Below are 571,710 nucleotides of genomic sequence, written 5' to 3' on the forward strand. Positions count from 1 at the left end.
ATATCATTCAGCGGTTGTTCTTTGTAACTGTGTATCATATTTGTTTTAGCTCATTATTTATGTTTAATTCGTTTTATAGCTGACTCTATCGTATGCATAGTGATCACTGTTTAATGCATACATTGAGCTATACTATGATTTTGCGTCATTTAGACTCTTCAAACAGTTGTGTCAAATCGCATTCATACCAAATCTCTATATTTAACAAATCAGTATGTTTTAATGAACACATTTCTTATTAAACAAACCAACTGATGCATTTATTTTGTTTATGCATTTGTTGATTAAATGTTTTTCTTTAAAGAACTGTTGACATCGTTCCTCTGTCGTGTTCTCTTTCAAAAGTCAGAAGAGTCATCATGAAACCATTATCATTTCTTTACGATATTTTCTTAACATATGATATGGATTACAATGTATTTATTTTAATTGCATAGCTTGCATTGCAAAAAAGAAAACAACAGCAGAAATTGATCTTGTTCTGGTTAATTATTTGCCTGTTAATAAGTTATTCATAGAGATTTACCGACACTTTGAATATAATACATACTTTTTAGTATATTTGTTTTATCAATTACCTTCAGGAAGTCGTTATTGGTCTCAATATCAAAGACTGTAAATTTGAGAACCATTCTGGAGTTACCTTCTACAGCAAGAGTCCAATTTTGTGCATCGTAGTTAGGATAATTTCTTGGGTAATTTGTCGACGTTATGGTTTTCATAAAAAGTACTGAAAACAAATATATTTTCTTTTAAATAAGACAAAATCATAAGACAGATTATTTTGGTAAACACATATGGTCACCTAATCATCTTATGCAATGAAGAAGCTTTAGTGTGTGAAATCATCTTATCCAACTTTCAACACTGAAAAGGATGTCAATTCCTTCTTAGGTGCCAAATATAGTAATCACGTTTAACAGGTCAAGTTGATATTATGTATTTCGACAAAAGGGCAACCAATCGTTTTTCAAACACCTGTACATGTCAACTTCAATAAAAAGGCTAATTCTGTTCTTTTTTTTAAATCCAGTTAAGAACATTCATACCGCTATTTTTTTATTTTTTTAATACATTGTATTACACAATTAATGTAAGTTACAAGGGATACAAGGAATGTTATTTGAAAATGGCCTTATGATAATTTTCGAAGGCACCTGAAATTTACATTTTTGTAAAGAAAGTAAACAAATTTATGGACAACGAAACGTCATTTGGAAATATTTCTGACATCCCTCAAGTAATAAGCAGCAACATAGTCATTAATTCGGTACTGAAATGATTTAAAACAAGCCTTTCTAGGATACAAATGTATCTGTTTATAAATTTTGATACTATAGATAAACGTAGGTTTGAACTATCTCAAGCAAAGTTGATTTCAGATGGATTTGGTTATTTTTTGGTCGTTTTGATCATACACATCTTGAATTTTCCGGTTCCCATACATCTTTGGCTCTCAATTCAGGTAATGTGCCTTGGGTGCATTATTTAAAAACTTGTTATTTTCATAGTTTTTAAAAGGGAACTATGAGGGGTATTATATGATGTTAACATTTTTTTAAGGTTTGTTTGCTTTTCCTTTTCCAAATTGTTTTGAGATCTATTGGTTGGTTTGCATTTTAACACTTAGTGTTATTAAAACTTTTGGTTACAAATCGTCTCGCCATGTTCTGATAGTTTTTTTTTAGATTGATCTGCCAGTACAACTAGAGTATGTGTATGACATGATATATCTAAACCTGCACATTTACTATGTGTCTCCATTTTCATGCACACAGGAGGTACATTTTTTACAGTTTGCTCAGAGTCTAACTATTAATGAACTTCTAAAAATAAAATCTCAAACAAAAAACTCCGAGGAGCATTCACAAAGAAAAGTCCGTAATCAAATGACAAAAGCTCATACAAATCATATGAACGGATAACAACTGGAAATTCCTGACTTAATACAGGCATTTTCTAATGTAGAAAAAGGTGGATTAAAACTGGTTTTATAGCTATCTTAACCTCTCACAGTCACATAGAATTTGTGTTCTTTTAATAAGACCTTTGCCGTTTGTATTAGGTCTTGACTTTGAATTTGTTTGGCTTAGACCATCCCCGCATTTACTTTTGGAATTTTCATCTGGGTGAGTATAATTGGTGCCGTTTATGCTTTGGTACAGTAAATGTAGTCATTCAGCATAAAGAAAAGGAATGTTGAGTATATCTCAATCTACAACCATTAAAAGACATAATTATGTCAAATCAATTTGTCAGGCTCGAAGTTTCTTTAATCTTAAAACTAGTTAATATTTTAAACAGAACTTATGAAAATACTCAATTCTAATTTTGAAGGAAATATGTACATAAAACAATAAAAAAAGGAACCTACATTGATAAAAATAATTCCAGATTGTATAAAAGACATCCAGAAACGACGTCAAATATGCATTTAAATAATAAATTATGTTATTTACTCACATTCACCAACTGTAGATATACACAATGGTTTATTTCGTCTAGAAACAATACATTTATTGTTTTGAGAGCAAGGATTCGGCCGGTACGCAGCTGCATTTATCTGAAATAGATAGTGACAAATAAATTTGTTTGTTTTCTTGTCCTCATATCGATCAATTACTTTATCGCTATATAATTAACTTGCATTTTAAGTGCATCTATATTGCATTCAATGAAAGTTAGTATCAATTGCTCCTTGTTTCAAATTGCAAAGACTCTTAAGAAAATATTTAAATTTACAACAAAAGGAAAGTTTGCTTTTTTTCCTGTGCTATTCCTTCTATTCCATCTTTAGTGTTTTGATATGCCTATGCCTATAGGTGTCATACCACCAATTGAAAGTCCCTATCTGTTCAACCAAAGTTTGCAATTTTCACAGCTTTCTAAATATTTTACCTTAAGTTTAACTTCATAGAAACTAGGTATATCCTGAATTGTACAGGTGTCACCTTTCTGCATGCTAATTTTCAACATACATTCAAAATCATATAAGAAAGAAGAGAGCTCCCGAAAGGAGGTACCACTAAAAATAACCACTGGTTTTCTGGGAAGTTTAAATTAGTATACCATGGAACGCATTAATCCTCAATTTTAAATACAAACTCCTAGACAGGTAAAATTTGGCTCAAAATGGTCTTAATATATTTCTCTTTCAACAAAAGTTTCATTTCTGCAAACTTGTTGGTTAGTTAAGGTGAACAATGACATCAAATGCACTATTTTTTGTCCGAGTAGGCCTACTTTCACGTTAACGTTTCACGTTTCTACGTTCTAAATTTGAGGGAGTAATTGGTGGTATGACACCTATAGTGACAGTTCGGATTTGATGAGCGTAATCTACTTATGAATGTTTTACTGGTTATTTTTCAAGTAAGGTATTTCTTTACCACACATTAATTAAAATCCTTAATAAATTCGCCCAGAGATACAAAGATTAGCTTCATGAAAATAGTTTTTATTGAAACAATGTTGTCTCAAAACGATTGTATGTTTCAACATATTTCTCATTTTGACTCTATGAGTAAGGATAAGTACAGGGGAAAATGTTAAATGTTTGTCTTGATTTTAGAACAAAACTACCGTATGATCAGATACTGTACTGCACCTGTATTCCTTTCATTAATAATAAGGGTCTGTGGTTTTATCCGGGCATTCCGGCTTCCTCCACCAATAAAAAATAGTCGCAATGAAATAGCCTAAATGCGGTGATTAAAAGTAGCGTTAAAACATCAAAATTCAAATCAAAATCAAATCCTTTCATTAAATATTTTTAGTACCTGTGTTCAGAAATAAAACATACTAAAATAATACATTTTCTCAAAAGATTTAATAAAACTATAATTGATTCTGTTACCTACCGGTGGCAAATCAGCAAACAAGGATCCATTTTTTCAGATATCTTGTCTGTTGTCTGGTGTATTCGTAGTAACTCACAAGTCAGATGTTGACGATCATAATTCACACCATTGCACCCGTACAAACTTTTACACTTATTAGTACACATCGTTGGTCCAATGTGATTTATTAAGCTCATTACTTCTGGTTTCATGTATTTGTTTCCTTCAAGTTTTCCTATAGTCAGACTGCTACAACCGAGCACTGTAAAAATTTGAATGAAGACAATTCAACATTTTTTTAGTAGGACCTACACGAACATTTTTTACTGACAGTTTTTCTTGATTTATCTGCCAAGTGCATAGCATACTTTATATAAAAATTGAAATAATAAAATCAAAGACACACTTAATATCATAAGATGAGCTAATTAATATTTCATATCCATCGGTTCGAAATAAACATACACGTAAAAGACCTTTGGAACAAAACCCTAATTAATTCATCTCTGTAAGATGACAAGGAAGCAGATGTATTAGAATAATTATACTTACGACATTCGCTATACATGCTGCAATACAAGACATTGGACACTGTACTTGTTTCCGATCATGATATTTACATAAGAAGATACAAAAAGCGATATTTGCAACCTTTTAAAAGCTAAATTTATCTTTATATGATCCAAAAACATTCTGATACCCATCATTTTTTCTGGGACTCATTTATTGCATGCAAACCGATATCATTGAATTGATTTGCATATTGACGTCATATTTTTATTTTATACGATACGATTTAATGATTGCAAATACATGTTTGAAAACAAAAATGACATGAAATATATTAATGAGGGCCTGCTATTTGCATGTTCTTTTTCTTTCAACATTCATATAAATTAGTCAAACAAAGATATTATGGCCGGTCAACTACTGCTCAATAGTAATTTTTCTAACTTACCTTATCTAAAATACTTGAAAATTGTGTATCATTGCTTCTTTAAAATTTCTTATTCATACATGTAACATTTTGAATATTGAAATGAGGAACTCAGATCACTTGCCATCTCTTGTAGTTTGAAAAACACAAACCACGCGTTTTTGGGAGATACATTTTATTCATATATTTAATGTTTTGTTTACCGACTGGTTCCTGCATATGATCTTTATGTTTCATCTTGTAGATTTATAGCATGGGAAGTTACCAGGATAAATAAACATGAATATCAGCTAAATTGAACTCTGAGTAAAACCCATAAATTAAGGGAGGGAAAGTACAGAACTGTTTTATAAATCGTTACTCCCAATGTTGAAAATATACTGCACAACTCTGTATGTTGACCCTTTTGAAAGTGGCTTCATAGTAACAGTGGCACAAATTTAGATGGAAAAGGAATGTTAATGTGAATTGTATTATGTATTCAAGGAAGTTCAACTTGGAATTCTTGTTGAACTATCATTTTATATCTAGAAATTAATGGTATAACTAAAGAGGTAATTACAGATTCCCGATTATGAAATTTACATTTCTTTGTAGCAACATTTCCAAATGCTTGCATATCTTGTTATATTTCAGTGTTAGTGTTTTCTATATGGCTTATGTTGAAACCAATTTTTTAACCCGATTGTGAAGTTGTCAAAGTCAACCGTCGACAGCCTTACGCATAACATACTGTATTTAGTGTTGTTATATTCCCATTTATCATATTCTTAAATTCATAGATACGTTGTAATTTAAAAATAGATAACTTTGTATAATGAATTTATTGTTCCAGTTAAGGTTATCATCTACAGTGATTATCATTATTATGTTGAACAAAACTAAAACAGTTAACGGTTTTCCTTGCAAAAGGAAGTGGTATATTGATGAACGATGTTTTAATATCTAGTTTCAAGATAAAACAGCAACAAAGCTTAATGAAACATGTTTTTGAAACTGGATATCATTTTGTTAATTAGATATAAATTTGAATGTTATCATGGTTATTCAATGAATTGTCAAAAATTTTGGCTGATTTAAGAAGACACTACAGCTATTTCCCAGGCAATTAGATATGCTCTTATAATATGTATTAATGATGGGTATGCGTATGCGTTAAAGTTTCAGACGCAAATCTTAAGTAAATATCAGAACGGGCTCAGATAAACATGTTATGAACAGGAACCTAACTTTTTACATGTTGTATAAGACTACACAGTGCGTCTTCTTATATATAATACTTTATTCCAAAAGCAAAACAGCTTTTAGGATACATACACATAGTTTTACATGCACCAGTTTATAAATTTTTAAGAGATATCATATATATATATATAATATAGAGGTGTACATGAAAGAAAGTATAAAACATAATACAAAATACAAAATACGAGCGGAAAATGATATAATACTTAAAATAAGGTGAGAAAAATATACTATATAATGCAATTAAATTCTCAGTTTTCTGCAGATTTTAAAAATTTACCTGAGTTTTTCAATTCTTTAATATTTCTGACAGATAATAATTTGAAAAGTTCGTATGCAGAAGGATTTCTGCAATTATACTCTTTTATACAGTTTTCTCGAATTTGACTCTATATTTTACATTCAAGTATTCATCTTCAATAGAGCTTGTATTACAATTTGTACATAGTCTATCATTTTTATCAACATAATAAAATCTGTCTGTTTCTATGCCTAATATATGAGCTGATATACGATATTTACCAATGTATGGTTTGTATATATAATTTACAAGTCTATCAAAATAAAATTGCAATGCGTGTGTACTAAACAAGATGTATGTATTTTTTTTTTTTTTTTTTTTTTTTTTTTTTTTAATTTTAAACATATTTTATTAATAATCACCTGTTACGTCAACCCTAAGTTGCCCAGGGAAGCAACTAAGGGGCCCCCGATTTTTACAGGCTCATTTGTCGGGGGAAAACAAATGAGAAAAAAAAACCTCCCATTTTAAATAATTATGCAACATCTATTTTTGTACACAATAATGAAATGTACATGCAATATAATCTATGATCTATATATATATACATCATACTAAATATAATCATATAAACATGTATGTATTTATACATTGACATTTTCTTTAATTCTCAAAAAAACACAGTAACTTCACTATTGAAAGCTCCAAACATTATTACTTTTTAAAGAGGCACGAAAGATACCAGAGACACAGTCAAACTCATCAATCGAAAATAAACAAACAACGCCATGGCTAAATGAAAAGGACAAAAAGACAAACAATAGAACACATGACACGACATAGAAAACTAAAGAATAAACAACACGAACCTCACCAAAAACTAGGGGTGATCTCAGGTGCTCCGGAAGGGTAAGCAGATCCTGCTACACATATGATATGAAAATATCTTTACAAACTACACTTTGGTTTAACCCAACATAAGTATATCCATATCTAAACAAAATATCCCTAATTTTACAACACTAGTTTTGTGTATCTTTCTTTTTAATACAACGTCTTATGACATAATGGCTCAAAAGTTACGAGAACATTATCCGGAGACCACAAAAGCTGAAGAAGTCCGACTTTTACAGTCTTACAAAATGAAATAGCACATGTAAACTTTTGAAACCATAAATTGAATGTAGCTATTAAAAAAGGCAATGATCAATCTCGCATCTAAGTCCATTGTCAAAAAATTGCAATAATAAATTTCCAGATTCATTCTGAATTTCTAGTATTCAAACGCCTTACCCGTATTATTGATTTGGTACAAATTTGGTTTAATATCTTTTCTAAATGATGAAAAGCATCAACGAAGCCAGCAATATGACAGTTGTTTTCTATTTGATAGGTGTGTTTGATATTTTATATTGCAATTAGATATGTGACTCCCCGATTTGAATTTTCTGCGATTGCGGTTTTTCAATTGTTTTACTTTTTTTCGAAAAGAAAGGTGTTGATAAAAGTAAAATGTACAGGAAAGTGTATAGCACATATAATATCGAACAACACAGCATGGACAAAATAGCCATTTGGTTCGTATATATCACATTAAAAGTGTATATGTGACGTAACTTGAATTTACAAAATTGCTTTTCTGGAATGATTTCAAACTTAATCATATGAAGGACAGGAATGTAAAAATACGTAGCAAAGTTAGAATCTATATGATATAAAAACAATAGCCATTTTTTCAAGGCCTATAGGTGCTGGTACCCCATTTTTTTAATAATTTGTTAATGCATGTATGGAGACGGAAATATGACATTTGTTATCCATTCGTTTGAAGTGTTCGAGCTTTTGAATGTGCAATTTGATTAGGAAAAAGTAAAATCATAAAAATACTGAACTCCGAGGAAAATTCAAAACGGAAAGTCCCTAATCAAATGGCAAAATCAAATGATAAAACGCATCAAACGAAGGGACAACAACTGTCATATTCCTGACTTGGTACAGGCATTTTCAAATATAGAAAATGGTGGATTTAACCTTGTTTTATAGCGCTAAACCTCTCACTTGTATGACTGTCGCATCAAATTCTATCATATTTACAACGATGTGTGAATAGACATAAAAGGTAAAAGAAGTCAAAATAGGAGTACTTTTCTTTTTGGATTTTCCCTGGAGTTTAGTATTTTTGTAGTTTTACTTTTTATTAACTTGGAATTTAAAATAAAATATTTTAAATTATATCAGTTCCGAAGTATTAACTGACAATACCATCGTCGACTTACGTTCTCCCATTAAAAGAATCGAAGCAAGTTTAGTACATGAAAATTACCTTTTACAAATGTAACACGTTCGAAAAGTTTCTCTGAAATTACGTTCATTTGGGAATGCTTATACGTTAACAATTTCACAAATGTGACCTACCAAAGTAGACTTTTTACCGGATTTGTAATAACATAAGCAACACGACGGATTCCGGATGTGGAGCAAGATCTGCCTACCCAGCCGGAGCACCTGAGATCACCACCAGTTTTTGGTGGGGTTCGTGTTGCTTAGTCTTTAGTGTTCTATCTTGTGTCTTCTGTACTATTATTTGTCTGTTTGTCTTGTTATTTTTAGCCATGGCGTTGTCATTTTATTTTCAATCTATGAGTTTGACTGTCCCTCTGGTATCTTTTGTCGCTTTTTTACAGAAAAGGATGTAAAATGACGCAGAAATTATATATTCAGAAAGGGATTCACGAGAAGAACAAACTCATATAAGGTCAATTTTTCACAATGAGTTGTTTTCTTAAAGGTCTATTAAAACGGCGGATAAAAATGTGATATAGCACCGTATTTTTAAAATATCCTAAAACCTATGTATTTTATAACTATTTCGGAACGAATTTCATAATTTTTTCAAAAGTGTATATTTATTATCAATATTTTCAAAATATATCTTCAAATACATAAGATGTATGCTAACAATTATAGGAAGTAATTGCAATAAAAACTACTAGTATGTTGTTATTGTAAAAACGACAACATTATATCTATGAAATGCCACAATAATTAAATGATCGAGAAACAGAATATAATGCGCTGACGATTTTGATACATATATGGTGAGAAATTAATAATAAAACAATTGTATCCTTTGTATTAGTTCAATACGGGATGTATAGACCCAAAGAAGTATATCGATCTTTCAATTTGTTCTCTTACAAAGGCTTTGATTGTCTATTACAGACGTGTACTTATGAGAGAGAACAGTGTTTGTCCTGTTTAACAGTGTTTTGTTTACAAATAGAAAATTACTTGTATTGCATATTTTGGGAATTGCAGCTAATTACAAGCTAAAAAATTATTATATTTAGATATTTTCCATTTTCTAAGTAACATTCAGATGTTTAAATGACATATGTAAAAATACTGCAGATGCTTTTCATTTTACTGTCAGATGTCTAAGCACTGTAGTTGTATGCTCATCTATGGAATGTTGAAATAGATCTAAAGAAACCATAAGCGCATAACTGATCAGCAAATCACAATGTACAAATCAGTCTAGATTATCAAATTTTACGATCGAATTCTTACACCAGTTACTCCCCCTTACCTACAAATTTTGCCATTTTTCATCTATTGTTTTTGTTTTATTCAAATTGTTTTAATCCAGTTTAATTGGGTGTTTTCATTCTTCTGTAAAATAGATTCACAAATAAGAATTCAACTATTTAAAAATAAATTTTCGTTTAGTTTTTTGATGACCTGAATGGCAAAACACATCCGTTTTCTTTACGTTTATCATAAAACAGATAAAATGTAAAAAATGCTGGGTCAGAATTTTACAGGTAGAAAAATGAAATATATACATTTATATAACTTGTTTCAAGTGAAATTGACACCAAGTCATCCATTGTATACTTCATACTTCCTATCATCTCTTGTTCAGATTGTAAACTTGATGAAGTCGTTTATTTCAGACAAGTGAATACTTTGCTCAATATTTGCTGCAAGTATGTAATATTTCAGTTGTTTCATGTACATAATTTTACTAACCAAGAAAAGTAGCTGAATATGGAGACACAAAATATAAAACTTTACATATTGGATTTTCATAATTTGAGAAACTATCATATTATTTTGCTATCGACATTTTAATTTTTAGTAAGATTTATATATATATGTCTGGTTTCTATTTGTCCATACACTCTTTTTTTTTTTTTTAAACATTTCGTCGATCGATATTCGGGATTTGAACATCGGTACAATACTTTCACCCTAATTAGTACTATTTGTATTTTCGTGATTCAACTGTTTTCATTTATTTTAATTTCAGCGACAAGAAGATAAGTGTATATTCTCTTGTCTTATATAAAGTTAGCATACTATTATGTCTATATGTAAATGTGGAGAATTCATTGGACTTATACACAAGTCATGCAGACGTTGTGGGAGGAAAAGTATAATATACAATGAAAAAGGTAATAAGCATTTTTTTTTTTATCAAAAGTCAGATTTCACTCATATTACACCATATACAATCGTAAACAAGAGGGACCGATTTTCATTCTGTCTTGTTATGGTCAATTCTTTCAAATTAAGCAAGAGTAAATTGATAATCAATTCTGAAATTAAGTATCGCTTACATACATATTTGTCATTTTAGATTTTAGGAAATCAATGTTAATGTATTTATGAACGAACACATTCCATGATATATGACAGGGAAGATTATGTTTTGTTCTTGAGATTCTGTTTGTTTCAATGTTTCTTTTATCAGCATGTATCAGAACTGTAAAAGACATAATTATATACAATCTAAGTGTAATCTTTCTTACTTTTAATATTATTATTTGGCTGCTTAGAAACAAACACATATTCGTCACAACATTTATTCAGCGAATGGACTTGGAAATATAAAAACAACTGTAATACGAAGGGATTTCTTTATATCGGATGTTTGCATTTGCGAAGTGATGTCTGTACCATGGCTCCATACGTAACCTGTTGTGTCTAATTCTTTTCTCCATGCATTTTTGACAATATGATGGAATTTTGTGCAACTGGCATTCGAGTGAGACGTTTATCTGGCTATAAAACATTTTTGACCAATCAACGTCTACGGTAGTAAATGCCTGCACCAGGTCAGGAGTATGACAGTTGTTATCAATTCGTTTGATATGTTTAAGCTTTTAATTTTGGAATTTGAATATTGACCTTCCGTTTAAATTTTTCCTCGGAGTAAAGTAGTTTGTTTTTATACTTTCTATAAATCAATTGAAAAACAAACTTGTGATCAAAAGATTTAAGCAGCTGTTTGATTTTTATAATTAAAAAGATGTTGCTTTTTATACTTTGTTTTATGATACACTTTATTTTAATCTCAAATAATGATTGTTAAATGAAATTGTTTTTTTTTTCTACAATGTAAATACATTAACTCACATTTTAATAAAGTTTTTGTTGTTTTCTATTTGTAAAAAGTTCTGAAATTAGTTTCTGTTCAAAATCGGATAACATGTGTTCAAAACAATAATAAGAAACATTCTATGATTAAACAAGAAGTTTTCCTTTTTGACTTAAAATTGTAACCGCTTTATAATATACGAAAGATTTTAACTGATATTGAAACTGATACATTTATGTATTAGAAGTGGTCATCATATTACATTTATTATGGAGTTTAATAACAACCAAATGTAGTTACGACATAAACAAACAGAGCGTATCAGATTTAAATAACAAATATGTACGTCCAAACTAATAATAAAGTTGGCAAATGTTCATCTTCAACACAAGTAGTGGATTATGTTGATTCAACTTTTTTTCAAGAATACGAGTTTATGGATAAAAACTGTTATGGCTTATATCACAGTATACATTTCAGTACCAATACCAATGAAAAACGAGATGATTTCATTTTTCATTTTATAAATAACGACCTTAGCTGCTGCAATATAACAACTTCTCTTGTACTATTATTAGAAAAGTTTCTCACCTTATTATGTATTCAATAGGTGGTAGCTGTTGTTCATACCTTATAAAATATAACCAGTGTATGAGCACAAAGTTGGTGCATCCGGAGTATGTCAAAGAACGTCTCGTACGTTTACCAAAAATAAATCATCGTAAGATACAAAAACGCTGAGGATAAATTTTTCGATCAACTTTTCAAATAATACACGATGGTCTTGAGTATGGAGTACTGACGGTGTTCTCATCTTAATTACATTTAACAGTGTTCCTTTACTTTGCTTTTTATATACCTTTAACCTTTAGTGTTCACTCAATTTTGTAACTGTTTTGGCCAAGATAGCTTGTTTCAAAAGGTTCGTCATAAAACAAATCTCCGTCGAAGGAACACTATAACAAATGCCCTATTGCACCATCACATCTAGCAAAATTAACCTAAAAAATCTGATTTCAGTTGATTAGATACGACACAAAACGGTTTTAAATGAAACTAAAGTAATAGTTTTATTTTGATATAAGGGTCAAGACAATGTCCACTACCACTGGCTCCTGCGACCAATCAATCAAAGGAATATCATAAATTTGGTATGTATAGTTTTATTAAATATCTGCCTACCTTTTTTGTAATATTTTAGTTTGATTTCGAGTGGTAACACTATATACCAATAGGCAAACAAAAGGCAGAAAACAGAAATAAAATTAATTTTCCATCTGCTATTAAACTTTACAAAACAATTAATATACAAGTAAATGAATTTCGTTCATTTGCCCAAAACGTTTGAATACAATTTAAATGTCACAGTCCTAAAAAAAGATATGCGGGAAATCAGTGACATCACAAATAATTATACTATTTGCAAACTAAAATTCAAAGACGTAACCAGTGGATCAATATTCCAGACTCTTTTTTTAATTCATAGTAATTTATCATAACTAATAATTTAAAAGCTCAAGCGTCCAATTATATGGTTTTAGTACTGTTTGATATTAGCTTGAATATTAGATCGATACATTGTATATCAATCGATTTATAAACAGTTTTTTTCGTACAAAAACGGGCAATCTTAATATGGGATGTTTTCATTTGAAAAATCATTTTGGTGCAATTGCTCAATACGCTACATATAAATATTTAAGAAAAACTTATTATGATAACAAGAGTTAAAAAAATGTTTGCTTTTTCTAAATAAAAAGATGTTGTTTTTGTACTTTGTTTCGTGATATATTTCATTTCTAAGTTATTGAACATGTTGTTGTTATTTTCAACTAAAGAGGTATCTAGCCAACGCACTGTGCTCTTTGTTGAAATTTTTAAAGGATTATGTCAAAGAACGTCTGTACGTTTTTCAAAAAATTCATCGTAAGATACCAAAGTGTTGTGGATAAATCTTCTGTTTCAACTTGAAACCACTGTCCCAGGTTAGGGGAGGGTTGGGACCCGCTAACATGTTCAACCCCGCCACATTATTTATGTATGTGCCTGTGCCGAGTCAGGAGCCTGTAATTCAGTGGTTGTCGTTGGTTTAAGTTTTACATGTTTGTTTTTCGTTCAGTTTTTCATATAAATAAGGCCGTTAGTTTTCTTGTTTGAATTGTCTCTTGTGGACAATTGTCTCATTGGCAATCATATCACATCTTTTTTTTTAAACAAGAAACAATGGTCTTGAAGTATGGATGCAAAGTACTGACGGTGTTTTCCCATCTGAATTACCTTTAAAAGTGTTCCTTTTATTTCCTTTTAATATATCTTTAACCTTTAGTGTTTATTCCCAAATTCCCCAATGCAACCTCACATCTTACAAGATTGGCCTCAAAACCTGATTTCAGTTGATTAGAATCGTTTTAGATACGAAACGGTTTTAAATGAAACTAAAGTAATACTTTTATCATGATTTAAGGGTCAAGACAACGTCCACCACCACCGGCTCCTGAGACCAACCCATCAAAGGGTGACCATAAATTTGGTATGTATCGTTTTTTTTTTTAATAATATAGTTGGATTTCAAATGATATATTTCGTTCATTTGCCCAAAAAATTTGATTACAATCTAAATGCCACAGTCTACCAAAATTATTTCGAAATCAGTGACATCAAAAATAATTATACTATTTGCAAACTAAAATTCAAAGACGTAACCTGTGGATCAATATTCCAGACTCTTTTTAATTCATAGTAATTTATCATAACTAATCATTCAACAGCTCAGGCGTCCAACACTATGGTTTAGGTACCGTTTGATACTACCGTGAATATTAGAGCGATACATTGTATATCAATCGATTTGTGAACAGTTTTTTTCGTACAAAAACGGGCAATCAAAATATCGGATGTTTTCATTTGAAAAATCATTTTTGCGCAATTGCTTCATACGTTACATGCAAATATTTCAGAAAAACTTATTATGATAACAAGAGTTAAAAAAATGTTTCATTTTTCTAGATAAAAAGTTGGTGTTTTTGTACTTTGTTTTGTGATATATTTCATTTCTATCTCAAATAATGATTGATGAAATTGTTTTTTCTCAGATTAAGGATAAATTAACCTACTGTAACATTTCACTAAGGTTATCTCAAGGTATAAAATGATTAATTGAATAAAAATCTGTCGTTTGATTGTCAGATGATTTTTAAGTTATTGAACATGTTGTTTTTATTTTCAACTAAAGAGATATCTAGCCAACGCACTGTGCTTTTATTGAAATTTTCAAAGGATTATGTCAAAGAACGTCTCGTACGTTTTCCAAAAAGTTCATCGTAAGATACCAAAGTGTTGTGGATAAATTTCCGTTTCAACTTTATACCACTGTCCCAGTTTGGGAGGAGGTTTGGGATCCCGCTAACATGTTTAACCCCGCTACATTATGTATGTATGTGTCTGTGCCAAGTCAGGAGCCTGTAATTCAGTGGTTGTCGTTGGTTTAAGTTTTACATAATTTTTTTTCGTTCGGTTTTTCATATGAATAAGGCCATTAGTTTTCTCGTTTGAATTGTTTTACATTGCCATATTGGGGCGTTTTATGGCTGACTATGCAGTATGGGCTTTACTCATTGTTGAAGGCCGTACGGTGACCTATAATTGTTAATGTCTGTGTCATTTTGGTCTTTTGTGGACAGTTGTCTCATTGGCAATCATACCACATCTTCTTTTTTATATTTACTTATTGTCGAAGGCTGTGGATTGACCTATAGTTGTTAGTGACTGTTTCATTTTGGTCTCTTGTGGACAGTTGTCTCATTGGCAATCATATCACATCTTCTTTTTATGAATAAGACACAATGGTCTTGAACTATGGATGCAAAGTACTGACGGTGTTTTCCCATCTGACTTACGTTTAAAAGTGTTCCTTTTATTTCCTTTTAATATATCTTTAACCTTTAGTGTTTATTCCATTGTTTAACTGTTTTGGCCAAGATACCTTGTCTCAAAAGATTCTTCATAAATAATTCCCCATCGAATGAACATAGTAACGTATGCCTTAATGCACCCTCACATCTTACAAGATTGGCCTCAAAACCTGATTTCAGTTGATTAGAATCGTTTTCGGTACGAAACGGTTTAGAATGAAACTAAAGTAATAGTTTTATCATGATTTAAGGGTCAAGACAACGTCCACCACCACCGGCTCCTGAGACCAACCCATCAAAGGATGACCATAAATTTGGTATGTATAGTTTTATTGAATAGCTGCCTACCTTTCTTTAATAATATATATGGATTTCGAATGATATATTTCGTTCATTTGCCCAAAACTTTGATTGCAATCTTAATGTCACAGTCTACCAAAATTATTTCGAAATCAGTGACTTCACAAATAATTATACTATTTGCAAACTAAAATTCAAAGACGTAACCAGTGGATCAATATTCCAGATTCTTTTTAATTCATAGTAATTTATCATAACTAATAATTCAAAAGCTCAGGCATCCAATAATATGATTTTTGTACCGTTTGATGCCAGCTTGAATATTAGAGCAATACATTGTATATCAATCGATTTATAAACAGTTTTTTTTTGTACAAAAACGGGCAATCTTAATATGGAATGTTTTCATTTGAAAAATCATTTTGGTGCAATTGCTCCATACGTTACATCTAACTATTTAAGAAAAACTTATTATGATAACAAAAGTGAAAAAGATGTTTTTGTACTTTGTTTCGTGATATACTTCATTTCTAAGTTATTGAACATTTTGTTTTTATTTTCAACTAAAGAGGTATCTAGCCAACGCACTGTGCTCTTTGTTGAAATTTTTAAAGGAGTATGTCAAAGAACGTCTCGTACGTTTTTAAAAATACATCGTAAGATACCAAAGTGTTGTGGATAAATTTTCTGTTTCAACTTTAAACCACTGTCCCAGGTTAGGGAAGGGTTGGAATCCCGCTAACATGTTTAACCCCGTCACATTATTTATGTGTGTGCCTTTGCCAATTCAGGAGCCTGTAATTCAGTGGTTGTCGTTGGTTTAAGTTTTACATCTTTGTTTTTCATTCAGTTTTTCATATAAATAAGGCCGTTAGTTTTCTCGTTTGAATTATTTTACATTGTCATATTGGAGCCTTTTGTAGCTGACTATGCAGTATGTGCTTTACTTATTGTCGAAGGCTGTGCAGTGACCTATAGTTTTAAGTGTCTGTGTCATTGTTTTTCTCTTGTGGACAGTTTTCTCATTAGCAATCATATCACATCTTTTTTTTTAAAATAAGAAACAATGGTCTTAAAGTATGGATGCAAAGTACTGACGGTGTTTTCATATCTGAATTACCTTTAAAAGTGTTCCTTTTATTTCCATTTAATATATCTTTAACCTTTAGTGTTTATTCCCTAATGCCCAATGCAACCTCACATCTTACAAGATTGTCCTCATAACCTGATTTCGGTTGATTAGAATCGTTTTCGATACGAAACGGTTTTAAGTGAAACTAAAGTAATACTTTTGCCATGATTTAAGGGTCAAGTCAACGTCGACCACCACCGGCTCCTGAGACCAACCCATCAAAGGATGACCTTGAATTTGGTATGTATTGTTTTTTTTTTGTTTTTTTTTTTTATAATATAGTTGGATTTCGAATGATATATTTCGTTCATTTGCCGAAAAAATTTGATTGCAATCTAAATGTCACAGTCTACCAAAATTTTTTCTCAGATTTAGGATAAATTAACCTATATTTCAATAACGTTTGTTGTTATCTTAAGGTATAAAAAGATTAATTGAATAAAAATCTGTCGTTTGATTGTCAGATGTTTTTTAAGTTATTGAACATGTTGTTTTTATTTTCAACTAAAGAGAGATCTAGCCAACGCACTGTGCTCTTTATTGAAATTTTTAAAGGATTATGTCAAAGAACACCTCGTACATTTTCCAAAAAGTTCATCGTAAGATACCAAAGTGTTGTGGATAAATTTCCGTTTCAACTTTATACCACTGTCCCAGGTTGGGAGGAGGGTTGGGATCCAGCTAACATGTTTAACCCCGCGACATTATTGTGTATGTGCCTGTGCTAAGTCAGGAGACTGTAGTTCAGTGGTTGTCGTTGGTTTAAGTTTTACATATTTTTTTTTCGTTCAGTTTTTCATATGAATAAGGCCGTTAGTTTCCTCGTTTGAATTTTTTCACATTGTCATATTGGGGCCTTTTATGGCTGACTATGCGGTATGGGCTTTACTTATTGTCGAAGGCTGTGCGATGTCCTATAGTTGTTAGTGTCTGTGTCATTTTGGTCTCTTGTGGACAGTTGTCTCATTGGCAATCATATCACATCTTCTTTTATATAAATAAGACCCTATGGTCTAGAAGTATGGATGCAAAGTACTGACGATATTTTCCCATCTGAATTACGTTTAAAAGTGTTCCTTTTATTTCCTTTTAATATATCTTTAACCTTTAGTGTTTATTCCATTTTTGAACTGTTTTGGCCAAGATACCTTGTCTCATTAGATTCGTCATAAATAATTCTCCGTCGAATAAACACTGTAACGGATGCCCTAATGCACCCTCACATCTTACAAGATTGGCCTCAAAACCTGATTTCGGTTGATTAGAATCGTTTTCGGTAAGAAACTGTTTTAAATGAAACTAAAGTAATAGTTTATCATGATTTAAGGGTCAGAACAACGTCCACCACCACCGGCCCCTGAGACCAACCCATCGAAGGATGACCATAAATTTGGTATGTATAGTTTTATTGAATAGCTGCCTACCTTTCTTTATTAATATATATGGATTTCGAATGATACATTTCGTTCATTTGCCCAAACAATTTGATTACAATCTAAATGCAACAGTCTATAAAAATTATTTCGAAATCAGTGACATCAAAAATAATTATACTATTTGCAAACTAGAATTCAAAGACGTAACCAGTGGATCAATATTCCAGACTCTTTTTTTAATTCATAGTAATTTATCATAACTAACAATTCAACAGCTCAGGCGTCCAACAATATGGTTTTGGTACCGTTTGATACTATCTTGAATATTAGATCGATAAATTGTATGTCAATCGATTTGTGAACAGTTTGTTTCGTACAAAAACAGGCGATCTTAAATTTGAAAATCGTTTTAGTGCAATTCCTCCATACGTTGCATGTTAATATTTAGAAAAACTTATTATGATTACAAGAGTAAAAAAGATGTTTGATTTTTCTAGATAAAAATATGTAGTTTTTGTACTTTGTTTTGTGGTATATTTCTTTCTATCTCAAATGATAATTGATGAATTTTTTTTTCTCAGATTTAGGACAAATTAACCTACATTTAAATAAAGTTTGTTGTTATCTCAAGGTAAAAATTGATTAATTAAAGAAAAATCTGTCGTTTGATTGTCAGATGAGTTTTAAATTATTGAACATGTTGTTTTCATTTTCATTTAAAAAGAGATCTAGCCAACGCACTGTGCTCTTTATTGAAATTTTTAAAGGATGATGTCAAAGAACATCTCGTACGTTTTCCAAAAAGTTTCAAAGTGTTGTGGATAAATTTATACCACTGTCTCTGGTTAAGGGAGGGTTGGGATCCCGCTAACATGTTTAACCCCGCCACATTATTTATGTATGTGCCTGTCCAAAGTCAGGAGCCTGTAATTCAGTGGTTTCCTTTGGTTTAAGTTTTACATATTAGTTTTTCGTTTATTTTTTCATATAGATAAGGCCGTTAGTTTTGTCGTTTGAATTATTTTACATTGTCATATCGGGGCCTTTAATAGCTGATTATGCGGTATGGGCTTTACGTATTGTCGAAGGCTGTGTGGTGACCTATAGTTGTTAGCGTCTGTGTCATTTTGGTCTCTTGTGGACAGTTGTCTCATTGGCAATCATACCACATCTCCTTTTTATAATAGTTATCAAAGGTACCAGGATTATAATTTTGTACGGCAGACGCGCGTTTCGTCTACATAAGGCTCATCAGTGACGCTCATATCCAAATATTTATAAAGCCAAACAAGTACAAAGTTGAAGAGCATTGAGGATCCATAATTCAAAAAAGTGGTGCCAAATACGGCTAAGGTAATCTATGCCCGGGAAAAGAAAATCCTTAGTTTTTCGTAAAATTCAAAGTTTGGTAAACAGGAAATTTATAAAAATGACCACATTATTGATATTTATGTCAACACCGAAATGTTGACTACTGGGCTGGTGATACCCTCGGGGACGAAATGTCCACCAGCAGAGGCATCAACCCAGTGGTGTAAATAGTTATCAAAGGTACCAGGATTATAATTTTGTACGCCAGACGCGCGTTTCGTCTACATAAGACTCATCAGTGACGCTCATATCCAAATATTTATAAAGCCAAACAAGTACAAAGTTGAAGAGCATGGAGGATCCAAAATTCCAAAAAGTGGTGCCAAATACGGCTAAGGTAATTTATGCTTGGGATAAGAAAATCCTTAGTTTTTCGTAAAATTCAAAGTTTTGTAAACAGGAAATTTATAAAAATGACCACATTATTGATATTCATGTCAACACCGAAATGTTGACTACTGGGCTGGTGATACCCTCAGGGACGAAACGTCCACCAGCAGTGGCATCGACCCAGTGGTGTAAATAGTTATCAAAGGTACCAGGATTATAATTGTGTACGCCAGACGCGCGTTTCGTCTACATAAGACTCATCAGTGACGCTCATATCCAGATATTTATAAAGCCAAACAAGTACAAAGTTGAAGAGCATTGAGGATCCAAAATTCCAAAAAAGTGGTGCTAAATACGGCTAAGGTAATCTATGCCTGGGATAAGAAAATCCTTAGTTTTTCGTAAAATTCAAAGTTTTGTAAACAGGAAATTTATAAAAATGACCACATTATTGATTTTCATGTCAACACCGAAATGTTGACTACTGGGCTGGTGATACCCTCGGGGACGAAACGTCCACCAGCAGTGGCAATAAGACACAATGGTTTTGAAGTATGGATGCAAATTACTGACGTTGTTTTCCCATCTGACTTACGTTTAAAAGTGTTCCTTTTATTTCCTTTTAATATATCTTTAACCTTTAGTGTTTATTCCATTTTTGAACTGTTTTGGCCAAGATATCTGGTTTCAATAGATTCGTCATAAATAATTCTCCGTCGAATAAACACTGTAACGCATGCCCTAATGCACCCTCACATCCTACAAGATTAGCCTCAAAACCTGATTTCGGTTGAATAGAATCGTTTTCGATACGAAACGGTTTGACTTGAAACTATAGTAATAGTTTTATTATGATTTTAGTGTCAAAACAACGTCCATCCCCACCGGCTCCTGACACCAACCGATCAAAGGATGACCATAAATTTGGTATGTATAGTTTGATTGAATATCCATGATATCTGCCTACCTTTTTTTAATAATATAGTAAGATGATGTATTTCGTTTATTTGCTCCATCATTTGATTGCAATCTAAATGCCACAGTTTACCAAAATTATTTCGAAATCAGTGACATCACAAATAATTATACTATTTGCAAACTAAAATTCAAAGACGTAACCAGTGGATCAATATTCCAGACTCATTTTAATTCATAGTAATTTTTCATATCATTTAACAGCTCAGGCGTCCAACAATATGGTTTAGGTACCGTTTGATACTACCTTGAATATTAGATCGATGCATTGTATATCAGTCGATTTCTGAAGTTTTTTTTTTTCGTACAAAAACGGGCAATCTTAATATCGGATGTTTTCATTTGAAAAATCATTTTTGCGCAATTGCTCCATACGTTACATAGAAATATTTAAGAAAAACTTATTATGATAACAAGAGTGAAATTATGTTTGATTTTTCTAGATAAAAAGATGTTGTTTTTGTACTTTGTTTTGTGATATATTTCATTTCTATCTCAAATAATGATTGATGAAATTGTTTTTTCTCAGATTTAGAATAAATTAGGTTTGTTGTTATGTCAAGGTATCAAATGATTAATTGAATAAAAATCTGTCGCTTGGTTGTCAGATGAGTTTTAAGTTACTGAACATGTTGTTTTTATTTTCAACTGAAAGATATCTAGCCAATGCACTTTGCTCTTTATTGAAATTTTTTGACATTTTTTATTTGTAAAGTGACACTGAAAGCCCATGTTCATATCTTTTTTATGGATGGGATGTACAAGTACCAACCCACGTCAACTTTGTGTTTTTGTCGAATGTATTTCTATTTGTAACTATCTGATGGGTTAAGGGGTCTGATTTGATTAATTGCATTCGTGTAGGGTTATTTTCATCATGTTCATTTTATTAACGCTTTTGTTTATCGGTTGATATTTTCGTTATATGATTGAATATACATGTTATATTCAATTAATAAGTTAATTGTCATAATTTTGGTAGATGAATTGTTCAAATTTGAACGTTGTGTGTTTAATGCATATTAGAGTTTTCTCAACATCTTACGAACGGACGAAACTCTACGAACGTATCGTTAAGGAGCAGTAATTTTGTTATATTAAAATCTATGATAAATGTCTACCGATATTGCAGTTTGTTAAAAGACAACAGTTAACAATTGCCTAGTTCTTTTGCAACCTTGCATTTTATTTTTGTGGTTAAACATCGGTGTTCCAAATTATTTTCTGTTGTTGAATGTTACGTATTCTGACGTTGAGTTTTGTTTGTTTACATGTCGAATATATGCGTAAGATTTATCTCCCTTTTGAAGTTAAAAACCATCGACGCGTCTGATTTGCATTTCATTCGATTAATTGTTGGATGTTTAACGTACTGTTGCAAGTATTCCATGCTTTTCACGACGAGATTTTCGTTTGTAAAAGGATTGAAAAGGGATTGAGATGACACACGTTTAGTATTTTTCATTTATTATATCCCATAGGAGGATGCAAGGGGGACTTGGGGACCCCCCCCCCTTTCGTGGGAAAAAAATTTGATCATTTAGAGAAACACTGAAGCATGACTGGAGGTGCCCCCAAACCCAAAGCCAAGTCAGCGGACTCCAACTTCTGAAAAGTTCTTGATCCGCCACTTATCCACACATCATCTTAAATATGGAACGAATAAAAGAGGGTGAGTTTCGGTAAATTCTGTCTCCTAGCACCAAGCAGGAACGTCACAATGTGCGATACATTATTTTTTTAATAAATAACAGAAATATAAACCCATCAATCGTAAAGATATAGAGTATTGTGTATTCTTGTTAAAAGTAATAGTGCTACAGCACCAACAAAACTGAAAGTTACACAGTATTTAAAAGGTGCATTTTCTTTGAATTCTTTTCCCAAATTAAAAATTTAAAACATATATAAGTATATAGATTGACATGAAAATCTTGTGATTGTTATATATGTGTAAATGTTGGCCTGGGTTGTCGTCCATTAAAAAAAATAAAAACCAAAGAAAACATTTACAGCATTCCATGAAAACTCCTCAGAATAATATTAATAATTATATGTATTTATACTAACATAAACTGCCATAAAAACAAAACAAACCAAAAAAAAAACCAACCTAATTATATAACAGAACATTTTTTTAAAGTGTTAAACTGTTTTTTTAGTGTTTTTTTTTCAAATATTGATTTTAATGTTTCCCTTTGGTTATCTTCTTAACTTTATCAGTTTCTCTGGAATATAAATCAGTTATAATAATGTAAGGTCAAGAAGTGATAATTTGGATTTTAGCGTTCTGACAACGAAGTTATCCGAGGATGTTTAAAAAAAATAAAACTGTTCATTCCAGGATTAACTTGCCTCATGTTTGCGAAAGACCTTCTTCCATTGATCTAATCATTGATAAGATTCAGAAAGGTTCCTATAGCATTTTCCATTCCAAAGTTCTATATTTATCCTTTTACATATATACAAAACATTCAAAATGATGTTGTCATGTTTATCAAAATCTTTTGTACGATTGCTGACCTGGATCTAAATATTTTATATGCTTTGCCAAAATTTATTGATCAATTAGATTTTCATCTGTATTGATTGAACCTTACATTGTATATAATATATTATATATATCAAGTCAATATAATATGTCTACGACTCAAAATGGTCTTACAAATTCCAAAATGTATATATTTTATCTGTAAAAGAAATTTAAAAAAGGAAGAAGATCACAGCCGATAGTCTAAAATTATTGAATTAATGAATGCTCCCTTTTTTCTCGTTACGGCAAGTTACGTCAAGTTAGGTCAATTTTCGTTCGTTCGTAAGATGTTGAGAAACCTCTAGTAGCACATTTGTACTATAATCTTGTACAGATGAAAATCGCAGCTTTTATATATAAAAAAAGGAAAAACGAAATAAAATCATCGGCAAACTATTAGGTGCTATTGTGAGTTGTTTGTGTGAAAAACAATTGTCTCCTGAAAGAGGCAGATGTTGGTGTTTTTTTTTTATACTTTGTAATATATTCGATAATCTATGTTAACGTTTTATGTATAACGAACGAACACAGTATTAAGATCAATCTACCATTAATAATAAAAATCGGTCTTGAAAAATCGTTTTTTATGATTTTAGGTTCAAGACCACTTCCACCGACACCGAAATCTGAGACCAACGAATCAAATGATGCCCATAGATATGGTATGAATAAATATATGAAAAAAATTGCCTTCAAATTTTGCAAATTTACACCACTGGGTCGATGCCATTGACGGTGCACGTTTCGGTCCCGACGGTATTACAAACCCAGCAGTCATCACTTCGGTGTTGACATAATTATCAATTATATGGTCTTTTTCATAAATTCAGTTTACCACACTTTGAATTTTTCGAAAAACTATGGATTTTCGGATTCAAGAAGTAGATTACCTTAGCTTTATTTGACACAACTTTTTGGAATTTTGGGTCCTCAATGCTCTTCAACTACTTGTTTGGCTTTATAACAATTTTAGTTTGTTTTTTGTCCATAGATTTACGAGTTTTGAACAGCGGTATACTACTGTTGCCTTTATTTATCTGAGCGTAACTGATGAGTCTCATGTAGACTAAACGCCCGTCTGGCGTATAAAATTATAATACTGGTACCTTTGATAACTATTTACACCACTTGATCGATGCCACTGCTGCTTTCGTATGCATTTTTATCAAACTCCATGTGGGGTTAGGGTACAACCCTAATCCTAACCCCACATCAAGTTTGATAAAAATGCATATGCTGCTGTTTTATGGTTAAACTTACCCATTTAAGTATAAAAAAAAATGTCAACTTATTTGTTAGATTTGAAAGTTTCATATAACTTTTAGTTCAAAATTGACATTCATAATGTTTCAGGTTAAACGATACATTCCAATTTATGAAAAGATAAACCGAAAGTTTTTATTAAAGTATATGTCAATGAAGTACAGAATTGAAATCACTATTCTTGTATTTCTTATTTTTTTTTTTTTTTTTTTTTTTGGGGGGGGGGGGGGTAAATAACCATGTTATATAAATGGGTTTTTAAAACTTAAAATGAAATTCGAATCATCTAAACATTTAAAAACGACATAAATTTGATATTTGCGTCAGGTATGTTAATCCTCAGTCAATCGTGAAATTCACTTGTTAGCTTGTAACTTTATATGTATGACAATCAATGTATATAGTATAAAATGAAAAAGCTTAATTTCTTTTTAAGATGACAGAGAAATGTAAACATTGTTCGCAACGTGACGTTTTACATTTACAAAAGTAAATAAGGAAAAGAAAATAAGAACAACATCAACATACTTATTTTAAAAGGGTTACACAGTTATCTATATAACTAAATCTCTCCTGAGGCCCTTATCACAGAAAAGCATGACATAAACTGCAAAAATATACATGGCACAGTATATTAGTCACGTATGATGTTCAATATAGTAAGCTATATAATTAATCTTCCCTGAGGCCTTCATCACAGGAAAGCATAGAAAAACAAAAATGCCAAAATGTACATAGCATAGTATAAAAGTCAAGTATGATGATAATGTTCAATAAAACTTGATAGAAAAATGTTATGACAAAATTACAACGTGATGAAATTATCAGCAATAAATATTTTTTCGACAATGGCAGTCAGCAAGATTTGACGAAGATCTGTTTTAACCTGCTAGACAAATGCGTTTTGCTCAAATATACTTTTTCACTTGCTTGTTCTTTTGGAAAATGTTGCATATGTAAATATATGCATCCTTAATATATATATGTGCAATTCTATACCGTTTTTTGTTTTTCATTGCGTGCTTGAAGTCGTAAGTTTTAATAAATAAACTGAGTATATGTTTCCCTTTTTCTTAAAACTATTTGTCTTTTTGTGCTAATGAATTCCTATGATAATCTTCTGTGCGTACACTCGGTTTCGTGGTTAACATGTATCAAGAAAAAACACGAAAATTGGTATCCCACGAATAAAATTGACATAATAATATTGTACATGTGTAGCAAGAGCAATTCTGCTTGAGTTTTAGAATGAGTACCACAAATAATACTAGTTCATTAACTGATTGTCGATGGATGCCAAATATAATAACGCTACAATAATCAAAACATAATGAAAGGGAACCACTTTACACAAAATGTATATATTATTTTTCAATTAAGACTAATCATTGTATCTATCTTATCATCAACTGGTGTCTAGTGAAATTATGTTACTGTGAAATTTACACTTCAATTAAATGAAAATGTGTTTAGTCATTTTGAATGTGTGTTGTGAACTACACCTTTCTTTTTTTTTTATCTTTTTTGTGAACTACATCTAATGGGAGATATTGCCGACATTGATTTGCACATTAGGTTGCTAAATACTATATATTTAAATATTAAAGGTTTCTCAATGTTGGTAATTATTTTTTTTTTTTAACTTTCAAAAAAAGATTTTAAAAATCCGTATATTAATTATATGTCTTTTTGAATGAATTGTAAATACTAAAATCTAATCAATATAGATTATTTGTAATGATTAAACATAGAATGAAATAATTATTTACAAATATAAAATCTGGTAATAAAATGGGAAGATAACAACACATTTAAGTTAAATTGAACTTATATTAAGTTAAATATAAATGTGAACCGTGTGGATCTGATCATTTCCAACTATTTCAGAAGTAAAAAGACAAAATACAAAATTATTTTCATGAAATTCCGTTGATTCATTGTCAAATCATGAAACAGATAGTCGTTTACTGGGAATGGGTTAAGCTAGAGAATTGATAAGAAGTAGTGGATACGAAAACGATGATCAACTCGCTACTAAAGTCGCTCGTTGATTATCGTTTACGAATCCACTACTTCTAATCAATTCTCTACTACTTTCAAATCTTGATTAATAAGCCGAATTTGAACGTTTAGTGTATATTATGTTTTTTAAAGTAGAGGCGAAACACTTGATATTAATTCATCTGTTGCAATACGGATTTGCATCAGTTGATAATATTTAACTTTCATTGTCTAATTGTTTAACTCTTGAAAGGAGATTTTAAATAGTGAATATCGTTATATGATGATTTGGTTGATTTTTTATATCGGTCAACAATTTACTAGTATAATAAACATTGTACTTTTCAAGAATATTATACGGTTATAAGGTACAGCATTGAGTTTCACTATAATTTTATGTTTCTTACAAATCTTTATAAAGTTTTTTTTTTCCTTTTAACATGTCACTTCATTTCTAGAATAAGTTACCGATAAATAAAATTTTTGAAATAATTTTTTTTTACCTTGTGTATAATAAAAAGTTCTATGTTCATATTTGTCTGTTACCTTATGCGATATTATTTTGGTATTTTGATACTCTTGATAATTTTGAAAACAGATTTACCTCTATTATAATAAAATTGATTTAATCAACACACATGAAGTAATGTCCTTTTTAATTCCTTCAAAACGACACAAATTAGAGACAAGTCTTGTTTAACGTTCATTGTTTATATTTGTATAAATGTGTCTTAAGGTGGTAGGCCTTGGTAACACAAAACAAATCCTCTCGTTTAATATTTCTTATATTAACATCATTGAAAAGGTAGGGGTCGGTGCATCACCTGTTAAAGTCTTTACGAAATTCACCGTTTCATTTTATGTTTATGCGTTATTGAATATGACCAGTTTTGGGGTACCCTAATAAACGGTTGATAACACCAGTTGGTAAAAAGTATTGTGAATTTTGTACATGTTGTCATTAGAAATACCCCTGATTGTCAAAATGAATAGAGGAAACATATTTTACTAAATCTGAAACATAATGGTAATACAAATAGCCTGAATGTTAGAACAAAGCGGTTTTTAATTATTGATACGTCGAAAAGTCTTACCAGCTCAGATACCATTTTTTTTTCAAACTTAGCCAGAACAAAATTTTGTCGTTTAATTCCTTCCAAAAGTTGTTTAAACATTTATTGATTATTAATATTGAAAATCACAAACTTTTATCGAATTTGACCGTTTGGAATTTTCAAAAGCTTTAAACAAGTTGGTTAACAAGGCACACGAAAAAGGTCGAAATTTCGGGATACAATCCATTCCCCCCCCTCCTTCTACAGACTTTCCTTGCATTATGTCTATGTGTAATAATCAAAAAGTGTACTGTCCCAATAATAATTGTAATAAATTTTATAAAGACAAACAGTAATATTTAGTATGGGACTAGTACCTTTGGAACGAATTGACATAATTTTATAACTATATATTAGTTTTTCTCCCCAGACTTCAAAATGCCCCTGTCATCAATAGTAGACGCTATCAGAATTCATTGATTTAACAGCCTGTCATTATCTAAGTACTATCTTTGTGTTAATGTAGATAATCTATTAGCATAATCGTGTACTAGGATTGATGTTCAGGTCATACCTTCTAGAATAGTGCCTTTTGTATTTGAAAAAAAAACACCAGTAAGTACATACTCTTTATCAGTGACTAAACGCTAAAACCATATTACTTAATTATTTCATCCATGTGTTCAAATCGAATTTCCCAAAACTTCCAAGGTTTTTTTTTCTAAATGATGCCACAAGACACTATAGTAAGTATAGTTGCTCCAGAACTCCTCAGAGTCAGTTTATTTGTGTTTTATATTAAGCATTTCGTGTATGAATGGTAATTTTTACCTTTTCATCCATGTCATTAAAAAAAAGGTTCTTGCTTGGTGGTGTCAAACATGAACAGTTTACTGGATCTGTTTGCATCATTCTCAAAGCCAAATGTAAACAACGTGAATGCTGATCACTGTTTTATTTACTGCTAAGTTAAAACGCACTAAGGACTTATAATGCATGTGTAAGAGTTGTCTCCCATATACTAGGTCTTCCCCCTTAAATCATGCAAGATTAATCTTTTAAGCTTATAATACTTGGTCCTACATATTACATTTTAGATTTAAGGGATAATCCTCCTAAACCTGTTGTAAACATTCAGGATAGCCAATCAAAAGAAGAGTATGCTGATGATAAATCTGGTAAGTAAGTAAATGTGACATATTCTTGCGTAGTTTTACTGAAAGATACAACACTATCATCTGATTAACAGAACAAAAATGATTTCCTCTTGTATGATATTTTATTCTACATTAAATGAGTTTGTTGCTGTAATTCAGTTATTTGTGCCATAATTGCATCGCATGTGGGTTGACCTTTTAGGGACCGTGCAATATTTATCAGGAAGGTGGGACCGGTACAAGTTCTAGTTATAAACAAAAAAGTAAATGTTCTATACTGATTTAGGCTGTAAAAAATCAATGTCCTATGAATTGAATGCAGTAAAAAGTATGTGTCCTATTGCACTATAAAAGAGGGTTGAAAGATACCAAAGGGACAGTCAAACTCATAAATCTAAAACTAACTCACAACGCCATGGCTAAAAATGAAAAAAGACAAACAAACAACAACACACATGACACAACATAGAAAACTAAAGAATAAACCCCACGAACCCAACCAAAAAACTAGGGATGATCTCAGGTGCTCCGGAAGGGTAAGCAGATCCTGCTCCACATGTGCCACCCGTCGTGTGGCTTATGTGATAACAAATCCGGTAAATAGTCTAATTCGGTAGGTTACATTCATGAACGGGAAGGAGATTGTGGTTACGACGTAAGGAACATATCCGATATCATTTGTGAAACGGTTATTCCATAACGGTCAACCAACTCTAGATGGCGTCCGTAAAATTTACGAAGGGATGATTTCAACTTCACCATTTGGAACTCTTGGATTAATAGCTTCCTTATGAGCAGCAAACCTATATCAAGAAAATCATGATAGGAAATGCAAGCACGGGGATATCGTATCAATTGGGAGATGTATACCCCGTATGCAGGTGCTGCTGGAATGTTGCTACTTAGAAATGGAAAGTTCACATGCTTGATTTCTTGGTTGACAACATATTTGTTACGTTTGGGGGACATGTTTTTCAACAGACTGTCGGCATTCCAATGGGAACAAACTGTGCCCTCTACTTGCCGACTTGTTTCTTTATTATTATGAGGCTAACTTCATGCAGGAACTTCTTAAGAAGAAAGATAAGAAGTTAGCAATATCCTTTAACTCTACTTTCCGCTATATAGATGATGTTCTTTCACCACATAATTCAAAATTTGGTGACTTTGTGGCACTCATCTATCCCATCGAGCTAGAGATGCAGTTAAGTCGGCCTCATATCTTGACTTATATCTAGAAATTGACAATGAGGGTCGGTTGAAAACAAAACTTAACGACAAAAGAAATGATTTCAGCTTTCCAATTTTCAGAGAATTTTTTGTTTGAATCAGAGTGATCCTTTACAAAGTAGGATTTATCCCTCCCTAAGAAAGATACTTGTATCTACGTTGGCCATTCTTTTAAATGAAACAAAGCAAAACCAACTCCTTCAATTTGTCTCTTAGTTTGGAATGTGGAATACTAGTGTAAAGAGTAGAAAAGTCAAATGTTTTAATACTGTTACAAGATGAAAGAGAGTTATATTGTATGTACTCTAAAAGATCTTTGGAATTTTTAAGTATCCACAAACTGCTCAGAGACCGAAAAAGACCATATTTTGACTGTTCGAGCATAATCTCAACAGCACGCTTTGGTCTCATCTCTTTTTCATATATTAAAGTCTGATTGAGGACTTGATTATCTTGGTATAATCTGAACATGGTTTCAACAAATTTGTAGCTTGGTTTATTTCTGTCTATTTTAAGGATTTAAAAGATCAGAAGGTAGAATTATCAGTTCGGACAAATTTCAGATAGTCAATTTTAAAAATCCCTATTAATTTTCAAATCAACATGGATTTTTATATTACTCTATCGAAATACCAATTGAATGTTCACCCTATAGAATACCAGGTTGTTTGGTGGTTTAGTGTATTGCTGTAAAATTTATAGATTTTATTAAAAAGCATAGAAAAACTAAAATTTCCAGTTACGGTTAAATTCAGATAGTCATCTTCAAATTTTTTTGTTCCTTTCTTTTTTCAAATCAACTTGGATTTGTATATAACTCTACAGCTATTTCATGTATATATTGATCTTACAGAAGAACAGATGGTTTGGTAGTTCGGTGTTTTGCTGTCAAATAAATGGATATGATTAATAGGTTTAAAAAATGATAAAATTTTCAGTATAGGTTAAATTCAGAAAATCACCTTTAAAATATTTTATAACTTATTCAAATCAACTTGGATTTTCATATAACTCTACATGTATCTCATTTATATATTGATATTGCAGAATACCAGGTTGTTTCGTAGTTTGCTGTCATTTTTATATATTAAAATATAAGGTAAAAAAGCAAACATTTTCAGTTTAGGCCAAATTCAGATAGTCACCTTTAAAATTTTGTATAACCGTTTGATATCAACTTATTTTTTCATATAACTCTACAGCCATCTCATTTATATATTGAGTTAACAGAATGCCATGTTGTATAGTAGTTTGGTATACATGTTTTGTTGTCAAATCTATGAATTTAATTTATAGGTAAAAAAGCTAAAGATTTTCCGTTTAGGTTAAATGCAGATAGTCATCTTTAAAGATTGGTATAACGTTTTCAAATCAACTTGGATTTTCATTCAAACTCTACAGCTATCTAAATTTTATATTGATCTTACAGAATACCGGAATGGTAGTTTGGTTTATTTATGGCAAACTCTATGATTTAATAAGAAGGTAAAAAAAATCTGCATCAAAATCAAAGACATGTCTGCGCTTGCTTTAAAAAAGCTCATAATTTCTTTCTTGAAAAGTAGAATAGATAAAGTGTCATATAAATATGCTCTGTTATTTAGACAATAACTGGTAATTCAGCATATGATAAAAATTGTATACAAATTGGATATTTAGTTAATAATATTTTGTATTGTTAACAACAGTTTGAATAATAGCATATGTGTGAATGAATATATATGTAAGTTTGTATGCATGTATGTAGGAATGCAAGTTACGTATGCATGTAAGTGAAGTATAACATTAATTTGGAAAGAAAAGGCGGGGAAAAAATGTACAAAATAAATAATGATTAGACAATGTTCAACATGAATCCTATCATAGTATCTGTACAACAAAGCTTTTGTACATTTTCATATGTTTAATGATGTTTTTCTCTTTGTATTGGAAACTATAAGAACATATTATATATAGGAATAATACGTATAATTGTAATGTTTACATTATAAAGGTCACGCACAAGTCACAGACTGGTCAAAGGTAATAAAATTGGGGTAAAATTTGTAAATAAAAATTCATGGCAAACGTTTGTAAGAAACAAACAAAAAACATATGTTACTTACCATTCTTTAGTATTAACAAACACTTCCAAAGAATTGAATAAATTCAATGGTATGAATTAACAAAAATTACAGTAATCACGCTGTATGTCATTCATTTTCGACCGAGGAGCAATGGACATCGTCGCTATAATCCACCTGATATGCATAATGTTCTATAGATGGCTTTGCCGAACATATCAATTACCCTCTTGGAATGCGTCCCATTCGCTCTAAACTGTACTCACTTCCGCTTTCCAGACTGAACTCTCTATTGAAAGCGTGTGAAGAATGCCACACTACGGATAGTCGATCTACGAAGTATAAAATAGTTGCCATGTTGAAGGATATTGCTAACCATAGATTATTCAGACCTGTTTTCAAATATTCGAAAGTAGTGATGCTATAAATATAAGTAATATTACCATAAAAGTGTAAAAAGCAACTTTCCATCTTACTTTAAGGATCACTCTTCTCCTATAGTATCGTATTCCTACACCAACCCTGCTGCATCTAAAATTTTCAATCACAAAAAGTGTTGCAGAATCTAAATATTGATGACCTCAAAGGTCAACCACCTGATTGTGCCTGTTCATATTCCCATTTTGTGTAGAATTCTGCTGGCCATGTAATTTCTTAGACCTAAACATAGCTAATAACTACAAGTTGAGACAACTTTTGTCCAAGGGTCCTAAATACAGAGAGCAACAGCCAATCAATTGGAAGCAGAACTTTAAACTACTAATGGATTTTGTTGAGGGTTATGCAAAAAACTGGGCAAAAAGAGAAAAGGTTGAGGTTAACACTCTTTCAGAGTGAGTAAAATCAGATAGAGTAAGTAAGCTTAAAGGGTCAATGAGCATCAAAGCTCCTTCCATCTTTAAAGACCCTCAGGTCATAGAAGAGTTAGCTTGCCTCCATGACAAATATGTTGTCGTTCCAGCTGACAAAGCCTCAAACAATATTGTTTTTATTTGCAAGAAACACAACATTGAATGCCTGATTAAGGAACTCGGAATAAATAACACACATGGAAATCATACATATAAACTAAGTACGCTTACGAAGCAGGAAATCCTGGAAAACCGCAAATCGGGTCTAATTTCTTTTGGTGTTAATCCAAAGGATTAAGACCAGGATTTTCCATCCTTATATTGGATTCCTAAGCTTCACAAGAATCCTTATAAGGAAAGGTATATTGCAGGTTCACTAAACCCCTTTCTAAAGTTCTTACTACCATACTAACTGCAGTCAAAGAAAGACTTCAGAAATATTCCGAAACGGCATATTCAAGAGGTGGTGTTAATCATATGTGGATACTGAAAAGAGTTATTGGTGAATTTACAATCTCAGTCATTGTGCCAACATTAAAACCTTTGATTTTTCAACTCTTTATACCACTATTCCACATACTAAACTTAAAGCTCGACTGAAAGAACTCGTCAGCTTATGTTTCCTTAACAAAAAGGGCACTAGACGTTTTAAATATCTAGTTTTAGGCAGAAATTCAGCTTACTTTGTGAAAAACCATACAGAGTCAAGGAAAAAATACACCGAAGAGGATATCACTGCCATGATTGACTTTTTAATTGACAACCTACTTGTTGAATTTGGAGTTTTGGTCTTCCAACAGACTATTGGAATGTGAAATCCCAATTGGTATAAATTGCGCTCCTCAACTTGCAGATTTGTTTTTATATTGCTATGAAACAGATCTGATCAAAGGGCTTGTACAGAAATGAGAAAAGAAATTAGCCCAGTCTTTTAATTTCACCTTTCGGTATATTGAAAATGTACTGTCTCTTAATAATGATAGATTCAGTGATCACTTACATTTAATATATCCAAGTGAACTTGAAATTAAAAATACTACCGACACAGATAAATCTGCTTTATATTTAGATCTTTTTCTCGAAATTACTACTGATGGTAGGTTGAATACCAAAATTCGTGACAAACGTGATGATATTAATTTTCCTAGAGTCAACTTTCAATTTCTGTGTAGCAACATCCCAGCGGCACCAGCATGTGGAGTATATGTGTCTCAATTGATATTTTACTCTAGAGCTAGCTCAAAGTACATTGATTTTGTAAAACGAAGATTACTACTTTCTCAAAAGTTGCTAAGACAGGGCTATGAATCAATCAAATCATGGTCATCACTCGCGAAATTTTACGGTGGCCATCATGAGCTGATTGGCCATTATGACAAAAGTGTGTCAGAAGTCATATCTGATATTCTATCTCAGTCATAATAACCTTCCATCCTTGCCAAACTGAACAAAGAAATAACACGACGGGTGCCGTATACGGTGCAGGAAATGCTTTCCTTTCCGAAGCATTTGATTTCACTCCCGGTTTTTAGTGGAGTTTGTGTTGTTTCTTATTTATTATCCATATTACTGTTGATGTAAATGTCCCTTGGTTGTTGTAGTCTTTGTTTACTCCTTGGTTTTGATTGTTATTGCCTTCCACATGTTTTACAATTTTATTAAAAGAATCGATAACGGATATTTCTCTGTAAATTTCTCTGTAACATCTTTAAATACTTCGATGAGATTTTACATGATGTTATGTTTATTTATGAGGTAATTATAGAAAAAAAATGTATAAAATAAGATAAGTTTTTCTGTATATTCTTCCTGGATATTCAGTAATAATTGTATGTAACACGGATACTTGATGGAAGGCTGTACATTAAGTAATTTGTTAAAACAGCAAAGAGTGCAATAAAGAATTTATGAATGTTAACAAAAAAAATAAAAACAATAGTTTGAATAAAACTGCATGTGCTTTGGTCACAAAGGGGGAAAGTGATTACCCTATGCCTAAAGTGGCTAACAAATGATTTTTTTCCTACTATGGTTTGCACCGGTTCCACCTGCCTGATAAATATTACTCGGTTTCTTATTTGAACTGTATAGCCTTTTAAACTCTATTTTTCCTAAATAAGTTCAAATATGTCACTCAAAAAAACTAATGAAAACTTATTCATTTCCTTAATTTGTCTTTGGTTTGATTTGAGCTCATAATTTAGTTTTACTCTACACATTTTATTGTTTTAATGACTCAAATTTATTTTCACAAATTTAGATATTAAGGAGGTTGGCTTCTCAGTTTCAAAATAACAAGATTTTCTTACGACTAGTATGTATTGGTAGGGAATTAATAAAGGAACAAAAAAGGTAAAACAAATATATATGTCAATGTGCTTGCTATCGAGATATTAGCCCTTGACCTTTAGGTGGGAAAAGGTTCTCTCTTGACTTTTCATAGCTTTGTCATTGACACGTTTTAGTTCTCTAAAACTAATAAAAAAATAACAAAGATTTTATTAGACTTTACAGATGGCTTATAATTATACAAGTAAAAGATATATAAAATGAAAAATGGGGGTCAATGGGTAAAAATTATTTAAACATTCAAATGGATAAAACCAGAGGATTCCGAAAAATCTGACAAAAATCACAAACAATGACAGGCGATAATCCTTAATATTAATGTCAGTATTTTATTCAAAAATCGAAAAATAAAGAAAACCTTCAAGTTCCAAATTTGCAGTTGTTTTAATAATAAAGGATATTTTTGTGTGATGACTACAAAATATAATTGGCACTTTTTTTTCAGATGGCCTTGTTGGAAGAAAAAGTCAAATGGTCGATGCAGGTAATTAAGAAGACAAATTGATATAACTATGATACACTCTTGAATCCAATAGCTCCGCAATTCAGTTTTGTTACTTTCACGAAGAAACACGTTTGTATAACACTTTTCAACAAAGACTATTGTGTTGCCCTTTATATTCTATTTTTTTTTATAGTTTTTTTGATACGTGTATATACAGGTCGAAATAACCGTGACACTTTAGGGATAAAACTATGAGAGCATCAACATTTCCAAATAAATATTTTGTCTTTAAATGGTCATTATATAAAAGTTTGTGCAACATGTATATTGGTTATGTTCTCACCTTAACACAAGTTACACGGATAAGAGTAATTTCCTTATACATTCTTTTTTTTGTATACATTCAGTAGCTTATATCTTGATAGGTAAGTTCTTTGCTTATCTCTTAATTTTAATGTTCTTCAAAGAAGGTTATTTATGTCTCTCTTTTTTTCTTCTTTTTTTTCGTAATAAGTCCTGGAAGTCTGAGGCTCTGAACCATAATTCAAAATTAAACATCACCATAAAAACATATATATAAAGGCAACAGTATAATTCCGCTGTTTGTAGTTTATAAATCGATAGAGAAAGAAACATATTCGGGTTACGAACTAAAACCGAGGGAAACGCATCAAATATAAAAGAACTACGACACAACAACATAATTAAAATGTAACACACACAGAAATGAACTATAATATAACAATGGCCATTTTCCTGACTTGGTGCAGGTCATTTTAAGAAAAATATAGTGGGTTGAACCTGGTTTTGTGGCATGCAAAACTTTTCGCTTTAATGACAATGTTGATTATAACATCAAAATGACAACACTACACGACAAGACTACAACACAAAAACAATTTGAGAAAATATAGGACAGAGAAACAAGCGAATAACAGCCGACAAAAGGTACCAGATTAAACAATTTAATACGCTAGACGTGCGTTACATCCACACAAAGCTTACCAGTCAAGCTCAGATGGAAAAAGTTTGAAAGCTAAAACAAGAACAACGTTGAATAGTAATTGAGGACCAAACATTTCCAAAACAGTTGTGACCAATAGGACCAGGGTAATCCACCTTGAACAAGAACATCCTTATTATTTAGAATAATTCATACTTTTGAACACAGGAAATTTTATAAAATGACTATGTAATAGATATAAATGATTAAACTGAAGTGGTGACTAGCTTCAGAATTAGAACGGATACATTACAAAAATACACAGCCGTGTTAGCCAAGCCAGTGCAATGCCCAAGAGACGTCACATTTGAATATTAAAACGAGTTCCAAAATTAAGAAAGAATTTGGATGGAATTCAAGACTAGATTTGTATGACTTATCTAACATTTATTAATAGCAGTAAAAATTACAATACTAATTAATATCAAATTGTAGAAGTGATAAGCTAATTAATTGTATTATTTAGCTATGTCGGTGTTCTTCTGAATCAAACTGTAAACCAAATATATCGTATAAACTTCATCGATCCAAACTAAGATCTAATAAATGATCTGGATGATTAATATCAATACCATAACACACGAATATAACAGAAAAAAATAAGATCTACAACTACAAACGTTAAGACATTTGACAAAATCCAATGACAATAACAAATAAAACATCAAAACTAAACATATAAAATGAATTCGGTAGATTTTTTTTTAAATTCATAATGTCAAAACATCTGGCCTTATCATACCTACTCTATTATTTTTACAGCTCCATAATCAAGCATACGATATCCGACAATTCTTTATATCCAAATGCATGACTGTATGCGTTTTGGATATAAAAAAATCGTTCCATATCTTAACAAAGTCTTCGGTCCTACTTGCAATTAAATTATCTTGAAAGAGAGATATGACAATGTAGATCCATAACTCGTCTACGTGCAAATGTATGTCGTGTCAGGATGTCTTAGTTATTTATTGAATATTATGTTGTTACAATACTTCTTGGCATGAAAACTAAAAAAAATCGTAGTCTTTTGTTGTTCGATAAAAATAACGTCATAATTAAGATACCAAATAGCTTGACAGAATAAGTAATGTATCTGAGATGATATTGCTATGTGGTTGCCTCATATTCGAACGTATTCAATTGATCAGTTTAACTTTAAATATTAATTTATTTTAATCTAGATTGTTTATTTAATGATATAATGTTGCCTTTTTTGTTTTTTTACGAAACGCTAAACACAGGGTAGAAGAAAAGATCAACTGGAAAGAAATTCACATTTGTGCCAATATAAGTAAATTTTCATGTAAGATATTGACCTTGAACAAAAAGATATGTCCAAGACGTTGCCTTCATTTAATAAATCCTGGGGTTTTTTTCTTACGTGATTTATCTATCAGAAATGTACCAAATTCTATATGACGTTATTTGATAATTAAACAATAGAAAGTGTTAATACTGTTTTTACTAAAGTGTCTAATTCAGCAAAACATGTATGTTATATAGGAAGGTCACACCAATTTGATTAATAGTTCTTTGGATTTGCCCGCTCCTGTTTTGGACAAATCTACTTTCAATAAATAAGATAATTACCGCTGCTGCAAATTTTTGGCCCGAATGCCGCTCCAAAATTAGTGTATCCTTGACATTTTTTTTCTCTCGTAGAAGTTTTTCTTTCCATATATTGCCTCTATCAATTCAAACGCACGTGTGATCAATTGATTTGTTAATAAAAGGTCAAAAATCGGGATGCCAACATTAATGTGTGTCAGATCATTGCATAGGATAAGTAGTTTATAACGCAGATTATTCGAAATGAATTTCGTTTTACCTATGAAGACCTGTTCTAGAAGACAAAATATAAAATCTTTTATTAGACGACCACGATCACAACAGTATTCATTTGAACCATTGTCATTCCTGATCATTGTTTCAACAGACATAGTCAGTCTTGTCCGATATTAATCTGATATACACCGGCTGTTTAGACTGACAAGATATGTTGTCCGATAGTCCCAGCTTGTCTGTCAAAACAGCCTTTAGACATCAGAGTAATCTCGTACTACAACAGACGTAGATTGAGCTATCTGTATTAAATTCACATGATTTGAAATAAATGACATATAAATCTTATTTTGATGAAACCCTATATCCCCTTGTTAGTCTGTTGACATGCACTCAGAGCTATTTTGTAATGGACAATTTAAGAGTTCCAATATTCAAGATCAAAGTGGTGGTGGCCTGCAAATAAAAATAAGGCATGCATCATTGGTGCAACCACTTCCAGTTTCAGATGTACATGTATTTCAGGTACAGGTGCAAAAGAAAAATGTATTTTGCCAAATCATAATATTGCATGTGAATGTGGTTTAATGACTTAATGTATTTTTAGGTAATGTTTCATTTCACTGAGATCTACATGCATAGCAATATAACTATTTTATTCAAGATGTTGTTGAAATATTCACATCTCCCATTATGTTGATCCTATTATGGATAAATAAATAGTTCCAACTAGATGCCAACCAGCCAACGAACAATCACCACCATATACGAAAACAACTGTTTCAAAGATATTTAATATTGTTCAACACGTTCAGGTATTTCACATCCAATTTTTTATGGTAATATTCTTTATAAAGCACAAAGGTGTCAGTATTCACCTCAGAAACTTACTAAACCTTTAAATAGACTTATTAAGAAGGGATATAATTACGATACTGTTGTCAAGTCATTAAAGATTGCATATTTTGGCGTTAATATTGAGTCACTGATAAGGTCTTTGCATCGGAACTAAACACATTTATTCTAAAAACAGTTGTTGGCATGACACGGGTTATGTTCTTCTCATATATGTTATGATGGTATGATACTAAACCCCTAACGGGAAGGATTGTGCCTGATGTTCATATGATGAAATCATAATCTTTCAGTCAGTTTAGTTGAAGTCTGGAGCTGGCATGTCAGTTAACTGCTAGTAGTCTGTTGTTATTTATGTATTATTGTCATTTTGTTTATTTTCTTTGGTTACATCTTCTGACATCAGACTCGGATTTCTCTTGAACTGAATTTTAATGTGCGTATTGTTATGCGTTTACTTTACTACATTGGTTAGAGGTATAGGGGGAGGGTTGAGATCTCACAAACATGTTTAACCCCGCCGCATTTTTGCGCCTGTCCCAAGTCAGGAGCCTCTGGCCTTTGTTAGTCTTGTATTATTTTAATTTTAGTTTCTTGTGTACAATTTGGAAATTAGTATGGCGTTCATTATCACTGGACTAGTATATATTTGTTTAGGGGACAGCTGAAGGACGCCTCCGGGTGCGGGAATTTCTCGCTACATTGAAGACCTGTTGGTGACCCTCTGCTGTTGTTTTTTATTTGGGCAGGTTGTTGTCTCTTTGACACATTCCCCATTTCCATTCTCAATTTTATTCAAGGGCATTTTTTTAATATATACATATATCTTAATTAATTTTTTTCCATACAATATATTTACCTATCATGATTCCTCTTGATAAACTTTATCCGCTTTGTCTTCTTAATACAATGTATATACACATGTGTTAATTCAAATAAACATTCATGCAGTTGAAGCTTATTTGACCAAAATAGTGAAAACTTTACCCAACCAAAGCGAACCAGAAAGTTGGGTATGGTATAGACTGTACTACGGGCACAAATACATCAAATTATATGCATTAGAGCATGTTTCTCCTCCTTTTTCTTTGAAATTACAAATTGTTTTACATGTACATAAATTTTGAAATTGCCCAATTTAAAAAGAAAATGATACCGCTCGCTCAACTTGAACAGCATCCTTCTCAACAAAACCCATTTTCTAAATTCAAAAGAATTTCGCTCGCTCGCCCCATATTTTTTGGAGCTTTTGCCCAAAGAACTATAAATCAAATTGGTGTGGCCTAAGGCAAGGTGATTCAAGAAAAAAGTATGCTGCTTAGAAAATACACAATACAATAGAGAGAGACACAAATACATTTTAAAGTATCTTTTCAGGTTATATTACCCCTATGCATATGGATAGTGACGAAGGAGATGAGATTAAAATAAACAAAGGTAATGTATAAATTGATATTTTTAAACCGATAGGTTTACTTTAAGTATTCAGATTTAAAACCATCATGAATTTACCATATTAGTCTTTGTATAATTTGCACTTTCAATAAAATTTTGCAGAATTCATCTTTTATCTTTCAAATAAAAAATCCGTATCAGGTAAAATAAATGGTATTGGTTATTTTTAAAAATACAGTTATGTAAACCTATGGGAAGTTTGAACTCATTTGATATTTTCTGTGGTCAAGTGAGGCTGTTAAAATACAGGTGTCCCTAATTATGCGACCTTGCCTACTTAGGTATTTATATATGGGGAAATGATTGAATAAACATATTTGTTATCGTTACAAAAAAAGAAAGAAATACATCACTGGTGTTTTCCTGTAAAGTACTATAGACAAAATGTCACCTGTCATTGCATTTAAGAACATAACCCTCACTAGAAGTTCATCCCATATTTTCCTGTGAGCGAGCTTAAGTATTCTCTACAACTATCAAATTGAAAGGAATATTATTTCGACCCTTCCTTCGTATGCAACTGGATGTGACGCATTCCAATTTTGGGGTGGTTTCGCCTTATAAATGTTGGTGGTTTGTCCAGTTACACCAAAATTGATCTGTTATTCAATGCCACAGGAATATGCAATATTTTCCAAATACATAAAAAAGTTATGTCACAAAAATAGTGAACTCCGAGCAACATTCGAAACGGAAAGTCCCGAATCAAATGGCAAAATCAAGAGACCAAACACATCAAACGAATGGATAACAATTACTAATATCAAATTTCTGACTTGGTACAGGTATTTTCTTATGTAGAAAATGGTGAATTGAACCTAGTTTCATAGCTTGCAAAACCTTTCCATTCTATGAAAGTCGCATCAAATTACATAAGCCTTTATGTCTCGTAATGTGTGGTAGTCGTGAAAGGTTTCTCCGTGCTTTCAGTGTATGATCATTTATAAAATAGGAGTTAACATTAAACTCATCAATAGAAAATAACGGACAACGTCATATAAGTTACGATGTTTTTTATGTGGGATTTGAATCTTCTTAAATGTTTGCAATAGCATTCTCCATTTTTATGCCAGTTTAGGTACAACATCTTTCGCATCATTGTAAATATCACGGAATTTGATGAGACTGTCAACAAAGTGAGAGGTTTAGCGCTATAAAACCAGGTTTAATCCACCATTTTCTACATTTGAAAATGCCTCTACCAAGTCAGAAATATGACAGTTCTTATCCATTCGTTTTTTATGTGTTTTGTCATTTGATTTCGCCATGTGATTATTGACTTTCCGATAGGATTTTCCTCAGAGTTCAGTATTTTTGTGATTTTTCTTTTTATAAGCACGTCAACCACTTATTTCTAGCATTTATCACTTTCTATACTTTTTTTGACTTTCAACTTTTTATATAGGGATGGTGCGGTCTATTTTTACCTTAGATCATACTTTTGAAAAAAATAAACTTTCAAAAAAAAAGTTTAATATTTACACTTATATTTAGGAACTATTTTGCTTCAAACTTGTACTTTTTTCCAAATTGTTCTGTTTAACCTGTTTTTATTTGATGATGTTACATCTGAATATAGGCAATAGTAGAATTCAAGTGAATTAAGAAATAAAATGTTGCATGTTCTAATAATGTAATCGATCTATAATGCTCATGTATACAAGTGACACGTCACAAAGTCTTGACGTTACAATATAAGACCTAAGTGACGTTCCCGCGTTGTGTTCGCGCCGTATTTACAACATTCTAGGGGCCGCAAAAAGTTAAAATTCTATATACAATACAATCTCAAATGTGAATAAGAAATTTCAAATTAAAAATATTTACTCTTGAAATTTAAAGTCTCTATAGTATAGAAAATATTTACTGTCTCTGTATAGTGGTTTAAAATTTGACGCTTTAATACTTTTAATTACGATTCACAGTTCATATAAAAAGGGGTAGTTAACAGTTCTGATTCGTTCTTTATCATCTCGATTTGATGGTAGATTCATCCTCACCAATTTTAAATCTTGCGTGAAGTCTTGGACGGTCGATTGTCTTGTACGGTACTTTGTTCACATGCATCTTTTTTTTCTAACTCGGTGGTGTATTGTTTTGTTTTTCTGTTACATTTTTCGTTATGATTTTTTCCAACGAATCTTTTATGCTCTTTGTAATTTATTGTGTTATCATAAGCTTTCATGATACTTGTTTCCTTGAATGGACCGGATAGAAGGTAGCCTAGATTCCATTTAACAGCAGTAGGTCCATCTCCGCGGATGATTTTGTCTCCAACAAACTGCCAATAGTAATCTGCTCCTATCAAAACGTCAATTTCGAATATACTTTCGTCTGTGATCGGATGGGCCATATTTAATCCTTGTAAATAAATGTACTTGTTTTCAGTCAAGTCTAATTTGCGGATATGATTTTTGAACGGAACGGCTATTTTCGGTACGATAAGTACATCTATTTGTATTTTCTGTTTCGTCTCTGTCTCGACCAGTAATGTACCTTTACCTAGGTGTTGTATAGTATTGCCAGTGTCTCCGAAGCATGATAGTTGTATAGTTTCTGTGTTGTCAACTTTCAATTTTAGTTTCATAGCAAGATCTTCTGTTATGAACGAACGTTGCGCACCTTCATCAAAAAGTATACTTGCGTCAATACTAATACGATCGGACCAAACGGGTGCAACTGCTGTTATTAATAATATGGTAGAATGTACCTTATGCGATGTGTGAAGAACTTTTATGTCGTCTTCTGTTTTTCTCTCTTTATCATTCACAATGTTAACATTTAAGGATTGTGATGATTTAGTAGTACGCTCGTGTTCATGCTCGTCGTTTTCGATACGATTTGCGATTGTATTCATGCAATTTCCACTTTGGACATAATTACTTCTGTTACCAACCATTGATTCATAGCATATGCTCGTATGATGTTTTCTCTTGCAATAACGGCATACATGTCTAGAGTTACATTCATTGACTCGGTGCGTACCGAGACAATAAAAACACAGATTGCTGCGTTTTACGATTTCCATTCGTTCGTTTGTGTCTGTAATCCGTGTACAGTTCACCGGTGCGTGAATTTCTTGACAGTAGATACATGGTTTCGCGGTTAGAACACGTTGGGTACTGTTTACATACTCGACTCTTTTTGGCGTATATGATTCTTTTCCGTAAGATTCATTTGTTTCTACGAGAAACGTACATGTAGGCGTGGTGGAATAGCTTTGTCGGATACCGTAATCCTGACCTGCTTCGATAATATTTATCTCATTCTGAATAGATTTGCGTAAATCGGATAAAATCCATGAGTTTGATCCATGATCTCTCGCTCTATGTTGCCTTACTTTTCCGGGAAGTTTGCTCAAAATTATTGGGACTAGTAATGTGCCGTAAGTTTCTTGCGATTGTTCTTACGCTTCCAATCCGCATACGGATGCCTCTATGCGATCATAAAATACGTGTAAACTGGCTAAATTATTATTTCCAGGTGTGATTTCTAGCAATGCTTTCATGTGTGCTTGTATAACTTTATTCGATTGTCCGTATCTTTCTTTTAATACGTTTATTGCCTCCTTATAATTAGCGTTTGTCAATGCGAACCCATCAATTGTATGTGAAGCTTCACCTCCAAGTTGTGATTTTGAATAGTTGAATTTCTGAATATCTGGTATATTCGGGTTCATATGTACTGCTGAATCGAAAGAATCCCAGAAAGATTGCCATTCAATAATATTTCCACTGAAATTGGACAAAGTTAATTTCGGAAGGTGGTGTGTTTGATTGCTAAACGTTGACGGTGATGGTGCGATAAAACTCTGTTGCTGATTTTCAATACATGAAGTTGGAATAAAAGGTGGTGCTTCATAATTTAATGTTTGATATGATGAAGTAGACTGCTGATTTTTATGATTAATCGAATTGTCTAAACTCTGTATGAATATACGCAAGTGTTTAAGTTTAGTTTCTAAATCTAAAGTATACTCATTTGTGTTGAGAATTTCTTCTTCAATATCCTCTGCATCGATTGCACTTATTATTTGTTGATTTAAATCTACCAAAAGTTTCTTCTTTTGTTCCATACTTTCGAATGTTGCTAGAAGATCTACCCTGGCTAACTCCGCTTCGTTTTTCAAATCGTCGATTTTCCTCAAATGTCTTGTAACTACACTTCAGTTCGCTTTTCTTATCGTTTTCAGCTTATTGAAATCCATTGGGCATGGCACCAAAATGTCGGGAATACGTGAATTAAGAAATAAAACGTTGCATGTTCTAATAATGTAATCGATCTATAATGCCCATGTATACAAGTGACACGTCACAAAGTCTTGACGTTACAATATAAGACCTAAGAGACGTTCCCGCGTTGTGTTCGCGCCGTATTTATAACAGGAAATGCATGAACCAATTGAACTACACTAAAATGCAACAAAGCAAACATACAGAGCAACGAACTTTTTGATAACAACTACCATATTCCTGATTTCGTACAAGACATTTTAAGAACAGATGTTTGGCTTAACCATTAGACTTAAAGTTATGTTTTTGTTCAATGTTCAAAGCTTCATGGTGACTTTGAGATGAAGAAAGTTAACAAAAGCGATATTTCTTTTATTTTTGTGTCTTCTTGCTGTGCATGTACTGATTTTCTATCATGGATAAATATCCCATAGTCTTTGATAAAATGAAATCTCCAATATCATAAATATTTGAAAAATGTTTGATTTTCTAACAATAGATTTGAGAATGGAAATAGGGAATGTGTCAAAGAGACAACAACCCGACCATAGAAAAGACAAAAGCAGAAGGTAACCAATAGGTCTTCAATGCAGCGAGAAATTCCCGCACCCGGAGGCTTCCTTTAGCTGGACCATGAACAAATATATATACTAGTTCAGTGATAATGAAAGCCATACTAAAATCCAAATTATACGCAAGAAACTTAAATTGAAAATAATACAAGACGAACAAAGGCCAGAGGCTCCTTACTTGGCACAGGCGCAACAATACGGCTGACAGAAACCTGTTTATGAGATTTCAACCCTCCCCTATACATCTAGCCAATGTAGAAATGTAAACGCATAACAATACGCACATTAAAATTCAATTCAAGAGAAGTCCGAGTCTGATGTCAGAAGATGTAACTAAAGAAAATACACCAAATTACGATAATACACATAACAACAGACAACTAGTAGTTAACTGACATGCCAGCTCTAGACTTCAATTAAACTGATTGAAAGATTATGTCTTCAGCTTTATTTAAAGTAAGTTCAACAGGATAATATTTTTTAAAACACATACTGAATTCGTCATTATTGAAAGCCAGTATATCATAATAATATCTAAAAATATTATTATTTGTTTGTATCAGATGTTGTTTCGATGGAGCTTTGCTGATTTTTTGTCATAGATTGTAACTCGTGGCAATAAAAAACAGGTCCGCAATAAGTGGTGCACAGTTAGTCCCCATTGGAATTCCGATAACCTGGCGATAAACGGAATCTCCAAAGCGAATAAAAATGTTATCTGGTAAAATTACAAGGCCAGATATAGTATCAAAGCATGTCCAAATGACAGTTCTTTTGTTTATTGCTTCCAAAAAATGACCTAAAAGAGTTTCAACATATATATTCACATTCTGACTTTTTAAATGCCCATTAAATAAGGTGTGTGTTTTTTTCTTGATGAAAAATGTAATGGCAATGCGGTATATAGGGTAGAAAAATCAAAACTTTGAACAGATTCAATTACCAATATAAGCATTCAATTTATCAAGGACTTCCAACAAGTTTTTGACACTACAAAAGTAATTAATTCCACTATTTTCAAAAGCCTTATTTGAACAATTTATTATAAGTAGTGGAACAATGGTTTGAATTAACTGGATTGTTTAACTCACATTGCTTAATTGAGTCTTATGTAGTTTTAGTCAAAAACATCATGTACATACAAGAAAACATTTGGTACAGAAAAATGTTATTCCTCAAATATCAACAAGGATAGTCTTTATATAAAAATAAGGATGTGTGGTAGATAAATAAAGGCAAAAGCAGTATACCGCTGTTCAAAATTCACAAATCGATAGAGAAAAAAACAAATCCGGGTAACAAACTAAAACTGAGGGAAACGTATCAAATATAAAAGAACTAGGACACAACAGAGACACAACACCACCGAAATGTAACACACAGAGAAACGAACTATAATGTAACAATGGCCATTCTCCTGACTTGGTACAGGGCATTTTATGAAACAATGTTAGGTTGAACCTGGCTTTGTGGCATGCCATACCTCCCGCTTTAATGTCAGTGTTAATTATAACATTAAAATTACAACACTACACGACAGAGTTACAATAAATAAACAGATTAATGAGAGAAAATATAGTACAGAGGAACAAACGAAAAATAGCCATCGAAAGGTAACAGGTTAAAAAATAGTTTTATACACCAGACTGCCAATGAGACAGCTTTTCACCAACGTCCAAATGAAGTGGGTGTATGTTGTATGCAATAAAAGGCAGCTGATGAAAAAAACTAAGCTTCGCAGAGTAGACATCAAACGTCCCGATATGAAAAATATCTAGGTTTGAATCATTTTTTGGAAATTAACATTTCGGAAATGCAAGTTGTTGATATTAGTAATAATCAAAGCATGAAAAGCTTTTCTTTATGATATTTAGGTGCTGCAAATGAAATAATTTTAGACATTTTGTCAAACGCATGGCAAGTGTACATAGTTTACAAAATTCCGACAGCAGACAGCCGGGAGTGACAGTTTGAAAACTGTCTGAAACAGATATTCTTTTCTCAATATTGTGAGATCTGCATATTTTCAGTAGCATTCGTTTGTCTTCCTTCGATATGATTTTAGTTCAGGTATTTTTAAATCAACCAACATGACTTTACCGGAATTACAATGTTTGCTCTCATGTCAATTACACCATACGGAGCATATCTAACAGGAAATGAAATGGTAGGTCATGGTATATCAAACCACATAATATGACAATTTCTAATAACTATTTATTTTTACTTTATCAGGAAACAGATCCGAAAGTGAACATGATCAAGAACCTGTTTATGACGAAGTAGGAAAAGGTGCGAAGTGTTCATTATCTTTCTACAGTAACATAAGAAACAACTTAGCAGCGTCGTTGAAACATAAAAAAAAATCCTAATATTTTACCGAATATTTCCATTGATATTTGATTTGATTTTGGAGTTTAGTCATACCTGAAAAAACTTATTTCTAACGGGATGGCACATCCCATTTCTTTTTTACAGAAATACTGTTTACCGTGTCTGGGAATTTTGAAACGATCCTGGCAAACTTATCGATCCTTTAAATAAACTAATGCTAAGAGTTTACTAATTCAGCACTGTAATTATAATATAAAATGTTGTTTTTATTGGTTATCAGAAAATTAAAAGGTAACTTAATAATATTGTTTAATGCATATACACATTCAATCTGTTGATACCTGTATGTTGGCATTGTATATGGTCATGGTTTCAATTGAGTGTTTATGACGTGTTTACACCAAATCCTTTGGATGTTGGATCTGCACTGATTGATAATTTAGTCTTAGATAAATTATTTTTATTAGTTGTTATTGGATTTGAACTAGCTGTTAGTTACTGGAAGTACTCTCAGATCAGTACTTGATGTCTGTTTGTTGTTACTCGGTCAGGTCCACTCTGTGGTTTTGTAAGATGTAATTCTATGTATATCCAACTTATGGGTTTCAACTGATTTTTATAGTGTGTTATGATGCTGTACTCTTATTCCATTATCCTTGGTTTGGGTAGGGTTGAGATCCCGATAACATGCTAAACTCCGCCACACAATGTATGTATGTGCCTGTCCCCTGTGTGGAACCTGTAATTTGTTAGTTGTCGTTTGTTGATGTGTTACATATTTTTATTCGGTCATTTGTTGTACATAAATTAGTCAATTAGTTTTTTCGTTTGAATTGTTTAAGAGTATATGTTTGTTTGGTTTTTTTTTTAATAAATCCTCAAAAGAAATAAGAAATGCCATAACTATAGTTTGAGAATATTTGATGTTTTCTTTGTTGTAGATACCTATACTACAATGTCAGCTGGAAACAGTGGCATAATCCCCGAGACAAGTCACGAGCTTAAGCTTCCAACAATAAGGCTAAATGGACCACTACAATCTCCTGAGTCCCTGATATCTCAACTGGATGATAGTAATTTATTTCATATTAAACAACCTTACAAGTCAGGAATATTATTAGTTGTCTTGGTGTAATCAGGAGTGTACAGAATTTTACACTGTTGTTGAAAATTCATACACTCTGAGGCGCAAAACCATTTTTTTTTTCTTATGAACAACTCCCATTTGGCAATCCTCGGTAGAATACACTACTCTCCTTAGAATCGGCAGAGTTGAGACAAATGGAACAAATACTTAAATCATTTTGAACCGGAAAACTGGAATGAGAAATTGAAAAATGCTAATGAAGATTTTTCCTAGTAACAATTTTACAGCAAAGATGATGCTGCATACTGTAAAAATTGGAAGGGGGGAATTCAGAAAAAAAATAGAATTTTCGTGAATCATTTTTTTTTTCAAATCTTTATCCTCAAATTTATTAAGTGCAGATTTTATTTTTATGAAGACATATATCTACGAGGGCAGTAGATCTTCAATTCGTTCTTTTCTGTTTGTTGAGACAACTACACATCATATCGGTTCAACAAAATCTAAAAATATGTTTTGATCAATTTATAGTTACAGTCTGTCAAATTTAAAGATCTGAGCAGTGACTGCAAAAGTGTTTGCAAATGCTTTATGCAGCTGCTCGTATTTTCCGGAAGCAGAAAGGTAAAGTTGTAATCTAATTAGATGAATATCCATTATCTAAAGACATTTCTCTGGATCATTTAATTGAAATTATGCCACCTGTTTAAAAACATTTCTTTATAGTCTTTTCGATGATGGCGCATACGCGGCAGTTAATGAAGAGTACGATATATGACAAAGTTCTTAGATGTATGGCTTTAGCATAGTATCTTTTAATAGACATTTTATAATCCTTTTCATTTAGGTTGATCATTACAAATGCACCGTATATATGGACACAGTGACACCTTTGACAACTATTTACAAGTTTGGCTGACATGAATTGTCATTGATATGGTTATATTTCTAAATTTACTGTTTACAAAATTTTAGAATTTTTTGAATTACTAAGGCTTTTCTCACCTTAGCTGTATTTGGCAAAACTTTTATGAATTTTGGTTCTCAATGCTCTTCAACTTCGAACTTTATTTGGCCGTTTTAACTTTTTTCGATTCGAGCGTCACTGATGAGTCTTTTGTAGACGAAACGCGCGTCTGGCGTATATACTAAATTTAGTCCCTGTATCTATGATGAGTTTATTTGAGACATTCCTCATGTTCATTCCCAATTTTAAAATCAATCTGTAGTAGATATTGTGTCCGCTTTGAGCTGTGCTGATATATGCCCATGCCAAGGAAGTTGTCTTTGTATGAATATGTTGACCGATAAGAATGATGAGATAACAAGTTGAAATGAAGCTACATGTATGATATTCCGATATCGAAATATTTCGACACCTAAATGGTCCGAAATTCCATTGGTCCAACGTTTCGATCATTTAATTATACGATAACAGAATATTAACATAAGAAATAAAAGGTTCAATATAAGTTTAATAGGATAACCTAGTCCTTCGTTTGAAGATGTGAAACAAGTTATTAAAAAGTAAGTATATTAGTGCCAAAGTAACCGAACATCATCAACAGCGTAGTTAAAAGTGCAAAGTACTTTGTCAGGTCTAGTTAGTTTGATTTATTAGATATCTCAAGATACACGGCGGCTGACCAAAGTAAAATCAAACACAGTTTGACGTACAATGAGTGGTCATATTTTCCTTGTGATGCTTTATATCAAAATTGTCTATTTGTTGATTGTCGTTTGTTTATGTAATGTATAAGTGTTTCTCGTTTCTAATTCTTTGTTTATAGATTAGGTCGTTGGTTTTCCCGTTTGAATGGTTTTACACGTTTAGTAATTTTGGGACCCTTTATAGCTTGTTGTTCGGTGGGAGCCAAGGCTCCGTGTTGAAAGCCGTACATTGACCTATAATGGTTTACTTTTATAAATTATGTTTTGGATGGAGAGTTGTCTCATTGGCGCTCATACCACATCTTTCTATATATATATACTAGTAGCATTTTACTCATTTTAGAAATGCTACTTAGTAGTTAGTACTCTCATCATCATATCTGATTTAGTGATATAAATAGAATTGTGGTATGATCCAGACTCAACATATTGCACTACAATAATAATAAAAAATCTGCCATATGGTTGTCTGATCTTGACGCGATTGAGAGGATTTCAAACTTACAGGACACCTTACATTTTTTCCATTTTAATGTGCAGTTCATCGTTGGACTTTTCTATGAAATCAGAAATACGTCAAATGTTTTATTTTCCCCTTGAATCAAATATTTTGTTTCGGATAATTTATATCGAATTTGCAGATATTTGTTGGTAAATTGTGGATAAGATTTAAATAATGAGAGAGCGACTACAGATACATATGTGTGACTTAATGGTTGTTTTTCAAAGACTCAGAGAAAAACGTTACCGTTAAAATCGACCAAAATTAATTTATATGTGATAGAAATATATTTTCCTAATTTTGACGACCAAGATATTTAGAATGTACACATTCTTAGCTTTCCAATGATATATAATTGAGCCGTATGTTAAGTAGGTGCATTGAAAATGTAAATGTGGCTCTCATATCACTCGCCTATTTGGGGTATAATGCTACAGATTAAAACTTAGATTTTTTTGTTGCAATTACTTCTAGATTAGGATCACATTTAAGCTAGATTGCCTGGGACCCAATAACAAATGTAGATCTTGCCTAGACACACATCTTCTCCATTACATTTTATTAGCCATCTCTAGCGGTTATTGAGTAAATGCGATAACAAACTAAGACCAACATCTAGGTCAGGCCCTTAACCTTTGACTTTAGGTCAATGTTCATGGTCACATGAATTGATGATCATTGCTGAAGATCCTAGGTGGCTATAACTTATGATTTCTGAGTTTAAGTTGCCAACCAACATTGGTTAAGTTTCAAAGGGGCATACCCTACCAACAAGTCATTGAATAGTAATAGCTAATTTTGTCATTTCATAAACCTAAAACAGGGGTTATGCTTTTTACAGAAAGGTCAAATCTCTTCCGTCAAATTGTAATAAAGTTGCGCATTAGTGACACAAACATTTTCCTTTATTCAACACTTCTGTAAGTATTAAGATTGCCTAGATTGTTCCATAACAAAGGTCTAGGTCAAAGGTCAAGGTCAACATACCAATTTGAACTTGAGGAATTTTTCACATGAATTGATGATGATTGGTGAAAATCCTAGGTGTCTACGACTTACGGTTTCTGAGTTCTGGTACCAAGGAGTCGTTGAATTTTTCTGATACAAATGTATCGAAGAGCCAGAGTCTGGTCCTGTACAAATTTAACCCTTCGGTTTTTTGTACCAACAATCGTCAAAATAGATAACTTTTGTTGCATTAATTTACTTAAAACCTATTTTATTTAAAAACATTATGTACATAAAATATACATATTAATACAGAAAGACACTGATATTAAGGGATTCGGAAACAAGGTTTCCCTCTCCTTCTCGCTTACATGAATTCCATTCTTACCATTTTGGAATACTTACTTATTTGTTTGATTGTTTAAAATTTTTTCCAGAATATACATGAAATATCTGCTACTAGACAGTTTGAAATAAACAAAAAGCTTCATTTAGTGATTACTTAAGTCTTAAGCATATGTAAATAGTATGATTCTCTGAATAGTGTGTACTTGGTACTTTGAAGAGAAATATTATCTCATTAAATCTTAAATTTAGTTTAACTAATTAATTAATTACATTTAAATCTATGTTTAGGCTTCAAAAACGAAATACGAATAGTTTTGATTGGTAAGACAGGAGCGGGAAAGAGTACAACCGGTAATATACTGCTTGGTAAGAAAGAATTTTCTGCAGTTACGAGTCCCGTTTCTGTAACAAAAGAGTGCTGCCGTGCAGAATCAGATATTCATTCGAAAAAACTTGTGGTAGTCGATACTCCAGGTCTGTTTGACACAGAATTGTCGCCTAAAGAAATACAAAAAGAAATTATACGATGCATTAGGTTGTCTGTTCCTGGGCCTCACATTTTCCTTATTTTACTGCAAGTTGGAAGATTAACAACGGAAGAAATTGCAGCACTTGATCAACTTTTTGACATATTTGGAAAGAACATGAGCCGTTTTTGTATGATAGTATTTACCAGGATAGAAGATTTGGAAAGAGAAGGTAGTACGATCGACCAATTCATAATAGACGGGGGACCACTACTCTCCGGATATATTAAAAAATGTAGTGGTAGATATTTTGCTCTGAAGAATCCAGACTCTAATGAAGAACAATTTCAAGTATCTGCAACCTTTATGGGGAAAATTAACGAAGTTATTTCGAAAAACAAGAATGAATGCTTCACAAACTTGTTGTACAGAGATGCAAACGAAAGTCTTCACATGTCGATTAAGAAGGTCATTAATGATCAAAATGCTAGCAATAGGGACAAGATCTTTCAAATAAATACTGATTACGATCCAAAAATAAAAGAACTTAGAAGTCAAAACAAGCATTTAGATGATGAACTGGACCATATTAAAGATAGAAAGAGACAATTGAACAGTGAACGGGAAGCACTTCAGAAAGTTGGTGGTGAACAAAGGATAAATAACGAAAAGTTTAGCAAACTTGAACTAGAAAATAATGAATGCTATATGCGCATGTCAAAACTACAAAGAAAAAAGGAAGAGTCTGAAAATCAGTATGAAGAAATAAAAACTAAAAAGGAACAGTTATTGGCAAAGAGGGCAGAAGACTTCAAAAAAGAGCTTGAAGCAGCGGCAGCAATGGCTATTCTTGAACAGACACAACTAATGGAACCTCATTTTATAAACATATTGAAAAAACGGCAGGAAATTCAAGAGCTCAAAACCTGGTTTGAAAGTGGTGCGCATTTATCTGATGGGCAAATGAGAAAATCTTTCACAGATAAAGAAAGGATACTCCGCAAACAGAAAGAGCGAATGGAAAAACAGCTAGAAAAGAAAGATAAACATCTCAAACAACTGATGCGTAATTCAATGAAGCTAGAAGACGAGTTTAAACGTACCAAAATTAAACTATGCGTTGTTATGTAAACCATGTGATTGCATATAACCCTCAGACATAAATGATACGTACAATATTTGTTGTTTTGAGTTGTAAATAGAAACATTAAGATTATAATTCTAAGTATATCATAATAAATGGTATTTAATTCACAAAAAGAGTGAAGTTTATCCTTGATGAATATATACAAAAAATAATGACACACGTGATGCTTTGTTAACCTCCAATATCCAAGCAGCAACTTTCTTCTGTCAGATCGTATGCCGATTACATTGTTCACTTGATACGGTATGCTTGTCATTGTTTATGTTATGTAAACTTCTTTACAATAAATGAACCCTGACACTAAAATAGAGTAACCAGAGATGTTGAACAATAATGGAAAGTAACGAGCACAAATTGGTTGACGGATGCGATCTGACTGTGTCTGAAATTAACAGAAACATGATTAGAGAGTCATCATTGTTTAGAAACAATTCGTCTGATCAGTACATTAGGGAAGGAATTTCTTATCTAAATTTACTCATCATAGATGATGTTAACGACGGATGAAAATGCATAGCACTATCACCACACCAGGGTTTTCTTCTATAAATTTATTCAGTATTGTGAGAACAAATTGTGTGCGCAAAAAACAATTCCAGTATTTGCATTTGTTTATTCTTTGTAAGATAGTCGTGCTCGTAGATGTGTTAACTGTGCTTCTTCGTTTCACTCCGCTATAGCTGGATTTTTCATTTCTTTTATGTTTTGCCTGAAATTTCATGCTTACACTTTTTACTTGACGGATTTATGAAAATGCATCATCGGTAAACGACTATTTTATAATTGGCTATCGTAACTGAAGAATACAAGAAATGATGGTGTTCATTTGTTCCCATTAACAATTAAAATCGTGATACATGCTGTTTTTTTAAATTAAGAATTGCAATTATTATCATTTCATTTTAGCGTGATATGCGTGCAAAGAATTTACTCTACAATTCAAAAAAACGATACGATATTGTCAAGCAGTCTGTTTCCGAAACATCCAAACGTGTTATCCATTGTTCATTATCAATCATAAATGAAAAGAGAGAGAATAATGTCATGTACTTATTGCGTTTGACACAAACCTCATGAAGTAATACAGATTAATTTCGGCACGTTTGAATTATCTTTCCGTAACCACAATATACTTAGACTTAAATTATATTAACAATCTGAAACACATTGCACACAATTAGTGAACATTCAAGACTTGAAACAGTTATATGTTTGCCATTTACCTTTACATTTAGTTGCTGTTGGGTCATCATTTTAGTCATATTACCCATTTTTATACAAATGAAGATATTTTAATGCTATTTAACTTACTATACCCTAGGGTGATGAAAGGAAAACAAATACCGTATAGTCGGCTATAATTGGTTCATGCACTCCTGACTCAAAAGGTGCAAAACGGTTCCCACGAAAAAAACTAAACGCATTTTGCCTGAAAGTATAAGGATGTCAATTCAAGTTGGTTCAATATTCGACGTTCAACATTCAACATGTTCAGCATTCAAACTTTTTTTCAATGAAAAAGAATTGGAGTTTGAATGGTTAAAACGCGTTTTGTTAAAAAAAATGTTTAACAAAAATAAAAGTTAGAATGTTGAATGTTAAGATATCTGAAAAATATCACAGACAATGTCAAGAAATGTATATCAGTTTGTGATGAAACATGATTTCACTTTGAAAAACTATCCTGCAAAGGTCAAAATAGAATATCTTTTCAAGGGACACTTTTATACAGAAGTGGACAATATCTTATAATAAAATTCTGTCCTGGACAAAATTGCACAGGTCATATCTGTGAACTTTTATCATTTTCATGTGGAACACTGTTAAGTCCTACATAAGTAGATTAAGGTTCATTTGGCAACAAACATGCACAACTCATGTATAAGCGAACACATGCTTGACGTTATTAAGGAATTGAAATATTTGCATTTTTATTGGAGGAGATAGGCATAATCAATATACAAACGTACATGTAACCAAGAGTTTCTTGACCGAAATGTGTTCTTCATAACTGAAAATGAAAAAACATGGGACCAGAACAGAGTGAAGAGGCTCTCATTTTGAATTGTGGGAAAATATTCGGAAATCTTAATTCTATAATTCTCTTGAAGTCACTCAAGTTGTCAATCATAAATCTAGATACTTTCCAAGTCAGTTCTCTTCAAGTTGCGCTAGACCGGAAGTGATAATAGCTGATGGATGTCGTCATTGATAATGCCACTTCAAGACACAATGCGAGGACGTCATTTATCAAACGAGCCAATACAATGTACCCGTGAGAACGAAAAATCAACTGGTTCAAAACATTGAAAAAAAAAGTTTCGACCATATTTACCATACGGAAGATATATATATAAGGTTGCCTTGAAGAAAACAAAAATACTTAATTTCTATTAACACAATTTCAAATAAGTTCTTATGGCAACTCAGATTCAAAATACAGTTCATATTGTATGACAAATTATTACATTAACTCATTATTGATACCAAGCTTGAAAGTGTGCATGACAGGTCTACAAAATATTCATCAGTTAAGATCAAATCAACAAAGTTGTCAAAGCCAAATAAAATATATAATGTATATGCATTAACAATTTAACCCTCAAATATATATTTACTACGATTAAAAATTGTCAATGAAACAAAAAAGAAGGATTCTTATAAGGTTTATATTGAACACAGACTTTGTTATTTAATTCAAGTGATTAATCTTAATGTTGTAATGTCTGTTATTGAACACACATTCGAATGCATTAATTTCAATACGCATATAAGAAGACCCTATATCAATACTGAACGAATAACAATAAGACGAAGAACAACGATCAAGAGTTGTTGACGTATTTCCTAAACTATGTTAAAAATTAATCTAGAGTTGTCTCTCTTTGTCTGTTGTTAATTGTAATTCACAAATACCAAAATATAAAATACTACAGACTTTCTGTATATTATATTCACTTGTGTAGAGGTTCCATCCTCTGTATTTCATTTACAATTTATACAAAAACAATCCTTTAAATTAAACATACATTTTATTACACCAACTTGTATTTACATTTTCATGACTAGAATATACATTTTTACTTTGTGGCATTACTTTGGCTACAGAGTATTCTATAATATTTTGTTGAGGCGCCAGGGTGACTACCGATTACCTATACACAATGGCTATCAGCTGACCTATGTGGACATAGTGTCATAAAACTCCTAGTGTAAAACACGGTTACACCACCACCTACCATGGGGAGTGACCGGGAAAACACTCGTATTAACAATGCTCCAGTTTTTAGTGCCCTACCTGTTGGCAGGTGTAGGCCTCCCCTCTATAAGATGAGGTGGAGGAGGTCCCAGAGTCAACTCAAACTCTTAATCTCTTTATTATACGTGCTTTACCATAATTTTTGTTCGTATTCCTTGTTTAAATAGATATACTTATCTATGCAAATTTGGTTACGTCAGACGTGCGTTTGTTCTGCACTCGGTAGTGACGCTTGAATATAAGATGGTTGAAAAGGGGCAAAATAAAACAAAACAAAGCATAAACGTATTCAACATAATCAACTACGGACAAATTTTCTAGTAAGTTTTAATTCTAATATTTCCATTTCACGATATGAAATATAACGTACATACATGTTTTCGCAAATTGGTATCCAAAGAAAAGAATTCCGCCGCATTTCTTCAACAAAAACCTTACTCTGGTGTTGACTTTGTTTGCACGCAAAACAACATACACATCATGGAGGTTGGGCAAATTCAGAGGTATAGTAAGGTCACTGAAGAACACGAAGACCGGTCATAGAGTCTTTTAGTTTGTTTCCTTATTTTAATCCACTACCGCACATAATTTAAGATTTGACAAGTAGGATAGTCGTTTTCTATCATATTGTTTTAGCAACACAACGAGTGCCACATGTGGATCAGGATATGTTTCCCCTTCCGGAGCACCTGAAATCTACCCTAGTTTTTCGTGGGGTCCGTGTGGTTTTCGTTCCCCTATTTGTTGACATTTTCTTCACGCATCATTGTCAATATATTGGAAATTGATGTGACTGTCGTACAAGTGAGAGGTTTACCGCTAGAACACCAGGTTCAATCCCTCATTTTATACATTGGAAAATGCCTTTACCAAGTCATAAATATGACAGTTGTTGTTCATTCGTTTGATGTGTTTTATCATTTGATTAGGGACGTTCTGTTTGAATTTTCCTCGGAGTTCAGTATTTTTGTGTTTTTTTTTCAAATTAGCACCATTTAAAAGAAGCATCACAAATAACATGTTCGCACAAAATACCCTTTCTCATTAATAAATTGAATTAAAATATTTCTTATAATATGGAAGAAGTCAACATTTGTGTTATAGTTTCAATCCAAATAACTGCATTTCTTACAGTTGTTGTTTTTTTAAAAGGTTCTTGCTAATCGGCAGAGAACAAAGGCAATGCTAAAAGTCAAAAGATAAAAATAATAGAAAAAGTATGTCTGATTAAACTTTTTACTTAAACAGAAAAACTAATTATTTATTAAATACAAAGGCAACACTTTTCAATGAACACTTGATCTTTCAAAAGGAGATAAATTACGATTTCACATGTACTGTGGATTCATTTTTGTTTTTGTGAGTATCAATTTTCGTGGTTTGAGGAAAACTTACATATTCGTGGATATTCAATTTCGTAGCTTTGACACAGTCTACACTCATTCCTTTAGAAAATATGTAATTCGTTGAACATTTGAATTCGTGGTTCTCTTGAACCCACGATATCCGCGAAAATTGGTATCCAACGAATATTAATGAATACACAGTGTGTGTCACAATGTTATCTCTAAAATAAAAAGGAGAATTTCAACAGTAATATTTTTTCCCACATATCTAAATAAGGTGATAGATGTGAATCATGCTGTCGTATATACATGATATACATTAATAGAGAAACCGGAAGAAGTAATCGAACTGTCACTCGTGAAAGTGATGTTGAAACCATTTGCCTCAGACCATATATCATCTTGATTTAAGGATCCCGTCAAACTGTATAACTGTATTCCATCAAGCCTATCATAAATCTAAAACAAATTAAACAAAAACGAATGTTTCTTTTTACTCTTAATTTGAGGCAGCAATTAGTGGTTAACACATACACATTGTCAGTGCCTGCTAGTAATTGAGTTGTTACTAATAATAAAAAAAAATAGGCTGTTGGTTTGATTATCTAAATCGATTCACGTTTTGTCATGTAAGGACCTTTTATACATGACTGTACGGTATGCATTTTTATCACTGAAGCATTTGGTTTGTTGGAGATAGTTTTCAAATCTCCATATTTTGTTTTTGCTTTCCTTGAAAACGTAATGTTTGATATCATTTATGTTATAAAACACATATTTTCAACGTAAAAGGACAACTATTGTTTTGGGCTGGTTTTTTTTTTTTTTTTTTTTTTTTGGATGATCATTTGTTTTTGTTCTATTTTGTTTATTCTTCTATAACATTTGAATAACAATATTGTTCACATGAGTGTTGTTTAGTCAGATGAGGGAAGACACCATTATAATACCTTTTCATTTGTCTGGACAAAACATCATTATATGTGTTACATTGTAGTCTGTATTGAGTACGAGAAAAACAACCTATTTACGTCCTTTGTTTTGTTTTTTCTTTGTATCGTTTGCTTGTTGATAATGTATGCAAATAATAGAGGTGTATTTACAATTTGAATACGTTACGTGATTTACAGTATATTTTTCTGATTACCTTTAGGTTGTCGGCACCTGCCTCCATATTAAATGCTTTAAATTTGAGAATCAGTCTGGCGTTATAGTCAACAGCAAGACTCCAACTTTGCATCTCGTTGTTAGGGTATGCTGCTGGGTAATTTGTTGACATTATGGTTTTAACGAAAACTATTGTAGATATATAAAACGATATAATGTAAGAAATTGACCATGTAAATTAAAATCAAAATTGTAAGAAAGATCATTCTGGAGAAAATGAAGAAATATGGTAACCTTATTATCATATGCAATAAAAAGTAAAATAATAAACATACCTAACTCTGAGAAACTATTTAAACGAAATTCCATAGTCAAATGGCAAAATTAAAGTTCAAAACACATCAATACCTTGAATAACAACTGTCATGTTCCTGAAATGGTACATACAATTTCTTATTTAGAAAATGGTGGATGAATCCTGGCGTTGTAGCTAGCTAAACTTCCCACTTGTATGACAGTGCATCGGATTGCATTACTTTATATTCAAATATGCGAACAAAACAAACAGACTAATGGGCTAAAATGTCAAAAAAGGGGTACAGCAGTCAACATTGTGATATTATTAAGGTTTACTTAACAATTTGTGACTTGGATGGAGAGTTGTTTCATTGGTACTTGCCTCATCTTAATATGCCAACATTGAAAAAAGCCATATAAGAACACAAATAGATAAAACGGATCACAAGAATACATGTAAATCGAATGACAAAAAGGTACGATAGAACAACAACAAAATGATGGTATATATAAGTACCGAGCCACGTCAAATTGATATTTCTAACATGGTAAAAGTATAAATTCACAAAGACAAATTATTTAACACTATAACACGTAATTAAAACGATAATAAACGTCATTGGACTTTCTAGTTTGTTTTAGTACGATAGAACAACAACAAAATGACGGGATATATAAGTACCGTGCCACGTCAAATTGATATTTTTAAAATGGTAAAAGTATAAATTTGCAAAGACAAAAAATATAACACTATAACACGTAATTAAGACGATGCTAAACGTCATTGGACTCTGTTTTAGATGTTTTGAGTTCAGTATTTTTGTGATTTTACTTTTTACCTAGAATCTTTACTTCAAAACCATCGTTTATTCTGAAGTTGATAAAGAATATTCATCCAAAAGGTCTTGGCATTTTCGTTGAACTGTTGTAATAAAAATGACGTGGCACTCTTTGACATAACTCAAGTTCAAATTAAGGGTCTCTGTTTTTATCATGCGTAATGAATATATACGTTGTTACATCAAGTTTGAATAAAAAAAATTAAAAAGTGTACTCCTCTCTCTAAAATTGATTAAAACTTTGTTATTTATGTGTGATTAGAATATTGATCGCATTTTGTAAGACCATATTTATATTCCTATACCGAATACATTCCTGTACTATTTGCAATTCAAATTAAACTTTCAGCCTTAAAATCGATTTTACAAAACGTGTCTGTTGAATGTTGTTTTTTTTTAATGACGCTTCTTTCCATCTAACAATGGCATGTGCATCATTACCAATAACTACTGTATTAACTAATATTGATCATTTGTTCTCTCACATACATGGCCAGAAAAATTAACAGTTATCAAAGTGCAAACTCACATTAAAAAGAAATCATTTAAAATTGTTTTATTGTTGCTACAACTATTGAATTCACCAAGGCAGCTTTTGTTGTCATATATTGATGATGATTGTACTTGTTCTCATTTGATCCCGTAAACAGCAGACTCTACTACATGCATGTAACGAGCTTTTATCTAGCAAATGTGTCTTTCAACATAATTAAAAGAGATGTTAGTAAACCTCAATTAAAAACTAAAAATAGACATATGTCAACAATGCCAACTTCCTCTGATCTTTGAATTAGTGAAAATTTGGTATAGATTAAAACAGAAATCTGTTGTCATACTATTTTCCTGTGAATCTGCAAGAAATGTGTATAAAAATAACAAATTAAATTAAACAAAAATGACAAAAATAAATCAATGTTTTGTAAAAGAAGAAAAAGAGAAGGAAAAAAGAAACGACTTTCTTGACTAAGCATATACTAATTATTACTCACATTCACCCACTTTAGTTACTTGTATACAAAAGGCTTTATTTTGTCTGGAAACAATACATTTATTGTTTTGAGAGCAAGGATTATGCCAGCATGCAGTCGCATTTATCTGAAATATATAGTAAAAACTTTTGTCATTTACACATCGATCCATTAACCAGTCTTATAAATATAAGCCATGAAATTTATAGGTCTTTTTACTGTCGTGGAATAACCTTTCGCTTTTTTTCTGATTTAATGGTCTTTCCACATTACACGGTAAGATCAATTGCATTTGTTCCGCCCATTTTTATTTTTTTTTTACTTTGCTGTTTGGTTGCTTCGCAAAATGTCGCTTAGGTATTTAGTACATGATATTAAACAGTTATACGCTTTTAAAACTGACACCTCTTAACCAAATAATGTTTCCATGTTAGAGTTATCTCCCTGGACACTGTGTTTTAGTAATTTTAATACTTCACAAACGTAGAGGAAAATTAAACTTTATTTTTCCAAATTGCTCGTTATATCCTCAGGATGTTTTGTTTAATATTGGCCATAGCGGTAAAGAGATTCCTTTCGATAGTCATTTTCCCTTTTGTGTTTGATATAAATGAAATGTATTTGTAACTGGCAAACCATAATGGAGAAGGACCTAGTGTCTTTAAATTTCTCTATAACAATGAAAATGAGGTTAAGGTGAAAGATAAAGGTTAGCTTCATATTTTCGATTTCTGAAAAAATGACCAAATTCTAAAATGTTTTATGTCAAAATATATCCTTCTAGATGGAATTAAGTAAAATCACAAAATACTGAACTTCAAGGAAAATCCATTCCTAATCAAATTGCAACCCTTCAAGTGTTCTCTGAACACTATTTTTTTAACTATTATTTTGTTCTGCCGTCTGACATGGTTTTTTTTCACAATATATTGAAATGATATTTAGCCAATGATGGTATGCAGTGATGGAAATTTCCCCATTCACCCTGTGTAACCAAACACATATCTTAATAGGGCCTATCGTTCCAATTTTCTTGTTATAATTATTTCTCTGAAACCGTAAATGATATCAAAAAATTGTTTTCATCAAATTGGTTTTGTTTCTACTCCTAAGAATGTTTTGGTTTAATTTAACTGATCCAATGACAGCTTATCTTACACGACGGGTGCAACATGTGGAGAAGGATCTGCTTTCCCTTCCGGAGCACCTGATATCACCCCTAGTTTTTAGTTGGGTTCGCGTTGCTTATTCTTTAGTTTTCTATCTTGTGTCATGTGTACTATTGTTTGTCTGTTTGTCTTTTTCATTTTTAGCCATGGCATTGTAAGTTTATTTTCGATTTATAAGTTTGACTGTCTCTCTGGTGTCTTTCGTCATTCTTTCATTGGAGTTATTTCATTTTAAAAAAAAATAACATAAGGGATATGTTGAAAAAAATCATATACCATTAGGCATAGAGGTCTTAAATTGTATGTAATGAAGTCCCTGGTCCATTTGGAAATTTAGGCCAATGTCAAAGACCAAAGTCATAATCTTAATTTTGGACATTGCCTTTTTATCTTTATTCCAAAGAAACCGTACCAGTTAGGCGTACAATGCGTTTGACAGATAATTGTTTACGACATGGCGCAATTTCAACCCATTTAAGTGGACATTTTTCGGTCACCCTCTACAGAGTTTTTTTCCTTATCTATTTGAAATCAGTATTACAATGTACTCCCCAATCAAAAAGATAAATGACTTGTATCTTTCGATTTGAGTTCAAGGTACATGTAGAAGATCACTTTAATGGTATAGATATTAAACCCTTTTAAAAGTTCAAACTGGTTTATCATAAAACCATTAGGACTTTTGCACTTTGTTAGTAGACATTTGACTTTTTGAAAGGTTAACCGGAGCTAGTCTATCTCATGTTAATTCAGTGAAAAATACCTTGAAATCTTATTTAACTATCATTTTGAAAAATATTAACATGTTCTGTAGTGACATCTTCAATTGTTCGAACAACTGGCTTTTAATCAAAGGAGTAGGTTCAGTAAGACCCCTTTTTGGCCCCAAAATTAAGCAGTTTTGCAAAATTGTGAAAATGTAATCTTTTAGCTATTTTTTGGGAAGTAGAATGCTTCTGCTACATAAATATGTGCTGTTTTTGACAATACAATGCACATATATCGTGTACTAGCATCATTAAGTCATGCTAAATTACTGAAATCTTCACAATTATAGCATTTTAGTTAAATTTTAGACGTTTTCCGTCTTAAATGAAAGTGGCCGCATTCGTGTTCATTCATAATATTGAAATGTAAGTTGTATTTGATGATAATACATAACATATATAAAGGTTGAGGATGAACACGGATGCGTCCACTTTCATTTTTGACGAAAACCATCTGAAAAGTGACATTTTTTGGCATATTTGAAAGATTTTTCATATTTAAGCTTCAATCGGAGCGTTTTTAATGACTGAATCAGTTAAAATCATTAACAGAAACTAATCGAATCAATTGAAATAGACACTTAAGTGTTTAAATAGTGTCCTAAATATCTCGTTAGATGAAACTGAAATTTGGGGCCAAAATCGGCCCTTACCGGACCTACTCCTTTTAAGCATTTTAGTACTTTAAGGAGGTTCTCTACACTGTTTCAAAATAGCAAGCTTTTTTTTTAAGACTTTTAGAAATTGACAGTTTATTAAAAAAAAAGGAACAAAAAAGCATAACAAAACAAAAGGGTATAGCATGTATATGGGTACATAGACGTATATCGGCTTTAGAGATATAAGACATTAAAAGATAAATATGTTTTTACCTTCAAGGAAACGCTCAAAATCAAATAATAGAAAATCCAGAAATTATAAGAATTAGAATAATTGAAGAGCTATAATACCAAAAAAGCTACTTAAAATTAGCAAAATCCATCTCAGTTAAATTTAGCCTGAGGCAGTTGAACCTTACTGTCTTTTGCGTGTAAAATCTACAAACGGACAATTTTAGAAAGGATTGTAATAAATAATTGTCAGTACCAAAGTGAAAATGTTACAAAATATTTGATTTAGACTCCATATTTATTTAACATAGGCACATAAATAAATCATAAAACATCGTATGGATTTTCGAGTATTTACAAATAATAATTTTGAAAGTATAGGTAACAACTTTTAAAAAGATTACTTCTCTTCATTTTTTAATTATTAAAACCATTGTGTCCTTTGTTTCTATCATATATTGCTTATGGACATTTTGGCATAAATTGTTGAAATGTAAAATTTTCAAAATCGGTCGCAATTACAGTGTATCCTCTCATCTTATTTCGTCTATAAAATACCATGTACTGCCGATCTAAACTGGATAAATTGGTATATGTGATGACTTGTAAGCTCATGCACATAGCCTTTTCAAAAGTAGTCTTGCGCGAAAAGGCAGATAACTTTTAGAATTTCATAGTTTCGGAGACAATGAATTTCCGGAATTCCATGCTTTGTGATCACTTTTATTTCTTTGGCCATCGACGAAGTACCTTCAGTCTTTGACAATAAGTATTATCAATGTATAATCGTGGTATCAACATATGTTAGCAATGTTAGAACACCGGAATTAATTGTTATTTTGACAAGGAAAATTATCACTTCGACTGGAAAATGATTTTTGACACTTTCACTTATCGGCATCTCCGGGCGGCAAAACATATAAAATTCCTGATGAGTTTTACTACGGCATTAAGATTTTCATTTATTCCTCCATTTTACCGTTTTTTAATTAAATTTTCGTTTTTGATTATCAACAAAAACTTGAGTTGTTCGTAGTATGTAGTTTGATAAAAATAGAGTGTTTGTTTCTGGTACAGGTTAACAGTTGATTATTAAATATAAAGTTGTTTTAACTAAGAAAAAAAATTGCTTCCGTGTGGTCTTTTTTTTTTAAATTAGTATTTTTTATGTTTCTTTATTCATCAATTTAAACGGTGCTTATTCAGTACATATTTGTTAAACTGAATATATATTGCTATTTTGAATTCCTTTGTAAAAGATATTTATATAAATTCTAAAGTTTTGTATTTACTTCGTTGCCAATAATTTACTGTGGATTCATTTATTTTCGTGGGTAGCAGTTTTCGTGGGATGCAGAAAACTTGTCTTTTCGTGGGTATCTGCAAATAACAAGACGATATACAAAATTTGTCATTCGTTGAACATTTAAATTTGTGGTTAACCTGTAATCACGAAAACCATGAAAATTGGTATCCGACGAATAATAAGGAATCTACAGTATAACCTTCTTTAAGAGACTTATACATTACATATATAAGAAGGTGTGGTATGAGTTTCAATATCGACTGTGCGAGTGCCATCTGAGTTACAATTTATAAAAGTAAACCATTATAGGTCAAAGTACGGTCTTCTACATGAAGCCTTGGCTTACACTGAACCGCAAGCTATAAAGGCCCTAAAAATGACAAGGGTAAAACCATTTAAACGGGAAGACAAACAGTTTACCCTATAAAAAAAAAAGAGAAACACTTATGAACCACATCAACAGACGCCAATTATTGGATATCATATTCTTGACGTAGAACAGGTGCAAACGTATGCAGCGTGTTTAAACGTTTAAATGGTTACAAACCTTCACCCTATTCTGGAACATTAGAGTAACATTACAACATAGAACGACACACAATAAAATGTCAATTGATATGGCTGAACTCAATTAAAAGTCATAATAACACTAGTTAACATACACTGAATGAATAAATTAGATCCTATGATATATACCTGGGTATGAATTGTTATATTGAATTGTCTGAGGACTGAAGTTCAATACAACCAAGTAAAACTGTTGATTCCCAGAATCTCCATATGAGGTTAGTGCATCTGTAACATGCCTTCTTAAAACCGTAAGTATTGGAGTGATGGAATGGTTCCATCGTCTCCGTATGAATCATATCACAAACTAGAACAAGATGTGGTCCGCATGCAGAATTGCTCCTACTACATACATGACCCCGCCTCATTTTCTTTTATTGCTATCAGTGAGGGGGCGGACAGGGGGCATTGGTTCCCAGTTCCCTAACCCAAACTCCTACTTAACTCCGTATTATGTTCCTCTTCATTCCTTTGTTTTCATCGAGCATGAATTATCTCTGTTTAAACAACCCTTTCATCACGGTTAACACCACCCTGACTCCATATTCCATCCACCCAATTTCTAATTCCATCTCATTTCAGAGTTCCCATAATTTTGTCTACCCACTTTATCAGTGTAGCAATGACTTGCAGCCATTAACAACCTATTATTTGACCACAAAGTATTTTATGCTACCATTGGATGATTTGTTTTCTATATGCAAAGATGTCGAGTCTGGACTTAGGCCTTTTTTAACACATCTCGTGTTTAATTTTGATGTGTATTTTTAATCTTTGAATAACATAAAATAACATAAAATAATTATTACTTCAACTGTTTATATGGACTTAACTCACACAAGAACTATACAAAATATCCCGTCACAAATTGTTGTCAAGATAATAGAAATGGACTCTTTCATGAAATATTCATGCAATAAATTCATAGTTACTTTTAAAAATTCCTTTAGTATAAATTAAAACGAATCAGACTTACATACACTCTATTGAATTTTGTATTATATTGTCCTTAATAATCTATAATGAATCGTCTTTAAACAAAACAAAATATCCACAGTTTTGGATGAAGGGCTTTTTGAAAGTTTAATTTGCGGTCGGGTAGGCAAAATAATTTTTTTGAAGATGTTTTAAAAAAAATAGACTCTTTCAATCCTTTATAGCTTGATGTTCGGCTTGATCCAAGACTCCGTGTTGCAGATCGTACTTTGACCTATAATGGTTTACTTTTACAAATTGTGTTTTGGATGAACGATATAGACATAATATCAACAAAATTAAGACAACAAACTGACAATAGTTAAATTGATTATATTGATATAAGAGTGACAGTGGTATTCACAGTGTAGCATCTAACAACTATGTTGCAATTTTATTAAACGTGTGAACTTATCAGACAGTCTACAATTACATTAAAGGTACAATTGTGGTAGTTTAAGTATTTTCCGAAACACGTTTAAGTAGTCATTCTTCACCAAAACATCAACGTGCAATCCGAAAAAAAAAATTATTTACACTTATCTTGTTTACTGATAAAAGTTATATCATTGATGGTAACGAATCACATTTTTATAAAACCGTTTAAAAATTTATTATTTATTTTCATATTACATTTGACTGGCGTATAATCCCTCTGATCAAGGAATGTTATGTTTAATATTTTGAATAAATTCATATCATTGTAAAGTCATGTTCGTGTCTAAAACGTTTGTAATCTTTAGCATATTATTTTTATTTTTATCCTATTAGTGAAGATAAAATATCTGCACGAATTTTCCTTTGAATTTGTATTTCACCTGCAACTTAAAATTATAAATACTAAAATTATTAATTTTCTAGAAACAACTACAGTTAATAATGTTGCCTACCGGTTGCAAAGACGGCAGCCCAACAAACATGGAACCAGCTTTTTCAGATATGTCGTCTGTTGTCGGGTCAATTCGCAATAACTCACAAGTCAGGTGATGACGATCATAATTCATACCATTACACCCGTACAAACTTTTACACTTATTGGTACACATCGTTGGTCCAATGTTACCAAGCACGCTTATAACTTCTGAGTTCATGTATTTGTTTCCGTCAAATTGTCCTATAACCACACTGCTACAAACAAGCACTGTGAAAATTCGAATGTAGACTCTACTAGTCAACAATTCTTGAATCGGACATCCGATCATACTTTTTACTGACATTTTCCTAGATTTATTATACCAACTGCTTATCATACTTTATATACTAATTGAAATAATAAAAGCATGTGCAAACTTAGTACTCTAGTATCATTAGATGAGCTCATTAATGTTTCATACGCATCGATTCGATTAATGCAATATTAGATAAACATACACGCAAAGCACCTATGCAAAAACAAAAATAACTAGATCATCTCAGAAAGATGAAAAGGAAGCAAATTAATTGGCATTATGATTTTGACATTGACTATATCTCCTGGCATACATGACATTGGACACTGTATTTGTTTCCGATCATGATATTTCCGTAAGGAGAAATGCAAAGCATTATTTGCAACCTTTAAAAGCTATATTTATCGTTATATGATCCAAAAGAAACATTCTGATACCCAAATGTTTCCGAGATTCATTTTATTTCACTGCATGCAAACCAATATCGTTTAATTGATTAACATTATTGACGTCATTTTATTTCATACGATACGATTTAATGATTGCAAATACCCATGATTAAGTCCAGTTTGAAAAAAAAAGTAACATCCCATCTATTAACGAAAGTCTTCTTTTTTATGATCTTTTAACTGTCCTACGGAGCTCCAGCGCTTGACTTTACATCTCCAGCGCTAGACTTTACATCTCTAGCGCTAAACTTTACATCTCCAGCGCTAGACTTTACACATCTTCAGCGCGAGATTTTAAGAGACACTTTATAATCTGTGTGAGACCAACAGGGCTCCGTACTGTCCTGTAAAATAGTTATAGTAAAATAGTTATAGTATTTAGAATTGATGAACAGAAGTTAACTTACTTCCCTTGTTCCAAATACTTTAAAATATTTAGATTGTATTGAAAATAAAACGATGTTAAAATTGAAACTGAAAATAAATTCAATAATGTCTTTAACAACTTTGATCAAAGAAAAGAACAATGAAGATAAAGTAATTGCTGAAACAAGTTTTCTATCTGATATAAAAAAAAATGCAAATATGTAGTCAATAAAATCACAATCCTCATAAAACCTTTTGTTAAACGAACCACTCTGATCAAGTACACTTGTCTCACAAATGTAAGTTCCAAAACACATTTGGAAAAAAAATGAAAAGTTAGAATGGCATGCAATACATACTAGTATTCTTCATTAGATTTCTTTTACAAAGTTTAGTTGAGCAACCCTTCGTGCTTTTTATGTTTTGTTTTTAGCATACACTCGATTTTTATTATTTTCTGTTCTAGTCTTTGATCACTGACCAGTTGCCCTTTATAACCAGAAATACAAAATTTGAAAAGCAAACGGACCAGAATATATCCGAAAATTATTCAAAATAATCCACTGAAATACGCCAATTAAAATAGTAGGACAGTATAACATTTTAGCAAATTTCGATCCAATTGTTGTAAACGGCCAGCAGTTAGCATACAAGCTATAAAAAGAGAAACACTGGATAGAATAATGTCACGCAATTTACCTATATATCTCAATGATATACTGTTACTCCAATTTTCGTTATAGGTGATGTATTTTCATAGAATAATTCAAAGTAATGAGACTTGTATCTTTCGGCCATCGGGGTGATCTTTCACTGACACACCGCGTCCTTGTGGGATAACTATTAAAGAATTGAAATATTACGCACGTGCATTTTCACATTATATGGACTTCATTGAATGGAATGAGTCGTGTTCCTAATATAAATAATATTCAATCAGGGTTATAAGGATGAACGATTGGTTAACAGTCAACGTTCAAATGACAGGAATGATATTATGTTTTTATAACGGAATCATTTTATGTCGCTTCGCTTGGTACAATAATAATAATCAAATAAACGTCACTAAATATTCTGTAAGGATAACATGGTGGTCATTCACTTTTACATTACTTTGTGCTCACAATTGATAAGACATATTTTAAACAGATTTGTTCTCAAAACAAAAGTAGAGGGACCGATTACTCCACGGTCTTTAACAGGGAATTCTGTGAAGTGTGGTATAGATATACACTTTATCGCTAATCCCGGCTGACCCGGCCGCTTGAACTTTTGACGTCAACAACAATCACTTTTCCATTGTGGCGTCAGATATTTTGTTTTATGACGTCAAATTTTAAGGAAAACTGTGTGATATCCAGTAATGGCGGACAATTAGCGATAAGGTGGATTGTTTCCATTTTTGAAAAAGCGTGACAGTGTATAATTAGACACTATATCACAATCTGAAAGTTTTTCTGAATCCTAAATTGTATGGATAACGTATTTTTATTAGAATTTTCTGTGAAGAAAATTGTTATTCCTAGACTTGAAAGGGGTATAGTAGCTTTTAAGACGTAGCTCTAGTGATCTCTCGTATGTTTTGGTGACAAGAGGCAGTACTGGACTAAATAGGTACATGTCTGCAACTTATGACATCATTGATTTTGTCCTCTCACTGATCGAATGCGGGACAGTAGCAATACGACAGATAAAGGGGTAAATTACCTTTTTTCAGTTAAAATCTTCAAAATTGAAGTCAAATGATTTTTCTATATTAAATATACAAATAAAACAACCATGAATTACCAAGACTTATTTCGTATGTGCCTGTCCCAAGTAAGAAGCCTTTAAATTCATTATTTATCTTTTGTTAATATCGTAAATGTTTTTGTTATAAATTAGGCCGTTAGTTTTCCTCAATTGATTTCTTTCACATTTTGCATTGCTGGGCATTTTATAGCCAACTTTCCGGTATTGATATTTTCTCATTGTTGAAGGGCTGTGCTGTTGTATATCATTTCTATCGCCCACTTCATTTGAATTCTAATGAGTGTCTGTCTCATTGGCAATTTTTCCACATCTCCATATTGTTAACAATGACTGAATCAAATATCATAATAGTAAGCAATAATAGGTCACCGTACGACATTCAAAGATAAATGTTTCCCATACCGTATAGTTAACATCAATAAAAAAACTCTGACGTAAAACAAAGGGTTACACATTTCAAACGAGAAAACCAACGACTTGATCTATGTTAAAAAAAAATAGACGCAAATAACTTGTGATTCCCCTTAAGTTGAAATAATCACAAACTAAAACATTGATGACGCCATCTACAGCACTAGCACATATACAACTAGTTTAATGTCGGTTAAGGAATCTGTTTGATTTTTTGAACTGTTTATCATTATATTTTATAAGATCATTTGAAAAACAAACAGAAAAAAATATTTATGTCAACAGCACTTGCATTTTTACTATATGACATTGTTGTTTCCTATGGAGATTCCGTATATCGTCAAGGTATCGGAATTCACTTACAGTTGGAAAGCAAGTCCTTGGAAACGTCCATTGTCGTCAAGCTCTATCAGCAACAATCGCAAGGGGAATGAATTAGGTAGCGTTACAGTCGTCCGTAACGTCAAAACGTACGACAAATCAATCGGTGAGAAGATTGACGGTCAAAGTATTTTTTTCAACTTGTCATGCTTTTATCATAATTGAATTTTAAAATATGTAGTTTTTTTTTACCAATATAGTTTCAATACTACATACAAACATTATTAAAAATAGAGTGTTATTGCTATTTCTTTCTCCTTTTTGTTCAAACAAAATCCGCCATCTTTTTTATTCGCCAAAAACATGGATTTTCCATAACTTGAGGTTTGCGTATCCAAATACGGAAAACAACGGTAATAATCTTAAATGAACGGGTAACCTATTTCAAATTTCTATACTATTTTGAAGCCATCATTTTTTACTGTTATACATCAATTTTAGTGACCACCAGTCATGCCAATGTGTATCTGGTTTCAGCTGCGTTTCTACTTCAAATAGTAAAGTAAAACTTCTTTTCATTGTACCTGTTTCCAAAGTGCTCTTAAATACTGATTTTATTATAAAAATGAATGAAATTGTGATTAAATATTGTTGTTTTTCACAATTCCATACGGTATCTCCTTTTAGAAGTAATTTAAAACCCTTTTGGATCCCCTACAGAAATTGACGGTGACATTTTTCTACAAAACGTCATATAACGCTATAAACAAAATATATGTCAGGGTCATGTGCATATTATTGGAAAAGTGCAACACAAACAAAGTTATTCTTTATTGCGTTTGAAACTATAACTACGTCTTAGAAAAATTATTTTATACTGGAAATCCATACGACAAATTAATGATAGCCTATGGCAGGTATGGATGGACAAAAGCACAGAAAAAGCAACGGAAAATACATTGCAAAGAAAAATCCTGGAGGAAAAAGCATATGAGTTAAGGAAATGAAAATCAGTTAATTATATAAATTTATATTTTTATAAGTTAAAAACCTTTCTTATTTAATTATTTCTTTACTAAGTCATTTTGTAAGCAGCTACATTAACAAGATCAAAATCTAGCTTAGTTATCAAGTCAAACAAGAAGTAAATTCATAGAGATGTGTTCTAACAATTTTGAATTTATTCAAATGGCTAATTCTTGACTAATTCATCATCAAAGAACATTATTACATTAAGTAAAATGCACAAGATTTGTACCGGACATATATATAATATAGTTAATTGCTATTAATTAGTATTGCAATGTGCATTGTGTTTAAATGTAATATCAGTATTTAGTTCTATTATGATCTTAAATCAATCCTATTTCTATCTTATTTTTTAGATATAATTTTTCAAATATGACGCCATTTTTGTGCTGTTTCAGAAATTCAAATATCTGCGTGACGTAATATTATGCCTTTTCAGCACTTCGTTTGTGACGTCATTGTTATGACTTTTTGCGTTCAGGCCTGGACTGAGTCGGATGTGTCTATTTTCTGGGTCTTCAATGTTTTATGTATTCGGGTTTTGTTTTCTGTAATTAGTTCAGACGTCAGTTTTATCATGTAAATCTTTTATATTCGTTTGATTAAATTTACTGTTTGCAATAGCATAAATTGTTCTATATAATAAGGATGTTCTCACCACAAGCGGAAAACCCAAGCCGTATTTGGCATAACCTTTTTCAACTTTTGATCCTCAGAGCTGTACAACTTTGTACCCCCTTTTTTTTTTTTTGACTTTCGAACTTTTATATCTGGACGTCACTGGTAATTCTTGTGTGGACGAGGCGCGTTTTTGACGTATTGAATTTTAAACCTGATATTTTTTGTTATCTATTATTCATGTGTTTCTTTGCCTAATAAGTTCTCCTATTTATTTGTATTGTTGTGCTGTATTACTATGTTATCATTTTAATGTTATATTTAACAATGCCATCAAAGTGCGAGGTTTGGCATGCCACAAAACCAGGTTCAACCCACCATTTTTTTTTTAAATGTCCTGTATCAAGTCAGTAAAATAGCCATTGTTATATCATAGTTCGTTTCTGTGTGTGTAACATTTTTACGTTGTGTTTCCGTTGTGTCGTTTGTTTTCTCCTATATTTGAGTGTGAAGTCACTGTACTATAAGACGTGTCACGGTACTTTTCTATCCCAAATTCATGTATTTGGTTTTGATGTTATATTGGTTATTCTCATCGGATTTTGTCTAATGCTTAGTCCGTTGCTGTGTGTGTTACATTTTAATGTTGTGTCGTTGTTCTTCTCTAATATTTAATGCGTTTCCCGGAGTTTTAGTTTGTTACCCCGATTTTGTTTTTTGTCCATAGATTTAAGAGTTTTGAACAGCGGTATACTACTGTTGCCTTTATTTGTCCCAAAAACTTTTATTTCATTTCTGAAACTGACATCCAATTATTCAGGTAAAATATACAATACTTTGTTTATAGATATGTAAAGCAGCTGTTCAAAGCCCCATTTTTCTCTCAAAAAGTTTACTTTCAACATAAATAAAATACACTTAGAAATTCGACAAGTGCTACTAGCTGTGCTAGCTTTCCTAATAACTGAATTTTATTATAATAATAATGATTTTAAAATTCAAAATTATGTCACTTTCAATTAAAGTATTATTTCTGATAGAAATTTCTGTCAAAATCTTTGGTAAACTTATCGTTTTTCTGTTATATATGATATTTTCTATGCCTTACTTTAACTAAGAAACAAAGACTTGAGTTAAATGCTTATTTACTTTGAAGAAACTTATTGTCTGACTCTTGGTCCCACTGTAGAATATAAAATATTTATGATCAGTATTATGTATTACTTTCATTTTTAGACAGATTAATGAAATTGTATAAAAGATGTTTTATTGCACTAAACATTATTAGAAGTGTTTTAAAAGAAATTCTACAAGGAGTGATCCAATATATAAATCTTTATAAAAATTGCAAAGTAAATGTCATTAGCCGAAGCTAATTTGAAGCAAAAAAAGGTAAAAAAAAATTATAAATATGTTTAAATTTCTCAATTTTTACTAATATTTTGTCTTTTGATTTTTACATTTAATTCTTTTCTGAAAAGCAGGGGAGTATTTCTTCTTAATATTATAATAACAATGTTGTAAAACGAATTTCATTTATTTTCCCACGTTTTTTTTTTTTTTTTTTTTTTTTTGTAAAATAAACTCCTTTTTATTCATTTTGCTTGGTTTTTATTTTTGACTTGTAATAACAATGGGAGGTAAATTCTTGCAAAAATCGGCAAAAAAACACCGCTTCGTCTCAAACATAACTTGATGTTTGCGTATCCAGAATTCAATTGGCTAGATATTCATATCGAGTGTTTGTCTTAATGAGATGCTTTATTAAATTTAAATTCAGCCCATCCTTTTTAGTTTCCTCGAAAATATTTAGATTTTTCCATCAGGAGACTTGACAATTTTCAAACAAACTTCAAGTTTGAAGATAGAATAAAGAATGAAGGATTTGTATTTGATGCGTGAGTTTTCACGAGTTGAAACTATGAATATTCAAAATTATTTGGAGCAATAAGTTTTTATTACGACAGTGGTATTTAGTGAGTAAAAATGAGGTTTGTCTCATCCGTAGTTTTACTGAATTTTCAAGGTCACGTGACCCTTTTGTTGCTGATAAACTTGGGGTCAAACCGTGACCTGCTTTCCAACTGCTTAGGGACTCACTATGCACAACTTATTTGGGACCCTTGTATTTATTGTTACGAGTTACAATTTGTATGTTAATTCAGAAAAGACCAATCAATAAAATATCTGATATAAAAAATAAACAACAATCATACTTCATTTTTTTTTCTTTTATTGTTGCTCCATTACTGTAATAGTATCAAGTTCGGTCTTTGATTTACATTTTACATAAAAAAAATCAACTTCCGATTTGAATTTCAACCTTGTATAATAGATATAGGCAATAAAAAAAACAAAAATGAAAATACATATTTTCCTGGACTTATTGTACCATCAAGTGATGTCAATCCCGTCAAACGTGTAGGAAGAAAAGATCGAAAAACGCAGCTTCGGTCATTAAGAAAAGCATTATGAAAATATATAATGCTAAGAAGAGCAAATACCCCCTTGTAAGCATGATCTAATTGTTTAACTCCACCAAATGTTATTTGTATCCATCTGGTCCTCAGAAAGTGTATTGTAATCAAGTATCATATGTAGCTACTACTTGTATGTATAATTTTTGTACATATGTACTGCAACTGTCCAATTTGCAGTCAAATTACATTGTCCGTATAATTATTTCTGTACTGTTTGACCGTATATAAATCTCAGGCTACTCTGACTTCCCGAAAATCGACTTTCTTCCCTCATTTTATATGTTTTATACAAAGACCACAATTGGTACTTTGTATCCAGTGTAAATACAAAGGGAGACAATTTAATTTGTGTTGACTTTTTTACGCTCCATGTTATGCATTTCAAGGTAAAAAAAATAATTGTTTTTTTAATAATTGATATAAAAATATTACATATTTTATAAATAACGAGGTTCAATCTATGTTCAACCCTACCGAGTTGTTGCCAATAGTTATCAAAGGTACAAGGATTATAATTGAATACGTCAGACGCGCGTTTGGTCTTTTCAAGACTCATCAGTGTCGCTCAGATGAAAAGAGTTATAAAGCCAAACAAGTAAAAAGTTGAAGAGCATTGAGGACCCAAAAAATAAAAGAAGTTTTGACAAATACGGCTTAGGTAATGTTTTCCTGGGATAAGAAAGTCCTTAGTTTTTTGAAAAATTCAAATTAATGTGACTGGAAATTTATAAATGACCATATATTTGATATTCATGTCAACATCGAAGTGCTGACTACTAGCCTGGTGATACCCTCGGGGACGAAACGTCCACCAGCAGTGGTTTCGACCCAGTGGTTAAAAAAATTGAAGAGCATTGAGGACCCTAAGTTCAAAAAAGGTGTGCCACATACGGCTACGATAATCTTTTCCTGGGATAATCTATTTACAAATCGTTAAAAACGAACTACATGTGCTTGTTTAGATTGACATCAACAACATTACGACGTCATTATACGAAATCGTAAATGCCTCATTTGAGCCCTTTTTGTCAGTCGCAGTTTATGTTAATGGCTCGTTGACAATGCTTTTCGTTGAGTTTTATTTGTGACGTCATTAAAAGTACAGGTTCGCGGAAAATTTACGTCATTGGAAACGTATATTAAGAAGGTCATATTTCTTTCCTTTAAGAATAGAATTGGTTTATTTTACGAAATGGTATTCCCCATCTGCCATGGTATTTGCTAGCAAAAAAAAGTAAAATAAGATAAAAAGTCCTTAAGTCAAATGAAATACAATAACTATCTTGATCACGAATATCTATTATGCGTTTGTTGTTATTTTTACACAACTTTTGTCAAATAAGTATTCCGTTAGCAGAAGGTTGTGACAAAATCAGTTACGATAATCATAGCTATATATATAGACTTATCTTATCTCCTATACATTTAAAGGAATATTATTGGTAAAAAGCGTCCGCGTTGAGACCGTGAGATCATATTAGGCTAGTATGGAGGCGGGGCTAATTTCATACACGGTTAGAAGTGATGTTACGTCCCTTTATATTCCATATTATGTGTAAGAAGGGAGGCGGGGCTTATTTCATACACGGTTGGTAGTGGTGTTACGTCCCTTTATATTCCATATTATGTAAGAAGGGAGGCGGGGCTTATTTTATACACGGTTAGTAGTGGGGTTACGTCCATTTATAAAAACAAAACAGTACTGAGAAAACATCTTTTTAAATGGTTCCAACAGACGAAGAAATTGATGGAAATAAATTCATAAAACACATATGGAATTTACTGACCCCATACCGTATTAGGTCACTAGCACACTATGTAACTAATAATATCTTATACAGTTACGAAAATCTTTCAAGTTTTTGTTCACAAGTTACGACTATCTTCCTATGGAGTTACGATGATCTTCCGTAAATTTTCAATGGCTATTATTTCGGTAACAAGGTCATATATGATATTAAGAACACACACATACAACAATATCGTAAGTAATTCGATCTTTAAAACAACGCGTGATCATTGGGGAATTACAAAAAGACGATTATACCTGTTCTGAGCTCCGCCATGTTGTCATCAACTTAACTGCAATAACGATGATCAGTTTAACACAAGTGATACAAGTATGGTTTGTTTATTTAAAGTGATTGTAATATTGAATATCTAAAAATAGAAAATATAACATAGAAGTCATAAGATGAAATTTAGATAACGACGTCCTGTCAAATAACCAAACTATTTCAATCTCATCAATTTACAGGTAATTAGAAACCCAGAAAAAAAAACATAAGTTGTATGGAATTGTGGGAAATTTTATGCAACTGTCGTAAACTTTATGTTTAATCCTGACTTCTTCAACGTACCTTCTACAAAAATGAACACTTAGTTTTGTTTAATCAATAATTTATCAGAAAGCCAACGTAACATAAAATGTGTACATACTCTGAGAACAAAAGGAGACAGAACGATATAACAAATGTTCGTATCCAACAGTTTTCATACAGAAGACATGTTTATAAAGTTATCCTATATCATGTATATGGACTGTTATGTTCACGCGTTTGAAATTATTTAAATAAGATGTAATTCTTGCTGAAAACTGAGCATCTTAACCTCCTATAACTGTTAGTCTTAATGCACACCGACACTGATATGCAAATTTGCACTACTGTCAAAAAGAGGACACAAATTATTCCCAATTTACTCAAGGATCTTTCCAGCCAGTATGTATTATATTCCAACGTATTGCATTTGTAGCAATAAAAACTGCATTTGTGCTAATACTATCTATTTCGTTCTCGCCAATTCACAAGCGCAATTAAACAGAATCCGAATAATATAAAAGTTGTATGGAATTTTTTAGTTTTTTAAACCAGGTTAATACTTTCTACTTCAACGCACCTGCTAAACGAATGGACATTAGGTTTTGTTTAATCAATCTTTATCGGAAACAAAACGTTACTTGTATACATTTTACAGCTGTACAAACTCTGAGAACAAAACGAGTGAATTAACAAAATTTCGTACCCAACAATTTTCAAATACAAGACATTTTCTAAGTGTTTTTCATGCGTTCTAAACTATTGAAATAAGATATAACTCATGCTGAAAACCGAATGCTGATTATCTGAACCTCTTATTGGATACCGACATTAAAATGTGATCATGCAATACAGTCAAAAAGAACACATACACGAAACAATCCCGCATAAGTCCCCTGACACTCCAGGATTTTCCCAGCCATTATGTAAGTTTTTCTGATGTAAATTTTACATCGACGTCCTTAAAATAACGTTAGTAGGACCATTACTATAGAATAAAATGCAATCAATGTTGCTGAAATTCCTTGGAAATATTTTTACATATGGACACTGACTGACAGTTACGATTTAAGACTTATGCCCGAATCCTACATTAGCCTGACCTAAATACATATTATTTAGGCGCAAATATCTGTGTTTTTTTTTTTTTTTTTCAGATGTTTAACCTTCACGAACAGGCTGTATAATGTATAATCTAGAAAACAGAATCAAAGTTAAAAATGTGTAAAATTTAGATCCTTATTTCTTTGAGGCTTCTGTAACAATATCTAAATTAAAAAAAAAAATCAAAATGATCATTTAAACAAAAAACCCGGATGTTCAATATCATAACGGATATTGAATAAGAAATGTGCGCACTCAGAAGATTCTTAGTTTTTTATATGGACTGTTGTTTTCCTTTCCTTATCTTTATTTTGCAATTTTGTTGTACGTTCTCTCATTCGTCTTGTATTTTTCATCTGCACATTCTTTTTTGTATCTTTTCGATTTTTTATAGAAAGCGTAAACGGTATGTCTCAGCTTGAGGATTAACAAGTACTCTTTTTAAGCATTTTACATTAGAGTGCAGCTTCTTTAATGGAATTGAACTGTATTATCATAGATTTAAAAGTCATAAGAATATTGAATTTTAAATAAATAAAGGCAACAGTAGTATACCGCTGTTCAAAACTCATAAATCTATGGACAAAAAACAAAATCGGGGTAACAAACTAAAACTGAGGGAAACGCATTAAATATTAGAGGGGAACAACGACACAACATTAAAATGTAACACACACAGCAACGGACTAAGTATTAGACAAAATCCGATGAGAATAACCAATATAACATCAAAATCAAATACATGAATTTGGGTTAGGAAAGTACCGTGACACGTCTTATAGTACACTCTACTTGGGGTAGATTTAGAGAGTATGGGAATAGATATAGAGAGTGTGTGGTCATTGATAATTATGGTAGGTGAAAGTATGTAATGTAAGGTGATAGGTGTTTATAATGTGGTCATAAACATAAAGACTGTGGGGTAGATATCGAGAGTATAGGGATAAAAACAGAGAGTGTGTGGTGATTGATATATAAAGTGAGGTGATTAATAAAAAAAGTAAGGTGACAAGTGTTTATTATGCGGAGATATACATAAAGACTTTTGGGGTAGATATAGAGAGTATGGGGATAGACATAGAGAGTGTGGTGATTAATATAGAGAATGTGGTGAGTGACATAGAGAATGTGGTGATAGACACAGAGATTATGGGGATAATTTTAGAGAGTGTGGTGATTGATATAAGTAGTAAGGTGATATGGGTATATTGTGTGGAAATATACATTGAGAATTTTGGGGTAGATATAGAGAGTATTGGGATAGATATAGAGAATGTGGTGATTAATATTTAATAGGAGAAAACAAACGACACAACGGAAACACAACGTAAAAATGTTAGACACACAGAAACGAACTATGATATAACAATGGCCATTTTCCTGACTTGCTACACGACATTTTTGAAGAAAAAAATGGTGGGTTGAACCTGGTTTTGTGGCATGCCAAACCTCGCACTTTGATGGCAAATAAAAACGGTCTTTAAACAGCGAATAGGTAAATTTTGATATTTAAAGTGGATATTGTTGTCCGAATCAATCCAAGCGGCCATATTTGTTAATGGACCAGCAAACATGTGTTAGGCTAATGTGATTTTTTTTCACTAGATATTCTTCTTTAAATGTACATAATGTCTATTATAAACATTATAATAAATTGTCAATACATTGTAATACTTCATACCGAAACCATATATTACACAGATAAAACACAAATACCGATACTGAATTGAATGTATATAGGATTATTTCATCAAAAATAAGTTAACAATCCCAAAGTCGACCAACAAACGAATAGAAAATAACTGTTATGGCTGAAATGTAAATGGTCGTATTTATTCCTGACTACTTTAAGACTCATGACGCATGCAAGACGATTTTGTTTGTTTATCAGTCATTCAACAGATGGAAGAAGACGTAATTGTTTATTAGTAACAACTCTAATATCAAGGGGAAAAATACGGAGATAGAAAAAGAAATGTTCATGCTGATCAGTGTTTTTATACAATATTTTCTATGTTATTGTATCTGTATTTTTATAATATTCATAGCGTAATAACAAAAGTCACCCTTAGAACGAAATGGTACTTTTTTTCTAAATATTTCACCTTCGACTGCTGCTTATTTATCTTAATGTAATTGTATGATAAAATATCTAGAAATAGAAATGTAACATAGCGATCATAATATAAAATATAGATAGCAATTTTTTTTTTTTTTTAAACACAAAGGAGCGACTGTGTTAATTTTGATATCGAAAGGGGCAATTATTGATGGATGCAATTCAAACGTCCATTTTGTTCAAACACTAAAAAAGTTGATTCTAGCTAGGGTAAGATTGTGTTTTTTATTAAATATTCTTCTCAAAGTCGACATTATTTATAATGTAATGAACTTCACATGTTTCAATATATAATATTACATCATACAGAAATATAACTTGAAAAAAAGTAAAACCAAAATACGAAAAGCCAATTGAAAGTGAAATGAATGGAAAGTCTGTAACTACTGACAAAATCAAATGTTAGACTTTTTTAACAAACGGAAGGAATGATTAACAACTGTTATATTTGTAAAATAATCAGAAATGCATTGAAGATATGATTGATAATTTACAGTAAATATGAACCGAAATTCAAGAAACAATGAACACGACGGCGATCAAAATGTACATGGATTGAGAACAATAACATACTGGGAAACATACGGCGTCAATAGTTTTTCTTACCCTGGATGCCGCAAATAGACACCATTAGTATACCAATCTGAAGAGGGAGGGATCATTATATCAAATGACGTTTTCGGGTTGACAATCCGACAGTTTGAAGAAATGTATAAAGATTGTTCAGACAGAAGGAAAGCACAAAAACAATTTATAAATAACCTTAGATATCCTGACAAAATATCAGACGAATATATAGAATGATTACAAGATAGGACATATTGCACTTAAGTTTATTACTTCGTTATATCTGTAACCATAATACTATTAGACAATTGTTGTTTACAATAATTTGACCAAGCTTATGTAATACGAATAGAGAAAAAGTATTGAACAAAAAAAATTACTAGTAGTTCGCAATTGATAACCATCAACTAGTAACAAGCGAGGACTATTAATATATAAATCACAAACAACAAAAGCAACAAAAAGACAAACAAGCTCGAATGTCATCGCACAGGGCATGTTCACTTAAGAACAGGAACCCCTACGGAAACTAGTGGAATATAGAGGTTTGTGCCCTACTGTATCCTGTAATGCTCTAGTATTTCACTATCATTGTTGTATTGTATTGTGCAAATGCACATTGCTTTTATAGTTGTGTTTCAGTTAATAAGAAAATATGTGTAGATCCGCAATCTTTTTTTATATTTGGATCTATAATGTGTTTGCTAAAGTCAAACTTGGACTTTGCATACATAGCAACACTTCAAACGTGGCTTTGCTTCTTTGTTTGTGTGCCCCACTATCATGCATGGAACTAGTATGCCATGTCCTTTCCTTTCTTCTTTTTATGCTTAATATTACAAATCCAGTGTTTTTATTTCTTTATTCTTTGTAAGATAGTCGTGATCATAGTATACTGCGAGTCCTGGATTTACACCGATAAAGCTTGGTATTTTTCGAGCGTCACAAGTCAGTCCGTTGTAGATAAATTACTTGTCTAGCTAACAAAGTAAAAGCCTTTTTACGATTATTTTTCTAGTTGAGCATGCTTTAAACTTGTTTTTCTAGTTGAGCATGCTTTGGACTTTATTCTGGACGGATTTAAAAAAAATGAAACATCGGTAAACGACTGTCTAATTGAGAATAAAAAAAATGCGCGATTGTGAAATTATGATTTTCATTTGTTCCCGTTAACAAATCATCTTCCTTCTTCTCAAAAGATAGTCAAACCTTTAAAGAGACTTATTCAGAAGTTATATACACGGTGTATATTCATAACGCTGCCTTTCCGATAGAATCGTCGTTTCTGCTTCCTTTCCGATGCGTTAACGCTTCCTTTCGGAGTTCCGATGACGACACCGCACAGGAGCACGAGCTAAACATGAATAATGCAGCGGTCAAGAGGTAAGTTAAATAAAAATGTGCAGCTCACGGAACATTTGAATGCGTTGTCTTAATTTATACCAAGTTGATTTCATTAAAAACATAACATAAATCAGTTTAAACAGTTCCACAATCTCAGCGTCGTTGACGATTACAGATAAAACATACATTTATTTCCTCAGAAATTATTTTAAAAAGCATGACGCATATTGATTCGCAAACTTTTCATTATATTCTAACTTATCAAATGATTTTACCTTGTGCCGCTAACCTGAAGCATCCGTATAACTCCTTATAAAAAAATCCAGGAAACACTTCCTTTCCGAATAACCACTCCCAGCGTCAAGTTTGGAAACGCTTACTTTCGGAGTCTAAGGAAACAATTTTTCAGATTCACGTTTAAGTAATGCTATTTTTAAATAAAATGTAGCCGTACGTGCAGCCTAGGAAGTAAGCACGACTTAAAGCTATTGCTTTAACGATATAAAAAGTATAAGATATTGACTTTATGACAATGAGACAACATTTCATTAATATGGAACATGATAAAATGTCACCGTGAATGACCATATTTTCTGTCAAGGGTGCATCTTCCATATCCTCTTTTATACATAAGCAAAATTGTAAGGCAGAACTTTGTATTTGGGCATTATTTAAAGAACAACAAGCAGATTCTTAATGAAATGCATGATATATACTGGTAATTTCAGAAAAATCAATTTTAAAAGAAAAAAGAGAGAACTCTGGCTTCATGCACCGAAGGTAGCTAAGATAAATTTAATATTCGAAAAAAAAACAGACAACACCAGACACACAAGACAGCTTACGTCTGAAATTGTCAAAGCTCCTATTAAACGCATTATTTACAAAAGCACTATTTCAAATCCGTATTTAAAACTTAAATTGAGAATCATCCGAATACATGAAGAGAGAAAGAAGTAGGAGAGCAAAGTAATCTTGTTTTTTGTATTTTATATGAATTACCATAGATTTAATACTAGTACACGAAATTTCGGTCAGCTTAGAGGCAAGTTGAATTTCTAAAACGTGTTTAAGAATAGTGTAACTTTATATTTTAAGTTCCCTACCAACGAAGGTTTGCATTCTGTCCTTCCGTCTGTCTGTCAGTTCGTCTGTGAAATAAGTTTTCCGTACATTTTAATCAAGTTTGAAGATATTGGTTTGATATTCAGTATAGTATTACCATGACAAGTGACAGATCAAGTTCTAATGTTGTTCCGGTCTGAATACTTTTTGGCCCTTACACTTAGGAAATCATATGTTATCGGTTTTTTGCATTTTTCCTGACATGCTCAAAGGTAGTGACTTCATATTTGCCATATAGTTTAACCATGAAAAGTTATAGGTCAAGTTTGAATTTCGTTTTTGTCTGATAATTTTTGCAGAGTTAAGGTTCTTGGACTTAGAAAATTCTCTCAAATAGGGTTGAGATCTATAATAAAATGTTTCGCCCCACCGCATTTTTCCGCTTGTCCTAAGTCAGGAGCCTTTAGTCTTGTATGATTTTTAATATTAGTTTTTTTGTGTATAATTTGGAGTTTAGTATGTCGTCCATTATTACTGAACTATTATACTATACAAATATAGCCTTTGTATGAGGTCAATACAAGGATATATTGACCTGAAAGAAGTATATTGACTGAGGACGAAGTCCGAGGTCGATATACTTCTTTGGGTCGATATATCCTGTATTGACCTCATTCAAAGACTGTATTTGTTATTTTATTAATTTCTGACCATATGTGTATCAAAATCGTCATTTAGGTTTGTTGGAATTTTATAGATATTACATTGTCTCCTTGACAATAACAACATATTAGTTGTTATTTCATTTACTTTTTTTTTTTTTGACATCTTATGTATTTGAAGATTTTTTTCGTCAAATAATCGATCACAGATATCATGTGTTTCAAAAGGTTAAACAATATCCTGAAATTCATTACATGACGTCACAAAGTATACAGGTTTTTAGATATTCTAAAAATAACCGTGCAATATGCTTTTTGCAGGTCAATATGCTTTTTGCTATCAGCCGTTTTATCTCTACCTTCGAAAATATAGTTTAACATGTGACAATCTCTAAAAGAATCAAATTTGTTAAAATATACGAATTAATAATATATGTATATATTTGTTTACGGGCCAGCTGAAGAACGCCTCCGGGAGCGGGAGTTTCTCGCTGAATTGAAGACCTATTGGGGACCTTCTGCTGTTGTCTGTTCTATGTCGGGTTAGTGTGTCTTTGACACATTCCCCATTTCCAATTCTCAATTTTGTGCTTGGTAACTTTTATATTGATTTTATATTTGGATTAATTTTTTTTAAGGGTTTGACCTCTGTGGTCGTATTCAGCATAGTCTGACCGTTGGTATAATGTTTTTTTAATTTATCTGAAAGGATGCGTTTCCTAGTAACTTTTATCTCAAAGGAAGCGTTTCCAAACTCTGAAAGGAAGAGTTTTGGTCGATGTTAACAAAAAAAAACATTTTTTGCATGAAGGAAATCGTTAGAAATCTTATAATATATACAAAATGAAATCTCCAAACTTATATTATAATCTTATTAATTGTATATTGTGTTAAACGGTCAAATGTTCTTGTATTCGTTACTTTTATTTTTGATAAACTTTTTTTTACTCGTCGACGCTGTTGTAGTGTAAACCCGTATGCTTTCTGTAATCGATTGTAGACATTAGAAAATCTTATTTTGGGTTCTTGTTTATGTACTTTGTTCCGTCACCTATCAATTCTTTCAAGATTATTAGTATTTCACTGATAAATTGGCATAAAAAGACACCTACCATTCAATGTTGTAATCTTTTTCTGTGTACTGTATCGGAAAGGACGCGTTTTCTGACTCAGAAAGGAAGCAAAAACGCCGATTCTATCGGAAAGGAAGCGTTATGTATATACACCGTGTATATAGTCATGATACTGTTGTCAGTTCATTAAAGCAGCATATTTTGAATTTTCTATCGATTCCCTCATAGGAAACCCGTCGTTGGCATCATACGGGGTATGTTCTGATCATAAATGTTATGATGGTCTGATACTTATTTACTTACGGGAGGGATTGTGCCTTATTCTCATATGATAAGGGCATAATCATTCGAATAGTTTTATTCAGAATAAGAGCTTGCATGTCAATAACTTATAATCGTCATTGATGTACAACTGCCATTTTACTTAGTTTCTACTGTTAGACATCGGACTCGTACAGCTTTTGAGCTGAGTTTTGATGTGTGGATATGAGTGACATACTTATATCGGAATGTTTACATCTCATAAAAGATCTACATGACACGTGTTAATGGGAAAATGGTAACATACTGTAAGTTCAAAAAACCTTTGAGCCTACGTTTGATCTTAAATAACAGTTTCAGTACCTTCTTGTTATCAAAAGAATGCATTTGTATTACAAAAATCCGTACTACAGTTTTTACTAGTACGTCATCAGTAACGACAAAAAATACAATGTACCCGTGGGAACGAAAAAATCAACTAATTGAAAATATCAAAGAAATGATTCGACAATATTTACCATAAAGAAAGAATTAATTAATTAGACAATATATGTATAGTGTCTTGGAATATGAAATTTATTTGTATGAGGCTTAGAAAGGAAGGAAATGCGAGGTTCTACCGAGCATTTCCCCTGTTTCGTGCCGAATACAAATAAATTTCATATTTCAAGACACTATACGTATATTGTTTTTATACTGAAATCGATAAAAAATTTAAAAAAAAAAATTAAAAAAATATATGTAACAAACATTGTTAAAAAAAAGTGTTTGGAATTTCCCTCTTGGGGTACCATTTTGGGGTATTTCCCTATGAGCGTAGTCCAGGCGGTAAAACATTGACATTCTAAGGAATTAGAAGGGTAAATGAACTTAATTAATAACATTTAATAAACATGGTATATAAATTACCAATTTGAAGACATAACAAGTTTAAATTCATAAAAGTTTTATCTTTGTTACTACACGTTGTCATGGTTGTGACGTGACGTTGTTGATGAAATACAGTAGTTCCGGTAAGTAGGCGGGGCTTATAGGTTAGTTGAGGTCATTGACGTATAAAGCTAACGTTTATACGTATAGCTTTATCTGTATAGTAAAATAGCTGATTGCATTATAATCTGTAACATATATATTCAAAGAATCAAAAACAACGTTGCTATAAATATAAGGTTGCCTTGAAGAAAACAAATATACTCAGCAATGTTAAGGATGTTTTCTTTTGCCTTATGTTTCAAAGATGATCGGATATAACCTATTTATTAACATATGCAGAAGTTCATTGGCTAGTGTACTTATTGTAGGTTTGTTAATTGGAGTCCGTTGAACATTCATATTGCTTTATTACAACACTATTTATAAAAAAAATTAACATATTATTTAACTGAATGTTTCTCTAATAATTACAGCTGGACATTCTTTACGAAATAATCATACTTATGTATTTTTATGTCACTGTGTTCACTGTTCATACTTATTTTCTTAAAGGTTGTAGAGCAGTCTATATATATATATCAATCTGTTTCATTTATATAAGCTAATTATATTTGGTTTGCACTATGTACAAAATTTTGCCAGTTATCAGATTTAACATCCGATTATTATTTGAATTTTAAATTTCAAATACAAAATTTTCCAATTAAGAACACGAGTTTCAAAAGTAAAAAAATAATTATCTGTTGATGCTATCCTCAAGTGACTTTTAGTTTATGTACATTTTTCAATTGAATTTATTGAACTTTACAATTAAATTTTTAATATAAATTCTGTAAATCATTTAGATTGTTTTACTACGTATGTGATGCTTCAAACAGAAAGGATCGAAGACAAATGTCAATGGACTGTACGTTTTTCCTTTGTCTTTCTAAAATTTCTATGAATTGTGGAGTCTTCATTCGTTTCTTCGTAGTGCTGTTATGCAGCACTTGTACGATGGGGGGAATTGAAACAAACGTAACAACGAAACCAGAAGTAATGAGCGTGATAAGTCATATTGGACCAACGATGTGTACCAATAAGTGTAAAGGTTTGTACGGGTGTAATGGTGTGAATTATGATCGTCAACACCTGACTTGTGAATTATTACGAATTAACTCGAAAACAGACGAAATATCTGACAAAAATGGAACCACAATTGCTGCTTTGTCTTCATTGCAACCGGTAGGTAACAGAATAAAATGCAGACTTATTCTATTAAAATTGTGTTTATTCCTACTACACTGTTAAATATGAACAAAAGTTGTCAAGTAAATATAGAATTTAGAGAACCACATTTCAAGTACTTCATTTACCAATACACACAAGATAATGTCCTTATTTTCTCTAATGTTACTGAGGTAAGTTTTTCATTGACCCTTTGATATTTCACATTTTGATCATATTAATTTGTTAAAAGAATTAAAATACAATGATAAACACTAAACTTGTATATTCTTTTAACTTGAATTACTATAACAAATTGAAGCATGGTGCAATTCATGCTGAATTAAAAGAGAGAAAAAGTGAAATCACAAAAATAGCTAAAACCGTGGACAATTAAAAACGTAAAATCCCTTATCAAGTTAATTGCAAAAACAAAAGCTCAAACACATCAAACGAATGGGTACCAACGGTTATTTTACTGGCTTGGTACAGGCATTTCTTTATATTCAAAATGGTAGATAAGACTTGGCTCTATAGCTATCTAAACCTATCACTTGTTTTTTAAAATGTTAACTTCAAACACATAGTATTTTCAATATCATTGACACAGTCATGTCATATTGTACATTTACAGGATTTTACTTGTAATTAATTGATGTATAAAAAGGATTAATTATAATTTCACACTTTCAGATCAATGATCCATGTTGGCCGAATCCTTGCTCTAAAGACAAAAAGTGTATTGTTTCCATTCAAAACAAAGCATTTTGTATAACAACAACTGGTGAGTTGTAAACATAATTTCTATGCATATTCAAAATCAAACAAATATTAAGTGATTATAATTCCTTCATGTGTTGTTTTTTTTTTAATTTTTTGCCTATTTTTTATTTTACATTCTATCGAAATATTGCATCCACCAGTAGTCAGCACTTCAGGGTTGACATGAATCTTAATTATGTGGTCATTTTATAAATTTCAAGTTACAAAACTTTGTTTTTTTTCAAAATACTATGGATTTTTTTATCCCAGGCATAGATTATCTTAGCCGTATTTGGAATTTTGGTACTCATTGCTCTTTAACTTTGTACTTGTTATGCTTAATTACTATTTTTATCTGAGCGTCACTGATGAGTCTTATTTAGACGAAACTGGCGTCTGACGTATTAAATTATAATCCTGGTAACTTTGATAACTATATACCGAGAAAACTCAGTGTAAATATAAGATCTGTTAAAATATGTGCTATTAACTTTTCTTGGCTAGACTGAATGTGAATGATAAAATACTGAGACACATATCTTTTGTTTAAAACCTTTTATTACCCTATAGATGTAATTTGCTTTTTCGTGTTGCGTGCTTTCTTGTCTGAAAGATAATATACCAAATGAAGGCAACCGTAGTATACCGCTGTTTGAAATTCATAAATCGATTAAGAAAAAAAAACTGAGGGAAACACATCAAATTGTGTGTGATTGTATTTTTTTTTTTTACAATACAATAATATAAAAATGTAGTGGGATTGTATCATCGCAATATAACAGTAACAAGATCGAGTGTGATTGTATATTTACAAAACATTAATAGAGAAATGTAGTGTGAGATTCAATGGATTGTGTAATCACAATAATTAATATGTAGTGTGATTGTCAACGATTCAACAACTTTGCTAAGAGTGAAAAGAAGGATAAGTTTAAAGATATCTACATGTCAAAGTACACTGTTGATCAACGAACACAATCTCTACCACCATTATTGTATATGTAAACAAAACGGATTCATGTGTTTCCTGCTGAGTGAGAGGTTAAGCTAGCTATAAAACCAGATTCAATATACCCTTTTCTACATAAGAAATGCCTGTACCAAGTCAGGAATATGACATTTGTTCTCCATTCATTTCAGTCAGGATTATGACAGTTGTTGTCCATTCGTTTGATGAGTGTTATCATCTGATTTTGCCATTTGATAACGGACTTTCCATTTTGAATTTTCTTTGGAGTTCAGTATTTTTGTTAATTTACTTTTTTCATTTGTTTGAGCTTTTGATTCGGTCTTTGGTTAATGACTTTCCGTTTTTAATTTTCCTTTGATCTCGGAATTTTTGTTATTTTACTTTACACTTCTTTCAACAATCTCTTCTTTTATAATTATTTTGTCCCTCAAAGCTAACCGGATATTCCTCCTGGAAATAGGTGTCGGTTATCATACCGAATGAAAAATCCATAATGCCTTAATTGTATTCACAGTTATAAAAATTAACGGTACCAATTTTCTTGCACCAGATGCGCATTTCGACAATACATGTCTCGTCAGTGATGCTCGTGGCCAAAATATTTGAAATCCAAAGCTTATATAAAAGATGAAGAGCTATAATCCAAAAGTATAGCCAAATCTGGAAAGGAATCAGAGCTTTGCATGAGGGAGATACATTCCTTAATTTATAATAATTTCTATCATTTTGTAACTGCAAATTTCAATAACACAATAAATCCGTATTTTCATGCCAGTACCGAAGTACTGGCTACTGGGCTGGTGATACCCTCGGGGACTAATAGTCCACCAGCAGAGGCATCGACCTAGTGGTAGTAATAAAATTAACTAAAGAAGTTATACTAAACATCTGTTTTTTCAGAAATTTTCATGGAAACTATAACTTCAACAAATTACCCTGCAGAATATCCAGACAACGATTTTAAAAATTGGACTTTCACTGTTGAATTAAACTTCCAACTGGTTCTGAAATTTACAGCATTTGATCTTGAGAAAAATTACGATTTTCTTAAGGTAATATGAAATAATAAATACTATAAATAACTTAAGGAATAAATCAATCTTAATTGTATCATGATATATGATAAAATTGAGAATTGAAATGGGGAATGTGTCAAAGAGACGATAACCCAGCCGTAGAGCAGACAACAGCCGAATTATATGAGCATGTTTCGTGGCTTTAAACTCATTTACAAACGACTGTCTTAAGGTTTGATATAGACGAGAAACATTGTTTTTATAGTAAAAGACCCATGCTAATATGATTATCGCTTGTTTCATAGGTAACGCCAATAACAAACGATTATGTCTTCACACTTCTCCTTCTACAAAACTGAAATTTTATCACAAAAAAATCGAAAAACAATACACACATTAAATAATCACAGCACAGCAATTTCGCAAGCCGGTGTTTTAGTAACTAAATCGATCTTGAATAGTTTGTATTTTGCTTCTAAGCTATTAGAAATACTTTCTATTTATACACTTTTAGATTTATGACAAACAAAGTGGAACAGAGCTGTACAGTTTGACTGGAGACTATATTCCAGATGATATTTGGTCAAGAGACAGTGCTTTCTTCTTCAGCTTCACGACTGATTATTCAATTAATTGCACTGGTTTCTCAATTGATGTATATAAAACCACGTGATCAACAATTAACACCGGCTAATAATCAAATGTGTGCAATAACACTGTTCAAACCTTCCCTGTAATGTAGTTCAAGGTGGTTGTGTTGTTGCAATTTTAGTTTTTAATGGTTATTTTATTGGACTGTTTTTTGGGAGGTTTTTTGGGGGGAGGATTTTTTTTTTTTTCTTTTTGTTTGGGTCTTTTTTAATATTTGTTTCGATTACATTGCTTAATTCTAGTTGATCATGCATTGTATGTCTAATTAATGTTTCGATTAAATTGCTTAATCCTAATTCTAATTGTTGTCAGATTTCTTTTTAGTTAGTCGCAGGGATGAAAACTATTCTCGCTAATGCGGCTTACATTGATCAAATATTCGTATTGTTTAATATTTTTTAGTATGTTTTCTTGAAAAAAACAAATCCATTAAAATAACTTTCTGTTCGCAGGATTTCTTTTGAACTACCAATGACAAATGATATTAGCCTGTGATAATTCTGGTGAAAACGAATCGTGTTACTGTATTTATCTAAGAAACACTCGAACCCAAAATATATGAAAGCCGTGCAAGTGCAACTGTATACATATCTATAAACGGTCAGAGGTTTATATATCAAATAGGCCTAAAAAGAATGATGGAGTTATTTTGTGTTTTTTTTTTTTTTTATTTTTTTTTTTGTTTTGTGTATTTGATTAACAAACATCGAACAAAAAAGTCATAGCTTAAAAAATCATACCATAGAAAAAAAGAAGATGTGGTTTTAGTGCCAATGCTTATTTTACCTTTTTTTAAACAAGAAAAGAGAAACACTTATAAACCACATAACCAAACGACAACTACTGAATAATAGGTTTCTGACTTAGGACAGTTGCTTATATATGCAGCAGATTAAAACGTTTTTACAGGCGCCAACCTTCACTTTAACATGAAACCGTAGTGTAACATTTCAACATAGAGACACTTAAAAATAGCAATTATTATAATAATAGCTCAACACAATCACAAGAACATATTAACAAAAGTACAAATAAATGTTGATCTATCACACAATAAACTGACAACGCCTAAGCCTGAAAAAAACACCACCAGACACTCAAAAGTACATACAACACAACAGAGAAAACTAAAGTCTGAACAACTGTAACTATAAGTCATCTTAGAAAAGTAGCTTCAAATGTAACTCTTTGAAATACCATTTTAGATGTTAATTGGGTTTTTTTTTAATTGGAAACGCTTGCTGTTAAAAACTGGAAGTCCATTTATGTCGTTTGTTTAAACAATTTACACCAACAAAAGAGAAAAAAATGAAAACATGTCTTAAATGAATAACCAAATAACTTTTTAACATAAACATGTTTTTGATTTTGAATTAATTAATAATAATTGAAGGATTTGGTATGATTGCAAATTACATAATTTTACACCAGAGACAAATAACAGAGATCCTAACAGTAATAGTTCACAGTATGGCATTCAACAATAAACAAAAGCAATACGACATAGTAAGTTAGTTAAGCGGAGCACGATCTGCGTACCCATCCAGAGAACATGAGAACACCCCTAGTTTTTGGTAGGGTTCGTGATATGCCCTGTGTCTTGTTAGTGAAGTTTCATGCAACACTCATAAAGTTTTTGAGATACGGCGGGACATGTGAAAACCCCTTTTACAAAAAAATCAATAACTCTAAAATAAAATTTTAAATCATCACCAAAAATTATACAGATCTTACGATTAGTATAACTAAGAAATGGGTAAAGTGTATAGTAATACTAGTCATTAATGGTTTCTGAAATACGGTGCTGCATGTGAACCAGCAACACACCCCTTTTTTACCAAAAAACTCAATAACTCTAAAATAAAATTTTGAATCATAACCAAAAAGTATACAGATCTTAAGATTAATATTACTAAATTGGGTTACCTTTTAAGCAATACTCATAAATCATTTTTGAGATACGGCGCGACATGTGGACCCCCCCCCCCCTTCTTTTACAAAAAAACTCAATAACTCTAAATTTATATTATGAATCATCACCAAAAAGTTAACAAATCTATAGATTAATATAACTAAGAAATGTGTAAAGTTTAAAAGGGGCATTAGCTACGAGATATATAAAAAATCTAAAGATTGATTTTTTTCTGTTCAATCAATAATGAAAGTGAAATAGTGAAATAACAATTCGCTTTTTGCAGTTAAAAGTTTCAATTTTGTCCAATTACGCTAAGAAACATTGATAACTAGTTATTCACTTGCAAGTGAATGAGTGGACCTCTTTAAGTCCGTATTCATGTGAACTTCAATTTAACCCCTGGCCAGAGATTGACAACGCATGTATTGTACGTGTACTGGTTATTTAACGAAAAAAAATGTCAACAATGAAAGTGAAACTACGGTAAATCATTTGATTACTAATTTGATGCACATAAAATCATTCTTATACGGTTAAAAACAATGAGAAAAATCTATTTTTAATCTATAAAATCAAATCAAACAGACCTATAAAAATCCAATTGCACGTGTTGGTTAAATCTATTCATATCTTTATTTATGTTTATATCGCTTATATGGTCATCTGAGGTCAAATCGGTAGTTAATTAGATGGCGTCTGTACTAAAATACACACGAAACGAACCTATATATTATCTACCCCATGCTCTGTAAACTGTTTGTTTTAGACTTTTGATAATTTGGATAAATGTTTGACATTGTTATAAATCAAATATGAGAATTTGAGTCAAATCGGTGACCATGAATTTGACAGCTAGTGCCCCTTTAAGCAATAATCATAACGTCGCTGGGCTTCTAAAATGTCGTATATGACTTTTTTTGCTAAAAATACTTTATGACACCAATGGTCTGGGCGGAAGGAAATCTTTGGTATTACAAAATAGCATACAGTTAGACCAATCAAAATGTGTGAAATACGACATATTACAAACTTGCCAATGTCAGTTCTTTGTAAAGTTTGCTTCCAAAATGTTGTATGGAAACTTGAAAATCGTTGTAAAATGGCTTTGGGAAAAAAATAATTGTACATTTCTTTATTTCTGTGAAAATAATTAGTTCTTGGATAATCCAGAAATGTCAAAGATTTTAATTCACTGCTATTTACAAAAATGTTGAAGTTCACATACGACATTTTGGAAGCATGCATTTTGCCAAAATTTTCAAAGCCTGTTTGTGAGATATTTTTTCTTGAAAAATTTGTTATTTACAACATTTTAGAAGCCCAGCTACGACAAAACGTTTTTGAGATACGGCGGGACATATAAAAAAAATAACACACCCCTGTTTCAACTATAAAGTCCTGCAACTGTTATTTTCACCAAAAAGTATACAGATCGTTTAACCATTATAAGAAACAACTATGTTAAGTTTCATAAAAATTTAGATAAATGCTTCACAAGTTACGGTGCGACATGTGGACTCCGCACTTACAGACGGACAAACGGACGGACGCCGGATATTTGTATACCATAATACGTCCCGTCAAAATTTTACATATACCATTATTTGGTCTATTATCGAGAGTTTTCTGATTGGCAATTATACCACATCTTCCTATTTTTAAATTTAGTTAGAATGATAGAAATAATTACTTGACATTTCAATTAAGACCAAGTTTTATTTCGTTCATAAAATTAAATATTGTATGAACCAAAATAAACCTTTCTATGTTTTTCCTTATCAGATATTATTTTGGAATTAAACAAAATATTACCTAATTCCCGACAGTGCATTTGTAAATTTTGTTTCGTTGATGTCACTGAACATTCGTTTGATGTACATTTGACATGGAAAACAATCAACTAATTAGTTTTAAAATATGTGTACTTTTATATCACCGGTATTCATAATATAAAAAATGTAAAAGTAATTTTTGATATTTTATTAAAAACTGAGTCGTTGGAAAATCTACTGTCTTCACTATCAGTGGCGGATCCAGAAATTTTCATAAGTGGGGGCCCATTGACTGACCTAAGAGGGGGCCCGCTCCAGTCACGCTTCAGTGATTCCCTATATAAGCAACCAATTTTTTTTCCCAAAAAGGGGGGGGCCCGGGCCCCCTCCCCCCCCTAAATCCGCCTCTGACTATAAAGAGAAGGTAAATTTTGATTTGTAAAGTTTGAACTATAAAACATGGTTCATGCAAAAGTTCTGGTTTGGATATGTTCCCTGACTTTGAAAAAAGTGAAATAAACCAATCGACCGATACGAAAATAAATAACTATCAAAAGAGTTTTATTTTCCAAAGGTTTTAAATTTTGGCACTTGTCGTAATGAACTTTCCGGTTAATCTTTGTTGTAAGCACATTATATACGTTGCTTAAATACTACGGTTGTCAGGGATGTACATACTGAGCGGGTAATTACAACAACGAGAGACAAACAGACAGAAAGAGATTCATTTTGACCCATCGAAACTTTTATGTATCCGTTTTCAGACCTTCGCATTAATGTTTGACTAAAACTTGCATATATTTCAAAAAAGTTATTTACTTTGAATGTGGTAATAAAATTTCCACAATGCAAAGTTTTTGATATCCGCAAATTGCAACTGTATTCATAAATTGGAATACAATCGTGCTTGAAAAAGCCTAAAATTCTGTTAATACAAAGTTCGTATACACTTTTAGCAATAAAGAGAAATCCATGGACTACAATTTTATACAAGGATGTGAACAATTTTAAATTCATGTTCACTTTTCAAAACCTTAATTGCTTCAATCATATGTTTATCTGGAATCTAAAATTAACGAATCACAATCTGTTAAATCTATATCCGTTATTATTTCAATACTTGCAATATAAGTTGTTACGATAATGAAACTTAGATAAGAGAAACAAATTATTATACACTGTATTAGACTTTATTAGTCACGTAGTCACTTCTGTGATCTCATCCTGTGAGACAAATTAAACTGCAACCCTGTGTGTTGGTGTAAATAAACCAATAACAGTGGAAAGGTACAATGTATGACAAATTAACAAGTTAAATTTATAATTGTAAGTTGGAATTCAGTTAACCAAATGAATGTTTTAATAAAATATGCAACACAATTGAAAGAATTTAGGAAAAAGATCCGTTTACAGTACATTTTTTTATCCTATTACTGTAACAATAACTTTTAGTTTTAGATTTTACTTTCGATTGTTCACAGTTCTTCATACATATTTATATTAAAGTAAAAGGTTAATGTCAAATGACATGTATGATAGCAAGTAATGTAAATCAAAATAGTTATGTAATCTATGTCTTTCTCGTTTTTTCTAGCTTTTCTATGTTGTATTAATAAGTTTTTTTCAAGAAGCTTCAGATGTTTTTATGAGTAAATTATACAGATTTAAAGTTGAACTAAATATAAGAGACTTATGTTCCGTAGAAAATTGTTGTAACTGATTTATAGTATGCAATTAATATGATGAATCCAGAGAAAATGTCGATATCCATGTCTGCTGCTTTGTCCTCTTTCACACTCGGTCATGGTGTTTTTTTTTCGAGCCATTATTTAAATCTTCTCCGAGTATTTTGCTCCCTTTTATATCACAAAGAGGAAGGAAAAATTTTGCAAAGCTTATAATAAGATATGCGTTTTGCTTTAAGATAAAAGGTGATACCAAATAATCCCCAAAAAAGACAACAAATCTTAAATTGGGTAGTTAGTTTTTATGGAAACTCATATAGACTGCTGATAATTTGTATCAATATCGGTTGTGCTGCAACTGTATTAGTTGTACAAAAAAGTCTGCGAAACTTGCTAAAATATATTTTTCAGTGGCGCTTACTCTTAAATGTTTTGGTTTGGCTTTTCTTAAAACTGTATAGTACATAAACTCTGCCTGCAAATAATATAAACCGAGTTGCAGTATTAACACTCATACCACATCTTCTAATTTATATCATTGATATTCTAACTGTAGATATATATCAAATATTTTAGTTAACAATGCATTACAATATTTTTATTGTCAATCAAGGACGCCCTAAGAGAGCAGTATAATTACAAACAATTTATTGCAACGATTATTATTAATTCTAAATGATATATAATGACAAAATATGGAATAGAGAAAATAAACACAACAGAAAAATTAAAACCCCAGATATTTATATATATTAAACATATAAAAATATTATTCAACTGTTAATGATGACTGTTGTTGGTGACCTTCTACTCTTGTCTGTTCTTCTTCTTGTAAATGTCCCACTTCTGCCGTGGCAGCATTATTTGTGCTCTTTCTGTCCACACCAAGTATATATTTACATTTTTTTACATTCAATTTTTCAAGTATAAAACCATTTCATTTTATAAAAAGAAGATGAATCCTTGAGTCTCGAGGGACTGTCAGCACCCCATATTTTTGATCCATACAGTAAAATTGGCTGAATTGTGTGGTCAAATATATGAATGAATGTTGAAATTTTTGGAAGTGAGTCATTAAATGATTTTCTTAGTTTAAAAACGGCATCTAACCCCTTTTTGTAAAGATCAGATTTTGCCCGTGTAAATGCACCAGATGCTGAAAATACAACTCCCAATTATCTATAATGTTTATTTTCTAAAGTGATATTATTGATTGTAAATTTTGAACTCAAAAAGCGACCAGACGTATTAAATATCACACAATTAGTTTTATCATAGTTTCAGGTTCCACCACAAGCCATAAGATGACAGCCTATTAAGAGATGTCTGCAGTCCCTTTTCACTTGAAGATAACAAAACAATATCATCAGCATATACCAAACAACTCAACCATCAAGCTCTTATTTCTTATTTCAGCAACAGATAGTTTGTAGATAAATCAAGGATAATTCGAAAAACAGATTCCGTAAGAAACATGAACGAAAGTTTGGTCTAATTGGCCCAGTACGTAGTTTTAGATGAGAAGATTTTAAAAATTTTACAACGAACAACTGATGGTAATAATTTGTCTACATTTATATATGAACATATTCATATAAGGCTTTCCTCATTGTTGAAGACCGTACGTTGACCTATAGTTGATAATTTCTGTGTCATTTGGTTAATCATGCAACATCTTCTTTGTGTAGAGTATCTTTGTAGCAATTTTTGCATATCGATAATCTCCGTATGGGCATCAGACATTTAGTTTTGCAATGGTTGAGACGTTTTATCAGCAATTTATTCATGTTCCAGTCAATTATACCAATAAATAGATAATATAAAAAAAAAAGATGTGGTATGATTGCCAATGAGACAACTGTTCACGAGAGACCAAAATGACACAGACATCAACAACTATAGGTCACCGTACGGCCTTCAACAATGAGCAAAGCCCATACCGCATAGTCAGCTATAAAATGGCCCGATAAGACAATGTAAAACAATTCAAACGAGAAAACTAACGGCCTTATTTATATAAAAAAAAATGAAAGAAAAACAAATATGTAACTCATTTAATGGTAATTATCTAACAGTAAACAAAATGTCAAAACCTGTCTAGAACGTTACTTTGCTTATCTCTTAAAAAAACGTTTACACTCCATGATGACGATGTAAACAATACAGCTGCCAACAACGGCTATAAACACTATTATAAATATTACAAGTCCAACGATTCCAAGAGTCTGGTCTTTTTCTTGTCCCTGAAAACCTAAACATATATTTGGCTGATTATGGTATTGTACAATGTGTTAGGAATTGTTTATGACGTAATACTACCAACATACAGATTATGTGTTTATGTTTGGTTTAAAATTATCTGACACCACGGTTCTGGTTATCATAACGTCATCCAGTGAAATATTGATCTTTGTAACGTGTAGTAATTTCGTTTAAATCGTCGGGCCACATATCTTTTGAACAGAACTTTTAAAGGGTTGTCAGATACTAAAAGCCACGCATGAAAATAATATATGAGCCAGTCCATGTGAAAAGGTACAAAAAGTCCTTTTAATAAACTTTACAGGACACGTTATCAAAGTTTGTTATAGTACGATTTTATCCGAAAAAAATTACATTAATGTAAACATTCATTAGATTGTCAATTATATCCCGAATTTATCAATTAAAACAGAAAAAGACGTAGAAATATCTGGGTTTTTGGTATTTGAGCAAGTGTAAAATCATTTGTTCTCCGGACCAATGTTATACCGACCAGAAACTTTAGAATTTACGACACTGCAGAGACAAAAGTCAATAATTTCCGTCAGTTCTACAGGTTTAAAGAAAGTAAGACAACATTAAAACATGAGGGAAATTACAAAAACTATGACATCTTGTGTTTTAGAAATTGAAATTTAAGTTAAGTTAAGTCATTTAATATTATATAAATCAACCTTAGTTACACGGAATTCGAACCGATGCCTGGTTTGATTGCATTGATATCCGCATCGTAAGCGAGCGCCTTATCCCCACTGCTACCGGGGTTAATATTATCAATTGGCAAATCAAACCATTTAAACTGTACTTTGGAAATGATTGAAATATATGAAATAATTCATTAAAAATCATGATAAAACTAAAGGGGGGTCTCAACACTTGCAGGTGCATGTAGTTCACAGCTTAATGATATGAGGAAAAGTAAATGTGTTTTATAAATCACAAGTCAACTACCAATTATTATGGAAACCTTTTAGAATTTCGTAAATTTTTCGTTTTTGTACCTTTTCGCATGGACTGGCTTATATAAAAGTTAATCATACTTAGCATTAAACACCTACATGTATATACGTTATGATACATTAATTGCCAGCGCAATATTTCCCCACGAACACATACTTAAGGTGCAACGCTATCGTTGAGAATATTGAGGATAAAACATGAAGGGCGCATGTATTTGTAATATATCACTAAACATGATATAAAAACAAAATTATTCCTGTGCATATGGTTTAACGTACTATTGACTTATCAATTATCAACTTTTGTTTACAAAAACAAAATTATTCCTGCATTAAAGGTTGTTGAAATCAACAAAGAGATACACCTTACTATGAAAGGTTTTCTTCATAAATATTCTGAAATGCTTAGACTATGGCGTGGACTGACATCAACCCTAGATACTATAAATCAAACGTGACGTTGTAACTCCCGCAGTTTTTTTTCAAAATCCTCCGATTCCGTAGTTGCTGTTACAAATTCGGCGGATTATAATGACGCTTGCGGTAAAATAGTTTGATCAAGGTCCAATAGTTGGAAATAATTGACTGGTCAAATAATCCAACGCTTGCAATTGAAAAAAAAATCAAAATATTGTGTACTTTTATATAGAGTATGATAATTGAGTTATGTTAGTGATCAATATTGGAAATCACTGAAAATGTGATTTTGCATACGGTTTGACGTACTATCAACTTTTGTTTACATTTTTTTCGGCTTTATGCTATTCATTGTTTCTTACCTTCCGTTTGTTTTAATGTGGTATGCAGACAATCCGCATATGATGGTTTCAGGGTGTTGACTATTCTTCTTGTTCCCATTTTACACGTGACTTTGAGTGTTTTCGGACACTTTGATTTGATGGCTGCTACTGGAAGATATATTCTGTTAGCTTGAATTTGGGATTCAGATGTTGATTTAAGTTGTTTCGAATAATCTCTTTGCTGAAAAAGTTAAGATGCTGTATAACATGTATTAGTTGATTACAAATATCTATTCGGTTTATGTGTTATGAATGTCTCCGACGTATCTGGTTATATAATTTTCAAAAAAGGAATGACAAAAATCTTGCACGTGAATTAAAGATGTCATAGAAATTTTTTTTTAAAAATAGAAATAACATGGGTTTTTTCTGAATTCAATTCATAGATGTTGGTTCATAGATACATGTAAGTTGAACAACAGAACCAAACATCAAAATGTATAATAGTGAATAAACAATAAAACAGTAAAACAGTAAAACATCCATTTAGTCGTCTTCGGTTGTAGAATCGTGTGCTTTCTCATTAATATTATATGTGGGTGTCTTTTGTGATTTGTTCACTGGAGAATTTGCTATGGATCGTTGATAGGGAATCTTCCAGGGTTTCTGTTTTAATTTTATTCACGTTGAGCCTTTTGTTCTTTTAATCATACCCAAACCTTTTTTTCGTAAATTAATGCAGTTTTGGGGGCTTTTATCTTAAAACAGCAGAACACTATAGGTAAAGAAATTTAATTAATTTAGCAATTTTGATAAGAAACGTCATTTAGTACTAACATTTTTTGAATTATATAAACATATCTCTGTTGTTCTATTTAATAATTACTCAAAGTTTTACGTTAATGGATAATATTTACTTGTTTGTTTTATGTAGATATAATATGTTCTTTTCCACAAAGTTTAGTTCTAAAAAGGTGGGTGACCTACATGTATGATTACTTTCATATCAATGAAAATATCGCATTATATAATCAAACTTCAAAGTATCAAAATTGAATACAATTGCCATGTTTTATCTAAATCCTTCTCAACGAAGTAATTCAAAAAAGATCTCGTTATCAAAAAAACCTTATAAAGGCATTACCTTTTTTTTGACATGAAATATATGTAAAACAATACAAATAAATCAAAACATGAAATCGTTACCCCATAAATCACTGAACACTCAGAAATCTTTGTATAATTTCTTAAAGTGATCGAAAATAGATCTTCGTCATTGCTGACAAACTGGTGAATATTGACATTGTCAGTATCTAGAAAAGAAAAAAAGCTTTCGATTATCTATAAACATGATAAATAATAAACACATATTGAAAACTAAATTGATTTACTAGATTTTGTGCTACTGTCCCTGTCATTTACTTTTTATTTGGCTTTGTTCTTTAAAATTAATACACTATTGTTATGCGTTTACTTTTCTACATTGGCTAGAGGTATAGGGGGAGGGTTGAGATCTCACAAACATGTTTAACCCCGCCGCATTTTTGCGCCTGTCCCAAGTCAGGAGCCTCTGGCCTTTGTTAGTCTTGTATTATTTTAATTTTAGTTTCTTGTGTACAATTTGGAAATTAGTATGGCGTTCATTATCACTGAACTAGTATATATTTGTTTAGGGGCCAGCTGAAGGACGCCTCCAGGTGCGGGAATTTTTCGCTACATTGAAGACCCGTTGGTGACCTTCTGCTGTTGTTTTTTCTATGGTCGGGTTGTTGTCTTTTTGGCACATTCCCCATTTCCATTCTCAATTTTATCCTTGATAATTTTATAAAGAATCGAACTGACCCCTATAAAAAGAATTTTATCGTTTAATTTTTGTTATATAATGACGCTTTAAAAAAAAGGGGGGCGGATAGTTTTATATTACTGTTGCTGTTGTTTGGTAATTGTGTACTGTTTAAAAATTTAAAGTAAACAGTACAAGAATCAAAAGTTAAAACAAAATGAGTTATGTTTTTCACTATGAATGTGTTCTGAATTTTGTCAACTTACACTCATATGATTCAATAGTCATGTTCAGTACATGCGGATATCTTGTGTTCCCATGGCCACACTCGTACTGGACGTTGACTCCCTCGTTATCATAAACAGAATTGGTTAATATATACATGCGCTGAAATGCATGCTGCTTTCCTAATTGGTTTATATCGTTTACAGGTTCACCGTCTAAAACATTAATGTTAATGTTACCATATTGTTTTGATTGAATGTTACCATTCCTCCCGGTGGCAGACATTGAACAAGTCAAATCAAAACTTTTACCGAAAATTTTGGGATTTGATTTAAGACTCCATGATGGAAAACCTGAAATAATACAAAACTATTTAAAATATTGAAAATGTCAAATTAATTTTTATAATACTAGTAGCTTACTAATGACTGATAGGTTAACGAACATTTATTCGTCGATATTTTGCAAAAATATATCAATGCCATAAAAAGTGCGATATCTTTAAACAAAATGCAACGGAATCAATCGGCAAACCTCGACATAGTTGGATTAAATAATATGTCGAAAGTATCGAATGAAAACGAAATTAAAAGTTGCAAAGAACAACACAGACAACATATTAACTACACTATACTGGCGTTTTAGTTCTTTCATTAAACATTGTACTTAGTATACATGTTAATTATGTCTTTCCACTTTTCCGTGGAAAGACCTATTGGTTTTCTTCTGATTATTATTATTATTATTATTATTATTATTATTATTATTATTATTTTTTTTTTTTTTTTTTTTCTTCCGCCAACTTTTTTTTCCTTCGCAGTTTTTCTGTTTCGCAAGATGTCGCTTAGACATATGGTATATGATATCGAACAGTTATTATGCTTTTGAAACTGACACCGCACATTTTTGTGATCCTCTACCTCCATCACAATCCGGAACTTCAGGTCCCATCATTTGTGATCCTAGTATTTGCCTTCCGTTTGGATCAACACACCAACAGGTTTTATACCTCCTTCCTTCACACTGTCGTGTTTTATATTCCCCAGCTGTGGTACATTCGGGAATATGAGAAGAGAAATCTATCGATGATAACCGTAACTGTTGACATGCTGTCTTATTCTTCGCTGTTGAATCTTTTGTTGTGTTAGGATCGACTGCAAAAGATTTAATTTTGTTTATTTACCAAACATAGTAGAGTATCAGTGTTATTTGAAATTATCCTTTTTGTATTAAAAATCTATCAAAACTTCACAAAGCAATGCCTTATAAAATATTTACTTGCGATCGACCTGCTGATTAAAAAAAATAGATGGGGTAGGTACAATGAATGTGTTCGAATATTTTAAATTTACAAAACCAGAAAACTGTGCCCAAGTAGTTTTACCCGCAGGTTATCCACAATTTCCAATCTTTAGCTATGTTTAGATAGGAATGAGAATTTATGATATGTTGGAAGGCAGAAACATGACTGTTTTCTGGAGGCCTAATCTATCAACAGATGTTTTAATTGCAAAAACATTATAATTTTAAATGGAATATTGTCTCGTATAAAAAAAAGCAAGTTTTTGGAAAAAAATTTCTACCTCCAAAAATCATATGCTCTTCATATTCGTACTTTATTTGGCCTTTTTAACTTTTTTCGGATTCGAGCGTCACCGATGAGTCTTTTGTAGACGAAACGCGCGTCTGGCGTATATACTAAATTTAGTCCTGGTATCTATGATGAGTTTATTTATAGCTAGAACATTTTGTTTGTAAATTAGATTTCGTCATATTTCATGATTATCAAATGAACCCTTCATAATACCATCTTCTCTGTTATTTATATTACAATTTGTCTTCATATAGTAGGTACAGATACTGAATATTATCAGAAAAACAAATAATTCTGCATCCATTACATTTCACTCGTTTTGGGAAGGTGAAATAACTGATATTAAAAACAGAAAAAGAAGGGGATAAAATACGGATTTATCAAAGTCTTAAACTATGCAAAATATAGATTAGAACTGATTTCCAATTTTGTACATTAATTGACAATATTGTGATGAAAAATCGTTTTCTAAATAAATAAATAATTTTGTAGTCGTAAGCTTTCTTTGAAATTAAATTCCACCATGGGTTATTTCGGATGGTGTGATAGAATAGGGAATGGTTATGGTGTAATGTGTATGGTGCATGTTGCAAAGGTGTATAGTGTATGGTGTATGGTGTAATGATATATGGTGTTAGGGGAAAGATTACACCATCCAAGGACTGTACACTAAAAAGACAAAGAAATAATTAAAGAAATGAATAAATCAAGTAAATAACTGGTAAAGGTCTTAAAATCGCACATTTTAAAAACATCTTATAACTAGCTATTATTATTTAAAAGGACTATTATCCAGTTATTGATCGAATAAAAAAATATAATTTAACAATATTTAAAGAGCTAAAACATCAAGTTCAAGTTTGACAAGATCCAAGATTGTCAACAGCTGAATCTTGATAAATTTTCGTTTACACATGATCTTATTTACTACTTCGTTGACAATCTAATGAGTATACTAATTTAAGCTATGTCAAAACTAATTTAGGTACCAATTGTATGCAAAATGTTGGCACAGATGGAATAAAATATTACACATCAAGTTTTTTAAAAACATAACGTATAATAGTTAAAACATATTGTTTAAGTGTTTTTAATTTTTTTCGTTTTACGTGTAATAATTTGGATTCTTTATTCATTCCTGATATATTTTGTTTTCACATAATGCAAACATTATGTATTGTCGTTCTTCTATCAAAGAAATAATTATCCATATATGAAATATATCCGTATTATAATGTCTTATTATCATAAATATAATAAAATACACTTTTAGGTACAATTAAATCCAGAACATGAAATCATTGAAAGAAATACTATTTTAAATATAATTCACATCCAATTTTTCAATTTCTTTTAAAAAAATCACAAAAATACTGAACTCAGAGAACATTTCAAAACGGAAATCCCTAATAAATGGCAAAATCAAAAGGTAAAACACATCAAATGAATGGACAACGGCTGTCATATTCCAAACTTGGTACAGGCTTTTTCATAAATAGAAAATGATATATTGACCCTGGTTTTATAGCACTAAACTTCTCACTTGTATGACAGTCGCATCAATTCAATTATATTGACAACGATGCATAAACAAAACAGACGCATTTTTTTAAATGTTTCAAATAGGGTTGATAACGTTTTGGTCATTCATTCTTTTTTCTGGTTTCAAGGAGTTACACTTATGTTTCCTGAATTTTCTTTTTTGATATGAAAAGGAAGGTGTGGTTTGATAGCCAATGAGACAACTCTCCACAAAAGACCTAGTAACACAGACATAAACAACTATAAGACACCGTACAGCCTTTACAATGAGAAAAGCCCAAACCGCATAGTCAGCTACAAAAGGCCCCGAAATTACGAAAACCAAACGAGGTTATACTTACAGACAAAAACGTCTTCTTCCTGTAAATATTTTCTTGCACTCATTCTTGATGCATATATACAGGAATACCAAACATTAAGATCATTTATAGTCAGATTCTGAATAACTAAGGTAAATCCATCCTTCGACACCTTTCCACCATACTTGTGAGAAAGATAGCCTGATTTGATATCAATCAGAAGTTTGTCATGTTTCGATGTCCACTTATACCATCCAGAATTTTCTGGGCAGCAATTTGGAACATTGCAAAATAACGTCACATTTTGTCCATAATCTGTTACTTTTCCAACAATTCTCCAATCCCGAATACCTAAAACATAGTAACATATAATAATTTCCTCTTTGAATTAAAGGTTCAAAAGATTGCGTTCCAATGTATCAAACTATAAACAACTGTCATACAAGTGAGATGTTGAGATAGCTATAAAACCAGGTTTAACAAAGCAAATGTCAAAAAAATAACTTTTCTAGGTCAGAAATATCACAGTTGTTTTCCACTTATTTCGTTGGTTGGTAACGTTTAATTTTGTTAGTTTTTATGGACTGTTTCTCTTTGAATTTACTTTGAAGTTCAGTATTTTTGTTAAACGATTTTATTGATATAAACAATAACTAGCCTCGAACTAATAATAGGAGAATACAGTTTTCCTCTATTCATTGTAAATAATTATCAGTGTTTGATAGGTTATCCAACAAAAATAACTCAAAAACAATATCTTCAAAAGACATATCTTACATTCAAAAGTAGCATTCAATTCATACATCAAGTTCAGTTAATAATTTGCTACTAGTATCTTAGGAATAGGCCTGATCACATAAAAACTTAATGTTCATCAATGAACCAATAAAATGAGTTAAATAAAGTTGACATATTGCTGATTATATCTTCGGAACAGACCAACTCATAACTATTCCTGACCACGAAGCTTAACGTTGAAAACTTATTCATGAAATGGGATCAATAAGGTGAATCTTACAAAAACGGTAATGCACATCTTACTATCATTCCTACACAAAAAAAAATGATATATTGCTCATATCTGAGAAATAGATTTTATCAGGGAAAACAAATGTTGTTCAATGACCCATTAAATAAATTCGAGGTCAAGTGAACTATGTCTGACTAACATTGCATTAAGTATGATGGTAATGCTACTTGTAATACCAGAGACAATCATATGATACAAAACCATATACATTTCCATATAAAAGCTGAAAAATGAAACTGAAATGAAGGGTAATGTAAGTATGTCTATATGGAAACTTTAGAACCTAGACAATGTACTTTGAACTATAGTGGTTTGTCTTTTACCAATTGTGACTTGGATTGAGAGTTGTCTCATTGCACTCATACCACATCTTCTTATAGGTATTGTGTTTACAGGATATGAAGTCTCCCTATCTTTCACCTTTAAACATTTAACCTTAACCTACAAACAAAAAAACAGGTCAAAGAAGCAACAGAACATAGAACAAATATCTTTGACTAAGCGATATATTTTTGTTGTTTTGACAAAATATTGATATGCAACATTGAACATAATATCAACTCTAACAACTGACCATGTACACAAATATATCACTTTGGTTAGCTACTGACCAACGAGGAACACATAATAATATACAGGAAGACTGGTATACGCACTGCTTATATCATCAAAAACCTTTTGAACATCAAAACACACTGTCAGATAGATTGACATACATACCATAGAGAGGGAACCAAAACCCGTTAAGACAAAACTTAGAAAAAATTGATTATTTTCAGGGGCGTATCTAGGTATTAAGTCAACTGTAGGCACCAATTGGCAGGGGTCTGGGGCCCCCAGCAGGTCCAGGGCAGAGCCCTGGTAGGGGTTCAGGGGGGCGAACGGAAAACGGATTTTAGCGTTTCAGCTGCAAAATTTCATGTACAAAAATATCATATTTACTAGTTGTTAATCATGATGATTATAATATACATGATAAAAAAAGTTTGAAGAATTATGAATTATGTACCATAACATCAGACTGGTGAATTAAATAACGCAGTACAATTGGAAATAATAAAAAAAAATATTTACAATATGCATTGCCCAGCGTAGATCAGCGTATGGACTATCCCTTTAATTAAGCAGTACACCCTGTATGGTATTATCATATCTAATTCCGTTCTGATTGATAATATTATATACGTTAACTTGATTAATAGTACATATTGACGATCCTTCATTAAAAAAAATAGGCACGTTAACACTGATATTACTATATATAATAAAAGTATCCTTTTAGGTAGACATCAACCATCAATCTTTTAAATCTTAAACCTTCACCCTAGCCACACAAACACAAACACACATAATAAAATTCAAGAAATTCGTATTTCTTTATAAATCAAATCAAATATGTGTATTTCCTAATCAAAGGGCCCTTATAGGCATACCAATTACATACAAATAAATCATAATAGACAAAACATAAATACATGTTTAGAAACAATATGAAATTAAACATTATAGTATGATTCATATAAAAACAAAAAACAAACCTGTCTTAATTTTAATTTTTACTTGACAGTATTATTTCTCACTTCTAAGTTTAAAGTTAAATACTCTACTGTAAAATCCATACCTGCTTAGGAATTCGAATAATTGTAGCCATTACACACAGATCTGAGAGTACTCAAAATTACTGGAAGCCAGTTGATTGATTGATTTTTTTACATCCAGTGTCAAATATCTATGCAAGTTCAGGACAAATAAAAAACAAATTTACAATAAATACAACTTGGAGCTAGAACCTGAAATAGGTGTCGTCAAGGACGAAGGTCTGGAAATAAAAAAATGTCATGCATTGGATTGAGGGATTATTGGATAGGAGCAGAAATTTCGCCTTACAGTAGCCAACTACGATCTCCTCAAAGAGTTGCATTCTCTCTACAACTAAGCATCGGTTTTAATGTCCTCATTCTTACCAGACGTGATTGCGTATTTATAAATCCAGCACACCCAAACGGACGACCAACATTGGCAAGTCGGTTGAAGACATAGTGGAAAGTTAGTTGAAAACAAACAACAACTAATTAAAAACCTCATGTGTCTAAGTTGAGGATTCATTCAAGTTTTTGTTGATAGAAGTGAAATGATCTGAACCAAAGTTCTAGTTTATAGTTTCTATACAAGGTAAAATCGTAAAAACGTTCTATCCAATATTCCATTCACTAAGGACGAGAGACTAGCGTACACATGACATTCGATAATTAAAGAGTTTTGACAACTTCACTGGCCTTCATCTACAGATAACGTTGTTTATTATTTATTTTAATAAAAAAAATATTTGTGAAACAATTATGTGAAGGCACGTGCCTAAAGTGCCTAACGGTAGCTACACCCCTGATTTTAGAGGAAATATTGTTTCTCTATTAGTAAATTTATTTTAAAACTTGCTTTGAAACTTTGTTAACCTTTTTTCATAACATACAGTAATTATATAATTACCTTGTATTATAAGACAGTTGAATAGAACCAGTATCGGTATCAAATACTGCATATCTAGCAAATAACTGAAAAATGAATTATAAACTATCAATAAAGAATAAGAATCATTTATGCCGCAGTCTATGAATACAACATTTCCGGAATATTCATCATGCTCCTAACACTTCTTCACTTCAACACTTTTATAATTGCCAGATATATCAAATTATGAATATAAAATATATATCTGTTTTGCAATGTTTCCTTACTTTAAATGGTACTGTCAAGTCTCTTGAATTTCTCTAATATAAGTTTTAAGAACATATCATTATCTAGATTTGGTATTATGTATACAAAAATGTATATACGAATTAATATTCATAGACTATTTAACTTACACCAAAGTTGAAATTCCCTTAAATATCACTGACCTAACACGGGTACGATAGATCCAGTGTGTGTAATTTTTTTCTACTCGGATCAAGTGTAGTGTATTAAATGTATTTGACTTAACGCGGTTACATTCTGAATTGTACACATGCCATGTATACTGAAATTGTTATCATATATTTCATCACGTTGTGTTTATAATAAATTGGCAAACCATGCAAAAACAATTCGATCCATTTAAAGTATACTTAAATCTAACCGATGACCTTTAATAATACAAGGTTTGACAAACAAGCAAAGTTAAATCGCAATTTTAATAATACCTTTGAATTCAGATTTAATATCTAACTATATTTATATATATGCTTAAGAGTGAGGTTATATAAAAACAATAAACAACTAAATAAATTTAAATTAGTTGAAAATTCATAAATATCTATTTGTGTACATCTTATTTTGTTTTCTTGAAAACAGCAGTTCGATAGGACATCGTATATACAATGGTAATTAGATTCTACAGTCAGTAACCATCAGTATGGGGGGAAATGTGTGTTTGAGTGATGACAAATACATTTTATTTATTGCATTGCTTTTTATTTAGATGTATAATGGTCTACATTTTAAAATATCTGATTTATAATTATAGTTAAATATAGTTACATATGACATTCGAGTTGTTATTTATGATATATAAGATGGTTAAGGGAAAACGGTACTATTACATTTTGCCAGCATTAGGTTTGCCTTTTGTGTACCAAAGCCAGTTGAAGGAAGTCAAATCAGTAGCGCTGTGATTGGATGTAAGGGTACAATAGATTTTTTTTATTTAACTATGAATAACTGCAGTGTGTATATTTACAATATAAATTTTGAAACCTATTGAAATATTTTCTAAAGAATTATTCGAAAAGACTTCCAAAGGTTGATAAATTTGGTGCAAAATGACGGTGGGCATGAATAACATAAACAAGATCCGTCGGAAGTTGGTCATGATACTATTTGGCTTCAATTTTGAAAACAGAATAATGAAGTACTAACACACATATAACTGTTTTATTCAGGTTTTTATCATAAAAAGTGGTAAATTCATAAAATGTTAATATTGTTGCCTATGGCAGAATCAATAGTACCGTTTTCCCTTAACTTGTAGTCATATTTGTTAGGGATAGTTAATATAGCTGTGTACAAAACGCGGTCATTAATATAAATGCCACAGAGAGTTGTGCTGTTAAATAACGTTGACCATGACTGCGTCTTAGTCGTAGAGTATAGTTTAAAATATTCAACATATCATCAGCTTCAATTCTCTTAGGTCAAGTTGACTTTAGGTGGATTTGGCTATTTTCTAAGGTTCTTAGGGTTATATAGCACTTCAGCTATTTGGTCTCATATATCCTTTCCTTTTAAATATTTGGCTCGTTTCTTCTAAATATATATCAAGAATGTCCGTGCGTGCGCATAGACTTACAATGATTAAAGCCGTACCTTGGCCTATAATGGTTTACTTTTATAAATTGTTACTTGGATGGAGAGCTGTCTTATTGGCCCTCATACCACATCTTCTTATATCTATTTACAAACAAAGGGCACATATGTATACAGCTGTTCAATAGTTCAACGTTATACTTGATTGGCTTACTAACATTTCTGATCTGAGTGCAATTGGTGAGACTTATGTAGAAACGCGCATCTCGCTTCCTTAATTATAAGCCTGATACATTTGATAACTATTTAAGGGCTAGCCAAACCTCCTGTTTGTATGGCAGTGTGAAAACATTTCGCAAAAAGACAACAATATGTGATACAAATACAGCACGATAGACTCATCAATATATAAACCGCAGAATGACAACAAACAAATAACGACAGCACAGAACATCACTAACAATGACGTATGCTTGTAACGAATATATTATCTTGAAACTCATAGAACTGTTTTTACAATACTAGTCCAACAATTATCATTATGACGGTATTGAAAACTAAGGCTTGTGAATTCAAATGTATGATGACGGAACGCTGATCATTGTAAATGATTGTCATCGTGCTCAAATTGTTTCGATGTCTGGAATTCCAAAAGCGGTATTTTACATTTTGTTTCATTATACGTCAGGTATCATTTTCTATATGAAATAAGTACACAATATATTCACTATTTTTCAAATTCCAAGTGTTGAAATATTGGACTGGTCAACAATTGGATCTCGATGAAACTATTTGACTGCAAACGTCATTATTTTTCGCAGAATTTCAAATGCAGCTACGGGATTGGAGGATTTTGAAAATACCGCGGTAGTAACGACGTCGCGTTTTTCCTATTGTATTTAGGGTTGTCATCAGTGCAGGATGTATCCTTAACATTTGTTAATATTTATGATGTTAACGATAAACAGTATGGCTGGGTTTCTGCTTTTTATATTACGATAGTTGATTTATCCTAGCCATTTATTGTCTGTTGTCTTTTTTGATATAACAAAACACTTACTGACTGGGATATTCGTGGAATGGAAAGTTCATTCCGTGCATACCCAGTCAATGAGAATTCAATGTTTTGTCAAAAGAACATTTGCATACCTACGAAAACATGTTAAACCCCACCACCTATCCCCATGCATGGTTCAGCCTGTTCCAAATCAGAAGCCTATGGCCTTTGTTAGTTTTGCAGTTTTACTATACAAGTATAATTTTTTTTAATGTCTCTTGGTGTGGAATTTTCTCGCTGTGTTGAATTTTTGCTCATTGGTAGGGTTGTTGTTCTCTTTTACACATTCCCTATTAAAATACTCAATTTTACTATAAAATGAGACCAGAAATTTAAATAGTTTGGTGATTTTCTTTTTATACCCAGGCTGCAGGCTGCGATTTTGACGCTATACAATTATGCTTGAGGAATTTAGGATATAAACACTTATCGTATGTCTTGCTAACTTCTATATTTCTTCACTGGGAATCGAAACTCCTCCTTGACATCTGTTACGTAAGACTGATTTCAACAGCTCGACGAAACCTCTTCGCCTGGTTTTTATTAAGCTGTCTATTTCATTTCGGTTCTAATCCTTGTTATCTCTCTTTGTTGTCCCTGGGTTTTTTTATTTTTGGTTTTTTTAAAGTGTACGTTTATGTGCTTTTTTTGTTACAATAAAAGCGGATTGAACAGTTTATTTTTTCTATTACTATATGCTATATGACGTATTTAAAAAGAAATGATAATATTTAATTTGTCCATTATTGTTTTATAAATACTTATATGATTTTATCTGTTTAATATATACTACGTGTCTTTGCAAATGTTTATTTGTAAATTCCTATGCAAGTAAATCATGTTGTGCCTAGACTTTATTTCTTGCTAGAAATTTCGGTAGCATACGTTATATTTTCTTTAAAAAAAAAGTCTCATTTGTAAGGTTACATATAATATTCAAATGCAACATAATTTAATGACAGACATGTTAGTTGTGTTATTTTTGTATTGTTTTAACAAATTGATCGTGTACTCTGATTTATTTATGCACGTTGAACATTATCACATGGTTATATAAACTCACGTTCAATACCTGCTAAATAAACGAAGGTATCTATTTTTTAAAAGTCAACGACACAATTGTTTAGCTTAGAGAGTCACAATGGATAATCAATTTCCAATTGTATCACTACAATACTTAATCTTGTTTTTTTTTTTAAATGTAATTATTCTACTTCATATTCTTAATATGGGAAACGGTGTTTTAATTATATCTTGTTGAAAAAATGACATAGAGCGGAAAGTTCTTTTTATATATATATATATACAAAAACAAAAAACAAAAATACCGGATTCAAAAACGGAAGATCCCTAATTAAATGCCAAAACAAATCAAATTAATGAATAATAACTGCCATATTCATCTGTAAAACGCAAATTAATTTCTTTTCTGAACTCATTATAATGTTATACTTAGATTTTGTCGATAAGAATTAAGTGTAAAGTCTTTGGATTATATTTATCCTATTTACACTTGTCTTGTTTGTGATAAACAGAGGAAAAAATTGTCGATTATATCTTTGTATAAGCGTCGAACCTACTCAAACACAGCATCAGTTTTCTCAGAAAAAAAATTCCCGAAAACTATTTTCGTATTTATGTTTTTTTCGATTCTATACAGTAAGGTGCGAGTTGGTGACGTATACGTAGGTAGGGTAAGAGTTCGATATTCTTAAATCCATGATTTTCGACATAAGAAAATGTCTGTACCAAGTCAGGATTATGACAGTTGTTTTCGATTCATTTGATGTGTTTCAGCTTTCGATTTTGACATTTGATTATGGACTTTTCGTTATGAATTTTCTCGGAGTTCGGTGTTTTTCGTTATTTTATTTTTATGATAATAATAATATATCTTTGTACATATGAGACTTTTCAAATACTTTTCATGAATGAAATAATGACGGAAATTCGAATACTCTTTCCAAACGTGTGCAACAGTGTACAACATTTAAAAAAACAATTGCGTTCTTCTCGTCTACAAATGTTTACTTATAAGTTTAAGAAAGTAAACAAGTGTATCACTAATACACTCGGGCACACATTGTGTAACAACATCAACATAATAAAGTATACATTATATGTTATTCAGGTCTCAGACAGGGTATATACTGTGACATTCCCGGCTTAGAGTTTATATCCCCTGAGCAGAAGGCGAAGGGGATATAAGCCCTAAGCCGGGAATGTCACAGTATATACCCTTTCTGACACCTGAATTACACATATATTACGGATTACCCCTGACTTAATGTTATTTTCCAGTGCAGGTATTCGTTGACAACACATATATATTGAAAAACCCAACCTGATATGTTCGGCATACGTGAAGGATTTTCTAATTTGCTGTGAACATAATTTTATCGTGTATGTAATAATTTATAATAACACTTTTAACATTAAATTTAAGTATTAAAAGTGTAAAATGCGTGATTTTGTATCAAAAATGTATTATTGACTGAAGCACGTCATTATTTTCCCTCTGTGAGCCTCTGACAGTCTGATAGCTTTTGACTACGTCACATAGTAACCGGTGTTATGATGACGTTTTTGAGGTTCCAATTGGGGATAAAAACGTCGTATATACCCCGGCAGTTTCCTGAATATATACTGACATCTCTGTGTTGTTATCCAATCACAAACCTCGACACATTTGTAATCCGTAATATAATAATAAGTTGGTGTATATAAATGACAAAAAAAGAAAGTAAACTTGTAAGTTGCAAAACATCAATTACCGGTACTTTAGCCCAGTGTCGTTACAATAAGTAAATAACATACCTATCTATATGTATACAAGTCTAAATTGAAAACATATTTCTCAAATTTACAGATCTAACTTGTTTGTGCTTTTATTTATACTAAGTATAAGTAATATATCTATGTGAAAAATGTAAAAAAAATCAATGGGTTCTTTTCCTTTGTACTTTACTTGGTTAAAAGCAACTGAACTAATCTGCTAATGACTTCCTTAAAATCCCAAGATTCGTCTTGCAGAAAACAGAAGTACTTCTCTGCTTCCCCTTGGAAGGAGGCATCGTCGATTAAATCATATATTTCTTCCTTGGAAGGCAGGAAACACGAAAGAGGAGGAGTTTCATAGCTAATGATGATTTGTGGTCTTTTAGGATCGATCTTTCGTTGGCCTGGTGTACTTTCGAATGGATTAAAATATATCTCTTCATCAAGATGTCTATAGCAGAACCTCACCTTGTCTATAATGCTAATCTTCTTATAATTTTCAGCATTTGGTCCAAATCGTTTTGCATTCATTTGAAAGTGAATTTCGCTCAACTCACGAAAAGTTGATGCTTCATATTCTGTGTCCTGGTATATCCATTTATCATTATTTCTGATGTCCCTGGTGACAGTGACATCTTTTGGAATCAAAAGTTTCAAAGAAGATGAATACTTTAATTTGTTTTCTAGATATTTCGTTTTCAATGAGACGTATTCAACAAAGTTACGCATGACTTGGTCATAACAATGTTTTAGTATAACAAAGATTTCTATTACGCGTGTGCTGAACTGACTGTCCGACCAACTGGAATCATCTGGATAAAAATGTATCATATAAAAAAGGATATTTTTTAGTGTGTAAGAGCCAACTATCGATTCTTTGCACCGTCTACAATGTTCGCGAACTTCCATTGTCGGTAGAAATGTCTTTACAATGAGTTTTGCTACAGTGTAAACCCTTTGTCTGCTTTCTTTCTTCAAAAGAGCTTTCTCGAGATGAGCTTTGCTTGGGCGAAATGCATGGTTTTCATATCTGAAAATTGCATAGATAACTCCCTTGTCGTTAGCCAATTTGTCTATATAGTATTGTTTTATATTCAGGTTATCTGCGTATGGGGAGAGTGTGGCTTTTTCAAAAGGAATCAAAATGGTAACATCGATATCAACTTCAAAGCCGTCTGCGCTACGAATTAAATGAAAGGTCACAGCAGTTTTTCTAGTAAAGAAGTTGCAACCCGTCAGCATTATCTTCCAATCCTCATTCAAATTTTCAACCAAAGATGCAAGTAGTAAATCGTGTATTCCTAATCTAATATCATCTGTAAATGCATCTGGGTAACCAAAATTGAAATCTATGGCATATTCACGGATATGCTTATTTTCATCCATGCGATATGGATTAAATATATCTATCTCTGCTAGTTGTGGTAAAATTATAACAAAATCGAATTCATCTGGTCTGCCAACTTTAGTTTTTTCTCCCATACTACCAGCAAGATGTAGTTCGCTGTTTTGAAAAACAGAATACGTATCTTGTAATAACTTTACTGTGTCTCGGAAGAGTGATTGAATATACATTCTCACATCTGCATGGGTCTCTTTTCTATCATGTTCTTTTAACTGCAATTTTGTCAAAAACGAGGTTCTGTTGCTACCATGTGATTGCAGCATCCGTCCTGATTGTGTTTCCAAGTGGGAAATAAGTCCGTTGATATCTTCCTCATCGCAATCGCTACTTATCTCTTCAACTCTTAATTCGTGATCTCTAGGTACGATTTGATATGGCCATTTAAGTAAATTACCATATTTAGCGGAAAAACGTAAATCCATTATTGCTAAAATATAAACAATTATCTTTATAGTCATTATAGGTATAATCAAGCCAAAGATAAATTAATTTCAATTAAAGAACATTTCAAATAAAATAATGCAAACACCATACAACATGGGAAAAACTCAGTAAATGATCAGATCTGATAAACCAGGTTAAAACTGTTATGATATATTACCAGAATTACAGCACAAAACCATTAAACCATTAAACGGCATCAAAAATGAAAGTAAATTAAAAAGTAAATAGCACCAAGTTGACTTGACACTTGCGCTCCATAAGTGTCTTGTATGTGGTTATTGTGTCCAGTTGTTTAACCCCTGTTACACTTCCCTTTATTTCATGTACAATAGGGAATATTGTTAACCTATTGAAAAAATGCATATGAAAAACGCACAGACGTAAATGTTGATAATAAAGACTAATAATGGATACAAATGATAACTAGAATCAAGACCTGTCATTCGCCTTTCCTGAAAAAAAACCGTTGTCTTGCGTATGACAAAAGGAAACAAAATGCAGGTAATCTTTTCTTAACGTTTTGTGATGTATAAAATTTAACAAATGACGATTTTAAGCAGTGCATATATGAAGGTGTCTCGATTCCAGTTCAATGTGAAAATCATTGCATAAAGTTTAAAAAAAAACATATTACGTTTTAAGTTCCTCATCAAAATAATTTCACTTTAAAATCGATCTTTTAAATTTTCTTCTTGATCTTTGTGACACGTCCACCCTCTGTCCTACATAATCAGATAGATGTGAGAGGCAGTTACTATATCTTATTTTACAACTTACCATTAGAAGAAGACATATCTTCTCCGTCTATATGAAAAATGGACGATTACCTCGTCACAGGTATTTCCATTTTAGACTTGAAGTTGATTTGTGAAACTTACAATGTATGAATAAGATCGTTATATTTTAAATTACTACCAGTTCCCTTTAACAATATGAAATGAGTAAGTAAAACCTTTCACAAGAAACCAATTATCAATTGAAATTACCCATTACACTATTACACGAATGATTATATAGGTTATTTATAAGTGTGTAAATGTTGCTTTTCAATTTGCATGTGTACTGTTTAACTAGTTTTGTATAAAACATAATCTTATTTTTTTTAAATAAAATGTGTGATTTGAACCGTCTAGGTCGCTGAATGAATACACATTAATTAGCCAAATATTTAGTACTTTGTTTAATTTGCATGGCGGTCATAATATTTTTTTTCTAAATAGGATCAAATATGTTTTAAACATCTTTATAGGGTCAATTTAAAATAAACCACTGTTGAAAGTTGTATTAGCATTTCAACGGTTAATTTCCATGGAGATTCAGCAGTTTTACACATTTATAATGGTTCATTTACATATATGAAAAAATGATACAAATAAAAAATTGTGTTTATGTTAGTTTAAAGGGGGTCTAATTACGATTTGTCAAGGATATTTGGTATGTATGGAATTTGATGCGACTGTCATACAAGTGAGAGGTTTAGCTAGCTCAAAAGCCAGGTTTAATTCACCATTTTCTACATCAAAAATGTATGTACCAAGTCAGGAATATGACAGTTGTTATCCATTCGTTTGATGTGTTTGAGCTTTTGATTTTGCCATTTGATTAGGGACTTTCTTTTTAAATCGGAATCCAGTATTTTTTTTTTTAATTTTACTTTTTGCCATATCTTTTTTGAAATTATTTTGTTACTTTTATGTTGTTTCTTCTAAAGCTATCTTCTAGACTTGAACAGTTAAACAATTGTCGCAATGTTCATATATTGAATAAAATAGAGAACCGAAACGTGGAATTTTTCAAAGATTCAACAAGCCGACAAATGAGGAGAAAACATCCTAGAGCCACCAATGGGTCTTCTACATAGCGAGAAAATCCCCCAACCGGAGGTGGTCTTCGGCAGTTAAATAAAATCGTATACTAGTTCAACGAAAATAGAAGTCACACTTAACTTCGAAAAATAAGTTTAACAAACATGCAAGACTACGAAAGGCTAGAAGTTCCCCACTTGGGACAGGCGCAAACATCCGGTGAGTTTAAACATGTTTTATGAGATATCTAGCCTCTTTCTTTACTTTTCCGTATTAGACCTTTTCAACATCTCTCGACACCGACTTATGACACCTACAGTTTACAGGTAAAATGGATGGGTCGTCTCAAAGACAAAAACCATCATGATTATCATTACGAAGCACACTGGATTGGCGGTTATATACTGTTTTGACTATATAGCTTAAGAATATATATAAAGCAAATAAATAGATAAATATATTTATTCCGCAATTGGGTGTACTACTATACAGATACAGCCCTACAGATATCGCTATGCTGTATCTGTATACCATACAGATATGGCTTAAAAGCTCCGCCCACTGCCGGACTGAGTATTGTATGAACCTGCGTGACCTCAGAATGTGTATTGCAGTCGCATTCCAATGACGTTGCAATTGCGAATTAACGATTACTTTTATACGTTCTGTTTGTTTTCAAACATTTCTTTAGAGCAATAAGAATCACACCAATTTTCTGATAACATACACACATGAACAGCAGTCTTTTTCTACAATGACAACTATCGATTTCAAAACTTGAATGTGTATGATTGTGTAACAAAAACAACCATGTCAATTTCAGCATGCATGTTTAGTGAATGTCGAGTCTGAAGCGTAGGACAACTCGTACACTCCTGTTTCAAATTGGACAATGTTTGGTTATTGGTTTTTACTGTTGAAATTAGTTGGTATGTTAAAATAGATAATTATTCACCTTCAGCGATGTATTTATTGTTGACCATTCGAGATTCCTTTTTTGCGAACCCGTCTTCAGCTGAATGTGTGATTACTGTGTCGTATTACTATACGGGCCTCAAGTGATTTCAAATTGAATATAAGTGCAAAACATGTGTTTTTTGTGTCTTTCAAAACACAAATAATATACAGAATTAATTGCAGGATAAAGACAATAACTGTTTGGTGTCTTTAAATATCTGCTGTATTTGTACTCGGCTCGAAACAGGTGTAATAGCTCTCTAAAGGCTCAGATACACCTTGTTTCCTAGCCTCGTACAAATACAGCTGATATTTAAAGACACTAAACAGTTATTGTCTATGTCTCTGTCATATAATATTCTAATTTCGTATGTATTTGAACGACATTTCATGTTGAATTGATTAAAAAATACTGCAATCATTCTGCATCCTAACCCACTTTCTCTTTAATGTTATGATTATGTGAGTCTTTCACCAAATATTTGCCGCATGCAAATAATGAGTAATTTGTTGGTGTAAAAGCTTTGATGAAATTTTTCAAAATTAAGGGAAAATGATAACTGGACTGTCCGTCCGTATCACACTTGTGAACACGACCAACTTGGTGTTTTTACACCGATCTTCACCTTAGTTGATGTACATATTCAATTTCTGGAGGGATAATCACATATTGATTTTTAAGGTCAAAGGAAAATATCACATCGTTTTTTGGGTTTTTTTTTTATCAACGACGGACTTCTCCGCTGCAAGATATCTTGTTAATATAATTGACCTCTCGTTTCAATGTTACAACATTTAAGCAGTGATTGGTGAATACATATTTAAGTGGAACACCAAATTGGTGAATTAAAAGATACAAAGTACTGAGTACATTATGGAGGCACCAAGGCCAAAACTAGCAGACATTGTGGAAACACGTGCCGCCCTTGTCAACATCATAATTAATCATTGTTTAATCAAATATCAACTAAAATAAAACATATTTTTTATTTTTCGTTTTTTTTTCCAAATTCCACCAGGACAACTAGAAGCTTAACGTCTAAAAAGATGAAATGTGACTTAAAGTCAATCATTTTCTTTATAATAAATTGAAAAATCCATGTTATTTGGACTCTGTAGGAAAGTTGTACTATTGTCAATGAAAGCAATAAAACCAATAATGATCTAAAAAAACTGTTTTTGAGACGATCCTGCACATTTCACCTGTCGTAGGCGTTCTCAACTGTAGGTGCCGACAGTTGTTGAAAAGGTCTATTAGAACAAATATATCTAAATTACTTGCTAAATCAGGATTCTATAAATTATTATAATTTGCTCAAACAAAATGAAATTGTCCGTTTAAAAATCCAAATTTTCAAATGCACAGAAAATCTGGCGGTTAATTTGACTGTTTAATGAATTTATTTTATCACAATAATTGATATTACAAGTACTTAGGTGAAAAAAACAATTTCGAGAAAACGACAGATAAAAGCCTATCTTACTTAAACATGGGAAAATAGGTATTAAGGTGTATATCAAATATATATCCAACTCAATAATATACTAAAAACTGACAACGGAAATTAGTCAAATCAATCTATATCGCCACGATTGATGATCAATTATAAAACATTTATTTGAGAAAACGACAAGCCCTTGGTTAAAATAACCGAATGAGAACGATGCAACAAACTTCGTAACAAAACACTGCAAATTTATATTAAGGTGTCTTATGGACCAATAGTTAAATACGCAAAAACAATTTACAACCTTCATCCTTGTACTGAGATATCTACTTATTAGTGGTTAATAATTCCAGAACTATATAAAACAAAATCAAACATCAGGTTACAAACACCATATTCACAGAATATCAGAAATATTATTAGGATTAAGCAGCGTCACCAGGAAAAAGAGCGAAAACAAAAATAAAAAAATAAAATAAGGCAGAGAAACACATACCAACTTTAACTATTTTTGAATGCAGGTATAGTTATAACGATTTATTGATTTCTCAACAATGGTTTAAAGTTTCTAACAAACAAAACAATGTTTTGAACGCTATTAAATCCTTAACATCACATATGATTTGTGAATGCTATAAACATGATTTATTGATGAACAATACGTTATCTTGTATCCAAATTTTGAAATCAGAGTGAATAAAGATAATACTTGAGTCTGGAAGTTACATTTCTTAACCAAAAGTAGCCAATAATCTCCCCTTTTACAGGCACAAGTATGTAACAACAAATATTTGTAGAATCCGTTTGAGACTGGACGTAACATTATCTTTACTGGAAGTTGGATATTATATCCCTCATTTCAAGAAAATGCATATAAGAAACTAAATATTTATCGCATCATTTGGACGAAACTTATTATTGGACACCAAAAGTAACTTTGAGTTGTTAACCGAAAGTTCTAGCCTTTCTTGGTCTTGCATGATTGTTAATCTAGGCTCCTTATCAGTTACTTATTGGAATGATCTTTTAGTGTTCTCTAATAAATTAGTTGTGATAGTTGAGATGTAATTTACTTAAAATCTAGTCAATCCAAGTTTTTTTATGTTTAAAGTTTGATTATTGTTTTATTATGATACATGATATGTCTCAGGGTTTTTAAAAAAAACTAAATGTTGCTTTAAACTGAACAGTGGATGTTCAGGATTAAGAGGGGGCTGTGTAACGATTTTCATTTATTTCAATGCAGTGTTTTAGAAAACAAATTTTCAAACTTTTTATAATTTGAAACTATTACGGAACGGTTATGGAAATTTTTCATGCATCGAGCGAGTAGTTCCAACATCTTGAGTTTGGAGAGCAATTGCCGAAATTGACAAACATGAAACGGGAAGGTTGGCTACCTATTAAACCATTGCTATCTCTCTTTACATATGTAGCAGAGCTCAGAAAGGGTGACAAAAAAAATAAAATCCAATGCTGTATTCTTTAAATAAAGGCAACAGTAGTATACCGCTAAAAAAGTTGGGGTAACAAACTAAAACTGAGAGAAACGCATAACATATAAGAGGAGAACAACGACACAACACAAAAATGTAACACAAACAGAAACGGACTAAGCATTAGACAAAATCCGATTAGAATAACAAATATAACATCAAAACCAAATACACGAATTTGGGATAGAAAAGTACCGTGACACGTTTTTAAGCCATTGTAACTCTACTTTTAACGAGACTCTTTCAAGTTTGAAGATTTACTTATATGATATTGAAATAACGTAAAAAGTACGTGCAAGCTTTTCTAGTGAAACCTACCCACTCCTAACCCCGTAAGATTTACCATAATCAGGAACGTTGGGACCTGAACTGTTGAATATGACTTCTGCTGAGAAGTACGGTTTGTAACAATCAAAATGTAGTTACCCTTTAAGTTCCTGAAAGTTTTCTTCAAATATAAGTTCAAACGATCAGATTTTAAAATACATACAAGAATAACATTGTCGTTTCTCGAAACACAACTGTTTGAATAGCTTTCATGTTTTGATAGGAAAGTAGATTGATAAAGAGGTATTGGTTGTATCAATCTATCGAGTATATTTAATGCCTCTACCATTCAAAACTTTATACCTTCCTATTTAATAACACAGAACCTACTATCATTTCGTATACATACAACAACAAAAAACCAACAGTTTTTTACAATTCTTAATTATACGTCAGTAACATCGGAAGTCAGTGTGGAAAATTATAGTTCTCTCACTTGACACTGTAAATCATCTAATTGAAAAAATAATCCCAATGGCCATTTTATTACAACCGTCAAGGCTGAAAGGTTAAAACCTTTTTGAAAATAAGACAAAAATATCAGCTTCAATCTAAAAAAAAATTGAAAACAGAGTCGTCAGATCACAAGAGACGTTCTTTCATCGTTTTGTAATAATAAGTGTGAACGGGAAAATTTGATAAAAAAAATATCTCATAATTCTTACTTTAATAAATGTATGAATGGAGGGGATATTCGAATATCACTTTTTGCAAATAATTTATAAATGGATAAAAGAGTACACAATACTTCTATATCTAAAATAAGAAACAAACTTAGTATTCGCACAGAGGTTTGTGATTGTATCGGCTGAAACACCACCCAACACTGTCGTGGTGGTATGCTTTAAATACTACACGGACGTTGTAAAGTATGAAATTTTAAATTCTTCTACATTCAAGTCCGTGCGCTTCACAGAAGGTTATATATCATAGCCACAGCAAAAGCTTAAAAAAGACGTATTCTGAAAATTTGATGGTCCTTACTATGTATTAGTTGTATAAACTATCCTAAAAAAAACACTAACATATTATATCATTTGGCCCTCTTGCAAGTGTTCTACAATTTATCTTTCAGAGATGACTACTGTCTAGAAACTTATCATAAAATTTTGAAATGAAACATTTGAAAATAGTGGAATTAACCATTTTCAGAGTGTATAACATTCTTTCGGTACATGTCGTGCCTTGAATGGTCCGTTTGATTCGGTTGACAGTTTTTACTTTTAAACTTTTTCCATTCTACTTACCTTACCATGCAAACGTTTTCCTATTCACTTAAATGGTCGTTTGGTAAATATGAATAGACATAAGAAGATGTGATATGAGTGCCAATGAGACAAGTCTCAATCCAAGTCTAATAAAGTTCGGTCTGCATATATATTTGCTGCCGCGCATTTAAAGCCTTTTGTTTTAAAGCGAAAGTAAATATGCTAAATACATTAACTGGAGGTGTAATGAGATAATTGAAACTGTTAATTTTCTCTTTGATAGTATGGATAATAAGGCCAAAAGTAGTTTAACGCGAAAGACATCAGTTCTAATGTACTGTAACAAAAACAAACACCAATACCAATATACATAGATGAATGTACGTCTCGACAATTAATATAAAGAAAGCATATACAGTTGTTTATCGACAGGCAGTATGTATACTTGTGGTACCATTTGCGCTCTTTTGATAGCAGACTTGTTTTATACTGTTATGAATCACAGTGTATGGCCAAACTCAAAAAAGACCCGTTCCCATTGTATTTAATTGATAAATGCAACAGCACTGATCGTTATCTTGTGATATTTTTTCGTTAATCAAGATTTCTTAAATATACTGCTGACATTTGCCCAGATGAAAGTACTTTCAATAAACCAAAAATAAACCGAAGTAATTGTCCTTTCCTAGATTAAGGTATTTCAGTCTTACATGGAAAACTTTAAACATAAATGTATTACAAAAGGGGACGATTTTTCGTTCCCTAATGTTAATTTTCCATTTTTGGAAGGCGATATTCTTTTGACACAATTTCAAGGAAATTATATAAACTAATAGTAAATAATTAAATTAAAAATTTCGTTACCACAATTAACTTAAGATCTTTCTTTTATTTTACAAAAGAAAGAGAAAAAGATTTGGCTTGACTATTATAATGTACATGATGAAAACATATTTCAACGGGATAGCACATTCCAATTTCAACAGATATGTTGTTTACCGAGCCCGATAATTTACAAACGATCCGGTTAATTTTATCGATCCTTTAAATTAGCATATTCTGAAAGGTTACAAATTCAACACTATATAATAAGATCTTTAAATGTAGTTTCTATTATTCTATTTTTATTATTATTGATATTGCTTTCAGTAAATTAAAATCAAACTAAATATCATTTTTTTATAAACATGCACATCCAACCTGTTAGAGGAAGCTTGGTGCGCATTTTAACTAGTTAACCCCTGCCGCAAGGTTTACGTCACGAGTCCATAATTAAGTGGTTGTATCTTGTTGGTGTATACCATATTTGTTTTTCTTTTTCTTTTTTAAACATAACCCAGACCATTAGTTTTCTCGTTTGAATTATTTTATTTGTCATTTCGGAGCCATCTATGGCTAAATATTATATATTGGTTGTACTCATATTTGAAGACCGTACATTGACCTATAGTTGTTAATATCTGTTTCATTTGGTTTGTTGGGAAGAGTTGTCCCGTTGGCAATCATACCACATCTTCTTTTTTTATATTATTTGTTAGTTTACTAAGTCGAGCCGCGATTTAGTGATTGAAGGCAAGAGTTCGATGTGTTACTGTATAACATACAGTGTAACATATTTGTTGATGATTAACACTTAAAAAATTGTTTGATAAACAATGACAAAAAATTCAATTACTCTTCAAGTAATCTGATCATTTTATCAACATTTCAGAAAAAGGTTTCTCCTCTATTTTTTTCTTCTCAAACAAATATTTGTATAACTATAGAATTAAACAACACTCTTTGTTCTCGCATAAAAGCAACTGAACTAATCTGGTAATGACTTCCTTAAAATCCCAAGATTCGTCTTGCAGAAAACAAAAGTACTTATCCACTTCTTCTCGGAAGAAAGCATCGCCGATTATATCATATAATTCTTCCTTGGATGGCAAGAAACACGAAAGTGGAGGAGTTGCAAAGTTATGGATAATTTGTGGTCTTTTGGGGTCGATCTTTCGTTTGCCTGGTGTACTTTTAAATGGATCGAAATCTATTTCTCCTTCATGATGATCATAGTAAAACCTCACTTTGTGTTTTATGCCTGTTCTCGTGTAAATATCCTCGTTTGGTCCAAATCGTTTTGCTTTCATTTGGAAGTGTATTTCGCTCAACTCACGAAATGTTGACCCCTCATGTTCTTTGTCAATCTTTATCCATTTATCACCAAGTCTGATATCCTTAGTGACTGTGACATCTTTTGGAATCAAAAGTTTTAAAGAAGGTGAATACCTAAATTTGTTTTCTAGATGTGTCATTTTCATTGAGACGTATTCAACAAAGTTACACATGGTTTGACCATAACAATGTTTTAGTATAACGAAGACTTCTATCACGCGTGTGCAGAAATGGTTGTCTGACCAACACCAATCATTTGGATATGCATGTATCATATACAAAAGTATATTTTTTAATGTGTGCGAGCCCACAATCGATTCCTTGCATCGTCTACAATGTTCCCGGAACTCCATTGTCGGTAAAAAGGATTTTACAATGAGTTTTGCTACAGTGTATACCCTTTGTCTGCTTTCTTTTCTCAAAAGAGCTTTCTCAAGATGAGCCTTGCTCGGTCGAAATTCATGGTTTTCATATCTGAAAATTGCACAGATAACTCCATTGTTGTAAGCCAACTTATCTATATAGTATTGTTTTATATTCAAGTCATCTGCGTGTAAGGAGAGTATTGCCTTTTCAAAAGGAATCAAAATAGTAACATCGATATCTACTTCAAAGCCGTCTGCGTTACGAACCAAATGGAAGGTTACAGCAGTTTTTCTGGTAAAGCAATTGCAACCTGTTAGCATTATCTTCCAACCATCATTCAAATTTTCAACTAAAGATGCAAGTAGTAAATCGTGTATTCCTAATCTAATATCATCTGTAAATGCGTCCGGGTAACCGAAATTGAAATCTTTGGCATACTCACGGATATACTTATTTTTATTCATTCGGTATGGATAAAATATGTCTATCTCTGATAGTTGTGGTAAAATGATAACGAAATCGAATTCATCTGGTCTGCAAATTTTGGTTTGTTCTCCTATACTATCAGCTAGATGCACTTCGCTCTTTCGGAAAACAGAATACGTTTCTTGTAGTAATTTTACAGTGTTGTCGAAAAGTGATTGTATATAAACTCTTACATCTTTATGTTTACGTTTTCTATCATTTTCTTTCATTAGCAATTTTGTTAAAAACGAGGACCTATTGTTACCATGTGTTTGCATCCTCTGTCCTGTTTTTGTTTCTAAGTGGGAAATAAGTTGGTAGATACCTTCTTCATCCGAGTCACTGCTCACGCTTTCAATAGAGTTTATGCTTTCAAAACTAAGTGCGTGGCCTCCCAATATGATTTGGTATGGCCATTTTTGTAAATTGCCGTGTGAAGCTGGAATTAAAATAATTTTGTTTGTAGTTATGGTATGTATAATCAAACTATTGTTAATGAAATGAATAATGTGAGACTACTTCACAGAAGGTAATGCTAGCAATACATGGCGAAGCGTAGCATGATACTGGGGAAAAGTTATTCAGGAAAAGACAAAGAATGGTCAGTTCTGTTGAACAATGTTATTTTTTTTATTACAAATTACAAAACGTTACAACATACAACACCAAAAAAGAATCAAAATGAATGTTAGTAAACAAGAAATAGCATCAACCTGACTAAACTCAAGCACTCCTTAAGTGAAATAGTATAAGGTATATTGACACCCAAGATCGTATCAAGTTGTTTAAGATTTTCACTTTCTTTTAGGTACAACAGGGAATATTGTTATCCTTAATATTAGGCAGATATCAAATAATATTAGGAACATGAATTTGGTTAATCTAATGGGTTTTTTATAGCTCGATTTGTATCTTTCTTCATTAGGCGTGGCAGAGGGCAATAGTTTCCATGAACATCCATTCAGAAAGTGTTTCATTATTCCGAAAGAGACAGACATAATTGTGTTTGACATTTATTTCCATCTATGAGCCAAGATCCTGCCCTCTCTATTGTGACCCGGTGTGTGTTGGAACGACACACGAATCGACGTTAATAATAGAGATGAATTCTGATAGTCCTGAATAGAATGTTAAATACGCGTTAGCCATTACCGTAGCTGCAATTGAAATTACACATTCTAATATAACTTTCTTCTTTCGCTTTGTAAATATCACTGTGATAAAATTATCGATATATCTATACTTATTGGATGAATTTCAAGTTCATAAACCAAAGACCTCAAATCAAAAGACCATAGTTCTTAATTATATTTGGTTAATGAGTTATATCACCATACGTGTATTTTAAAATACAAGAGGGGAGAAAACTCCATTTTACGTTTAACGTACCCTTGCAATCAAAATTTACGTGTTACGACATGTCGCAACTAACAATTTAGTAAAAATAATTTGTTGATATCTTATACGGTTCTTGTGAACAAGTGAAAATAAGCCAAATTCAAAAATTAGAATATGACTTTGACCTTTGACCTTGACCTAATTTATTTTTTTTAGACCAAGGACCTCAAATCAAAAGATCCTAGGTCTCTTTCACTTATGGTTTACAAGATAGAAATGCATATCACTTACATCAAATGCATAAGGGGAAATAACTCTCATATGGAGCGTTCATATTGCTTTGGTAAAAATAGGACAAATCATGCGAAGGATATAACGAGCAATTTTATAAAATAAATTTGTCGTAAACTTTTACGGTTGCGAAGGAGTCGTGGACACAAGCATAGTGTTTAGGGTGATAACTCCTACAAAGAAAAGTATTCGGTTAAGCAGCTTTAATTTCAAAAGCGCATAAACTGTTCGATATCATATACCAAATATCTGAGCGACATATTGCGAAACAAATATTTATCGCAGGAACAAAATGAGGCGTAAGAAAAAAAAATAATCCGAAGAAGAAAAACAATAGGTCTTTCCTATGGTGGAAAGACCTAAAAAGACTACAGAACTTTTTACCTTATTCGGATACATAACAAAAAGAATTATTGCACAGATGCTAGGCGAACTCTACAAAATCAAAATGAAATAAAATACCAAGAAAGTTCAATAATGCTTTTATCGCATTTCAATCCTTTCAAAACATGACTTCGTACAAATGAAAACGCTAAAGCTGAAGGATTTTCCGTTACGTGAACCATCGAAATTGGTATTAAATTCCATTCAAATGCATTTGTGAGGTAGGTATTGTTTTGTGTTCTATTCTGTTTCATTATGTTATTCGCATATTTACTGATTTCAGCAAGTCAACATGGTGGCTCCTTAGTTACGAAATGTCAACTTTGGATTTGACGATTTGAAACGTTTGAAAATTTAAAGAATTAAAGGCAATTTTTCTAGCTGATATTTACGAAATAATTGATGCAGCCTAGAGATTTATTAGAATGTTGTACCTTTAACTAGCAGGAAGTAAACATGAACAGCTCCACATACGGGGCATACCCACTATCGCCTCAGTTTTTAATTACCATATCTGTCCTTTTATTAGAATCGAAATAATTCGTGGAAGTCATATATTTGTTGGAAATTGACACACGACCTAGGCCATGTGTAAATTTACAATAAATATATGGCTTCCATAAATTATTTTTTAAATAAAAAGGCGCTGGAGGTCAAATACGTTCATCGAGGGTGTATGGTTGCAAACTATGGGCCGGTCAAATAGTTCAATCCTGGCTATTTACAAAATTTTGAAAATATAACATACTTATTTTTTTAGTATTATTATTGTATTATTTTAAAACTTACCATCGGAGACGGACATATCTTCCCCGACTATTTAAACAAAATAGACGGTCACAGGAATTTACACATGAAATTTCTTTGTCACGGCATAACGTATAGATAAGGTCGTTAATTTTTAAAACTACTAGTTCCCTTTAGAAATAAGACATCATTTATTAGAACCTTTCAAATGAAAGCAATTATCACTTTCAATAACCAAACACACTGTAACACGAAAGGCTAATATATATATATATATATATTTCTTAGTGAAACCTTTTCTTTATATTTTTCATGACTGGTTATTTTGCCACTATTTTGTAATCAGCTTTATCGTCTAAATATTGCTGATCAGAACACAAAAAAAGGTGATTTTACTTATTTAGTCGCTTGAATGAATTTCTGATGGCATTTTGTGCATTGAACTGGCCAAATATTCATAACTTTAATTTGCATGGTGGTCATACTATTTTTTTCTAAAGAGGATCAAACATGCCTGTTAATGTAATACCCTCAATCCTAGTATAGTTAATGATGAGTTTATTGTCAAGTAACCGCGTTAAACATTGCCATCTTGGTTTGAATAAAGACAAACCTTAATGGTTAGTCAATGATATTTTGTATGAAAATGTATAATTATTTGCATGCACATCCACGGTATAGTCTATTGACCTTGACACTTTTGCTAGATATACGTTGGTGATTAGGTCAATTTTAAATGAACCACTGCTGATAGTTGTATTAGCAAGTTAGTGTAAGGGGGACTAATTACGATTTGTCAAGGATATTTGGTATGCATTGCCAAATGTTCTTTCTGATGAAATTATTTTTATACTTGTATGTTGTTTCTTCTTAAGCTACCTACTAGATTTCAACAGGTATAACCATTATTGTCTAAATTATGCTCTGCACATTTAGTGGTGGTTAATCAACCGTATGTTCATATATTGAATAAAATTGAAAATAGAAACAAAGAATGTGTCAAAGATACAAGCCGAGAAATAAGGAGAAAACAGGCCAAGGCCACCAATATGTCTTCAACACAGCCATAAATGTTACACCCGAAGGGAGATTTCAGCTGACACCTAAAAAGAAATGTATACTCGTTCAGCGAAAATGGACGTCATACCGAACTTCGAAACATTAAAATGAACACAATTAAAAAAATATATATACAAGACTAACAAAAGCCAAAGGTTCCTGACTATGGACAGGCGCAAAAATGCGGAGAGGTTAAACATGTTTTGTGATATACCAAACCTCCTTTCATGTCTCGAGCTAATAACAGTAACACTCAGTTTAAAAGAATTATGAGTTCGATCTCAGAATAAGTAATAGAAGGACCTAATCGAAATGACAATGATTAATATGAACTAGCAAATGACTACTAGCTGTTACTGACATGCCAGCTCCAGACCTACCTTCCGGAGCACCTGAGATCACCCCTAGTTTGAACGCTCAGTAACACACAGTTAAGAAGAATCATCAGTTCGATCTCAGAAAAGTAACAGAAGGACCTACTAGCTGTTACTGACATAGAAGCTCAAGACATAAAATTAACTGGTTGAAAGATTGGAGCATCAGTATTTTAATTGCAACATATGCATTATATTGTAAAAATGTTATGCAGATATTACATATCTCTGTGCCAGTGGTTCATGTATACTTCTGCGTATTTGAACAATCTATCTCAATTACTTGCTAAGTCATGGTTCCATAGATTAAATACAATTTGTTCATAAAGAGCTTTTTTAGATTTTAAATTTGAATTTGAACCTTATTCAAGCCAATTTGAAATTGATATATAACTATGGTAAAATGTCACAGACTTTCTAAATAGTACACTAGTCTTGTAAGGATAAAAAAAAGTACGTATTTAAATTTTTAATGTTAAAATGAAAAGATCATCATAAAGTTGCATAGGCGGAAAAACAAAGAGAAGCATAATTCATATTAATTCCCAGATGTACCTCTGAAAATTGTGATTTTAAATTTTAAAATATTAAAATCCTATCTAAAATAGTTTTTACTAAAGGTAAATTTTTCAAGTAACCCATTTAAACATACGAAAACTATAACATCTAATTCTTTATTTAAATGTAAATAGTATAGATTTTATATAAAATATTTATGTGTTGATATGATCTTAATTATAGTTTTTCACGTTGTCATAATCCACACCACAGCTTTTGATTTTGCCATTTGATGAGGAACTTTCCGTTACGAATTTTATTCGCAGTTCAGTATTTTTTGTGATTTACTTTCTATGGCTCAGCGAGTTTTTTAATCTTACTTACATATGCAACATGATATGTACTATATGTGTAGCAGTATCTTCTTACACTTCCAGAACACCTGAAATCACCTCTATGATTATCTTTGGTTCATGTTGCTCAGTTTTTACTTTTTGTTGTTGTTATGTGTTGTGTACTACTGGTTGGCTGTCGGTCCAATTTAGTCTTTTGTCATGGCATAATCAGTATTATTTCGACTTATTTGTACATATATATATTCACTCGGTATCTTTCGCCCCTTTTTTATAAAATCATATTACAATGTATGAAGAACAGTATATACTTTAACTTAATCTGATTAAGACACTTTAATTGCAGTATCTACAAAAATAGATTGTCATTTGTGGGCGGCTTAAATTAGGCAGGTTTACGCAATGTAAATCTTGACATCATTAGGTTTCAAAAATATTTTAATAAAAAATTTAGAAAACAGGTGAGATAATATAAATGTACCACTAAAACTTAACCTACAAGGTATAAACCCATGAGTAGATAAATTATCAAAAACTATCGTTTCGTATTAAATTTTGTATTTGTGATTTGTATGTGGCCTTTTCATAATCTCAATTGCGATATCAGTTCATTTTTAACTTCATGAGTTTGAATGTCTAAATTGGTATCTTTCGCCACTCGTATACTGCCGTAACGATGCCATTCTTAACTAAACTGGCCAAAATGTACTATATATCTAGATATAAAAAAATGTGGTATGAGTGCCAATGAGACAACTTTCCATCGAAGTCATAATTGTTAAAAGTAAACTATTATAGGTCAAAGAACGGTCTTCAACACGGACCCTTAGCTCAAACTGAACAAATAGCTATAAAAGGCTATAACATTACTAGTGTTAAACCATTCAAACGGGGGAAAACAAAACTAGTCTAAACTATATGAAAATGAGAAATAAAGGCAACAGTAGTATACCGCTGTTCAACACTCGTAAATCGATGTAAAAAACAAATTCGGGGTGACAAACTAAAACTGAGGGAAACGCATGAAAAATAAGAGGAGAACGACGACACAACATTAAAATGTAACACAAACAGAAACGGACTACGTATTCGACAAAATCCGATGAGAATAACAAATATAACATCAAAACCAAATACATGAATTTGGAATAGAAACGAGAAACACTTATGAACCACATCAACAAACGAAAACCACTGAACATCATGTTCCTGGCCTGGGACAAGTGCAAACAAATGGAGCGGGTTCACTTCTCCTAATGATCATTTTTACATAATCAGAGGGTTAAACAGTGGCTTATTCACATATATGCGAAGAGTTGGCATAATTACGTATTTATTTAACGGGAATGTTTAAATTTGATAAACATAACAATTGTCAAATAGATTAAATATTTTAATAAGCAGAGTGCTCAAATTAATGCCAGTTTTGTACCCAAAAAAATATCCTCGTAAGCATTGTATATATAATTTATTCAAGTGAATAAAAAGTAAAGATTACATATTTCTTCAAATTATCCATTCTTTTTAGGCCTCTTTTTTTAAACAAAATTAATGGCCAATTGAGAATCAACAATGTCACGCACATGTACATGATTTAATCCTTTGTAGTATAAAATGTAACGTTTTTGGTTTCATATGAAAAATTCCAAACAAAGATACCTTTTTAACACTGGACTAGTAATTTAAATAATAGAGATCATATTCGTATTATATCGGAGGACAAAATAATTTAAGTCGAAAATGGAACTACCAATGACAAAGTAAACGTCCATTGTTTTTCTGATTATAAAGGAAGACATGTCGTCTTCAAATGGTAAGTCATAATATATAAAATCAAATAACTTCCTCTCACAAAAGTTATGAGAATGTAGGACAGTCTTTGAGCATGAATTTGTTAAATTTTCTATTGTTAAGGTGATTTCAAACACTTCAATTTGGGTTGTTTAATTTTTCATAAATTTTTGACAAAATATTGTTTTTCACCTTTTGTCAAAAATATGAAAATTTCTATAACAATAAACCGCACATCTAACGGAAAAAAATTATTGGATATGTAGCAGTTTGACAAACAGTAATTATGATCATTGCGAAATTGATCTCTCCTTACCAGTAAAACGTGATATGAATGTTCAGTGGATTTTTACATAGTTATCTCCCTGTAGCGTTATGTACCACCTTAAATGATTTTAAAGTGAAATTCTTTTGATGAAAATATTTAAATCATGCACGCAAAAGGAGAGATCGGTCTATATTTAACTTGACTAGTATGTATAAATTTTCATAACTTTCAGTCGATATTTACGTTCAAAAAAATGGTTTTGATATTTAAATCAAGAACATTTCAAATATGCACAGTGTGAAAATCGTATTTTGGTCAATTTTGAAAGTCACAAAATTATCATAAATTTACCCCTTTTTTAACCGTAGTGTGTTACGTTTCATTTTTAAAAAGATAACGTTTGATTTGCAGTACATTATTTCAAGTCTGACAAAAATTTTACTTTTAGTGGACAATACTTCTTTAAAAACCGAATTATCTCAGTAAAAGATGGAATGATTGTATGATAATTAGATGTAGACCAATGTTTTACATGTATACGTTAACAATATCCCCGTTGGCAATGAAATAACCTGCTTTAAAACACAAAACGGAAGTTAAAGATTGCTTCGCTAACGGAGTGCTTGGGTCAAGTGATGTTAGTTCAACTACATGTCTTCTCATATACATATTGACAGTGTACTAGTTTTGTTATTGTAGTAATATATTATTATTATTATTGCAATAATAATAAAATGCGGTATAACAGAGTTGACCATTATTCTTATTTTCCATAAGGTATTGTATAATACAGTTAATATCTACATTGCCAGGCTTTGTTGCATTTTGATATTAAAATATTTATTCAAAATAATTAAAATAATAGATAGAATCAAACGTTTTATTAGACATGTTACGAAAAGGTATATTCTCGACGCTGATGTTGACAAATTAGACTTTAAATTTTGGTACGGTGTCAAAACATTGATTATAAATTTTGATAGGGAAAATTTAAATCCTGTGCGTCATGGTAAATTCTAATCACATTAATCTAGAACATCATAATGTAACATCCTTTATGACAATTGCTTTTGTGATATCATTGCTGGTTATCATAAGAGATGACAGGTGTACATGTGCAGGAGTTGGTGAACTCTACGGTCGGGTTGATTTTTTTGTCTCGGGTGTCTCCATAAGCTTGAAATGACTCTGGAAGTTTTTAAGCGCTTTATAGCGTGTTCGACATATACCCGACACTCTGATATACGCAGATTCATTTTTTTTTCACATTTTCTTCTTTCTACTCGTGGTCAGGCTCTTAGTTGATGGCGTCTGTAGGGGATAACCATTTACGAAGAACAAATATATGTATTGTCATCTTGCCTTTTTTTTGGTGAAGTTGCTCATTCAGCCTTTTTAAAACTCAAAACTCCTGACCTGCCTTTTTCAAATCTAATCCTAGCCCCTCTCCCCCTCCCCCCCCCCCTAAAAAAGGAAAACTGGTACCTCCGAAGCGTAGTAATAGGTAGGTACACATCAAACAGATTTAATATAAAACGCCATACATATTTTTTAGAGAACCTCCTTGCATTGCTATCTAAAATAGAGGAAAGACCCATCGGTCATCGGTGTTAATTTTCCTATCGTAATTTTGTAATGAAACGGTTGGCGAATTTTCACAAAACGTTTCAGGAATTTATAAAATACAAAAAAATGTGCATAAAGTGGTGTTAAGGTGTAAATGCAAAGTCATTATGCAATGCGTTTGAAACGCTGCAGGGATGTTCAACCGGTGAGTAGTGAGTCATATATTACCCAAACCTCTTATCGTTCTGAACATGCATGAAATATTTGCCACTGGATGAAATGCAATCAACAATCAATCAATCACAAACCCCTTATAAAGAAAATACAAATTGAACTGAAACTGTTTCAATTAAGAAAAAGTTTGAAGGAAATAAAGGAAGAAAATACATGTCTTCGAAGCTATATGACCAGGAGTAAATTTTCTAAAACTATAATGCAACATGTTTTAAGTTGAAATTGTATAAAAATCCTGTTTAAGCTGTTTTAAAACAGACCCCGTTAGATAAAAATTAAGGTGGCAAACAACTGGATCAAAGCACATTAAAATCCTTTGTTTGCTTTGTTTTGCTATTTAAAAATCACCGTTACATATATATTCACGAGTAGGTACAAAAAAATTATAATACTTAAGATTATTTCAAAGACCTATTAAGGACTTGCCGCAGAATTCACGCACGTATGTACCCCGTGTCTTTGTTGACCTGCACATCTCCAGAATTTACATGAGCATCCCCCATATTTTGACATGAGAGCTTCTTAAAAATATTTTGGAATTTATTAATATCTATTTCTTATATTTCTTATGGTACAAGTTTTATTGAATATACGTTCCATACGGAAATAAATAAATTTAGTGTTTTTACTGTCTTCTGATTGGTTAAAATTATTAGTTTTATTTTCAATGTTATCAATTTTGATGGCGACACGCCCACTCTGACGTTGTGTATTCATACGCCAACATGTGTGTACGTTGTTATTGTTACTAGTAATTTAAATAATATAAAAAGTTCTTTGAGCCTTATTTTTGATAGAAATTTATTTATAATGAATGGCAATAATTTATTTTGATTTTATTGAACCATAAAACTAATTTTTGACTCTTCACATTTTACATAATCCGCTTCGCGGATTATTCAATGTGAAGAGTCAAAAATTAGTTTTATGGTTCAATAAATTCAAAATAGATAATAGCCATTCATTAATTGTCCCCAAAAGAATCAATGCAGTTTTTAAATAATATTCAATGTATACACAGGTAATCTCTTTTGTGTTTTGACACATTTCCTATATTTAAAGTGTAATAGGTCAACCTCAGCGTCATAAATATACCTTTTCGTAACATGTCTATTACATTGACAGTGTTTGATTGTACATACAATGAATTCAATCAAACTTACATTTATTTTAGATATAATGGATTCACGCTTTTCCACAACAAATGGTAATTTACTCAAATGGCCATATGAAAGCACACCGGGAGATCACAACCATAGTGTTAACAGCATAACTAATAGTAGTTTGGCTGCAAAACATCTGCCATTTATTCCATATCAACCAACATATTTTCCATTTGGAGACACAATCAGGAAAGATGTTACAAACACATGGTAGACATCGGTCCTCTTTTTTGACAAAACTGTATTCAAAAGAAATTGCTAGAAAAGGGAAGCATGGAGATGTTAAAATCTATATACCAACACTTTTCGACAACACTGTAAAAACACTAAAGGAAATATATTCAGTGTTTCGAACCAGTGAACTTCATCTAGCTGGTAGTATGGGCGAACAAACCAAAATTGGAAGACCAGATGAATTTGATTTTGTTATTATTCTGCCACAATTATCAGAGATAGATATATTTTGGCCAGACCGAATGAGGAAAAATACGTATATCCGTGAACTTGTCAAAGACTTTAGTTGTGGATACCCGGACGCATTTAGTAATGATATCAGATTCGGAATACACGAATTACTACTAGCATCGTTGGTAGAAAATTTGAACGATTGTTGGAAAATAGTGCTCACGGGTTGCAATTTCTTTACTAGAAAAACTGCCGTAACCTTCCATTTGGTTCGTAGCTCAGACAGTTTCGAAGTTCATATCGTTTCTACCATTTTTATACCCCCGCTTTAAAAAAGGGGGGTATACTCTGTCCGTCCGTCCGTCCGTCAGTCCGTCCGTCAGTCAGTCCGTCCCATGAAACTTTCGTCACATTTTTCTCAGGAACTACACATCCACCCTATCTGTAATTTGGTATCAACATTTATATATGTCAGCCATACCGTGTGATGCGTTTTCAGATTCATCACTTGACAACTTCCTGTTTACCGAACACTTGTATGATTTTACACATGATAGCCAAGTTGAAAATTTTCGTCACATTTTTCTCAGGAACTACAATACAAGGATTTCTGAAATTTGGTTTCAGGGTTTATCAAAGTCAGCTATACCGTGTGATGCGTTTTCAGATTGATCACTTGACAACTTCCTATTTACCGAACACTTGTATGATTTTACACATGATAGCCAAGTTGAAAATTTTCGTCACATTTTTCTCAGGAACTACACATCCACCCTTTCTGTAATTTGGTATCAACAATTATATATGTCAGCCATACCGTGTGATGCGTTTTCAGATTCATCACTTAACAACTTCCTGTTTACCGAACACTTGTATGATTTTACACATGATAGCCAAGTTGAACATTTTCCTCACATTTTTCTCAGGAACTACAATACAAGGATTTCTGAAATTTGGTTTCAGGATTTATATAAGTCAGCTATACCGTGTGATGCGTTTTCAGATTCATCACTCGACAACTTCCTGTTTACCGAACACTTGCATATTTTTACACTATTAATATTATCCACTTGCGGCGGGGGTACCATCAGTGAGCAGTAGCTCGCAGTTTCACTTGTGATTCCTTTTCAAAAGGCCACACTCCTCCCGCACATAGATTTCTTAAACATTAAACAATACTATATAGATAGGTTGGCTAACGACAAGGGAATTCTCTATGCTATTTTCATATATGAAAACCATGCATTTCGACCAAGCAAAGCTCATCTTGAAAAAGACCTTTTGAAAACAGAGAGCAGACAAAGATTTTACACTGTAGCAAAACTCATAGTTAAAACATTTTTACCGACGTTGGAGGTTCGCGAACATTGTAAACGATGCAAATAATCAAAAGTTGGCTCATATACACTAAAAATATCCTTTTTTATATGATAAACTTTTATTCAGATGATTCATATAAGTCGGGACAGTCAGTTTAGCACACGCGTAGTAGAACTCTTTGTTATACTTAAACATTGCTATGATCAAATCGGTTATAACTTTGTCGAATACGTCTTGATGAAAAGTAAGCATCTAGAAAACAAATTAAAGTATTCACCATCATTAAAGCTTTTAATTCCAAAAGAAACCGTAGCCACAAGCGATATCAGACATTGCGGTGAATGGATAAATCAGGAAAAGAATATAAGAGGTCAACTGATTTGAGCAAAATACACTTCCAAATGAATGCCAAACGATTTGGGTCAAATGCAGAGTTATACACAATGACTGGTATAAAAGACAAAGTGAAGTTTTACTATGGACATCTTGATAGAGAGATCGATTTTAATCCATTCGAAAGTACACCAGGCAAACGGAAGCCCAATTCAAAAGAATCAAAATGTGTCTATAAAGAGGCAGTTCCTCTTACGTGTTTTCTTCCCTCCACAAAAGAGTTATTTGATATTATTGACGATGTTTCCTTCAAAAGAGAGGTAGAAACGTACTTTTGTTTCCTGCAAAAAGAGACTTGGGGATTTTAAGGAAGTGATTACCAAACTAGTTCAATTACTTTTAACAAAGTAAAGCACCAAGAAGAAAAAGAACGTTTTACATAACATACAATTGTAAAGTTAAAAATATTCAAAGGACATTAAGGACAAAAACACATTTTCGGAAGAGTTTTAGAAATAAATATCATATTTATGGAAAACATTTAAATTATCTGTTATTGTACATTTTTCTTTTTGCTGTGTTTTAGGTGTAGATGTTAGATTTGCTTTTTGTGTGTGATTCAAAACCATTCAGCACTATCAACTATAACTTGGTGGTCAAGGAGGAAGTCAGACTGTCCAAAGAGAATCGATGACCTTCGGCAGGGCAACTGACAAACACACCTGCCACACACGGTGATTGAAATCAAATTTGGTATATTTTTAAAAGTTGGCGTTTTTTTAATCGTTTTGTGCACATTGAGCACAAGTCCCGGGCTTATATATCAAAATATTTTAATATTTTTTCTAAGTTAATCAAAAAAGAGGCAAGATCATATACAAAATACTAATTTTCAATTTGAAGGAGTAATTATTTGAATTTAATTGAAGTCAGAAATTTATTTCACAGTTTGCTAAATTAGGTAGATGTGTGGTAATGACCTATGTTATAAATATACTAAATCCTCCTGACACTCAGAACCCCTGAAATAAAATAGTCAGTTACTTAAATTTGCAGTAAAATCTTCAATTAATTAGAACACACAAATTAGAAGAAGGGATCTACAAAATAAATTGTATTGCAAAATTCACTCTACACCGAAGCTATATATTTGGAATCCAACGCTTTGTTTCAAAACTCAGGATAAAGTTCTGTACGCTGGAATCAAAACTTAGTAAACATGCCAAAGGAATGACAAAGTCGAAGTGCATTCAGGCCATAAAATTTCCTTTGACAGATTGTTGGTTGTTTAACGTCCAGTGACAAATATTCCATGCAGGTTCAAGAGGCGAACAAATAAACAAGAAAAACTATTGGAAGGTCTTGTAATAGAGACCATCCGGGATGAATAGCAGGGAAATTTTGACTGCAAACTGAAAAGGGACAAATACTTTTCTGTAATATGCCACCATCACATCCCTACAGGAGTTGTTGCAGGGGTTCACAAAGTGTCGAGAGCGTGGTCCTACTTTTACATTCTGATCGGGCGTGGCTGTGTACTTGCACATTCCCTTTTCCTGACTTTATCTTTTTAAAAATGATAACTATACGTACTATTTTTAATTTCTATTATATATTTCTTTCATTTCAAATTATTTTGAATCTAAATGAAAAGCTTTAACGCGTATATCTTTACAAATATAACTTTATATGGTAACATATGTTTTATAAAAGAAATAATACATATCTAATTTCACTAACACGCATCCCACGTATACAAATGATAACAAAAATATATTCAGTCTTGGAAACCAATTTTTTTAGTCAACATGACAATGTTATTTGGTCTGTGCGTTATCAGTCTAGCGGCAACCATGTTATGTTATCAAGAGGAAAACATAAGAGGTAATGTCGTCTTTATTATTTATAATTTGGTTTAGATTTGTTTTTTGTAATACCATTAAAGAATTTTAAATAACAAAAAATAACAAACTCAAAGAAAGTTTAAAAAGGGTGAAGTCCATAAAACTGTCAAAATCAAACATTGTATTTATATAATAGTTCTTGAAAAACTGGTCATTATCGTGATATATGGACTGCCCACAAGACAGTGGTATTGACTAAGATAGTGATAATGACTGAGCCGAAGGCGAGGTCATTATCGCTGTCGCAGTCAATACCACTGTCCTACGGGCAGTCATTGTATCACGATAATGACCAGTTTTTCAAGAACTATTATGTTTATTTCATTGAGAAACTATGTTTTGGAAAATTCTCATAAATTCAAAATGCCTAAAGCAAACTCGAGTAGTTGTACGATTTCTATGACAAAGAGTGAAGACCAGTCGTAGTAATACTGCCATTCATTTTAGTGCAATTTTTCAGTTTATATACTTAATCAAGTTCTCTTTAATTTTATAATAAACAAAAACATATGATAAACAATTCAACAACTTAAATATAATATTACAAATAGGAACATGTTTTATAAAAGGTACATCTCTCTAAACAGAGAAACCGCGCCCCACCGGTCATTAACAGAGAAACCACGCCCCAACGGTCATTATCAGACGGAAACCACGCCCAAACGGTCATTATCAGACGGAAACCACGCCCCACCGGTCATTATCATGAAAAAGTTTGTTGACGACCGGTTTTCTGGGCCGTTTTGTTCTGTTAATGACCGATGGAATTTCTTACTGAAGAATAATGAATGTCATGTGACCCCTTTTTATCCAATAAGAGAATCTTATTCTCAACCGATATGAAATAATATGTTATCAAACTGACAGAATGACAATTAAGTATCACATTCTTGACTGGCTAGGCATAAAAAATAATTATTGAATTAGGATGTAAATTGATAGTTATCAAAGGTACCAGGATTATAATTTAGTACGCCAGACGCGCGTTTCGTCTTCATCAGACTCATCAGTGACGCTCATACCAAAATATCTATAAAGCCAAACAAGAACAAAGTTGAAGAGCAATAAGGATCCAAAATTCCCAAAAGTGATGCCAAATACGGCTAAGGTAATCTATGGCTGGGATAAGAAAATCCTTAGTTTTTCGTAAAATTTAAAGTTTTGTAAACAGGAAATTTATAAAAATTGCCACATTATTGATATTCATGTCAACACCGAAATGTTGACTACTGGGCTGGTGATACCCTCGGGGACGAAACATCCACCAGCAGTGGCATCGACCCAGGGGTGTAAATAGTTATCAAAGGTACCAGGATTATAATTTCGTACGCCAGACGCGCGTTTCGTCTACATCAGACACATCATGGGGTAATACCATCAGCTGAAAAAATAGATTTGTCCCTATTAGCATGCTTTAAATTATGTATTATGTGTAAATACCTTGTGAACTAATTATAAAAAGAAACAGGTAAATTATAATGAGGGAAAAGTAAAATAACACATCAAGGAAGCTTCAAAACCTAAAATCATTTATCAAATGACAAATTGCATGTCAAAAGCTCAAACACATTAAATGAAATGAAAGCAACTGTCATATTCCTGACTTGGCAAGGAATTTCCTTATGTAGAAACTAGTGGATCAAACAATATGTCTGAAAACAGACAATAACAATCAAATACAATAATTAACAGGGAGGCAAACAACAAAAGATAAAACCAAACCCTTTCACAGAGACTAAAGACGGGAACTTCAACATCCGTAATTTGGAATTCCTATAAGACCTATAAGGGTAATCTATCGTGTACGTTTACTTGAATCAGTCGTGTTACTAATAGCAAGTAAACATTGGTGTTAGGTCGCTTTCGATGAAGTCACAATCGAAGAAAATGTAATAGTGATTCTGTCAATTGGAACATGTTCGCGGTCATCTATTAAGCAAATACAAGTATTAAATTAACATCAATCAAATCATGATTGCGTACGTTAAATGGTCGAAGAGATGATTTTAAATAACCACGTGAAACACTTTGTTTAGTAGATTCACGTTTAGCAACAACTTTCCTTCAACAAAATCCAGACAAAAAAAAGAAATATGACCTATCATGGGAGATATACTTGATATGTGCAGGCATATTTGATTAAACAATATTTCAATGGCCTGACCAATTCAAAACGTTCAATGTCAAGATGAAAATATTCAATAATTGTTACATGTTATGTAATGATATTGTTTGTTTCACTACATCACATGTTAGAAAATTCCACCCTGAACACAAAATCTAAAGAACTCTCCTTGATAACTCACATTGAAAGATAAAAGCAATGTGATTTTTGTATTGGTTGAGAATGTTATCAAGAAAAAATGATAGCACAAAGTGAACATTTACCCACTGATAGATCTATTGAATGTCTCAAGTAGTGAACCCGATAAAATGGCTAAAAATGTTTTACATCGTTTAGAGTTCCATTTTTAAGATAAGTATATTTGATGGCATTTCAAATCAATTTTGAATTTCATTTACTAAGACATGTAAAACACTATTTCGAGAAGTCTCTGACAGTATCATTAACGCAGTTACAAATGCCTTATTTATGACATATTCGTTGATGACTTAAGAAATTAGTTTTAAAAAAATACGATGCCAACTACTTCAATCAAACGGAATTTCTTAATTTGCTACAATTGTGAACCTCAAATTGTTGCCGTTGGTTGATCTCTTGTGGCGACAAACAGTTTATGTTTATATACGGATAATTTTTGGCAGAAAATTTATATTCTATAATGATATTCACGAATTAAAGAAGAAAATATAACAACGTTTGTAAACTACTTGTGAACAAATGATATATATTAAAAAAGAAACGAAAAACAAGCATTAAATAAAAGGCAAAACAAACATAAACTACATTTCCTTGTTCCACTGAGAAATCCATTTGAAATTAACCGATGAAAATAAAACTCTTTATGATCGAAAGTGAAAATGACTAAGCTCATAAGTTTGGATTGTTTATCGTAGACGCAATGTAACTTAACCAGCATATGGGATAACCATTTCCCAACTCATTTGGTATTCAGGAGCTTGCAGCTGCTACTCAGACCGTTAAAACGTCACCAGTGTCTGAGCAGAAAGTTAATAAACTAGGGGTGTGTCACAATAGGACATCTCGTCGTTTTTCTGAAAAGTTCAACGGAAGATACCAAGAAGTGGTTGATACATATTTCATATAAGCTTCACAAATAATACAATGGTCTTGAAAGTTAGATTCTATGTATTGACATTGTTTATCACCTTTATAACTTCTAAGTAATCTCTTATTTGTCTCTCTAAATTATTACAGTTTAGTCTATTTTAGTGATGATCATTTTCTAACATGATAATACAAATATGTTATGTGTATAACATGTTGTTATTAAAGATCCAAAATTTCTACCTGGCCATGGTATTTTGAACACCTAAAAATACACCTAAAATTCATAAATGTCAGCTCCTCTACATATAATAGTACTTTAATCAGTAGTGATGTATTTGAAAAAGCTGGAAAAGATGTTTAAAATTTTTACTTAGCCTGAGTGTAGACCCAAACGTTATGCACCTCCAGTAAAAATTAATCAAGATTTATGGAAACTTTTGCTTAGCTAACTTATTGAATTTTGACCCCTTGACAATGGTTAATTAAACCCTTTAACCTATATACAATGAAACTTCAAAAATAAAATTATTTGAAACTAATTTTCATAGTTTTAATACTCTTATTAATATATGGTACATCTGCAACATATTGGAAACGATGTCTGTTGGTTATTTTTATTATCCATCTTAATTTGACCCCTGTCCCTTCTTTTACCATGTCAAACTTACCTCCCTTTATATACCAGGATTTCAAATAATCAAAGTATTCAAGCTACAGGGTCTAGTTATAATGCTTTAAAAGATTTTAAATAAAATTTTGTCGGTAAATACTTTAGGAGATATTTGTTTAACCTATCATGGAAAATTGACCTCCCTCTTTTGTATGTCTGATTTTCAATCTACAATAAATTTGAAATAGCGTACAATGTTCTAATAATTATCTAGAATGAAAACATTTGATTCGACTGGTGAACCTGGGGTAAATTATCTTTGGGGTTCAAAATACCAAATGAAACCGGGAACAGTACTTGTACTTTGACAATAGATTCTTAAAATTTGTGTATATAAAGGCAATGAAAGTGTACCGTTGTTCAATAGTCGTAATTCGAGTAAGCATATACCCATCCGGGTAACAAACTAAAACTGAGGGAAACAAATCAACTATGAGAGGAAAAGAGAAACACTTAACTGCAACAAAAGCAAACGCCAACATACATAGACACGGATTGTACATAACAACTGTCATATTTCTTACTTGGTACATAGACATTTTAACAGAAATTGGTGGGTGATACGTATGATTTATTTCAAAGATACAGCCGGTTTATCATTTTCGTTTAGGAAGGCTTGATGTCTTACCTTTAAAACGGACAGCCAATATAGAATATAACAATTGTGTCAGATTTCAGTGTGTCTATGTTGTTTCCTTCCTTTTATATTCACAATGCTGCTACGATGTAATAACCGCTTACTATGTATTATATTTACTATTTTCACTAGTTAGCTGATTTTCAATGAGGGTGAAATAATGTGTATATGCTTCTTCCAATTTAAGGATTACGAGAGAAAGAGATTTCAAACAACGACGGAAAAACAGATGAACTAATGCGCATTTTGGAAGGTATTCTTTTTTTCATAATTCAATCCAATCATCGTAGGAGTATTAATCATGAGTTTTATTTCGTCTTGACGTATGATTTGAAATTTTATTTAAAAGAATCCGTGTAACAGTATATTCACATAAAATGATACAGGCGTTCTATAATTATAACATATCTATAGTATCCTAAGGCCTTACTATTCATTATAATGTTTACAATCAATGTTCCGAACTCAAAATGAAACATGTTATCATTGTATAAAAAGTAAAATCACAAAATATACTGAACTCCGAGGAAAATTCAATCGGAAAGCCAATAATGACATGGCAAAATCAAATGACAAAATAAAGTAGAGTTAATATTGCTCTTAATGTCTTGTTTGTATATTCATTCAGAGTCTTTTTGTATTTTTTGATAACCAAAACAATATTCCTCTGAGACAAAATTACGGAAATAACCAGCTTTGTGTTTGAACTCGTTTTAGGTGCATGCATGAAAAACTCGGCAGAAAGCTTGAAAGATATGATGAAAGAAACCCAAGCTATTATTAACAGTAAGTAAAGCATTACGACTATGGTTTTGACTTCAGCGATAAAACAAGGTAATATACGCTAAAGATATTTGGCGTTTTCTTTCTTGAGATAAAACAGCATTTACATATGTCCACAACCGACACTCAGAAAAACATCATCCATTAGCTAATACACAATTCATTAAATCCATCATAGATGTATATACTCACATAGATAAAGTTCAACACTGACATGAAAGGTTATATATATGTGCATTGCAATTGCTTTCACACTTATCTGATTATGACATGAACCAGTTGGTCATCAAATGCCAATTGAAACTCTAGACAATAGAAGACTGACAATTAAAGGCTACATAGCAGTCAAACGTGCTAAAAAACAGAAAGAAACAAAATCAAAATATATATGTTATACTGACTTTGTTATGAAAAAATGTTTTTACATACTAAACAATATTACAAATTATTCGCAAAATAAGAAATAAAAAAAATGAGGATATATATATTTTTTAACATGTTTAACCAGGACTAACGATTTCATCAAATTTGCATTCTTACATTTCATATCTTTAACTACAATTGAACTTTATTTTTACAATGTAGCCTAACTATTATTCACAAGTTTATTGAATAGAAATAATATTATGATTTTGCTCTAAAATACATCTTATTAATTAAAAACATATAAAAAATCATTTTTAAAGACAATTTAACTTTTAAAAATGTAGAAAAACTGATTCAATATAGAGAAAAGACTGTACTCTTTTATGAAGTTACCCCAAATATCGACGCTGTTCGACACCTTAATGATGCATATTAAAGACAAGTAAGAGTATTTCAAAGTTCAACAACGTGCTTTTCATATTTTCAGAAAAATAAAATATAGAGATACAACTCTTAAAAACATTTTTGAATTTAGTTAAATATTTACCATGTAAAACGCGAATCACAAAAATCTGTTCAATATTAATTGACTGGAAAAAAACTATAAGATACTTTTTTTAGATATCGGTATTTATAAAGAAGTGGTGAAAAAGAAGAGACAACTAAGAGAAGAAATCAAGTGGGTTGTTGAAGGTATGAATACTTACTTAAAAGTATAATCAATGTACATACTGATTGTTTTTTTGTAAATTCACTGATTGCAAAAGTATGAATTATTCTAAATATTAAGGATTTTCTTATCCCAGGTATAGATTACCTTAGCCATATTTGGCACAACTTTTTGAAATTTTGGGGTCATTAATGCTGTTAAACTTTATACTTGTTTTGCTTTCTTATTATTTTGATCTAAAGGTCACTGATGAGTCTTGTGTAGATGAGACTTCTGGCGTGTTCAATTATAAGCCTGGTATCTTTGACTATTAGGATGTCAAAATTTATCATTGTGTATTTATTTCTTATTGGTGTATTTCACCGTCCTGAATGTTCTTGCATTTATTTGTACTGTAGTCCTGTCATGCAATGTTGTTCTTTTAGTGTTATATTGCTATACTTTATAGTTTCTTCCTGAGTGTGCTATATTGTCGTGTGGTTCTTTTTTGTATTTTGTTTTTGTTGCACTTAAGGTGGTACCCAACACTTTAGCTAAAATTAATTTGGGTCGTTTAATTTTCTTAAAATTTTGACAAAGTATTTACTTTGACCCTTTTACAAAAATATAAAAATTTCAAAAAATTTGAACCAACCGTTTTATCAGAAACATTACACTGGTTATATAGCAGTTTGACAAACACTTATTTTGATCATTGAGAAGCTTAATATTCCCTTAACAACACAACGTAATTAAAACGTTTACAGAGTTATCTCTCTGTAGTGTTAGGTACAACCTTAAGGGTTTCTGTTGTTTCTTTGTTTTCCTTATAGTTAATATGTTTCCCTCGGTTTTAGTTTGTAAGCCGGATTTTTTTTTCTCAATCTATTTATGACTTTCGAACAGCGGTATACTACTGTTTCCTTTATTTCAAACAAAAGTCTGTCTCAGCATAAATTCTTTTAATAGTATTCCTGAATAAAAACGAAAAAAAAAAATAAAATCACAAAATTCCAGAATACCGAAAAATCAGAACGAATAGTCCACAATCATGTTAATCAGATGGAAATATCAAAAGCCGAAACACATCAAACGAATTGATATTCACCGTCATATATATTCCCGACTTTGTACAGTTATTTTCTTATGGATTAAATAAAATTGAGAATGGAAATGGGGAATGTGTCAAAGAGACAACAACCCGACCAAATAAAAAACAAAAAACAACAGCAGAGGGTCACCAACAGGTCTTCAATGTAGCGAGAAATTCCCGCACCCGGAGGCGTCCTTCAGCTGGCCCCTAAACAAATATATACTAGTCCAGTGATAATGAACGCCATACTAATTTCCAAATTGTACACAAGAAACTAAAATTAAAATAATACAAGACTAACAAAGGCCAGAGGCTCCTGACTTGGGACAGGCGCAAAAATGCGGCGGGGTTAAACATGTTTGTGAGATCTCAACCCTCCCCCTATACCTCTAACCAATGTAGTAAAGTAAACGCATAACAATACGCACATTAAAATTCAGTTCAAGAGAAATCCGAGTCTGATGTCAGAAGATGTAACCAAAGAAAATAAACAAAATGACAATAATACATAAATAACTACAGACTACTAGCAGTTAACTGACATGCCAGCTCCAGACTTCAATTAAACTGACTGAAAGATTATGATTTCATCATATGAACATCAGGCACAATCCTTCCCGTTAGGGGTTTAGTATCATACCATCATAACATATATGAGAAGAACATAACCCGTGTCATGCCAACAACTGTTTTTAGAATAAATGTGTTTAGTTCCGATGCAAAGACCTTATCAGTGACTCAATATTAACGCCAAAATATGCAATCTTTAATGACTTGACAACAGTATCGTAATTATATCCCTTCTTAATAAGTCTATTCAAAGGTTTTGTAAGTTTCTGAGGTGAATACTGACACCTTTGTGCTTTATAAAGAATATTACCATAAAAAATTGGATGTGAAATACCTGAACGTATTAGAAGTCTGCATGTTGAGCTATATTTAAACCCTGGTTTTATAGCTAGCTAAACTTCTGACTTGTATGACACTCACATCAAATTCCATTATATTGACAGAGATATTAAGGAACAAGCAATAGAACCAAAATGAAGAAAGCAATTGATTAAAACCACATTAAATACCGTATTACTGAAAAAAAGTCCAATGTACCTAGCCTGTTGATTTCAAGCTCTAAATATTATTAAGTTCGTTATCAGTGATCATAATTTTGTCTTTCAGAATCCAAAGGCCAACTTGACGTTTTGAAAATAGCAAAGCTTTTGAAGAGAGACGTAGGAAGTAAGTTCGAATGGTATTTTTAGTCAGCTTACACTTTTTATCTAGAAAAATCACAAATATGTCTAATTTGACTATTTAGACGTTGCTATATAGAATCAAAAGAAACAACGCATAAAACAGTATCATGTTTACAACATCAATTTAAGTACTTTGAGCATTTTTGTAAACTTCAAAATATTCAATAACATTTTCAATACATGTCAGTGAGAGGAATGTTTGTTCATAAATGAAATAAGGAACCGTGATGTCATTTTTCGTTCTGTCAAAAACAACAGTTATTTTCTTTATTTCTTTCTACAAAACTTATAACTGTATATATTTTGTGTTGTGGATCATTTGGAGATAAGTAAACACATCCCTCAGAAGATAAGTTTAGTTGATTCACATGGACATTTTCATCTGATTCCATAGTAACAGATCAAACGTTTTCGCTTTAGGAACTTGTGAGTCTAAAAGAGTTATGGACTGTAGTGGTTTTAAAGGGAGTCGTAAAGGAAGTGGAGTTTACTCTATATATCCACAAAAATCTAAGTCCGACAAAATCAAAGTCTACTGTGATATGAAAACCGACGGAGGAGGATGGACAGTAGGTTTATTATCGATGTATCCTTTGAATGTTAATCGATTCGATATAATAAAGTGTCTTTACTTCTTTCCTCCTTTCATCAACAGTATTACAGTTCATAAATTATGCAATTCTCTGGAAAGTAATTTTACATTTTCCATCGGCAAAATTAATATGAGCAGTGTGTTTTTCCTGTTTTAATACAATTCATTTTAAGCTATCTATTCTTCAAACATACCCAATAAAGGAATTATTCAACCTCACGTATCGTTTGGATGAAAATGGGTATATAAAAGTGAAAAGATACCAAAAAGGCCATTCAAAAATTACTCCTCTACAAAAAGGGTTCGTTGCAAAAGAAAATATTGTGTAACATTGTTTTCGATAATACAATAAACAAGGAACGCAGACGAGATTATGGCATTGAAACCATTTGTTTTATTGCTAGATTGAAAACAATCAATATAGTTTTTTGTTGTTGACTGTACTTTGATTGCGTCATATCCAGGTTTTCTTTCATGGCTAGCACAAAGGATTAAGTTCTTAAAAAAAACAAGTATATTCTCCTCACGGCTTTTGTTCCTATTGAGGTGCTGATTACGTAGCCTCGTCAGTTGTGGCCAATGTCATAAATTATACTAATCACTTTAGGACTTCACTTCAATTTGTTCAAACTTGCTTTTGATATGAAAAAAAAACATAATTTCTGTTTTATATTTCATAATTTTTCATAGGTTATTCAGAGAAGAATTGATGGAAGTACTGACTTTGAAAAGCATTGGAAAGATTTTGAAGATGGCTTTGGTGATGTTAGTAAGGAGTTTTGGCTGGGTAAATATTTTTCACATTGCAAATATGTATGTCCTTCACTTGGAGAGAATCAATAGTTTGGATATAAATTACTACTTCTTATATCCTTTTTTATTCAAAACAGAATCAAACTTTTTGTTTGTCACTGTAGGTGAGAAGACTTATGCTTCTTTTTATGTATACGGTTACAATTATGTCCTAACTAGGATTATATCAATGAAATAAACGTCATGACATAATGATAATGGTATCATATCATATACAGATATTAATTTCTTACTGAATGTGTTGCCCTGTCGATATAAATCAATATATAATAAGTTATTATTACTTTTCGGAGGCTAATACGGAAAAAGTCGTTGGGCCATTGGCCCATGGTTTACTTCCGGTTTCAATATAGTACAAATGTTGTTGTTTTTTTGCCTAACGATACGTATCGTTAGGCAAAAAAAAAAACATTTGTACCATATTAAATTAAAAAAAAAAAAATGCTTAAATGATGTTCAGTGTCTGGAATGCACAGGATAAAATCTTTAGAGCATAAATTTATGAGTATTTTAAAAATGAAAAAAATAACTGAATATTTTGAAAAAAAAAAGTGGGAAGAAAAATAGAAATCACCATTACTTAAAATACCAACAGCAACAATATTCAAAAGCTCTATACAGAAAAGGAAAAACAAGAGAACATGAGCCCAACTGGAACAGAGTCGAACTCCATTTTGAAAACAGAGTTATTGCAGACTTTGTTTTAATCTATTATAACCAAAATACAACCAAAACAGATAGAATGTCGAATGGTTTTGTTGACATAATTGTATAGTGAAACATTTTTTCAAAATAACGTTTCAGGCAATAAGTATCTGAATTACATAACCATGAAGGGCACGTATGAACTGAGAATAGATTTGGTAGATACAAATAACAAGAAGACGTTTGCAGTTTACAGCAAATTTTCTGTTGGGGATGCAAAAACAAAATATAGAATAAGTGTTGGTGGTTACCATGGAACCGCAGGTACAGTAGCTTTCAAATATTTGGTTCGTAAAAAACTTTCAGTTAATGTGATTAATAGTTAATTTTACTTATCGGTACACTTATTTTCTACAGAAATGCTGACATATACTTGGAAAGAGGATGGTTTGAAAATGTAGTCTCTTTTGTCCCCTTGAATTCAAGTACTGATAAATGACCTGATGAAAAAGTCGGGGATTTGTCCAATGTATTAAAATTAAAACGAAATAAATAAACTGTCAGTTTCAATACGACCATTTTGATTTAATAATAATTAATAATAATTAATATTTTTATAATTTGCGTTCACCTTTTTATCTTTGTTCATGATGTTGGTGCTTTATGACTGTGTGACCAGGCATAACATACGTTTGATCAGACTCCTCTTCACATTTGCAATTGAATATTCTTCTAGATTTCCATTTCTAGAATGAAAAAAAAAAATATTTCCATTTAACAAGAATTTTACAATCTGATTGGTTAAATACCTGGATATAAATGACATCCCATCATTGTTCACCAGGGCATAAAAAATCCCAAAATGTCCGAAAAATATTTCCAATCATTCCCTTAATAATAGTTTTTTTTCAAATTTTCTACATTTAAAAAAAAATTAATAGATAATATTTGACAATACAAAGCAAAGTTGATGGTGTAAAAAAAGGCCATATACGTCGTTAGCTAGACTTGTGTATAGCTTCTGTGTCTTGGACCCTAACAACAAATATCAAATCAATAAAATTGAGGTGGTCCAACAAAGAGCTGTCCGCTATACATGTAATAGATCTCTGACTCAAAATTAATATGCTCAAACCCCTAGGCTACAGTAGCATACATTACAATTAAGAAAATACAAACAAGACTAGTGGTTTTCTAGGAGATTATACACCCACATCTACCCTTCAGATCATCTCATTCAATCAGACAGCAGAACAAGTTAGCATAACAACCACTGTAAACAAATTCAAACAAATAAAGGTTCTAACAAATTCTTATTTTATCCGCACAAAATAGTGCAATGGAACTTCATGATGATTTTCGCTTGTCATGTTTTGGAATTTTTGTCAGATTTTCGAAATCTTCTGGTTTTGTCCTCTTGATGAATGCCTTCACATGTTTTGCCCATTAATCCTATTGTTCTTTTTATAAATCTTTTGCATGTATAATTAATTATAAGCAATTTGTAAGCAATTTGTAAAAAATCTTATTTATGTTTTAATAGCTTTTGAGACCTTTAACCTGTCAATGATAAAGCTATGAAAAATCAAGTGAGAACATTTTCCCGCCAAAATGTCAATGGCTAATATCTCGAAAAGAAGCACATTGACCCCTATATTGTTTTGCCATATACGTCGTTAGTTAGACTTGTGTATAGCTTCTGTGTCTTGGACCCTAACAACAAATATAAAATCAATAAAATTGAGGTTATCCAACAAAGAGCTGCCCGCTATACATGTAATAGATATCACAATACCAGCTCTGTCTCAAAATTAATATGCTCAAACCCCTAGGCTACAGTAGCATACATTACAATTAAGAAAATACAAAAAAGACTAGTGGTTTTCTAGGAGATTATACACCCACATCTACCCTTCAGATCATCTCATTTAATCAGACAAACAAGTTAGCATAACCACTGTAAACAAATTAATTAAATCACTGTTATATAATTTTTTTTCTGATCACCAATACGTAACATAACATTTGTTTTAAATTTTAAGAAAAGCCACGCATGCAACGGCACGTAATAGGTGCGACTGAGTGCGAAAATACAAAGATAGATAGAATAAAAAAGTAATCAAACGCTATATAAGAAATGTATGCAGTTAGGTCTGTACGGAAGTTTACACTGGTGTTAAAAATGTATACGACCCTCAGCTGCGTATATGAAACATTAAGTATATATTTTCTGTAAATATAATACACATTTATCCACTTTAATAACTCTGTACGTACGTCTCAGTCCAACATGTCTGAGCTCATATAAAGATTATTTTACATCCCTTACTGAATTAAGTCTGTATCGGTTCGAATTCACTAACATGAAAATATCTGAATGCATATGAAGGATAAAATTTACGTGTACATAAATACATCATTATCAAACTCGTTTAATTCATTTTGTGCTTTGGAAAGTACTTTTTTTTAACGAACACGCACTGACATATTTCATTTCAAATCATAGGATTTTTTTTCAATCGATAAAACAAGGACAGACTAACAAAAACACGGACTATTATCGAAAATTCACAGACTTGGAAAAATGAATTAATCTCCAACACGTAAAAAGAAAATTTTTTGTAAAGTATCTGAAAACATAGATAAGTTAATGCAACAGCAATAATATTATGAAAATCTAGAATAGAACTAATGCTTTTTTCCAATTTCAGGCGACTATCTGGGAGCAAATAACGGCATGAAATTCAGTACAAAGGATCAAGATAATGATACGTGGAGTTCAAACTGTGCTGCAAATTTTGGAGCATGGTGGTACTATAAGTGTGGTTATTCAGAATTGAATGCCAATATGAAAAAACAAAAGCTGAGATGGTATAAGCATACGTATAACCAGTCTAGAATGATGATTAGAAAGGTCCAATAGATTAGCTATACAAATAAAATATTGAAGTAGAATGTTTGGTTGCTTTTATCATAACCATTTAAAAGACTTAAAAGATAATGTCATAAAATACATGATTGCATTATTTTGTCCGTCACTTTCATGCACTTTTCTTTCTATCTTAAATCGTGATTGCATTATATCCTTTGAACGGACAGATTTTGTAATATATGCAAGTCAACGTAACAAAACAAGCATATGTTCAATATTTTGATTCCTAGTTTATGTTTCGCTTGATAGCTAACTTAAGAATATAAGAAGCTTTTCAACTGATTAAACCATAACGGGCATGTGTATGACTACCAAAATAGCAACCGTTACCCAACATAGAAATCTTGAAAAAAATTACGGTTGCATCAAACCATAGCTACACATTTACAAAAACACATTCAAACTCATAAATCGGCAATAAACTAACTCGTGATGGCGTCCATAAAATTTACAAAAGGATGATTTCAACTTCAACATTTGGAACTCGTAGTTTAATAGCTTCCTTGTTAGCAGCAACCCTCTATCAAGGAAACCATGATAGGAAATACAAGCCCAGGAATATCGTATCATTTTTTAGATAAACACTCCGTATGCAGGCGTTGCAATAATGTTGCTACATAGAAATGGAAAGTTTACATTTGGGGAGCTGAAATTATCTCTCTTTTTTAATGTTTTGTTTTCAAACTACCCTTATTTTAGTGTTATACTTAACATTGCCATAACATCGGAAGGTTTGGCTAGCCACAAAACCAAGTTCAACCCACCATTTTTTCCTTAAAATGTCTTGTACGAAGCCAGGCAAATGGCCATTGTTATATTATAGTTCGTTACTGTGTGTGTTGGTTGCATTTTAGTGTTGTGTTCTGTTGTGTCGGTGTTTTCTCTTATATTTGATGTGTTTCTCTCAGTTTTAGTTTATAACCTCGATTTGGTTTTTTTCTCAATCGATTTAATGAATTTCGAACAGCGGTTTACTACTTTTGCCTTTATTTATACTGAAAGTAAATCTGTATTCAAATCAAAGTGAGGAGAACGACCTTTACGACCTAACCCCTGCAATCCGCTATTGTGCCCTAAAGTAGTATGCTTTATAAATTCTGACGTTAGCATTCCTCACAAGATGAATATTTTTAGAATGAAAGACACAGTTCATCTAGTCAGGAATATGACAGTTTTTGGGCATTCATTTGAAGTGCGAAAGATTTTGAATTTTCCTTGCAGTTCAGTACATCTGTTATTTTACTTTATTTATATCACCCAATAACATGCACGAGTAGAACGTTATTATACTAATAAAAATAAACGAGAAGAAATTAAGAAAAAACTTAACACACAAAATACTACAGTGGCTGAATTTTCGAAATTAAATAAGGAGTTAATAAATCGTTGTACGAACGCTGTTAATATACAATATTTTTCAAAACTTGTACCAGTAGCAGATTCATCCCACACGACCAAGACGACGAGACAAGAATGGAGACACATGAAAGATAAATATATATTGGAAGAGGGAAAGGCCCGAGACCTACCACCCACTCATCCATGGTTGAAATAACCAAACACGAAACACTGGTCGGGACCCCTGCGAATTGCAAACCCAAAGTTAAAGGATAGCTATTGTCAACCGGAGTACTCGAGCGGAACAGTTTTCACCGCAGTTAAAGTGACATATCTTTGGAAAACTTTTCTTTTGATTGTAAAAATAGAAATAAAATTCGTAAACAGTGAATCGGATTGTTTAGCTTTTGAACATAAAAGTGTATTTGTTTTTAATTAGATCACTTCAAATGAAATAAATTGTCAAATTGTTTTCGATTTAAAATTTAAAAATAAAAATAAAAATAAGTACAGCTACATGTACCACAAGATCTAATATGTGGTGCGATTTATATTTCAGCTGCCCCAGTCACACTAGACTACGATAGCACCACGCTCACTGCGATCTAAAATAAACTCAGATCGTGGTGAGGTATGAGCGGCATGAATATCTAGATTTTCGATGTTTCACGACGCTACTTCGTCCTCGTCACGCTTCTACAACGATCTCGTAACGATAATACCACGTTCTCACGACGCTTGTTCTCCGACCTCACTACGATTATCATCATCTTATTGCGCTCATCATGTTCTCACTAAGACCATACCACGATGTATTCGATTGCAACACAATCTTATCACGCTTCTTCTGTGATTATAGCACAGTCTTACCACGATCATTATACGATCTTACCACGTTACATATATATACGACATTGTCAGTTCAGCAAAATAAAGATAACTCTTCACCAAATATTATCATTTTACTTAATCCTAGAAATATTGCACATATTGGATTTGATCACACTAACTCCTTCGATCTATAATAGAAAATTAAATGTAACAGACTAAGACACTCGTCTGATGATTGTGTTTAAGTCATTGTCCGTTTGTTGGTGATATATCATCATGATACTGTTCTTTTGTTTTTATATGAATCATATCATAATGTTTAATTTCATATTGTTTCTAAACATGTATTTATATTTTGTCTTTTAAGATTTATTTGTTTGTAATTGATATGCCTATAAGGGCCCTTTGATTAGGAAATAAACATATTTGATCACTTGATTTGATTTGATTTGTGATCCAAATGAGTATATCTTTAACAATGACTAAATAGGAAAGAGGAATTTGTGTCGAACAAAATGTGTGTACTAGCATCAGGAAGAACCTAAATGTAAATTTGTATTCCAAATTCATTGAAAAAAGCAAACTGCCATATGTTTCAACTACCGGAATCATATGCTGCATGTGTGGATCATATCTATAAAAATTCACGTTCTGACTTGAAAATATAGATCATCGAAACCTGCGCGCAATGTTCCGTAGATTCCACAGTTGTTAAATCTTAATTTTACAAAAGTCTCGATTTTCGACCAACTTTTTTTCAACTGGCAAAACTTTGAAAAAAATCGGCATAAATCGTTTCGTTTCAATTGTTTGCACATATACAAGCATAAATCTAAAATACTTTTTATCTTGACTAACTGGATGAACATCCATGTCGGATTTGCTCTAAATGTTTTAGTTTTAGAGATAACAGCAAAAACTACATTTGTAGATCTTATACTTGTTGAACATTTTTGCCATTTACAGTTTATCTCTTTTTATTATGCATACGAATAAGAATAAAAGTTATTTTGTCTTTTTTTAATTGTACTTTTTAAAACAATAAAATCGGCAAAGGGTCCGCAAATAGGTTCCAATACATGTAGATTTACGTGGGAAGTATATTTTAACAGCCATTATCATGTATATCTCTGAGTCTGCGCTAAGTATATTTTATCGAGAATTTTATTACAGTGTTGTTTACAAAGCTAAAGAAACACGTCTTATTAGAATTAAGAAATAATTTATGGAAGCCACAGATTGTTGGAAATTTACACATGGCCTGGGCCGTGATATTCGAATCTTATCCTGAGCGTTAGCGAGGGATAAAATTAACGAATATCACGGCCCAGGTCATGTGTAAATTTCCAACAATCTATGGCTTCCATGAATTATTTCGATTCTAATAGGACAAATACGGTCATTAAAAAACTGAAGCGAGTGTGGGTATGCTGCGTGTGTGGCTGTTCTTTTTTACTCTCTGTAAGATAAAGCTCAAATATTTTTATAAATATGTAGCTTGCGTATATTATTTCGTGAATAACTGCAATATCATACGAATTCCGATGGTTTACGTAACAGAAAACTTTTAACTTGTTTTATATTTTTACATCACTGGGTCGATACCTCTGCTGGTGGACTATCAGTCCCCGAGGGTATCATCAGCTCAGTAGTCAGTGCTTCGGTACTGACATGATTAAACAAACTTTACTAAAATTGTCCGTTTTTAAATTTTTAAATTATTATGAAACTAAGGTTTCAACTCCCTCAGGCAAAGTTGGCTTTAGATGAATTTGGCTATTTATTTTAGGTATTTTTAACATATAGCTCTTCAACGATTTTCGGTACTTATACATCTTCGGATTTCAAATGTTTGGCTTTGAGCGTTCCTGATGAAGGTAAATCCAGAAAAGCGCTTCGGACGCAATAAATTATTAAACGTGTTGTTTTATATTTTTACATCACTGGGTCGATACCTCTGCTGGTGGACTATCAGTCCCCGAGGGTATCATCAGCTCAGTAGTCAGTGCTTCGGTACTGACATGATTAAACAAACTTTACTAAAATTGTCCGTTTTTAAATTTTTAAATTATTATGAAACTAAGGTTTCAACTCCCTCAGGCAAAGTTGGCTTTAGATGAATTTGGCTATTTATTTTAGGTATTTTTAACATATAGCTCTTCAACGATTTTCGGTACTTATACATCTTCGGATTTCAAATGTTTGGCTTTGAGCGTTCCTGATGAAGGTAAATCCAGAAAAGCGCTTCGGACGCAATAAATTATTAAACGTGTTGTTTTATATTTTTACATCACTGGGTCGATACCTCTGCTGGTGGACTATCAGTCCCCGAGGGTATCATCAGCTCAGTAGTCAGTGCTTCGGTACTGACATGATTAAACAAACTTTACTAAAATTGTCCGTTTTTAAATTTTTAAATTATTATGAAACTAAGGTTTCAACTCCCTCAGGCAAAGTTGGCTTTAGATGAATTTGGCTATTTATTTTAGGTATTTTTAACATATAGCTCTTCAACGATTTTCGGTACTTATACATCTTCGGATTTCAAATGTTTGGCTTTGAGCGTTCCTGATGAAGGTAAATCCAGAAAAGCGCTTCGGACGCAATAAATTATTAAACGTGTTGTTTTATATTTTTACATCACTGGGTCGATACCTCTGCTGGTGGACTATCAGTCCCCGAGGGTATCATCAGCTCAGTAGTCAGTGCTTCGGTACTGACATGATTAAACAAACTTTACTAAAATTGTCCGTTTTTAAATTTTTAAATTATTATGAAACTAAGGTTTCAACTCCCTCAGGCAAAGTTGGCTTTAGATGAATTTGGCTATTTATTTTAGGTATTTTTAACATATAGCTCTTCAACGATTTTCGGTACTTATACATCTTCGGATTTCAAATGTTTGGCTTTGAGCGTTCCTGATGAAGGTAAATCCAGAAAAGCGCTTCGGACGCAATAAATTATTAAACGTGTTGTTTTATATTTTAACTTTAGCGGTTTCATTTGTATGACGTCATGTTTTGAAATGACTTAAATGCGCCAAAAAGATTAATAGACTTTCGCGGAATTTTATTTTATTTTTATTTTGTTAATTTTTCCGAGCTCTTGTGCATTACTTCTTTTTACTATGCATACGAATAAGAATAAAAGTTATTTTGTCTTTTTATAATTGCACTTTTTAAAACAATAAAATCGGCAAAGGGTGTGGTCTGCAAATAGGTTCCAATGCATGTAGATTTAAGTGGGAAGTATATTGTAATAGCCATTATTATACATATATCGCTCAGTCTGCGCTAAGTATATTTTATCTAGAATTTTATCACAGTGTTGTTTACAAAGCTAACGAAGCACGTCATATTAGAATCAAGACTACAAAATTTCCTTAAAATTACCAATTTAGAGGCAGCAAAACGGATATGTTGACCTCATTAAAAAATTTCATAAATGGTGCAAAATGACGGTGGGCATCGATAACATAAACAAGCTCCGTTGAAATTGGTCATGATACTATTTGGCTTCGATCAATTTATAAAGTAGAATAACAAACTACTAACACCACCAAACTGTTTTATCCAGGTTTTTGTTATAAAAAGTGGTAAATTTAGAAAATGTTAGTATTGTCGCCTATGGCAGAATAAATAGTACCGTTTTCCCTGTAAAATTTTCCTGTAAAACTTATCAAAAATACCTCAGCTGCCTTTAACAAAAATCTTCAATCTTAAATAGATCGTAACTACTCAATATAGGAAAAGTATACGTATGGATACTGGATTTTCCAGTTGCATTCTCATACCACCAAAAAATGTGATAATATAACTGGTACCAATTTGTCTGCACCAGATGCGCATTTCGACAATCAATGTCTCTTTGAACAGCAATGCTCGAAGCCATAATATTTGAAAATCCAATGCTTATTAATAGGATATAAGTGCACCTCTTTTCGAGTGTGACTTGACAATTGGAAAACAGGATAAATGCCAGATGCGTGTTGTCGAATTAAACAGTTGGAAACCCAAATCAAAACAGATGTTGAAAAGTAATGATCGAGTATCAAGAAGTTCAAAAAGTTGTTTCAAATTTAAACGCTACAGAAGTTGTTGGTCATTTCTGAACTTTGTTTAAATATAACTATAAATAACACTTTGTAAATTTCGTGCTTCTAAAGAGCTTTTCATGAACGCTCAAATCTAGTTTTACACACAAGTACAAATGTATTTTTAAGTTTATATCAAATAAGGAAAATTATTCTATTTTAACAGTCATGTCCTTTAGTTTCTCTTTCAGTTGTCTTTCTTCATATATATCTATAGAAGACGATGGTAAAGATGCATTCCATCTGCAATATCCACCCCCCCCCCCCCCACCCCCCAAAATTTTCATGTTTTGAAATGACTTAAATGCGCCAAAAAGATTAATAGACAATTTTATTTTATTTTTATTTTGTTAATTTCTCCGAGCTCTTGTGCATTACTTCTTTTTACTATGCATACGAATAAGAATAAAAGTTATTTTGTCTTTTTATAATTGCACTTTTTAAAACAATAAAATCGGCAAAGGGTCCGCAAATAGCGCTAAGTATATTTTATCTAGAATTTTATCACAGGGTTGTTTACAAAGCTAACGAAGCACGTCATATTAGAATCAAGACTACAAAATTTCCTTAAAATTACCAATTTAGAGGGAGCAACCCAAAAACGGATATATGTTGACCTCATTAAAAAATTTCATAAATGGTGCAAAATGACGGTGGGCATCGATAACATAAACAAGCTCCGTTGGAAATTGGTCATGATACTATTTGGCTTCAATTTATAAAGTAGAATAACAAACTACTAACACCACCAAACTGTTTTATCCAGGTTTTTGTTATAAAAAGTGGTAAATTTAGAAAATGTTAGTATTGTCGCCTATGGCAGAATAAATAGTACCGTTTTCCCTGTAAAATTTTCCTGTAAAACTTATCAAAAATACCTCAGCTGCCTTTAACAAAAATCTTCAATCTTAAATAGATCGTAACTACTCAATATAGGAAAAGTATACGTATGGATACTGGATTTTCCAGTTGCATTCTCATACCACCAAAAAATGTGATAACATAACTGGTACCAATTTGTCTGCACCAGATGCGCATTTCGACAATCAATGTCTCTTTGAACAGCGATGCTCGAAGCCATAATATTTGAAAATCCAATGCTTATTAATAGGATATAAGTGCACCTCCTTTCGAGTGTGACTTGACAATTGGAAAACAGGATAAATGCCAGATGCGTTTTGTCGAATTAAACAGTTGGAAACCCAAATCAAAACAGATGTTGAAAAGTAATGAGTATCAAGAAGTTAAAAAAAGTTGTTTCAAATTTAAACGCTACAGAAATTGTTGGTAATTTCTGAACTTTGTTTAAATATAACTGTAAATAACACTTTATAAATTTCGTGCTTCTAAAGAGCTTTTCATGAACGCTCAAATCTAGTTTTATACACAAGTACAAATGTATTTTATAAGTTCAAATAAGGAGCTGGATAACGCAACCCAATATTTTACCAGTCATGTCCTTTAGTTTCTCTTTCAGTTGTCTTTCTTCATATATATCTATAGATGACGATGGTAAAGATGCATTCCATCTGCAATATCCCCCCCCCCCCCCCATTTCCATTTCTTTAATGTTTTCAATTGCAAAGGCAGTATATAAAGTTATGACCTGATATATATATGCTGAATATATGAAATGTTTTAAATTTTTCATGCAAAACATGGAAATTGTGATTCAAAATCGAAAAGCAGTTTTCTTTCGTCAATCCAAATCGCTGAGTTAACATTTCACAAAAATAGGGAAGCACTTTTCTTTTATCGTACGAAGGGTTAACGAACGCACGGGAGAATTATAGTATACCATAATCCGTTCAGTTTTGACCTGCGTATAAAAAACCTGGATTCCCGACAGCGATACTGGATAATTGAATGGTATTTAATTTTAAATTCGTGCTCGAAACTTTTTTACTCCAAATCATGCGGTCATACAACTTTAAAGTATAGATCGTCCTCAACCTTCATGACCTTGTTGAGTTTACCTAAAAAAATTGAGAAATCACAAGCACCTGTCTAAAATCGCGTTGGTTCAAGAAAGAAAATGTCGGCTGCTGGACACAGAACTAGAATAACAGGAGATAAATTTTAGGAGGCGTCAAGCACCTCGTCCGCATTTTTTTGCAGTCACCTTAATTCTAGTCTCACACTCAACCAAATAGATAGAAAAAAAACCCATTTATTCACACCACTTCAGTGGCGGATTGCGAAATTTTGATAAACAAGAATATGTCCATTGTACACGGATGCCCAAGTCGCACTATCATTTTCTATGTTCAGTGGACCGTGAAATTGGGTTCAAAACTCTAATTTGGCATTAAAATTAGAAAGGTCATATCATAGGGAACATTTGTACTACGTTTCAAGATAATTGGGACTTCAACTTCAACTACTTTGACCAAAAACTTTAATCAAAAACTTCAATCAAGAACTTAATTTAACCTGAAGCGGGACAGGCAGACTGACGAACGCACGCACGAACAGACGCACAGACCAAACAACAAATGAATAGGATATGAAAAGGGGAACACTGACTGCATAAGACGCAGCACTCATTGGGTTATGTTTTTGTCTAAAATTGAAGTGGCGACACTTGTGTTCAGTCTTAATTTTTACTGAAAAATATGTTGTGTGTCATGATAATAACTAACATATATAAAAGAGGGACGAAATATACCAAATGGACGGTCAAACTCATAAATCTAAAACAAACTGAAAGCGCATGGCTAAATATGAAAAAGACAAACAAACAACAGCACATATGACACAACATAGAAAACTAAAGAATAAACAAACATAAATGTGAGAGTGAACACGAAGTGCGGCCAATTCAAGGCGATATACCATTTATACAAAAACCATCTGATTTTTCATATTCAAGCCTGAGTCGACCAAAGGTAAAATAAATGCTATTTGAAAAATCAAATATATATATATAAATAGGTTGAGCTTGAGCTCCAGACCCCTTTACATGTTTTGAAAAAGTCCCCCAATTCATTGCAGCTTTTGAGACGGACACCGGAAGTTGGTGTGATTCATGACGAAATACCCGGATGTAAGAACATGCAAAATGGCGAAAGAAGTGAATGTTAAGTGGTTAGGAAGGAAATAATTAGTTCTAAACATGTGTTTCTTATCAACCACATCTTATTTTACGGGTTAATTATCTGATATATATAATTAAGTGTTGATCCGGATATAATGAGTACCGATAAAGTGCGTGTAGCGGTTAGAGTGCGACCCTTTAATCGCAGAGGTAGGTTATTGTAAACAAACTAGACACACGATGTGTATTCTATTTACAAAGAGGTATATTCTTCTCATTATGGGTTGTCACTGCAAATTGATTGGTGCACATATATGTACAGTTGATATACTATAGAAAAATAAGCTTAAATGGCTAAAACACTCGTTTAAATACGAGATGTAGCTAGGTGACCACGTTTTTCGGCAATACACATCACCAAATACACCTTCCCAGACTTGATTGACATTTGACACAGGCACTGGTCAATGTTACAACTTATTATGTTTAATATCCTGTCATGCACTTAAAGTGTAGGAAAGAATATATACCTGTATATAAATATAAAACAGTTAATAAATTAATTATTAAATAAAACATTGTTTGTGAAATTGTTATTATTTGGGGGAGGGGTCAGAAACATGTATCATTGCAATAGGTACTACATTTTATTTGAAGATATTTAAAGAGATAATAATGTAACTTTAATAAAACTTTTTTTTAAGTTGGTTATTAAATTGTGAGCAAAAGCACAAATCCATTCTCAATTAATTTATTTAAATTTAACATTAATTTGATATTATAATCAATGATAATATTTTAGTAGATTTTTGAATATAATTAAAGAAATTCATGTTTTATTGCTTAAGCAGATTAAGTCAATATTATTAGATTCAAAGTGTATCTAAACACCATTACATATTTATTTATCAAAAATGATTTAAATTATATTTTAAACTTTTTACTTGGGCCACAACCTATTTTAACCTTGTGAGAAAAAAAACATGTTATTTTCCAAAATGTGAAAAAAAACACCCTGTATCTTCATCTTTTGACCTTAATAAAAAAAACTATGTTGCAAATCAGTTTTAATCCAATTACCATGATTACAAATATATGATACTTTATACATGTATTGGCAATAACTCTTAAATACAGATAAAACATGATGTAGATTGTAAGTTATTTACATGTACCCATTAATTAACACTTTCAAGTGAATTAATCATGTTAATACATTTGTATATCATGTATATTGTAATTAATTCTGCTGATAAGATTATCTTAGGAACAACAAATGTCAACACTGTGTAATGCATATTTACTCATAAAAAAAAAGTTCATAGGAAACAGTTCATAGACAACTTCCTGTTGGATTAAGGTTTTAAGGAAAGAATGAAGTGCCCTTCTTAATTTTGTTAACGAAACACTTAACATGCTTAACATGTTAAATATAATAAAGTTCTATACATGTATGAGGGTTCCATATATTTATAAAAATCAAACAATTGCTGTTTCTCAAGCTTGCCACCAAATTCTTTCTTGCTTTTAACTGCTACCAGTCAGGATAGTCTTCATGATATATTTTTGATTAAGAAGTCTGAAAATCAGTCTTTTCAAAACTTTTTTAAAATTCATATATGGACCATAATTTGGTATTCGGCCTTTGGTTTCTTTTTGTATCCTTTTTTATAAGTTCTAAAATTTTAACTTTTATTTTGTGGGTTGTGTTGGTGTTAGAATAGTATGAATGGAACAATTGAGTTTTTCGAGAAAAAATTAATACATTTTGATTCACCGTTTACGTGACAGGAAACCAAACAGGAAACCAATCTTTATTTTCTTTATTTTGCACAATATAATTCAAAAGGCATAAATAAACACCATTACTAGTGTTACTTGCTTCATGTTAATATTTAAAATCTATTTTCAATGTTATATTAAAGTTTTTTTTAAACGTGACAGGAAACCATAAGAAACCGAAAGCATTTTTTTAGTTTTATTTTATTGCAAAATCTGCTTAAAATAATCTGAACAGTATACTTTTTCTTAAAATCCATCTTAAATGTAACAGTATTATAAAACTCCTAAATATGTGCTTGTTTTGAAAACAATTAGTACAATTTATTCAGAATTTTCCATATTTTCTTCATTGATACAGGATACCATAATCGTTGTATCTTGATGTTTTGGCCAAAAAAATATATTTATATTTGGTTTTGAAATTCCAGTTATATAAAATTTATTCCAAATCATTGGCAATGTAAAATTCTTTAAATCCAGTAAAGAAAAAAACTTTTAACTTGGAATTAAAATCTTTAAAATAGGCACCATGTGATATTTGTGACCTGTACACCATCTACATGGTTTCCACATTTTAACCTACTTTAGTGGGCTAAAATCAATAAAGTACTTCCTTTCAAGTCATGCCTGGTAAAAGTTTACTTTTCCTTTGACAAGTTTATTGCGTTTCTGAAAAGTGTTTGCAGAACATGAATAATAATTAAAAATTGTGACAAAGTTACCAACGTTGTACATTCCTAGTGTAACGGTATATTAACATGCATTTTTCATTTAATTATCTTTATTCACCTAAAATATCCAGTAATATTTACTGCTGAAGCAAAATCAATCCAACGAACATCGGCACCATGATAAGAGACGTAATTTCGATTGAATTTTCCAAGGACCCTTTACATCGTTATTGGGAAACGTAGTGTGTTTAAACGTCGGTCAAATTTGAAATCGATTTTGTCAAGTCATTGGGCATTTATTTTCACACAAGATCGTATGTAACATTATGCACATAGGAATAATAATAGACCCCCGGTGCAATCTCTTTGAAAATTGTATTTTCCTTTTTTAAACAAGTCGAAACAAGTCTACAGATTATGTGTGCTAACATCCCGTTGGAAACAAAAACAATGTTTAGAACTAGTATATCGTATGTCTGGCTGTAAGGGCGTGATCACATGTTAGTCACATGTTTCACGTATGACCGGAAATGATTAGAACTTAAGGACAAAAACAATTTTAATAAATAACTGGACTTCTGTTTCGTGTGAAATGTAACGCATAACGATAACGTCATTTTCTTACTTAATTATTACGAAGATCAAAACAAGAATGTAAATCATCTGTGATTTACCTGTTTGAACATCTCGCGAGAGTTCATATTTGCATATTGTTTTTAAGAATTCTATTACAACAAAGCAGATTACATCATCTAAAATTTCCGTTACGAAGTCGGACACAAAAATCACGCCACTGTTCTTACATCTGCTACATAAATACTTATTGTTCTCGGCATTTTTTTCTCACTATTCTTATTGGTCGATGTTCTTTGTTATTTGAAAGCAAAAGTTACGAATTTGCCGGTGACGATTATCTATAAATCAGTCAGCGTTATGCTCTTCGGAAGCAAAAAGTAACGCGAGAAACGACACAAAAATACGGTTGTAGAATCTTTGAAATTCGTATATTTCAATTTTTTTTCTAGGGAAGAGTAGCATACACTTGTATGTTAATAAAAATAAGGGCATCTTTAGATGTAGTTACAACTTTTCTTACAGTAATTCAAATTTTATCACTATAGTTATAGGAAACGGAGCCCAGTAGCAAATTATGGTCCATATATGGGTGATAGCCTCTTCTTAAGAACATTTTATTGACCTGGGATGTTGGATTAGTTGTAAATGTTGAAGACTTCTTAAAGGGAAATTCCGCGATTTTTTACTTATCATCTAATTATGTTCATCTTAACATAAAAAACACATTTGCAAAGTTTTAAATTTATATTCCTTCTAATAACGGAGAAAATCAAGTATTTGTAACTTTTTTGGTTGAATTCTCGAGTGGGTCGTGACGTATTAGCCCGATTTATTGAATTCTGGGAAAAAATAAAATCTGTTTAACTCTTATAGCTTATCGACAATATACGCAATTAAAAGCGCACAGCTGACGAATGGTCGAAGTTATAAACCACAATATAAGAATGAACGAAAGTGAATATGCATATATATATACCGTTTTGTATTGATTGAATTAAACTCCTATAAAATTATCTCTAGTAAATGTTTTTGAATAAATTTAATTAATTATTGTTGAGATTTTTTTCATAAAATATTTATTGAACATTTTTACTGATATTGAACTGAAAATATTTCAGTTCTATTTACCGTTATTGTTTTGATAATCATTTCAATGCAACTAATGTGTGAGCAGAGTGTGTATATTATTTTGTAAAGGTCACTGTATATTTCTCGGCTTGAGGTCAATTCGTTTACCTTGTAGCTATTTAGCCGCAGGTGTGAGTTCAAGCGTACACAGGTATAAATGTTGTTATTTGGAAAGGATAAATAGAAAGGATTAGAGTATATGCTGTCATGATGTTAATACACTAAGATTAAATACACGATGAGAATAAAGATACAATAATTAAATTGTGTAAATTAATTGAAAATAAAATTCAGATTCGTAATTCCGAAAGTGTATAAAAATAAAAGGAAACAATTTTTGATTACTTTCTTAGCGGCAATTGGCGTAAAGATTCAAATATGAAGCAAAAAATAGTAGTTTTAATCTTTAATAAAAACTAAATGCAATATTACCCAATTTGATATACCATTGTACATCTGTTTGATATCATTGACTTTACCGGAATTTCTTAACTTGTATTCAAATCTGGCTGTGTTTAAATGCTAATAAAACTATTGCAATTTTAAAGTTTTTAATTGACAAAAAAATACAACATACAACATGCATAATTTTTTTTTAGTTTCTTTTTAACATTTTATTCTTACATAATTAAATTCATTTGACAATCATTTACACGAACTTTTTGTGAAAAGAATACTAATTATCTAAGCTAAGGCATTATATCTTTTGAGGATTTTTGAGGATTTTTTTTAAAATTCTATGATAATAGTTGTGCAATGTTGAACATGATAGCCGTCATTAATCCAAATAAGTAATACAGTAGTTGTAATAAAAGTTATACTTTAGTCATGCATTACAGATATTGACGAATTTATAATAGTTCGTTCATACATCGTTGTTCATGAAACAATCATTATTAGTATACATGTAAGTTTCCTGACGTATAAGAGCCATTGAGGATGAGCTCCAGAGAAATCAGACTAGTTGCGTTTCGTTCGTTTGTTTGTTGGGAAAGGAGAGGAAATGCAACCGCTTGTACAGATAAACGACAGAATTACCATACAAGCATTTATAATCAACACAATCAGAAAGAGTTCCCATCGTTAGACGGGGAATATGAAGGCTTCCAAGAATGAACAAGTGACATGTCTAACTCTGAACAGTTAGAGAACAGACTATCGACATCGAACGCTTGTTCTTGATATTTGAAACTGTATGCATATATATACGTATACGTTTATGATATAGTGATGAGTTCTGACAAAAACTAAATTCCTTCATGGTTATATCTTGCCATACGTTTATATTGGTTTGTAAGGTGATTACTCAAAATCGTTATTTGAAAATCCTGTTTGTGAGATGTAGATTCATTTCAATACAGAAATTTCGTCTATATATTTCACAAGTGTATAACACGGAGAAGCTCTGAAGGTTCATTACTCCCATTTTGTTTGGGTGTGAACCATCGATGTTTACAGCAATATCAAGGAATAAGGTGATGATGGTAGAAAGAACTATGGGCGTCATGTGGTAAATATTACATGCATATCGGACAATGAGTTGTCAATCTGTATGAAAAGTTTTCCAATACAACCATATTATTGAGAAGGAATGTTTACATGCTATACTCTCGTACTAGTATTACAGGGTTCTTGTGGCGTTCACCTTAGACACACATCGTTTTAACGATGTTTAAAAAAAGACAGAACCAATTTAATGTCATATTTCCCTATTTTTTAAATATAACTAAAATTCTTTTATCTGACAAGAATATCCCTATTTAGCGAACAAGTAATTTATTCTTTTTTCGGTTATTGAATACCAAGAAAGAAAATAAATCCCGAAATTAATTTGAAACTTTGATACTCAAAAGTTTCCCAGCAAAATATTCACATCCCCTGGGGATAATTAGTGTTCGTCCAGTGGCATATATAACAATTGTGATGACGAATTCCTTCCTTTGTTTGAGAACAATCTTATTGAAATATAAATCTGTGATTTTCCTAGGTCCACAGCTTCAATGAACCAAAGCAAAAGTTATACATCGACCTGTATTTAAATCAAATTGGTTCTCTTCTTCTTTTGGTATACAACTGTAGTCTATCGACATTCGATGATTACATACTGTTGGCATACGTTGGCTAGTCTATTTACAACACTTTTACCCCTATTTATTCAAAATATATGTTTTTTTCTTATGTTCAATGTATACACGTATATATTTTAAATTGCGCTATAGTTCCGTAACTTTATATCCAGTCGTATAAACGAATCGTCGGCAAGTGCGTACATTTTTTTAAATCAATATTTCTGGTCTGTTCCAATCTGTCCTTCACTATTGACAATGACTATATATTACATTTTCCCAAATTCACCCTTGGAAAAAATATTTAAATAGATTTTAATTTCATCAAATCTTATTTTTTGGGTATTATTTATATATTATGAATTATATTCTTTACACCAGAACTGTTATTTATAAACAAGCGTATGAGTTTAGTAATGACAAGTAAGACAGAGTTGTATATTATACATCTGATAGTTCAAAATGGAAAGTTATAAGTTATAAGTTATCAGCCGTGTACACTGATCAATACCTGCAGAAGTGAAACGATGCATGAACTTGCAAGCCCGACAGGAAATCGCTTGAATACCTGGACGTGTCACCTCACACCCCTCACAATACCTTTGGAAGTAATACCTTTAGCCATGCTTGTGATCAGATAAGGGAAGATCAAAATATATTTGAAAAAAGTTTATTACTTTAAAGAATTATGAACAAATTAGATTTTCGAAAACAATTTTCACGGAACACTTATTTATGATTTCAACTTTGACTTTTCACCTAATTCCAATATCAACAGTTTAAAAACAACAGACCATGGTAATTTAAAAAAAGTAAGAATATTTTCCGTATCAAGTTAGTTAGTCGTATTAAACAAGCGTACGATTGACAAGATATCGACACGCAATTACGACTACATCGGTTACTGTAGTTTTGTTTCTTTGTGGTTTATAGACATATCGTTTTTATTCATCGGGAAAGAAGACAAGATGGCGGATCTCGGAGAATTGATACTCTAAATTTAAAATCGATGGTGATCGCTTATCTAGCGGAATAAAACTTTAATATCTATGAATTTGAACATTTTTATACAGAATGAACATAATATCAATTTTTGATTTTTTTGCGAAGTTTCCCTTTAAGCTTGTATTCAAGATGAACTTACAACTTGGAATTTACAATTTTATTTTCAAAATTATATTTCTTAATTGTAATATGGATATATTTTACATGTTAAAGTACATGTATAATGTACAAAATGTATGATACTTCTTCTGGAATTAATTTCCACAAACTCTTGAAGGTTGTACATGTATGTGTGTGAAAGGCTATCAAGTTGAATTTATCTATAGATATGTAGGATGGACAATCTGGTTTCTAATTTTGAGGCTGTTATTTGAATTTGAATATTTTTTTCCATGAATTTGAAGCATGGAGAATGCTTCACAATATTGAGAAATTGTTTTTTTACAAATATTTTTACACTAGATACACAACATGAACATGTACATTGTATATGTTCATGTACATGTTATATGTTCATGTATATGTTGTAAGCAATCAAATTATGTGTCAATATTACTCAATGTTGAAAGTGGAAATGAAAGTCGTCATGCTATCTTCGTTTTAATAACAGAGATATGTCAGGGGTTTCTCGAAGACATGTCCATGAGTCCTGAATGCTTGAAAATCTGTACTCGTTCTGTCAACTCATCACCTCCAAAACTGGAGAGTTCAAAGATGTGTAAATGTTGTCAAGGTACATGTACAAAAAATGTAGCCTCTATATTTTGATTTAACTGTTTACAATGTAAGTCTCAAAAACTTAACTTAATGTAAACTTGATTTGATTTACTTGTACTCTACTTTAGGATAGAGATTTAAAAAATAAATTATGTAGCAATAACATTTGACTAAAAATGACAATTCCATTGACTTTCCTGCAAGAAACCTTACTGAGAACATTGCATTTACATGTATTGTACTGTACATGTACATTACTGTACATGTACAATGTACATGTATATAATTCTTATATCATTTGCATATCTATAAATACTTAAATTGGATTGGTCAATTAGAATATTTATCTTGGTTTACACTTCGATAAACCATGTTTCCGAAACTACTTTCGTAATCTATTCATGCGCGATACACATTCTTGCTAGGATACTGGGATTTTCAGCAAATTGAGATTATAAAACAATTACATAGCAGTTGTTTCTATTCTAATACATATATATATATAAAAAAAAGAAAGAAAATAACTGCCCTAAAGCTTCGAAAATGTATAAAAATAAAATTTTAATAAAATTCCGCGAAATTTCATGAAGGATTTGGCGAATTTACGTCATGGCAAAACACGACGTCACACGAATGAAAGTTTTCAAGGGAAAGATTATTTCGTAACGTGTACGCTTCAAATTCGAATAATATCTAATTAAAATGAAGTTTTTGAGGTAGGTGCTATTTCATTTGAGTTTCTGTTGCATTTATCGGACATTTATGGTTTTTAGAAAGTCAAGATGGCGGCGTACTCCTTAGTTACGACATGCCATTGTGCTTTTGATGGTAAATATAGTAGCCGTCAACCAAATAATGTAAATTAAAAATGGCGTATGTTTGGCTGAAGAATTATAAGGATTAAACACATTTTTTCTAGAGGTTATTGATGTGTAAACCGGGTCTCTTACTCACAAACTTTACATAAAAGTCCTCCTTCGGACTTTTATTCAGTTTGTGAGTAAATCGCCCCGGTTTACACATCAATAACCTCTAGAAAAAATGTGTTTAATCCTATAGTAAAACTGAATTAAAATATGTATATATGTAAATGTTTACCAGTCAGGATGCATTTGTTTGGCTAAAAAATATCTTTCTCGTCTTCCCTTCTACTCTTATTTGTCATGCCTACTAGTACTCTTAACACATTTAATGAAGCACTTATACAGACAAGAACATTCCCTTATACATAGATATAGGAAGATGTGGTGTATGTAATAAATTCCATGTAAATTATTAAAACAAAACATTTTACCTACATATGTACCAGTGGTTCTTTTCATATAAACCATTTGGAAGTCATGAACATTTCAGTTTAACTAGATGTTTGTATCTATTTTACATTGTAAATACCAGTAGAGAAGGTTCCCATTATGCATATTGACTATGTATGTTGCTGCATTATTCGATATTGAGCTGCCATGACACTTGATTGAGCTTATTCTGATCCTCATGCAGCATGACATGACGTGTCTATTTGACGTGTCTCTGGAGAATTTTGATTAATGATACATGTTGCAGTTGTACGTTTGAAAGTGTTAAAGATGGAAGAAATCAATAGTTAAGGCTGTACTGTTTTAATGTAGCTCGACACACATGCTTTGTACAGGCTTAAAGAGATCATGTGAAATGTTTATTTATACATGTATGTAACATACATTTGTTGTACATGTACATGTTTCAGCTGCAGATCCAGCCATTTTGAAAAGGGGGTTTCCAACCCAGGATAAAAGGGGGTGTTCCAACTATATGTCCCAGGCCCATTCAAATGCATATATTGTCCATAAAAAAGGCGGTGTTCTGTAATGGAAAGAAAAATAACTACATTTTTATACGACCGCAAATTTTGAAAAAATTTTCGTCGTATATTGCTATCACGTCGGCGTCGTCGTCGTCGTCGTCGTCCGGCGTCCGAATACTTTTAGTTTTCGCACTCTAACTTTAGTAAAAGTGAATGGAAATCTATGAAATTTTAACACAAGGTTTATGACCACAAAAGGAAGGTTGGTATTGATTTTGGGAGTTTTGGTCCCAACATTTTAGGAATTAGGGGCCAAAAAGGGCCCAAATAAGCATTTTCTTGGTTTTCGCACTATAACTTTAGTTTAAGTTAATAGAAATCTATGAAATTTTGACACAAGGTTTATGACCACAAAAGAACGGTTGGGATTGATTTTGGGAGTTTTGGTCTCAACAGTTTAGGAATTAGGGGCCAAAAAGGGGCCCAAATAAGCATTATTCTTGGTTTTCGCACAATAACATTAGTTTAAGTAAATAGAAATCAATGAAATTTAAACACAATGTTAATGACTACAAAAGGAAGGTTGGTATTGATTTTGGGAGTTTAGGTCCCAACAGTTTAGGAATTAGGGGCCAAAAAGGGACCCAAATAAGCATTTTTCTTGGTTTTCGCACCATAACGTTAGTATAAGTAAATAGAAATCTATGAAATTTAAACACAAGGTTTATGACCATAAAAGAAAGGTTGGGTTTGATTTTGGGAGTTTTGGTCCCAACATAATAAGGGGCCCAAAGGGTCCAAAATTAAACTTTTGTTTGATTTCATCAAAATTGAATAATTGGGGTTCTTTGATATGCTGAATCTAACTGTCATGACTGTGTATGTAGATTCTTAACTTTTGGTCCCGTTTTCAAATTGGTCTACATTAAGGTCCAAAGGGTCCAAAATTAAACTTAGTTTGATTTTGACAAAAAATGAATCAGTTAGGTTCTTTGATATGCTGAATCTAAAAATGTACTTAGATTCTTGATTATTGGCCCAGTTTTCAAGTTGGTCCAAATCGGGGTCCAAAATTAAACTTTGTTTGATTTCATCAAAAATTGAATAAATGGGGTTCTTTGATATACCAAATCTAACTGTGTATGTAGATTCTTCATTTTTGGTCCTGTTTTCAAATTGGTTTACACTAAAGTCCAAAGGGTCCAAATTAAACTTAGTCTGATTTTAACAAAAATTGAAATCTTGAAGTTCTTTGATATGCTGAATCCAAAAATGTACTTAGATTTTTTATTATGGGCCCAGTTTTCAAGTTGGTCCAAATCAGGATCTAAAATTATTATATTAAGTATTGTGCAATAGCAAGTCTTTTCAATTGCACAGTATTGCGCAATGGCAAGAAATATCTAATTGCACAATATTGTGAAATATCAATTTTTTTTTTAATTAGAGTTATCTTTCTTTGTCCATAATAGTAAGCAAGAAATATCTAATTGCAAAATATTGTGCAATAGCAAGATTTTTTTTTAATTGGAGTTATCTTTCTTTGTCCAGAATCAACTTAAATCTTTGTTATATACAATATACAATGTATATTCACTTTTTACTACCAACTGATAAATTAAAATAATCTTTACCATTCAGTGATAACAAGCAGTTTTTTTACATCTTAATATTTTATGATGTATTTAAATGAGTAGTTATTGTTGCAAACTCCATTAGAAATTTTAATTGAGATTAGTTTTGGAATAAGGGAAAGGGGGATGTGATTAAAAAAATTGGGTTCAATTTTTCTCATTTGAAATTTCATAAATAAAAAAGAAAATTTCTTCAAACATTTTTTTGAGAGGATTAATATTCAACAGCATAGTGAATTGCTCTAAGAGAAACAAAAATTTTAAGTTCATTAGAACACATTCATTCTGTGTCAGAAACCTATGCTGTGTCAACTATTTAATCACAATCCAAATTTAGAGCTGAATCCAACTTGAATGTTGTGTCCATACTTGCCCTAACCGTTCAGGGTTCAACCTCTGCGGTCGTATAAAGCTACGCCCTGCGGAGCATCTGGTTATAGATTATTCTCTTAAAAGAAATGTTGATAGACAAAGAAATAAACACAAATGATGGTCATCTATTTCATATTTTATTCATCCCTATACATGTACATAATGAATATCTAGAGTGAACAATCTTAGTACCGTTGTACTTACTGTCTCTGACTAACAGCTGATTTTGGATCAATGACTTCCTTTCATATATCATGTATATGCATTTCTCATGTCTTTTAAACTTCACCTTTTCCCCAATAGACACTCAATTTCAACAAGAGACATGATTTTTGGAAATCAGTCTTTCTCTATTTTGTCATTCATTAAAATGTTCCTACATGTAATTCAGTGTTTATTCAACTTATGCCACAGAGATGAGTAAAAAAATGGTTAATGTGCTGTAAAAATCACTAAAATGTTGGATACATTACAAATATATGTAAGAAATAAATCTCATATTAGTAACATGTCTAAAATAAAAATCTTAATGTCCATGTACATCACAGTAACATGGATCACAAGACTTCTGAAAAGAAACTTCATGTAGATTTCATACTATGCAAATGGTACACAGAGATGTTTTGACAGTAAAAAAACAGATTGAGACAATAGATAATAATGACTTTCTTTATTTTGGTTTGAAAGAAGGTTATTGACATTGGTAGACAGATGATTTTATATTCCCAAAAGTTTCTGTGATTAGAATTTCTAAATGCTATTATACCAGATATCTATACTGTCTGGAAAAAAAACTGTTGAGGAAAATAATCAGTTTTTATTGGATGAAGTGCATATAACATGTATAAAACTTCTTAAACCAAAGAGGGGTCTCAGTAGCTAAGTGGTCAAAATAGTCCAACTGCTTTATCATGCAAGGGCAGACCCAGCCATTTTAAAAAGTGGGGGTTCCTAACCCAGGATAAAGGATAAATGCATTGATCATCCCCCAAAAAGGGGGTCCAACCCCCAGAACCCCTCCCCCTGGATCTGCTACTGTCACTAGCCAGTTATCATGGTTATATACACCATGTACACTGAGGTTGTGAGTTTGAGTCCAGCACATAGCAGGTGAGCTTGCAGATCAACGAAATTAAAATCTGTTCTCAATTTTAAGTAAAAGCACATTGTACATTTGAGTTTTAAAATGCTCAAATATTGACAGACTTTTAGATTGTTCTTGTGATGTACATTGTACAATGTAAATTATTCAATCCTAAAATGCCTGACAAGTTCAAATACGTAATATGTTTTTTTACATGACCTGAGTATTCCTTTCACAAATGTTCAAAAAGCATTCTGGTAAACCTGGATAATTTGTTTCCAGAAATAGCTTCACATCCATAACACCATATAAGATCTTCATTTTAGATAGCATCACAGTCAAGCAATATATATATATTAGCATTGCCATCACATTACCATGATGCTAAATAGACCCTAGGGAGAACACTGCATGTATATATTATCGTGTTAAACTTTCTCAATTCTGCTTCTTTCTGAGATCTACAAAACAAAGTGTCAGATTTTACAAATACATTTTTGCCTAGAAGTTACGTAGATATTGATCAGATAGTTAATGTTTTTGTTAAAAAAGATTAGAAAAGATAATAATTCATGGCCATCATGGTATTGTCTCAGTATGCATTCATTGATTATATTATGATACAAAGGTTGATCAACAAGTTCGTATCAATTCACATTTTTAAAAAGTACAAGAAAACTGAAGAGCCAGTATTGTTAACATCAGGGCGACTTGTTATCGCTTTTGAGGGTCTGGCAAAGCTAAGTGATCGCCCAAGTCGCCTGGTAGGGTGAGCCCTGATTCTTAGGAAAAATTGAATTTTAAAAAAAGTAGTTGGTCACAGGTATTATAAAAATCTTATTTACTGGTTACATTTGCAAGCTTAAGTCCTAAAATCAGTCCAGAAAGAAATTTGATTAATATGGTTTATGAGCTTACTTTTTTATAAAAAGAAATTTACTATCTGAATCACATTTTTACTGAACATGCGGAAGTTGGGCTATCTCTACTATTTGGAGTCTTTTGGATCTGAAAATTCTTCACAAGGCAACAAAATTCTACTAAAATTTTTGTAAACTTGAGCTTTTGGGCTTGTGGATTGAAAAGATTATCATGAAGACTGAACATGTTTTATGTGAGGGAGTGTGAATTTTTGTAACAATATTTCACAGTCCTTCACAAAATGTATTATGTAGGTTTATGTGAATGTCATATCAGGTAAATGTCCTATGTTTATTAATTAGATTGAAAGGTGGATATCTAAAAGTTCAGGTGTAGGAAATCTCATTAGAAATGATTTGAAATGTCATATTAATATACAATCATTGAACATGTTGAAGACCTATTGGTGACCTTCTGCTGTAGTCTGTTCTATGGTCGGGTTGTTGTCTCTTTGACACATTCCCAATTTGCATTCTCAATTTTATTATTGCTATTTTGTGCATTCTTTGATCTTTTTTTGTGATAATTTTTGGGGAAAGACGGCTTCAAGCCGTCAATTCCCTAATGGGGTTGGCCAGAGTATCATTCCCTCACGTCAATCATTTTGTTTTGATAGTTTGGAAACCCCCTCAAAATGTCATACTTAAATTGATGACAAGGAGAACAGATTGACTTAAAATACATTTTTTACACATTTCCCTTCTGTTTCTCATGAAATTATCGTATATTGAGCTTTCCCTTACACTATATACGTTTCTTTTACAGTCCGGAAAAATCAGTATTACGAAATATTCTAAATATATCTAACCTAGTGACGTCATTGTTGGAATGCCACACTACACAGGGATATCCTTTATTCTTTTGTAAAAATCATTCACAATACTTGTATACTAATTTAAAATCCGTATTTGTTAAATATAAACCTAATGATGTTTGCTGTAGTGTAGATGATTCACACACCAACATGAAATGCTTGAATCTGAGGCTATAATCAGATAATATGTAGGTCAACTTTCGCGGTAAACAATATCAATGGGGATACATGAGATTGGGGAGAGAAACGGCAGTTTTCATTGTTTCTGTAAAGTTCTGTTTTTAGAATCTTCCTCCAATTCAGGAGCACCTCAATTGATAAGTAATTTTACATTAAAATCAAAGTAAATGTTTCTGAACATTTAAAATGTGACATTTAGTATATGATAAGAAGTCTTCAATATAAAAAAAAATGTGTACCAACATAATTATTGAAATGGTTAAAAAAAAATTAAAGAAAAGAAAAATGTTGCTTTTTGTAGTTTATACCTATTGAGATTGGGGAGAGCAACTGCAGTTTTCATTCTTTCTGTAAAGTTATGTTTTTAGAATCTTTCTCCAATTAAGGAGCACCTCGATTGATGAGTAATTACCCACTAAAATGAAAGTTAATGTATATGAACACTAAAAATGTATATATGATAAGTAGTCATCAATTAAAAAAACAACATAATTATTGTAGTGGTCATTTTTTTTTCTCATTTTTTTTTTAAATATTGCTTTTTGTAGTTTAAAGCTATTTATTCATGAATTTTACAGATATATAAAAATGTGGGATCTGGAAACAAACTTCACACAGCTTTTATATCAATCATATTTGATTTTATAAGTACATGTATCCCTGTGATGAGAGTTGTAACTGGGAACTTTATCAATGGAAAATTAAAACTCAATAGCGGATTTTTCAGTCCTCACTTTCTTGAGAATATTGTCACAAAAAATTGAGAATAGTCTTAGCCTGCCGTTCAGTTGTACATAATTAAAATTTTAAAATATAATGTAGCAGTTGTTAAATTCAATTGAATTTTAGATAATTAACTCCCAACTTAAATCAAATGTTTTGATTTAGAAGGTGCAGATCTCATTGGTCCAAATTGTCTCTATGATGAATTCTTGACTAAGGAAATGAAATAACAATAAACAACAATTAGTTTCATTATTGTCAGCCTTTCTATATGATCTAGCTGTTCTTTTGCTCATTCTTTGTATGTAGACTATCAAAAGATACCCCCCTAAAAATTGGAACAATGGCTGTCTTTTCCCTTCAGAGCTCTTCAGCTCTTTGATTCATATCATGCTATTGCTTGAGATGGAAAATTATCGCTAGAATCTAAGGAGGCACCTGGCGTTGCTTATGAAATTGACAACGTCGTCATAGGTAAAATAGCGATAAACAGATTATCATTGGTCATCTCAACTCGATTGCTTTTCTTGCTTTCGCCGTACCGTTTCAATCAAAATACAACTTACAAGTTTAAAAAACCTAATTCATGTTCAGTGTGGTGGTGTGGCGATAATGGAGAGCATGAGGTTTCATCCCCATGCAATTCCTAGAAAAAATAAACACTAAATCCTGGATGTTTTAAAAATAAAGAATTCTTTCCCAGATCATTTGTCATGAATTAATACCTTTTTATGCCCCAGCTCCTTAACTGTCAGTGTCTATCTATCTTTCTATCGTAACCCTTACAGCTGTCTTTCTATCCTTCCTTCCTTCCATCTTTTGGTCTGTCCAATAAGTATTTCACACATATAATCAAATTTAAGCTGCAGGGACACTTGTGTCTGGCTCAGACACATTCTCCTTTCATTGGAGTTAAAGATATTGTACTACAAGGGTTATTCACCAATATGACCAATATACATTCTAAAAGCTTTTGATATCTTGAAAATTGTTTGAACATGTTTGTCTCTGATGACATCACTAATTTGAAGCATTATTTGCGCCGACTGCAATATGATTCCATATTGCACATTTATTTGGTTAAGTTCAGTATCAACTATATTGGTACTGTACAATAAAAGCCATTTCAATGCTAAAAGTAGAATATATCAGTAACTTGAATATGAATATGATACAAGTCATTTCAATGATGAGAGTAATATACAAACATGTATTATATCAGAAACATGATTAAAAATATGATCTATTAATGCAGTTGTACATCCTATCAATAAAGTTCATTTATAGAACATTTTTAATCTACTTGTTATATCATGTTATAATGGTATTGAGATGCGAAATATGGATTTATTGTCGAGAGATTTTACATTACATGACATTAAGATAATTTGGTTGAATGGTCAGATATGGCATGTGAGTTTTTTTGGAGAACAAAATTTATCAGGCCTCTCGGTGGAATATATATATTTATTCCATTTTTGGTGAATTGAAATGTTCGTCAGATTGTTTTGGTACAATCACGCATACTAAACATTTGATTGATTGGGTTCTCTGACTTGAACTGTTTCTATGTCATTCGTCTGTGTAGTATCTTGATGGACATCGTGTCTCTGTATCGGTGTGAGTCTTCTGATGGTTTTGTATGACCATTGGTCATTGATTGTATGGAATCACTTCTTTGTATCAATTTGTTGTGACTACTTGCAAATTGAATTGGAGCCTTTCGATAGTTTTGTATGACCATCGATTGTATAGATATCATTAACAACTGGCATCTCGCTTTAAAAGGGAAATATAGCATTATGATTGCTTTGGTTTTAAGTTTGTAAATGCATGCCTCTTAAGTAAATAGATCAATACTAGTTACATATAAAATATATTAGTGTTAGAATTCAGAAGTGACACTCATTTAATGAATTGTAAGTCTATATATATTTGCACTTTTGTATTTATAAAAAAAGATGTTGTATGATTGCCAATGAGACAACCCTTCACAAGAGACCAAATAACACAGAAACAAACAGTTTATAATAGGCTACCTCAGTTGTTTTTCATTCAGAAAATATGTGATTGTGTTCTAAATAAGGTTTTATCTTCCAAGGTCATTGTGCACAACTTTGTTTACAGTGTGTATGATGTATGTAACCTTGAATATGGGAGATAACCAAATGGTAAAGTCTGTAAAAAGGAAATAACGAAAATACCAAGTTTTACTCAGAAAGTCCCTCATCAAATGGCAAAATTAAAAGCTCTTACACATTAAATGAATGTTCAACAACTGACATATTGTTGACTTTGTACAGGCATTTCCTGTCATTTAAATTATTAATAAAGTGGTTTTACTTTAATATGCCTGTTACATACATGTATGTGCAATGCTTTTAGTTTGCAGCCTGACGTAAGAGATTAATGGATATATATATAGCTCTCATTTACATTTGTTCCATGACTCCAAAGCCAGTATATAGCAACTAATTATGGATGTCTAAAAATTAGATTTCAAGGTTTTTTCTATTGTTTATATAAGACAGATAAATAGGAAACAATTTTCTTCAAAATTAATGAAGTCCAAAAAAATCTGGTCCTTAAATTTTCAGAATTATAGGGAAATTTTTTTCTCTAGGTGACCAACATTTTTGATCTTATACACAGCATTGCATTGTAACAATCTTAAACAATCTTCATTGACAGTTTTTATCTATTTTAAGGAAGTAAATGATCATATGAATATTGACCTTACTTAACCTTTAAAGTCCATTCACCTGTCTATGTTAATTAAGATACTGGTTTAGAATAGTTAAAACAAGAACATAAAGTTAGAAGTTTTAGCTAATGGTCATGATGGTAATTTGTCCTAAAGTTTGTTTGAGTTGATGTATAAATCTTTAAAAAAAAAATATTGAAATCAAATTTCATATTTGAAGTATCATATTATGAAAAAAATGTATGTCCAGCCTCCGAAGGGGGACATTTTGATTTCTGGTCTGTTCATTTACTTTGTATGTCTGGGATTAAAAAAAAAATTTACCATGAATATACTGGTAAATTATTATTTTTTGACACTGTGACCATTGCTTAACTGTCAATTTTGGTGTGAACTTTTAAAATTATACCCCAAATTATGGTTTTAGCCTCAATTCAACTGATCACAGAAAAAGGAATTAAGAAAATTAGTATTAAATCAGCAAATTCTCAAGTCGAATATTTAGGTCAAGGTAGTTTGCAATGAAGTTTTGGTCACATCAACTTAAAACTTAATGATGTGAACACTTTAAATTATTTGTCAAAGAACAGATGAAAATCAACATAATACCAAATCAGATAATGATATATCAGTTTCAGTCAGTTAACAATGGACCAGTATTATAGCTTATTTAATGTAACAATTAACAGGAAAACAGTATTGTGTATTCCTTCATTGGCTACTATGCTTACATTTTTATGCCCCACCTACGATAGTAGAGGAGCATTATGTTTTCTGGTCTGTGCGTCCTTCCGTCCGTCCGTTCGTCCCACTTCAGGTTAAAGTTTTTGGTCAAGGTAGTTTTTGATGAAGCTGAAGTCCAATCAACTTGAAACTTAGTACACATGTTCCCTTTTGGTTGATCTTTTTACTTTTAAGACCAAATTAGATTTTTTACCCAATTTCACGGTCCATTGAACATGGAAAATGATGATGCGAGTGGGGCATCCGTGTACTTTGGACACATTCTTGTTTTTCACCTAAGGTTACAATGCTTACATTTTTTCTGAATTTGCTGCTTTTAACAATAATAACCAGGACCATTATCCTGTTGGACAACATTTTGCCTTTAATAATCAAAATATGTGTTCTTTCTATGTGACGTCATCAGGCATGGCCGCTTTTTTTTTTCGTGATGCCACATTAGGAAATTCAGAGAAAAACAAGAAAATTTGAAGCCTGGAATTGAATTTTTATCAATAATGAACTCAGAGATCAAACAAACCACACGTTGATTAAATAAAAATAATCAACGGGTCAGGAAAAGGATAAATCATGTACAAATTAGAGAAACATGCATTACAGATCTAGATAGAAGGATGATTTTAAATTCCTATAAACACACATAAAAGAATAGGAAAAAAAAGTTTAGAAATCTTATACATATATAGTATTGATAATTTAGAAGTACTAATTTAAAATGATGAAGATGAAAGAAATTTTGATCATTGAGTGGATATAAATCAGGATACTGGGAAATAAGATTTTGATATCTTCTGAAATAATTCCGTACTTCAAAGAAAGACTAATTTACGAAGATTCTTGCTAATTGTATTAAAATTGTGCTACGATGAGATCTGGTTGTTGTCTTAAAGGGAATTATGTTTACTGCTACAGAGATCAAAGATTGAAATAGTTTGCTTCAGGCTCCAGAACCTTTAGTACTTGCAGAGACATGTACAATGAATTTTTGTATACACTGACTCTTTTTTTGTTTACGGAGATCAAAGATTGAAATATTAAGCTGCAGGCTCTATAAACTTGAGTACTTAAAGCGACACAAATATATACTTTTTCTCTGTTTTAAAGTATGATGCAAATGATTTCGCAGTCATTGATATTTTATGTTATACCCATTTTCAAATGTGTTATGATGCTGCATTATTTGGAAATCAAATATTTAAAAAGATTTTAACTTAGCGATTATTAGAATTTTAGCAGTTTCTGGATTGAACAATTTAATTAGTTATACATATATTTGTTTTACAAAGGCTCAAATTATATTGATTTTAGGAGAAAGTATATAATAAATACAGTGATAACTCTTTGTATTAAGATACATATTTCACAGGATAGAAGACCTTGATGGCTCCCTGTGTGATAGTATATCAAGCTTATGTCTATTGTCCTCATGTTCACGGTTCAATGACCTCTTGTAAGGTGAAAGGTGAACAAAATAAAAGAAAGGAAATGTGGTAAGATTGCCAATGAGGTGGATGTAAAGGCATGTCAGCTTTCAACAATGAGAAAAATCCATATCTAATGTCTTTAAAAATGCCTAGACAATAAAAAAAGAAAATCAAGGAAACTAATAACGCCTGATTTATAACAAAACTATTTACAAAAAGCAAATTTGACAAACATGAACCATTGACAATGACAGAACTACAGACTCCTAACTAGAGGCAGTCATTACAAATTGTGACTTGGATAGAGAGTTGTCTCATTGGCACTCATACCACATCTTCTTATATTATCTACATAAAGAATGCGGAAAGTCAAACTTTGTTTGTGAGCCCTCAACCCTCACCTACTCTGGAAGGGTGGTGTAACAGCACTACATGAGAACAAACTGCCAAATTCAGAAGCAAAAGATCTGTAATTGGCTCAAAAACAACTAACATAAAACAATAGGAACAAAAACCTATGGTAAGTCATTGATCTAACAGATTTTTTTAAAATAAAGAATTCATAATCAGTAAAAAAGGTTGGACAATTCAACACATGCATTCTTGTTTATTGTTTGTTATTTCAAAATAATGTTTTTATTATTGTGTTTTCTCCTATTTTACAGAGATACAACTGTCTACAAAATGTGTAATAGATATGGAACCAACACAGACTGTTCTCTACAGGTAAGATTATATCAAACCATGGCAATCTGTAGGTTGACTTTATAAATACAGCTGTTTCTCAAAACGCCTCTTTTGGGGAGATCTTGAATATTCATAGAAAATTAATTTTGTTTACATACTGGTTCCCAGTTATGCTCTCTGTGTTCCATCTCACAGAGAAATATTACTTGGGAATGTTACCAGTAAATTTATATGTGCATATTGTTTACATTGAAATCTGTGGTAACCTTTTATTTGAGGTAGGGGAAGTTAAGAAAATTAATGTAAGTTTAAACTCTTGAGAAGTTCTGGGCATATAAACGTTGAAAATATGCCACACAGCCCTATATTTTGAACTTTGAAAAAAATTGTGGTGCATATGAACTTTCAATTCTAGGATAAATTTTTTTTGAAAACTTCATAGTAAAAGTGGTACAGTTTTAGCCGTAAAAGGAGTTCCTATGGGAAATTGCATTGTCAATATTTACAGAATTGCAACCTGTAGTCATGGTTGTTGCATCAATCCCAAACTTAGACAGTTACATCCTACACCAGTGAAAATGTTGTATTATAAAGTTGTTGCTCAGAAAATGTGTTTTTTTTTAAAACAAATGTACTGGGAATCATTATACCATTTTTTGTGGATTTCCTAGTGAAAGGAAAACAACAAATAAAAGATGGTTATAAAATCCCCAAAAGGAAATATCCAAGAAGATTTCCTCCTGTCTTAAACCTTGAAAATTTGTATCCATGAAATGATGAAAATAAATGCCACCACAACATTCTTTAAATTTATGTTAAAGCAATATCTCTCTCCCCCTTCCCCACCCATCTGCATTCTGTAGACCATATATATAAATTTGACCTTTCATCCATGTTGAGTAGCTATTAGGGGATATTAAGTTTCTGTACTTTTGATAATGGTGGGCGACTGTATCATTAGTAATTGATCTAAATTTTTTTATTTGTCTTTATAGACACAATGTTATGAGCTCATTTGTGAATTGAAACTTTGATCATCTTGACAATAATTCTGTAACAGCATGAGAATTGTTTGTAGTACAGATACACCTAATTCTAATAGGCACATGTAAGATCTCTTTTGTCTATTTCTAAGATTTATAATATTGAAATAATTCTTTTTATGGAAGTAGTTAGTGATATTGAACAGAGAAGCACGTTGATGGTTTATCAAATTTTTCAAGCATAAATGATTTTAAATGAAAACTAGTAAAATTTTGTAGCATAAATAGGAAAATGGGATGGTTAGATTTTAATGACATTTTATTTCATGCTTTTGTATAGGTTGGGTCATTTAAGTTTTCATCAGAGTGAAATAATTTAACAAACTGATTTTTTTATCAAATTTTGTATAATGTTTATCATGTATATATGTTTCCCATTTAAAAAAAAATATTTTAACTTTGAGGTAAGAGATCATTAAAATAGGTCACTGTAATCTATTTATTATATTTGACTGACTTAAGCATCATTTACAGAAAGGAATTAACACAAATGATTTCAAACAACTTTTCTGAAAGTTTGATTTAATTATATAACATTGTATAATGCTCTAAATCTTCAACTTGCTATTTGATTTGGCTTGTAAATGTTTAGAATCTAGCATTGATGAGTCTTATGTAGACAAAACATGCTTCTGATGTTCCAACCGATAAGCTTGGTATCTTCCACAAGTTTGACAGCTTATTTCTGTAGATATGAGATCAAATACAAATGTACAATATGCAGTGATTTCAGTCTTTCGTTTATGTTTGAGAGGAGCACTACGGTGACCTATTGTTGTTAATGTTTGTGTCATTTTGGTCTTTTGTGGATAGTTGTCTCATTGGCAATAATACCACATCTTCTTTTTTATATACACATGTTTTATTAAATGAATGAAGACAATTATGATCCATTGAAGTATAGGGTGTATAATAGAATGTTTGTCTTTTGTTTCTGCAAATCTACTAAGCTTCATGACGGCCATTGCTAAAAATAGAAAAGATGGGTACAATGCATTTATTGTATTAATATCTTAAAATTCTTACTGGATAAGCAAATCTGACAGAAACAATAAAGCTCAGCTGTATAGATTTTTCTCTTTTCTATTATCAGATTATCAAATGCCATATTAACACGATCTTGCAAAGGATATCATAGTAGTTATAAACTAATGTGTTAAATGTGGTCAATCTATTTTAAATGTGCAAACTTTTCTGTAAGTTGACTACAACATGTATTATGCAGAAGGCATTACATCAGAGCCTGCTTTAATGACAAAAAACATAACATTTAACAAGATATCGCATCAACAGTAGTTATAAACTAATGTTTTAAATCTCACCAATCTATTTTCAATGTGCAAACCAAGTGAAAATAATTAAGGGAATGAGGTTCAACTAACCAGTTTGAAATGTGTCCGTCAGTTAACTACATGTATTATGCATACTTAAACATTACATCAGAGCCTGCTTTAACGAGTCATTGAAATACAGAAATCGTTCAACAAGACTTAAAATTGCATCAGATATTCTCTCCTCAATTAATGAGTTTAGAAAGACAAAACAGATATTCTCCTCAATTAATGAGTTTAGAAAGACAAAACAGATTATAAAGCATAGAAGACCTAACTTTATTGAATTTTAACCAAATTACATCATCCTGGTTACTTTGTCAATAGATTGTCAATGTCGATATCGATTCAGATCAAAACACAAAATAATGAACTGTTCAATGGTATTTCTGGAATTCTTGTTTCGGTTCTGATTATTTTAGATTAACATGCAGCTTAACACTGTGTTGAACTTTCCTGAAAAGACATGAAATGTTAGATAGTGAATTGATTATCTTAAGTACTAGTACATGTAGCTGGAACTTTCAGCAACTACTGTCTAAAATAATGTTGAATGATATTTCTGGAATGGTCGTTTCGGTTCTGATTAGATTAACATGCTGCAGCCTTATACACTTTGTTGAACTTTCTGTGAAAAGACTTGAAATGTTTAGGTAGTGAATGGTTTATATAAAATACAATTAAGAACATGTAGTTGAAGTGGAACATTTTCCCACTTTCACACAAGAAACATGGAATCAAACTTGCATCATTATAAGATGCACTGATTTGTGTTTCAAATTCACCACCAAGTGTGATTTACTGACAGTAACCTCCATTATACATATGGGTTTTGCTCATTGTTGAAGGCTGTATCACGACCTATATTGGTTAACATTCTATGTCATTTGGTCTCTAGTGGTGATTTGTGTTATTTGCAATCTGTCCTATAACCAAGGTTAACCAAATATGTATATGGTCAAGCATGGCCACATTTCACAGGGACATACCCCATCTTTTTATTTTCATATGCTCTCCATTGCCATACAAGCCTATAATTCAGGGATGGGGTCGATTACTTTAGAATGTAATCGATTAAATTACAAATACTTTGCCAATAAAATGTAATCGATTACATTACAATTACACCCTATTTCATAAGTAATCGATTACATTGGATTACTTTTCTTGAAAGTAATCATGATTACTTTAGATTACTTATGATTACATTGTAGATTGCAATATCAAAGTCTTTTTTATAACTTTTTATACAACCGCAAAAATTTTAATTTTTCTTCGTATATTGCTATCACTTTGGCGTCGTCGTCGTCTTGCGTCGTCGTCGTCCGAATACTTTTAGTTTTCGCACTCTAACTTTAGTAAAAGTGAATAGAAATCTATGAAATTTTAACACAAGGTTTATGACCACAAAAGGAAGGTTGGGATTGATTTTGGGAGTTTTGGTCCCAACATTTTAGGAATTAGGGGCCAAAAAGGGCCCAAATAAGCATTTTCTTGGTTTTCGCACTGTAACTTTAGTTTAAGTAAATTGAAATCTATGAAATTTTGACACAAGGTTTATGACCACAAAATAAAGGGTGGGATTGATTTTGGGAGTTTTGGTTTCAACAGTTTAGGAGTTAGGGGCCAAAAAAGGGCCCAAATAAGCATTATTCTTGGTTTTCGTACAATAACTTTAGTATAAGTAAATAGAAATCAATGAAATTTAAACACAAGGTTTATGAACACAAAAGGAAGGTTAGGATTGATTTTGGGAGTTTTGGTCCCAACAGTTTAGGAATTAGGGGCCAAAAAGGGGCCCAAATAAGCATTATTCTTGGTTTTCGCACCATAACTTTAGTATAAGTAAATAGAAATCTATGAAATTTAAACACAAGGTTTATGACCATAAAAGGAAGGTTGGGTTTGATTTTGGGAGGTTTGGTCCCAACAGTTTAGGAATAAGGGGCCCAAAGGGTCCAAAATTGAACTTTGTTTGATTTCATCAAAAATTGAATAATTAGGGTTTTGATATGCCGAATCTAACTGTGTATGTAGATTCTTAATTTTTGGTCCCGTTTTCAAATTGGTCTACATTAAGGTCCAAAGGGTCCAAAATTAAGCTTAGTTTGATTTTAACAAAAATTGAATCCTTGGGGTTCATTGATATGCTGAATCTAAAAATGTACTTAGATTTTTGATTATTGGCCCAGTTTTCAAGTTGGTCCAAATCGGGGTCCAAAATTAAACTTTGTTTGATTTCATCAAAAATTGAATAATTGGGGTTCTTTGATATGCCAAATCTAACTGTGTATGTAGATTCTTAATTTTTGGTCCCGTTTTCAAATTGGTCTACATTAAAGTCCAAAGGGTCCAAAATTAAACTAAGTTTGATTTTAACAAAAATTGAATTCTTGGGCTTTTTTGATATGCTGAATTTAAACATATACTTAGATTTTTGATTATGGGCCCAGTTTTCAAGTTGGTTCAAATCAGGATCCAAAATTATTATATTAAGTATTCAGCAATAGCAAGAAATCTTCAATTGCACAGTATTGCACAATAGCAAGAAATATCTAATTGCACAATATTGTGCAATAGCAAGAAATTTTCAATTGGACTTATCTTTCTTTGTCCAGAATAGTAGTTGAATCAACTTAAATCATTGTTTTATACAATATACAATGTATATTCACTTTTACTACCAACTGATAAATTAAAACAATCTTTACCATTCAGTGATAACAAGCACTTTATTTTACATTTTAATATTTTATAATGTATTTAAATGAGTAGTTATTGAACATTGCAAACTCCATTAGGAATTTGAATTGAGATCAGTTTTGGAAAAAGGGAAAGGGGGATGTGAAAAAAAAATGGGGGGGGGGGGGGTTAAATTTTTCTCATTTCAGATTTCATAAATAAAAAGAAAATTTCTTCAAACATTTTTTTGAGAGGATTAATATTCAACAGCATAGTGAATTGCTCAAAGGCAAAAAAAATATTTTAAGTTCATTAGACCACATTCATTCTGTGTCAGAAACCTATGCTGTGTCAACTATTTAATCACAATCCAAATTTAGAGCTGAATCCAGCTTAAATGTTGTGTCCATACTTGCCCCAACTGTTCAGGGTTCAACCTCTGCGGTCGTATATAGCTGCGCCCTGCGGAGCATCTGGTTATCCTCACAAAAAGATAATCTTGGTGATCTTTTTAAAAGCCTTAATTTATTTATCTTATTTAAAAGAATTTATAGACAAGTACAGTGTAAAATGTGTAACTTCATTAAATCTTCATTTTTTTTACTGCTGCTGCATGGGTACTTCCTAATTTAATGTATGTAGTAGCTTGTAACTTCACTTCATTGTCCAAAAAGACAAACATTGAAGGATGAAATACATAGAACAGTTCATAATAATTCCCCGTGGAATGCTTCTGCTCCATTACTAGTACATCTTGCAGTAGATAGAGTTTCCGCCCAGACAGATGGTAGGAGCAAAGCAAAACATAATCAGCAAAAGCTTATATTTTCTTCTCTTTTGGCATATCTTATATTGAATATTCAGCAAAGCAATACGTTTTCTTCTCTCTCTGTACATGGACTGTCTACTGCATTTCAAGTCATTCCTCTCCAGATGCTCATCTTCGTGGTGAAATATCTCCGATCATATGATACTTTTTAAGCCAAAAATAAGAACAACTATTAATCATTAATATATTTATGATTGATATGTGTACAGGTAAATTGGCGCAAATGAGTTCCGATTATTGGCGCAAATGATACATTTTGAAAATAAAATTTGGCGCAAATGATACCCCTGAAAAACAGTAATTGGCGCAAAAGGACTGCTGCCATTGTCCTTATTTGTTTGAAAAGTTTTAATACTTGATCTAATTAATAATTAATAGAATTATTGTCAGGTGAAAATATAAAGCAGCTTTGTAACTTAGGAAAGTATATACATTTCTCTTTAAATTAAGAAACAGTTTATTGTAATAAAAGATATTTTGTATTAATGATACTTCTGAGGTCACCTATTGTTTACTATGCATATTGTTTGATATATTATGCCATATGTATACACTGTACATGTACTTGTTTATACTGATGAGCTGTAAGGCTCAAAGTAAATAAAGAATAAAAATTAGAATGCACATATTATACACAAACTTATAGACCAAAATTTATTCAATTTATAAATAAATGAAATCTGGTTTTAACTTTCATTTTGAATTAAGTGGGCTCATATATTTATGTCAACCATCAAGGTCAAATTGAAACTAAATGTTTTCTGCATTTGAATTTCAATTTATTTATGTTAAAATATTTGGTAAACTTATATGAAATTTCAGACGTTTTCAATCAAGGAAAAAAATGCTTTCAAGGCATATTCTTGTTTCATAATAAACTGTTAACAAAATAAAACACTCAGTTATACAAATTTGTTATGTAGTCATGGTAGATGATACAATTCATCACATTAAACAAGGTCCCATCATTGTGAATACTAGTTTCATGATTTTTCATTCAAGCTTTACATTTTCTTATTTTCATCTTGTCTATCAAAAACTATTTTCATATATATATATATATATATATATATAAATTTGTAATCAGCAAGTAATCATATAATTGTAATCTTAAAGTAATCTAAAAGTAATCATGATTACACCTGTTTTTGGCAATGTAATCGATTACATTAGGATTACTTGTAATCAGAAATGGCATGATTACTGATTACATATGATTACAGTGCAAAATGTAATTGATTACAGCTGATTACGATTACTGATTATGATTACCCCATGCCTGGGCCCTATATATGGACACTTAAATTTCAATGCTGTTTATCTTTATTGTTGAAACCCACATGAATTACAATCGCACCAATAATACTAAAACCAGGTAACGATAAATAATCATTTGCAAATGGATGAAATACTCTCTGTTTATTTATAGTCTCCGTCGCTTCAGGATTTCTCATCTCAATTTAGGATCTAGAATTTTTTTACCTACAAGTGTAAATTGTTTAAATGATTTTAAACTTTCTAATATCATCTTGACTTTTGCGTCAGACTCCCACATTATATTTAAAAACCATTAAAATGATATAACATTAAATGTTGGTAAAGCCTGACTTCTTTCTGTATTAAATAATGGTCATTACATATAATCTAAAGTCTAGCCTGGTATAATCCATTTAATCCTTTAATCACCGCAGTCTGGATAATCCTTCTTCAGTGTCTTTGGCTGTTCAAATTGAAAAAAAAAGATCACATTATACATGTTATAAGTTGATTAATATTTCCATCTCTATCCTTTATTCCACAAATGATATTTTTGGTAAAATGACAGAGACCAATACTAAGACCTTGAATTTGATAATGAAAGCAGGGCTCACACTACTTCAGAATTATAGGGAGAAGTGACTTCTCTTTTTGAAACTGATAGGGAGAAGTGGTGAGATTTGAAAGAGAAGTGCTCATTCGCGCGGTGCGATACAATGTTTGGATTTTACAATAGTATAAAGGGCCATATGTAAATAATGTTCTTTTTATACTGTTCAATTCATATCTGAGTAAAAAAATTACAATTAAAGTAACATTTGAAATTAAAAGTTGTTTAAGCTTGTGAGAAACTACCAACTAAATATCTAGCACTAAAAAATTAAAAAATATTTAAAAAAATGTAAAGAAATTATAAAATATCAATTACAATTTAATTAAAAATTATCTTGTGTATGACATTCAGTGTTTCTCATAAAAAATATAAAAGTTATTAAGCTGGGCCATAATATATTGATATTAGTATAATAGTCTCAGAGTTAAGCAACTTTAATCAATAGTTTGAAACAATCCATAAAAAATATATGGAATTATATACACCAATCAATTAGATGTAACCAAAAGTCTCTTAATGCGTGTGGAATGCGTAATTTTTCCCTTTGGGATCAATATTCTTCTGTCAGCTGTTCCATCCGTGCGTCCGTAGTAATTATTGTAAAAGTACGGATTTTGGTCATAGCTGGTCCGGTTCAACTCCGGAGCTTATAAATCGGTCAATGGCGGACGAATGCAAGAAAATTTACAAAAATAAACGATGTTTGACAAGTTATTTGGAAAGGAATATGACGTTTTTAATGCAATAAATGGATTAAAATTTACTGGAAGCAACTTTTATCACGTTTAAATGAAGTAACAAACTTATTTTGCCGCCGAAATTGAGGTTGATGTACGTTTTCGAGTAACAAGCACCGGTACTTGCGGAAATGCACGAAGTGATAAAAAGTTGTATTTTTATCAAATAACCTGCTACACACTGCGAAGACAATGCTTCAACCTCTTTTCAAAAGATAATGAATCGTTTATGTCTGAATTTCTTTAATTATCAATAAAAATTTGATGTTTCATCAACTTGGTAAAAATTGAAAATGTCCGATGACGGAAGCGACTGAAAGCGACTGTCGTCAAGAACAGGGCGACTTGTTTTCGCTTTTGGGGGTCGGGGAAAGCGAAGTGACGGTCGGGAAGGCGACTTCTTCGCCCAAGTCGCCTGGTAGCGTGAGCCCTGATGAAAGAGTGTTTTAAATATGTTGTTCAGATGCTCATTATGATTAACCATGATAAAGACATCAGCTGATCAGCAGTGACATCTGTGTATATAGGTTTTGAAGATTTTGTCCTTCATGTACTTATTTGCTTTTCAAACTTCTTGTATTTTAGCTACAGAAGTTTATCTCTGAAATATCTAGAGACAGGTGCCTGTCCCTTATGTGTGATATATCTTTTCAGTATCTATTGTAACCCAGAACTATGTGTAAAATAGCTATATGTTATTTTGACATGTTTATGAGGTCAAATTGACTATAATAGTGACCACTCTGTACTAAAGTAACTAGACTTAAGCATGTTAAGTGTCCACTATTATACCTAACTGTTCACTTTCAATTGAATTAACATGATTTTTTTGTCGAGCCTGCAACTTTTGTTGCAGAAAGCTCGACATAGGGATAGTGATCCGGCTTCTTAAAAGCTTTATATTTTAGAAGGTGGAAGACCTGGTTGCTTCATACTTTGTATATAGATGCCTCATGTTACGAAATTTCTGTCAGTCACATGTCCAATGTCCTTGACCTCATTTTCATGGTTCAGTGACCACTTGAAAAAAAAATTCAATTTTTTTGTAATGTTGAATTCTCTCTTATTATAAGTAATAGGATAACTATATTTGATATGTGCGTACCTTGCAAGGTCCTCATGTCTGTCAGACAGTTTTCACTTGACCTCAACCTCATTTCATGGATCAGTGAACAAGGTTAAGTTTTGGTGGTCAAGTCCATATCTCAGATACTATAAGCAATAGGGCTAGTATATTCGGTGTATGGAAGGACTGTAAGGTGTACATGTCCAACTGGCATGTGTCATCTGACCTTGACCTCATTTTCATGGTTCAGTGGTTATAGTTAAATTTTTGTGTTTTGGTCTGTTTTTCTCATACTATATGCAATAGGTCTACTATATTTGTTGTATGGAATGATAATGTAAGGTGTACATGTCTAGCGGGCAGATGTCATGTGACCTTGACCTCATTTTCATGGTTCAGTGGTCAAAGTTAAGTTTTTGAGTTTTGGTCTTTTTATCTTATACTATATGCCATAGGTCAACTATTTTTGGTGTATGGAAATATTTTATGATCTTAATGTCAGTCGCGCAGGTTTTATTTGACCGTGACCTCATTTTCACGGTTCATTGCACAGAGTTAAGTTTTTGTGTTTTGGTCTATTTTTCTTAAACTATAAGTAATAGGTCAACTATATATGTTGTATAGAAGCATTGTTAGCTGTACATGTCTGCCTGGCATGGTTCATCTGACCTTAACCTCATTTTCAAGGTTCATTGGTCTTTGTTTAGTTATCTTGGTTAATGTTGAGTTTATGTGACAGTTGTTATAAAGCTTAGAAGGCGAGACATTTCAGTGTGTGCACTCTTGTTTCTACATTCATGCAATAAAAGGGAAATATGTCCTATATATATTAAAAAGATTTGGTATGAATTTTCAGAAAACTTTCAGCTCCCTATAGCTAAGTATAAGCCACATTAACAATTTTTATCTTGTTTCTTCTATTTAAAAAAAAAAATCTTGTTTGCACTGTAATCAGGTGTATGTTTAATTGACTTTTATTGTAAATGTTTAGGAATTCTAAAATGTAATTGCTCCAAAAAGCATGTTTGAAAGATTTAAACTTAAAATTAATTCTTGAATTGAAGGACTACAAAAACCCATAATGCTCACTACATTGAAATGCTGAAAGAAAAAAATGAGACAAACTTGATAAAGCTGGATTATTTGAGAACATGCATGTTCGTATTGATCTCTGCTGTTATATACAATAAATCATGATTTATGAGAATTCTTTGCGATTAAAAGCATGTTTTGTTGTGTGTGATATTGAAATTGTTAACATGAAAGTAATGTAATTTACTTTGAAAATTCTCAGAAATGTCAATACGAATGATTAAGTTCTTAATTAAAGCTCTTTATAAGGTTCAAACTTTTTTTTGCCCATTTCCCTCGGAAGGAAACACTTTCTAGCATAACACAGACATCAGTTAAAACACTGCACCGATTATTTTCACTTGGACGATGCATCTGATGGAGTAAATTTTCTTGCCTAATTACACCTTAAATGAGGTGAAAGTTTGGTTTTATAAATCACTGCCTTTTTAAGGCTCGTCAAATAGCATAAACCTATACCTAACCATTAGCAATTTATCATAGAACTTTTAACATTTTTGTAACATGAAGAAAATAGGTAGTTGCCATTTTGAGATAAATCAACTTTTTTCAAATCCATATTAACGTCAGTAAAATTGGTTGATTCTACACATTTCTGACAAAACTAAGATTATTTATCAGTTTTCTGCAGAAAAAAACGGTTTTATGTCTAAAACAATCAGACATCTTTGATAGATAGAAGTGTGCAGAAGAATCGTTATCGCCAATTGCGTAGACCAAACATAATTAACTATTAATGTTAGACGATGGCGTTTTTGCTATTGAGTCTACAGATACTGTAAGTAACATTGTGAGAACTTGGTCGTTGTCAGTTGACATTATAAATACAAACTTTAAGAAAACAACTCGCCCATTGACATTATAGATACAATCCTCAAGAAAAATAAATCTTCCATTGATATTATAAATTCAACAAACTCCACAGAAATATATATTACACTGAACCCATACAAACAAGAAGGACCTATCATTTAGCATGATAATAATGATAATTACAACTTGTCCTATACAAAAAAATATATGTCTTTACCACACTATATACCTACACATTATATAATTCATGGGTCCTCAATGGGCCAGTGGTCTTTAGCACACTATATACCTACACATTATATAATTCATGGGTCCTCATTGGGCCAGTGGTCTTTACCACACTATACCTACACATTATATAATTCATGGGTCCTCAATGGGCCAGTGGTCTTTAGCACACTATATACCTACACATTATATAATTCATGGGATCCTCATTAGGCGAGTGGTCTTTACCACACTATATACCTACACATTATATAATTCATGGGTCCTCATTGGGCGAGTGGTCTTTAGCACACTATACCTACACATTATATAATTCATGGGTCCTCATTGGGCGAGTGGTCTTTAGCACACTATATACCTACACATTATATAATTCATGGGTCCTCATTGAGCGAGTGGTCTTTACCACACTATACCTACACATTATATAATTCATGGGTCCTCATTGGGCTAGTGGTCTTTAGCACACTATACCTACACATTATATAATTCATGGGTCCTCATTGGCCGAGTGGTCTTTAGCACACTATATACCTACACATTATACAATTCATGGGTCCTCATTGGGCGAGTGGTCTTTACCACACTATACCTACACATTATATAATTCATGGGTCCTCATTGGGCTAGTGGTCTTTAGCTCACTATACCTACACATTATATAATTCATGGGTCCTCATTGGGCGAGTCGTCTTTACCACACTATATACCTACACATTATATAATTCATGGGTCCTCATTGGGCTTGTGGTCTTTAGCTCACTATACCTACACATTATATAATTCATGGGTCCTCATTGGGCGAGTGGTCTTTACCACACTATATACCTACACATTATATAATTCATGGGTCCTCATTGGGCCAGTGGTCTTTACCACACTATACCTACACATTATATAATTCATGGGTCCTCATTGAGCGAGTGGTCTTTACCACACTATACCTACACATTATATAATTCATGGGTCCTCATTGGGCTAGTGGTCTTTAGCACACTATACCTACACATTATATAATTCATGGGTCCTCATTGGGCGAGTGGTCTTTACCACACTATATACCTACACATTATATAATTCATGGGTCCTCATTGGGCGAGTGGTCTTTACCACACTATACCTACACATTATATAATTCATGGGTCCTCAATGGGCGAGTGGTCTTTACCACACTATACCTACACATTATATAATTCATGGGTCCTCATTGGGCTAGTGGTCTTTAGTAGGTATACACATTATATAATTCATGGGTCCTCATTGGGCGAGTGGTCTTTACCACACTATATACCTACACATTATATAATTCATGGGATCCTCATTAGGCGAGTGGTCTTTACCACACTATATACCTACACATTATATAATTCATGGGTCCTCATTGGGTGAGTGGTCTTTCGCGCACTATGCCTACACATTATATAATTCATGGGTCATCGGGCCAGTGGTCTTTAGCACACTATACCTACACATTTTATAATTCATGGGTCCTCATTGGGCGAGTGGTCTTTACCACACTATATACCTACACATTATATAATTCATGGGATCCTCATTAGGCGAGTGGTCTTTACCACACTATATACCTACACATTATATAATTCATGGGTCCTCATTGGGCGAGTGGTCTTTACCACACTATACCTACACATTATATAATTCATGGGTCCTCATTGGGCTAGTGGTCTTAAGCTCACTATACCTACACATTATATAATTCATGGGTCCTCATTGGGCGAGTGGTCTTTACCACACTATATACCTACACATTATATAATTCATGGGTCCTCATTGGGCCAGTGGTCTTTACCACACTATACCTACACATTATATAATTCATGGGTCCTCATTGAGCGAGTGGTCTTTACCACACTATACCTACACATTATATAATTCATGGGTCCTCATTGGGCTAGTGGTCTTTACCACACTATACCTACACATTATATAATTCATGGGTCCTGATTGGGCGAGTGGTCTTTACCACACTATACCTACACATTATATAATTCATGGGTCCTCATTGGGCTAGTGGTCTTTAGCACACTATACCTACACATTATATAATTCATGGGTCCTCATTGGGCGAGTGGTCTTTACCACACTATATACCTACACATTATATAATTCATGGGATCCTCATTAGGCGAGTGGTCTTTACCACACTATATACCTACACATTATATAATTCATGGGTCCTCATTGGGTGAGTGGTCTTTCGCGCACTATGCCTACACATTATATAATTCATGGGTCATCGGGCCAGTGGTCTTTAGCACACTATACCTACACATACAATTCATGGGTCCTGATTGGGCGAGTGGTCTTTATCACACTTTACCTACACATTATACAATTCATGGGTCCTCATTGGGCGAGTGGTCTTTAACACACTATATACCTACATATTATATAATTCATGGGTCCTCATTGGGCGAGTGGTCTTTTGCACACTATATACCTACATATTATACAATTCATGGGTCCTCATTGGGCGAGTGGTCTTTACCACACTATATACCTACACATTATATAATTCATGGGTCCTCATTGGGCGAGTGGTCTTTAGCACACTATATACCTACATATTATACAATTCATGGGTCCTCATTGGGCGAGTGGTCTTTAGCAGTCAAACTTACTTAATCAATTGTCATTTAAACACTCAGGTTGTGAGTTCCAATCCTGCACTGTCTGGTGAACTCACTGCAATTTTTATTGACTAAGATTGTCTGTTTTCTAGCAGAAGGTTGAAATTATTCTCTCCAGACAGTCCGGCCTCCGCCATCAATAAAAACTGACTGAAATAGTGCTGAAGGTAGCATTAAACACTAATATTTAGCCAATCAAATAATTTGACACTGTTAGCTCAACACAATATCACAACCAGTTTCAGTTGACATTATAACCATTACAAAGTCAGTGTAAAAATAACACTGTGTTCTCTTCAGAAGGCCTTAGGAAGGGATTTTACTAGCTTGCTCACTAAAGTAACACCTCTTATTGTTTAACCAATGTTTTGATGGATTGATGGGTGCTTGTTTAATGAACAGTTGAAAATATTTAATTCATATTCAAAATGCAACTTACAAATTATTGTACTTTTTTCATGGAGAAGGGAACTGGTTAAGTCACAGTTAGTATTCCAAGCCTGATAAAGATAGTAAACGTTTAATAATTGTTTTCAATTTGAGATGTTGCTCAAGTGTATATATAAGTTCTTGATATTATTAAGTAAAGAAATTGATCAAGTCTTTTAATTTCAGTCTATATAAGTAGATGGTATAATTGGTAAGCAATTTATGATACAGTCAGATTTCTACTTCATCAAAATTATCTCCCTTTATGACAAATTGATTTTTTTTTTCAATCTAAAAATGGCAGCCATTGTAAAGGTGATGCCCTTAATCATCATGGTCATGAAAGTTCTTGATAACACTTAATGTTATTCACATTGCAGCAATATGATTGATACTTGGAAGTTGTATATGGAAAGATGCAAATTGATGCTTTTAGCAGATCAGTCTCTATTCTATCATGCCTAGCTATGAGGGGATGTTTTTTAAACAGAATTTATTAATGTAACTAAGATCATGAAGATCCTAAAAGTGTTTTAAGTCATTGAGTTTCTGCTTGATATTTGTCGCAATGGTAATCATACCATATCTAAAATTGAGAATGGAAATGGGGAATGTGTCAAAGAGACATACCCGACCTGCAAAGAGCAGACAACGCCACATTTTTTATTTTACATATCAATGAATATGTAAAGATGGCAAAGATCAGTGTATTTTTTCACCTTCTGTAATGGAGAGTTCTGTTTCTATTGTTTAATTTGAACTGAATAACCACCTGAGTTTGGAGATGTTGGAGATGATCCAGTTTAATACTAACAATATTAATATAAAGTACATAGACCTTCCACTGAACTTTGTTATGAAAGCCAATGATAAATTATGACCAAAAAGAAATTAATTTTCACGATTATTGTGGCAAAGATGTTTAGCCTGATGGATCAATTAACTATTTGGAGATAATTGACTGTAATAAATGTTTATTATGTCTCACTGTTGACATTAATTTACACCTTATTTTTCTATCAAGAATCCCCACCAATTTATTGTATCATGATAGTTTTCCTAAGGGAGCATGAACTTCTGATTGCCGACATAGGAGGTGTAGTTTCCAGGAATCTTTGAATAAGCATAATCTGGTCAGAAGTGGTTGTATGTGATATATATACTCTGGTGGTCTTTAGAACTTGACATATTGTATCAGTCTCCATTAAATGAACTTTAGCAGCAACAGAGGAGTTTCAACAGCCTGTAACCAAATATTCTACAGACCTGTAAATTATTCAAGCCCTGGTTGGTGGGCCTGACACTAAGGGATACAAAGACGATTGTATATTGCCCTTTAGATGTCTTTTTAGTTATTATGTTGCTGGTTGTTTTTTTGATGATTTCTTTGAACTCCATTAACAGTCATTTGGAAAGCTCAATGTTACATAAAATACCAGTCCACAGAGTCTTATCAAAGATGTTTTTTGGGCCAAGCACCTATGACTAGCTATTTAAGGAATGACTGTAATATTTTTTCTGTCTATGAAGAAATAACATAAAAAATTTGGTGCACACTGAATAACGTGCGTAGCAGGTTATTTAACAGTGTGCACCACATTTTTTATGTTATTTCGAAAAGACAGAAAAAATATTACAGTCATTTCTTATAATTTAATTCTAAATTCCATTTTAAACCGTAGAAAACCATGAAAAAACGTTGATTACGTCACGGTCACATGACTAAATTATGTCTATGGGCTCATAACAAAATAGCGTCAGCCAATCAGAAGACGCGTTACATCCAAAATTAAATTATTGTCTGATGTTTGGAACTGTAACTGTATAGTATAATGGAAATGTTGTCAGAAATGACATCATTCCCACATCTTATTATTGATTTGTTTCTATTTACACTGTAAATAAAGCCTGTTAAAGTTATTGTACAAAATACTCAATCTTAGTAATGGAAAGATTGAATTAAAGTCTGTTAAATATTCACAATATTTCATTGTGGGAAATGATAGATAATTTAATTTCAGTCATTTGGAACCAATTCAATAAATCTCTGCAATGGAAGTCAGATTACGTAATGTACAAATCTTGTTGGTGATTGCATTGCATTTCCTTTTCTTTAATAAATTTAGGTCAATGCTCTCTGTTTTCTTCAGGAAAGTGTTATTCAAATTGTCCTGCTTTTCTTTAGTTTAAACATATTTAATTATAGTGGATTGGGAAACAAGTTTTGCAACTTATATTAATCCCTTTCCACTTTGCGGGTGCGAGTGCTGCTTTGTAGTGGCATTAGCCTGCTCTTTTTGAAATCTACAAGGGTGTCTTTAACATGCAAGAGATATGGCTCTCTCTTAACACGGGTCAGCCATTTATCGCCCCCTTCCGACGGACTATCATCTGCTTTTCTTGGTGAAGGTTATATAATATTTGAGTAATTGATATAAAAATAATCAGTTCAAGACAATTTTATAAAAGATAAGTTGAATCATCTGTGACCATCCCAAACATGTGAACTTGATCATTAATCATACTATAAAGGTGCACTTGATAATTCAGCCCATTAAGGTGCTTATTGATATATTTCTGTAACTTGTTTATATCGGTGGTTTCCCATAAATGATACTAACATTCCTTGACATAAAAACACTGTCCTACATCAGCCCTGAGGCATGTTAAGAATTCATTGCCCAGTGTAAGAGCTCTTAACTTTCCATATGAATTTTCATAGGAAATAAAGTGTTTTTATCATTTATTGGTTGAGTTTGGTGTTTTGTGTTCAGATCTAAAAGCAACTAAAAATAATAGCAGTGGTCTCGTTAGCCCAAAATAGAAGGGTGCCGCGCCCTGGGTGCCCTAAGCCGCGCCCTGTGTGCCCTCAGCCGCGCCCTTCTGCCCTGACGCCGTTTTCTGAAAAACCCTTGTGCCGTTTTGGTAAAATTGCCTTTTGTTTCATCGATTTCTTAACAGAAGTGAAATTACATATATAACACCTGGTAATTGCCCCCAGGTAACGACAGTGGCGTAGCCAGGGTTGAAATGATGTGGATGCCTTTTTTTTAGACTATTTTATGCAGTAAATTATATTTATTTTTTCAGACATTGTTCCTGTAAGCACATGTACTCCCCTAGAATCCGACACTGGTTAGACTTTTGTTTAATTTCAAAATACCCACCAATTCATATAATCATATTTCAAACAAAATTTTAATGTTTTCACGAAATTCTCGAAATTGAATGTAATTCATAATTTATTTATTTGATGTAAAAGTTTCCCACCAATCTTATATTTGACATCTCATAAACGGCCCCATCACAGCGGCACTTCTGTATAAAGGAACTGAAGTGATCCCCTTTCCTAGCATTTCTCAAAAAACGGCCCCATCACAGCAGCACTTCGGAATACAGGAACTGAAGTGATTCCATCAACGCGTCGCAGGGGACATCATCGAAATTCCTGGTGTCCGTCCATCCGGTTATGTTTGCACTCTCATGTGTACAATTCTTGCCAGATTTTTATATCATCAGCAATGACAATTTCGAAAATAAGTCCTAAGCTTTGACCTTTTTTAATATAAATTATAACGGAAATCCCATTGCATTTTCTCTGAAGCTTTTATTTCTCCATTAAAAATAAAAGGAAAAGGAAAAACATTATTTTTTATTAGTTATTGCCCTTGTTCCTTGGTTACATAAAATATGTGCAATACAGGGGACATAGGAACTTTGTTCTTTTATTGAAAATAAAATTAATATGTGGACCTAGATAGAATCTGGAATTTGCTGATAAGCCTAGGAATGATCACACTCTTTTATAGATTAGGTTTTTTTCACGTCGTCTTTCATGTCACAGGAAACGATATCAGGATATGGTGGTTTAATTGTCAGTTATGTTGTTTGTCAGTTGTAGAAGCCATCGCTCCGCTAGGCTCAATTTCAGATGAAACATGTCCGAGGATCTGTGCATCGTCCTCTATACTTGCCGTAGCCGACGACGTAATCTTTTTACGAAAAAAAAATCGAGAACACTTTTCTGCGATTTATCCATCTTGTTTTATTACATGAACTAAATTATCCTTGATAAAGACCACGCATACTTCATCGGAAATAATTGGATGTTATCCTCACATCCTAACCCTTGTTACATACGGATACCACCGAGTTTAACTGCTGCGAACATATCTTTATTTATAAATTTTTTCCTGTCAAAATGATGTGGATGCTTGAGCATCTGAGCATACATGCAAGCTACGCCACTGAACGAGGTTAATCATGTCATTACAATCAATTATTGTGGATAAGACTTCAAAGGTGTTAATTACTAGGTAATTTAATTAAGACAATGTAACTTTTTGTCATAAATATAGTCACAATGGAAGAGTGAATGAATGAAGACTTTCATGAATTTAGAATTGAATTGAAGTTATCAACTTTTGCCGTCACAGAAACATCGTCCATCTCAACTTGTGAGCGACAAGCAGACGTAAACATGTTGGAAATTAATTTTGGAGTTACTTCCCCTGAAAAAGCTTATGACAAAATTGTGCTCCTGAAATATTATCTAGCACTAAAAATAGGAAAAAATAACCAATTGAATACAAAATTATATAAGAATGTTACCTTAAGGATACTAACTGTCTTTGAACATACAAAAAAAATATATTGCAATTTATTTTTGATAATCATACTTTTGGCAATCCATGTTTTATACATTCTCAAGTAAGAAATATGTATATATAATTAATTGCTTGAATGGTGTCAAGCTATCAACTTACAAAAATGGAAGTGTGTAGTTAAACTCTCATCACAAATCAACATGATGAAGCTACACTAAATCATATATTTCTAAACACAAACAATAAAAAAGTTTTGAGGGCCGAGCTCTAGATGAAAATTTTGAAATACAACTACTCTGTCATGTACATGTATGGTAAACTATGAGATGTTTAGTTTATGTTCATTTTTTTGGAAGGAGAGGGGGTGGGGGAGAATAGTAAGTTTATTTTGCCTCTTTTGGTTAATAGTATGAATGTGTATTGCCATGTTTTATGAACATGTAGTATGAATGACTTTTCTTATGCAAATTTTATAGAATAAATAATCATAACAACAACTTATGCATCTTTATTGACAATATATACAGTAAAAAAATATGTGAACTCGTGATACACGCAGGGACGTAGACAAAAGAAATGAGCAGTGCCTTCTCCTATCATAAAAAAGTGCCCTGCCCTTCACTGGCACCCTGCCCCTTTTGAATTCTAGCTAGAGCACTGAATAGATTACAGATCTTTTTTGGTTGATGCATTATGTTTTGTTACTTAAGGTAATTACTGTCAAATTAGGACTTTTAAGTAACCTATTTATTGCATGAATCACTTGGGGTTAGTTTTGTATTTGAATTTAGGTTTAAATGAATAATAAAAAATAATAGCAATTGGATGAGATGTTGTACATGACAGCTCCATTTCTTTACTAAGTTTTGAGATTTTGTGAGCTTTTTTAATCTTGAAATATGTCACCTAGATCTAACAAATTATGTACCGACATATATGGTTGTATTCAGGTGTCCTAAAGAAAATTAAGTCAGCCTTGTTCATTCCAAAATTACATGCAATGATGATAAATTGATCTAACTTTTTCCTCTCAAACTTCACAATAAATTTCATCAGGTTGTTACTAGACGAAAAACAAACTGCAAAACCGCTTAAAATTCTATACCTTCTCAGAAAATCACTGACGAAATCAATAACACAAGTACAAAATGCCTTAATTGGTAATTATTTGACGAACATACCAAAAACCTAATGGACTTATGATTTAATAAAGTTTCAAAGGTTGTAGCTCCATGTTATAAAAGCTTTTTATGAGATCTAATTTGTTTGAACTCGAGAGAAACCTTTTTAAACATGGTCTGGCTGTGTACTAGTATTCATTAGCTGTTGTTGTTTACTATAAACATCCATTTATCTTCGCATTTTTACACTGGAACTTGGTATTGTGACCAATGTAAATTAGGCTTCCCACTATTAACATGCTTAGTCAGTTGGCCTCAATGTTGTTTTTTCTTAAATCGACTTACTTAGATAAACCAGCCATACAATAGACCACTTTATTAACGAAGTTTATTAACATGTCCATCAAGCTTCAAACAAACAGGGAATAAATACTTGAATATAACTAAACAGTGAATTAGCTGATTAGGCAAAATGAAAGAAACTTATGATTTCCGCTTACTCTACTAACTGTTATTTAACCCCATAATTAAGATTGTTTTATATGGAAATGGTTAAAATGAAAATTCTGGAACTTAATAAAACAAGTCTTTATTTGATATCATTCTGCATTTTTTTGTGCACTTTACTTAATATACAGAATGAGAACATTGCCTTGATTTTCATCAACCTCTAGAATATAATTGAAAGGCAGACTCACCCAGAATAAAACCTGATATTTAAAATTCAGACTTCAATCTGATTCTTGAAATTCATACCGCAATCTGACTATTGAAATTCAGACTTCAATCTGACTTGAAATTCAGACTTCAATCTGATTCTTGAAATTCAGACTTCAATCTGATTCTTGAAATTCAGACTTCAATCTGACTATTGAAATTCAGACTTCAATCTAATTCTTGAAATTCAGACTTTAATCTGATTATTGCATGAAATTCAGACTTCAATCTAATTGTTGAAATTCAGACCTTAACCTGATTATTGAAATTCAGACCACAATTTGACGATTGAAATTCAGACCTTAACCTGACTATTGAAATTCAAACCACAATCTGACTTTTGAAATTCAGAGCTCAACCTGACTATTGAATTCAGACCACAATCTGACTATTAAAATTTAGACCTCAACCTAACTTGGAATTCAGACTTTAATCTGGTTCTTTAAATTCATCATTAAAGACTTCAATCTCCTTTTTGAAATTCAGACTACAATCTGTTTCTTTAAATTCAGACTTAAATCTGCTTTTTGAAATTCAGACTTCAGTCTGACCACTGGTATTGAATTTCAGACTTGAATCTGGTTCTTGAAGTTCAGTTAAATTTCATTACTTAGTATATATTTGCACAATTACAATATTCTCTTCATGCTGTTGAATAAAATCTTGGAAAAAATCATCTGACCTTTTTCATGTTCGACCAAACATTGTAACAGATTAAAATCTAGTATAGATTTTTGTAAGATACATATTTTTTACAGGATTATATCTTCTTATTTTATTAAGCCTACTTAAAGATAATTCTAATGAAAAAATAGTATAATGTATATATTTCATTTCCAGACTACAAAAATAACGATGTATCGATAACCTTTGTAAAAAATGATAAAAGTAAGCCTTTTGTAGTTTGATGGCTCAATCAATGTGAAATGAGATTGGCTTTTATTCAAATTTGGGATCAAGCACCATTTTCAACTGACAATATAAATCTTCTCAAAAATTATTCATAAGATCTCTCGTTATTTTCTTAGCTTACCTATAAATCAATGAACTTAATTAAACGCTTCAGTGATGGAAAAGACAAAGTGCAGACGTCAAGCACAAAGAGAAAGGCAAAGAGTTTCATTACTAACATTTTAAAATCAAACTCAATTAATGATATTGCTTTAAAAAAAGTCCTGAGTAAATGAACAGTAAATCTGGATCCTAAGATTTGGAAATATAATAGATTGATGTCTAGACTTTTTTAGCCATATTGTCTGAGTTGACAACACATAGTATCTTTTCCCTCTTTTCACAAACAAAACATATAGACATGTTAAACTGACCATCTTGTCAACTGACAGACAATATAGGCCAAAACATATAGACATGTTAAACTGACCATCTTGTCAACTGACAGACAATATAGGCCAAAAGAAAAAAAAGACGAAAAGACAAAATACAGTTAACAAGATGTTTATATTAATGAAAACTAAATTAACCCAAAAGTTTGAGCAGGCCTTATGTACTCTGGAAGGTCAAACAGTTTCTCAGCTTCACTTCTGACACAAGGCCGCTTGCAGTCATAAATATTTCTAGCATAATTCTTGTACTCAGACTCAGGAATTAACCAATTAAAATCCTGGATTTTGTGTTTGAGCACAAACTTTGTACTCTGATCTGAGTAATAACAGAGTTAAGTTTTATGATGGAGGGCCATTAGCTGTGTGTTCTCTAATGTTCAAATACATCAATTAGTCATTTCAGGTGATAATTCATCATAGTTAAGTAAATAGATATATAGGTTTATTTTTCCAAGGTCCATAATAACATGTATCACTAAAAAGATAAATAAAATAAATAATCAATTAAAATAACAGATATCTTAACAATCTAACACCTGATGAAACAGCACAAGACAAACCTGTATTGATCTACAACTTTCAATTTTCTACATAAAATAAGAGATGCCAGTTTAAGTAGATATTGAAAAGATATATTCTACATAATAAACTTTTGGATTGAATTCTATATGTCACTGAATAAATGATTACATAATAATATTTCTGTTTGTTAAACCAGTGAAGCATAAACTTGAGCAAAGGGAATTTTACTATACATAGTATTTTGTCATTAAAAATTAAAGAAACTCTGAACATTTTGTTTTGATTTATAGGTTTGATATGAGATACATTAAAATCATAAAGGTGTTTGATATGAGAAATATTGAAATTGTTGTGTGGGTTTTTAAATGTCATGTAATGGGTCGACTAGCTTGTTTTGAGTGCAAGATCAATATTATTGGAAGAGACATTATTTATAGTTTTGGTTTTGAGAGTTTACATGTACTAAGGCAAACCTGCAACCATTGATGAGGGATGATATTTTAGTTTCTGTCTCTTCAAATTGTATAAAATTGAGAATGGAATGCTACAAAGAGACAACAACCCAACCAAACAGTAGAAAACAGCCCAATGCCACCAATGGGTCTTCAACACAGTGAGAAATTCTGCACCTGGAGATGGGATTCAGCTGGACCCTAAACACAAATGTGTACAATGTACTAGCTCAGTGAAAATCGATATCACACTAAATAAACTCAACAACAAAAAGATGAAGTAAAATAAAAATACTGTATATCTTTATTTTAAGACCAGGTTTGGATTCTATACTATTTTGTTTAGTGAATTGCTTCACACCTGTCATAAGATCATGATGTTTTAAACCAGGATTTATAGCTAGCTAAACCTCTGACTTGTAAATGACAATTGAGATGTTTTAAACCAGGATTTATAGCTAGCTAAACCTCTGACTTGTAAATGACAATTGAGATGTTTTAAACCAGGATTTATAGCTTGTTAAACCTCTGACTTGTAAATGACAATTGAGATGTTTTAAACCAGGATTTATAGCTAGTTAAACCTCTGACTTGTAAATGACAATTGAGATGTTTTAAACCAGGATTTATAGCTAGCTAAACCTCTGACTTGTAAATGACAATTGAGATGTTTTAAACCAGGATTTATAGCTAGCTAAACCTCTGACTTGTAAATGACAATTGAGATGTTTTAAACCAGGATTTATAGCTAGCTAAACCTCTGACTTGTAAATGACAATTGAGATGTTTTAAACCAGGATTTATAGCTAGTTAAACCTCTGACTTATAAATGACAATTGAGATGTTTTAAACCAGGATTTATAGCTAGCTAAACCTCTGACTTGTAAATGACAATTGAGATGTTTTAAACCAGGATTTATAGCTAGTTAAACCTCTGACTTGTAAATGACAATTGAGATGTTTTAAACCAGGATTTATAGCTAGTTAAACCTCTGACTTATAAATGACAATTGAGATGTTTTAAACCAGGATTTATAGCTAGTTAAACCTCTGACTTGTAAATGACAATTGAGATGTTTTAAACCAGGATTTATAGCTAGTTAAACCTCTGACTTGTAAATGACAATTGAATTGTTTATAGAATGTTACGGTTTGGTACATAACAGGATAAATACTTACCCAATACTTACCTATTGCTACAAATATATACTGTACACAAATATTCCACAGGTAATTTCAATGCTTCGTTCAAGATTGAAATGGTAACAGCAAAGATATAACTGCCTTATTCAAAGTGATAGACTGTAAACAGAACAACTGAAAATAACCCTTAATATGGTAGTATGAATATGACTCATATCAAGAGTTAAAACCCATCTAATTTACTTTCACTAATAAACAAAACCTTTTTCGTATGCTCTTGTGAATATTTGCACTTTTAGTACACTTGTAACTACTAACAAACTGCCGATCAGCGTGCAGTTTAAGAAGTTTCAATGGTTCATTTGTATTCAGGAAGAAGGAAAAACGTTAAAGTCATGAATATTTGATATGGTTTGTATAATATAATACACATCCAATATACATATGATTTCTGGTTTGTCTGTCTCATGGGGCTTCCAAACTTCTACAATAGAATTGCATATTGGTTGGTTGTTCATTATGTTCATAAGGCATCAGTGTTATAGGTAATTTGTACAGTTGTATAATAGATTGGTTTGTCTTACATGTAGGTCAGAAAAAGGGGTAATAAGTGGAAATATACAATATATGTACTTATTTTGAGCTTTTGAAAAAAAAGACAATATGATTGGAAAATTGATATACAGTATTTCCTGTCTACTGTCTACTAATCAATTAGCACTTTCACATTAAAACAAATGATAACATGGTATTTATAAGCATTAAACATTGCAAAATAATATTGTTCAAAGCACAATATACATGATATAATTGTTGATGCCATTTCCCATAAATAAACCCATTTATATAAGAATTCTTATAACACAAGTTTAAATTTAACCAAAAATGTTACAATGAGTTCTTTCTTACATCAAGACATGTTTATTCTCTGCACAGTATGCTGGTCTTAAAATTAATAATCTATGTATCTCTTCTGTAAATAAGTTCATTATTACAATAAAAGAGAGTCTGTTTTCTAATCTTATAAGGCTGATCTATTGAGTTTGAAACATTCTTAATCTTTTAATGGACTCTCAGACATGATCTCTATGTCAAATATTAACAGGGCCTTAATAGCAGTATGGTCTAATTAGTTACTTGACTGTAATCACTATTCAGTCAACACTGAGGTTGTGAGTTTGAACCCTGCCTCCAATATTAATTGACTAGGATTGTTAGTTTTCCTAAGGTTGGTTGTTTTCTCCAGGCACGCCAGTTTCCTTCACCAATGAAAACAGGCTACAAAACGGTAACAACTCGGCTAATCCAACGGACTTTGACTGGAACAACGGCAGAAACCAAGTGTCATTGTGGGAAGGTTTGCAAGAACTTAAAAGGTTTGAAGATACACCAGGCAAGAACTAAGTGTGGATCTGGGAAGCAGCAAAGGGAACGCACAGTTAACACTGATGAGACGACGGAGGACCACAGCCAGGAAGCACACCACAGTGCTGAGGACCTCTTACCTAATGAAGCTACTCAGATCAACATTGAGGAGGAGCAAGGGAATCAAAACCAGCAGAGAACATCGACACCTTCAGCAGACAGCAGGAAAGAAAAGATACAATGGCCACCAACAGATGATAGGAGATGGGAGATCTTTGATGAAGACCTAGACAAGATCTTGGATAACACACTTACTGGAGACGTACAAAGAAAGATATCAGCATTGTCAACTATTGTATATGCAGTAGGACAAGATAGATTTGGAGTTAGTAACACCAAAACCAGAGAAGGCACTCAGGGTAACATGAAACATAACAGACGTCAACAAGAAATACAAACACTCAGAACCGAAATAAATGATGTCACAAAACAGTATAGAAAAGCAAATGAGGAGGAAAAAGAAGGATTGAATGAGTTAAGATCAATACTTAGGGAAAGAAGAAACAATCTACAAAGAGCAGAAAGAATCAGAAAAGCAAGGAGAGAAAGAGGGAAGAAGAGAGCAATGTTTGTTGCCAACCCCTACAAGTTTACTAAAGCAACACTGGACGGAACAAAGGCGGGTTCAGTAAAAAGCACGAAAGAGGAAGTGGAAAAACATCTATCCGATACACACAGCGATGAAAGGCAGTGGGAACATCTAGGTAACTGCGATAGGATAGAAAATGTACCAGAACCAGAAATACCAATGAACACTAAGGAACCATCATGGAAAGAAGTGTCAGATGTAGTGAAGAAAGCCAGGTCTGCATCATCACCAGGACCAAATGGCATCCCGTACAAGGTATATAAGAATTGCCCAAAAATTTTGAAACACCTGTGGAGGCTACTGAAAATAGTTTGGAGGAAAGGGAAGATACCATCATGTTGGCAGAAAGCAGAGGGGTGTTTTATTCCAAAAGAAGAAAAATCGGAGGACATCACACAATTTCGGACAATTTCCCTCCTAAATGTAGAAGGAAAGATCTTCTTCTCTATTATGGCTAGAAGGATGACATCATATATGACAGATAACAACTATGTAGACACTTCAGTACAGAAGGGCGGAATACCAGGATTCTCAGGATGTATTGAACATACAAGCATCATTTCACAACTTATTCAAGAGGCCAAAGTGAACAAGAAAGATCTTACAGTAGTATGGCTAGATTTGGCCAATGCCTATGGTACTGTTCCTCACATGCTGATACAACAATCACTAGATCACTACCATATTCCCGACCACTTTAAGAAAGTGATAAGAAGTTATCTCAGTGGGATTGAGCTGCGATTTACAACAAGCACATTTACAACAACATGGCAGAAACTACAAAAAGGAATAGTTACTGGATGTACCATCTCAGTTATCTTGTTTGTCATGGGAATGAATATGATTATTAAATCTGGAGAAAGAGAAACTAGAGGCCCGAAAACATCTACTGACATCAGGCAACCACCAAATAGAGGGTTCATGGACGATTTAACCATCACTACAGATACCCATGTCCAGGCTAGATGGGTATTAAAGGCCTTGGAAGAGACAGTAACATGGGCAAGGATGTCTTTCAAGCCAAAGAAGTCTAGAGCTCTAATTATAAGGAAAGGGAAGAGAACACACCAAGTCGAACTGAAGGTGCAAGGAGAAGTCATTCCATCAATAATAGACAATCCCATCAAGTGCTTAGGAAAATGGTATGATGACTCTCTAAGTGACAAAAACAATATCAAGAGAATTGAACAACAGGTTTCAGAGGGAATGAGGAACATCGACAAGACAGGTCTACCAGGGAAATTAAAGGCATGGATATACCAACATGGACTCCTGCCAAGGATATCATGGCCACTTATGCTGTATGAGATAACATTGACAACAGTTGAGAAGCTTGAAAGAACCATCAACAGACATCTTAGGAAATGGTTAGGTGTCCCTCCAAGTTTTACAACTGTAGGACTGTATAGCAGGACCGCAAAGTTGCAGCTACCATTTACATCTCTAGTGGAAGAATTCAAAGTTAGCAAAAGTCGCCTTGTGATGACACTGAAAGAATCTAGAGATGATAAAGTAAGAACAGCAGGTGTCCAAGTAAGAACAGGACGAAAATGGTCAGCATCAAAAGCAGTTTCAGAGGCAGAAAGTAGATTGAGGCATAAAGATATTGTTGGAACAGTGGCAGTAGGACGACAGGGCCTTGGTACATCGAAAAGTTGCTACTGGAAGAACGCTAACACCCAAGAAAGACGAAGTCTTGTCCAAAGAGAGATAAAATCTAGAGAAGAAGAAAACAGACAAGCAAAGACAGTAGAATTAGGGAGCCAAGGTGCTTGGTCGAGATGGGATTTGGAACAACGATCCCTTACATGGTCAGATATATGGCGATATCCGCAATACCAACTGCAGTTCCTTCTGAGATCAGTGTATGATGTGTTACCAACACCTTCAAATCTGCACAGGTGGAAACTTTCAGAAACACCAGACTGTCCCTTGTGCGGAAACAGAGGAACTCTACAACATGTTCTTTCAGGGTGCAATATCGCTCTTACACAGGGGAGATATACATGGCGACACAACCAAGTACTCCGGGAACTTGCTGAAGTGATAGAGAAACAGAGGAAAGATGCAAAACACAGTAGAGACAAACCTATCAAGATCCAGTTTGTGAAGGAGGGTGAAGTAGGCCAGAAAAGTAAAAAGAACATATCAGGAATGCTTAACCAGGCGAAGGATTGGCAATTAGAAGTTGATCTAGGAAAGAAGATGCAATTTCCTGATATTGTACCAACTAACCTAAGACCAGACATGGTACTTTGGTCTACAAGCAGTAAAAAGGTAGCAATCATAGAGTTGACAGTTCCCTGGGAGGAGAGATGTGGCGAAGCAAATGAAAGAAAGAGGGCAAAATATGATGGACTGTTGGCAGAGTGCAGAGATAGAGGATGGCAGACATGGAACTTTCCTGTTGAGGTTGGCTGCAGAGGATTCCCTGCACAGTCAGTGTGGAGAATGTTTTCTGCAGTTGGAGTGACTGGCCAGAATAGAAGAGCAGCAATCAAGAAACTGGGCCAAGCAGCAGAGAAAGCATCTTGCTGGATATGGATGAAGAGAGATAGTAGTAGCTGGAAACCCACCACCAATGCGCAGTGATTGATCACCACTGTGGACCCCCCATCCTGAGAGTGTACCGAGCTAGGGGTCGAAACACATGATGACGGATGGCCTCGGCTGAGGACATTGGCGGTGTTTGCAGTAATTCCACCAGTACTGTATGTAAGTAACAACAAAATAGCCTAAAAGCAGTGCTTAAAAGTGGCATTAAGTACATGACACTACCAAATCAAATATTAAAAGTTGTAAAAACTTCATCGAAGTGTTACAATCGGACTGATTAATGGTCCAGGTTGTCTTGTACCCCAGTGAAAAGTACATTCACTCAGTGATTGAAGTCAAAAATGTTGTTGCTCTCGGCCTCCTAAATTTTTTTTTGAGAATTGTTTTGAAAACAAAAGAGGTCAAATTAATAAAAAAAAAACTTGATGTTTAAAATAATTATATTAAAAGCTCCTGTAACCATTGAACATTTTCTGTGGCAATATTATTCATCAGTAACCTAAATATTCAGCAATGATTTGATGTTTATCTTAAGAAGCATGATTTAGGTAAGTCCGATAAGAATGAAATATTAATCCCAAGATCATAATAAATGGGATAGACCTGATAGGTGATGGTTATTTATATCATGTTCTTTAAAGCAGGAAGTTTATAAATAAAAATGGATTCATTAATTGATGATTTTATAATCAATACCACTTTCAATACGGGTGTCACATGTGGAGCAGGATCTGCTTACCCTTTTGGAGCACCTGATTTCACCTCTAGTTTTTGGTGGGGTTCGTGTTGCTTATTCTTTAGTTTTCTATGTTGTGTCATGTGTACTATTGTTTGTCTGTTTGTCTTTTTCATTTTTATTCATGACGTTGTCAGAGTTTATTTTCGATTTATGAGTTTGACTGTCCCTCTTGTACCTTTAGACCTTCTTTCAACACTATTTTCTTTTTGGTGGCAGTTAGTTGTTATTGGTGGAGGGTCTGCGGATCTGAAGCCTGAGAACCGGGAGAGAATCGCTGATTTTGGGCAGAAACCATATAAGAACCTTAGTAACCCCCTAACACAGTTGTCTGAATTAAGTTTCTAAGGATCACGTTCAGTTGTTGTATTTCTCAGAGGCTTGTACATTAATCAAGGACATTGGCTTCCCTTGGAACACAAACACTAACAATACAATTTACACAGAGCACTTTTTCCAATGTTTGTCATCAGAATGGAGTATTGGTATTCAGTCAGATTTAGTCAACTTCCCAGACATCCCTTGTGGCTTGTCTTTCATGTATTTAGATGATACCAATCCATTTATTGTCTGGTTCTGTCATGGAAATCAAAATCAGTAGAGAAAATCACTTATAGACATTTACTGGTGACCTGTTCCAAAAATGATTTATTTGACACCAGTAAATCCTGATATATTGTTGAATGGGGTTTTGGAAAAAGAAGTTAATTTGTCCAGTGATACTTATGGTATATATTTGCAAGTATATATATATATATATATATAAGTCTGAAACTAGCCAGATTGAATGGTATCAAGATCAGTTCTTAATTTCTATACTGGTTCTTTTCGGTAATTCAGACTGGTACCTATATTAAATATTATCTGTTCTGTAAAATGGGAGAACAACCAAATATTTTCAAGGCCAAAAAAGTGTAAATACTTGTTCCATCTTCCTGTCAGAAGAGAATGGGGGTATATAAAATTATTCTATTTTTTAAAATATTCAAACTATTTTATATCTAGATGTTATGGCAAATATTAGTAGTCACAGGCCTTGAAAATTTTACCAAAGACTTCAGGATTTAAACTCTGCAGCTTAACCAAAAGTATCCCTAAAATGTTTTACTGTATATTATGTCATGAAAATCGAGGGTTACGTAGGAAGGCAGGAAACAGAACTATATTTGTTTGGCCTTATGTTTATTACTTTAATTGATCCAATATTAGATATAAGCATGCATAGTGTTTGCTATTATATATATCAGAACTCTGTTTCAACTTTGACATTTAGAAAATATGTCTGTAATTCTATAGATCAAAGAAAATGTTTGGTTTGTAGTGAAATGATGTTAAAACAGATTTTGTAATCTGTCCAAAAAATCATAGAAGAAATAGAAAGACTGATAACCTTGAGTGACCTTGAATGTTACCAGAAACCATATATTGACTGGTTCCTGTTTTAGATCATTAGGAGCCAGTTTGTAGATTACCTTTTTGTTATTTATAACCTTTATGTTGTTTTCTTTTGTTCCGTTGTTTTACAATTTGCCTTTTGCCATAATTGTAAGTTGTAACGAATAGTTTTGAAGTGTCGACACTTGAAGCCATTAGGAACAAGGATTGATATTGTATTCTTAGATTACGGAAAAAATTGACTTTTTACCTGGAAGGTGGAGTTTCTTCAGATGATGTTTACCTTTGTAATTGCTTTCATGAATAACTACCTGCATGGATAGAAGTCGTAAAAATTCCAGACATTTTATGAAATCTGCAGGATCAATAAAACTTGTTAATGTCACCAAACTTCCTTTGTTTTAGGTTTTAATGAGTCTACTCAATTCTGACGAGGACAGTATTTTATTGAAACATTAATGCATTTACTGGATTTCGCAAATCTTTATAGGCACAGTATTTTGAATAATTTCAAACATGAACATAATAGTCATATCCTCAGCCAGAGAGGTTTAGGAGGTTTGGACGAACCTCTCGCTGAAAACTAAAAATACAATCAAAGTTGCTATTCAGATTAAAGTTTGATTATGAAAGTCATTGTTATATGACTCCAAATAATTGTACCCAAAGACTTGGGCCTAATACAGGTTTACTTTTTAATTGTAATGGTGGTCACTTTGTTAACTTGTCTATATTCTATTTATATGGGGAAATAGATGAAAGTTTGTATTACTGCATAGTTCCGTAACTCTTTCTCCCGAGACCCGTCATGAAATCATTCTTGTTGGGACTTCCTGCTTCATGCACGTGCCCGACATCAGACCCAGCTGGGCTGGTTGTCCCTAGACACTAGAGTTTGTGTGTTTCTATTGGTGTTTTTCGGATGTCTACACAAACTTTCAACAGCTCGCTGCTCCACCTTTTCCGTAAATTCCTTTTTTTCAGTGACGCCAATTTTCAATTTAATACTCCAAATCGAGATTTCTCCCCCACTTCGAAATTTTGACCCTTCAAATTTAGCAGGTTTTCAACGTCAAGACTATTGTTGACGTCACAATGTAAGTTTCCTGTAGTTTTTGGCAGATTTTGAAACCTAAAATAAAAAATGAAATAACGAAAATATGAAAACACCAGCCTGCATGTTATATGATATTTTCGCCATGCTCTGGATCCCTATTGCTTATATTTAAACGAAGTAAGTGTTATTATTTCACATTTAAAATTGTACAAATATTGATATATCCGAACTGGAATACCCCTGTCAGTGTGCAGTTTGAACCATGGTTAGAACCATGGTTAACCATGGTCAACCATGGTTGTATGACCATGGTTGACCATGGTTTGACAAAATTGTTAATTGGCCGACCATGGTTAACCATGGTTTTAATGACCATGGTTGACCATTGTTAGAACCATGGTCAACCATGGTAGGAACCATGGTCAACCGTGGTTCGAACCATGGTCAACTGTGGTCCCAACCATGGTCAACCGTGGTTCCAACCATGGTCAACCATGGTTATTAATGAGTCAACCATGGTCAACCATCTCCATTAAACCATGGTTGGCCATTTTACATTCTTGTCAAATCAATCTTCAATTATCTTGAAACAGTTAGTCTACTTGTTATGGAGCCTGTATACTTCTCTTCCTTTTTGTGTCAGGACTACCAACAAATGCTAAATTGCATGAAACTCTTTAAAGCTACCCTTGCAGAAATGTTCATCCATAAAATGAAAAGCAGTTTCCACCTGCAAGAACATAAAATTTTCCACAAAGAATCAATTCTTCTTGATAATTTGTATACAATAACAGATTTTAAGGAGCAAAAATGTTTTATCTTCTTTTGCAAATTTTCAATAATAAAAACACCCAACAAAAAAAACATTATGAACATGTTTTTGTTTAAACAAATAATTGTAACCCCCCCTTTTTTTTTGGTTTACCTTTCAAACAAAAGAATGATTGTGTAAATTATTTTACCATTGACAAAATTTTCATATTGTACAGTTTTATCAGTTACACCTGGAATTAAAAACAATTAAATATAAAATTTATGTTGATATGGATAACTGACACTGACAAAAAATTTAAAGACCCATTTCAGGTGGCATGTGTTCAATTAATGAAAGCCAAATCAAATACTGTAACAATTTTTACATCTTTTAAACAAAATATCAAACAGATTTCCTGTGAATGTACTTATCTGATAACAAATCTTCTTTACGTGACAACACTGGACATCAAATCCTTCACTTGATTTTTAAAGCGCGAAATAACTTTACTGAGATCACGTGACGTTTGTTCCAAGTCATTTAAATGTTTCGCACTGAGTGAATCATTGTTAACGGTTGGTGATAATAATTGATCATGACGTCGCATGTGTTTCCGGTTGGGAAATAAACATAAACAATAAAGACTAAAGATATCACTCTGAAATGTTTTCAAGTTCTTAAAATATGCCGTATAATGATAAAGAAAGGCAGATTTATGAACTTGGAGAGAAAGTCAGAAATTACGTCTTTGGAAGAAAGAAATACATCGTTAAATGACAGCGTACAACTGTTAAAAAACAAGGAATACTGATCGAAAGTAAGTTCCAACTTCCAGTTTGTAAAAGTTTGTAAGTCCCAAATTTGACCCGACTGTAACTAGCATTCTCTGCCACTATAGCTTTACTGCTCAGTTTATGTGTGTTTTAAAATGTATAGAGAATATATTGTTATTGAAATAATCATGAAAGGTCACAATTTACCTCTTGGGAAGAAAGAAATTAAAAATTGTCAATAACATTGTACCACTGAAAAAACGAGCACGATTTTTTAAGATTGAAAGTCTCAAAGTAATTTACAATTTGTTATAAATTCCCATGGGTATAATCCAGATCAATATTTATTCACCATGGTCCAGGTTGTCAAGTTGACCATGGTCAGGTGCAAGACCATGGTTGTCAAATTGACCATGGTTGATTAGACCATGGTCAACCATGGTCAGATGTTTACCATGGTCACAAACGTGGAAAACCATGGTTAACCATGGTTAAATAGAGCATGGTCAACCATGGTCAGATGTTGACCATGGTCACAATCATGGTTAACCATGGTTAACCATGGTTTTCAGCACAGTCAACCATGGTTTGACCATGGTTATCAATGGTTAGCGATGGTAACCATGGTCAACCATGGTTGCATTTTGACAGGGGTATAGTTACGGATGACAAATATGCAAAAAGAATATTCCTGAAATGCTATATTTACGCAGACTTCAGCTTGTCCATGAACTTTAGGGACAACCCTCGTACAATTAGGATTTGAAATGAGCAGACACTCATATCGTTTAATTTTAAATATGGAACTTAACAATGACAAGTAGACTCTGTCACCACCATATATTTTATTATTCTTGTATGTAACTTGTATTCAACCATAATGTATGTCTTTAAAAATAAACATCTTGTTTATATTTACGTAGTTTTACGTAGTTTGTCCAATATCCCAGAACTCCAACCAGGGTAGTCAATGGGTAAAAATGAAGCCAGTGGAAACTCCACTCCCGTACATAATAACACGTCATCAAAAAGGGTGTTAAAAAAATAGTCTTTATCAGCGCCATTTACTTATGTGCCTGTCTATGATTTACTTCACTGATATTTTAAAGAGTTTTTTTACGTAAAAAGATTCAGTTTGCTTAAGCAGATCAACTCTATCAATTGAATTTATTTTAAATTTTCTCCAGACTTGAGAATCATTAAAACTAGACACGGTGTTAGTCTCTAACTCCTTTATAGAGAAGAAAAACATAAGTTGACCTTCAGATGTGGAAATGGTTTCTATGTTGTTGGTTTACTGTCTAATTAGCTTACATCTCAAATTTTATATTCATGTATAGATTCAGACTACATTTTAAAATTATGTAATGTTCCAATGCATTGGAACTTAGGACACTTTGCATTTTTGGGGAAGACGGCTTCAAGCCGTCAATCCCCTATGGGGTTGACCATAGTGACATTCCCTCACATCATTCATTTTGTTTTTATAGTGTGGAAAACCCCCCAACAAATCTTACTAAGATTGAAGAGAAGGAGACCCAGAAATGAATAGTTTGACTTTAAACACTTATTTACACATTTCCCTTCTGTTTCTCACGAAATTATCGTATCTTGAGCTCTCCTTTACACTGTTTATGTTTCTTTTACAATCCAGAAAAATCAGTATGACGAGATATTCTAAATATATCCAACCTACATTGTATTTTATAGTGACGTCATTCTTGGAATGCCACACAGCGCAGAAGCAGGGATATCTTTCACTGGTTATTTAAATCATTCTCAGAGATCGTGCACTAATTACACATTGGTATCTGTTAAATTTAAACATAATAAGGTTTGCTGTAGATGATTCAAACATCAACATGCAATACTTTAATTTGTAGGTGAATAACTTTCAAAGTAAACAAATTTGTAGGTGAACAACTTTCAAAGTAAACAAAGATCGTGGGGATACATGAGATAAGGGAGAGAAATGATTTTATTCATTTTTTTCTGTAAAAATTCTGTTTTGAGAATCTTCCTCCAATTCAGGAGCACCTCAATTGTTGAGTAATTATCCACTAAAATAAAAGTTAATGTATCTAAACACTTAAAATGTGACATTTCATTGGATTAGTAGTCTTCCATTAAAACTAAATTTTTGTGTACCAACATGATCATTGTAATGGTAAAAAAAACCCAAAATGTTGCATTTTGTAGTTTAAACCTATTTATTCATGAAATTTACAAATATTTCAAATTTAGGATTTGGAAACAAGCTTCACACAGTTTACATCAATCATATTGTTTCTTATTAGTACCTGTTTCCCTGTGATGAGAGTTGTAACTGGGAACTTTATCAATGGAAAGTTAAAACTGAATAGATTTTTCAGTCCAAACTTTCTTAAGAAAAAACTTTAAAATCTAAGAGTACTGTCACAAAAAATGGAAAATGGCCCTAGCCTGCAGTTCAGTGGTACACAATTAAGATTTCAAAAAATATTGTAGTTGTTGTGAAATGACAGAATTCAGTTGAAATTTAGATAATTAAATATCAACTTTAATCATATGTTTAGATTTAGAAGATGCAGATCTCTTCCATTGGTCCAAATTGAATCCTAAACTAAGGAAACGAAATTACATTAAACAACAATTGATTTCAATATCGTCAACCTTTCTACATGTTCTAGTACTTGTTTTTTTCATTCTTTATATGAAGACTATCAAAAGATACCCCCCTTCCATAGGCGGATCCGGGGGGGGGGGGGCCCTGGGGGGCCCAGGCCCCCCCCTTTCGTGGAAAAAATTTGGTTGATTATATAGGGAATCACTGAAGCATGACTCGAGCCCCCCCCCTTATGATAAGTTCTGGATCCGCCACTGCCTTCCAAAAAAAATAATTAAATAGAAACAAGGGCCGTCTTTCCCCTCAGAGCTATTCAGCTCTTTGATTTCCTCTTTTATTGGGAGGAGAACTAAATGTTGACCTTCAGATGTGGAAATGGTTATTATGTTGTTGGTATAACTGCTTTATTTATATTTCAAATTTTATATTCTCATACAGAATCAGATTACATTTTAAAACTATATGATGTTCCAAAACATTGGAACTTAGGACACTTTGCACGTTTCTCCTCTTTTATTGGGAAGAGAACTAAATGTAAGTGACTTCCAGATGTGGAAATGGTTATTTATTATGGTGTTCCTATACTGCTTTATTTATATTTCAAATCTTATGATTACATTTTAAAATTATATGATGTTCCAATCCAAAATGTCTGTTGCACATACATTTCTGTGAGAGTTGATAGAAAGTTCAATCTTATTACTTTGTCATGGTTGTCACGGAAATCTCCTGTTGGGTAAATACAATAGAACAATTGAATTTTCTTGTATTACAATGTTAGTTCTGTTACAGTTTTAAATTGATGCAATTGAATGTGACATTGTTTGCTGAGTCGAACAGAAAAACAGACATTTAAGGCTTCATGGCGTGTTTATTATATAGACATTGTTTTTTTTATAATTGTAGATGTATTTAGTATAGAGGTCTGTCTAGAATAAAATATTTTCGTGATTTTTTGCTATTACTTACAAAATTGGCTAAAATCTTATTTGGACGAGACTCAAATGCATTGTGAATTAGATAGATAAATATTGAAGTCAAAGGGGTAATCATTAATGGTAGAATCTTTTTTATTAATGATTCAAGGATACATTGTTCATGCATTTTCTGGTGACCTTGGACTGTTTTCTTGGTTTTTTGGTCAGGTTATTATCTTTGACTTATATCCTGTTTTCATTCCCAATTTTATTGTGAAATTGCTGGTTGTATTTGTCTGAAATCATTGGTGGGAAATCCTATCATATGGTATATAAAAACTTTATCAGGCTAACCAGAGTTTAAAAGCATACAGAATTGAAGTAAAACATTTATTTTTTTTCTTATTCCTCTTCAGGAACCAAACTTGGCAGGACTTAAGTATGTTCACCAGTCAAAGGTTCGCCATGTTGGTAGTTCAACTCTCATTTGATTGAGGTTTTATAAGATAGATGGTGGTATTCTGATTAATAAATTGTTTTAAAAAATGGTCTCCATCCACAAGGTGAAATGTTTTAAAATAATAGAAACTTTTGGGAATTGATCAAATTGAACCATTTTAAACTATAAATGTCAGAAGTTATCTTCTCTTTAGCAATTAAGGGATTTAATTTCCAGGTGAACAATTAAGACTTTTTGGTACCTTTAGTTCTCCTGAAGCTTTAGAATTACACCAGACTGTATCATCTTCTGGGAGTTAAATCAGAAATCATACAAGTAAAGAATAGACTAACACAAGCACCTGCTAAGCTGAGTTGTGATGGTTATTGACTTAATAGTACAAGGCAATTTAATTAAGTGTTGAAAAATGTATAAGCTGTAATTATAATAATGACTGCTTTTGTTTCCCCATTCACATGGATATTGAATATGCTCTTTGGAGAAAAATAAAAAATGAGGTAATATTTCAAATAAAACAATTTCTGCATAATGAAAGTGGTGATACTGCTCCCCATGGACGAGACCAAGATAAATTGTTATTAGAATTAATGATAGAATATTAGTTGTAAAGACAAATTATTATATCCATAACTCCATAACCAAAAACTGATGTGATTAAATGGCAAATTGTCTAATGACCCTTCCACTGACCATTGGTGTTATTTATGAAGAATGATTCGGTGCGTTAGTCGTATTGAAGATGCGAAGTAGCCGACTCTTAAGAAGGGAAGTTATAGCGAGCAATCTATTGTCTGAGGCAGTAAAATCAATATTTAATAAACTGATAATGTGAAAAGTGTAATTATTTAGTGTCCTCGTTTGATGGAGGGAAACATGATAAATCATTCCTGACTACCAAGATAAGGGTGTCTCAAGAGAGGTACCGAATGATCTGATTTATGGTGAACAATTCTGTGACCCTAGATGGAATCTACTTAGGCTGTAAAAAAGAGAATGATACAAAAAAAAAAATAAGTAAATTGGAAATGTTGATGTTTACTATATTGAGTGTTCTTGTAAATAAAATTCAAATATATCAGAAGTTTTGAAAATGGTAAAAAAAATCTTTTTATTAACAATGTTAACACGTAAATGAGAATTGCTTTAATTTAAGGAACATTTTGTCCAAATTTACATAACACTCAAGCATTATACTATCAGGAACAATTTGGTTAAACATGTTAAATGGAATCACCTAGCACACTTAAAGCACTGCACTAACTTTCCGAAACTTTTAAATTGTAATCAGTAATTTGTGGGGAATGGGTTACGAAGCCATGTTCTCTATTATTTGATCATTTGTGTGAGACAAACTTTGTAATGTGCTTTCTTAAACTATATGGATTCACCATTTTACTTTGCAGACTTTTAAATGAATTTTATTTTTTATGTAACTTAAAAATTGTGTCCTTATCTTATTCCAGGCAATGTATCTTTAATATATTGCTGTAAAATTTAGCAAACCCTGATGAAATTTGGATTATTAAATGGGATATTATTAAAGTTTTATTCATTAAATTCATCAGAAAGATTACAGAAATTAAATGCGTTATTGTAATTGTCCTGTTTTAGCAACACTGCAATGAAAGAGAAGCTGCAGGCAAAGTTTTGTTTCTACCAGTAAATGTAAATGGACTTTTAACGGCTGTTTTAGGATAAAATCATTTTATATTACATTTAATTACCAATTATCTATACAATTTGGTGGATAATAGCATGTAAATGAACTAAGAAAAACAAAAAATTATGTCATTTTTTTGTATAACAGCCAGTGTAATCAGTATTTTATTTGAACAGAAGCAATGCAGTCTGGGTAATCTTGTCATGTGACATTTTGTTATGTCATGTAGCTTTCTTATCTTCTTTGAGAAGATTTATAATGGCAGTAGACTGGATAATTCAGTCATCAATTATGATTTCAATCAGTAGACGTATGGTACCTGCAGTATTGCTAGATATTTCAACTCACATTCTTTTGAATTAATAAAAGATAGAATTGATGGCATTTTAAATTACGTAATTTTCTGATCTCGTTAGATATTACTTAAATTGATCGAAATTTTAATCTTTTGATATAGTAAAGCATTGAAGCAGAGTGACGCAACAAAGGTCCCTGAGGAAATGCATTAGATTGACCTTGTTAATGCTGTCTCATGATCGAAGGAAGGCAGTTTTTGCCAATTAATTAAATATATGATTATTCTGATCATAAATTCTTTAGTCGAGGAAAACTCTGTTGAACAATGGTGCATTAGGATTAGGAAATTCAGTTATTAACAGGTTGCAATTTTGTAAATATAGAAAATGCAATTTCTCATGGAATCTTCTTTAATATGGCTGAAACTGTGACTCTTTTACTGTTAAGTTTTGTAAAAAAAAATTGTCCTGGAATGAATGCTTTACATGCACTCAATTTTAAATCTGACTGTGACCTCATTTTCAAGGTTCATTATTCAGCATTGAATAATTGTGGTTCTGTTTGTTTTTCAGATATTATTTTTAAACTATACATTTGTATACATTTATACCTGGTCAACGCTATGTTACAATCACATTTCTAAGGAAACTTAAATTACAGAGGCAGAATTAAGGATTGTAAGGTCAGACTTGCCAAATATCCTCATTTTGACTACCGAATGTATCATACCCATTTTCATGCTCAACCTGAATCCTAATATTTGAATCTGAAAACAAGACAAAGTCGTGAAGTTAATGGTTATACCAACGGTTCCATTTTAATCATAAAAAACCTTTCCTACATTGTTTAATTAACATCTAACTACAATTGAAATTGAGAAAAGGAATGGGGAATGTGTCAAAGTGACAACAACCCGACCATAGAGCAGACAACATCCAAAGACAATTGTATTCTGTCTGAACATTATATTTTGACCAGTTACCTAATACATTTCAAACTATTGTCCAGCTTTTTCATTAGACTTCTGTGACCGTTGCGTAATACATTTCAAACTATTGTCCAGCTTTTTCTTTAAACTTCTGTGACTGTCGCGTGTCTATTCGTTATACATTTGCATCATTATAAAAAACATAGAATGGCTGTATCCTGTTTCTTCATTTGCGCCAGCCTTCAGAGACAAATTAATTGCTGGTAGAAAATTGACATTATTTTCTATCAATGTTTTGATCTGTCTGACAAGCGACGGGATTAAACACTGTCAATAATCATTACAATTGTGGCTACCGATTCTCATTTAGATATTATGTTTGTAAATGTTTATCTTAGGTATTAGTCAAGGATTCTACCATGCTGATTAAAAGTTAGAGAAAAGCTATTCTGTACTAAATGACTTCACAGAGTCAGTCAGATAAAAAATATATTTATTGGATTGGTTTAAAGGAATCAAAGGTTTAATTTAACCAAGGATCAGGCTTCTACGTATGTACATGATTGTAAAGTCATCAGTCAATAGACATAAATACAAAAAGGATGTAAACTGTATAGCCCATGAGGATTTATATAAAAATAAGAAGATGTGGTATAACTGTTATTAATGAGAAACCACTATACATGAGACCAAAGGACATCGAAATTATTAACTAACTATCACTGTAAGGCTTTCAACAATGAGCAAACCCATACCTCCTATAAATTGCCTTGAATTGACAAATGTAAAACAATTCAAATGAAAAAACTAACTGTCTGAATTTATGAAAAAAAACCAATGAAAGAAAAACGAAGTATAGAAATAAAGTATACAATGACTATAAAGTTTATGTTTTCTAATTTCAGCCCCCATGATGGTGGTGGGGACAGAGCAGGAGGGGGAAGGAAAGCTCCAAAGGTAAGTCTGGAGAACAGGTAAAAGTACATTTTGACAGAATTTTCGGAAAGTGGTGGTCCAAAGAATTTTACCACCAAAATTATAGTGACAATAGTGAGGACCAACACCAACAGGAAAACAAATAGTTCCAGAACTCTGTTTTGAGTATACCTTATTAAAGTTATTTCCAGAACTCTGTTTTGAGTATACCTTATTAAAGTTATTTCCAGAACTCTGTTTTGAGTATACCTTATTAAAGTTATTTCCAGAACTCTGTTTTGAGTATACCTTATTAAAGTTATTTCCAGAACTCTGTTTGAGTATACCTTATTAAAGTTATTTCCAGAACTCTGTTTGAGTATACCTTATTAAAGTTATTTCCAGAACTCTGAGTATACCTTATTAAAGTTATTTCCAGAACTCTGTTTGAGTATACCTTATTAAAGTTATTTCCAGAACTCTGTTTTGAGTATACCTTATTAAAGTTATTTCCAGAACTCTGTTTGAGTATACCTTATTAAAGTTATTTCCAGAACTCTGTTTTGAGTATACCTTATTAAAGTTATTTCCAGAACTCTGTTTGAGTATACCTTATTAAAGTTATTTCCAGAACTCTGTTTGAGTATACCTTATTAAAGTTATTTCCAGAACTCTGTTTTGAGTATACCTTATTAAAGTTATTTCCAGAACTCTGTTTTGAGTATACCTTATTAAAGTTATTTCCAGAACTCTGTTTGAGTATACCTTATTAAAGTTATTTCCAGAACTCTGTTTTGAGTATACCTTATTAAAGTTATTTCCAGAACTCTGTTTTGAGTATACCTTATTAAAGTTATTTCCAGAACTCTGTTTTGAGTATACCTTATTAAAGTTATTTCCAGAACTCTGTTTGAGTATACCTTATTAAAGTTATTTCCAGAACTCTGTTTGAGTATACCTTATTAAAGTTATTTCCAGAACTCTGTTTTGAGTATACCTTATTAAAGTTATTTCCAGAACTCTGTTTTGAGTATACCTTATTAAAGTTATTTCCAGAACTCTGTTTGAGTATACCTTATTAAAGTTATTTCCAGAACTCTGTTTGAGTATACCTTATTAAAGTTATTTCCAGAACTCTGTTTTGAGTATACCTTATTAAAGTTATTTCCAGAACTCTGTTTTGAGTATACCTTATTAAAGTTATTTCCAGAACTCTGTTTTGAGTATACCTTATTAAAGTTATTTCCAGAACTCTGTTTGAGTATACCTTATTAAAGTTATTTCCAGAACTCTGTTTTGAGTATACCTTATTAAAGTTATTTCCAGAACTCTGTTTTGAGTATACCTTATTAAAGTTATTTCCAGAACTCTGTTTTGAGTAGACCTTATTAAAGTAATTCTGAAACGTTTGTCATACCTCATTACCTTGATTTGTTGTAGCTTTATGAGTGAATGTGGACTTCAGATTTTAAATGATTTTAGTAGTAACTTATGAGTAAGAACGGGCGGTATGATTGTCAATGAGGCAACTGCATGACTCCACCAGAGACCAAATGAGTAGAATTTTACGCTGAATATGATTTTAATAGATTTTGCTGTATACATATAAAAGTACCTGTAGTCATGTGAACTGAAAATTCTTGAACAATGCCAAACATAATCAGTTATGAGGCTCTGAATGGGGTTTTACATAATAAAGAATGTTGGGCAAAAACTACAAAAATAAAGAACTAATGGAGTGCTGAAATAAATGTATACTCCAAAAAGATTAAGGGTAAAAATAAATAAAGAATTGAGAAAATCAGTCTAAAAATTTAAAGAATAATGATACATACATGTACATGAAGGACACCGATATAGACCCTCAATTATGTAAAGAATAATGATATATACATGTACATGAAGGACACCGATATAGACCCTCAATTATGTAAAGAATAATGATATATACATGTACATGCAGGACACCGATATAGACCCTCAATTATGTAAAGAATAATGATATAAACATGTACATGCAGGACACCGATATAAGACCCTCAACTATGTTATGCTGGTATTAATACATTTTGTAAATGTAATTTTGTCCAAAATCAGCAGACATCAGTGGGTTTAATGTGTCAGTCGAGAACAAAATTAAGGAGAAATTTGAACACATTCGGGAAAGGTTATACCAGCATAAAACTTCTCACTTTCTGGGATCGAGGAATATTAAAGTGCATAGAGTTAGATACTGTCAAATTAAATCCGATAGAATGTCACAATCAAATTTCTAAGGAAACTTAAATTACAGAGGCAGAATTAAATGATTTTATTGCACTTTGTGGAGCAACAGAGAGAGAAAAAAAACATATTACGTAACTCTCAGAACAGTGCGCCATCGTCCTTGTTTGAGAATATTGATTTTCATTGTCGAAGGCTTAAAGTAAGGATGTTGCAATATAAAAACAAAAATGTTATCGCTAACACAATGTGTAAAGTTATTTAATTAAACAATTGGCGTTTTAATTAAAGAATTTGAAATAAGATGTCATTGTTTAGATATAATATAGTACACATGATAATTTTATTTACTGCCATAGCATAAAAAAATATGAAGATGTGGTATGATTGCCAATCAGACAACTGTCCACCACAGACCCAAAATGAAGAAGAATTGTTTTCTTTAGGAAATATGGGAGCATCAAATACAGGAAGTCGTTGGTTGATCTCCAGAATTTTCCATTCAAAGACCTCAGAATTGATATTTACTGTGGGTTGGTTATTGATGATGATATGACATTCACATTTATATAAAAGTCAGGAGATATGAAAGAATTGCCAATGAGACAACTATCCACTGAATTCAAAATGACAATAATGTAAACATTTTAGCATCTTCCTACATACATGTTCTTCAAACAATGAGGAACACTCATATGTAAGCTTTATTAGGCCCAAAAGATTACAGAATGTCAAACAATAGAAATCAAATAGCCTGATTTACACATAATGTCAGAATAAACATTTTCAGACAATAAAAGTAGACAAATCCCACTGGATTACAGGATCCTCACTTTTTACAGACACATAGGTGATGCATTATCTTAAATTTGTATGTTTTGTTTGGTGTGGGACATTAAACATTTATCAATCAATCAATCAAATATCAATGTTATTCTGTTTTATTGTAGACTTTTGCATTTGATCACTGTTTCTGGTCTATTGATGAAAGCAATCCAAAATTTGCAGGTAAGTTCACTGTGTGGTACCTCAAGCTGGTTACAGATACAAAACTTGGAAAAAGCTGAAGGATTGATGTCTGTACCTAGCCTTTAGAATATAGGTTTGAAGAGTTGTTAAAATGATAAGTAGTTTCTAAAGTAAGGAACCAGTAAGTGTCTTCCATTTCCAAATACTTATACTTTGAAACAGAGGTTTCCATCCAGTTAGAAATTGAAACGGGCTATTGGCAGATTTATTGCTACTATAAGCCTCTATTTTGTTCAAAAATTAAAAAAAAAAAAAAGTATGAAAAAAAAGAGAGAAGGAGAAAGATAGACAATATCTTTAACCTTTCAACCCTTCTTTCTAAAAAAAAAGTAACAACAAAAACAAACTAAATTAAACTAAAAGCAACAAAAAGAATATAACACAATAAACCTTTAAGTTAATAACTAAAAAGAAGTGAAGTAACACATTTTCTTGAACTCTGAAATGGGAAGTAATTGGCACCTGTCAAAACTGATAAATAAACAATTTTGTACATGAATGTCAAAGTCTTATTTGGTAATTAAAATACCAGAAATATTGAAAGAATTTATATGTAGTGTGACTTTGACAAACTCAAACATGTCTTAGTATAAAAATATGGACCAAAGACATAAACCACATCAATATTAGAAATTTAAGTTCACTGTACAGCCTTTAAATTCATCAATAAAATTCTGATAGCAAACACATGAATCTAGAGTTAAGTATGAAATTATAAAGTTCTAATTTGGGTGACAATTAAGAAATGGCACATTATAGACTTCTTTGCTTCCAAAATATTTTTCAGAGATAAAATTAAGTATCAGACTTGTCTAATTGTTCACTAAACATCTGTTTGTCTGTCTTCTAAAAATTGCATACAATTCCACAGCTGACTTAAGCATTTTACCAATGCTGATAAACAATAATTGTGGAATTTTAATGCAAGGTAAAAATTATTGTAAACATTGGAGAAGATACAAAATATAAATTGATCAGATGATAACACATGGCTGAAGTGCAGATTTTAAGATTTTATCATTTACTTAAGGTAAACAAGAAAAATATAATCCTGTCTTCTTAATACAATTGAAAATTAAGGAATATATATCTCCCTCATACAATTTTCTTTGAAATGGAATCAGGAGTCGGTTTTAAAAAAAAACTTACGATTAAGATTGATTGTTAAAGTCATAAACAATTCAGTACACTTTTAAGTTGTAAGTTTTTTTGTGAAACTGACTCCGGATTCCTTGTTTGGCTGTGGATATATTTTTTGTCTATTTTGGTTTTATCAGCTGTTTTGTATTTGAAAGAGTTTTGGAATTGCAAATATTTAGGCCTCAAACATCACTGAAATGACCTTTGTTGTCGAAATGTGCATCTATTTCTTTAGAGGAAATGAACATTTTCTCAAATCCAGTACTATATCAAGCATATTTCCATCTGATACAGAATCCATTTTTGGCAGTATGAACATTTGTGCTGTTTTTGAGATAAGGAGATGATAACAAATAACAATAATGGAACAAAGCAGGCTGGGTTAGTAGGGCTGCTTTTATGGTAATTCAAGTAACCTTTTATTCACCTTCTTTTAGAGCTATCAGCTCTTTGATTAAGATAAGGAGATGATGATAAATGAGTTCACTATTCAACAGAGACTACAATGATGTTAGCAAGTATAGGTCATCTTTACTCCATCAACAATGGTCAAAACTTATACCATATATTGTCTTGACATAGGACAAAATATACAACAATTCCAATAAGAAAACCTACTTATTGATTCTTATGTAAAAATACTTATAACAACACTGCCTCAACAGTTTCATATTAAGCAAACCACTTCCAATAATGTTTATTTTTTCTTGACTTAATTGCTATTTACTCTTCAGATAATTGTCAATAGATTAATTGTGATGTAAAATCTTTATAGATTGACCTCCAAAACCTACAGTTCAAGATTCAGCAAAAAAAAAAAAACACATTTTATTGTCAACATACTGTCTTCTTCAATATGGGCTTCATATGTAATCTAATTATAAGTCACGTTTCTACAGTTCTTTTGACAATGGTGGCCTAAAATTTACACGACTAATTATAGCAAGCAATTCAATTTAATAAACTCCAAATTGATGCCTAGAAAGTCAGTGTTATTGACATGAAGAAAAGCTGCCGTCTAATATTAGCTCACCTTATCATTTTACTAGGCAATCATCAAGAAAGCTACATTGTGGATTTTCTTAATTGATTTTTTTCTATGGAAAATATGAATTTACTACTATTTCAATATTTTATATAATGTTTTAACTCTCAAGTGGTATTGATTGAATTATGCCTTAATGTTTTTTTCTTTTTAATTCAATTGTAAGATGCTTACGACTCCCATTTTAAATCATGTTGTTGATATTTATAAAAGCTCCCATATTATATCTTGTTGATATTTATAAAAAAAACTCCCATACTAAATCTTGTTGGTATTGTGGTAAATTATAGATTTTACTGGCATCCTTTTAGTAGAAGCTTTCAATTGATGAATCACTTTATTCTAAGGTTATTTTCTTAATTAAAAGATATGTAAATTTTTGTTTTTATAGATTTCAGTTTTTATATAGGATCAATGGCATCTTGTTCAACAAATATAAACGAAGTCTGTAATTCTACTTTAAAAGTTAAAAAATGTTTAGCCGTAAAGTGTTCTTTCATTCTTCAAATGGAATTATGAGTGTATGCCCCATTTGCTGATTGAAAACACAAAAACACCTATTTTCATTTAGCCCTAGATCTTCCCCTGTTGGACATGATGTTTTTTTGATAGTTTAAAAATTCTTCTCGACCTATACTTCATGTAACCTGCATTAGGTGGCACCACAATATCATCATAAGCAACTCACCTTTCGAAAACAAGTGTGCAAACAAATCTGTGTAAAGGACACTTGTCACATGGCTCCATATTAGGTATTGACAATATTATTACTTTCACAACTTCTATGAAAAATTTATATAAGGATTTATTTATTAATATAAAAAAGAATATGTTGTATGATTACCAATTACACAATTCTCCACAAGAGACCAAATGACAGAAGAAATTAACAGCTTAGTTATAATAGGCCACCATATGGCCTTCAACAATGAGCAAAACCCATACCACATAGTCAGCTCTAAAAGGTCCCAAATTCACAAATGTAAAATAATTCAAATGAAAAAACTTACGGCCTTATTAATAAACAAAACTATAACCTTATTAATAAACAAAAATATGAATGAAAAAAAATATAATACATCAACTAAGGACAACCACTAAACTACAGGCTCCTGACTAGGGACAGGCTCATTAGTGGCAGATCTAGGGGTAGGGTTCTGGGGATTGGAACCCCCCTTTTGTTTGATGATTTATGCATTTGAATGGGGACATATGGTTGGACCCCCCCTTTTTATTGAAAATGGCTTGATCCACCACTGATAAAACATACAGAATGTGTGAATTTATGAACTCCATCTGTATAGACAAAATCATTTTATAAATCAGGAAATTTGCAGAGAATCATCACTATAACAACACACTCTTTAGAAAAAATGTTCTGCAAACTTTATCAGAAATACTGACAGAGCTCGAAAAGTATTATGTCCCCTTATTTGAAATATTTTCAAAAATATGCACAAATATTAAATTGAATTATTTCCCCTTACTTTTTACAATTTACTTTTTCTGTAATTGTATAAAGAAATAATTGAAATATGTAATTTTTTTTTAAAATAACTGTACAGTTGTCAAGACACAACTCTCACAAATAAATACAAGTGAAAAAGATATTGGTTAGAATTATTAATTGTAAACCATATAAAAGTTAAAAACCATATAATGTTATCAAGAAAAATAGCGAATATAATAAATTTTTGTTGCTCACACTATACTGTCGAGAAATTCAGACAAATTAAGACAAATTTCAGAATAAAAATAAATTTTAACTCCACCTAAGTGTGGATAACACATATATACCAAATCTTGTGTAGATTATTAGTCTGAAACATCAAATGTGTGCCATTCTAAAAAGACAGTCACTACTTAAAGCTTGAAAATATCGGTGAGGTTAATAATAGAAGTTTAGGTTAATGACACAATTTTCTCAATTCCCAAATGCAAACTACTATTTTAGGTAAAGCTCACAAAATAAAAAAAATATTTCACCAGGACAAAGAAGATATTTACTATAACAGAAATAGGTTTACCATCTCCTGAGAACTGGATATTGGTTAATGCTATTAACTTGAGTTATTTGAATAATTTAATAATAAACAAGTCCTTCTTTAATTGAGAATGTAATATGCTCATGTCCATCATGTCTGTCAAATAATTCTGTCAACATCAGGGGACTTAACTCTGTATGTTTATTTAATTTGCTGAAAGATGCAATAGTAATCTTCAGAATATAATGGTATTAACAAATAATTGATATTTGGCAAATCTAAAACCAGACACATTTTTGCAATATCAAGGCATGAAAAAATAATTTTCCTTGCTGATAAATATTCTGATGAGAAAAAAAAATCGGCAGATAGAGTACAGACTATAATTTCAATATAATTTATCAAGAACTAATGAATTGTGGATAATGGGTTTTACAAAATGATTAGATATAATATCTCTGACAATAATTGATATTGTTATTGATGTTTGACAAGTTTTATTACCAATATATTTTGATTGAAGCTTTTACATTACATTGTCCCATTAATGTATATTATATAAAACAGTGGAATCGAACTGACCTTTCATGGAAACTACACCATAATACCCATTCAGTTTTGATAAAAAGACAGATTTTGTATGTAACAGTGAAACAGAAACCCATCAACAAGAAAAAACACAATAGTAAGAGGTCATGAAAATGATATTATTTCTAGCATTAATGACAATTGTGGTCAGAAGTTCAGTGTGTTCTATCAGTTCCAGTGTTCATAGTTAAAGCATATGATTGAAATATGACGATTCATTTTTCATAAGATAAAGAATCTGTATTTATTCAGTGTAATGACATGTCTTACAAAATTGACCGTCAAAATACATCTATTATCCTTATGTGTGTGAGGTCCATCCTTTGTTGTTTGTGTGTCTGTATTTTCTTGGATGTATCAAATTTCATATACCCAGGAAGGTAGAAAATTGAAGATAACCATCTTAAATGATCTAATAACTCTTGAAACCATAGGAAATCATGCATGCCTAGAATGTGAGGGATTATGGGTTTGAGACTTGGCTCGGTCAAACCACTGACCAGAAAATTAGTATCTGCTGCTTTCCTCGTAAGCACACCGCTTTTAGGAGTAAGACTAAATACCCTGCTGATCAGAATAATGTGCCTGGGATTCAGGTGACATGTTTTTCTGCAGACTGTTACCTGGAGAACTATCCTGTTAAATGTGGTGCATGTCACTCTAGATCTATCTAGGGTTAATATCTCATCAATTTGCTACTGGATGATAAAAAGCTATTCAACATCATGTTTCTAGGAATAACAACATCACATTCATAACACAATTAATAAGAAAATAATTTCAGATAGCATCACATTGAACAATAATGAAGCAATATACCATCACATTACCATGATGCAAAGAAACCCCTGGGGAAAACACGACTTTTTATTATCAATCCTACACGACTTGTTTCTATACAATTTCTATCATGCGATGTGTGCCCTTTACAGACTTAGAGAAAACAAAAACTTTGTATGGAGAATTAATGTGTCTATGTTTTGTAACTTTATCTAGAATAAAAGGTTATTGTAAGTTTATAGACAAACTTTCTGATTAATAAGACAATCTTTGAAATATAAAACCAAATAAAAGTTATGTACATATATAAAAACAATCAGATCTTGTTCATATTGATGTTTATAGATATCTTTGTATTATGAACTAAACTGAGAATAAAAAATACTCATCAAATATATCAGGTTTATAATTTTGTATGACAGATGTTGTTTCATCTAAAAATTAAAAAAGTTAAAAGGCCAAATCAAGTATGAAGTTGAAGATGTTTGAGTATCTAAATTTCTAAAAGATTTTGCCAAAGACAGTTAAGGTCATCTATTCCTACAAAAGAGTTTTAAAAGATATTATTCATCCTTGGACAGGCTTTCAAATGGAGATAAGTCCTCGGTCCTCAATGTGGGTCTCATTGGGGTCTAAGCGTGACTGTCAATTTTTTGTAAGCGTGACACGTGAAAGTCAAATTATTGTGTCGTGAAAATGGGAAATGAGGTCTAGCGGGACCCGGGAAATGACAAAAAAATGAGAATTGCTTACGTCCATAGTGTAAGCGGGAAACTGGAATCTGACAAAACAGTAAGCGGGATCCGGGATCGGAACCCCCCAATGAGACCTCCCTCAATTGATAATACATTATGGGGGTTAAAATTAGAAATCAATCATTGCTGCCATAAACAGAACCTTCCAAAACACCCATTATTAAGTTTCATAATTGGCAACTCCAACAGAAAATGTAAATTTTGATAACTGTATCATTCATATTATATTTGTACAATGTAATTGCAAAGTCAGTTAGAATTTCAAGCGATTGAGGTTTTTTATTTTGGAATTCATACACAGTTTTTTCTGCCTTTGTTACGGTTCTTTCTAGGCACTCTGACATGATATATCCAAGAGTATAATAACATAGCAGAAAAATGAAAGAAAATCAGCATATTTGATTTTTTATGAATTTCTATTTTTTTTTTTTTTTCAGGACAAGACCATGTATTTAATGCCCTTGGAAAAGATGTGTTGGAAAGAGCATTTGAAGGCTACAATGCTTGTATATTTGCCTATGGTCAGACAGGTAAAGATTGTGTTATTATAGGAAAGTTGAAGAGGATAACCCTATAACATACATAAAAAATACAAATTAGCTATAAAATACTGTGGATTCATTTATTTTCATTGGTACCAATTTTCGTGGTTTGAAGAAAAAAAAGTGTTTTCGTGGATACTTAAATTTGTGGCTTTGCATAAATTTCATTGAAAGTCAATTGGGAAAACATTTCATTTAAATTCAAGGTTTGTATTTACCCACGAAATCCACGGAAAATTGGTATTGAAGGACTTCTCTTGAACTGAATTTTAATGTGCGTATTGTTATGCGTTTACTTTTCTGCATTGGCTAGAGGTATAGGGGGAGGATTGAGATCTCATAAACATGTTTAACCCTGCCGCATTTTTGCGCCTGTCCCAAGTCAGGAGCCTCTGGCCTTTGTTAGTCTTGTATTATTTTAACTTTTAGTTTCTTGTGTACAATTTGGAGTTTAGTATGGCGTTCATTATCACTGAACTAGTATATATTTGTTTTGGGGCCAGCTGAAGGATGCCTCCGGATGCGGGAATTTCTTGTTGCATTGAAGACCTATTGGTGGCCTTCGGCTGTTGTCTGCTCTATGGTCGGGTTGTTGTCTCTTTGGCACATTCCCCATTTCCATTCTCAATTTTAAGGAATTGTAATGAATCCACAGTACTAGTTGACACTTTCTTCATAAAAGCAAAAACAAAATTCTGTTTCTAGTTTTCTGTTTCCAAGGATAATTATGTCTACAAATATTGCAAGCTTGCATTTAATTAGATTGAAATTGAATTGTTCAGAACTAAGATTTAAATTGAATTTCTGAAAAGAGTTGTAAATAAAATAATTGAGTTAGTAAAAGGAAGTTATATTGTGAATAGGATTATTGCAGTTTTAGTTTTGCTTTTTCTATGATGCAAGTTGTTCGAGGAATGTAAATTCATCAAATAAATATTCAAGACGATGTTAGATGCATAAATATGAAAAAGTAGACAAAACTTTATATATAAAGATTATTATAAGTTTAGAATGTTCTGGATAGTACATAGATAGGTAGAATAACTATAAAATAAGAAGATCTGGTATAATTGCCAAATAGACAACTCTCGAACACAGACCAAGGGACATAGAAGTTAACAACTATAATTGGTCACCACATAGCCTTTAATAATGAGCAAAACCCATACTGCAAAGACTTTGCACCACATAGCTTTTAGTAATGAGCAAAACCCATACAGCAAAGACTTTACACCACATAGCTTTTAGTAATGAGCAAAACCCATACTGCAAAGACTTTACACCACATAGCTTTTAGTAATGAGCAAAACCCATACTGCAAAGACTTTGCACCACATAGCTTTTAGTAATGAGCAAAACCCATACTGGAAAGACTTTACACCACATAGCTTTTAGTAATGAGCAAAACCCATACTGCAAAGACTTTGCACCACATAGCTTTTAATAATGAGCAAAACCCATACTGCAAAGACTTTACACGACATAGCTTTTAATAATGAGCAAAACCCATACTGCAAAGACTTTGCACCACATAGCTTTTAGTAATGAGCAAAACCCATACTGGAAAGACTTTACACCACATAGCTTTTAGTAATGAGCAAAACCCATACTGCAAAGACTTTGCACCACATAGCTTTTAGTAATGAGCAAAACCCATACTGGAAAGACTTTACACCACATAGCTTTTAGTAATGAGCAAAACCCATACTGCAAAGACTTTACACGACATAGCTTTTAATAATGAGCAAAACCCATACTGCAAAGACTTTGCAATGCCATGTTTTCTATTTTAGGTTCATGGAAATCCTAAACTATGATGGGCACATTCAAAGATACTGGGCATGGTATCATTCCACCACTTTGTAACACCATGTTTTCTATTTTTAGGTTCAGGGAAATCCTAAACTATGATGGGCACATTCCAGGATACTGGGCATGGTATCATTCCACCACTTTGTAATGCCATGTTTTCTCTTTTTAGGTTCAGGGAAATCCTACACTATGATGGGCACATTCCAGGATACTGGGCATGGTATCATTCCACGACTTTGTAATGCCATGTTTTCTAAGATTGACAGTCACTGTGATGATGAGAGTTTAGCCGTCAAGGTCGAAGTGTCATATATGGAAATCTATAACGAGAAAGTTCATGACCTGTTAGATCCAAAAGGGTAGGTTTTATAGTAGGTCTGCGGGATAGGAACAATGTTGATCATGTTACTTTGTAGTGATTTCCTATGATAAATATATTGTTTCTTGAAAGTTTTAATTTCTTGAAAGTAATCTTAGTTAAAATAATGAATCTAAAGTACTCATTCCTTTGCATAGGTTTGGTAAGGCCCACCCACCTAGGGCATTATGTTATTTGGTCTGTGGTCTGTGAAGCTGTTTGTTGGTTCGTTGTTAGTCAATCTGTCCTGCTACAGGTTTAAGTTTTTGGTCAAGGTGGTTTTTGATTAATTTTGAAATCCAATCATTATGAAACTTAGTACACATGTTCACTATGCTATGTTCTTCTAATTTTAATTCCAAATAAGAAATATGACCCCAATTTCATGGTCCACTGAACATACAAAATGATAGTGTGAGTGGGGAATCCTTATACTCAAGACATATGCTTGTTTGATTTTATTGTAAAACAGTCTCAAGTTACAAATTAAAAAAATTATAATGCAATTATTTTTTCCACTAGTACAAAATTTACCATTAATGAATATCAGTTCTTCCATGTATCTCCCTATAACTACTTGGACCATGTAGGAGTAAGGCAAGTCCAAATATATTGATGAATCAAATATTGAAAAAAAGAAAGAACATGTTTTATTTGCCCAGACTGTCTAATATCAAACAAGATTAATTCCATGTCAGCTTTATTTGACAATTTAATTTCCATGTTTCTAGATTTTGTTTAGACTTCAGAGAGTTGAACCTTTGCTAAATGAAAGTTTAGTTACAATTAGATGGCCAGTAATTAATCAAGCGTCAGTAGAATTTTTTTTATTTCGGCGTTTTCATCCAATATTGACTTTAAAACACAAGAAGTCAGATGAATTGAAAATGTGTCTATATGTTTAATTAGTTAATCCATCAAATGGTTTAATTATTACTTCTTAAGGTTGAAGCAAAGGTCAATTTTAAAACACATATAAAGGGAAATAACTCTATTTGGATTGTTGAAAAAAGAAATGAGTTAATTGATAACAGTCTTTAATTTCATATTGTTATGCAAAAGATATAATTGAGGGCTCAAAGCAAATAGTTTTTTGGACATGATACTTTTAAAAAGCATATGTTATCCTTGTATAGTTACAGCAAAATGCCTTGAGTGTGTAGGTAACTAATTCATTTGCTAGCTAAACCCTGAAGTCATTATTAAGTTAAGTATACTATCCCCCCGTAAATAGTAGACTAGTGGACAGATAACAAATCTGTCTGTAGGACTAGACTACTCATAATGAAGTTTGGTATACCTAACCTAATAATGATTTCAGGTTCAGCGAAAACAAACAAGCTAACCAAAGCTATTACCTTTACCTACACACTCAAGGCATTTTACTGTAAAGATATATATATATATATATATATATATATATATATATATAAAATGACTGAATAAATAGTCAACGATCAATCTTACAGGGCGATGGATCATGTAATATGATTCTGTACACTACAAAATATAATATATAACAAGTCAAAAAGGGTACAACATCACCATTAAATAACTATAAAATATACAAATATTAGATATTTCGGATAACAGATATCCTTCTTCGGTAATTGCACAATGACAAATGAATCATGTCAATTCAAATTGAGACTCTATCAAAATCTTGATTTATACAATTTAAGCGAACGCTGGAACAATTTTAAAATTTCCAAACACACCACAAAGACTACAGAAATATGCCAAAAATAAAAATAGTTATTTACGATGTGAAATGGCACAACTCTAGATTTCCAAAGGTTGTGACAGTTGAGATGTTATAACTGCATTGAGGGCAGTCCTCAAACAAAAAAATCAAAAATGTCCTAACCGATCCAGGATGGAATAAATTAGACAACGGTAGGGCAATTACAACAGAAACTACATATTTAAGCCTCCCAAACGAATAGCAGTCTAATAATGATTGAAAAAATAAGTATTGTATAATGAGGTAAAATAATTGAACATGGCAACGTACTTATACATCATCCCGAATCAATGAAAACCTGTAATTTAAACTGTTATTTTAAAAATAATTTCGAACTGTAAAGCCAGTACTAAATCCGGCGTTGTTTGAAACAGGTAGTCACAGGAAAATGAGGGACTCGTTCTATGTTTTTTCATTTATACCCTCTGGGGAGACTGTCCGTAACTTTCTTATCCAAAATCTTTCCCGAGCGACTCTGTCGACCTTCGACCAACCCTCGTTGTGGTCTATGATCGTGATGGTAAGGTTTTTGAGATCAGCTTGTGTGTGTCCAGGTGATCTCAAATGACGACTTACGGGTAGGTCGGGCTTGCAAGTGTAGTCACTTCGATGACCATTCATGCGTTTGTTAAATGGCTGCTCTGTCTCGCCAACATACTGCATGCCACATCGACATTGAAGGAGGTATACAACATTCTGGGTTTTGCAAGTTACATTGCAATATATAGTGTACACAGACCCAGTCGAGTGGCAAGTGAATGTTTGAGTATTCAGTATTTGTTGACAAGTCAGGCAACGTCTGTTACCACATGACTTGCACCATCCTGCAATTGAACAGCTTTTATTTGAGGAGACGTCAGCTCTAACAAATAAGTCTTTCAGACTTGCTGGTCTCCGAAAAGCTAAGACAGGAGGATTGGGAAATATATATATATATATATATATATATATATATATATATATATATATATATACAGGCTTTTGTCTATGTACACACAGAGTTAACTATTATGTATTGTCTTAATGAATTAACATATTACTGGACATCCCAGCCATTCCCCTGAAATTTTGAATTCAGAAGAAGAAATATTTTGTGCAATAAAGGAAAAGAAGTTGCTGTATGTTGACAAATGTCACAAATTCTCAGGTTAAATGTCAAAGATTCAAGGTTTTTACATTATTTGGTAATTATTTTTTAGAAGTAAGCAGAATTTAAAAGTACGGGAACACAATATATTGGGACCATATGTAGATGGCTTGTCACAGCTAGCTGTAGCATCTTTTGAAGTAAGTCCAGTGTTTCAGGATATATAGATACAAGAAAATGTGGTATGAGTACAAGTGAGACAACTCTCCATCAAAGTCACAATTTTTAAAAGTAAATCATAAAAGGTCAAAGTACGGTCTTCAGCACAGAGCCTTGGCTCACACTTAACAACAAACTATAAAGGGCTCCAAATATGACTAGTGTAAAACCATTCAAACGGGAAAACTAATGGTCTAATCTATATAAAAAACAGAATGAGAAACACTTATGAACCACATCAATAAACCAGAACTACTGAATATCAGATTCCTGACTTAGGACAGGTGGAAACAAATGCATCAGATTTAAACATTTAATTAGGTACCAACCTTCGACCTTATCTGAAACAATAGTGTAACATCACAACATATGACAAGAAAAGAGTTATAGAATAAAAAATTTAAGAATTAGAATATAGATAAAATCATTTAACAAGTAACCAAACAATATATTAATTCACGAATGTCCACATCATACATGACATACATAAAATTTATAAGCATGATACCATAAGGTATATTAGAAAAGGGGTTACAGGTCTGCTATATAAGCAAATGATAAAATCTCATAGATTTATCTTGTTTCAATGGTAACCAAACTGGTAGATCAGACTCGTTAACCTTAGTAGGAAAACCCTAAACAAATGAACCTTGTCCACCAGGTTGGAGGTGGAGCTAGGGGGTAATCTCCCCTACTGGTGAAACAGTCCACTTTGCATGTTTTGTCAGAATTTTTCCAGTAACTTAGGAACAGTTGTGACTGTACAGGGCAGATATGAAAATTATTCCTCCTTATTTTGATATACATAATACAATTTAGATGCAATATTATGACCTCAACTGTATATTTTAAAGAATTTTAGCTTTTGGCATAACACATGGAGAATTAAAAGGTTGCACAAACTTTATGTAGTCTAAGCATATGATTATTTTGTACAGGATATTGATAACCTTATGAGTGAAGGGAACAAATCCAGAACCGTCGCTGCCACCAACATGAACAATGAAAGTAGTCGGTCGCATGCTGTCTTCAACATCATACTAACACAGACATTAACAGATATCTCGTCAGGGGTGAGTTAAGATTGCAGTGCAATTGGTATCATGTTAGTCACAGTCAGAAAGCTAAAGATTGCAATTTGCAAATACAGCTGTTTCTCAAACCACACATCTTTTTGGGAGATATAAAACATTCATAGATAAATTGTTGTGTTGATATACTGGTTCCAAGAGAAGATCAATATGTTTCATCTCATAGAGGTATAATTTGGGAATGTTACTAGTATAAAAACATATGTTTACGGTACAAATTGACTTCTGAAGAGGGCCTAAAGTGGTGGTAGGGGTAATACAGAATTTTAGTATGAGTCTAAACTTTAAAACGAATTTGGGACATTTAAATTTTGAAAAGTGCCTCATAGACCTTTGTTTTCACCTTTGAATAAAATAGTATTGCATATCAACTTCCCATTCTAGGGTATAATATTTTATGAATCTTCATAGTAAAAGTGGCACAGTTTAAGCCACAAAGGGAGTGTCTGTGGGAATTGTATTTACAGAAATGCAACCTTAAAAGAAATTCTTTAAGTAAAAAAAGGTGTCACTGATACATAACAAAATTTATGATGTTACATTATTTTCCTTTACACAGTTTATCTTGAGTTATCTCCCATTGTAAGGCAAAACTTTATATGCTCAAGGTAATTGACATATTTCCATAATTGTAAAATCTAGTTTTATCCATTATAGAATATCAATGTCCCATATGACCACAGATTACCATAATTCTATTTTTTTATCATTTGATTGTTTGCCAAATTTTATTTACCATGAGCAATAGGACAGATACCACTCCTGAGACAGGAATTGCACACAACAGAACATGGGATTTGTGTTTGTCAGTAACTTGTGTTTGTAAGTGGACTGTTGTTTGTCTTGAAGCCATGACTTCTGTTTTATAAAACTAATAGGTTTTTATTTTCTCTTAGTTTATTCTCCCCCCCCCCCCCCCATTTTTAAACAATACATCATGAATATATGTTACTTTATTTATAACAATACATAAACAAACATTCAATGTGGTATATATACATTTTAAATTATATCAATTAAATTTAAAACTTCATTGTATGACTACCCGTATAATTAACAACATGTAGGTATAAAATACAATGTAGATATACAACACCATGATAAGACAAAAGATTTTATTCCACTGCATTTTGATTTTGATAGCGAAATCAACATTTGATTGGTTGAAACTTTCACATGTGACGTGGAACAAAACTTCATATTCACCTGTGAGTACCATATTCCCCTCTGAAATGTCGGGACTAAATTGTGTGATGTTATGCGAGGTTTATGTACATAATGTCTTGAACTTCTTATTTTCTAAATACCCTTAGCAAATATCATTTTCGTGTTAAAATTTATTTCAGATGTTAAAACAAAAAGAGTAATTGAATAATTAATGTTTATCCGTACTGTTTATCAATATGTATGTCGTGTTTAGTAATAAAAACAAGCGGGTAAAAAAATGCCGGTATGAAAAGTAATATTTGAAGTTAAAATAGTATATGAAGCTTAGGCATTGGAATAAAACATTAATTTCCCTTGGCCTAGGGAGATTTGAGCACACTCAAAAAATCAAACCTCGGGCAAAGCACTCGTGAAATATGAATATTCTTGGGTGAACAAATCTTCATATCTCTCCCAGGCACGGGAAATAAATGTATAATATTCACTGCACAGTTAAGCCAATTTATGGAAGTTTTGATTTAAGTTTTTTTTTGTGAATCTACAATAAAAATGAGATATCTATATAATAAAAAAAAATCTGTTAATATCTGATATAAAGTCATATCTCTCTGAGTTGTGGATTCTTTAGATATCAATTCTCATTTAAATGTTAGGGATTGGAAAACCATGAATTTAAATACTTCAAGAAATATAAGTTACTTTGATAGGAGGAGCAATTGCCGAAATGTCGAAATGCAATTTTTCTCCCACCACAAAGATTAACATATCCACAGTACCTAGCTTTGACAATTATTTCTAAATTTATTTTTGTTTGATTTAATATCAGTAATTTATAAAAGTTTTACACCAACATATCAGACCATGGGGAGTCTTCAAATTGATAAAAAAATATATAATAGATTGATTATCATAGTTCAATGGCATAAAATCCCAATGAAAACATATGGGGATAACATTAAAAATAACATGATAATATTATAATATATCAGTATACAGAATAAAAACATTAACAAAAAACATGCTAGTTAAATTTAATTGTTAGAACCTTTTGCCGTTCATTCATTTGAACATTAATATTGTTATGTAAATAAAATCTCCTTAATGTTTTAAATTCATTTTCAAAACAATATCTACTATTTCACATAAGTCAAAAATGAGTTTAATAACTATTCAAACATCTTAAAGCATAATTCTCAATCTTATCAATGTTTTATTTGCTATTTAGTACTAATTGATAAGACATCAGATAGATTTCTACGTCAGTTTCATATCTATAGGGAGATTAAGCCTGTCTTTTGAAAGAAAACTTTGACCATTTAATGTTGATTTTAAATAGCGTAGCCGACAATCATTTATAAAATATTTGTCAGACTTTAAAAAGTTTTAATTGTAAAATAAATACTTATTTTGAATTTTTGTAATTTATCAGCTATGAGCTTTCCAGTTTGTAGTTAATATACGTTTGAAAATCAAACGTTTAGCAGCAATTTAAAATTATTTTTTTGCAATATTCTTACATTTTTACTGATTATGTCAGTATTTTATTTGAAGACCCAAGTTTCTGCATTGTGTTGTCTGCTTTTTAATTTGTTGAAAAATATTTAAAAATTCAAGAACACCCTCTTTATATCTTGTGCAAATTAGATTTGTAATAAATATTTAAAAAAAAACAACATAAATTATAGCAGCATTGTGTTTGAATAAAAATTGATTTGTAATATTTTGATTATTTTTATTACTTCTTCACCTCTTTGTTCCCAAACTTAAATATGCTTGCTATAAAAAAAGTTTTACATACATGAAAGAACATGTGTTCATAAGAGACCATGCTCGACTCACAATATTTTCCTGTGTTCCTTGAACTATGCTATTAAGTCTAATCCCAAATTGATAAGTATACATCATGACAAACATCTGACTATTATTTTAAAATTGATGTGATAACAATTAGGTGGTAAACTGCCTTAACCAAATGTTTTTACCTGGGAATGTATTAATTTAACAAGATTACATTTCCATGCTTTCCCAACCATAAAATCTGGTTAAAGACTTTAATTTGTCACAAAATGAATTTTTGTATTGTTTCAAATTGATGGGACCACCTCAACTAGATGGTAATCTACAATAATAAAAAAATTAACCTTATTCAGTTTTAAAAATGAATGGAGAGACGTAACAGTATATAGGACATATACATAGCTCATAAAACATAATACCCTATTGCTACAGTGGATTCATTATTATTCATTGGATACCAATTTTCATGAGGTGAACCACAAATTCAATTAATCAAGGAATTACAACTTTTCTATAGCCTTTGTCTGCAGAGATTGCTAAAACTATGAAATAAAATTTTCACGAAAATGCAATTTTTTCAGAAAATGATACATGTACCCAAGAAAAAAATGACTCCACAGTATCATAGATGGGGTACATGAAAATGTAATTTTACACAAAATTTATGCACTATGGCCACCAGAGTCATGATAATATTTAAACACCGGTTTAGACGGGCCTAATATATCCTTGTCATAGTGGTACTCTTTATAGTATTGCCACATCCGACGGTGGAATTTGAGTAAGGATCGTTCATCATCATTCCTCAATCTTTTACGCAAAATAATCCCAAAAACTATCAGACCAGCTACCAGTAAAACTAAAATGATTGGTAAACCAATCTTCAAAAAGTTAGAATCGGACTTGTCATGTTTTAAATTTTCAGAAAAAGTTGAGTTGTTAGTTGTTGTCTTTTGGTTTGTTGTCTGTTTTGGAGTTGATTGGAGGTAAGATGGTTTTGTTTTGAGATTAGAGGACTTTACTGGAGATGTTGTTGAAGTTTGAAATTTGATAGTAGTTTTGAATAGTATATTTTCAGTTTTATTGTGTAGGTTTGTAGTGGTACTTCTTTGATTTGATGTTGGCACAGTAGTACTCTGTTGTTTAGAGCTTGGAACAATTGTGCTTTGTTGTTTGAAGGTTGGAACACTTGTACTTTGTTGTTTAGAGGTTGGAACAGTTGTACTCTGTTGTTTAGAAGTTGGCGCAGTTGAACTTTGTTGTTTAGAAGTTGGCGGAGTTGTACTTTGTTGTTTAGAGGTTGGAACAGTTGTACTTTGTTGTTTAGAGGTTAGAACAGTTGTAATTTGTTGTTTAGAGGTTGGAACAGTTGTAATCTGTTGTTTAGAAGTTGGAACAGTTTTACTTTGTTGTTTAGAGGTTGGCACAGTTGTACTCTGTTGTTTAGAAGTTGGAACAGTTGTACTCTGTTGTTTAGAAGTTGGTGCAGTTGTACTTTGTTGTTTAGAAGTTGGAACAGTTGTACTCTGTTGTTTATAGGTTAGAACAGTTGTTCTTTGTTGTTTAGAGGTAGGTACAGTTGTATTTTGCTGTTTAGGGGTTATAACAGTTGTACTTTGTTGTTTTGAGGTTAGAACAGTTGCACTTTGTTGTTTAGAGGTTGGAACCGTTGTACTTCGTTGTTTAATGGTTGGCACAGATGTATTTTGTTGTTTAGGGGTTGGAACAGTTGTACTCTGTTGTTTTGAGGTTAGAACAGTTGCACTTTGTTGTTTAGAGGTTGGAACCGTTGTACTTCGTTGTTTAATGGTTGGCACAGATGTATTTTGTTGTTTAGGGGTTGGAACAGTTGTACTCTGTTGTTTTGAAGATTGCAAAGTTGTATTCTGTTGTTTAGAGGTTAGAACAGTTGTACTTTGTTGTTTAGAGGTTGGAACATTTGTTTTTTGGTGTTTATGGTTTGGTACAATTGAACTTTGTTGTTGAGAGGTTTGAACAGTTGTAGTTTGTTGTCTCAAAGTTGTAACAGTTGTACTTTGTTGTTTTGAGGTTGGAACAGATGTACGATGTTGTTGAGACATTATAAGAGTTGTATTTTGATATTTAGATGTTGACACAGTTGTTCTTTGTTGTATAGAGGTTGGAACAGTTGAACTGTGTTGTTTAGAGTGTGAAATACTTGTATTTGGTTGTTTAGGGGTTGGCATAGTTGTACTTTGTTGTGTAGAGGTTGGCACAGTTGTACTTTGTTGTGTAGAGATTGGCACAGTTGTACTGTGTTGTGTAGAGGTTGGCACAGTTGTACTTTGTTGTGTAGAGGTTGGCACAGTTGTACTTTGTTGATTTATAGTTGGAACAGTTTTACTTTGCTGATTTAATGTTGGAAAAGTTGCAGTTTGTTGATTTGTTGTAGAAACATTTGTACTCTGATGATTTGTAGTTGGCACAATTGTAGTTGAAACAGTGACATTGTGTTGTTTTGTAATAGGAATAGTTGAACTGTTATGGTTTGAAGTTGGCATGATTGTTGTTTGTTTAGTTGGCAAAATTACAGTTTGTTTAGTCGTAGTTGGAACAGTGACATTGTGTTGTTTTGTAGTGGGAACAGTCATACTCTGTTGGTTAGTTGGCACAATTGTAGATTGTTTAGTCATAGTTGGGACAGTGGCATTGAGCTGCTTTGTAGTGGAAACAGTCATACTCTGTTGGTTTGTAGTTGGCACAGTTGTAGATTGTTTAGTCTTAGTTGGAACAGTGGTATTGAGCTGTTTTGTAGTGGGAACAGTCATACTCTGTTGGTTTGTAGTTGGCACAATTGTAGATTGTTTAGTCTTAGTTGGAACAGTGGCATTGTGTTGTTTTGTAGTGGGAACAGTCATACTCTGTTGGTTTGTAGTTGGCACAATTGTAGATTGTTTAGTCTTAGTTGGAACAGTGGCATTGTGTTGTTTTGTAGTGGGAACAGTCATACTCTGTTGGTTTGTAGATGGTACAATTGCAGCTTGATTAGTCGTAGTTGAAACAGTGGCATTGTGTTGTTTTGTAGTAAGAACAGTTGAACTCTGTTGGTTTGTAGTTGGTACAATTGCAGCTTGTTTAGTCAAAGTTGGAACAGTAGCTTTGTGTTGTCTTGTAGTAAAAACATTAGTACGCTGTAGAACAATTGTGCTCTGTTGGTTTGTAGTTGGCACAATTGCAGTTTGTTTAGTTGTTATTGAAACAGTAGCATTGTGTTGTTTTGTAGTTGGAACATGTGTACTATGTTGGTTTATGATTGAAATAATTGTACTTTGCTGATTAAACGTTGGAACAGTAGTACCTTGATTATTTGTGGTTAGAACAGTTGTATTTTGTTTAACTGATGAAAGTTTATGTGTACTTTCTTGTTTTATGGTTGAAACTGTTGTCCTTTGTTGGTGGACTAATTTTGTACTAGCTCTGCTATGTTGATTTGAAGTTGAAACAACACTTTGTTGATTACTGAATGGATTTGTTGTGCTTTTTTTGCTTGTGATTTCAGCAGGAGTATTGTATTGGTTTGTTTTTAGAACAATTGTGGTTTTTTGATTGCTGATGAGAATAGTTGTACCTTCTTCTGATGATGTGGTTACATGTTTGGTTGTTGGTGAAGGTGTTGTGTTTCTTTGGTTATTTGTCAGTAATCCTGTTTGTCTGGTTACATGGCTGGTTGTTGGTGAATATGATGATTTGTCTTCTTGGGTACTTGTCAGTGAAACTGTATATCTGTTTCCTATGTTGTTTGTTGAAAACAATAGTGATGTGCTTTCTGTGGTGGTGGTTGGTAAATTATTTGATGTGCTTTCTGTGGTGGTTGTTGGTAAATTATTTGATGTGCTTTCTGTGGTGGTTGTTGGTAAATTATTTGATGTGCTTTCTGTGGTGGTTGTTGGTAAATTATTTGATGTGCTTTCTGTGGTGGTTGTTGGTAAATTATTTGATGTGTTTGTTTGATTGGTTGCTGTGTTCACTTGGTTTTTAGTTGGTGAAAATGTTGATGTGTTTACTTGGTTTTTAGTTGGTGAAAATGTTGTTATGTTCACTTGGTTTGTACCTGGTGAAAGTGTTGATAAGTTTACTTGATTTGAAGCTGGTGAAAGTGTTGATGTGTTTACTTGGTTTGTTGCTGTTGTAGGTGTTGATGTGTTTACTTGGTTTGTAGTTGGTAAAATTATTGATATGTTTTCTTGGTTTGTAGTTGGTGAATATGTTGATGTGTTAACTTGGTCTGTAGTTGGTGAAATTGTTGATGTGTTTACTTGGTTTCTAGTTGTTGAAGGTTTTAATTCGTTTACTTGGTTTGATGTTGGTGAAAGAGTTGATGTGATTACTTGATTCGTATCTTGTGAAAATGTTGATGTGCTAACTTGATTTGTAGCTGGTGAAAGTTTTGCTGTGTTTACTTGGTTTGTAGCTGGTGAAAGTTTTGATGGGGTAACTTGATTCGTATCTTGTGAAAATGTCGATGTGCTAACTTGATTTGTAGTTGGTGAAAGTGTAGATGACTTTACTTGGTTTGTAGTTGGTAAAAACACTGATGAGTTTACTATGTTTATAGCTGGTGAAGATGTAGATATGTTCACTTGGTTTGAAGCTTGTAAAAGTGTTGATGTCTTTCCTTGGTTTTCTGTTGTAAAAAGTGGTGTGTTTACTTGGATGGTTGTTGGAGAAAGTATTGGTGAGCTTTTAGTGGTGATTATTAGTGAATGTGTTGATGTTTTTTCTTTGTTAGTAGGCAATAAGAATGTTGTGTTTACCTGGTTGGTTGTAGGAGAAATTATTGATGAGATTTTAGTGGTTAATGTTTGTGAATATGTTGATGTGTTGACTTGGTTGGTTGTTGACGAAGGTGTATACTTGTTAACATACAGTGCTGTTGACAAAGATGTTGATGTGTTCCCATGAATGTTAGTTGTTGAAGATGTTGGTCTGTTAGTTTGGTTGTTTGTTGGGGAAGGTTTTGTGTGTACTTGTTTCACACTGCTTGGTTGAGGTGTTTTCTGTTGATGGCTTGTTTGAGAAGGTGTTGTTTGTCCTTGTAAACTACTGTTTGGTTGAGATGGCAAAGTGTTTTGGTTGTTTGTTGGGGAAGGTGTTGTTTGGCCTTGTGTAATACTGTTAGTTCGAGGTGTTGTATTTTGTTTAGGGTTTGTTTGAGAAGGTGTTGTTTGGTATTGTAGACTACTGTTAATTTGAGGTGTTGTTATAGTATTTTGCATGTCTGTTGTAGAAGGTGTTGTTTGTCCTTGTGGACTACTGCTTTGTTGGGAGTTTGTTATATTTTGATTATTGTTTGTTAGAGAAGGTGTTATTTGTCTTTGTGAGCTACTGCTTTGTTGTGAGTTTGATGACGTTTGTTGAATGTTTGATAAAGAAGAAGTGGTTTGACCTTGTGGAATACTGTTAGTTTGAGGTGTTGTTTTGGTATTTTGAGTGTCAGTTAGAGAAGGTGTTGTTTGTCCCAGTGTACTTGTATTATGTTGAGTATTTGTTTGAGAGAGTGTTGTTTGTACTTGTGGACTACTCTTAGCTTCAGGTGTTGTTTTAGTATTTTGAGTGTCAGTTGTAGAATATGTTGTTTGTCCTTGTTGACCACTACTTGATTGAGATGTTGTAGAACTTTGTTGAGTGTCTGTTGGAGAAGGTGTTGTTTGTCCATTTGGACTACTGTAAGTTTGTGGTGTTGTAGAATTTTGTTGAGTGTCTGTTTGAGAAGGTGTTGTTTGTCCATTTATACTACTGTAAGTTTGTGGTGTTGTAGAATTTTGTTGAGTGTCTGTTGGAGAAGTTGTTGTTTGTCCTTGTGGATTACTGTTAGTTTTAGGTGATGTTATATTGTGTTGAGTGACTGTTGGAGAAAGTGTTGTGTGTCCTTGTGGAGGACTGCTTTGTTGAAATGTTGTTGTATTGTGTTGAGTGTTTGTTGGAGAAAGTGTTGTTTGTCTTTGTGGAGGACTGCTTTGTTGAAATGTTGTTATATTTTGTTGAGTGTTTGTTGGAGAAGGTGTTGTTTGTCCATTTGGACTACTGTTAGTTTGAGGTGTTGTTATATTTTGTTGAGTGTCTGTTGGAGAAGGTGTTGTTTGTCCTTGTGGACTACTGTTAGTTTGAGGTGTTGTTATATTTTGTTGAGTGTCTGTTGGATAAGGTGTTGTGTGTCCTTGTGAACTACTGTTAGTTTGAGATGTTGTAGTATTGTGGTGAGTGTCTGTTGGAGAAGGTGTTGTTTGTCCATTTGGACTACTGTAAGTTTGTGGTGTTTTAGAACTTTGTTGAGTGTCTGTTGGAGAAGGTGTTGTTTGTCCATGTGGAATACTGTTAGTTTGAGGTGTTGTAGAATTGTCTTTAGTGTCTGTTGGAGAAGGCGTTGTTGTATATTGGTGAGTGTTTGTTACAGAAGGTGTTGTTTGTCCTTGTGGACTACTGTTAGTTTGAGGTGTTGTTGTATTTTGTTGAGTGTTTGTTGAAGAAGGTGTGGTTTGTCTTTGTGGACTATTGCTTGGTTGAGAAGTTGTTGTAGTATTTTGAGTGTGGGTTGGATAAGAGGGTGCTGTTGTATTTTGTTGAGTATTTGTTAGAGAAGGTGTTGTTTGTCCTTGTGGACTACTGTTAGTTTGAAGTGTTGTTGTATTTTGTTGAGTGTCTGTAGGAGAAGGTGTTGTTTGTCCTTGTGAACTACTGCTAGTTTGAGGTGTTGTTTTATTGTGTTGAGTGTCTGTTGGAGAAGGTGTTGTTTGTCCATTTGGACTACTGTAAGTTTGAGGTGTTGTTGTATTTTGTTGAGTGTCTGTTGGAGAAGGTGTTGTTGTATTTTGTTGAGTGTGTGTTAGAGAAGGTGTTGTTTGTCCTTGTGGATTACTGTTAGTTTGAGGTGTTGCAGTATTGTGGTGAATGTCTGTTGGAGAAGGTGTTGTTTGTCCATGTGAACTACTGTAATTTTGTGGTGTTGTTGTATTTTGTTGAGTGTCTGTTGGAGGAGGTGTTGTTGTATTTTGTTGAGTGTTTGTTAGAGAAGGTGTTGTTTGTCCTTGTGAACTACTGTTAGTTTGAGGTGCTGTACTATTGTGTTGAGTGTCTGTTGGAGAAGGTGTTGTTTGTCCATGTGGACTACTGTAATTTTGTGGTTGTGTTGTATTTTGTTGAGTGTCTGTTGGAGAAGGTGTTGTTGTATTTTGTTGAGTGTTTGTTAGAGAAGGTGTTGTTTGTCCATGTGAACTACTGTTAGTTTGAGGTGCTGTACTATTGTGTTGAGTGTCTGTTGGAGAAGGTGTTGTTTGTCCATTTGGACTACTGTAAGTTTGTTGTGTTTTAGAACTGTGTTGAGTGTCTGTGGGAGAAGGTGTTGTTTGTCCTGGTGGATTACTGTTAGTTTGAGGTGTTGTAGTATTGTGGTGAATGTTTGTTGGAGAAGGTGTTGTTTGTCCATGTGAACTACTGTAATTTTGTGGTGTTGTTGTATTTTGTTGAGTGTCTGTTGGAGAAGATGTTGTTGTATTTTGTTGAGTGTTTGTTAGAGAAGGTGTTGTTTGTCTTTGTGAACTACTGTTAGTTTGAGGTGCTGTACTATTGTGTTGAGTGTCTGTTGGAGAAGGTGTTGTTTGTCCATGTGAACTACTGTAATTTTGTGGTGTTGTTGTATTTTGTTGAGTGTCTGTTGGAGAAGGTGTTGTTGTATTTTGTTGAGTGTTTGTTAGAGAAGGTGTTGTTTGTCCATGTGAACTACTGTTAGTTTGAGGTGCTGTACTATTGTGTTGAGTGTCTGTTGGAGAAGGTGTTGTTTGTCCAATTGGACTACTGTGAGTTTGTGGTGTTTTAGAACTTTGTTCAGTGTCTGTTGGAGAAGGTGTTGTTTGTCCATTTGGACTACTGTTAGTTTGAGGTGTTGTTGTATTTTGTTGAGTAGTGTCTGTTGGAGAAGGTGTTGTTTGTCCTTGTGGACTACCGCTTGTTTGAGTTGTTGTTGTATTGTGTTGAGTGTCTGTTGGAGGAGGTGTTGTTTGTCCTTGTGGACTACTGTTAATTTGAGGTGTTGTTGTATTTTGTTGAGTGTCTGTTTGAGAAGGTGTTGTTTGACCTTGTGGACTACTGTTAGTTTGAAGTGTTGTTGTATTTTGTTGAGTGTCTGTTGGAGAAGGTGTTGTTTGTCTTTGTTGACTACTGTTAGTTTTAGGTGTTGTGGTATTTTGTTGAGTGTCTGTTGGAGAAGGTGTTGTTTGTACTTGTTGACTACTGTTAGTTTGAGGTGTTGTTGTATTTTGTTGAGTGTCTGTTGGAGAAGGTGTTGTTTGTCCTTGTGGACTACTGTTAGTTTGAGGTGTTGTTGTATTTTGTTGAGATTCTGTTGGAGAAGGTGTTGTTTGTACTTGTGTACTACTGAGAGTTTGAGGTGTTGTGTTAGTATTCTGATTTTCTGTTTGTGAAGGGGTTGTTTGTTCTTGTGGACTACTGATTCGTTTGGATGTCTGAGTATGTTGATTGTCTGTTGAAAAAGGAGTAAGATTTGTGCTAGTTGAAGTAGAGAATTCTGTAGTAATCTCCTCAGTTGTAGTTAAACATGAGGCATAGTTCTGATTGTAATAGTCCACAATATTAATTCTACTTAATTCTATTGGTTGAGAACATTTTGGGATATTTTTCCAAGACTTTTGATAGAGAAACTTGCCTAACCAGATAAGATCACAGTCACAAACAAATAGATTACTGCTGAGAAAAACCTGGGGTGTTATAACAGAATTAAGATATGTTACCATGGTTTCTGGTAAAGTGGTCAGCTTGTTTTGTCTCATATTCAAATACTTAATCTTACAGTTATAAGTAGCATCATTTTCCACCATATTCATGCTGTTTGAAGCTAGATTTAACAGTTTCAACTCAATGTTTGATAAACTATTCTTCAGTAACATTCGAATGTTGTTCCTTTGTAATAAAACTTCAGTGTTTCTTCCAGATATTTGTTTTAGCATTTCAGTTGGGATCTTTGTTAATTGGTTAGTTGACAAATCCAATGTAGTTATTCCTGCTTGTACAAAAGCATTATTAGAAATGATTGAAATAGTGTTATGTGAAAGTTGAAGAATTCTGAGATTTGACAGTCTGTTGAATAGTCCAGATGGAATATTTCTGATTCTGTTGTAGGAAAGGTTGATATTGGTCACTTTTGGCAAACTCTGAAATGTGTCTCCATCCACATAACTTATTTTATTCCTTGATAAGTCTAGAACTTGTAGATTAATTAATCCTTCAAAATTATTGTCTGTTAGTGTTTGAATAAGATTATTTGCCAGATAAAGCTTTTTAAGGAAACCCAGATTTTCAAAGACATTGTCAGTTGTTAAGTTGATATTATTTTTCTCTAAATTTAGAATTTCTAGTGCAACAGGTCCCTTGAAGTTAGATTTCATAATTGAGTAAATTTCATTGTTTGAAAAGTCCATAATCTTTAAATCGGTACAGTTCAGTAAAAATGCACCCCAAAGTTCCTTTAAGTGGTAGTTAGTTATCTCAATAGATTCCAACTCACTAATTCCAAGGAATAGAAAATCTTTGACAATTCCATTAGGAAGAGAGCCATTCTGAAAGACCAAATGTTGGACCGTTTTAGGAATCAGTTGAAACGCTCGGCTATCACTACATGTCACATCAGTCACATCTCCTAATCCATCCACGATACAATGGACACAAGACTGAGGACATGTTTGACCTAGTGCTCCTTGAAAAACACATACAGTTATAACCAATAGGCTCCAAAATGAATGATTTTTGTTCTCCATTCTGAGTTCTTTCTATTTGTTTTTCCCCAATATAGAATAGTTTACCTATGTTATGTTTGTATAACCAATATTCATAATTCTTCCTTTTATCCACAGTATTTTGATTTTGAGGTAAAAGACTATAGTACAGTAACAGTGTTTTGAACATATGCACAGATTCTCAATGTTTCCATGCAAAATAAATTGTCCAGGTTTGCACAGTACAAACTTGATGTGATGCACTACAGAACAGTCACATTTTGAATTGGTTTGATATTTCACAGTGTGAACTTATTTGTCTGAACCATCTCCAATTTCTTATGTTTATAACAGGGTGAACTTACTTGTCTGAACAAACTTTAGTTTCTCCTGTTTTTAACAGTGTAATCTAACTGGCCTAAATATTTTGAACTTACTTGTTTAAACAACCTCCAGTTTCTTTAGTTCATTACAGTGTGAAAATAGATGGACAAAAATATCAAACTCCAAAGGAAATTAAAAAAAACTTATAACAATTTTGAAAGTGTGATTTAAAAAAAATATCTGAAGAAATAACCATAGATAAATGGATGCATTTGATGCTTCATCCCAAATATAACAGAGTAATTACTATATATTAAGGAACAACTGCAGTTTTGTTATCAGCTTTATCATTAAAATATTCTTTTTTTAAGCTCATAACTCAAAATGAATCATTGCTCAAGTCAGCTAAAATTTCTCACAGGACTAGTGATACTTTGATTGCATCATTTGGTTTTTGTCTCCTTTGGCATAGCTCTTTTTAGTCATATTCCCAATGCTAAACACATACTGTTAACTTCAACATTAGAAATCCAGGTTTTACTGTATAAAAAACAGACAAGACTCTTGTCAAAATAAGGAGTCTTATATTTGATAGAAAGAAAAATGGTCATTCAAATTATCAATAAGTTTATTTACTGGTAAAGACTTCTTTATTCTTCGACCTGCGTCAACTGATAGACTTGTAAGTAAGTGAAGATAAGGTCAAAGGTTGACAAATTGTCTGATTCTTGTCAAATATTAGTTTGAATAATTTGTGTAGATATGAACCTATATGAATGGATTATTGACAATTAATCATCTGCATGGTTTGAAGGGGTAATCATTTATTTGTTGTTTATCATTTATTATTGATTGTGATTTGAAATTGTAAACTTATATACATGTTCTGATGTTCTAATGTATCGTCCAGGTTGATCTTTTGGTTTTACTCTATTAGGTCAAACTCTTAATGGATTAAAAAACAGAAACAGTTCTTTTCATTGCTGTACCATAATTATACTAATGAAGTTTAATTTTCTAGTTTGCAGTGTTTTACATTTGTAATTTTGAAGCCTTTAATAGATTACTATGTGATATTGGCTATAGTTGTTTATTTCTGTGTCATTTGGTCTCTTGTGAAGAGTTGTCTCATTGGCAATCATACCACATCTTCTTTTTTATATGTAAATTCAGTATTTAACTTACAATACAATTTTAGGATGTATTTGGCACAAAATCTTGAGTTCTCTTATCTTCTTCTTTAATATACTTATTTAACAGTTTTATCCCACCCCCAACAGAAAACAATTTTAGTTTAAAAACCCATATATATATATATATATATATATATATATATATATATATATATATATATATATATATATATATATATATATATATATATATATATATATATATATATATAAAGACTCTGTTCACACCAGCATTGTTTTAATTGATCCAAAAAAAGTCGGTTTATGTTCACAATATGTTTACTTCTAATGACGTTCTTATCTGAACCCTGCGTTCACACGAGAATTAAGAATACAATTGATATTACTTAATTACCCATGAAATAGTAAACAATACTGTATAAATAGGAATATTTAATCAAATTAATGTGCTGATACATACGCAGTACAAAAATAAAGTTATAATGTTTTACTTGAATTAGAAGTTCAAATATACCACTGTTCATAAAGTTTTCGTTAAGTTTTTAGCATTTTTATGTTGGTCATTTATTTTGTAATGAATTGCACGTGTAATTTTGCCGCCATTCATGTGCACAAATTATTTTCGTTTCTTTGTGTTAAATTCACATTTAACATTAGATCGGTTCATCTTAGATTGATTCAAACTGAATTATAAATTATATCTCTCTTGGTAGATCTTCAAGATCGATTCTATGTGTTCACATTGGGCTTAAATCGATCTTGGATGTACTGATCTAGATAAATTGGATCTAATTGTCCAAGTGTGAATGGGGTCATATACCCTGGAAATAAAAGCAGCTATCACAATATTTAAAAAGTAAGACAATTTTAAACCATAAAATCCCTACAACATTGAAAATTTTAAATATAAAAAAGTATTTAAAATTGAGAAAGGAAATGGGGAATATGCCAAAGAGACAACAACCTGACCATAGAAAAAAACAACAGCAAAGGTCACCAACAGGTCTTCAATGTAGCGAGAAATTCCCGCACCCAGAGGCGTCCTTCAGCTGGCCCCTAAACAAATATATGCTAGTTCAGTGATAATGAACGCCATACTAATTTCCAAATTGTACACAAGAAACTAAAATTAAAAATAATACAAGACTAACAAAGGCCAGAGGCTCCTGACTTGGGACAGGCGCAAAAATGTTTAAATGTTTGAATGTTTTTCCGGACAATTATTCACTATATTGTAATGTGTTCTCTGTCAGATTGATTTCACGTCTAACATGTGTTTTCAACAAGGTTTAACTTACTCCCAAAGTTAACATTTGTTTGTAAACCATCATCTGTTGTTAGTGTAATTGCCACATTGTTTTTATTGTGCTGGTTGTTATTGGTTACAGTCAGATTATTAGAGTCAGCCATCTTGTTCCTGGGAGGAATGTGATTTATGCCGGGTTCTATATCTATATGTGTTGATAAAGAATCACTTTTGGTCTCTTTCCTTTTAGGTTTTATATATTTGCCACACACTTTTTTAGCTGGTGTAATTTCATTCTGTATTTGTGTCTGAAATTCGTTTATCTTGCTTGAATCCATGTTTGAACATTCCTCAAGTGTTAGGACATCTAAAACTGTTTCTTCACTTTTCTTTTTGGAGTTATTTCCCTTTTGGACTTTTTTAGAATTACTATTTTGGTTGACCACATTTTTGGTGCTATTTTTATTTCTTTCACTGAGAGAATTGGCAAGCTTACCAAAAATGCTAGATTTTGAATGTTTTCCACTCTTGCCCTTGCTTTTGTTGGAAGATTTATTATTCTTTGAATCATAACTTCCATTGTCTATCGTATTTTCAACATAAATTTCAATTTGTTCACCGAGTGAACTTTCAGAGTTTAATCTTCCCCTATGTTTATGCTCATCACTAACAGATAAATCGTCTTTATTTTTAGGCTGACCCAAATTTGTACCTTCCTCCATGAGCAACACATCTTTTGTCTCAGACTGAGAGTTTCTCCGTGACAACGGCTGAAGCTGTTGAATCAGAAGTCGAATACTCTCTTTTTCGAAATCTTTCGAAATTTGTGACGCTGACTTAACTTTGATCCTTTTAACTTGTTTAACATCTAAGTTCTCCTCTCTTCTTGGTCTTGAAATGAATTTACAAATGAGGTAAAAGATTATATTAAGTCCTGTTAAAGTCATTAGAACGGAAAAGATTACTGTTGCCATGACGACATCAGACGAGGATGCTTTCATATACTTTAACTTGTCACTTTCAGACATTGTGTTATCTGTTGAATTTAAATCGTTACTTTTGGTAAATTCCAGTTAAAAATCACAAACACAACCATTAGACTTAGGTCCTAGATGTACGTATTTATGGATTAAGATAGAGATCGAGTTGTGCACATTATTTCAAGTTGACTGCATAGATTTTCACCTTATTTTAAAAAAAATCCAAATGTATAATTTTGCTGCAATGTCAGGGTATATTGATTGCACCCTTTAGATAAAAAGATCATCCAGCACAATATTTGATGTTTTCTAATTGATTTTCACTTTATTTTTTTTGAATATTTCGAGAAGTGTTAATATGCTACCATGCGGTCAGAGTATATCAAAGGCACCCTTTAGATTAAAAGATCATCCAGCACAATATTTTTACTGTACTAATAGATTTTTACATAATTTTGAATATATCCGAACAGATAATTATACAACAATGTCATGGAGAGTTATTGAACACATCCCTCACATTAAAATGTCATCATGAACTACATAGATGATATAGTTCTGTGATTTTGCATTGATTTAATTTCTCTATAATATAGGAGATCGGATATGTATTTAATTAAACCTTACACAACCCTAAACTTTAATAATTGTATTGCTAAGCTTGGCTTAATTAATAGACAACGCTTGCATGGATTCAAAGAATGCTATCGATTTTTATTGGTTTAAAAAATTGTTAAATGCACCGCTGACAAATTAAGTTAAAATTTTGCAATTATCTCTCGTTAGTTTTGGGTAACAATGCATGGTACGATCAGACTTAGAGATTAAAATTATCACAACATTGGAATTGTGAAGTGTTCAGTAAACTATAAGAATAAACCAAAATTCAATTTCTATGATAGCGACAGTAATTGTCTTGGCTGTATGTGATAGCGTTGTTTGAATGTCAGATTTCTATTATCGTTAATGCAGGCACTTACAAAATTATTTGCCATGCTTCTCCACCATTTTGAGGGGCCTGATGGGTTATTTTCATTCTTCGTGTTCGGCGCATTTTCGCTATAGTGATCCACTTTTCTACTACTTTTTTTTTTATTTTTTATTTTATCCGCGATCATGGAAATCTATTTTCTGTGAATCGTGATTGACAAAAAAATCAACTTGTGAATTGTGATGAGACCCCCCCAACACACACACACACCCCATCAGGCCCCTCCATTTCCATTTCTGCTCGATAAGTTTGATTAATCTATCGTGATCTTCAAACATGTCAATCAAGTCTGTTTAAACACTTTTACGTAATTTTGCATTTTTGTTCTAAACATAGATATGATGTTTATTCATCTAAAACTTATAAAACAATCATTAGACTCAGATCATTGTGGTGTCTAAATATTATCTTTTATCTCCCATATCCTCTTTGTAGAAATGTTTTATATTTATTTTAGTTCATTTTGGTTCTTTAGAATGGATTTTCTCTTCAGTTCATTTGTTATTGAGAGTTTAATGTTGTAAAATTGAGACCAAAGAAGATCTATCATTTGTATAACATAGATGGATCATACATTAAAAAATTAGGATTTTACACAATGTTATGTCTATTTATATATATGTGTGTGTGTATAAAGGCAATAGCATTTTCCAATCTCTTGGTGGATTTGAATGCCTTATAACCAGGGTATGACTCAATAGATTATTTCTCGAATTATGTCTTTCATGAGAAAAGATCGTCAATTAAGCACTCTTAAAGGCACACCTGTATCCCTGCACCTATTATAGTTTCAAGCATCTTCCCTATCGTCATTCTGTAGGGTAGTCTAGAAATAACTTTTGTTCTGTACAGTAATTCTGCAGGGTAGTCTAGAAATAACTTTTGTTCTGTACAGTAATTCTGCAGGGTAGTCTAGAAATAACTTTTGTTCTGTACAGTAATTCTGCAGGGTAGTCTAGAAATAACTTTTGTTCTGTACAGTAATTCTGCAGGGTAGTCTAGAAATAACTTTTGTTCTGTACAGTAATTCTGCAGGGTAGTCTAGAAATAACTTTTGTTCTGTACAGTAATTCTGCAGGGTAGTCTAGAAATAACTTTTGTTCTGTACAGTAATTCTGCAGGGTAGTCTAGAAATAACTTTTGTTCTGTACAGTAATTCTGTAGGGTAGTCTAGAAATAACTTTTGTTCTGTACAGTAATTCTGCAGGGTAGTCTAGAAATAACTTTTGTTCTGTACAGTAATTCTGCAGGGTAGTCTAGAAATAACTTTTGTTCTGTACAGTAATTCTGCAGGGTAGTTTAGAAATAAGTTTTCTTCTGTACGCATCAAACATTGTCAACCCTTCGCTGAACATGTGTTGGAAGTGATGTCTACATTTTGATCACATGTTGATTGGAGTCACATGACTGATATGAACTAACTAATTTATTGTTTCTGAGAACTGGGGTACAGATATTCACTGGTGAACTTGATAGATGTGGTGCTGCTGATCTTCCTGGGCCACCTGCGTACCTCCTTTCCCTCCCCTGTTTTTGTTCAGATTGATGTCACAGCCTCAGATTTTTAGTTGTATGTGTATGGTGTTAAAAAATCATTGAGAGTTGTCACATTGGCAATCATACCACATCATCTTATGTCGGTAGAAGACCTCCCGTAATATTTCTTAGAAGAATCAATCTACATTCAGTCATCTATATAATTAACACAGCATGAGTTAATTACACATGTCAAGAGATGAAAGGATCAATTGACTAATTTGAAAGCAAAAAAGTTTGTCAACTTTTTTTTTTTATAAAATCCATGTTACATGTATTTGTTAGTGTTACTATATAAAGGTTGACAAATGAGATATGCAATTTCCTTAGTGATTCTTGATCATTCATCATTCTTCTTGTCATGTGTCTGGTTCCAGTTCTTATTAGTGTTTGAGTGCATTTGTTTTAGTGGTCAGGCTTATTTTATCAAGTTTCCTTTCTTTCTTGTTTTGAAATGACTTGATGCCTTTTTTGGTGTGTCATTAGGTAGCTGTCTCAGTGACATATATTTTGTCCTGAACATGCATGACATTTTTCCCTCTGAATGTTAAACAACCAACAATCAATCATTCATATGTACCTTACATAACTTAAAATGTTTCATATTTGCTGCATTCTCTAATATAGATGGATTATTGACCGTGTGAAAGTTACTGTACTTGGACTTAAAGTCTGCTGTATTGATTTAAGAAAGAACACACAAGTTAAAATGCACTTGTTCAAATCAAAACCAAGACCTAGTTCAAACACTAAACATAAAAAAAAATGTGCTACTATGCGATATGGGCTTTGCTCATTGTTGAAGTCAGTACAGTTTAAGCAATATTTTATTCAAGTCCGTACAGTGACCTATAGTTGATAATTTCTGTGTTATTTTGGGCTCTTGTTGAGAGTTGTGTCATTGGCAATCATACCGCATCTTCTTTTTTATAGTCCATATCAGAACCAAGACCTAGTTTTAACACTAAACATAAAAAAAAGGTGCCAGTCCTGAATCAAAACCAAGACCTAGTTTAAACACTAAACATAAGGAAAAAAACTGCCTCGATCACTAAACATAAATAAATGTGCCAGTCCAGATTCAGAACCAAGACCTAGTTTAATCACTAAACATAAAAAAATAGGCCAGTGTCGAGTAAGAAACAAAACTAGTATAACTGGTATACATGTTTTAAAAGTGGCAGAGAACACCTAAAGGACAACCAACAATCAGAAGTTGAAGAAGGCACAGTCTCATGGCAAAAATAGAAGATGATCTAAAGAAAAGTAATTGTACATAGAAAACTGAAGACTTATTTAATGTGCCTTAGTAGCCCAAGTCAGTAACCTTTTCAATCAAGATAGATATTCTCTCATAGTAAATTTGTACTTGATGACACAACTTTGTCACTATGTTAAATGTACTCTTTTTAGACTTGTGGGGACGTAGTGCCTGATCTATGCTGTAGATTATTCTTCAATGTTGGAGACTGAAGGTTTATTTTGTTATGTCGTTGGGTTACTGTCTCATTCACATTAACTTCACGTCTGACTTAAGGTTGGGATATAGTAAAACTACAGTAACTGAATCACTTAAATTTAAAAACAGTTTATTATAAAATTTTAATAGATTTCATTGACTTAGTGAACTTTTACATTTGGAGACGTCCACTGGGCTTGGTAGAGCAACTTCAAAGTTCAACCTGTTCTTAAATTAAGAACAGTTGATCATTCAATTTTAATAGATTTCATTGACTTGGTGTACAATGACATTAGGAGACGTCCATCCGCTGGCTGACTTTAACGGTTGTAATTCATGATAAGTTTTGTCACTCAAGTTGTAATCTCTGTTGTACGTTTTCCTTCGAGCTCCTCGCTCCTTTTCGAAATCGTCACATTTACCAAAGTCATGTGTAACCATTGTCTCCGTCACAGATTTAATATCGCTGTCATCAAGTATTTTCTTTAACTTCTTTTCATTCAGATGTTTACGAATTCTCCAAACAACACAGAAAACTGGGGCCACTAGAATTGCCATGGTGACAATAATAACAATCATTACTCCAAAGGCTGTTGTTGACGGAGGTTCTTTTTTTATGACCTTTTCGATGACTTTCTCTTTATACGTGTTATTACCCACAGTTCCCTGTTCTTCGGGAACCCAGATCATTCTAGCAGCTACAGGTGGCTTTTTACCGAGACTTATGGGTTCGTCATGTAATAGTTGAGTCCATGTTGTAGTGGGTACCCTTGGTAGGGGTACTTTTACAACCTGCTGAGTTGTACTGCTATACGACATTTCTGAACTTTTTGGAGTTGCTACGGTTGCAGAAGTTGTTGTTGGTGTTGCTATGGTTGTGATAGATGCCAGCTTTTCAATTATCCGTTGTGTTCCTTGAACAGGCTTTGAAGTTGTTTCAATCTTTGCTTCCAATACTGGAGCCCTAGGAGTTATTGGTTCCCATGGAGGTGCAGGAATATTTTGAGCCTTTGGAGCCACTGGTCCCCAGGGACGTCCAGTGTTACTTGAAATATCTGGTACCCTTAGTTGTTGTCCATTATTCTCTAGGTTTTGTGATTGTGTCTGGGTACCAATAGATGGTGCCTTAGTACTTGGCTTATCAGCTATTGGTAAATTATCCCATATTGATCGATGTTGTTCATTGATGCCATTTGTTGACTTTCCAGTCAGAACTGTACTTCGAGTTTTGGGTAAACCTGCCTTTTTTGCTGACAAATCAAAACCTCTCAGTTTCCTTTGATGTTCAAGCTCTTTAGGTGATGAAGTTTTTTCATTTTCATTATGGACGCTGTCATATATTTCCCTTAGGATCATTCTAAATAAAGGTCCTTCAATCTCATATCCTCCACTTTCTTCACGCTCAATTTTCCCAAAAGGAGTCTCAATTTCATCTCCACCTCCTAATAGAAAACTGTCAACTATATCACTTATCATGGCTGGAGAAAGTTCAGATGCAGCAATCTCTTTTTGATTGGACGGATCTAGCCACACCTCCCTACCAGTAATTGGTGGAACTCTTGTTTTATTATGCCAAACTCCTCTTCCAGTAATGGAAGGTTGTATTGTTCTTCTGTCATGTGTACCTCTTAATTGTTCTTGACTGGCTGGAATCTCGGGAGAAACATGCAGCAGTCTTGGGTCAGTAGCTCCTGCACTAAAGGTTATCTCCCCTTTATCACCTGCTAGTTTACTTATGTTGTGGACAAGTGTTGCTTCTACTAATGCTTGTTCAGTTGGGTAAATTTGACCTTGACGAGTTTTATACCTGTTCCCACCCTCTCTAACAGGACTCCATGGCAATGCACCATTCTGTCTCATTCTTTCTCGAACAATTTGTCGTAGCTTTGTTTGATCTATGGGACCATTTCTTGAGGTCGATCTGGATATTGGGGAGTTTCTCAAAGCACTGTTTTCATTCTCCCTTTCTGTTTCTTGTTCCCGTTCTCTTTCATGTTCGACCTGGTTATTACCAGTCCATTTGGTTTGTTGTGATATTTCAATTGATTGGGTTTGTTGTGATTGCTTGATTGGTTGGGTTGGATCAGATGACTTAAACTTGCTTAAATCTAGTTGGCTGATGATATTATGTGTGTTAGATTGAGTTTCACTATTTGGTCTACTGGGAATTCTTTCTTTCTGAATACCTTTCCCTTCATTCTCTTCAAATTCAGATCTAGAAGGACTTCGCCAATTATTCGGGTATCTTTGATTTATCTGATTTTCATTGTTGGTTGAATAAATGTTTCTTTTGTCTTCACCTTGTCCCATTTGTTGACCTCTTTGCTGATTTAAAAATCTTTGATAATCTTCCATGTCTTGTTGTTGTCTTGGATTATATTGAGTGTTTCCGTATTGATACTGAGACATTTGTGGCAAGTGTTTTGACTCTGTGGGTTGATATCTATTTTGCTGATTAGCCCCGTCTTGTATTTCAGACATTTGTGGTAGTTGCCTTGGATCCCATGCAGCTGATGCCACTTTAGAATTAGATTGACTTTGTGTACTATCTTTTGGTACATTTTGTTGATAATAATTTTGACCATTCTGTTGCATATTATAATTCATATTGTTTTGATGATGTTCATTGTTTGTATCTTTGTAAGTTTGTTGTACATTGTGATTATTTGGTCTTTGTTGATATTTTATCTGTTGGGTCTGTTGTTGACCAAGGTCATTTGATCTATATCTTTGATGTATATCTTCCCCATAGTTATAAGTTGGAGGTAAATGTTTGACATTCCAAACTGCTGAAGGATCTTCTGTAGGCGAAACAGGACGAGGCGGCAGAGTTGTGGCAACAGTTACTCTGTTTTCTCTGCCTCTTTTTCGATACCATCTGTTTCTTAAATTTCCAGTTTCCACATGGGTTGTTTTTGTTTGAGCTCCATGTACAGAATGAAGATACGGATGAGGTTGAACATTTTGATTAACATTAGGTAAAGGCTTTTCAGTTGTTAATCCTATTAAATCTTTCTTTTGCTCGTTTGTCATGTGATTTGTGATGAGTTTGTTTGAAATGTCACCAAAACTTGAAGGTCGTAATGGCATTATTTTGTCTTTCTTCACAGAATTTTCTTTAAAGTTGCTACGTAATGGACCATTTCTTTGTTGATAAGGTCCTCTGTTTGGACCCCTGAAGTTATCTGTCGAGTTTGGGTTTGTCCATATTCGGACACTGCCTGGTCCGCCTGTATCTTTCCTTTGCAGTGGTCCATTGTATTGTGAACCTTGCATCCCATTGGGATTTGTCATTGGCGCTCTCATTTGCCCTGTCATACCAGGATGACCTGCCATTTGCTGTGCAAGTCCTGGATTAGCTGCCATCATATGTTTCATTGCTCGTTGTTTTTGTTGCATTTCCCAAAGGTCATCCAAACCATCAGGAAGGTCAGGATCCATCATTGGCATTCCCATGGGATTTCCCCCTGGAATCATCCCCATCATTCTTGAATCCATTGGATTTCCTCCTGGATTCATCCCAGGACCCATTCCCATTCCACCATTATTTAAATGAGTAGGAAGCATCTGTTGCTGGGAAAACTGGTTCCTTGTTGAAGGATAGTAGTGCTGGGACCTACTAGCTGGTCCTCCATGTTGTTGCTGTTGACTAGGGTTCCTTCCAGACTGGTCCACGTATTGATTTAGTGTTGGAGCCATGCCAGGTTGACTTTGACGGCTCCAGGTACCAGTGTTTGGATCAATTTGTTGCTGCTGTCTTCCATTGTTCTGGTTCCCATTTAGTGGTTGACCTTGCTGAGAATTCCATTTATTTGGCTGATTATTATTTTGGACTTGTCTGCCTCCTTGCTGACCTGGTTGACCATTCTGAGAATTCCATGCTCCCCTGCCTTGGTACATCTTCATCGGAGCATTCTTTTGTGTATTGGGTTGGTGTGCCTCTGATAAGTAGACATCTGTGTAGTTTGTACGCGTACCTGGAACATCAAAAGAAAACAAGATTGTTATCATACTTAAAATAAAACTTAAGTGTCTAATAACTTCTATCAAATTAAAATATATTCCTTTATGTAACCTTTCATTTTGTTATGTAATAGTCATGACATTCTGCTGAAAACACGATCAAAAGTTGTTGAAACATTTTATTTCTATGCACTTAAGATAACAAATGGTTTTGATTGTGGGGTTTATGTTGCAAAGTCTTTAGTTTTCTATCTTGTGTATTGTAGACAGTTGTTTGTCTTTTTGTCTTTTTATATTTTTGCCTTTTTGCCAATATAGTGTTGAATCAACAATTTTACATTAATCTTTTTCTAAATTTGAATTATAAACAAAAGTGAATAGGAATTGTGATAAATTTAAAAGATGTCAGATTTTAAGATTATGAATTTGTCTTTTCTAATCTTATATAAGTATAAACTGTGGACTACTAAGTAAATTTTCAATCAGAAAAGAGAAATTTGTTTTATGAGTTACAGATGTAGGTTTCATTGCTCATTTCAAGATATAAAATTGTTCTTTAAAAAATTTCAGTATTGGTGACCAGAAAAATTTGAAAAAATGAAAATAATATTGCTAGCAGGTTTTGCCCTTGCAATCACAAAATTTAAAGTCAAAATAAATTTGCTGTATGTATGGTGACTTTATTTAAATTTGTGTTAAAAGCAAGCGAAAACATAGTAGGATTCAATTAACCAGAAAATAATGCTGTAATATTAACGTATGTGAAATTAAACAACTGATGTCCCAGCAAAAATAAGTCAAGATTTAAGAGATACAGAAAAACAATGTCAACACATTTTGTAAAGGAAAAAGAAAAATAGAATAACTCTCTCTGTAAGAAAAAAAATATTTGACTTACTTTGTGGAAGATGTGTATCATTTCTTCTTTGCATGTTGTTATTAGTCCACTGGATATTGGGAGGATTTCTGCCATCACTATTTCTTGGGAATTCATAATTTTGGTATCGTCTATTATAAGCACTGGAATTTGTATCTTGTCCATTCACATTAAATGTCAAAATAGTAAATATCACAAAACTTAGAAAGCAAATCATCTTCCTTTTCAGAAATATAAGTTCATTTAAAATTCATTCAACTGTCATTGAAGCACATGTTATTTAGTTTCTGTCTCTCATACATTTGTCCTTCTAAACTTAATAAAAGACATTATAGTAATGAAAGAAAAAACTATTTGAACAATAATTGATGATCATGTGCTAATGTTCTGCATAATTACAGATTTGGACAAGCAACATGTTATTTTCTATTGTTACCTGGTGTTCAGGTGTATATGTAATGTTTTAAAGTGATATATTGTGAACTTTGATGTTCATCATCATAAATTAACTTATTGACATGAGATGTTAGTTTTATGGCTTTTTTTGAGAATTAAGAGTTATTAATTATTTTAATTGTTTGTTACCTGTATAGGTAGATATTTTACAGGAAAATAAGAAATATTATGATATAAGACTTTTTGAATAAGATAAAAAGGGAAATATTATAACATTTGTAAAAATGAATAAAATAAATGTTTATTGCAAAAGGAAAAATAATGTTTAAAAAATTAATACACATGTATAGAAATTATATGAAAAAATATGGAAATAAGACATTATTTGAAATAAAAAAGGAAATTAAATATAATAAAACTATCGGAAAAAAATGAAAATTTAAACCATTTATATTTTTATTCCAAATATTGTGTCTATTCAAATCTTCAACTTCATACTTTATTTGGCTGTCTGAACTTTTTTCTTTTTTGGATTTGAGTGTCACTGCATGAGTCTTTTGTAGACGAAACATGTGTCTGACATAAATACAAAATGACCCCAATGAGACCCACTCTCTATTTTGTAAAGCCCTCCTATATCCACCTAAAAGTAAAATCTGAATAATAAACTAAAATTGACACAATTCACATCTTTCTCGTATTTAGAAAAAAATAGGTACAGTTCTCTAATAGTGGCCCCACCATAAACTACTATATATGTTTGTGTTTTTGTAAATTTTTATGTGACAAGGAAAATAAAAATCACAAACATTTTTTGTACTTTTTGTAATAAAAACAAATAATTCTATTGTTACAAAATTAATTTGACAGGTTTCATAGTTTAACCACATAGTCATAATTATTTGATTATTTATAAAAACAAAGGAATAATTTATAATGTTATAAAATCTGCATTTTATGGCAAAAACTACAGTTTTTGTATTGTACAAGATACCTGTCATAAATCTATTATTTAAGAAACATGGGTAAATACAGGACATTTTATTTAGAAAAATATTCATAATGAAGAAAATAAAAAAAAGAATTTAAAAAACTGTTATGATCTTGGAAGACATTGATTCTTATGGTTTTATTTATTGTCTTTTGATGTTTTTGAAAACAATTTTTAAATTTTGACTTTTTCAGTCGTTTTTGTCTTATTGTTTTTGTTCCAACCCCTCTAGAGTCCTCATCTTTAGAGTGGTCTAGGTAGTCAAACTACTGTTTCATTAGCCTGTCAACACTTTGTTCAAAACCTGCACATGGCTGGTGATCCGATTCCTTAATTAATTGATTATGATTGTCAGTTTTCCTGACAAAGGTCGGTGGTTTTTTGTGGACACTGCAGATTCCTCCATTATTAAAAACTGACCCCACAAATTAGCACAATATAGTGCTTAAAATGGCATTAAACAAGATCGAACAATCAAACCCTTAACCTGACCCCTCAAACTAACCCTGGATGTTGAACTATTAAATATCATTCTGTTATTCTTTTATAAAAAAAATTGTAGCAATATGTACCAGAAAATGCAGAGAATATGTTTACTACATTAAAGCATAATTTTAATTAGTTTATGTTTTATTTTCAGGTTAGTGGGGAGAAAGCCAGCAAGATTAGTTTGGTAGATTTAGCTGGTAGTGAACGTGCTCAGAAAACTGGTGCTGTGGGGGACCGTCTCAAAGAGGGAAGCAACATTAACAAGTAAATATCTATAATTAAAAACTTATCAATAAGTGAAGAATGACATTCATTAAGTGTAAAACCAGACAAATCATGTTGTGTGCCATAAACATAAAAAAAGTAGATGTGGTAAGATTGCCAATGAGACAACTCTTCACAAGAGACCAAATGACACAGAAACAGTAAAAGAAATAGAACATTCATTTAATAGAACATCTCTCTCACATGCAAGCACAACATGAGGACACATTCTACGGCATCCACACAGCACGAGTAACAAACCTTTCATTAAATATATGACAGAAGATGTGACAAGATTGCCAATGAGGCAACTCTCCACAAGAGACCAAAGGACACAGAAACAGTAAAAAATAGAATTCACTGATACAATGGAATATGTAGACAACTCTCTCAAAAGCATTTTTGTCAAGCCTGCAACTTTTGTTGCAGAAAGCTCGACATAGTGATAGTGATCCGGCTGCAGCTACGGCGGCGGCGTTAGCTATCTTCTTAAAAAAGCTTTATATTTTAGAAGGTGGATGACCTTGATGCTTCATATTTTGTATATAGATGCCTCATGTTACGAAGTTTCCATCAGTCACATGTCCAATGTCCTTGACCTCATTTCCATGGTTCAGTGACCACTTGATAGAAAGTTCAGATTTTCTGTAATGTTGAATTCTTTCTTATTATAAGTAATAGGACAATTATATTTGGTATGTGCGTACCTTGCAAGGTCATGTCCATCAGACAGTTTTCACTTGACCTCAACCTCATTTCATGGATCAGTGAACAAGGTTAAGTTTTGGTGGTCAAGTCCATATCTCAGAAACTGTAAGCAATAGGGCTAGTATATTCGGTGTATGTCAGGACTGTAAGGTGTACATGTCCGACTGGCAGGTGTCATCTGACCCTGACCTTGACCTCATTTTTATGGTTCAGTGGTCAAAGTTAAGTTTTTGAGTTTTGGTCTTTTTATCTAATACTATATGCCATAGGTCAACTATATTTGGTGTATGGAAATATTTTATGATCTATATGTCAGTGGCACAGGTTTTATTTGAGAGTGACTTCATTTTCACGGTTCATTGTACAGTGTTAAGTTTTTTTGTTTTGGTCTATTTTTCTTAAACTATAAGTAACAGGTCAACTATATTTGTTGTATGGAAGCATTGTTAGCTGTACATGTCTGCCTGGTATGGTTCATCTGACTTTGACATTTTTTCAGGGTTCATTGGTCTTTGTTTAGTTATCTTGGTTAATGTTAAGTTTATGTGACAGTTGTAATAAAGCTTTATACTTAGGACTACGTATCAACATAATATCAATGATTAGTAAAGAAGGCAAGACATTTCAGCATGTGCAGTCTTGTATTACATAAGTCTACATTGTTTATAAAGTATTTATACATTTAAAATTGGAAAAAGCTGGATTTCTTTGGCATGAAAAGTAAAACTTGCTAGAAGCTAATTTTCAATTGTAATTAGCTAATACTATATTTTTTATAGCATATGAAAATAGGATGTCACTTGTCTGGCCTGAAATGAGGAAGTAAAATATCACCTATATTGTATAAGAATGTTGTATTTTGTAGATCTTTAACAACTCTAGGACTAGTAATATCAGCTCTAGCTGACCAGTCAGCAGGGAAGAAGAAAGATAAGTTTGTACCATACAGAGATTCTGTTCTAACATGGCTTCTCAAAGTAAGTTATACAACCATCTTTTGTCAGCATCTTTTCATTAAATCATAAAAAATGTGAAACAGTTGAGATTAATAGGCCTTTAAGATGGACTGACCAAAAACCTATAGTAATCATGTTGTGTATGTTCATCTGTCCATTCTTGATTTCTGCTGTTTATCTGTCAAACCCTCTTGTAGTTTGATCATAAAACTTTATCGAATAATTTGCTCCTACTAGAAGGTGTGTTGTTAATAAAAAAATGACTATTTACACATGCAAGGAAAAAAAACTTTATTTAAGGTATAGGTTAAGCAGATAAACAAATAAACAACTCCAATTTAGCTTCTGCAGTATAGTTATCAAGTCATTAAAATCTGACACAAAATGACCCAACATTAAATAAGAAAAAACACAAAAAAATAGCAAAACATTGTAAGTGACGAAAGGTATGATGATGCACCTTATCTTAATTTTATAACCAAAAAAAAACCAACAAAATTATAGTCTGTCAGAGATACTAATTAATTTCAAAAGTTACCTCATGTAAAAATTGTAATTTCAAAAATCAAGGTCTATGTGAAGAAAATGATGACTAGTGCTGGAAATTCAATAGTAGAGGTGCACCACTCTTACATAGCCTGTGGTGAAACCTGATATTCAACATCTAATGTATTGATAATATGTATGCTTGTTACAAGACTATTTTACCCTATTTAAAGGGAGATAACTTTGATTTGTAAAATAAAACTTTGTTTTTCAGGATAATTTAGGTGGTAACAGTAAGACTGTGATGGTAGCAACACTAAGTCCTTCTGCTGATAATTACGAGGAAACTTTATCTACACTTCGTTACGCTGACAGAGCCAAACGAATCGTAAATCATGCTGTAATCAATGAAGATCCAAACGCTAAAATTATACACGATTTGAGATCAGAACTAGAAAATCTGAAATGTCAATTAAATGAGGCACAGGTTTGTATAACTTATTAGCAATTGTCTTTGGGCGAGAGCTGTCTATATTAAAGCTGTTTGATTGCTATAAAACACAAGTTCTAAACATTGGTCCTTAATTAATTCAAGAGTTTAGTGAAGACATTACGAGTTTACTCAGATTGTGAACTTTCAGTTTAGAGGTTTAATTTCTGTCCTATAAATGTAAAGAGGAAAAAATAAATCAAACAATAAAATTAACTGGATAAAAACGTTTGATGGGTGATCTAATGAGTGAAATTATATCAACTTTGACACACTCCAAAACCTGTGATTAGTATAGATGGTACTCTCATTTGACTGGGAATTACACATCTTATTGTTTTACAAACCTTTGACAATGTTTATAAATTTTTTTTGCATAATAGATATAAGAAGATGTGGTATGAGTGTCAATGAGACAACTCTCCACATCCAAGTCACAGTTTGTACAAGTAAACCTTTATAGATCAAAAGAGGTCTTCAACACAGAGCCTTGGCTCACACTAAACTGCAAGATATAAGGGGCACCAAAATAACTATTGTAAAACAATAAGTCAACATTTCTTTACAAATATATTTTATATTACAGAGTATGAAAGCACCTAACTTAAAAGAAAGGCTGGAAGAATCAGAAAAGATCATGAAAGAAATGACCAAAACGTGGGAAGAAAAATTAAAAGAAACAGAAAAAATACACAAGGTTAGTTGCTCAAAATAGTTATTGTGATATTTTGTTATAACTTGTATGACTTCTTGAAATGAAAAGCCCTATACTGAAAAATATAATATGCAGGATTTTGTTTTGGATTTCATTGGCTATCATTGTGAGTCCAAATTTTCAATCTACTCCCCATTCGAAGTTATCATGGAGCACAATAAGTATAGCAGTACCTATTAGTAAGTTAGTAAGTTTATCTGTTGCCATGGTAAGAGATCATGTGATATCATCATCAAAAATGTTAATGTCACTAAATCATGAAACAGTCGTCAGTGACATATTTCTATAACACAAGTAAATGTAAAAAAAATGATCAGATTATTTGAAATTAAATTCAGATGTATGTATTCTCTCAGGTTTGACAGAGACATGAACAAAATTGATCTATTTTGGGCGGTAAGAGGGAAAGTATGATTTCAGTTACAGCTTTTTTCTGGTCATTTGAACTATTATAAAGAAATATATGCAATGCTTGTTTCTTTCTCGACACTTCCTTGGTACCTCAAACATGTTGCTGAATCATCGTCTTCTATGGATGAGAAAAATCAAATGCTTGACACTTTTAAAGTTCTTATACCTTAATTGCCAGATATGAAGCCTTGGCTACTTTCATTTTACAAAATTCAGTTGCTTTCTAGATATTTCACAAGTTTGCAAGCCACAAATGCACCAGTGGAGCCTTGGCTTGGACTTTACAAAAATGTGAACCCTTGGATTTCTTCTATTGTGTATACTACGAAACAAGGACTTTGAGAGCACTATTAAAAATATCAAATGGCATTGTCATTTACTGTACAGTACCTATGTTGAAAATAGGAGTGAAAAAATGGCATACCTGCCGACTGTCACTATTTGCGGGGGATTTCCCCCATGGAGGCTCTAAAATTAAATTTTTATGCCCCACCTACGATAGTAGAGGGGCATTATGTTTTCTGGTCTGTGGGTCCGTTCGTCCGTCCGTCTGTCTCGCTTCAGGTTAAAGTTTTTGGTCAAGGTAGTTTTTGATGAAGTTGAAGTCCAATCAACTTGAAACTTAGTATACATGTGTCCTATGATATGATCTTTCTAATTTTAATGCCAAATTAGAGTTTTTACCCCAATTTTACGGTTCACTGAACATAGAAAATGATAGTGCAAATTTCAGGTTAAAGTATTTGGTCAAGGTAGTTTTTGATAAAGTAGAAGTCCAATCAACTTAAAACTTAGTATACATGTTCCCTTTGATAAGATCATTCTAATTTTAATGCCAAATTAGAGAATTGATTCACAGTCCACTAAACATAGAAAATGATAGTGCGAGTGGGGCATCCGTGTACTGTGGACACTTTCTTGTTTAAGGAGCAATTATGTCCAAAATTTTTACAAAACAATTAATTTTACAATGAATTGAGGCCTATAAAAGTATGAAGAAGCCAAAAAACAACATTACACTGTATTTGAAGGCCCCTTGAAGTTTTTTCTAGGCGTATGGCAGCCATCTTGCACGCAAAACCCCCATGGGCATTTTGAAAACTTGGCAGGTATGAAATGGCTGAATTCCTACTTTAATTTATTGCATGGCAATGTAACTGGTCATGCATGGCAAAGTTACTCAAGTTCATGGGTAATGTGAATTGTTGTTAATTTAAAAATTTGTGGACTGTTAGACTTAAACTTATGTTAAAGAACCAAAATCCTCCACAATACTTATAGAAATTTTATGATTTATTGTAATTATACCCCTGTTCAAAAAAAACTATAAATAATGTTGTATCCCTGCCTGTTTGTGCAAATGTCTGTCTGTACCATGAAATTTCTGTCACATTTTTTGCACTAAATTTTTTGTGACTTCATGTTTATTGGCCTTTTAGAACTTGCTATATATTTTTTTCCTGTAGTCTTTAATGAAGATGCTGTATATTTTTTTACTCAGGAGAGACATGATGCTTTAGAACAGATGGGTGTATCGGTAGAGAAATCTGGTATCAAGGTAGAAACTGGAAAATATTTCCTGGTCAATCTGAATGCTGACCCCTCGCTGAACGAATTACTGGTGTACTATCTTAAGGTAAGCAGTATTTCTGGTCAATCTGGATGCTGACCCCTCGCTCAATGAATTACTGGTGTACTATCTTAAGGTAAGCAATAATGTTGTCAGACTAGAAAACACAATGTGTCATCCCTGGACCAACCAAATATTTGTTGTAAATGCTTAACTTTGTAGGAGCATAATTTTGGTTTGAAAAATTTGTGATATTCCAGAAGCACAGATGCAGACATGGGGAGCAAACTATTACTGATACAATAGATCTATTTTTAAAGGCAGTGCTTTAAGGCCTGACTTTCAAGTCATGAGGTTCATCTTTCCTTACGCAAATCTTTGCTGGGGGTCATTTTGCAAGAAATAGATCCAGAAATGTTTAAATTTCTCCTCTACTTTTTGTGGCATGAAATGGTTTTTGTTCCCTTCATTTACATTGGGAAATAAAGAAACGATCAGTGTGTATTGTTCGTTTTAAAAATCTGTTTATTAATGTGTCTTTTGCATTATAAGCAGTCAATCTGATTACAAACTATCATTATTTGAATTCCGTGTGGAAAGAGGTCCGTTCAATTTCGTGTACTATTTGCGATCTAAAGATATTTTGATATCATTTCACTCGTTAATATAACATGATATTACAATTAAAAGTCGACTGACCGTGAATTATGTTGCATAATATACAATTTAAAGTATTTTTGTACGTGAAGCAGTATGACGTTATAGTTATTTCGGTCTCAGTTATGTAAAGTATGAAATTATCGTTCCTGAATAGGGTTCCACTAATTAAAGACAAGAAGCGTCAAAAAGTGATAAGAAGCGACAATAAAATTAATATAGCGATAAGAAGCGACAATACAATTAGTTTAGTGAGAAGAAGCGTCAAGAAGACTATATAGCGACTATACTTAAATAAAAAAATGTCATTGAAACAACTTATTCCCAATAGATATTAAAAAAAAAAAAAAACATGCATTATTTTTTATTATAGGGGCGGTTATAAAACATTTTTTTATATTACTGTACATTGATAAATAAAAATATGTTTTTATTACAAAGAAAGGGATTGTCTAGTTTTTATTAGATATAAAAAAAAATATGTTTTATGCACACGCGTAAAATTGGCCATCAAAACAAAAAATTTCCAATTTCTTTTTAAAGAATATATTGAATCAAAACCATGTAATATCATTTCCTTTCTAACAGTGAAATTCTTCTTTTTCATAGGTACATATTTGATAGGTGTAGCGTCACCCTATCACATCAAATGAGAATAGCCTCGTGAGAGAATTACGATTCGCTTGTCCCTTGTTAGAACCTTCTTGTCGCTGTTTGTCTCTAAAATTTTTATTGTCTCTTATTAGTGAGACAGTCAGTTCCGTCCTTAACTTCCGTTTTTGCACTGCAAAACAACCACACAATTAACGATGCCTAGTCCTTGTTGGTGTTTACCTGCGTGTCATTTAAGAGGAGGACATGCATTTCTAAATGACTTAATAAGAAGGAAAAGTTGGATCAACGCCATGGCTCAAACGTAGATTGTCACGTGCGATGCAATCGTAGAGCCCATACCAATCAGCTGTTGTTTGCAAGGCACATTTTACTGAAAACGACTACGTTCAGGAAACTATTCATGGTAAAACTTTATTTTCTTTAAGAAATATATACTGTTATTTATATAATCGCCATGCAAGTAAACCAAAGTATGTTTGTAACCGCAATTATCGTTTTAGAATAAAAAGGGGGGGGGGGGGGGGGGGTGAATTCAAGACGTCATAATTTTTGGGATTACGATTCAATATCATCTGTTTGACATTTTTTGGTTAATACTACAATTGTATGGGTTTTCTACAAGAGATATATATTATACTGATAATTATTTTAGCAGTAATTTTGTTAATTTAGGTAGTAATGACAAGAATTCATGAGCTATGCCTCGGGCTTTCTTGAAAAATGACAATGTAAACCAGAGGCGGATTTAGGGGGGGGCCCAGGGGGCCCGGGCCCCCCCCTTTTTGGGAAAAAATTTGGTTGCTCATATAGGGAATCACTGAAGCGTGACTGGAGCGGGCCCCCTCTTAGGTCAGTCAGTGGGCCCCCACTTATGAAAATTTCTGGATCCGCCACTGTAAACAGGAACAAAACATTGACATGAATGATGCTCTCCACCTATGTTATAGTTATTTAGGTATGTGTGTTGCACACGTCTTTCACAAGTTTCAAAAAAGCTAATGTTTTAAAACTTTTTTCAGGGCACAAACCCACTTTAAAGAGACTTGTCTACTGCCATTCCCATCCTATTTTCTTGCACCATTTGTAAGCAAGAGACTGAATGGTTTGCAAAATTAAAAATCAGGACGGTGTCCCGTTAAACCAAAAGAACTAAACTGGATGAATATTGTAGGAGAAATCTAGAGGAAAGTTTTAATTTGTGAAATTGGGTTTCCTGAACAGACATTCATCCTGCAGGAAAAATTTATAACTGTCCACCACTAACTGACGAGCTAATGTTGAGCTTCACAGATGGAATTACTCAAACACCATCAATGCCTATGTTTTCAGCACAGATTTCACAAATCATGACACAGCTGTGCATTTTTTATACCTGTTAAGAGTCGAAAACTAAATTTTATTTTTATATAAATAAACATATATTGTGTCATTTTAGAACTTGTATTTTGCCAAAGGATGCATGAATGAAAGTAGTGAAATTCATTTTGCTTTGATATATGGATTTGAATTACACTTGTTCATGTTATTGTAATGCATATAAAAATAAGGAGATGTGGCACAATGTAAATATATGATATATATTCTGTGAGTTTATCAAACTAAAGGGAATAAGAAATGGGTATAAGCAATAACAGGTACTACTGTACAATCTCCAACAATGAGAAAAACTCATACTGTAAAGAGAATTTCATATTTACAAGTTAGTTTTGTTTTTGCATTGAATAATTTTCTTCTATTGTCTTAAAAGCAAATATGGGAAGTGGTTAAAATGCTAATGAGACAGCTATTATGGCCACCAGATGTCATTGTTACCTTGATTAAAAACTCCTTTTTAGCTCAGCTGACCTGACTCGTCACTTGGTTTCATTGTCCATAAACTTTTACAAAAAATCTTCTTTGAAACTACTGTGCCAAATTTAACCAAACTTAGCCAAAATCATCATTGCGGTATCTAATTTAAAAAATGTGTGGTTTGACCCGGTCAACCAACCGAGATGGCCACCATGACTAAAAATAGAACATACGGGTAAAATGTAGATTTTGGCTTATAACTCTGAAACCAAAGCATTCAGTGCAAATCTGACAAAGGGTGAAATTGTCTCTTCAGTGAAGATCTATCTGCCCAGGAATTTTCAGACAAATCTGACAACCCATTGATGGATTGCTGCCCCCGAATTAGTAATTTGAAGGAAATTTTGCACAGTTTGGTTATTATCTTAAATATTATTATAGATAGAGATAAACTGTAAACAGCAATAATGTTCTGCAAAGTAAGATCTATAAATACATTGTAAGTGAACATGACCAAAATTGTAAGTTGACCCCTTAAAGAGTTATTGCCCTTTATAGTAAATTTTTAACAATTTTCATAAATTTTTGTATCTTTTGTTAATTTTTAAAAAATGTTTTCAATTGTAAATACTGGGCCATGTTTATTATAGATAGAGATAATTGTAGCACCAAAAATGTTCAGTAAAGAAAGATCTACATACACATTCCCATCACCAAAAACACAATTTTGTCATTTTATATGTGTCCATTGTTTAATATGCACATAGACCGTCCAAGGTGAGTGACACAGGCTCTTGAGAGTCTATAGGTCATTAATACCTGTAGATTACTTTATCATGTTTATACTGAAAAATAATTTTGCTTGGAGGGAGAAGTTAAAAAAAGTTCTGTCTTCAAAAGAGTTGATATGTTACTATGTACATTTATTATTATGTTACTTGATGTTCTAGCAATGCACACAGTACGGAGACTAGTCAATCTTTGTGAATTATTTTTCATAGGATAGGAGTAATTGAATATGTGTATATAATCAATAATTAAAAATAGTTTTGATTTACATAAAAAAAAGAAAAGTTCTTATGTCTTAAAAATGCATTTCATGGCGAGGTACAAAAAATATACTGTAAACAGTAGACTATAGATATAGGTGAACTAGGTACAAGAGAACTCTAAATCTTAAACACTACAAACCACCTCTGTTCTATGGAAGATAATGATATGACTGGACTAGAAATACACACAACCTGTAATTAACTGCCTTTACAGCGCTTTCGCGCTTTGATTACAAATACAATATATTTAAAATCTTTTTGGAAAGTTTGCTATAGCTTGCTATTGCTACTTTCCATAGCCATCGGCCTCAAACTTATGGTGACAGATTATCGCCATTTATTCTGATCCGAGATAATTTAGTACTAGTACTAGTGTTTGAATTCTGATTCTTGGAAGGTTCTTTTAAAATTTTGAGTAACTTCTCATTCGTGACAGCTTTAATAAAAAAGAATTGAATGTTCACCGACGATTCAGATGAATTTAACTTCATTTTGAAAATGAGTATCTCAAACACTACATCGCGGATCTGCCATACGCTGAAGAGAAAATCACAAGAAATCTACGCCAGATTGCGTCAGTTTCATTCATGAAAATTTCATGAATGAACATTTTCCGCTCTACTTTTACCTGTTTACTATGTAGGTACGTAAACGTGGTAAAAGCCCGAGAGTATCGAAAAAATCGGGAATGAGGTGCAAGCCGTCGGATAATTGACAAGTGATAATGGTTTGTTATAACAAAACACAGGTGATAGAATATAAAATACTCGATAATTATATGTCTAATGTCTAATGTCTCAGTAATGGACGAGTACAGGTAAATACGGTACCGGCTTTCATAAAAAAGAATAATTTTAAAATGCATTGTTTTTGTCTAAACATCGATCGAAATGTTTTGATGCCAAAAATCATTTGAAAACTTTTAATTCCGTTATTTAAATACATTCCAATGTGGATATAAGGGCCTTCACTCGTTCAGCATGCTCAATTGGATCAAACTGACAGCAGAAAAACATTGACCCAACGTCAATTCTTCTTCAGTCTTCTTCCAATAATTTACATCATACCACCTCTGGTGTATTATCGCAAATTAGTATAATATAGCATCCATATTAAAAGCAACCAGCCTACGGTCAGCATCTACTTCTTGAATAACATAGCTCAGGGTATGAAGACAAGTGCTGTAGAAATGATTAAGGTTCATGAAATTATGATGATATGTACCCTTTGGCTTAAATGGCTGCATTTCACCTCAAAATTTATAGATTACAGACAAACATGTGCATAGCATGCCCTATTTAAATAGAAATTCAATTGCTTTGTCATACAAACATAGAGGCAATGATTACCATAATATATCAAACAAATGGCTTACAACAAAACATTTATGAATCTAGCGTATATAAACCTTTTATTCATGTGGTCATACTGCTGTCATTATGCTCCCACCGTATTGAGTTTTATCCTTGTTCTTCTGTAAGTATGTACATTCTTCCCTTACTTATAAGTACCTCCGTATATATCCCAAAAATCGTTTCTATTCTCTTACTTTAGTTTGCCTGAACCAAATTGTATGAAACTGATACGCAATGCTTATAACCACAATTCACAAGTCAAGTTTGAATTTTTGTTGCGTAACTTGTACCATTCTAGCATTTAATGCTACTTTACAAAAAGAAAAGTTGCTGGAAATTTAAGTTTCTGTTCTCTAAGTATAGTTTGTCTTAACCAAATGTTATGAAACTTATACACAATTCTCATTACCACAAACACTGATCAAGTTTGAATTTGTGGATTTATTTTTACTGCTCTAGGGTTGTGCTTTGTTACAAATGAAACCAGATGCTCTGCAGGGCACAGCTTTATACGACCGCAGAAGTCGAACCCTGAACAGTTGGGACAAGTATGGACACAACATTCAAGCTTGATACAGCTCTGAATTTGGATTGCGATCAAATTGTTGACATAACATATTGGTTTCTGACACAAAACAAATGTCAAGATCTTACAATTCTATTGCACGATACTGTACAATTAGAATGAATACACAATGTTTATTAACCCATAATTCAGATCAAGTAAAAATTTTGGTAGTGTCACATTTACAGTTCACGAGTTTATAACGTTAATGCTAGCGAGGGCATCATTTGAGTCCCATGGACATGTTCCCTATTTTTGATAAAAGCCTTTAATATAAATTCACTTTCTTTACATGCAGTTGTATTGATTTAAGTTACTGTAACTGTCTTATTTATAAGTAAGGATGCAGTATTTTTTGCAAAGAACCAATGCTATCCAAAAGAGTTCAAGGAATGAAAATGTATTAATAACTATAGGCCACAATGAAGGTCGTCAATAATGAGAAATGTTTGTACCATATACATGTAGAAAGCTTTAACAGGCCCCGACAGAAACATGTGGAACAATTTAAACAAACAAAAAACTTACGTGTTAACTTAATTTACTTAAAACAAATATGAAGGCCCTTGAAGTTGACATGGCATGTGTACTTAAAGAAATTAACAGAGCTTTCTGCATGTATATTTCATTATTTGAGATCTACAGTCATGACAGTTTAAGGTTGCAATCATGAGAAAAATATCAAAACTTTTTATGATAAACATAAAAAAGTGATTTTTTATGATTACTGAGGAGACAATGGTTTAGTTTAAAACATCAAAGCTGTGATGAAATATATATTTAAAATAATACACGTCTATAACCTTTTTGGAATAATACACAGCTAAAGTTGCAAACTTTCCAGAGGTGCTATCCAGCACTTTGATTAAAATTTATTTGTGAAAACCATAAATTGTTTTTGCTTGAAATGATAAACCAGAACACTTATATTATCTAGAGGTTTTAGTTTAAATATATATTTACAAATATAAATATATCAAACTTCTTAAACCCCTTCTCTCCTTCTCTCAATCATCCTTAATGTTTATCCTATGAATTTACCACCTTCTTTCTATCAAACACTCATGCCATTAGGAGTACTATTTGCTATGTGTGATGCATTAGTTTTACACAGAATACTGACACTTTAAATGTTTCTTCCTTTTCATACTGTGATGCACAATATAAACATTGGTTATTCCATAATTGTGTAAAGTGCATTTTCTGAGTTTTCCCATGTGGGAAAAAGTGGGTGGAAAAAAGATAAATAAAGAGAAAGCATTGATTTACAAATTTGAAATGGGAGGCTGATTTATCCTACAAAAGTTAATAACTGATATATAAGAATACATTAAAACTACTTTGGTTGTCGAACTTCCAGAAATGTACTGCATCACAAGAGGTGACAACTAAAATAATGCAGATTATCTCCCCTCATTTGAAGATGATTATCTCCCCTTTGACTGTTAAGAAATATTGAACTAGTGATAAATTATATCCCAGGAGAATAAAATCTAATATAGTATATGAATTATGTCACAAAATAAGCGTGATTATGATGAAATACAGTAATTTCTTATAAATATTTATGGAATCCTGTAGTGAAAAGATTTTTTATTTACAATCAAATTATATTTGGTTGGTGATAAAATAAATTGTGCAACTTTGTCATCGAAGATCAGTTTTCTACGAAAAAATCAATACACAATATATTTTAAATCATAGTTTTTTTTTAATTTCAATTTTTATTTTGGATAAAATGTTTTCAGGTTTACTTGAATGAATAAATAAAATATATATTTTTTGTAAGAAAGTGCAGTTTTGATGTAAAAGCCCATTCATTTTCTGTCACACTTTAAAAGTTGAATTGGGAATTCTGAATTATGATAATTTTAAATAAATTCAAAAATTACTTATGTCAGTCATATTTTTATTGGTTTAAGATTTTAATATGCTAATATTAAACATAAACATTTGGGGTAAATTTTAGGCAATCTAAAACAAACTGATATTAGAAAAAAATTATTTCAATCTAGAACAGTAAAAGATTTTAATTTTATGATAGAAGCAGCATTACAAAAATATTCATTTGTCTGCAATTTTGATCTTTGCATTGGATACTGAATGAAATGTATTAATTATGCTGTATATTTAAAAAAAAAAAAAAAAATTATCAGAATGTGTTCTTTTCTTCTTCTTACAGATCAATATACAAGATTTCCTTACACATTTGTTGCATATTCAACATACTGTCATCGAACTTATTTAGAATTTTAACTTTTTTTTACATTTGAATATCTTTTAATCTTGTATAATAATTGATTATTGATTTAAATTCTGATGGAAAAAAAGAAGGAATAAGCAAATTTTATGTGTCGGATAGGTGATGAAAACCAAGACATCCTATTAGTCTCTTCATGTCCATTTTTATAATTATTTGATGACCATCTATGTGTTGGAAACATTTTTATTGATTAGCAAATAAATTTGTCTGTGGTCTGTATCAATAAAGTTTTTATATAGAAGAGATAGGATTCAATACTTTATACAGAGTAAAAGGGGGGGGGGGATCAAGGGGAATATGAAAACCACTTTAAAGAGTAGGTCACAATGACCTATATTTAAGACTTCATTTATTCCAGCATCTTAAATAATTGAAATAAGGTTTAGTCTTTAACGTCTTGTAAACTAATTGACAGCATTTCAGCAAACTTGTGCTGATTCTTCTCTGCGACATGCAGTTGTGTGTGTTTTAGGGGACTGAGTTTATAATATCTAAATTTGGAATTTGCCATTTTGTTTTGTAGTATAAGTAGATTGTAGGCAACACAAACTGTTCCTTGAAAAGTTGATTTGCTTTTCTTGTAATGCAGATATTATGCAAAGTTTGAGAACCTCTGTTTGTTTGTCATAAAATTGATATAATTTGTTGAAATTGAATGTGTATTACATATGATTGCAAGAAATTAATTTTTAGAATAAATGGATAGAAGTCTAGATTCTCCATACAAATCGAATATGAGTCTTAATAAAAGTTAGGAAAGCTGTAATTTGTAAACTTTATGCAAATATTCGAACTAAAATCTAATTCATATTCTTTTCCCAACTATAGTTTTAAGCACATCAAGGGTGTTCTTACATTTCTCCACTCAATACTGTTTAATATTTAGACTTTAATTGTTAAAATTTGATAAATTAGAGTTGAATTTTGACCAAAAAGAAATTAGATCAAACATGTACTGATCTTTTTTAAAAAGAAACTCATCCATTAAGGGAAAGTATACATAGACTAAGAATAAGAAAAGTTGTATTGGTTTTCTAATGATAAATGATAGTTTGACCCGTTAGTGTTAGATATTATTTGATTTTTGACGAACATTAATCATAATTGTGTCTGATCTCTAGCTGGGAGGTGTTACTTGGTACATCAAAACAACACATTTATGTGATTTTCTCCATTCAGTTTACAAGGTCCTAAAGGGAATTTTTAATGCTTGTAATTTTTCATGAAAAATTGTTGGTGGTTTAAGGGTTAATTTTCTGCATCTTATTGAATTTTTCATTAGAAAGATTTTATATGATATTTTTTAAATACATAAATTTCAAGGGAAAATTTCATAGGAAATAATAAAGTTAAAATTCTGCATTTTATTGCAAACAACAGTAGACAATTTTGCTCACATTTCTTCACATTTAATGCACAGTTTTCAGATAAAGCTTAAAAATGAAATTAGTAAGTGTATACATTTTTCACATGGAAATACACGTTTGACAGGATTTTTAAAAATTTTTGTCGAGCCTGCAACTTTTGTTGCAGAAAGCTCGACATAGGGATAGTGATCCAGCAGCAGCGGTGTTAGCTAATTTCTTAAAAGATTTATATTTTAGAAGGTGGAAGACCTGGATGCTTCATACTTTGTATATAGATGCCTCATGTTACGAACTTTCTTTCAGTCACATGTCCAATGTCCTTGACCTCATTTTCATGGTTCAGTGGTTAAAGTTAAGTTTTTGTGTTTTGGTCTGTTTTTCTTATACTATATGCAATTGGTCTACTATATTTGGTGTATGGAATGATTGTAAGGTGTACATGTCTAGCTGACAGTTGTCATCTGACCTTGACCTTATTTCATGGTTCAGTGGTCAAAGTTAAGTTTTTGAGTTTCTGTCTATTTTTCTAATATTATATGCAATAGGTCAACTATATTTAGTGTATGGAAACATTTTATGATCTATATGTCAGTTGCACAGGTTTTATTTGACCTTGACCTCATTTTCACAGTTCATTGTTAAGCATTTGTGTTTTGATCTGTTTTTCTTAATTTATAAGCAATAGGTCAACTATATTTGTTGTATGGAAGAATTGTTGTCTGTACGTGTCTGCGTGACATGGTTCATCTGACCTTGACCTCATTTTCATGGTTCACTGATCAATGTTAAGTTTTCTTGGTTAATGTTGAGTTTATGTGAGCGTTGTAATAAAGCTTTATATTTCAACATAATATCAATATCAATGATTAGTAAAGAAGGATGTTTGCACTCTTGTTTTCATGGAAATTGAAAAAAGAAAACTCACATAAGATAAAACTGACATAGATAATTATATTTGAATTTCATGATATTTCAATGTTAAATATCAATGAGAGTAAATAACTTTTTGCAAATACATGTAACATAATTAAATTCAGTTATTACTATAGCACATGTATTAGAGCCCTTTGTAATCCTATTTAATCCTGTTCTTTAAATGCTGGGATTTTGTGCCTACAATATTTTACCAACTTTTATAATAAACAACTAGCTCCTATTTTAAAGACCAACCCACCAGTTAAGAAGCTTCAAAGCCAACCATATTAAAAATTTGTTTGAAAATGATGACTTCTAATTATTCTGATATACTTCTTGGCATACTCAACACATAGAAAACTTACTAAATATTTGAAGAATTGGTCAATGAAAGACAAATGAAAAAGAATGATGATTCACTGGTTAATAGATAAACAATATAATGATCAAAATTATCAGTAATTACTACAGGGATCTTTTTCATTAGCTATATACTATAGGGTTATTGCATGAATATTGGGAAATATTGTCCCAAGTAGAATTTTATATTGCACGAGCTTGCAAGTGCAATATATGTTCTTCGAGGGACAATATTCATGCAATAACCCTTTTATTGTATAGTAATATAAGATTTGAAAGTAAAAATTGGTTTATACTAAAATTTTGTTGTTGATGACGTAATAAATTTTGATGATTTATTGCACCAGTGCAATATTACCATTTATTGCATTGACCGAATTTAACCCAACAGGATTGCTGAAAAAAAGACATACAAAAAAAAATCAATTTAATTTATTGAAAGTAAATAAACAACTCTTGTTTTGTTGACATTGTGATATTAAAGACATGATTTGAATAAAAAGCGTTATAATTCTGTGATTGGTAAACAAAGATCCCCCTCAACACTTAATGTTGCTATTTTGTAGAAAATGACATCTTTATAGAAATCCAATTTACACAGTTTTTCTGATCGCTCCACGGCCACAAGTTATATAGTATTGATTGACAGCTAACAAATTTGTCTCTTAATTGACGTGAAAGGATAAAGAAAGTTCAATTGCTTTCAGCAACAAGCAGCTATGATATATTTTCTGTGAGTTACCAAATCTATAAAGTGAAAGTAACTGAGAGATTTCATAAAAAAAGTTAGCAAGAACATTGCCAAAATGTAAAAGAATAATAAAAAGAAAGGTGCCTATTTATGTTCTTTGCATATTTTGGGATACTATTTTTTACTCCCACCTTGTTAAGTTTATAATTTCAAATATGCTTTAAAGAAGTTTTTCAGAGAGCAAAGGGTGGTCTAAGTAGTTATAACTGTAACCACTAGCCAGTCAACACTGAGTTGTGAGTTTTGAACTCTGCTGGTGTGGGTGCACCCAACTCCAATCTTAATTAACTAGGATCGTGTTTTCCTATCGAAGGTCTGTGGTTTCTCCAGGCACTACGGCTTCCTCCAAGAAAAGCTGGCCGCCATGAAGTAGCCTAAATGTGGTGCTTGAATTAGTGTAGCTAAATGTCAATTTAATTGATTGATTGATGTTTTTTTAAGATCTAGCAGCAAATATTTCAGGCATAATTGAAACAAAAGTTTTGTTTGATAATCTTAAAATATTTAGATACTCTTGACTTCAACCTTATTGAAATGGATATCAGTTAATTTTCTGTTCATCTGTACACAAGCCAATCTGTTTTAGTGAATGGTTTTCCGATATTTCCCCCAGTCATTCTCTTACAATGACTTGCCAATTAAAATGGCATGATTTATTCTATAATCAAAAATAAATGTCATTTTGTTTTATAAGATTGACATTTTCTCAGCAGTTATGAGAGTAGAAGAATGAGAAATAGACGTGATAAAAATCTTGCAAATAATTTTTGTTTGCTTTCTAATAAAAAAGAGAATCATGTCCAATTTATTCTTGGAAATTTATCACTTTCCCTAATCAAACTTAATTCCCTAAAGAATAGGACAGAGTCACAAGTATTCTTATATGCGCTGTAGTGACAAATAAGAAACAAAGCTCCCCTGTGACATTGATGAATTGATATTGTTGAAATAGGATTAGTAAGAAAAAGTCTTACAAGTTAGCAAAATTTGTTTGAAAGAAAAAACAGTATATTTTATAAGGATGAGATTTTATTTTCTAAAAATTTCCGAGTTCAAGTGAACATAAAAAAATTGACCTATTTATGCACTTGATTGTTTCAGAACCTTTTTAAGCCCCAGCTGTTAGGTGAAGTGTTACCCTTGTCCGTCCATACGCCCCAAAGTGGGTTTCGACATCTCTAACTTTAGTTTGCCTCATCCTAATGTCATGAAACTTAGACACAATGTTTATTACCTTTAAGTTAAAGCTCGAATTTTGGTAGCATTGCTTTTACAGTTCATTAGTTATGTCCCTTTACAAGATTATATGGAATTACTGGCGGGGGCATCATCTATGTCCAATGGGTACATTCCTCATTTATTTAATTTATTTTGCTTTGTGGACCTTTTGTGGTATGACTGAGTGGACTTATATTAAACTGGCAGACTTTGATAAGTGCATCTAAATTTTACCACAAATTTTTATTTTACCTAAGAATCTATCCATTCCATTGTCCTCTATCCAAACTAATTTTGCTAAGTCCTTCAAAGAACAAATTTTTATAGCACTTAACATTCAACATGGACTTGCATCAAACCATTTACTAACTGTAACAATTGCTAGAAATGATTCTGAACCAAAATCTTGAACTTATTCAATTGGGAACTTACTGTGTGATAACAGTTCAAACATAAATCTACTTTAATTGAAGTTAAAAGACAATGTTTTGTATTCATGAATATTTCTCTTCAATTTCCTTATTGCTTTAGAGTCGAATGCATATATCTAAATCATGTTTTGGGAACAATTCAAAATATCAATTTACACTATTTTACTGTGCATACGATGCAGTTTACGCAATGTTAACCAATAAATTAAGTAAGTTACATATTAGTTTCACCTAGATTTTGTTATATAATCTTATTTCCTAAGAAAATACTTGCAAAGTGAAATTAAATCAAAGTTTTACTCTCTCATTCAGATAGAAACATGATATTTGCAAAGCAGTTACCAGCTCGTAATTGAATTTGAATTGAATTCTTTAATGAAAAAATAAATTGAGATATGTTCCTGCTATAAAAACACCATGTAAGAATACAGAAAATAAAATTACCATTTTAAGGAGTGTAGATTGCTAAGTATAATGGGACAAACATTGATTTTGTGGATATCTGATTATATCATTTGAAAGTTTTTGTCTATTTAAATCAATACATTTAATTCTTGAAAAATCATGCCTTATATTTTTAAGAATGAAAGATTTTGTTAAAAAAAAAAGAAATATTTGTTTTGCCTATCTAAATCATTACATTAAGTCGTTACATAAGACAAAATAAGAAAATTTCCTGACAGTTGAAATGGAAGAAGGTTTTGTTAGGATTAAAAGAAACATTTCATTACTAGTGTTTTCCTGAGATATAAAACTCTGCTGTCTGATATTTTAAAAGAGTACAAGTATACATGAAGAATAAAAGAAAGATTTCAGTCCTGAAGGGTTACTGAGAAGACACACAGTTAAACAGTCATAGATTAGTAAAGAAGATTTCAGTATACTGTGTTACTAAGGAGACATTTTATAGACTTCACTGTCTGATATTTTGTATGAGATTCAGGACATCACTACAGTATTATTGAAATATATATCCCTTTCTACAGAAGAATTCCATTAAGAATGTATTTTATGAGAAATTTTAGAACGAAACATTACTTTGGCATCTAACTTTTAAGTATTAGAAATCTCCGAGGAACTGTTTGCCTTTCTTTATTCCATTGTTAACCCATGTTTTAAAATTGAATTTTTTTCAATGAACCATTTTCAAAGTTTTTATTCAACTTAAAAAATAATTCATGGGGGCTTGAATATATCGTGATTTTACCACGGGTTGGCCCTTTATGACAAATATTTTACCCTGAGCGATAGCGAGGGGTAAAATATCGGCATTAAAAGGGACAACCTGTGGTAAAATCTAGATATATTCAAGCCCCCATGAATTATTTCGATTCAATATAGGACAAATACGGCAATACTGTTGGATGGAAGCGCTCTAGGTGGAGGCAAATATTTGCCGTTCCCATAAATAAACGCACTATTGAATTGGAGTGAAAAAACAGAATAAACTAAATTAGTTACATTGCTTAAACTATTTACAACAACATATTTGGATAGTTTTGAATGAATTTAAATGTTAATTGACTTATACGTCTTAAATGTATATCAACAGATGGCTTATCAGTATAACACATTTTAGCATCGTTGGTTTACGTTTCCTTGTTGTGATGATTTTCGGTTTCACAAGCTTGTATTTTCCTGTAAAATGCTTACATTCTGACGGCAACGTTCTATGGCTTCGGGTAACTCATTCACAAAATAGCATTTGACGAGGAAGTACGATCGGAATAGCCCAAACAATATATTCATATTTTACCACAGGTGTGTACTCAAAGAGTTTGAAGGACATCATGTTAGAATATATGATATTCATTCAAATGAACTACAAATGATAATCTTTTTAATTTTATTGTTAGAAATTTCCATATTCTTCAGCTTGTAGAGTACGATCTCAAAATGTTATTTCAATTTGTAACAAAATAGAATGTCTCAGATAAATATTTTTCAGTCTTTTTGATGCTTATTGCTTTTCTAATAAACTAAATTTTCTGTAGGCTATAAAATCAAAATGAACTTTTCTGGAGTAAAAATGAGGAAATGAGAGTTTAGTTACTCAGTGTAGAAGTTAATTATCATCCATATTAAAAGTTGAAATTTACAATTATTGGACTCCCTGTAATTCATTATCTAAAAATTTACAAGGACTTATAAGCCTAAGATTCATTAACTTCAGTGATTGAAAGAAAAGATGAAAGTTCAACAAAAACTTTTCTTCTAAGACTTGATAAAGATATTGTCAGAATGTTTTTGACAGTCTCATCACCGATATTGTATTGATGAACATAGTTTTATCCAGCTGGGATACCACATTTGGGTATTTTTAAATGTTTTTTAACAGTACCACAAACTAAAATATTGCATGATCAGCATATGTATTCAAAAGAACAAAGCTTGTGAGACAACTATCCACCAAAATAAAAAGAACAAATGATTGTTAGTGAGACAAACTGTTCACAAAAAAAAACCAAGTACACATGTAAATGCTGTAGTATTCTACCTAAGATTAAAAGAACAATTCAAATAAGAACTATCTGCAAAAAAATGGAAGGAATAATAGCAAGGAAACACTATCCACAAAAAAATCAAAATGTATCTATTTTCATATCAATATGCCTATCTTTGCTCACCAACCAGGAAGGCCTTCAACAAAAGACAAAGTTCCAAACTGTAAGATAAGCCTTAAAAAAAACCTGGAAAACAAAATTTCAAAAACATGAATTGAAAACCTGACTTTCTCTCTGTGAAGATAACCCAATCAATCAGTCATCTTATTTTGACACAGTGAAATCTTCATGTGTAATAACGTAATTAAATTCATTCAGGCTGTTATAATGTTTATTAGTATTTGACAAAATGTTATGACAAAAATTGGACACAAGTTCAAACTTTAATTCATATTGATGGATGCTTGAGGGGGCTGTGTATCGATTTTAGAATCCTGAGAAATAATTAAACGACATTATTTTCTATTACTTTTTTAATGGTGAATAATAGAGGGAAAAACCTGCACGGACGTTTTTGACGTGAATTCTTAAATTGTAGATCCTGAATAACGATAATTGACAACAAAATTGGTGGTTGAATCCTGTTCTTGTCTTAACGGTGTCTTAAGTATAATTAAGAGAGAAAAATGTGGAGAAGTATTTAGGATTCTGTAGATGAGATTTGATTTTAAAGGGTTTCTATTGTCAGAATTGGCTTGTTGAACTTTAGTTGACCTTAACAGTATTGTTCGTAAAAAAAGGATTTTTTTTTTTAAAGAAGAATGAAAAAAACAACTGATAAAGACAAGACATTTGTTTCTAACATTTTTAAATGCAGTGTGAAATTTGCATTCCTTGATAACATTGTTTTTTTGGGGAGGGGGAGGGGGCATTATAATCTTCAATTTCAAAAAAAAAAAAAATAGTCTGCATAGGACTAGTTTTCATTTTTTGAAAAAGATGAAAATTTGGAGGGCTTTTAGTTTATCTGCAACATCAGTAAGAATAGCCTGCAATTAGCAATAGTCAATACATAAATACTAAGACATTAATAAAATAAAATTCACACTGAAATCCTGCTCTTTGTTAGAGATTTCCACTTGCTGTCAAAATAATAGAGAAGTTAAAGAATAGCCATTGGTTTTTTTTTCAGATTTGTAGCATTATGTTAAGTGCTTTTTTGTTTTGGTCTGCTAAATATATAAAAACAAAGTGTTCAGAAACTAATTTAAATAATAGAAAGACAGTGTCAGCATGAAGATGGAGATGTCTTGTTCTTGTAAAAAGGTATTAAACTTCATAGGTTTACTTTACAACTCTTGGTTTAGATGTACCATGCAAACTTAGTGTTTAAGGTTGTTAATGAATTTTCACAGTCACATTCTATTTAAAAGGCTTCTTATGAACTGAGCTTTACTGTGTGTTTGTTCTATAATAGGTAGCTATAAAGGTATAGGAGGGTTGAAATCTCCCTAAACACATTCAACCCTGAGGCAACATTGTTACTCTCCTAATTCAGGAATGTCTAAATATGCCTTGTAAGTCTTGTGGATTTTCAAAATTTTTAAACACATGTTCAGAGTTTAGTGTGGTGTCCATTTTACTGGACTAGTATACATAATTGTTAAGCGGCCAGCCGAAGCCCACTACTGGGTGCTGGATATTCTTGCTGTGTTAAAGACCCATTGATGATCAAATTGGGCTGATTTCTTCTCATGGTTTGCCATTGGTTATCAAATCACAATTTGAAGCTCTAACAATTTCTGAATTAACAGTAAATATGACAATATTTGCATGGTAAAATTAGACTGAGTGTAAGACATTTGTATTGATTAAAGAATCTGTAAAGTTAATGAAATGACTTCTAAAGATTTCATAGAAGTAAATCATTCTGCCTTTACTGACTGAGAAATGGTAGTCTCGCTCTTTTTCCGTCTGGATTTGTTACAAAACTACTCAGGCGTTGTTGACAGGTTCTACTATTGCTGTCTTCCAATTTCTCGTCACAAATTGACATAACATATAATCAACACGTAGAAAATAGAATAACGCTGAAATGTGCCTCGTTTGTTAATTCTATGTAGACTTTTATCTTTGATCCTTTTAAATGTATAATAATGATTGGAAAATATGTTGTTTTGGGCAACTTTGTTATTTTCAAAATCCTGACTTTAAGGTTTGAGATGGGGATTATTTATTTGAAATACATTTGCATATCTTGTGACATTGATCATATTTTTGCCTGCTTTTAATCTCCTTTGATTTTAGCTACAACGCAAATGCAAAATATAAGATATTAAAACAAAAAATTGAGTACTGACGATAACAAAATTTGGCAGAGTCCCTGTTCTTATAGGTTTGCAAAATACTTGCATAATATGAAACATTTGACTTATATTATTATGTCAGAACAGCACATTAGTTTTATAATCATAAGATCCAATATACGACTTCTAACAGTAAATCCCTGATGTTAATATCTACAGATCATAAATGTAACTATTACATGAGAAATCGTTGGTTACTTATCCTGTATGTTGGATTGCTTCGGACATAGAAGTGTCCATTTATTGATTCTGGTGTAATTAATGTTGTATTCAATCATCAGTCCTAATCCGACACGAACAAAAAACAGCTAATAAAGTGACAATATGATTGGTCAACTTCCAATCAGAAAGGTTTGTCCTCACAATTTATTCGTTAATAAAAGTTCGGTGTTAATGAGAAAAGTTAACCTTGTATATTCTCCTTAACAAATCTCCCGATCATTTTATGTAATGGAATTGTATTCTCCGAAGATTTCAACGAGGAAAAAAAAGAAGGAAGAGCAGATGTGTCTTATATTTTTTTTTTTATTGGATAAAGATTTTTTGTACGATTGTTTCAGTAACTGAAGCACAATTATTTAGTAGACTATGTTATGATATAAGAAATGTAGTCTTTTTATTAACAGACTTAATTTAGTTAACAAACAAGTAAAAAACAATAGTTTAGCTTACTGTTAACTATTGAGACAGTTAGATAATTAAAGTTACCAGTTACCAATTGAAAATTTATTTCATACAGTGAATTAAGTTGTATACCTAATAACAATGTTGCAAACGGATATCAAAATTGTCATTGTCAATACAAGAAAGTTAGTGTAAAAGTAAACAATCCTAATAATGAAAGTGAGAAAATTTTTCGTGGGAAAGAATTGGATTTTTTTTACCAACTAAAAATTATCAGCTATTGACAGAGGCATTTTTAACAGCAGTTTATGTTTGCTAAACGGCAGTGAAAAAAAATCGTTAGTATTTAATTTCTGAATTAGAAAGCTAAGAGTTTTTTTTTGTGTTTAAACAAATTATGGGAATTCAATAAACGTATTTTGTACAGGAATAACCATCATATATTTAATCTGTTTGAAACGTTTAAATTAATTTACGATTGTTTATTGGAAATAAATCTTTTGGCTAACAATACATTTGACACAGATAATTCTGGGAAATTTAATTGGTATTGGACAAGTTTAGTAGTTGCTGAGAGTGACCAGTAAAGAATTAGTCCTGACGATTGATGAATGGTTTAATAAAGACCTAGGTTTAATCTGCAAGGCACATCAGAAAATTGCTTTGAAATCCTCAAAGAAGTACGTGGCAATTTGAGCGTATTTACTGCCTTGAAATCCTCAAAGGTTTTTGGAGTATATTTACAATTTTCCCAGGGATGGTCAACAGGAGTTTGATTTGATTAATTATGATTATTTGTAAGTGACAGTTTTCTTCATTTGGATGTACCATGATGTGGACAACTGAAGACTACGATACTTTTGAGCCGAGCAGTAAAAAATTTAAACAGGTGAACTTTAATTTTTAAGCAATTTTGATAAAACATGAAAAAAAAAACAGGGAAAAAATCATTAAAATTATTTTTTGTGGTTCATATGATTGAGGAAAAAATAGCTATAAAAGATAAGATGAATTGAGGTAACAAGAGGGGAAAAGATGAGATAAATTGAGGTAACAAGAGGGAAAAAGATAAGATAAATTGAGGTAACAAGAGGGGAAAAGCAGCAGAATCAAATATTAAATGGAAAGGGTTATACTTTAATTAATTTTTAATACAACTGATGTATGAATTGAAAGAAATATATTTTTTATAATGTTTGTTAGCATTGAAAGTTCATACTAAACTAATTCCCTGTCTTCAAATCTTAAGAATTGAAACTTTATTTAAAAAATCAGAATGTTTTGATGCATTTCAGTTTAAAAATAGTTCATTGGTAAACATGAAATCAGTTCAGAGATCTTTGATCTGATCAAATGATTGGTCAGAGGTCAGGTTAGAGTTCAGATAGATCTAATTTGTTAATTGACACCTTAACTAGATTAACTATTGTTCTGTTCATATCCCGAACAAACAGTTAAACTTGTTCATAGTATGATCTGATCATTCACAGAGATACAACTAGACATCATGTTTACAATGGTAAGATTTTAAACAAGGAGAAATTTATTGTCATCTGGAGAGATATATTCAAATGCACTCAAAAATGTGAAGAAATTTTACGCATGGTGCAAATTTGTTTGTTAACATTGGTCATTACTGCTACTTCTGTAAACACCCAGACCTAAACTACTTTTTGCCAAGTATTTCTCAATTCTGTATATGATTTGATGCTGGTTTTTGTTTTCCCAATATCTTCTGAGAACTGAAGCTATTTGTTCCAAGTATTTCTCAATTCTGAGTGTGACTTGATGCTTATTTATTTGTTAGTATTGGTCTTTATCGATACTTCAGTGAACACAGAGACCTGAAGTTTATTTTATGCCAAGTATTTCCAAGTCTACAGAGAGGAATAATAACAGACATGATGTGTGAGTTATGTCCAGATTATAAGTCTCTTGGTCAAGATAACAATCTCATTCATAAATGATAACTTATAATGTCTGTTGTACTTATGGTCGGCCATATTAAAAACAGATGTGCTTGTGATTACTGTTACTCTTGTTGTCCATTTTGATGATATAGTATGTCTCACATGAAATCTAAACAAGATACAAAGAGATCTTATAGGACTAATGTCTTTATTATTAGATAAAAATTTGGTTGAGATATCCAAAGATGTTTTGAATTGATGAGTATTTTCTTAATGTAGACAACCATGGACATTCAACCACCAATATTTCTATTTTACCCTTAGACCACCATGTAATTTATTCCTAAATTCAACATGATTAAGGTGAGAAGCATCAAATATTATATTTGCAGTCTCCTGTTTTAGTCATATTGGTCCCAATCATCTTTCACACTACCAATATAGTAAAGAACAAAACTAACACAGTGATATATGATTGTTGGGAGGACATATTAAATAGACTTGTAGAAAAGTCTTCAAGGAAATGAACAACAATCTAAGAACAAAACAGACTTGATTGATATTTATGTAATTTCTTAGTTACTACATACATCACTACAATCAATCCATCGAGGAAGTCAGTAACCAAAATGTAAATGAAAATGTCCCATTTCAATTACCCTCTTATCCAGTAAGCATACAGCTCAGTGAGTTACCAACATGATTACTTATAAGATGCACTGTACGTTTTCCTCACAACAAATTGACATTGATTCATACAAACTTGATGGATTTGGGTGTTTGTTTGATCTCCCTGACCTTAAACTTGTTTCTGTTTTCGTTGTATCGGCTTTGTTGAGTAATAGCTTTTAGACATTACAAAGACATAATTGGTTATTACAGATAATTTCATAATGATGTAGATTGGATAAGACTTGAATGTCTCCTAATGAAAGTATTGTATACAATGTTGATGAAAAGACATTATGACAGAACTTTTATAGAAACTTTTACAGACACATTCCTAGCTTTATAATATATTCTTTTATGGTCAATATAAAAAGAAGATGTGGTATGATTGCCAATGAGACAACTCTTTGTCATAGATCTAATGATGCAGACGTTAACAGCTATAGGTTATTGTGCAAAATAATGAACAAAACAAACATGACACAGAAAACATACAGATAAAAAAAGCCCAGAATTACAGTGGCAGATCCAGAACTTTTCCTGAGGGGGGCCTGCTGACTGACCTAGGGGGGAGGGGGGGCGGCCCGTTCCAGTCATGCTTCAGCGATTCCCTATATAATCAACCAAATTTTTCCAACCAAAGGGGCCCCCCCTTGATCCGCCTATGAATTAACAATTTAAGGTGGTACCTAACACCTTAACTAAAATTAATTTGCCACGTTTAATTTTCTTAAAATTTTGACAAAGTATTTACTCTGACCCTTTGACAAAAATATAAAAATTTCTAAAAATTTGAACCAAGTGTTTAATCAGAAAAATTACACTGGTGATATAGCAGTTTGACACACACAAAATATTTTGATCATTGAGAAGCTTAATATTCCTGTAAGACCACAGTGTCATTAAAACGTTCTGCTGATTTTACAGAGTTATCTCCCTGTAGTGTTATGTACCACCTTAACCTGTATAAACCTATCTTACTTTGGTAAAGAATGAAGAAAAGAATGTCTATGTCACTCAGAGATACACTGCAACCTGGCATACTATGTCACTCAGAGACACACTGCAACCTGGCATACTATGTCACTCAGAGACACACTGCAACCTGGCATACTATGTCACTCAGAGACACACTGCAACCTGGCATACTATGTCACTCAGAGACACACTGCAACCTGGCATACTATGTCACTCAGAGACACACTGCAACCTGGCATACTATGTCACTCAGAGACACACTGCAATCTGGCATATAGACATATTTTTGTTTTCAAGTAGAGTAAAATCTTTCTAAACTAATCACCTTCAAAATAACAATGAATATTAGGTAACCTATGAATGCACATCAATGATAAAGCACCCCAACAAATAAAATAGCCAGAAACCGTCTATCATATGATGAGTGGTAAGTTGTTAGTCTGGCAGCAATCCAACAACACAAACCAAATGACTTCTACAGGTGGTTAAAGGTGTCTACAGGTCAACAGGTCAACATGTCTACAGGTTAACATAAGGACATCTATAAGGTCAACATATAGTTAGTTGTCAACAAGTAGTGTCCATCCCATATGTCCATGTTGATGCTGTGGTCTTCAATTCATCCAATCATCTTCCAGTATTTCCTGCTAACTGGATTCTAAAATGACATAAACTATAGTTTTAAAAGTGTAAACAAATAAAACATAATAGAGCAGTATAATAATCAATCTAATGTTGTAAGGAGTATTTAATTTTCATGTTTGACTGTTTATTTAAGATGCAGAATTCATTTTCAATTTCATAAGTAAATATTGATTTGTGCAATATATTTTGTAATGTTTATGGATATTAGGCTATAGTTTTGTGGGATAATTATTTATTGAATAATTTGTAATGAATATTTATTTACCCTGTGTGAAAATGAAATTAATGAAACTGGATGTTTTTTTTAAGTGTACTTGAAATGCAGATGCTGACAAAGCTTTAATAATGAGGATTTAGTTTTTATAAATTCTGTTTTAAAATGATGAACAACTTCAAAATTTTGTAAATTTGTCCTTAACTTTCTTCAGTTGTCTCTTAAATTGAGGGGAGTGAACTTGTAGAATTGTTAAAAAAGAAGTTAAATATAACACGGGAGATAACTGTGTTATGTCTATTTAGGAAAGTGAGAAAAGATAATTGACCATTATAATCATGGAAAATAATGTTTTTAAATCTGAACTGGGTTAAGTATATAGATCAAGAGATGCAGGATATATATTGTATAGGTAAATTCTATTTATACAAAATGTAATAGGTGACTTTTAAATGAAGCTGAATTACATACAAAGGTCAATAGTCAAAATTAAAATAAGCATAAAAAAGTTATGAATTGAAAAATTTCCCTCAATATTAAACTTTGACTTACATGATATATATGAAGGTTAAAATTTATTTTATGAAATTCATGGAAGCATCTTTCAACTGTATCTGCGAATGTGTTCAAAATTTAGCTTTAATAAATTTACAGTTAACGGAATATCATGCAGTTACATCAAAATTGAGAAGAAATGTGTAAAAAAACTAGATATTTATTGACAAGGACAGGTTATATAAGTATATGTTGGTCAATTGTCACCTGGTGTCAAAACCATAAATAAGTTATATGACACTGTGTAATGTGAGACATAGTGTATCAAAACACACCTCATTAGATGTAAAGTATGTCTATGTATAAACCTCAGAGATGTAAACTATGTAAGTTTAATAAATAGTTAACATACTTCATAAGGACAAGTGAAAGGATTATTTATACCTAGGAGAAAAATATACTGTTTTGTTTACTGTTTATTTAATCAAGACACTTTTACTACAGTTTGGATATAGCATAAATATTTTATATTTGAAAATTATTAGAATACAAAATATGAGAGTGGATGGGACTTTAAAAAATATACCTAGAAGAAAATTATAGTATTTTCTTTACTGTTACGTGTACTTTAGTGAGGATACAGTTTGAATATAGAAAATTTGTTATATATGTGAAAAGTTTTAGAATATAAATGGATTGGCCTTAAAAAATACACCAGCTAGGAGAAAAAAATATAGTATTATCAAAACATTTTGGCTGCAGTTTGGATATTTCAGGTTTATTTTGTATGTGAAACTTTTAAGTATGATAATAATGCAAGTTGAGGGTGAATATTAAATACCTAATCAGGAGAAGAAATTTATAATAGAAATGTAATATCTTCAATGTTAGTGACCTTCGGGACACTTCGTTGACTGCAGTTTGAATACAGCAGATGTATTTTATATGTGAAAATTATAAAAATATGAAGTATGCAAGTTGATGCATTTAATGATACCATGAAAGCATATGCTATGGACATTATTATATCATGTTTTTGTTCTGTGTTAATCATATTAATTCAGTGTATTCAGTTTAATGAAGGGATATTGAAATTTTAACTTGTAAGTTGTTTGCACTGGTTAATAATTCATTTAGCTTAATTAGGAATAGGTCTGAAATAATGTCTCTTTTGATTTAATACCTGAGAATTATACATGTTTTGTATCTCTAAGCCTAGAAATTTGTATTGAAGTATTTATTATAAAGGAGTGAAGGTTGTAAATAGTTGAAGGCAGTGGTCATCTGTGGTGTGGCAAGTATTTATAGCCAGATTTGTTGTTTTATATGTAAACAATATTCTATAACATAATGATATGATCAATGGAATACTTACCTTTAAGTAAGAATAGGGGCTATCATATAACTAGGATTGAGATATTCTTCTAAGGGGTGAATTCACTTGATATTTTAATTGATTTGATTTATAAGTTTTAAAAGTATGAAATATATAGGTGAGATTTTTTTTTTGGACCACTATTTTTACTTGAAGACATGATCAAACTTTTGGTTTGTTTTGTGTTGGGTTTGAGGGGGTTTTTTTTGGAAAAGGTGGGGGGGAGTGATTTTTATATGGGACCAATAATTTTTGTCAACACTTAACAATAAACTATATTTTTTCATTAACATTGAAGGATCAAGATTTTACTTATTTTTAATAGAATTATTATTATCTTCATCATGTTCATCTTGAAACACTGATAAAATTTTCTAGCTTATTAATTTAACTATATGATAAAAAATTGCTAAATGGATAGCTACTTAAGGAAAATTTATTTAAATTTCTTCAGATTTCTAATATTGTGTTTCTTGCATGTTTATAGCGTAATACATTTATTGAATTATAAAAGTTTTCAATTTGGAAGAAGAAATCAAATGCATTGGTATAGAAATGATTTACCAACAATAGATATTTGCATCAAGTTGTAATATAGATTTCTTATTGAAATATTTATACATTAACAGGGTAGTTTAAGGACAAAGTATTGTGAACTTTCATTATATGATTTAAAAGGTCACATCGTTCTGAATCAAGCCTCAGATTTAGATTAATTTCATGACATACATTGTAGTAACATGGACAAATATGTCAGTTGCAAATATGTTGTGATTTCTGTAAATCTTTAAGTAATTGTACATAAAAAGGATAAAAGGATTCACAAAAGATATTAGACAACTACAGACTTCATCAACTATTTAACAAACAGCAGTCTGCTAATATTGAAAAGAAGAAAAGGTTAAATTTTTATCTATAATTAAAGATTAGGAAAGAAGATGGCAATGTAGGCTGGCTGACAAGCTTCCAAGAAAAACACCTTGTAAGAAAAAATATATACCTGCTTTAAATGTAGTATTGGTTTTGCTCATTGTTGAAGGACGTAAGGTGACCTACATATGTTAACCTGTATGGCATTTGATGTCTCATGGAGAGTTATGTCTCATTGGCATTTATACCACATCTACTTATGTTTATGCTGATTTATCCATAACTTTACTATTTTATTCTTGTTTCAGGATCACACCTTGGTTGGCAGAGTCGATGCTCCAAAACAACAGGATATACAACTCAGTGGTCTGGGTATTATGCCTGAACATTGTATGGTTGATGTAGAAAACAATGATGTTTATGTCTCACCACTAGAGGGCGCTAGGTAAGTCACATGACAATAGCGATCTGGGTATTATGCCTGAACATTGTATGGTGGATGTCGAAAACAATGATGTGTATGTCTCACCACTAGAGGGGGCTAGGTAAGTCACATGACAGTAGCGATCTGGGTATTATGCCTGCACATTGTATGGTAGATGTAGAAAACAATGATGTGTATGTTTCACCACTAGAGGCCGCTAGGTTAGTCACATGACAGTAGTAATTTAAGAATTTATGTCTGAAGCTTTGGAACTCCAAAGTAATCAGGCCTTCCTCCTGATAGATCTCTACCATTCGTGAGGGCCTAAAATATTTTATACAATGATTCACAAATGACATGTTCCTCTAGCTGGTACTCGGTCATGATAGAGCAACTAAAAGAAGAAAAATCAAGATTACTTGTGTTGAAATATTTAGAAGTTTTTCAACTGTTTTAGGTTTTTTAAAATATAACAAATCAACAGAAAGCAGTAATTTTCCGCCATATTGTACTGATTGTGAGCTTGATTTTACTATTCTTAGTTGCTCTTAGTACCAGAATGTCATATTACACAGAGCTGACAAACTGATGAAACACTATACTGTGGATTCATTTATTTTCGTGGGTATCAATTTTCGTGGATTGATGAAAACATGCATATTCATGGATATTTGATTTCGTGGTTTTGCCAATCTTTGTATCAAAGCCTATTGAAAATATGTTATACGTTGAATATTTGAATTCGTAGTTAACCTGTACCCACAAAACCCACATAAATTAGTATCCAACGAATAATAATGAATCCACAGTATACTACAGAGGGAAAAGTTGGTCAAAATGAAAAGAATTCTGTTATTTCAGACAAATGGTGATGATGTAATTTTGCCGCAGTATTTACTACCTAACATATTAGACTATAAACATCAAACTAATATTGTATTTACATGTCAAAATTATACACAAAAGGACAAAAAAAAATATAAATCTTATCACAGTTGCATAATTTCTTTCCAACAGTGCACTTTTAACTTCTTTGTTTATATGTTTTAACTACAAAAGCAGTCTTTTTTAATTAGAATTATATAATACAGATGTACGTGTCTTTTCGTCTAATAACTAATTGATAATTAAAATATATGTGTCTTTTCGTCTAACAACTAATTGATAATTAAAATATATGTGTCTTTTAATGACCAGACAGAAAGCTCTTTGCTGGTGATTGCATAATAGCTAAATTTTAATTTGATTTAAGAAATAAGTTAGTATTTCTTTGTACAGTATATGTAACGATAACTTTGTATGTTTTAGAACGTGTGTTAATGGATCACTGATCGGTGAGAAGACTAGAGTCAGACATGGAGACAGGATTTTATGGGGGATCAATCATTTTTTCCGAATAAATTGTCCAAAATTAAACAGTAAGTTATTATTTTACTATCAATATTGTTGTGTAATGATAAAGCAGGCCCTAGTGGATTATGCTTGTATGTCCTTCCTGGCTTAAATCTTAACGGCAAGACTTAAAGCTGTAGTTTCATTTAGAGTTCTTCAAATGTCTAGTGATTTCGCGTATTTCATATAAAAATAGGTATTTTGAATAAAGTAAAGATCTTAAACTACAAAGTGTAGTTTAGTTTGATCATAACAGACTACAAAGGATGGGGTACAAAATTTATTTCATTTGAATAAGATTTGACCAAAATGTAACCTATTTTAACTTATGGTGTAATTTTTTTTAATGGAAAATGGCTAAATATGGTTGATCATTGGATTGCAGTTATTTAAGGAATGACTGTAATATTTTTTCTGTCTATGAAGAAATAACATAAAAAATTTGGTGCACACTGAATAACGCGCATAGCGGGTTATTTAACAGTGTGCACCACATTTTTTATGTTATTTCGAATAGACAGAAAAAATATTACAGTCATTTCTTATAATTTTATTCTAAATTCCATTTTAAACCGTAGAAAACCATGAAAAAACGTTGATGACGTCACGGTCACATGACTAAATTATGTCTATGGGCTGATAACAAAATAACGTCAGCCAATCAGAAGACGCGTTACATCCAAAATTAAATTATAAATTTATGCATGAAGTTATTAATTTTGATATTTTCTGTCCATTCGGATGACTTACAAACGATTACACAACAATTCTATTTGTGTTACACTGAGGATATGACACATCACCTGCCACACGGACACACGGGACTCCACCTTAATTTCTTTTTATCGAAATATTTAACAACTGCTGAGGAAATGTTAAAACTTAGTTATGTACATTTAATTCTTGACAAAAAATGTTTAAAACTTAACAGATGCTAGTATCCTTTTTATTATGGCTCTGCTTACACATTGCCTGTAAAAATTAGCTTGCAACAGTAAAATCAATGATTGACATTGGAAAGTGTTTTTAAAAAAAAATACTAACTAGTATTCTACAGGAATAGAATTTGATAATCTAAAGATTAGATATCGTCTGTTGGACTCCGTCAGGAAACTTGTTATTAATGTTTGTGTTTAATGGTATTGTCCCTAATTCGCATGAAATATTTGCCACTGGATATTAAGCAGCAGATAATCGATAAATCATTCAGTTAGATTATCAACAAGGTCAAGGTCATGTTATCGGATTGCTGCGATAAAAAGTTGGCAATGTCATGACAAAAAAAATTGTCTCTTGAGTATTAAAATTTAAATATTTCGTTCTAAAAAATTAGGGACATTATGTAGGCTGCTTTTTAGACTGCTTGTAAAGAAATTATTCATAGATGTAGCCTTAAAAAAATCCCTAGACAATAAAAAAAACTGATAAGAAGTAGACAGCTTAGTATATTAACACTGACTCCATCACATCACAATAGAACTATTGTAAGTGGATTTTTCTCACCGTTTCTTGGTCAGATTGATAAAAACTCTTTTAAGAAACACTTGAATATAAAATATACTACTGGCATATGTGAATTTTTTATCCAAATAGTAATTTATTGTACAGGAAATTTAATTACTGTATATACATGACATAAATACATTTAGGACTGATAACATAGGAGGAAGTATTGTTACAAATATAAACTGCATTATGGGAAATGTCTTACTTATTATCTGATTTATAATGGATTGAATTTCAAAATTTGTCATGGACATAATTCTCTGACTTTCATGACTTGTAAAAACAGAATAACAGGATCTGTTGGGTAAACATAAGGGAAACGGCATTACAATTTTATGAATGAGATATGCTATTAAAATCCTAAATCCTCCAAATAAATTTGGTTTTATTTTAGACTTAACAAGACAATCACTGATGAGAACTCCTTTGGCTCCCATGACCAAAAGACCAATTTTGCATTTGGCATCAGTTGATATCTGTTATCTGTTTATTTTATAAAAATCTTCTCCTCTATAACTACTTGACTGTAACCAAACTTGACCACAAGTATCCTTGGGTATCTAGCTTAAAAAATGTATCCAGCAATGACCAGACTTGTAACCTCTAAACCAACATTGGATAATCAGTAAATGTGTATATATATTTATGAACTAGTGAAAATTTCTTATACATATCTCAATAAGAACAAAAATCCCCTGATTCCAGCCTGCAAAATTTTGTTTAGTTAGATGATCCCATGTTTTCATGATTTACAAATTTTTGTTTGCCTTTAAACAAATTTTTATTTGTATATTGGTATGATGTTGGCGTCGTCGTCTGCGTCGTCGTCGTCTGCGTCGTCGTCGTCCGAATACTTTTAGTTTTCGCACTCTAACTTTAGTAAAAGTGAATAGAAATCTATGAAATTTTAACACAATGTTTATGACCACAAAATTAAGCTTGGGATTGATTTTGGGAGTTTTGGTCCCAATATTTTAGGAATTAAGGGCCAAAAAGGGCCCAAATAAGCATTTTCTTGGTTTTCGCACTATAACTTTAGTTTAAATAAATAGAAATCTATGAAATTTTGACACAAGGTTTATGACCACAAAAGGAAGGTTGGGATTGATTTTGGGATGTTTGGTTCCAACAGTTTAGGAATTAGGGGCCAAAAAAGGGCCCAAATAAGCATTAATCTTGGTTTTCGCACAATAACTTTAGTATAAGTAAATAGAAATCAATGAAATGTAAACACAAGGTTTATGACCACAAAAGGAAGTTTTGGATTGATTTTGGGAGTTGAGGTCACAACAGTTTAGGAATTAGGGGCCAAAAAGGGGCCCAAATAAGCATTATTCTTGGTTTTCGCACCATAACTTTAGTATAAGTAAATAGAAATCTATGAAATTTAAACACAAGGTTTATGACCATAAAAGGAAGGTTGGGTTTGATTTTGGGAGTTTTGGTCCCAACAGTTTAGGAATAAGGGGCCCAAAGGGTCCAAAATTGAACTTTGTTTGATTCCATCAAAAATTGAATAATTGGGGTTCTTTGATATGCCAAATCTAACTGTGTATGTAGATTCTTAATTTTTGGTCCCGTTTTCAAATTGGTCTACATTAAAGTCCAAAGGGTCCAAAATTAAACTAAGTTTGATTTTAGCAAAAATTGAATTCTTGGGCTTTTTTGATATGCTGAATCTAAACATGTACTTAGATATTTGATTATGGACCCAGTTTTCAAGTTGGTTCAAATCAGGATCCAAAATTATTATATTAAGTATTGTGCAATAGCAAGAAATTTTCAATTGCACAGTATTCAGCAAAAGCAAGAAATCTTCAATTGCACAGTATTGTGCAATAGCAAGAAATTTTCAATTGCACAGTATTGCGCAATAGCAAGAAATCTTCAATTGCACAGTATTGTGCAATAGCAAATATTTTCAATTGCACAGTATTGCGCAATAGCAAGAAATATCTAATTGGGGGGGGGGGGGGTAAATTTTTCTCATTTCAGATTTCATAAATAAAAAGAAAATTTCTTCAAACATTTTTTTGAGAGGATTAATATTCAACAGCATAGTGAATTGCTCAAAGGCAAAAAAAAAATTTTTAAGTTCATTAGACCACATTCATTCTGTGTCAGAAACCTATGCTGTGTCAACTATTTAATTTTAAATTTAAATAAGTTTGAAGAAGAAAGCTTTAATTGATTTGTAAAATCTTGACATTTGTTTTGTGTAAAAAACCCATATAATGTCAAAAATTTTATCACAATCCAAATTCAGAGCTGTATCATGCTTGAATGTTTTTCCATACTTGCCCCAACTGTTCAGGGTTCGACCTCTGCGGTCGTATAAAGCTGCGCCCTGCAGAGCACCTGGTTGTAAAAGTAATTACGTTTAGATTATTTGTTCTCCTCCAATGATAGTATACATGGCAAAATATGGAAAACATGCATTTAATCTGCTCAAATATGTAGCTATTGATGTTTAATACTTACAACGATATGTTTTATCTATCCCATATAAATAATAATTGATACATGTATATACATTCTGATGCTTGTTATCTAAACCATGAATAATTGATCAGTAATTAATTATAACAGGTCCACAGAGTGCAACTGAACCAGAACAACAGATAGATTACAGTTTTGCTCAACAAGAATTAATGGATAAACAGTTTAGTAATGATCCTATTCAAGAGGCTATAGAAGGCATTGTAAAACAACACCAAGAGGACAAAGAAGGTAAGAAGAATATTGTTTTTTTTTTTGTTTTTTTTTTTTTTTTAGAGGGGGGGGAAGGGTGAAACTGGTTCTTATAGATAGGTCAGTAATGATCCACATAATACAAGGGGAAATACAGGGCATTGTTAAAGACCATCAGGAACACAAAGAAGGTAGGAACATTGTTTGGGGGAGTGTGTAAAAGAGAAGAGCAATGTTTGGGAATTGTTGGTAAAGATCAGATGATTTTATAATCAGCACCACTTGAACTTGTTAAATAAAAAAAGCTTCAGGCTTTGGGGAGAAATATACAAACTTTTTGAAATGGTAGACTAATATTTGCTGATTCTTTAGAGACTTCAAATAAAAGAATAAAGGTTATAATATGTAATATAAAAAAGAAGATGTGGTATGATTGCCAATGAGACAACTATCCACAAAAGACCAAAATGACACAGACATTAACAACTATAGGTCACCGTACCGCCTTCAACAATGAGCAAAGCCCATACTGCATAGTCAGCTATAAAAGGCCCCGATAAGACAATGTAAAACAATTCAAACGAGAAAACTAATGGTCTTATTTATGTAAAAAAAAAAAAAAAAAAAAAAAAAAAAAAATCTGCAGGAAACATGTTTCTAGTTCCATACTCTTTGTCATGATTATTTGTGTCCTTGAAACCCTGCTGACAAACATTCCTGAACATATTTACCTTTCTGTTGTATAAATATCTGACATGACCTTGGTTTATGACACAAACCTATATATGTGGTTATCATAGTTGTAGGTTTTGAATATAATTCAATCCATTTTATTGTAACAGAGAATTACAAACTTTTGATATGATATCTGTGTGGCTCCTTGTCATTGCATAATGTAATAAGATAGAAGATGGGGTATGATTGCCAATAAGACAGAAACATGTATTTTTATGCCCCACCTACGATAGTAGAGGGGCATTATGTTTTCTGGTCTGTGCGTCCGTTCGTCCGTTCGTTCGTCCGTCTGTCCCGCTTCAGGTTAAAGTTTTTGGTCAAGGTAGTTTTTGATGAAGTTGAAGTCCAATCAACTTGAAACTTAGTACACATGTTCCTTATGATATGATCTTTCTAATTTAAATGCCAAATTAGAGTTTTGACCCCAATTTTACGGTTCACTGATAGAAAATGATAGTGCAAATTTCAGGTTAAAGTTTTTGGCTTCAGGTTAAAGTTTTTGGCTTCAGGTTAAAGTTTTTGGTCAAGGTAGTTTTTGATGAAGTTGAAGTCCAATCAACTTGAAACTTAGTATACATGTGCCCTATGATATGATCTTTCTAATTTAAATGCCAAATTAGAGTTTTGACCCCAATTTTACGGTTCACTGAACATAGAAAATGATAGTGCAAATTTCAGGTTAAAGTTTTTGGCTTCAGGTTAAAGTTTTTGGTCAAGGTAGTTTTTGATGAAGTTGAAGTCCAATCAACATGAAACTTAGTATACATGTGCCCTATGATATGATCTTTCTAATTTAAATGCCAAATTAGAGTTTTGACCCCAATTTTACGGTTCACTGAACATAGAAAATGATAGTGCAAATTTCAGGTTAAAGTTTTTGGTCAAGGTAGTTTTTGATGAAGTTGAAGTCCAATCAACTTGAAACTTAGTATACATGTGCCCTATGATATGATCTTTCTAATTTAAATGCCAAATTAGAGTTTTGACCCCAATTTTACGGTTCACTGAACATAGAAAATGATAGTGCAAATTTCAGGTTAAAGTTTTTGGTCAAGGTAGTTTTTGATAAAGTAGAAGTCCAATCAACTTGAAACTTAGTATACATGTTCCCTTTGATAAGATCATTCTAATTTTAATGCCAAATTAGAGAATTTATTCCAATTTCACAGTCCTTTAAACATAGAAAATGATAGTGTGAGTGGGGCATCCGTGTACTGTGGACACATTCTTGTTTCTTCATAACTCTGACATCTAACTTCTTGAATCTCCATTAGGGATTTCTAGCACAAAAGAACCTAATTCCTCTTTTATACATGCAATAAATATTTTGAATCTTATATACAGGCTTGAATGAGAATATGTGTGCCTAAAATCCAGAGAACTTTTAGATATAACTTTGTGTTCTGATTTAAATGTGAACTTCTGTTAAAGATTATCAGTGGTGGATCTAGGGGAGGGTTCTTTGGGTTGAACTCTTCACCCTTTTTTTTTTGGACGATCAATGCATTTCAATGGAGTACCCCCTTTATCCTGGGTTATAGTCATTCCCCCTTTTAAAATGACTGGATCTACTACTGGTGATGTATAACATTGAGGGAGTAACATCCTTTTTCTTAGTTCTTTATAAACTAAAATTCCAGATATTTTTCGTCAAGTATTTAATAAAATTCTAGATACTTATTATGGAGTATTTAAAACTCACTATATTTACAGAGGCATTAGAACAACAAAGAAAACAGTACGAGAGACAAATGCAGTTGTTAAGGAACCAGATTATGTCTCCTGGTACCCCATCCATGCCTATTCTACCATTCAGTATGAACTTCACATCACCTACTGGTTCTACTAATAGTGGGATACAGAAACGGTATCAGAAATGGGCAGAAGAAAGGTAAATCTGGTTACCATCAACATCCCACAAGATACCATTTTCAATAAAGCAGTGATTTAAGAATTTGAAAAGAATAGAAGATTCAAATATTCTTATTTGCTTAATTTAAAAAAAAAAAATTGCATAATTCTAAGTGTGAATAAGAAAATTTATTACAAGCTGACTCAAAGAATGAAATTTTACAAACCTAGAAAAAATTCTATAAAAAATCAGAAAACAGTGAACGGATAAATGCTGTAAAAACAAATAGAAAGTTCTTTCTTATAAATCATTGAAAGCCTATCAACTGCTATTGGTAATTGAAATGCAATAGTCCTCAAATTTATGTTGTAACAGTGAAATGTATCCATTACAGATTCCAATCCAATCTTGGTTATAGATACCTTTCTAAATTATGTAAGCTGTACTTTTGTAACTATGATGTAATATTCAGAATTTGGTCGCTTCAGGGTGTTTTTTCAGGATTATTTTCAGTTATTCAAGTACTATCTTCACTTGTAACAAATTTTCACATACGTTTTGAATTAGATCTCTTGTTTTGCATTTTATATTTTTTTCACTTATTTTTTTTTGAATTTTAACATTTCTGTATTTACAGAGAGAAGACATTTAAACAAAGTCTAGTAAAGTTAAGAGAGGAAGTGGCGAAGGCCAATGCCTCGGTACAGGAAGCTAATGTGTTAGCACAGGAGATGGGAAAACGAACGGAATTCCATGTTACTCTCCAGATACCAGCATGTAACCTTAGTCCTAATAGACGGGTAAGTCCACGTTACCTTAGTCATAACAGAGGGGTAAATCCAAGTTACCTTAGTCCTAACAGACAGGTAAGTTTATGTTACCTTAGTCCTAACAGACGGGTAAGTTTATGTTCCCTTAGTCCTAACAGACAGGTAAGTTTATGTTACCTTAGTCCTAACAGACGGGTAAGTTTATGTTACCTTAGTCCTAACAGACAGGTAAGTTTATGTTACCTTAGTCCTAACAGACGGGTAAGTTTATGTTACCTTAGTCCTAACAGACGAGTAAGCTAACTGTTCTTAGGCATTGGGGAAAATATAGGATATGCAGACATAGATGTTGATATTTTTAAAAGAGGATTCACATGGAAAACCAGGATATTTTTTTGTTTAATAAGAAAATTAGGAAATTGTTTGGTATGTTCCAATTGTTACCACAAACACATCCTCTTTGACCTGATTGTGACCCACTGAATTTGTTCTTACATAAGCAACATGGCAGGTGTCAGATGAGCACCTGAGATCACCAACAATTAGCAGGGGGATATTTTGAAATATTTAATGTTAATTGAAAAAAATCACAAACAACCTGTGTGAAAATTTCCATGTTTACAATAATTAGCTCTCTTATATTTCAGAGAGGAACATTTGTGAGTGAACCTGCCATTTTGGTAAAGAGGAAGAACCGAGCCAATCAGATCTGGTCGATGGAGAAGTTTGAGAACAAGTTGATAGACATGAGGGACATGTATGAAGAGAGGAAGTCCCAGGGGCTCCCCATGATGGTATTGGACGAGGTTGATGACGAGTCGGGGGTTTGTGTGCTTTGCATGATGTTTTAGTTTGCATTTTATTCAGTTACTTGGTTTACTGTTCTTATAGATCAGTTTGTCTAATATGTTTAATTTTATTTTTTTGTTACAGAAAGGAAATTTGGATAAGTTAACATGAATGACAGACTTCTTTTGTTATTTTTTATTGTTTGATTGCTGTCACATTGATATATATCCTAAATGCCCTTATATTATTTTTTGCAAATTTCCTTTTGATTTTAATGTTTATTACGCTTTATATGTTGGGGAGATGTTTTGAAAGATTTAAAACAAAATATCATTTCATAACATGCATCAAAATTCATATAAAAGGTATTTCATATGACTTTTAAGTTGAATTGCTTTACCTGGCTATAACTAGGGGTCACACTAGTGGTGGCTGGGGGCAAATAAATTGCTTTCCCTCCCTTCGCTTCGCTTTGCTTTGCTTTTTCCCTACCATCAAAAAAGATTGTCAAAACTGAGTAATTTTGAATTCCATTAACTAAAAGTTTTGGCTTGGATAATGATTTAGATATTTTTTTTTTTGTCACCTTAAATATATGTGTCATTCTTAGTGATACTTTTAATATGACATTGTTAAGTTTTACTTGTTTATGTGCATGAATGTTAAATATTTATATCAGTTATTTCATAAATATTCTCTATTACCACTTTCCCTACTTTCATTTTGCTATTGCTTCAAATTATTTTTATTTTAACTCCCAGTTGTAGATTTCTATAATCTTCTGTCTCCCATGTAGCTCTTCAATAGGTTTTATAAACAAACAGAAAGTCTTCTGATCAAATGTGGTTTTGCAGCATCTTAAGGTAGCACAATACAAAGATTTTTTTACTTCAAACACTAACCCTTTAAAATGCTGTAACTTTCTTATAAATGCATAGAAAATAATAAAAGAGGTATATATAGAAAGATAAAAGATTAATCTTTTAAATGGTTGCAATATTTTTATTATGCAATCATTATGTAATCAATTATTATGTAATTAGTGGCAAAATCTGGGTCAGTTCACTTGAATGAATTTAGCTCTATCATCTCTTTAACTATACAGAAAATTTTAACGATCTTAATCAACACATCATGGGCTTCAAAAGGGTGTCTCAAATTGTCCTCATGGTATTCCATTCTCTCATAAATCTCTTATTAGTGTAAACATCCTAACCGCATAAAAGAAGATAATGTTTGATTAGGTGTAAAATTTGTTTTATACATTCTATCTGAAATCTGAGACACCCTTTTGTAGATAATGGCCATAGGAACAACACATAATAAAATCAACCCTCTAGGGATACCTATGCAGAAGCTAATTTCATAATTTGAAAGTGGAAATTTGGTGAAAAATATTTTAAACACAGTTAACATTATAATTGGTTACATAATTGTTGCATAATACTAACATTGCATTAATTTGAAAGAGTAATCTGTTAGCTATCCAAAACTACCACTTTTATAAATCTTCAAGCATTATTAAGAAAGTTACAGCATTTTAAAACTTGGGAGTTGGAGTTATAAAATCTTTGTATTGTGCTACCTTAATTCTATTTTTTTTTCTCCAATATATTTTGAAAAGAATTATCCAGACAAGAATAAAAGGAATCATTTTTAAAGTAACATTTTCAACTGTTCCTTGTTCAGATTGATAAAACAGTAATGTAGTTCTCAATCAGTAAAAATTAGAACACAGACTTAATTTTATTTTTATATTGTAGGATGATGGCCCAGCTGTGAAAGGGGATCCATTTTATGAGTCCCAGGAAAATCATAACTTAATTGGTGTAGCTAATGTTTTCCTTGAATGTTTGTTCCATGATGTGAAACTGGACTACCATGTACCTATAATAAGTCAACAAGGGGAGGTAATTATATTAACTGATGTCTTTGTTAAACATTTGTTCCCATTGCTATAGGTTACAATATACCATTAGATTTTATGGGCATAACATGGTATTCAGAATTGAAAGTATAGCTTATCCTAATTGGTTGATATGTGCGCCCGTTATTTTTTATTATTAAGAGACTTTGTGCACTCTGCATTATACCAAATAAATTAAATTCCTTAGCCCTAACGGAACTGAGACGTCTTTTCAACGCCAGGATGAGACATGTATTTTTAAGTGCAAAATTGATAGGCATGGGAGATAAGTACAAATTATGCCAAGAAAAGCAATGCGAACCTATATTTTTGGCATGGGAGATAAGTACAAATTATGCCAAGAAAAGCAATGCGAACCTATATTTTTGGCATGGGAGATAAGTACAAATTATGCCAAGAAAAGCAATGCGAACCTATATTTTTGGCATGGGAGATAAGTACAAATTATGCCAAGAAAAGCAATGCGAACCTATATTTTTGGACCAAAAAATACTGTCCTTATAACTTTTCTAGCAAGGTTTTGTTAAAAAAAATCAACTTGTTTCTCGAAAAAAGCTATCATTGTCGTCTATTGGGAAATTAATTGTTTATTTCAATCTTAATTGAATTACCATGTACCAATAATTACACAACAAAGGGAGGTAATTCTTTTTTATCAAAAAATCTGGGACATGTGGCAGCCTTAATATGTCTTTCCTATAAAATTGTAAATTTCATGTATGCTGTAAGTTTAGAAAAGGATTTTATACGTAAAAGTTTACAGATACTTTTATTTAAAATCTGTTAGTGTCATCTGAATGCTACTAGACAGGATGAAACTTCAAAAGGAGGAGGCAGTTCTATATATTGCATAAAATATTGGAAATTTAATAGATGAAGAATAGATTGTATAGACTCAACACAATATTATACAAAATGTATTGACTCTACTGAAGCAAATTTTTTTATCAATTTACACAAATTCAAGAAAAAAATGTATATATTTAATGACTCAAAAATGATAGATAGTGTGCTCATTTTGAATTTCTTATATATTTATGTTATCAATATAATACTGATAGTCCAACTGATATTTCTAGGTATCTGGTAAACTACACATAGAAATCTCCAAGTTAGGAGGTTCCTTCATGGATCGCTATGGTGATATTAATGAAGATGAGGACGATGAAAGTCCTGTAGAAAGACGTTCTGCTCCAATGATTGTCAGGGTAAATGAATGTTAATTTTTCGAGAAAAGTTATGCTTCTATGTGACATCTAAAATGTTAAGATTGTCATGAAACAACTATCCATCATAGTCTAAATGATGTTGATGTAAGGAACAATATGTAACCATACAACTTCAACAATGAGTAAAACCCATACTGTATAGTAAGTTATAATGAGACAACTAACCATACAACCTTCAACAATGAACATATATGAAAGAGAGCAACAAATGTAAACCATAGAACTATATACTTCAATTTGGAGAAGTATAATGTGGGGTGCAAACATTTAGAAAAAAAATGCTTTTAACGAGGTCACATTGAACTTCTTGTTATATTTCAATTTACAGTACTTTATATACTATGAGCTGCGTCAAATAGACTACATGCAAGTTCATGTTTACATGTACATTGATAAGATTTGATCAATTTTTGAACATTCAAATATGAAATTAAAGATGATTGTTAGTATATTTTGTATAGGGTTCTTAAATCATGTATATCGCCTCAATTTTCAAACAGAGTTTACATAGAGTTTTTTTACACCCCAAATAAGTAAATAGATACTGTTGATATCTATCCTTAGCTGATCGTATTATGAAAGATATGATTTGTATGATTTAAATTACAGATCCGAATCCATCAGGCCAAAGGTCTACCACCAGCTCTGTGCCATTTTGTGTTCTGTCAATACACATTTTGGGGACATGATGAGTCTGTAGTTGTCCCCCCTGAAATACATCCTGAAGCTGGAGAATCAGATGACACTAAAATGTTTGTTTTTAAACATTCTAAGGTAAACATTGTTTATCGAGTATTGAAAATTTGTAATAAAATATGAAGATTGATGAGTTTTGAAATTTGATGTTGTTATAAAGAATTTAATGAGTAAGATATAAAAAAAAAGGTAGAGTTTAGCGAGTAAGATATAAAAAAGTAATAAAAAGGTTATGGTGTCTGACGTATATATACACAGAAGTAGACTAGTATCAAATTTATGAGGAGAAGTGTATACTCAAAACTGAAATAAATCTTTGTGGGGTTTACGCAAGTATAAAAAAGTAAGATTGAGTTTGATATATTTAAGAATTGTGATATTGCTAGAAAAAAAAGTTGTTTACTTGCAAGTATTCATTCAAATTAATGATATGTATAGATTCTACCACTGCATTGAGTGTGATACGATATTGATCCACTCGAGAAAATTTTCGAATTTAAACGCGAGGCTTGCTAAGCGTTTTAAATATTTAAAATTTAACTGTCGAGAGTGGATAAATATCGTGTCACACGAGATTTGGTGGTGGAATTTGTTTCTCTAAATACGAATGATCTGCAAAAAGATGTTCTTTCTATGTGACATCATCAGGTATGATCACCTTTTTTATGTCGTCACAATAGGAAATTCAGAGGAAAGCAAGAAAATTCGAAGTCATAATCAGATTTTAACCAATGAAGAACTGAGATCAAACGAACCACACGTTGATTATTTTTTTATACAATAGGTGCAGAAAGGGTTAAATTGACGAAGAATTAGAGAAACATTCCTCCGTTCGATATAAGGTTGGAAGTTTTGGTTAAAGGTAGTTTACTAGGACACAATATATATTGCACCTCTTTAGAGTTAGATCTGACGAAATAAATATTTGGGGGTCCTGAATAGTTCATGCCTACTTTTGGGCCCTACCAACATCTTGAATAATGTATTCCAATTTTTATGTTATATTTTATCTTTTACAGGATTTTAAAGTACAAACCACAGAAGAATTTATAGAATATTGTCAAGATGGTGCTTTATCTATAGAAGTCTGGGGTCATAGAAGTCAAGGATTTAATATAAATGATAAAACTGTTGACAATGTTAATATCAGATCAAGGTCATTGTCAGAAAGGTATGTATACCATTGTTACCCAAGGGTCATTGAGGTCAAGGACTTAATATACCGTTAAACAATAAAACTGTTGACAATGTTAATATCAGATCAAGGTCATTGTCAGAAAGGTATGTATGACATTGTAACCCAAGGGTCATAGAGGTCAAGGATTTAATATTAATGATAAAACTGTTGACAATGTTAATATCAGATCAAGGTCATTGTCAGAAAGGTATGTATAACAGTGTTACCCAAGGGTCATTGAGGTCAAGGACTTAATATAAACGATAAAACTGTAGACAATGTTAATATCAGATCAAGGACATTGTTACCCAAGGGTCAAAGGTCAAAACTTTAAAACAACCACTTGACAGTCTGAGGTTACTGGAGTTATTATTAGTTTTTGTCAAGGTCATAATAAGAAATGATTATACTGAATATAAGGCTTCCTTTAGAGAGATTGGAAAATAGAACTTTGATAACTGTTCAAATTGTCAGCCTTTTTTTTTTTCTAGAACTATAAATACCTCTGCCCTATATGCTATGACAATTTTCATTAAAATTCTTTTGTGTTATAGTCAATAGATGTGCATAAGGAGAATCTAATGATCTTTGTATGTATTATTAACAGATGGCAAGAAGTAATGAGAAAGATAGAAATGTTCGTTGATGTACAAGAACTTAACCACCAGGGGGAGTATGTTCCTGTTGTAGTACAACCACGACCTGATGTTCCATCGGCTGGAGTGTTTCAGTTACAACAGGTTAGAATATGAAAAATGTTCACTTTCATTATAAATCAAATTTGTTGATTTTATGACCAATCTACAATAGGGGCACTATGTTTGCTGGTAAGTAAATAATAGTATATAAAAAAAAAGAGGTGGTATGATTGCCAATGAGACAACTCTCTACAAGAGACCAAAATGACACAGAAATTAGAAACTATAGGTCACCGTATGACCTTCAACAATGAGCAAAGCCCATACCACATAGTCAGCTATAAAAGGCCCTGAAATGACAATGTAAAACAATTCAGATGAGAAAACTAACGGCCTTATTTATGTCTGTTCATCCTATATCCGGTTAGAGATTATTGTAAAGGTACTTAATAACCACATGTTCACATCAATGATAAACTTAGTACTCATGTTCATGATGGTGTGAACTTTTAAAATTGTTTGCCAAATCACCATTTACACCCTTATTTAATGGTTCACTTAACATGGACACCTGAGAACTTGACTGTTTCAAGTATCGTGAGACTTAACTAAATTACTATCTTTTATTTTAGGGTCATACAAGAAGAATAGGAGTTAAAGTGAAACCAAGTAAAAATTCAGGAACACTACCGTTAATATGTGAATCTATATCATCAGTGTCTGTGGGATGTATATGTTCTCGGAGTAAAATGACACAGAAAGGTCTTGATAGTTATCAGGAGGAAGACTTAACATTATTACGAGATAGATGGTCAGAAGCATTGGAGAGACGGAAGGAATATTTAAATGAACAAATTCAGAAACTTATAAACAAGCAAGGTAGGATTTAGTGTTTTATAGAATTTATCATTAATCAAAATTGAATTTTTATTATTTTGGTTACCAAATTTCATGGGTTAAGGGATATTTGTGTGGATTCTTAGTTTTTATAAACTCTTTATACAAGCCTATAGACAATTTGTGTGTGAATGATATTTAAATATGTTGTTCTCCAATTCCCTAGAAGTGATTGTTTAAAAAGCTTACTTAAATTCAAAGCACTAAGCAGTGCTTTAAAAGTGTGTTCATTTAATATCCTGAGTAAACTCCAAGGATAACTATCATCACTCTTTCACATTGCGAAAAAAAAACTAAATGCAAATAAGCATACATTATAGAAAGTTTTAGAAGTATATTTTACAAGATTACATTAAAAATAATTTTATTTTCCTGTGTTAACCTTTTGTTGACCTTTCAGATAAGTCAGAGTCTGATGCTGATCGTGAGAGAGCTTTGATGGACCAGTGGGTGTGTCTAACAGAGGAGAGGAATGCTGTAATGGTCCCCTCCCCAGGAAGTGGTATACCTGGGGCACCTGCTGATTGGTATGTTAATAGATCTGGGATAGAGTAAAAATGACAATACATGTACATGTATATTGAATTGCCATCATTTTGTGCAATTAACAATTTGCTGTAAGAATGTCATTAACAACCAAAGATTTCAATTTTAACAGCAAATTTATTGTTTATATATTTATACTCACATTCCAAAATCAATTGGTTAGAATACTTTTCCTTCGTCATACATAAATTGTGTCTTACTTTTTGGAATTAAACATTAGAATTTCCTGAAATTTGTTTCCAACCTTTTGGGGAGCGCCATATACTGTAATGCCTATTCACATTCATAGCTTATAAATAAATGCTTATAGCAGGATATCATTAATGAATAATCAATAGCTCTCAGTACATTTTGTTTGGATTACATTCAGATACTTTTGTCCATTAGAAGAAGTAGTTATTAGTCCCCTAGTGATCAAGTCGAAAGGGACTTAAGGTTTGCAGTCTGTCCTTCTGTGTGTCTGTCTGTCCATCTATCTGTCTTTCTGTCCATCTATGTTATATCATTTCTTTCGTCATGCATGTATTGATTAAAAAAATACTGTTAAAATTAATTACTGTTAGATATTTAATGTGATTATTGTTTTCAGGGACCCCCCAGATGATATAGAACGACATACACCAGTTGTCTTCCTTGATCTGAATGGTATGTCTATACTGTCAAGAAGAACTCAACTAATAAGTAAACAATAACTTATTCTAACATATAGAAAAAAAATACTTGTATACAGTCATTTAAACAATGTTATCAAATATTTGAAAAAAAGAGGTCACAAAAATATTGATTTGCCTTTCTGTTGAGCCTATAAAATATATGGATCTTATATTCCATCATTTGCTACATTTAGGTTCAGTCTCTGGTTAGATTTTTATAGACATTAATAACTTTATCAAACCTTAATAGACAAATGATAGAGTTTTATGAAACTTGGACAGATGCTTCTTTGTGATCAAAAGACAGTATACATATTTTAAAGAATTTTTTCGATTTTTTTTACCATTCTTTTTTGTATTTAACAGATTAATGGAAAATGATTTAGCATAACCATTTTGATATAGTCTACATGTGTGTAAAACTTTTATGTATTTTACAAAAGTGTTAAGAAGCATCATTTTCAAGAGACAGCATCAAGAATATTTGGTCAACAGTACAACAGTGACAAGTTGTCATGTGCATGCGTCTTTCTGAACCCTCAGACACCTTCTTCTTCCTGTTTTCCAAAACATTTGAATTACAAGTATGGCTATGATAATGACAATAGTGTATGCATTCTTTTATTTTTATTGCAGCTGATGATCTGAGTACGCCCAGTGCTAGAGAAGGATTACAGGCTGCAGGCTTCAACTCCATTCTTCCTAAAGAACAATCATCTCAATTCTTTAATCTTCCAATCATTAAAAACATTACAGACAAGGACAGCGTAAGTTTTATATCATTTAATACCATAACATCACAAAAGCCACAAATAGCCTTGATGGTTCAAAACATAAACCAAATTTGACTAATGCATCTCTCATATTTATGAAAAAATGAAATATATTCAATTTAAAAATTAAGCTATATGTTTATATGAGAACCAAATGTTTTCCTGTTTTATTTTTCAGATATCTGCTGTTGTTTCATGGGACTCATCGATTCATGATTCACCAAGTTTAAATCGTGTCACATCATCTAATGAACGTGTTTATATGATATTAAAAGCTGTTATAAGACTTAGTCATCCAGCTTACTTGGAAATAGTGTTAAGGAAAAGAATTTGTCTCAATATTTATACAAACTTTAGTATCACTAGTCTGACTGATAGATTAAAGAAGAAAATTACTGGACAGGTAAGAATTGTGAACAGAAATACTTCTTTCTTTAAGGTTAGAAGGACATTATTGGTAGAAATGCATATTAAGTCAGTTTATGTGCAGTACTGTGCTTTAAACAATTCTTAAGCAAGTGATTAACTTCATTGATTTTTTTACAACAGTTTTTTAGGTAGCCAGTGAAAAGATTAAAAATTGTATAAATTAGGTAACATCCCTGTTTCCAACTGCCTCTGTGGCCTTGTGGTAGTGTGTTTACCTTGAGTGCTGAATATCTTGGGTTCGTCAATTCAAACCCCAAAACTTTGAAATTGGTATTTACAGCCTCTCTTGCTATGCATGCTACATTCAGGTGTAAGAGCAAAGACTGATCAGCTTGTTTTCAGAATAAGGTGACATGCATTCCTTCCGACGTTACCTTGTGAACTAACACTCTACATATTTGACACAGCATTGGACTTGCACAAAGCAGGGGTAATATATATATGTATCACTTTAGCATGTTATTATCCTGAATATGTATTTTACTTTCTGCTCGATGTTTTTAACAGCCATCCTGGCCCATTGATCAGTATCATTTTTCATTTACACATCATAAAGTTATGTCACAATAGCAAGCTTTTATTACCTCTAACCTAAAGTGGTTTTGTGTCTTTGCAGGAGAAATTATTTTCTAGTGGAATTTCATATGAAGTTGTTTCTAATATACCTAAGGTAAGAAAATGTATTATTTGATAAAATTAGAACAATTTGACAAGATAAATAATGTGACTTGGTGAGTATTTCAATAATAAGAACTTGCATTCTGATATTTTGACACATATATGAGGGGGGATAGGACCTTTATCAAGACATAGGGATCAAGTGTTTTAAAGGCCAGGATTTTGGGATTGATCCTTTCAGGATCCGGGAAATTTTTTTTTGAATTTCTAGATGTCAGGATTTAAATTTATTTTAATTCGGGATCTCAGGATTTCGTGTTTTTAACCCCGGATATCAGGATCAGGACCCCTCCTACCCCCCTCATATATCATGTATGCAGCTTTTCGTCGTTGCTTATGTCAGAATCACAAAAATATTGTAGCAATCATATATATCAAAAGCTGAACAAATCCAGTTGAAAAAAGTTGAAGATGTGGTATGATTGCCAATAACACAACTGTAATAGATCTGCTGCTGAAGTTCACATTTGTTTTATTTAACTGAAAATACTTCTGTAGTAAAAAAAGAACTATTGACAGGTTTCTAATAATAACACAATGACTTTAAATACTTCTTAATTATTTACAGGCTTCTGAAGATTTAGAGAACATGGAGACTTTAGCACAGATGGCTGCATCACAGAATGAAGTGACCGCTGATGGAGAAACTTATATAGAAAAATATATCAAAGGTGTCTCCGCTGTAGAGAGTATACTGACGTTAGACAGACTTAGACAGGTTTGTTAAAATTTATATGCAATGTATGGAGCATCTACAGACCAGTGCTGGATATATTATAGATAGGGATCTTCTTAATGATGGCCTATAATTTCAAAATTATTGAGCATGAACTATTATGTCCTGATTCACATGTTAAAATTTTAGAAAATTGAGTTTTGGACACAGTTATTTAATGTTTTCATATATATATAAAATGAGAGAGTGGAAGGTGGATTTGTTCACATATTGGTTGTTGCCATAAACAAATGATTTAGTACAATGTATGCTTCCATTCCCAATTTTATTCAATGATACAGTAGCTGTAAGACATTTAAAAAACAATATAAATTCTTCACCAATGGACAGTTATCTCCAGATCATGACAAGCTTTAAGTCATTTCAATCCTTATAAAAGGAATAAACAATTAAAAGATTTTCCATTAGAATAAAAAGTGTTCTACAGAACAATCTTAGTTAGTATTATTTTCTCTTATGGTTTAAGGCTAAATTTATTCATAACCTGAAATTCTAAAACATCACCTATTTCATTTGTCTTGCAGGAAGTAAAAGTGAAAGAATTGACAGCAGCACAAGGGAGAGCACTTCGGAAAACAACAAGTACACCAAATATTCCTAATGTATGTTATTTGAAATCAAAATAGAACATTGATTTTGTATTTCCACTCTTAACATTCAATTTACCATAAAAAAAAGTGTGCTTCAGAAAATTAATGTGCAATTCACCATTTCATTACATAAGAATATAATTTTGTATATGACAGTGTGGACACTTTTAAGTTTGAACAGACTGAGATGACTGACTAGTTTAACTTGTTGCAATTTATTATGCTGTTTTACTATAAGCTAGATAGATGTTAAAAGAAAAGAAAAATCAGCTATTGTGAATTTTTCAGGAAAAAATTTAAATCCCAATTACTACTTGCTTTGCCTTTAGTTCACACAGTCTTGAACTGCTATTCTATTTTATTGAAAAGCATGAAAAATAAAGGTTAGAATAAGTGATAAAATCTCAAAAGACTGAGCAAAAGTCTACAGATATAAGGAAACATTCAAAAGGCAAAGAAAAGAGGACAATGTCAAAGAAATAAACAAAAAAAAAATATAAAATGAAACAGTCCACAAAAGACTACATAGAAAATTAAAGACATGCAACACAAACAACACCAAAGAACAGGGTGATCTCAGGTGCTCTGTGACTAAGATTTATTAATGATCTTCTTTTCATGGAGGAATAATAATATTATGGGATGATTTTGTTTTATTTCAGGCTGGCTTAACACCAACCAAATTTGATGGACAGGTATTATATAACAATTTAGTAACATCAATAGATATTACAGACATTTTAGTTGTTTACTGTATAATATATAATCTACGGATAAAACAGCCACTTGTTAATTTAAAAAAAGAAAAACATGAGTTCATAATGCAAATCTACCCTTTTGAGTAGATTTATATCTTTCAATAAGGCAAAAACAAATGGCTTAATTGATACATTTTTTGTGTTATCTGCTTAGCATTTGTTCTTTTTGCACTAGATTTCTTACTTTTCGTAAAAATTCAGCTGATTTCTAATAGTTTTCCTAATAGCAGGTTCCTACCAGATCTTCCTTGGTTTAATTTAGTGAGGACAGTATCTTTTCACTTCGAGACCTTGCTGGAAAACAATATAAATATGCTTATTTTTCATCTACTTTATTATTTCAGCTTAGAGCAGACAGTATCCAAGATTTATCATGTGACAGTTTATCTCCAGGGAGACGCTTGTCACAGCCTGGTAGGTTTTTTCGTAAAAGGTCAAGGTCGGATGTTGGAAAAAGCCTGAAAATCTTTGCAAAGGAACTGAAAAAACAATGTAAAAATTTAGGTAAAGATTATGTGTTGAACCAAAGCATAATTGATGTTTTGCATGTGCTTTTATTGTGTCATATTATCATCCTTCTACTGCACAAGACTGTCTTTCACTTGTCAAAATGTGTCAAAACGTTGTTACTTTCTAGTAAGGTGACCTTGGTTAAGGTCATAGGGTGAAATAAAGTGAAAGACTCTTTTTATTGCTTTTGTTTTGGAAATATTCCGACGACTTTAATTTCAAATTAAAAATTAAGTCTCATTCATTGAATATCCATTAATGTGTAAAATATCCTTAGAAAAAATAATTTATTTTCAATGATTTGGACTCTTATTGATTAACATTGGAAAACAAATGCCAACTATTAATGGCCTTTAAAATGTCCAGCAGCATATTCTATGAGTAATTTCAGGAATCAACTTGTTCATGCTACACTCATATATTGGACTATTACGCAGGATATGATTTTCAACTTGGCAGAGAAGCATCATACATATTCAATTGTAGAGGTGCATATTGCCTATTGAGGGGATTTTTTTCATATAGCCGTATAAGTCTTCTCTATCATCAATTTAGACAAGCATCAAGATTTATTAAATGTTTTGAACATGGCTATGTTAAAAAAAAATTATTGATTTTTGCTTTTGATTCATTGTTTTACATGATAAATTTGATATACATATATTAGCTTAAGTCTGCACATATAAACATTATTATCAATGTGCTTTGGTTTCCATATACATTTTATGCTTAATTTTCAGTTTCCATGGTGAACATCTTTTGCAGTGATTTTCTGTTGCTATTTCCATATTGTATTTTATATTTAACCAATTAAAGAAACAGACATGTTATATATTATTATATCAAGTGTAGCTTTTTTTCTTTTTCAAAAGATAGGAAAAAAAGACATACAATATTTCATTTCTAACTCCAATGCAAGAAGTATTTAAACAAATGTTGAATAGAACTTCTATATGATTTCTTTAGCCAAAATAGAAAAAAATGTCATATTTGCATTTCTCAACCCAATTCTAGAAGTGTTGAAACTTCTGTTAAATAAAACTTATATGAAATATGAACCAAGACTTCATGCAAAATACTAAATGTGTGCAATTTATAAAATAACCTGAAGATGAAAACAGAGGATAGAATTATACATAATTGTATATGATTAATATAGAAATTACATAATAATGGAAGCCTTACTTTTAGTTTTTACTTTTTCTTTAATTGAAAGAAACCCTTTTTTACTTTTTTTTTAATTGAAAAAAACCCTAACTATTGTCATGACCTTTTTTCTTCCTTTTTTTCCTCAAAGAAACCTGTGATGTTGTCTAAATGTCCTGTAAGTCAACACTTCACTTCATGAGGTGTCTAAATGTCCTTTTTGTCAACACTTTACACATAATGACTTTATTGTTGTATTCTTTGCAGCCCGCCCAAACTTTCTGAGTTTACGGGGCACTGGTATAACTGCTAAGCGTATGTTAAATATACTTCAACTGTTTCGTATGTTTTAGATTTACTTTTTTTCAGTTTCTTTTTGAATGCTTTTTATAGTCCATGTTGTATTCTAAAGTATTGTTTTATATATATTGTTTATTGTTGTTTTTAAAAAATTGAGAAGCTCAAAATCAGCTGTATTGAATATTTGCAAGAAAATATTGACAATGATCAAATCTTCACTGTTATAATAGTGTTAATTTTATATGTCAGAGGTATACAAAATTTAATCTTAGATCTGTAAATCTTGGACGAAACAACATGGCAAAATGAACAAATGTAATTTTTTCCGTGTTATTTTTGTTCACTGATTAAGCCTTTCAAAATGTAAAATACTACTGAACAGAATACCTTCATATTTGATCAGTTCTGCAATGTGTGTGCGCATACCTGCCAACTGTCAGTATTTGCGTGGGATTTCCCCCATGAAGGCACCCAAATGGAAATTTTAAAAGAGCAATTTTGTCCACAATTTTAAACAAAATAATTAATTTTACAATGGCTATGAGCTTGTAAAAGTATGGAGGAGGCAAAAAAACAACATTAAGATATATTTGAAGGATTTGTAGGGCTATTAGAGCCATCTTGCACTTGAAACCCCCATTGGCTTTTGAAAAGTTGGCAGGTTATGTATGTGCTTTCAAGATCTATTAGACACCTACTTCCTGTGTTCCAATATTTTTAATTATGAGTAGGGGTATGCTTAACAAGACAACACAAATAGACATTCTTGTTGGTAGCTTTGATGGCAGCTTTAGCATTGTTTTATCTGAACACAAAAAAAGAAAGATTAAAAAACTTACAGAAGAAACAAGTTCTAGCTCTGTTCACTGTGAATTACAATATTTCTCTAGTATAGATATATTGATTTACCAAACTTGTTAAAAAATAAATTTAGTAAATCTAAAATCTTCATTAGTTTAAAGAGAAATATGTAAATTTGATGAACAAATGTTTGTCTGAATAATAAACATGGATTGACATAAAAGAAGAAATTTATTTTCTATGTTGTAACGTAATTTAAGCTAGCTTAGCTTTTGACAGTTGTCACCTTCTAATGTTAATTTATTTTTCTTTGTATCTATGTTTTAATAAGATATTTGAACACGTTTAACAACAATAATTATTTAATATTTATGTGGGCTGCATACCTGATTAAATGCATTGGCAGCTTTTATTGTAAAAAATGAAGATGGTTTAATATTTGTTGAGGCTGCAAACCATATCAAAACAACTTGACAGCAGATCGTAGTTTTAAAATGAATTTAAATTTCTGCAAAATATATAAACTCTAAGTTAATATTTGTCAAACATATACATATCCAATGAATTTTCTTACTATAATGTGTCTGGCTCAAGCTTTTTGAAATTTTTATATTTTTCTCAAAGTAAATATTTTGTCAAATTTTTATGAAAATTAATTAAACAACTCCAACTAATTGTAGTCAAGGTGTTTGGTACCACCTTAATTCAAATTATTAGGATGTTGTGATTTAGTCCCATGTTATACAATATACATACAGATTAATTGAAGATTTTACATCAATGGCAGAATTTCATTTCTGCATGAAGTATCTATATTAAAAGAACATAATTGAATGTTTAAAATATTTCATGACTGACACAATAATTACAGTTATTTATGACATTTTGATGCATGCAACTACATATACATTTATTCAATGCATTAACAGTAAGCATTTGAAAACCTTTTTTTTTAAAGAACATGTCACACAAACTTTCATGCATCACAAAAGTACATGTTTTGCAAGGAACATGGGTTCACTTTTATATCAATGAATTGCAATAAGCATGAAATATGAGCAGACATGCATGATATACAGAGAGTTATTAGGACAATCTAATATTTTTTTAATTGTAAACTAATCTTTAAAAACTCATTTGATTCTTATTTTATGAAATGACTAGATAGATACTAAAAAAGACACACTCATATGGGACACAAAAGCCCTTGAGGAGGCTTGAGGGTATAAAGATTTCGGAAAAAATTAAACAGTTATTTTTCATTACAAATTTTATTAATTACCTTTATTAGATGTTACTTTATCATATTGTGCAAAAATCATTCAAAAGTATCAATTTGTGTTGGCCCCAGATGACTTAAAATGTAAATATCATTGAAAAGGCTCCAAATTATCTCCCTTTGATGCAAAAATGCTATGTTTTGGCATTTGAATTGAAAAATCTTTTTTAACTCATCGGTGACCTATATCTTTTATTATCACTTTCAAATAAGCTATGCTTAAACTTAACTTTTGTAAAATTTGAGCGATTTCTGTAATTCAGTTCTTTTTTCTCCTATTAGTCCTACAGAAAAAAGAGTGTTTGCTTTTTTCGAAGGCAGATTGTGAGCGTAAATGAACGGTGACCCCATCTTTTTATTTTATTTTTCTATTAAGTACCAGATAAATATCACTTGTAGAAAAATATAGCAAAATCCTCTATTAAAATAAAGTTTTGATTTAGACCCGTGAGCCACCTTAAGGTCTGAATTGAACCATTTTAAATGTGTTAAAACAGTAAAACTTAATTATTTCATCTTTGTTAAACAAATTTAAATTTATATTTTATGCAATTTATATGGCCGTTAATAAGGTATAAGACTGTTTTACGCCACCAGATAACATAAGTTGAGAGAAACACATCAAATGAAGCATAAGTTTAACTCTTTCCTCCTTATTGATGTCTTTTGACGCTTGTGTAATACCTCAGTTGGACGCGTTAACTACAAAATGTCTACATCAGACATAATAAAATGTGTATCCAATGTGATATTCATAAGAATATCTGACATTAAGTTTATTTGATGAAATTTTTGTTTTTCGCAAAATATAAAAAATGCATTCCTATGCGAATCAAGTATGCAAAAAAAAAATCCGTTGAGAAAAGGGTTAAAAAGATGTGAAAAAAAGTGCACTCAAACCTGCTATTAAGGTCTAATGAGTGAAAACCTGTCTGTATGTCAGGTCATTCTCTTGGTTGTAGTAATACCTATGATTAAGAACATCAAATCAAAGGTCATCTCTCTTATTAGGCCAATTCTCACTTGTCCAGAGGGTGACCTATATATGCAAATTTCCCTTCATTCTTTTCTTTGGAATAAATGTTATCTAAATTGTTGAAATAAGCGAAGTGTAACAACTCTGTAAATTTTATTCTATGGCTAAATACCACAAACTTTATATTGCAGCTGCTTCACCTAAATCTTTACTTAGTCCCATGGGGTCAAAGGTTAAACCAATGTCAACATTAGTTGAAGAACAACAACAAAGAGAATCTAAACCATTACTGAAGAGAGAAGATTCTGATGAGGTAGGAATATAACAAAAAGTTTAAAAAAACTACACAATAAACGGGCCATCTTGTCTATTTTTTGTCTCATCGACTTGGAAACACATCAGTTTGTACATCTTCAGGGGGAGCAATATAATCAATATGTAGGCAATGCAAGTTTTGAATTTGCAATTCCATTTGATAAGGGATTTTGAACTTTCCATGGAGTTCAATATTTTTTTATTATTTTGCTTTTGTCTACAGCTCAAATAAGAACAAGAATGTGTCCATAGTACACGGATGCCCCACTCGCACTATAATTTTCTATGTTTAGTGGACCCTGAAAGTGGGGTAAAACTCTTATTTGGCATTTGAAGTAGAAAGATCATATCATAGGGAACATGTATACTAAGTTTCAAGTTGATTGGACTTGAACTTCATCAAAAACTACCTTGACCAAAAACTTTAACCTGAAATTTGCACTATCATTTTCTATGTTCAGTGAACTGTGAAATTGGGGTTAAAACTCTAATTTGGCATTAAAATTAGAAAGATCATATCATAGTGCACATGTGTACTAAGTTTCAAGTTGATTAGAATTCAACTTCATCAAAAACTACCTATACCAAAAACTTTAACCTGAAGTGGGACAGATGGACAAACGGACGGTACAACGAACGGACTAACAAACGAACAGACAAACGAACGGGTGCACAGACCAGAAAACATAATGCCCCTCTACTATCGTAGGTGGGCCATTAAAATCATCATCTTTCAAACTGAGATATATGGTGTCAAATAAGCTTAATAAAGTTGAAAATGGAAATGAGGAATATATCAAAGAGACAACAACCAGACCAGAAAACAGACACTTGTGAAGATCACTAATGGGTATTTAACGCAGCGAGAAATTCCAGCAGCCGTAGGTGAGCCTCAGCTGGCCCCTAAATAAAATACTAGTTCAGTGAAAAATCTTCTGTTTATTTTGTAGGAATTTGATGAAGCTGACATTGCTGACATCCAAAGGAGAAAGTTCCAGTCTGTCATAGAACCAGAACCTAATAGTGTTAGCTCTGATGATTTCCAAGACTTTGAATCATATCAAAGTCAGCAACCACAACCTGAAGAAAATCCAATGAATTCAACAGCCCAGGAAATTCCTCATTCTTCTACAAATGACAGTTTAGCGGAGATCCAAGGGAAGAATTTCACTCCAAGTTTAGTTTCCAGTGGTTACGGGTCACAGGCAGTTTCCATGTTGACTTTGTCATCAGAAGATTCGTTAAGTTTAAGAAGTATGGAAGATAACAATGAAGGCCATAAAGACTCTAGAGGGAGTCAGAAAGGCAGTATTGAACAAAGTAGTGAAAGTGATGAAGACCAACAAGGTGTTTCTGATGTTTGTCATTCTGAGTCAGATGAACGTTTACCTGAATGTAACAGTACTAATGTAATGGAAGCTTCTGATTCAGATTCCAATAAAACGGTTTTATCACAAGAGAAGTTAGAGACTGTAGAGAACGGGGAGAGTTATAACATGGACATTAGTTCTACGGAAACCTCAAAGGGTGCTGAATCCAACGCGGAATCAAATCTAACAGGTGCTCGTGCAATAGGAAATAAAACTGTTGATGCAGTAGATCCTTATAGTGAAACTGCCATGGAAGAACTAGAAAAATTAGGTTTTGATGAAGAAGAAGAAGATATTCAGGAAGACAAAAATAATGGCTCGGAAATTGAATTGTTTATTGCAGAAGAAAACGATGAAAAATCTGCTAAAAATAGAACTACTGAAAAATTACTTTCTAACAAGAGTTTCACACCTCCGAGTACTTTGGAAAAGACAAAAGGTGTGATTAAACGTCCACAGCGACCTTTATCTTGTGTACTGCCGGTAGATCAAAGTGTTATAGAGGAGAGTATGAAGAGAAATAGTCTACAATTACATATGTCTGATGAAGAAGATATTGGTAAGTATTATAAGAGAAATAGTCTACAATTACCTATGTCTGATGAAGAAGATATTGGTAATTTGGTAAGGATTATAAAAGAAATAGTCTACAATTACCTATGTCTGATGAAGAAGATATTGGTAATTTGGTAAGGATTATAAAAGAAATAGTCTACAATTACCTATGTCTGATGAAGAAGATATTGGTAATTTGGTAAGGATTATAAAAGAAATAGTCTACAATTACATATGTCTGATGAAGAAGATATTGGTAAGGGTTATAAGGATACATGGAGGATTTGTTTTAATTGAAAAAGGGTAAATAAAAGTGGCAAAATAGTCCAATAATTGAGAGCAACAACAAAAAAAAGAAAACAGCAACCCAAAAAATTTAGATATCACAACATACAATTATCTTTAATTATGCAGTTAAGCTGCATTATGCGAGCACCCTAGATTTGTGTTCTACCCAATAAATGCTGAAATACTTGCCATTGTTATTATCTAGCTCGCTACTATGTTATATATAACTAATTGAACACTTTTTTAATACTTTTTATTCTGGATTACAAAAAATATGACCAGAAAAACCTTAAATGATCGTCGATTTATCTAAAAGTTTTGAAGTTACACATAGGAAGTAGTGCTTATTAAGAATCTTTGTGTAGTTCATTATGACTTGTGCTTTTAGCTAAGATGTCAAGGAACAATTGTATGAAATATTTAATCGCCGAAAATCTCTTAAGACAAGTAGTTTAGATTTCCCAAATGGCAAAAGTCGTAGGGATATTGTTTTTCATCAATACGTAGTACAATTACGTCAGTAGTCTATTATATAATAAGTTCAACTGTTCATGCTGTTGGCGGCAATTTCAAATTAGAAAAAAGAAATTTTCGTAGCTTTTCAATTTGGAGGCAGGTGTGCAAATTAGCGGTGGTCCGAGGTCCGCGACCTTCCACTTTTGCAAGCGGAATTTCGACTAGGATAGTTTGTTTTCTAACTACGCCCGACGTAGTTACCTTCCACTTGAAAGAAAATAAGAAATTACTTTGCAAACCTTCCATGCAAGTCACCAAAGTCTCCAATTAAACGAGCTAAAAACTTATTCTTATCATTATTATTCATGACAGCGATGTTCATTTTGTTCAACCGCTAGCTTTATACAGAAAATTGCCGACAAATATTGTATAAATTCGAGTAAAATCGTATCTGATTGACAAAAACAACATTGTAAACACTTAACAATGGCGGCCGTGAAGACAAAATTTTACAATATCGGATCCGATTCAGGAAGCGGATAAGCATAATTCCAGGTTTGGATATCAATTACAAAATAAATTAAAGCAGGTGAAAAAATAAATCTATGCATGGTAAATGAATATAAACACTAGAATTGTAAACCAAAAGATATATGTAAAAGAAAGAAAAAGCAGAAAAATATTTTATACAGAAACTCAAAATTACTTTTTGACAAAACAATACAAAGTGACTGTGGGAACAGTATATCTAACAATATACATGTTCATGGTCACAGTTTAAATTTTCTTTATCAGTGATAAATGATGATAATGCATGTGAGATTCTTTTAAAGTGTAACATATTACTGCAATTTCGAAGGGTTATTTGTTTTTCTCAATTTTGAAGGGTCAATTTAAGTAGCTGAAAGTTTCTTTATTTTCACAAATAATGCAACTATATTATGTATACCTAAATGTAAGTAAATCATATGATATATAGGTGGCATTCTTTGGGCCACTCTACCCCTCCTGTTTGATAACTTGGAAACGGTCGAGCTATCCACCCCTAAACCATATGAGGGGCCGATCCAGGATTTTAGGTTAGGAGGGGCACAAACTTAAATTTTCGTCGAGCAGAGTGAGGCTAAAAAAAATTTGAGGTAAAATTATCGGAATATTCTTTATTAAGCTGAGAACAACCCATGCTTTGCAAATTTAAGGAGGGTGCAAGCCTGCACCCCCCCCCCCCCCCCCCCCCATGAATCCGCCCCTGCATATATTCAAGTATAGGACAATATAATAAATAAAATGAAATATAGGGGTAGTCCCTTGAGTTACCCCACCCCCTCCTGTTTGAGAACTTGGAAACGGTCGAGATCCACACCCCTTAACCATATATATTCATGTTTGTGACAATATGAAAAATCAAATGAAATATAGGAAGAGTCGCTGGGGTCACCCCACCCTTCCTGTTTTAGAATTTAAAAATGGTCCAGATCCCCACCCCTCAACCATATATATTCATGTATGGGACAATATAACAAATCCTAACCCCCCTCATATATGCATTGCTTTTGAAACCTTGATAACATATAAATTATTTGCCTTTTAAAATAAATAAATCATTAGATAAACATGAATGTACTATATATGAATGTTTAATGTTGAGGCAACATTGCCAGTTTTCATAATTACGGTTGCCTTGGTTTTTGGTTAACTGCCTTCAGCGCTTACAGCGCTTTGATTTTTAAGGGGCAGGATTGCTGAATTTTTATGCAGTCAACCTTCATGTTATTATTTGCCACTGGTATCAGAACTATCAATTTGATTTTAACTTGCATTTTATGTTTTTATCCTATAGAACACGATGATTCCTTGAGCACTTGCTCCTTTGGTAGTCGGGCAGATTTAGATAGATTATCGGAAGTACCTGTGCCAGCGTGGATAATCATCAGTGAAAGTGTGATTGTCACACCATCCAAAGGTCCACAGAAAACTGGAGTTGTACAATTTGTGGGACCAGTAGAATTTGCTGCTGGACCGTGGGTTGGGGTAGAATTAGATCTACCAGAAGGTAGGTATTATGTAGTAACCATGGTAACTGATTATCAAGATGAACAGAACAAATAACAGATACAAGTAGAATTGTTAAAGAATGTGAGCTTCTGATATCTCATTCTAGCTGTAGATTTTTTTTGAAAAAAAATTTATAAACAGATTTTTTTAGGTTTACAACAAATTTCAATGTTTTGAATATTTTACATAAAATTATGATTTTACAGACATTCAGTAACTTTATGAATGGATAATAATCTTGTAATTACATATTCATTTTAAAAGTATCTGTAAAACTGGTTTCGGAGGAATGGCAATTTAAGGATGTTTTTTTCACTTACAGGGAGGCAAAAGATACAAAAAGGACATTCAAACTCATAATTTGAATAAAAAATAACTGACAAAGCCATTACTAAAGATCATGATTATGATATTTACAATTTATATCATGTGTTTTTAAGAATTTTTATTCAATAATTATTTAAGATACAAAACAGGGTAATTGATTATATCTCTTATTTCAAATTGAATTTATCAATTGAATTTATTGTGTCCAAGTTGCATGCAAATTAAAAAAAAAACACCAAAAAAACAACTTCTATTGAAAAACTTTTGAACTATTATCAATGAAAATTTCATTGTATACCTTTTTCTTTACAGGGAAAAATGACGGGTCTGTGAATGGAATTCGCTACTTTAAGTGTAGGTCAAGACATGGGATTTTTGTACGACATGATAAACTAATTCTCGATAAGAAAAGAAGAGGATCTCGTAAACGTGCGAGCACCGACTCAAAACGTGCTGGAAATATTGTAAACAGATCTCCTGCTAACCAAACCAAAACAGGCAATTCTGGAAACTTTATAAAAGGAACCACATCAAGTAGTGCTAAGAAGAAATTATGAGAAAAATACGCTTTTATGTTCAGTCTTTGACAAATTGTGGTATTTTGCACAGATGAGTATTGTACTTTATAAATTTTTAACTCGAGATAGGACAATTATTGTATCAATAAAACTTCTATTTATAAAGTGCTGTAAACCAAGTAATTTTCACGATATTGATTCGGGCTTAGCCCTTTATGGATCTACTGTTGTAATTTTTTTTAAAAGGTCTTAGTTTGACATACTAAGGAACAATTACATTTGAAATATTTGTGAACTTGATAAAATCACAAAAATTAATTTGTATACTGTAACAAAGTACATGCATCTTATTAATTTACATAATAAATATTAAACAGGGGAGATTGTATTTAAAATATTGGAGCATAGAAGTAACGTTTATCATTTTATCCTTGTTTTTCAACCAATCACTATTTTTTTCTTATAAATTAACCAAAAACAAGTCCAACCGAAGAGAAAAAAAATTGTGTTACTTGAATTAATATTTTCCTCAACAGTGAATATTTTTTATCAATTGAAATGATAGAAAGATCTGTGCATTCCAGTATTTGTCATATGACTGAATTTTATATCTATTTATAGTAACTAGTATCAGTTAATATCTATTTTTAGATAAAAATTCTGTGATTTATTTTTAGCAGTCTGATAGAAATCGATGCCATATATGTTGTCTATATTTCCTTCCATATAAATTGTGAATCAAGTAGACCTATAGTGTATAGGTGTAATTAGGGCATCTATAGACCTTAGCTTGGTGGGTATAATTAGGGCATTAATAGAACTTAACTGGTATGTAAAAAAAAAAAAAACTTGTATGAGATCTTACGCTTGTACACTAAATTTGGTGTTCGTGAATTTTATCAAAAGCAAGATGTACTTTAAAAAATTCCACAGAAAAAATTTAATCTGGCTCAAAAAGAAAATATGTTTGCAACATTTGGGGACATATATGGTTGCTATATATTTAAAGATGGATGGTATTAATTGGAATACACTGTCTACTGATATTCTCTTCTGAAAGGAAAAAATGTGAAGTACACTTTGGGAAAAAAAATTGATTCTTGTCTTATGTTAAGTGGTGATTCAAATAAAGATCAGCTGGATTTACTAGGATCAAATGATATTTCATCATCATAAATTTTAAAGAAGTAGAATTGTATAGTGTATTAAGTCTGAACAGTATCACATACAAGTTGTAGAATAGAAACTTTAGGTGTATTTTTGAAAACATAGATTTTAAATCATAAACTTTCAACAAGATAATACAGTATTATAGAACTTGATAAAATTTGTCATCGCTCAAATTTTTAAATGCCAAAAATTAGAATTTTAGGTAATATTAATATAGAAGTGTTTTACTAAGACTGATCAAAGTCTAATTAGATAGCTATTTTGTTTAACAAATTAAAATATCTCTTCCTAAGTGTTTGTTTCTCTATATGATACTTTTATATCCTGAAAATTCATCATAAAATTATAAATTATGAAGGTTCCAAATGAATCAGAACATTTTCTACTTAAAGGTGCTTTTTCTGACCATTTTATTTTTATAATCAACTTTTGAAGTGATTTATTTATCAAAATCAATTATGATGTTAAATTTTCATGCAATACTCTGATTTTGCAATCATGTCATTAAAAAAAGGTAACCAAATGCCTCGCCTGAGAACATCACAAATGGTTTGCAGATCTCAAAACAAAATCATTAGACATTGCAAGATAGCGTCTAAAAGTGGACACAGAAATTATTTCATCTCAGTAATTTGTTTTAAATTTTTGGCTCTGAACATTTCATCTCAAATATCAAAAATACTAAGCTTAAGTTATATCCAATATTCAGTGCAGATGTAAAGCTGTTTAACAGCATTTGACATAGTTATTGAAAGTTTTCATAATGAGGTTTTTGCTAGTATTTCTTGTAAATGTAAAATTGTCTTCCAGTGAGAAATGAATATATCAACCACGTTGAAAGTTTGATGATTGAGAATTATTATATAATGTAAAAGATTTCAAGTGAACAGATGTAACATATAATTGAAACTTCTTGGTAAATATTTCATTTTCGACAACCAAGAATTTAATAGGATTATTTATTCTGAATTTAGAAAAGAGTTTGTTTGATAAGTCCCACAGAATAAGAGACGCCCACAGAATTAAGTGCTGCAAGTTTACAAAAGAAGGCAATATAAATTCATATAACATCTTTCAAATGCCTAAATCATAAAGTCTTTTGTGACAAGACCATTTAAAGTAAGACAATTAACTAAAAACTTTCTAAAATAACAAAATGAGTAAGTTAACTTTATTTTTAATCCAGGCTTCTAATAATAAATGTACTAAAAATCTAAAAGTATGTCTTTTGATGATTTTATCAAATATTTACTTATAAGCTAGATAATATTGGTGAAACCATATTAACCTCGGCAAACAGCCTCTGTCTATACAGGTTTCAATATCTTGTTTTGTGCAATATTTATACAGAACTTTCCATAATGTAACTGAGATTTTCTCGATTTTTATCAGACATATTTGTACATTCCTGTAATTTTTTGTTGTTATTTTGTAAATAAATTGTATCTTTATGTAAATGTGATACTTTATTGTTGTGTATATCAGAAACAGAAATATTTATTGTTTAAATCATATAAATTTTTGTCGGATGAAATCGGGCAATTTACACTTAATTACAGTTGTGTAGTGCAGTGAAGTTTCTCAAGATCTCTGTTGCAGAACTAAATTCTCTAAAATATATATTAAAAGTTTATCAATGATCTCATATTCTACAAGCATCAAAAGTATATTGTATTTTGACTTTAAATCATTAGAATATTATCACATACCAATTTAAGAAAAGCATATTTAAAGAAAGATGATTTTTTTCTGAAATGGAAAAAAAAACGAAATTTTGCTTCATTGATATATATATTCTGAAAGTTATTCTAAAATTGATCATATTTTTTGGAACAAATGAAAAAATTCTGAGGAAAATAAGCTTTAATTGATGTTGACAACTTTGAGATTTTCACTGCACATATTTGTTGTGGTAAAAAGCAAGCTCTGTGTTATATATTTGTTTTTTGCTTTGTATATTCACATCTTTACATTGTTAAAGCTGTTATATGTTGATCATGGTATGGGAGATAACTCTGAGGTCAACAAGGGAGATAAAAAGTAAAATTCATCACTGTTTAATAATGTTTTCCCTACTTGTTAAAATTACAACTATATCCCAGATGTATCAAACTACTTTTTTAGAACTATTTTGAGAAAATGCAAAAAACAGCTTAATAGCAAATTAAAAAGTATATTAAAGAGCATGAACTTCAGGTTTGAAAAAGCTCATCAAAGATACTGGACTAATAATTTGATAAGACAGACTTGAATAATCTACCCACAAAATTAAAACTGATATGGGACAGACAAACAGATAATTGGAAAAGAAACACACAGTGACAGACCAGAAACCATTAAACCCTTTTCTATTGTAGACAGGCATGAATAGGATTCCCTGTATAATTGAATGACCTTGAAGTAATTGTCATTTGGTCTTAGGTGGAGTTTTTTTATTTGTATTACCAATGTTATTTCAAGTGATCAGGCGGAGCTTATGTTTTAATTTGCAAAATGACAGTCTATTTGAAGATGTGTGGGATAAGGATGATTGCTGTTATAATTATTATTGAATTCTAATCACCTACTAGTGTTACTAAACGCATAATTATACAAAAGATCTGAGTGTATGATATGGGACGAATAACTAGACACTTCATTGATGAGTTTATCCAAAAACTCCTGTCTATAGATGGACTGGTCTTAAATAAGTGAACTTCTTAAACCCCGCCCAGTCAAGTGAAATAAATCTAGTAATAAGCATATCACATCTATATTTTTGAAATGAAACATATTAAAGAGAGATGATTTTTACTTTTTATTTAACTTGTTGATTGTCTTGTTTGTTAACATTTTAAGTATTCATTAAATTTGTGATTCTTTTGCACTGCCGTAGCACAATGTATTTCATTTAACACTAATCAAATATGTATTACTGTTATTGTCTTTGTTAGTGGTTGCTATGTGTTACTGTGTCATGTGTTCTGTGAGTCATGTGACTGGTTGCTATGTGTTACTGTGTCATGTGACTGGTTGCTATGTCATATAATGTGTAGGTCATGTGACTATGTTTCATGAGAAATATTACAGTTACAAATATTTCATGTTTTATTTTTGCCTGTTTAAACAGTTAAAAGAATAATTGAATTTAAGAATAGAAATGAGGTTAAATTAGGAATTTAGTAAATTAAAGTGACATTTTGATCAATTATTGATGTTTATAAGGCAAAAGTTGTCTGGTTTGCCATGTATGAAGATATGTTGAATAATCTTAACTAAAAACAAAAATTGTAGTTCAAAATGATAAATTTTTATTTTTGCACTACTTGAACTAAAGATAAATAATAAAAAATATTTACAATTTTCCACAACTGAAGTAACAATCTGCCAGCACCTATTTATAAGACAAAAAATAAAGCTGGTCAGATGTGGCTTAAAATTAAAAGATTTATTTCAAGGTTAGTAAAATTGAAATTCATCAACGTTTTAAAAATAGTCATTATGGTAAATTTTGACCAATAAATATCCATTTTAGAAGTCTCAGATTTGATAATAATTTTCTTGATAGGATGCATTCTACCGTGTGTTGTATTAATGTATGTCATCACATTATGCCAGATCATACTATGTCACATGATTATGTCACTATTGTCACTATGTTAAGTGACAAGTTAAATGACATGTATGTTATCATCACTTATTGTCTGTTCACTAGAGGACACTCTTAAATTTGCTTTAAAAGCCATAATAAAAAATACTTATGGAATCAGATATATATTAGTTGTTCACTTTTTTTCCTCCACTACTTGTAAAAGCACTACAACATATGTACACGAAAGTATTCATCTTAATCTTAGTATACAAAGCTTACCTTGACCTTGACCTTGCAAGATTGCAGACAGACAGACCAACCTTGCTATTTACAATAGGATAAAACATCATTGATATTTTTAAAGGCTTTCAAAAGTTCTGAGTTATATGTATATTAAATGTATTTTAATATGGGGAAGTCAACAAAGTTAAATTAATTTGTTCTTCAAAGTAAAAATCTGTGAGAACTTGATTAAAAATTTGCAATAGCAACACCAACCCTAAAGAACAGGTCTTCCAGAAGGATGAGTTGATGGATTGATGTCTAATTTCAATGGTATATTTACATGCATATTAAAGACGAGGACTTGTTAATGTGCTCAAAGTCATGAACCCTGTTTCCACAAGTGGTTGTCGTTTGTTGTTCTGTAACATATCATTTTGTAATATGTGTCTTTTTAATCTTTAATTTGAACAAATATTGGACTTTTAGTTTTCTTGTTTGAATTGTTTTACATTTGTCATTCGGGGCCTTTTATAGCTGAGTACATGGAATTGGCTTTGCTTATTGTTGAAGGCTGTTGTGTGACCTATAATAGTTGCTAGTTTCTGTGTCATTTGTTCTCTGGTGGAGAGTTTTCTAATTGGCAATCATTACACATCTTCATTTTTTTATAATTGGTGTATGTTATGAAATGAAAACAACGCTTTATAAATTTCATGCATTCAATGTGTTTTTCTGGATTAACCTCTATCAGGAACACTCAAAATTACTGGATTAACCTCTATCAGGAACACTCAAAATTGAATAGTTAATTGTTACATATGAGTGAGTTATATGACAAAAAAGGACCTGAACATAATAGACAAATCCATTTACAATCAGGTTGTGAGTAAGTTGTTTCAACTGAAAGAATAGTATTGTTATAGTATTTCCACTGGAACAAATATTACATTATTTGGATATCATCCTTTCTAGTTTCATATAAACAAGGTTACGCTAAGTATTTTCATTTCATTAAGATTGACTACATGTAGTTGAATTTATGAGAATATAATACAAGGTAATATATGAATCATTTTCAAAATATGCCAATATTTGCGTTTCCAGATAATAATTTCGAAGTAAATCACTTCAATTCTAATCTTACAATCAAATTCCTCATCCTAAACATCAGCAAAATCTAAAGTATGCAAATCGTAACGAAACTTCACAATATTATTATAATGCCATTCTCGTATTAAGTTACTGTGAATAAAAAAATGTCAACTACGCTAAATTGTAATACATTCTATTTATTTTCATGGTTCAGTGGTTAAAAACAAGTACTGTTCTTTTGTCATGTAAAATACTTGATAATATTGAGTAATATGATAAATTTTTTTGGTATATGGGTTCCTTGCCACATAAAAGTCTACATGTCTGTCAGTCTGGACCCTCCTGACTTTAATCTAATTTAATAGATATGTAATCAAGGTTAGGTTTATGATGTCAAGTACGTATCTCATGATTGTAAGAAGTACATGTCAGACTGGCAGGTTTCATCTAGTCATCCTTATTTCCGAGGTTCATTGGACATTAGTTTTTGTGATTTGATATATTTGTATCATACTATAAACAAGAGAGTCGCTATATTGGGTGTATGTAATGAATGTAAGGTGTTCGAATCTGACTGGCAGGTTTCATCTGACCTTGAACTCGTAAGGCATGGGTTCATTGAACAATGTTTAGTCTTTGTGGTTTGGTCTATTTCTCAGACACTGTAAGCACTACAGCCACCATATTTTGTCCATGGAATCAATGTTTGGTGTTTATTTTTTTCCAGAAGGTTTCATGTGACCTTAACCTCATTTCCATCGATCATCAATATCATTAATAACTCATGCGAGATATTCCACCTTATTTACTGTTGTTTCTTTAAAATACAGTACAGTTTCTATCATTTACCAGAAAATCACTTGATTTCCATCATTATTATCCGATTTCTGGAGATAGGTCATTCATTTTTTTGTCTTTTTGGGCTTCAACCTATTTGTTCATTGACTAGTGTCCACTGTTTGTCTTCTGTAAGTAGTAAAACCTGGGACTCTTATACTAGTTAGTATATTAGTCGAAGTAGAAAAAGTTTGCACGCATACAAATGCAAGAATGTTGGTAATCTTTTAAAATGACCAATACGTCTTCATTTTAGATGAACGGTTCTTATCAAATACAAAAGGTGTGTATTTTTTTTTGCAGCTCGATACAGTCATGGTCTTATTGCTTATATTCTTTGAGAAAGGTCTTGCGTTTTAAATTTGGTGTATCATGTTAATTGCTATAATTGCATTGCAGTATTTCGTATTATGATTAATTTATATAAAATTGCATTTATTTTTCTCAAATTTACATATATTTATTTTACGTGACAATCATACGGACAGTAACAATATTATGGAGATACTTGGTTGTGTATAATAATGGTGTTACATTAGTACTGATCATTTAAGTTATGCATATATACTCAGTTTTATCCTATCACATATTGGTGTGACTCTAAGAAAGGGCAAACATATCAGACAAGTTAAAGGTATATAGATTAAGATCTGGCTACCCTCTGGACCAAACCCTAGGTTTTTATTGGGTTCATGTTGCCCAGTCTTTTAGTTTTCTATGTTGTGTGCTGTGTACTATTGTTTGTCTGTCAATCTTTTTCTTTTTTAGCATTAACATTGTCTTTATATTCGATTTACAGCAAGCTATAAAGTATTCGAAGAAGTGAATAGTGTTTAACTATTCAAACATAAAAACCATTTAACGGTCTTATCTTTTATATATAAAACGATAAACACTTATGAACCACATCAACAAACGACACTGAACCACTGATCATTCGGTTCCTGACTTAAAACAGATGCAAACAAGTGCAGCGGGTTTACACGTTTTAATAGGTACCAATATTCGCCTTTAACTGAAAAAAAATGTAACATCACAACATAGAAAGACACTTTATGAAATATCAACTAAAATGGCTTCACTCAATCCAAAGACATATAAACAAAAACAAGTAAACACACACTGAACGAACACATTTCATCTATGACACAATGTAAATACAAAATTAATAAAATAACCTTGGGCAAAATGCCGCGAAATAAAATAACGTACATGTTATTATGCCCTCTAGTTCAAAAGTTAAGAAGTCATTATAACCATACAGTTTTATTTGGAGATTCACGTTAACAGCACATGTAATAATTGTATATAAATTAGTATCAAGATCTTTTTTTTTCTAATATAAGTAACTTAATTAAGTCAGTCAAGCGTTAAATATAGGTCAAAACTATCCTTTCCTCGCATTGCATAAGAGTTATCTAGATGACTTATGATGGTTATTTTTTATATTTATAAAACAAACGTAATTGTTCTTTGAGAGTTTGTCTTTAATTTAACATAGTTAGTAACTATTGTAAGTCACATACAACATTACATATACGTGATATTTTACAACACTTGTTATTTTACGAATATCCTGTATTAAAATGCGTCGTTCAATTTTGTGCGATTACCTTGAATGACCTTGATCATAAACATTATCCTATTTGATCAATGTTCATCTGAAGTATTTGAATTGAGATACATTGTGTTAACAGTTAACATGTAAGTCATTAGAAAAAATAATGTTAAATTTAGTATGAACCACTGCTTTTGTTTTTTCAAAATAATATTTACTTTAATTATTCTTTTATTGATACGTTATCAATTTCTATTTATCATTTTCTATCAAATGGTTATGATGGATTGGTACTTGAAAAAAATCTAATTAATTTCTATGTATTATGATTGATTAATTAAATAATCGTTGGTGTTTTAAATCACTGGCGGAGCACTCTCAGCGATATCATGGTGGTTAATTTTTTATTGATCTTGATATGTTGATGGAGGAAACCGAAGTGCCTGGAAAAAACATCAACCATTAATAGATCTTAATAAGGAAACTGGTAACCCAATATAAAGTCAATTAAGATGGGAGTCGAACGCGACTGCCACGTGCGGGGAACGAACTCACAAGTAGACCGATCAGGTCCATAAAGCATTTTGTGGAAATGCAATAATGATTCAATATGGTTACGCGTATAGTCAGTCAAGTTTTGGGACCGCATATACCGATTTAGCTGACAAACTCAAGCAGTGTATGTGTCTCGTTGCTGACAAGCTTCACTTTAGTGACAAAAAATTTAAACCATTCTAGATGGATACAAATAGAAATACTGCACAGAGTGAACGTGGTCGGATACTTGTATGTCACAACAGCAAAAAAGACAATAAGTACAGATCAGGGAGTACACGCAGTTATTGACAGCTAGTTCAAAGCTTTTAACAACTAATAAAAAAAATCATGCATCTAAGACTAAATTATGAATCAGTACACATCTAACATTCAATGAATTTAGTGTAAAGACGTCATCAACAGTCGGAGAAAATTATGATTTTGTGCAATCTATATTTGTTCATATTTAGTTTATTCATCCACATTTGTTGTTGTTCAATTGTTAATGAGTCAGTACATAATGCACTAGTTATATTCTATCTTCTTAACATGACCCTTTTTCAGTGCATGCATTTATTTACAATGTATGCTTTTATAAAACTAATAGACTTTTATTTCTCTTAAGGTCCACTATGAAATTCCTCGTGGTTATTTCCCTTATACTAGTAGTCGGTTTGGGGCCAAATGAAGTTGACAGTAGACATATTAGGGCTGCTGCTGGAGGTTATGGAGGATCTGCACTAACAGATTACAAGTGTTCCTGTTGTGCCGACAGAGTACATCGTTTTGGATGCTGTGTTGATACGTGTAGAATTTATCCTTATCCACGTGATTAGAGGAAACTCGTTGAAAGAAAACATATTCTTATTATATATCACAACTATTCAAGAATATAAAAAAACACCTATGGAATCAGATATACATTGTATTTGTTTATCCAGTTTTCTACCAAAACGGCGAGAATTTTCCATGTCTATCTTTTATTGACAAGTCCCACATCAAATTTATCAGTTCATAGCTTTGGATCCATACTATCATTTTATGATAGTCAATTAATAGAGAGAATACAGTATCGAAAATGTCTAATCCTTACATTTAACAGTAACTACTAAATATGTATGCCCCACGCCAGGAATCGTTTATTTTATGTTTTTAGCCCCTAAAAGGTCCCCAAAACTTTAAAAACTTCGTCCCCCTTTTCTAAATCCTGGATCCGCCCTGTGAACGGTTCTTTTCATGTCAAATACAAAAGGTGTGCTTATTTTTTTTCAGCCTGATCCAGTCATGTTCTTATTGCTTATATTCGTTGAGAAAGGTTTCATACAAAATGATCTTGCGTTTAGAATTAAGGTGTATCATGTTAATTACTATTTTTGGATTGCAGCATTTATAACATCGTTATAATTAATTTATCCTTTGTGATCCTTTTCTCTAATTGCAATCATTATACAAAATTGCATTTAATTTTCTCAAATTTACAGTATAGGTTATCCTCAGAGGTTATCTCAAATTTACAGTAAACATTATCTCAAATTTACAGTAAACATTATCTCAAATTTACATATACATTTTACGTGACAATCATACGGACATTAACGATATAACGGAGATACTTGGTTGAGTATAATAATGGTGTTACAGCACAAGTACAGATTATATAAGTTATGTATACATACTAAATTTTATTCTATCACATATTGGTGTGACCCTAAGAATTGGCGAAAATATCAGACAGGTAACAGGTATATGTATATAGAATACGATCTGCTTACCCTTCGGACCATAAGATCACCCAAGGTTTTTATTGGGTTAATGTTGCCCAGTGTCTAGTTTTCTATGTTATGTGCTGAGTACTATTGTTTGTCTGTTGGTGTTTTTACTTCTTTAGCAAAGGCTTTTATTTTTGATTTATACGTCTGTAATCTACCTCAAAACTTATTGAACAGAACAAGATATTATACTACGTCAAAACGACAGAACTTGTTGTTTGACTACTTTTATAAACAAAACAAAAATGTGGTAGGAGACAGCTCCACAAGTCTAAATTTATAAAAGTTGACCATTATGGGTCAAAGTACGGTCTTCAACACGGAGAATAGATTCACATCGAACAGTAATCTATAAAGGACACCAAAAAGGGCTAGTGAAAAACCAATGAAACATGAAAACTAATGGTCTAATCAGGAACATATATATTAACGTTAGATAAACTGTTCCCAGGTCTAATCTATATAAAACGAGGAACACTTATGAACCACATGAACAAACGACAACCACTGAACATAAGATTCCTCACTTATGACAGGTGTAAACAAATGCAGTGGATTTTAAAGTTTTAATTGGTACCAACTTCATCCTTACCTGAAACAATAGTAACATCACAACATAGAAAGACACACTATAAAATATCAATTGAAATGGCTTAACTAAATCAAAAGACATAGTAACAAGTAAACAAGTAAACAAGTGAACACACACTAAACGAATTACATTTGATTTATGACACAATGTAAACACAAAATTGATAAAATATGGGTCAAGATATTAAGCAATATCAGAAAGACATCCATAACCTTGGACAAAATGTCGCATAATAAAATAACGTACGTTATAACAAAGTTTTAGTGGTCATTATGACCATACATTCTTATTTATAGATTCACCCTAACAGCAAATTTAATTATTGTATATAGATAACGGTATCAAGATCTATTCGGAATATAAAAGATGGAGTCAGTCAAGCGTTAAATATAGGTAAACATTATCTTCTCTTCACATGGTAGAAGAGATATCTATAATCTAGATGACTTGTGATGGTGTTTCTTTTTATATTTATTAAACAAACATAATTTTTCTTTGATAGTTTGTCTTGGATTGAACATAGAAGTATAGAAGCAACTATAAGACACAAACCAAATTACGTATATACGTGACATTTTACGACACTTCTTGTTTTACGAATATCCTGTTTTAAATTTTGTATGAATACCTTGAATGACCTTGAACATGGACATATTTTAATCCATGCTCATATGTGGTATTTGTATTGAAATTCATTGAGATAACACTTATACATGCAAAGCATTTTAAGAAAAATGATGTACAATTTAACCTGAACAACTGTTTTTGTTTTTATTTTGTCATTCCTTTTTTGATACGTTATGCATGCCTTTGTATTTGATTTATTCATTCAAAAATCAAATTTACTATTTATTGACGATATTGGATTGATTGATTAAATGATTGTTGGTGTTTAACATCACTTTCAGAGAACTCGCAGCTATATCATGGCTCACAGTTTGAAAAAAAACCCACCAACAATTGGCATTGAAACTAGCATTCCTATTCAAAGTCAATTAATTAAGATTGGAGTCGAATGCACCTGTACTGTGCGGGGTTCGAACTGAGTTCTCGCAATACAAGTGATCACAAGTGTCGACAGTCGAGTGATACTGTAGATGCCAAGGTCCTCTATTCATTTTGAGGAATTGCAGAAATAAATCAATATTGATACCGGTACGAGTATACTAAGTCACCCTATGTGAAATTTAGCTGACAAATCTGTACACATTGTTTGTGTCATGCAGACGAAATACTTTAATGCCAAACAACTTTGAATCGTCCTAGTTCAAAATAATTGAGGGTATTAACATGTATGTTGCATAACGTGCAAATGCAAAAAAGTTTACAAATATTAGAAAAATTAGTGATATTTTGTCAAAAATTTTATGAAATCGTAAACGTGGAAACTATTAAGCACATTGTATATCAAACACCGTCATGCTGATGTCATCCCCTTTCAAAAAAGAGAATTAAAAACAATTTGTGATCATCTGTTTGCCATGAAACAATATAAAATTTCTAACTAGTTTATTTTAAAGTTTAAATAGATAAGTTTAACTCTTTTTTGCTTGTTTGATATGCGCGCATTTATTGACAAATAGTGTTTTCAAAAGTAATAGAATGAATTATTATGTTTTTCCCTTTTAAATCTAATATGTTAAATATATTCTTTCATATTTAATTTATTCTTTTAAATTATGTTGTTGTTCAACTGTTTAAAGGTTTGAAACATATGAACTAGTTATTTTTATGTACTTAATAGTGCAAATACTTATCAAAACATTATGTCTTTCAAAACTAAAATTCTTTTTTCTCCTTTAGGGTCACTATGAAATTCTTCGTACTTATTTCAGTCATACTTGTAGTCGATTTTTGACCAAACGAAGTTGACAGTAGACATAGTGAACCCGGTTATAGGGGTACTGAAAGAGGGGGGGGAAGGATTTTCAATTACAGATTACAAGTGTCCCTGTTGTTTCGACAGAATACCTCGTTTTGGGTGCCGTGTTCCAACATGTGCTCATTATTAAATGAGCTTTTTGAAGGAAAACGACCAAAGCATTCTTACAATGTATTACAATTTTACAATAATAGTAAGACTGTTTCAATTAGATCTTATCTTATCTTATGGTATCTTATCTTATCTTATCTTATCTTATCTTATCTTATCTTATTTATCTTATCGTATCTTATCTTATCGTATCTTATCTTATCTTATCTTATCTTATAGGGCAATACTTCTTACAAGGAGTCAAGGTTTTAACTTTTATTGATATTTGCTCTTTCGGGAAAAAGTTGAACTTCTACATTTTCGTTTTAGTATATAAGTATGGCAAAAGAGGTGCATGGTGTTTCCAGATAACTCCCCCTACAGTTCGAATGATAGGAATGTTTCACTTTGCTGACCGTTTGAACATATATTGAAGGTGTGCACAGGGGCGGATTCAGGCGGGGGCGTGGCTGTCATGCACCTCTTATAATTTCCAAAGCATGAGTTGACCTTATAATTAGCTTAATAAAGAATATTTTGAAAATTTTACCTCAAAATATTTTTCCCTCTCTCTACTCGGCGATTTTTTCCCGCCTCCCCTAACCTGAAACTCCTGTAACCACCCCTGGTGCATGTCGTCAGGGTTTGAATTTTTGTTAATATTTACTCTACTAGGAGATAGTTGAACTTTGTCACTGTTTAAGAAATTCTTTCATAATAAGTCCATAGCGTTTCCGGATAAGTCCTAGCTCCCACAGTATACCAAAGACTAATGTACTCTCTGCGTCGCCAGGTAAACTAAATTTGCGACAGTAAAACTACCGATGGACGTTCTTAAAGCTTCAAATACAATACAGTTATCTTTATTCTACTGCAAAACAAGATCATAATTAAATTTCAATCATTATTTCAGTGTAAAATCTTCATTAAAGAAAATTCCGTGAAAAGATGTTACCTTCTTTGGTCCCTACAGTAGGTGACGTCATAGGTATGCTTCCGGCGTCAAACATAAACACCGGGCGTTTTTTGGCTTCTGTGCCGCTTCAGAATGTAATAAAATTTGATAAAAAGAAGATTTTTAGGTGCCACATGTGAGTTTTATGGCTTATTATTGTAGAAATTACATGCCAACACATTCAACAATTCAAAATGTTGGCTTCCTTAGTTTCAGAGAAAAAGATAGAGAATTAATTTTACGCTAACTGTCATCCAATCAGAACCATTGATACAAAAGAATTGTGTCTCTCTGTCAAATTACATCCCAAAGAAGGTCCTACATTGACTTTGTGTTGAAAGCATCAACACACTTATTAAAACTTTTGCATAGCTATCAACTCGGTTAGTGACTATAATAGGGATTAACTTTTTATTTTATTTCATAATTTGTTACAATTTACTGCACCATGATCTTTATGTCACATGTAAACATGGTAGCCAAATCTTCCGTAATACAAATACTAACTAATGTTTTCACTCTTGACATTTTGGTAAGTGTTACGTCATCATCGGTTGGTTGCCTGGAATAAAAATCAAATTGAGTAATTAGTATGCTAGCAAATGGCAAGTTGTCCGAACATTTGTTTTGATCCAATTACTTACACGAGAGATATATCTAGAAGGATATCGGCGGGAAGATGGAATTTAGAGACGTTTATTTCTTATTTATTTGTTGATTTACTTCCTGCTTAATGTTTGCTTAACATTGCGTGATGCAAAGGCAGGTTATTATTTTTAAATCCTGCTGCTTAAGGTGGATCATCGGTATATATTTCCTTAGATAGAATTTTCTTTTAATTTGCTAAAATGTAGATGTTACCATTGCTTTTTTCTAAAATATATTTAAAAGTATCGGTCACGTTGCTATTTTTCAAGCTACAAGTCGTGCAAAATTGTCAAATTGTGAATAGTTTATAAATTAAAAAACACTATTTTGTAAATAAATAGAAATCATCAAATTAGTTACATTTTTTGCATGTGTAAAATACAGAATTGCTAAAATCTTGTTCGAAGCCCCCATATAAAATTTTTGAAAAATTGAAGACCCTCCCATCAATTCCGAAATTTTCTAAGCCCCCCCCCTTTAATTTCATTTCACCCCTTCAGGTTGCAAATGACCAGTCCCTCATAGGTTTTTTTCTGAGCAGCCATACTGCTGTCGCGTGTTTGGTGATGAGGCAAGTACTCATTTCAAATTAAACAAGCCGGGGATCGAAATAATGACTTCATGCAGTCAAGTCGAATACGCTTCCAATGACACTTTAGGTGGCCGTGAGTTTTACGGAAATTATTATCAGGGATAAAAGGAATGCTACAAAGAAGACTATAATCAGTGTCACAATTTATGTAAGATACACTTAAATTCATCAGTACATTCTTCAAAATTTCTTCGAGTGCATTTAATTCTTAACTAGCAGCCGACACATTGGTTTAGCTGGTTTTTAGATTTTTTTACTTCCAATCACTAACCTTTGAAATGCTGTAACTTTCTAATGAATGCATAGAAAATAATAAAAGAGGTATATATAGATAGATAAAAGATTAATCTTTTAAATGAATGAAATATTGTTATTATGCAATCATTATGTAATCAATTATTATAAAATTAGATAAAATCTGGGTGTTTTCACTTGAATGAATTTATCTCTATCATCTCTTTAACTATACAGAAAATCTTAACGAAATCTTAATCAACACATCATGGGCTTAAAAAGGCAGTCTCAGATTGTCTCTGTGGTATTCCATTCTCTCATAAATCTCTAATTAGTGTAAACATCATAAACACATAAAAGAAGATAATGTTTAATAAGGTGTAAAATTTGTTCTAAACATTCTATCTGAAATCTAAGACACATTTTTGTAGATAATGGCCATAAGAACAACATATAATAAAATCAACCCTCTAGGGATAACTATGCAGAAGCTAATTTCATTTGAAAGTGGAAATTTGGTGAAAAATATTTTAGACACAGTTAACATTATAATTGGTTACATAATTGTTGCATAATACTAACATTGTATTAATTTGAAAGAGTAATCTGTTAGCTATCCAAAACTACCACTTTTATAAATTTTCAAGCATTATTAAGAAAGTTACAGCATTTTAAAACTTGGGAGTTGGAGTTATAAAATCTTTGTATTGTGCTACCTTAATTGCTGTTATGACCAACTAAGATGTCCTAGGATCGTATGTGAACGCTTATTTGTACCAAAGATGTTACGTCTATACCTATCTAAGTTTTTCGATATATAACTATAAAAACAATATAAAAAAACAGTACATACTATTATATCATGCAATATTCTTGTTGAATACTTACGCGTTTTCAACATGTTGCCTAGAAAGGGTTTTCCCGTTTTTACTTTGATGAGTTGAACAACTCTCTACCTCAAACGTTAGGTCTTCATCGTTATCCATTAATGTGATTTCATAAACATACAGTTTTTGGAAAGCGTAAGGATTTTCTCCAGTCTCTTTTAATTCTCTGTCGTAGAAGAAGACCACGGAGAAGTTGAAGACTGATTTGTTATCTATAAGACAATAGAAACAACTAACGTGATACTTTGGAGATATATATTGTTTGACATATTTGTTTTTCGTTCATTATTTCATACATATATTAGGCCATTAGTTTTCTCAGTTGAATTGATTTACTTAGCTGAATATGCAGTATGGGATTTTCTCATTGTTGAAGGCCGTATGGAGACCTATAGTTGACAATTTATGTGTCATTTGGTCTCTTGTGGATAGTTGTTTCATTGGCAATCATACCACATCTTCTTTTTTGTATATTAAATCAGATCACATTTAGCTACACGCACCAACCCGTTTGTAGACATCCGTTAAAGACTCACACCATTCACGATGGAGTTGATATAATACAGTTGTTAACACATTATTCTGGGTACTTTGTTAAATAAGACATCACATTATTTCCCCGTGGCAGACTAGCTTTTTTTTTTTGGTATTTGTATTGGGATGGAAAAGCGTTGATAGAGTTGAACGACGCACATTTTTTATGAAGCCTGGAAGCACTTTGTACTAAAAATGTGTGCATGATAAAATATAATTTTGTAATGCTTTTCGATTGTCATTAGCCAATGTGCGGATACTTATGAAACACAATTTTATTGTAGTTTAAGCTGTTTGAAATAAACATCCATAGAAAGTACGAGGCTATTTTTCTGCAGTAATATTCTCCATTTGTAAAACATATGCTTTGACAAATTAATTAAATCTAACAACGTTAATGAGTTAATTTAAATATACCCCGATTCCGGAGAAAACATGATATTAAATGTAGGTTTTTTTTATTTAAACTCTTCCTGTGATGATCTGGGTATAAACATATATATATGTCCACTAGTAAATAGTAAAATAAAAGGGGTCAATCATAAACTGTGAATCAAAGGACAAGAGAGAAAGGAAAAGATACAATACATGCTATATTGCCTTTCCACAAAAGGGACAGAAAAGAGCAACACCAAAACAGGAGTTGACAACAGGTGTTCTGAAAGAGTAGACATTTGGTTCTCTATAATTGTAGGGCTCCGTGTAAAAATCATGCAATGAGTGATACATGGGGGTCAACAGGTTATCACCAAATTTGGTATGTTATCTTGCCTTCAATCAAGATTGATGAAAAAATATTCATTTTTGTTGCTAGGACACTTTGGTTGCCATGGCAACCAAGTGTCAAATTGTGGGTTCTGGTTTAGACAAATATACACAAATTACAGTATCTTAAACATTCATTCAGAAACAATACATAAAAAAGCAGACAAATTGCTGTGATATATTATTTATTTTCAGATATTATCTAAACACAATAACAAAAAATAGAGAGATATTTCAAATTTTTTTTCATTGTTACCTCTGTACCAAAAAGGGGTAAAACACAATTTTCTTAATATGGAATTTTCTTGTTTTTGACCAATTTTGAAGTTAAATTTTTTTCACAAAACCCAACAAGTAACATCCTATTATGTATATAAAAATTAAAGAATACTTACTGGAGTTAAACCAGAAATAAAAAAAAAAATTGTGCAAATTTACAAAATTCAAATAGATGAATGGCTACAGAAGGGAGATAATTCATTTTTCCGGTTTTCCTTATTTTGACCAATTTAATGATAAAAATTCTATAAAACTCTTCAAGTAAAACTGTATTACTTTTAAGCAAATTAAAGTTTTTTAAATAAATATCTTTCAAAAAGAAACCAAAAAGTATGCAAGTTTACTAAAAACCAGTAATTTCATAACAAAAAAGGGCGGTAATCCATTTTGTTGCTTTTTTCAATTTTGACCAATATGATGGACTTAAGTTCTAACAAAACTCTTCATGCTAAACTATAATACTTATATGCTTATTATAGTTTTTTAACTGAAAATCATTCAAAAAGAAACAATAATGTGTGCAAGTTAACTAAAAATCAGTAAATTCATTAAATAAAAGGGAGGTAATCCATTTTGTTGCTTTTTTCAATTTTGACCAAAATCAAGGTCTAAAATTCTAACAAAACTCTTTATGTTAAACTATAATACTTTTATGTTAATTAAAGAGTTTTAACTAAATATCATTTAAAAATACAACACTAAAAGCTTGTGAAAATTCTCAAAAAATGAGTCAATTTTTGAAATAAAGGGAGAAAATCCATTTTGTTGCTTTTCCAAATTTTGGACTAAAATTCTAACAAAACTCTTCATGTAAAACTATAATACATTAATGGTAATTACAGTTTTAACTAATTCATTCAAAAAGGAACAAAAAAATGTGCAAGTTAATCAAAAATCAGTAAATTCATTGAATAAAAGGGAGGTAATCCACTTTTTTGCATTATCCAAATCTAAACCAATATCAAGGATTAAAATTGTTCTTGATCTATTTCAGAGAGGAAATAATTTTTATTGAAAGTTTACATGATTCAAAATGATAAATTGACAATGCAAGTAGGTTATCTGTTTCAGTCTGAGTGACTTTCTTATATTTTTCAAATTATTAAAGATAAAATTCTATCAAAATTATACAATTAAAATCATAAAACTTATAAATACATTGAAAATAAATGGATAACATTGAATTTTGTAATTTTCATATATTTTCAAAATTAACAAGCTTTAAAGTGAATATATGCACTATATTCTAACAGTCATTTGTTGGATTTGCAGAGTTAACTGAATCAATTAATTCAGATTGATTTATTGCAACAGCAGCAGCTACCAAGTCATCATCTTCAGGTACTATTTTCTTGTTGTTACTTGCATTAGCTGATACCAATCGAGAGAAGAAAGATGTAATTTGAGTACTATTTAAGCATTCGTTTAACTGAAAAACCCGTCTGCCCTCAGTGTCCCTCATAGATTTCATTTCTGATGCTACATCATCTGGACTGCATTTGTTTTTACTTTTCTCTCCTTCATTGAATTTCTTAATAAGAAAGTTTTTAATCTTGGAAGGAAATCTATTCACCTTTCTGGCCCTTTTTAATGCCCAACCCATAGGAAGGGTTTCTACAGCTTGTTGATTATCTGTACATTGACTGGCAACATTTTTCTTCCTTGTAACAATAAAATTACACCAGACAATTATTTGGTACGTCAGACACGTATTTTGTCTTAACCAGACTCTCACACGTGGAGACCGAATCAAAACAATTGCAGATGAAATCAAATACGAAGTTGAAGAGCGCTGTTAATTTCAAATACAAATGAACATAACTTTTTACAAAATGTTGCTTTAAAAAAAGGGTGATGTGATTTAGTTGCTAGCAAAGAAATATTCACAAAGACCAAAGTCGTCATACCCAATTGATACAGAAATACATGTGATAATTGTATTGAGAGAAAACACAAACATGCAACAACAAAAAAGTGAAGTTTTAATGTTTACAGTCCGTGTTTTAAAAGAAAAAAAGGCATTCCAAAGTGAACAAATTGTGCTCCTCTTCTTGTCGACATATTCTCTTATTCATGTTTCTGAGGAAAAACATAAAAGCAAGCAAGAATTATCCGTTAATTCCATGTTCCGCTGTAAAGAAAATGTCCTCTTACTAGATAATTTGAAGTTCAACACATTTTTACATTTTACTATCGAACTTGAAATAAACGATACAACAGATACAGTTACAATTTTTTTTGTAAGTCTAGAAATTGAAAATGTGGTCGGTTGAGAACAAAACTTTACGACAATAGAGATGATCTCAGCTTCCCAATTGGTAACTTTCCATTTCTATGTAGCAAAAATACAGCAGCTCCTGAATACGGAGTATATATCTCCCAGTTCATATAGTATTTCGGAGCTTGTATTTCCTATCAAGATTTTCTTGATGGAGGATTGCTGCTTACAAGGAAACTATTAAACTGAGTTGGTTGACCGTGGTGGAATATTTGTTTCACAGATGATGACGGATATTTTCCAATTGTGGGAACCATAACCCCGTCCCCTTTCCTCGTATGTGACATCACCGAATTAGACTTTTCACGAGTATATACTTGCATAGTTATTTGTTTTACATTTAATAAATTATTAGTAAACTATGAGATGTGCTGTCCAATAAAGGAACCAGAGTAACAAACAATGGGTCATATCATATTATATATATATGTTCATTATTACAAATTACTTACTTTATTTGCTTTGATATTTTATACTAATCAATTCAATCAAAATCAATCATATTATGTACTTTGTTTAACCTATTTTTAATTTACTTTACATTATATGTTTGAAAATTATATTGTAATTATTCCGCTCATTTTGGGCGCCATGATTGGCAAATAAAATATTTGTTTGTTTGTTTGTTAACTTTGTGAAACACGACGGGTACAACATATAGACCAGAATCGGCTTACACTTCATGAGCATATGAAATCACCCCATGAGTTGCTATATATAGGCACTAATATATACATTTATATACAATTCGTTTGCTCATATAAGGGTTATTCACTTATTGAAGAAGAATATTTAATGAAGGTGTGTCCACAATTTAGAATATGTTTATATATGTATAGAAATGATGTTGAGCCTGTTTTATAAATTGAAAAGGTTACATTTTCCCCCTTATTTCAAAATCTAAGCTTGAACCTCTGCGGTCTTACAAAGTTGCCCCCTGCCCGGAATCTGGTTGTAACATGTACAACAATCAAAGATCAACCCACACTAAACTGAATGTAATTGAAAGACATTTAGAGGTTGATATCAGAGGGGGATTTAGGGGGGGGGCCTGCTTTTTGAGAAAAAATTTTGTTGCTTATATAGGGAATCACTGAATCATGACTTGAGCGAGCCCCCTCTTAGGTCAGTCAGTGGGCCCCCACTTTAGAAAATTTCTGGATCCGCCACTGGATATACAGTATCTAACAGAAGATGAAAAAGGGAACAATATGGTGTATTTTAGATTTATATTATTTCATGTTCATGCATTTGAAATATATCAGATATATTGTTTGATTTTTTTAGTTCTAAGTTCCAAGGTGACCTAGCTTCCATTTTAGAAATCGGATTTAAATGCTAGTCTATCAGAGGGATTTTTCCTTTTAATTGGTTGTAGATATGGAATCTTATTTTACCATGAAGTCAGATTTGAAAATAACTTTGGGAATGAAGATGTTGTAAAGACTGAATGTCAGTTTTAGTCTTATATACAAACATGTATGTACTTTATAATTTTAGTCTTGCATGTATATAATTATGTGTACAATACATATATCACTGATTCAGTGGCAATGGTAAATAGACACTGACAAGTCTTAGATCTATAATATTTTATAGTTTTTTGAATGTTTTGTCCATTGACTAAAACTAGGTGGAGGTTTGTGTGTTCTTATTTCCAACAGAGGTACACTCAACATATATCAATATGTGCATTAAGCAAATTGATAGTTGCTAGATACTGAATGATTATACAACAAGAAAGTTTTAACCTGTGTATATATACTTAAAATATGTTAAAAAAAATCATGTCTTTTTCAGGACTTCCGAATCCAACCATGTAGTATGGAATGTTGTTGAGATATGGTTTTGGTCAATGGATGTTAATGAAGGACCTGTAGTACAAAGTATATCACTGGATTTAGCTCTTTGTCTAAGTGTATTATTAAAGTACTTTGCTTTGAGCTCAGTTCATTGTTATGCAATTCATTCTTTGTGAAATAAAGATTTGACAGAAAACTCTCATGTACAAGGATTTGTCAAAGTAGTACCACCTCTATTAACAATGTAAGTATTAGGGAGATAAAAGCATTCTATTTTGATTTGAACCAAACATATTATAAAAAAAAGAACAAATTTACCCGAGAATGCTACTCCCACTACTAGCAATATGATGCTAGGTTGTTTGAAAATACATCTGTAGACTGTACTGCCTACTTATGACTCGGTCCTGAGTGTAAATGGTCCTTCAACTATGTGAGGAAAAAATTATAAGGCCTATCTAGGCTTATCAATTTCTTAAACTATATTTCATTGTACATATTTGAAATTTTTATACAACCACAGAAATACATGTAGGTATCCTGTCGTCGTCTTCCCAAGACGGATGGTTTCCAGATAATAACTTCAGTATAAGTAAAAAGGAAGCCATTAAATTATAACATAATATTTATAATCATAAAAGGAAGCTTGGGATTGTTTTGGGGCGGTTATATATATATAGTCCCTAAGGTTTATGAATAAGGGTTCCAAAGGTGCCCAAAACAAGCATCAATCTTGTGTCAGTACAAAAAGTTGTGTATAAGTATTTCAATTGTTCTGAAACTGTACCATAATATTTAATACCATAAGTAGAAGTTTGGGGTCTATTTTGTGGGTTATGGGGCAAACAGTCAAGGAATTGAGGGCCAAAAACAAACATTTTTGTAGATTCAAGACAATTAATTGGAGTTTCTTTGTCCAGAATGGTTGTTGAATTAATATTACCTAAAACCATTGCTTTATGAAATCTTCTTTGAAAATTGGAGTTATCTTTCTCTGTCCAGAATAGTAGTTGAATCGACTTAAAATAATGCTATATACTGTAAACCAACTTATTTTCGCGGATACTTTATTTCGCGTTTTTCTCTTTCTTGACTACTTCGCGGTTATTTAATTTTGCGAATTTCTGTTGTATTTGATAAAGTTTAATCAGGAAAGATCGACGTTTTACATATTCGCGACGATTTATATTCGCGTTTTTTTTTCTACTCGCGAAAGTCGCGAAAATAAATCGCTCGCGAAAATAAGTTGGTTTACAGTATACAATATACAATATACAATGCAAAATTCACTTTACTACCAACTGATAAATTTAAGCAGTCTTATATAGGCTAGGGATACCTGATAAGGATAAGCCTAGGTCTACATGACCATAACCGAAACACCATTTTCTTAGTATACACAGAACAATTCTACTACACTCATGCAATTGTGAATTTCTAGAAAAATATGGAAATAAATGCAGACGAATGTATTCCATAACCGGAAATATTTACCATACACTGAGTTTACTAGCTCTGAATTACTCTAACTATATGCACATAGGAAATTGATTTAAAAACAAAGGATTATGATAAGATATACTGGATTGGTCCTGGACCCGATTGATTTTAACATGATATTTGGAGCCTCGCTCTATCCGTGGTCTAACCTGAGTATTGTCTTAAAGACAATCTCCATATACGCTTATTATAACCCTTTGTCGAATTGCTTATCAAAACCATGATAAGGGACAAAAAACTGAAATATAGATTTGAAAAACTATATAAAACAACTCTAAGCCAGAGGAAGGGACATTGCAACTATATCAAAGAATTAAGCTTGAGAAGTAAAATGGAGCATCAATAACTTACAATGAAGTAACAAATAGTTATGTCCGAAATAAATGTGCCACATGAAAAGAATACAGGAAGTACTTAACAGGATATGTCAATTAAAGTGAAATGATAATAAATATTAATTGCATCAACGGAATGTTATAAAGTTCTTGACTTAAATATACATACAAGTCACTAGTTCAGATTTGATTCTCATGGGGATTCGACCACCTGTATATACAAATATTACAATAATTATTTGTGCAACCGCTGACAAGTAATTGTTCTTTTTCTAAAAGAAAAATGCTAATTGACTTTAACTACCAAACTATAATTATTTAGCTGACCAATAATACATCTATTATTTTAATAGAGATACGATATATATATATCATGTATATAGAATACATGTAACGGATTTTCTATTTATTTTCATCATTAATATCGATCCAGAAGAAGAAAATAATACATTTTTATGTATATCTGTTATGGACACTCCTGAACTATTTTAAGATACAGTTTAGGTCATGTGATGTCAAAACACACGTGCATGCACCTGTGACGTAAATAGAATCAACCAATCAATATACGCGATCTTGTAATCACGTGGAAGCAATTAGATAGAAATATTTGACTGATAAAATACACATACTTATCTATCACACAGAACAGTATCTATGTTTATACTATAACATCGGAAGTAAAGGACTATTGTGTCTTGTGTTTTTAAAAACAACCAGAAATAATCATCTCTCAAATAGAGTTTGATATTACACGTTATTCTCAAATAGAATAGCAACATATAATAATCTCTCAAAAAGATAAATTAAGAGAATAGCAAAAATAAAGTAATCTCTCAAATAGAGACTGCGTTTTTGTTTTTGTGAAAAAAAACAGTAATAATCATTTCTCAAATAGAGATTGATTAAACAGTAATAATCATCTCACAAATAGAGATTGATAAAACAATAATAATCATCTCTAAAATAGAGATTGATACTCGGAATATTGATAATACAAGTTATTCTCAAAAAGACACATAACGATCTCTCAAATAGAGAATGCTATTAATAGAATAGCAAAACCAAAGTAATATCTCAAATAGAGACTGCTTTAATAACTAAATTGTTCTGAAATAGAATAACAAAATAAGATATTTAATCTCTCAAATAGAGTATTAAAAGCAATGAGAAAACGTTGTACATACAAAGAGACATAATAATCTAAAAGAGTATTTAACTAATTCAAAGAAGGAAAAATTATATAACTATGAAATCAATAAAGAAAAAAATAAAGAACAATAAATTAACTGTAGAGCTTATTGATAAAAAAGAAGAAAAATACCAAAAAAAATAGAAAGAAGAAAAAAGATACAAAAAAGAAGATATCAACAGGTGTCGTATCCCTATAAGAGAAATCAAATTTGAACTATTTTACATATTACAAAGGAGGAAACATATAGGCTAGGGATACCTGATGAGGATAAGCCTAGGTCTACATGACCATAACCGAAACACCATTTTCTTAGTATACACAGAACAATTCTACTACAATCATGCAATTGTAAATTTTTAGAAAAATATGGAAATAAATGCAGACGAATTTATTCCATAACCGGAAATATTTACCATACACTGAGTTTACTAGCTCTCAATTACTCTAACTATATGCACATAGGAAATTGATTTAAAAACAAAGGATTATGATAAGATATACTGGATTGGTCCTGGACCCGATTGATTTTAACATTTTAACATCCACTCTATACTGCTGAAAGGCGTTTTCCCATGTATGTGAGGTCGATCTAAATGCACCTGTAGCCTCATGGTACCTAAAAAGATAATCTATTATTTTAATATTTTTTATTTCATTATTAACATTCTTTAATTTCTTACAGCACTGCACATATTGTGATGTACAATCTCATATGTCTTGTTTAATCAAATGTATCATGCATATTTATATGATTGAAAATACAAGAACAAAATGTCACGTTCAAAAGAATACTAGTTCAAATTAGAACAACAGATGCTTGCCAAATACAGCACTATCTTTATATGAAACCAAATGTCTCTAGTGGTAATCATAAAATGAGTATAATAATACATTGGGTAAATTGTTGTTTTACTTTCTCATTGACATTTAACTCTACAAATAATCAAGCAGGCCATTTTGCTTAATATCTTTTACTACAAACTTTTAATACATTAATCTTACTGGAAAAAAATAATTGTGAGCTGCAAACTTTTCAGTAGAACTCACACTCAGTTTTAGTAAGATATATATGTATTTTCACTTTCTAAAAATGTGTTTTGGTCTTATACAATATTTTTTTTCTAACCTTGCTAATAACTGATTTGTTTCTTTGTGAGAATTCTTTTTGATGACATGCAAAACAGTGCCAAGAAACTGGAGGTTTTCTGAAGTTGGGCTTAATGTTTGTGCCTTGGCCAAAAGATTTCTGTGTGCATTCACAACACTTCCTTTATTTTTTGTCATCAAATAATTGAATCTTCGCCCAATATCTGCAGAGGGTTGATCTGAAATATGTAATGAAGAAATCAATAATCTATTATCTTATCTTGTAGGTCACATGTAAAGGATATGAAAGACATTGCAAATAACATGAAATGAGTACTGGCAACTCTTTTTTAATATTCAATATTTGAGGAATTGAATGTAAATACGATGTATTCACATTGTATACCACAAAAGAGTATTCCTAAGTTTTCTGGAATTCTAAATATTCAATGATGTTTTTCATGAAACTTCTGTAAAAGACTTCTATGCCAATGTTCTTTCAAACTTTAATAGAAAACTTCAGGACCATAGATCTTGATTTTTTTGTTTTAAAGTATATTGAAATAAACCAAATATTTTTTTTTATAGGGGAAATTGTAAATGAGGAAACCCTAAGGGATAGAATTTGATCAAATTCAATGAGAAAATTGACTTGCATTAATACATCTAACCTATCAGATACAAATAGAAGGTTTTTTGATAGTTTAATTTTTAATCTAAGGATATTTTAAAAATGCATGTTTAATGATAGTTGAAATAAAATTTCAATAAAATTAAAAACAAAGAAATATTTCAATAAAACGCCAAAAAGGGATGCTTAGAAAACAACGAACAATCTCTCTGGATATTTTTTCCAAGTGCTTTTAAACTTACTCATAGCCTTATGACTTCTTTTTCTGTCCAATCTTTTGGCATATCTTTGATGGTACTGTGTTATATCTTCTGGAGTTGAGACTTGGCACCAAATAATCTTCCCCATTGAAATATTGTCAAAATTATCTTCCATGTAAGATTTTACATATCTTATACCTGTAATATATCAATAACAATAAAAACTAATTTTAAATCTAAAATGATCTCTTTGTTTTATGTGAAAAGAATGGAGATTGTAATGAACTGCTTAAAAAAACTAATGTTAATGCTTTATACAGATCCTTTTACACAATTTTAATTAAAATCTATTACAGATGATTGCATGACTGTCATGACTGTTTACTCTGTATATTACTTATGTGATAACTTGGAAAAAAATGTTACAACACAAAAACTGCTTTTGACATGTATTGCATTCTAATTACTACTTGACATATATATTGTACAACATTAAGGAACTACTCTGTTATTGGGGGAAAATATTGATTCAAATAATTGGATTTACTGTATATATGAGTACTGCCTTTTGCCGAAAATGTTTCTTTTAGTAAGAATGTACCTTACAATTTAGAAACATGCAAACAGAACTTGAATAATAATAGACCACTCTAGTTTCAGTAACCAACAACTATTGATTAGTTATAAAACAGTGAAGCTTATTCATTAGAAAACTTACCTTCAGCTAAAAAAAACCTTCCAAAACACCACTTTCAAAAAATCTGCAGTAGCAGTTGTTCTCAATTTTGAACAATGAACAGTAAAAGGTCCCATCAGATAAGGCTGGCAAAGCTATATCAAGAAGTGACTTCTCTAGTTGTAATAAAAATGGAGTTTCTGGTGAAGCAAAGCCAGCTTCCTTCAGGGCAGATGAACAATGTTCCTCTTGGTGAATGACATCAGTACACTGACTTAAATTTTTGAATAGATTGGATTTCCATTCTGAAAAAAATAAGAGTGTTGCATATCATGTATATCTGGTAAAATAAAAAGACAGGTTATTCCAATAAACAATAAAATAACATGTGTGCATGGACTGCAACTACCGATTGGAATGATGGCAAATAACTAATTAACTTTTGGAATGACTACTACATTGTATTGGGCGTAAAAGATGCAGTGATTTTATTATCAAACGTTTTTTTTTAACGTAATACTTCAAGTGCACAAGAATAAAATATTAACTTCTTTGTTCATTCATTCACAGTATGATACCAAAGCATAATTAGTCTTACCCCTATCATCAAACTGTTGTACAGTTGCTGCGGCTGGACACTGAAGTTCGGGTCTGGATGATGTTGCTCCAAAAACAGTCTTAAAAATATAAAAAAAAAAATTCTATATAATTGTTCCATTTAAAACAATTTACAAACAATGTTTTTCATTTTATAATATGCATATTTTATATAAATTAGCAGAACTTACGAACATCCGTTGTTCGACCTATTAGTCAAATGCGTTTTGTTAAAATAATTACTTTTTCAGTTTTTGGTCTTTTGGAAAATGTTGTTTGTACTGTATTTACCCCACTATACCAAGAAATTTGTTTTACATGCACACATATAAAAATTGTGGTTTTTATAAAGCGCAATCATAGTTTTAAAGGTTGTTTAAATTTAAACTTGTATATATACCGGTATACACAAGGTACATATATATATGATACGACAAATGATGCGGATTTTGCCATGTATTAGTTATTCTGTATATATATACACCAATATCAGCCTGAGGGTTGATATTGGTCGAGGGTGGTACGGCATGTGATACAGATTTTGCCATGTTTTATACGCTTTATCATATATTTCAACAGGAGAGTATTATATTATATGAACTGTTTTCTGATCCATAACCATGATAACACTGGGTTGAATTAAGTTCTACTTTTATCTTGTTTCAAAGGCCTTCAAAGAACTACTCAATTACTTATCCGAAGCAACTGGGTTACCTTACAATTTGCGTGCTGTTGTTTTAAAAATATTTTGTTGATCATTGTATTTTTTTGTGTGTTTTGTATTTTTTATAGTTGCATAAAGCCATTTAATGTGCCAAAAAATATGAAAACTTGACGTTCTTGATGTCAAATGTACATAATAATGACGTAATTCAGTAATTTCATCATGCCCGAATGACTGTACCTATTATGATGAAAAATATTTCTTAAAAAAATTAATTAAAAAAGTAGGGGTGTAATAAAGGGTATGAGATAAAGGGTATGCAATAAAGGGTGCGCATCAAAGTTGCGCAATATGGATTAAACAGCAGGCTATTTATCAAATATGAAAACTATTGTATTTACTAACTACTAAACATATGAGAAATATAAATATACAACTCTTCTAAACATCAACCCAACAATATTAGATCTTTTAATTTGCTTTCACAAACTTGTTGTTCTTCCCTCGCTGGGATTCGAACCCATGCAACTGAGTTATATCTTGACACCAAATCGCCTGCACTGTAGCCGTCCGCTAGACCTCAGGACCACAGTGGCTTCACAAATAATAAAGCTTTCAGTGGCCGTGTGTTACCTTTCCATGTCAGTTTTAATCTAGCGTCATAGTACAGTGCATTATATATAAGGCATGGAGATGTTATTGTTACAGATCAGCTCATTTATCTATAGTAAAGGATCCTACACATTAATGCAAGATACAGTCACAGAAAATAATTATATTTATAAGCACGTCTGAGTCAGTGACAACTGTACAACAGATTTATCCATCGGATCACCAGCAATGATGGTGATACATGGCTGTGTACATTATGTATATACAACTCGTCTTAACATCAACCCAACAATGTTAGATCTGTAAATTTGCTTACGCAAATATATATAAATTCAATATTAATATATAAATAATCTAAATATTCATGATAATAGTCAACATTCTTCCATACCAGGGCACTGAATCGTTACAAGTAAAGATACATGTACACAATAACTTAATCATATGAACGGCTAAAAAGTGAACAAAATATTTCATTAAAACACTGGACAGATATGAGGCAAAATGTGTCAAAACCAAGTTCATTTATTGACAAATTACAAATGGTGTAGCTCCTCTTGTTGTCAATACACCTTATCGCTATTTGTCCGCCATAACTGGATATCACACAGGTTCCCGTAAAATTTTGACGTCATATAACAAAACATCTGACGCCACAATGGACAAGTGATTGTTGTATGCGTCAAAAGGTCAAGCGGCCGGGTCGGCCGGCCGAGTAGGGTAATAGCGATAAGGTGTATGTGCATTGCGAGTTGTTCAACGCAATCAATTAGATTAATTTTTTTACTCATCTGCCTGATTAGAATTCTTTTTCATCAAATGCAGAATATTTTGACACAAATTCTAATATGACGTGCTTCTTTCGCTTTGTAAACAACACCGTGATAAAATTCTCGATATATCTATACTTAGCGCAGACTCCAAGATGTACACAAATGGCTGTTTAAATATGCCTCCCACGTAAATCCACATGTATCGTAACCTATGTGTAAACGGTTGTTGATTTCGCCGTGTTAACAATTACACTTGAATAAAACCCTACAGAACATTTATTCTGATTCTGATGCATAACAAAAAGAATTTACACATTAGAGAACGGAAAAATGGACAAAAACAAAATAAATTAAAATTCCGCGAAATTCCAGCAATGATTTTTGCGCATTAACGTCATTTCAAAACATGACGTCATACGAATGAAAACGTCAAAGCTGAAGGTTTTTCTATTGCGTTTACCTTCTAAACTCGGATACAATTGCATTAAAATAAAGTATTGAGGTAGATGTTGCTTGTTTTCTGTTCTATTGCATTATTCGCACATTTACTGATTTCAGCAAGTCAACATGGCGGCTCCTTGGTTACAACATGTCAACAGTGAATTTGAAAGTAGCTTACGATAAAAAATGTAGATTTAAAATTGCAAATGTTGTGTTTACTGAGAAGTAAAAAAAGTAATCACATTTTTTTTCTAGCGGTTAGTTAAGAAATCACTCATGCAGGTTTATTAGCCGATTTGTTTTACATTTATCGAACAGTGGGTAAAATAGAACAGCCACACACAAGATATACCCATCATCGCTTATTAGATCGAAATAATTCATGGAAGCCATAGATTTGTTGGAAATTATCCTTATATATATCTTGCTGAATTCATTTAGATCCAAACCACAATTTTTGTTCGCCTCAATTTTCATTGTTTTCAGTCGAAACTAACGCTCAGGATAAAATTCGAATATCACGGCCCGGGCCATGTGTAAATTTCCAACAAATCTATGGCTTCCATGAATTATTTCTTAATTATCCGATATAATTTTTACAGTTCGGCGACCAAACTGAAAAAGAGATGCACGTGCTACAAATATTTAAAAACAGGATGGAAACTTCAATTTGAACCACTTACTCTTGCATCGGAAGTCATGTCTTTTTGTTTCGACTGAAAACAATGAAAATTGAGGCGAACAAAAATTGTGGTTTGGATCTAAATGAATTCAGCAAGATGGCGGATGTTGTGGGTCAGCATCTAGCATCCTTTAGTCACATGAAACCATTGACCAATCGCACCGCAGTGACCCGAAATTTTTTATAATATATTTTCTGATTGGTGCGCACGTTTTGGTAGATGAATGCACTGTTATAGAGAGAGTACATTTGAAATTTTGCAAGCTACTACTGAACTTGAAAAAGTCAACTCCAAACTTTATGGTATATGGTGAGCTTGGTGTGTATCCCATGGTAGTCTATGTTAAACTATGTATGGTAAATTATTGGTGTAGAATTGTCCACGGCAAAGAAAATAAGTTGTCACATATTTTGAATAACTTTATGTTTTTAAAATATTCACAGAATAATTGTAAATCTGAATGGGTTAGGTTTATAAAAAGTATTCTTGATACATGTGGTTACAGTAACATCTGGTTAGCACAAACTGGCTTTAGCACAAAATGGCTGAGTAATAGTTTAAAACATAAGCTATTTGATCAATTTCAACAGAACTGGCGTTCAGATATATGTAATTCGTCCAAAGGTTTATCATATCTATACTATTAAACGAGAAGACCTCATTTTTGGTGTCGCTTCTCTTCTTTCCAGAATAAATTAATCAACACGCCTCTGTGTCCTATAGGTACAGTGTATAGTCGCATTTGTCATCCATTCATATGATTATTCAAATTGAGTTATTTTAGGAGAAAAACGAGAAAAAAGGCATCCGGATATTGTCCCGTCATTGTACGAAATTTTAAGTCAGATTAGACTTCCGGTTTGCGTTTTTCTGTATACTTTGAACATACATATACTACGAATAAAGTGTATTTTCAGAATTTTATCTGCTATTATTTTCAAGTTTACTATCCACGGCGGTCACAGAGTTTATTAAATAGAAAGGGTCTGTATACTATATCAATGATCACCATGGATCGATTAGTAAACTTAGAATTGAAAGTAAATACGCTTTATTTATATAGTAATGAATGTTCATAATATACAGATAAGCGCTAAAATTATTCATGTGAACTTTTGATACTCTTTCTGAAATTCTCCAGTCATTAAATCTTTTACAAAATTCATTAATTACATAAAAAAAAAGAAGATGTGGTATGATTGACAACTCTCCACAAGAGACCAAAATGACACAGATATTAACAACTATAGGTCACCGTACGGTCTTCAACAAAGAGCAAACCCCATACCGCATACTCAGCTTCAAACTCTCCACAAGAGACCAAAATGACACAGATATTAACAACTATAGGTCACCGTACGGTCTTCAACAAAGAGCAAACCCCATACCGCATACTCAGCTTCAAAAGGCCCGAAATGACAATGTAAAACAATACAAACGAGAAAACTAGCGGCCTTATTTATGTACAAAAAATGAACGAAAAACAAATATGTAACACATAAACAAACGACAACCACTGAATTACAGGCTCCTTACTTAAATAAATGTTCATAACATACTAAATGTATGTTCATATTGAAATTGATAGAAAACCAAAAATTGGGAACTTTGGAAATAAAGGTGGAGGGTAAAAAAACATTTTCCTGTCCCCAATAACCTATGACTTATGATACTTTTGCTGAAATTCTCCAGTCATTCTGTATTTTACAAAATTCTTCCAACAACACTTTACATACTTTAAACTACGCTCTGAATGCCCGCGATTTCGCGGGTGTGTTCTAGTATTAAATTATATAAGGATAAGTTTGAATTCGAAAAATATTTAGATATATTACCAGATAGAGATAGAGTTACATTTTGTAGATTTAGAACTGGTAATCATTATATTACCAATTGAAATTGGAAGATGGATAGGTTTAGATAGAGAAATGAGATATTGTAATTTATGTCAATGTCAAGAATTAGGTGATGAATTTCACCTTCTTTTGAATTGTAGATCCCTAGACGACTCAAGAAAACTGTTTTTGGATAACTGTTATGGTAGCATAGTAAATATAATTAAATTTTGTAAATTATTACAAACAACACATAGAAATAAGTTAAAAAATATATGCAAATTTATTAAGGTTATAAATTCAGTAGCAGGTCTTCCTGGTTAGCCTTTGTCTATTTGTTTTTTTTCTATTATAATAACTTCTTGTATACATATATATATATATGTATATAAAGAGTAATTGTAACATTTCTATCTTGTCATGTGCACAATTTATTTTGTATACTATGTATTATTATTTCATTCTTTGCACCAATGTGTATACAGTGGTTTTAAAGAATAAAATTGTCTTGTCTTGACTCCTGAAGGATATTGTAACAAGCCAATATTTGAAATAAATATTTAATTATGTTGTTAAAAAAGGAAAGCACACGCTGATTAGAAATATATCGCAAGTTTCTTTAACAATGATTGATCTTATGTTGATAAAAGTCCTAAAGATTAAGTTTTACGAGGATCACAAAAAACTTAACATTATCGATGATCCATAAAAATGAGGTTAATGTCAAATTAACCATCCCATACAAAGATTTACACCTAAATATAATCATTCCACAAATTAAATATAGTTGAGAGGGTATTGCTTATAGTTAACAAGAAACAGACAAAACCATGAAAATGAGGTCATGGTCAGATGGACCTCACCAGTCAAACATGAACAACTTACAATCCTGCCATGCATCAATTTAAGTTGACCTATTGCCTTCAGTATCTAAGAGACATGATTAACCAGGAAAACATAATACTGACTAATGGACCATGAAAATGAGGTCAAGCTCATGTGAAAACGGCCAGACAGACAGAAACCGTTTAAACCCGCTGCATTTGTTTGCACTTGTTACTCAGTGGTTGTCGTTTGTTGATGTGGCTCATAAATATTTTTCGTTTCTGTTTTTTTATACATAGATTAGACCATTGGTTTCCTGTTTTGGAGCCCTTTATATCTTGCTGTTCGGTGTGAGCCAAGGCATCGTGTTGACGGCCATACTCTGACCTATTATAACGGTTTACCTTTTATACATTGAGACTTAGGTGGAGAGTTGTTTCATTGGCACTCATGAAACCTCATCTTCTTATTTATATATATATACACCTTACAATTATTCCTAGAAACAGATGAAGTTGAGCTATTGCTTGTGATATAATTATGTCTCTGGTATAACACTGCTCAAGATTTTAAAACGAATCAAAAACTGAAAGGGCATGTGGTGGGGATTTCTCAAACAATGGAGAATGTTCTGTACTAAACATTTACTTATTACGTAGTATATGGAAATTAAAAACGGGAAAATTAAGAAAAAAATCTTTAAAGAACAGACTTACTCTATCATGGCAGGTGCACATCATCAATAGGTATGCAAACTTTTTGTAGAGTTCCAAGAGTATATCACCAAGAATTGGGTTTAAATAGAATTAACACATTTACAAATTTTATATCAAATTTGACTAAGTTATCAAGTCTGTAAATGAATCATTTCCATCATAGGAGATGTACAACTTTCATATATGTGTCGTCATTCTGTGAAGTTCCAGTGATCTTGGTTGAAAACTATAGGAGTTGATTATCATGATTAAACAAAATATGAACGGTCTTTCGTGTTTAGTTTAAAAAATGACCAAGTTCCTTATTTCAGATTATATGTGGTCTATCGGGACGGCTGCAGTGCAGGCGATTTGGTGTCACGATATCATAGTAGCATGGGTTCGAATCCCGGCGAGGGAAGAACCAAACATTTGCGAAAGCAAATTTACAGATCTAACATTGGTGGGTTGATGTTTAGACGAGTTGTATATATATATTAGAATATGACTTATTTTTATCGTTTTTCGTTAATTATTTTCCTGTCCACCCAGATTTATATTGCTGATAAATATTATTAAAAAGACACATTAAATCCAGGTCACATTTCATCTTTTTAATTTCGTTGCTTCCCTTGTTAAAATTCATAAAATAAGTGCATTGTTTACATAAGCAACACGACGAGTGCCACATGTGGAGCAGGATCTGCTTACCCTTCCGGAGCACCTGAGATCACCCCTAGTTTTTGGTGGGGTTCGTGTTGTTTATTCTTTGGTTTTCTATGTTGTGTCATGTGAACTATTGTTTGTCTGTTTGTCTTTTTCATTTTTAACCACGGCGTTGTCACATATCCAACTAAGTTGGACATCACGTGACTTTTGTGACGTATAATAGCCGCCATTTTGTATTATATTTCCCCATTTAAAATGCATATATGCTTCAATAAAGTTTAATTTTCTCTTAAACCTGATCCGTTTTCTTACTTTTGCAAATCAATCATTGATATTCAAACATATTTCAATCAAACAATGTTGGTCCTAACAGTTTAATTTTTGATTAAATTCGGTCAAATCGGAATCGTAAAACAAGCACTTTTTCTCGTCATTTCTCCGTTGACTCAATGCTAAATTACCGATATCCATGTCTACTTTTACAACAAATAAAGAAATTCTATAAATAAAACACAAACTTTGCAAATCGATTAAGTATATTCAAACATATAGCTGGAGAAGAAGAATAGTTAAAACAGTTTAATTTCAGGGCAAATTCGGTCAAACATCGATTTAAAAAAGGGAATTTTCCGAGATTTTTCAAAATGGCGGCTGATGTATCATATGGAAATGTTGCATCAAATCAATGATTTCTATAGTAAGCTTTTCCTAGATTATATTTAATTTTTCATTAAGAATTTCTGATGTTTCTGTTATTTTCCTTTATTAATATTTCGATATCATTGATTTCAAAATTTCTTATTAAAAAAAAATATTTTAAGTGTGACACGGGAACATTTATTTTGACAGATATTCATGCAGGAGATACTGTTACCAGAAAATAGTTTACAATATCTATAATAAAAAAAAATCTTCTTTTTTAAGGCTGTTTTTTCAAGTTTTCTGTATATTAAATTTTATCTTTCTTTAGAAATATACTTATACATTCCTTTTAGAACAAAAAAAATGTTTTCATCCTAAGAGAAAAAAAAAACAATGTCCAATTATAGTAGATAAATGTTCTATACCTTAAAAATTTCATTCCTTGACCGAACAGGTGAAATCTAATTTGGGTTATAATGTTACATCATAATATATTGTCAGGTAGACGTGCAGACCAAAAGCAACCAGGTGACATTCAACATCCTGTCAGTGTGTATACATGTATTACCAGAGTTTAAATTTTGTGATATACAAAAGTTTTCATGAATGTACAAATAAATATCTTCTCTTTCCCGTGTCAAATCAGACAAAAATGTTTCATAATAAACTTTAGGAAAATATGAATATTATGAAAATTTCTTGGAAAAAATTTATTTTGCTTAAAAGGCATTCGAATATTTATATGTTTCTATTATTATTTCAAAAAAATAGTCTGATTCAAATTTTAATTTAAATGAATTTCGATCATTGAATATGATTTAATTGTTATTTATTCTTTAATTCAATATGTAAAGTTAAATCCAGGCAATGCATCGATATAAAGTTTAAATTGTAAAAAAAAAAGTTATTGTATACATTCAACAAAGTCGTATAATACGATTGATCTGGTTTTAACAATATTGTATACCCGATAATATCTATCGACAGAGTTATCGGTCCTGAATAGGACTGATGAGTTTGACTGTCCCTTTGGTATCTTTCGTCCCTCTTTTACTATATATGATTTTAATCATATGTGGATTTAAAAAAAACTCTAAAGAACTACTGGATCATTGTCAACCTCGATCTTTCTCTGAAATTAGTTCTAACAAAACTTTTAGACTTTTCAACCCTGTATATATACCACCATTCCCCATGTGAAATTGAAAAATCGTCTAAAATAAATAATCCACAATGCCTTTCAACATAAAAATAGTAGCATACTCTATAAATGTACAACTTTGCGATACCATACACCATATTTTGTTAAAATTGAACAAAAAAGTAAACATGCTTCACAGAGGAACAAGTCATCAGTATGCTGGAGTTTCTTGTTGACAACATATTTGTTGAATTTAGAGGTAGACTTTTTTCAACAAATTTTCGGAATTCCTATGATAACGAACAGTGCGCCTCTCCTTATTTTCATATGCGCCAAAGTTCCTTCAGACACTTGTCAAAAACAAGAAGATCAAAGAAGCCAGATCATTTAATTTCACATTCAGATATATTGATGATGTTCTTTCCATTAACAATCCAAAACTTTTCTGATTGGGTTTCATTAATATATCCTCCAGAATTAGAAATTAAAGAAACAACAGAAACAGCTTCATCTGCCTTACTTTTAGCTTTATACCTCAAATTTGACATGCACTGTCATCTCAGTATCAGAATCTGACAAACAAGACAATTTTTATTTTGCAATTATCAATTTCCCCAACCTAAGTAGCAATAATCATTTATGTACCAACTTCACCCCAGATCGGATATACATTTCCAGAATCATTCGGTATTCAAGAGCTTGCATATGTTACTCATACTTTGTAAAAGGTCATCACCTGTGTCTGAACCGAAAGTTGATTAACCAGGGTTATGTCAAAGAACGTCTTGTCCTTTTTCTAAAAAAAAGTTCATAGGAAGATACAAAGGCGTTGTTGATAAAAGGACCAAATCAACTTCACAAATAAAACAAGATGGTCTTGAAGCATAGATGCATAGATTGTAAGTACTGGTGTTGTTTATTATCTCACTAACGTGTTATATTATTTTATATGTTTTTGTTAATTATTACTTTTACTGTTTTGTCTACTTTTGGTGGTGTCCATTTGACGTGGCTTGGTTTCAGTTTATCCCGTCATTGTGTTATTGTGATGTGGTAAATTTTTGTATTCTTGTCTTTCTTTTTTGCTTTGTCTATATGCCTTTCTGTTTTTCTTTGTTGACATATTTGTTTGTTTTTATAGTGATTGGGATAATACAAAAATGTTGACTGCTGTACCCCTATTTTTGATATTTTTACCTATTATGTTTGTTTGTTTTGTTCACACATCGTTGTCAATATAATGGAATGTATGTGACATTAAACAAGTGAGAGGTTTAACTAGCTATAAAACAAGTTGTTTAATATACATTCGTTTGATGTGTTTGAGCCCTTGATTTTGACATTTGCTGAGGGAATTTCCATTTTGAATTGTCACAGTTCAGTATTTTTGTGAATTTACTTTTTACTAAGATTATACCATTTAACATGGTTAGCAGAAACAATGTAATCAAACAATATGGTAGACACTAAACTAATATACAATATGGCGATTATGGGTAATCTTTTGCAGTTATATAGATATGACATTGGTATCATAGTCCATATGGTAATCCTGGTTAATTGTTAATGTATGGATTTTGAAATGGCATCCTGAACTTGGTTGATCAATCTGGTTTAAATATATTCAAAATAAAATCACATTCTTGTTGTGTTACCTCTAATTCTAAAGCATGCTATATTGTTTTCAAACCTTTATTATGACATAATACGGTGACATCTATTTGTATGCTCTATGTAATATTATGGTTTCGAATCTTGTCCAATATGTTATTATTATTTAGCAAACTCTGTTTGAAATTTTCAGTAATTATATGTTTGTACAATAAAGGGCTGCACTTTAGTGCATGATACGCCCGTTGCTCTGACTTGTAACTTGTCTTTTATGCTTTAAATGAATTTATATGATCAACTAGAAATAGTTTGAGCCCTGTCAAATACCCCCCCCCCCCCAAATAATAAAAAAAAAAATGCACAAAAAAATTGGCACTATTAAGGCTACCTCAAATTTAACTAAGTATGTTGTCTTAATTTTTCATCCATACATTCTATCTTGTTCACAACACACTTTCTGAGTACTAAGTACCTTTTATATTTATTAAGGCAATTACATTATATAAAAGTTATAGATGAGATCAAATAGACTAAGTTATTCTAAATATTACAGAATCACAAACCAATCTGATATTTATACAAATCAAAAGGGATGTTACATTACTATATTCACCAAAGTTGCATAAAATCCCCCTTTTTTAAGTATAAAAATTCATTACTTAAGAAAACATAAAATCTAAAATTTATAAAAATGGAAAGGGAGCTTATGTCAATAGATATAAACAATTTATCAAAGTTGCATAAAATTTGTGAAAGTGTTAGCTATTGTCCCAAAATTAGAAAATCCCCCCTTTTTTAAGCATAAAAATTCATAACATGGAAATGTAAAATCTGAAATTTAAAAAAATTGAAAGGGAGCTTACATCAATAGATACAAACAATTCACCAAAGTTTCATGGACATTGGTGAAAGACTTTTTGAATTATTGTCCGAAGTGTTAAAAAAATCCCCCCTTTTTTATGAATAAAGCCCCATAAATCCAAAACTTAAAATCTGAAATTTATAAAAATTGAAAGGGAGCTTACATCAATAGATATAAACAATTCACCAAAGTTTCATGGACATTAGTGAAAACCTTTTTGAGTTATTGTCCGAAGTGTTGAAAATCCCCCCTTTTTTTTAATAAAGCCCCATAAATCCAAAACTTAAAATCTGAAATAAAAAAAAAACGAAAGGGAGCTCACGTCAATAGATATAAACAATTCACTCAAGTTTCATGGAAATTGGTGAAAGTGTTTTTGAGTTATTGTCCGAAGTGTGGACAGACGGACGGACAACAGTATACCATAATACGTCCCGTCTAAAATAAGGGCGTATAAAAATAAGAAGATGAGGTATGATTGCCAATGAGATGAACTTAATCAGGGACCAAATGACATAGTAGTTAACACCTATAGGTCAATGTACAGCCTTAAGCAATGGGCAAATTCCAAATGGCATTGTCAGTTATTACAGACCTCGAAATGGCAAATCTAAAACAATTCAAACACAAAGAATAACCATCTGATTTATGTACAATACAAAGATTTTGCATTTTTTATAACTGTGTTCATTATTGAGACATATGTATAAACATGATATATATGATAAATTTATGAATGACCTGTAAATGTATTCATTATAAGTAAGTTTATAATTGTTAACTTTTTATACATTGTGAATAGGATGTCTCATGAGGATTCATACGACATCTTCTTATTTATAATATCTATATACATTGTATATGATTGAGTGGTTAAACACATATGCTACATTGACATAAACCCAACAAAAAAAGTGTTCTCCACACTTAACTGGCTGTGTTAAAACTTATTTAAATAATTTCTGCTTTCTGAATTTCAATCAGTTTTAAAAAGATAAAACATGTCAGACTTATTTCTAAAATTATTGGACATTTGGAGCTAGTCAAAATTTGGGAGAATCTATACATTGTTTCTTGAGTGTTCATCCTGATTTAAGAACAATTACATGTTCTAATGGCCAGTCTCTGAAACAGTAACATTTGCAGTCTTACATGTCTAAGGATCAGTGACTAAAACACAGTCTACTCAAACAACTGATTAGTGTTTCCAGCCTTCCTTTCATTTCTGGCCTTTTCCAAATATTTCTTGTCACAGGTATAATGTACTGGTGAACCTTTATGCTTGCCCATGATATGTTTACGACAGTTGCCACTAGTGGCACACCTGAAATCACAATAGTCACATTTATATGGCTTTATTCCTTTGAGTTGATGCTGAACTCGTATATGCAGGTTAAGAGAATTCTTAGTTTTTGCTCTATAACCACATTGACTACAGACTTTATGTTGGTCCTTGGTAGAATGTTTGAACTTCATATGAGTAATTAATACCTTCATGGTCACAAACCTGGCGTCACATTGATCACAGATGTAATTCCTGACGTTATTGTGACTGTTCATATGATTGGCAAATATTTTTCTATTTGGAGTCTGATAAGTACATTGGTCACATTGGAAGTACTGACGCTCATCACCGGCCATCTTGACCTTATGTTGATGCCATAAGTGATCTGTAAGAACATTAATTTTATACAGTTAATGGCTATAGGAATAAATGTAAGTTAAATGTATTGTGTACTTTTAATGGGTTTTTTTTATACAGTTAATGGCTATAGGAATAAATGAAAGTTAAATGTATTGTGTACTTTAAATGGGTTTTTATACAGTTAATAGCGATAGGAATAAATGTAAGTTAAATGTATTGTGTACTTGCAATGCGTTTTTTTTTTATACAGTTAATGGCTATAGGAATAAATGAAAGTTAAATGTATTGTTATTGTACTTTAAATGTTTTTTTTATACAGTTAGTAGCTATAGGAATAACAGTGTTCTCCCCAGAAATTTTGGATAGCATCACATTTTGCGTAAACAAAAAAAAAAAACTTTTTTTTTTTTTAATGTCATTTGTCTGCTTTTTTATGAATAAAATCCCATATCTCAGAAAATGTATAAAATTGGACAAGGGACATATATATATAAACATTTTACAAAGTTTCATAAAAATTGGTGAAAGCGTAACACATACTGATGAAGGAGTGACAAACAGACAAATGGATGGACGGACAAGGGGTTATCATATTACATCCTGTAAAAGGCCATACAAATAGGTAGAGAAAAAACAAGAATGTGGCCACAGTACACGGATGCCCCACTCGCACTATCATTTTCTATGTTTACTGGACCGTGAAATTGGAATAAATTCTCTAATTTGGCATTAAAATTAGAATGATCTTATCAAAGGGAACATGTATACTGAGTTTCAAGTTGATTGGACTTCAACTTCATAAAAAAATACCTTGACCAAAAACTTTAACCTGAAGTGTAACAGACGGATGGACAAACGAACAGACGGACAGACGAACGGACACACAGACCAGAAAACATAATGCCCCTCTACTATCATAGGTGGGGCATAATTAATGAGGGCATTGTGAAAAATTGACCAAATAATTATAGATTAGAAAAAACTGGTCTAAAAAATAAAGAAATAGTATAAAAAAAGACCTCCAAATCAAGACCCTCCTTAACAATTTCTTCAATGAGCCAGCATTAATCTCTGTGATGGATTTAAATGTTTAAAGTGACCATTGCCACACCATAGGGTTAAATATGTTTAGAGTTTCTTTTACTGTGAATTAAGGGAGACAACTTACTCTGAAGACTATTCTTTGTTGTAGTCTGGGTAGGACAATATTCACACTGGAACTTGTGGCTGTCTCTTGTATGAGTGTTTGCTATGTGGTGAATTAGATCTTTCTTGGCTGAGTAAGCCTTGCCACAACTCTCACATAAGTGTGGTCTCAACCGTCTGTGTACGCTCCTTACATGTCTCAATAAATGACTGGAAAAAATACTGCTTGTTTAATAAAAAAAATCAATAATAATGATACGGGAACAACCATTTAAAAAATATTCTTGTCAAGCAGATGAGAAAAAAATATTCTAAATCCTAATTTCCCCCATACCTTAAAGTTGAATATTGAAGGGGAAAAAAAAGATTGATAGTGTAGAAAAACAAAATAAATTGATCGCACTTTGAACAAACAAAATTTCAGACTCTGAAAAAACAATATCCCCCTTAAAGCCTTTAATGTAAATGGTAGCTTCCCTTAATCTATGAACCTTGTAAATAAGCTCAAGATCATGTATTTCCTGCAAGATAGAAGGCATGCCTTTAACTGTTTAATAATTCTATTTATTAAATGATATGAGCAAATAAGCCCTAATACGGATAAATCAGCATGTGCAATACTAAAAATGTTCCACTGTCGATATAAATCAAGATTAAATATTGTTCTTCGAACAGGGCCAATACGGAAAAAAACAGTACCAATAAAAAAACCAGATGCTTCGCAGGGCGTAGCTTTATACGACCGCAGAGGTTGAACCCTAAACGGTTGGGGCAAGTATGGACACAACATTCAAGCTGGATTCAGCTCTAAATTTGGATTGTGATTAAATAGTTGACACAGCATAGGTTTCTGACACAGAATGAATGTGTTCTAATGAACTTAAAATTTTTGTTTTCTCTTAGAGCAATTCACTATGCTGTTCAATATTAATCCTCTCAAAAAAATGTTTGAAGAAATTTTCTTTTTATTTATGAAATTTCAAATGAGAAAAATTGAACCCAATTTTTTAATCACATCCCCCTTTCCCTTATTCCAAAACTAATCTCAATTAAAATATTCTAATGGAGTTTGCAACAATAACTATACTCATTTAAATACATCATAAAATATTAAGATGTAAAATAAACTGCTTGTTATCACTGAATGGTAAAGATTATTTAAATTTATCAGTTGGTAGTAAAAAGTGAATATACATTGTATATTGTATATAACAAAGATTTAAGTTGATTCTGGACAAAGAAAGATAACTCCAATTAAAAAAAAATCTTGCAATAAGATATTTCTTGCTTACTATTTTGGACAAAGAAAGATAACTCTAATTAAATTTTTTTTTGCTATTTCACAATATTGTGAAATTAGATATTTCTTGCCATTGCACAATACTGTGCAATTGAAAAGACTTGCTATTGCACAATACGTAATATAATAATTTTAGATCCTGATTTGGACCAACTTGAAAACTGGGCCCATAATCAAAAATCTAAGTACATGTTTAGATTCAGCATATCAAAGAGGCCCAAGAATTTAATTTTTGTTAAAATCAAACTTAGTTTAATTTTGGACCCTTTGGACCTTAATGTAGGCCAATTTGAAAACGGGACCAAAAATGAAGAATCTACATACACAGTTAGATTTGGCATATCAAAGAACCCAATTTATTCAATTTTTGATGAAATCAAAAAAGTTTAATTTTGGACCCAGATTTGGACCAACTTGAAAACTGGGCCAATAATCAAGAATCTAAGTACATTTTTAGATCCAACATATCAAAGAACCCAACCGATTCATTTTTTGTCAAAATCAAACTAAGTTTAATTTTGGACCCTTTGGACCTTAATGTAGACCAATTTGAAAACATGACCAAAAGTTAAGAATCTATATACACAGTTAGATTCGGCATATCAAAGAACCCCAATTATTCAATTTTGATGAAATCAAACAAAGTTTAATTTTGGACCCTTTGGGCCCCTTTTTCCTAAACTGTTGGGGCCAAAACTCCCAAAAATCAATACCAACCTTCCTTTTATGGTCATTAACCTTGTGATTAAATTTCATAGATTTCTATTTACTTATACTAACGTTATGGTGCGAAAACCAACAAAAATGCTTATTTGGGTCCCTTTTTGGCCCCTTATTCCTAAACTGTTGGGACCTAAACTCCCAAAATCAATACCAATCTTCCTTTTGTGGTCATAAACATTGTGTTTAAATTTCATTGATTTCTATTTACTTAAACTAAAGTTATTGTGCGAAAACCAAGAATAATGCTTATTTGGGCCCTTTTTTGGCCCCCAATTCCTAAACTGTTGAAACCAAAACTCCCAAAATCAATCCCAACCTTTCTTTTGTGGTCATCAACCTTGTGTCAAAATTTCATAGATTTCTATTCACTTAAACTAAAGTTATAGTGCGAAAACCAAGAAAATGCTTATTTGGGCCCTTTTTGGCCCCTTATTCCTAAAATGTTGGGACCAAAACTCCCAAAATCAATACCAACCTTCCTTTTATGGTCATAAACCTTGTGTTAAAATTTCATAGATTTCTATTCACTTTTACTAAAGTTAGAGTGCGAAAACTAAAAGTATTCGGACGCCGACGACGACGCCGACGCAGACGACGACGCCAACGTGATAGCAATATACAACGAAAATTTTTTCAAAATTTGCGGTCGTATAAAAAGCGGGAAAAGCCGTATTAGTCCTAGGGCTAATACAGGACGTTCACTTCCGGTTTTCAATTTTTGTACTTTACTTAACTTTGGAAGTATCGTTATGCATAAAAACATTTGTATATATAAAACCACCATACCTTGAACAAATTCAGTTAAAAAAAGGGGGGGGGGTGGTAAAATGCTACGAAATTTAGATTTTATTTATTTTTTGTCGACAGCCAAAAGATGATTTGACATGTAACTAACTACTTTTTCAATTTCATTGTAAAGTAAAATTGGCTTTTTTTGGGGTCTCTGTTTATTGTGGTCTGATGTTTTCAGGTTCTCTTTGGATTGCCAAATAATATTATAATCATCTAATTGAATGTTCAAATTATTTTGCAGCGATGGTGTGTATGGAAGGAAGACAGCATAAAACCCAACAGTTCCGGATGGCCCTTTAAATAATTGCTTAACATCAATAGCGATGTAAGATTCAAGTGTTTGATTTAGCACAAGTTTAGCCAGGTTTTCCTTGTAATTGTGGCAGAAAAACCACTAGACAGTGTCATGCATTGAAAGGATATCAAACGGATATTTTATGGAATGATTCTCGTACATATAAAATCATATGCATCACTGATATGCATAGGAATGTGGAGCTAGTGTCTTTCATGCAGCAATTTTTAATTTCCAATATAAACTCTGAAAAGACAAGAGCATAGAAATGTATACCAATGAGAAACATTCTTTGTGAATAAAATCATTCCAAAACTTAAATGTGTCATTAGTGTTGCATTATTTATCAGTAGAGATAATCAGATTCCAGTAAGATTGTTCAACTGATGTTTTTTTTTTGTAATCGTTTTTTGTAAATCTTAGTTGTTTTGACAATCCGGGCTGTGCATGTTGCCCGGCTGACCCTTTCAGTGTGAGACAATATTTTGTTTATGATAAACAAAATCACTGATTCAAGACTGGAGCGGACCCCTTTTAGGCAGTTAGTGCGAATCCTTTAGGTTTAAACCATTACATGCAATACGGGGGGAGGGGGAAGATTTTTTTTTACCGAGTCAAACATTTTTCCTAATTATAATACATTGAGATTTAATATATACTTTGCTATATGTAGTGTGTATATTAAAGTATTGCCAACAAAATTCATCAAATTTGGGATCATAATATTGTTTAAGAAAAACCCTTACCCCCTGTACATCATAAAAGTTCATAATCTTCTGTAGCACACGTGCATGGTTAATTCGGATCACATATTTTCTATTCCGATGTTATAAGAATTCGAAGGTTCATATCATTTACAATATCATTCAAAAAAATTCTGGGATTTTTTTTTACTATCAACGTTGAACCTCGAGGTTACATTGTAGTAAAAAAAAATCCAATAAAAACGTTGAATGTAAATGATATGCACCTTTAAATCTTATATTGTAGGACTCATGTTGTTCAAACATAATGTGTTGATCAATTATGTTATGATGGTTTTGATAAACTTCACATTAGGTAATCTTTCACGTATATTGATTACATTATATCGAGTTGTCCCAACGATATACTTGTCGGTGTGCTCAATCATACGAATTTACCGACATTCATATAGACAAAAGGACACAACTTTGAAAAATTCTTGTGACGAAACTACATTTCGGAACACGTTAAAAATTGGATACCCAGAAAGCTACATTATTAAGGTTTGATATATATTTTTTTAAAAAAAAAAGAAAAATATGCAGTCAAATCTGGCAGTTTTTTACACACCCCTATGTTGAACAATAGGTTGTTCAATTAACAGCATGTTTGGCAATTAAAAAATCATATATTAACACATTTAGCTTTAACATATACTTTATTTATAGTGGTTGTATAAAAGTTATAATAATGGTTTTGTGTTTTAAGAGATATTCATCCCTATGCATATCGAGTTTTATGCGTAAATTGTCTCTCCTGTTCTTAGACCTTTTCTATCTCTTTCATAAGAAGAGTGACTTTTCTATTGTTCTAGTGTCACTGGAAATCCCACTGTATCCTGTTGAACTTACTTTAAATAAAGCTAATACTAACAATGACCACTGCCCTTTTCTCGATTTTGATATCTTTATCACTAATGGAAAGCTGAATACTAAAATTTATGATAAAAGGGATGATTTTTCATTTCCTATCGTTAATTATCCGTTTTTAGATGGTGACGTTCCCTTGTCACCATCTTACGGTGTTTATATATCTCAACTTGTACGATTCGCTCGTGTATGTAACAATGTTTTAGATTTTAACGAGAGAAATTTATGTATTACTGAAAAATTATTACACCAGGGTTTTCGATATCACAAACTAGTCAAAACATTTACTAAATTTTATCATCGGTATAAAGACATCATTCGTAAATATAGCTCAACATGCAGACTTCTAATACGTTCAGGTATTTCACATCCAATTTTTTATGGTAATATTCTTTATAAAGCACAAAGGTGTCAGTATTCACCTCAGAAACTTACAAAACCTTTGAATAGACTTATTAAGAAGGGATATAATTACGATAGTGTTGTCAAGTCATTAAAGATTGCATATTTTGGCGTTAATATTGAGTCACTGATAAGGTCTTTGCATCGGAACTAAACACAATATTTTTTAAAAACAGTTGTTGGCATGACCCGGGTTATGTTCTTCTCATATATGTTATGATGGTATGATACTAAACCCCTAACGGGAAGGATTGTGCCTGATGTTCATATGATGAAATCATAATCTTTCAGTCAGTTTAATTGAAGTCTGGAGCTGGCATGTCAGTTAACTGCTAGTAGTCTGTTGTTATTTGTGTATTATTGTCATTTTGTTTATTTTCTTTGGTTACATCTTCTGACATCAGACTCGGATTTCTCTTGAACTGAATTTTAATGTGCGTATTGTTATGCGTTTACTTTACTACATTGGTTAGAGGTATAGGGGGAGGGTTGAGATCTCACAAACATGTTTAACCCCGCTGCATTTTTGCGCCTGTCCCAAGTCAGGAGCCTCTGACCTTTGTTAGTCTTGTATTATTTTAATTTTAGTTTCTTGTGTACAATTTGGAAATTAGTATGGCGTTCATTATCACTTGACTAGTATATATTTGTTTAGGGGCCAGCTGAAGGACGCCTCCGGGTGCGGGAATTTCTCGCCACATTGAAGACCTGTTGGTGACCCTCTGCTGTTGTTTTTTATTTGGTCGGGTTGTTGTCTCTTTGACACATTCCCCATTTCCATTCTCAATTTTATCTATTGGATTTAGACATGTTAGAGCATGTTTTTTTTTATAAAGGTAAGAAGTGCGTCATATTAGAATCTAGTATAATTAACACTGAACTCACCTATATTGTGAACTCATAAACTGACACTCGTCACAAGAATATTTCTTCTCTCTTGTATGCATTTTTTTATGGTGATTAAAATTGGCTAATGTGTAAGTGATGGTTTTGCAGCCATCAAAATCACATTTATATTTCTGAAATGATATAGTTAAAAATTCATTTAGGGCTGTAGATTTATAATTATTAGTGTAAGTGTTAATTCTCATTAATTTCAAACATGTAAATATATACATAAACATTAAACCTAAAATCTTATGTGTTAGACAATACAAATTTGCATTTGAATTGTCTACAGATTTTGTTAAACCAGGAACCCTGCCACATTCTGTATGTACAATGGTCTATATGCCTGTCCAAAGTCAGGAGCCTGTTATTCAGTGGTTGTCGTTTGTTGCTGTGTTCCATATTTGTTTTTCTTTCATTTACTGTAAATTCAGAAATTATTGCAAGGTTTTTATTAAATGGGAAACATGCAACAGAGTTGTAAAAGCAATAATTTAAACTTCCGTATTGGAATATTTTATATGACCAAAACAGGATTTTTCTCAAAATCTTAAAATAAAATCGCATTTAAGTCTAAAATTACAATATCGCAATAATAAATGCATGCAATAATTTCTGAATTTACAGTATTTGTACATAAACTAGGCTGTTATTTTTCTCATTTAAATTGTTTAATATCTGTCCTTTTATAGCTTGCTAAGCAGTATGATCTTTGTTAAAGTTCATTGTGAAAGGCTGTGAAGCAGAGTTCGTGAAATTTTTTTCCCCTTGGTGGTCCTTGAAAAAAATCTGCTGGTCCTCTCTTTTAATCTATTGAAAAATACTAAAATTGTGTCAGTCCTATGCAAAATTTTGGTGGTGAAATCGTTTGGACTGACACTTTTCGCTAACTCTGGTGTAGTCACCTTTAGTTGAAATTTCTTTGACAATTGGTATCCTGTGAAGAGTTGTCTCATTAACAATTATTCTGTATGTATGTGTCTGTCCCAAGTCAGGAGCCAGTTATTCAGTGGTTGTTGTTTCTTTAAGTATTACATATTTGTTTTTCATTCATTTTTTGTACATATCCATGATAAATAAGGCCTTTAGTTTTTACATTTACAGATTTCGTTAGAATTGTTGTGTATCAAAAACGTAAAAAAATAAAATTCCCTATACATGCTTTATGGATCCGATTGTAAGCTTTATTCAACTTTCAATAGAAGATAACCTGAAGAAAATCAAAAATTCTGGAGTCAAAAGTCATACAAGTCTTTTTCTGTTGATTCATTCATTTTTCCACTACGTACCTATTTTAATGAATTAATGAAATCTTTTTTCGTGGATATTAATTTTTGTGTTTTTGCCGAAGTCTACATACAAGCCTAAAGAATATTTGTTATTCATTGAAAATTTAGTTTTGTGGTTGACTTGTTCCCAAGAAATCCACAAAAATTGGTATCCATAGATTAGTAATGAATTCACAGTACTATCATGACTGTATAGCATACGTACCTTAACATTTGGATGCTGTATTCCATGTTCCTTGAACTGATGTATCTGCAAACTTGATCTTTTATAAAACTTTTTATTACAAACACTGCATTTTTCTTGATACGTCTTTGTTTTACGATTGCATTCGTTCATGTGTAACTCCACATCGTCTTGGCTACTGTATACATATCCACAGACAAAACAACACGGTTTGACCTCTGGATGACTTTCTAGGATGTGTGATGACAACACATTTAATTCTCTAGTTGTAAAATCACAATTGTCACATTGAAACATTTGTACAGTTTCTTTTCTATTCTCTTCTTCTTCAGCGATCCTGGTTAAAGATGTAGTTTTCATTTCTTCAAGGTCATGAACATTTTCTGGATGTTTTTTAATCCAATGCCTTTTTAGAAGACATGAATTTGAAAACTTCTCACCACAAATTTTACATGGAATACTATGGATCAGCATTTCATGAGCTTTGTACTCTTTCAAGGTTGGAAAAATCACAGAACATTTCAGACATTTTGTAGGCTTTTTTGTGTAAACTTTTTTTTTCCTGAATGAAGGGTATCCAGTTACTTCCATTGCCTGTTCCACAGTATAATAATGAACAATCTGAAGATGAGCAGCATGGGTACGGGGATATTTCAATGATTTCCTGCAATGTACACACGTAATTCTCTGCTTGCCCAAGTTACTAGATGTTCGCCTTGCTGGTTTAGTCATATTAGTGGGGTCCACATTACTTGACGTTTGTCTTGCCCGTTTAGTCATGTTAGTGTGATAGTGGACCAAATGATGGGCAAGAGTATCAACACATGAAAATGTCCTGTCACATATATCACATTTTGTTGGCCTTTTTTCATCTGACAATAAATTGGTAGTATTTGTTTCTATTGCGTGTCTGGAAAATAGAACTCTACGTAAACTGACATGTTTTTTTATTCTTGAGAAAATGGCTCTTTGTCTGAGCTGATGCCCTCCATGTTTCTTCTTTAAATGCAATGAAGCCATGCTGTAATAAGGGAAAGACAACCCACATTTCAAACAAGTAAACTGGTTTCTCTTGAGCTTTTTCTGTTTTTCATTAATAATACTTGAATTATTCAAGGAACCAGAAGAGTCATTATCTTTTGTATCCAATAGGTTATTTTGATCAATCAAGGCTGAATTTTCCATCAGAGTTAATTGATCACTTATGTTTGACTTCATGCCTGATAATGATTCAAGGGAATTATTTTCACCTTTAAAATAATGTGTCAGACCTATCATATTAGCTGATTTTTCCTTTACCACTACAACTTTTGGTTCCTGTGTTAAACCTGCTACATCAGCTGACATTTCATTTAGTGCTATAACTTTTGGTTCCTGTCCAACTTTTGGTTCTGAAATCTTTTCAATGTCCTCTATTTCTGACTTAGAGGTCAAATTTAGGTCGTCATTGGTAACTGATTTGATCAATGAGCAATTTTTACACATGTTTTTCTTTAGAACAAGTTGGCTAGCAAACAACTTTGAAACAAGTATTTTCTTATGCCTTATTTCTCTATGATTTTTATGTATTAACTTATTTCTACAGACCGATGACTTGGGACATCTATTACATTTGTATTTCTTTGATGGTAATATAACTTTGTACTTGATTTTCTTCTTCTGATATGATGAACTTTGACTTTCACTAACTGTACTAGCCTTGGAGATGTTTTCACCGTCACACGCTTGACTTTCACTAACCGTACTATCATTGGAGATGTTTTCACCGTCACAGGCTTGACTTCCACTAACCGTACTATCATTTGAGATGTTTTCTCCATCACATGCTTGACTTTCGCTAGCCATACTAGCCTTGTGGATAATTTCTCCATCACATGCTTCATTCATCTCTTTATCAAATGTATATGTAATCATTTGGAATTCCTTAATATGTTCTCTGTGTTTCCGAAACCCATGTCTTTTTAATGAAAAGGGACTTGAAAATGTTTCATCACAGAATTTACATGGAATACCATGTACTGCAACTGTATGAGCTTTCAAATCTTTCATTGTGGGAAATAGGACAGAACATTTCTGACATTTTGACACCTTCATTGTATAATCTATTATTTTAATATGTGATGGATACCCAGTTGCCTCCCTTGCCTGTTCAAATGAGTACATGTGTACACTACTCTGTAGATGGTTCGCAAGGCCACGTAATGTCGTGAAACTTCTTTTGCAATCTACACATGTTTTTGTCTGCTTTTTTATGTCAACTTTACGTGTGTAGCCTGTCTGCTTTAATGGTAAGTAATCAGTATGACATCTGGTGCTTTTCAAATGGCGGGAGAACTTTCGCTTAGATGAAAAGGTCTTTTGACATTTGTAACATGTTCTATTTATTGCATTGAATTCTACCTGTTCCTTAGGTAAACATGACTCTCTAGAAAATATTGAAGAACGCATGTCCACATGTTTTTTCATTCTGGAAGAAATGACTCGTTGTCGTAACTGAAGATTTCCATGTTTATTCTTGAAGTGTAATGATGCACTGCTGTAGTATTGGAAAGATAATCCACATTTCAAACAGGTAAACTGGTTTCCTTTGCATCTTTTCTGATTTCCATTACTTTGATTCAGCAAGGATCCAGGAGAGTCACTATTGTTTGAATCCAACATACTAATTACTGAACCTTGTTGGAACGGCTTTTTGGAAAGATGTTTTATACATGAAAAGCTCTGACAGATATGTTTCTTTAAAACTAGTTGGCTAGCAAACAATTTTGAAACAAGTATTTTCTTATGTATTATTTCTCTATGATTTTTATGTATTAACTTATTTCTACAGACTGACAACTTTGGACATCTATTACATGTGTATTTTTTTGATGGTATTAGAACTTTGTACTTGATTGCTTTCTTTGGATATGACGAAATTTGACTTTCAATAGCCTTGGTAAAAATTTCTATTGCATTTTCAGAACTTTCTTTCCCAGAAGTGTCTTTTATTTTTACAAAAGATGGATAACCAGTTGCCTCCCTTGCTTGTTCAAATGTGTATTTATGTATACTACTCTGGAGATGATTTGAAAGGTTACGTAGATTGGTGAAATTTCTTTCGCAATCCACACAAGTCATTGTCTGTTTTATCACATCAACTTTCTGAGAGTAACCTGTCGATGTTTTCTGATGTTTTTTTTCTTTTTCTATTACCTTTTGTGTACAAATTGACGACTTGGGACATTCAACGCATCTGTCTTTCTCTGATGGTAATAAAACATTACTGATTTTCTTCTTCTGATTCAAAGAAATTTGTCTTGAGGTAGGCGTTGGTAACTTTTCATTTGCAGGACTTTCTTTATCAGTTGTGTCTTGTGTCATTTGTAATTCTTTAAGATTTCCTGTGTGTTTCTGAAATTTCTGATTTTTCGATACCTTCTTTGTGTGTCCTCTTTTATTAAAGAAAGATGGATACCCAGTTACTTCCCTTGCCTGTTCAAATGTGTACATATGTATACTTTGTAAATGACTTGAGAGGTTACGTAGATTCGTGAACTTTCTCTTGCAATCCACGCATGTCATTGTCTGTTTTATTACATCAACATTATGTGAGAAACCGGTCGATATTTTCTGTTGTTTTGCTTCTTTTTCCGGTGTTGAGAGATTATTTCTGTCAACAGACTCAACACCATGTGAATCTTTGACCTCACCTCTCCTTAAGGTCATATGCTCAACACTTTTTCTCGTATGAGTTTTATGAAATTCAACTATGTGTTCAAGAAGTTCTGATTCAAGTAGAAATTTTTCCGAACAATTTTCATATGAACAAGCTATATCAGGATCTAAACGTTTTTTCTTGTGAACACTTCGACAATGTGCTCTAAAATCACTCAATGAATCAAAGTCTATATTACATTCTTTGCAGTTCTGATTAGAAAATTTCTTGTACTTGAAATATTTTGGATAGCCGGTCAATTTCTGCACCCTGTCAGATTTTATTTTATGTTTTTCAATCAGATGAGAGGCTAATGCACGAATACCTGAGTAACTTTTGTCACATCTGAAACATTCATTTTTTTTTATTTTTTGTTCAATTTTCTTCATCATCTTCTTTCTTTTTTCAAGCATATGTTTACTTATTTTTTTAGATTTACATTTCCTTCTTTTTTTGCTTGTAGATTTTAACTTTCTTGGTTTTATGTTTCTGTGTTTCAAATTTATGTGAAGTTTGATGCGAGATACATTTTTATCCCAAACCTTACAGATTTTACAGGAATATCCGATCTTTTGTACTAGTATGTCTTTATACTGTTTTGAGTACAGTTTCTTCAATTTACAAACAAACATTTCAGCCAAACTCTTCTTTTTAAACTTTTTCATGGTAGGTTTCAATTTTCTAAATGAATTTTGTGAGTGATTCATTAAAAGTCTATGTCTATCATGTCTGATAGTTTTCTTCTTTCTGTTTGTCAAATGTTCTGCATCCAATGTATATTTATTTTTTCCATCTTTCACTAGAAAAGATGATGCTATGACACTATGTTCAGAGGTATCATGGGTAATGCTATGATCTATTTTTCCTGAAGTCTTGTTACAGTCTCTAGGTTGGACAAGACTATCAATTCTTTCTAGCAGTACATATGACTCTTTGATCAGACTATCTTGTTTCCCTTGCTTTGGCATATTACTTGTCCTTGGGGACTCATCAGTGACCTCTATCCCACCTTCCCATGATGCAACATTGTCATTCACATCAGCAGAAGTGTCATCATCTGCTACCTCTAAATTGTCACACATTTCAAAACTTTGACTGTCAAATGATTTATTCATTTCTAAATTTCTTCCATTTTTCACCTTTCCACTGACAGAATTACAGTCTTTATTTACACAATTTGTTCTCACAGTAATCTCCCTTACTTCATTTGACTGATCAATATTCTTCTTTTCATCTAAATTAGTTCTCTTCTCTTCCTCTGGAATGACAGTTATTTCCTGTACTTCATTTGGCTGATCAATTTTTGTCTGATCAGATATATCTGAAATAGTCCCTTTCTCTTCTGTTATAATGACAGTTAGCTCCCTTTCATTTGACTCTTCAATGCTTGTGTGTTCAGATATATCTGAATTAGTTCCCTTTTCTTCCTTTGTAATGAGAGTAACCTCCCTTACTTCATTTGACTCTTTAATGCATGTCTGTTCACTGATAAAGTTACAGTCTCCATTTAAACCACTTGTTTTCTTAGTTATCTCCCTTATTTCACTTGACTCTCCAATGTTTGTCTGTTCAGATATATCTGAAATAGTTTCTACATAATCATTTTTTATACCAGTTACTTCCCCTTCTTGTGCATCATCTCCATTACTTGGCCTTGTTAAACTTGCCTGATATTCTTCCAAGTATTTTTGAAGTGATGGAATCTGTAAACCATGACTTACATTCTGTAGCAAGGGAAATAACTCTTCACTAAGATGTAGATTTCCAGTGTACATATAATCTAAAAATTCCATTAAGACTGCAACTTCGCAATCTATTAAAAGAAAATAGAAACCATATCCATAAGAAAAAAAGATATCTTTTTAAAACAGTTAAATACAAATTCAATTCATCAACACCAGAACAGCATTCACTAGATTTTTTTATCTATCAAATGATGTGTATGATTTTAATAAAACTGACTGTCTAAAAAAAGTGTGAAAATCATATAACAAGTCTTATATGTAGTCAAACTGGAACACAGAGAAGGAAAAATTGAAAATAAACAATATATAATAATCAGCGAATGATTTTGGAGCATATGTTGATAAATGTACCTTTAATAACTTTTTTTAACAACTCTTCCAAGGTAAATGTTTTTTTTATCAATGTCTGTAATTCATGAAAATGCAACTGATATGTTTTACACTTACATGTACTTTATACACCATTTTGTCATAATAAAAAAACTGAACCAATCAAGCAAATTTATTATTGAACCATGGAAATATGGCAATAATAAGAACCTATATTCTGACATCCAAAACATTTTTTTTCTCAAAAATTAATCTCTCAAACTGTAAGTAGACTTTAGATTAATGCTGACAGACTAGTTCATTATTTTGTACATACATGTAGATTAGGCCATTGGTTTTCTTGTTTGAATTGTTTTACATTTGTCATTTCGAGGCTTTATATAGCTGACTATGCTGTAAGGGCTTTTCTCATTGTTGAAGGCCGTACAGTAACCTAGAGGTGTTGATTTCTGTGTCTTTAGGCTCTTGTGGAGAGTTGTTTCATTCGCAATCATACCACATCTTCTTTTTTATAGGGTAGTCAGGCTGGACTAATATGTTGTGGTGTAGTGACCTGTGGACCTGTATTCCTCTTCCAACTTTTTGTCATGCCAGCCACGTTTCTTTGAATGTCACACATGGAAATAAATCAAAAAAGTATATGTAAATTCTGAACTTGTTTGATGAATTCTAAGATCTCTAACCTCTATTTGAACTTACCTACAACTATTGACACTTGAGGTAAATCTTTCCATTTCTCCACCTCTGTCCTGACTGCTCCAGAGAATGCTGCTACTACCAGTTTGTGAGCCAGGACTGTTGTACCAGTTCTAGTTATGATTGACAGGTCACATAGAACCTGACTTTTGTACAGTTGATAGAGATAATCTCCTAAGGGAGATAAGTGGTCACAGTTTACCATCTTGGTGTTTATTTCTCCTTACTCTGTCACTTATTAAGCCATCTTAGAAATGAAAAGTTCTGGATTATACAGCTCCCAGCAAACTTTTAATTGATTCTTTAGCATGTACCTGAAATTAATAAATGAATAATTACTATTACATGTAAGTATACTATAAGTTACACAGTGTGCAATAGACCACTTTTGAGTTCATCCGTCACCAGAAAAAAACGTGTCAATTATACGCGCCTTTATGACGTCATTTACCAGATAGAGGGGGTCGCCTGTATCCCTGCACTATTTACGTTCATCAAGCATCTTAGTGATCGTCATTGTGCAGGATAAACTAGAAATAAGGGTTGTTCTGTAGGTACTTAATGACAATTCCCTGATGACAGCAGAGCTGATTTTCAAATTTGCCGAATAATTTGTTAATAATTATAGTTTTCTAACTACTCGCTCAACATTGAAATGGATGTGACGACGCCGCTAAATGCACAAATGACATTCACTAATACCAGAGTTTTTGATGGAAATGCATCGAACTCGGAAGTTGTATATTGCCCTAATACAAGAATTTAAAAAGAGCAACTTAAACCATTTTTTTTTAATAGGGAGATAATCCAATTGATGTAACAAAAAATCGTACTGAAATTTATTAGGACAATATTAGTCAATCAAATAGTGCCGACAATAACAATCTCATTTTTTCTTGGATTTTAATTTTCAATTACCTGGTGTGACACCGCATCACATCGGACTGGGAGAGATGTTGCTAATACAATAGGTCACCTAATACAATAAACAAAAGGAAGCGAATTTACGCAGTAGTCAGAGGGAATACTCCAAAATTTCTCCGAGAATTTAGGGAGGGATGGCAGAGTTTCCTGGTGTCACACCAGGAATTATTTCAGTGTATGGAGTTTGGGTTACAAACTCTCTAGGCCTACTGTAACAAAAGCCAAAGGCTCCTGACTTGGGACCGGCCAAAACTGTGGTGTGGTTAACCATGTTTTGTGAGATCTCAACCCTTCCTCTATACTCCTAGCCAATGTAGAATAAAGAAACACACAGCAATCATGTGCCAGAGTCATATTTGATTGGTTATATAGTTTTGGTCATATATTTAGTTCTTTGCTTATTATATTTGATACAACTATGATTTTCACTCTTTAGTATTCAGTTTCACACTTTCCTCTCTTCATGTTATTGGACCCCAGTCATTTTCCTGTACTGAACCTCATTAGTTTTGCAGGGAGAGTAATGGATACAGAACAACTCAGTTTAAAAGAAGACAGAGTAAGATTTTATAATAGTTAATTATATATATCATAAAAGAAATAGCAAAATGACAAATATACATAGATATAGGAAGATGTGGTATGAGTGCCAATGAAACAACTCTCCATCCAAATAACAATTTATAAAAGAAAACCATTGTAGATCAATGTACAGCCTTCAACACAGATCCTTAAATGCTTACACCAAACAACAAGCTCTAAAGGGCCCCAAAATTACAAGGGTAAAACCTTTCAAACGAGAAAACCAACGGTCTAATCTATACAAAAAAATGAGAAAAATGAAACATGTATAAATTACATAAACAAACGACAACTACTGTATATCAGATTCCTGACTTTGGACATGTGCAAACATTTGCAGAGGGAATGTACATAAATAAACAGAGGACTACCAGCAGTTACTGACATGCCAGCTCCAAACCTCAATTAAACTGATAGAAAGATTATGTCTTCATCATATGAAAGAATGTTATTGATGATGAAGACTATGATTTAGAAAACCTATTGTATTAGAACAGTATTATGTCCCTTTAAAATGGACTGGTGTAAAATTAAACTTGCTGGTATTAAGTTTTGCAAAGCCAAATATGAAGGATCAGAGACTCTGGATCTAGTTTTCAACTCGTTAGGCAGATAGAAGTAATTGGTTGGTTAAAATATGTCGAAATGACATGGGAAATACACAACTTAAAAACACCTCCCTTTACACAATATATCAATATGAGGGCATGGATGACCTGTAGTACTGTCGAAATTTCATTTACCGCTTCTTTATGCATCAAATAGGTTAAAAATTTTCGTCAGAGGTCTTAATAATTATCATTACTAGGAGGGGGTAGCAGGGGTCCTGATCCCGAAATCCCGGGCTTAAAAACATGAAATCTTGAATTCCAGGGCTTGAAAATACGAAATCCTGAGGTCCCCAAATTCGAACCCGGATCCTGAAATCCCGAGCTTAATCAAAGAGCTGAATAGCTCTGAGGGGAAAGACGACCCTTGTTTCTATTTCATTTTTTTTTGGGGGGGGGGGGGGGGGGTGTGTTATCTTTTGATAGTCTTCATATAAAGAATGAAAAAAAAGAAGAGCTAGAACATGTGGAAGGTTGACACTATTGGAATCAATTGTTATTTAATGTAATTTCGTTTCTTTAGTTTAGGATTCAATTTAAACCAATGGAAGAGATCTGCATCTTCTAAATCTAAACATTCAATTAAAGTTGATAGTTAATTATCTAAAATTCAACTAGTTGAATTCTGTCATTTAACAACAACTACAATTATTTTTGAAATCTTAATAGTGTACGACAGAACTGCAGGCTAGGGCCATTTTCCATTTTTTGTGACAGTACTCTTAAGATTTTTAATTTTTTTCTTAAGAAAGTTAGGACTGAAAAATCTAATCAGTTTTAAATTTCCATTAATAAAGTTCCCAGTTACATCTCTCATCACAGGGATACAGGTACTAATAAAAATAACAATATGATTGATGTAAACTGTGTGAAGCTTGTTTCCAAATCCTACATTTTGAAATATTTGTAAAATTTCATGAAGAAATATGTTTAAGCTACAAAATGCAACATTTGTATTTTTTTTTGTAACTATTACAATGATTATGTTGGTACACAAAATTTAGTTTTAATGGAAGACTAGTTATCTATACTAAATGTCACATTTTAAGTGTTTATTTCAGTGGATAATTAGCTCGTAAATTGAGGTGCTCCTGAATTGGAGGAAGATTCTCAAAACAGAGTTTTACAGAAAAAAAAAGAAAAGATCGTTTCTCTCCCCGATCTCATGTAGCCCCTCGGACTTCCTGTTTACTTTGAAAGTTGTTGACCTACAAATTAAAGTATTGCATGTTGATGCTTGAATCATCTACAGCAATCATCATTATGTTTAAATTTAACAAATACTATTTTTTAATAAGTGCACAATCTTTGAGAATGATTTAAATAACCAGTGAAGGATATCCCTGCTTATGCGTAGTGTGGCATTCCAACAATGACGTCACTATAAAATATAATGTAGGTTGGATATATTTAGAATATCTCGTCATACTGATTTTTCCGGATTGTAAAAGAAACGTAAATAGTGTAAAGGAGAGCTCAATATACGATAATTTCGAGAGAAACAGAAGGGAAATGTGTAAAAAAGTGTTTAAAGTCAATTTATTCATTTGTGTCTCCCCATCTCATCATTCTCAGTAAGATTTGTTGGGGGGTTTTCCACACTATAAAAACAGAATGAATGATGTGAGGGAATGTCACTCTGGTCAACCCCATTGGGGATTGACGGCTTGAAGCCTTCTTCCCCAAAAACACCTGATCCCGGATTCCTGATAAAGGTCCTATCCCCCCTCATTACTGTTACATGTATTTTAGGGAAAAAAATATCAAGATTCAATAAAAATTTAAATCAGTCGATTTTTTTATTTTCATTTTATCATTATGCACCAAAAACTACTGTTTTCATCATTTGGCCAGGTTTTTTTATAATTATTTGTCAAGAAGATACCCCCATTACTACCCTCAAATAAGGTCACATTCTTACTGGATTTTATACTGAATAAAATTAGTTAGTTAGTTAGTTTGTACTATGTTTCTTATATATATTCGCTATATGTTACCAAGGACGTATAACTAACAATATACGTCCTTGATAACATATAGCGAATATATATGTAGGACTCAAATCTATGGCGGGTTCCAAATCTATGGCAGATTCCTAATCTATGGTAAACGTGACGTTACGAACGCCAAACAACTCAAATCTATGGCAGATTTTTGTTTTCTCCAAATCTATGGCAGATCTACAGAGAGTAACATATAACGTCACAATTGAATAACGCCATATTACATCTTCGCCGCCGCTAACGATGGCGGAACCCATAGACTTGAACACCATTCAAGATGAAGTAATTTTCCTGACAAAAATTTGCTGGTGGTTTAAAGGAAGATGTGACCTACTATTCCAAAGAGGGACAAGATGTGCTGTACCGGTCAATGCCCGTGATTAGGTCACCGCTATTTTCAGTATCGCATATTTATGAAAATGATTTTGGTAGTAGTCGTCTACGGTTTACGGCTGGAAAAGTTTATAAATTGAAAGATCAAATAACCGGATACAAATTTGATTTAAATCCACATCAAATAAAAAAGATGAATTAACGATATCGCTGAAATAAATATTATTTTCCTGACAAAAATTTGCCGGTGGTTTAAAGGAAAATATGACCTACTTTTCCGAAGAGGGACAAGATGTGCTGTTCCGGTCAATGCCTGCGTTGTGGACAGTTGTCTCATTGGCAATCATACCACATCTTCTTTTTTTATATGAATAAGGGCACCGCTATTTTTAGTATCGCATATTTTTAAAAGGAGTTCTGGTAGTATTCTACGGTATACGGCTGGCAAAGTTTATCATGTGAAAGATCAAATTACCGGATACAAATTTGATTTAAATCCACATCAAATAAAAAAGATGAATTAACGATATCGCTGAAATAAATATTATTTCAAAATTCAAACTGTACTTTATTTTTATTTGTTACTTTTTTATTATTTTTTTTTATATACAAAAAGCGGTCTTCTTTTTTGTTAAACGACTTATTAGTTGGTTTAGTGAATGGATTAAACAGATACCATGCACAGATTGAAAAAAAAACAGTTTATTTTTTACAGAGCACATCATTTCATCTTGAAGTCTGTATTAAGGTTTATGAATTTATAATTTATGACTTTTTTTGTTGACCATTATGGAATGTTTATTTCACAAATGTTTATAGACATGTTCCCGTTGTCGTATATTTCCTCTTTCTTAAGACAAGGCATTGGTTGAAAATGTACAGCATTAATTGTTTTCCATTTGCAAAAAATTGCCATAGATTTTGAAACAATAAAAATCTGCCATAAATTAGGAAACTACAAAACTTGCCATAGATTAGGATTGTAAAAAATCTGCCATAGATTTGGGATGGCATGACGTCACATTTACCATAGATTAGGAATCTGCCATAGATTTGGAACCCACCATAGATTTGAGTCCTACATATATAAGAAACATAGATCTATCATTTGCGAAAGAAAACTTGCATACATTCTCAATCCTGTCTTAAATAATTCAGGTAGCTATGCAAAGGTTTTTTTTCAGGGAACATGCTTAGCCTGGGTTCTTCATGAAGTGATCATAGTACGAGCTGGCTACGCGAGGATAAACCAGGCGGGAAACGAGAATAAAGTTGTTTACAAAATTAAGCAAACTCGACCCTGAATTCATAGTCGCCCCATCTATAGACAGAGGTTGCACGAGAGAGGACTCATCTTGTATATTTTAACTAACTAATACAAGTAATTTCATATGGGTAGTATCAGCATTTTATTAAAAGTGTTTAAATAACCAGCAGTAGATGTTTATTGTTATAATTATCAATTATTTCAATCAATCGAAATTGAACTGAGGCCGCCGTCTGTAATTAGTCTCCTCCCACTAGGTGATTGATGTACCCAGGAACATATATATTATTATATACTGTTCCCAGATGTACCCAAAAAAAATATGTTTTATGCCGAATCCGTAGTGTTTATGCAATCAATTTCTTGGTTCAGAGCAATCTTGGTCAGTCAACTTGACTGACAGTTTTACAGTGCTAGAATTCAATCAACATGATCAAGTTACCATGCACCTACCAACCCCATCTAAACACCTTCAATAATGCTCATGACATGAGGAACATATCGCTTTACCCAGGATATATTTTTTTTTTATTACTTTTATCCCTTGATGGAATTTTATCACTGGTTCTTTCTAAAATTTCATTCATTCCCAAGCATTTTGGTGAAAATTTTGTCAAACTAAAGTTTATTCCAGCGCCAGATTGATAGACCCTGCTACTTAATTACAACTTGTAATAGCACCACATGGGCTATCCCCCATGTAGCTTGTATACACCCCGGCATGCAGATGAGGAACCAACAAAAAACTTTATCCGATTGGAAATTTCTTTCTTTTATCATGTTTATATTAAATGACATACATTGCATTATTTTTTATAGAACATGGAACTCTATATCAAAGGGTGTGGATGGGGTTCTTCGTTTCATGTTCGTCATTTTGTATTCCATTTTCTCAATCATTTATTTTTTGTCCCTTTATTCTTCACTTTTTGCCCAATATTCCATTGGCGGATCCAGGGGGGGTGGGGGGGGTCCGGAGTTCGGAACCCCCCTTTTTTGGCCGATCAATGCATTTGAATGGAAGCATATAGTTGGAACCCCCCCCCCCTTTACTCTGGGTTGAGACACCCCCCCCCCTTTTTCAAATGCCTGGATCCGCCCCTGTACTCTCTACTCTATATTATAAGCCCCTTAATTTATTCTTCACTTTTTGTTAATTTTTTAGCAACTTTATTCTTCACTTATTCTATAACTATTCTTCTTCGTCCTATAACTTTTTTACCCCTTTTTTTCTGCACTTTTTGCCCCTTTTTTATACATTTTATATACTAGTATGATTCATTTTGCAAAATCTGCTCTAAAAGCACTTGATTTTTTTTTCAATTGACATTCAAGTTGTATTTAGTTTGGTGAAAACGTTTTTCAACTGCCGGATAGTTAAACTGTTTGCATCAAGTTCTATTGGAATTAACAATGATCCAAAGGTAATGCGAAGATCTCCCACATAAACAAGGAGATAAAGCCGTACCATCTTTAATTTATTTCAGCAATAAACTTCTGATGATATAGATAGTTAATGTGTAGACGATCAAACTTTAGTTAGTACTTACTAGTCCTATTATATATAAGATTTCGTATGTCCATATCGTTTGCTTTCTACATAATAAAATGCCTGTACCAAGCCAAGAATAATGACAGCTGTTATCCATTAGCTTGATGAGTTTGAGTTTTTGATTTTGCCATTTGATTGTACGGACGTTTCGTTTAGAATTTTCCTCGGAATCCGGTATTTTTGTTATTTACAATGACCTTTAAAGCGGTTTTTTTTTATCAGATATTTCTTTTTACTATCAATGATGAACGGTAAAAACATTTAAGGCACACGGTACGAACTTACGAAGTCTAATATTTTATATGGTTGACTACATTAGTTTCAAATTTCAGAAATGGTAAAGAGCTAGATGTTTATGACAAGAGATGATTTCAAATTTCCTAAAGTGAATTTCTCATTTGTCGGCAGCAGTTAAAATGCAGATGGTGACTCTTGTTGTCAGAGTATATTGTCTATTCCAATTGACCATTTATATTATATTAACTCCAGAGATAACAAAGTCGACTATTTATCAGTTTACTGACACCATTTCCAAGAGTCTTCGACGAAAAAAGAACACTAGTATATAAAACAGAGTTTAGCTTATACCTCAAATTAACAAAAATATCATCTCTACATGTCAAGATGTAATTAGAGAATAATGATGCGATCCATTACTGAATGCTTGCTGCATGTGTAAATAAGTAATTTATTTTAAAAGGTTACTAATATTTCTAACAATGCACAGGGAATCCCGGATGATGTTAGTTAACCCACTTTTTTACCAAGACTTTCAATATATAGTTTTCTTCTGTCATGTCTGTGTACTAACTTGACAACTCTATACGAAGTAGTCAATAATCATGGATGCCAAGTTTTATCCAAGGAGTTTTAAAGTTTCAGATTGGAAATACAGTTTGTACATGTGTGTGCATGCACACGAAAAACTAAATCCAAGTTTGAATAGCTTATCTGAACTTAGTTTTTTGACATGACTGTTCAAGGTTTCACGTTTCATTATTACACTGCATGTTCATCAAGTATGTCTAGCTTTTCATGATAACAAATACCCATGATCACTAGTTCCAGTCCTTTGCAGTATGTTGAACGAAGATCAATTTGAGCGTTACTATTCTAGTTAAAAGAGTCAGAACACTATGATGGATGAAGGATTGGTGTTTAATCGTCCAGTGGCAGTTATTACAAGCAATGTGGATATGATCTCCTGCTTTGTACTTAAAAGACAATGTCACTGTGGACAAGATTTTTATCAAGCTAGTTCACAATGTAACAGTCCACAATAAGACATGTCACCCTACCTTGATACTCTATTCTGAATCAGTCTTTGCTCCTAATCCGCAATACTGTATGCTTAACAGGGAAGCAGCAAACACCAATTTTCAAGTCTTTGGTGGTTAGACCTGGACAGGTCTCCTAACTTGGAGGCAAGTAAGCTACAACCAAGGCCATAAAAGTGGTCCAGAGCAATTGATATCTGCACTTACATTTTGGTTGTAATTTTGCTTTACAACAAAGAGAAGGTTTAAGATAGGTATCTAGTGTAAAGGTATCAATATACTTGTGTTTATTCAAGTCAAAGGTGCAATTAGATGGAGGCGCAGGTTACCAGCTTAACTTGAGAGGCAGTTTTAGGGGTGCAGGCCCCCCTTTTTTGTGGAAATATTTTGGTTATATTGCTTATATAGGGAATCACTGAAGGGTGACAGGAGGGGGCCCCATCTTAGGCACTGACTTAGGCAGTCAGTGCATGGGCCCCACTTATGAAATTTTCCGAACCCTCCCTTAAAGAGCTACATTGAAGGATGTATAGATGTTTCAAATCTCCTACTCCAAACATTTCCCAGTTTGGGGCTGCTGGCCCCTCCATTTTCAAAATCCTTGATCCACATCTATAATCTAAACTATTTTTGTAAAAAAAAATCAAAAGGACAAATCTTTGATATATATCAAAATCAAATTCATCTCTACAAACTGGCAATTATTACAAGCAATATAAATATGATCCCAGGTGCTATGTACTTGATAGACTGGGTAAACACGATTTTTTAACTTGGTAGTTTTTAAAGGCTGTAGTACACAACAAGAAATGTTACTCTTCACTCACATAAGTGAGAGTTGAACTAGCTATAAAACCAGGTTCAATCCACCCTCTTCTATATCAGAAAATGTCTGTATCAAGTCAGGAATATCATAGTTGTTGTCCATTTGTTTGATGTCTTTGAGCTTTTAACTTTGCCATTTGATTAAGATTTTCCTTTTGGAATGTTCCTAAGATTTATATTTGCCCAGTGATCTTTTGATACATTATTATGACTCAGTGTCAACCAATCTTTGCTCTTACTTAGGATTACGGCTTGCTATTAAAGCATAGAAGCAGAATGTCATAGGTAAATCTGAACCAGAAATTTCAAAGTTCAATGAAGTTCACATTTTCTAGACATGTACACAGACTTTGACAAAACCAGGAAATCAAATTTCCATGAAAATACACTGTTTCCTCAATCCATGAAAATTGTTGAGCATGCTTAAAACAAATTAGGCAGTTCATAACAAGATCAGAATAACTAGAGGCTCTTTAAGAGCCTGTGTCGCTCACCTGGGTCTATGTGCATATTCAACAAACGGCACTTTCTTACATTATAGAGAATAGAATTCATAAAACAATTCTGTTTTGCTGAATTGTAATGCTGATCATTTGGGCTTTATAGTTTCTCTCTATCTTCTTTAGATTTTACTCATAACACAAAAGAGCGTCAACAATATCCACATTTAAGGGAAATCACTCATAAAGGAGTGACAGTCTACTAACTATATCAGCAAAATTTTTCTTGTTGGTAGATCTCAACTTGCTGATCATTTTTGTGATTTAAAGTGTATATATCTTTTATAACCTGATCATGTAACTCAAAATGCAAATCAAATGGTGAAAATTGTCATTATTCATTGGGTAAGAAAGAGTCATTGGACTATTACCTGTATATTGTCTTAATTGTAGTTCATTTTGCTTGTTTAAGTTTCAATCTATCTATTATAACTTTTAAGGTATAAGGTAAACAAACTGATTGGTAGAAATCATCATCAAAGGGCAATAACTCTAATAAGGTGTTGACATTGAATGCAGACTTATTATAGATGACTATCCAGAATGAGCTGACTATGCAATATAGATTTTTGATAGCTGACTATGCGGTATGGGCTTTGCTCATTGTTGAAGGCCATACGGTGACCTATAGTTGTTAATTTCTGTGTCATTTTGGTCACATGTGGAGAGTTGTCTCATTGGCAATCTGACATAGCACATCTTCTTTTTTTATATTATTTGTAGAAATTGTCTTGCTCCTCATTTAAGCATTTTAATGTTGTTCTCTATCTATTATAGTTTTCAAAGTAATAGGCAAATGAAAATAAAAGGTTAAACTCCTTATTTAAGGGCAATTACTCTCAAAAGAAATCAGGCCATTGGGCCAGGTGAGCTAAGAATCAAAACTTACAGTGATATAAAATGTGACAGAGAGTCAGATTTTTTTTTAAGTTCAATTTAAAATCAAGGTTCACTTGGTACAGGGAAACATTTTTGTACATTTCTAAGTGTCTCTTGTTGACTTAGACAGTACTGCCCTTACTCCAACTTTAACTTTAGTTCACATAAGGTATACCTTCGTATAAACTAATAAGACCAAGAAGTTATTTTTTTTAAAACTTAATTCAAAGTTTGGATTCTTTATCAACACAAAAAGATAATAATTGTAATAAAAGAAACAATTTTTAATTCATTATTTCATAAGATTAATTAATTCCCTCATAATAAAATTTTCTTATTATTCAATAAAAATCCTTCACCTAAATCTCATTTATCAAACAACTGATTTAAAGTTTTTCATATCGGACCGGGTCGAACATTAAATGATCAGCTGGTGGCAACTGTTCAAAGTTGGGTACTATTTGTGTAAACGTTGCTGGACTTTGTGCTATCTGATTGTCTGAAAGAGTATCATTGGCAGTGTGGACAATCAATGGGTTAGTGTTTCCTTCCTTCCGGGCCATTCTCGCAATTTCCAGATATTCTGTGTCACAGGTATAATGGACGGGAACATTTTTATGCTTAGCCATGATGTGTTTGCGGCAGTTGCCACCAGTGGCACACTTAAAGTCACAGTATGAACAATGGTATGGCTTTACTCCTTTTAACTGATGCTGAACTCTTATATGCTCGTTCAATTTGTTGCTAGTTTTAGTTTTATAACCACAATGACTACAGATTTTGTCTTCCTCTTTTGACGAATGTTTCCATTGTTTGTGTGTCCGTAGCGTACTGGAGGTAACAAACCTAGAGTCACATTGGTCACAGACATAGTTCCTAATGTTATTGTGACCGTTCATATGATTGTTAAATTTACATTTAAGTGGTGTTTGGTATGGACATCGGTCACACTGGTAGTATTGACGACTATCACCTGCCATCTTCATTTGATGTTGGTTCCATACGTGTGCTAAAAAACATTATATATACATTTATTACTGGATTTTTAGGTACAATGACACTCTCATCAATTCAGAAATAAAGCAAAATACAGTCCTTTAAAGCTTGCTGTTAGGTGTGAGCCAAGGCTCTGTGTTGAAGACCATACCTTGACCTATAATTGTTTACTTTGATAAATTGTGACTTGAATGTGGAGAGTTGTCTCATTGACACCCATACCATATCTTCCTATTTCTATTTTGAACCCATTAATTTAATGAAATTTACTTTTGACTCCATTAATTTAATAAAAATTACTTTTTTCCAGGTATGTGTATAACATGTATAATGCCTGCAGATTTCTGCTTAGTTTATATAACACTAATGTCGGGTGTGGATCCAGTCATATAAAAAGTGGGGAGTTCAAACCATATGTTCCAATATATTGAAAACAAAAGCAATAGTTATCAAACAAAAAAGGTGGAGTTCCAATCCTTGAAATACCCCAGGATCATCCACTGAATGGGTTATGATGACCTTCTAATCCAATGTGTATTTCATTATGTTAAACCTACAATGTTTGCCATATTGCTGCTAACTTGGGGCATTTGTGTGATACTAGGGATTGTGGTATCTAGTTTTGAAATCCACCTGTTTGTATACTAATTATAATTTCCTTTTAAAATCAGAATTTTTGAAAAGTGTTAATTTAAATTTGTTATCAATACAAAAAATTAACTGAATAGAAATCACAAAAATAAAAACTGACATTTCAAATTTTGAAATCAGCATCTATATATACCAAACTTTCATCAATTTCACCTTTTTTTCTATTCTTTAAAAAATTAAAATTATAAATGCATGAAATAAAATTCCTGAATTTCAAGATAATTTTTCAATACTGCAATGGTGATCTGAACTTCCCAAATCATGAAGAATAGTATATTTATTAGTTATATTATTCAGAAACTTAATAATTTCAAAAAACTCTTCTTACTCTGAAGTTGATTTCTAACACCACACTGGAATGAACAATAATCACATTGTAACTCATAGAAATCGTTGGTATGGTAACGTCTGATATGCTCCTTCATGTGTTGTTCTGTCGTGAAGGACTTCCCACAGCTCTCACATAACGCTGGCTTTAACTGTAAATGTACAGTCCTGACATGTCTCAATAAACGACTGAAAATAGTAAAACAAATCAGACATAACGCTGGCTTTAACTGTAAATGTACGGCTCTCACATGTCTCAATAAACGACTGAAAATAGTAAAACAAATCAGACATAACGCTGGCTTTAACTGTAAATGTACGGCTCTCACATGTCTCAATAAACGACTGAAAATAGTAAAACAAATCAGACATAACGCTGGCTTTAACTGTAAATGTACGGCTCTCACATGTCTCAATAAAGGACTGAAAATAGTAAAACAAATCAGACATAACGCTGGCTTTAACTGTAAATGTACGGCTCTCACATGTCTCAATAAAGGACTGAAAATAGTAAAACAAATCAGACATAACGCTGGCTTTAACTGTAAATGTACGGCTCTCACATGTCTCAATAAAGGACTGAAAATAGTAAAACAAATCAGACATAACGCTGGCTTTAACTGTAAATGTACGGCTCTCACATGTCTCAATAAAGGACTGAAAATAGTAAAACAAATCAGACATAACGCTGGCTTTAACTGTAAATGTACGGCTCTCACATGTCTCAATAAACGACTGAAAATAGTAAAACAAATCAGACATAACGCTGGCTTTAACTGTAAATGTACGGCTCTCACATGTCTCAATAAACGACTGAAAATAGTAAAACAAATCAGACATAACGCTGGCTTTAACTGTAAATGTACGGCTCTCACATGTCTCAATAAACGACTGAAAATAGTAAAACAAATCAGACATAACGCTGGCTTTAACTGTAAATGTACGGCTCTCACATGTCTCAATAAACGACTGAAAATAGTAAAACAAATCAGACATAACGCTGGCTTTAACTGTAAATGTACGGCTCTCACATGTCTCAATAAACGACTGAAAATAGTAAAACAAATCAGACATAACGCTGGCTTTAACTGTAAATGTACGGCTCTCACATGTCTCAATAAACGACTGAAAATAGTAAAACAAATCAGACATAACGCTGGCTTTAACTGTAAATGTACGGCTCTCACATGTCTCAATAAACGACTGAAAATAGTAAAACAAATCAGACATAACGCTGGCTTTAACTGTAAATGTACGGCTCTCACATGTCTCAATAAACGACTGAAAATAGTAAAACAAATCAGACATAACGCTGGCTTTAACTGTAAATGTACGGCTCTCACATGTCTCAATAAACGACTGAAAATAGTAAAACAAATCAGACATAACGCTGGCTTTAACTGTAAATGTACGGCTCTCACATGTCTCAATAAACGACTGAAAATAGTAAAACAAATCAGACATAACGCTGGCTTTAACTGTAAATGTACGGCTCTCACATGTCTCAATAAACGACTGAAAATAGTAAAACAAATCAGACATAACGCTGGCTTTAACTGTAAATGTACGGCTCTCACATGTCTCAATAAACGACTGAAAATAGTAAAACAAATCAGACATAACGCTGGCTTTAACTGTAAATGTACGGCTCTCACATGTCTCAATAAACGACTGAAAATAGTAAAACAAATCAGACATAACGCTGGCTTTAACTGTAAATGTACGGCTCTCACATGTCTCAATAAACGACTGAAAATAGTAAAACAAATCAGACATAACGCTGGCTTTAACTGTAAATGTACGGCTCTCACATGTCTCAATAAACGACTGAAAATAGTAAAACAAATCAGACATAACGCTGGCTTTAACTGTAAATGTACGGCTCTCACATGTCTCAATAAACGACTGAAAATAGTAAAACAAATCAGACATAACGCTGGCTTTAACTGTAAATGTACGGCTCTCACATGTCTCAATAAACGACTGAAAATAGTAAAACAAATCAGACATAACGCTGGCTTTAACTGTAAATGTACGGCTCTCACATGTCTCAATAAACGACTGAAAATAGTAAAACAAATCAGACATAACGCTGGCTTTAACTGTAAATGTACGGCTCTCACATGTCTCAATAAACGACTGAAAATAGTAAAACAAATCAGACATAACGCTGGCTTTAACTGTAAATGTACGGCTCTCACATGTCTCAATAAACGACTGAAAATAGTAAAACAAATCAGACATAACGCTGGCTTTAACTGTAAATGTACGGCTCTCACATGTCTCAATAAACGACTGAAAATAGTAAAACAAATCAGACATAACGCTGGCTTTAACTGTAAATGTACGGCTCTCACATGTCTCAATAAACGACTGAAAATAGTAAAACAAATCAGACATAACGCTGGCTTTAACTGTAAATGTACGGCTCTCACATGTCTCAATAAACGACTGAAAATAGTAAAACAAATCAGACATAACGCTGGCTTTAACTGTAAATGTACGGCTCTCACATGTCTCAATAAACGACTGAAAATAGTAAAACAAATCAGACATAACGCTGGCTTTAACTGTAAATGTACGGCTCTCACATGTCTCAATAAACGACTGAAAATAGTAAAACAAATCAGACATAACGCTGGCTTTAACTGTAAATGTACGGCTCTCACATGTCTCAATAAACGACTGAAAATAGTAAAACAAATCAGACATAACGCTGGCTTTAACTGTAAATGTACGGCTCTCACATGTCTCAATAAGCGACTGAAAATAGTAAAACAAATCAGACATAACGCTGGCTTTAACTGTAAATGTACGGCTCTCACATGTCTCAATAAGCGACTGAAAATAGTAAAACAAATCAGACATAACGCTGGCTTTAACTGTAAATGTACGGCTCTCACATGTCTCAATAAGCGACTGAAAATAGTAAAACAAATCAGACATAACGCTGGCTTTAACTGTAAATGTACGGCTCTCACATGTCTCAATAAGCGACTGAAAATAGTAAAACAAATCAGACATAACGCTGGCTTTAACTGTAAATGTACGGCTCTCACATGTCTCAATAAGCGACTGAAAATAGTAAAACAAATCAGACATAACGCTGGCTTTAACTGTAAATGTACGGCTCTCACATGTCTCAATAAGCGACTGAAAATAGTAAAACAAATCAGACATAACGCTGGCTTTAACTGTAAATGTACGGCTCTCACATGTCTCAATAAGCGACTGAAAATAGTAAAACAAATCAGACATAACGCTGGCTTTAACTGTAAATGTACGGCTCTCACATGTCTCAATAAGCGACTGAAAATAGTAAAACAAATCAGACATAACGCTGGCTTTAACTGTAAATGTACGGCTCTCACATGTCTCAATAAGCGACTGAAAATAGTAAAACAAATCAGACATAACGCTGGCTTTAACTGTAAATGTACGGCTCTCACATGTCTCAATAAGCGACTGAAAATAGTAAAACAAATCAGACATAACGCTGGCTTTAACTGTAAATGTACGGCTCTCACATGTCTCAATAAGCGACTGAAAATAGTAAAACAAATCAGACATAACGCTGGCTTTAACTGTAAATGTACGGCTCTCACATGTCTCAATAAGCGACTGAAAATAGTAAAACAAATCAGACATAACGCTGGCTTTAACTGTAAATGTACGGCTCTCACATGTCTCAATAAGCGACTGAAAATAGTAAAACAAATCAGACATAACGCTGGCTTTAACTGTAAATGTACGGCTCTCACATGTCTCAATAAGCGACTGAAAATAGTAAAACAAATCAGACATAACGCTGGCTTTAACTGTAAATGTACGGCTCTCACATGTCTCAATAAGCGACTGAAAATAGTAAAACAAATCAGACATAACGCTGGCTTTAACTGTAAATGTACGGCTCTCACATGTCTCAATAAGCGACTGAAAATAGTAAAACAAATCAGACATAACGCTGGCTTTAACTGTAAATGTACGGCTCTCACATGTCTCAATAAGCGACTGAAAATAGTAAAACAAATCAGACATAACGCTGGCTTTAACTGTAAATGTACGGCTCTCACATGTCTCAATAAGCGACTGAAAATAGTAAAACAAATCAGACATAACGCTGGCTTTAACTGTAAATGTACGGCTCTCACATGTCTCAATAAGCGACTGAAAATAGTAAAACAAATCAGACATAACGCTGGCTTTAACTGTAAATGTACGGCTCTCACATGTCTCAATAAGCGACTGAAAATAGTAAAACAAATCAGACATAACGCTGGCTTTAACTGTAAATGTACGGCTCTCACATGTCTCAATAAGCGACTGAAAATAGTAAAACAAATCAGACATAACGCTGGCTTTAACTGTAAATGTACGGCTCTCACATGTCTCAATAAGCGACTGAAAATAGTAAAACAAATCAGACATAACGCTGGCTTTAACTGTAAATGTACGGCTCTCACATGTCTCAATAAGCGACTGAAAATAGTAAAACAAATCAGACATAACGCTGGCTTTAACTGTAAATGTACGGCTCTCACATGTCTCAATAAGCGACTGAAAATAGTAAAACAAATCAGACATAACGCTGGCTTTAACTGTAAATGTACGGCTCTCACATGTCTCAATAAGCGACTGAAAATAGTAAAACAAATCAGACATAACGCTGGCTTTAACTGTAAATGTACGGCTCTCACATGTCTCAATAAGCGACTGAAAATAGTAAAACAAATCAGACATAACGCTGGCTTTAACTGTAAATGTACGGCTCTCACATGTCTCAATAAACGACTGAAAATAGTAAAACAAATCAGACATAACGCTGGCTTTAACTGTAAATGTACGGCTCTCACATGTCTCAATAAACGACTGAAAATAGTAAAACAAATCAGACATAACGCTGGCTTTAACTGTAAATGTACGGCTCTCACATGTCTCAATAAACGACTGAAAATAGTAAAACAAATCAGACATAACGCTGGCTTTAACTGTAAATGTACGGCTCTCACATGTCTCAATAAACGACTGAAAATAGTAAAACAAATCAGACATAACGCTGGCTTTAACTGTAAATGTACGGCTCTCACATGTCTCAATAAACGACTGAAAATAGTAAAACAAATCAGACATAACGCTGGCTTTAACTGTAAATGTACGGCTCTCACATGTCTCAATAAATGACTGAAAATAGTAAAACAAATCAGACATAACGCTGGCTTTAACTGTAAATGTACGGCTCTCACATGTCTCAATAAACGACTGAAAATAGTAAAACAAATCAGACATAACGCTGGCTTTAACTGTAAATGTACGGCTCTCACATGTCTCAATAAACGACTGAAAATAGTAAAACAAATCAGACATAACGCTGGCTTTAACTGTAAATGTACGGCTCTCACATGTCTCAATAAACGACTGAAAATAGTAAAACAAATCAGACATAACACAGACTTTAAGGTGGTACCAAACACATAGAGACTAAAACTTGTTTGTCAAAATATTAACTTTGAGTTGGACAAAAATATAAAAATTTCAGAAAACTTGAACCACATGCTGTCTCAGAAAAATGTCATCGGATATATAGTAGTTTGACAAACACTAATTTTGATCATTGAGAAGCTTAATATTTCTTTAACAATACAATGATTAAAACCTTTAGCTGGTGGTTACAGAGTTATCTCCCTATAGTTTTATGTACCACCTTACATGTAATACCTGTTATCATTTTCTATATAATTTCACTATTTTGTAAATTGCAAGCTTTCAACTACTGTAAATTGGGTTATTTTGGTTGTAGTTTTATTTTGGTTTATTTGGTGCCTCCAATGAAAGTGCCAAAATTAAACAAATGAAAATTAAGCAAACACTAAATATTGAAACACTAAAATCGAGGACCGGTATGACGACAGCATAATGTTAATTATTGGGTGAAATAGCGTATGTTATTATATCTTCCATATATTTCCTATTTTCTATACATAGCCAAATCTGCAAATTGGCAACACTATATAATTTTTGCTTTCATATCCGATACCTTCATTTAGTTAACTTTGTCGTGTTTCTTGTTTGTGTAGGTCATTGCTATTTTGTCAATAAACATAAACGGGTGAATAAGCTCGCACACTTCTATTGTTCAAATAGTAAACACATCAGTTTGGCAAAGCATCAAAATTACACACACCAAAATAAAACACATGCCTTTTGCGTAAAAACCACCAAAATATCCTGACGCCAAAATTTCCCAATTAACGGTATTTGACTGGTCAAAAAGTTTTCAATGATTTGCATTCTATTTCATGGAATTTCACCTGCATCGTCAGAATTTGATGAAGTTTAGAAAACAGCGGGAGTAACTGCAACAAGTTTTACCTAATGTATCTAGGGCTGACATAAGTGCAGGACATAGCCTCACAACTGAATAATAGTAAAATGAGCTTTTGGCTTATTCCCCGTTCATATAAATTCTACATGTTCTAAGTGTATATGTTTCATACCAATAAAGCAGGGGTAATCAAGGTGTTGAAACCCATTTTTTTTAAACCCACTAAGACGAAACACAGTCACACTGCTGAAAAGAAAACTTACTGTCTATGAGCACAAACAAAGCTACATTGTTGACAAGGAAATCTCTTCTCTGCAGTATGGTTTCTCTTATGTTGTCTAAGTTCTGTTGCAGTATACGCTATTTTACTGCAGCCTTCCACCTCACATTTGTATTGCTAAACATTAAAAAGAAACAAATTTTATGAAGAATCAAAGAAACAAACTTTATTGCTATTTGTCACCTAATTTTACATTTTGCTGAACTGGACACTGAATGTGTACTTACATGAACAACACAATAGAGGCATATATTACACCCCCCCCCCCCCTTTTTCCACGTTTTTTTTGATAATTTACTTTTGTTGTAGTCTTTAGTTTTCTATGTTGTGTTATGAAGACTTTTGTTAATCTTTTTATCATATTTTTTCACTTGACATATTGTCAGTTTGTCTTCAATTTATAAATGAGCTTGAATATTCCTTAATCATAGTCCAAATAATTATGACGTCTGGCACGGCTATTTTTTTCTGGGACGCCTTCCTCCCAGACATCATAATTATTTGGACTAGTATTTGACGAAATGGGTCTTCCTACAAAGGCATCCCAGAAAAAAATTAAAATAGCCTTGCCAGACGTCATAATTATTTGAACTAATTGTATCATTGTCAACGTATATATTTGTTCAGCCTTACAGAAGTTCCCCTGGAAACTTTGTTATAAACAATGTCATAATATCTGTTCCTGTTGGAACAAATATTCTATACCATTTATTCCGTTAGGAACATTTACTGTAATAATATTACAGAATACTTTTTCCATTTGAAACTTATATTATGAAGGAACTTCTATTCCGTGACATCATAACAATCACTTTTGCTCATTAGAGTAAGACATCTTTTGACCTCTAATATAACCGAATGTCTGTGATTTTTTCTCTATTCTATATATTTTTGCCCATTCTTCTCATTTTTCTTTCTTTTAACACCCTGTATTTACTATTCTTTACTGTTTTGGCATTTTTTTCTCCATTACCGATTTTTTTGGGATTCATTTTGTTGAAGTATAGGCCCACTTAATAATGACTATTCTGTTTACCCTAAGACCCTCATATATGATCGATATGATACGATATATTTTAAATTCAAAGTGCATCCTGATATAATATATACAAATTTAGCACCAAAATTACAATTCAGTACATCTGCAATTGTATATTATATCAGCCAGTCTTTCAAGGCTAACAAAACACAAACACTATTTATACAAGCTCCCAGTCGAATACCATTCTTTGACCTATGATGGTTAACTTTTACATATTTGTTACCAATGGATAGTTGTCTCAGTGGCATTCATACCACATCTTCTTGTTTTTATAATCATACAAAGAAAATATAAACAGTAAATTAATCTTTCTGAAATCTGAGGTTATTATTATAATTTGTTAAAACCACTTATGTTTCTTTAAGTCATTGCATTTATAGTGGCAGTTTTTAATGTAAGAAAGCAGAATCGTCTACTGTAAATTCAGAAACTATTCAATATTGCTTGCATATAATTGAGATTTAGTCATTCAAAATTTTAGGGATACATGTATTGAGAAAAATCCTGTTCAATTCATTTAAAATATTTCAAAATGCATACATTTAAAATATTGCGATTATAATCCTGCCGCAGCTTTTGCAATAATAAAAACATCGCTGAATTCACAGAATATGTAAAGTAAATAGTTAATACCTTAACATCTGGGTGAAGAATCCCATGAGCCTTGAATTGATGTATTCTCAAAAATCTTTTCCTCAGAAACTTCTTACTACAAAAGATACAGATTGGTTTCTTCTTCTCTGCCTCACCATGGTGTTTAGACGTATGTAAATCTACTGAGTATTGACTACGGAAAGAATAGCCACATGTAGGACAATGATGCTGGACTTCTGGATGTAATTCCATAACATGTACTGTCAAAAAGTTTAATTTTCTAGTAGAATAATCACAGTTGTCACATTTGTAATTTTCGTCTTCTGTATTTTCATTCTCAACTTCATCAAGAATCCAGGCTTTAGATGTAGCCTTCATCTCTTCGAACTCCTCAAAATGTTCTGGATGATCTCGTACGCCGTGCTTCTTTAGGGAAACTAGATGAAGAAACTTCTCGCTACAATATTTACAGGGTAAACCATGGATAACAACTTCATGAACTCTGAAATCTTTCATTGTTTCAAATATCTCGAAACATTTCTCACACTTTGTTTTTTTCTTCTTGGTTAATGCTGTAACTCGTGTGAATGCTGGATAACCAGTTGCCTCCCTTGCCTGTTCAAATGTATATTTATGAACATTTTGTAGATGAGTTGCTAGGTTACGAATATTGGTAAATGTTTTCTTACAATCTACACAAGTTATTTCCTCTTTTTTCTTGGCAATTTTGCTCGGGTAACCAGTTGTATTTCGTGTCTGTTCAAAAGTACAACGATGGGTATTTTGCAAATGACGGGCTAAACTGCGAACATGGGAAAATGTTTTTTCACATATTTCGCAAGTTGTTGATCTTTCTTCAGCAAATTGTAATTGGAACGTACTTGTTTTTAAGAATGATTTTCTGGAAAATAATACACTGCGTAAATTGACATGTTTTTTTAAACTAGAGAATATAGTTCTCTGTCCAAGGTGATGTTTCTGATGCCTTTTCTTGTAGTGCAAGGATGCACTGCTGTAGTAATGGAAAGATAATCCACATTTCAAACAGGTAAACTGGTTTCTTTTGCACCTTTTCTGTTTTCCATCACTTTGGTTCTGTAAGGAGCAAGGAGAGTCAATATTGCATGTATTACTAAATTCAAATAAACCACTTTGTTCATTTAAGGATGAATCTTGCAGCAAAGATAAATATCCACCAAATTGACCGGTAGTATTTGGTGCTTGGAATGGTAAAAAGTCAATAGAATTGTGTTTACTTGCTATGAAATGTCCTAAAGCTCCAACATAAGTAGACACTTCTTTCTGTTCTAAAACATTTGGCTCCTGTCTTGGAACACCACTATGGATTGCATTGGTCATGTTGGGGACATCTCCTTTGGATTTTAGTGTCAAGTTATTTGGATCTCTGTTTACAAACTTCACACATGAGAAACTTTGACAAATATGTTTCTTCAGAACGAGTTGGCTTTCAAAAACTTTTGAAACAACTATTTTCTTATGCCTTATTTCTCTATGGTTTTTATGTATTAACTTATTTCTACAGACCGACGACTTGGGACATCTATTACATCTGTATTTCTTTGATGGTAATACAACATTGTACTTGATTTTCTTCTTCGGATATGATGAACTTTTACTGTCAGTGATTTCAGATAATTCGTTAATTTGTTTAATAAAACTTTCTTCTTTTTTCCTTTTGACTTGTTCTTCTTTACTTGACACTGATAAATCTTCTAGCAGTCTTCGCTGTTTCTGTAGCCTTGTTGTTATGTCCTGTTTGTCAACTCTAGCTGAAACCCTGCCTTGCCTACATTTGATACTAACATTCTTTTGCTTGTGAAATTTTACCAAGTGTTCTTTTAATTTTGCCATTGAAAGAAATTTTTGTGAACATTTTTTGTATGTGCATGACATATCAGGGTCTAAACGCTTTTTCTTGTGGACTATTCGACAATGTGCTCTAAAGTGATTTAACAGACTAAATTCCATTTTACAATCATCACATGTGTGGCGTGTTGAATTCTGGTATTTAAAATATTTGGGATAGCCCGTCAATTTCTGGGCTCTTTCAAAAGATATTTTGTGTTTTTCCACAAGATGTGTAGCTAATCCACGCACCAATTTGTAAGTTCTGTCACATCTGAAGCATTCACAATTCTTAATTTTTTGTTTGATTCTTTCAATTTTCTTCTTTCTTTCTTCAAATGAACCTTTCTTTTTCTTTTTGTTTGCAAATTTTCTTCTTTTGGGTTGTATATTTCTGTGTTTCAAATTTATGTGGAATTTGATATGCGATATATTTTTATGCCAAACTTTACAGATTTTACAAGAATATCCAACTCTTTTAACTCCTATATCTTTATGGTGTTTTTCATACAGTTTCTTGCATTTCCAAGCTAGCAATTCTGCAGGAGTCTTCTTCCAATTGTTCATGGAATGCTTAATGTTTTCAATTGAATGTTTTGAATGATTAATGAATGGATTTCGTTTTTTATTTCTGGTTCGTTTCTCCTTTGCAAGGTTTGTTAAATTTTCCCTTGTATATTTATTCTTTCTTTCTTTCACTGGAATCAAGGACTTATTGACAGTATGCCTTGTAGCCTTGTTGTTCCTTAAGGTAGTGTTAAGACTTTGTTGTTTCACAGAAGCATCAATTCTTTCTAGCCTCACATAAGCCTGGTTGATTAATTTATCTGGTTTCCCAGGCTTACCCTTTCTCCTGCTGGTCCTTGGCTCATTTCTCACTTCCTCTTCCCATAGTTCATCACCATCATTATCATCATTATCATCAGCCGTTGGAATATCATCGCCTGGTTCCCTTAAATCACCAGACAATTCAAACTGTTCATCGTGATATGCTTTTTTTGTTTTTATATTTCGCCTACTTCTCAAATATTCTACATTTGGTAAAGCCTTAGTTTCCTTTTTTTGTTTTGCCTCTGAATGATTTATTTGTTGTGATTTTCTCGAAGTAGGCCCTTTCTCTTTCAAATATTTTTGAAGTGAAGGTATTTGTAAACTATGACTAGCTTGCTGTAGCAGGGGGAACAACTCTTTATGGAGATGACAGTTGCCAATATACACAAAATCTAAAATTTCTGTTAAAACTGCAGTTTCACAATCTGTTACAAAATAAAGTTTTTAATTAAATAACATTTATACATTTAAACAGTTCAAAGGTTTTAAAAACACAATTATCTATATATACTTTTAGTTATTTTGAAAAGGATTTTTTCTAGAAATAAGTCTTCATGGTCTTGTCAGGTTGTCGTATACCCATCTTAGAACACATTGACTAATCAAAGGCCACCAACTTGATATTGATTCTTTTGTTTTTATCATTCTTAAAACTTTAAAAATGTAAAATAAATTATAATGTTTCATTTTTTAACCTATTCACCATTGTTCATTGATATTTTAGTTGTTGAATCAAGAAATTTTATTTCTGCAACGCATTAACTTAATAAATTTTTAAAAGATCAAATATAGTTATGACTTGTGGTTTTGGTTATTGTGTGTCTGTCCTTTTGGTCATTTTATTTAAATCTTCAACTGGTTGAGTCAGGTTCAGATGTTACATGTATATCATGTATATCATGTATATAGATCTTGGCTTTCAATCATTTGACTTTGAGTGCTCTGATTAAGTATATATATATTCTAATTGAGAAAAGCATGTCGGGCAAATTAAATTTAAAAATATTGTGTTCATTTTTTATATTTTTTCAGCTTACCTACAACAATAGACACTTGGGGTAAATCTTTCCATTTCTCCACCTCTGTCCTAACCGTTTCAGAGAATGCTGCCACCACTAGTTTATGGGCCAGGACAGTTGTACCATTCTTTGTGGTGATAGAAAGGTCACATAGAGATTGACTTTTGTACAGCTTATAGAGATAATCTGCTAGGGGTAGTAAATGATGGTTGTAGGCCATTTTCCCTCTTATAATATTCTGTTTCTCATCGTAGAAATAACTGTGTAATTAATATCAGCCTTTTTAAGATTCATTTTGTCTTTGAATGAAACAAACCTGCAATAAAAAGAGGATACTTATTTGGATGTTTGTTGTTTTGTTCATACTATAAAATTGAGAATGGAAATGGGGAATGTGCCAAAGAGACAACAACTCGACCATAGAAAAAAACAACAGCAGAAGGTCACCAACAGGTCTTCAATGTAGCGAGAAATTCCCGCACCCGGAGGCGTCCTTCAACTGGCCCCTAAACAAATATATACTAGTTCAGTGATAATGAACGCCATACTAATTTCCAAATTGTACACAAGAAACTAAAATTAAAATAATACAAGACTAACAAAGGCCAGAGGCTCCTGACTTGGGACAGGCGCAAAAATGCGGCGGGGTTAAACATGTTTGTGAGATCTCAACCCTCCCCCTATACCTCTAGCTAATGTAGAAAAGTAAACGCATAACAATACGCACATTAAAATTCAGTTCAAGAGAAGTCGGAGTCTGATGTCAGAAGATGTAACCAAAGAAAATAAACAAAATGACAATAATAAAATATATATGGATTAATTTATTTACATGAATGGTACCCATTTTTGTGGATTAGAGGAAAATTGAATTTCATTGATATTTTATTTCATGGTTTTGACAAAGATAGCATATTTAAACATAATTCTTCAATTTACTCTTCAATTTGTGCTTTCCTTTTTCACACGAAAAATTGATATCGACATAGAATTCTCATTAAACTGGATTTTTTTTAATTGTCTAAAATTTTGTCATGATGGACGTTTTATAGCCTACATGGAACCATGGGGTTTTCTCATTACTGCAGTTAAAATGGTGACCTATAGTTGTTTAGTAACTTCTACATTAATTTCTTTTGGTTGCTTGTAGAAAGTTGCTTCATTCTGGCAATCATACCACATTTTCTTATTTGTTTCTTATAATGTTTATTGCACAAACTCATTTACACTAAATGGTTATTGCATGAAATACAACAGATAAAACTGACAATTGTATCATTATGTGGGAGTGAATCATATATTTTTGTCTAACATATTTGGTTAAATTCCACATAATCATAAATGCGCATATAAAGAAAAGTACTTAAAATGAGAGTTTTTCTTAATAAGACACAAACATATATTATTTTGCAGCAATTTTTATTTCTCATGGTACAAAGGTTCATTATTAAATCTGAAAGGTTTACAAACTAATAACTCATACAATAAACCTGTAAATAACCATTTTTTCTTACATCATATGTACATGTATCAGTAGTATTTTTCTTTTCTGTTCAGTTCCTTATCAATACTTTTATTATGCAACAGAGTATGTAGTTGTGATTTATTTGTGTATAATGTGTATAATTAATTTAACAAGGAGACAGATGTTGCATATTTCTCAATCTGAATCCTATTGTGAATGTGTTTACAAAATAAACTTGGGCTTTGCTCATTGTTGAAGGCCCTCCGGTGACCTAGTTGTTAATTTCTGTGTCATTTTGGTCTCTTGTTGAGAGATATCTCATTGGCAATCATACCACATCTTCTTTTTTTTATATTTGTATTACTCATAATAAATATTGTTTACACCAATTTGTATTTAGACTAGTTAAATGCTGCTCAGTACAATCATCATGATGACTTTAATAAATGCATTTCCATGGAATTGAAATAGCGTTTATTTTTTATTTAAGAATTGAATGCTTCTTTTTGTATCTTCATAGGGGTGTAAAAGCCTTGACCAAAGTACATTTTGTATGAAGCGTTGAAATGGTACATTCTAACAAGAGTGCACATGCTGAAATGTCTCGCCTTCTTTACTAGTCATTGATATCATGTTGATAGTCATAAACATAAAGCTTTATTACAACTGTCAGACATAAACTTAACATTAACCAAGTAATCTAAACATTGACAAATGAACCATGAAAATGAGGTCAAGGTCAGATGAACCATGCCAGACAGGCATGTACAGATAACAATTCTTCCATACAACAAATTTAGTTGACCTATTGCTTATAGTTTTAGAAAAACAGACAAACAAAAAAAAAATAACACTGAGCAATGAAACATGAAAATGAGGTCAATAAAATATTGTTGTGACCAAATTTGTACCCATGAAATGTTCAGTTTAAGAGTACCACTAACAAATGACTGATCTTTGAGAGAAGGGGTCATGGATTCCCCCCCCCCCTTTTCAATGTGAACCTTTTTAAAATTGTTATTGTTTTTATTGTTTTGCACAAACTTACTTTCACACTGTCAATCAGAATATATACTTTTTTTAATTCTCCCTCATATAATCATATAAACATGTTTTTCTTTTCTATAAATTTAAAAATAAATTTGTTCAGGAAAATTAAAATTAACCCCCCCCCCCTTTCCCCTTTTGGTGCCATTTCACCCCTCTAATTTATTAAAATGGTTGTTCCCAATATTGGCTATGGTACCAAATAATTAATTAAAAACATATGTAAATAGAATTTGATGCGACACAAAACATCTGTACAAACTAACAAAGTCAAAGGAGGGAGGAACAGAAAGCATCCCCCTCCTCCTAGTTTATGCCTCGATCTAAACAGCAGCGTCTCCGCGTACAACGAATCTAGCGTATAGTTTTGTTTGGTATGTGACTTCTGTGCAGCATGTTACAATTGTTCAGCTCTGTACCGATACGCGCAGACATCGTATTTTTAGGTGTCTATCTAATACAAATTTGCGTCTTGTATATGACGCTAGCGCTAGATTTTTAAATTGGTAAATTAAAATGTAAATTAAGTATGAAAAGCTTGGACTCTGACCCTACATTATTTTGAACTTTCAGTTTATTCCACAAAATGTCCGTCCACAATGTGTTGCACACGAAACTACAGTACCATCTTGGTGTTAGTGTCGTGTGCAACATAAACTGGACTTACCAAATTCAACCCTTTTATAAAAAGCAACCAGTTTATACTTAATTCCCGCGAAAAAATTAAACTGAATATGATTTTTTTTTAATTTACAGAATATTCTTTAAAGGTTCACAGAAGTAATTTCTATCAAAATGGATAATAAAAAAAGAATTATATAAATAATAAAAGGTAAATAAACAAGAATGTGTCCATAGTACAAAAAAAAAGATACCTTGATTAAACTGAACTGGCAAGCCAGTGAACCCACGAAGCTGGCACTACAATCTAGTTACATTTGGCCTTCAATCATACCATAACAGCACACAATTAAAAACAAAAACAAAACAAGACATGGAATAAATAGTTAGATTTAAAACATGCCTGGTTTAACAATATTGTTAATGATTAAAAATATATTTTTGATTTCGTAATAATTTTTCAATTCTTATATAATACAAATGTATATGTAAGCAATATTTTTCAATTTTTTATTTTTAATTTTTGGTATAAGATAAAAACAAGATACATATTAAACATGTAGGTGTTTGTAAGTATCAAGGAGCATCTCTCTAGTGAGTTTCTCTTGAAACACTCAGTAGTGGTGCTGCAGGCCATTGGTTTAGGTAGTTTGTTCCAGTCTTTTATAGTTTGGCATAAAAATGAAAATTTGTAACTGTCTTTGCTGCATCGGATTTGTCGGTATGTTTGTTCGTGGCTATATACCTGGTGTTTGATTGGCTTTTAATTAATATGTCAGTATTTAATCTGCTTTTGAGTCTCCTTTCTTGTAATGTTGGCCAGTGAAGTGTTTTGATCATGTTTGTTACACTTTCGGTATATTTGTAGTTGGAGTATACATATCTCGCTGCACGTCTTTGGACTTTTTCTATGGAGTTCTCGAGTGTGAGGGTCCCAGAAAGTGCAGCAGTATTAAAGTTTTGCTCTATAATAAGGGCTTGGTATGCTCGGTCTTTGATTGTTACTGAGTTTATTTTTAAATTTCTTCTAATGAATCCGAGGGTCTTATTTGCTTTAGATGTACATGTCATGTTCTGAATGTGTTTGTTCCATTTTGAATTTGATGAAATAGTTATACCTAAATATTTTGCATATAGTCAACTGACTCAAGAATGTTTAATTTCATTCATAAGAGAGTTAATTTAAATTTATGAATATTAAACTGATTTTTTTAGAAGAAGTTTCTAACATTGTGACAATTGACCACAAATTAGTCACCAAATAAGGAATAAACCAAATTAAAATATTAATAAACACTCGGGTACGTATTAATAAAAAAAATCAAGTTTATAGTATTGGGTTTGTATAGTATTTGGAATGAACAAAGTGGTGGGGGGAGAATGATACTAAATTTGATTATTTATTAACAGTTCCCCTTATAGGCCCTTGTACATATAAGCATTTTAGGTCTTTTCCTTTTGAGTTCAGTGAAAATTCACGATAGCAACAGACACGGAAATTAAATCACCGTTTTTCGATTTGAAATTTACTCTTTTCAAAGAATTTCCGGTCAAACGTCATTTCGATTTCACCACATGGTCACAGATTTAACATCTAAACAACTGTTTAGAGTTTATCGTAATGGAATACACGTTTGAAAGTAAACCGGGTACTACCGGATTTATGTAAGATAATTGTCAGAAAGTCTCAAGAGTAATCTTTTACTTGATTATTGGCATTGGGTTCTGTTGTAACTGAAGTGATGTATGCTTTCTTAGATCTTCTTAGGGTTGGTAATTGTCCCTGTTAAACATTCTTTGTACAGAGTAATTTACCGATTTTGCCTCTAGAGGTGAACAAGTAAGAAAATCAGAAAAGGCACAGAATAACTCCTTTGCAGGCCGTAGCCAGAGAATTACCAAAAAGGGGGGATACTCGAATACAATGGTATCGGGTACGTTCGCCCTAATGACATGTCCATTCGCCCTGAGTTCGTTTGCCCATAGAGTCTGTTCGCCCTGCTTTAAAATATCAATATTCAGGGCATTGAAGTTGAATAAACTTATTCAGATATTTCTATGGTATATACATGATATATTCTTATATTTAAAAGTTTATTATCATTAGGATCATTAATTGTTCAATGACTAAAATTAAAAACAAACATTTTCTTTTGATAAAATATTCAACCTGAAATTAATTATAATAAAAACAATGATGTACAAATTGTAAATCATGAAACAGATTTTCTAGTTCATTTATTATAATACTCTGGGACTAGTCTCATTTGAACTGCATACATTCGTGATTGACTGAATACAATTATTTTGCTAACAAATATCAATAAAGATATATTAATACATATTGTATTGCAAGTATTCTACTCTGCAAATCAAAGGGAAAATGATAAATTGATCGCAGCAATATTTTGTCAATTTTTCAACAAACTTAAACATATTTTGTTAAAATATTTAAAATTATGCGACTAGACAACAATTAGAAAAAAATAAAAATCAGGGCGAATGGACTCTGGGCGAACAGGTATCAGGGTGAACAGGTGCTAGGGCGAACGCGAATCGGGGCGAACCGACCCGATTCGGATACAATCATGCGCAATGTTATACCTAACAGTTACAATTCAAATGGGGTGTCGACTTTAACGGGGGGGTTTACAAACTGCTGGAACCCCCTGGCTACATGTATGTGTGCTCTGTGTACATTAGATCTAGTCCAAATATTTTTTTCTGGGATGTTGGACTACATTAGATCCAGAGACTGCCAGATACTACCTTAGACTGACTTAGTAGTATTTAGACTGGTTTAGTACCTAGCCAACTTTTATCAAGGATGTATAACTAACCTACATATATATATATTTGTGGGGGACAATTTACTGTTTCATGATTATACATGTACATGTCAAAATCATTGGAAAACAGCAAAATCTTTCTCTTTTAATAGTTTGCACCGATTATTTTATTTGATTTCACATCTAATGTTTGCTTTAACCATTGTCAACTTGAATTAGTACCATGCCAGCAGTCCAGAGCTCAGGCATAAATAAGTCTAAATTTGGTTTTGACTTTATCATCTTGGTCTTAATTTTTCTCCCTTTGATTTAAGACAAATTATGACTTCAATAAGTCATGTAAGTGTAATGCAATAAAATATTTGACCTGAATTAAAAAGTTGCAAATATTGACAGCTACATTTTTTTTTCTTTTTGAAATTTCATTGCTAGAAAAGGGGAGGGGGATGCTGACAATGTAACAGTGTGAACTATAAACATGATAAAGGTCTAATGTTGGTAATAAATAAAGGCAACAGTAGTAAAAATGTATACTGCCGACCAATACTCATAAATCAATAGAAAAAAACAAATCAGGGTTACAAACTAAAACTGAGGGAAACGCATAGAAATATAAGAGAACAACGACACAACATAAAAATGTAACAAACATAAACAAACTAAGCATTAGACAAAATCAGGAAAGTACATTAAGTAACTTACTCCCTCATCATTTAGATTTATTTAAAAGACCTTTATTTAAGTATATTAATGAAGAAAAATATGAAGTTTCATTTTTTGTTGCAGATTATGTTGTCAATGTGGGACCCAGATAGAACCAAATCCTTCCAACATGTGTGTAGCTTGTCTTAGAACACAAGTTGATATAACAGAAGGTATTCCTAAACAGGGTGTGTTGTACTTCTGTAGAAATTGTGAAAGGTTTGTTTATATTAATGTCTATAGTGGTTTATTATTACTTTTTCCAGCAGCTTGGGTCCGAAATAAATATAAATTTGTTGTTTCTTGCATTTTGGTAGATAAATAACTAAACTGCAATATGTTTGGGGGATACTGTTAAAGTTTCCAGATTAATAGCTTAGTCAACCTTCATGGAATTTGACTTACCATCAACAGAAGCTTTTTTAGCTCACCTGGCCCGAAGGGCCAAGTGAGCTTTTCTTATCACTTGTTGTACATCGTCCTTCGTTGTCAACTTTTACAAAAATCTTCTCTGAAACTACAGAGCCAAATTTAACCAAACTTGGCCACAATCATTATTTAGGTATCTAATTTAAAAAATGTGTCCGATGAACCCGCCCCTGAACCAAGATGGCTGACATGGCTAAAAATAGAACATAGGGGATAAAATGTAGATTTTGGCTTATATCTCTGATACCAAACCATCTAGAGCAAATCTGACAAGCTGTTAAATTGTTAATCAAGTCAATATCTATCTGCCCTGAAATTTTTAGATGAATTGGACATCCAGTTGTTGGGTTGCTAACCCCCCCTCCCAATTGGTAATTTTTGGTGGAAGAAGACTTCAAGTCTTCTGGAGGCCAATGGTGCCGACTTTAAAATCATTAAATTCTCTGTATGCCGCATTCGTTTCTGTGTATTACAATTTCATAACAACTTCTGATTCCTGACACCGATTTTTACACATGATTAAGCATATGAATCATTTAATTTGTAAATTACGATTGAAAAACAATCACTATCGTAAATATGTACCCTTTTATTTATGTAAATTATTAGATTTCATCTCATCTACATGAACGTTATTTGTTTACTTGTAACCAGATGTTTTTACTGTAGATATTTGAAGTACGCATGCGTGAATTTGGTATCGGGACAACTCGCCCTGTTTACATATTCGCCCTTGAAGTTACGAACTTGCAGACAAAAAGATTTTGTTTTATAGAAAAGATATATTTCTTATTAAATTGTTGTCTTTATTCATTGTTTTCCTTTGTCATGTGAATTAGATGCCCTTCTACTTCAAATGGTTTGAATCTATTTATAAAATTATTCAAGACTCAGTTGACAAGAGCAGTACGTTGCTGTTGGGAGAATTTTGATTAAACTCTAAATGCTCATAGAATAAGAAATATAATCTAAACTGAATGTACCTCCTTCTGAATAATTTATTGCAATATAAATATAAATCCCTTTTGACAAGAGAAATCTGACTTTTGTCAGAAATATTTGTTTCAAATGTGCAAAGGTAATCACGTGTGGCAGCCATATTGGTTTGTTTACAAATATGTGAAGAAGCCTCTAGAACCATGACCTAAACATAAATAGTCTTCCGAAAACGTAAACTTTATGCAATACTATTTTATCAATCATGATTATTTTCATGAATTTAAATTTGATTATTTAAAGAAATAAAATTATAACAATTACGATTTTAGATTAGAGATTCTACACAGACATGCTTTGATCTATTTATAGCCAAATTAGTTTACCTGTGTGAAAATGTAAATAATGGTCGAAATGGATATTAATTTGTTTACTAAACAAGTAAAGACAAACTATGGATGGAAGATAATAATTCACATAAATATTTCAGGACATTTGATTTATTTTAATAAATTTTCAGTTATTTAGTATTTTGTAAAAAAAGGGGGAGGGTTTTTTACATGTCGCGCCGTATCTCAAAAACAATGTATGATTATTGCTTAAAACTTGACACACTTCTTTGTTATATTAATCTAAAGATCTGTATACTTTTTGGTTTTGATTCAAAATTTTATTTTAGAGATATTTAGTTTTTTTGAAGATAAAAAGAGGGGGGTTCATATGTCCCTCCGTATCTCAAAAACAATAAATGGAACAAAGCAGCCTGGGTTAGTGGGGCTGGTCAACGTAATCTGTACGATAATTTACGTTTGAAGTTGGATTCATAACAAACTGGACATATATATATTATAGTTAATTGCTATTAATAAGTATTGCAATATGCATTGTGTTTAAATGCAATATCAGTATTTAGTTCTATTATAATCTTTAATCAATCCTAATTCTATCTTACTTTTGAGATACAGTTATTCATATGTGACGTCATTCTTCTGCTGTTTCAGAAATTTCATAAATTCAAATGTGACATAATTTTTAATGCCTTTTCACAATCGTATGTGACGTCATTTTCACGATTTACTGCGTTGAGGCCTGGACTGAGTCGGGTGTGTCTATTCTGTGTTGGTCTGTGCATTATGTATTCGTGTTTGTTTTCTGTAATGAGTTAATACTTCAGTTTCATTATGTATATCTGTTATATTCATTTGATAAAATTTACTGTTTGCAATAGCATTAATTGTTCTAAATAATAAGGATGTTCTTATCCCAAGCATAAAATCATAGCCGTATTTGACACAGCCTTTTTCAACTTTTGATCTTCAGTGCTGTACAACTTTGTACTTTTTTTCGCTTTCGATCTTTTATATCTGGGCGTCACTGGTGAGTCTTGTGTGGACGAGGCGCGTTTTTGACGTATTGAATTTTAAACCTGATGCTTTTTGTTATTCATTAATCATGTGTTTCTTTGTCTAATACTTTCTCCTATTTATTTGTATTGTAGTCCTGTAATATTATGTTGCCATTTCAATGTTATATTTAACATAGCCATTAAAGTGCGAGGTTTGGCATGCCACAAAACCAGGTTCAACCCACCATTTTTTCCTTTAAAAATGTCCTGTACCAAGTCAGGAATACGGCCATTGTTATATTATTGTTCGTTTCTGTGTGTGTTACATTTTAACGTTGCGTCGTTTGTTTTCTCTTATTTTTGAGTGTAATTTCACATTTCGATAAGACGTGTCACGGTACTTGTCTATCCCAAATTCATGTATTTGGTTTTGATGTTATATTTGTTATTCTCGTGGGATTTTGTCTGATGCTTGGTCCGTTTCTGTGTGTGTTACATTTTAGTGTTGTGTCGTTGTTCTCCTCTTATATTTAATGCGTTTCCCTCGGTTTTAGTTTGTTACCCCGATTTTTTTTTTGTCCATGGATTTATGAGTTTTGAACAGCGGTATACTACTGTTGCCTTTATTTATGGTATTTCAAATTACCTTTTATTCACCTTCTTCCACCTCAGAGCTATCAGCTCTTTGATTATAGAAATTTTGCCGTTTTTGGTTATTATCTTGTATACTATAGATAGAGATAAACTGTAAACAGCAATAATGTTCAGTAAAGTAAGATCTACAAATAAGTCAACTTGACCAAAATGGTCAGTTGACCCCTTAAAGAGTTATTGCCCTTTATAAACAATTTTTAACACTTCATTAATTTGGTAAATTTTTGTAAATTTTAACAAAATAATTTCCTCTGATACTAATGGGCAAAGTTCATTATAGATAAAGATAATTGTAAGTAGCAAGAACGTTCAGTAAAGTAAGAACTTCAAACACATCACCATCACTGAAGCACAATTTTGTCATGAATCCATCTGTGTCCTTTGTTTAATATGCACATAGACTAAGGTGAGCGACACAGGCTCTTAAGAGCCTTTAGTTTTTGAACTACATGTATGAACAATGATGAAAAAAAAAAAACAGTATTTGAAACAATATTTTGGAAATATATATTACTTTCATGACTTTTTCGAAGTTAACAATCATGACAAAAGTTACAGTCTTGGACTCTTGGGTATTTTTTAAATCATAGAATGTTATGAAACTTTGCCAAAGGAGTCTTCAAGATTAAGTAATAGCAACATAAAACATTTGTAAGGACTTGTGTATATATATGCAAACTAAATTACAAATATCAAAGATATCCATAAAAATACCATTTTTTCTTAATTTACAACATGTAGAAAACTAGTTTATACACAAAATAAACCAATTCACAGTATGTTATAATGTGTAATGTCTTGCAGATATCTACAACCTCCTAACCACTGGGTGGCTGCACAGCTAGAATCTAGAGAGCTGTTATCTGTTTGTTTGAAAAAACTTGGTGGTGGACTCAAGACTGTAAGTGTTGCAACTCATAGTATTGCCTAGATTAATATACAAAACAAAGATACACATATGTCTGCCTTGTTTGGTATAATAATAAAAGCAGAAATATTCAGGTCAAGAACAAATCAGCAAATTGTTTTTAAAAGAAAATAAACCAAAAAAAATTGCTTGCATTTACAGTACATACTAAACCTGTCATTGATCAGTTTTGGAACCACCAGTTAGGGAGGCCAGCATACAATGTTTACTTCATCAGGTGTTCCCACAACCAAGCATTCAAGAGGCCAACATAAGATACTAGATAATATAATCAGAACCAGGGTGGCTGCCAATCATGAAAACAATTTGACATTTTTTTTTTCAATTTTAGATATGTTGTTTCCTTTGACTAAATGACATGAATAAGGTCAAGTTCAATTTGCACGATTTTAAAAAGTTATTTTCAAAACAATATTTAAAAAAAAAATTGCCTTGCTTTATTCATCACTACTGTCTGGTAAGGATCTCTCATCAGAGTTTTTTGTACCCCATGATTCAATTTGGTTATTTAAATTGGAATTTATAATTAACCATTTTTATTTACACCTGAAAAATGGCTACCAAGGGAAATAGCTTGAACTTAAATTACATGCCTGAAAACTATTACAGTAGATATTGTGTACCTTGTCATCTAATGAACTCACTGTCCCCTTAATTTTTAAAGGCAAATGTAAACTATTTACCAAAACAACTTCATAACTACTTAGTTCCAGTGCTGAATATGAATTACATTCATCTGTTTCAGGTTAGACTGATAGATGCAGGATTTGTTTGGACAGAACCTCATTCACAGAGAATTAAAACTAAATTAACAGTACAGAAAGAGGTTTGTAAAATCTCATTTGCAGAGAACTAAACTGAACAGAAAAAGGATTGTTAAACTCTCATATATACAGATCATCCTTATTTGAACATTTATCGACAATATTCACCTTCTGAAAAAAATTAAATACAACCATTACTTACAATTTTTTTTAAAACTTTTGTCAATTTGATTGAAATACATGTAATGAATGTCCTGTTTACTCTTCTATTAAGGTGGTACCTAACACTTTAACTAAAATTAATTTGGCTCGTTTAATTTTCTTTAAAATTTGACAAAGTATTTACTTTGACCCTTTAACAAAAATATAAAAAAATCAAAAGATTTGAACCAACGGTTTAATCAGAAAAATTACACTGGTTATATAGCAGTTTGACAAACACTTAGTTTGATCATTGAGAAGCTTGATATTCCCTAATGAACACAACGTCATTAAAACATTCTGCTGATTTAACAGAGTTATCTCCCTGTAGTGTAATTAGGTACCACCTTAAGTAGAAATCATTATTTCTGGATCCCCAACATATTATTTATATGTCTGATCTATTAAAGGTTCTCAATGGAGCAGTTTTACAGCAAGTGTTTGTTGTGGAATTTATTGTCAAGAATCACATGTGTGACGATTGCCACAGAGTGGAGGCTAAAGATTTCTGGAGAGCCTGTGTACAAATTAGACAGAAGGTAAAGTTGAGTTTATTGTCAAGAACCACATGTGTGACGATTGCCACAGACTGGAGGCTAAAGATTTCTGGAGAGCCTGTGTACAAATTAGACAGAAGGTAAAGTTGAGTTTATTGTCAAGAATCACATGTGTGACGATTGCCACAGAGTGGAGGCTAAAGATTTCTGGAGAGCCTGTGTACAAATTAGACAGAAGGTAAAGTTGAGTTTATTGTCAAGAACCACATGTGTGACGATTGCCACAGAGTGGAGGCTAAAGATTTCTGGAGAGCCTGTGTACAAATTAGACAGAAGGTAAAGTTGAGTTTATTGTCAAGAACCACATGTGTGACGATTGCCACAGAGTGGAGGCTAAAGATTTCTGGAGAGCCTGTGTACAAATTAGACAGAAGGTAAAGTTGAGTTTATTGTCAAGAACCACATGTGTGACGATTGCCACAGAGTGGAGGCTAAAGATTTCTGGAGAGCCTGTGTACAAATTAGACAGAAGGTAAAGTTGAGTTTATTGTCAAGAACCACATGTGTGACGATTGCCACAGAGTGGAGGCTAAAGATTTCTGGAGAGCCTGTGTACAAATTAGACAAAAGGTAAAGTTGAATTTAATGTCAAGAACCACATGTGTGACGATTGCCACAGAGTGGAGGCTAAAGATTTCTGGAGAGCCTGTGTACAAATTAGACAGAAGGTAAAGTTGAGTTTATTGTCAAGAACCACATGTGTGACGATTGCCACAGAGTGGAGGCTAAAGATTTCTGGAGAGCCTGTGTACAAATTAGACAGAAGGTAAAGTTGAATTTAATGTCAAGAATCACATGTGTGATGATTGCCACAGAGTGGAGGCTAAAGATTTCTGGAGAGCCTGTGTACAAATTAGACAGAAGGTAAAGTTGAGTTTATTGTCAAGAACCACATGTGTGACGATTGCCACAGAGTGGAGGCTAAAGATTTCTGGAGAGCCTGTGTACAAATTAGACAGAAGGTAAAGTTGAGTTTATTGTCAAGAACCACATGTGTGATGATTGCCACAGAGTGGAGGCTAAAGATTTCTGGAGAGCCTGTGTACAAATTAGACAGAAGGTAAAGTTGAGTTTATTGTCAAGAACCACATGTGTGACGAATGCCACAGAGTGGAGGCTAAAGATTTCTGGAGAGCCTGTGTACAAATTAGACAGAAGGTAAAGTTGAGTTTATTGTCAAGAACCACATGTGTGACGATTGCCACAGAGTGGAGGCTAAAGATTTCTGGAGAGCCTGTGTACAAATTAGACAAAAGGTAAAGTTGAATTTAATGTCAAGAACCACATGTGTGACGATTGCCACAGAGTGGAGGCTAAAGATTTCTGGAGAGCCTGTGTACAAATTAGACAGAAGGTAAAGTTGAGTTTATTGTCAAGAACCACATGTGTGACGATTGCCACAGAGTGGAGGCTAAAGATTTCTGGAGAGCCTGTGTACAAATTAGACAAAAGGTAAAGTTGAATTTAATGTCAAGAATCACAAGTGTGATGATTGCCACAGAGTGGAGGCTAAAGATTTCTGGAGAGCCTGTGTACAAATTAGACAGAAGGTAAAGTTGAGTTTATTGTCAAGAACCACATGTGTGATGATTGCCACAGAGTGGAGGCTAAAGATTTCTGGAGAGCCTGTGTACAAATTAGACAGAAGGTAAAGTTGAATTTAATGTCAATAATCACATGTGTGACGATTGCCACAGAGTGGAGGCTAAAGATTTCTGGAGAGCCTGTGTACAAGTTAGACAGAAGGTAAAGTTGAGTTTATTGTCAAGAATCACATGTGTGACGATTGCCACAGAGTGGAGGCTAAAGATTTCTGGAGAGCCTGTGTACAAATTAGACAAAAGGTAAAGTTGAATTTATTGTCAAGAATCACATGTGTGACGATTGCCACAGAGTGGAGGCTAAAGATTTCTGGAGAGCCTGTGTACAAATTAGACAGAAGGTAAAGTTGAATTTAATGTCAAGAATCACATGTGTGACGATTGCCACAGAGTGGAGGCTAAAGATTTCTGGCGAGCCTGTGTACAAATTAGACAGAAGGTAAACAAAATGCACCTGCTTTTCTAAAATATGTTTTTCATACTTGGCAATCAGAAATGACTGAATATATCATCCAACAGAAAAATGAAGCTACTTTTGTACCAATGATTGCTAATCTGCTGTATTTACCATGAATATTGGGCAATGGAAAATGGTGGGACAGTTGAGACAGATATTTCATGTACAAGCAGGAAAAAAGAAGAATTCTGTACAGACCGCTTTTTACAGTCTCCCCTCTAAAGAAACTTTTAGTACCAAACTACACTTCTTAACAATACTGATCCTAGTGGGATTGTATTTGTAAAAGTTGGTCAATAATGTGCTAATACTGTGGATTCATTTATTTTCGTGGGTACCAATTTTCGTGGATTAAGAAAAACTTGCATATTCGTGGATATTTAATTTCGTGGTTTTATGTTATAGGTCACCAGTCTTACTAAAAAGTTAAAAAAGTAAGAATTTGTTCACTTCACTATTTATTGAATTTATGTACAAGGGGCAATCTATTGTTTGAATTCTGTATGTTAATATTGAAATGTACATGATGTATGAATATTTTTTGTATCAGATAAGAAAATCTATTTTACATATTCATTTATGTTGTACATTTTTCAGACAAAACACAAGAAGACATTTTACTATCTGGAACAGATTATTTTGAAGCACAAGGCCCATGTGAACACAGTCAACATAAAACCATGCCATGGTAATTAAACAGCTTTTAACATATTGAGAATGAGTATATGTTTAAATGATATGTAAAATGGTCCTTGCTTCTAACTATAAGGTTTTAAAACAGACAATTATAACTCCTTGACTTTTATAACTTTCAAAGGAGAGGGTATGATAGTAAAGCCTTTACTGTCTGTCCATCTAAAGAAATTAAGAAAACCAATACAAAACCAAATAAAAAAGTTTAAAGAAAGAAAATGTTTTAAGATGTTACAAAAAAAACTAAGAAACCAATTGAAAAACAGAAGGAATGAAACTATTTAGAATATAGAGGTATGTGAACTACCCCTAGGTTTGGAAACAACAATTATTTATTATTATTATACAGTATTTATAACAGTGCATTATATAATATTAAAATTACCCTAAGCGCTTTACAATATATTTCCATATACATATATAGGTATTAACAATAAAATATAAAAGCCCATGTTTAAAACTTTTAAAACAAAAAGATTTGAAAAACTAGCATTGATAAAACAATAAAATTTATATAAAATGGGCATGATAAATTAAGGAGATATTGAATCGGTACCAATAAAAGTAAGTTAAAACTTCAAAATATTTGCTAAAATAAATCTAAAATAACCAATAAAAGTATACTAAGTCTAATTTGTAACATTTATTTTTCAGAGGGTTTAGACTTCTTCTACATACAACAACAGGATGCCAGAAAGTTGGTAGATTTCCTTAACACAGTTGTACCTTGCAGGTTTGTTATAATTTCTGCCTTTCAAAATGTAAAAAACGGAATGTTTCAAAGAGGGTAACAGTGTAACTAGATAAAAAGTTCAGAATTTTTTGCTCAGGGCTATTCCAGAAAAAAATGTATGGGGGAGTTGGAAGGCAGTTTTTGTCAGCACCCGCCACCCAGACAATTATAATTGAGAATTAAAGTGCATTATAGTGTGAAAAGTTGCTCTGATACCCATCACCCATGTATTATTAATATAATGTGCCTTCCAACCCCCCCATACATTTTTTTCTGGAATAGCCCTCAGAAGAAAATGGATGCACAAAAAACACATCCATTCGATATATTAAAAAAAAAAAACACCTCCACTGTTTATTTAGATATTATTTAAAAAAAGTTGGATAAAATGGAATCTCAGATGAAATTTTAATAGAAACTTTGATACTTTTAAAGGATAAGAGAAAACACTTTATTGAATTAAGAAAAAGAATAACATCAGGTTGTCCAGTTTCACTGGGAGGTTCTCAATGTTGTCAGCACTTTTACAAACCATCTGTTTTCTTTACGGAGGAAACTAGAAGTTAGCAAAAATGTTTTTTTCTCATGAATCTCAAATACCAATACTAACAAGTTAAAAATGCCCCCTGGTTTAATAATTGGCCGTTTCAGAATCGAAAGAATCATGGGTAATTTCATTGTTCGTACCCCAAAATAAGAATAACGTCACGTCATTGATTGAATTTCCATTGTTTATGACATTTTAAACCAATTACGATATTTTGGTATACACTTTCGAAAATATTATCCAGGATGCATTACATTCTGAAACAGCATATTATTGACAAAACTCAGGAAAAAGAGTATATGTAAGAAAAGATAGTATGCTTTATCAAGGGTTTATAAACACACCTTCTCTGTGAAGATCATACCTATTTGTAATATAGATATTTTATTTCAGAACTCAGACAGCAGAAGAGTTGATATCCCATGATATCCACAATAACACGTTTAACTATAAACACACATTCTCTGTGGAGATCATACCTATTTGTAAGGTAAGAAAATGCATTTTTATAAGAGAGTGAGAAAATTTACATGCTTGTAATTTTTTTTGCCTATTATCAAGGTGAGAAAGTTTGCCTATTTTGAGCTTGAGAAAGTTTGCTTATTATCAAGGTGACAAAGTTTTCCCATTTTGAAAATGACAAAATTTGCCTACTTGTAAGGTAAGAAAGTTTGCCTATCTTAAAAGTGAGAAAGTTTGCCTATTTTGAATTAGAGAGGAAGTTTGTCTAGTTTGAAGTTGAAGAAGTTTGCCTATTTTGAATTAGAGAGGAAGTTTGTCTATTTTGAAGTTGAAGAAGTTTGTCTATTTTGAATTAGAGAGGAAGTTTGTCTATTTTGAAGTTGAAGAAGTTTGTCTATTTTGAAGTTGAAGAAGTTTGCCTATTTTGAATTAGAGAGGAAGTTTGTCTATTTTGAATTAGAGAGGAAGTTTGTCTATTTTGAAGTTGAAGAAGTTTGCCTATTTTGAATTAGAGAGGAAGTTTGTCTATTTTGAATTAGAGAGGAAGTTTGTCTATTTTGAAGTTGAAGAAGTTTGCCTATTTTGAGTTAGAGAGGAAGTTTGTCTATTTTGAATTAGAGAGGAAGTTTGTCTATTTTGAAGTTGAAGAAGTTTGTCTATTTTGAAGTTGAAGAAGTTTGCCTATTTTGAATTAGAGAGGAAGTTTGTCTATTTTGAAGTTGAAGAAGTTTGCCTATTTTGAATTAGAGAGGAAGTTTGTCTATTTTGAATTAGAGAGGAAGTTTGCCTATTTTGAATTAGAGAGGAAGTTTGCCTATTTTGAAGTTGAAGAAGTTTGCCTATTCTTCCACTTAATATTACATGCTGCAGTTAAATTTTCTAAAACATTTATTAGATTCATAAACATTCCTTGATATTTACCAAACTTGGACAGAAGCTTCTTACAATTAAAAGAAAGTATTGAGAGGAATATTTTGGATAATTTTTTTCACATTTTCGTTGAGCCTACGACTAACAGCAAAAGTATGCAAGATACTGGGTTCTGCGGAACTCTCACTAATTTATTATTTTTTGGAAACTCATTTATTGGTTTTATCAAGACAATGTAACTGTGGATTCATTTATTTTCATGGGTATCAATTTTTGTGCCGAAAACTTTCATATTTGTGGATATTTGATTTCGTGGTTTTGCCAATCTATGTATATAAGGCCTATTGAAAATATTTTATTGGTTTGAACATTTGAATTTGTGGTTAACCTGTATCCTTGAAACCCACGAAAAATTGGTATCCGAAGAATAATAATGAATCTACAGTATAAAGGGTAAGAAAAACTTAAAATTCATAGTCATATCAATCTTCAGTTGTATAGTTTTACAATTTAAAAAGTACAAAAGTATTTATTTTAATTGACAGGATAATATTGTGTGTCTGCCTCCAAAGTTAGCTCAGCAACTTGGAAATATCAACCCACTGAGTCTATGTTACAAAGTTACCAACACGATACATGTTATAGATCCTACATCACTTCAAGGTAAGTAGAGGGGCTCTGTAGAGGAAACATCAACCCACTGAGTCTATGTTACAAAGTTACCAACACGATACATGTTATAGATCCGACATCACTTCAAGGTAAGTAAAGGGCTCTGTAGAGGAAATATCAACCCACTGAGTCTTTGTTACAAAGTTACCAACACGATACATGTTATAGATCCAACATCACTTCAAGGTAAGTAAAGGGCTCTGTAGAGGAAACACCAACCCTCTGAGTCTATGTTACAAAGTTACCAACACGATACATGTTATAGATCCTACATCACATCAAGGTAAGTAGAGGGGCCCTGTAGAGGAAACATCAACCCACTGAGTCTATGTTACAAAGTTACCAACACGATACATGTTATAGATCCAACATCACTTCAAGGTAAGTAAAGGGGCTCTGTATAGAGGAAACACCAACCCACTGAGTCTATGTTACAAAGTTACCAACACGATATATGTTATAGATCCTACATCACTTCAAGGTAAGAGAAGGGGTCTGTAGAGGGTTTGGAAAACAATAATAAAAAAAAAATACTTCATTGCAGCCTCATCTTTTTTTGAAATTTTCATGTGGCCTTGGCCCTTTTAAACATCTATGAATCTGAGCTCAGTATAGACATATTCATGAAAAGTTTTATCAGGCTGGTGTTAACAAAATTGTTAAAAATTATTGAAAAATCTGACCTATAATTAAGGTAAAAAAAATCAAAAGTGTGGTTACACTTACATACTTTAAAAAATAGGGTTGGTAGGTCAGCAATTTTTTGTCTTCTTTTTTTTTCTTGTCAAAATTGGAGAAAAAAAATCATGTGTTTGCTGAAATTGATTCCGTATTTTACAAGACCCTACAGAAAGTTCTCCATTTTACATGAGTTTAGTTATAAAATAAATAGTAACGTTACATTAATGATTTTTTAGTTAATTTTGTTGCATTCTGTTTTGAATTGTTGCATTTTAGGCATAACAGATTCTTCTGATGGAAATTCAGATGGCAGCAAAATCCTCAAAATTTGATCATTAGAAAATTTATTTTTCAGAAAAAAAAAAAAGTTCTAGGGTTGATTTTTTATTTTAACTAGGGTTGGTCTGGTAACTGAAACAACACATATATTCTTATTTGGTGTAATGGGTCATCAATTAATAATTTATAATGTAATGTTCTAAAAATAAGTTATTTTAATAATATCACAACTATTGTATGTATTAAATTTATAGTATTTTGGTCTAGAGTGGGGTGCTCATTTTCGCCATATCTTTCCATGTTTTCCACAGTTTATGTTCAGGTCTATATGTTTTTGAAGTATACTGATATTTCTACATGAAGATAACTTCAAATGCAAAATATTCTTAAGCTTGAAAACGTTTTTGTTTGAAAATAATCATCTGAAAAGTTAGATTAAAGGGTGTTTGAAATTGCCTGATGTTTTGTCAATGGAGGACACATATTCGCTGTTTTTATACATCTATTTAAACCCAAATAACTGCAGCTTTAAACAATATTTTTCAAATCAATTTCGTTATAGATGACAAAAGCAGACATTTTAAAGGTATACAGAACTGAAATTTAGGTCAATCAGTCAAAGATTTACTAAGAAATACTTCTTTGAAATCATGTTATTCATTCAGAAAATTGGCCGAAAATCATTATCTGTTTTTCGGTCCTTTGTCGTAAGTGCCGCAATTTTGTCGTAGTTTAAAATAAAATCATATTTGTTATAAAAATCTTAGTTACCGGCACATTTCTTCCATTTCAGCCATCTTTTGAAGTATTTACAACTCAAAATTATAAAACGGCGAAATTGTGTCCCAGGCGAATATGCGCACCCCACTCTAATTAGAAAAAAATCAAAAATTTTGGGGCCAAATTTTACCTTTAAAAAGTTCAGATTAAACAAAATTTCCTACAGAATGTAGAATTTGGTTACAACAATTAAATCAAGAATCCAGAAAACTTTTCTTAATACCAATTTTTATTTTTTTTAAAATCTATTACAGTTGCAGAAGTAAAAGGTCCCCAGTATTGGAGATATCCATTTCTAACTGTGTGTGAACCTAAACAGCTGGTCGAGTTCATGGTGATAGACGTCGAAATTGTGGCAGATAAAGACAAACCAAATAAAACTCCTGTGTCTCATAAGGTATGATTTAGAGTTACCTCCCCATGCAGATAAAGACAAACGAAATAAAACTCCTGTGTATCATAAGGTAGGAATTAAGAGTAACTTCCCCTGGCAGATAAAGACAAACCAAATAAAACTCCTGTGTCTCATAAGGTAGGAATGTAGAGTTACTACCCCTGGGAGATAAAGACAAACCAAATAAAACTCCTGTCTCTCATAAGGTAGGAATGTAGAGTTACTTCCCCTGGGAGATAAAGACAAACCAAATAAAACTCCTGTGTCTCATAAGGTAGGAATATAGAGCTACTTCCCCTTGGAGATAAAGACAAACTAAATAAAACTCCTGTGTCTCATAAGGTAGGAATTGAGAGTTACTTCCCCTGGGAAATAAAGACAAACCAAATAAAACTCCTATGTCTCATAAGGTAAGAAGAAGAGTTACTTCCCCTGGGAGCTAAAAAGAAACCAAATAAAACTCCTGTGTCTCATAATGTAGGAATTTAGAGTTACTTCCCCCTGGGAGATAAAGACAAACCAAATAAAACTCCTGTCTCTCATAAGGTAGGAATGAAGAGTTACTTCCCCTGGGAGATAAAGACAAACCAAATAAAACTCCTGTGTCTTCTTAGGTATGAATTTAGAGTTACTTCCCCTGGGAGATAAAGACAAACCAAATAAAACTCCTATGTCTCATAAGGTTAGAAGAAGAGTTACTTCCCCTGGGAGCTAAAAAGAAACCAAATAAAACTCCTGTCTCTCATAATGTAGGAATTTAGAGTTACTCCCCCTGGGAGATAAAGACAGACCAAATAAAACTCCTGTGTCTCAATGTAGGAATTTAGAGTTACTACCCCTGGGAGATAAAGACAAACCAAATAAAACTCCTGTCTCATAAGGTAGGAATTTAGAGTAACTTCCCCTGGGAGATAAAGACAAACCAAATAAAACTCCTATGTCTCATAAGGTAGGAATTTAGAGTAACTTCCCCTGACAGATAAAGACAAACCAAATAAAACTCCTGTCTCTCATAAGGTAGGAATATAGAGTTACTTACCCTGGGAGATAAAGACAAACCAAATAAAACTCCTGTCTCTCATAAGGTAGGAATTTAGAGTTACTTCCCCTCACAGATAAAGACAAACCAAATAAAACTCCTGTGTCTCATAAGGTAGGAATTTAGAGTAACTTCCCCTGGGAGATAAAGACAAACCAAACAAAACTTCTGTGTCTCATAAGGTAGGAATTTAGAGTTACTTCCCCTGGGAGATAAAGACAAACCAAATAAAACTCCTGTGTCTCATAAGGTAGGAATTTAGAGCTACTTCCCCTTGGAGATAAAGACAAACCAAATAAAACTCCTGTGTCTCATAAGGTAGTAATTTAGAGTTACTACCCCTGGGAGATAAAGACAAACCAAATAAAACTCCTGTGTCTCATCAGGTAGGAATTTAGAGTTACTTCCCCTGGGAGATAAAGACAGACCAAATAAAACTCCTGTGTCTCATAAGGTAGGAATTTAGAGTTACTTCCCCTAGGAGATAAAGACAGACCAAATAAAACTCCTGTCTCTCATAAGGTAGGAATTTAGAGTTACTTCCCCTGGGAGATAAAGACAAACCAAATAAACCTCCTGTGTCTCATAAGGTAGTAATTTACAGTAACTTCCCCTGGGAGATAAAGACAAACCAAATAAAACTCCTGTGTCTCATAAGGTAGGAATGTAGAGTTACTTCCCCTGGGGGATAAAGACGAACCAAATAAAACTCCTGTCTCTCATAAGGTAGGAATTGAGAGTTACTTCCCCTGGGAGATAAAGACAGACCAAATAAAACTCCTGTCTCTCATAAGGTAGGAATTTAGAGTTACTCCCCCTGGGAGATAAAGACAGACCAAATAAAACTCCTGTGTCTCATAATGTAGGAATTTAGAGTTACTACCCCTTGGAGATAAAGACAAACCAAATAAAACTCCTGTGTCTCATAAGGTAGGAATTTAGAGTTACTTCCCCTGGTAGATAAAGACAAACCAAATAAAACTCCTGTCTCTCATAAGGTAGGAATATAGAGTTACTTCCCCTGGGAGATAAAGACAAACCAAATAAAACTCCTGTCTCTCATAATGTAGGAATATAGAGTAACTTCCCCTGGGAGATAAAGACAAACCAAATAAAACTCCTGTCTCTCATAAGGTAGGAATGTAGAGTTACTTCCCCTGGGAGATAAAGACAAACCAAATAAAACTCCTGTGTCTCATAAGGTAGTAATTTAGAGTTACTTCCCCTGGGAGATAAAGACAAACCAAATAAAACTCCTGTGTCTCATAATGTAGGAATTTAGAGTTACTCCCCCTGGGAGATAAAGACAGACCAAATAAAACTCCTGTGTCTCAATGTAGGAATTTAGAGTTACTACCCCTGGGAGATAAAGACAAACCAAATAAAACTCCTGTGTCTCATAAGGTAGGAATTTAGAGTAACTTCCCCTGGGAGATAAAGACAAACCAAATAAAACTCCTGTGTCTTATAAGGTAGGAATATAGAGTTACTACCCCTTGGAGATAAAGACAAACCAAATAAAACTCCTGTCTCTCATAAGGTAGGAATATAGAGTTACTTCTCCTGGCAGATAAAAACAGACCAAATAAAACTCCTGTGTCTCATAAGGTAGGAATATAGAGTTACTTCCCCTGGGAGATAAAGACAAACCAAATAAAACTCCTGTGTCTCATAAGGTAGGAATATAGAGTTACTTCCCCTGGGAGATAAAGACAAACCGAATAAAACTCCTGTGTCTCATAAGGTAGGAATTTAGAGTTACTTCCCCTTGGAGATAAAGACAAACCAAATAAAACTCCTGTGTCTCATAAGGTATGAATTTAGAGTTACTTCCCCTGGGAGATAAAGACAAACCAAATAAAACTCCTGTCTCTCACAAGGTAGGAATTTACAGTTACTTCCCCTGGCAGATAAAGACAAACCGAATAAAACTCCTGTGTCTCATCAGGTAGGAATGTAGAGTTATTTCCCCTGGCAGTTTGTCAGACAAACCAAATAAAACTCCCATGTCTCATAAGGTGGGAATTTGGAGTTACTTCCCCTGGCAGATAAAGACAAACCAAATAAAACTCCCATGTCGCATAAGGTAGGAATAGAAAGTTACTTCCCCTGGCAGTTTGTCAGACAAACCAAATAAAACTCCTGTGTCTCATAAGGTATGAATTTAGAGTTACTTCCCCTTGGAGATAAAGACAAATCAAATTAAACTCCCGTCTCTCATAAGGTAGGAATGTAGAGTTATTACCCCTTGGAGATAAAGACAAACCAAATAAAACTCCTGTCTCTCATAAGGCAGGAATTTAGAGTTACTTCCCCTGGCTAATAAGACAAACCAAATAAAACTACTGTGTCTCATAATGTAGGAATTTAGAGTTACTCCCCCTGGGAGATGAAGACAAACCAAATAAAACTCCTGTGTCTCATAAGGTAGGAATTTAGAGTTACTCCCCCTGGGAGATGAAGACAGACCAAATAAAACTCCTGTGTCTCATAAGGTAGGAATTTAAAGTTACTTACCTCGGGAGATTAAGACAAACCAAATAAAACTTCTGTTTCTCATAAGATAGGAATTTAGAGTTACTCCCCCTGGGAGATTAAGACAGACCAAATAAAACTCCTGTGTCTCATAAGGTAGTAATTTAGAGTTACTTCCCCTTGGAGATAAAGACAAACCAAATAAAACTCCTGTCTCTCATAAGGTAGGAATGAAGAGTTACTTCCCCTGGGAGATAAAGACAGACCAAATAAAACTCCTGTGTCTCATAAGGTAGGAATTTAGAGTTACTTCCCCTTGGAGATAAAGACAAACCAAATAAAACTCCTGTCTCTCATAAGGTAGGAATATAGAGTTACTTCCCCTGGGAGATAAAGACAAACCAAATAAAACTCCTGTGTCTCATAAGGTAGGAATTTAGAGTTACTTCCCCTTGGAGATAAAGACAAACCAAATAAAACTCCTGTCTCTCATAAGGTAGGAATATAGAGTTACTTCCCCTGGGAGATAAAGACAAACCAAATAAAACTCCTGTGTCTCATAAGGTAGGAATTTAGAGTTACTTCCCCTTGGAGATAAAGACAAACCAAATAAAACTCCTGTCTCTCATAAGGTAGGAATTTAGAGTTACTTCCCCTTGGAGATAAAGACAAACCAAATAAAACTCCTGTGTCTCATAAGGTAGTAATTTAGAGTTACTCCCCCTGGGAGATTAAGACAAACCAAATAAAACTCCTGTCTCTCATAAGATAGGAATTTAGAGTTACTTCCCCTTGGAGATAAAGACAAACCAAATAAAACTCCTGTGTCTCATAAGGTAGTAATTTAGAGTTACTCCCCCTGGCAGATAAAGACAAACCGAATAAAACTCCTGTGTCTCATAAGGTAGGAATGTAGAGTTATTTCCCCTGGCAGTTTGTCAGACAAACCAAATAAAACTCCCATGTCTCATAAGGTGGGAATTTGGAGTTACTTCCCCTGGCAGATAAAGACAAACCAAATAAAACTCCCATGTCGCACAAGGTAGGAATAGAAAGTTACTTCCCCTGGGAGATAAAGACAAATCAAATTAAACTCCTGTGTCTCATAAGGTATGAATTTAGAGTTACTTCCCCTGGGAGATAAAGACAAATCAAATTAAACTCCTGTGTCTCATAAGGTAGGAATTTAGAGTTACTTCCCCTGGGAGATAAAGACAAACCAAATAAAACTCCTGTCTCTCATAAGGTATGAATTTAGAGTTACTTCCCCTGGGAGATAAAGACAAATCAAATTAAACTCCCGTCTCTCATAAGGCAGGAATTTAGAATAACTTCCCCTGGCTAATAAGACAAACCAAATAAAACTACTGTGTCTCATAATGTAGGAATTTAGAGTTACTCCCCCTGGGAGATGAAGACAAACCAAATAAAACTCCTGTGTCTCATAAGGTAGGAATTTAAAGTTACTTACCTCGGGAGATTAAGACAAACCAAATAAAACTTCTGTTTCTCATAAGATAAGAATTTAGAGTTACTCCCCCTGGGAGATTAAGACAGACCAAATAAAACTCCTGTGTCTCATAAGGTAGGAATGTAGAGTTACTTCCCCTGGGAGATAAAGACAAACCAAATAAAACTCCTGTGTCTCATAAGGTAGGAATTTAGAGTTACTTCCCCTGGGAGATAAAGACAAACCAAATAAAACTCCTGTGTCTCATAAGGTAGTAATTTAGAGTTACTTCCCCTTGGAGATAAAGACAAACCAAATAAAACTCCTGTGTCTCATAAGCTAGGAATTAGGAGTAACTTCCCCTGGGAGATAAAGACAAACCAAATAAAACTCCTGTGTCTCATAAGATAGGAATTTAGAGTTACTTCCCCTGGGAGATAAAGACAAACCAAATAAAACTCCTGTGTCTCACAAGGTATGAATTTAGAGTTACTTCCCCTGGGAGATAAAGACAAACCAAATAAAACTCCTGTGTCTCATAAGGTAAGAATTTAGAGTTACTCCCCCTGGGAGATAAAAACAGACCAAATAAAACTCCTGTCTCTCATAAGGTAGGAATGTAGAGTTACTTCCCCTGGGAGATAAAGACAAACCAGATAAAACTCCTGTTTCTCATAGGGTAGGAATGTAGAGTTAGGCCGTTTTTATTTAATAAGTTGGTTTACGGACATCAGCCCAAAAAACTTCGGGTAGGAGGAGGGGAAAAAAATAAATTTAAACTAGATCTTTCCAGTTTTTGTTTTTTTACTTGGTTTACGGATATCAGCCACAAAAAAATAGGGTAGGAGGAAAAAAAAAAATAATTTAAACTTGATTGAAAAGACTTATTTATAGTTCTGTAAAACTTGAAAAGCCTTTTGATAATACCTTTTATTCAGCATCTTTTGTAGGTTTTGTGGAATTGATAAATGCGACAACAAAAACACATCACATAGAACAAGTCAATATTAAAAGATAAAGGCAAATCTAAGAGCATATCGCATGTCAACACCTATAAGGACAGAGCATATCAGACAGTATTTAAAAGTATAAACAGAAATTTACTGTCAGGAGCCTGTAATTCAGTGGTTTAATATTGTTTGTTGGTGTGTTACATATTTGTTAATTTTTTTTAGTACATTTTTTTACATTTAATTAGGCTGTTTGTTTTCTCACGTAAATTGTTTTTCTTTATCCGGTGTTTTTGAATTTCCCGGCATTTTATCATAAGGTACTTGGTATTAAAGTTGATAAGAACGTCCACCGGTGTAGTTTCAGGTGTAACGGTTCCATTGTCATTTATTTTGCCGTGGTCACTACTGCCGGCCCTTATTTCTTCAATCACAACATTAAAGTTTTCTAATTGTTCATTAATGACTTGACCTATGGTTTCATGACGAAGGCATTTCACAAATTTTTTGTCTGATAATATTGAATTGTTTAGGACGTCCACATCCAGATGGATGTACACTGGTTCATTCATAGTAAACAAACCATGCCCTGATATCGTCTGGTTCCTAAACGGAAGTCAGGGTTTAAGGATGCGCAAACACGTGAACAGCTAACCAGTCACGTTTCCGGTGCACTGGTTCACGATTTTTTAATGCAGTAATAGGAACCAGAATTACGAAACGTAAACACAAAAATACCGTTTAAAATTTTTCTTAGTAAATCGATAAATATGAGGTCGGCGGAAATAATTTTTAAGGGCAAATGTGCGTTTATTTTTATTTGAATTAGCGAAAATTCGGGTCGGCGGATCCGTAAACCAACTTATTTAATAAAAACGGCCTTACTTCCCCTCACAGATAAAGACAAACCAAATAAAACTCCTGTGTCTCATAAGGTAGGAATTTAGAGTTACTTCCCCTGGCAGATAAAGACAAACCAAATAAAACTCATGTGTCTCATAAGGTAGGAATATAGAGTTACTACCCCTGGCAGATAAAGACAAACCGAATAAAACTCCTGTCTCTCATAAGGTAGGAATTTAGAGTTACTTCACCTGGCAGATAAAGACAAACCAAATAAAACTCCTGTGTCTCACAAGGTAGGAATTTACAGTAACTTCCCCATGGAGATAAAGACAAACCAAATAAAACTCCTGTGTCTCATAATGTAGGAATTTAGAGTTACTACCCCTGGCAGATAAAGACAAACCGAATAAAACTCCTGTGTCTCATAAGGTAGGAATATAGAGTTACTTCCCCTTGGAGATAAAGACAGACCAAATAAAACTCCTGTTTCTCATAAGATAGGAATTTAGAGTTACTACCCCTGGCAGATAAAGACAAACCGAATAAAACTCCTGTCTCTCATAAGGTAGGAATATAGAGTTACTTCCCCTGGGAGATAAAGACAAACCAAGTAAAACTCCCGTGTCTCATAATGTAGGAATTAAGAGTTACTTCCCCATGGAGATAAAGACAAATCAAATAAAACTCCTGTCTCTCATAATGTAGGAATTTAGAGTTACTACCCCTGGCAGATAAAGACAAACCGAATAAAACTCCTGTCTCTCATAAGGTAGGAATATAGAGTTACTTCCCCTGGGAGATAAAGACAAACCAAGTAAAACTCCTGTCTCTCATAAGGTAGGAATTTAGAGTTACTTCCCCTTGGAGATAAAGACAAACCAAATAAAACTCCTGTGTCTCATAAGGTAGGAATTTAGAGTTACTTCCCCTGGGAGATAAAGACAAACCGAATAAAACTCCTGTTTCTCATAAGATAGGAATTTAGAGTTACTTCCCCATGGAGATAAAGACAAACCAAATAAAACTCCCATGTCTCATAAGGTATGAATTTAGAGTTACTTCCCCTGGGAGATAAAGACAAACCAAATAAAAGTTCCGTGTCTCATAAGGTAGGAATTTAGAGTAACTTCCCCTTGCAGATAAAGACAAACCAAATAAAACTCCCGTCTCTCATAAGGTAGGAATATAGAGTTTCTTCCCCTGGGAGATAAAGTCAAACCAAATAAAACTCATGTGTGTCATAAGGTAGGAATTTAGAGTAACTTCCCCTGGCAGATAAAGACAAACCAAATAAAACTCCTGTCTCTCATAAGGTAGGAATATAGAGTTACTTCCCCTGGCAGATAAAGACAAACCAAATAAAAGTTCTGTCTCTCATAAGGTAGGAATTTAGAGTTACTTCCCCTGGCAGATAAAGACAAACCAAATAAAACTCCTGTCTCTCACAAGGTAGGAATTTAGAGAAACTTCCCCTGGCAGATAAAGACAAACAAAATAAAACTCCTGTCTCTCACAAGGTAGGAATATAGAGTAACTTCCCCTGACAGATAAAGACAAACCAAATAAAACTCCTGTCTTTCATAAGGTAGGAATTTAGAGTAACTTCCCCTGGGAGATAAAGACAAACCAAATAAAAGTTCTGTCTCTCATAAGGTAGGAATTTAGAGTTACTTCCCCTGGCAGATAAAGACAAACCAAATAAAACTCCTGTCTCTCATAAGGTAGGAATATAGAGTTACTTCCCCTGGCAGATAAAGACAAACCAAATAAAAGTTCTGTCTCTCATAAGGTAGGAATTTAGAGTTACTTCCCCTGGCAGATAAAGACAAACCAAATAAAACTCCTGTCTCTCACAAGGTAGGAATTTAGAGAAACTTCCCCTGGCAGATAAAGACAAACAAAATAAAACTCCTGTCTCTCACAAGGTAGGAATATAGAGTAACTTCCCCTGACAGATAAAGACAAACCAAATAAAACTCATGTGTCTCATAAGGTAGGAATTTAGAGTTACTTCCCCTGGGAGATAAAGACAAACCAAATAAAACTCATGTGTCTCATAAGGTAGGAATTTAGAGTTACTTCCCCTGGGAGATAAAGACAAACCAAATAAAACTCATGTGTCTCATAAGGTAGGAATTTAGAGTAACTTCCCCTGGGAGATAAAGACAAACTAAATAAAACTCATGTGTCTCATAAGGTAGGAATTTAGAGTAACTTCCCCTGGGAGATAAAGACAAACCAAATAAAACTCATGTGTCTCATAAGGTAGGAATTTAGAGTTACTTCCCCTGGGAGATAAAGACAAACCAAATAAAACTCCTGTCTCTCATAAGGTAGGAATATAGAGTTTCTTCCCCTGGGAGATAAAGACAAACCAAATAAAACTCATGTGTCTTATAAGGTATGAATTTAGAGTTACTTCCCCTGGGAGATAAAGACAAACCAAATAAAACTCCTGTCTCTCATAAGGTAGGAATATAGAGTTTCTTCCCTTTGAAAGAGAAACCCTAACCATGCTTTCAATGATTCTATAACAGACTTATGTAAAGCTTGTTTCTATACATTTAACCAGGTTGAACTTATTTCAATTGAGCTATGTTTTCTATGAAAAATAACGCCATAGGAGACAGGGCATTAAGTGTTACCCTTGACTGTCTGTCGCAATTTTGTTGCAAAGCTTGAGGGGGACGTTCATGTCCTCAGACATGCTCTTCTTTTATTTTTAAAAAAATACACAATTTATTTATTTCTAATAATCAAGAGGCAGTTTAGCTTTCACTCACTTATTCCATGCTATTGTAACTATTTAGACAGATTTATCTTCCATTGGCAAGTGGAATTAAAATTGTATTGTCTTTGTAATACAAAATTTCTGTTAATAATCTCACATATATTTATAGGCCCCACCTTAGTGGGGGAGGCAGTACAACTACAAGCTTTATCCTTCACTGTCTATCTGTCTGTCTGTCCCAGATTTGGTTTGTTCAACAATTGGTTTCCTTTCTGTTAACTTTAATTTGCCAAAAACAAATTCTATGAAACTTATGTGCAATGCTAATTACCACAAAACACAGATCAAGGTTGAATTTTGGTGGCCTCACTTTTACCTGTCTAGAGTTAAGCCCCTTTTATAAATAAAAAAAAATGCTGATTTTTTTTCTTCGTTCTTTAACTTAATTTTACCTGAACTAAGTGTTAGGGAACTTATACTTAATACTTATTGCCACAAAACACTGATCAAGTACAAATTTGAGTAGTCACTTTTACTGTTCTTGAGTTATGTCCCTTTATAAAGCTATATGCAAACAGAGGCAGCATCAGTAACCCATGGACAAATTCCTCATTTATTTTATGTGATTTAGGTTTTGTAATCAAATACTTAAATGAAGTCTTCCCCAATTATTTTGTTATAATTTAGGCTGTTAGTTTTCTAGGTTTCATATTTTTTATGTCATTGCCTTTTAAAGCCGACCATACAGTGTGTGTTTTTCTTATTGTTTAAGGCTTTAGAGTTGCCTATAATTGCTTACATCTCCTTCATTTGAAATTTGGTAGATAGTTGTCTCATTAGAATTGGCATTCATACCACATCTCCATAATTTTATATTGTGCCCCAAAAAGTTGGTTAGGAAAACTAATTACTAAGCATTACTTGTTTACAGCATGTTTTAGCCAACGTTTGTGTGAATCAGGTGACCAGTACTGGACTTAGTGACCAGCAGTATTTCTGTAGAACACATCTAGGTCATTTACTGCATCCTGGGGACTCAGTTTTAGGGTAAGTTAATATAGCATTATATATAGCATGGACTTTTATACTTCATTTTGATTGGTTGATAAATTAATGACTGGCCCGCCAAAAAAATCAGTCTTGACAATAAACTTTTGAATCTAGAGACCAGAAAGAATTTGTTCAGGTCAGGGCTAGAGAGCCTTTGGCAACAAATATAACATGTATATTTAGAACAATATTTTAAATTTCAACGAGATACCTATCTATCTTGAATTTTAACTGGACCATGAAAACATAAAATTTTTATACGACCGCAAAAATTTAAATTTTTTGGTCGTATATTGCTATCACGTTGGCGTCGTCGTCTGCGTCGTCGTCGTCCGAATACTTTTAGTTTTCGCACTCTAACTTTAGTAAAAGTGAATAGAAATCAATGAAATTTTAACACAAGGTTTATGACCACAAAAGGAAGGTTGGGATTGATTTTGGGAGTTTAGGTCCCAACATTTTAGGAATTAGGGGCCAAAAAGGGCCCAAATAAGCATTTTCTTGGTTTTCGCACTATAACTTTAGTTAAAGTGAATAGAAATCTATGAAATTTTGACACAAGGTTTATGACCACAAAAGGAAGGTTGGGATTGATTTTGGGAGTTTTGGTTCCAACAGTTTAGGAATTAAGGGCCAAAAAAGGGCCCAAATAAGCATTATTCTTGGTTTTCGCACAATAACTTTAGTATAAGTAAATAAAAATCAATGAAATTTTAACACAAGGTTTATGACCACAAAAGGAAGGTTGGGATTGATTTTTGGAGTTGAGGTCACAACAGTTTATGAATTAGGGGCCAAAAAGGGGCCCAAATAAGCATTATTCTTGGTTTTCGCACAATAACTTTAGTATAAGTAAATAGAAATCTATGAAATTTAAACACAAGGTTTATGACCATAAAAGGAAGGTTGGGTTTGATTTTGGGAGTTTTGGTCCTAACAGTTTAGGAATAAGGGGCCCAAAGGGTCAAAAATTGAACTTTGTGTGATTTCATCAAAAATTGAATAATTGGGGTTCTTTGATATGCCGAATCTAACTATATATGTAGATCCTTAATTTTTGGTCCCGTTTTCAAATTGGTCTACATTAAGGTCCAAAGGGTCCAAAGGGTCCAAAATTAAACTTAGTTGGATTTTAACAAAAATTGAATCCTTGGGGTTCTTTGATATGCTGAATTTAAAAATGTACTTAGATTTTTAATTGTTGGCCTAGTTTTCAAGTTGGTCCAAATGGGGGTCCAAAATTAAACTTTGTTTGATTTCATCAAAAATTGAATAAATGGGTTCTTTGATATGCCAAATCTAACTGTGTATGTAGATTCTTAATTTTTGGTCCAGTTTTCAAATTGGTCTACATTAAGGTCCAAAGGGTCCAAAATTAAACTAAGTTTGATTTCAACAAAAATTAAATTCTTGGGCTTATTTGATATGCTTTATCTAAATATGTACTTTGATTTTTGATTATGGGCCCAGTTTTCAAGTTGGTCCAAATCAGGATTCCATATCAAGTATTGTGCAATAGCAAGAAATTTTCAATTGCACAGTATTGCACAATAGCAAGAAATATCTAATTGCACAATATTGTGCAATAGCAATTAATTTTCAATTGGAGTTATCTTTCTTTGTATAGAATAGTAGTTGATAATATATGTTGGAAATTTGCCAGACATGACTATGGTGTCATTTTCTATTTTTATTTGCCAATAACTTTATGTAAATAACTTCATTGGAAATTTGCCAATATAAAATGTTGCTGATGAAGCTTTTTTTCCTTATCTTATCTAAAAAAATTTTAGATAGTGTATGTTTGACATTTGCCAGACATGACTATGATGTCATTTTCTATTTTTATTTGCCAATAACTTTATGTAAATAACTTCATTGGAAATTTGCCAATATAAAATGTTTCTGATGAAGTTTTTTTTATTGTTTTATACAATAAACAATGTATATTCACTTTTACTACCAACCAATCTTTACCATTCAGTGATAACAAGCACTTTATTTTACATTTTAATATTTTATGATGTATTTAAAAGAGTAGTTATTGTTGCAAACTCCATTAGAAATTTGAATTGATATCAGTTTTGGAAAATGGGAAACGGGGATGTGAAAAAAAAAGGGGGGGGGGGTAAATTTTTCTCATTTCAGATTTCATAAATAAAAAGAAAATTTCTTCAAACATTTTTTTGAGAGGATTAATATTCAACAGCATAGTGAATTGCTCAAAGGCAAAAAAAAAACTTTTAAGTTCATTAGACCACATTCATTCTGTGTCAGAAACCTATGCTTTGTCAACTATTTAATTTTAGATTTAAAAAGTTTGAAGAAGAAATCTTTAATTGATTTGTAAAATCTTGACATTTGTTTTGTGTAAAAAAAAACCATGTATTGTCAAAAATTTGATCACAATCCAAATTCAGAGCTGTATCACGCTTGAATGTTTTGTCCATACTTGCCCCAACTGTTCAGGGTTCGACCTCTGCGGTCGTATAAAGCTGCGCCCTGCGGCGCACCTGGTTACACTTGCCTTAAAATGGGAAATAAAAATCATCTTTGAAAATGAATGCAGAGAGTTGTATAAATTGAAAGTTCAGTAGTTTTCTGTGAAAATGTAAACTTTAAAATAAGGAGATATGGTATGATTGCCAATGAGAAAAATATTTACCAGAGACAAAATGACTATGATTATAATAGGTCACTGTTCAGCCTTTAACAATGAGTAAATCTCATACTATACCATATAGTCAAATAATAAAAGGCCATGACAAACAAAACATATTGTCTGGCTTTATTTAGTTCGTACAAAAATATTTATTGAAAATTACTTTTCATTAATGTACATAAACATGAATAGTTACATGTATTTTGTTCTTTGAAGGTTTAATTTTACTAACTGTAACCTGAACCATGCAGAGTTTGACAAAATGAAGGCCGACAAGATACCAGATGTGGTGAGTTATACTTTCAAAATAAGTACGGGAAAATCTAAGTCTTTACTATATAGAAAATAGGCAGTTTCAGTACAGTGGAGGCGTACTACCACCATTGATTTTCCCCTATTAGTCTTTGTTAAATTGGCACTTTAAAAAAAATTGTACAGTATTTACCTTTATTTCAACCAAAGAAATTCTTTGCATGTATAAAGTTTAATCCTTTCCAGTGCTACAGTGAAAATTTCACACTACATTTCATTGCATATAAGAAAGTAACCATCACCGGAAGTAAACAACCCAATTTTTACACTGTTATTTACTGGTTACCTGCTTTGGTAACTATGTAACCTTAACTTTCCAAAATATTTTATAAGACCATCAAATCAAAAAGAAATGATGCTTTCAGACACCCAAAATACATGTTTATAATTAATTTTCTACAACTGTCAAATTCAAGGGAATATTTTTTTAGACCTACTTTCGTATACAACTGGATGTGACGTACCATGATTTGGTGGTATTATACCTGGAGGCACGCAGTCTCAAACAGGGGATCAGGAGTAAGTTTGACAAATGAATGAAAAGAGATGTGTATTCAATGATTTCATAAAACATTCAGATTTAGACATAAAGGTTCTGGTTTATATATGTTTTTGTAACATCCATTATTGTGTCAATGCTTTTTTAGGTATAGTTATAAGTTCAAGGTTCAACATAGTTTGTTTTTTTCAGATGCTGGTGAAAAAGATATTTGGAAACAAGAATTCTAGAAATAAAAAGAGGAAATGGAAACTAAAGCATCTCCATGACGATCTTCATGCAGATACGTCTAGTAACGAAAGGTATTTACTTTAGATATATTTCCACTTATAAAGATAGCTATAATCAGTATTACAATGTATTAAATGCCAGCAAACAGAGCATGGAGCCATACAGGTTTCACCATGTCTGTTTGTCCTTTGAAACCAATGCTGAAAGTCAAAATTATCAAAATGTTAGTATCACAATACTGAATTTCACAGCAGCAACTAAACCATGAAGGAGGGGTATTAGTCTTGCAACTTATACAGACCAATCTGGAGTGATTTTTTTATTCCTCACCTACGATAGTAGAGGGGTATTATGTTTTCTGGTCTGTGCATCTGTCTGTTTGTTCGTCTGTCTGTGCGTCCTTCCGTGCATCCTTCCCTGCATCCTTCCCTTCATCTGTCTGTCTGTCCCGCTTCAGGCTAAAGTTTTTAGTCAAGGTAGTTTTTGATGAAGCTGATGTCCAATCAATTTGAAACTTAGTACACTTGTTGCTTATAATAGGATCTTTCTAATTTTAAAGCAAAATTAAACTTTTGACCCCAATTTCACGGTCCACTGAACATAGAAAATGAAAGTGGGAGTTTCAGGTTAAAGTTTTTGGTCAAGGTAGTTTTTGATGAAATTGAATCCAATCAACCTCAAACTTAGTACACATTTTCCCTATGATATGATCTTTCTAATTTTAATGCCAGATCAGATTTTTTACCCAATTTCACGGTCCATTGAACATGGAAAATGATAATGTGAGTGGGGCATCTATGTACTTTGGACGCATTCTTGTTTATAAATGAATAACATTGGTTCTCAGGAGGTCAATCAGCTTTAATGACATCATTGAACAATTGTTTCTTAATGTGAAGTAATAACAATGACAAAGAAAATAGACAGGAAAGTGCAGGACTTTAAAAGTCATCTATACATTTTAATTTCTCAGTATATTTTTTTTTAAATGCCTATAGGAATAGTGTTTGCTTTATACAAACTGATTAAACAGCTGACAAATTTGCTACCTCAAATTCTAAGTGCAGCAGAATCCTGCTTTATGTTATTAACTGTATCAACTTTAAGGTTTAGGTGGTTATTATTTTATTTTGGCTGCAATAGTTTTGTCAAAAGACAGTATTCTTTTATTGAAGCAGTTTACCTTTGATGTGTTTGAGCTTTTGATTTTGCCATTTGATAAGGGACTTTATGTTTTGAATTTCCTTGGAGGTCAGTATTTTGTGATTTTACTTTTTTATTACCATATGAAATGCACCTAAATTTGGAATAGATCATGAATTCAGCTAAAATCACTGACTTCCTGTTTTGAATATTTTAGAGATTATACTGACTTCCTTGAGGATCTAGAAGAAGATGAGGCTTTCAGAAAGAATGTGGATATATATAAAGGTAAAAATTAAATCACGAAAGTATACTGGAATGGATATAAAACTGACAATGATATGACAATAAATGAGAAATGACCAAAAGACAATCATAGAAAACTAAAGACAGAGCAAAACCACATTCAAACCAAGAGATAATCTTCGGTGCTCTCAAAATTATGAATGACATAAAAAGGAGATGTGGTCATTTCATATATTCCTTAAAATAATATTTTTTGGTCTAAAGTTTCGTCTTGGGCTACACAGTGTGTTAAACTTTTTTCTCTAATTCTTCGTCAATTTATCCCTTTCTGCACCCATTGAATAAAAAAATTTAATCAACGTGTGGTTCGTTTGATCTCAGTTCTTCATTGGTTAAAAGTCGATTATGACGTCGAATTTTCTTGCTTTCCTCTGAATTTCCTATTGTGACGGCATGAAAAAAGAGTCCATGCCTGATGACGTCACATAGAAAGAACACATCTTTTTGCAGATCATTCGAAAAGAAGGGATACATTTGCCTGCATATTGTTTGAAAATCATTAGAGAAACAGATTCTACCACCAAATCTCATGTAATACGATATTTATCCCCTCTCGACAGTTAAATTTTCAATATTTAATTTTTAATATTTAACTGTCTCGAGTGCATAAATATTGTATCACACTCAATGCAGTGGTAGAATCTATATACCTAAATGGTCTTAATTACTAATCAGGTTTAAAAAGGAATACATTTTGCTAATCTTGTTATTAAGTGTGAAAATGTTGTTCAGATATGAATAATTACATTTAATGAATTATATTTATCAAAGATACTAGACTCAGAGTGAAACATGATCAACTTGTAACTTCTCAATGTCAAATACATGTTAAACTTTGTATACAACTGACCTGTCTAAATTGAACACTTATACCATAATACATAACGAATGAATAAAATACCTGTGTAAATCAAACTTTTATTAAATCTCCAAACCCAGAAAGTTTTGATTGTACAATATACCATTTCAGATGCTGACAAGCTTGCAGTTGATGCAGATGACACAGACGATGAAGAATGTCCACAGATCAGTCTCCAAGAGATGCTTGATGATTTACATATTTCTACCGATGCTACCGGAGAAGATGGAGCAGACATGATGATGGACTGATATATTCATTTATATTTTTGTTGCAAACAATTATTCTTTCTAACATAATTAAAAAAAGTAATTTTTCTAGAGGTTAGTGATGTGTAAAATTGGCTGTTTGATTACCTCACAAACTGTATAAAATTTCTGAAGGACATATGTAAAGTTTGAGAGTCAGGGGATAGTTAACATATAAATACACTTCAGAAAAATTGTGTATTCTCAACCCAAACATTTGAAAGAAAAAAAATCAAATTCAATTTTTTTAGAAACCCAGGAATCTATTGATTTGTTTTGAGCTTTGATATATATATCAGTGAAATCAACATAGAGTTATAAGATAAAGAAGTAGTTTGTTAACGAAGACAAAAATCTTGACATAATATAAGTTGTACAAATTATCAGTTTTGTAAGTTTTTTCCAACATTCTAACAATGATACATTTCCTTTGCTATTTCCTTTGCTATTTACTGATAGTTAAAGCTTATAACTGTTATCTGATTAAAATGTTTACTTGTTTTTGACCCATAATCTTCGGTATCAACTTAATAAATGAAGTAAGATTTGTATCTGTTTTTACTTCTAAATCACCTCTTAACATTACACATATGTTATTGCATATTGAAGAAGTGCTTTTGTTTTATGGATTTTAGTTTTTTGTTATGGAAAGTTTAGTATTTGAAACCTATGTGGTTGATTGAAAGTGTGTTACACCATTTCAAAACTATTGGCTATATCGAGGCCATCAGTTTTTATATTTTGAGGGATTTGAACTGAACCAATTATCTTCGAAAAAAACAAGTGTAAAACAACAAATCTTTCAACTTTCATGACTTAATTTCTTTCTTCTTGTAGATAAAGCAATTGAATATTTCAGATTCTAATGTTTTAATTGTTATTTATTTTTAAATTATGATCATTTAGTGATAGTCTTCATTTTTATCCTTTCGATACTAATTTTGGTGGGCAACCATGAATTCAAATGTTCATTTTAAAGTACAAATTTTCTAGAGGCTTGTGTTCAGAATTTGACAAAACTGCAAAATCAAATATCCTCTAGATTACAATTCTGTTTTGAATGCATAGTATTTTATAATCTGGCCCTCATTGTTTCCCAAAATGACTACAAGCTTGATAATATTATGTACAAACAAAAAATATGTAATAAACTTCTATACCTTATTTTCATTGTGTTATGTTGATATTTCTACATTAACCCTATTATTTTTTTTTTATGTTTTGATAATGACTAATTTGATTGATAGGTGGATACTTAACACCCAGTTGTATAATCATTATTCATCTTAAATGTTGTGTAGCAATATACCATCCTGACTTGTTAAAGACATTTAATTGACATCTGTTCTTTAGTGTGCTATCTTACAAGGCCGAAGTCCACAGGAATACATGTTACTCTATTGATATGCAAGAAGGGTTATCATCTGTGTCCCATGAACACATTCCAAATTTATTAGTCCCTTACCGACAAAGTCGAAGGGGACTTCAGGTTTGCACTCTGTCTGTCTGTCCAGCAAATAAGTTTTCCACCTTTTGTTTTTGTGCTTGAAGATATTTGGTATATTGTTTACTAATGACAAGTTACAAATCAAGTTCAAATTTTGTTCCGGTTTGATAATTTTGTGCAGAGTTATATATGGTCCTTGGAATTAGAAAATTCACTCTTATAATAATCAGTTTTCCAAATTTGTTTGTCATGCTTGAATATATTGATTTAATAATTGATGAATTGTTTTATCATGACAAGTTACAAATCAAGTTTAAATTTTATTCCAGTCTGGTGATTTTGTGCAGAATTTTATCCCATTTTCATGGTCCACTGAACATAGAAAATGATAGTGCGGATGGGGCATACATGTACTTGGGAGTCGGGACACATTCTTGTTTTCATTTTGTCATGTCAGACATTTTAAAGCTTTTTATGCAGTATGGATTTTTTTAAAGGCTCAGCTTGTGACTTTTAGCTGTTTAAAACCTCTTCCTGTAGTCTCTGGTTGAGAGTCATTTCATGGGCAATCATACAACATGTACAAATGTACTTACTTTTACTTTTTATACAAAATTGAATATACAAAAATCTGTAAAATTTCAAGGTAAAACTTGAGGGAAATTATACAAGACATGTGTTACCAATGTTCTGTATGTATAAAAAAGAAGATGTGGTATGATTGCCAATGAGACAACTATCCACAAAAGACTAAAATGACACAGACATTAACAACTATAGGTCACCGTACGGCCTTCAACAATGAGCAAAGCCCATACCGCATAGTCAGCTATAATAGGCCCTGATAAGACAATGTAAAACAATTCAAACGAGAAAACTAACGGCCTTATTTATGTGCCTGTCACAAGTCTAGAGGTGTTAATTCAGTGGTTTTGGTTTTGTTTGTTGCTGTTTATTATATTTTGTTGTACATAAAACCCTTATAAGTTATGAAGCTACATATATGGTTAATGCATAAAAATTTTACACTCCCATTCCAAATGTTATCTAGTTTGGGGCAGCCCACTGTTTATCAAAATCCTTGATCCACATCTGAGTATATTCAACCATTTTAACAGTCAAATGTATGGGTAAAATTTGTAGCCTAGAACTAATGTTAAACAAACTGATGCATCATGGGAGGCCAGTGTGTAATGTTATTTGAAGAAAGGTCACTGTGACTTTGACCCAGTTCACCCCTATAAAAGTAAAACATTGTCTGAATTGTGTAAGGTGCACGTTTGTACCATAGCACTAAGACACTTTTGACAAAACTGTATATGCAGAAACATCATCAAATGTGTCAAGTACCAAAATCAGGTCACACTGACCTTGAAACTTAACTACTAAGCAAGGTACCAGTCTGTACAATGTCAGATATGTAAACAACTTGTTCAAGGTACCAGTCTGTACATTGTCAGATATGTATACAACTTGTTCAAGGTACCAGTCTGTACATTGTCAGATATGTAAACAACTTGTTCAAGGTACCAGTCTGTACATTGTCAGATATGTATACAACTTGTTCAAGGTACCAGTCTGTACATTGTCAGATATGTATACAACTTGTTCAAGGTACCAGTCTGTACATTGTCAGATATGTAAACAACTTGTTCAAGGTACCAGTCTGTACATTGTCAGATATGTATACAACTTGTTCAAGAGAGACTAAAGATAACAAAGGGACACTCAAACTCGTGAGTCAAAAATAAAGGGATAATACCATGGCAAAAAAAAGAAGAAAAAACAACTGAAGCTAGACCACTGAAGTAACATGTGTTAGTATTGGTTTATCAGGGTTTAAATTTCTTTTTAATGTTCGAAAAATCTCCCCTTATGCTTCTTAAAATATTTACTTGTACATGGATTCAGTAATTTTTCTCAACAATCCCTGAAATTCTCAAAGTTTTGTAGGGAAGTCAAAATACACCAACTATTTTTTTCTGTTTGCTTAATATGTTTTACAGTTTAAACATGTTTATCTGAAGCATTCTACAAAGATCTCCACAGGTAGCCTGTAATTCAGTGGTTGTCATTTGTTTATGTGTTACATATTTGTTTTTCGTTCATTTTTGTTAACATAAATTAGGCTGTAAGTTTTCTCCTTTGAATTGTTGTACATTGCCATTTGAGGGCCTTTTATAGCTGACTATGCGGTATGGCCTTTGTTCATTGTTGAAGGCCGTAAGGTGACCTATAGTTGTTAATTTCTGTGTCATTTTGGTCTCATTGGCAATCATAACACATCTTCTTTTTTTATATTGAAAAGAAAATTGTCAAAATTAGGAAATATTAAAAAACAAAATCTTTGTCTTTGTAAATGATTAAACCAACTTTTAACAAATGTTTAAAGACATTCTCATTTCCACTCTCAATTTTAAACACAATATAAGAATAATTCAATAAAATCCAAAAAGAGAAGAAAATATAATTTCATAAATATAGACAAGGATTTTTTTAGTAAAATCTTATTATACAAATCCTTGATATACATGTCATGATGATATAGATAAACAAAATCTTGATGACTAAGGGAGATAACTCTATCCCCAAAATTAGTTACCTGTACATTATACATATAAGTTATAACATGAACAAGTCTACACATGGCAGATGGTAACAGACATATGATTAAATGGCAAAATTCTATTGAAGAAAGAAGTTCTTGTAAATGTGTTTAAAGCAAAACAGAAAAATCTACGAGAATATACAATTATCAATTGCGGAATTTGGAACAAAAACAATCATAAACAAAGAAATAGAGAAATACAACAGGTTGTGATAAAATCTATTTAATAGAAGATGGGTTGATAAAAATAATTCCCCGTAATTTGTATAATTGATTGGTGTTTACTGAAAGTCCACTGGCAAGTATTTTATTTAACCCTGCATGATAACAAGCCTATGTGAAAAAAAAAATACTTCAAATCTTCTTTTGATAAGTCTTTCTATCAGGTGAAAAAAATCAGAAACTCTTACTGAAAAAGTTGATATTTTCTAAACATTTTTTTAATTTCAGGGTGGAGTATACATATTAAACAAATAAATATAAAATCAGAAATATGCTTAAAGATTTTTGACGTATGTGCAATAATCACATAATGAATATAGCCAAAACAAAACAAAAATGTTCTCACATTATTTAGTACCATTCATTGCGAAGTTTTAGAGTTCATTTCTTATTTTTTTTATCGAACAATGATACTATTACTACAATACTCTAGAAATAAGCTGTTTTGGAGAAAATTTCCAACAGGGACAGAAGGTGCTTTTCTGGACATTGAGATTGGGCCTTTTTTTGAGGGACTTTAGAAATGGGTCTTTTTTTGGCAGGAATTCAGGATGACAACTGTACCCCTTCTACTCTATAAATTATTATAACTTCTTTTTTTTACCAAACTATTATACAATTTGTATGAAATTCTAAAAATAAGTGTTATTAAATGTCAGTATCAATTGTCATCAGGTATTGAATCATCAGTTTCATCTACAACAACTAATTTTAATATTTTTGGCGTTGCAGTTTTACATCTATCAATTTGTCCATGATTCCTAACTTCCTTAGCTGTTCTAAACCCCTTCATGCACCCCCCACATCTAAACGGCCTTGACATTGGATGGACTCTTCCAACATGATAGTCATAATCACTCTTTCGATTGAAAAGCCCATCACACAATTGGCAGCCGAATTTCTTTATTCGACTTGTATGTTTTTTCTGGTGATTTTTTAGGTCGGCTAATATATTGAAATGAATTTTACACACGGAACACTTATATCGTTTCTCATTCTGATGAATGCGAATCATGTGAAGGACTTTGGAGCTATTTTGTGAGAATCTTTGCCCACATATTTGACATGCATATTTCTTGGCCCCATCAAACGGATGAACTGTTTCAATATGTCTCATTTTACCACTTAGAGAACTAAATTCTTTATCACAAATGTGACAGAGATGTTTCTCTTTTTCTTCATCATCCTTTTGACACTTTGCTTCATGTTTATCAAGCATTCGTTTCAAGTAAAACCCTTTATCACATTCTGAACAGAAATAGGACTTAGCTATGCCACCGTGTTTCCCCATTTTTGTTAAATTAACTCTCATAACTTTTAAACCGTTTTGTATTAATTCTGATGTATTCCCATGACTGGTACATGCATTCTTGTTGTCTCTATTGGTAGCATCTATCTCATTTCCTTGTTGATCTGTAACAGATGAGAGCATGTACATGTTTTCTTTTTTCCCCTGACTGGTACCTGTATTCTTGTTGTCTCTATTGGAACCCTCTATTTCATTTCCTTGTTGATCTGTAACAGATGAGAGCATGTACATGTTTTCTTGTTTCTCCTGTTTGGCTGTATTGTTATCCTCAATTGCCACACAAGCATGACAAGAATGTTCACCCATTGGAGAGTAATCTAATATACTATTACTAAAATTCATGTCTGAATTATGTTCCACTGATAAAACATCTTTTGTAAAATTATCACTATGGGTGCCATCATTTGTCATCTCCAAGGACCTATCCACTTTTCTTGAACCAATATCTGAAACTTTCAACTTAGAAGAGTTATCTTCCATTATAAATGTTTCCAAATTTTCAGATGAATTTTCTTCATTTGTTTCAAAATAGTTTTTTGAAATGTTATTTGAGAACTCAAGAATAGGATTCACAGCTTTATCATCTTTTATTTGTAAAGTGGTTTCATTTATCTTCTTAATAAAATCATAAATCTCAAACTTTAGTGGATTATCTCCCTTACTTCTGTTTTCAATGCTGAGATTTTCAGACAAAGGACACTCATTTATGTTTACACTTGATGCTGTTTTATTTTTGTTAGCTTCCTGTTTAATATACATTGTCAAACTTTTCTCAGATAAGTCCTTTTTCATAACACAATCATTTTTTTCAATCAAACTATTTTCTGACATGTCTGAATTATTGCTAGTTTTCTTTTCAAATTCGTTGATTGCACTGTTGTCATGACAACCTGAATGGTTACTACCCTCTGCGTGTTTTTCATCACTGACAACTTCTTCAGTTCTTTTGTGGTTTATTTTTATTTTCTTTGATGGTCTTTTCATAATTTGTTTTTCAATATAGACATCTTTTTGTATAATACCTATTTTCGGTATGTCCTTCAATTTAACTGGTGTATCAAACTTCCTTTTCTCAGCACCAAGAACTTCAACAATTTCTTTGAACATACTTTCTTGCCATTTATTCCACTGTTCTTTGAGTGTTAACTTACATGGGTTATTTTCAGATTTTGAGTGTTTAATCAGACCTCGGTTATTTTTTAATATAGAATGTAAGATCTGAATCTGGTCAGTGTCACTCTCAGTATTAGTTTTTTTCACTTCAGCTTTTTGAAATAAACGATTAAAATGAAGTTTATAATGCGTGATCTTTGCACTTCTGTCAACGGAAGGTTTACCACAAAATTCACAATTTGTTAACGGAGAATCCTGGACATGAATATTCATATGTCTAATCAACGCCCCCTTTACTTTAAAGCTTTTCTTACATATTTTACAGGCAAATGGACGATCATCAAAATGAACTCTAAAATGATTATTCAAACTAGCTGAAGAAGTATACATCTTTTTACAAATAGAGCACTGATAAGGTGATTCCCCTTTGTGTTGTATTCTAACGTGATTGTCTAGAGAAGGTTGATGATGGAATCTTTTACCGCAGACTTCACATAGAAACGCTCCTGTACAATTGTGAGTTATGAAGTGATGTTTTAAGTTCCCTTTACTGGTGAATTGTTTCCCACATATAGAACATAAAAATGGCTTCAACAAATTTTTGGATGTTTTTTCATTTTTATCTTTTGTCTTTGAGGAATCTTGTGTCTTCAGGGAATCTTGATTGTCTTGTAACATTTCCTCATCATTTAAATCTTGATTGTCTTGTAACTTTTCCTCATCATTTAAATCTTGATTGTCTTGTAACATTTCCTCATCATTTAAATCTTGATTCAAAGGTGGTTCTTGAATGTCTTCATTCTTATCTGTGTCAATTTTTCCGAACTCATTTTCAGTAACCACTTTAACTTTTTCAAGGTCATATTTCTCACCTTGATGATTGTCCTTGAGTTTACACACCTTTGAGTGTTGCTTAAAATAATATTTCTGGCGATATTCCCTCCAACAAAATTGACATTGATAGTCTCTTGTTGGATTATGGATTTTCTTGTGTCTAAGAAGTGTCTTCCGACTTTTGAAAGTACTTAAACACTCCTCACATTTATAGTTACGTTCGTTGGTATGTTTGATCATGTGATTTGTCAGGGATCCTGATTGGACGAAACTAGCACCACACTCTTTGCATTTATACGGCTTTTCACCAGTGTGTAGTCTATGGTGGTGGTTTCGAGAACTACACTGGGTAAATGCCATATCACAATAATTACATTTGTATGGCCGTGAGTTTGTATGAATACGCATGTGTCTTGACAAATCACTCGCAAGTTTAAACTTTTTATCACATTCAACAACGGAACATTCATACGGTCTTTTATCTGAATGGTATTTTTTATGAGTAGTCAGTTGTTTCAAACGAGCATACTGTTTTCCACAGATGTCACATTTTAAATCGTCACCAATTTTTCTTTTCCTCCCTCGTTTAGCAGAAATAATGGATGAAGCCATTTCTTTTTCTAAATTATGAGGTAAATCAATTAGCTTTGTTGCATACTGTATATCTCCTAAAGCTGTAATTTCTCCATGAACTGGATGTCCTAATTCTACTTGGTAAATGACCTGATATGTTTCATTAAAGGTCAAGGACGTTGTAGGAATAGAAAATATTGTCATGTTGTTTTGGTCTGCGTGACATATCTGAGCTTGTGTCATTGTACCTCTAACCAGGGACTTTCTATACTAATGTTTTCAAGTCCCTGCTCTAACCTGATCAATCTGAAATAATATATAATTGGTTATTATGAAATTAAAATTAACAAGCAAAACTGGGATCTACTACCTCACTGCTGATATCCCAGCTCAAATATAGATAATTTTAATAGTGTACAATGGTGTAAAAAGATGTAAGTGTTTGGAAAACAGGAAGTTGTTGAGTGATGAATCTGAAAACACAATACAGGACATAGCTTACTAATATATATATAAACACTGAAACCAAATCTCAGAAATCCTTATGATTTAATTCCTTAAATTGAATAATAAATGTGATGAAATATATTCATGGAACTGCATGGACAGAGGTTAAAACAGTATACCCAACTTTTTAAAGCAGGTGTATAATTAGGAAAACAAAGGTACAATTGAACACAGACATTGTCATGCTAAGAATTTGATTGTCTTTCCATCATAATGAAAGATCAAAGTGTTCTCCTCCCTATAAGTAGTTATATATTTATATACTGTAAAATCATAAATTTTATTATTGCGAAAAATGCGACAGAGTTGTAAACACAGTACAATAATTTAAACTCGCATTTTGAAATATTTTACATGAATTAACCAGGATTTTTCTCAAAATCGTAAAACTTTAAATCGCATTTATGTTTAAAATGACAAAATCGCAATAATAAATGCACACAATAATTTCTGAATTTACAGTATAGAAACATTACTTTGTTATTGGAATAAATGGACAAGGTGAATGCAATATTAGTGCATGTGGTGTGTCCAGAAATTTTCATAATAGGGGCCCAATAACTGCCCTGTTTCAGTTGCAGACTATACACAAGAGTGCACACACTGAAATGTCTCGCCTTCTTTACTACTCATTGATATTATGTTGAAAGTCCTAAGTATAAAGCTTTATTACAACTGTCACATAAACTTAACATTAACCAAGATAGCTAAACAAAGACCAATGAACCATGAAAATGAGGTCGAGGTCAAGGTCAGATGAACCATGCCAGACAGACATGTACAGCTAACAAAGCTTCCATACAACAAATATAGTTGACCTATTACTTATAGTTTAAGAAAAATAGACCAAAACACAAAAACTTAACACTGTGCAATGAACCGTGCAATTGAGGTCATGGTCAAATAAACCTGCGGGACTGACATATAGATCATAATATATTTCCATACACAAAATATAGCTGACCTTTGGCATATAATATTAGATAAAAAGACCAAAACTTAAAAACTTAACTTTGACCACTGAACCATGAAAATGAGGTCAAGGTCACATGACATCTGCCCACTAGACATGCACACCTTACAATCATTCCATACAACAAATATAGTAGACCTATTGCATAAAGTATGAGAAAAACAGACCAAAACACAAAAACTTAACTATAACCACTGAACCATGAAAATGAGGTCAAGGTCAGATGACACCTGCCAGTTGGACATGTACACCTTCCAGTCCTTCCATACACCAAATATACTAGCCCTATTGCTTATAGTATCCGAGATATGGACTTGACCACCAAAACTTAACCTTGTTCACTGATCCATGAAATGAGGTCGAGGTCAAGTGAAAACTGTCTGACGGGCATGAGGACCTTGCAAGGTACGCATATACCAAATATAGTTATCCTATTACTTATAATAAGAGAGAATTCAACATTACAAAAATTCTGAACTTTTTTTTCAAGTGGTCACTGAACCATGAAAATGAGGTCAAGGACATTGGACATTGTGACTGACGGAAACTTCGTAACATGAGGCATCTATATACAAAGTATGAAGCATCCAGGTCTTTCACCTTCTAAAATATAAACCTTTTAAGAAGTTAGCTAACGCCGCCGCCGTAGCCGCCGCCGGATCACTATCCCTATGTCGAGCTTTCTGCAACAAAAGTTGCAGGCTCGACAAAAATCAGACAATTTTGCACAACCTGTGACCCATACTTTTTATTATATTCTTGCAAAAAGCATACTAAAAATTTCATTTTGACAAATCATTAAAAAATTCTATGGATTATGATTAAGATCTCCCCTCCCCTCTCTCAGCCACTTTAACACGGCTGGTAATCTACACACGCAGAACATTTGGTTCTTCAATGAAAACCGTGAGAGGATTTTCCGGTTGTGCTTGAGTGGGGTAATTTTCACCGCTTCAAAAGGTATGTACATTTCTAAATCTCAATTTTCTTATTCAACTGATCAAAATATTGAAAATCAGAGAATGCTATGCTGTGGTGAATACTTTAACGAAGAGATACATGTATCATTTACCGTTGTCGGTAGAGTTGAACTCCTACAAAATCAGTTGCCCCACGAGAAATTGCCTTAAAAAGTGACATTTCAATTTTGAAATGGTTTTATTTACAGACTAACAAGTTCAAATTTAGTTTTTTTTTAGGGCAAAGGGTATGAATGTTGTTTTTGGCGGCGTGTACGCTGTCCGGTGTTGATAGACGTCTGAATAATTCTAAAAACTACATTTTTTCATTAAGTCATGCGTGAGGGGATTGGTTCTGATTGAGGACATCGTGAATGCGTGAGGGGAAGGACAAATCATATTTTTATATTCAAGCTATGAGTCGTTGAAACTTACCTAAATAAGGCAACATTGTTCATGAAAAAACAGTGCTTAGAGAAAAATTTATGAGATTGAATTATGAAATAAATTGTGGGAACCTAGGTTTAATAATATGTTTCACGAAGAATAAAAAGAAAAAATGTTGTCAATGATAACCAAAAAAACTGGAGAGATGTTGGTGAGTATCTTATTCGTCTGGATTCGTCCTTTTCAAACTACTCAACAATGTCCAAAACAGGTCGAATGCAATGTTGTTTAAAAGGAAAACGTTCACTCTGTACTAATGAAAAAAAAAAATCAAAAATCTTTCCCTTTTCCCTACGTCTGAGAGTTTATCTAACTTGAGCACTTTGAAAAACTTTATATTCTTCCTCAAGGTCTTCCATGTGGTCTTTATCGTGGTCTACTACGTGGTCTTCTATGTCTTCTTCTATATCTTCTTCGTTGTCTAATACATGCTCTTCCTTATGGTCTTCCTCGAGATTATCTTGGCTTTCATCGGTGTTCGTGAATAATAAATTCTGTTGATCTGCCATTTTTGTTTCGAAAATTTCGTGATTTTGGGTGAACAGATAACGTCTAATATATATAGGTGTTGAAGTTTTGATCGGCGATATACTTTTCTTAAATATATGTGGTGATCTCTGTGACGTATATTTGACGACAGGACTACTCAAAGAGGGTTTAGTTCGCTTCGAGGGCGGGGATAACTTGTATCTCCATGGCTTTTTGTAGAGTTAATAGTTTGATTTCATTGAATCAGTGATCAGTTTTTATCTATTAAAGTATTAGGATAAATCTGTGCTTTTAATCAGCATTGATCACATTTATTGAGTCAACAAAAGTCACAAAGCCAATGATTAAAAAAAAATGTTTGTTCTTCCCCTCACGCATTCACGAAGTCCTCAATCAGAACCGATCCCCTCACGCACGACTTAATGAAAAAATGTATTTTTTGGAATTATTAAGACGTCTATCAACACCGGACAGCGTACACGCCGCCAAAAACAACATTCATACCCATTGCCCGAAAAAAACCTTAATTTGAACTTGTAGGTCTATCAATAGAACCATTTCAAAATTGAAATGTCACTTTTTAAGACAATTTCTCGTGGGGCAACTGATTTTGTAGGAGTTCAACTCTACGTACAACAGTAAATGATACATGTATCTCTTCGTTAAAGTATTTACCACAGCATAGCATTCTCTGATTTTCAATATTTTGATCAGTTGAATAAAAAAATTGAGATTTAGAAATGTACATACCTTTTGAAGCGGTGAAAATTACTCCACTCAAGCACAACCGGAAAATCCTCTCACGGTTTTCATTGCAGAACCAAATGTTCTGCGTGTGTAGATTACCAGCCGTGTTTAAGCAGTTTTTTGCCATGACCCTAAATATTTTTATGATTTTTTCAAAATAAACCCTTTATCTGAATACTCATCTCAAATGTAATAAAATTATGTCACTTCATAAAATTTACTATAGTCCATGCTTTTATCATGTTTATTGAAACTAAATAAAACAGCTCTATAAATGAGTAATTTTTCAGAAAAATAATACATACAAGTATATAAAATTGAGAATGGAAATGTAGAATAAGTCAAAGGGATTAAACAACCCAACCTAAGAGCAGATAACAGCTGAAAACCACCAATCGGTCTCCAATGCAGCGAGAAAATGTGGCTCCCAGGGGTGGTTCTCAGCTGGCCCCTAAATAAAATTGTGTACTAGTTCAGCGTTAATGGATGTCACACTAAACTAATGCAAAACATATAAAATGAACTCTATTGCAAAACATACAAGACTAACACAGGCAAGGGCTCCTGACTTGGGACAGGCTAAAAAGGGCCAGGTTAAACATGTTTTGTGAGATCTCAACCCTTCCCCTATACCTCCAGCCAATGTAGAATAAAGAAACACATACAATGTAGCAATATGCACAGTAAAAGTTTTTTTAAAAGTTTTAAAGAAGTCAGAGTCCAACGCCATCATAGGATAAACACATGTAGATAGCTGATTGGCAAGCCTTTAAAGGAGCACTAGCTACGAGATATATAAAAAATCTAAAGTTTGATTTTTTTCTGTTCAATCAATAATGACAGTGAAATAGTGAAATAACAATTCGCTTTTTGCAGTCAAAAAGTTTCAATTTTGTCAAATTACGCTAAGAAACATTGATAATTAGTTATTCACTCAACCTCTTTAAATCCGTATTCTTGTGAACTTCAATTTAACCCCTAGCTAGAGATTGACAACGCATGCATTGTACGTGTACTGGTTATTTAAAGAAAAAGAATGTCAACAATGAAAGGAAAGAAAAACTACGGTAAATCATTTGATTACTAATTTGATGCACATAAAAACATTCGTTTACGGTTAAAAACAACGAGAAACATCTATTTTTAATCTATAAAATAAAATCAAACAGACCTAGAAAAATCTAATAGCACGTGTTTAATCTATTCATATCTTTATTTATGTTTACATCGCTTATATGGTCATCTGAGGTCAAATCGATAGTTAATTAGATGGCGTCTGGACTAAAATACACATGAAATGAACCTATATATTATCTACCCCATGCTCTGTAAACTGTTTATTTTAGACTTCTGATAGTTTGGATAAATGTTTTACATTGTTATAAATCAAATATGAGAATTTGAGTCAAATCGGTGACCATGAATTTGACAGCTAGTGCCCCTTTAATTAAGGGTATGTTTCATTTAATAGCCATCTGTAAAACACTAATATAGACAACTTTCATTTTCTTTGCATTTCCATAAAAAAAAAACCAGCTTTAGTGAACTTCATTTGTGTGTTAAGGGGCATTGTCACTTCTTTCCCATGTTGAGCGAGAGGGGGGATAAAATAGTATGCTGCATTGCACAAATTATTCAGCAAATTAAATTCTTTAAAGATAATCAGCCTTGCCTGACATTAAGGACTTTTGAATACTGGTAGGTTATGTTTTCTTGTTGGAATTGTTTTATATTGACAATCATACCACATCTTCTGTTTTTTTATACCTACAGAAACCACATACATTGTAATTTCAATGACGATCATGAAAAATGCTCTATGAACTTTGATAGTGATGGACTACAAGTGCTCACCTCTATCTGGTAAATGCACACATAATTGACAAACTTTTCTAGTGAGGGATCATAATTAAGTCAAAAGTGGTCAATTGATGGATAGTTTAATATGTCAATAAAATGAGTTGTTACAACTATTGTGGATTATCATTATATTATTTGTTGGATACCTTTTTTTCATGAATTTTGTGGGTACAAGTGAACCACAAATTAAATGTTCAATAAATGTCATCAGTATGGGCTTTGCTCATTGTTGAAGGCTGTACCGTTACCTATCATTGTTAATATCTACAGGTGTCATTTTGGTCTCTTGTGGAGAGTTGTCTCATTGGCAATCATACCACATCTTCTTTTTTTTATATTTTATATAGACTTGTACACAGAATTTGACAAAACCAGGTAAATTAAATATCCACAAACATGCAAGTTTTCCTTTGGCTTAATCCATGAAAATAAATGAATCCACAGTACATACTGGTTATGAAAATATGACTGAAGTTATAGTTCTTGTAGTTCTTCACCAGCCCAAAAAAATATGATGTCTTTAATTTTAGTACCATCTTTTTATACTTACAAAATTATGAGTCCTTTAACACTGTTAAACTAGATATAATCTAGATAAGATGTATTCTATAAATTAATTGAAGATGTCCAAACTTGCTGATGTCTTGGTTGTAAATATATATAATATTATATAAATTTTGGTACTCTGAAAAGAAAAGAAAAATGGGCATTAAGTTTTTTTTTAACTTCAGTTGCCAGTATTTATCATGTTTATTGTCTTTTATTTGTTACTTGTAATTTTTTTAGTATTATTTTAAACTTTAAACATATCGCTGTAAGCATATTGCTGTGCACAATATATCTAACTGGAAATGAATCTTATAGGCTTTTAAGAATAAAGTTGATAAAATCTATGACTTTATGAGATTTCATGAGATTTATGGACTTTGGTATTGCATGTAGTGTCTGACTGAAAACTTATCAGAACTGCTCTATAAATTAACCACATAATTGTAATTGTAAATAAATATAGGTTTTAGGAGCCTGTAATTCAGTGGTTGTTGTTTGTTTATGTGTTACATACATGTATATACTTGTTTTTCATTCATTTTTTTTATAAATAAGGCCATTAGTTTTTTTGCTGGAATTGTTTTACAGAGTCATTTCGGGGCCTTTTACAGCTGACTATGCGGTATGGGGTTTGCTCATTGTTGAATGCCATAGGGTTACCTATAATTGTTAATTTCTGTGTCATTTTGGTCTCTTGTGAAGAGTTGTCTCATTGACAATTATACCACATCTTCTTTTTTATATTTATCATAAAGTAAATATATTTTATCATATAAAATGACCAAAATAAGTGTGATTTATATAATTCAAAGTGTTTTATAATCCCTCATGGAAAATTGGCGGCTGAATATTGTCTTAATTATTTCTGAATTATATCTGAATAGTCGTCTGAATATGTCTGAATGTTGTATTTGTGTCTATTTCTGAATATTGACTGAATTTCGGACTATTCAGCCAGTATTCAGAAACAGAAATATTCAGAAACTAAGAAATATTCAGAAAATTTATGGTTTAAATGATGCTGTATTTAAGAAATATTCAGCCAATTTTTAAGACATATTCAGCAATATTCAGAAATCTTCAGCCAATATTCTTACAATATTCAGCCATACTAAGAAATATTCAGACATATTAAGAAATATTCAGACATATTGAGAAATATTCAGACATATCAAGAAATATTAATTAATATTCATATGAATTCAGAAATATTCATATGAATTCAGAAATATTCATATGAATTCAGAAATATTCCACCATATTAAGAACTATTCAGACAAATTCAGCCAATCTTCAGCCTTATTAAGACATATTCAGCAATAATAAGATAGCATGAAATGGAATCAAAACCCCATGCATTGTAACTGATAAATTGATCTTCCATTTAAGCCCAAGGTTTATCACTACTTCTAAGAATCACAAAGTATAGTGAGTGCTTTGATCATATGATTGATCTGATCATATTTTAAATAAAATTCTTAACATCCTATCCATGAAAAAAAATGGCCTGCATGGTTTGCATAAGAATAAAAACAGTGACTAAGGTCAGCTTAAACCTCACTCACAAACTGATTAACTAATATATAAATTATGTGTCAGATATAAACTTCTCTTCCTTTCTGTAATTTAAAACTTGCTGTCTCCGTACTTCCAACTAGAATTGCTGAATAAATGGAGTCTGCATAAAATCTGTTTCATATCATTGCTGGCAGCTCATACATGTCATATTCAGTGGCGGATCCAGAAATTTTCATAAGTGGGGGCCCACTGACTGACCTAAGAGGGGGCCCGCTCCAGTCACGCTTCAATGATTCCCTATATAAGCAACCAAATTTTTTCCCAAAAAGGGGGGGGGCCCCGGGCCCCCTGGCCCCCCCCCCCCTAAATCCGCCTCTGATATTTAATCCCCTAAAAGTACAAAAATATCCACAAAGAATCACTTGTTCAAGAAGTTATGAAGCAATAAATTCAATAGAAACATTATTGATTATGCATATGTATTGTATCTTACATTGGAAGCCTAAACTCAAATTAAGACCCCCCTTTTTTATCCCTTGAAGATAAAACTGGCGACTTATAGTTATCACCAAGTTTGTATAACAAATTAAATTTCTACATTATAAAGTAGTGCATTTTTTAAGTGATTAACCTGCAGCCAGTTACTATTTGTACATGATTTATGTCTGTTATGAACTAGCTGCGGAACCGTCTTAGGTCCGCAAATAGTCAAAAAATAGCTTAAGGACCTAAGAGCTACGGTTCCGCAGCTAGTTATGAACCTGACAACATTTCATCACATTACAGTAATTGTCTACCAAAACTTTCTGATGTTTTTCTCAGATTTAAATCCTAAATGTTTTATAATTATTGCCTCAACAAATTGTATTTTATAATTATTATAATTATCATTTGTTAAATCAAAATATTTATCTGAAAACATTTGCGTTTGGATTCTCCATTTTGTTTATCCAGCGTAATGATGACGTATGCCACTGGCTCAGTGCGTTTACGTCAAGGTGTCAATCTCGTCCCATATAATATCGGCCCGAAGTTGATTCGTCCCCGTAACGGAGTTTCAGTGAAACTTCTCAAAACAGGCCGCCAGTCAAGTCACCAATTACGGCCGATTTGCAGGGTTAGCTGGTTTGTTGTTAAAATCACGAAGAGTAACTTCCCCTTATTATGGATGTTTGAGAAATATTTAAAAATGTATTTTATCTTATTCAAATATACGTTTTCCTTTGGAAATTTTAGTTTTGTACATAATATCTATCGTAAAATACAGCTACAACTTGAATTTCATCTTATTTATTTTTCTATTTTGCAGGAATAAAAAATAGAAAATACCATACACTAATGATTTTTCCCTAATAATTAGATGAAATGTTCTACTTTTAAAAATTACAAAGTTTAGAAAAATGGGAGATTGTAGTCCCTACATTTAAATGTTGGGATAATGGCTAAATTGACAAGCTAAATAAAAATGAAACAATTTTCTGACCTGATTGACAGGGCACTCTTTAATTTACCTAACAATCTATATTATGGATGATAATTTTAGATTACAAGGCCCTTTTAATAAGGTTGAATTTTAATAATTTTAATTATTCAAATACAAAAATGCAGGCCAGTCTTATAAGGTTAAATCATCATTTAATGTCCGGGTCTTCTTGATTTAGCTGGTATGGTGGGAGAACTGTATTCAGTGGAGGATCTAGAAATTTTCATAAGTGGGGTCCCACTGGCTGCTCTAATAGGGGGCCCGCTCCGGTCAAGCTTCACTGATTCCTTATATAATCAATTGCACCTTGCTGCAGGAGGAGTCAAAGCTAAAATTAAATAGCCTTTCAAAATTTCATAATTATTTGGACTAGGTACAAATGAATTGTACTGATAATAGCTGTTTAACAAAATTTAATATAAGTACTTTGTCTACCAAAAATAATGCCCATGCATCAGTATCTTAATGATAAATAATGCAATACATTGTACTGCTTTAATTTTCAAAAATAATGTTTTAAAGTGCACAAGTGTTTGTTCACAGTTTTTCATCACTTAAGGAGGTTCGCGGGTCTAAATCATTTATATAGGATTTCTCTATATTTTTCTATAAACGAACTTTATCTTATAGTTAATAGAAAAATAAAATAAAAAATTGGGGTCACCGTTCATTTGCGCTCACAATCTGCCTTCGAAAGAAGCATACATTTTTGTAAAGGTGGTTTTTTTCTGTTGAAGTAATAGGAGAAATAAAGGTAATATCGAAATAAAAAAAAGAAATTTATTACAGAAATCGCTAAAATTTTACAATAATTTAGTTTAAGTACAGCTTATATGGAAATTATATTAAACCAGATGCTCCGCAGGGCGTAGCTTTATACGACCGCAGAGGTTGAACCCTGAACAGTTGGGGCAAGTATGGACACAACATTCAAGCTGGATTCAGCTCTAAATTTGGATTGTGATTAAATAGTTGACACAGCATAGGTTTCTGACACAGAATGAATGTGTTCTAATGAACTTAAAATTTTTGTTTTCTCTTAGAGCAATTCACTATGTTGTTGAATATTAATCCTCTCAAAAAAATGTTTGAAGAAATTTTCTTTTTTATTTATGAAATTTCAAATGAGAAAAATTGAACCCAATTTTTTTAATCACATTCCCCTTTCCCTTATTCCAAAACTAATCTCAATTAAAATTTCTAATGGAGTTTGCAACAATAACTACTCATTTAAATACATCCTAAAATATTAAGATGTAAAAAAACTGATTGTTATCACTGAATGGTAAAGATTATTTTAATTTATCAGTTGGTAGTAAAAAGTGAATATACATTGTATATTGTATATAACAAAGATTTAAGTTGATTCTGGACAAAGAAAGATAACTCCAATTAAAAAAAAATCTTGCTATTGCACAATATTTTGCAATTAGATATTTCTTGCTTAGTATTCTGGACAAAGAAAGATAACTCTAATTAAAAAAAAATTTGCTATTTCACAATATTGTGCAATTAGATATTTCTTGCCATTGCGCAATACTGTGCAATTGAAAAGACTTGCTATAGCACAATACTTAATATTATAATTTTGAATCCTGATTTGGACCAACTTGAAAACTGGGCCCATAATAAAAAATCTAAGTACATTTTTGGATTCAGCATATCAAAGAACCCCAAGATTTCAATTTTTGTTAAAATCAGACTAAGTTTAATTTTGGACCCTTTGGACTTTAGTGTAGACCAATTTGAAAACAGGACCAAAATTGAAGAATCTACATACACAGTTAGATTTGGTATATCAAAGAACCCCATTTATTCAATTTTTGATGAAATCAAACAAAGTTTAATTTTGGACCCCGATTTGGACCAACTTGAAAACTGGGCCAATAATCAAGAATCTAAGTACATTTTTAGATTCAGCATATCAAAGAACCTAACTGATTCATTTTTTGTCAAAATCAAACTAAGTTTAATTTTGGACCCTTTGGACCTTAATGTAGACCAATTTGAAAACGGGACCAAAAGTTAAGAATCTACATACACAGTCATGACAGTTAGATTCGGCATATCAAAGAACCCCAATTATTCAATTTTGATGAAATCAAACAAAGTTTAATTTTGGACCCTTTGGGCCCCTTATTCTGTTGGGACCAAAACTCCCAAAATCAATACCAACCTTCCTTTTATGGTCATAAACTTTGTGTTTAAATTTCATAGATTTCTATTTACTTATACTAACGTTATGGTGCGAAAACCAAGAAAAATGCTTATTTGGGTCCCTTTTTGGCCCCTAATTCCTAAACTGTTGGGACCTAAACTCCCAAAATCAATACCAACCTTCCTTTTGTAGTCATTAACATTGTGTTTAAATTTCATTGATTTCTATTTACTTAAACTAAAGTTATTGTGCGAAAACCAAGAATAATGCTTATTTGGGCCCTTTTTTGGCCCCTAATTCCTAAACTGTTGAAACCAAAACTCCCAAAATCAATCCCAACCGTTCTTTTGTGGTCATAAACCTTGTGTCAAAATTTCATAGATTTCTATTAACTTAAACTAAAGTTATAGTGCGAAAACCAAGAAAATGCTTATTTGGGCCCTTTTTGGCCCCTAATTCCTAAAATGTTGGAACCAAAACTCCCAAAATCAATACCAACCTTCCTTTTGTGGTCATAAACCTTGTGTTAAAATTTCATAGATTTCCATTCACTTTTACTAAAGTTAGAGTGCGAAAACTAAAAGTATTCGGACGCAGGACGACGACGACGACGACGACGACGACGACGACGACGACGCAGACGCCAACGTGATAGCAATATACGACGAAAAATTTTTCAAATTTTGCGGTCGTATAAAAAGATAGGTCACCGATGAGTTGAAAAAGATATTTCAATTTTAGAGCCAAAAAATGGCATTTTTCTACCAAAGGGAGATAATTTGGAACTTTTTCAATGATGTATACATTTTGAAAGTCATCTGGGGCCAACAGGAATTGATTGTTTTGAATGATTTTTGTACCATATAATAAAGTAACAACTACAAAAGAAAATAAATAATATTTGTAATGAAAAACAAATGTTTGATTTTTTTCTGAAATTTTTATACCCTCGAGCCTCCTTAATGATCAAACTACTCATGAGTTTAGTGTTATGTACACTTGGTTTTCCAAAGTATTTCATAGTTATATATCATTGGGGTTAAACTGATGACCGTAAAGTGCATTCCAAGATGTTAGATGAAAAATAAGGTCAGTATCTGTATTGCCTGGGTAAAACACTGTAAGATTCTTGCACAGTGGTATTATGTTGATGAGCCAGATGAAGGATTTCAAAATTTTTGTAATCAGGGAAATTAATTCTTGCTGTTATTTGTACATTTTTAAAATATTTTATTTTATGTAGTTTTGTTGGTGAAACTTATTCACATAGCATTCAGACTTTTGAAGTATTATTTTTTATGTTTCCATTTATGTGTTAAAATTAATTAACTCAGTGTAATTTATACATTATTCAGATCTATGACTTATTTCTAGTTTTCTAAATTTTGTCTGACATAACTTCTGAATGATTTAGAAAAATTCAGACAATATTCAGATCTATGAAATTATAATTTACTTATTTCAAGTTTTCTGAATTTTGTCTGACATAACTTCTGAATGATTAATAATAATTCAGACAATATTCGGGTGTATTTAATTTAATTGTTGGTTTCTGAATTCATCTTACACGTGTCTTTTTTCTTAATAATTCAGACAAATAAGACAGTATTCAGAAATTCTGAATATGTCTGAAACGTTTTCTGACTAAATAAGAAGTATTAAGACAAAATTCAAAACTATAAGACAATATTCAGACACCATCAATAAACAGGTCAGACAGGATTCAGACACCTGATTTGTTCAGTTCTAAGACACATTTCAGCCAAAATTCAGAAAATTTCAGCCACATTCAGCTAATATTCAGAAATTATGGTTCATGAGATTGGCTTAGGAATTTGGGAATGCAATCAAATAAACTCATCTTAGATACCTGGATTAAAATTTTCTATTTAGCGCGTTTTGTCTACTGAACCTCAACAGCGACGCTCGAATCAAAAAATGTTTTAAAGGCTAGATAAGTACGAAGTTGAAGAACATTGAGGACCAAAAATTCCTAAAAGTTTTGCCAAAGGTAAGGTAATCTATTCCTGAGGTAGAAAAACCTTAGTTTTTAAAAAATTCAAAGTTTTGTTAACAGTTAATTTATAATTATGAACATAATTGATAACTCAAGTCAACACAGAAGTGCTGTCTACTGCCAGTACTGGGCTGGTGATACCCTCCGGGAATCTCCACCAGCAGTGGCATCAACCCATTTTTATTAAGACCCTGTTTGGGTATCAGGTTCTTTTCAATACAACACACTTTCACACCCTACACGTTCGCATCTGGCATGTTCACCCCATACATGCCATAGGCAGGGGCATAGCTAGAAAGAAACGATGTGGAAGCAACTACCGCCGAGCGGAGCGAGGCGAAAAAATTTTGGGACCCTATTATGCAGAAATTTTTTTTTTTCGGTTTTCGGTCATAGGACGGTTAAAAGAGGAGCTATATGTAGATAAAAATTTATGAATGTAAAACTATTAATAAATCTTCTGAATATAGTAATACATAAACAACAAATATTTGTGATACAGAATTTACTCAAAATTGTCCAAAATCTGCTCTTCGGGTCTGGGCAGAAACAAATTTCTCTATTACTTTGTCAACATTCACACTGAAATCCCGATGAACATGCAGTAATCATGGTAATGCTATGTAACTTTCGTTGTTTATTGTTGATCGTACATTTGTTTTCAATTACATACGTAGTACCGTGACTGATAGATCTCAAGGCCATCATGGCATGGTAGCACTCGCGAGATGTTATAAACCAGCGTACGTGTTCGGGCATCGAGCGACCTCCAAATTGAATTCGTCAAAATTACATGCTAGGTCAGTTTCGTATGTTTCAGACAATATTGAGATTTGTTCGTTTGTGATATTTCCTACAACACGATGAAGCCGTGAGATACAGCACAAAGAAGCGATTTTCTGCGGATAACTTGACGCGACTCCACTCTCCAGTTGCCTTATCATATGCTCTATGAACACAAAAAATAATGAGGCTTTCCAATACTGTTTTGGCGTGGTTGCAGGGTGATTGGCTCCGGTAGTCTGTCACTGAACCACATCGCCTCGGCATATTTTCAACGATATCCAAGGGATCTGATAATTCTAATGCCGATTGGTACATCTCATTCCAAACTGATGAACTGTACACTGTAAAATGTGCTCCAAAACTACATATCTTAGAATAGACTGAGTATTACAAATTAAAAATCTTGTACAAGATACAAGTAACCTTCCGATTTTGTCATAATCTCCAAAACAAAATTTATTTTGAAACCAAATGTCGTTATCTAATGATATTTCATCAATTAAAAAAAGTGACAACATAGGTGTTTCCTTTAACATTCAATTTATAAATTTTTATTTTGCCATTTCTTTTTTTGCATGCCGAATCAATGTGCACGTGACGCAACTTCGGAGCTACGATCTTTTTCTGAATGAACAGCTTCATCAACACTTGTAACTAGGTTGTCAAACTAATATCCGGGATAGACGGAAAAGACACCAACAGTCTCCGATTCCGATTGACCAACTCATCTCTCTCTCTTCTGCTTTTTTTTTTTTTTTTTTTTTGTGTGAAAACGACGTGGATGCACGTGCTGTCGTGCCTCCGGGTAGCTACGCCCCTGATAGGTCCGTTCGCATCTTACACACATCACGTCCAATTTATTATTCCAATTCCATCAAAATTATTAAATAAAAAAATTATATGTATACCATGTATACATGGTATATATATGCCAAATAAATTATATTTTCCTGAATAAAAATTGAGGAATTATTACATGAATTTTTTTTATCTATTTATTTGATGATTAATTATTTAATGTTAATTATGTATGATTACTTCTAATTGGTATTTATACACCAGTTACACATGTCCCTAAATTTGGTATTATTGTTTTGTGTTTGAAAATCATGGTTGCTGTTTAAACTTACTTTGATGTAAATACAGCATGTACTTAATAGCTTGGTATTAGTTTATACAACGCACTTACCAAAATATCATTGAACACATAAAATTTTGTCAGATTGTCAATTTATTTTGAAACAATGACAAAAAATATAAATTTATAGCGTAACCGATAAAAAGGGTGCAAACAGACTATGGTGTGAATGGATATAGTGTGCGAAAGTGAAAGGAGGCGATCAAGAATGGGTGCGAAAAAGTTTTTGGGCAAACAGACCCTGATTCTTCTGTTTGCATTCTGTACCCTTCTTTGATGATATTAATGCGATTTATTAATAAATTTGAAGTGACATATTACAATTTTGATATACTGGCATCACACTAAAACTTAGTTTGAATAAATGACATTTTATTGATATTATCAGAAATTATTGGTATAATAGGAAGCATGTTTTTAACACATGTTTGTTTTGGTTTCCTAATCCTAATATAACTATGATATGATGATGGAACCAACTACAAAACTTCATTTCTGAAATAATATGTCTTTCCCTGGAAAAGATCTTCAATTTCACATGCCTTTATTACATCATTTACCAAATAGAAGACACACCTATGAGGGGGATTAGGACCTTTATCAGGACTCTGGGATCAAGTTTTTTTAGCTTGGGATTTCGGGATTGACCCTTTTGGGATCCAGGAATTCTTTTTTAGAATTTTGGGACCTCTGTTTTTTTTTTTTTATTAGGGACCTCGAGATTTCATGTTTTTAAGCCAGGGATTTCTGGATCAAGACCCCTCCTGCCCCTCTCCCCACCAACCACCATCACCAACACCACCTATAATAATCCCTGCTTGATTAAAAGTTTCCATCTCCTTCAGAATCGACATTATGTTAGGGTATAGTATAAAAATAATTTATTATATATACTTAGTAGTAAAAACAGATAAATTGTATGTGTAATACAATCAATCCCTGGCAAGCGTGCTGTATCAGCTACCTGTGATGATATCGATTATCAGCACGGTTGCAAAAGCTTTATCACACCTTTAATCTGTATGACGTCACGTCATCGATTGCAGTCACTGTTGCAAAGGCTTTATCAAAACCCTAATCTGTATGACATCATGTCAAACCTATAATCTGTATGACGTCATTTCAATCCTCCTTATCTGTATGACGTCATGTCACATAAAAAACATCTACTTGAGATATATGTATATAATAAAGTGTATATGATATGGCTTTTTCAATATTACACACTGTATCAACCCGAGACACCAATATAATCCCAAGAGCTTTGCTCGAGGGATTATATTTGTGTCTCAGGTTGATACGGATGCAATATTGAAAAAGCCATATGATATTCTCTATTAATGTTCCGTAAGTATGTCGTATTGATTCTCATACGACTGTGGGAGGGTAACCATATTATCATATCTTAATTTCCCAAACATTTGTGCAGTATTACTATAAAATAAAACTTTTTCACCTGTTTGCTCAACATGATGTCACTGAGTACTCACGTACTTGAGTATAGCTCGGTTAAGTACCAAGTATTGAATACCAAAATAATACTTGACTAATCGGTCTCCTGTAAGGTAGTTGAGTATAGCTCAGTAGTACCAAGTATTGAATACCAAAATAATACTCGACTAATCGGTCTCCTGTAAGGTACTTGAGTATAGCTCGGTAGTACGGAGTATGGAATACCAAAATAATACTCGACTAATCGGTCTCCTGTAAGATACTTGAGTATAGCTCGGTAGTACCGAGTATCGAATACCAAAATAATACTCGACTAATCCGTCTCCTGTAAGGTAAAAATTATAATAGCCTTTCAAGACGTCATAGTTATTTGGACTACAAACAGATCAACAGGGTATCCGGTCGTTCCAGCCCCAAACCGATCCGGCCCCAAGTCAATCCGGCCCAAAGTCGATCCGGCCCAAGTTGATCCGGCCCACGTCGATCCGGCCCCAAGTCGATCCAGCCCCATAATAAAATAAGAAATAACTATATTGATCTTGGAGGAATTTGTGACACAGTATAAATGGAACTTGCAAAAAGTGTCCGATGATGGATGACAACAGGTAAGTGAAGTATTGGAGTACCAGTTAAAGAACTATTTTAAATCGATACGAAAATGATTGTTATTGTGTCGTTGGTTGTATAGCAGCTTCAACATATTTTTTTAAATATGAAGTTATTTTCCATGATAACTTTAACTTTAACTCATGGCGATTTCATTTTCTTTTTGTTCATACACAGAATATCTAAATAAATATTTACAGTCCACTGGAACCTATTAAATTTAACTCATCATAATGACTTGATTAATCAAATCATTAGTCTATAATTGGTTTGTTTATTCAACAGTTGTCTGATGATTGTGAACTAAGGTAATGCCACTTGTAATCACTTAATTAAATCAAATCCTGATTAATTGATCTTCTGGTTTAGGTTGGTGTATATAATAATTATAAATTGTATTTTTTTCAGGTAACATCACAGGCTATTCACTTGTTTGTTTTTTTATAATATCAACAAGGTCTTTATAGATTGATATTTTGTTTGGTGTATATAATAATAACCTATAATGGTTTACTTTTATAAACTGTTATTTGGATGGAGAGTTTTCTCATTGGCAATCACACCACATCTTCCTATATCGATATATTTTTCATAAATTTGACAGTATTTTGAATAGTTGTGTGTAGAAAAAACACAAGTTATATGAGTATCCATTATTCTTTATTGCAAGAAAATAACAAAACAATGACACTGAATGCACGTTTTCACACTCTAAAATATAATATCAGCACTACTAAAATATAACAATAACATCATACATACTAACTATCTCTGACACTCACATAAATATATATAACTTTTAAATCATTTACACTAACAGTTTTACACTGTCACTTACTTAAAGGGGTCACACTTGCAGCACTACAATAACATGATATACAGCAACTTTCATACACCGTACATATGTAATATTTGCTCATCAAAAAACAAATGCACTATATCATTATGAATTTCTTTTTATGGAGAATAACTTATTTAAATACAATATATATATTTATAACTTAGTAGTATTTTTCTTAGACAATTCTATTAAAGGGAAATTCCGTGATTTTTTACTTATCATCTAATTATGTTCATCTTAACATAAAAAACACATTTGCAAAGTTTAAAATTTACATTCCTTCTAATAACGGAGAAAATCAAGTATTTGTAACTTTTTTGGTTGAATTCTCGAGTGGGTCGTGACGTTTTAGCCCAATGTGTTGAATTCTGGGAAAAAATAAAATCTGTTTAACTCTTATAGCTTATCGACAATATACGTAATTAAAAGCGCACAGCTGACGAATGGTCGTAGTTATTAACCACAATATAAGAATGAACGAAAATGAATATGCAGATACCGTTTTGTATTGATTGAATTAAACTTCTATAAAATTATCTCTAGTAAATGTTTTCGAATAAATGAATAAATTTCATTAATTATTGTTGAGATTTTTTTCATAAAATATTTATTGAACATTTTTACTGATATTGAGCACCTGAGATCACCCCTAGTTTTTTGGTGGGGTTCGTGTTGTTTATTCTTTAGTTTTCTATGTTGTGTCGTGTGTGCTCTTGTTTGTTTGTCCTTTTCATTTTTAGCCATGGCGTTGTCAGTTTGTTTTAGATTTATGAGTTTGACTGTCCCTTTGGTATCTTTCGTCCCTCTTTTAAGAACTTAAAAGAAAAACAAAGTTTGTATGTATCAGCTTGGGGATCGGCTTGTACCGTTGTGTATGTAACTATTTGTTATTACACAAGATTAGATGAAAAACTTGTTAGGATCACAGTCAATTGAAAAAAAACGCTAATTACTGCTGATTAATGTTGATGTCTGAATTGTTTTAATATAATTATACCCAATAATCTTGAAAACTTGTAATAAAAACATAATCAACCTAGTTGTTTTATACTCATCTGAAGAAAATATTTTTTAATTTTTTTTTACCGTACACCTTTAACATTATAATAAAAATCATAAACATTTATGAATTACTTTAATATATATCTTTATTTTTATTCCTTATAAATATATTTTTTTATTCGGGCCAGATCGACTTTACATTTGGGCCGGATCAACGTGGGGCCGGATCGACGCGAAAGCATCAACAGATACTGCTATGTCAACAGGATGATATGAAAGTGTCTCAGGAAAAGATCTTTACTTGTCAACAGCCTCGGCTCTTTTGTCTGACGGGAAGAGAGTACTAATTTACGTTTTACGTGACAACAGCCTCTGCTCTTTTGTCCGCCGGAAAGATAGTATGATTTTACGTACCTATCGCTTTGGTACTTTTCAAGTGATATTAAAGACGACATATACCTTCTATTGACTTAATAGAATAACAAAATAATCGATTCATCTTTTAACAAACCTTGATGGTGGAGTAACAGGTTATGTCTTCAATCTTCAATCTTTGTCGTGATGACAGAGTAATCTCTCTTGTAAATTATCCTCTCTTGTAAAATAATTATCACAAATGTAGTTTCTCCTTTGTACTTATATATTGTAGGTGGTTATGTGGTCTTTGTTTGTAGTTTCACCGCATGAAAAAACACTGTAAACCAACATCGGGCATAATTGATCCGGTTTTTGTTGTCGAGTTAATATTTTTAATAAGAAATTGCTTCACGCTTCGCTCAGGCATAAAAAGCTATATTGTGGAGAGAGAGAAAAAATTGCGATATTATGGTCCCCCCCTCCCCCCAAAAAAAGAAAAATTGTTGAATTTATTTTTCGTCAACAAAAACCGAAAAATTATATTCTATAACTAAATAAAAAAAAATGGCAATGAACTTCATTTAACATGTTTAAATATGCATGTAATGTACAGTTCTAAATGACATTCATCACACCGTTATGCAATTTAAAAGGTCATATTAAGAATGAAAATGGGAAATGCCCCCAATCCCCCCGAAAAAAAAAAGTAATAAAAAAAGAAGTAGAAAACACCTGAATTTAAGGCCACCAATGGGTCTTCAACACAGCGAGAAAATCCCACACCTGAAGGCGGGCATCAGTTGGTCCATTAAAAAACAAAAATGTGTACTAGTTTTAACTGGACGTCATACTAAACCCTAAAACGTATAAATGAACTAAAATTTTAAATTATACAAGACAAACAAAGGCCATATATGCTCTTGACTTGGAACAGGCGTAAACATGTGAGGGGTTAAACATGTTTTGTGATGGAAACCTAAAACCCTCCCCTACCTCTAGCCAATGCAGTAAAAAAACAATTATCTTTGAAAAGTTGTGTAAGTTCAGAATCATTAATACAAACATGGATTCTCTCTGATAAAATGTATGTGAGCCTTCAAACCTATGCATTCGTTTCTTCTCTATAACAAATCTCTATTTGCTGTTACCACACCATGTGTCTTATAATATTACTATGTTTATCTATGTGTTTCTGTATATACCATTGTATCAAAATAGAATTTTTTTCAGAATAAAAAATATATATAGTGCTTTTAACAAGTTATTTAACTACTATCAAAGAGCTTATCATACATAAACTATTGTTATAAAACATATGAAAATGGTGGAACTAACTTTTTTTTTTGCAGTGCAAACAAATCTTTAGATGTTTAAGATACATTATGCTTTTGATGGTCCTTTTGATTCTATTGACAGTTTTGACTTTTCTACGATTTGCACCAGATCTATACTTCTACACAATCTTATCAAACAAAAATTGTCCTACTTAATTTAATGGTCGTTTGGTAAATCTGAATTCAAATATATTTGCTGCAACTCAATTAAAGCCTTCTTCTCTATAGAGAAAGCTAAATATGCAAGCTATACTTACTGAAAGTGTGGTGATATAATTGAAGCTGTTAATCCCCTCCGTGTATGATGTATATGTACGTTTCGGCATTAAAGTTTATCGACATATTGTAGGTATTCCAATGGGCACTAATTGCACACCTTTGATAGCAGACTTGTTTTTGTTCGGTTATGATCACGGTTTATGACCAAACTCAGTAAAGGCCCGTCTAAATTGTATTCAATTGATAAATTTAACAACACTATTTCTTCTGGTTAAGTGTAGGACATATTTTGAGTATATTTACACATACATGTACGTACCATAATTTGCTATCTTTTGCCTCTCTTTTACAGTAAGTAAACTACTGTTGCCTTTATTCATGTTCGACTTATGAGATTGAATGCCCCTTTGCTATCTTTAGCCTCTCTAAAACGAACTGTATTTACTACTAAATATATGATAAAAATAAAAGATATTTGATAAACTTCACACGATATCGGAATAGTTTTACAAGAATGAATACAATAACGACTCACAATGTATGCAGACATCACTAATGAATCCACACTCGGTCCAAATTACATGAGTCCTAGACATGACATGCAACTATAGATATCCACTTGTGGTTGATGTAAAATATATAATCGTTCTTTTGTGTGTGCATTTTTCCTTTGATATTTTTTTGTGATATTTTTTTATATCATTCTACTTGCTTGAGATGGAAAATTATCGCTATAAACTAAGGAGGCATGTAGAGATTCTAATGAAATGACATGACATTGACAACGTCGTCATAGGTAAAATAGCGATAAACAGCACTACAAACTGCTCAGAGTCTGACTTGACCAGTTTTTGTGCTCGACCAGTATAATCGAGCACACATTTTACTCGACTAGTATCGACATTGTCTCGACTGTACTTAACTGTACTTAAGTGTACTCGACTAGGTCTCGACTTTTCCTAATAAGTCTGATTCAGTACTTGATGATCTTTGTGTAGTCTGAAATGGTCTTGACCATGGCTTGACCTGTCTCGACCTGTCTTGACTAGTCTCGACTAGTCTCGACTCAGTCTCAACCAGTCTCGACCTGTCTCTACTAGTCTTGACCTTCAAATTTAGTTTTTACTGGTGTAAATCAGCCTATCTAACTAAATTACATATTGATCTTACACAATTCAATCTTATTATTTAGGTAGTTTGATTTTTTGCTGTGAAATGAAAGAATTTAATTTTACAATATGTCAAAATAAAAATTAATATATAAAAATTCAAATAGGCATCTTTAATTTTTTTATAACTTTTTTAAATCAACTTGGATTTTCATCAAACTATGCAGCTATCTTAGATATATATCAAGCTTACTGAATCCCATTTCATTTAGTTTTTTGTTGTATTGCTGTAAAATTTAAGAAGTAAAGTAATCTTGGTAAAAAGAGCTAGAATTTGCAATTCGGACAAAATAGAGATAGTACACTTTAAATTTTTTAATAACTTTTTCAAATCAACTTCTTCGATTTTCATCAAGCTATGCAGCTATGTTAGATATATATTAAGCTTACTGAATCCCAGGTTATTTTGTTTCTTGTTGTATTGCTGTCAAATGTAAGAATTAAATTAATCTAGGTCAAAAAAGCTAGAATTTGCAGTTCGAACAAAATAGAGATAGTACACTTTAAGTTTTTTAATAACTTTTTCAAATCAACTTGGATTTTATTCAAACTATATAGCTACCTTGGTGAGGTATTAATCTTACTAAATCCCAGGTTGTTATGAAGTTTGGTGTATTGCTGTCAAATTTAAGAATTAATTTAATCTAGGTAAAAAAATGCTAGATTTTGCAGTTTTGACAAAATCGAGATAGTACACTTTAATTTTTTTCATAACTTTTTCAAATAAACTTTTAGTTTGGTGTATTTCTGTCAAATTTAAGAATTTAATTAATCTACATGTAGGTAAAAAAGCTACGATATTAGAAATATATCTTTCTTCATATAAAAATGATATTAAATTTTTGTTTTAACCAAAAAAAAAAGGTGTCTTTTTTTAAGATTTCATAACTTTTTCAAATCACCTTAAAAACAAAATAAACACCTTTTTTTGTTTGTTAAAATCAGGAACTTTCATGACAATCCTTGATAACCTTTTAAAAAAAGAAATGTGTTCCAAAGTTACAGTATAAATTTATTTTAATCAAATCTTAAAATATTGTTTTGTCAAATTTAATGACATGGCACTATAATTGATTTAATTACATCAGTACACATGAGTTTTACAGCTAAAAAGAAAGCCCTACTTTTCTTAAACTCGTGTATTACTTTTATTTATATAATATATATCAAAAGGAATAAAACATTAAAGGAATTATATAACTATTTTATATATAGTTTTTCCCAAAATATGAGGAAGGATATATTTCTAATATCGTAGCTTTTTTACCTAGATTAATTAAATTCTTAAATTTGACAGAAATAAACCAAACTAAACAACACCTATGATTCAGTAAGATCAATATATTGCAAAGAGATAGTTGTAGAGTTTGATAAAAATCTAAGTTGATTTGAAAAAGTTAGGAACAAAATTAAAGTGAACTATCTCTATTTTGTCAAAATTGCAAATCCTAGCTTTTTTTACCAAGATTACTTTAATTCTTAAATTTTACAGCAATACAACAAACAACTAAATGAAATGGGATTCAGTAAGCTTGATATATATCTAAGATAGCTGAATAGTTTGATGAAAATCCAAGTTGATTTGAAAAAGTTATAAAAAAAATTAAAGTGTACATAATCTCTATTTTATTCGAACTGCAAATTCTTGCTTTTTTAAACTAGATTAATTTAATTCTTAAGTTTAAAAGCAATACAACAAAAAACTAAATGAAATGGGATTCAGTAAGCTTGATATATACCTAAGATAGCTGCATAGTTTGATGAAAATCCTAGTTGATTTGAAAAAGTTATAAAAAAAAATTAAAGTGTACTATTTCTATTTTGTCCGAATTGCAAATCCTAGCTTTTTTTTACAAAGATTACTTTAATTCTTAAACTTTACAGCAATACAACAAAAAACTAAATGAAATGGGATTCAGTAAGCTTGATATATATACCTAAGATAGTTGCATAGTTTGATGAAAATCCAAGTTGATTTGAAAAAGTTATAAAAAAAGTCAAGGTGTACTATCTCTATTTTGTCCGAATTGCAAATCCTAGCTTTTTTAACCAAGATTACTTTAATTCTTAAATTTTATAGCAATACAACAAAAAACTAAATGAAATGGGATTCAGTAAGCTTGATATATATCTAAGATATCTGCATAGTTTGATGAAAATCCAAGTTGATTTGAAAAAGTTCTAAAAAAAATTAAAGATGCCTATCTGAATTTTTATATAAAAATTTTCATTTTGACATATTGTAAAATTAAATTCTTTCATTTCACAGCAATAAATCAAACTACCTAATCAGCTTGAATTTTTTGTAAGATCAATATATTTAATTTAGCTAGATGGGCTGATTTACACCAGTCAAAACTAAATTTGAAGGTCAAGACTAGTCGAGACAGGTCGAGACTGGTTGAGACTGAGTCGAAACTAGTCCAGACAGTTCGAGACTAGTCAAGACAGGTCGAGACAGGTCGAGCCTTGGTCAAGACTATTTCAGACTACACAAAGATCATCAAGTACTGAATCAGACTAATTAAGTAAAGTCGAGACCTAGTTGAGTACACTTAAGTACAGCAAAGTACAGTCGAGACAATGTCGAGACTAGTCGAGTAAAATGTGTGCTCAATATTACTGGTCGAGCACAAAAACTGGTCAATTCAGACTTCAGTTTGTAGTGCAGATTAGCATTGGTCATATCAACGGCTTTTCTCGCTTTCGCCGTACCGACTCAAGCGAGATAATCTATAAAAATAATTCGATACTAAGTTTATTTATTCTTTTCAAAATATATTATATGTTATCAAAGTTTGTATTGATATTATTGAATCATTTTGTAAATTGATGGCAAATCTCTCTTCCCCTAGTATGCTAGAGTTTTCATTTTCTGTTTCTGATTTCAAATAATTGTAATAATTAAAATTGAGAAAGCATGAACAAAATGATATTAAACAATTCATCTAATTTGATGATTTGACAATTTATCTAATCAAATAATTCATAATTTATTATATAAACGTTGAATTCAATAGTGCTTGTTCAAGCAGTTATTTGCAATATGTTACATAGACGTTATTTGCAATATGTACATACATTTTTATTCGTAATATGTTACATATTTTTTCTATTTTATTATCTTTAGTCATACGTAGTTTTATATTAGTACGAACCGCTCCTTCTCAGAAAAAGAAATTTGTAAAAATATTTGCCTTGTTAAACCACTGAAACGACAGTAAGCATGTGTTACATCCTCGGACAACGCACACCCTAGCGTGATATTAAACATATACCATCCCTTCCAACGTGTAATTTCATTCACAAAGCCTCTCTTCAAGTGTTCGGTTGTGTGATCAGTTTTTCCAGTTGTGATCGTATTGTCAACTATTTAACATGTAAGTAACTTTATACATTTACCTATCTTAACTTATCTTTTATAGCACTCATCATCATTCCCTGCGACATGACACAGATGATAACGCGTTCGATCTTTTTTTCTGGCCTGAAATCATTTTTAATAATTTCATGCTAAAATCCAAATTTACTCATTACATAACTAACATAAAACATAATTCTACATAGATTTTCCAGTTTATCAAAGGAGTAGGTCCGATAAGGACCGATTTTGGCCTCAAATTTCAGGTTCATCTGACGAAAGATTTTGACCACTTTTTAAACAGTCAAGTGTCTATTTTATTTGATTCAATTTGAATTAGTGTATGTGAAAGAATTTAACTGATTTAGTCATTAAAAACGATCCGATTCAAGCTCAAATATGAAAAATCTACCAAATATGCCGAAAATGTCACTTTTCAGATGTTTTTTTGTCAAAAATGAATGTGGCCGCATCCGTGTTCATCCTGTTTATATATGTTATGTATTATCATCAAATACAACTTACATTTCAATATTAAGGATGAACACGAATGCGGCCACTTTCGTTTTACACGAAAACCGTCTAAAATTTAATTACAATGCTAGAATTGTGAAGATTTCAGTAATTTAGCATGACTTAATGGTGCTAGTACCCGATAAATGTGCATTGTATTGTCAAAAACAGCCCATATTTATGTAGCAGAAGCATTCTATCGTCCAATAAATAACTAAAAGTTTACATTTTAACAATTTTGTAAAACTGCTTTATTTTGGGACCAAAAAGGGGTCTTACTGGACCTACTACTTTCGGCATCTTTTTTATATGTTTTTTGGATACGATTGCTTTCAAGCAATCTGTAGACTTATACCATTGACTCAGGGCCATGCCCTCACGTCAAGCGTTTTATTCTAAACATTAAGGAACATCTCAGATTCTAATGATTGCCTTGCTTTAAAAGGTAAAAACATACAAAAAGATTGAACTTAAACAACTTTCCTGTAATGTTCTTCTCATAATCTTCATGTTTGATATTTCCCTTGACTTATATGCGTGTTTTTAACAACACGGAAAATCAGAATTAAGCAGTATTTATATTTAGTGTTTTTATAAATTAATTTAGAAACACGTCGGAGGGAATTCCCCAGTTTTGATAAAATGCGAGAGTTCTCTGAATTCCAATGAATCTATTTCTGTCATATAAGAACTGAAATGGAGTTTTTCTTATATGTCACCGTTGTGAAACTTATATTTGATATTGTACGCTCATAAAGAAATGGAGAACCATCTAGGTCGTTTAATTATCATTTAATAAACGGTTTTGTTCCAAATAACAAGTCAAGGGTGTGTTTATGTAATTATGCGCATGCGTATAGTTTTCTTGACTTCAAGGGGTATCAGATTGAATGGTTGCTCTGGATTCCCCACTCCATTGATTAATTTGAAACTCATAGGATCCTTTCCATGTCTGTCTGCTATTGAGGGTTATTGTTATTGCATAATTTTAAATCATATGCATCTTTTTAATTAAAATAAATGTAGTCCACATTGAAAGGTGTAACTTTAATACCCCTTCAGCCGGAATGGAGTCTTCCATATTATCGTTTCGTGTTGTCTCCCTTCCGTAAGTAACTTCCGTCAAAATCAAAATACGAGAAAAATTAACTCGTTAGATTACGATAAACGTCGTATTATATTAAAAACGATCGCAATTTAAACAGAGAATTGTGTACGGAAAGGAGTCATGCCCACTGACCCAAAGAAAATTAAATATTTAAAGAGTTAGAAATGAGGTTCCTCCTTGGATTAATGGTGATAAGAGACGAAGTGAAATACCTTCTCTCACTCTCAGTGACTGCTGTGGAAAATAAACTTGGAATTGATAGTACAAAAATAAAACCCAATAAGTACATTGCTCATACACTTGTATACGGGATTGGCTATTTTTAAAGTTGAGTAACTATTCAGATTACGAAAATTATATTTAACATGACTGTGCAGTTGAATTAGTTTTGAAATAATACTATCCAGCTATACCAGGGCTGCCAAAAATGCATAAGACTCACGCATATTCATGCTTTTTTGCGGCATTATCTCTCGATCTATTGTTTTTTTCTTTGAACTTTTCAATTTTGACCAAATTTCACGCATTAACTTTATGAAAAGTTGGTAGAACTGCTATATACATGTGTCAATGAAAACAATACACCTTATCGCTATTTGTCCGCCATTACTGAAAATCGCACAGATTCCCGTAAAATTTTGACGTCATAGAACAACATATCTGACGCCACAATTAGTGAAAGATATTAGCAAGCAAAATTACCACAAAGCATCATTATTATATACTTTTTAAGAATAAACTGCTGGCCATTAAAAAAAATGATTTTTTTCAAGATGGCCACGGCCATTTTAAAAAATGGCTGTTTTCTTTAGTTTGAAAATACTGATTTTTCTGGAAAAATTTTCTTTGAACTTCTTTTTCATGTTTTTAGTGAAAACCAATTACCAGGTTTGATGGATTCATTCCTTACATCACATATTTATAAAAAATGAATATTTGACATATCCAGTATTTGCGCATGCGCTAAAATGTAACAAAATTCTTTTAAAAACATTTGAACTATTTACCATATATTTAGTGTTTTTGGATTTCTAATAATATTATGAATTAGTTTAATAACATTTTTCAAGGTTATGATACACATGTATTTAACACTTTTGCGCATGTGCAAACTATTTATAGACATCAAGAGCGATTTGTATGCACTACCAGGCAATTCTCAGGTATTCGATGCTTAAGGCGAAAATGTGGTTAATCCCGGAAAAACATCAATTGTAACTGCAGATCAGCCACTTTTTGAAATTCAGATCAGTGGGAATGGCCTGATTTGTACGGAAAAGATAAGTGTATCGTCATGTTTGGTGAATTGCACTGATTGTTCTAAAACTCTGGGTGATATATTTCGCGATAGGGGATGGACATGTTGTCTTACTGAAGCCAATATTGCAACACCAAGAACGGCAGATTCTTTTTATGAATGTTCAAATGTATCTAGAACTAGACAGGTCCATCAGACAACCGCTTGTAGTTTGCTTGAATTGTTGATTTCAGATTATGAAAGCTAAACTCGGAATATATAATTATGTCATGACTCTGCGGCGTTCAGTGATTTAAAAGACTGGTGTAAGGAAACAGAGTCATCTCGACCACAGTTTTATTCCTTGCGTTCAATTATAAATTAAGAACTTCTTTTGATTTTGGTATTATGTTCATTATGAGTGAAATTTCGCACTTTTCAAACAGTCCATATAAAGCATGATAGCATATTGTTTTAGGTCTTGATCGTGTGAATTATGCTCGATCGTTACCGACCCGTCTCCGAAATATGACTTCCCTTCCCGAACATCACCCACAGGTGGCGATGGAACTTGAAAATGATAATTTCACTGTACGTAAGACCAGCAAATTTCTTTCTTATTACACAATTGATCAGCAACAAAAACAGAATAATGCAATTATGAAGGGCAATGTTGGTGCCATAGGATTAACCAAAGATCACTTTTAGACAAATGGATGGTAGCTGGACCAGGATTCAGTATACTAGAATATGAAATTAAAAGATCTAGTGGTTTGGGTCATTCTACAACAGTCGAACGACATAATGAAGACTCTATGAAAACACAAAAAGATTATTTTAAACAGCTTTAAAGGATTTGTAAAGTGATGAACGAGTCTGGAAATTCATTTCTAGAAGAGTCGACAGATTTGTAAAAAAAAAATACTCCATTTAGGAAATTGTTGATTCGGAAACAGGTAAGATATGTAAATAAACCCCAAGATATTGGTCCAAACAATACGAAGATCTTTTGAAGTAAATGCAAAACTTCTTTGTCAAAAACAAAGCTAAAGACCCTTTAAAGTGATTGCGATATCTTTTCTGGACTTTTCATTTCTTGTCACAGTAGACAGTTTTACTTGGAATATTTCTTTATCCATAAAAACTAAACTGCTCCTCCGTCTTTATCTCAGGATGTCACTTGAAATAGTGGTATTAAATCGCTGCAAAAGGGTTTGCTTGAAACATTCTGCGATTTGCTGATCCAAATTCGGACGCATTTATCGTTAGTGGGGTAGCAATGGTTAATTCCAGGTCACAAAGTTGGGCAAAACTATTTGATGATTATACTAATGATGTCATACTGCCTTATATAAATATTCAAAAGTAGACATTGTATTTGATGTTTACTAAAGGTTCTTGTGGCAGATGGAAAGGTGTTGGTTCTGGTAGAACACCAAGGGTTTGTAGTAGTTTTTTCTGTGAAGATGACAACGAAACTAAATTGTTCAAGTTTCTTGCTGACAAAATTGCTTCTTGAGAGACTAATACAAATGTGTATATTACTCATGGTGAAAATATTCTTTGCAGTTTCAATAAGGATACTTCCTATTTATCCCCTTGTAATCATGAAGAAGCAGATACACGAATGTTTGTCCATGTTCGGCATGATTATGAAAAGTGTTGTAAAATGTAATTTTAAGTAGTACTGACACAGATGAAATAATATCAATAATTGCAGCAATCGGAAAATTAGGTAGAACAAATTGTGGATAGGTTATGGAAGGATTTGATTTTAAACATATTTTATTCATTAAGATATGAAAAGGATTGAGCAACAGGCACAGCCTATAAAAGCTCTCTCCATAATACATGTACAAGGTATGATTCAATTTATACAACAACTGTATTTAAAATAATGCAATTTAGTGGAACATGCATGCTACTTGTGAGCACACACGAGCAAAATATGTTAACAGTGTTACTTAATAAATGCAAAGTATAAATAAATATATAGGCAATTAATCATCAGTTATTTAAATTACCTTGAAACATGCAAATATCCTTTATAAGTCATTAGAAATATATATATGGCTTGAAGGAGACACTAAGCTTGCTTAGTGGAATAAATGAATTAACGTTGGAGTGTAGAAAAAAAATAAAAAAATAAAAAATAAAACTAGATGAAACAAAAATTAAGTAAGTTTCAAACAAAACGTTGAGTGTCACTGATATATTTCTGAACAGATTTAAAAATAGCAATATTCATATCATATGTTAATAATCTGTTTCCAAAAAGTAGTAATTCAATATTTATGTCAACATTATCAACAATGGAGTAAATGGAATCAAGAAGGATCTGTCTTACATCATTATACTTAGGGCAAATAAAAAAGAAATGTTTGTTATCCTCAACAGGATGGTTACAGTTTGTGCAAAAAGTGTTCTCAGATACGAACTGATTAAATAAATGAGATTTAAGGTTGCTAGCATTATTTCTGAGTTGACAATGACTTATATTAAGTTTCCTTATCCCATAGTTGAAAGGTTTAGATATATCACCAGTCCTATAAAACTTATCCAGTCCACTTCTAAATATACCCAAACTTGGTGACTTTTGTAAGCTCAAAGGAAGACTATTCCAAAGTCTTATAGTGGAAGGAATGAAACTATTAAAATAAGAGCTAGTTCTAGCAAGAGGCGGGTGAAAAGTGTTATTTTCATTCCTCAAAGTATAAGGGGTTTGTCTGGGAAGATATGGCTGGATTAACTCATATAAGTATGCAGGTGTCATCCCATTTAATATTTTATAGAATAGTATAAGCTTATGTTTATTACGTCTATTCTCCAGAGTTTCTAAACCTAATTCAATATAAAGTTTTTGTCTGGAGGAATTACGTCGTAATCCTGTAATAATTCTAGCAGCTTCTATCTGAATATTTTCAAGGAGCTCAGTCTCATGCTGGGAACAATTGCCCCAAATAACATCACCATATTCTAATATAGGTCTAATAAAAGCATAATAAATACGGATAAGTGAACTCCTATCTAATAAGTGCTTAACTTGGCGAAGCACAGAAAGACGAGAGCATGCTTTTTTATAAATAATATCAATATGTGTATGCCATGAAGCTGATGACTGAAATGTTATCCCAAGATGACAGTGAATATTTATTTTCTCAACCTCTTCACCATTTATCCCAAAAAATACAGGTGGATGCTCCCTTTCCCTTCTAGTAAATACAATATTTTTAGTTTTCTTAGAGTTAAATTGAACAGCCCATGATTTTGCCCAATTTGAGATAACATCTAAGTCATTAGTTAAAGAAGCGGCTGCTACATCATGATCATCATCTACTATGACAAATAAAGAGGTGTCATCTGCAAAAAGTCTAATATCATTAGCAATGTCATTAACTATATCATTTATATAAACAAGAAACAGAAAGGGTCCCAAAACTGATCCCTGGGGGACACCTGCGTGTACACTTCTTAGAGTTGACGAAAAGCCTTCTGAAACTACCTTTTGTTGACGATCCGAAAGATAACTTTCTATCCACGATAAGAGCTGGTCATTTAAGCCAGATTGTTTCAGTTTAAATAAAAGTCCTTTATGCCAAACTTTATCGAAAGCTCTAGATACATCACAAAATACAAACCTAACATCCCTACCACTATCCATATTACTAATAATTTTATGATATATTTCGATTAACTGATTAACAGTAGAATCACCTGGTTGGAATCCAGATTGAAACTTTGACAAAAGGTTATTACTCCTCATATAATTATACAAATGTTTAAATAAAACTTTTTCCATAATCTTACAAACAATACTAGTAACAGATATTGGACGATAGTTTAGAGCTGAATGTGGACTACCTTTTCCTTTAAAGATAGGATTAACATGTGCAATTTTCCATAACAGTGGAACCTGTTTAACTGATAGAGACATATTAAATAACTTAGTCAATGGTTTAGAAATAAAGCTAGCAACCTCTTTTAAAATTCTAGGACTGATACCATCAGGTCCAGCTGGTTTATTAACATTCAAAATTTTTAACTGGTCTAAAATTTCTTTCTCAGTGATGACAAATTTGTTTAAACGACATGGAGGAGGCTCATTATTATCAGGAATTTCTGGTTCTATATCAATATTAGCTATATCAGCAAAATGATTGTTCAGGATCTCTGACTTGTCCAATGGATGAATAAAAATTTGGCCATCATTTTCCAAAAAAGGGGGGGAATCTCTATTTTTAGTAAAATTTGATATAGACTTGGCAATGCGCCACCATTTACCAGGAGGAATATTTTTGTCAATAAGTTGTGATGTCAGCTTGCACTTATAATCATCTTTTGCCTTTCTAACTAAACTGATAATTTCATTACGAATTTCTCTAAATTTTTTCCAGTGATCTGGGTTATTTGAAGTTTTCGCTTTGTGGTGAATTCTATTACGATGTCTTATCTTGTTTCTTATCAAGTTGTTCATAAATGGTTTATCATTTGGTCTAACTGTAATAGTTTTAGTAGGTATATATCTATTGACAGTACTTTCGAATGTTTTGACAAAGTTCGTATAAACATCATTTATATTATCTGAATTAAAAACAACATCATCCCAGTCAGTATCATTCAACTGGTTTTTAAGACCTTCATAATCTGCCCGCTTAAAGTCTCGAATTTGTCTTTTAAACGAATGTTGTTTAAAAGTTTTAAATGAAATTTCGACTGAAACAGGAGAATGAGAACTGCATATAGGTGTAAGTACTGTTACTGATTTAATTAAGTTTTTGCGATTAGTCACACATAAATCAATACAAGTTCCAGTTTGGGTTGTAAAGTTGGTAGACTCCCAAACAACATTTTCCAAGTTTAACCGGTTAAGTAACTTTTTAAAAGAGTTACTTGAGTTATGGAAGGAATAACAACTTTTGATGGCTTCCTGTACGTGACATATTAAATGCGTTTAGTCCTTGTGTAGCTGCTCTTACTTTCGTCCATGCATTCAGTGGATGTTGCACTTTGTCGAATTGTCGTGAGAAAGGGAAGATGTCAGCTTGGCTAACAATGGAAGTTTTTTCCAGATGTAAAGGACGTTTTTTTTGGCTTACGTATGAAGCGAGGCACGATGTGAATTGTTTGCCAGGAGGCAGCGGCATTGTGATGCAATGCCGCCTACAAGAGGTTCTTTGCCAGAGCACATCTAAAGAGAAGTATATCAAGGAGGAGTTGTTTGGGCTCAGCCTGATTCATGTATTCGACAGGTACATGTACCAAGTCATAAACGTTGTGATTGGATGAAAGAAAGAATCAATGACATTTGGAAACAAAAATGGACTTCTTTGACTGCCGTTGCATCCTCGTGTCAGGAAATTTTGAAATGCGGAGGCGAAAATCCAGCTGTGTTGGTAACTGTAGATGCTACCGTTCTGGCCTTCCTTGTACGGGTTGTTGTATAGGCAACTATCAGATAATTATAAGATAAGCAAACTGTCTTTCTAACCAAACTAGGCATTTAAAATTAACAAAGAGTGTTATCACTTGTGAAGTTAATGGAAATTATAAAAATATTCTACGTATTTTTTGCAATTTTTAACCGGAAGTCACTATTTTTTTCATTTATGTGTTGTTTTGTCGAACTTAGGAACTGTTTTTAACGTTTTATCATAACTTACATTGGATTATACCTATAACACATCTTTCAAGGATTTACATTCCTTGTGAAGTTGCTTGAAAGTATAAAAAATGATTTTTTTACTTTTTTGCCGGCAATTTGAAACCGGAAGTCACCTTTAGTTTCATTAATGTGTTTCTAGTTGTAATTTATGAACTGTCATTTACTTTTTTTTTTATCAAACTTAACATTGGATTTTACATATAACACACCTATCAAAGGGTTAACGAATTATTGCCAATTTGTAATGACGCCATTTCCCAAATGTGTGGTGGCCATTTTGAAAAAATCATTTTTTTTCTGGCCAGCAGCGGATTTTTTTTTAAGTATCATTTAGTCAACCTTTATACCAAATTTCATGCTTGTATCACGATTTGCACAATTATGTCCATAATATCTCCCACTAAATGTAAAAGTGATTGTTGAATGCGTCAAAAGTTCAAGGGGCCGGGTCAGCCGGGATTAGCGATAAGGTGTATGGCAATCGTATCCCTCAGAGCATTCTGCTCTTTGATTAGATTGTATTGTAAGTGTTGCATTTTTTCCCGAAGTCATTCTTCATACAGTATAGCATGTTATTTTCGCGGGATGTACATTTTCACTTATTTTCGCGGATAGAACAAAATTGCCAAAATAAATTACACCATATTAAAAGTGCACATGCAAAGGTATTGATAAAAGTTTTGAATTCGCCAAAACAATAACCGCCAAAATATTTCGTATACCTTATTCAATAAAAATCGCGAAATTTTACACCCGCGAAAATTACCCGCTATACGGTATTATAAAATAAAATTGAGAATTGAAATGGGGAATGTGCCAAAGAGACAACAACCCGACCATAGAAAAAATCAACAGCAGAAGGTCACCAACAGGTCTTCAATGTAGCGAGAAATTCCCGCACCCGGACGCGTCCTTTGTTTACCTTTTCATTTGAACAGTTGAACCAAATTTCTTTCTTAACTAAGTTCGTGTGTCAGTTTTTGATCCGTTGATGATAGTCGATAACTCATTTATTGACGTCTCTTTTACGATCTACATTCGAGACAGCACCTTTGCAAATACTTTCGTTATCATTTGTTGTGAGGAGTTAACCAGTAGAATGCATACTAACTTAAAATTTTCCTCACAAGATCCTGAACAAAAGTATAAATCGTCATTTACAATACGTATACGACTTCGTTTTTCTTATATCTTTTATTCAAAAATGATTAATTTCCTTTACTTTCATTTTTAAAACTTTGCAATGAAACAATCACTTCATAACACTTGAATGAGCGACATAACAGAACAATTCACCCTTCCGAAGCATCTAAGATTGCATCCGGTATTTTGTGAGGTTCGTATTGCTCAGTCTTCAATTTTCAATGTTGTGTTTTGTATACTCTTATTTGGCTTTACGTCTTTTTGTTTTTTTTTGTTTTTTGTTCCTATATTGTTTGATAGTTTAAGACCCACCATTTTTTCATAAAATGCCCTGTACCAAGTAAAAAAAAAAGGCCATTGTTACATTATAGTTCGTTTCTGTGGGTGTTACATTTTGGTGTTGTTTTTCTGTTGTGTCGTATAGTTCTCTTATATTAGATACGTTTCCCTCAGTTTTAGTTTGTAACCCGGATTTGTTTTTTCTCTATTGATTTGTGAATTCCAACAGCGGTATACTACTGTTACCTTTATTTATGGTCGACTTATGAGATTGAATGCCCCTTTGCTATCTTTAGCCTCTCTTTTACAGTAAGTAAACTGCTGTTGCCTTTATTTATGTTCGACTTATGAGATTGAATGCCCCTTTGCTATCTTTAGCCTCTCTTTTACAGTAAGTATACTACTGTTGCCTTTATTTATGTTCGACTTATGAGATTGAATGCCCCTTTGCTATCTTTGGCCTCTCTAAAACGAACTGTATTTACTACTAAATATATGATAAAAATAAAAGATATTTGATAAACTTCACACGATATCGGAATAGTTTTACAAGAATGAATACAATAACGACTCACAATGTATGCAGACATCACTAATGAATCCACACTCGGTCCAAATTACATGAGTCCTAGACATGACAACTATAGATGTCAATTTGTGGTTGATGTGAAATATATTATCGTTCTTTTGTGCATTTTTCCTTTGATATTTTTTTGTGATATTTTTTTTATATCATGCTACTTGCTTGAGATGGAAAATTATCGCTATAAACTAAGGAGGCATGTAGCGATTCTAATGAAATTGACATGAAATTGACAACGTCGTCATAGGTAAAATAGCGATAAACAGCACTACAAACTGCTCAGAGTCTGACTTGACCAGTTTTTGTGCTCGACCAGTAAAATCGAGCACACATTTTACTCGACTAGTCTCGACATTGTCTCGACTGTACTTAACTGTACTTATGTGTACTCGACTAGGTCTCGACTTTTCTTAATAAGTCTGATTCAGTACTTGATGATCTTTGTGTAGTCTGAAATGGTCTTGACCATGGCTCGACCTGTCTCGACCTGTCTTGACTAGTCTCGACCTGTCTCGACTAGTCTCGACTCAGTCTCAACCAGTCTCGACCTGTCTCTACTAGTCTTGACCTTCAAATTTAGTTTTGACTGGAGTAAATCAGCCCATCTAGCTAAATTAAATATTGATCTTACACAATTCACGCTTATTATTTAGGTAGTTTGATTTATTGCTGTGAAATGAAAGAATTTAATTTTACATTATGTCAAAATAAAAATTAATATATAAAAATTCAGATAGGCATCTTTAATTTTTTTATAACTTTTTTAAATCAACTTGGATTTTCATCAAACTATGCAGCTATCTTAGATATATATCAAGCTTACTGAATCCCATTTCATTTAGTTTTTTGTTGTATTGCTGTAAAATTTAAGAAGTAAAGTAATCTTGGTAAAAAGAGCTAGAATTTGCAATTCGGACAAAATAGAGATAGTACACTTTAAATTTTTTAATAACTTTTTCAAATCAACTTCTTCGATTTTCATCAAGCTATGCAGCTATGTTAGATATATATTAAGCTTACTGAATCCCAGGTTATTTTGTTTCTTGTTGTATTGCTGTCAAATGTAAGAATTAAATTAATCTAGGTCAAAAAAGCTAGAATTTGCAGTTCGAACAAAATAGAGATAGTACACTTTAATTTTTTTTATAACTTTTTAAATTCAACTTTGATTTTCTTCAGACTATGCAGCTATCTTAGATATATATCAAGCTTACTGAATCCCCTGTCATTTAGTTTTTTGTTGTATTGCTGTAAAATTTAAGAATTAAAGTGATCTTGGTAAAAAAAAAATAGGATTGCAATTCGGACAAAATAGAGATAGAACACTTTAATTTTTTTAATAACTTTTTCAAATCAACTTGGATTTTCATCAAACTATGCAGTTATCTTAGATAACTATCAAGCTTACTGAATCCCAGGTTATTTTGTTTCTTGTTGTATTGCTGTCAAATTTAAGAATTAAATTAATCTAGGTCAAAAAAGATAGAATTTGCAGTTCGAACAAAATAGACATAGTTCACTTTAAGTTTTTAAATAACTTTTTCAAATCAACTTGGATTTTATTCAAACTATATAGCTACCTTGGTGAGGTATTAATCTTACTAAATCCCAGGTTGTTATGAAGTTTGGTGTATTGCTGTCAAATTTAAGAATTAATTTAATCTAGGTAAAAAAAGCTAGATTTTGCAGTTTTGACAAAATAGAGATAGTACACTGTAATTTTTTTCATAACTTTTTCAAATAAACTTTTAGTTTGGTGTATTTCTGTAAAATTTAAGAATTTAATTAATCTACATGTAGGTAAAAAAAGCTACGATATTAGAAATATATCTTTCTTCATATATAAATGATATTAAATTTTTGTTTTAACCAAAAAAAATGTGTCTTTTTTAAGATTTGATAACTTTTACAAATCACCTTAAACAAAATAAACACCTTTTTATTTTGGTTAAAATCATGAACTTTCATGACAATCCTTGATAACCTTTTACAAAAAGAAATGTGTTCCAAAGTTACAGTATAAATTTATTTAAATCAAATCTTAAAATATATTTTGTCAAATTTAATGACATGGCACTATACATGATTTAATTACATCAGTACACATGAGTTTTACAGGTAAAAAGAAAGCCCTACTTTTCTTAAACTCGTGTATTACTTATCTAGTGAATTAAAAAAGCCTTGCGATTTAGATTTAACAGGATGTTGCAACTTTGAATAAATGTTATTTAGAATTTAAAACTCTCTGGTAGATGTGATCTTTTTAATAAGTTTGCCCCAAGCAGAATGTATTGCTTTATAAATCACCACAAATCAGAAGAACTATTTTAATAATTTCTTTAATGTTTCATCCCTTTTTAGCTCACCTGGCCCGAAGGGCCAAGTGAGCTTTTCTCATCACTTGGCGTCCGTCGTCCGTCGTCGTCCGTCGTCCGTCGTCCGTCGTCGTCCGTCGTCGTTAACTTTTACAAAAATCTTCTCCTCTGAAACTACTGGGCCAAATCAAACCAAACTTGGCCACAATCATCATTGGGGTATCTAGTTTAAAAAATGTGTGGCGTGACCCGGTCAACCGACCAAGATGGCCGCCATGGCTAAAAATAGAACATAGGGGTAAAATGCAGTTTTTGGCTTATAACTCAAAAACCAAAGCATTTAGAGCAAATCTGACATGGGGTAAAAATGTTTATCAGGTTAAGATCTATCTCCCCTGAAATTTTCAGATGAATCGGTCAATCGGTTGTTGGGTTGCTGCCCCTGAATTGGTAATTTTGAGGAAATTTTGCTGTTTTTGGTTATTATCTTGAATATTATTATAGATAGAGATAAACTGTAAACAGCAATAATGTTCAGCAAAGTAAGATCTACAAATAAGTCAACATGACCAAAATGGTCAGTTGACCCGTTTAGGAGTTATTGCCCTTTATAGTCAATTTTTAACCATTTTTCGTTAATTAAAGTAATCTTTTACAAAAATCTTCTCCTCTGAAACTACTGGGCCAAATTAATCCAAACTTGACCACAATCATCTTTGGGGTATCTAGTTTAAAAAATGTGTGGCGTGACCTGGTCAACCAACCAAGATGGCCGCCACGGCTAAAAATAGAACAAAGGGGTAAAATGCAGTTTTTGGCTTATAACTCAAAAACCAAAGCATTTTGAGGAAATCTGACGTGGGATAAAAATGTTTATCAGGTCAAAATCTATCTGCCCTGTAATTTTCAGATGAATCGGTCAATCGGTTGTTGGGTTGCTGCCCCTGAATTGGTAATTTTGAGGAAATTTTGCTGTTTTTGGTTATTATCTTGAATATTATTAAAGATAGAGATAAACTGTAAACAGCAATAATGTTCAGCAAAGTAAGATCTACAAATAAGTCAGCATGACCAAAATGGTCAGTTGACCCGTTTAGGAGTTATTGCCCTTTATAGTCAAATTTTAACCATTTTTCGTAAATTAAAGTAATCTTTTACAAAAATCTTCTCCTCTGAAACTACTGGGCCAAATTAATCCAAACTTGGCCACAATCATCTTTGGGGTATCTAGTTTAAAAAATGTGTGGCGTGACCTGGTCAACCAACCAAGATGGCCGCCACCGCTAAAAATAGAACATAGGGGTAAAATGCAGTTTTTGGCTTACAACTCAAAAACAAAGCATTTTGAGGAAATCTGACATGGGGATAAAAATGTTTATCAGGTCAAGATCTATCTGCCCTGAAATTTTCAGATGAATCGGTCAATCGGTTGTTGGGTTGCTGCCCCTGAATTGGTAATTTTGAGGAAATTTTGCTGTTTTTGGTTAATATCTTGAATATTATTATAGATAGAGATGAATTGTAAACAGCAATAATGTTCAGCAAAGGAAGATCTACAAATAAGTTAACATGACCAAAATGGTCAGTTGACCCCTTTAGGAGTTATTGCCCTTTATAGTCAATCTTTAACCATTTTTCATAAATCTAAGTAATCTTTTACAAAATCTCCACTGAAACTACTAGGCCACAATCATCTTTGGGGTATCTAGTTTGAAAAATGTGTCCGATGACCTGGCCATTCAACCAAGATGGCCGCCACAGCTAAAAATAGAACATAGGGGTAAAATGCAGTTTTTGGCTTATAACTATGAAACCAAAGCATCTAGAGCAAATCTGACAAGAAGTTTAATTGTTAATCAAGTCAATATCTATCTGCCCTGAATTTTTCTGATGAATTGGACAACTGGTTGTTGGGTTGCTGCCCTCCAATTGGTAATTTTTAAAGAAATTTTGCCGTTTTTGGTTATCTTGAATACTATTATAGATAGCGATAAACTGTAAACAGCAATAATGTTCAGCAAAGTAAGATCTACAAATAAGTCAACATGACCTAAATGGTCAATTGACCCCTTAAGGAGTTATTGCCCTTTATAGTCAATTTTTAACAATTTTCATTAATTTGGTAAATTTATGTAAATTTTTACCAAATATAGTTCTCTGTTACTAATGGGCAAAGTTCATTATAGATATAATTGTAAGAAGCAAAATCGTTCAGTAAAGTAAGAACTTCAAACACATCACCATCACCAAAATACAATTTTGTCATGAATCCATTTGTGTCCGTTGTTTAATATGCACATAGACCAAGGTGAGCGACACAGGCTCTTTAGAGCCTCTAGTTGATATATTTATATAATATATATCAAAAGGAATAAAACATTAAAGGAATTATATAACTATTTTATATATACTTTTTCCCAAATTATGAGGAAGGATATATTTCTAATATCGTAGCTTTTTGACCTAGATTAATTAAATTCTTAAATTTGACAGAAATAAACCAAACTAAATAACACCCTATGATTTAGTAAGATCAATATATTGCAAAGATAGTTGTAGAGTTTGATAAAAATCTAAGTTGATTTGAAAAAGTTAGGAACAAAATTAAAGTGTACTATCTCTATTTTGTCCAAATGCAAATCCTAGCTTTTTTTACCAAGATTACTTTAATTCTTAAACTTTACAGAAATACAACAAAAAACTAAATGACCTGGGATTCAGTAAGCTTGATATATATCTAAGATAGCTGCATAGTTTGATGAAAATCCAAGTTGATTTGAAATAGTTATTACAAGAATTAAAGTGTACTATCTCTATTTTGTCCGAATTGCAAATCCTAGCTTTTTTAACCAAGATTACTTTAATTCTTAAATTTTACAGCAATACAACAAAAAACTTAATAAAATGGGATTCAGTAAGCTTAATATATCTAAGATATCTGCATAGTTTGATGAAAATCCAAGTTGATTTGAAAAAGTTATAAAAAAAATTAAAGATGCCTATCTGAATTTTTATATAAAAATTTTCATTTTGACATATTGTAAAATTAAATTATTTCATTTCACAGCAATATATCAAACTACCTAATCAACTTGAATTTTGTGAGATCAATGTTTAATTTAGTTAGATGGGCTAATTTACACCAATCAAAACTAAATTTGAAGGTCGAGACTGAGTCGAGACTGGTTGAGACTGAGTCGAAACTAGTCGAGACAGGTCGAGACTAGTCAAGACAGGTCGAGACAGGTCGAGCCTTGGTCAAGACTATATCAGACTACACAAAGATCATCAAGTACTGAATCAGACTAATAAAGTAAAGTCGAGACCTAGTCGAGTACATTTAAGTACATTTAAGTACAGTCGAGACAATGTCGAGACTAGTCGAGTAAAATGTGTGCTTAATATTACTGGTCGAGCACAAAAACTAGTCAATTCAGACTCTGAGCGGTTTGTAGTGCAGATTAGCATTGGTCATATCAACGGCTTTTCTCGCTTTCGCCGTACCGACTCAAGCGAGATAATCTATAAAAATAATTAGATACTAAGTTTATTTATTCTTTTCAAAATATATATTATGTTATCAAAGTTTGTATTGATATTATTGAATCATTTTGTAAATTGATGGCAGATTTCTCTTCCCCTAGTATGCTAGAGTTTTCATTTTCTGTTTCTGATTTCAAATAATTGTAATAATTAAAATTGAGAAAGCATGAACAAAATGATATTAAACAATTCATCTAATTTGATGATTTGACAATTTATTTAATCAAATAATTCATAATTTATTATAAACGTTGAATTCAATAGTGCTTGTTCAAGCATTCATTTGCAATATGTTACATAGACTTTATTTGCAATATGTACATAAATTTTTATTCGCAATATGTTACATAATTTTTCTATTTCCTTATCTTTAGTCATACGTAGTTTTATATTAGTACGAACCGCTCCTTCTCAGAAAAAGAAATTTGTAAAAATATTTGCCTTGTTAAACCACTGAAACGACGGTAAGCATGTGTTACATCGTCGGACCACGCATACACTAGCGTGATATTAAACATATACCATCCCTTCCAACGTGTTATTTCATTCACAAAGCCTCTCTTCAAGTGTTCGGTTGTGTGATCAGTTTTCAAGTTGTGGTCATATTGTCAACTATTTAACATGTAAGTAACTTTATACATTTACCTATCTTAACTTATCTCTTATAGCACTCATCATCATTCCCTGCGACATGACACAGATGATAACGCGTTCGATCTGTTTTCTGGCCTGAAATCGTTCTTAATAATTTCATGCTAAATCCAAATTTCCTCATTACATAATTAACATAAAACATAATTCTACGTAGATTTTCCAGTTTATCAAAGGAGTAGGTCCGATAAGGACCGATTTTGGCCTCAAATTTTAGGTTCATCTGACGAAAGATTTTGACCACTTTTTAAACACTTTAGTGTCTATTTTATTTTATTCGATTAGTGTATGTGAAAGATTTTAACTGATTTAGTCATTAAAAACGATCCGATTCAAGCTCAAATATGAGAAATCTACCAAATATGCCGACAACTGTCACTTTTCAGATGTTTTTTGTCAAAAATGAATGTGGCCGCATCCGTGTTCATCCTCAATCTTTATATATGTTATGTATTATCATCAAATACAACTTACATTTCAATATTAAGGATGAACACGAATGCGGCCACTTTCGTTTTACACGAAAACCGTCTAAAATTTAACTACAATGCTAGAATTGTGAAGATTTCAGTAATGTAGCATGACTTAATGGTGCTAGTACCCGATATACGTGCATTGTATTATCAAAAACAGCCCATATTTATGTAGCAGAAGCATTCTATCGTCCAATAAATAACTAAAAGTTTACATTTTAACAATTTTGTAAAATTGCTTTATTTTGGGACCAAAAAGGGGTCTTACTGGACCTACTCCTTTCGGCATCTTTTTTATATGTTTTTCAAGCAATCTGTAGACTTATACCATTGACTCAGGGCCATGCCCTCACGTCAACCGTTTTATTCTAAACATTAAGGAACATCTCAGATTCTAATGATTTCCTTGCTTTAAAAGGTAAAAACATACAAAAGGATTGAACTTAAACAACTTTCCTGTAATGTTATTCTCATAATCTTCATGTTTGATATTTCCCTTGACTTATATGCGTGTTTTTAACAACACGGAAAATCAGAGTTAAGCAGTATTTATATTTAGTGTTTTTATAAATTAATTTAGAAACACGTCGGAGGGAATTCCCCAGTTTTGATAAAATGCGAGAGTTCTCTGAATTTCAATAAATCTATTTCTGTCATATAAGAACTGAAATGGAGTTTTTCTTATATGTCACCGTTGTGAAACTTATATTTGATATTGTACGCTCATAAAGAAATGGAAAACCATCTAGGTCGTTTAATTATCATTAAATAAACGTTTTTGTTCCAAATCACAAGTCAAGGGGTGTTTATGTAATTATGCGCATGCGTATAGTTTTCTTGAATTCAAGGGGTATCAGATTGAATGGTTGCTTTGGATTCCCCACTCCATTGATTAATTTGAAACTCATAGGATCCTTTCCATGTCTGTCTGCTATTGAGGGTTATTGTTATTGCATAATTTCAAATCATATGCATCTTTTTAATTAAAATAAATGTAGTCCACATCGTAAAGGTGTAACTTTAACACCCCTTCAGCCGGAATGGAGTCTTCCATATTATCGTTTCGTGTTGTCTCCCTTCCGTAAGTAACTTCCGTCAAAATCAAAATACGAGAAAATTAACTCGTTAGATTACGATAAACGTCGTATTATATTAAAAACGATCGCAATTTAAACAGAGAAGTGTGTACGGAAAGGAGTCATGCCCACTGACCCAAAGAAAATTAAATATTTAAAGAGTTAGAAATGAGGTTCCTCCTAGGATTAATGGTGATAAGATACGAAGTAAAATACCTTCTCTCACTCTTAGTAACTGCTGTGGAAAATAAACTTGGAATTGATAGTACAAAGATAAAACCCAATAACAACATTGCTCATACACTTGTATACGGAATTTGCTATTTTTAAAGTTGAGTAACTATTCAGATTACGAAAATTACATTTTACATGACTGGCAGTTGAATTAGTTTTGAAAATAATACTATCCAGCTATACCAGGGCTGCTAAAAATGCATGAGACTCATGCATGATCATGCTTTTTTGCGGCATTATCTCTCGATCTATTGTTTTTTTCTTTGATCTTTTCAATTTTGGCCAAATCTCACACATTAGCTTTATGAAAAGTTGGCAGAACTGCTATATACATGTGTCAATGAAAACAATACACCTATCGCTATTTGTCCACCATTACTGGATATCGCACAGGTTCCCATAAGATTTTGACGTCATAAAACAACATATCTGACGCCACAATGTAAAAGTGATTGTTGTATGCGTCAAAAGTTCAAGGGGCCGGGTCAGCCGGGATAAGCGATAAGGTGTACGGCAATCGTATCCCTCACAGCATTCTGCTCTTTGATTAGATTGTATTGTAAGTGTTGCATTTTTTCCCGAGGTCATTCTTCATACACTATAGCTGGTTATTTTCGCGGGATGTACATTTTCACTTATTTTCGCGGATAGAACAAAATTTCCAAAACAAATTACATCATATTAAAAGTGCACATGCAAAGGTATTGATAAAAGTTTTGAATTCGCCAAAACAATAACCGCCAAAATATTTCGTATACCTTATTCAATGAAAATCGCGAAATTTTACACCCCCGAAAATAACCCGCTATACGGTTTTATATTTACCTTTTCATTTGAACAGTTGAACCAAATTTCTTTCTTAACTAAGTTCGTGTGTCAGTTTTTGATCCGTTGATGATAGTCGATAACTCATTTATTGACGTCTCTTTTACGATCTACATTCGAGACAGGACCTTTGCAAATACTTTCGTTATCAATTGTTGCGAGGAGTTAACCAGTAGAATGCATACTAACTTAAAATTTTCCTCACAAGATCCTGAACAAAAGTAAAATCGTCTTTACAGTACGTATACGATTTCGGTTTTCTTATATATCTTTTATTCAAAAATGATTAATTTCCTTTACGTTCATCTTTAAAACTTTGCAATGAAACAATTACTTCATAACACTTGAATGAGCGTCATAACAGAACAAATCACCCTTCCGGAGCATCTAAGATCGCATCCGGTATTTTGATATACTGATTTCTATAGTTCGTTTTTTGTGTTGTACTGTTACACCACTGTCCCAGGTCAGAGGGAGGGTTGGAAACGTGCTAACATGTTTAACCCAGTCAAATTCTGTATGTATGTATTTTTTTGTACATAAATTAGGCCGTGTTTTCTCGTTTGAATTGTTTTCCATTTGTCATTTCGTGGCCAACATAGTTGACTATGCGGTTGGGGCCTTGCTTATTGTTGAAGGTCGCACGGTGACTTATATTTGTTAATTTTTGTGTCATTTGGACTCTCGACATTTGTCATTTCGTGGCCTTTTATAGATGACTATGCGGTTTGGACTTTGGTCATTGTTGAAGACCGTACAGTGACTTATATAGTTGTTAATTTTTGTGTCATATAGTCTCTTGTTGAGAGTTGTCTCATTTGCAATCATAACACAATTCTTTTTTATTTGCATAGCGGGAGACAATTACCCTGTTCACGCATCCGGTCTGACTGCCTTTGGAGAGCATTCGATCCACTCAGGGTTTTTATAACTTAATTCGTCTATTCGTAATAGAATTACGATATTTAAACAAATGTAAACTACTGTCACATTTATCTAGCATATCATAGAACTAATGTTTTTCTAACGCTATTATGCAATTTAACATCGTTTACCCTCGTTTCTAGATATAAAGAGAAGAAAGTTAGAATCATGATATTAACAGTAGCAGTTATTGTAATCGTCAGCTTACTAGAACACGCGTATGCTGTACCATGTATTGGAATCCAAATATCCACATGTGATTGCACAGGAACAAAAGTCGATTGTATCTTCAAAGGTTTGACTGCAATACCTGAAGGTGTACCTATAAATACAACAGAGTTGTAAGTATGATATTTAACACTAGCCTCTTTTGATCTTTTAGATACTCGTTAATTTGAATAATCTGATAGTCAGTTGTCTATTTAAATTCATGTTTAATTGTGATGGATTTATTTTGGATAAATGACCAATGTTCCTGAACGTGGCGTTTCAAGTTTTATTTTAAAGTCGAGGTTGATGACGATGGAGGATGTTCACCAATCAAGTTTAGTTGAATACTTTAGGGGCCAGCCGAAGGACGCGGGAATTTCTCGCTACATTGAAGACCTGTTGGTGACCTTCTGCTGTTGTTTTTTTTCTATGGTCGGGCTGTTGTCTCTTTGGCACATTCCCCATTTCCATTCTCAATTTTATGAATTCATTAATGTCTGTGAGTAATCATGTTCGTGGATTATATTATATCTATAAATATTATTTTCATGAATATTATAGCATTGTTGATATAAGACCGCATTCAATCATATCCTATAAAAAATGTAACTTGTTTATTATTTGAATTTGTGGTTTGCCCTTACCAATGAAACCCAGAAAACTGATATCACATTCATCAAAAGGAATCCAAAGTAGGCTTTATTAACTACAAACGAAGCTTATGAAATTCTTTTGTGTTATCTATTTGTTTTATTCCTTATTAAAACTTTTATTTCTCATTTTGATATCACCGACCAAGTGGTCTCGTAGTAGCGTGTTCGCCACGGCTGTATGATGTCTTGCGTCTTGTCATACCAACGACTATAACATTCGTATTAGCTGCTCTTTGCTTCATACGCTAGACAAAGAAGCAGTGTACCAGACGGATTATTTGCATACAGCATAAACATGAGGACGGTGCGGGATTGAAAGATATGTGGCATTTGAATCAAGGTAAAAAAGAGAGTATTCTCTTCAAATACGTTTTCAAGAAGAATTTTTGTAACGGATTTCACAATTAACGTACTATTAACTAACGAGCTTTTACCCATTTCACTAAAAATCTCTTTATCTACATAAGGTAACAATCGACGTACGCAAAATTTAGTCTTGTCGCGAACGTTGTGAACGAAATTCAAAAGCCAGTGTTGTACTCCCGGTGTTGTACTTTATCTTACTAAAGATTAATTAATCAGTAATATTCTTTTTAGAAGCTTAGGGAACAACAGGATTTCAATCATTGGAATCTCTGTAAGTCTTATTGTTACGATAAAGAACGAGAGAAACTATTTAAAATAATCGAACTCTAGGGTCGACATTAGAATTGTGCGTTATCCAACATCCTCATCCCAATGATGATAATTGCAGTGATGTTTTCAAAGTTTGGTACCGTTGAACATAAATTACATTAATAATTCGCTAATCAATCCATGTTAGAATCTCAATCCAAGCAGCCAAAACATTGACACTAGCATGAAAATGTGGATATTGTTCTTTTTAAATTAGCTTCTTAAAAGTTTGGCAATTATTGTACCTTATCTTTCATTTCCTGTAAAGCTCTCATATCTTGTCCGGGTTATACATAACTTTTTATTCTTTGTGGTTTTATCATTACTTGAAAGTCTGTACAATGTACAATGATGTATTAGCTTTTCGATTTTCGTAAATATTTTCCTGAGTGGTACTAAATTGACAGTCAATATCGAAATACGCGTCTTTGGATATAAAATTGATAAATTTGATATTGTTAATGTGTAACCAACACTTATATTCGCGTGTCTAGGAGGGGACATTTCCCTTCTGTCATCGATCAAAAATACACAAGAAGCTATACCAGAGCAGTGTATTTTCTGAAATAACAATCAGTCTGAGCTTAATAAACGACAAGCAAATATTGGCAGTCAACCTTTCTTTGAAAGAAATATTAGACATTAAGGCTGACATTTGTTTTTCTTTTAATAATAAACAAAAGGAATGCATTTTTGATTCACAATCATGCTTTGAAAGTTTGGTGCCCATGACTAACACAAGTAAAACTCCATTTAGTCCCTGTGGATACCAGAAAGCCCTGTAACTAGAACTTTGGAACTGACATGAAAATACGGATATTGGTTTTTGGAATTTGCTATAATATTTTGAAATTTCGGAATAATTTTAATTTATATATACACTTTATGCAAAGCTCTAATTATTTATCTGAATTCCACTTGATATTTGACTGTTGTTGTTTTATCATCTCTTCCAAGGCTATATTAGACATGTTACGAAAAGGTATATTCACGACGCTGAGGTTGACAAATTACACTTTAAATGTGAGGACTGTGTCGAAACACAAAAGAGATTACCTGTGTATACATGGAATATTCTTTAAAAACTGCATTGATACTTTTGGAGGCAATTCCGCTGTATGGAACGAATATTCAGAAACATTTTTACCATAAGAAAATAAAAAATAGATATTAATAAATTCGATAATATTTTTAAGAAACTCTAATGCAAAAGATTGGGGGGGGGGGGGGGAGGGAGCGGTCATGTAAATGCAACGGAGACACGGGATACATGCGTGTGTAAATATTTCGTGTGAGCCCTTGCAAAATTGATAGAAGTTGCCAATAATCTTAAATATTATAATCTGCTTTACAAATACCTGCTCGTGAATATATGTAACGGTCATTTTTATATAGGTATGAAAAGCACACAAAGAAGTGTATACATGTATTTTGATCCAGTTGTTTGCCACCTAAATTTTTATCTGACGGAGTCTGTTTTAAAACACATAGACATGAGTTTTATACAATTTCAACTAGAATCATGTTGCATTCTAGTTTAGAAAATTTATACTGCCGGTCACATAGCTTCGAGGGCATGACTTTTCTTCCTTTATTTCCTTCCAACTTTGTCTTAATTTCAACAGTTTCATCTCAATTTGTATTTTCTTTATAAGGTGTTTGTGATTGATTGATTATTGGTTGCATAACGTTCAGTGGCAAATATTTTATAATGCCTGTTTAGAACGATAAGAGGTTTGTGTAAAATATAACTCACTACTCATCAGTTGAACATTCCCGCAGAGTTTCAAAAGCATTACATAATGACTTTGCATTTACACCTTAACACCACCTTATGCAGATATTTTGTATTTTACAAATTCCTGGTAAGTTTGGTTGAAATTCGCCAACCGTTTCATAAGAAAATGACAATAGGAAAATTAACACCGATGGCCGATGGGTCTTTCTTCTATATAAGCTATTAACAATGCTAGGGGTTTCCTAAAATAATAATTATGGCGTTTTTATAGATGTGTACTAACCAGTTGGAGTTTTTTAGGGAGAGGGAGGGGGATAGGATTAGATTTGAAAAAGGCATCAACTAAGAGCTAAACCACGAGCAGAAAGAAGAAAATGTAAAAAAAAAAAAAATGAATTTGCGTATATCAGAGTGGCGGGTATATGTCGAACACGATATAAGGCGCTTCAAAACTTTCAGAGTCAATGGAAGCTTATGGAGACACCCGAGAGAAGAAATCAATCAGACAATAGAGCGTTGTGTGGGATTAATAAAGCCATACATTAAACTTTTTCATGAACTGTAATACAACAATACAATTATTATCTAACTGGCTTACTATGTATATATAATCAATCTAGAATCGAATGAACTTGTAAAACTCTCAGCCCCCCTTTTTCTATCCCACCCACTATTGCACGCGTACAACTTTCAAGTCGTATGATAGTCAACAATATCACAAAAGCAAATGTCATAATATTAGGATGTTACGTAAATGTGATCTGAATTCACCAAGACGCACATGATTTAATTTTTATTTATAATCAATGTTTTGACACCGTCCCCAAACTTAAAGTGTAATTTGTCAACCTCAAAGACGAGAATATACCTTTTCGTAACACGTCTAATAGGATGTCGGCTTTCGAATATATTTGTCATGGTTTTATAAATAGCTAATTTATATTGTATCCTGCTTACTTCACAAATAATTGATTTTTTTCCTTTAGAAATTTGTATATAAATCTTATCAGCAGTTTACCAGATGGAGTGTTCTCAAAGAACATAAACCTGAGGACAGTGTCAGTTTGAAAAAGAAAGAATTCATGGCAGCCGTAGATTTGTTTTCATTTAACTATGGGTTGGGCATTTATATTCGAATATTTTACCCTGAGCGTTAGCTACCATGATTTTTTTCGATTCTAATAAGACAAATTTAGTATTTTGTGAACCGTGAAAGCCCTAAACATACTGTCTTGGCTGTTTCGTTTAACCCAATTTTGATAATATTAGTAATATTATATAATTCAATGATATTTTTTTTAATCGCATTTTTCACTTATATATTTTCTTTCAATGTAATGTTTTCGTTCTGAAGCTTACAAGAAGCTTTAAAACGCCCGGTATTTACATTTGATTTTATGTTTACGGAAAGATACTTGTGACGTCACCTTGTTTCGTTGCCATGCCAAGAAAATAACATCATTTCGCGGAATTTTTGTTTTATGAAATTTTACCCTGAAAAATAAATTGAAACTTACTCCTTTGTTAATTTTGCTGTACATAAGAGATACATATATTGTATCCGAATCTTGGCCTACGTAAACTGGGGGTTTGGATGTCAAAAATTGAGAATATCTGGCAGCAGAAATAAGTTGGTCGTAACGCGGAACAGCCGCTTTTGTGTATTACTGCGTTTGCGCTAAAGGTTGACATATTGTGATGTTACTGGTTGACGATAATAGGTTTTCATGTTAGAATAAATATTTATCAACAGTATACAGGTTAAAACAGAGTTTCATTTTTTTTAACAATATATAGTATTTTTCAAAAATAAATTTTCGGATAGTTTTTTTTTATTAACGTACTAAGAGCTACCGAACCTTTACACATTTAACACACAATCTCTTTATCCCCAACAGTTTATAATTGACATACACAGAAATGTTTCTTGATGCAAAAGTTTTGAATGAAATTCAAGAATCTAGTAATGTACTGCCTGTACATAATCATGCTATCCTATTTTTTTTACTAAAGATTAATCAGTAATATTCTTTTTAGAAACTTACGGTACAACAGGATTTCAATCATACCAGTAAATGCGTTTGAGGATCTTGTGTCATTGGAATCTCTGTAAGTCTTATTGTTACGATAAAGAACGAGATAAGCTATTTAAAATAATCGAACTCTAGGGTCGACATTAGAATTGTGCGTTATCCAACATCCTCATCCCAATGATGATAATTGCAGTGATGTTGTCAAAGATTGATACCGTTGACCATAAATTACATTAATAATTCGCTAATCAATCCATGTTAGAATCTCCATCCAAGCAGCCAAAACATTGACACTAGCATGCAAATGTGGATATTGTTCTTTTTAAATTAGCTTCTTAAAAGTTTGGCAATTATTGTACCTTATCTATCATTTCCTGTAAAGCTCTCATGTCTTGTCCGGGTTATACATAACTTTTGATTCTTTGTGGTTTTATCATTACTTGAAAGTCTGTATAATGTACAATGATGTATTCGGTTTTCGATTTTCGTAAATATTTTCCTGAGTGGTACTAAATTGAAAGTCAATGTCGAAATACGCGTCTTTGGATATAAAATTGATAACTTTGATATTGTTAATGTGTAACCAACTATTATATTCGCGTGTCTAGGAGGGGACATTTCCCTTCTGTAATCGATCAAAAATACACAAGAAGCTATACCAGAGCAGTGTATTTTCTGAAATAACAATCAGTCTGAGCTTAATAAACGACAAGCAAATATTGGCAGTCAACCTTTCTTTGAAAGAAATATTAGACATTAAGGCTGACATTTCTTTTTCTTTTAATAATAAACAAAAGGAATGCATTCTTGATTCACAAACATGGTTTTAGAAATAGCTAATTTATATTGTATCCAGCTTACTTCTCAAATAATTGATTTTTTTTTCTTTAGAAATTTGTATGGAAATACTATCAGCAGTTTACCAGATGGAGTGTTCTCAAAGAACATAAACCTGAGGACAGTGTTAGTTTGATAAAGAAATAATTCATGGCAGCCGTAGATTTGTTTTCTTTTAACCATGGGTTGGGCATTTATATTTGAATATTTTACCCTAAACGGAATTTTTGTTTTATGAAATTTTACCCTGAAAAATAAATTGAAACTTACTCCTTTGTTTATTTTGCTGTACATAAGAGATACATATATTGTATCCGAATCTTGGCCTACGTAAACTGGAGGGGGTTTTGATGTCAAAAGTTGAGAATATCTGGCAGCAGAAATAAGTTGGTCGTAACGCGGAACAGCCGCTTTTGTGTATTACTGCGTTTGCGCTAACGGTTGACATATTGTGATGTTACTGTTTGACGATAATAGGTTTTCATGTTAGAATAAATATTTATCATCAGTATACAGGTTAAAACAGAGTTTCTTTTTCTTTTTAACAATATATAGTATTTTTCAAAAACAAAATTTCGGATAGTTTTTTTTTTATTAACGTACTAAGAGCTACCGAACCTTTACACATTTAACACACAATCTCTTTATCCCCAAAAGTTTATAATTGACATACACAGAAATGATTCTTAATGCAAAAGTTTTGAATGAAATTCAATAATCTAGTAATGTACTGCCTGTACATAATCATGCTATCCTATTTTTTTTTACTAAATATTAATCAGTAACGCTCTTTTTAGAAACTTAGACAGGAACAGGATATCAACCATAGCTGCAAAAACGTTTGAGGATCTTGTGTCATTGAAATTTCTGTAAGTTTTATTGGTGTTATGAATAACGATAAGAATTATAAATTATCCAAATCTTGGATTAACTTCATGAATTGCATGGCTTTTAACATCCTCATCCAGAGTATAATTATTTTTTATTATGCTTTGAAAGTTTGGTGCCCATGACTAACACAAGTAAAACTCCATTTAGTCCCTGTGGATACCAGAAAGCCCTGTAACTAGAACTTTGGAACTGACATGAAAATACGGATATTGGTTTTTGGAATTTGCTATAATATTTTGAAATTTCGGAATAATTTTAATTTATATATACACTTTATGCAAAGCTCTAATTATTTATCTGAATTCCACTTGATATTTGACTGTTGTTGTTTTATCATCTCTTCCAAGGCTATATTAGACATGTTACGAAAAGGTATATTCACGAAGCTGAGGTTGACAAATTACACTTTAAATGTGAGGACTGTGTCAAAACACAAAAGAGATTACCTGTGTATACATGGAATATTCTTTAAAAACTGCATTGATACTTTTGGAGGCAATTCCGCCGTATGGAACGAATATTCAGAAACATTTTTACCATAAGAAAATAAAAAATAGATATTAATAAATTCGATAATATTTTTAAGAAACTCTAATGCAAAAGATTGGTGGGGGGGGGGGGGGGGGGAGGGAGCGGTCATGTAAATGCAACGGAGACACGGGGTACATGCGTGTGTAAATATTTCTGGTGAGCCCTTGCAAAATTGATAGAAGTTGCAAATAATCTTAAATATTATAATCTGCTTTACAAATACCTGCTCGTGAATATATGTAACGGTCATTTTTATATAGGTATGAAAAGCACACAAAGAAGTGTATACATGTATTTTGATCCAGTTGTTTGCCACCTAAATTTTTATCTGACGGGGTCTGTTTTAAAACACATAGACATGAGTTTTATACAATTTCAACTAGAATCATGTTGCATTCTAGTTTAGAAAATTTATACTGCCGGTCACATAGCTTCGAGGGCATGACTTTTCTTCCTTTATTTCCCTCCAACAGTTTCATCTCAATTTGTATTTTCTTTATAAGGTGTTTGTGATTGATTGATTATTGGTTGCATAACGTTCAGTGGCAAATATTTCATAATGCCTGTTTAGAACGATAAGAGGTTTGTGTAAAATATGACTCACTACTCATCAGTTGAACATTCCCGCAGAGTTTCAAAAGCATTACATAATGACTTTGCATTTACACCTTAACACCACCTTATGCAGATATTTTGTATTTTACAAATTCCTGGTAAGTTTGGTTGAAATTCGCCAACCGTTTCATAAGAAAATGACAATAGGAAAATTAACACCGATGGCCGATGGGTCTTTTTTCTATATAAGCTATTAATAATGCTAGGGGTTTCCTAAAATAATAATTATGGCGTTTTTATAGATGCGTACTAACCAGTTGGGTTTTTTAGGGAGAGGGAGGGGGATAGGATTAGATTTGAAAAAGGCATCAACTAAGAGCTAAACAACGAGCAGAAAGAAGAAAATGTAAAAAAAAAAAAAAATGAATTTGCGTATATCAGAGTGGCGGGTATATGTCGAACACGATATAAGGCGCTTCAAAACTTTCAGAGTCAATGGAAGCTTATGGAGACACCCGAGAGAAGAAATCAATCAGACAATAGAGCGTTGTGTGGGATTAATAAAGCCATACATTAAACTTTTTCATGAACTGTAATACAACAATACAATTATTATCTAACTGGCTTACTATGTATATATAATCAATCTAGAATCGAATGAACTTGTAAAACTCTCAGCCCCCCTTTTTCTATCCCACCCACTATTGCACGCGTACAACTTTCAAGTCGTATGATAGTCAACAATATCACAAAAGCAAATGTCATAATATTAGGATGTTACGTAAATGTGATTTGAATTCACCAAGACGCACATGATTTAATTTTTATCTATAATCAATGTTTTGACACCGTCCCCAAACTTAAAGTGTAATTTGTCAACCTCAAAGACGAGAATATACCTTTTCGTAACACGTCTAATAGGATGTCGGCTTTCGAATATATTTGTCATGGTTTTATAAATAGCTAATTTATATTGTATCCTGCTTACTTCACAAATAATTGATTTTTTTCCTTTAGAAATTTGTATATAAATCTTATCAGCAGTTTACCAGATGGAGTGTTCTCAAAGAACATAAACCTGAGGACAGTGTCAGTTTGAAAAAGAAAGAATTCATGGCAGCCGTAGATTTGTTTTCATTTAACTAAGGGTTGGGCATTTATATTCAAATATTTTACCCTGAGCGTTAGCTACCATGATTTTTTTCGATTCTAATAAGACAAATTTAGTATTTTGTGAACCGTGAAAGCCCTAAACATACTGTTTTGGCTGTTTCGTTTAACCCAATTTTGATAATATTAGTAATATTATATAATTCAATGATATTTTTTTTAATCGCATTTTTCACTTATACATTTTCTTTCAATGTAATGTTTTCGTTCTGAAGCTTACAAGAAGCTTTAAAACGCCCGGTATTTACATTTGATTTTATGTTTACGGAAAGATACTTGTGACGTCACCTTGTTTCGTTGCCATGCCAAGAAAATAACATCATTTCGCGGAATTTTTGTTTTATGAAATTTTACCCTGAAAAATAAATTGAAACTTACTCCTTTGTTAATTTTGCTGTACATAAGAGATACATATATTGTATCCGAATCTTGGCCTACGTAAACTGGGGGTTTGGATGTCAAAAATTGAGAATATCTGGCAGCAGAAATAAGTTGGTCGTAACGCGGAACAGCCGCTTTTGTGTATTACTGCGTTTGCGCTAAAGGTTGACATATTGTGATGTTACTGGTTGGCGATAATAGGTTTTCATGTTAGAATAAATATTTATCAACAGTATACAGGTTAAAACAGAGTTTCATTTTTTTTTAACAATATATAGTATTTTTCAAAAATAAATTTTCGGATAGTTTTTTTTTATTAACGTACTAAGAGCTACCGAACCTTTACACATTTAACACACAATCTCTTTATCCCCAACAGTTTATAATTGACATACACAGAAATGTTTCTTGATGCAAAAGTTTTGAATGAAATTCAAGAATCTAGTAATGTACTGCCTGTACATAATCATGCTATCCTATTTTTTTTACTAAAGATTAATCAGTAATATTCTTTTTAGAAACTTAGAGAGAAACAGGATATCAATCATACCAGTAAATGCGTTTGAGGATCTTGTGTCATTGGAATCTCTGTAAGTCTTATTGTTACGATAAAGAACGAGATAAGCTATTTAAAATAATCGAACTCTAGGGTCGACATTAGAATTGTGCGTTATCCAACATCCTCATCCCAATGATGATAATTGCAGTGATGTTGTCAAAGTTTGGTACCGTTGACCATAAATTACATTAATAATTCGCTAATCAATCCATGTTAGAATCTCCATCCAAGCAGCCAAAACATTGACACTAGCATGAAAATGTGGATATTGTTCTTTTTAAATTAGCTTCTTAAAAGTTTGGCAATTATTGTACCTTATCTATCATTTCCTGTAAAGCTCTCATGTCTTGTCCGGGTTATACATAACTTTTGATTCTTTGTGGTTTTATCATTACTTGAAAGTCTGTACAATGTACAATGATGTATTCGGTTTTCGATTTTCGTAAATATTTTCCTGAGTGGTACTAAATTGAAAGTCAATGTCGAAATACGCGTCTTTGGATATAAAATTGATAACTTTGATATTGTTAATGTGTAACCAACAATTATATTCGCGTGTCTAGGAGGGGACATTTCCCTTCTGTCATCGATCAAAAATACACAAGAAGCTATACCAGAGCAGTGTATTTTCTGAAATTACAATCAGTCTGAGCTTAATAAACGACAAGCAAATATTGGCAGTCAACCTTTCTTTGAAAGAAATATTAGACATTAAGGCTGACATTTGTTTTTCTTTTAATAATAAACAAAAGGAATGCATTCTTGATTCACAAACATGGTTTTAGAAATAGCTAATTTATATTGTATCCAGCTTACTTCTCAAATAATTGATTTTTTTTTCTTTAGAAATTTGTATGGAAATACTATCAGCAGTTTACCAGATGGAGTGTTCTCAAAGAACATAAACCTGAGGACAGTGTTAGTTTGATAAAGAAATAATTCATGGCAGCCGTAGATTTGTTTTCTTTTAACCATGGGTTGGGCATTTATATTTGAATATTTTACCCTAAACGGAATTTTTGTTTTATGAAATTTTACCCTGAAAAATAAATTGAAACTTACTCCTTTGTTTATTTTGCTGTACATAAGAGATACATATATTGTATCCGAATCTTGGCCTACGTAAACTGGAGGGGGTTTTGATGTCAAAAGTTGAGAATATCTGGCAGCAGAAATAAGTTGGTCGTAACGCGGAACAGCCGCTTTTGTGTATTACTGCGTTTGCGCTAACGGTTGACATATTGTGATGTTACTGGTTGACGATAATAGGTTTTCATGTTAGAATAAATATTTATCATCAGTATACAGGTTAAAACAGAGTTTCTTTTTCTTTTGAACAATATATAGTATTTTTCAAAAATAAAAATTCGGATAGTTTTTTTTTATTAACGTACTAAGAGCTACCAAACCTTTGCACATTTAACACACAATCTCTAATCCCCAAAAGTTTATAATTGACATACACAGAAATGTTTCTTGAAGCAAAAGTTTTGAATGAAATTCAAGAATCTAGTAATGTACTGCCTGTACAAAATCATGCTATCCTATTTTTTTTACTGAAGATTAATCAGTAATATTCTTTTTAGAAGCTTAGGGAACAACAGGATTTCAATCATACCAGTAAATGCGTTTGAGGATCTTGTGTCATTGGAATCTCTGTAAGTCTTATTGTTACGATAAAGAACGAGATAAACTATTTAAAATAATCGAACTCTAGGGTCGACATTAGAATTGTGCGTTATCCAACATCCTCATCCCAATGATGATAATTGCAGTGATGTTTTCAAAGTTTGGTACCGTTGAACATAAATTACATTAATAATTCGCTAATCAATCCATGTTAGAATCTCAATCCAAGCAGCCAAAACATTGACACTAGCATGAAAATGTGGATATTGTTCTTTTTAAATTAGCTTCTTAAAAGTTTGGCAATTATTGTACCTTATCTATCATTTCCTGTAAAGCTCTCATATCTTGTCCGGGTTATACATAACTTTTTATTCTTTGTGGTTTTATCATTACTTGAAAGTCTGTACAATGTACAATGATGTATTAGCTTTTCGATTTTCGTAAATATTTTCCTGAGTGGTACTAAATTGACAGTCAATGTCGAAATACGCGTCTTTGGATATAAAATTGATAACTTGGATATTGTTAATGTGTAACCAACACTTATATTCGCGTGTCTAGGAGGGGACATTTCCCTTCTGTCATCGATCAAAAATACACAAGAAGCTATACCAGAGCAGTGTATTTTCTGAAATTACAATCAGTCTGAGCTTAATAAACGACTAGCAAATATTGGCAGTCAACCTTTCTTTGAAAGAAATATTAGACATTAAGGCTGACATTTGTTTTTCTTTTAATAATAAACAAAAGGAATGCATTCTTGATTCACAAACATGGTTTTAGAAATAGCTAATTTATATTGTATCCAGCTTACTTCTCAAATAATTGATTTTTTTTTCTTTAGAAATTTGTATGGAAATACTATCAGCAGTTTACCAGATGGAGTGTTCTCAAAGAACATAAACCTGAGGACAGTGTTAGTTTGATAAAGAATTAATTCATGGCAGCCGTAGATTTGTTTTCTTTTAACCATGGGTTGGGCATTTATATTTGAATATTTTACCCTAAACGGAATTTTTGTTTTATGAAATTTTACCCTGAAAAATAAATTGAAACTTACTCCTTTGTTTATTTTGCTGTACATAAGAGATACATATATTGTATCCGAATCTTGGCCTATGTAAACTGGAGGGGGTTTTGATGTCAAAAGTTGAGAATATCTGGCAGCAGAAATAATTTGGTCGTAACGCGGAACAGCCGCTTTTTTTGTATTACTGCGTTTGCGCTAACGGTTGACATATTGTGATGTTACTGTTTGACGATAATAGGTTTTCATGTTAGAATAAATATTTATCATCAGTATACAGGTTAAAACAGAGTTTCTTTTTCTTTTGAACAATATATAGTATTTTTCAAAAATAAAAATTCGGATAGTTTTTTTTATTAACGTACTAAGAGCTACCGAACCTTTGCACATTTAACACACAATCTCTAATCCCCAAAAGTTTATAATTGACATACACAGAAATGTTTCTTGAAGCAACAGTTTTGAATGAAATTCAAGAATCTAGTAATGTACTGCCTGTACAAAATCATGCTATCCTATTTTTTTTACTGAAGATTAATCAGTAATATTCTTTTTAGAAACTTAGGGGACAACAGGATTTCAATCATACCAGTAAATGCGTTTGAGGATCTTGTGTCATTGGAATCTCTGTAAGTCTTATTGTTACGATAAAGAACGAGATAAACTATTTAAAATAATCGAACTCTAGGGTCGACATTAGAAATGTGCGTTTTAAAACATCCTCATCCCAATGATGCTAATTGCAGTGATGTTGTCAAAGTTTGGTACCGTTGACCATAAATTACACTAATAATTCGCTAATCAATCCATGTTAGAATCTCCATCTAAGCAGCCAAAACATTGACACTAGCATGAAAGTCTGTACAATGTACAATAATGTATTAGGTTTTCGATTTTCGTAAATATTTTCCTGAGTGGTACTAAATTGAAAGTCAATGTCGAAATACGCGTCTTTGGATATAAAATTGATAACTTTGATATTGTTAATGTGTAACCAACACTTATATTCGCGTGTCTAGGAGGGGACATTTCCCTTCTGTCATCGATCAAAAATACACAAGAAGCTATACCAGAGCAGTGTATTTTCTGAAATTACAATCAGTCTGAGCTTAATAAACGACAAGCAAATATTGGCAGTCAACCTTTCTTTGAAAGAAATATTAGACATTAAGGCTGACATTTGTTTTTCTTTTAATAATAAACAAAAGGAATGCATTCTTGATTCACAAACATGGTTTTAGAAATAGCTAATTTATATTGTATCCAGCTTACTACTCAAATAATTGTTTTTTTTTCTTTAGAACTTTGGATGCAAATACTATCAGCAGTTTACCAGATGGAGTGTTCTCAAAGAACATAAACCTGAGGACAGTGTTAGTTTGTTAAAGAAATAATTCATGGCAGCCGTAGATTTGTTTTCATTTAACCATGGGTTGGGCATTTATATTCGAATATTTTACCCTAAGCATTAGCTGCCATGAATTGTTTCGATTCTAATAGGACAAATTTAGTATTTTGTGAACCGTGAAAGCCCTTGGCTGTTTCGTTTAACCCAATTTTGATAATATTAGTAATATAATATAATTCAATGATAATTTTTTTAATCGCATTTTTCACTTATATATTTTTTTTCAATGTAATTTTATTCGTTCTGAAGCTAATAAGAAGCTTTAAAACGCCCGGTATATACATTTGATTTTTTGTTTACGGAAAAATACTTGTGACGTCACCTTGTTTCGTTGCTATGCCAAGAAAATAACATCATTTCGCGGAATTTTTGTTTCATGAAATTTTACCCTAAAAATTAAAATGAAACTTATTCCTTTGTTTATTTTGCTGTACATAAGAGATACATATATTGTATCCGAATCTTGGCCTACGTAAGCTTGGGGTTTTGATGTCAAAAATAGAGAATATCTGGCAGCAGAAATAAGTTGGTCGTAACGCGGAACAGCCGCTTTTGTGTATTACTGCGTTTGCGCTAAAGGTTGACATATTGTGATGTTACTGGTTGGCGATAATAGGTTTTCATGTTAGAATAAATATTTATCATCAGTATACAGGTTAAAACAGAGTTTCTTTTCTTTTTAACAATATATAGTATTTTTCAAAGCAAAATTTCGGATAGTTTTTTTTTATTAACGTACTAAGAGCTACCGAACCTTTACACATTTAACACACAATCTCTTTATCCCCAAAAGTTTATAATTGACATACACAGAAATGATTCTTAATGCAAAAGTTTTGAATGAAATTCAATAATCTAGTAATGTACTGCCTGTACATAATCATGCTATCCTATTTTTTTTTTACTAAATATTAATCAGTAACGCTCTTTTTAGAAACTTAGACAGGAACAGGATATCAACCATAGCTGCAAAAACGTTTGAGGATCTTGTGTCATTGAAATTTCTGTAAGTTTTATTGGTGTTATGAATAACGATAAGAATTATAAATTATCCAAATCTTGGATTAACTTCATGAATTGCATGGCTTTTAACATCCTCATCCAGAGTATAATTATTTTTTATTATGCTTTGAAAGTTTGGTGCCCATGACTAACACAAGTAAAACTCCATTTAGTCCCTGTGGATACCAGAAAGCCCTGTAACTAGAACTTTGGAACTGACATGAAAATACGGATATTGGTTTTTGGAATTTGCTATAATATTTTGAAATTTCGGAATAATTTTAATTTATATATACACTTTATGCAAAGCTCTAATTATTTATCTGAATTCCACTTGATATTTGACTGTTGTTGTTTTATCATCTCTTCCAAGGCTATATTAGACATGTTACGAAAAGGTATATTCACGACGCTGAGGTTGACAAATTACACTTTAAATGTGAGGACTGTGTCAAAACACAAAAGAGATTACCTGTGTATACATGGAATATTCTTTAAAAACTGCATTGATACTTTTGGAGGCAATTCCGCCGTATGGAACGAATATTCAGAAACATTTTTACCATAAGAAAATAAAAAATAGATATTAATAAATTCGATAATATTTTTAAGAAACTCTAATGCAAAAGATTGGTGGGGGGGGGGGGGGGAGGTAGCGGTCATGTAAATGCAACGGAGACACGGGGTACATGCGTGTGTAAATATTTCTGGTGAGCCCTTGCAAAATTGATAGAAGTTGCAAATAATCTTAAATATTATAATCTGCTTTACAAATACCTGCTCGTGAATATATGTAACGGTCATTTTTATATAGGTATGAAAAGCACACAAAGAAGTGTATACATGTATTTTGATCCAGTTGTTTGCCACCTAAATTTTTATCTGACGGGGTCTGTTTTAAAACACATAGACATGAGTTTTATACAATTTCAACTAGAATCATGTTGCATTCTAGTTTAGAAAATTTATACTGCCGGTCACATAGCTTCGAGGGCATGACTTTTCTTCCTTTATTTCCCTCCAACAGTTTCATCTCAATTTGTATTTTCTTTATAAGGTGTTTGTGATTGATTGATTATTGGTTGCATAACGTTCAGTGGCAAATATTTCATAATGCCTGTTTAGAACGATAAGAGGTTTGTGTAAAATATGACTCACTACTCATCAGTTGAACATTCCCGCAGAGTTTCAAAAGCATTACATAATGACTTTGCATTTACACCTTAACACCACCTTATGCAGATATTTTGTATTTTACAAATTCCTGGTAAGTTTGGTTGAAATTCGCCAACCGTTTCATAAGAAAATGACAATAGGAAAATTAACACCGATGGCCGATGGGTCTTTCTTCTATATAAGCTATTACAATGCTAGGGGTTTCCTAAAATAATAATTATGGCGTTTTTATAGATGCGTACTAACCAGTTGGGTTTTTTAGGGAGAGGGAGGGGGATAGGATTAGATTTGAAAAAGGCATCAACTAAGAGCTAAACAACGAGCAGAAAGAAGAAAATGTAAAAAAAAAAAATGAATTTGCGTATATCAGAGTGGCGGGTATATGTCGAACACGATATAAGGCGCTTCAAAACTTTCAGAGTCAATGGAAGCTTATGGAGACACCCGAGAGAAGAAATCAATCAGACAATAGAGCGTTGTGTGGGATTAATAAAGCCATACATTAAACTTTTTCATGAACTGTAATACAACAATACAATTATTATCTAACTGGCTTACTATGTATATATAATCAATCTAGAATCGAATGAACTTGTAAAACTCTCAGCCCCCCTTTTTCTATCCCACCCACTATTGCACGCGTACAACTTTCAAGTCGTATGATAGTCAACAATATCACAAAAGCAAATGTCATAATATTAGGATGTTACGTAAATGTGATTTGAATTCACCAAGACGCACATGATTTAATTTTTATCTATAATCAATGTTTTGACACCGTCCCCAAACTTAAAGTGCAATTTGTCAACCTCAATGACGAGAATATACCTTTTCGTAACACGTCTAATAGGATGTCGGCTTTCGAATATATTTGTCATGGTTTTATAAATAGCTAATTTATATTGTATCCTGCTTACTTCACAAATAATTGATTTTTTTCCTTTAGAAATTTGTATATAAATCTTATCAGCAGTTTACCAGATGGAGTGTTCTCAAAGAACATAAACCTGAGGACAGTGTCAGTTTGAAAAAGAAAGAATTCATGGCAGCCGTAGATTTGTTTTCATTTAACTATGGGTTGGGCATTTATATTCGAATATTTTACCCTGAGCGTTAGCTACCATGATTTTTTTCGATTCTAATAAGACAAATTTAGTATTTTGTGAACCTTGAAAGCCCTAAACATACTGTTTTGGCTGTTTCGTTTAATCCAATTTTGATAATATTAGTAATATTATATAATTCAATGATATTTTTTTTAATCGCATTTTTCACTTACATATTTTCTTTCAATGTAATGTTTTCGTTCTGAAGCTTACAAGAAGCTTTAAAACGCCCAGTATTTACATTTGATTTTATGTTTACGGAAAGATACTTGTGACGTCACCTTGTTTCGTTGCCATGCCAAGAAAATAACATCATTTCGCGGAATTTTTGTTTTATGAAATTTTACCCTGAAAAATAAATTGAAACTTACTCCTTTGTTAATTCTGCTGTACATAAGAGATACATATATTGTATCCGAATCTTGGCCTACGTAAACTGGGGGTTTGGATGTCAAAAATTGAGAATATCTGGCAGCAGAAATAAGTTGGTCGTAACGCGGAACAGCCGCTTTTGTGTATTACTGCGTTTGCGCTAAAGGTTGACATATTATGATGTTACTGGTTGACGATAATAGGTTTTCATGTTAGAATACATATTTATCAACAGTATACAGGTTAAAACAGAGTTTCTTTTTTTTAACAATATATAGTATTTTTCAAAAATAAATTTTCGGATAGTTTTTGTTTATTAACGTACTAAGAGCTACCGAACCTTTACACATTTAACACACAATCTCTTTATCCCCAAAAGTTTATAATTGACATACACAGAAATGTTTCTTGATGCAAAAGTTTTGAATGAAATTCAAGAATCTAGTAATGTACTGCCTGTACATAATCATGCTATCCTATTTTTTTTTTACTAAAGATTAATCAGTAATATTCTTTTTAGAAGCTTACGGCACAACAGCATTTCAATCATACCAGTAAATGCGTTTGAGGATCTTGTGTCATTGGAATATCTGTAAGTCTTATTGTTGCGATAAAGAACGAGATAAACTATTTAAAATAATCGAACTCTAGGGTCGACATTAGAATTGTGCGTTATCCAACATCCTCATCCCAATGATGATAATTGCAGTGATGTTGTCAAAGTTTGGTACCGTTGAATATAAATTACGTTAATAATTCGCTTATCAATCCATGTTAGAATCTCCATCCAAGCAGCCAAAACATTGACACTAGCATGCAAATGTGGATATTGTTCTTTTTAAATTAGCGTCTTAAAAGTTTGGCAATTATTGTACCTTCTCTATCATTTCCTGTAAAGCTCTCATGTCTTGTCCGGGTTATACATAACTTTTGATTCTTTGTGGTTTTATCATTACTTGAAAGTCTGTACAATGTACAATGATGTATTCGGTTTTCGATTTTCGTAAATATTTTCCTGAGTGGTACTAAATTGAAAGTCAATGTCGAAATACGCGTCTTTGGATATAAAATTGATAACTTTGATATTGTTAATGTGTAACCAACACTTATATTCGCGTGTCTAGGAGGGGACATTTCCCTTCTGTCATCGATCAAAAATACACAAGAAGCTATACCAGAGCAGTATATTTTCTGAAATTACAATCAGTCTGAGCTTAATAAACGACAAGCAAATATTGGCAGTCAACCTTTCTTTGAAAGAAATATTAGACATTAAGGCTGACATTTGTTTTTCTTTTAATAATAAACAAAAGGAATGCATTCTTGATTCACAAACACGGTTTTAGAAATAGCTAATTTATATTGTATCCAGCTTACTTCTCAAATAATTGATTTTTTTTTCTTTAGAACTTTGTATGGAAATACTATCAGCAGTTTACCAGATGGAGTGTTCTTAAAGAACATAAACCTGAGGACAGTGTTAGTTTGATAAAGAAATAATTCATGGCAGCCGTAGATATGTTTTTCTTTTAACCATGGGTTGGGCATTTATATTTGAATATTTTACCCTAAACGGAATTTTTGTTTTATGAAATTTTACCCTGAAAAATAAATTGAAACTTACTCCTTTGTTTATTTTGCTGTACATAAGAGATACATATATTGTATCCGAATCTTGGCCTACGTAAACTGGAGGGGGTTTTGATGTCAAAAGTTGAGAATATCTGGCAGCAGAAATAAGTTGGTCGTAACGCGGAACAGCCGCTTTTGTGTATTACTGCGTTTGCGCTAACGGTTGACATATTGTGATGTTACTGTTTGACGATAATAGGTTTTCATGTTAGAATAAATATTTATCATCAGTATACAGGTTAAAGCAATGTTTCTTTTTCTTTTGAACAATATATAGTATTTTTCAAAAATAAAAATTCGGATAGTTTTTTTTTATTAACGTACTAAGAGCTACCGAACCTTTGCACATTTAACACACAATCTCTAATCCCCAAAAGTTTATAATTGACATACACAGAAATGTTTCTTGAAGCAAAAGTTTTGAATGAAATTCAAGAATCTAGTAATGTACTGCCTGTACATAATCATGCTATCCTATTTTTTTTACTGAAGATTAATCAGTAATATTCTTTTTAGAAGCTTAGGGAACAACAGGATTTCAATCATACCAGTAAATGCGTTTGAGGATCTTGTGTCATTGGAATCTCTGTAAGTCTTATTGTTACGATAAAGAACGAGATAAACTATTTAAAATAATCGAACTCTAGGGTCGACATTAGAAATGTGCGTTATAAAACATCCTCATCCTCATCCCAATGATGCTAATTGCAGTGATGTTGTCAAAGTTTGGTACCGTTGACCATAAATTACACTAATAATTCGCTAATCAATCCATGTTAGAATCTCCATCTAAGCAGCCACAACATTGACACTAGCATGAAAGTCTGTACAATGTACAATAATGTATTAGGTTTTCGATTTTCGTAAATATTTTCCTGAGTGGTACTAAATTGAAAGTCAATGTCGAAATACGCGTCTTTGGATATAAAATTGATAACTTTGATATTGTTAATGTGTAACCAACACTTATATTCGCGTGTCTAGGAGGGGACATTTCCCTTCTGTCATCGATCAAAAATACACAAGAAGCTATACCAGAGCAGTGTATTTTCTGAAATTACAATCAGTCTGAGCTTATATATAGTATTTTTCAAAAACAAATTTTCGGATAGGTTTTTTTTATTAACGTACTAAGAGCTACCGAACCTTTACACATTTAACACACAATCTCTTCATCCCAAAATACACAGAAATGATTCTTAATGCAAAAGTTTTGAATGAAATTCAATAATCTAGTAATCTACTGCCTGTACATAATCATGCTATCCTATTTTTTTTTACTAAATATTAATCAGTAAAGTTCTTTTTAGAAACTTAGAGAGGAACAGGATATCAACCATAGCTGCAAAAACGTTTGAGGATCTTGTGTCATTGAAATCTCTGTAAGTTTTATTGGTGTAATGAATAACGATAAGAATTATAAATTATCCAAATCTTGGATTAACTTCATGAATTGCATGGCTTTTAACATCCTAATCCAAAGGATGATTATTTTTTATGATGCTTTGAAAGTTTGGTGCCCATGACTAACACAAAAAAAACTCCATTTAGTCCCTGTGGATATCAGCAAGCCCTTTAACTAGAACTTTGGGACTGACATGAAAATACGTATATTGGTTTTTGGCATTTGCTATAATATTTTGAAATTTCGGAATAATTTTAATTTATATATACACTTTATGCAAAGCTCTAATTATTTATCTGAGTTCCACTTGATAATTGACTGTTGTTGTTTTATCATCTCTTCCAAGGCTATATTAGGATGTCGACTTTCGAATATATTTGTCTCGAGTATCACTAAAGAGATAAGTAATGTCGAAAGGATTATCTAGTGCAATGAGACTGGTACCGTTGATAATATTAGTATGTAACAAACGCTTACTATTCACGTTTCATGTCGGGGAAAATTCTCTCTTTTCGTCGATAAAATTGATACGTAAGGAGATACAATTCCAAACTCAATCTCGCGTTAAGCAATGGTCTTCAAGCAATTTTTCTTTGACACGAATATATGACTTCATTGCTGAAAATTATTTTCTCATATGAATAAAAGTAAAGGATCTGAGTTATGATTGACAAATAGTTTTTTTAAATATCTCATTCATATTGTACCCAAATTTCCTCGTAGTTAATCAATATTTTTGTTCTTCGAAAAATTGAATAGTAAATGAGTAAAAGTATAAGTAGTTTACCAGACGGATTGTTTTCTAACAACACAAACCTGAAGAGAGTGTAAGTTTGAAAGATATTTATCATCAGTATACAGGTTAAACCAGAGATGCTTTTTTCTGAATTAAATAATATTCAGAAGTTGAAGTTCAGATTAACGTTCTAAGAGATAACCAGTCTTTCAACATTTCACACACGATCTCACTTAATATAATGTGTGTTTATATCATAAAAGGTAAAACCGACAAACGCAAAAATGATTCTTGTTGCGTACCTTTCGGATGAAATTCAAGAATCTAATCTGCCAGTGTTACCCTCGCATTAATTATGTGATACTTCATTTTACTAAAGATTAATCAGTTAAATTATTTTTAGAAACTTAAGGATCAACATGATTTCAATCATACCAGCAAATGCGTTTGAGGATCTTGTGTCATTGGAATTTCTGTAAGTCTTATTGTTACGATAAAAAAACGAGATAAACTATTTAGAATAATCGAACTCTAGGGTCGACATTAGATAATTGTTTTTTTTTAATTAGCTACTTAAAAGTTTGACAATTATTGTACCTTATCTATCTCTTCATGCAATGCTCTCATTCCTTGTCTGGGTTTCACTTTACATTTGGTTTTTGTGGTTTTATCAGCTCTTGAAAGTCTGTATAAGGTTTTCAACCTTCATATAATTTTGCTTGAGTGTTACTAAATTAATGTCGAAATGTGTATCTGGTGGTTTAAAATTGATCACGTGAATATTGTTACTGTGTAACCTACGCTTATATTAGCGTGTCCCGGATGAGACATTTTCCTTCATCCATCGATCAAATAATATACACTAGAAGCTATGCCGGAGCAGAGTATTTTCTGAAATCAGTCTGACCTCAATCTAACACCAAGCAAATATCTGCAGTCAACCTTTCTTTGAAAGAAATATAAGACATTAAGGCTGATTTTTTTTAAAATGCTAACACAAACGGAACGGAGTCTTGATGGACAAACACAATTTTAAAAATAGCTCATTTATATTGTACCATGCATTCTCCACAAATCATGTCACGATAGAGAACGACCGAAATTATAACTTATTGAACTCTTGGGTCGATATAATGATTTGCACGGAATTTAACATCCTCATCCCGAGGATGGTTATTGCAGTGATGATGTGTGGTGCGGTTGGCCATGACGTACATTAATAATTCGCTAGTTAATCCCTATAGGTATCACCATCTGTTAGAAAATTGATACCGTCAATATTGTTACTATGTAACCAGCGATTACTATTCACGTGACCCGGATGGGACAATTCACTTCTACCATCGATCTAAAAAAAAACAACACTAGAAGCTTTGTCGAAACAGAATATTTTCTTTAAGTACAATCAGTGCGAGCTTAATCCAACTTCAATCCAACGTCTGCAGTCAACCTTTCTTTGAAATAAATATTAGACATTAAGGCTGAGAAAGTTTGTTTTTTTAAATAATAAAACTAAAGGAATGAAGTCTTGACGATCAAACACGAATTTATAAATAGTTAGTTTATATTGTACCCTACATTCTTCACAAATAATCGATACTTTTGTCTTCAGAAATTTGCGTACAAATACTCTAAGCAGTTTACCATTCGAGTTGTTCTCAAAGAACATAAACCTGAGGACAATGTAAGTTTGATATTTGTCATAAAAATCAATGTTGAAAAAAAAGAGTTTCTTTTTCTTTTTAAAAGAATATTCAGAATATTTTAAGAGAAATTGTTCGTAAAAGAGAGGCGAAAGATACCAAAGGGACAGTTAAGACTCATAAGTCTAAAATAAACTGACATACACAGAAATGATTCCTAGTGCGAACCCTTTGGAATGAAAATCAAGAATCAAGTGTTGTACTTCCTGAAATCATTTAATACTTTTCTAATCCGTTTTATGGAATTTTAATCCCTCTTTCAAAAATCCTGGTTCAGTTTCTGTGCATCATCCCCCTTTACATGTTAGACTTGGGAATAGGACACAATCAGTTAACATATAAATATGATAATTTTGCTTGTATGTACAGATCCAAGATCGCAAAAACATGTGCTCTATATCTGAAACACTGACATCGTATTTCAGTGTAATTCAATATTACTTTTCAGATATTTGTTTCAAAACCAACTGTTATGTTGCAATATGACCGATCTCTTTGAATGGGCAGCCATTCAAACAAAGGCTACACTTTATGGAGACTGCACAGATTTTGGTATAGTTACAAACATCCAAGAGTTTAATATATCGCACTGTAAAATTCCAGGTAAGTAATTCAATAGTATCTTATGAATTGACTTCGAGTTCAGTATAATTTACTCTGATCAGAAACACACATAAGAATAACACACATTACAAGATTTGAAACAGAAATCGTATTATATAAGTTATTATAAATCACAAGTGACATATGACTGAAAACAGCATAGAAAGGTAATGAAAAAATAATCATACAATGTCAAATTGGTTTATTTGAACTAGAAACCATACCCTTAACAGAAGAAAAACACATTTGATGTATTCATGTACACATGCATAACCTGTAATAGCAAATCCGATGTCTATGAAATTTCTTGCGACTGTCATACAAGTGAGAGGTTTGGCTAGTTATTAAACCAGGTTTTGATCCACCATTTCTCAAATAGACAAATGACTCACCCGAGAATATGACAGTTTTTATCCATTCGTTTGATTTGTTTGACCATTTAATTTTGCCATCTTATTACGGACTTTCCGTTATGGATTTTTCTTGGAGTTCTGTAATTTTGTTATTTTAATATTTAGGAATGCTTGACAATCAAGGTAAACTCCCTATAGAAGAATGGTCAGTGTTTACTGATGAGCTCATAAAGATGCATCACTATCTTCATTAACGTTTTATGTTATATTCTCTTCTAGGCATCTAATTACTTGGGCGTTACACAGTTACAAGGTTACAAGGTTGACAAATCTGGAGGTCCAACTATAATTTTGAAAGCCAGTCGAATAATATGAATCATACTATAGATTATAAAAAATAGATGTTTGGAGAAAATTTTCTCACTGATACGAAATATATTGCAAGGTTTTACAAATACATCTTATTTTATATATTTTCATTTCCTAAGTTGATGGTCAGTGGGGGTCGTGGACAACAACATCGTGTTCCATGACATGCGGTAATGGCATGATATATCGAAATAGAACTTGCAACAACCCCTCACCTTCTGACGGCGGAAAAAATTGTCAAGGTGTCGACAACGAATCGTCAGTTTGTAATCTAGGAGATTGTCCTGGTAAATATTTCTTACAAAAATATATATAAAATTCGCAATCCTTGTCTTAAACATGTTAGATATGTAGTTATACAGTGAAAAAGACTTCTCGTCAGATTTATGGTATTAATCAAATGAAATAGAGCCAGAATTAAGTTGAACTTTCAACGAAACACCACATGACATCTTTAAATAGTTACTGTGCCCCAATTTTGACATTTTAACCTATTATGTCTGTTAATTTTCCTCACGCATTGTTGTCAATATAATCGAATTTTATGCGACTGTCATACAAGTGAGAGGTTTAGCTTGCTATAAAAAGCAGGAATATGACAGTTGTTTTCCATTTGTTTGATGTCTTTGAGCTTTTGATTTTGCCATTTGTTAAGGGACTTTCCGTTTTGAATTTTCCTTAAGGTTCGGTATTTTTGTTATTTTACTTTTTACATATTATCGAAAATTAACATAGAAATATATTTCGTATAAAGACATTTCTTTATACATCTTGAAAATTGTTTTTTAAGTTAAAAAGACCATTGTAAAGACGTAGGATAATCGGATTGTCAGTTGGCCAAAATTCATAGAAACAAAAGTAAAAATAATATTTTACTAACACTAAACTAAACAAAATCAAACAAAACTAAACACAATTAAAACATTTGTTTATAAAGAAAATTTCTATTTCTATTTAAATTATTTGGTGTGGGTTTAACCAATACTTTTTTTTTTTTTTATAATTTCTTAAACTTGACACTCATTTATGTGAACGTTCTTCAAATCAAAATCACACATTCATGGGTATGGTCGCAATGTAGTTCGGTTAATGTGCATTTGGGCCTATTCTAAATTAAAACATGATGAGATACCAATTTGATGATGATAGCATGGTGGTTGATGCGAGTATTTTTTTCCCAATTGTGTATATTTGAATCTCACCCTCATATTCATAATGTTATCCCTTATATGAATTATAGTTTGCGCGGGAACATTACTAACTTATACGCCTGTTTATGTACAGATACTTCTAGGGCACCTTAAATTAATTACTGTTGTGAGTGGGTCTCTTGTTGCTTATATTTATTTTTCTGTATAGTGCTGTGTAAATTTTTGGATTCCTTTTCGTCGTTTTTCTTCTTGGTCATGGTGTGTGCAGATTTCAATACCACGTATTTTGAGTTTGAGTTATTTTACTTAGCGGCTGTTTTGGAACTCTAGTGCTTGATTTTCTTATTCGACTTACCAAACTGAAACACGCAAAACAGTGTGATAAGAGAACTTAGAAGTTCTTAGGGATGACAAAAGCAAGGCTTAAAGAAATTAAAAATGTTCAGAAAACTTTTGTCACTATTAATCATTACATGAAGAAGACGAATTTGTTGTGTAGTTGTATAGTAATTATGAAACATAAATGTGTATTTGTAAAACTATTGACTGTTTCTTTAAATATCTTTCAACCGCTTCGGTGGTCTATAGCTAGCATGTTCACCTGTGGTGCAGAAGGTGATTAATAAGATCTCAACCGGATCAAATCACGAACTTTGTATTTGCTGCTTCTCTGCTGTCAGAGGTGTCTTCAAGCGTGTGTGCGCGTCTGAAACATTTCGGTAGGATAACATGTCTTCCAAATTCATATTCAAGGTTCATATTCAAAGTACATTAACATGTGAAATGTCTTTAATATTTACAACCAAATGTAAAAGACCATCATTCATCCATTCAATAAAGATGAGTCAACCACATGGCAGAGTAGAATGTCTATTTAAAGTACATTCACAACTATACATTTAACACCAATCCATCCAACAGTGAAGAATTTATCAATACATATTTCCAGTAGACATGTGTTGATGGTATCACTACTACTTAAACCTGGTCAATAAATGGCACGGCAGCAAAAGAGGCATCAGTAGTAGAGATTATTTTTTAGTGAGACCGTACTTCTTTAAATCATCCACATTGTAAACTGCCAAACACGCATATTTGATAGCACATGTAGTATATATACAAGTGGCACCCAACAAATATATATTAGGCTTAATGTAGAATATTTTATTAAGAAGTATTGAGTAAACTCATCACAGATACCAATGCGCTATGTGACAAAAAGGGACGGAAATCCACTCTGCCTGAGGACTTTGGAATTTTAACGTATGCACCACTCTGCCTGAGGGCTTTGGAGTCTTAATTTCAATATAATTTCTAAATCAAGTTTCAATAATGGATAAAATTGTATTCTGAAACGTTTTGTGTTTCTCAATTACAACATATACAAGTTTGAAGTATACACAGCTAATGAAAACATGAAGCAGATATATCTTTGAGCCTAACACAAATAAAGCACAAAATACTTGAGAAACAAAAGTTTAAATCACCATCACCTTGCAATACTGAATATAAGCCATGTATATTTTTTAACAATATTCTTTATTCTTTTGTATCATAGTTGATGGACATTGGGGCCTCTGGTCGTCTGTGAGATGTTCTGTTACCTGTGGTAATGGCATAGGAATAAGAACTAGACGATGTGACAACCCTGCTCCTTCTGGTGGTGGAAATGGTTGTGTTGGTTGTGATATGAAGAGAAAACTATGTTCCTTGGGAAAATGTCACAGTAAGTAATATTATAATTTTTGTATATCGTTTCTGATGACAGTTGTACTTTTAATTATTGATTGACATTTACACTATTGCTTGGCATTTACGGGTAAATAGTCAAAGCATTTTTTAATTGTGATATTTTACCAGACATGTTATAGCTGTACAAATATCAAACCCATTAAAAGGGCATATTTGACAATCCTTTCCGTAATTCAACATTTTTTTTCTTTTTCTCAATTGCGCACAAATATCCGAATCCTTGCAGCGAACACATTTTAAGTGATGGAACAGGGTATGGATTCCTTAAAACAACTTATGAATTAAGTGATATTTAATTGAAGTCGCTACAATACGACTTTAAAAATATAAATCGAGATAAAAATGCAATATATATATATATATATATGTGTGTATTATATTTATTATAACTTATTTTTGTCTTTTTGTCTTCAATTTCATATAATGCCTACAATTTCTATTTTTCAGAATCGTGAAAAGATGCAGGCAAAAACAAAAAAATAGGTAAATATAATTACAAATGAATTACTTATATACAATATTTGTATAATCTGCACTTTTTTCGTATTTTTTGCACCTAACATTATTAGTTTTTCATCAACTAATAAGTTTTTAGTGTCCCATTTGATCCCTTTGCATTAGAATAGTAAAAAAAAGGAAAATAATGCTTTCCAAAAAGTACTTTTTTTATTGTAAAAAGACGCAAGCCAATTGTATTTTGGAAGGTTCTAAACAAATTGACATTTTCGATGCCATTAAAACAACATAGGAACTTTTAAGACTATTCTAGTTTTGGCAATTCAGGTTATTTTTGTATGTAAAAGAGATAAGAGAAATATAAAAAGGCGGAACATACCGATTGGACATTCAAAACGCATTAGTTGAAGAAAAACTAACAATGTTAGGTGAAAAAAAAACCGGCACGAAACCCAACTAAAAAACCGGTTGTGAATTGCGATTGTCTCTTTGAAAACTTTTTGTTTTTTCATCGGCGAAAAGTAATCTACTATATATTTTATTGCAAAAATTTACAACTCTTGTCGGTATATATGAAATAAACACCACGCATATAATATACAAGTAGCCACAAATAATGAAAACTAATCATAGTGTTCTCATACTTCTATTATACTTTGAAGAAATAATCATTTTAAATTACAAACAAAAATCGATTTTAATGTTAATTTAAAGTGTCGGATAAAGAAGCAATGTATTTGTTTTTAATTTTAACGTTTTTTTTAACATGTTTAAGGGTAACAGTATTTATAGGTACCGATGGTTTACGGTTTTTGGACAGTTTTTAGTGTTGAACAAGAGATATTCACCAATCTGCTATTGTATGATGAGCATATAAGATCATCCTAGGTCTTTGGAATAGTTCAAATTTCTCGATCCATAGTTTTCTGTTCGGTGTTTTTCTTTAAAAAAAAAATCTTTTTTTTTACCAAGGTGTTGTCAATGTTTCTGTGACTTGTGATTTGTAGTTGTACCTCTCTTTTCAAGAATAAAGCAGTAATATAAAAAGATTATGCATAAAACAACAAAAAATCTATTACAATGACGGTTATAAATATAATTTACAATTTTCTATTTGCTGTAGATGGAGAAAGGAAGAAAGCAAGAAAATTGAAAAGGAAGAATATCATGAATTAAAAAAACAACGATAAACTTTATATTTCACTTGAAGCTGTAAGGATAAATGTCATTTGGTATTTTTTCCTCATATTTCATTTAAAGGGGTTTCATATGAGATTATAAAAATATATGTCAACTGGTTTTGGTTTCTAATATATCATTTTGAGGGATTTCACATGAGATTGTAGGGATAAGTGTAAACAGTTTTTGTGTATCTTAAATCCTTTTTCGGGATTTCAAATCAGGCTGTAGGGATAAATGTAAATTGGTTTTTGTTTCAAATATATCATTTTGAGGCTTTTGGGATAAGTGTAAATGGGTTTTGTTTCATATATTTCATTTGAAGGGATGTTCTATTGGATATACCTTGAAATTATTTCTATACTTTTGTAATGAGCTATTTTTTCAATTACAATATTATATTTAAAGAATAAATTGTGGATAAGTTTCTTTATGGTAACTTTCGAATACATAAATATAGTTTCGTTCAGCTTAAAATCTTTTATCAGTGAGCAATTTTTGTCAAACTTTTTGAGGATACCTTTTGGGAATATGAATTAAGTGGCACCTAGTGACGTTTATTTCCGATGGAATAGGAAGTGGCACGTGGTAACACTGATTTCCGTGGGCAAATGAAGTGGCAACTGCTGACATGGATGTCCGTAGGAATACGATGTGGCACCTGGTGACATTAATTTCCTTTGGAATAATTCAATATTTTACTTTTCTCAATAAATGTTGATGTTAATTTGTAGTTTTTTTTTGTTTTTAGATAACCACTGAAAAATAATTAAAAAAACCAATGACCAATCTGACAACTGTTATCACTAACATAATAGTTTATACCACTGAACATATAACACTGTCAATAACATATACTGACACCAGCATATCATTTAATCATTAAATAACGCGTTCACCTGTAAGCCATCAACTGAATAAAAATGCATCACTAGCATACCATGAATTGACTGTATAACGCAATTACCACCACACCACATACAAACTGAATAATCAATTTACAATATAGAGATAACAGAACGCAATAACCAACATACCACTGAACTATTGTATAACATTTTCACCAGCATACCATATACTAACTACATGTATATAAAATTAGAACAAGATTATCGTTTTCTGTTTTCATTCTGATGCGGAACATCTCGTCCATTTCATGAACATTTCATACATAGGTAAAGCAAGGAAGAAGATTATGATAAATATTATAATAATGAAGGGTATAACAAATTCTCCATATATATATAAGGTGGAGTTTAAGTCAGATTACTTTCGATAGTCGACTTCCGGTTGCCCATTTGTAAAAAATAACGGTTGTGAGGTGCAATACCCCAAATAAGAGTTAGTATTTTCTCTTTGTCGACAAAGTTTAGATAGCATCTCAAGCTTTGCCAGCAATAGCAGTCATTTTAATCGAAACTCAAAATTGGTGTTATCAATTGAATTCAGTATTATAGATCAGGACGTTAGTTTTCTAAATTGAATTCACATTTTTAATGTCGATATCTTTTATAGCCGACATCACTGTCCAAGGTTAGGGGAAGGGTTGAGTGCCCACAAACATGTTTAACCCCGCCACATTCTTTATGTGCCTGTCCCAAATCAGGAGCCTGTAGTTCAGTGGTTGTCGTTGGTTCATGTCTGTCATATTTGTTTCTCGTAAATTGTTTTTTTTTATAAATTAGGCCGTTAGTTTTTTCAATTGTATTGTTTCATATTTTTCAAGTCGATGCCTTCTTATAGCCGACTATACGGTATGGGGTTTTCTCATTGTTGAAGGCCGTACGGTTGCCTATAACTACTTACATCCACTTTATTTTAGCTTTTGATGATAGTTGTCTCATTTGTTATCATACCAAATAACTTTATTTCTATATACGATATGGGTTTTTCTCATTGTTGAAGGCCGTACGGTTGCCAATAAATGTGTCCATCCACTTCATTTGAAATTTGGTGGATATTTGTCGCTTTGGTAATCCTACCACATCTCCTTATTTCTATATCAAATTAGCAATTTGACATAAATCTACCATAGGTCGCCGTACCGCCTTCAGCAATGAGCAAACCCATACGGTATAGTCAGCTATAAAAGGCACCAAGATGGTAAATGTAAAACAATTCAAACGAGAAAACTAACGGCCTGACTAATGTACAAAATAATGAACGAACAAGAAAAATGATACACAGCAACAAATGACAACAGCTGAATTTCAGGATCCTGACTTGGGACGGGCACATGCAGAATGGGGCGGGGTTAACTTGTTTGAAGGCGCCAATCCTCCTCGAAATCTGGAACAGTGGTTCAACAGTACAACATAAGAACAAACTATAAAAATTAGTTGTAAAGGCTGAACTCATCAGATGGATACAAATAGAAAATTACAGCTAATAAAAACAGAGTGGACGTGGCAGGATACTTACACATATCCACAACAAAAAGCCTCTAAGTACAGACACAAGAGTACTCGCAGTTACTGATCGCTGGTTCAAAGCCAATAGCAACTTACACAATGTCAATACTACATGTAATATTATATCTTAAATGAACATTAGATTGCGGGGCTGCAAATTGAAAAATAACACAATAATACGATTTCGTACAAGTAGTAAGTTTATTCGTCCATAATTTTATAACTAAAATATATCTTGAGGTATAGTTACTTGAATCAAAATACCTGACTGGGTATATCCATTCAAAACAATATTTACTGGGTATGAACATGTGTAAACTGTTTACTACAGGCAAACATTTCCCGTAAAAAGACTTTGTTCTGGACGCAAAAATGTCTCTCTACTCTTTACTTACTAGCTATGTCAATGATAGCGTATATGTTTATGTACGTTCATATCAGTAGATATGGATATTTTAACACCCAGCGGGTGGATCTTTGTGTCAACCGCGAGGTTCCCACGGTTGTGAGCATTTTGGAGCATGGACCACACTTTTTTGTTTGATCTATAAGATATAAAAAGATACATATTGTTATATATTTTCATAAGGGGACGACCATTTGAAATTCTGGGGGAGGGGTGCATGCAGGAGAATGTTTTTCCCATTTACAAGAGATCTAGGAATTAGTTTATGAAGCACCTCAATGCGAGTTTAACAATCTATATGCATTATTGACGATGTCACCGGTCTTTTTCCGTTTAAAGTTCATGCGATTCCTTCATTTTCTTTAACTTTACTTGTATATGCATAAGAGATTGAAAATACATGTACCATTTGAAATTGCAATTTGTGTATTGAAGTTTGTTTTTTTAAAAAACAGTTTAATTTCAGAGTCAAGTGTTTTTCTGTTGTCTTTTGGTTGTTTTTTTTTTTGGTGGTGGTGGTGGGGGGGGGGGGGGGGGGGTGTTGCTCGGTCTGAAGTCTTCTATTTTGTTTTTTGTTTACTGTTGTCATGGCATTGTCAGTTTTTTTTTCGACTTATGAGTTTGATTATCACTTTGGTTTATATTTTAACCCTAAAACTGTGTATGACTGACTGTCAAAATGAGCTAATCAAGTAGTACAGTTCTTGTGCATAAGTCGAAATGAGTCGAGCATCAAATTACATGAATTGAACATATCCGCAGGGGTAGATGCAGCATGCAGCCTTGACATATATGAAGGGTCATCTTTTTTTTTTTTTTGAATAACCAGTTATAAAACAGCTTGTTTTATGATCGTGTAATAGTATAAAGTTATATGCATGAGCGAAATACAGCGATCCCAATTTATGCAATTGCAAGCGTCCTGTAACGAGCAGCTCTAGATAGAAAGCGCTGGTATGTGAATACGAGTTTCTCGATCCTTCTGTTACACACTATTAGGAGATCATTCTACTGTTTATCTATCAATACTCAGAATTGAAATTACATAAATTAAACAACGCAAAGAATTGTGTGATTTCATCACAAGCATTCAATTGATGACTAGCTTTATTAGATATAACTGACATTAGAATTCCCCCATATTTATACACATCGTTAATTAGTGATCATATAACTGGTTTTGAATTTACTTGATCCGCATTGAATTGGTTGTACATTTTTTTAAACTCTTTTGGAAAAGCTATGTACCGTACATTCACTTAACTATGCACCGTACATATGGATTTATTTGGTCAGCTATACACCGTATACAACGCGTCTTTCCAGACTAAAATATCCAAAAATAACATATGTCTGAAAGATTTCAATGGCAATTATTGAAACAGCTATACTTATTATGCACACACAGTGGCCTTCTATCAGGAAAATAGTTGTAATGAATATAGAATCATATGGAATGAGACGAGTGCCAACTTCTTGGTCAAGTATTTGCAACTATTTTTAGTAAGCGTTCTTGTTTTGAGAAAATAATAAGACTTTCCTTATCACGAATTTACGATAAAATCATTTCTTAAAACAACAATTATATAAAGAGTGAGGTACACATTGACATTATGTAAACAAAACAAAGATTTTCTTACCGTGTCAGGTCAAAAGTGATGATTCTCCGCTTGCTTAGTACCTATTTCCGGTGTACTGATGTTACACGGTGATACATGGATTTTGAGATTACCGTTACTATGTCTATAATCGTTGAAAGGATGTCTTCGCAGCTTTAATTTAGAATACGAATAATAAATATATGCAGTTTACGATAGTGGGACAGCAACCCTACGACTTGGAAACTACAAAAACACACAGTGAGGTCAATATACGATCTTCAGTTATAGATTTTTTTTTTATCCAAAACGCATAATTTTTCATGAACCTATACTATAGGGTAGCAATTTCAAACTCTCCGTATTAAGAAAAAAAGAAAACGATCTTAAAAAAACAGACAATTTAAACTGGCCCAAAAACACAGTTATTGCATTGTGCATTTATTTTAGTATCACATAAAAAACCCACCTACGATACCTCAACATTTCTTTTACAGCATAGTGTATTATTTTTTGGACAAATTGTATGAAAAACAATAGAAAAGTCTACCACCTCTAAATCACAATACGGACAATTCCATGATAAAGAGTTCTTTAATTAAGTTTCACTGCTGCTAATTTTAAAACTGGACCATATCACTACTTTACCTAAAAATTATCACCCAAATTTTTTGATCATGTAATTTCATCCCACTACATAGCCTACTATTCCATGCAAAAGATATAATTACATACAAAGTTGAAAGATGTATGAAAAAAATGCAAGTTATACACTGCCCTCACTAATGACTATATTTGTGAACCAATGACTATAACTGTGGTCCAGGATCAATTGTAAACTCCCAGATGATTAGAAAACCTTGCGTCTTACAAAACTTTTACCATTGCAACCTGCTCACCATTTGGAGAACCGACATTGCAGAAGTTACCCTATATTGAAACCTACTTCACCTTATATATGTCGGGCAGTTCGTATTATCGTCATTATTTGAATACTACTGAATACTTTTTTCCTTGCATTTCTCATGCATGAAAATTGTATGTAATTGGGATATGCCGTATTACAATACAGACAGTAAATGGTATTCTTGTTCTAGCCTTATATCGTTAGTATTATATGGTACGTTGGTGGAAGCTTTCTATAGTAATTCAGTGGTATGTTGGTGGAAGCTTTCTATGTTGGTGATAGCTTTCTATAGTATTTCAGTGGTATGTTGGTGGAAGCTTTCTATAGTAATTCAGTGGTATGTTGGTGGAAGCTTTCTATAGTAATTCAGTGGTATGTTGGTGGAAGCTTTCTATAGTAATTCAGTGGTCTGTTGGTGGAAGCTTTCTATAGTAATTCAGTGGTACGTTGGTGGAAGCTTTCTATTGTAATTCAGTGGTCTGTTGGTGGAAGCTTTCTATAGTAATTCAGTGGTATGTTGGCGGAAGCTTTCTATTGTAATTCAGTGGTCTGTTGGTGGAAGCTTTCTATAGTAATTCAGTGGTATGTTGGTGGAAGCTTTCTATAGTAATTCAGTGGTATGTTGGTGGAAGCTTTCTATAGTAATTCAGTGGTATGTTGGTGGTAGCTTTCTATAGTAATTCAGTGGTATGTTGGTGGAAGCTTTCTATAGTAATTCAGTGGTATGTTTGTAGTAGCTTTCTATAGTAATTCAGTGGTATGTTGGTGGAAGCTTTCTTGTTGGTGGAAGCTTTCTATAGTAATTCAGTAGTATGTTGGTGGAAGCTTTCTATAGTAATTCAGTGGTATGTCGGTGGAAGCTTTCTATAGTAATTCAGTGGTATGTTGGTGGAAGCTTTCTATAGTAATTCAGTGGTATGTTGGTGGAAGCTTTCTATAGTAATTCAGTGGTATGTTGGTGGTAGCTTTCTATAGTAATTCAGTGGTATGTTGGTGGAAGCTTTCGATAGTAATTCAGTGGTATGTTATTGGAAGCTTTCTATAGTAATTCAGTGGTATGTTGGGGGAAGCTTTCTATAGTAATTCAGTGGTATGTTCGTGGAACCTTTCTATAGTAATTCAGTGGTATGTTGGTGGTAGCTTTCTATAGTAATTCAGTGGTATGTTGGTGGAAGCTTTCTATAGTAATTCAGTGGTGTGTTGGTGGTAGCATTCTATAGTAATTCAGTGGTGTGTTGGTGGAAGCTTTCTATAGTAATTCAGTGGTGTGTTGGTGGTAGCTTTCTATAGTAATTCAGTGGTGTGTTGGTGGAAGCTTTCTATAGTAATTCAGTGGTATGTTGGTGGAAACTTTCTATAGTAATTCAGTGGTATGTTGGTGGAAGCTTTCTATAGTAATTCAGTGGTACGTTGGTGGAAGCTTTCTATAGTAATTCAGTGGTACGTTGGTGGAAGCTTTCTATAGTAATTCAGTGGTATGTTGGTGGTAGCTTTCTATAGTAATTCAGTGGTATGTTGGTGGTAGCTTTCTATAGTTATTCAGTGGTATGTTGGTGGTAGCTTTCTATAGTAATTCAGTGGTATGTTGGTGGAAGCTTTCTATAGTAATTCAGTGGTCTGTTGGTGGAAGCTTTCTATAGTAATTCAGTGATCTGTTGGTGGAAGCTTTCTATAGTAATTCAGTGGTATGTTGGTGGAAGCTTTCTATAGTAATTTAGTGGTATGTTGGTGGAAGCTTTGTATAGTAATTCAGTGGTATGTTGGTGGAAGCTTTCTATAGTAATTCAGAGGTATGTTGGTGGAAGCTTTCTATAGTAATTCAGTGGTATGTTGGTGGAAGCTTTCTATAGTAATTCAGTGGTATGTTGGTGGAAGCTTTCTATTGTAATTCAGTGGTATGTTGGTGGAAGCTTTCTATAGTAATTCAGTGCAGTGGTATGTTGGTGGAAGCTTTCTATAGTAATTCAGTGGTATGTTGGTGGAAGCTTTCTATAGTTATTCAGTGGTACGTTGGTGGAAGCTTTCTATAGTAATTCAGTGGTATGTTGGTGGTAGCTTTCTATAGTAATTCAGTGGTATGTTGGTGGAAGCTTTCTATAGTAATTCAGTGGTATGTTGGTGGAAACTTTCTATAGTAATTCAGTGGTACGTTGGTGGAAGCTTTCTATAGTAATTCAGTGGTACGTTGGTGGAAGCTTTCTATAGTTATTCAGTGGTACGTTGGTGGAAGCTTTCTATAGTAATTCAGTGGTACGTTGGTGGTAGCTTTCTATAGTAATTCAGTGGTATGTTGGTGGAAGCTTTCTATAGTTATTCAGTGGTATGTTGGTGGTAGCTTTCTATAGTAATTCAGTGGTATGTTCGTGGAAGCTTTCTATAGTAATTCAGTGGTATGTTGGTGGTAGCTTTCTATAGTAATTCAGTGGTATGTTGGTGGAAGCTTTCTATAGTAATTCAGTGGTGTGTTGGTGGTAGCATTCTATAGTAATTCAGTGGGGTGTTGGTGGAAGCTTTCTATAGTAATTCAGTGGTGTGTTGGTGGTAGCTTTCTATAGTAATTCAGTGGTGTGTTGGTGGAAGCTTTCTATAGTAATTCAGTGGTATGTTGGTGGAAGCTTTCTATAGTAATTCAGTGGTATGTTGGTGGAAACTTTCTATAGTAATTCAGTGGTACGTTGGTGGAAGCTTTCTATAGTAATTCAGTGGTACGTTGGTGGAAGCTTTCTATAGTTATTCAGTGGTACGTTGGTGGAAGCTTTCTATAGTAATTCAGTGGTATGTTGGTGGTAGCTTTCTATAGTAATTCAGTGGTATGTTGGTGGAAGCTTTCTATAGTTATTCAGTGGTATGTTGGTGGTAGCTTTCTATAGTAATTCAGTGGTATGTTGGTGGAAGCTTTCTATAGTAATTCAGTGGTCTGTTGGTGGAAGCTTTCTATAGTAATTCAGTGATTTGTTGGTGGAAGCTTTCTATAGTAATTCAGTGGTATGTTGGTGGAAGCTTTCTATAGTAATTCAGTGGTATGTTGGTGGAAGCTTTGTATAGTAATTCACTGGTATGTTGGTGGAAGCTTTCTATAGTAATTCAGAGGTATGTTGGTGGAAGCTTTCTATAGTAATTCAGTGGTATGTTGGTGGAAGCTTTCTATAGTAATTCAGTGGTATGTTGGTGGAAGCTTTCTATTGTAATTCAGTGGTATGTTGGTGGAAGCTTTCTATAGTAATTCAGTGCAGTGGTATGTTGGTGGAAGCTTTCTATAGTAATTCAGTGGTATGTTGGTGGAAGCTTTCTATAGTAATTCAGTGCAGTGGTATGTTGGTGGAAGCTTTCTATAGTAATTCAGTGGTATGTTGGTGGAAGCTTTCTATTGTAATTCAGTGGTATGTTGGTGGAAGCTTTCTATAGTAATTCAGTGCAGTGGTATGTTGGTGGAAGCTTTCTATAGTAATTCAGTGGTATGTTGGTGGAAGCTTTCTTTAGTAATTCAGTGGTATGTTGGTGGAAGCTTTCTATTGTAATTCAGTGGTATGTTGGTGGAAGCTTTCTATAGTAATTCAGTGCAGTGGTATGTTGGTGGAAGCTTTCTATAGTAATTCAGTGGTATGTTGGTGGAAGCTTTCTATAGTAATTCAGTGCAGTGGTATGTTGGTGGAAGCTTTCTATAGTAATTCAGTGGTATGTTGGTGGAAGCTTTCTATAGTAATTCAGTCGTATGTTCGTGATGGCTTTATGTAATTTCTATACTGTGGATTCATTAATATTCGTTGGATACCAATTTTCATGGATTTAGTGGGTACAGGGAAACAACGAATTTAAATGTTCAACGAAATGCATATTTTCTATAGGAATGCATGTGAAGTTTGTCAAAACCACGAATTTAAATATCCACGAATATGCAAGTTTCCCTCTGTCCACGAAAATTGGTACCCACGAAAATAAATGAATCCACAGTATTGTAAATTGGTGAAAGTGTTATATATATACAATGATAAAACTTCAAACAAGAGACCAAATGGCATAGAAGTTAACAACTATAGGTCATCGTGCGGCCTTTGAGTAAAACTGATATCGCATAGTCAGCTATTAAAGGTACTGAATTGACAAAAATTGTAAAACAATTCAAAGGAATAAAAACTAAAGGCCTGATTTATGTACAAAATAATGAATGAAAACAAACACAATTGAATGGTTTTACACTAGTAATTTTTGGGGCCCTTTATAGCTTGTTGTGTGGTGTGAGCCAAGGTACCGTGTTGAAGACCGTTCGTTCACCTATAATGGGTTACTTTTATAAATTGTGACTTCGATAGAGAGTTGTCTCATTGTCACTCATACCATATCTTCTTATATCTATAATATAAATCAACAAACAAAAACAACTGAATTACAGTCTCCCGACTTGGGACAGGCGCATACAGAATGTGGCGGGGTTAAAGTAGTATGAAGGGGCTAATCCTCCCCTTAACCCGGGACAGTGGGGTAACAGTTAAACTATAACAATCAGTTGAAAATGACTCAACTCATCAGATCGGTACAGAGCAGACAGACATCTTACAAAAACACAGACCGGACGTGGTAGGGTATTTATACATCCCCACAACACAAAAGACACTTAGTACAGATGTAAGTACTCGCAGTTACTGACAGCTTGTAAAAAGTCAAAAATTCGTGCATCTAAGGCTAAAATGATTTGAACAATGTATATGGTATGTTAAAATTTACGTGATATAGTCAATAAATGGTATGTTGGTGATGGCGTTTATTTAGTATATGGGTAGAAGGTGAAAGCGTTATATAAAGATTATGATTCAGCATATGTTATTGCCATCTTTATATATTCAGCACATGACCTGTTGAAGATAGCGTTATGTATAAAGTATATGTTTTGTTTATGCTTGTCGTTGTCAGATTGTTTTTTTTTTTTTGTGTTTTGCAGTGGTAAACTTAAAAAGAAGAAAACTACTTAATGCAAAATGTTAACCAAAATGTATTTTACATAATCAATTAAAAGATTCCTATGGTAATCAATGTCATCAGATGCCACATCATATTTCCACGGAAATCAATGTCAAAAACCAATTAACATTAATCCCGTCAGTCTCAAAATGATAATTAAGAAGCACAAACCAGTTCACATTTATCCCTACAGCCTCATGTGCAATCCCTCAAACTGATATATGAGAAACAAGAACCAGTTTACTATTATCCCTACAGCCTCATGTGCAATCCCTCAAACTGATATATGAGAAACGAAAACCGTTTACAATTATCCCTACAGCCTCATGTGAAAACCCTCAAAGTAATAGTTAAGAAACAAAAACCAGTTAACAATTATCCCTACAGCCTTATGTGAAACCCCTCAAAGTAATAGTTAAGAAACAAAAACCAGTTTACTATTATCCCTACAGCCTTATGTGAAACCCCTCAAAGTAATAGTTAAGAAACAAAAACCAGTTTACAATTATCCCTACAGCCTTATGTGAAACCCCTTAAAGTAATAGTTAAGAAACAAAAACCAGTTTACAATTATCCCTACAGCCTTATGTGAAATCCCTCAAAATGATATATGGGAAACAAAAACCAGTTAACAATTATCCCTACAGCCTTATGTGAAATCCCTCAAACTGATATATGAGAAACAAGAACCAGTTTACTATTATCCCTACAGCCTCATGTGCAATCCCTCAAACTGATATATGAGAAACGAAAACCGTTTACAATTATCCCTACAGCCTCATGTGAAACCCCTCAAAGTAATAGTTAAGAAACAAAAACCAGTTTACTATTATCCCTACAGCCTTATGTGAAACCCCTCAAAGTAATAGTTAAGAAACAAAAACCAGTTTACAATTATCCCTACAGCCTTATGTGAAACCCCTCAAACTGATATATGGGAAACAAAAACCAGTTAACAATTATCCCTACAGCCTTATGTGAAATCCCTCAAACTGATATATGAGAAACAAGAACCAGTTTACTATTATCCCTACAGCCTCATGTGCAATCCCTCAAACTGATATATGAGAAACGAAAACCGTTTACAATTATCCCTACAGCCTCATGTGAAAACCCTCAAAGTAATAGTTAAGAAACAAAAACCAGTTTACTATTATCCCTACAGCTTTATGTGAAAACCCTCAAAGTGATGTATAAGAAACAAAAACCAGTTTACTATTATTCCTACAGCCTTATGTGAAAACCCTCAAAGTAATAGTTAAGAAACAAAAACCAGTTGACTATTATCCCTACAGCCTTATGTGAAACCCCTCAAAGTAATAGTTAAGAAACAAAAACCAGTTGACTATTATCCCTACAGCTTTATGTGAAAACCCTCAAAGTGATGTATGAGAACACCAAAAAAAAAACAGCTAACAATTATCCCTACAGCCTTATGTGAAATCCCTCAAAATGATATATGAGAAACAAAAACCAGTTGACATTTATTTCTACAACCTCACGTGAAACCCCTCAAGGTGATATATCAGGAACAAATATCAAATGATATTCATCCTTACAGTCTCATGTGAAATATAAAGTTCATCTGGGGTTTTTACTTCATGATATTCTTTATTAGTGTGTGGTGAGATTTCCTATTCAATTTTCTTGCTTTCTTCCAATCTCCATCTAGAGAAAATAGAAAGTTTATTTTGTTATTGTACGCATAATATTTTTATATTAAAACTGTATGCTTGAAAAGAGAGGGAGAAATACAAATGTGCACTCAAACTACAAGTAACAAAACACTATAGATTGAGCAATTCGAATCATTCCGAAAACCTCTGATGATCTTATATCCGTTGTGTCGTTTGTTTTCTCCTATATTTGAATTTGAATTCACATTACTAAAAGACGTGTCACGGTACTTTTCTATCCTAAATTCATGTATTTGGTTTTGATGTTATATTGGTTATTCTCATCGGGTTTTGTCTAATGCTTAGTCCGTTGCTGTGTTTTACATTTTAATGTTGTGTCGTTGTTCTCCTCTAATACTTAATGCGTTTCCCTCAGTTTTAGTTTGTTACCCCGATTTTGTTTTTTGTCCATAAATTAATGAGTTTTGAACAGCGATATACTACTGTTGCCTTTATTTATATGCTAAAGTAAACACTCATCATACAATAGAAGATTAGTGAAGGTCCTGTTTAACACTAAAATCTGTCCAAACAACAAATATATGGTTTCTTTATCCGACTCTTTAAATTGACATTGTAATCTTTTTTTTTTTTGTGTGTAATTTAAAATGATTCTTTCTTCAAAGTATGATAGAAGTATTAGATCACTGTGATAAGTTTTCATTGTTTGTGGCTAATGGTATCTTATATGCGTGATGTTTGTTTCATGTATACCGACAAGAGTTGTTGATTTCCCAAATGAATAGATAGAAGAATACTTTTCGACTACGAAAAATCAAGAAGTTATCAAAAAGACATTCACAAAGTAATGTATGCCACATGTGTGGAGTAGGAATTGCTAACCATTTCGGAGCCCCGGTTTTTTTTTTTGTTTTTTTTTTTTTTCTAGGGAGGGGGTGTTGCTTGCTCAATCTTCAGTGTTATATGTTGTGTTTTGTGGACTTGTTCGTCTTTTCGACTTTTTTCATGTTTTTTTCACCCAACATTGTTAGTTTTTCTTCAGCATATGAGTTTTGAAACTCTCATTGGTATTTTCCGCCTTTTTTATAAATTTTCTATTCTATCCTTTACTTTAAAAATAAATACACTGATTTGCCAAAAATAGAATAGTATGTTTTCAAAGTTCCTATGGTGTTTTGATGGCATCGAAAATGACAATTTGTTTAGAACCTTTAAAATACAACAGATAAAGATTTGATTAGTGGTTGATATAAAGAAAAAGAAGTACATGAATAGCCAATACGTCGTTTCTTGTCTTTGTTTATTTGTTTTTTACCGGTATTTTTTGTTGTTGTAATAATAAGTTTTCTATTGAACTAATCATTGTGGATTTTTTTATATTTGATCCCTTTGATGAATTAGAAAATATTAAAAAAAAGTAAAAATTATGCTTTTCAAATTAAGTGCTGATAATGGAAATATTGTTTGTAAGGAATTATATTTACCAGAGTTTTTGTTTTTGTCTGCATCTTTGCATGTTCTGGAAAAAAATGGCAGGCATTATATGAAATTGAAGACAAAAATGCGAAATAATAAATATATATATTGCATTTTTTATCGCGATTTATATTTTTAAGTCATATTGGTTCACTCTCACATTTAAAATGAAAAAGGAAAAATAATACTAAGGGTGAAATCAAAAACCTGAAAATCCCCAAAATAAAGAAAAACTGTCCATAATTAGAAATAATCAGGCTGGGCAACATTCACATAACCGAACACCTGGGATGCACTAACGAGCAAATGCATAGTTTCATATATAAGCAACATTAATCTATTAAAATACAAGCTATATATGATACACATGAGATATACTGACAACATTTGCACCTGAATTCACCTTATCTTATGACAGGAATCGTCTGCGGAGATTTTTAACCTCAAAAGTCATTGTATAGATTATCATTGACGTTTTAAGACCATGCAAATAATATTTTGTTCCTGTGTTTTCGTGTAGCGACTTTTGTAAAATATCACTGTATTCATAAGTTGTTTGAGGAATCCATGACCTGTTCCATACCTAAAAATATGTTCGCTGCAAAGACCAGGATATTTCTGCAAAATTAATAATCCATCTATCATAAAATAAGGAGATGTGGTATGATTGCCAATGAGACAACTATCCACCAAAATTCAAATGAAGTGGATGTAATTATAGGCAAACCATACGACCTTCGACAATGAGAAAAACAAATACCGTATGGTCGGCTATAAAAGGCCCCTATGACTTCCAATTACGGTAGCAAGAAAAAAAGTAAGAAAAATTAAAGGTAAATTGGCCTTTTAACGAACGTATTCCTAATTAGAATTTGGTATCAAAGAAGATAACTGATTAGTTTCACGTTTTAAATAAATGAAGTAGTACAACATTTGATTATCTAACTTACACTCTTTCGAGGTTAATGTTCTTCGAAAATAACTCTTCTGGTAAACTGCTAATAATATTTCCATTTAAATCTCTGGAAAAAAATATCGATTATTTGTGAAGTATAAATGAGTTTTTTTTAAATCGTTTTAGTCAAGCAAGACCCCGTTGCTTTCGTTTTATTCTTTAAAGAAATGAAAAGCTTTCAGTCTTAATCATTGTTAATGTCCAATTATTGTTTCATAAAAAGTTGAAGGGGGAAGATTGCTTGACGTTGGATTGAGTTCAGACTGATTGTAATTTTAAGAAAATACTATGTTCCTGCATAGCTCCTTGCGTCATATCTAAATCGATGGAAGAAGGGATTTTTCACCTCCGGGACACGTAAAAGTACTCATTGGTAACATAGTTACATTATCAACGGTACCTACCCTATTGCACCAGATGCACATTTCGACATTAGTTGTCTCTTGAGTAAACCTCGAGGCAAAATTCTTCAAAAGTCGTAAACCTAGTACAGTCGTTGAAGAGATGATAAAACGACAAGGGTCAAAAGAAAGTCGAACCCGAATAAGGAATCATAACTATGCATGAAGGATATATATATAACGTAAAATATTTCGAAATTTTATAAAAGCAAATTTTAATGAACAATGTCCGTATTTCATGTCAGTTCCAAGGTTGATATCCACCGGGATTAATTAAGGAATAACAGTACTTTAGTTGAAGAGTTGCCACCGTCAATTGGTGATTTGACGGTCGCAAATTTAGTTTTACTGGCGATGCGTAGCGGAGACAGTAAAACGGAAATTTGCGACCGTCAAATCAAAATTGACGGTGGCAACTCGTCAACTACAGTACTGTTATTCTGATTCTAATGCATTACAAGAAGAAATGATACATTACAAAACAATTGCAATAGAACGAGCGTTTTATTTTTGTAAGTCATGTATTATAGCAAATTTAAAAGAACAATATCCGTATTTTCATGTCAGTTCCAAAGTAATGGTTACTGGTCTAGTGATATCCACAGGGATTAGTTGGCGTTTTCTTTATGTAAGTCATGGGCAACCGCACCAAACTATGACAAAATCACTGCAATAACCATCCTTGGAATGAGGATGTTAAAACCCGGGCAATTCATGAAGTCGACCCAAGATTTTGATAAGTGATAATTTTTATCGTTATTAATCACACCAATCAAACTTACAGAGATTCCAATGACGCAAGATCACCAAACGTATTTGCTGCTATCGTCGATAGATCGTTGTTCTCTAAGTTTCTTAAAAGAATAACTTGTTAATCTTTAGTAAAATAAAGTATCACATGATTAGAGGGAGTACAACACTAGATTCTTGAATTTCATCCGCAAGGTTCACATCAAGAATCTTTTTTGTGTATGTCGGTTGTGACCTTTTGGGCATAAACACATATTATAGAATGTATAAGTGACATCGTGAGTGAAATGTTTAAACATGTTAAAGGCTGGTTAGCTCTTAGTACTTTAACTCTGCAACACTATATGAAAACATTCTCTTGGAAACTTCTGAATATTATTTAAAAAAGAAAAAGAAACTATCTTTGTTAAGCAGTATTTTGATGATAAATATCTTTCAAACTTCACTATTCTCAGGTTTATGTTGTTTGAGAACAACCCGTCTGGTAAACTGTTGATAGTATTTTGATTCAATTTTCTAAAGAAAAAAATATCGATTATTTGTGAGGAAATTCGGGTACAAAATAAATGAGATATTAGAAAACCATTTTGTCAATCATAACTCAGTTCCTTTAGTTTTATTCATTCGAGAAAAAAAACCGTTCAGACATAAATTCTAATTCGCTGGATTCAGTTCGGGCTGACAGTTCCTTGTATATCAATTTGATCGACGGAAGAAGGGATTTTTTCCCCTCCAGGAAACGTGCATTGTAAGCGTTGGTTACATAGCAAAATTATCAAAATTACCAACATCATTGCACCAGATGCTCCTTTCTACATGACTTGTCTCTTTAGTAATTCTCGAGGCAAATATATTCAAAAGTCGAAAACCTAGTACAGCCGTGAAAGAGATGATAAAACCGCAAGGGTCAAAGGTTAAGTCGTACCTGGACAATTATTCAGAGCTATGCATAAAGGACATATGTAAGTTAAAATTATCTCGAAATTTTATAATATTAAATCAAATTTAAAAGAACAATATTCATATCTTTATGTCAGTTTCAAAATTCCGGTTACTCGGTTGGTGATATTGAAAGGGACTCAATGGCGTTTTAATTATGGATAGCTCTTAGTACATTAATCCTATCATCCGATACGAAAATTTACTCTTGAAGAATATTTTTTAAAAAGAAAAAAAAAACTCATTGTTTTTTACCTTTGTACTGATGATAATTATCTTTCAAACATGCAATGACTTCATGTTTGTGCTGTTAGAGAACAATCCGTCTGGTAAACTGCTAATATTATTTCTTTCTAATTTTCTGAAGATCAAAACTATCCATTATTTATGAGGAAACATAAAAAAAAGAAGATGTGGTATGATTGCCAATGAGACAACTCTCCACAAGAGACCAAAATGACAGACATTAACAATTATAGGTCACCGTACGGCCTCAACAATGAGTAAAGACCATACCGCATAGTCAGCTATAAAATGCCCCGATATAACAATGTAAAACAATTCAAACGAGAAAACTAACGGCCTAATTTGTATAAAAAGAAATGAACGAAAAACAAATATGTAACGCATACACAAACGACAGCCACTGAATAACAGGCTCGTGACTTGGGACAGGCACATACATAAATGCTGTGGCGGGGTTAAACATGCTAGCGGGATCCCAAACCTCCCCCTCACCTGGGACAGTAGTTTAACAGTCCAACATAAGAAGTCGGGCACGATATAAATGAGATATTTAGAAAACCATTCGTTAATCATAACTCATATCCGTTACTTTATTCATTAAAAAAACTTTCACCCACAATGTGTAATTTTCTTATCAAAGAAAGGTTGACTGCAGACGATTGCTTGACGACGGATTAAGTTTGGAATAATATCTCCTTACATATCAATTTGATCGACGAAAGATTGGAATTTTCCCTACCATGAAAATTAAAAAGTAAGCGTGTGTAACACAGTAACATTATCAACGGATAACTGCAAGGGTCAAAATTACCGTTGAACCGGACAATCAATTTAAGCTTTGAGTGAAGGATATATGTAAATTGAAATTATTTCAAATTTGTATCATATGATAGCAATTTCAAAATAACCATACCCGTATTTGTATGTCAGTACCAATCATTGCCAAAGGTCTGGTGACTGGCCTGGTGATATCCATAAGGACTAACTGGCGTTATTCGTGTAAGTCATGGGCACCAAACATTTACAAGATCACTGTAACAACTTGGGATGAGGATGTTTAAACCCGAACAATTCACGATGTCGACCCACGTTTTCGATAAGTTATAATTTTCATCGTTATTTATCACACCAATAAAACTTACAGTGATTCCAATGACAAAAGATCCTCAAACGCATTTGCCGCTATCGTCGATATATCGTTGTTCTCTTAATAAACTCATCATAGATACCAGGACTAAATTTAGTATATACGCCAGACCCGCGTTTCGTCTACAAAAGACTCATAAGTGACGCTCGAATCCAAAAAAAAATAAAGAGGCCAAATTAAGTACGAAGTTGAAGAGCATTGAGGACCAAAATTTCTAAAAATTTTGCCAAATACAGCCTTAAGTTTCTAAAAAGAAGATAACTGGTTAATTTTAAGTTAGAAAATGATAATATAAAATGTCAATCTTTTGCAATGGATAACAGTTGTGATATCCTAGAGGTTGTACGTTAATGTGGTACCAACTACCTTCACTAAAATTAATTTGGCTCGCTTAATTTTCATAAAATTGAGACAAAACATTGACAGCAATATGAAAATTTCAAAACAATTTATTAAAAAAACTTTTATTGTACATGTAGCAGTTTGACTAACACCAATATTAACCCTTGAGCAACTTGTTATTTCCCTAACATTGCATGATTAAAAAGCTGATTTTCACAGATTTATCTCCATGTAATGTTATGTATCACTGTATTGCCGAATTTAGGACAATAACGTTCATGATTCTTTCCAACAAACGACAACTGGACGTTTTAAAACCATCTATGAGACTAACATGTTTACATGTAAACAGGCGCAGCTGTGGTGTAGTGGTTAGTAGACTACTAAAACAAAGGTTCCTGGTTCGATTCCTGTTCGGGATGAAAATATCAGGGACTGAATTTTCGGCTCTCCCTTGACACCATTTGCGAGTATGGTCTTGAGGAAACGATGATAGTCCGTCGGAAGGGGACAATAAATGTCTGACCCGTGTTAACAGAGAGACATATCTCTTGCACGTTAAAGACACCCTTGTAGATTTCGAAAAAGAGCAGGCTAATGCCGCTACAAGGCAGCACTCTCAACCGCGGAAAAAGTGGAAAAGTGAAAAGGGATTAATATAAGTTGAAATAACTTTTTTCCCAATCCACTATAAGTAAATATGTTTAAACTAAACTAACAAGTTTGAATATAAACGTTCCTGATGAGGTAAACAAACTATTTAAAGATATTTACTTTTTACTACTGAGTCTATACCCCGCTGATTGACTTTTAGTCGCGGATGCTGTTATCACTTCACTGGTCGGTGCGTCGGGACTTACACGATTATAGATGCACTTTGCAATTTAATTATTTGTTGATCAATTGAAAATCATTAAAAATAACAAAGGTTCTAACAAATATGGTAGAAATATTTAGGGACTGCAATCCTTGGTACTGAACATGTATCGTGTAACTTGTGTTAACTAATGCAAAGATTTCAAATATTAATACGCTCAAATTGTGTCCTTTTGTTCAGGTTTACTTTTAATTAAATGAGACAGATTCGGATTAATCTTTTTTAAAACTCATCGTATGTAAGAGATGAAATGGGGGAAAAGTAGATAAAAATACAATGTATGGATCGAGTACACAAAATACCGGTTATAAAACCTTTTTGCAAGTTGAATTTGTTTATGAAATATTTCAGACCTTTGTTCATGTTGTTAAAAAACAGCGCAGTGGTCAACGATAACTATTAATTAAACATGAAAAATGAAACAAGGTTTCCACATAAACCTATACTATGGAATCTACACAAATCTACTTTCTGCATATCATTACACGGAAAATCGACAAAGTTAAAGGTCATTGTTTAAGGTTAAATTGGATTTGCATAGCCTTTGTATGGTAAAATATCAAAATCATGACATCACTGCTAAACTTGATTAATTAACAACCTCCATATCCAACAACCTAAGTCCTTACCTTCGGAACAGAATTTGAAACAACAAAGTCACCGGAATAAATCTATCATAAATCACGTTAAACTATAAATAGACAACTGAATATCAGATTATTCAAATCAAAGTAACTAAAGATCAATACAGTCGGAAACCAGGTTGAAATAGAATAAAAGAATCGAAGCTCTTTGTTAGAAAAGGCGACAAATGTTTACTGTATTGCTTACTATAGTGACAAAATTTTCAAAAGTTAATAGAAACAAACAAAATTGCAATTTTTTTCTCAATTACGAGGTGTTTTATTTTAAGTTTTCAATTTATCTAGTACATAGTTAAGCAGAACAATTAGATATCAAGTCGACGACATGGGTATCTTTCAAGTTGGATGAAGAAAATGCATAACCTCCGATTTTTATGAAAAAATTACCACGGACGGAAAACATATCAATCTATTAGTTCAGTAATTTTCTTGTCTGCCCTTCCATTATGTGACTGAAGAAAAAATTCAAAAAAATGGGTAACAATTGATTCGAAAAGAGAAAATCGAGTGCACCCTTTTATGTTAGGGCGTGTTTGAGATGAGTATTTTGTCTTGATATCGTACATAGTAAGAATATTTCATACATCGTCTCGCTTAGATTCTATCATTTTTATATATTAAAGCTACAGGTTGACTTTAGAACACAAAAAAAAATCACAGTACTAAAAGATGAAATATATGGGTCAAGAGAAATACCTATCTAATGAGTCACAAAAACAGAGAAGGTGTGTTCGAATAGCTATTTTTTTTACTGAAAGTATTTGACGACAGTCTTTCAAGTTGGATGATGAAAATGCATATCTTCAAAAAATTCTAATTTTTTGTGTGTGATTACTAGGGTTTATAGTCTTCATACACTAAAAAAATCTAGTCTGCCCTTCCACGAAATATTTAATTAGAACTTTTTTAAATGTTTGTGAATTTTCGAAAATTCCAACTGACAACCGATCAGACAATAGTTTTAAGTTGAATCAATGCAGACAAGATTATTAACTGATGCTCATTAGCTAGTTGATACATTTGTCTTTTAAAATACAACTGACATATAAGGATCGTAATGGTGCAATGTGGATAAATTTATCGGTTTCCAAGAGCAATATTGGTAGCGCGTCATCCCTACAAATGAACTGGCGTAATGGGGAGATAATTTTGACGAAGTAGACTCCTGACTGAATATGAGTGTTTATGACCATACTTACAAATATTTTGTATTCATAGGTATACTAACAGGAATTGTTGTTATTCCTTTGGAGCTACAATTGACGCTTGTTCCACTGCTATCACATGTAGATCCTTGTGGTCCAATACATGGTATAGAACACGCATGTTTTGTAAACTGACAATTACAATAATTGCTACTGTAAATATCATAATTCTGACGTTCTTCTCTTTTTATCTAGAAATGATGTTAAAAAGCGTTAGAAACACAATGTTTCTATGATATGCTAGATGAAACTGAGAAAAGTTTTTGTTTAATCTTTCGATTCAATTATGAAGGAAAAATTAAGTAATCAAACATAATTCATGTAATTCAGTTAATTGAATGCACTCAATAGCGAGCGATATCGGGTGCGTCAACATGGAAGCTAGCGTGTTATCAATCCACCGTTTTTTACATTTGAAAATGTCTGTATTTAGTCGGGAATATGACAGTTGTTGTCCATTCGTTTGATGTGTGTAGTCATTTGATTTTGCCATGTGATTAGGGACTTTCCGATTGAATTTTCCTCGGAGTTCATTATTTTTTGTGATTTTACTTTTTAGATATGGAATATCACTTTTGGTTTGACAGTTTATTTTCGATTTTTGAGTTTGACTGTCCCTCGTGTATCTTTCTTTGTTCAGTTCGGTAATGATGGAAGGTTATTATGACTGAGGAAGTATATCAGATATGATTTCTGACACACTTATTGTCATAATGGCCAATCAGCTCATAATGGCGACCGTAAAATCTCTTGAGTGATGACCTTAATTTGATTGATTCATATCCCTGTCTTAGCAACTTTTGAGAAAGCAGTATTCCTCGTTCAACAAAATCAACGTACTTTGAGCTGGCACTAGAGTAACGTATCAATTGAGACACATATGGTTCCGGAGGGATAGTCAAGCTCATAGATCGAAAACAAACTGACAACGCCATGGCTAACAAATAAAAAGACATATGATAATAGTAAATAAATGCAACAGTAGTATACCGCTGTTCAAAACTCATAAATCCATGGACAAAAAACAAAATCGGGGTAACAAACTAAAACCGAGGGAAACGCATTAAATATAAGAGGAAAACAACGACATAACACTAAAATGTAACACACATAGACAAAATACCACGAGAATAACAAATAAAACATATATATATAACATCAAAACCAAAAACATAAAACCGAGGGAAACGCATTAAATATAAGAGGAGAACAACGACATAACACTAAAATGTTACACACATAGACAAAATCCCACGAGAATAACAAATATAACATATATATATATAACATCAAAACCAAATACATGAATTTGGGATAGACAAGTACAGTGACACGTCTTATCGCAATGTGAATTTACACTCAAAAATAAGAGAAAACAAACGACACAACGTTATAATGTAATACACACAGAAACGAACTATAATATAACAATGGCCATATTCCTGACTTAGTACAGGGCATTTTTAAAGGAAAAAATGGTTGGTTGAACCTGGTTTTGTGACATACCAAACCTCGCACTTTTATGGCCATGTGAAATATAACATCAAAATGACAACACAGGACTACAATATAAATAAATTGGAGAACACAATTGACAAAGAATCACACGAACAACAGCCAACAAAAGGCAACAAGTTCAAAATTTTAATACGCCAGAAGTGTATTTTGTCCACACAAGACCTACGTGTGACGCCCAGATACAAAAGTTTGAAAGCCGAAACGAGTACAAAGTTGAACAGCATCGAGGACCAAAAGATCAAAAAGGTTGTGCCAAAAACGGCAAGGGTTTTCTGTTAGTTACCAGAAAATCCCTATAATTTAGAATAATTTATACTTTTGCAAACAGTAAACGAGACACAACATAGAAAAACTAAAGACTAAGAAACCCGAACCCCACCAAAAACTATGGGTGATCTCAGGTACTTTAGCAGGGTTCACAGATCGTCCTCCATATATGGCACCCGTAGTGTTGCTCATGTTATTACAAACCCGGTTGGTAGTCTAATTAAGTAGGGAACATTCGTGAAAAGAGAAGGGGGTTATAGTTCCGACATAAGGAATATATCTGATATCATCTTTGAAACAGTTAATCCATAACGGTCAACCAATTCTTGACGGTGTTCAAACATTTTACCAAGGGATGATTTCAACTTCACCATTTGGAACTCTTAGTTTAATAGCTTCCTTTTGAGCAGGCAACCCTCTAACAAGGAAATCATGATTAGAATACAAGCCCGGGAATATCGTATCAATTGGAAGATATATACTCAGTATGCAGGCGCTGTTGTAATATTGCTACATAGAAATGGAAAGTTCACAATTAGGAAGCTGGAATTTCTCTTAAATTTATGTTATTGCCAATCTCTTATTTTTCTGCCTACGAAGTTCCTCTATGACGTCAACCTCATAATCATAAAGGAACAAGTCGGCAAGAAGAGGGACACAATTGGTTCCCATTGGAATGTCGACAATCTGTTGAAAAACACGCCCGTCAAACGTAACAAACATGTTGTCAATCAAGACATCAAACATCGGATAATGTCAGTTTCAGACAATTTCAGACATGGGTCCGATTACTTTCAATGTAATGGATTAAATTACAATTACTTTGTCATTTCTACGATTAAATTAAAATGATTACATCATTTCTGAAAGTGTCTGATTAAATTAATGATTACATCTGATTACAATGATTTAAAAAAAAACATTTTTAATGATGTGAACGAATAAATGTATAATATAACTATAGCATTTTATAGAAAGGATTTTGTTTGATATATTATAAAATGATAACTTCAAACTTCATCTATTTAATAAACCACAAAAGTGCACTACATACATACATGAACATTGTGTCACTAGTTACGACATATTACACTTTACAATCATTGATCTCTGAATTATTTTGACTTTAATTGAATATAGCTTTATAAACAGTTTGCTGTATGTCTTCTGACCTATTTCAGACTTTATATGTGTTTCAAGATGCAGTTTATAGAAGGTAAAATATGTATGAAATAAAGATACCAGTTAAAAACTATGTGAAATTTTAATAGAATTGTTTATTAAAATTGTAAACAAAATACAAGTACTAAAGATCATTGCATTTTACATATGTCCAGGCTAAATACATAAAAAATGCTTATTTTAAATGTCTGATTTATCTTTTATCATATATAGTACTTCAGCTATACTCAATTGTTAATTGCAATAAAAACAAACCGTAGTACGGTGACATATAGTTGTTAGTTTCTGTGTCATTTTGGTCTCTTGTGGACGGTTGTCTCATTGGGAATCATACCACATCTTCTTTTTTATACTTAATTGGTTTCCTATCTGTTAATTCAAAGTTGATTAAAATCACATTATTAACAATTCATTATAATTCAGGGTTAAAAAAAGTATAACTTTGAATATAACATATGTACATCTTTAGCTGTGAATACATGTACACTGTCTTTTACTAAGGCCAGATCTTCTTAGGCTAATGTCAGATGACATTTCAATACTGTAACAGTTTATTTTCTACTGAATTGTAGAAATCAATTAACATGCTTTATATTAAAATTCAACCAAACTATCTAACATGTTAAATATTTATTAAATAAAAATAACAAAAAGGTTCATTTATTGACCATATTAATCAGGATTGCAGTCAGGGTATTTTGAAAAGTAATTGATTAAATTAAATTACATGTAATCGGATTTTTTGGCTGATTAATGATTACAATGATAACTTGATAAATTGTAATCAATTACAGCTGATTAACGATTACAATTACAGTTACCCCAAATCTGGACAATTTTAGGTTTGAATTAGAGTGATTCTTTACAATAGTTATCAAAAGTACCAGGATTACAATTTAGTACGCCAGACGTGCGTTTCGTCTTCACAAGACTCATCAGTGACGCTCATATCAAAATATTTATAGAGCCAAACAAGTATAAAGTTGAAGAGCATTGAGGATCCTCAATATTGCTCGGACAAAAATTATCACGAATATAATGCCTACCCATGTTAAAACTACAATAAAGTATACTTGCATCAATTATTTCTTAAATAAAACCTGGCAAGACCAAATGATCGACTCTATCATCAACGGATATTGTACGAAAATGTAACTTTAATATTGAAGAACAACATCGGAGGGAAGGCGACATTAATAATACGCTCTTAACCAAATTCCAAAGACGCCAAATCCAAGAAACTGGGAGCTGTACGTAGAGTAAACGTTTTATAAAAATTATCAAATTAGTAAATTAAGATTTCAGGAGAATAAAAAAAAAAAGATCAGAATTATTTCAGATCACAAGACAATTCAAACGTTTTCTCATCTATGCCATGTAGCAGGGAATGAAGATAATTGCTATAAAAGATAAGTTAAGATAGGTAAATGTATAATGGAACTTACATGTTAAATAGTTGCCGATACGACCACAACTGATCGCACAACCGAACACTTGAAGAACGATTTTGTGAATGAAATAACACGTTGAAAAGGAAGGTATATGTTTAATATCACGCTATTGTGTGCGTGGTCCGTGGAGGTAACACATATTTACAAAGTTTTAGTGGTTTAACAAGACAAATATATTTATGAATTTCTGTTTCTGTGAAGGAGCGTCTCGTTCTAATATATAGATACGTACGAATATAGATACGAAAAAAAGATTATTATAATGTAAAATATTGCTAATAACTGTCTTATAAAGCACGTGTTGACTTTAACGTTTATGATAAAGAATGTATGATATAATTTATTAAATCGTAAAATCATCAAATTACACAAATGATTTCATACCATTTTGTTCATTTTTCTCATTTAAAGTTAAAACTATTATTTGAAATTAGAAACAGAAAATTAAAAATCTAGCAAACTAGAGGAATAGAGGTTGGTCGTCATTTCGAAAATTCATTTGATAACTTTTGAAAGTTTATGTGTACAAACTTAAATAGCATACACTAATCTTTGCAAAGAACAAATAAACATATCAAAGTTCCGATCTTCAGTTTTCAATCCAGTATATTATTTGATTCGTGTGTGATACAAATAAACTGCAAGTCGTATATATATATTTATTTTATTTCAAGATATCTTATAACGTTAATTAAATATCGTGTAAAGTTTACATGATATTTTGTATTCTTTAAATGTTTTTTTTTTTAATTTGAAGTTGTGAAGATATGTATCTAATTTATTTTAAAGATATCTTACTCCTTTTATAATATGGTATATATGTAATACTCAAATACTAAATTATATATCTTATATGGTTTATAAATATCTGATATTGTTTTAAACAATTAACAGGTTGGTTAAATTGTATAATTCATAAAACATCGTATTTATGCCTCGTTCACACGTACATTTAATTCGAATTGAATTCGAATCGAATGTGAATCGAATTCGCTAATTGCGTTCACACACTTTTCTTTTTTAATTCGAATTGTTAGAATTGGCTGAATCGCATTAGAAATGCGTTTTTTTGTTTTTTCGTTAATACGACTTAAAAGTAACGTCGTTCGGACAGTAAAGCGAATTTGACGAGCATTGCAGTTGAAATTAAAATTTACTATTGGACGTCAAACGTTACGAATGCGAATTAAAATAATTTGAATTAGTTAATGCGAATCGAATTCGAATCACGTGTGAACGCAGCATAACTATATAGGATATAAACTAAGCATGATGAGATATGTCATAAGTTATAAATGATTTCTCATTTAATTGATTTATCAGATTACAATTTACAAGAATTTTCTAAATGTCCTGTCAAATTTACCAAAAGGAACTTACTTTAAATAAATCAAATGTAAACGCCAATGAATGTCTAGATTTAAATATTTCACTTTTGCACGGAAATCACCACACTAATATTTACGACAATTTATTTAAAGTAAGTTCCTTTTGGTTAACTTCGGCAGTATATTTAGAAAATTCTTGATTTCTTAACGAAAAAATATCATCAAGATAACAGTAAGTGGTTGTACCCTTCTTCATTTTGACTCAGCCAAATATTCAGGCCTTAACATATCAAAACAATTATCTTTGAACACCCACACAGATGCTGTCATTAAGAAGGTAAACTACACCGTGGCTTTCCTATGAAAAAAACATCGGACATTGCCCACCAAAAGCCCAAAGAACGAGCATTTTTAACACCGTAAGACCAACTGTAGAGTACGCCACAAGTGCATGGAACCCCCTAATAAAACAGAACATCAACCAACTTGAACTGGTACAAGATGTGCTCCCAACAAACAATCAGTGTTAGTACCATGCCCAACAACCCTGGATTGTAAACCATACAATCTAGAAGAGCCAAAGTTAAAACCATCTCACTATACAAGATAGTCAACAAACCTCGTAGACATCCAAACAGAGCCATACCTTATACCAACAAGTGTTTCCCCCTGAGGACAAAACATCAGATACATCCAACCACACTGTCGAATCCTAGTATACCAACCTTCCCTCTTTCCGAGTGCCATCATAATTGAGAACTACCTGCCACAGCCACTAGTAAGTCTGCAACCATCGATGGGTTCAAACATGCACTGGCTACCTCCACATCTCCTAAATTGTAGCTTTTGGATTATAACTTTAAATACTCGTGTTTTAACTGTATATAGAGGAGAGAGAGGGGATAGCTGTACTGCTATAAAGGGGCATTAAATCTCATAAGTCGAACATAAATAAAGGCAACAGTAGTATACTTACTGTAAAAGAGAGGCTAAAGATAGCAAAGGGTCATTAAATTTCATAAGTCGAACATAAATAAAGGCAACAGTAGTTTACTTACTGTAAAAGAGAGGCAAAAGATAGCAAAGGGGCATTCAATCTCATAAGTCGAACATAAATAAAGGCAACAGTAGTTTACTTACTGTAAAAGAGAGGCAAAAGTTAGCAAAGGGGCATTCAATCTCATAAGTCGAACATAAATAAAGGCAACAGTAGTTTACTTACTGTAAAAGAGAGGCAAAAGATAGCAAAGGGGCATTCAATCTCATAAGTCGAACATAAATAAAGGCAACAGTAGTATACTTACTGTAAAAGAGAGGCAAAAGATAGCAAAGGGGCATTCAATCTCATAAGTCGAACATAAATAAAGGCAACAGTAGTATACCGCTGTTGGAATTCACAAATCAATAGAGAAAAAACAAATCCAGGTTACAAACTAAAACTGAGGGAAACGTATCAAATATAAGAGAACTATACGACACAACAGAAACACAACACCAAAATGTATCACACACAGAAACGAACTATAATGTAACAATGGCCTTTTCCCTGACTTGGTACAGGGCAGTTGATGAAAAAAATGGTGGGTCTTAAACTATCAAACACTATAGGAACAAAAAAGAAAAAAGAAAAAGACGTAAAGCCAAATAAGAGTATACAAAACACGACATTGAAAATTGAAGACTGAGCAATACGAACCTCACAAAATACCGGATGCGATCTTAGATGCTCCGGAAGGGTGATTTGTTCTGTTATGTCGCTCATTCAAGTGTTATGAAGTGATTGTTTCATTGCAAAGTTTTAAAAATGAACGTAAAGGAAATTAATCATTTTTGAATAAAAGATATATAAGAAAAACGAAGTCGTATACGTACTGTTAATGACGATTTATACTTTTGTTCAGGATCTTGTGAGGAAAATGGTAAGTTAGTATGCATTCTACTGGTTAACCCCTCGCAAAAATTGATAACGAAAGTATTTGCAAAGGTGCTGTCTCAAATGTAGATCGTAAAAGGAACATCAATAAATGAGTTATCGACTATCATCAACGGATCAAAAACTGACACAAGAACTTAGTTAAGAAATATATTTGGTTCATCTGTTCAAATGAAAAGGTAAATATAATACCGTATAGCGGGTTATTTTCGCGGGTGTAAAATTTCGAGATTTTCACTGAATAAGGTATACGAAATATTTTGGCTGATATTGTTTTGGCGAATTCAAAACTTTTATCAATACCGTTGTATGGCACTTTTAAAATGGTGTAATTTATTTTGGAAATTTTGTTCTATCCGCGAAAATAAGTGAAAATGTACACCCCGCGAAAATAACCAGCTATACTGTATGAAGAATGACTTCGGGAGAAAATGCAACACTTACAATACAATCTAAAAACAAATAAAAAAGATGCCGAAATTTAATAAACTAAAAGTTCTACGTAGAATTATGTTTTATGTTAATTATGTAATGAGTAAATTTGGATTTCAGCATGAAAAAATTAAGAATGATTTCAGGCCAGAAAACAGTTCGAACGCATTATCATATGTGTCATGAAGGAGGGAATTATGATGAGTGCTATAAAAGATAAGTTAAGATAGGTAAATGTATAAAGTTACTTACATGTTAAATAGTTGACAATACGACCACAACTGGAAAAACTGATCACACAACCGAACACTTGAAGAGAGGCTTTGTGAATGAAATAACACGTTGGAAGGGATGGTATATGTATAATATCCCGCTAGTGTGTGCGTGGTCCGAGGATGTAACTCATGCTTACTGTCGTTTCAGTGGTTTAACAAGACAAATATTTTTACAAATTTCTTTTTCTGAGAAGGAGCGTTTCGTACTAATATAAAGCTACGTTGACTAAAGATAAGAAAAAAACAATTTCTATGTAACATATTGCAAATAAATGCTTGAACAAGCACTATTGAATTTTACGTTTATAATAAATTATGAATTATTTGATTAAATAAATTGTCAAATCATCAAATTAGACAAATTGTTTAATATCATTTTGTTCACGCTTTCTCAATTTAAATTATTACAATAGTTTGAAATTAGAAACAAAACATGAACACTCTAGCATACTAGGGGAAAGAAGGTTTGCAATCAATTTAAAAGTTGATTCAATAATATCAATACAAACTTTGATATCATGTAATATATTTTGAAAAGAATAAATAAACTTAGTATCGAATTATTTGATAATTTACTTTAACCACAAATTGACATCTACAGTTGTCAAGTCTTGGACTCGTGTAAATTGGACCGAGTGTGGATCCATTAGTGATATCTGCATACATAGCAAGTTGTTATTGTATTCATTCTTATAAAAATTTTCAGATATCCTGTAAAGTTTATCAAATATCTTTTATTATTTTATATATGATATCATCTGATTTATTAAATTGAGAATGTAAATGGATAAAGTGTCAAAGAGACAACAACCCGACTAAAGAGCAGGAAATAGCCAAAAGCTACCAACAGGTCTTCAACACAGATAGAAAATCTTGCGCCCGAAGTCAAGCTGCAACTGCCTCCTAAAACAAATGTGTACTAGTTCAGAGAAAATGGACTAAACTCAAAACTTATAAATGAACTTAGATTAAAAAAAATACAATAAAAGATTAACAAAGGCCAGAAGGACAGGCGCAAAACATGCGATGGGGTTAAAGATGTTTTGTGAGACCTCAACCCACCCCCTAAACCTACAACCAAGATAGAATAAACGCAGCAATACCCACAGTAAAAATCAATTTAAAAGAAGTCCGAACCAGATGTCAGAATAGGAAACAAAATAAACTTAGCAAAATTACAAGGATACGTTAATTAACAAAGGACAACTACAGCAATTACTGACATGCCAGCGCCAGACCTTCATTAAACTGATTGAAAGGTATGTCTTTAATAAACATTGTATACGAAAGTCAAGCACAATCCCTCTCGTAATGGTTGTTTCATACCATCATAAAATATATGAGAAGAACATAACTCGTATCATGCTAACAACTGGTTTTAGAATAAACTTGCTTATTTTCTATGTAAAGACCCTATACATGAATCAATATAAATACCAAAATAGGCCCTTTTTGCGCTTTGTAAAGAATATTACCATAAAGAATAGATGGGAAATACCTGAAAGTATCAATTAATTGCATGTTGATTCATATTTTCGAATGATAAAATTGAGGAAGGAAATGGGGAATGTGTCAATTTGAGCGACAACAACCCGACCATAGAGTAGACAACAGCCGAATGCCACCAATGGGTCTTCAATGTAGCGAGAAACTCCCGCACCCTTATGCGTCCTTCAGCTGGCCCCTTAAAAAATATGTATACTAGTACAGTGATAATGGACGTCATACTAAACTCCGAGTTATACACAAGAAACTAAAATTAAAAATCATACAAGACTAACAAAGGCCAGAGGCTCCGGACTTGGGACAGGCGCAAAATTGCGGTGGGGTTAAACATGTTTATGAGATCTCAACCCTCCCCCTATACCTCTATCCAATGTAGAAAAGTAAACGTATAACAATACTCACATTAAAATTCAGTTCAAGAGAAGTCCGAGTCCGATGTCAGAAGATGTAACAAAATAAAATAAATAAAATGACATTAATACATAAATAACAACAGACTACTAGCAGTTAACTGACATACCAGCTCCAGACCTCAATTAAACTGATTGGAAGATTATGTCTTCATCATATGAATATCAGGCACAATCCCTCCCGTTAGGTGTTTAGTATCATACTATCATAAAATAGATTAGCAGAACATAACCCGTGTCATGCCAACAACTGGTTTTTTAATAAACGTGTTTAGTTCCGATGCAGAGACCCTATAAGTGAATCAATATTAAAGCCAAAATATGCAATCTTTAATGACCTGACAACAGTATCGTAACTATATCTCTTCTTAATAAGTCTGTTTAAAGGTTGTGTAAGCTTTTGAGGTGAATACTGACATTTTTGTGCTTTGTAAAGAATATTACCATAAAAGATTGGATGTGAAATACCTGAACGTATAAGATGTCTGCATGTTGAGTTATATTTACGAATTATTTCCTTATACCGATGATAAATTTAGAAAATGTTTTGACTAGTTTGTGATATCGAAAACCCTGGTGTAATAGTTTTTCAGTAATACATAAATTTCTCTCGCTAAATTCTAATACGTTGTTACATACACGAGCGAATTGTACAAGTTATATAAACACCATAAGATGGTGACAAGGGAACGTCACCATCTAAAAATGGATAATTAACGATAGAAATGAAAAATCATCTCCTTTATCATAAATTTTGATGTCCTTGTTCCGATGATAAAATTTAGTAAATGATTTGAATAGTTTGTGATATCGAAAACCCTAGTGTGATTATTTTAAGTAAGACAGAGATTTCTTGTGTTAAAATCTAATACGTTGTTACATACACGAGCGAATCGAACAAATTGAGATATGTAAACACCGTACGAAAGAGAAGTATTTATTTTTAATATTAGCAGGATTTTTCTAATCAGTCTACATACTCAAGTTGTAATTATTGAGAGCCAATACATCATCCAAATATTTTAAAGTGTTATATTTTAGTATCAGATATTGTTTTGATGGTTATTCTTTGATGATTTCGGTCATAACACATAACGATACAAAAACAAGTCCACGATAAGTGTAGCACACTTAATTTTCTTTGAAAATCCGATAACCTGGCGATACTAGTATATGGAATTTCAATACAAACAAAAATGTTATCTAGTAAAAATCAAGGGCAGTTATTGTATCAAACCAGGTTCATTTGACTTAGTTCTTTTGTTTGTTGTTACTAAAAAAATGTCCTAAAAGAATTTGAATACATAAATTCGCATTCTGACTCTTTGAATGTGCATTTAATTAGGTATGTGATTTTTTTTTATTAATAAGGTCATGAGCTATAGTGGTATGTAAGGTAGAAAATACTAGAGGCTCTCAAGAGCCTGTATCGCTCACCTGACTCTATTTGGGTTTTTGAAATCATATAAAAAAAGATCAAATTTGGCTACAAAGTAACAACACTTGGCCAGCACCAAGGAACATTCATGCTATGTTTAGCTTCATTCAATTCAGTGGTTCTCTAGAGAATGACTTTTGTATGCATTTCCCATTGGGTCCTATTGTTAAACTAAGTCCCCCCCGCTGGCGGTCATCTTGGATGATGAATCGGCTACAAAGTAACAACACTTGGTCAGCACCTCATGAGGAACATTCATGCTATGTTTAGTTTCATTCCATTCAGTTGTTTTCAAAAAGAAGTCATTTGTATGCATTTCCCATAGGGTCCTATGTT

General features: G+C 32.3%; 12 protein-coding genes and 5 long non-coding RNA genes across 24 annotated transcripts; 8 read left to right on the top strand and 9 right to left on the bottom strand.

Moving 5' to 3' along the window:
• The first annotated feature begins 10,132 nt into the window (after positions 1-10,132).
• On the top strand, positions 10,133-49,358 carry LOC143055182 (uncharacterized). The gene is made up of 14 exons (XM_076228321.1): positions 10,133-10,251; positions 10,575-10,719; positions 12,731-12,796; positions 14,110-14,175; positions 15,808-15,873; positions 17,163-17,228; positions 18,316-18,381; positions 20,927-20,992; positions 24,170-24,235; positions 28,990-29,070; positions 35,988-36,026; positions 41,008-41,067; positions 48,125-48,181; positions 49,165-49,358. The coding sequence occupies exons 2-14, from the start codon at positions 10,629-10,631 to the stop codon at positions 49,356-49,358; spliced, it is 984 nt and encodes a 327-aa protein (XP_076084436.1). The 5' UTR covers positions 10,133-10,251; positions 10,575-10,628.
• A 50,521-nt stretch (positions 49,359-99,879) lies between these two features.
• Positions 99,880-111,248, bottom strand: LOC143054107 (uncharacterized). Of its 2 annotated transcripts, none has more exons than XM_076227005.1 (8): positions 111,173-111,248; positions 110,763-110,827; positions 107,288-107,596; positions 104,731-104,964; positions 103,852-104,163; positions 103,009-103,115; positions 101,842-102,043; positions 99,880-100,092 (listed from the first exon to the last, which is right to left on the bottom strand). In XM_076227005.1, the coding sequence occupies exons 2-8, from the start codon at positions 110,812-110,814 to the stop codon at positions 99,956-99,958; spliced, it is 1,353 nt and encodes a 450-aa protein (XP_076083120.1). In that variant the 5' UTR covers positions 110,815-110,827; positions 111,173-111,248; the 3' UTR covers positions 99,880-99,955. The 2 variants fall into 2 exon arrangements, with proteins under 2 accessions (XP_076083120.1, XP_076083119.1); XM_076227004.1 differs by having other exon boundaries at positions 111,140-111,225.
• Positions 111,249-142,367: 31,119 nt separating this feature from the next.
• LOC143054776 (fibrinogen-like protein A) lies at positions 142,368-156,131 on the top strand. Its single transcript, XM_076227826.1, has 9 exons — positions 142,368-142,474; positions 147,182-147,247; positions 147,712-147,780; positions 148,765-148,836; positions 151,062-151,121; positions 151,559-151,707; positions 152,421-152,517; positions 153,348-153,512; positions 155,900-156,131. Exons 1-9 carry the CDS (start codon positions 142,399-142,401, stop codon positions 156,109-156,111), a joined length of 966 nt encoding a protein of 321 aa, XP_076083941.1. The 5' UTR covers positions 142,368-142,398; the 3' UTR covers positions 156,112-156,131.
• Positions 156,132-165,434: 9,303 nt separating this feature from the next.
• On the top strand, positions 165,435-340,920 carry LOC143053927 (kinesin-like protein KIF13A). Of its 7 annotated transcripts, XM_076226730.1 has the most exons (39): positions 165,435-165,629; positions 186,410-186,470; positions 228,165-228,216; positions 231,348-231,405; positions 238,157-238,249; positions 240,243-240,432; positions 243,375-243,462; positions 244,420-244,554; positions 271,840-271,952; positions 273,526-273,637; positions 274,377-274,589; positions 275,179-275,289; positions 277,220-277,354; positions 303,527-303,663; positions 304,951-305,060; positions 309,130-309,270; positions 311,680-311,857; positions 312,456-312,618; positions 313,236-313,412; positions 315,141-315,287; positions 316,384-316,512; positions 317,143-317,307; positions 318,249-318,400; positions 319,014-319,146; positions 319,677-319,923; positions 320,342-320,468; positions 321,077-321,168; positions 321,777-321,907; positions 322,092-322,316; positions 322,959-323,012; positions 323,589-323,738; positions 324,281-324,358; positions 325,009-325,041; positions 325,449-325,518; positions 327,028-327,075; positions 330,308-330,429; positions 331,382-332,360; positions 334,941-335,153; positions 335,795-340,920. In XM_076226730.1, exons 1-39 carry the CDS (start codon positions 165,575-165,577, stop codon positions 336,037-336,039), a joined length of 5,862 nt encoding a protein of 1,953 aa, XP_076082845.1. In that variant the 5' UTR covers positions 165,435-165,574; the 3' UTR covers positions 336,040-340,920. The 7 variants fall into 7 exon arrangements, with proteins under 7 accessions (XP_076082845.1, XP_076082842.1, XP_076082846.1 ...); XM_076226727.1 differs by lacking the exon at positions 327,028-327,075 and having other exon boundaries at positions 325,449-325,608; XM_076226731.1 differs by lacking the exon at positions 327,028-327,075.
• LOC143054545 (uncharacterized) lies at positions 222,206-222,958 on the top strand. Its single transcript, XR_012971724.1, has 2 exons — positions 222,206-222,275; positions 222,308-222,958. It is a non-coding gene; the product is annotated as an uncharacterized LOC143054545 (long non-coding RNA).
• Positions 247,970-256,304, bottom strand: LOC143055117 (uncharacterized). The gene has a single exon (XM_076228259.1). It carries the CDS (start codon positions 256,302-256,304, stop codon positions 248,199-248,201), a length of 8,106 nt encoding a protein of 2,701 aa, XP_076084374.1. The 3' UTR covers positions 247,970-248,198.
• On the bottom strand, positions 259,001-261,961 carry LOC143054944 (uncharacterized). The gene has a single exon (XM_076228043.1). It carries the CDS (start codon positions 261,032-261,034, stop codon positions 260,027-260,029), a length of 1,008 nt encoding a protein of 335 aa, XP_076084158.1. The 5' UTR covers positions 261,035-261,961; the 3' UTR covers positions 259,001-260,026.
• On the bottom strand, positions 265,086-270,168 carry LOC143053918 (uncharacterized). The gene is made up of 2 exons (XM_076226719.1): positions 269,834-270,168; positions 265,086-268,949 (listed from the first exon to the last, which is right to left on the bottom strand). The coding sequence occupies exons 1-2, from the start codon at positions 270,027-270,029 to the stop codon at positions 265,231-265,233; spliced, it is 3,915 nt and encodes a 1,304-aa protein (XP_076082834.1). The 5' UTR covers positions 270,030-270,168; the 3' UTR covers positions 265,086-265,230.
• Positions 277,596-279,989, top strand: LOC143053929 (uncharacterized). The gene is made up of 2 exons (XR_012971507.1): positions 277,596-278,963; positions 279,580-279,989. It is a non-coding gene; the product is annotated as an uncharacterized LOC143053929 (long non-coding RNA).
• Positions 340,921-344,470: 3,550 nt separating the features above from the next.
• LOC143053589 (uncharacterized) lies at positions 344,471-345,907 on the top strand. Its single transcript, XR_012971422.1, has 2 exons — positions 344,471-344,599; positions 345,616-345,907. It is a non-coding gene; the product is annotated as an uncharacterized LOC143053589 (long non-coding RNA).
• A 15,592-nt stretch (positions 345,908-361,499) lies between these two features.
• LOC143055183 (uncharacterized) lies at positions 361,500-363,559 on the bottom strand. The gene is made up of 4 exons (XM_076228322.1): positions 363,287-363,559; positions 362,454-362,652; positions 361,829-361,943; positions 361,500-361,517 (listed from the first exon to the last, which is right to left on the bottom strand). Exons 1-4 carry the CDS (start codon positions 363,417-363,419, stop codon positions 361,500-361,502), a joined length of 465 nt encoding a protein of 154 aa, XP_076084437.1. The 5' UTR covers positions 363,420-363,559.
• Positions 363,560-363,968: 409 nt separating this feature from the next.
• LOC143055185 (uncharacterized) lies at positions 363,969-367,813 on the bottom strand. The gene is made up of 3 exons (XM_076228323.1): positions 367,691-367,813; positions 364,519-364,597; positions 363,969-364,225 (listed from the first exon to the last, which is right to left on the bottom strand). The coding sequence occupies exons 1-3, from the start codon at positions 367,706-367,708 to the stop codon at positions 363,969-363,971; spliced, it is 354 nt and encodes a 117-aa protein (XP_076084438.1). The 5' UTR covers positions 367,709-367,813.
• A 7,760-nt stretch (positions 367,814-375,573) lies between these two features.
• On the bottom strand, positions 375,574-398,404 carry LOC143054003 (uncharacterized). The gene is made up of 6 exons (XM_076226841.1): positions 398,296-398,404; positions 392,719-393,029; positions 386,269-391,757; positions 384,772-384,905; positions 378,784-378,971; positions 375,574-377,640 (listed from the first exon to the last, which is right to left on the bottom strand). Exons 2-6 carry the CDS (start codon positions 392,918-392,920, stop codon positions 377,153-377,155), a joined length of 6,501 nt encoding a protein of 2,166 aa, XP_076082956.1. The 5' UTR covers positions 392,921-393,029; positions 398,296-398,404; the 3' UTR covers positions 375,574-377,152.
• On the bottom strand, positions 392,985-420,548 carry LOC143055186 (uncharacterized). Its single transcript, XM_076228324.1, has 6 exons — positions 420,461-420,548; positions 417,412-417,709; positions 413,717-416,799; positions 412,025-412,158; positions 410,761-410,854; positions 392,985-393,029 (listed from the first exon to the last, which is right to left on the bottom strand). The coding sequence occupies exons 2-6, from the start codon at positions 417,611-417,613 to the stop codon at positions 392,985-392,987; spliced, it is 3,558 nt and encodes a 1,185-aa protein (XP_076084439.1). The 5' UTR covers positions 417,614-417,709; positions 420,461-420,548.
• Positions 420,549-422,065: 1,517 nt separating this feature from the next.
• On the top strand, positions 422,066-455,965 carry LOC143054006 (60S ribosomal export protein NMD3-like). Its single transcript, XM_076226845.1, has 15 exons — positions 422,066-422,191; positions 424,102-424,236; positions 428,186-428,282; positions 429,055-429,135; positions 429,685-429,813; positions 432,487-432,577; positions 433,237-433,315; positions 434,256-434,352; positions 435,740-435,857; positions 437,861-438,003; positions 448,423-448,538; positions 451,420-451,492; positions 452,207-452,316; positions 453,606-453,676; positions 454,665-455,965. Exons 1-15 carry the CDS (start codon positions 422,148-422,150, stop codon positions 454,802-454,804), a joined length of 1,524 nt encoding a protein of 507 aa, XP_076082960.1. The 5' UTR covers positions 422,066-422,147; the 3' UTR covers positions 454,805-455,965.
• Positions 455,966-459,063: 3,098 nt separating this feature from the next.
• Positions 459,064-471,294, bottom strand: LOC143054007 (uncharacterized). Its single transcript, XR_012971537.1, has 2 exons — positions 469,440-471,294; positions 459,064-463,213 (listed from the first exon to the last, which is right to left on the bottom strand). It is a non-coding gene; the product is annotated as an uncharacterized LOC143054007 (long non-coding RNA).
• A 63,028-nt stretch (positions 471,295-534,322) lies between these two features.
• LOC143054008 (uncharacterized) lies at positions 534,323-537,585 on the top strand. Its single transcript, XR_012971538.1, has 3 exons — positions 534,323-534,486; positions 536,909-537,076; positions 537,550-537,585. It is a non-coding gene; the product is annotated as an uncharacterized LOC143054008 (long non-coding RNA).
• Positions 537,586-571,710: the final 34,125 nt, after the last annotated feature.

Source organism: Mytilus galloprovincialis, chromosome 12 (assembly GCF_965363235.1).
Source record: "Mytilus galloprovincialis chromosome 12, xbMytGall1.hap1.1, whole genome shotgun sequence".
Lineage (NCBI taxonomy): Eukaryota > Metazoa > Mollusca > Bivalvia > Mytilida > Mytilidae > Mytilus > Mytilus galloprovincialis.

Coding starts and splice junctions, on each gene's coding strand:
- LOC143055182 (XM_076228321.1), top strand. CDS start 10,629: ATGTCTATATGTAAATGTGGAGAATTCATTGGACTTATACACAAGTCA. Junction 29,071..35,987: donor GTATGCTGATGATAAATCTG/GTAAGTAAGTAA, acceptor CTTTTTTTTCAG/ATGGCCTTGTTGGAAGAAAA. Junction 36,027..41,007: donor AAGTCAAATGGTCGATGCAG/GTAATTAAGAAG, acceptor GTATCTTTTCAG/GTTATATTACCCCTATGCAT.
- LOC143054107 (XM_076227005.1), bottom strand. CDS start 110,814: ATGCAGTATTTGATACCGATACTGGTTCTATTCAACTGTCTTATAATA. Junction 107,597..110,762: donor CAACTGTCTTATAATACAAG/GTAATTATATAA, acceptor ACTATGTTTTAG/GTATTCGGGATTGGAGAATT. Junction 104,965..107,287: donor GGAAGAAGACGTTTTTGTCT/GTAAGTATAACC, acceptor AATCTTTTGCAG/TCGATCCTAACACAACAAAA.
- LOC143054776 (XM_076227826.1), top strand. CDS start 142,399: ATGACAATGTTATTTGGTCTGTGCGTTATCAGTCTAGCGGCAACCATG. Junction 147,248..147,711: donor ACTAATGCGCATTTTGGAAG/GTATTCTTTTTT, acceptor AACTCGTTTTAG/GTGCATGCATGAAAAACTCG. Junction 147,781..148,764: donor AACCCAAGCTATTATTAACA/GTAAGTAAAGCA, acceptor TACTTTTTTTAG/ATATCGGTATTTATAAAGAA.
- LOC143053927 (XM_076226727.1), top strand. CDS start 165,575: ATGAGTACCGATAAAGTGCGTGTAGCGGTTAGAGTGCGACCCTTTAAT. Junction 315,288..316,383: donor TAATAAGTCAACAAGGGGAG/GTAATTATATTA, acceptor TGATATTTCTAG/GTATCTGGTAAACTACACAT. Junction 325,042..325,448: donor CAACCAAATTTGATGGACAG/GTATTATATAAC, acceptor TTATTATTTCAG/CTTAGAGCAGACAGTATCCA.
- LOC143055117 (XM_076228259.1), bottom strand. CDS start 256,304: ATGGTAACATATCTTAATTCTGTTATAACACCCCAGGTTTTTCTCAGC.
- LOC143054944 (XM_076228043.1), bottom strand. CDS start 261,034: ATGTCTGAAAGTGACAAGTTAAAGTATATGAAAGCATCCTCGTCTGAT.
- LOC143053918 (XM_076226719.1), bottom strand. CDS start 270,029: ATGATTTGCTTTCTAAGTTTTGTGATATTTACTATTTTGACATTTAAT. Junction 268,950..269,833: donor TGATACACATCTTCCACAAA/GTAAGTCAAATA, acceptor TTGATGTTCCAG/GTACGCGTACAAACTACACA.
- LOC143055183 (XM_076228322.1), bottom strand. CDS start 363,419: ATGGAAGATAATTTTGACAATATTTCAATGGGGAAGATTATTTGGTGC. Junction 362,653..363,286: donor AAGAAGTCATAAGGCTATGA/GTAAGTTTAAAA, acceptor TACATATTTCAG/ATCAACCCTCTGCAGATATT. Junction 361,944..362,453: donor ACAAATCAGTTATTAGCAAG/GTTAGAAAAAAA, acceptor TTATCTTTTTAG/GTACCATGAGGCTACAGGTG.
- LOC143055185 (XM_076228323.1), bottom strand. Junction 364,226..364,518: donor ACAACAGTTTGATGATAGGG/GTAAGACTAATT, acceptor TATTTTTTTCAG/AATGGAAATCCAATCTATTC.
- LOC143054003 (XM_076226841.1), bottom strand. CDS start 392,920: ATGGTAAACTGTGACCACTTATCTCCCTTAGGAGATTATCTCTATCAA. Junction 391,758..392,718: donor TCAAGTGTCAATAGTTGTAG/GTAAGTTCAAAT, acceptor TTCTTTTAATAG/ATTGCGAAGTTGCAGTCTTA. Junction 377,641..378,783: donor AACAAAGAATAGTCTTCAGA/GTAAGTTGTCTC, acceptor ATGTTCTTACAG/ATCACTTATGGCATCAACAT.
- LOC143055186 (XM_076228324.1), bottom strand. CDS start 417,613: ATGGCCTACAACCATCATTTACTACCCCTAGCAGATTATCTCTATAAG. Junction 416,800..417,411: donor CCAAGTGTCTATTGTTGTAG/GTAAGCTGAAAA, acceptor ATTTTGTAACAG/ATTGTGAAACTGCAGTTTTA. Junction 410,855..412,024: donor TTTGTTTGTGCTCATAGACA/GTAAGTTTTCTT, acceptor TACTATTTTCAG/TCGTTTATTGAGACATGTGA.
- LOC143054006 (XM_076226845.1), top strand. CDS start 422,148: ATGGAATACACGTTTGAAAGTAAACCGGGTACTACCGGATTTAT. Junction 432,578..433,236: donor CAACATAAAACCATGCCATG/GTAATTAAACAG, acceptor TTTATTTTTCAG/AGGGTTTAGACTTCTTCTAC. Junction 435,858..437,860: donor AGATCCTACATCACTTCAAG/GTAAGTAGAGGG, acceptor AATCTATTACAG/TTGCAGAAGTAAAAGGTCCC.